This window comes from Microcebus murinus, chromosome 12 (assembly GCF_040939455.1).
Source record: "Microcebus murinus isolate Inina chromosome 12, M.murinus_Inina_mat1.0, whole genome shotgun sequence".
NCBI lineage: Eukaryota > Metazoa > Chordata > Mammalia > Primates > Cheirogaleidae > Microcebus > Microcebus murinus.
In genome coordinates, this window is record NC_134115.1 from 42561486 (window position 1) to 43138201 (window position 576716).

General features: G+C 38.5%; 2 protein-coding genes and 1 pseudogene across 5 annotated transcripts; 2 read left to right on the forward strand and 1 right to left on the reverse strand.

Annotated features, from left to right (window-relative positions):
• Positions 1-20048: 20048 nt before the first annotated feature.
• CCDC171 (coiled-coil domain containing 171) lies at positions 20049-339759 on the forward strand. Of its 4 annotated transcripts, XM_020289349.2 has the most exons (27): positions 20174-20480; positions 21451-21606; positions 26745-26902; positions 34802-34937; positions 41335-41509; positions 47380-47570; positions 50447-50578; positions 60782-60928; positions 79275-79367; positions 87196-87356; positions 94739-94877; positions 114266-114368; positions 134723-134829; positions 136597-136686; positions 137682-137882; positions 140515-140682; positions 142227-142415; positions 157188-157692; positions 158476-158592; positions 179804-180030; positions 180514-180696; positions 185714-185899; positions 223638-223783; positions 225765-225819; positions 246696-246827; positions 292405-292557; positions 339504-339759. In XM_020289349.2, exons 3-27 carry the CDS (start codon positions 26859-26861, stop codon positions 339729-339731), a joined length of 4008 nt encoding a protein of 1335 aa, XP_020144938.1. In that variant the 5' UTR covers positions 20174-20480; positions 21451-21606; positions 26745-26858; the 3' UTR covers positions 339732-339759. The 4 variants fall into 4 exon arrangements, with proteins under 4 accessions (XP_075864870.1, XP_075864872.1, XP_020144938.1 ...); XM_076008755.1 differs by lacking the exons at positions 20174-20480; positions 21451-21606 and adding an exon at positions 20049-20139; XM_076008756.1 differs by lacking the exon at positions 21451-21606.
• LOC105874136 (mitochondrial nicotinamide adenine dinucleotide transporter SLC25A51-like) lies at positions 120827-123056 on the reverse strand (annotated as a pseudogene).
• A 46363-nt stretch (positions 339760-386122) lies between the features above and the next one.
• On the forward strand, positions 386123-404166 carry LOC105874140 (uncharacterized). The gene is made up of 4 exons (XM_076008423.1): positions 386123-386372; positions 389093-389203; positions 397559-398111; positions 401731-404166. The coding sequence occupies exons 1-4, from the start codon at positions 386123-386125 to the stop codon at positions 401744-401746; spliced, it is 930 nt and encodes a 309-aa protein (XP_075864538.1). The 3' UTR covers positions 401747-404166.
• The last annotated feature ends 172550 nt before the right edge of the window (positions 404167-576716 follow it).

Consider the following 576716-nt stretch of genomic DNA (forward strand, 5'->3'; position numbering starts at 1 on the left):
CAAGTTGATATAGAACAAATCACTGCACTACGTAAACTATACAAATGGAAGTCAAATCCCTAATCACCGGGAGTTAAAATAGTTGTATTGCCTAGAAGGCTGGGACTGTGTCTTAGTTCATTTCTTCTCTCCTTTTTGTCCTTGCCAATAATTTGATTCTTAGATCTCAAGTTGTCCTTATTAATCTCACTGTACAAACCTAGTTTTCCTCTGCTGTGGTATCTATCTCCTCAAGGGAAAAAGCAGTACTTTCTTTGGATTCATGCTACCAGGCAAGTTTGTCTCTTAACTCTTACTGGTTTCTTTTTGTGTGTGTTTGTGTGTGTATGTGTTCTTATATTTCTTCTTATATTTCTGTTGGCTTTCCTCTCCTGTTTCTCTCTTCTGGGTGCAATTCTTCTATTTTCTCTAGTACATCCAGCATATTCTCTCCTGCCTAAGCATGTTTATGAACCATTATTCTAGATAGTAATTTATCTTTGGGTAATGTAGTTTTCCAATCTTTGTTTTACTAACCAATATATATTTAATGCCAGATATTTACTGAGGATCTCAAATACCATCCCTATCCTCTACAGGAGCTCAAAGTACAAAAATATCTATAAAGCAAGAGAGAAAGTGAAAAATACCAACACAGAGCAACAAATAAATAGCTCTTGGAAGCCAGAGAAGGGAATTGAATTCTTCCTCCCTGTGGGCATTTTATTTACCTTTTCCAATCAGGGAGATTTGTATTAGATTTTCAAATCTTCATAATATTGCCCTAGTATTTATATTATAAATTAGTTGTAAACAGTTAAATCACTTTTTTTATTACATAGGATTTAAGCAATATTTTATGGACAGTATTGGAAAAGCTATATAAAAGTGTTTGTAAAGGAAGATATAAATAATAATTTTAAATCACACAAAGAAAAAAACACTGTGAAAATAGAAATCTAGAGCCCAAAAAAATGAGGCTGTCATTTTATTTCAACTAACTCTATTTGGAACTTATTCTGCTTTCTGCAATGTTTCAATGACATGGACTTCTGGGATTCAGAATTACTTAGTGTTGCATGCATTCACTCACGCTTACTTTTCTCATCACAAAATTTGTAATTTAACAGTGTGAGTAAGCAATACACTGGTAGTGGTTTAGAGCAGCGGTCCCCCACCTTTTTGGCACCCAGGACCAGTTTCATGGAAGACAGTTTTTCCACAGACTAGGGGTGGGGTGGAGATGGTTTCAGGATGATTCAAGTGCATTACATTTATTGTGCAGTCAAACCTCTCTGCTAATGATGATCTGTATTTGCAGCCACACCCCAGCGCTAGCATCACTGCCTGAGCTCCACCTCAGATCATCAGGCATTAGATTCTGATAAGGAGAGTGTAACCTAGATGCCTCGCATGCGCAGTTTACATACATTAGGGTTCACACTCTTAGGAGACTCTAATGCCATTGCTGATCTGACAGGAAGCATCTGATGAGGGGCTGCTATAAATACAGATGAAACTTCACTCGCTGGCCTGCAGCTCACCTCCTGCCGTGACATTCCTAATAGGCCACTGAAGGTCTATGCCCTGGGGGTTGGGGACTGCAGGTTTAGAGCACTTTCTCCCTATTTAACATTATCACTGATGAATGCCAGAATAGTTTTTTTGAGTATTATGCAGAAATATAGAATTTAATTTTTTTTTTTTACTGCAGGTACACATTTCCCCTTTGCATAAGACTAAATGCCATAAGGTATTTAGATTTTAGTTATAATTCCACATAAGTGTATATGGATAGGAAGGGGGAAATATGAACATGCTCATTATGAAGTTCAAGTGTGGATTTACACATACACACAGTCCAATTGTCCAAATAGCTGCGGGGCTGAGGACGTGGTCATAATGTGCAGCAGCACCTCTGAGAAGCTGTCAGGTATTTTCTTTGCTGACATTACAGTTAAGGGGGAAATTAAGATGTAGAATTAATTCTGAAGATTTAAAGCTCAACTTCTCATTCAGTCCGGTTTCTTTATTATAGCTTAGATTGGTCAAGCCTCTCAAATTCAATTTATTATCTTTTCTTGACTACTAGTTAGGGTAGAAGAAAAAGGAAGAAAAGAGATGTGCTGAATGTTTACCTTTGTCTTCTGTTCTAAATTACTATCAGTCTGGCACTGTACAGTTTTCAAAGGATTTTTTTCTATTTCAGGATGCTTTACAAAAGCCAGAATAGCTGTATTAAAAAACACTTTTTTTTTTTTTTTGCCGTGTGTAATCCTAGCACTCTGAGAGGCCAAGGTGGGAGGATCGCTTGAGATCAGGAGTTCAAGACCAGCCTCAGCAAGACTGAGACCATTTCTCTACAAAACATAGAAAAATTAGCTGGGCATAGTGGTGTGCACCTGTAGTTCCAGCTACTTGAAGGCTGAGGCAGGAGGATCATTTGGTCTTTCCAGCATGCCTGGCCCCCAGCTGAATCACTTCAGGTACAGAAATTATTAGGTGTGATTCTAGGAGCCTGCTATGAATAACAAAGATACTTATATCACTCTGAAAATTCTAAGGGTTTAGAGACTACCTGCCAGGAACTGAGGACAAAGGCAAGCCAAATTCTTTATTATACAGTCCCCGAGCATTGTTTCTCTGGAGGGAAAAATGATGAGGGGATTTTATATTTCTAACTCTGACCTGCTGTGTTGCTCTCAAAAAAGTTACTCAGTGATTGAATCCAATTACCCAGGAAACCAGTGATTTATTACAAGAAACTAATATAAAAGGAAAAGGAAGGCACCCAATTGCAAAGAGAATATAAACTCAATAGTTGGTTTGACTTTGTGTTTTAGCCAAATTACAAAAAAATTGTAGCCAAGCATTGGACTTTTACCAAGGAGTGGTTATAATGCAAAAAGCATTATTAAGGATAGAGACATTATAGGTAACAAAGTTAGCAATCCAAAACTTTAAATCAACCAAGAAGAGAGAAAATATCTTGGAAAGTAAAGAACAAAAGCATGCTGATTTAAGCATGACCATCTGTGACTCCAGTCATTTAGAGCTCATTTCATGAATCTTAGATGAAGCCGTCTACTTTATACAGTCATCTTGATCTGAAAGTCTTAGGTGAAAACTGTCTTTTCCTGATCTTGTGTGGTTTCTGGTCAGTAGAGTTTTCCAGTAATTTAAGGATAACTAAGTCTCTTTACTTTAGAGAAATGGTTCTAAGCATCAACACCCTGGAGTTTTCCTGTAGTGTGAGTTGTTACAGTAACTGTCTGGGTCTTTTTCATCAAGGCTCAAGGGCTATTTTTCTCTGAAGTCTCTTCCTCGAGATCAAAATTTTCAGAACATTATCCAAATAGAAGACAATAGAATTCTTTCTTGAGGTGTAACAGAATATTAATATATAAGGATATAGTCAATGATTTTCCTGGGAGTAGGAATATATTATGAATAGCAAGGAGATGCCAAGGGTTTTTGATTTGTACCGCAAGGTGTATTATGATGGTCCCTGATTGGCAAAAACATTGGAACTTAATAACCCAGAAATAAAAATCTTTTTGGAGACAATTATCCAGTCTTTGGACATGAAAAAAGTATATTTCTAAGATATATCAGTCAGGGACCAGTCAGAAAACAGAAACCACATCAGTTTTTTGAATATGGAAAATTTAAAATAAAGAATTATTAACTAGGAGGAGGTAGATGAATACTATTATTATAAAAGGGGTAAATAAGGACTCTAAGGAATCCAAAAGTAGCAGGTGTAGAAAAACTGCTATGACCTGTAGGCTGAGGAAGGGTGAACAATAAATAAACAATAAATAAACTGGAGGTAGATGAGAAGAGCTCCTCTCATCTACCTCTACCCCAGGGCTGAGATTCAGACTTCTTTAAAGAATATATGTCTGCTACACAGTCTGCCAGTCGTGAAGAAACTTGTTAGAGGGCTCTATAAAAGTGGTTTGCCATTGCTGGGAAGTACAGGCAGGTTGGGCCAGACTGCAGAAATGATCAGCTGCTGCCAGAGGATGTAGGTGGGCTGGACAGGGTCTAAGGTAGCCTCAAGAAGAGGGAGCCCAGCCTGAGGGCATAGTTTGAGCTCCTGTGTTGGCATTCTGTATTAAAGAGTAAAAATAGAGGGCTGGAGCCCAGAAGTATCTTCCTGCAGTTGTGGCCATGTAGTGTCACTCTCTCGCCCTCTGCTGATGAACCATAGCATTTCATCTGCTGGCAAAAAAAAAAAATGATCAGAGGGTCCAATGCAAGTATCATAAATCAGGGCAAAAAAATATAGATTTGCAATTGAGCAATAATATTAAATTGGTAACTGACATATACGAAGTTCAAAATTATTAAAAATATTGATAATTTCATTTTTATACTAAATTTTATAGAGTTCTCACAAGTTTTAAGTTAATTAAATTTAGACAATGTCCAACAAATCTCATTCTTTCTTTTTTTTTTTTTTTTTTTTTTGAGACAGAGTCTCACTTTGTTGTCCAGGCTAGAGTGAGTGCCGTGGAGTCAGCCTAGCTCACAGCAACCTCAAACTCCTGGGCTCGAGTGATCCTTCTGCCTCAGCCTCCCGAGTAGCTGGGACTACAGGCATGCGCCACTATGCCCGGCTAATTTTTTTTATATATATATATATCAGTTGGCCAATTAATTTCTTTCTGTTTATAGTAGAGACGGGGTCTCGCTCTTGCTCAGGCTGGTTTTGAACTCCTGACCTTGAGCAATCCGCCCGCCTCGGCCTCCCAAGAGCTAGGATTACAGGCGTGAGCCACAGCGCCCGGCCTTCTTTCTTTCTTTTTTAAGAAACAGGATCTTGCTCTGCCATCCAGGCTGGGGTTCAGTGGCACAATCATAGCTCACTGCAGCCTTGAATTACTGGGCTTCCCTGTAATTCAGCCTCCCAAGTGGCTAGGACTGCTAGCACATGCCACCGTGCCCGGCTAATTTTAAGTATTTTTTGTAGAAATGGGATCTTGATATGTTGCTCTGGCTGATAATTATTTCTACTATCTTTCTTTTACAAGTTGAGGAACTGAGTTGTTGGCTGAACTGATGGCTGTTCCACTAAATTCAAAGAAAGCTTTGATTTATAAGAAGAATTCATAGTCTGATTATTCTGTATTTGGGGCCTGAATTTAGGAGAGACATAATCAAGAAGCCTTCTCAGAGGAGATAAGAAACATGCATATATCATTTCGTTCATAGAGGAGAAATAGTTATAAGTAACAAATGGGAAACACAATAAGTAATAATGATTGTTAGTAACTTAACTTTAAAAAAATTTTTTTTAGGCCGGGCGCGGTGGCTCACGCCTGTAATCCTAGCACTTTGGGAGGCCGAGGCGGGCGGATTGCTCAAGGTCAGGAGTTCGAAACCAGCCTGAGTGAGACCCCGTCTCTACCAAAAATAGAAATAAATTAATTGACCAACTAAAAATATATATACAAAAAATTAGCCGGGCATGGTGGCGCATGCCTGTAGTCCCAGCTACTCGGGAGGCTGAGGCAGTAGGATCGCTGAGCCCCGGAGATTGAGGTTGCTGTGAGCCAGGCTGACGCCACGGCACTCACTCTAGCCTGGGCAACAAAGTGAGACTCTGTCTCAAAAAAAAAAAAAAAAAAAAAATTTTTTTGTCAAAATGATTCAGCAGTATGCCAAATGTCTAGAGGGTTAACAAAATATTTGGGGAATAAAAAAGAATTTCTGTTTATCTGATCCAGAATAACTAGGTTGTTTCATAGGGAAAAATGCAGATTCTAATTTTATTTTTTATTTTCTATCCATATTATGATTTACAATAAAGGATACTTAAGCCCTCAAATTTGTCTTTTATCATTTTAAAATTATTTATTTATTTATGTATTAATTTTTGTCCTACTGGGTACCTCTTAGACTCTTAGACAAGTATTTTTTTTTTTTTTTTTTTTTTTTGAGACAGTCTTGCTTTGTTGCCCAGGCTAGAGTGAGTGCCGTGGCGTCAGCCTAGCTCACAGCAACCTCAGACGCCTGGGCTCAAGCAATCCTTCTGCCTCAGCCTCCCGAGTAGCTGGGACTACAGGCATGCACCACCATGTCTGGCTAATTTTTTCTATATATATTAGTTGGCCAATTAATTTCTTTCCATTTATAGTAGAGACGGGGTCTCACTCTTGCTCAGGCTGGTTTCGAACTCCTGACCTCGAGCAATCCACCCGCCTCGGCCTCCCAGAGAGCTAGGATTACAGGCGTGAGCCACCGCGCCCGGCCTTCTCACTGGCTTCTAAGTGGACCACTGCTTCTCTGTTGGCAAGCCCCTCAATATTTCTGCACTCTTTTTATGGTTACAACTTAAAACTCCTTAACTTCAATTTCCTCTTACATCAATGCTGACCTCTCCATAGGGGTTTCTATAGAGGCTAGAAGAAGGTAACACAGGGAAGATCTAGCTTCTCTTCATAAATTGGTCTTCACTTCCATTTATAGTTCCAACTATAAAGTTAGTTTCTCTAAGAAGAGACATAAAACTATACACTAAGTGTGACTTTTCAAAAGCTTAGAAACTAAGATTCCTAAGTAGTTATGAACTAATGACTCACTTGGTTCTTAACTTTTCTCCTTAGTCCTTAGGTCTACTCTACATTCTCTAATAGTTCCTCCTTTTTCTTTTTGGGAAATCCTACCTTCTAACTACCAGGGATAATCTCATCACAAGAAACATTCTCCTGGCCGGGCATGGTGGCTCACGCCTGTAATCCTAGCTCTCTGGGAGGCTGAGGCAGGCGGATTGCTCAAGGTCAGGAGTTCAAAACCAGCCTGAGCAAGAGCGAGACCCCGTCTCTACTATAAATAGAAAGAAATTAATTGGCCAACTGATATGTATATAAAAAATTAGCCGGGCATGGTGGCGCATGCCTGTAGTCCCAGCTACTCGGGAGGCTGAGGCAGAAGGATCCCTCGAGCCCAGGAGTTTGAGGTTGCTGTGAGCTAGCCTGATGCCACGGCACTCACTCTAGCCTGGACAACAAAGCGAGACTCTGTCTCAAAAAAAAAAAAAAAAAAAAAAAAAAAAAAAAAGAAACATTCTCCTCTCCAGAAGTATGGTTCTATAAATTTGAGTTATTTCTTCAAGAACAATAGTTCAGAGCCTTAAGAGGGAGGGCTAAACTGAGCTTTGGGAGATGAAATCCTGTCTTGTACCATGCAGGGCAGTACCAAATCTGGACCACTTTCAGGTCTTCCCACCAGAGATAACTGCATGTATCCCATTCATTCATTCATGAAGCCCATTGTGTAGGTAACTATTGGATTATAAATATATACATTTATATCACTTGAGGATAAATATTCGAGAATGCTAGATTAAATTCACAAGTCGGAAGAGAAATGCTTACCTATTGCCCATAATTTGCAAGGACGCCACTATTCGTATTGCAGCAATTACTTTACATTGTTATACATACCAATTTTAGTTTCTTTCTTCCATCGTTGCCCTCACTCCCACTCCTTAGCTTTTCTTTCTGCTTTCAAATTGTGCTCTCTTTAAATCTGCAAGGAATAATAATAAATAGGCTCAATACTTAACAATATACTTATTTAAAGGAAAAGTATGACCAGTCCCAGTATTATTTAACATAGGGACAAGTAATTATATTGTTTTTAGCTTTTAGTGCTTATCCTTTTATCCATCAATTTCCATTCTAGGAATTTATACCATGACTTTAAAAAGATAAATATGCAAAATATGCCTAGACAGTCCTTTTATTTTTTAAATGAAAGGTACAAATTAGTAATACCCCAAATGACAGGATAAATAAATTATGGACAATTATAAAATAGATTATAATGTAGCCATAAAAATGTTTTTTTCATATTGACATAGAAATATATCTAGGTTGGTCCGAGTGCAGTGGTGTTTACAACTAATTGATCACAACCAGTTACAGATTCCTTTGTTCCTTCTCCACTCCCACTGCTCCACTTGACCAGCCTTAAAAAAAAAAAAAAAAAAAAAAAGAAATATATCTATACTATATTGTTTTTTTTTTTTTTTTTTTTTTTTTTTTTTTTTTTTGAGACAGAGTCTCGCTTTGTTGCCCAGGCTAGAGTGAGTGCCATGGCGTCCTAGCTCACAGCAACCTCAAACTCCTGGGCTCGAGTGATCCTTCTGCCTCAGCCTCCCGGGTAGCTGGGACTACAGGCATGCGCCACCATGCCCGGCTAATTTTTTTTTATATATATATCAGTTGGCCAATTAATTTCTTTCTATTTATAGTAGAGACGGGGTCTCGCTCTTGCTCAGGCTGGTTTTGAACTCCTGACCTTGAGCAATCCGCCCGCCTCGGCCTCCCAAGAGCTAGGATTACAGGCGTGAGCCACAGCGCCCGGCCTACTATATTGTTAAGTTAAAAAATAGTATAGAATTAGAATGCATTGGTTAGAATTTTTCTGGCTTCAAGCAGTGATGTCCTAGAACCAGCTCATATGGGCTTGGGAGCACACAGGGCTCTATCTGGAGCCAAATGTGCACATTTCTTCACAACTCTGCAGTCAGACTTCATATTGGTTGTTTGAAATTGGCCAAGGTGGGAGTACTTAGAGCATTTACATCAAGGAAATCAGAAAATACTACAAAGCAGGGGTCCCCTTTTTCCCTTCCCAGAGCTGGTTTACCAGCACACAACTGGCTTCAAGTAACAGAAGACATGACAACACAGGCTTAAACTCTAGGGCCATTTAGTGCTTACCTACAAGCAGGTCAGAGGTGGTAGCAGTCCAGGAATGGGTCAACAACTCAAGAATGTCATCAAGGATCAAGGCTCATTGTATTTTCATCTCAGTAAATATGCTCTTACATTTCATTGTTCAGAACTGGTCACATAGCCAACCTAGCTACAAGGGAGCTTGGGAGAGCCAGCAGCTGGCAATTGGAAATAGGATAGCTATGATTTGAACATTCATCTTCTGGAGTTGTACCTATTTTACTGATGCAAATGGATTTGGGTTTATTAGCAGTGGTGGGATAGGAAATGGATAAGCAACTAACAGTCTCTGCTGCTAGGATGTGTTTTTGCACACATGAATAAAAATTAAAAATTTTTTAAATGCTAATTTTTCTTAAAAAATCTTTATTTTATGCATCAAAATGTCCATAAAGAGGGGGTTTATGCCTATAACCCCAGGCTGAGGTGAGAGGATCGCATGAGCCCAGGAGTTTGAGATCAGCCTGGGTAACATAACAAGACCTCATCTCTATCAAAAAAAAAAAAAAAAAAAAAAAAGCTGGGCAAGGTGGTACAAAAAAAGTCCATAAAGAAATATCACACATTCTAAAAAGTTTTTCATATCTGGGGTAGAGAGGTAAGACTTGGGGGATACTCTTTATATATGTTATTTTTATTTATTTATTTTCAAAAAGACAATTTTAAGAGCAGTTTTAGGTTCATAGCAGAATTGAGAAGGTATAGAGATTTCCCACATAGCTCCTGCCATGACCCATGCACAGCCTCCCCCATTTTCAACATGCCCCAGAGTGGTGCATTTGTTTTAACCTGTGAACCCACATTGACACATCATAATCACTCAAAGTTCATAGTTTACGTTAGGGTTCACTCCTAGTGATGTACATTAGTGGGTTTTTTTTTTTTTTGGCATATCATTCATGGGTTTTGATAAATTTATAATTATGTGCAAGCACCATTATAGTAGCATACAGAATAGTTTCACTAGCCTAAAAATTCTTTATGTTCTGCCTATTCATCCCTCTCCCACACCAACCCTTGGCAACCACTGATCTTTCTGCTGCCGTCATTCACAGCTTGTTTTTTCCAGAATGTCATATACAGGCATATCTTGGAGATGATGTGGGTTTTGTTCCAGAACTCCATAATAAAGCAAATATTGCAATAAAATGAGTCACACAAATTTTCTAGTTTCCTAATGCATACATATAAAATTTATGTTTATGCTATATTGTGGTCTATTAGTGTGCAATAGCATTAAGTCTAAAAAATGTATATCCCTTGATTTAAAAATACCTTATTGCTAAAAAGTGCAAACAATCATCTGAGCCTTCAGCGAGTTGTAATCTTTTTTGCTAGTGGGGAGGTCTTGCCTCAACATTGATGGCTGCTGACTAATCAAGGTGATAGTTGCTAAAGGTTGGGATAGCTGTGGCAATTTCTTGAAATAAGACAACAATAAAGTTTGCCATATTGATTGAGTCTTCTTTTTATAGAAAAATTTCTCTGTAGCATGTAATGCTATTTGATAGCTTTTTACCCATAGTAGAACTTCTTTCAAAATTAGACTCGATCCTTTCAAACTCTGCCACTGCTTTATCAACTAAGTTTATGGAATATTCTAAATCCCTTGTTGTCATTTCAAGAATGTTTATAACGTTTTCACCAGGAGTAGATTTCATCTCAAGAAACCAATTTCTTTGCTCATCCATAAGAAGCAACTTCTCATCCATTCAAGTTTTATCATGAGAGTGCAGCAATTCAGTCACATCTTCAGGCTCCACTTCTAATTTTAGTTCTCTTGCTATTTCCACCACATCTGCATTGACTTCTTCCACTGAATTCTTAAACCTCTCAAAGTCATCCATGAGGTTTGGAATCAACTTCTTCAAAAATCCTGCTTTTTTTTTTGAGACAAGGTCTTCCTCTGTCACCCAGGTTAGTGTGCAGTGCTGTCATCACAGCTCACTACAAACTCAAACTCCTGGGCTTATGTGATCCTCCTGCCTCAGCCTCCCAATTAGCTGGAACTATAGGCAGAGCCACCATATCCACCTAATTTTTATATTGTATTTTTTTATAGATAGGGTCTTGCTCTTGCCTAGGCTGATCTCAAACTCCTGGCCTCAAGTGACCCTCCACCTTAGCCTCCCAAAGTGCTAGGATTACAGGCATGAGCCACTGCACCCAGCCCCAAACTCCTGTTAATGTTGACATTTTGACCTTTTCCCATGAATGATGAATGTTCTTACTGGCGTCTAGAATGGTGAATCCTTTCCAGAAAAATTTCAATTTACTTTGCCCAAATCCATCAGAGGAATCACTATACAGCTATAGCTTTACACAATGTATTTCTTAAATAATAAAGACTTGAAAGTCAAAATTACTCCTTTATCCACAGACTGTAGAATGGACATTAACAAGTATGAAAACAACATTAATCTTCTCATACATCTCCATCAGACCTCTCAGGTGATCAAGTGCATTGTCAATGAACCATAATATTTTGAAAGGAATCATTTTTTTCTAAGCAGATGGTCTTAACAGTGGGCTTAAAATATTCAACATTCTGTAAAGAGATGTGCTATCATCCTAGCTTTGTTGTTTCATTTATAAAGCACGGGCATAAAAGATTTAGCATAATTATTAAGGGCCCTAAGATTTTTGAATGATAAATGAACATTGGCCTCAACTTAAAGTTACCAGCTACATTAGCCCTTAACAAGACAGTCAGCCTGTACTTTGAAGCTTTGAAGCCAGGAATGGACTTCTCTTCTGTTAGGCATCTTCTTCTAATAGAAAGCTGTTTTATTTACATTGAAAACCTGTTGTTTAGTGTAGCCACTTTTTTTTTTTTTTTTTTTGAGACAGAGTCTCACTTTTTTGTCCAGGCTAGAGTGAATGCCGTGGCGTCAGCCTAGCTCACAGCAACCTCAAACTCCTAGGCTCGAGCGATCCTTCTGCCTCAGCCTCCCGAGTAGCTGGGACTACAGGCATGAGCCACCATGCCCGGCTAATTTTTTTTTATATATATATCAGTTGGCCAATTAATTTCTTTCTATTTATAGTAGAGACGGGGTCTCGCTCTTGCTCAGGCTGGTTTTGAACTCCTGACCTTGAGCAATCCGCCCGCCTCGGCCTCCCAAGAGCTAGGATTACAGGCGTGAGCCACCGCGCCCGGCCTAGTGTAGCCACTTTTATCAATTATCTCAGCTACATCTTCTGGACAACTTGCTGCTTCATCGTGCACTTTTATGTTATAGAGTAAACCTCATGAACCAACCTCTGCTAGCTTCCAACTTTTCCTCTGTAGCTTCCTCACCTTCCTCAGCCTTTAAAGAATTGAAAAGAATTAGGCTTTGGCTTAAGGGAATGTTGTGGCTGGTTTGATCTTCTATTCAGGCCACTAAAGCTTTCTCCACATCAGCAGTAAGGTTATTTTGCTTTCTTATTATTAGTGTGTTCACTGGAGTAGCACTTTTAATTTCCTTCAAGAACTTTTCCTTTGCATTCACGACTTGGCTAACTGGCACAAAAGGCCTACCTTTTGCCTATTTCGGCTTTTGACATGCCTTCCTCACTAAACTTAATGATTGATTGCTTTTGATCTAAAGTGAGAGAAGTTCAATTCTTCCTTTTACTTGAATGTTTAGAAGCCACTGTAGGTCATTAATTGGACTAATTGCAATATTGTTGTGTCACATGGAATGGGCAGGCCTGTGAGAGAGAGAGAGGCAGGGGAGCAGCAGGTTGTTGGAATAACCACAACACACACAATATTTATGGATTAAGTTTGCCATCTTATATGGGTGTTGTCCATGGTGCCCCGAAACAATTATGACAGTACCATGCGAATTTATGAGGAAGGTGAGGCACGATGGTGGATGAGAAAAACCGCCAGCCAGAGTGTCTCTGCAAGAAAGACAGATTTTGGATGAAAGTGAAAAAAACAAACAGGCAGGCAAACATAGATCGTATGAGGGTCAGAAGGAAGGGTGTCTGAAGACGCCATGAGAAGAAGTTGTGGAGCAGAACTGAAAGGGGAAAAGCATCGGCAGGGACTAAACCCCAAGAGGCTTGGGGACCAGGCTCTCCAAGCTCCTGAGCTGGTGGGGAGACCTGCTAACACCAGTCCAGAGATGGCTGCCACCAGTGAGGAGTGGCCCTCTGTAAGGGAAACTGCATTTGTATATAGGCAACAGAGTTCTTAGGCCAAACTAAGATGACTGCTGCCGTGTTTTTTCTGGCCCAGCCTCCCAGTTAGCTGGCCTTCCGGGGAGTGAGTCAGCACACTCATGTAACCAAGGTGTTATCTCCTGTGTGAGCCTATGTGATCGTGCTTTCCCATGCCATGTTGCCACTATTGTTCGGAGCCATATATAAGTACTTGTTCTCGGCCATGCTTTTCACCACTGCTGTATCCCCATGACAATAAAGAGCATGTCTCACTTGCCTGCTGCCACTCACCTTTTCTTCCAGTTTCCAAAGCCTGCGCCAGAGCACAAGCTAGCCACAGAGCATCCTCCTCACAGCCTCTTGCAGACAGCGCACCAGGCTCCCAGCTCCCTCAGGGCACCTCCTGCCTCACAGACCTGAGCTGATTGGCAGGCGCCATATTGCTTCATTCTCCCCTTCCCCACCCCTACCTGAGGCTACCAAGAGAGACAATTTAGCCACCAGCCAGAGGCATCCGCAGGGAACAGGACCTTTCCTTTTGGGGCCCTGTAGCAGACTGAGGGGTACTCGAACTGTGAGCTCCCTACCTGCCAGCCCTCTCAGGTGCTACTTGCCTGGTGACTCCAGCAATGTGGGGCAAATCTTGAGGCAGAGAGACATTGATCCAGCTTGGGGACCCCACAGGTGACTTGAGACGAGCACTCCTCTCCTTGGCAGGGTCAGGATTGATCTCTGGGACATGGGGGACAGATCCCATACCCCCAGGTCTCGACCACATTGCCCAGGGGCACAGAATCGATATTTGTGAACTAGTCTACAGAGGTGTATGTGCCTTCAGGGGCAGGTCAGAGTGGGTGCTAGCTGCAGTGTGCTCCAGGGGCAACCCTCCCACCACAGGAGGGCTATGCTCCCAGGTCACGCCATCATCCTGGGCAGGGAATCTCCCGGCACCATCAGTCAGAGGAGCTCCGCTGGCTTGAGATCCTGCCTGCTGGCAATCCCATGACTGGGAATCTACTCAAAGGAAAAAAAGACATTCTATAAAAAAGACAGCTGTGCTTGAATGCTTAGAGCAGCACAGTTCACAATTGCATGTGGAAACAACCCAAGTGCCCATCAATATATGAGTTTTATTAATAAAATGTGGTATATGTATACCATGGAGTTCCACTCAGGCAGAAAAAACAATGGTGATCTAGCACCTCTTATATTATCCTGGATAGAGCTGGAGCCCATTCTACTAAATGAAGTAGCACAAGAATGGAAAAACAAGCACCACATATACTCATCATCAAATTGGTATTAACTGATCAACACTTACATGCACATACAGTAGTAACATTCATCGGGTGTTGGGCAGGTGGAGGGGACGGGATGGTTATATTCACACCTAATGGGTACGGTGCACATCATCTGAGGAATGGACATTCTCGAAGTTCTGACTCTGGTGGGGCAAAGGCAATATATGTAACCTAAACATTTGTACCCCTGTAATATGCTGAAAGAAAAAAAAAAACAATAGTACCATCAAAGATCACCATAACAGATATAATGATAATGGAAAAGTTTGAAATATTCTTAGGATTACTAAAATGAGAGGCAGAAACACAAAGTGAACACGTGTTGGAAAAATGGTGCTGACAGACTTGCTGGATGTAGGGTTGCCACAAACCTTTAATTTGTAAAAAATGCAACATTTGCAAAGTGAAATAAAGCAAAGCGCAATAAAATGAGGTATGCCTGTACTTGTAATCATGTAGTATATAGCCTTTCTAGATTTTGTGTTTCACTTAACATTATAGTAAGCACTTAAGTTTCCTCCGTATCTTTTCCTGACTTGATGGCTCACATTTTTTTTTAATGCTGAATAATATTCCATTGTCTATGGAATTCACTGTCTACCACAGTTTATCTGTTCACCTAATAAAAGACATCTTAGTTACTGCCAAGTTTTGTCCATCATGAATAAAGGTGCTATAAACACCCATGTGCAGGTTTTTGTGTAAACATAAATTTTCAACTTCTTTAGGTAAATACCAAGGATCATGATTTCTGGATCATATGTTTAGTTTTGTAAGATATTGCCAAACCGTTTTCCAAAGTGGCTATACCTTTTTGCATTCCCATCAGCACCCAACGAGAGTTCCTGCTATTCCTTATCTTCCCCAGCATTTGGTGTTGTCAGTGTTCTGAATTTTGGCCATTCTAATAGGTGTGTAGGTTTTAGAGGTGTGAGATAGATGTACCTCATTGTTGTTTTAATTTGCATTTCCCTGATGACATATGATGTGGAGCACTTTTTCATATGCTTTGTGCCATCTATTAATACATATCTTCTTTGGTGATGTATCTGTTAAGGTCTTTGATCTATTTTTTAAAAATTGGGTTGTTTGTTTCCTTATAGTTTGTATATTTGGGGACTTTAGGAAGACTTTTACTCTCCTGTAATTGCCCCAGTTTTTCATGTGACCATGTATTGTCAGAACAAATGATAAAGATATTTGAATTTTTGAAAATATTAGAATAAATGTTGTCTGAATCCATTTTGTGCTGAGAGTGGGTAATTTATAATGAACAAACTTATTGTCTCATACTTCTAGAGGTTGAGAAGGCCAAGATTGAGAGACTACATCTGGCAAGGACTTTCTTGCTGCATAATCCAATGGTAGAAGGGTAAAGACAGGGTGAGAGAGAGGGGAGGGGGCTGAACTTGTCTGTTTTGTAAAGAGCCTGCTCCCATGATAACAAACCCACTCCTGAGGCCAGGAGTGGTGGCTCATGCCTGTAATCCTAGCACTCTGGGAGGCCGAGACGGGCGGATTGCTTGAGGTCAGGAGTTCAAAACCAGCCTGAGCGAGACCCTGTCTCTACTAAAACTAGAAAGAAATTAATTGACCAACTAAAAATACATATACAAAAAATTAACTGGGCATGGTGATGCATGCCTGTAGTCCCAGCTCCTTGGGAGGCTGAGGCAGAAGGATTGCTTGAGCCCAGGAGTTTGAGTTTGCTGTGAGCTAGGCTGATGCCACGGTACTCACTCTAGCCTGGGCAACAAAGTGAGACTCTGTCTCAAAAACAAAACAAAACAAAACCAACCCATTCCTGAGATAGCAATATTAATCCATTCATGAGGCAGAGCCCTTATGTCTTAATTTCTTCAATTTAGGCCCCACTTACCAACACTGTTACATTGGCAATTAAGTTTCCAACATAAGCTTTTTGGGGGACACATTACATTTGAACTATAGAAAATGTGAAACCACTTAGCATAGTGCTTGGCACATATATTTAATAATGTTATCTGTATTTATAGTTTTTATATTAACCTATACATCTTAAAACTTTTTTTTCCCCAGCTAATTTTTTTTTCTTATTTTTTAGTAGAGACGGGGTCTCACTCTTGCTCAGGCTGGTCTCGAACTCCTGACCTCAGTGATCCTACTGCCTCGGCCTCTCAGAGTGCTAGGATTACAGGCATGAGCCACCGAGCATGGCCTATCTTAAAACTTTTTTTAATTTTTTTTATTTTTATTTTTTTGAGACAGAGTCTCACTTTGTTGCCCAGGCTAGAGTGAGTGCTGTGGCGTCAGCCCAGCTCACAGCAACCTCAATCTCTTGGACTCAAGCAATCCTCCTGCCTCAGCCTCCTGAGTAGCTGGGACTACAGGCATGTGCCACCATGCCCAGCTAATTTTTTTTCTCTATATATTAGTTGGCCAATTAATTTCTTTCTATTTATAGTAGAGTCGGGGGTCTCGCTCTTGCTCAGGCTGGTTTCAAACTCCTGACCTCAAGCAATCCGCCCGCCTTAGCCTCCCAAAGTGCTAGGATTACAGACGTGAGCCACCGCGCTCGGCCTCTTAAAACTTTTAATGTAAGTCCATGCCTATCTCTTATTACACTTATTACCAAATATTTTGTTTTCTATTTCTAGTGTAAGAATGAGAGGGAAGATTTATTGTGAGGTATGAGAAAGCAAGGCTAGAAAGGCAGGTGGGGAGAAGACTAGGGGCCCTTGATTGACAGGGAAAAAGTGGGTTTTATTCAGTAAGCAATTTAGCACTAAAAGAATTAAGACAGTAACATAATCAGAGTTATGCTTTAGAAAGATCATTTCTGTTGTAGCATACAAGAGGAAAAAATACCAGAGTCACTGAGAGCAACAATTATGGAAAGGCCTTTCAGTTCTAAGAATTGACACCAAAGCAGCATGATGATTAAGCATCTGGTGTTTGAACTTTCTAGGGGAGGTTATGGAAGGGCCAAAAGGATGGGGCTCATCTGGTACTTAAAGAACCCTGAGGCTACACACATACAATCAGTTTATTATACTCCCCTAGTGTCATAAAGATATACATGCACCCCTAGGGCTGTTTTTGATTTTTTATATTTTTTGATCCTTTCCTCTTGTATTTGCCAGTTTAAAAATGCCCTAGATGTTAATTGTCAACTTCTAAAAATGTTGAGAATTTACACAGAAGGGGAAGGTGAGTGACTTCCATCAGGCCACAAGGAAGGTCTGATTCCAAGTGTCTGGACAGGAAGCAGTAAGGAAATATTATCAGTGAAGCTGCTTCATAGTAGGCATAGAAAGAAGACAGGAGGCTTATAGAAAAAGTAAAAATCTTGGATTGATTCGTTGAGAATTCCTTGGATTGAGAGCTTGAAAGAGAGAGAAAGAAAGAAAGATTGTTAGAGTTTTTCTTGCCTGGGTGTCTAGAAGGTTAGAAGTTTTATAAACAAGTAGAGGAGTAGTTAGGGGAGCTCCCCTGAGAAGCTGAGAAAGATCGTAAAGTTTTAGACATATGGAATTTAGTATTGCCTGACATTAAAGTGACACTGTTGAAAAACGAGTTAAAAATTCAAAAGTAGAGCTCAGGAGAGGTCAGAGGGGGACATAAAAAATTGAATATTAGGGACATAGCGTTTATACTTGCAGGAATGGATGACATCACCGAGGAAGCTTATCTGGTATAAACAATGTGAAGATTGAGAACAGAAACTGAGAAAATATCAGTTGAGGAGCAAAAGGGGGATAGTGGTTCTCTGAGCAGCAGCAAAAAGGTCAGAGAGTTGGAGAAACTGTGGAGTGTAGAAGCTCAACTATGCTGGAGAGAAATCTAAGAAGGATCAACGTGTCAGCAAAGTCAAGGGGTCTGGGATTTGGCAATGAAGTCACTACTGACTTTGAAAGCTGTTTTGGTAGAGCAGTGGGCATGGATCTAATTATGTCTCGAAAGAATTGGTAGAAAGAAGAGAGAGGAATGAAGTGATGTTGAGACCAAAAGGGAGATGAGTTGGAGAGCATCTCTATATATAGCTTTTCTTAAGTAGTAGTATAGCATGTTAGGCTAATAAAAGACAACAAAGAATTGACTTTGTAACTACCAGAAAAACATGGAAAATCTCCAAGTATTTTGAAATGGTTTGATTTATTGTGCAATTATTATAATTTTTCTGCTTAAACTCCTTCATTAGCTTTGGTGCTTGATAAACTCCTAAGCATGACCTAGCTCCTCTGTGATCTGGTTTCTGCATATTTCTCTGGCCTCACCGCTCTTATTCTTTCCTCCACACATAGCTTCTTCACTCTTGTTTTTTTAATGCCTCTTGCTGTTTCTTGTGTTGGTGGTTTGCAGCTTCCATGTCTTCTTTCCACTTCCGTGTTAGCTTGGTAAATCTATTTTCTCAGGGTAAACTCAAAATTCTTCTCTAAGAATCCTTTTTGGGTGCTCAGGGTTGATATTAACATTTCCCTTCTCTGATCCCTACTGTGCTTGTATTTATACTTTGTATTTCTATTACCTAGCTCCATGTTGGTTACATAGACTGTACTCTATAAATGCTGAATGAACAAATAAATGAAGATCACAAGTCTTCACATTGCACCCATTTTTCATTTAAATAAATGTACAATATCATACACATGGCCTTCATTCTTGCCATACAATATTCACTTTTGTGATTTTGTGAAAACATAAATAAGAAAATTTAAAACTATTATTTAAAGCTTTTAAAATAAAAAAGCTCCAATCTCAATAGTCTGTTGTAATTTTCCATTTCATTTCTAAATGTTAGAGTGGGCTATTTTTTCTTTTTCTTAAGCTCTTCTTTTGGAGCAATTATCCTCTTTCTGGCTATAGTATAAAGAAGCAGGGGCGGGCCTCCTTTTTTAATCTAAATGACTAAACTCAAACCAATTAAGGTTTCAGCGCTACAAGAATCGAGGAGGTTTTAATCTCAATTTACATTTGCATTTATGACCGTTGGCTCTCTCGAGGGAGAGAAGGGGAAAGACGGCCCCTACACCTGGTTTCAGGTTGATTACAATCAACACGGGACGAGTTTAGCATAAAAGGCTCATTTTTGTATTAAACACCTTTTTGCAGGGAGGAGGTGGTGGTGGTGAAAATAAAATCCTTAATCAAAATCCCGCCAATCTGCTTTGTTCTTTGGGGAATAGGCTTTCAAAAGCCAAGGAACAAAAGAGGATTTGGTTTTCCTATCTCCCCGAAGCGGCAGCAGATTGCGAAGCAGCTACCGTAAGAAACCAAAGTATAAATTATCAACAAGAAGGCGTGTGTGTGTGTGTGTGTGTGAGAGAGAGAGAGAGAGAGAGACAGAAGCAAGAACGGAGAGATGGAACACACACGCTAAGGCTGCAAGGCCTTTTTAGAGATGTACCTCGTTATGTAATAATTACGATGAAAGGCGCTGCAGCAGCATCAGTGCACTGACCCGCATTCTTCTGACCCTGTTTACCACCCCAAGCTGAGATACAATGGGGATGGGAGGAGGGGTAAGAAGCCTGTGCCAGACAGAGGGAAACCAGAACCCGAGCCCAGGGAATTTCCTTCCAAGCCCTGGCGCCAGGCAACGCTCTCCGAGGGGCTGCTCTGGCCCTAAGGACCAGCAAGGGAGCTAGTTTAAAAATGCAGCATCTGGGATCCTATCTCTTAGATTTTTATTTAGTAGGCAGGGAAAAGGGGCTAGAAACAAGCTGGAAATCTGCATTTCCACTCGGCTCTGGCAATTCTGAGACAGTGACTTGCGGACCCTACTCTGAGAAAACCCCAGCGGAGTGTGGACCAGGCGCACTCTCGCGCGGGGAGGGAGAGCGCCTGTCGCGGGAATGCGCGCGGGGGCGAGCGCGCCGCTCCCCAGCAACGGCGCATGCGCTTGCTTGCCACCCGGCGAAGGCGCGCAGCGTGGCGCGCGGGCTCTTCCAATCCGAGCTGGCGTTCTCCGAGTACGTATCCTGGAGCAGCGGGCTGAGGGCTGCTGGAGGCAGGAGGAAAGGGGCGGGCCGGGGTGGGGTTGGGGAGGCCAGCGAAAGTCTGGGCAGGTCTGAGGGGAAAGCCGTCTTTTCTCCTCCGGAAGTGGCAGTTGTAAACTTCACCTCCCGGGGGCTGGGCCCCTCCAGTCCCCTTTTGCTATTGTCCTCCCCACCCTCCAGGTCCTAGAATCTGTCGAGTTCCCACAGTTTTTGTTCTTACTCCCGCGGGCTGTCTGGGCCTCCTCCTACCCCTGAGAGTTGAAGCTGCCTCTGGGGTCTTGGGTGTGCGGTCTGGACCACGCGAGACCCCTGAGGTAACCGCAGGGTGTGGGGCCTTCGAGGCGAACGGCTTGGGGGGAGGTGTTGAGAGGGTCTTGGGGGGCTGAGTTAGTTTGGGGCTCTTCTGGGGCTGTCCATGTCGCCTGTGGGGCACGCCTCTAGGGTCTCTTCACCCACCTGGAGGAAGATCTCGGTGGAGCATCCTAGCCAGAGATCTGCTGCCCCGGTGCCGGAGGACTGGGTAGGGGACCAGAGGGCAGGACCCAGAGGCTCTGGACTTGGAGCTTAGGTTTACCGCTGTGAACTGCGGGGGTTTTTTGTACCTCCGAGAGTCATTCAGCCTCTCCAGGACTAGGACAGGGACCACGTCTTTCTGGTCTCTTGCCTTCCTTTTAAAAATGTCACCCGCACACTAGACCCTATACAAATGTTTGATAAATGAATGAATGAGTTGTGCTTGACTGTCACCTGCAGCTTCTGCTTACCCTCTAGGACTCTGAAAGACTTAGAAAAGGCAGCTGTGAGTTGCAGAAGTAGAGTCAACTTTTGAATGTTTTTTTAAATTCTCTTATTTATTCTAGACAAATACATATTTATTCATTTTATGTCCAACACTTGAGTACTTTACAAATCGATGTTTTATAGCTCTCATAATCTTGGAGAAAAGAACCTACCATTTTGTCACTTGTTTGTTATTTAACAGTTATTGCCTAGTAGCAACAAAACAATGATAGAGAAGGAAATAAACATGGCTTTTCATAAAATGCGGAGGAAACAACGGTTCTGCAACCTGCTATGAGGAAAAACGGAGTAGTTTGAGTCTGGAACTTTCCGTGTTAGTCCAGGCTCAGCCCTTTATTAGCTGTGTTACCTCAAGCAAACCATTTGGTTCCTTGGCTCAAGGGATCCTGTGCCTCAAGCGTAGGGTTCCTTATTTATCACATAAGGAGGATGGGCTTAGTCTCTAAAGTCCTAGTTAGTTCTAAATTTTTTAAATCATTTCAGGCCCTTTGCCTTGGTGTTGCTGTGATGAGAGAACCAACTGTCTCCTTTAAAGGTCAAATATATATCTCTGCTGATACACACTCCCAATCCAGGTGTGGTTACTGATGAAGAGAACACTACATAGTGAAAGAGGATGGATATAGGAGTCAGCCAGATGTGGGTTTGAATTCTAATTCTCTTAATATCTTTACACAAATTACTCAACCCCTCCAAGCTTCAGTTTTCTCATCTGTGTAACATGCACAATAATCTCATAGAATTATTGGGAGGATTAAATGAGATCAGTATGCTTAGCTCTGTATCAGGCACGAAGTGCTCAGTAATAGTAGTTTCAGTCTTTTCATCTCCCTGCCCCTCCCTTTTCCTATGATCTGTGCCAGCAAATTGAGAGATGAGTACATTCTGCATGAACAGAAGGATTCAGATGTGAGGTAGGGAAATTTTGCATCAGCAGTGGCTCTAAAATCTAAAGTAGAATCACCTTTTTGGCTGGTGCTCCCTGTCAGTATGTAAGATCATTGCTTCCTTGGCCTCAATTACCCTTTTATCTATTTACTTAAAAAATTCTTATTGAATAATGATATACATAACATCCTGTCATCTATTTTAGTAGGAATGGTGAGAATAGTCCAACTCCACTACCAAGAGAAGATTAATCTATTAATAAATTAACATAAAAAGCTAATTTAGACCTTGCCTTTATCCATCACTGCTACAGGATGGCCTGGTTTTGGCCCAAGCCTGTAAAAGTGCCATCTGGATTGAGAATCCACTGCAGGTCTGAGCCATCTTTTGTCAAGAAGACCCCAACTTGTTAGTTTGGATGTGGAGAAGAATGATCTATGTTTGAGAAATCTGCAGCAGGGAGCAGAAGTGTTTTCCTGACTGATGAGGTCTCACATGCTCCCTGCCTGTGATGAGCCATGTCTTGAAGGCCAGTAGCAAGGCACACAGCAAATCTCTGGAGTCAGCTGACTTGGGTGTGAATCCTGACTGCCACTTACTAGAGATGTGACTTTGGGCAGGTGACTGAATATCTTTAAGCCCCAGTTTCCTCAGGTATAAAGAAGATACATTAACAGTATCTTCCACTTGGGGTTGTTATAGAGTGAAGTGAGATAATCTATAGAAAGATTTTAGCACAATGCGTGGAGAAGGGAGTTCTGTCACAGTTGGAATGATGACTGCAGTGAGTGACTTTAATATATCAGACAATTTGTTCATAAGTAATGATTAATTGAATATTTTCAAATGGAAAATCATATTTAAAGAGTTACACAGCTATTGAAGAAGAGAAGAAGGTTGATGTTGGTTGCATGTAATAAGGAATTTTCAATTATGGTTTGGGCAAATTATTGTTTATTTTAACTTTGTGGGGTTTCATGGGGAAATTTCAAGTAAAATTAGGAACAAACATTTGGGGACACTGTAATTCTTTACCTTAGTTTCCTATTCCATTGACATTTTTATTACTGTAGTATAACTCCCTGCTTAACTGTCCTTATCACTCTTTGCCTTTTCACTCTGGTGGAAGAAGAGGGAGGAGATTTTACTATACCTTTTTCTGCTGTGTTCAGTAGCATGGAAATCCCATCTGATTGGGGGTCAGTGGCTGATTAAATTCAGCCAATGACCATCCCATTATAGATTAAATTCAGCCACTGACTTTGGTCTTTTGTTGATTTAGTCCTCCTAAAGCACACAGAGATAGGTTCTTGTTCCTTAATGTCATCAGGAGCTGATATCAACAAGGGAGAGGAAGAAAATTAAAAAAAAAAAAAAGAGAGAGACTGGACACACATAGGCAGAGCTTGTGTAAGAACCCATTTTCTTACTTTACCTGTCTTTTACTCAGGTCTTTTCTTTTAAATCCTGTATGAGCATTTTCAAGGTTCTTATTTGTATTAGTTTTCTATTGATGTATAATAAATTACCAAACTTAGTGGCTTAAAACAGCACACAGTTATTGTCTCACATTTTCTGTGGGTCAGGAGTCTGGGCAAATCTTAGCTAGGGTCCTCTGCTCAGGGTCTCACAAGGCTGCAGTCAAGGTGCTGGCTGGGCTGTGTTCTCATCTAGAGGCTTGACTGGGTAGAATCTGCTTTCCAGCTCATTCAGGCTGTTGGCAGAATTTATTTCATTGCAGCTGTGTGACTGAGGGATTGGCTTCTTAATGGCTATCGGGTGGAGTCCACCCAAGGTCCAGCATGATGCCTGTAATTCCCTGCTGTGTGGCCCTTTATATAGGCAGTTTACAGATAGGTAGCTTCTTTAAGGCCAGCAGGAGATTGTCATTCAGTTTGCTAGGATAAAAAGACTTATATAATATAATCATGGGAGTGGCATGCCATCATCTTTGTCATATTCTATTCATTATATATCAATGAGCTGGAAATAGATGTAACTACCTCCTGAGCTATAGAAGATTCTCTCTATAAGACCATTCAGATTTGAAGATGTTAGATGCCAAAATAGTGCACCAAAAATGACAGTTCTCTTCAAATTAGCTTTACTGAAACAACTTTATTAAAATTTAGTAAACTCCCTCTTCTTGTTCTTCTCTGCCCAATATACAAAAACAAAACATTATTAAGGCCCTAACTATCTGAGATTCTTTTCTTATGAGGTAAATAGAGGTCTGTTTATGCCTGATGTACCACATATGTACATGTGCATACATGTGTGTATCTAAACTTTATCACAAGATAGAAACATTTTATGTACATGCTTTTGAGCCTTGGACATTACTCTTAAGTACAGAAAAGTCCATTCCCTCTGGGTTCTAACTCTTACTTCCATTCTGAAGGCAGTTTCTCTGGGGTCTGATTTTTGGGAGCATGGTTGTAAGGTGACAAGATTTTGGGACTCAGTATCTGAAGAGCTTGGTCAAATCCTTAGGGCCCTCCACTTAATAGCTGACTGGCCTCGGACAGATCATTCAGCCTCTCTAAATCAGGTGGGTTTCTTTAGGAAGTAAGGATAATAAACCTCAGTTAAGATAACTTACAGTTCAGCTTTATATATCATCAGTGGTCTTGTATAAAGAACTGGGCTTTGGAGTCAGTTATGAATTGCTTTCTTGGTCCTATAACTATGTGACTTTTGGGTCTAATATCAGAATCTTAGTTTTCTCCATTGAAAAATGGGGTAATCCTTACCTTGCAGTATTGTAAGGATCAGAATTCTATATATTAATATGAAATTCCAAGTACAGTGCTTGGCCCTATAGTAGGTGCTCAACAGATTAATGACAGTGGCATTTGTTTGTTTACCACTATTCCCAAGTTTAGTCTTTTAGGTTCCTGGAGATAGGGGATTCTCCCCAACTCCCCTTTGACTTGGCCAAAATTCCATCCTCTTTGTCTTAGGTCAAACTGTTCAGTCAGCCACATGAATCACTAACTGTTGTACAGACCCTTTGATGTCTATTTGTAGGAGCCATTAGGTCTCAACACTGAGATTGAGTCCCTTTCCTTTCAGTGATCTCTCTGTGGCTTATTCATTGAGAGCAGAGACAGAAAAGAACAGTTTGACAGTTTTTTTTTTTTTTTTTTTTTTTGAGACAGAGTCTCGCTTTGTTGCCCAGGCTAGAGTGAGTGCCCTGGTGTCAGCTTAGCTCTGCCTTAGCCTCCCGGGTAGCTGGGACTACAGGCATGCAGCACCATGCCCAGCTAATTTTTTCTATATATATTAGTTGGCCAAATTAATTTCTTTCTATTTATAGTAGAGACGGGGTCTCACTCTTGCTCAGGCTGGTTTTGAACTCCTGACCTTGAGCAATCCACCTGCCTCAGCCTCCCAGAGTGCTAGGATTACAGGCGTGAGACACCACGCCCAGCCGATACTTTTTTTTTTTTTTTTTGATCTGTGTATCCCTGTACAGTATAACCTCATTAAATAATTCTCTTGTATATCTTTCCCCCAGACCAAATCACTCCAAGTATCACTCCTTTCCCTATCAGGGATCATTATATTTTTCAGAGAGTTCTGTGTTCAGTAATATAAACTGATGGTAGCTGGGCACTGTATATGTGCTGTATATATTATTTAAATCTTAAATATATGAGATTGACATAGTTATCTCCTTTTTATGAATGAGGAAAACAGGCTCAAAGAGTTTAAGTGACTTGCTCAAAGCCACATAGTTGTAAGATAGATACTTACTAGAATCCTAATTCAGATCTTTCTGAATCCAAAGCTCATGGTCTTAGGATACTAGACTTCTACTGGGGATACCAAGAGGCATTTATGGGATATTTATAGTTGTGTCTATTTGGATTTAATGAATTATTGTTATTTCTCTATTTAAAATGTTTACCCAGATATTCCTTAACATTGTGGTAAAGTAACTTTAAATCATTGAGTTTATATAATTTGGAATATCTCCCATAGAAGCAGGTTCCAGAAAGTAGGCCAGAGTAAGTGACAAATATCCTTCTCTTTCATTCTTCCTCTTTGATCTCTTGGGAGGAGGCCTTCAACTCATTGAAAATTATCATGGATTCTTTTGTTTGGGAGTATCTTGGTCTCTTTGATTGCAGCATTGCATTAAAAATGTCTCATTTATGAAAAAGGCTTTGGGGACCAAAAAGTCTCCCTGGACTTCATTTTCTTTCAAACTGAATTCTGTACCCTAGGGATAGGCACTAAATATTTCTTTTCCAAGTTCAACAGTAGTTTGTCATTATTTTATTATGATAATTTTTCTTTTCATTTGAGAAATTAAAATAATAGTTTCATTACTTTATCCTTATAAGAAGGAACATCTTTTAAACATTTTGTCAGTTTTGTTTCCAATCATTTAAAATTTTTTTATTATTATTAAAATAATTTTTTTTAGAGATGGGGAGAGGTCTCACTATGTTGCCCTGGCTGCCCTTGAACTCTTGGGCTCAAGTGTTCCACCCACCTCTGCCTCCTGAGTAGCTGGGACTACAGGTGCACCACTGTGCTCAGCTTCCAATCCTTTTTTAAAGAAATGTAGTAAAATATAGCTTTTTAGAATACCAGTATTCCATGGTTATTATTCAAAAATTTAAAAAATAAATGCTGGGCATGGTATAGCTCATGCCTATAATCTCAGCTACTTGGGAGGCCGAGGCAGGAGAATCCCTTGAATCCAAGACTTTGAGGCTGCAGTGAGCTATAGTTACATCACTGCACTCCAGCCTGGGTAACAAAGTGAGATCCCATCTCAAAATAATAATAATAATAGGCAAAGAACAGAAGAAAATCTCCCATACTCTTAGGATTCAAATATATAACCACTGTTGTATTATTTACTATTTTAACAGACTTAAGTCCATCTCGCCTGTAAGCCACAGACATCTTGGACAGTTTTAATCATCAATAAGGAAGTGTATCATTAAGAAACAGTAAGGTATCTTGAAAGAGTTGGAAGATTTACCATGAGTTTAAATACTTCAAGTAATGCCACTGGTGATAGCCAAAGGTAAGCCTCTGGTCTCTTCCCTTAGTTGAAGAATGCTTTTGGTTGCAAGGAAACAAAGTCTGGTTGGTGGAACTAATTGTAAGAATTCTAGTGGGATGATAAAGGAAGTAGAAATTTCATGAAACTGAAGGAGCAGGAATGAAGCCTCATAAGGATTGGAACCGTATCTACAGACTTTGTGGGGATCTTTGTGCTCCTTTGTTAACTTGGAGCACAAAAATCCATGTGTCTGAACTTTCTCCTGTCTTTAGAGACCTGCTTGTCTTTTTCCATTACTCAGTCTTTTCCTTATATTTCTGCTTATTTTCATATTTGTTTTGTTTTCCATGACCTCTGTGGCTCTAATTCCTCTTTTTTTCTTCATTGCTCAGGTCTAATTTGTGGCTTCTGTTTAAGCATTCTTTTAGTTTTAGCTCCTGTTGCTAACTGTCCCCCCCCCCCCTTTTCTGAGACAAGGTCTTGCTCTGTGAGGCTATTATCATAGCTCACTGTACCTTCAAACTCCTGGACTCAATCAGTCCTCGTGCCTTGGCCTCCCACGTAGCTGGGACTACAGGTATGGGCCACTATGCCCAACTAAATTTTCTATTTTTTTGTAGAGACAGGGTCTCGCTCTTGCTCAGGCTGGTCTTGAACTCCTGGCTTCAAGCCACCCTCTGGCTTGGGCCTCCTAAAGTGTGAGGATTATAGATGTGAGCCACTGCACTGCCGTGGGGCTTTAACTACTCCTTGCTCCATTATTTGGTATTGTTCCATTTACATTCCAAGGGGCACCTAATTGCTATTGTTCATCTTTTTTATATCATTGATTTCTGTCTTTGGATGTGGTCCCTGCTTTTAGTTCACTCTTCTCTGGTTGGTGGGTGGAGTCCATAATATAAAACAGAATCACGTGGGAGAATGCAATTCTCTCCAAAGTGTGGTTTACAAATAAATAAGTACAGAAATTGAAAGTAAATATTTAGAAACTTTTATAGTAATTTAACAGAGTAATATTCTATCTGCTGAATCTAAAAATAAAATACTTGGGATTGTATTCTGTCTGCATAAATAATGTATTAGATATATTTTACAAAATCATCATGGGGTGGGGTGGGGGGGGGATAGTCCTTCCTCATGTTTAGTTTGAGAAGGACTGATCTAGACTTTTCAATAAGTATGTGTGGGTGGGACAGTACCATGACTAACATGTACTTTACCTATAAATAGAATTTGCTATATTATGTTTTCCACCTATCTTTAGACACTACCTTAAATCCTTTCTGGAGCAAGGTAGGGCATAAATAAAATATAAACTTTTTTCTTTGCTAAAATTTCATCTTGCAGAGGACTTTCTCTTTTTTCAAGTGTTGCAAGGGGCAAGAATGAGACTTCAGTTTGTTCTCTGCCACTACCTTGAGGATTATGGTTCAAAAACTGTTGAATAGAGGATCTTCAACTTTCCTTCTTGCTCTGATAATCTATTCTATATATATGTATATATATAGACATATAATTACATACATATGTGTGTATATATGTATATATATTTTAATGCAAATAATGCATGTGTTTTTAGAAAAATAAAATGAACAAAATAAAACTACTTGTAATCCTAGTACTTAGAGTTAACTACCAATAACATTTTACTAAATATATATATCCAGACTTTTTCTTATGGAAATACCAATATATTAATATATATTTTAAAAATTAGAATAATATTTCACATTTTTTAGTATCCTGCTTTTTCAATTTTGGGAGGAATTTATTATCAATATACAGCTGTCATTTTTTTTAAGAAGCAAGGTCTCACTCTGTCACCCAGGCTGGAGTATAGTGACATAATTATAATTTACCATAATCTTGAACTCCTGGGCTCAAGCATTCCTCCTGCCTCAGCCTCTAGAGTAGCTAGGACTATAGATGTGCACCACCATGCCTGGCCCCTCCTTTTCTTTTTTGGTAGCTCTGGAATCTCCCTATGTTGCCCAGGTTGATCTCAAATTTCTGGCTTCAAGTGACCCTCCTTGGCTTCCCAAAGTGCTGGGATTATAGGTGTGAACCACTGCCCCCAGCCCAGTCATAATTTTTATTGGCTAAATTGCACTGCATAATTTTAGAATTTCCATAAAAGTTATTTAAACTCTACCGCTGATCTACTTTCTATTTCTATAGAGTTGCCTTTTTTGAACAATTTATATAAGTGGTGTTTGCTGTCCAGCTTCTTTTCACTGGGCATATTCTTGAGGTTTATCATGCTATATCACATGTCAGTACTTTATTTCTTTTTATTGCTGAATAGTATTCCATTATATGAGTATACCATATTTTGGTTGCCCATTTACCAGTTGATGGACATTTGATATTTTTCTACTTTTTGGTTATTACGAATCATGCTGCTCTGAACATTTGCTTATGAGAAACTACCAAATCGTGTTCTACTGTGACTGGGTCATTTTACATTCCCACTAGCAATAATTTCTCCACATCATGGCCAACACCTCTTTTTTTTTTTGAGACAAAGTCTCACTCTGTTGCCTGTGCTAGAGTGCCATGGCGTCAGCCTCGCTCACAGCAACCTCAAACTCCTGGGCTCAAGCAATCTTCCTGCTTCAGCCTCCTGCGTAGCTGAGACTACAGGCATGTGCCACCATGCCCAGCTAATTTTTTATATATAGATTTTTAGTTGTCCAGCTAATTTCTTTTTGCTTTTAGTAGAGATGGGGTTTCACTTGTGCTCAGGCCCGTCTCGAACTTCTGAGCTCAAACAATCCACCTGCCTTGGCCTCCAAGAGTGCTAAGATTACAGGCATGAGCCACTGCGCCCAGCCCCAATACTCTTTTATCTGACTTTTTTGATTTAGCCATTTTAGTTAGTGTGACATGGTATGTTATTGTGGTTTTAATTTGAATTTTCATAATGATTAATGATGTTGAACAACTTTGCATGTGCTTTTTGGTCATTCATATTATCTCCGTTGGTGAAATGTCTATTCAGATCTTTTGTTCATTTTTAAATTGGATTATTTATTTTCTTGTTATTGAGCTTTAAGAGTTCTTATATATTCTGAATTTAAGTCCTTTATCACATAAATGATTTGCAAGTATTTTCTACCATTTGGTGTCTTGACTTTTCTTAATAATGTCTTTTGAAGTGCAAAAATTTTTAACTTTGATGAAGTCCAGTTTATCAATTCTTTTCCTGTATGGGTTGTGCTTTTAGTTTTGTATCTAAGAAATCACTAACTTATGGTCATGAAGATTTTTCTCCTATGTTTTCTTTTAGCAGTTTTATAATATTAGCTCTTGCACTTAGGTCTGTGATCTTTTTAAAGTTACTTTTTGTGTATGGTATGGGGTAAGGGTCTAAATTTATCTTTCTGCATGTGGATATCCACCTGTTGTAGCACCATTTGTTGATGAGACTGTCCTTTCCCCATTGAATTGCCTTGGCACTTCTGTTGAAAATTACTTGATCATATAAGTTATATGTTTATTTTTAGAGTTGTAACTCTGGCATATTGGCCTACATGTCTGTTCTTAATTCAGTACCATACTGTCTTGATTACTGTGCTTTATAGTAAGTTTTCAAATTAGTAACTAAGAGTCCTCCATTTGTTCTTCCTCAGGATTGTTTTGGCTATTCTGAATTCTTTGCCTTGCCATATAAATTTTAGGATAAGCTTGTCATTTTCTGTAAAAATATCTGCTGGTATTTTGATAGGGATTACATTGAATCTGTAGGTCGATTTAGGCAGAATTGCTAACTTAATAATATTCAGTCTTCCAAACATGAATATGTTCCAAACATAAACATGTATAACTGATTTTTATGTACTGATCTTATATTCTGTGACTTTGCTGAAATTGATTTTAATTCTAGTTGTTTTTCCCTAGCTGATTTCTTAGGATTTTCTTATTTCTATAAGCCTATCCTTTGTAATTAAAAACAATTTTACTTCTTCCTTTTCAATATGCATGCCTTTTACTTCTTTTTTTCTTGCATAATGGGACTGTCTAGAACCTCCAATACAATTTTGAATAGAAGTGTTAATAGCAGACTTCTTTGTCTTGTTTCTGATCTCATGGAAGCTTTTAGTCCGTCACCATGAAGTATTATGCTAGCTAGCTATAAGTTATTTGTAGATGTCCTTTACCAGGCATGAAATTTTCTTCTATTTTTAGTTTGTTGATAGTTTTTATCATGAATAGGTATTGATTTTATCAAATACTTGTTCAATATCTATTGAGATGATTATGTCATTTTTCTCTTTTATTGAAATTGTGTATTATATCAGTTGATTTTTAGACATTATCCCAATTTTATATTTTTGGGATAAATTCTACTTGGTCATGTTGTATAATCATTTTAGGGTGTTGCCGGTTTGTTAATTGGTTTGTTAATTTGGTTTGTTAATGTTTTTTTGAGGACTCTTGCACCTGTATTCATGAGGCATATTACTCTGTAGTTTTTCTTTCTTATAACTTTGTCTAGTTTTAGTATCAGGGTAATGCTGAATTCATAGAACACTCATAGAAGTGTTCCCTTCTCTGATATGAAGATTGGTGTTATTTTTTCTTTACATATTTGGTAGAGTTTGCCAGTAAAGTCATCTGGGCCTGGGCTTTCTTTGTGGTTAGATATTTAAATTACTATAAATTTAAATATCCTTATTTGTATTAGATCTGTCCAGGTTTTCTATTTCCCTTTGAGTTATTATAGTTTCAGTAATTTGTATCATTTTAGAAATTTGTCCATTGATCTAAATTATCTAATTTGTTGGCATGAAGTTCATAATATTATAAGCTTTCTAGGATTGCTTGAGGTCAGGAGTTCAAGACCAACCTGAGCAAGAGTGAGACCCCATCTCTACTAAAAATGAAAATTAGCTGGGCATGGTGGGGCCTGTGCTTGTCGTCCCAGCTACTTGGAAGGCTGAGGCAGGAGGATCGCTTGAGCCCAGGAATTTGAGGTTGCAGTGAGCTGTGATGATGCCATTGCACTTGAGCCCAGACAACAGAGGAAGACTCTATCTCAAAAAAAAAAAAAAAAAAAGTTAAAAAGAAAAAAACCCCCAAAAGAAAACAGAAGTCACTCCCAGAAGCTTTGGCCCATCCAACTGGGACAGATTTCCCTATAAGTGCTTTGCTGCATAAGTGTCATTTTAGTGTTTTCGTTCATCACTGTCTTAGAAATCCCTTTGCTGTTTTTTTGTGTTGTATACTGTACTTCTGAGATCCCATGTCTTTCTCTTTCTCAGTTTTGGTTCTTATTTTGGTGGAGCAAAGTTCATGGAGGCTTTGAGTCTTTGCAGATCTAAAAGTCTTTCTCATAACCTTATCCCTAGGTGATAATTTTTGGCAAAATATTCTAAATTGGAATTTATTTTCCCTTGGAATTTTGTCAGGAATTGTAGCATTGTTTTCTAATTTCCAGTGTTTCTGTTGAGAAATGATACTCAACATATTTCTTAATTCTTTGTGTGAAACCTATTAATATTTCTCTCTGGAATTTGAAGTAGCTCTTTTTTGACTCCTGTTTTCTGAAATTTCCATGCATTTAATTGGGGCTCTTATTCTTAAGTTTGAAGCTCATATCCTTCAGAATCTGGATATTTTCTTGAATTTTACCTTTAATAATTTCCTCTCCTTCGTAGAGGCATTGTAGTGTAGAGGTTAAGAGGACATATCATGGAGCCAGGCTGCCAGGGTATGAATTCCAGCTCTGCCCCTTGCTAGCTCTGTGAATTTGGGAAAATTAATTAGCCTTTTTGTGACTCAGTTTCCTCATTTGTAAAATAGGGGTCATAATGGTACCTATCTCATGGGGTTGTGAAGATTAAATAAGTTTGTATGTATAAAATGCTTAGAACAATGCTTGCAAAATAAAAAGGCTATTTTTGGTTATAGATTTATAATTTCTCATTGTGCAGTTCTTTTTATTTAGATTTTGAACCTGTTGGCCAGTCTTTTAATTTTTGAAATTTTCTTTTCTATTTTCCATCTCCCTCTCTCTTTGCTTTATTTTCTGTGAGATATTTTTCTTTTACTTTTATTTATTTAGTTTTTAATTTCTTAGTTTGTATTTTTTTTATTTCAAGAGCTCATTTTTTGTTCTCTGAATATTTCATTTCTTATTGCAGCCATGGATGTGGTATTATGGCTGTCATACCCTTTCCTGTTTTTCTGAGGAGATTAATGTTAGCATTTTTCTTTTTTTTTTTTGAGACTAGAGTCTCACTCTGTTGCCCCAGCAACAGTGTAGTGGCACCATCATAGCTCACTACATAGCTCAAACTGCTGGGCTCAAGCGATCTTCCTACCTCAGCCTCCTGAGTAGCTGGGACTACAGGCACGTTCCACCACACCTGGCTAATTTTTCTATTTTTAGTAGTGTTGGGGCCTTGCTCTTGCTCAGACTGGTCTTGAACTCCTGACCTCAAGCAATCCTCCTACCTCTGCCTGCCAGAGTGCTAGGATTACAGGCATGAACCACTGTGCTCAGAATTCTCTCTCACCCTCTCCTTCTCTTTTTTAAAGCTGTCCCTTTGTAAAGTCATTGAGGGTTTTCTTCTTTCTACCCACCTTATTTTTGGTCTCTGTCTTTCATATTAGAAACTTCCTAAACTTTTGGTGATCCTCGGTTGTCTGCTCATATTTAAAAGTAGGGGCCTAACCTAAAAAGATGACTGGAAGCTCAGTGTGTGAAGCTCTGCATTTGTGGCATTTTCTCTAGGGTTATTTGGTTAAATTGTTTTGCTGGAAAACTCCTGGTGTTAGCATCTATAGGTCTTTTTCACCAGGCTGGTTAGATTCTCTAGGGAAGACACAGTCTCTGCTAGGCTATCATCCTTCTGGCAGACAAGTAGTGTTAAAAGACTAGGACTGTCATTCATGATATTACTTTTTACTCAGGCCTCTTGTTTTTAGTATGGAGACCTTAACCCATTTAAGTCTAATGTCTTATAATCCAGAGATCTTCCAGGGAATAAACTCCTAGTGTTCTGCTGAACTGGGAAGAGATAGGTATCTAGTTATGTAGTGTAGGGCGCTGGCAATCTGAAGATCTGACTTTTTTGGCAAACTTTCAACCAGCTCTCCTGTTTTCTGCTCTACTTTTACCTCTATTTTCAAAGGTGTTGCCAATTACTGATTTTTTCGGGGGTGGTGTAAATCAGGTTAATTTACTCACTACTAGTTTCTTAAGTGAATTCAACTTTCTTAAGTAAATCAGTTACCACTTGTCCACTTGCTTTCCAGCTTCCAATGTTTTATTGCTATTATCTCATCTTCTGTGCTCTTTCTATTTGTGAGTTTATACCTCTATTCTGTTTGCTGTTATTTTAATTTTTTTTTGGTGGGGGGTAGAGGGGAGTAGTAGAGAGGCTAGAGTGCCATGGTGTCAGCCTAGCTCACAGCAACCTCAAACTCCTGAGCTCAAATAATCCTCCTGCCTCAGCCTCTCGAGTAGCTGGGACTACAGGCATGCACCACCATGCCTGGCTAATTTTTTTCTATGTATTTTTAGTTGGCAAATTAATTTCTTTCTATTTTTAGTAGAGACAGGGGTCTCGCTTTTGCTCAGGCTGGTTTCGAACTCCTGCCCTTGAACAATCTGCCGCCTTGGCCTCTCAGAGTGCTAGGATTACAGTTGTGAGCCACCGCGCCCAGCCTAAGTACTAATCTTGAACAATGTAGTGGTTTCTTAGTAGACAGTGGTTTGTTATTAGTAATATATCGCTTTACATTTCTACTTAACTTTTGCAATGAATATCTTTTACTAGATTATAAATTTCTTTAAGTCAAGGACCATATCATATTCCCTATGTTTTTTGAAAAATACATTATCAGAAATATCAGAAATGCTGTGAACTATGCTTCATGAGAACTATAATTTATTATGATCTTATTTTATAGGTTGAAGAATGCCTCATCGGATGTAAAACAAATGATCAAAAATGAAACAGACTTGGATATTACTTCTGATCTCAGAAAGAAACTCCATCGAGCTAAGAAAGAAAAATTAGAAATAACAACTAAGCACAATGCTGAGGTAGAATTTATTTTCGTCTCAAATAATACTAAAAGTTGAGTTTGATTTTTTTTAGATTTATTTCATATTACAAACTCAATGTTTCACCTTTATCACTAATACCACTCTTTTAAAAAGGAAATAATAACAAATGAAACATGATTTTTTTTTTTTTTTGAGACAAAGTCTCACTCTATTGCCTGGACTAAAGTGCCGTAGCATCAGCCTAGCGCACAGCAACCTCAAACTCCTGGGCTCAAGCGATCCTCCTGCCTCAGCCTCCCAAGTAGCTGGGACTACAGGCACGCACCACAGCGCTTGGCTAATTTTTTCTATCTTTAGTTGTTTGGCTAATTTCTTTGTATTTATAGTAGAGACAGGGTCTTGCTCTTGCTCAGGCTGGTTTCGAACTCCTGAGCTCAAGCAATCCTCCTGCCTCGACCTTCCAAAGTGCTAGGATTACAGGTGTGAGCTACCGCGCCTGGTCAAAACATGATTTTTTATACAGTGTAATTGTATGTGTTAAAGTAGAACTTTAATGAATTATATTTATTTGTATGTTTCTTAGATTTATTTTAATTAATAGGTTCAACTTGATCAAAAGTATTAATTGGTGAACTTACTTGATGACTAAAGGATTTGTAAGTTAGACACTTTTGAAATCATAATGTAGGGCTGGGCGCAGTGGCTCATGCCAGTAATCCTAGCACTCTGGGAGGCTGAGGCGGGTGGATTGCTCAAGGTCAGGAATTCAAAACCAGCCTGAGCAAGAGTGAGACACCTGTCTCTACTATAAATAGAAAGGAATTAATTGGCCAACTAAAAATATATAGAAAAAATGAGCTGGGCATGGTGGCACATGCCTGTAATCCCAGCTACTCGGGAGGCTGAAGCAGAAGGATTGCTTGAGCCCAGGAATTTGAGGTTGCTGTGAGCTAGGCTGATGCCATGGTACTCTACCCTATGCAAAGAGTGAGACTCTGTCTCAAAAAAAAAAAAAAAAAAAAAAAAGAAATCATAATGCAGGTTCTTTTATGGTCTCCATGAAACAATGTCTTAAATAAAGATTTGAGTATGGAATTTTTAATCATAGTGCAAATCATAAATTTTCTTAGTTTCTTTTTCTTTTATGTCATTATATCTTTTATTAGTATCTGTGTATGTAAATATATTTCATATGTATATGTATATATTCCAAGGACAGTAGTTTTCTTTCCCTTCTAAGATAATTCAGGAATTATATGTTTATTTTTTATTTTTTTTTGAGACAGAGTCTCGCTTTGTTGCCCAGGCTAGAGTGAGTGCCGTGGTGTCAGTCTAGCTCACAGCAATCTCAAACTCCTGGGCTCAAGCGATCCTCCTGCCTCAGCCTCGCGAGTAGCTGGGACTACAGGCATGTGCCACCATGCCCGGCTAAATTTTTTATATATATATTTTATTTGACCAATTAATTTCTTTCTATTTTTTTATAGTGGAGACGGGTTCTCGCTCTTGCTCAGGCTGGTTTTGAACTCCTGACCTTGAGCTATCCGCCTGCCTCAGCCTCCCAGAGTGCTGGGATTACAGGCGTGAGCCACCGCGCCCAGCCTGGAATTATATGTTTATGTTTCTTCTGTCTATTGTGTTGTTTTTCCTTTTTTCTCTATTTAAATCTTATTCATTCTTAAAGCTCAGGTTAGGCAGCCTGGTACAGTGAGAAGAATATCAAATATACAAAGCTCAACTCGTTCCTGGCCCTTCCATTTACAAAATACATGATCTTGGGCTAGTTATTATATCTATCATGTACATCATTGGTTTTTCATTGTGAAAAGCTAGTCCTAAAGGGTCATTGTGATTATTAAGTGAAACAAAGTTTGTGAAGTGTTTGTTGTGTAATTTATTGACAGTTGGTGTCCCTTTTTTGCTAAGTTCTGAAGTTCTCCTATTGGGAAACCTTGTAAAGTCTAAGTGAAACCAATTATTCTTTCTTTGTTCTTCCACAACAGGTTGCTCTTACAGATATTTAGAACTAAAACATTTACTTCGTGCAACTTGAGTATACAGTTCAGTGTCATTAGTTACATTCATAGTGCTGTGAAACCATCAGAAATATTTATTTCCAAAATATTTTATTATCCCAAACAGAAACTGTGTACTCATTAAACAATAACTCCATATCCTTTTCTTCCCCAGCCCCTATTAACCTTTACTTTTTGTCTTATGAATTTGTGTATTCTAGATAGACACCTTGTATAAGTGGAACCATATAACATTTGTCTTTTTTTGGTCTGGCTTATTTTACTTAGCATAGTGTTTTCAAGGTTCATCTATGATGTAGCATGTATTAAAGTGGATCATTTTATTTCACCTGGTAGAAGTATTTATCCCTTGGGAATTAAGATTTCTTTTAATAAATCAGAGCCCAAGTTGTAAAGCTTGGGAGGGAAAACTCAGTGAGTGGGTTAGGTGATGATAAGGTTACCAGAATTTAGTATATTAGAGAAAGGCCATTCCCACTTCCATCTTTTGTTTCCTGGGTATGTGTTTGGGAGAAATAGTATCATATAATAGTCTCCAGTTCAAAGCTTCTGCCTTTCCTATTTGGAAAGGCTTGAGAAAAGATTTATAGTACATGCTTGTGGCAGGCCTCAAGGAGCTTCATTCAAGGGGTCTGTGAATTGATGGACAGGTTTATGTTTTCTTCATATTTTGGTAGCTCAAATTGGGGTTCTGCTCACTAGACTTAGAGTTTTTTGGTCTAGATCAAATAATGCTTAAGAACTGCTTCTTCAGTACGGTAGCCATTAGCTTCGTGTCTTTTGAGTAGTTGAAATGTGGCTAGTCTGAATTAAGATGTGTGTAAATGTAAAATATACACTGGATTTCAAAGACTTAGTACACAAAAGAGAATGTAAAATATTTTACTAATTTTTATTGATTGCATGTTAAAATAACTTTGGATATATTGGATTAAATAAAATACATTATTAAAATTAATTTTACACAGGAGTTCGAAACCAGCCTGAGCAAGAGTGAGACCCCGTCTCTACTATAAATAGAAAGAAATTAATTGGACAACTAATATATATAGAAAAAATTAGCCGGGCATGGTGGCGCATGCCTGTAGTCCCAGCTCCTCGGGAGGCTGAGGCAGTAGGATTGTTTGAGCCCAGGAGTTTGAGGTTGCTGTGAGCTAGTCTGACGCCACAGCACTCACTGTAGCCTGGGCAACAAAGCGAGACTCTGTCTCAAAAAAAAAAAAAAAAAATTAATTTTACAGTTTTAAAATGTTGCTACTAGAAAATTTAAAATTTAAAATCACACATAAGACTTACATTATATTTCTATTGAATAACATTGCTTTAGAAGGCCTTCTAGGTACACCATGATTAATCAAATACTAACACAAATACTTAGAGGTCAAAATGCTATGATCACTACTGTACTTCTGCTGCCCATTGCAGTAACTATTCATCTTGTTTCTAATGGTTAATTGCTACCATTTGGCCTTTACCATTCTGAAATTTCAGTATTGCCATTGAAACTGGGAGTCTGTTTCCATAGTGACATATCCCATCATTATCTCCACCATCCACTATTATCTCTCGCATATATAGAGGTAGAGAGCTTTCTAGAGAGAGCGTTCCAATGTATTTAACAGTGTTATAATTTTAATTGGCGTCCTTTGTGCACTTAAAAAGGATGTAGTCAGGGAAGGGGGAGGTTTTGTTTTGCTCAGAAAAGAGCCACTCCCATGTCCTTAAGTCTCTAAATTATGTCAGGAAAGTACTGGCATTTTGACCTTATTAAATGATGGTAGGCCAATGTTAGATTCAGTTTGTAGTCATCCATTGAAACAAACTGTTAGAGTTAGCTTATTAAATCCACATCAATCCTATACATGTTCTCCAGGTTTCTGTAAATACAAGATTAGCCAGATCTTTCAATTCTTTTGCTATATGAACTATTTTTTTTCTGGAGCAGACTCTGCATTTCTCCTTTTGTGGCATACTTAGATTGGAGTCAATCTATGGTAACAAAGAGTGGTGGAAGTGGGTCTTATAAATTCTCTTGTAAGGCAGCTGCTTCTGGTGAGGTCATTACTAAATCTTTAAGCATGGGAAGACAATTTACCTCAGTCTGGGAGGAGAGGCTGCTTTTGTTGGTAAGTGATCTTAAGGGGGATTTGGAGTTCACAGTTTTTAGGTTTGTCTAAGTACAAAAGCCCTGATCCCCTGTCCTTACTTCCTACTTAATGCCCAAAAGATATCTTAACAGTAGAAACTTGGTGAGACTTCCCATGGAACTTTTAATTCTGTATTCCCCATACTTAGATTTTTAGTTTGGTCCTTAGTTTTATTTGCCCTGGGTCTGTAAGAAATAAGCAATTCTCTTAAAGTCACCATAAAAACTCTCTGTATTTCTGACTGTCTTGAGCTGAGATTCTAGGGCCTGAGATTATCATTTTGTTTTTGTCAATTCTCTAGTATACAGAGATTTAGTCTTCTCACCCCTCAGGCCTTGTAGTAAATAATATTGACATAGTGGTCAAGTGCATTAACTACTTCATTTTCCAAAGGATTGTTCTCAATTGGCACTTCATCCTAAACAACTACACATTATAATTGAAATAATTGTGATCCCACTATGCTGTAGATTACTAGTATCCCATTTCTACCTTCAAGGAGGTCTTTGCTATGTTCAGGCTCAAATAGGTTAGCCACCAATATCAGAAACCCATCTTCAGACCATTTCTGATACCAAGAAAAATATTACTGGATGTGCGGTCAGGAAAATGGAAACCACTCTAGGTCTTTCAACAAGGGACATTAGTAGGGGATATTAGTTACACAGGTACTAGAAGAGCTGAAAAGACAAATAGGGATGTTAAGGCAGCTCAGATAGTAGCAACATTAGGAAGCAGCTTTCACTCTTAAGGTCCATAGAAGTTAGAATTATTTGGAGAGAGCTGTCCATAAAGGGAGAGACTATCCAGGAAGATTTGCAGCCACAAAAAAGACAGAGATAGCTGCTGGGGTAGATCTAGAGGGAGAAATACCTTGGCTTCTTCACTTCACCTGCCTTCAAGTTCTCCACAAGTGCGTCTCATTGACCAAACAAACCTGTTGAAAAGCCAGTTGGGAAATGGAATTCCTACAATTCAGAGCAAAGCTGGAGAAGGGAAGGAGGAGATCTGAGAGCAAATAGGTAAATGGCACAACTGAGAATGCCCAAATGTTAACAGCTTTATTCTTATGAGGGGAGAAAGCATGGGCAGGGAGGGAGGATGATGCTGAAACCAACATTGGCGTTACCTTGTAATTAAGGTGGTTCTATGATTTTCTTCTTTAGCTATTAGCAGATATTTATAAATTCTTATTTCATAAGTGTATCAAAGATATTTACTTTTCTAAATTTTTTAGTTGGAAATTCTTATTTTATTATTTTTATGTGTTTGAGAGTGTAGCTCCTGCTACACTGTGCATATCAATAGCTACTTATGGTAATTTCTGCTGTTGCCCTTCAGAAATCCTTTCATCTTTTCTTTGTTTGATTAGACCATTTATTTCTAGCCTGGTGTAGTAGTGCAATCCTTTCTTATGTGATACCTTTCTAGTAATTCTCTTTTCCACCATCTCTGTCTCTCCTACCAGCACTAAATAATTTTGCTTTCCTTCAAACTATGATAGCATTTTATTTTTACCTCTTTTATAAAACGTAGTCCATATACCTTTCTATAATATTTAATTCCCTGAGATAAGGGGCTCTACAAACTTTTTGTGTTTTTCATTGTACTTAACATGTAGCAAGTGTTTAATATTATTTAATGAATCATTGATTAGATCATATAATTTTAGAGTGGGAAAGGACCTTATAAATCATCTAGTTCTAACTCTCTGACCTATCTTCTATCATGCTACTTCATGGAGAGCCATAAATTAGATATTCATTTAAATCCCTGTAAAATTGGCACTTTTATTACTTTATGCTCTATTAGTGATGTAACAATCAGAAATAATGTAGACAATATTTATCAAACTATATTTTGATGTAGTTTGCTTCTTGATTTCATTTAGGGAATAGAAGGAGGAGAGGAAAGAGTGAATCTTTAAGCGCTATGTGTCATATTTTTTTTTTCTGTTTTTTAGTATGACTATTTCTGATTAAAATGTCATCTCTTTATTTTTTATGAAAAGTTCTTATAAGAATTTTTTGTTTTTATTTTTTTCTCTAGTGGATTCTCTAAAATAAGAAACTTAATGAGTGTCATTTGGTGAGTCAGGTAGTGCTTCTTTTCCAGTGTTTCAGAAAATATAAATTTATAAATTCTTGCCTTGTAAATATTATGGAAACAAGTTTCTCTAAGAAATTTAAATTTCTGAGTGCATGATATTATAATCCTGGAGAAATGTTGATATCAGAAATCTGTTTTTAGCTGGCAAGCTATGAAAGCCAGATTGCCAAGCTACGGTCCGAGGTTGAAAAAGGAGAAGCATTACGACAGAGTCTGGAATATGACTTGGCTGTTGCCAGAAAGGAAGCTGGTCTTGGAAGAAGGGCTGCTGAAGAAAGATTAGCAGAGGCACACAGGATCCAAGAAAAACTCTGTGGTAAGACTATTTCTGTTTCTTCCCACGTTTAGGGTTGCGACCTCATTGTATATCATCACTCACTGTTGTGTATGCATTCCATATGGGGTCAGAGGTAGAGTTTTGCTGCATTGACTGGGATTTGATAGACAGACTTTGCTGGGTGTATGTAAAGTCTTCTGGCACTTATGTAAACATTTATCTACTTCAGATTAATTTTTTTATGTAGTGCATGTATGGAAAAAGAGGTTCAAAATTTTGTTAGTTACTTTTTTAGGCACTTTTTCCATGAATAATCAATGGAATCACAAAGAATTTTTTGTTTGTTTTAAACATATATTCTAGATTTACTATAACCTATAATCTGAATCAGAATCTCTAGCTTGAGAATCTGTATGTTCAAGAACCAGTGCTTTATGTGTTGATTTTGCTAGCTTTAGAAATGACCGGTTTAGAGTGTGGTGTCTGGAAAAGAAAAAGGAACTGGATTTAATCCTCGAGACTATCTGTTATACAGTCCTTGGAATTAAATAGAACCTTTTTATTTAAGTATAAAGTATATAAACAAATGTGCCTAAATAATTGTATAACTCATAACAAGCACCCAGATCATGGAATAGAAAATTATCAAAAACCCTTCCACATGGGTAACCACTATCCTGGTTTTTAATAGCACAGATCAATTTTGCCTCTCTCTTGTACTTTATATGAATGGAATCATATAGTATGTATTCTTTCATATCTGGCTTCTTTCCTTCAATATTGTGTTTGTCAGATTCATCCATATTGTATGAACTTTGTATTGATATTTAGTATTATATTGTGTAAATATACCACACTTATATTTATCCATTTACTAATGCTGGGCATTTGGGTAGTGTTCAGTTTTTGGTTATTAAGAATAATGTTGCTGTGAACATTCTTGTACACAGCAGCTTTCAATTAACAGAACACTGAGCATGAATTTTAGAAGATTTAGATTTAGTTACTGGTTCTGCTTACTGACTGATATTTGAACCTAGGTTGTTTTAAGGATGAAATGAGAAAATGAAAGTGCTTTGTTAACTGGGGCTAAACAAATGTTATAATTATTATAACAGTTAAGATCCCTAGTTTTGGCCAGCTGTCTTGCATTATTGATACTGGTCAGAAGTATTTTTGATGATGTAGGGGAGAAAAAGTAATATCTCTTCCTCACCCATTGCAAGGTTTACAGCTGATATTCCTATAACAGAACATAAGATTAACAAGAGAAAAGCATAACAAGTTTATTTAACAAAGTTTTATGTGACATGGGAACATTTGGAAATGAAGATGCAAAGACTGAGGGAAAAATCTATTTTTATGCTAAGTCTGATGAAAGAAGTAGATAGTTGTGGAGAAACATGGCTGGGAAAAAAGGGCATGATCTAATGGTAATAAAACTGAAGGGGGAGCCCAGCAAGTCCTTTTTGTTCAGTAACATTCCTTTTTTCCAGGTATAGGGCTGGATACCTGTCAGATGAGGTTCTTATGACCTACTTTCAGGAGAGCTAGGGCAGAGTGCCCTTTCTAGGTTTTATGTCTTGCTTTGAGGAAGATGGAGGGGTGATGTCAGAAAGAACTTGATTCTGAGGTCCTCATGTCTCTTTCACTTCAAAAATACTCAGCATACCAAGGCACTGTACTTTGGGGTATCATGTTCTGAGACCCCCAAGTTACCTCTGATATATGATAACTACATTACTAACTGGAATTTAGGAATATAAGAATTAGAAGGCACTAAATATAAAAGTTAATGAGTTTCATTTAACTATGAGGAGACATAAGTCCAGGGAAGATGGGAACTTACTTGCCCAAAGTCAAACAATTTCAACAGACACTTTACAGAGTAAGATAGAGGAATGGCCATTAATCACATGAAAAATGCTTAACCTCACTTATCATCAAGGAGATGCAAATTAAAACCACAGGGCTATCACTATACACCTATCACATGTTGAAAAGACTGTCAATACCAAATGTTGTTAAGGATATAGAGCAACTGGAAGTCTTATACTTTGTTAGTGGGAGTGTCAATTAGTATAATCACTTTGGAAAAAATCCAGGCAATTTCTTTTAAAATAAATATGCATTTATCCTATGTCCCAACAGTTTTATCTTTAGTGCTTCTCCATGAGAAAGAAAAACACTGTCCACAAAAGACTTGTATAAGAATTTTATAGCAGCTCCATTCATGGTAGCCCCAAATTGGGAAAAAACTCCACAAAATAATCTTCATTGACAAGAGAATGAAGAAACAATTTGTCTTATATTCATATAATGAAATACTACTTAGCAATAAAAAGGAACCAACTACTAATACATGCAATAATATAAATGAATCTCAAAAACATTATGCTGAGTGAAACTTTACACATGAGGACATCCTGTATGGTTCCATTTATATAAAGTTCTGGGATGGGAAAACCTAATTGTTGGTGAAAAAATTCTGAACTGTGGTTGTCTCTGGGGTGGGTTGGTAGTGGGGTTGTGACTGGGAAATGGTATGAGGGAACTTTTGGGGTTGAAAGAAATGTTCGGTATTTTGATAGACTTTTGGGTTACAGGAGTGCATGCATTTGTAAGATGTCTGAATGATCTGCTGAAGATTTGTGCATTTCACTACGTGTAAATATAAAATACCATATTGAATTCCAGGTAATAATATACATTGTGAGTTATTTAGGAGTGAAATATAATGATGTTTGCAACTTGCTTTAAAATACATAAACAAGTATGATAGAGTGATAGATGGATAAATGAATGGATGTATGTCTGATAAAGCAAATATAGCAAAATGTTAACAATTGTAGAGTTTAGGTTATGGATATAGATGTGTTCACTATACATTACTTTCACCTTTCCGTATTTTTGAAAATTTTTGTAACAAAATGTTGAGGCTAGCATAAAAACGCTACTAAAGTAATGCTATCTTTCAAAAGAAAATCTCATAACAATTGAGAGAATAGGAGATGTGACGAGAGAAAATTTTGGAAGCTGGAAAGCAAATGGATGAAGAATAACCGATTTAGCATACTTGAGACATCAGAATCCTAAACTATGAAAGCTGGCAGACAAATTCTTAGATAGTCAAAAGGCTCGTGAACTGGAAACACCAGATACCTTTGTTTGTTTTTTTTGAGACAGAGTCTCACTTTGTTGCCCAGGCTAGAGTGAGTGCCATGGTGTCAGCCTAGCTCACAGCAACCTCAATCTCCTGGGGTCAAGCGATCCTGCTGCCTCAGCCTCCCAAGTAGCTGGGACTACAGGCATGCACCACCATGCCCAGCTAATTTTTTCTATACATATTAGTTGGCCAATTAATTTCTTTCTATTTATAGTAGAGACAGGGTCTCACTCTTGCTCAGGCTGGTTTTGAACTCCTGACCTCTAGCAATCCACCCACCTTGGCCTCCCAGAGTGCTAGGATTATAGGCGTGAGCCACCGCTTCCAGCTAACACCATATACCTTTGGAATTAGGAATGGGGGTAGCAGCAGTAAGGGGTAAAATGACAAGGTTAGATGGAGGCTGTTTGAGAGGCAAATGGGTCCTTAGATCTTTATCTAAGAGCATGCTACACTGGGGTTGCTCATACTTCATAGTGGAAGTCAGGATATTTAATTTCTGGAGATGATGAAATAGAGGTTCTTTTGACTGTCAAAAACAGGAGGATAGCATACTCATTGCTGAATATTGAGAAGCCATTTCTTCTAGTTTTTTTTTTTTAACTGGCTTCCCCTAAAGCTAATACCCAGATTTCTATACTCTTTGTGGGAACTTAGAGGACTCTTCTGTAGGTCACCTGACTGACAGAGAGGGCAAACCTAATGATACTGATGTTGGAGGTTTCCCAATAAATGACCTAGCCAGATTCTCCTTCAGTAAAAGACCATAGTTGTCAACCTCCATGCTCAAGCTCAGAATCTAGGTGTTGGGTATATTGCTATATAAACTGTATTACACTTATAGTTCTTCACTTTTGATTGAGAGTAGACAACCAATAATTACCAGATATTTGAGGAAAGCCTCTAAAATGGAGAGGAAAAAAATAATCTTTGAAGAAACAGAAACTCTGCAGGAAGAAGAAAATTTAACAAACAAGTAGCATTAATTTCCTTAGAGCTTACAGAGAATATATTTCATCCATGAGGCAAGAACCAGATATAAAAGAAGAAAGCTCTTAGAAATGAAAAATATCAATCGAAGCATTGGAAAATGAAGCTGGAACAAATTTCCCAGACATGAACATAAAAAGGGCAGAGGTGAGCCGGGCGCGGTGGCTCACGCCTGTAATCCTAGCACTCTGGGAGGCTGAGGCGGGTGGATTGCTCAAGGTCAGGAGTTCAAAACCAGCCTGAACAAGAGCGAGACCCCGTCTCTACTATAAATAGAAAGAAAATTAATTGGCCAACTAATACATACAGAAAAAATTAGCCGGGCATGGTGGCGCATGCCTGTAGTCCCAGCTACTCGGGAGGCTGAGGCAGTAGGATCACTTGAGCCCAGGAGTCTGAGGTTGCTGTGAGCTAGGCTGCCGCCATGGCACTCACTCTAGCCTGGGCAACAAAGTGAGACTCTGTCTCCAAAAAAAAAAAAAAAAAAAAAAAAAAAAAGGGCAGAGGTGGAAAAATAGGAGAGAAGAGACAAAGTTTGAGGACCAATATGAACAATAGGGAATAGTGAAAGAAAGAGGTAAAAGAGAGAAACCAGAGAGGGATAAACAAACCATCAATGAAATTATTTGAGATAGTATCTCAGAACTATTAATAAAGTATTTGAGTTGCCCAATTGAAAGAGTCCATTGAATATTCACCACTATAGAATAAAACAGACCCATCTGAAGTCATTGCATTATGCAATTTCCATAAAATAAAGACAAAGCTTCAAAGAGAAAAGAAAAATAAGCCCAATGCAAAAAAGTATCAGGAATCAAAATGGCCTCAAACTTCTTACCTGCAATATTGGTTGCTAGATGATGGAACAATGTCTTCTGGAGATGGCAGATGAATGGGAGGGAGACTTTTCATGTATGTCTTTTTGTATCCTTTGTACCTTTGAAGTTTGAACTCTGAGTGTATGATCCATTCAAAACACAATATAATTTAGAAATAATACTGGTAATCTAACTGTGATATATTTTTTAAGAAGTGTGTTTGTACATATTTCCTCATTTTATCTTCACAACAATTTAACTAGGATGTATTTTTATTCCTGCCGAGGGTCAGAGAGTCAGAGAGGTTTAATCAGGTGGCAGGTGCTGGAGCCAGACCTGGAAGCCTTTCCTTATTTCTTTTCTAGATGCCAAAACAGAACAGGTAGTGGTAGTGCATTGAAAGGTGCTGGTAATATGGTGAATTGTGCCTAAACTGGGGAGTAAATAGATACAATTCTAAATTTTGGAGCAGTGGTTCCCAGCCTCAACTTAGTGACAATCTTGTGTGTAAGGTGTTATAGCCTGTTTGTTACCAATAGTCAAATATCAAAATTTGTAATCTATTGAGTCTTTTTTAAAAGTTGCCCTATGTATCACAATCTTTAAAAAAATGTTTTTAATTTGTTTTCTTGAATAAGGAAAAACAGTAGAGTTACAGCTGATCTTAGAGAGGTATGCCTAAACTTGGGCATGCCTTCATAAATATGTATACTATTTCAGAGCAAAATCACCTCTGTCTGAAGGGGAAGACGAGATTGAGAAATTACAGAATAGATTTGTTTGGGGACTGTGAGGTTTTCAAGCATTTCGTGGAGTGAAAAGTTTAAATGTTTTGTCCTAAGATCACGCTGTAAGTGATATCAACTGCAGTGCCTAGGTTTTTTGGTTCCTGGTCATTTAACTCATGATTGTAAATATACTTATATTTTTAACAGCTCAGAATTCAGAACTTCAAGGAAAGTCAAATGAGATTGAGAAAGCATTTCAGACTTCCCAGCAGAAATGGAAAGAAGAATGCAGAAGATTTGAACATGATTTGGAGGAAAGGGACAATATCATTCAAAATTGCAATCGAGAATATGATTTACTTATGAAAGAAAAAAGCAGGCTAGAGAAAACTCTACAGGTAAAATTTTCTTTACAAGGAGCGTTTTCTATATAATGTAATATTCATTGAGATGTGTTGTACATTATTTGAAGTTATCCTTGAGTTTCCTTCCTTCCTTCCTAGTTCCTTCCTCCCTTCTTTCCTTTTTAGGAGCATTTTTGCTGGTCTCTTTTACAGTATGCTTTAGGAATATATTAATATGTATACTGCTTTTTTGTGTGTGAAAAACAGTTTGCGATCTCTGATCAAAAAATTTTAAGAAGGGCCGGGCGCTGTGGCTCACGCCTGTAATCCTAGCTCTTGGGAGGCCGAGGCGGGCGGATTGCTCAAGGTCATGAGTTCAAAACCAGCCTGAGCAAGAGCGAGACCCCGTCTCTACTATAAACAGAAAGAAATTAATTGGCCAACTGATATATATATATAAAAAATTAGCCGGGCATGGTGGCACATGCCTGTAGTCCCAGCTACTCGGGAGGCTGAGGCAGAAGGATCACTCGAGCCCAGGAGTTTGAGGTTGCTGTGAGCTAGGCTGACGCCACGGCACTCACTCTAGCCTGGACAACAAAGTGAGACTCTGTCTCAAAAAAAAAAAAAAAAAAAAAAAAAAAAAATTTAAGAAAATGGTAAAATACTTACATGAGTATATTACGAGAAGGTAAGAACCTATAGCTCTTTTGGTATAGCAGAATGAAAATTTGGAATTTTAGAAATGTGGGCCTTAGGTTTTGGTCTGAATATACAATAAACATAGAAAAATATTTGTATGTTTTATGTAAGCTTCAGTATCTATGTAGATAGAGCATGTTCTATATAGACATATATAAAATATTTAAGTTTTACAAAAATTATTGTGAGCTATCTATTCTCCCATTTTTTGTTCCTTTTTTACTCCCTAAAGTAAAAGTATAGTTTAAGGTTGAAGTTACCAGAGGCTTAGGAGATAGATTTTGAACTGTCTATATTTGCTACTTTTTAAAGTAACAGTTAAAAAATATATGATAAAGCTGGGCATGGTGGCTTGCACCTGTAGTCCCAGCTACTCAGGAGGCTGAGGTGGGAGGATTGCTTAAGCCCTGGAGTTCCAGGCTGCAGTGCACTATGATTTCACCTGTGAGTAGCTACTGCACTCTAGCTTGGGCAACATAATGAGATAACCATCTCTAAAAACTAAATAAAAACATGATAAAAATCCATTTACCACTGGTGTAAATGGCTTTTCTGAAATCTGGAAATGTATTTTTACTAAAAAGTAATTCTATAGAAGCATTTGCTCAATGTAAGAGTTTTGGCACAATGGTTCTAGGACATTTTCAGCAGATCTACTTTGGATTTCCTCCACATTAATAGTCATAGTTTGTCTCTTTTGTTTACTACTGTATTCGTAGGCCCTAGAACAGTCCTTGTTCTATATTCGTAGGCCGTAGAACAGTCCTTGGCATACACAATGGGAGAAGTTTAGGTGGTGGCTGGTACTATAAGTCCTTAGATGGGCCTGTATAAGCTTCCCCATGTAAAAGATTCTGGAATTATGAGGAAAAAAGTGTGAAAGCATTCCTTTAACCAATCAGCCTGCACCTCCAGATGTAAAATCTTGATATGCAGATCAGTTAGCTACTTAGGAGAACACTACTTTGATTTTAGGCTATTGGCTTTGAATTGATCTGCACAGAGATTTGGGGGGAGTTTGGGGTTAATTAGGAGTCACTAGAAGCCCTTAGGGAAAAAAAGTCTCAGGGCTCTTCATGATAGCTTTCTATTAATGAAAGTTACAAGGGCAATATTTATTATACAGAGCCATCCTACCATATATGGATATGGGAGGCTTGCTTTCTCATATAAACCATAGAATTTTTCTCCTTGTGTTAATGGGGACCTATTTTATATCCTATAGGTTACAAAATTGGGCTTCTCATGAAACTCACATTTTTTTTTTTTTTTTTTTTTTTTTGAGACAGAGTCTCACTTTGTTGCCCAGGCTAGAGTGAGTGCCGTGGTGTGAGCCTCGCTCACAGCAACCTCAAACTCCTGGGCTCAAGCAATCCTGCTGCCTCAGCCTCCCAAGTAGCTGGGACTACAGGCATGCGCCACCATGCCTGGCTAATTTTTTCTATATATATTAGTTGGCCAATTAATTTCTTTCTATTTATAGTAGAGATGGGGTCTCACTCTTGCTCAGGCTGGTTTTGAACTCCTGACCTTGAGCAATCCGCCCACCTCGGCCTCCCAGAGTGCTAGGATTACAGGCGTGAGCCACCGCGCCCGGCCTGAAACTCACATTTTATATTTTTAAGATTTTGAACCAAATTAGAACTTGTAAATACTTAGGAAAATCCAAAAGGAAAAAGCATTTTTCAATTATTATTTGAGAAATGTAGAACTAGAAATTAGTTATGGTCCAAATGTAAAAAAAAATTTTTTGCTTGTCAAATTTTTAACATTTTAGAGTTTCTTTATCCTGATTTGTCGCACAAAATTCTTTCCTTCTCTCTTTTTGGAAATATGTTGTTCTGTGTTAGATTTATATGTAAATTATCAGGGATAATGTAAGCACTTTGTTCATAAGTAGAGATTTCCATATTAAATAGACTCTACTTTGTTTATGTCTATCATGTATTGATATTTTGTTCAAGTTTTTCAGAAAAATTGGGTCAAATGTATGCCTATATGTACAAGTAGGTATAAAATGTTACTTAAATTGGTAACCATAGCTGCTTATACAGATCTACATTCTGATGATCAAAATTACAATTTTATTAATCATTTTAATATGAATTATAATGAGTTTTAACAGTTTATAGGTAAGGAGAGTGTCTTTGTATATTTAAAATGGGGATGAAGGAAGAAAGATAATTTTTATTGATCTAATAGTAAAGCAAGATTTTATTCCTATAAAGGAAGCGTTGGAAAAACATCAACAGGAGAAGAATGAAATGGAGTCTCATATCAGGGAGACAGCATTGGAGGAGTTTAGATTACAAGCAGAACAATGGGAAGCAGAAAGAAGAGAGTTACAATTTATAGTACAGGTATTTAAAAAATCATAATTCGGTTCCTTAAATATGTCTTTTTAACACTATGATTTCAAAATTACGTTAGTGGGATAATTGAGTAGCTCACCTAAGGGGAAACTATTTCTATTTTTTAATCTCTGAAAGGCCATGTTTCCTTTGTAGTTATGTGACAATACAGCAACTGTTACCAATAGATACCATTAGTGTTAGAGTTGGGTGACTTCCCTTGCATACTTTATGTTATTTTTTTTCAGAAGGACATATGTGTATATTTGATATTTTATTTTTCCAATTTAAAATGTGAGACTAACAGTTGTCTTTAATAGGATAAAGAAATAGAATAATAGGATTTTGGCTATTAAAGGATCCTTCCGAATCATATATTGCAGTGATTTTTGCTACATTTGATCTTAGCCAAAAGGCTGAGAAGCAATTGCGGTGATTTTTGAACTCTTTTTAAGAAGTGCAAATTCTTAATTATCCTCTATTCCTTTACCCCCTCCAACACACAGGATTCCCAAGGCTTCTAATAGTTCAGTTTGAAAATTACTGATTATATCTAATCCCCTTTATAAATGAGCAGATGGAGATTTAGAAGTTACTGACTTATTCAAATTATAGATGGAGTGATTAATGTGGGAAAAGACTACAGGTCTCCAGATTCTCACTCCAGTGTACTCTGCATTTTTTTCAGGAGATTATGTGTATTTATTTTGAAGGAGAGGTAGGAGAAACTCAAACTGTTAATTGTATTATTGTGTATTTTAAAGGAAATTTGTGAACAGATAATCCCCATTAAGGAAAAAACTCACTAACCAACTAAAAATTTCAAGTAAATTTCCATTGCTTCTTTTGTTATTTATTTTGTAATAACACAATTTGTCTTGTGTAATTTTTTAATGCAAAATGACAAAATGAAATAACCTTTTTTTTTTTTTTTTTTGAGACAGAGTCTCACTTTGTTGTCCAGGCTAGAATGAGTGCCATGGCGTCAGCCTAGCTCACAGCAACCTCAAACTCCTGGGCTCAAGTGATCCTTCTGCCTCAGCCTCCCGAGTAGCTGGGACTACAGGCATGTGCCACCATGCCTGGCTAATTTTTTTTATATATATCAGTTGGCCAATTAATTTCTTTCTATTTATAGTAGAGACGGGGTCTTGCTCTTGCTCAGGCTGGTTTTGAACTCCTGACCTTGAGCAATCCGCCCGCCTCGGCCTCCCAAGAGCTAGGATTACAGGCGTGAGCCACCGCGCCCGGCCTGAGATAACATTTTTATATGTGTCAAAGATATACATTCTTCACAAGAATGAAAAATATCTACTGAAAATACATTTTGGGGTAACTTTGTGTCAGAAACAACTTTGCAAGACAGAAACTGGCCCAAAATATGCAGAGACTAGGAACCACCTCATTTCTTTAAGAGTGAAAGCTGGCAGTGAACAGTGAAAATATTGAATTTGTTGTATATGTAAGTTCTCAGAATATCAACAAAACCACAGCTTTTCCAAACCTTTGTTTTTTACAATATTTTTCTTTCTAAGGACCCCCTTTGTAGACTCTGTTGTATAACCACTTGTTAGACATCTTGTATTCTGAATCTGCTTGTAATTTATGTAGTTAATTTGTTCATTCATTTATTCATTTTTCCCTAAGTACTTACTGAGTTACTGCTGTCAATACTGAGGATATAAAACTGATTAAGATATGGTTTTTGCCCTGGAAGATCTTTTACTATAGAGAGGCATGTAAAGAGAGAAAATATAATAAAATTTTGAACAAAACACTATAGGACCATAAAAGAGAAATTAATTACCTGGAAGACTAAGGAAGTCTTCACAGAGCAGATATTTGAGCTGTTGTTGATAATTATCTTAAAGGCTACCTGGAAACAAACAAGTAAGCTTAAGTAAATGAAAATAACTCCTTTTTTTCTAAACACTCAGAAATCTGTAGTGCTACTAGCCAGAGTCCTAAACTTATAAAATGTGATTCAGAGACCTGTATTTAAATGTGTGGATGGTGTGATTTTGGTCTAGTTACTCGGTCAATCCTATGAATCCCAAATGAAAATGTGGTTATGCCAACTTTATATTATGAAATACTAACAGAATTTAAAATTCTGTTTCAGTCTTCAATCATGATGTGTGGAGAACAATGGGGGAATATACTTCCTAGTTACTAGTGACAATATCTTGCTTTGCTGCTTTTGTGAGATAAATTTCATTGTATTTTGTAACTGGAATGTTCAGAGCTGTTTCTCAATTTTGTGTCCTTTTTACTAAAATTGCTTAAATTAAAATTGCTTTTTCTTTTATAAAATAACCTTAAAATTATTATATAACTTTATATTAAAAAGGCTCTTTTAAAACAACTTGAGTTACAAATGTTACAAAGGTAACATTTGTAACTAGAACCAAAAAATAAAACAAAAATAAAACAAAATAAAATAACTTGAGGGGCCGGGCGCTGTGGCTCACGCCTGTAATCCTAGCTCTTGGGAGGCCGAGGCGGGCGGATTGCTCAAGGTCAGGAGTTCAAAACCAGCCTGAGCAAGAGCGAGACCCCGTCTCTACTATAAATAGAAAGAAATTAATTGGCCAACTGATATATATATAAAAAATTAGCCGGGCATGGTGGCGCATGCCTGTAGTCCCAGCTACCCGGGAGGCTGAGGCAGAAGGATCACTCGAGCCCAGGAGTTTGAGGTTGCTGTGAGCTAGGCTGTCGCCACGGCACTCACTCTAGCCTGGGCAACAAAGTGAGACTCTGTCTCAAAAAAAAAAAAAAAAAAAAAAAATAACTTGAGGGGTAGAGTAAAATTCTCTCTCTATTGGCTGTTGACGGGCTTAGTTTTCATCCTATAATTAGGTGTTGGTATAATACAGTGTTCAAATAAGTTAACAAAAAAAAAAAAAAGAAAAAAGAACCCTCCTTAGGCTGGGCCTGGTGGCTCACGCCTGTAATCCTAGCACTCTGGGAGGCCGAGGCGGGCGGATTGCTCGAGATTGGGAGTTCAAAACCATCCTGAGCAAGACCCCGTCTCTACTAAAAAAATAGAAAGAAATTAATTGACCAACTAAAAATATATATACAAAAAATTAGCCGGGCATGGTGATGCATGCCTGTAGTCCCAGCTACTTGGGAGGCTGAGGCAGGAGGATCGTTTGAGCCTAGGACTTTGAGGTTGCTGTGAGCTAGGCTGACGCCACGGCACTCACTCTAGCCAGGGCAACAAAAGTGAGACTCTGTCTCAAACAAACAAACAAAAAAATAATAATACCATGAACTAAAGAAAGAGGAGGAAGAGTAGGGAGACAGCATAGAAAGTTATCAGACCAGGCTTATGCAGTAGTAGATTGTATAATAAGGTAACTTACTGATTTGTGATCAACATTTCAAAGACTGACCCAGGAAGTACAATTGTGATCTAGGGACAGTTTGGAAGAAGTTAGATGAAAAGGGAGTGTTTAATAAGAAATTTGCTTCAACTGAATAAGGGCAGCAAGGAGCACTTCTTTGTAGTTTCCTGGAAAACTGCCTACTGGTATCCCGTTAGCAAATGGCATAGAAAATGACTCTGGCACTAGTACTGCTTGTTTTTTCCAAACAGGAAATATCTTAATATTTAATTTATAAAATTACTATATTATGTTCATTGTACAGATGCCACTAATTTAGGGAAATTTAAAAGCAGAAAGTAAAGGTCTTACCCCCCTTTTCCTTCCAATTCTACTACTCACCTAAGGATGTATAAATATATGTTAATGTATTTACATAAATTAAATTATATAATTCAATAACATTTGCATCCTTCTTTTGATGTCCATTCCTTATTATTTTATTTTTTGCATGGTATTCTGTCATTTGGATGTTCCTAATATACAAGAGTCCCCTCTTATCCTCTGGGAATTTGTTCCAAGAACCCCAATGGATGCCTGAAACTATGGATAGTACTGAACCCTATGTATACTATGTTTTTTCCTACACAAACATATCTATAATGAAGTTTAATTTATAAATTAGGCAGAATAAGAGATTAATAATAGTTAATAATAAAATAAAACAATATACTCTAATAAAAGTTATGTGAACATGGTCTCTTCCTCTTTCTCAAAATATCTTATTGTGCTGTACTCACTTATTTTGGGACTGAGGTTGACTGAGAGTAACTGAAAGGAAAGTGAAACTGTGGATAAGAGGAGACTATTATATTTCAGCAATTCATTATTGATGGACATTTTATTTCTTTCAAAATTTTTGGCTCTAATCAAAAACAATTCACTAGCATTCTTGTCTATAGCTTTGAGCAGTCAGGCAAAGTGATTCTGCTGTGTAAAAATAATTGCTTGTTTTGCAAGCTATGGACTTACGATAGGTATTATACGAAGTTAGTACCAGTTTATGCTTTCAAGCAACATATGCTGTCTTTGATTGTAGAACTCTGCTGGCTGTGGGGATTTAGGGAAGAAGAACTTAATTCTAGCTCTTTCAGGAGATAACTATGTACTAGATTAAGGTGGTAGCTAGCATATTGATATATTTTATAAGCTAGAAAAGGAATAGTTTAGCTCTGATACTTTTCTAACTATACTTGTATAATTCTTCAGAATTAGAATCATATTTTGGATTCTGAGAAATGTTTATGTGAATACATATAAAGAATCATACTTTTTGGTCTATGTTTCTGGAAGATGTGGAAAGAAAGCAAGTTTATTTTCTAACAGCACAATGTGGTTTCCTGTGATGTTAAATGTCAGTTCAAAAACAAGCCTTATTTTAAAATATTTTAAGTTCAACATCTCCCTCTAGTGGAACAAAAGAGAAACTCCCTCAATTACCAATGTCCTTAATATGATTTTTCACGAGTGCACATGCATGCGTGCACATGAATGCGTGCACACACACACACACACACACACATGCACACTTACTTTCCCACTGCAAGGATCTAGGTAGCTTTTGGTTTGATTAGAAAATAAATTCTGTGACAAAAATTCCAAAGTTAAATTTATTTGAGGGGAAGCAAATTAATATTTATATAAACTGCATGAGGTATTTTGTGGACCTTCTAGAAATTTCTTGTGTGTTATAGTGCATCCCAGCCTTGGATTTATTGATAAAATTATTAACTTAAATATTTGAACATAAAAACCTCCCCCCAGAAATTTATATAATCAATACCCAATATAACTCACTAATACCCAGCCTTGGATTTATTGATAAAACTATAAACTTAAATATTTTAACATAAAAACCTCCCCCAAAGATTTGTATAATCAATACCCAATCTAACTCACTAATACCATTAATATAACCAATACTCATCACCTAGATGATGATAGTATTTGTCATATTTGCTTCAGAATTAAAAACAAATAATAAATTGTCCTATCATTGAAGACTATTCTGAATCACTGCCCCATCCTACCAACACTCTACTCCTAAAAGATAACCTCCATTCTGAAGTTGATGTTTAATTTTCTGTCTGTGTATATTTATTGTACTATTTTAGTATTTTATATTTTTATAATATACATAGATTATCATATAGTATATATCTTTGTTCAACTTATATTTTTCACTTATGGTTTTGAGATTTATTCAAGTTAATAAAATGGCTCTTGTTCATTCAATTTAACTGCTGTGTATCTTTTTTTTTTTTTTTGGTAGGGGATTTTCTGGTTTTTACTAGACAAAGCTTTAACACTTTAAAGCTTTAACACTTCTAAAAGCTTTAACACTTGCTGTATAGTATTTTACCATCTGTAAATACTGTAATTTATCAATTACCTGAGCATCTTAGTTCATTTCCTGTTGCTTCTAACAGAATACCTGAAACTTGATAATTTATAAAGAAATACTTTTTCTTTTTTTCCTTTATTGATATATATTTTATGTATTTATGGAGTATATGTGAGTGCTTTTACATGCATAAAATGTGTAATGATCAAGTCATTTTAGGTTATCAATTACCTTGAGTATTTATCATTTCTATGTGTTGGTAACATTTCAATTTTTCTCTTTTAGCTGCTTTAAAATATATATTTGTTGCTAACTATAGTCACCCCACTTGATTATCGAACATAGAGCTTGTTTCTTCTATTTAACTGTTATTTTGTACCCATTTGACAAACTCATTTGTCTTCATCCCATTCTCACACCCTTCCCAGCTTCTGGTATCTATCATGCTATTCTTTATCTCCATATAGTTAAGATTTTTGGTTTCTACATATGAATGAGAACATACAGAATTTGTCTTTCTGTATGTGGGTTATTTCCCTTAACATGATGACCTCTAGTTCCATGCATATTGATCTCATTCTTTTTTATAGTCAAATAGTATTCCATTGTGTATGTATACCACATTTTCTTTATCCATTCATCCACTGATGGACACGTAAGTTGATTCTATATCTTGGTTATTGTGAATAGTACTGTGATAAACATGTGGGTGCAGGTATCCCTTTAGAATACTGATTTCTTTTCCTTTGGATAAATGCCCAGTAGTGGGATTGCTGGACTGTATGGTATAATAGTTCTATTTTTAGTTTTTAAAGAAATCTCCATACTGTTTTCCATAGTGATTGTACTAGCTTACATTTCCACTAACAGTGTATAAGAGTTCCCCTTTTTTCACATCCTCACCAGCATGTGTTATTTTTATCTTTTTAATTATAGCCATTCTAATTGGATAAGATATCTATCTCATTGTGGTTTTGATTTGCATTTTCCTGATGCTTAGTGATGCTGAACATTTTTCATATATCTGTTGACCATTTATATATGTATTCTTTTGAGAATTGTCTATCCATGTATTTTTCCAACTTTTTAATGAAATTATTATTTTTTTATCGTTGAGTTATTTGAGTTCCTTGTATATTCTAGATGTCAGTCTCTTGTCGTGTGAACAGTTTGCACATATTTTCTCTCATTCAACAGATTATCTTTTCACTATGTTGATTGTTTCCTTTGCTATGCAGAAGCTTTTTAGTTACTATAGTCCCATTTGTCTATTTTTGTTTTGCTTCTCTGTGCTTTTGAGGTCTTAACCATAAAATCTTTGCCTTGACCAACATCCTGGAGTGTTTTCCCTAAGTTTTCTTCTAGTAGTTTTATAATTTTGAGTCTTACATTTAAGTCTGTCATCCATCTTGAGTTGATTTTTTTTATATGGTGAGAGATAGGGGTCCAGTTTCATTCTTATGCATATGGACATTCAATTTTCCCAGCACCATTTATTGAAGAGGTCATCCTTTCCCTAGTGTATGTTCTTGGTGCCTTTGTTGAAAATCAGTTGGCTATAAATGTGAGTATTTATTTCTGGGTGCTCTATTCTATTCCATTGGTCTATGTTTCTATTTTTATAACAGTACATGCTGTTTTGGTTACTATAGCCTTGTAATATATTTTAAAGTAAGGTAATGTAAAGGCTTCAGCTTTGTTGTTGTTGTTTTACTGCAGATTGCTTTGGCTATTCAGGCTGTTTTTTGTTTCTATATGAATTTTAGAATTATCTTTTATATTTCTGTGAAAAATGACATCGGTATTTTGATAGGGATTGCATTGAATTTATAGATTCCTTTGTCATTTTAATAGTATTAATTTCTCTAATCCAGGAGCATGGGATATCTTTCCAGTGTTTGTGCCCTCTTCAGTTTCTTTCATCAGTGTTTTGTAGTTTTCCTTGTAGAGGTCTTTTACTTCCTTGGTTGAATTTATTCCTAGGGGATTGCCTTCTTGATCTTTTTTTACTGTTGCATTATTGTTGTATGGAAACACTACTGATTTTTATGTTATGTGTTTATGTTTTATGTTTTATTTTTATGTTAATTTTATATCCTGCAACTTTACTGAATTTGCCTATCAGCTCTAAAAGTTTTTTGGTGAAGTCTTTTGGCTTTTCTAAATACAAGATCATGTTGTCTGCAAAAAGGGACAACTTGACTTCCTCTTTTCCAGTTTGGATGCCTTTTATTTCTTTCTCTTGCCTGATTACTCTGGCTGAGACTACCAGTATTATGTTGAATAGCAGTGGTGAAAGTGGGCACCCTTGTCTCATTCCAGGTCTTAGAGGAGAGGCTTTCAACTTTTCCACATTCAGTATGATATTAGCTATGTGTTTGTCATATATGGCCTTTATTATATGGAGGTTTGTTCCTCCTATGCCTAGTTTGGTGGGAGTTTTTATGAAAGAATATTGAATTTTGTTCAAATGCTTTTTCTACAATGATCATAAGTTTTTTGTTTTTTATTCCATCCCTGATATATATCCTACTTGGTCATGGTATTTTATCTTTTTGATGTGCTGTTGAGTTTGGTTTGTTAGTATTTTGTTGAGGACATTTATATCCATGTTCATTAGGAATATTGGCCCATAGCTTTCTTTTTTTGTTGTATCCTTGTCTGGTTTTGATATCAGTATGATGCTGGCCTGGTAGAATTCCCTCCACTTTAAATTTTTGGAATAGTTTGAAGAGGATTGGTATTAGTTCTTCTTCATATGTTTGGTAGAATTCAGCAGTGAATCCATCCAGTCCTGGGCTTTTCTTTGTTGGAATACTTTTTGTTACTGATTCAATCTTACTGGTTATTATTGGTCTGTTCAGGTTTTCTATTTATTGCTAATTCAATCTTGGTAGGTTGTATATTTCCAGGAATTTATTTATTGTTGTGTTGGGGAATAGGACTTTTTGTCTTTGTATTGTTTTTTTTCAATTCAGTGCGTGGCCTCTTCACTTTTATTGTCTAAAAGAAGGCAGTGATGGAAGAAAAAGGAAAATATTAATAAAACAGAAAAAGCATGCAAATTTATATAGTATCTTATTGTTCTTTCAGTGAATTATTTTGAACATTTGAATCTATACTTGTCTTATAGTGGAGATGTCAAGCTGGATTTAAAATGAAGAGAGAGATAAACTTATTGGTATTTTTCAGAATGTTCTAAAGAATACTGGTTATGGGATGCTAATGGCTTTTTTTTGTTTTTTGTTTTTTTTTTCAAAACAGGCTTGCTAGAGAAACATGTTGAAAAGACTTTCTTTATGGCAGAACTTTTTCTTCTTTCATTTTTTTTAGAGACATGTTCTTGCTCTATCACCCAGGCTTGAGTGCAGTGGCATGATCATAGTTCACTGTAACTTTGAACTCCTGGACTCAAAACAATCCTCCTCCCTCAGCCTCCCTAGTAGCTGGGACTACAGGTGTGTACCACTGTGCCCGGCTAAATAAAATTTTTTTCTTCTAGAGACAGGGTCTTGCTGTGTTGCCCAGGCTGGTCTTGAATTCCTGGTCTCAAGTGATCCTCCTGCTTCCACCTCCCAAAGCACAGGCACCACATTCAGCTGAGAGTTATATTTGATGCTATATTTGATGCTTGCAGTATGCTCACCCAGATTCTGATGTTAAAAATGACAGAAATTCTTGGAAGCATGTGTAAATCTTTATGTCTATGAATAAGACTGTGCTGGTGAGGAAAACATGGGAATGAGGACTTTATTAAAGGCCTGAAATGAGAATGATGAATCTAGATTAGTTACTGTGGAGAATACTATGATATATATGTTAACTTTATGTTTGAACTTCCAATAAAATTCAACTCTTGTTTCTGAGTTTAGTTGGTGAAGGAGATTGAGAGGTTTTAGTAGAAGACTACCTGAAGTTATTTGTCTTTCAACAGCACAGCAAACAGCTGTGCTATTGAAAGCTTTTTGAAAACTGAAGAGGAAATGAAACACAGCCACCTAGTGGATGCAATTTTAAGAGCTATAACCTTGTAGTTTAAGTACCATGGGCTCATGTAAACATTATTAGGCATTCAAGCTAATCATTCCTTATCACACAAAGGAGCAGTATACAATTGAATAACTAAATACTTTAAAATTTTAACAAGAGGGAAAACATTGTATGTGATAGTTGAATGACAGCATTGTATAAGTACCCTCAGAGGTCAATTGAACTAGCATAACATTTTAGTATGCCATATATATTTTCCATTGTAATATGTATGAATCAACTTTTTAAATTGCAAAATTTCAGTAGTTCTTTTTAAACAATGTATATTCTGAAACATTGCTGGAAAATATCTTGGCTTCTTGCCTGTATAAATTAACCTATTATGTTTGAAGTCCAGATTTAGTGACTCACTGTCTTCTATACAGTGAACTTTTACTCATTGATGGCTTATAAACTTTACTGATGCAAAAATGAATTATTTCCCAGGAGCAAGATAGTGCTGTACAAAATATGCACAAGAAAGTAGAAAAATTAGAAACAGAACATATGGATTGCTCTGACCTTTTACGGCGACAAACAAGTGAACTTGAATTTAGCACTCAACGTGAGGAACGCCTTAGAAAAGAATTTGAGGTATGTTTTCTTATTCTTTTACAACACACACACATATATAATATATCATCCATTTAGTGATTTAAGGTAGGAGAAAGTTTTACTCTGCAATAAAATATAAAACTAATTATTTTGGGCATTATTTATGTTGCATATTTGGCTGCTTTGAAAACTCTTGTATCTGAGTACAGTATTTTATATTTTGCCCCTAATTTTTAAAATCTGTTCATTTTTAACAGTTAACTCTCATAGAATATTTGAGAAGTTTGAGAGTTATATTGTTTATAAGGTTGTGGAAGCAACACAGGAAAAGATTTGGTGTACAGAGATTCTAAAAGATAAAAGTAATATTAAATTCTAATTTTGTAGTTTAAATCAGATACTAACTGGTTTTGTGGAGTGCTTTTCCTATGAGACTTTAGATGGGAAAGGAGCATCAATTTACAAGTGAAAAATAGGATTTTTATGAGCGAATGATACTGAAAATAACTTTAATTAATATTGAGAGAAATCTAATCGATTTGTTAATTTACCTTCTTTTTAAATTTCCCTTTGTGTTGTGGGAAATGATATATTTAAACAGATAAAGTTTTGTGCTAAGCATAATTTATAATCTTTATTAGGTAATTAAACATATATGTCGACTAATGATAAAGTTCTAGACACATACTTGTTAAACTCATTGCTGTAATGTTCTGGGAATTTTAGCTAAAGAAATATGTAAAAGCAAGAACAGCAATAAGAATTATAACTTTTGGAAGGAAGGTGGTATGATTTTTATTATTTTCAGATGATATGCTTATACACATGAATAGTAAAGAAAATCAACTTTAAAATTATTGATACTTGTAAAAACATTCAATACAGATGCTAGGCAGGAAATAGTGTATAACAATTATATATAACAAATATATATAAATTATATATTTATATTCTTACAGCAATAATCATTTAGAGACTATAATACTGAAAAGATTTTCTTCACCACAGTGACAAATTAGGAATAAAATTTAAAAGTAAATTTAAAATTTAAAAATTATGAATCTTAACTGACAGTCTTAAAATGGTGAGATATTTTGGGAACACTTAACACTGTAAAGATATCCTCCATATATTATATTATGAATTAAAGCAGTTCCAATCCAAATTTTAATGGATTTATTTTGGAAAGACAGAATCTAAAGTACATGTAGAAAACTAAACAGACCAGATAAGAGCCTAATACATTTTGATGAAAGAAGAGTAGTGAGTGGAGACTTATTCTTACCAGAGGTTAATACATATTATAAAGCTTTAGTAAGGTATTAGTGGTGGTTCTTTAGTTGTATTACAACAGAAACTAACTTCACTTAACTTCAGCATGGGAATCATATTCACAGACTCAGAAGAAAGGCCAAGAAATCAGACTTAGAAAGCATATGGATCCCAGAGGCTCTCCAGGGGTCTTGGGAGCAGAAATGTTGGATGAAATTGGGGTGAATTGGCATCAATAATTTTTGTTCTTTTCATAACTTTATTCATGGTTCAAATCCCATGGAAGGAACATTTGATTGAAAGAGGTAAATTCCTGCTAATTCTACCAAAATTAAAACCCAAAAAAGAATTCTTGTAAGGAAAATTAGTGTGCTGGTACCAAAAGAAAAGGACAAGGTTGTTGAGTGACCAAAAAGTACAATCACTCTAAGACTAGACTGTATTAGTCAAGGTTTTCCAGAGAAAGAACCAATATAGATATAGATATAGACATAGATATATCAGAGGGGATTATATTAGGGGAATTGGTTCACATGATTATGGAGGCTGAGAAGTCCCATGACAGGCCATCTGCAAGCTGGAGACCCTGATAGTGTGGCTTAATGCAAGTCTAAAAGCCATAGAGCCAGGGAAAGCAATGGTGCAATTCTCAGTCCCAGGCCAGAGAGGTTTGAGTTCTGTTGTCTAAAAGCAGGAGGAGGAGAGTGTCTCGGCTCCAGGAGAGACAGAGAGAGAAGAAATCCTCACAGAAGAAATCCTGAGAGAGAGAGAGAAAGAGAGAGAGAAGAAGAAGGAGGAAGAAGAGGAGGAGGAAGAAGGAGGAAGGAGAAGAGAGAGAGGAAGAAGGAGGAGGAAGATGAGGAAGAGGAAGTAGGAAGAGGAAGAAGGAGGAAGAAGGTGAAAGAAAGAAGAACAAGGAGGAAGAAGAAGGAGGAAGAAAGTAGGAGGAAGAAAGAAGAAAGAGGAAGAAAGAAGAAATCTTTTTCTCTCCCTTTTTTGTTTTATCCAGGCCCCCCAGTTGATTGGATGGTGCCCACCCACATTGAGGGTGAATCTTTTCCACTCAGTCCACTAATTCACATGCCAATCTCCTCTGGAAACAACCTCACAGACAGAGCCAGAAGTAATGGAAGTAGTGCTCTACCAGTTCTTTAGGTTTTCCTTAAGCCACTCAAATTGATACCTAAAATTAATTATCACATAGACTTTCAGTGGAACAGGATTGAAAAGCCTTATAGATATTCTATAACAATTTTGTATATTAAGGTATCTTTTTAAATCAGTGAGGATTGGAAAGATTATTTAGCCAATCATGTTGAAACAATTGATTAACTCTTTGGGACAAAATAAGAGTCTTACATTATATTCTAAAATACATTTATTTATTTATTTACTTAGTTTTTTGAGATGGTGTCTTGCTATTTTTGCCCAGGCTGGTCTTGAACTCCTGAACTTGAGCAATCCTCTTGCCTCAGCTTCCCAAGTAACTGGGACTATTGGCACATACCACCATGCCCAGCGTAAGAAGAAAATTTTGATTAACATTTTTCTGTTATCTGAGTACAGTAGGACTTATTACTAATCATAATAGCAGAGGAACATAATCATATAGATTTATAGACTTGACTATGAAATATTAGTCTTATAGAAGTAACCCCTTCTCTTCAAGCAAAATAAAAAGACAAATAACAAAATGAAAGAAATATTTACAGCAAAGGATAAATCTATATTTATCTTTGTATTTATATTTAAATTGTCTATGATTTGATAAGAAAAAGGAGAAAACCTTTATGAAAAAATCTACAAAAGAAAATATGAAAGAAGAAATTCAGATAGATGACAAATGTGGAAAATGCCTAACCTCACCATAATGTAAGACAGACTATAATACTCATAATACTAAAATTAAAGAAAATGATGGTACCAGAATTGGAGAAGATGGTGGTAAAAATTCCTGTACCTTACTGGTGGGAATGTAAATTTCTAAAACCTTGAAGGAGGTCCATTGGGCACCTTTATGGGGTCTATCTTCAGAAAATTATCACATCCCTCTTGGCCCTCTGGGACTTGCTTTCTTCTGCACTGTGTCTTCTTATTGCCCTGTAGACTCATGGCATAACAGTACACCTGGGATGTCTTCATTATCCTCTTTCTGTTGGATGTTCTCTTTCCTAAGTCCCATGCCTCTTATTTCAATGGAGCACATAGTCTAGATGTTTCTAAAGAAAGAGTTTATGGGAGCTAAATTTTATGTATATCTGAACATGTTTTTATCAGTAAGGTATTAGGGTAAATATAATTTGGCTGAATATAAAAATTTATGCTGAAAGTCATTTTCCCTTGGAATTTGGAGGCCGTGCCTCACTGGTTTCCAGTTTCATCTATTGCTGTTGAGAGGCCTGATGCTATTTTGGTTTATGTTCCTTTGTTTGTGACCCTTTTCTCACTCTCTTCTCTCTGAAAGTTTTCTTGATTCTCTATTTTTTTAAGCTTTTCATTATGAAACACTTAAAAAATATATAAAAGTAGACAGAATTGTATAATGAACATAATACATCCATCATCAGCTTCAGTCAATTTGTGGGCAGTCTTGTGTCATTTATACCTCAACTTACTTTCCCTTTTCCTATATTATAATGAAACAAGTCCCCAGCTATCATCTCATTTTAATCATAAATATTTCATTATGATTTCTAAAAATAAATGATCTTTTATTTAAAGCCACATTATCATTATCACATCTGAATTGTTTAACAGTAATTACTGAATATAATCAAATATCCAGGCATTATTCAAATTTTAATTTGTCTCATAAATGAGTGGTCACCAGCCTTTTTGGCACTAGGGACTGGTTTCATGGAAGACAGTTTTTCCACTGACTGAGGTGGAGTGGGCTCAGAGGGGCGGAGCTCAGGTGGTGATGTGAGTGATGTGTAGCAGCTATAAATACAGATGAAGTTTTACTTGTTTGGCTGCTGCTCATCTCCTGCATGCAGCCCGGTTCCTAAGTTTCATGGAAGACAATTCTTCCATGGACTGGTGTGGTGAAGGGGAGAGAGAGCTCAGGTGGTGGTACGTGTGAGCAGGGAGTTGCTGTAAATACAGAGTAAGCTTCATTGGCTTTCCTGCTGCTCACCTCCTGCTATGTGGCCCAGTTCCTAATAAGCCATGGACCTGGTACTGGTCTGTGGCCTGGAACTTGAGTACCACAGTCATAAATGACATAAACATGTGTTTATGTTTATAGTTTTTTTGATTCTGAATCCCAAATTAGGTCTATACATTGGTTGATATCTCTTAAGTCCCTTTTACATATTTTTTTGTTTTTGTTTGTTTTTGTTTTTGAAAAGTTAAAAACTCCTTAGTTTTTTATTCCTAGTACCACTACCACAATTTACAGGACAATATACCTGATGTAATGAAATGTCATCTCCAACTTCTGGTTTTAATTGATCCTCCTGCCTCAGCCTCTTGAGTAGCTAGGACCATAGGCACGCCCCATTATGCTTGGCTAATTTTTAAATTTTTGGTAGAGACTGGGTCTTTCTTTGTTTCCTAGACTGGTCTTGAACTCCTGGCCTTAAGCAATCCTCCTACCTTGGCCTTCCAAAGCACTGGGATTACAGACATGAGCTACAGTGCCCTTGATTTGCATTTCTCTAATAACTAATGATGTTGAATATCATTTCATATGCTTATTGGCCATTTGTATGTCATCTTTGGAGAAATATCTATCCATAACTCGTCCATTTTTAAAATGGGTTATTTGTACCATATGAATGTACAATGATAATAGGGGAAATTGGGTTAATAACATGGGAAACTAGTAATGCCAAATATAAATTTGGGAAAGATAAGACTACACTTTCATCACATATGGTCTAATTTTTTTATAAGATTAGAGAATAATACAAATTAGATTATATTCTAAGTAATATTTTAACTTATTTTTCACTTTCAGCATCACTGAAAAGATGTTCAGCCAATAAATTCAGGAATGTATCATATTTTATGTCATCATTTTAATACTATGTGGTTTGTAGGTGGCTTATTAAAAAGGAATAGGATAGAGTTAATGTTCTGAATACTAGAATTTAAAAATCACAAAAAGTCACTTTAAGATGCTATAAAACCTGATCATCCCTGAAAACATTTTAATTGTGTGATAGTTGTGAAAAAGTGTACTAAGTAATAGTGATTTCTTTTTCATTGATAGAATTCTTGGTAAGCCAGTTTTGACTCAGTTGAGAAAATGTCTAATGCCTAAACTTTAAGATGTGTTTGTGGATAATTCAGTTTTGATTTTGTTTACCTGTAAAATACTGAATTGCCCCAATATCTATTTTAGACTAGTTTTATTTTTCCTCTATGATTTTTCTTCCCTGCTCTGTAAATACTGTTGATAATGTCAGGTCTCTGCTTTTGGAGAATTGCTTTGAAGATAGTCTCTATTTATTCTATTTATGAGAATTTTATAAGTAGACAGGCATAGTCTTCTAACTTATCTATGATTCTTCATATTAGATTCCTTTAAAAAGCTTTGCTTTAGATTATATATATTATTTTATTTTTTTTTTTTTGAGACAGAGTCTCACTTTGTTGTCCAGGCTAGAGTGAGTGCCGTGGCGTCAGCCTAGCTCACAGCAACCTCAAACTCCTGGGCTCGAGTGATCCTCCTGCCTCAGCCTCCCGAGTAGCTGGGACTACAGGCATGCGCCACCATGCCCAGCTAATTTTTTATATATATATCAGTTGGCCAATTAATTTCTTTCTATTTATAGTAGAGACGGGGTCTCGCTCTTGCTCAGGCTGGTTTTGAACTCCTGACCTTGAGCAATCCGCCCGCCTCGGCCTCCCAAGAGCTAGGATTACAGGCGTGAGCCACAGCGCCCAGCCCAGATTATATATATTATTAATATATTATATATAATATTAGTGAATATATTTTGCATTGGCTGTTTGACCAGATGGTAACATAATGAACAAGAAATTAAATTTATTTAAAAGTCACAAAGCGGCATTAATTTTGCCTCTGAGTTGTTTTTCTCATATATTGTGCTGACTGCATGGAAATTTAAGAGCTACTTAACAAATAAACAAACAAGCAAAAAGCACCTTCAAGTCAGAGTGCCTTATCAAGATTAAAATATTGTATACTATATAAGGCCTTTTTTGTAAAATACACCATGTTGTTGTAAAAGTCAGATGAGAAGAAGTTAAATAACAATAAGTTAAAAATATTTCTAGAGATAATTTTATGATAGTTTTACATTTAGTTGTGGAGACATTAACTACCAGTAATTGTAGGTACTGGAGTAATTGTCAATTATATTTTTAAAGGAATTAAGCTGGGCTAATAATAAAGAAGAAAATTGTTAAAATTTTAATTCAATAGAACATATTATTTAATATCAGTAATACCAGATGAAAGCAACTAATATAATAGACATTTAGCCAAATAAATGTTTTAAATTCTAGTGAAGCTTTTTCATGAAAGATGTTTTCTTTATGTGCCTGGGCCAAAGAAGTTTGTATATATATTTATATATATATAAAATAGTTTTAAAATCTTATAAGCTATACACCATTGTGTGGCTTAATCATCTTAACATGGATCAATGGTTTCTTAGATTAAAAAAAAAGACAAACTCCCAATCCAATTTTATAAATGTGGTGCTGGATACCACAGAATCGAGGGAAAAGTGAAGGAAGAAAAAATATCCATGGCTTTTATAAACCTTTTTACAACTAGGGGAGTTTATTATCATGGGAAATAAGCTTAACTCAATAAGAAAAAAGAAAAGAGAAGATGCAAACCTAATTCTGAGAGAAATGAAGAATCTTGTGAAGATTATGTTGGAGAGAGAACAGTCTTTGCAAATAAATTCTGAATTGCTTCTGTCAGTCATATTCTATATTATAGTAACATGAAGAAGGGTAGAAGGTAGCTTTTTGCTATAAATATGTACTACACTCAAGTGAAAAAGGAAAGAAAAATGTATTTCACCTTTTATAATTGTTGATAAAGACAATCTTCTATGATTCATTTTTGAAAGCCCTCACATGTTTGTAGGAATCATTTTTGAGCTCCATTTGTGTTTATTACTAACTAAAATGATGAAATCTGCTACATTATATGGTCATACTTATAAGTATTATACATTTAAATGTAACATTTTATGTTCTTAATGGATTTTAAGATTGGAACTTCATTAAAGAATTTGTTAAGTATTCAAGTTTTTGTTTCTAGAAAAGTTAAAGATGATTTTTAAAGAAGCTAAATTAGTTTTTTACCATGCTGATCAGAATTTGTGACCTGCAGATTCTCTTCCTGATAGTTCATATTTTTAGTATGTCATTTATTTTATTATACCTAAAAGTAGTAAAACTTTTTTCCCTTAAACTGTTTTATAATCCGAGTGATAAACTTCATTATTCATTCCTTGCAGAATAAAAAAATTGCTGTGTTCTCCAATTTATTCCTGTTGTCAACTCATTGCTTTCATATATCCCTTCTTGTTAAGGCCCTGTTGCCATCCTCAGTGACTTTGAGTTTCCTACTTTCAAAACTGCACAGTTGACCATGGTCAAGATGACTGGCAAGAGAGTTCCGAATATTTATACATTCAGCTATGCTTTTAGTGAGCCTGTTTGTGTACAATAATCTAGAGGATTCTGGAAAACACATATGATCTGGCCATTAATGAAATAGTTACAAATGAATTGTAATTGGTAGTTGGGAAATATAAGGAGTACTCTCAGAGGCAAATCAGTTTTCATCCACAACACAGGTCTTTGCTTACCTATAATGGAAATGCTTTGATAGATATATCAGGACCCATTTTGTCCTTTTAGCTAAGGACCTCATGTGATATTTGGTACATAGTAGGTACTCTTTAAATGTTCCATTCTCCTTTTTTAGCTGAGCTGTATAGTAAATAAATGTCAATGAGCTTATCATGAAAAGGTACAAACCTATTCATTTGTTTTTAATAATCTTTTAAATATTTTTATGTAATAGCATTTGCTTAATGGGATTGAATATAAATATAACATATTTGGAATTCTGTGAGGTTAGAGTTCAGTGGATTAGACTTCCCTGACCAGGAGGTCAGCTGTTCACTTTTACACAGCAGTCACACTTTTACACAGTCTGAGTCACAAAGCAGCATTAATTTTGTCTCTGTTTTTCATATATACTGTGCTGGCTACATGGAAAGTAAGAGAGCTACTTAAAAACAACCAAGCAAACCCAAAACACCTTCAAATCAGAATGCCTTATTGAGATTTAAAATATTATATACTATATTCAGCCTTTTAAATAAAATATACCATGTTGTAAAAGTCAAATGAGAAAATACAAGACTTCTTTGAAAATTGTAGAATATTAATATTCAATTGTAGGATTGGTCTCATCAGTGACATTAATGTAAATACACTCTCTTGTGTAGAAATGACACTTCGTAATGTAAGTGCTTGCTTTAAAGACTCACATTAATGGTCAGACTAATTGAATAATATAGCTTTTTAAGATATTTGATTAGAATAAAGATAAATAGTAAAGGTCTCATAGACTATTCTTAGTTATGACCCTTCAGTATATGAATATGGTTAAGTGATCTGATATCATGATGCATGTTTTTCAAATATTTATCAAATACTTGGAGACTTTGACCCTTTAATGTGTCTTTTTTGGTAATAAAAAATACTTTGAGACCTTCAGTTCAAGGGCTCAAAGTACAGTGGTTATTTCAACCCCATAAAGAATAAGTATTGTAGTTAAATGTTAACATATAATAAATTATTTCTTTTTTTTTTTTTTTTTGAGACAGAGTCTCACTTTGTTGCCCAGGCTAGAGTGAGTGCCGTGGCGTCAGCCTAGCTCACAGCAACCTCAAACTCCTGGGCTCGAGCGATCCTTCTGTCTCAGCCTCCCGAGTAGCTGGGACTACAGGCATGCGCCACCATGCCCGGCTAATTTTTTTTATATATATATCAGTTGGCCAATTAGTTTTCTATTTATAGTAGAGACGGGGTCTCACTCTTGCTCAGGCTGGTTTTGAACTCCTGACCTTGAGCAATCCGCCCGCCTCGGCCTCCCAGAGAGCTAGGATTACAGGCGTGAGCCACCGCGCCCGGCCAATAATAAATTATTAATAGCCATTGAAATAACAATAAAATATATTTAGCACTAAAATAGACATTATAGAATTAGTCTATGATGATTCAGTCCCTTGGAATCTTTTTGAAGATGGATTATTACTATATTGGTTACTTGTGTAAGTGTCCACTAATGGGAATTATCAGGTGATAAAAGAAAATGAAGCCACTTTTTATTTACAAAAGTTATTAATATTCTGGGGTAAACTTTGTACAACTGTTTAGGAAACAGTAATCTATAACACACTACAGAAGAATCGTTAACTAGTATGTACTTGGGTGATAATTCCTCCTCTGTTTTTCTTGATGTCTATTTTAGTGGGCTAAACTTTGTATATAGAATGTTTTCTGCTTGACTAATTCCTCTAAATTCATCTATATCCTCTAAGCTGGATATGTTGTATTTGTGGAGGAAAGAATATAGTGGGAGCTGTTTATTTGTTCAGTCTTTCAGCATATTCATTGTACACGCATGTTTTTATAACTTTTTTGAAACTTTTAGAGTAGTTCCATGGAAACCGTAGAAGCAAATGTGGTGTGGAGAACATCTGGGTATGTTTGCTTAGTTCTGTTGAATTGGAGTTGTCAGCTTATGCCTGGTTTATGATAAAGTAACATGTATTAAAGGGTTGGATAAAAGACATACTTCTTTATATTGCCTTCTTCAAAGACTGAGAACTCACTATGTGTAGTAGATTGTCTAATTGGGCTTAATGTGATTTAATGAGATAGAAATCAGGAAAAAAAAAGAGGTAAACACATAGTATTTACTAGACTAAAAATCTCTTGGCAGTATATTACAGTAGGAAAGCACATGGTTACTAGCTAATAAATGACAAAATGTGTGATAATTTTGTGTTACACAAAGAACTTTGTTGTTCATAGTGTTAGGGAACAGACATGTAATACCTGTATTATAGGCAAAGCTGTATATAGTTAAATTGGTCTGTGGTATATATGAATTTGTGTTAGATTTTGTATTTTAATCAAAATTCTGTTATGCTGTCTGCCCTTGCTTTGTTGATTATATTATAATTGAATACTAGTGAGACAGTTTATGAATGTAGTTCTCTTAGGTGATATTATTGGGAAAAAACAGTCCGTGAGCAGCACGTTGATGTTCCTCTAGCACCCTCTGCTGGATATAGGAATTAATTCACCAGATTAAAAAAATATTTATTGCCAGGGCTTTAATTTAATTATGTCTATCCACAAAGCTCACTCTTGGAAGGAGTTTGGTTAAAGATTTGATGATTTTTTTCTGTCCTTACTCAGTAATTGATAGTTTTAGTAATAATAAACAGCTTATAAATTTGTTTTCTTTTGGACATTTCATTTAAACAGAAAGGTGTGAAAATAAAAGATGTGTTCTCTGATTTATTATTTCAACCCATTTGGTTTTGGTCTAGGCAAGAAAAACAGAACCTCTTCTTGACTTTTGGAGTGAAAAGCAGATTGTTAACTAATACAACATATATGTAAGACATGAAAAGATGACTTGAATTATTGATTCTTTTATTAAGGAATCACTAAATATTCTGTATTTTAATAAAATATATGATTACCATTTGATAGAAAAACCTATATGCTTTTTGGAATTTGAAAAAATAGCTTAACATTTTTAGATTGGTTTCTAACAATGGTTTCTTCCCTCTATCTTCCCTTTATTAGCTTTTTAAATCCTGTATTCTCAATGCCTATGGGCTATTTCCCTGCGACTGCCTAGGCTCTCTGACTTACAGAATCTAAAATGAGCATATTGGATGCTGAGAAAGCTGATTTTAATTCTTTAAGGGCAGGCACTTTATCCTATGGAGTTTACATTAAATTTTTTTTTTTTTTATTAGTATCGGGCCTATCTAGGGTAATGCTCATTCTCGTCTAAATGTAAGACTTTCTCTGCTATAGTATGCACCATGCTTTAATACCTGCAGCGTCTGAGAGTTCCTTGTTTTAGGGATTCAAAGTCAGCATTTGGAAGGAATTTTTTTCAACAATGGGAATCCGAACTGTAAGTTACGTGGTTGTTACTTCTCTGACATTATCCTTAGTTCTTTCACTCAGGGATTCTTTTATTTTTTATTGAGATATACTTCACATATAAAATCCACCCTTTAGAAGTATACAATTGGATGGTTTTAATATATTCACAAGGTTATGTAACTATTACCGCTGTCTAATTCCAGAACATTTTCATCACCCCAATAAGAAACCTCATATCTATTAGCAGTCACTGCCTGTTACCATCTCCCCCTTATCCCTAGCCCCTGGGAATCACTAATATGCTCTCTGTCTCTATGGATTTGCCTGTTCTGGATATTTCACATAAATGGAATCATACAATATGTGTTTTTTTGTGTCTGTCTGCTTTTACTTTTTACTTTTACCTTGAAATGTATGTTTTCAAGGTTTATCCATGTTATAGCACATATTAGCACTTTATTCTTTTTTTGGCTGGATAATATTCAATTGTATGGATACACAACATCTTGTTTATTCATTCATCAATTGATGCACATTTAGGTCTTTCCACTCACTTTTGACTATTATGAAAAATGGACTTTCAGTGTATAATTTTTTTGTTTGAATGTGTTTTCATTTCTCTTGAGTATATATTAATGTGTAGGAATGGAATTGCTGGGTCTTTGGAAACTCTGTGTTTGACTTTTTGAGGAAATGGCAAACTGTTTTCCACAGCAGCCGAACCATTTTATATTTCCACCAGTAATGTGTGAGATTTCCAGTTTTTCTATATTCTTGCCGATACTTGTTATTTTCTGCTTTTTAAAATTATAGCCATCTTACAGAGTGTAAAGAGGTGTTTCTTTGTGGTTTTGATTTCCATTTCTCTAATGACTAATAATGTTGAGCATCATTTCATGTATTTATAGGCCATTTGCATATCTTCTTTGGACAAATGTCTATTTAAGTCCTTTACCCTTATTTTAATTGAGTTGTTTGTCTTTTTATTGCAAGAGTTCTTTATTCTAGATACTAGCCCATTATCAGATACATGATTTGAAAATATTTTCTAGATTGTCATTTTACTTTCTTACTACAGTTCTTTACCACACATAAGTTTTTATAATAATTTGTTAATTTTTTATTGATACATAATATTAGTACATATTTATGTACAAATGTAATATTTTGTTATATGCATAGAATATATAATGATCAAGTCAGGGTATTTAGGATATCCATGACCTAGACTAGTTATCATTTCTATGTGTTGGGAACATTTCAAGACCTCTTTTCTTGCTATTTTGAAATATACAATATATTGTAAACTATAGTCACCCTACTCTGCTATTAAACATTAGAACTTATTCCTTCTAACTATATGTTTGTACTCATTAACAACTCTCTTTATTCCCTGCCTCTGACCTTCCCAGCCTCTGTTGATTATCATTCTACTCTCTACCTCAATGAGATCAGTGTTTTTAGTTCCCATATAAGTGAGAACATGCAATATTTGTCTTTCTGTGCCTGGCTTATTTCACTTCGCATAATGACGTCTAGTTCCATCCATGTTGCTTACAGGATTTCATTATTTTTTATGGCTGAATAGTATTCTATTGTATATATGTGTCATATTTTCTTTTTTTTTTTCTGAGACAGAGTCTCGCTTTGTTGCCCAGGCTAGAGTGAGTGCTGTGGTGTCAGCCTAGCTCAACCTCAAACTCCTGGGCTCAAGCAATCCTGCTGCCTCAGCCTCCCAGGTAGTTGGGACTACAGGCATGCGCCATGATACCTGGCTAATTTTTTCTATATATATTAGTTGGCCAATTAATTTCTTTCTATTTATAGTAGAGATGGGGTCTTGCTCATGCTCAGGCTGGTTTTGAACTCCTGTCCTTGAGCAATCCACCCGCCTGGGCCTCCCAGAGTGCTAGGATTACAGGTGTGAGCCACTGCGCCTGGCCTATATGTCATATTTTCTTTATCTATATATCCATTGATGGATACTTAGATTGATTCCATATCTTTGCTATTGTAAATAGTGCTGCAATAAGTTTTTTTTTTTTTTTTTGAGACAGAGTCTCGCTTTGTTGTCCAGGCTAGAGTGAGTGCCGTGGCGTCAGCCTAGCTCACAGCAACCTCAAACTCCTGGGCTCGAGCGATCCTTCTGCCTCAGCCTCCCGAGTAGCTGGGACTACAGGCATGCGCCACCATGCCCGGCTAATTTTTTATATATATATATATCAGTTGGCCAATTAATTTCTTTCTATTTATAGTAGAGACGGGGTCTCGCTCTTGCTCAGGCTGGTTTTGAACTCCTGACCTTGAGCAATCCGCCCGCCTCGGCCTCCCAAGAGCTAGGATTACAGGCGTGAGCCACCGCGCCCGGCCCTGCAATAAGTTTTTAATTTTGATGAAGTCCAGTTTATCTATTTTTTATTTTTGTTGCTTGTGCTTTTTGTCGTTTTATCTAAGAATACGTGAAGATTTACCTCCATGTTTTCTTTTAAGAGTTTTATGGTTTTAGCTCTTACATTTAGGTCATTGATCCATTTTGAATATATTTTATATATGATATGAGATATGGGATCTAAATTCATTTTTTTGCCTGTGTGTATGCAGTTGTCTCAGTAGCATTTAATGAAAAGATGATTGTTATTTTTTTTTTTTTTTTTTTTTTGAGACAGAGTCTTGCTTTGTTGTCCAGGCTAGAGTGAGTGCCGTGGCGTCAGCCTAGCTCACAGCAACCTCAAACTCCTGGGCTTGAGCGATCCTTCTGCCTCAGCCTCCCGAGTAGCTGGGACTACAGGCATGCGCCACCATGCCCGGCTAATTTTTTATATATATATCAGTTGGCCAATTAATTTCTTTCTATTTATAGTAGAGACGGGGTCTCGCTCTTGCTCAGGCTGGTTTTGAACTCCTGACCTTGAGCAATCCGCCCGCCTCGGCCTCCCAAGAGCTAGGATTACAGACGTGAGCCACAGCGCCCGGCCAAGATGATTGTTATTTAATGGTCTTGTCACCATTGTCAAAAATCAATTGACCATTGATTATGGGTTTATTTCTGGACTCTCAGTTCTTTTCTGTAGATCCAGATGTTTATTCTTATGCCAGTACCACATTTTTTTTTTACCATATTGTTTTGATCACTGTAGCTTTGCGGTAAGTTTTGCAGTTGTGAAATGTATATTCCAACTGTGTCCTTCTTTTTTAAGATTGTCATGTTAACATTTTGAGAAGTCTTTTAGTAAAGAAAATTGTTTGGCTTTAGTCCTGTTTCTCATATGCTTGAGAAAGCATGTGAAACATCAATTTCACATGATGATGAAATTGCTTTTTAATATAATAGCCAGTAGCAATCCATGGGACTGATATACTGTGTGAAACATATTTTGAGAAGGATAGAAAAAAAGTGAGTATGAAGAGAATTTTCTTTTTCTTTTTTTTTTCCCATTGTTTGAGAGGAGGGAATTTTTTTACAAAATTAGCTCACTTTAACAGTATCAATTGAATTAAACTCTGCCTTTTCATTTACTTTTTCTGTTTAGGCATAAATGGCTTAATTTATTTTAATAATATTTTGTTGTTGTCAAAACATAATTTTGTTAATTGGGTTAATAATGATACCAGCATCATACTTCCCCTTTAACCTTAATACCTTTGCTTTTGTTGCTGTTTAAGAACAATTTTTATTTTTTTAGAGACAGAGTCTTGCTCTGTTGCCTGGGCTAGAGTGCTGTGGCGTCAGCCTACCTCACAGCAACCTCAAACTCCTGGGCTTAAGCAATCCTTCTGCCTCAGACTCCCAAGTAGCTGGGACTACAGGCATGTGTCACCATGCCTGGATAATTTTTTCTATATATTTTTAGTTGTCCAGATAATTTCTTTTTATTTTTAGTAGAGATGAGGTCTCACTCTTGTTCAGGCTTGTCTCAAACTCCTGACCTTGAGCGATCCTCCTGCCTTGGCCTCCCAGAGTGCTAGGATTACAGGCGTGAGCCACTGCTCCCAGCCTAAGACATTTTTTAATATGGAAAATTTAAAGCATACATGAAAGTAGAAAGAGTACATACTATAATGAACCCCCATGTGCTCATCATGTAGCTTTAACAATTAACAGCTTATGGCCAGTATCATTTCATGAATACCAACCTCCCCACTCCAGCCCCCAGCTCAGTTATTTTAAATCATATGCAGATACCATGTAATTTCATTGGTGAGCACTTCAGCATGTACTAAACAAGATAGATTTTTTTTTAATTTTTTATATTTTTATTTCAAGAAAATATGAGAGTTACAAACATTTTGGTTGCATTTTATATCTTTGCCTCTCCCTAGCAAGGGTTAGAGATTGGTTTTAAAAAAATACCAATCATTATTACACCTAAAAAAGTAATAATAATTACTTAGTTTCATTAAATGTATCCAAATTTCCAGATTTTTGGAGTGTTTTGAGTGTTCACACTAAACTATGAATATTTACTAGTTTAATCTTTCATTGGAATACCTGTTATTTCAAAATATTCTAGTAGTGTAGGATATAAATCTCCTTGATAGAGATTATATTCCACTAACTTAAAATATTATTTTATCCTTTGGATTTAAATTATCTTTAGACCAAAAGGATCACATTTGGATTACTTTTTGTTCCCTGAAGAAAATTATTTTCTAGTGTAATAACTCATTAAGAAATATTATTGATAGTTATAAAATCTAAATAAACCAAAATAGTTCAGTGTAAAAACATGCTCTGTGACTTTCATGTTTACAAAACACAGGGTGATTAAATCCCCAAGCAGAACTACTCATTGACTATGAAGGCCATTAGTAGCAAGTACATCTAAAAAGGCCTCTGGAGAAGGGATATTTGTGTTTATGCACTGTAACAATCATTATGGGAATATGTTTTGCCCTAAAAGAAGTTTAGTTATTTCTTAATTATTCATAGACAGCTTGATTAGTTTGTGGATTATCCAGTTTTAATTTATGCTTCTTCTTGTGATCTATTACCATATTTGTCTATAAACAAAAAGAAATGGTGGAAGAAAAGGGAAAAATCAGACTAATCAAATTGAACATTAAAAAAAAGAAACTTCTCTTGGCTAAGTGGCTGAGTAAATACAATGAATATTAATTTATTTCTTGCCCAGACTTTATCTAGAAAGGGAAATCAAATTAGTAATGCCTTTCTCTATCACTTTTGAGCTATATGTATTGACAGACAGAACTCTAAGTATGGCATTTTTTTGCTACTGTTATCCTGAGACATGCTGGGTGTTTCTATAGTTCTATTTTCCCTACCCTTGACAGGCTTAGGTCATGACCAGTTCCCTCTTTAGGAATAGGAATCTTGTGCTTCCCAGGGCTGCATTTTCTCAAGAAAAATGGCATTCGAAAATAAAGGTCTTGACTTCTGCCTCAGGACAGAAACTGACTCATGCCTGAAAAATTGATAAAATAGGCTTCATCATAATGAAAACTTTTCCTTTGTTAATGACATTCTTAACAGAATGAAAAGACAAATGGTAAACTTGAAGAAAATAATTGCAACAAAAGACTTGTATCCAAATTATATGATGAACTTTCAAAACTCAATAATATGAAAATAACCCAATTAATAAATGGTGGAAATATTTAAGTAGATAACTTCACCAAAGATGATATACAGGTGACAAATACATACATGAAAAGATGCTCAATGTCATTAGTCACTAGGGAAATGCAAAGTAAAACTAAAATGAGATACTATTACATGCCTATTTGAGTGTCTAAACCACCCCCCCCAAAAAAAAAAAACTGAAAAAATGACCATGCCAAGTATTGTTGAGAAGTGGAACAATGGCAAGTTTCATACATTGCTGTTAGGAATGTAAATTGGTAGTACCACTTTGGAAAACAGTGTGGCAGTTTCTTAAAATATCAGCCTTCAGGGAGCTGGGATGTGGTGGGTCACACCTGTAATCCTAACACTTTGGGAGGCCAAGGCAAGAAGATCACTTGAGGCCAGTAGTTTGAGACCAGCCTGTGCAAAATAGTTAGAGCTTGTCTTTACTTAAAATAGAAAAATTAGCCAAGTGTGGTGACACACACTTGTAATCCTAGCTACTAGGGAGGCTGAAATAGGAGGATTGCTTGAGTCCAGGAATTTGAGGCTGCTGTGAGCTATGATTGTGCCGTAGCACTCTAACCTGGGGAATAGAGACAGACCCGGTGTCAAAAACAAGATTCCATATACACCTACCAGTTATTACACACTTCACTATTTATCCCAGAGAAATGAAATTATATGTCCATAGTTGGCACAAATGCTCATGGCAGCTTTGTTTGTAATAGCTAACACTGGAAACAACTCAAATGTCCATCAGCATGTCGACAGATAAATTAGTTGTGGCATATCAACCATATTCGAACACTATTTAAGAATAAAAAAAATGAGCTATTGATAACGTGCAACCACACAGATGATATAATTATGGACAGGAAAAAAAGCCAGGTGATAAAAAGTATGCAATGTATGATTCAATTTATATAAAATTCCAGAAAATACAAATTGCTCTATAGTGACAAAAAGCAGATTGGTAGTTACTTGGGGTTGGGGGTGGAGTGGTGAGGGCTGAAGGAAGGCATTACCAAGAGACACAAGGAATCTTTTAAGGTGACAGAAATGTTTTCTATCCTTATTGTGACAATGATTTCATGAGAGTGTGTGTATGTGTGTGTATATAAAACAGCTTATCAAAGTGTACATTTTAAATATGTATAGGTTATATGTAAATTGTACCTTAGGAAAGCTTAAGAAAGGAAAAGAAAGTAAGCTGTGGAGCATTCTTAGGCATGATTTTTATGCTCCACTCCTGCAAAGTAAAAAAAATGAGACTACATCTACAGTAATCTAAAGTGTTAATTATAATTCTGGAATATAATGATCCATATCTATAATACTTTAAATACCAGTGTTTATGTGTTTCATTTTTTAATTTGTTTTCAGGCGACTACTCTGAGAGTGAGGAAATTAGAAGAAAATATTGAAGCAGAAAGAGCAGCACATTTGGAATCAAAATTTAATTCTGAAATTATTCAGGTAAAATGTGAAAAAATATATTTTTTGGTATGGGGGTTTCTTAAGTTGTGTTAATAACTGGGAAAAACAGCACTATGTTCAGAAAATTAAGGTGTGCACTTAGGATGAGTAACATGTTATTATGACACTCATTATTTATGGTAAGTATATAGTTGAAGATATAATACATTAGTGAAGGAGTTGGCACAGTACAGCCTACAGGCCAAGTCTTATCCACTGTCCTTGTGAAGTTTTGTCTTGTTTATGGCTGTTTTTGTGCTACAGTGGTAGAGTGGAGTAGTTGTGACAGAGACCCCATCTTTACAGAAAAATTTGCTTGTTGGAGTTGTTCTTTTTATCAATAGCCATGAATGAATTTCTATTTGAGAACATTTAAAAAATGTTATTTATTGAGCACATATCACCTATTACTATAGTAAGAACTGAAAAGTATAAAGGTGAATGTGTTCCTTTTGAAACTTACATTCCATTACCAGAGATACTATATATCTATGTATATACATAATATGGACATATAGATACATAGATATATGAACTACTAAAATACTACGGGAGCATAAGAAAGAAAAGGATTAAATATAGGAGAGGGATTAAATGGAGGCATCCTAAGGAAAGTATCCTTTTTGTTAGGTCTTAGAGAATGGAAAGGAATTTCTAAGAGAAGTGAGGGTACATTATTTTGACTAGGTGTTGACAACCTACTGCCCATGGACCAAGTCTGACCTGCAGCCTGTTTTTGTAAATGAAGTTTTATTGGATGATAGCCATGCCCATTTGTTTATGTATTGTCTGTGGTTACTTGTCGAGACAGAGACCCTATGGCCCACAAAACCTTAAATATTTACTCTTTGGCCCCTTACAGAAAAAGTTTGCTGACCAATGTTCTAAACAAAGAGAACTACATGGGTAAAGACACTAAATAAGAGTATGCTTGTTTTTTTAGGGATGGGGTATACTGTACAGTGTTGTGTGGTAGAGCTCAGAGAAATGTTTGGAGATGATGTTGGTAAGGTGTGATGAAAACTAATTATGAAATTAGTTTTCATAACTAATGAAACTAATTATGAAAGTCCTTTTTCATGCTAAGAAATGTAGATTTATTTTGAAAGCAATGGAAAAGCATTGCAGCTTTTGGAACAGATTATCAAATATAGGTTTAAGAAAAATAACTCTGGTAACATATTGGTGAATCAAGTGAAGGGAGAGAAGTTAGGAGGCTGGATGAGGAGATGATGAATACCTGAATCAAGGCAGTAACTGTGGGAATGGAAAGGAGAGGTGTGGTAGTCAGAGTAATGGCCCCTCAAAGACGTCCATGTTCGTCCCAATCCTCAGAATCTGTGAATATGTAACCTTACGTGGCAGATGGGACTTTGCAGATGTGATTAATTTGAGAATCTTGAGATAGGAGATTGTTCTGGTTTATCTAGTTGGGTTCAACGTAATCACATGGGTCCTTTATAAGAGGGATCCTACCGGAGGATCAAAGTCAGAGACAGAGTTTTGACAGCAGAAGTAGAGGTCATAGTGATGCCACCATGAGCCAAGCGATATGGTGGCCTCTGGAAGCTGGAAAAAGAAAGGCAAGAATTCTTCCCTAGAGTCTTCAGAAGGATTGCAGTCCTGCTGACATCATCATTTTAGCCCCAGAAGACCCATATCAGACTTATGACCTCTAAAGCTGTAAGATAATCAATTCATATTGTTTTAAGCCACTTTATTTATTTATTTATTTATTTATGAATGAATGAATGAATGAATGAGACAGAGTCTCGTTCTATTGCCCAGGCTAGAGTGCCATGGGGTCAGCCTAGCTCACAGCAACCTCAAACTCCTGGGCTCAAGCAATCCTGCTGCCTCAGCCTCCCGGTAGCTGGGACTACAGGCATGCGCCATGATGCCTGGCTAATTTTTTCTATATATATTAGTTGGCCAATTAATTTCTTTCTATTTATAGTAGAGATGGGGTCTCGCTTTTATTCAGACTGGTTTCGAACTCCTGACCTTGAGCAATCCGCTCACCTCAGCCTCCCAGAGTGCTAGGATTACAGGCATGAGCCACCGCGCCCGGCAAGCCACATAATTTATAATAGCAGCAATAGGAACCAAAACGGGACAAACTGAAAATGCACTGTAGAATCGATGACTATAGATAACTAATTTGCAGTGTGGAGGGAGGGAAAGAGCAATAGAAGATAACACCAACGTTCATACTGTGTGTGAAAATGGATGGGTGCAGTTGAATGTCAAATTTGGAAGTGTCAAGAGAGAAGTTTTGGACATGTTGAATTTGAGATGCAGTTAAAGGTTCATAGCACCCTTTTTTATGTGACCTTTTGAGAAAATGGTCACACAAAGTCATTTGAACAATGTAAGTTTTACTTTTGTCACCCTGCTTTGTGTGAACAATTCCCTTCTCTCTGTTCTCTCAAGCACCTGCTGCTAGCTTACCTTGCATAAACCAGTGTCAGGAAAGTTAAGGTAATTACTTAGGAGGATATTTGTTGAGTCTGCTGCTTTTTTGAATTTAATATTTTATGGACAATTATGACTTTTTGCTTAAATGTTTTATCTATACTCTGACAGTATGTTTTAAAATCTAATAAACATTGTATTTGTTATTTATGATTCTGTGAAAGAGCTTAGTTTAATGATTATATATACCTATAAAATATTTATTTTTTAAATCTAAGAAGGTAGAAAGTATTTTTAATAACTTTGATACTCAGTATTAACTGTTAAGATGTTCTTATTTATATTGTTGGAGACTGGTTGATAATCATGTTTGAGCATTGCTTTGTGAATGAATGTAATAGACTGTAAGGAAATAAAATATATGTACTTATTTCAAGAAGAAAAAGTGGTTTAAACCTCTTTGACTTTAGTGGGTTTAAACATCTTATCGCTTTATTTGTGCTCCTGAATTTCATATCAAGTAGGATGTTAGGATTGCAAAAATCAGGAAAATGAAAAGTGGCTATGAGCAGATGGATTAAACTAATTTATATTAAAAATTATTGCCTTGATTTAGGTGTTAATAGTCTTGTTACCCAATGGCCTATTTCCACCCCCTTTATTCACCAATGTTACCAGAGTTATTTTTCTAAAATAACTGTTATTTAATATCTGTGTCAAAGCTGCAGTGGACTTCTGCTTTTAAAGTAAGTCTAAATTCCTGAATTTAATTTTTATTTTTAAGACCTAGATGTTTTTCCTATATTAGGTTTTAATTAATAGAATTTGCAGTGTTTTACTTTATTGTTTAATCTCTTAATGTGAGATGCAATTACATTTTGTAAGGATTTTGTATTAACATTTTTTTAAAACTTTTTTCTTTAATGAAATGCTCCTTTTACCTACAAAATTCTCAGACCCATATATATGTGTCTGTTTATTAAGGCACATTTGTGTAAGTTTTTAAAAAAATGATTGGATCACCAAAATGGCATTAATAAGTAATAAAGCTTAAATTTTAAATTCATGAAGAAAATATAATTCAAAATCAGATTTTTCATTGTAGTTATAATATATTACTGGGAATATATAGTTAATTGCTATAAAAATGAAAATTATTCCCTATATATTTTTACTTATGTAGTTTAAAATTAATATTTGATTGTTCTAATTGCTATGACTTAGAAAAAAGCAAAAGTTTATATTTGAACCATAGAATCTATAAATATTGATAAATATATAAATATTGACAAGTAGTTTCAATGAGGTACATCTACTAACATTTAGTTTCAGAGTAGTTTAAATGCAAAGGGAGTACTAATTAGTATTGTTAAATATATATTTGAAATCTTCTGTTATTAAATTGTATGCTGTGGCATAAAAAGTGAGAAAGTTAAGAGCAAAATAATTGACTCAAGGGCTGGGCGTGGTGGTTCACGCTTATAATCCTAGCACTCTGGGAGGCCCAGGCGGGCAGATTGCTCAAGGTCAGGAGTTCTAAACTAGCCTGAGCAAGAGTGAGACCCCGTCTCTACTATAAATAGAAAGAAATTAATTGACCAACTAATATGTGTAGAAAAAATTAGCCAGGCATGGTGGCGCATGCTTGTAGTTCCAGCTACTCGGGAGGCTGACGCAGGAGGTTTGCTTGAGCCCAGAAGTTTGAGGTTGCTGTGAGCTAGGCTGACGCCATGGCACTCACTGTAGCCTGGGCAACAAAGTGAGACTCTGTCTCAAAAAAAAAAAAAAAAAAAAAAAGAATTGATTCAAAATCATCGAAGTCTACTTTCAGCTGGATTGGTTCACCATTTGTGATCGAGTATACTTACTTTCTGAAAGAAGATAGCAATGTAAACAAATAAATTGTTTCCTAAATTTATTATTTGACTTGTAAACATTGGATTTAGATAAAACAACAAAGACAAATAGGGTTTAAGAGGCCAAATTAAAAAATTTATATTGAGTTATATCTACATATCTATTTTACTTCCTTACTTTAGTGTAAGAATAAGCATTTCAATTAATCAAGAATATTTTGGATAATTAAAAATAATTTTGGTAATTATTTAGATGGATTAATTTTGAAATATTCTCCTATTAGGCTTCATTTCTTTTTTTGAATTTTTAAATTTTAATTATGGGTATATGATATTAATAGTTATATGTATTTATAGGGTACATGTGATGTTTTGATTTAGGCATACAATGTGAATTAATCAAATCCGAGTAATTGGGGTATTTATCACCTCAGGCATTTATCATTTCTTTTGTTAGGAACATTCCAGTTCCACTCTTTTAGTTATTTTAAAGTGCACCCTAACTTATTGTTGTCTATAGTTACTTTGTTGTTCTATCAAATATTGTTCATTCTAGCTAGCTATCTAACTATATTTTTCAACCCATTAACCATCCCCACTTTATCCTCCTCTCCCTATTACCTTTCCCAACCTCTGGTAACTATCATTCTACTCTATTTCTCCATGAGATCAATTGTTTTTAATATTTAGCTACCATAAAAAAATGAGAACATGCAAGATTTGTCTTTCTGTTCTTGGCTTATTTCACTTAACATAATGTTCTCCAGTTCCATCCATGTTGTTGCAAATGGCAAGATTTCATTCTTTTTTGTGACTATATAATATTCCATAGTGTATATGTACCACAATTTCTTTATTCATTCATCTGTTGATGGACACTTAGGTTGATTCCAAATTTTGGCTTTTGTGAATAGTATTGCCATAAACGTGGGAGTAAAGATATCTTTTTAATATACTGAATTCCTCTCCTTTGTATATACACCCAACAGTGGGATTGGTGGGTCGTATGGTGGTTCTATTTTTAGTTTTTTGAGGAATCTCCTTACTATTCTGTATAGTGGTTGCACTAATTTACATTCCCATCAGGAGTGTGTAAGGGTTCCCCTTTCTCAACATTCTTCCCAGCATTTGTATTTTGATAAAAGTTAGGCTCCATTTCTTGTTGATTTCATCTTTCCTAACTGAGGTTGTCTGTTGCCATCCCTATGAGGCTTGTCTCACAGAGTTCAGAACTTTTGTCTGATTTCATGGCCTTTTATGTATACCTCTGTTACTGGAAGCACTTAACTACATTGTATTGTAGTCTATCTTCTCCTAAAGACTATGAGTTCCTCAATAGCTAAGACTGTATTATTTTTTCATTATTATTGCATATATCTTGAGAACTAGCACATTGTCTGATAGATAGTAAGTGCTTAATAAATATTTATTAAATAAATATTGCCTTATTAGATCCTTATAGCAACGCTATAAAGTGGACAGTCTAGATATTCTTCTTCTTTGCTGTTTATAGATGAGAAACTTCAGGTATTTGGAGTTGTAGTAATATGCCCAAAGTTGCATAGTTTAATTTACAGAGCTAGGATTCAAACTTTAGTTTTATGGTTCTAAAGCCCATTCTCTATCTAGTATGAAGCATTTCTTCTACCCTCCTTCTTTTTTTTTTTTAATTTTAGAGCACTATTTTTTAAAATTTTTTATTTGTTATTTTGAGCTTGTAGTACAATTTTATGCATTTCTTGCTATTCTTATATTTTTAAAAAAATTTATTAGATTTAGGGAGTAGAAATGTTTTTTTTTTGTTGTTGTTGTTACATGGATGAATTGTATAATGCAGAAGTCTAGTCAGCGGACCTATCACCTGAATAGTGTGCATTGTCTCTGATAGGTAATCTTTCCTCCTGCATCCACCTCCCACCCTCCCTCTCTGAATCTCCAGTGTCCATTATGTCACTCGTATGACCATGCATATCCATTGCTTAGCTCCCACTTATAAGTGAGAACATGCAATGTTTGATTTTTTGTTTCTGAATTATTTCACTTAGGATAATGGCCTCCAGTTCTGTCCAAGTTGCTGCAAAGGACATTATTTCATCCTTTGCATGGTTGAGTAGTACTCCATGGTGTGTGTGTGTGTGTATGTATATATGTATACATACTACATTTTCTTTATCCACTCGTGAATTGATGGGTACGTAGGTTGATTACACATCTTTGCAATTGTGAATTGTATTGCCATAAATATACATGCTCAAGTGTCTTTTTAAAAAAAATGAATTCTTTTCCTTTGTGTAGATCCCCAGTAGTAGAATTGTTGGATTGAATGGTAGATCTACTTTTAGAATAACTTTTAATTATTTGAGAAAACTCCATACTATTTTCCATAGAGGTTGTACTAATTTACATTTCCACCGGCAGTTTATAAGCATTCCCTTTTCACTGCATCCTATTTTAAACTTAATTTTCTGAAGAGGTAAACCATCCACATAGTTTAAAAATTAGAACAATATTAAAAGGTTGAGAGTTCTTTCATTCCTGTCTCTCCCATCCCTCACTCAGCCCCTTGCCTGCTTATTTTTATTTTTTCCACGTATTTACCCCAAATTTAGCATACACTGATCTGGATCTGTAGCATGTACACTGATCTGGATCTTGCTATTTTCAATATGTATTAGCAATATATTGTTCTTTAATACTACCTAGAGAACTTTCCTTTTAAAAGTTGTTTTGTAGTCTTTTTACAGCTACATACCATTCTTTTGTGGGAATGCACTTTGTTTATTTGTTTATTCATTCTACTGTTGGTGGACACAGGGAATCTAGTTTTTAAATGTCTTATTATGGAGAATTTCAAGTATATGCAAAAGCAGAATAGTCAAATGAACACCCCATATACCCATCACCTAGCTTCAACACTTACATCAGGCCAATGTTGTTTATCTACTATCCCTTGTATTTCCCCACCTCCAGATTATTTTTAAGCAAATCCCAGATATCAAATCACTGCAACTGTAAATATTTCAGTCAAGAAAATATTAAATACTATTATTTGATAATTAAAACTTCACTTTTGTAAAGTAAGAAACTTCCAGGAGTAAAAAAATCTGTTCAATTTCTTACATTTATAAATATATTCATCTAATAATGTTTTTCATAAAAGAGGAAGAATCCTTCCCTTTTGTTTTAAAAAACCATTCAATTTATCATATTTTATAAAAGAAAGTGAATGGATTAGTAGGTCAAAATTAGAAATTTTGAAAATTTAAATTGAGTTGTATCTATGTATCTATTTTACTTTGATGGGACAGGTTATATCAGCCTATCCTTTTTCATAACACAGTTTACTCTTCTCTTGATTTTTCACTCTTCTTCCCTTCTGTCAAACATGTTGAGAAAGTGAATAAACCTTCTTTTGTTTATTTTCCTTTTTAAACCAAAGCAGAAAGAAAGAAGGTTTGGATGAATGATTATCTGCTGCTGATAAAGTATTCTACTCAATTTAAGATTGATGTTAGCATTTCTTAGCTTGATTTAATTACTTCTCTGTCATCTGGTAGTTACGGATTCGAGACCTTGAAGGAGCTTTGCAAGTAGAAAAGGCCAGCCAAGCAGAAGCTGTTGCTGATTTGGAAATGATCAAGAATGAATTCAAAGAAGTTGAGAGTGCATATGAGCGAGAAAAGAATAATGCACAAGAGAGCTTTGCAAAACTAAATTTGTAAGTATTTTACTATAAAATTCTCTAAATTAACATAAAGATTTTATGAAAGCTGTGTAAGTATGAATGTGTACTATGTATTTTAGATATCGCTTCCATTAATGTCAGTGGTAGATTGGGGATAAAGGACTTAATAAAACAACTATACTTGCCTGTGTAGGTAAATATGGAAATGCTCTTTTGTATTTTAAAGTATTTTAAATAGTCCCAGAAATACAGTTATACACCAGAAAGTAAGTATATTAATGTATTTTGCATTATATTTATTGATCTAATGCAATGTTTTTAAAGACCACATAAAATGGTCTATGTGGAGATGGATAATGTTGAGATTTTCTCAAACTATAGAAATAATAGTAGTAGCAGTAACACTAGTACCGTGATGCATTGTGGCTCACTACACCACATGTACCTAGCATTGCATAGTTTCATTTAATTTATCTAACACTCTATGAGGTAGATAACCTTTTTTTATCATTGTTTTACAGATGTGGAAATTGAAGCTTAGCGAGAGTAAGAATACATAGCTCATAAGTGGCAGAGTCAGAATCTGACTCTACTGATCTTAACCTTTTTCAGTTCAAAAGCCTTTCATCTTGAAAATTCTATGAAATGCTTTAATAAGTTTATAATTCTTTAATATGTACTTTAAATCAGTCAATAGTTGATATTTTAAACCATTTTCTCCCAGAGAGTGAAATTCATACTACCATTGATATGTGACATGATTATAGGTTACTATGTTAGAGTTATATATTTATTTTTAATCTTAGTTTCTATTAATTACAAGTAGATAATGATTTTCCACTTATAGTGGCAATATAAAGATTCCTTTAAAAATGCTTTCTTTTTACTATGGTACCGGTTCTTGGGGAAAAAAAAACTTTATTATAAGTAATGAGTTAAACTAAAGAAAAGTATTACTTGAATAGTAGTAATTGTGGGTATGGCAAAAACCATGAAGATTGCACTGGAAAGACTGAAATTTGAAAATATTTAATATTCTTTTTATATTGTGGATGCTTTTCTTAGTAATATCTTGTATATATGTATAGATATATGTGTATATATGTGTGTGTTTGTGTGTGTATATATATATATTTTTTGAGACAGAGTCTGGCTGTGTTGCCTTCGCTAGAGTGCAGTGGTACACTCATAGGTCACTGCAACCTCAAACTCCTGGGCTAAAGCGATCCTTCTGTCTCAGCCTCCCAAGTACCTGGGACTACAGACGTGTGCCACCATGCCCTGCTAATTTTTTTCTAATTTTAGTAGAGAGCTAGGCTTACAGGTGTGAGCAACCATGCTTGGTCAATACTTACAGTATTTTAAACCAGTAATTCTTAACTGAATTGTCTTGCTACTTCTAGTATGACTTAAATGACATTCTGTAAATGTTATTCTAAGGACTTATTCTTTATTTTCTTTCAACCATTGCTTGAATCTCTATGTTTACTATATTTGGATTTATTCCAATATTATTCAAATATTATTATGCATATAAATATACTTCAAAGGCTCTCCTACAGAATTTAGTGCAGGTTTCTTTACTGTAGCTTGGAGGTAATAATTTGGACCTCCAAGTGAAACTGTAGGAAGTCAGACTGAGGCTCCCAATAATTAAAGCTTTCTAGCAATGAGATAATAGACATCTTTGGGGAACTAGTGAGTTCTTTGCCTTGGGAAATTCAGAACAGAAGGTGAATGATTCTGTCATGGATGTTGAAGAAGAGAGTCCTACAAAGGTTGGACCAGAGAAATTTTAACATACCTGCCAACAATTAAGCTCTAAGAGTGTAACCTATGTACTTTTCCACTTGAACCTCAATGCAGATTTTTTTTCCTTAAGTTTTGTTTTCTTGTTATTTGTGTTTTGGCACTTGAAAAGTTTTACTTACATTTTGTATTCCAATAAGCGTCAACTCATAATTCTAAATATTAGTTACATATTCCAACTAAGCATTAGCTAATGAATAATCCTTAATATTTGAACCTAATGTCCCTTATCTGTTCTTTGTCTCTATATAACTGTACTATAATAATAAAAGTTAAATAATAAGAAATAACATTTAAGGAATAATTAGAACCCAGTAATCATTGAAAGTTTCTGTAATTTCCCTCTCCCATCCCATCTTCCTTTTCCTTGTATATAATATGACAGCCACTTCTATTCCAATTATCTGTGGTATAAGAAGAAATGATATGACTTGAGGGATGATTGGATGAGTTATGTCATTTTCTATACTTCTGACTGTTCTTCAGAATCTTCCTTAAAAAATATTTTAAGGCCTGGTGCAGTGGCTCACGCCTGTAATCCTAGCACTCTGGGAGGCCGAGGCGGGTGGATCGCTCAAGGTCGGGAGTTTGAGACCAGCTTGAGCAAGAGCAAGACACCGTCTCTACTATAAATAGAAAGAAATTAATTGGCCAACTAAAATATATAGAAAAAATTAGCCGGGCATGGTGGTGCATGCCTGTAGTCCCAGCTACTCAGGAGGCTGAGGCAAGAGGATCGCTTGAGCCCAGGAGATTGAGGTTGCTGTGAGCTACGCTGATGCCACGGCACTCACTCTAGCCTGGGCAACAAAGTGAGACTCTGTCACACACACACACAAAAAATTAAAATCTTTTAGAGTCACAAACTCTGAAGCATTAGTTTTTCAAAGTAGTTCTAAGTTTTGGTTAATGTATTCCTAAAGGAGAATTGATAGATTTTAGGACTTTATGGCAAATCATACCTTTAATTTGCCACTTTGAAAGTAGGGAATTTTAGGGTAAGATACTGTTTTACCTGTTGGGAAGAACTAATGTAGCAATTGGTAATAATGAGGTTATAGAGAAAGTGCTGCCTGAACCTTGCATTGGTTAAGGTTCTTAAACATCTGTTTCTTGCCAGCCACCTTCTGTTTCTTGCTAAGCAGGATCCCACTAAAAAGCAGGAGAAAAAAATTGTATATTTCAGAGTTTTAATTTTAGCTCACAGTTTCATAACAGTAGACATGCTTGCATGAAATTATTTTAGAAGAAATGTGCTCCATAATTCTGTAATCAAATTTTCTTAGCCATAAAATTTTTTTCCATCTAATGCTTATAATATGAAACTAAAGATTTTCAACAAATTTTCAATTTTGAAGTTTTAAAATATAGTCAAGTCTTCATTATCTATGGTAACTGATTGCTAGGCAATAGTAGGGAGAAAGAGATCATGATGATTTTCAAATATAGTTTAAATTTAAATGTAATGAAAAAAACACTAGTCAAAGATGTGTTAGTGAATGGACTTTATCTAAATTTATTTATTTCATTATACACAATATTTAGGAACTTAATTTTTCTAAATATATCTCACAAAAGTATAAAAATAACGGAAGTATTCTAACTTAGTAGGACTATTATTGTTTATATTCTTGGTAAAAGATAGCCTAAAGCTGACTGTTAAGTGGCCTATTATTGTTGTCAAATTCTTAGCTGAGTTTAAAAAAAAAAGAATGGGAATCCAGTAGGAAAGAAAGCATCCTAGCTACAGGCCTCCTTCTCTTTCCTTCCCTGAATCCTCCACCTTTTAAGTCCTGACTCATCTCTATAAGAATTCAGAGACAGGAGCACTTAACTTGCCTATTCCTTTCCCATTTATTCTTTTTGGTTGAGGCTGTTGGCAGAAGTGTAGATGCCAAGCTTTTATGGGCTATGCATGAGATTGCTAACAGCAAATGATATTCCCCCGTTTCATGGACCCAGTTTGGACTTTGTTTGTAAAATACTAAAAAAATGATAGATGCATTTAATTTTATATTTGCTGAGTAATAGTAATTTTAAATTAAGATCTTCATTTTATCAAATTAACACTTATACATAGTTTAAAAAGTAAAATAGTACTGTGACGCTCATGACAAACAGCAGTTTGCTGCCCCATTTCTCTCCACTATCAGTTTCTGCTTCTATTAGAAGTAGGCAACTACTTTTAATTCCTATCGCTATTTCTTTTGATATTTAACTTCATATTTCTAAATAACATGCATATTCTGCCACTTTTTCAATTTCTACTTTTAGATATTATCTATTGGCTTCTACTTACTTATCTGTATTTTATACTTCTCCAACACAACATATATGTATTCCTTCCCTCTTCCCATCTTTTTAATAGAGCTATATTTTTGGATTCAGTGTACATTATTTTTTTCTATTTTTATTTTTTTTCTAATTTATTTTTGATAAACCATCTTAAATTTTTTAACGTATACTTTATTATATTGTTTCTTGTGTGTCTTATGTAGAGAAACTTTGTTTTGTTCATTGCTGTCTCCCAATGCCAAGAATAGTGCCTGCTGCAGAAAAACTGCTTAATATTAAGATTTGCTGAATCAACAAATGAAAGAATAGTTAATAATTGTGTCATTTTAAATTGGATTAGTTTATGTGATTAGCCGATCACTTACTAAGTTATTCTTAAACTCTTTGACAGAACTGAAAATCTCTCATTATGTTACTATAGCTCAGAAATTCTATCAATTTAAATTTCTTCTAAAAGACATTCCTCCTAGACTCCTCTCTCTACTTTCTCCATTCTGGACAAATTATTATTTAGTTTCCCTGTATACAGTTATCCTAGGACTTTCCTTTAACATTATTCTTGGAATTCCCTCTATTTCTACTTTGGATCCCATGTTTGCTAATCTCATGCTTTCTTCTTTGTTTGATTTACTCCATTGTAGAATAGCTATTAATAGAATTTGCATTCTGAAAATTTTTGATCTTTACCCTTTTTTGAATAGTTCAAATAGCTGTTCATTCGGTTTCCGTGTTTGAGTAGTCTGAAGTCATTTGAATTCCTGGTCTTTTGTATTGGTCTATGTTTTCCTCTGGAAACTTAAACAGAGTAGCTATCAAGTTTGGAATCTTAGGTAAATATATAAAATGGTTTACTGATGTTACATTATGCATGAAAAAATAGTAATATATATATGTTTTCATACTTTATGGGCACTCTGTAGAGTCTTCTCTTTGTTCCTAATGTTCTGAAGTTTCATGATGATGGCCTAGTGTGGATTGGTTTTCATTAATTTTGCTGAGTACTTATTGAGCTCTTTCCATTTAAAAAAATTTTTATTTTTATTTTTCTAAGACTGGGTTTCACTCACTCTGTCATCCAGGTTGTAGTACCATCATAGCTCACCATAACCTTGAACTCCTGGGCTCAAGCGATCCTCCTGCCTCAGCCTCTCACGTAGATGGGGCTACCAGCACATGCTACCACAGCCCGCTAATTGTTTTTGTTTTTTGTAGAGATGGGATCTTGCTATGTTGCTCAGATTGTTCTTGAACTCCTGGCCTCAAACAATCCTCTCACCTTGGCATCCCAAAATGTTGGAATTACAGGTGTGAGCCACTGCACCTGGCCTCTCTTTCCATTTTAGAGACTCAAGTAATTCATTTCTGGGAAATTCTCTTGTATATTGCTATGTTGATTTCTTCCTTTCTATTTTCTTCACCTTTTTTTTCCTGGAACTTTTATTATTTATGTGTTGGGACTTCTGGATTGATTTTCTGATTTTCTTATTTTTTCTCTACTTTGATCCACTTTTATTGGTTAGTTCTACTTTCTGGGAGATTTACATAGCTGTAGAATCTAATCCTTCTATACATGTTTATTCTAAATTTAAGCTACTCTACCTTTGAATATTCTTGATCTGAAGGAGAAAATACAAAAGGGTTAGCACTAGAATTGTCTGTGTTCCACTCTAGAGAAAGTAATGTTGACTGTTCAGGGTAAGATCATGTGCCATTCAAAAATTAGCTCTTTATTTGATTATAACTTGAATGTAGTGTGAATTCATTTATTCTTAGTCATCCCATGTCTTACATTATTATAGCTTAAAAATCAGAGGAAATGGGTCTACTACATTTATCAGGAAGAGCTCAGATTAAAAATAGTGACAACACTTTAATTTGAATTAAAATTATCCATTTGGTAGATTATCTACAGTAAATTTTAAGCTAAAATACTTCTAAGCTTTCATCATATCAATACAGAATTTAAACAGTTTAATTACAAGCCTGTGCGAGATTTTTAAATTTTATTTATTTATTTTTAAGAGACAGGATTTCACTCTGTAGCCCATACTAGAGTGCAGTAGTGTACAGATACCTCACTGCAGTCTTGAACTCCTGGGTTCAAGTAATCCTCCCACCTCAGCCTCCTGAGAAGCTAGGACTACAGGCACACACCATTGCACCCAGCTATTTTTTTTTTTTTTTGGTAAAGATGGTGTCTTGCTATATTGTTTAGCTGGTCTCTAATTCCTGGCCTCAAGTAATTGATCCTCCCGCATTGGCCTCCCAAAATGCTGGGATTCTAGGTGTGAGCCATTGTGCCTGGCCCCAGCTAATTGCTTTGTTTTTTTGTGGAGAGACAGAGTTTCACTGTGTCCAGGTTGGCCTAGAACTCCTGGCCTCAAACAATCCTTCCACCTTGGCTTCCCAAAGTGCTGGGATTATGAATGTGAGCCACCGCACCTTACCCTGAGCAAGATTTAAATAGAGAGACAAATCTTTTGAAATGAAATTCTTGTAGTGTATGTGAATGATTTTTTATTATTCTTCCTTTAGGATTTTTCATGCCACCATACCAGTTCTCATTGCATGGACATAGAGAAATAAAACATTGCTCCATTTCTAACAGTTTGATAGGACAGTTTTCTTAGTCTTGAGATAGTTTCTGAGCTCACTGAACTGTGGTAGATGGATTTTGTTCATCAAAAATAATGGTAAGACCAAATTAACAATAGCTAAATCTATTTTGCTTATAACCTCAGGGATAGTACCAGATACCTGCTATCAGAGGGGAACTAGTATTCCTTTAAAGTCTTTCTTTTGAGAATATGCAATCCTTTTTATTTGAAAAAAGGAAAGATGGCCTTTAAAAAGCCTTTTGGCGACTGGGCACGCGGTGGCTCACGCCTGTAATCCTAGCACTCTGGGAGGCCGAGGCGGGCGGATTGCTTGAGGTCAGGAGTTCGAAATCAGCCTGAGCAAGAGTGAGACACCCTGTCTCTACTATAAATAGAAAGAAATTAATTGGCCAACTAATATATATAGAAAAAATTAGCTGGGCATGGTGGCGCATGCCTGTAGTCCCAGCTACTGGGGAGGCTGAGGCAGCAGGATTGCTTGAGCCCAGGAGTTTGAGGTTGCTGTGAGCTAGGCTAATGCCATGGCACTCACTGTAGCCTGGGCAACAAAGCGAGACTGTCACAAACACAAAAAAAAAGCCTTTTGGCATAAAAACATACTATATAGTACATCTGTGACTTGTGTTAAAGTTGTATAATAACAGTTGATAAAAGCATATTTGAATAACCTGCTCTGATACTTAAACTTTTCAGATTAGAAAGAGAGTATTTCTCCAAAACCAAGAAACTAAATGAAGAGATTGAGGACCAGAAGAAAGTAATTACAGACCTTTCAAAGAGACTCCAGTATAATGAAAAAAGTTGCAGTGAATTACAGGAAGAACTTGTAATGGTACGGATAAAAAAAAACCAAAACAACCCTATGGCATTTATTTTATTGAGTCATATTTGATGTGTATCAGTTTTTTTCTCTCACCATGTACTATGCCATGAGATAATAGTATGAAAGTAATTTTAGTGATACTGATATAAACTTTCAAAACTGAAATGCTGATTACATCAAAGATACACATAATAGAACCTCTATGATTTAGAATAATTGAGGAAACTAACTGAATTAGTAAACACATTGAATTATAGACTGTTTTAAAATGTATTCAGGGGTTTTCTTTTCCTTTTTTGTTAAGCGCACAAAACAATTTTACTTAGGTTGAGGGGGGATCGGGGTTTATAATTAATAGATCTGATGATTTAAAAGACTTCCTTTTGTAACTGTTTTGTACCTGATCACTCTGTCTCTATTCCCCTGTTTTCTTGCTTTCACACTATCACCAAATTTATCTTTCTAAAATATTGATCTGTTCTTGTCAACTTCTCTTTATTCAGAAACCATCAATGTCTTCCTATTGAATAATGTCCAACTTATTCAGGATGCAGCCTAAGTGAGGTACAGTTTATGTGCCTAAACTATTAATTAATATGTTCCTTTCTATTTTATTTTATTTTATTTTATTTTATTTTATTTTATTTTATTTTATTTTATTTTATTTTATTTTATTTTTGAGACAGAGTCTTGCTTTGTTGTCCAGGCTAGAGTGAGTGCCGTGGCGTCAGCCTAGCTCACAGCAACCTCAAACTCCTGGGCTCAAGCGATCCTACTGCCTCAGCCTCCCGAGTAGTTGGGACTACAGGCATGTGCCACCATGCCCGGCTAATTTTATATATATATCAGTTGGCCAATTAATTTCTTTCTATTTATAGTAGAGACGGGGTCTCGCTCTTGCTCAGGCTGGTTTTGAACTCCTGACCTTGAGCAATCCGCCCGCCTCGGCCTCCCAGAGAGCTAGGATTACAGGCGTGAGCCACCGCGCCCGGCCCTCTATTTTATTTTATTATATATATTTTTTATTTTTTTGAGATAGAGTCTCATTCTGTCACCTGGGCTAGGGTGCCATGGCATTAATCTAGCTCACAGCAACCTCAAATTCCCGGGCTCAAGAGATCCTAGTGCCTCAGCCTCCCAAGGAGCTGGGACTACAGGTGCATGCCACCAAGCCTGCCTAATTTTTTGTATTTTTGTATTTTTGGTGGAGATGAAGTCTTGCTCTTGCTGAGGCTGGTCTTGAACTCCTGACCGCACTTGGCCTCTATTTTTTCATCTCTCTTAAACTCCTAGCTTTTTGTCTTATTTCTTTCCATCTTCCTGTTTTCTTTTCCATCTCTTTTTTTCTTCCCTATTAACTTTCTATTTTAATTTTTTCTGTTTTATGCTTATTAGAACTGTTTTTCTCTATTAACCTTATGAAATTTAAAAATTATTTAATGAAAATTACTTTAGATAGTAAGTACAGTGTTTTCTTTTTATAAAAAATTATTCTATCACTTTTCCTAAATACATTTTTCTTGTTCATATTCCTTTGTTGACTTTTTTCAATAGATTAATAGCCTTTGGAGGGAAAAAGTGTTTAAAAGTTCTTCTTTGAGGATATTTTTGCCAAATTAAAATTTTTTTTTTTTTTTTTTGAGACAGAGTCTCGCTTTCTTGCCCAGGCTAGAGTGAGTGCCGTGGCGTCAGCCTCGCTCACAGCAACCTCAGACTCCTGGGCTCAAGCGATCCTCCTGCCTCAGCCTCCCGAGTAGCTGGGACTACAGGCACGAGCCACCATGCCCGGCTGATTTTTATATTATATATATTAGTTGGCCAATTAATTTCTTTCTATTTTTATGGTAGAGACGGGGTCTCGCTCAGGCTGGTTTTGAACTCCTGACCTTGAGCAATCCGCCCGCCTCGGCCTCCCAGAGTGCTAGGATTACAGGCGTGAGCCACCGCGCCCGGCCCAAATTAAAATTTTAAGCCATAAAAATGGGGTTTTTCTAGCTCTGCAAATTCAAAGTCTGGTTATTATTTGTGCTTTGATTTCATAATTGTTGCTGACTGAAGAGAAAATGACTTACGAGGAAGCTTTTACCTTTTGCTTTGGAAATTAAATTGTTTTAATGACATTCCATGACTCTACATACCCCAGTGTGTCTTTCCACAGTTATATTTCTTTTGAGCGTAGTGGTTTCAATATTTTATAAGCTATAGATGGTAAGCATAAATTGCCTACTGGTAGTTTTTCTCTCTTTGAGGTAACAGCTTGTTTTCTAGTTTAGCTCATGTACATGGCCATTATTCAAGTCTTCATCTTTATTTTCTCTGTTGCATTGGAAGAGAAAGTTAAAGCCACTTTCCTCTATAGGTTTACTAGTGAGCTCAAGATGTTATTAATAAGATACAAAGACTTTACAAAATTTTGAGACTTAAAAATAACACTTGTATAACTTTATGTAGCAGAGCCTTTCAGAACTGGGAGGGGCTTTAGAGATCATCTAGCCTAGGATACATAAAATGTTGATAAACCAGTTGGAAAGTGATAGCTGCCCTGTTTTGAGAGATATAGAACATAATTTTAGAAAACTGGATATGTTGAGTTTTTTGTGGGTATTTAACAAATATAAACCCAGCTGACGTTAATTGTACTCTATTTATTTATTTTTAATTGACATGTAATAATTGCATATTTATAGAGTACATTGTGTGATGCTTTTATATATAATGTATAGTGATCAGATCAGGGTAATTAGCATACCTGTCATCTCAAACATTTATGATTTCTTTGTGTTCTAAAGGTACTTTTCTGTTGATGAAATTCTTCCTATTCAGTGTGTAGATTTAAAAGATATAATTAATAAACGAACGGTATATAATTATCTTTAACATTTAATTTCAGCATCAGACATCTAAGAATTCAAGAAAATTAGTTTCATGTTCATATGAAGATGTGAACACAGAACACAAAATTTGACAGAATTTGACTTTAAAAAGTTTTTATTAAAATTGAGCCATTAATTTCAAAACCTATGAGTTTAATAGTGATTTAATCAACTACTAAGTAAAACTGAATTTCTAGTTTAAGCTGCTTAGTGATCATGTTTATTAATGTCCATCAGAGGCTCAGGAGATCCAGTTGGGTCTTTTAGACATTACTATAAGTAGTACCTGCTTCTTTTGAAGCAGGGGAGCTTTCATTTTCAAATTGGTATTATTAGGTCTTGCTTTGTGCTTTCTTCAATGAAATTTTCTTAAGTCTATCATTTTTTAAGATTTGTTTTTCTGCCATTCAGTAATATTTAGTTACAGCTTTAGGAGAGACCATATATTGAAAAGGGAATTCTAGTTCTCATGAGGTTTTGCTCAAAGAATGTTTTATTCGCTAAAGAACTTGTGATTGAAAATGGTCAAGTATATATATTTTTCCAATGCTTTGGGGGTTTAACAAATTATATAATAATAATGATTACTAGCATTAGATAGGATTTTGGAAAGTGCTTTGTTATGCTTTGTGGTGAAGAGAATATTTCTTGATAATATTTTTGCTTCAAATGATCTATTGGGTTTACTTTAGAAGGACATGTTTCTGATTTTGTAGGAGACATTAAAACTGTGGGCTAAGAACTATTCTATTCTGAGTTTTTACTAAAAAATTGTTGTTTCCTGTTTTTTACCTAGAAAATAGTAATATTTATATGTGAGCATTGTTTTTACTAATATAAACATCACTTTGTTTTCTCTTAGTGGTCATTAAAATTTGATACTATGAAATAGTATTCATTTAGTATATGTCTTTATATAATTAAATATTCACTATATGGGACTGGCTTTCTAAATTTATGGTATGGGCGTAAAGCATTTTAATTAAGTTTTTTGAAATTTATTTCTATATAAGTTAGTACATTTTGAAAATTCAAATCTCATTTTGACCTGGGGGGAAAAGTGGTAGTGTGTGTGTGTGTGTGTGTGTGTGTGTGTGTGTGTGTGTGTGAGAGAGAGAGAGAGAGAGAGAGAGAGAGGTATTTATATGTTAAGACCATGTTCAGATTGGAAGGTAGCATCTACTAAAAAATAAATTATTTTTAAAGCTAAACAAAAGAGGGTAACATTTCATTATGTGAGATAAGCAAGTGGGATCATAGAATACTGACATCCATGGAATAAGAATAGGCAAGCAAAGCAGTAGAGAACTAAGAGATACTAGCTATCACTTATATGATCAAGGAAAAGCTGAGATGGGATAATAATGAAAACTAACCAGACCAAATTCAGTTCAGCTCATACAAATGCACTGAGTGTGTAATGGCAACTAGGTGTAAAATATGATGAAAAGGTGAGCTGTGGGAGCAAAAGTATGGGATGTGAACTATAGAGTCTGATGCTCTCTTATTTATACTTAGATTTCTTCATAACAGCTTAACATATATTTAAATTAAAAAGTTAAAAAAAGCTTATTTGAGTTAAAAACATTCAGAAAGTATAAGCATTATGTATTACTACTTCAAAAGTTCAACCTATTTTAAAATGCTAATTTCATTAAAAAACCTTATTGACTAAATAAAGGTATTTATTTTTTGTGAATTTGGTTATTCCTACTATTTTTAACCTCATTAAAAGTGTCCCGGCTGGGCATGGTGGCTCATTCCTGTAATTCTAGCACTCTGGGAAACCAGCCTGATCGAGACCCCGCCTCTACCAAAAAATAGAAAGAAATTAATCGATCAACTAAAAATATATATACAGAAAATTAGCCGGGCATGGTGGCACATGCCTGTAGTCCCCGCTACTTGGGAGGCTGAGGCAGTAGGATTGCTTGAGCCCAGGAGATTGAGGTTGCTGTGAGCTAGGCTGAAGCCATAGCACTCACTCTAGCCTGGGCAACAAAGTGAGACTCTGTCTCAAAAAAAAAAAAAAGTGTCCATAATTACTTTTATTATTATTTTTGGCTTAAGTCAGTTTTTTCCATTGCAGATCAGCAATGCTCATGTGCCAATTTTTAGATACATTAATAAATATTTGCATATCCTTTTTATATATTTCTTCAAGGGCTTGCATTAGAAATTTTTATTTACCTGCTTTTTTATTTGTGATATTCATGCTGAATAAGCAAAAAAGTGAGGGATGAGCTTTTGTAGGCTCAAAGAAAGAAAAGGTGATTATTAAATAAACAAAAAAGAATGACATGTTAGATTAATCCAGATATCCATTCAATTTAGCAGTGTGAGAGATATAGTATACCAAGGTGAAAATAAAGGCAGTTCTTTATCATCTCATTGTTCTTTTGGCTAAAGATATTTTATAATCAACACTGGCTGGGTGCTGTGTCTCATGCCTGTAATCCTAGCACTCTGGGAGGCCAAGGCAGGATTGCTCAAGGTCAGAGTTCGAGACCAGCTTGGGCAAGAGCGAAACCCTGTCTCTACTAAAAATAGAAAGAAATTAATTGGCCAACTAAAAATATATAGGAAAAATTCATTGAGCATGGTGGCACATGCCTGTAGTCCCAGCTACTTGGGAGGCTGAGGGAGAAGGCATTGCTTGAGCCCGTGAATTTGAGGTTGCTGTGAGCAAAGCTGATGCCACGTCACTCCAGCCCAGGCGACAGAGTGAGACTCTGTCTCAAAAACTCTGTGTGTGTGTGTGTGTCAAAATAGCAGGAGATGGAAAAAGCATACTATGCACAAATATACAAAACGAACTGGAGTGGATATACTGATATCAGACAAAATAGGCTTTAGGATAAAACTGTTACTAGAGGTAAAGAGGGACATTTCATAATATCAAAAGAGTCTTTCCTCAGCAAGATCTAACAATTTTAAACATATGTATTAATGCACCTAATAACAGAGCTCCAAAATATGTGAAGCAAAACCTGATGTAATTGAAGGGAGAATTAGGCAACAATAATATTTGGAGACTTTGATACCCCACTTTCAGTAATAGGTAGAACAACTAGAAGAATACAAACAAATAAATGGGAGACTCAACAACACTGTAAACAAACTAGACAGTTTCCAGATATCTATAGAACACCACACCCATCAGCTGGAGAACACACATTCTTCTCAAGTGCACATGAAACATTGTGGATAGATAATATGCTAGATCATAAAACAAGCCTCAGTAAAGTTAATAGGATTAAAATCATGTAAAGTATCTTCTCTGACCACAATGGAATTAAATTAGAAATTAATAACAGAAGGCAACAGGTGAAAATTCATAAACGTGAAAATTAGACAACACATTCCTAAATAACCAGTGGGTCTAAAAGAAATTACCAGGAATTAGAAAATACTTTGAGATGAGTGAAAATGAAAACAAACATACCAAACTTTATAGGATGCAGCTAAAATGGTACTTCAGAGGGAAATTTATAGCTGTAGTCACCTATACTAAAAAAAAGCTGGGTGCAGTGGCATGTGCCTGTAGTTCCAGCTACTCAGGAGGCTTAGGAGGGTGGATTGCTTGAGCCCAGGAGTTCAAGGCAGTCTGGGCAACATAGCAAGATCCTGTCTCTAAAAAAAAAAAATCCTCAAATCCATAGCCTCATATTCTATTAATACCTTAAGAAACTAGAAAAAGAAGAGCAAACTAAACCCAAAACAATTGGGAGATAGGAAACAATAAAAGCTAAAGAGGAAATTAAAGAAATAGAGAATAAAAAATAGAGGAAGTCAATGAGTCAATAGAGGAAATCAACCAAAAATTGATTCTGTGAAAAGATAACTAAATTGACAATAGGCTGATCAAGAAAAAAAGGAGATTCATATTATTGAAACCATGCATGAAAGAGGGAACATAATTACTGACCATATAGAAATAAAAATATAAGAGAAAAGCGTGAACTGTATGCCAGCAAATTAGATAATTTAAATGAAATGGATTGGTTTAGAGATACAAAAACTACCAAAACTGGTTAAGAAGAAATAGAAAATCAAGTAAAGGGATTAAATTAGTAATCAAAAAACTTCCCTCAAAGAAAAGCCTAGGCCTGGATAGGTTCACTAGTAAATCGTCTTATACTAAATGTTAAAGAAGAATAACACCAATGCTTCACAAATTCATTCTTTTTTTTTTTTTTGAGACAGTCTCGCTTTGTTGCCTAGGCTAGAGTGAGTGCCATGGCGTCAGCCTAGCTCACAGCAACCTCAAACTCCTGGGCTCAAGCAATCCTGCTGCCTCAGCCTCCCAAGTAGCTGGGACTACAGGCATGTGCCACCATGCCTGGCTAATTTTTTCTATATATATTAGTTGGCCAATTAATTTCTTTCTATTTATAGTAGAGACGGGGTCTCGCTCTTGCTCAGGCTGGTTTCAAACTCCTGACCTTGAGCAATCCACCCGCCTCGACCTCCCAGAGAGCTAGGATTACAGGCGTGAGCCACCGCGCCAGCCTCACAAATTCTTTCAAAGAATGGAAGAGAAGATAACATTTCCCATCTCATTCTATGATGAAGTATCATTACCTTGATACTAAAGCCAGACAAAGACACTACAAGAAAAAAACTTCAGACCAGTATTGCTTTTGAATATAGATGTCAAAATTCTCGACATTGTACCAGCAAACTGAATCTAGTAAGATATAAAAAAGGTTTTACAAATGATCAAATGGCATTTATCTCAGGAATGTAAGACTGTTTTAAAATCTGAAAATCAAAATAACGTAATACACTTTGTTAATAAAGTAAGTGACAAAAACCAGATGATCATCTCAATAGACCCAGAAAAACATTTGATAAAATCCAATATCTTTTTATGATAAAAATGCTCAATAGACTAGGAATGGAACTTCCTCCTCAACCTAATAAAGAGTGTCTATGAAAAACCTACAGCTGATGTGACAGTTAATGATGAAAGACAGAATGTGCTAAGATCAGGAAAAAGACAAGGATGTACACTATTACCATGTTATTCCACAGTGTACTGGAGGTTCTAGCCAAGGAAATTAGGCAAGAAAAGGAAATATTAGGTCATTAAATATGAAATGTCTGATTTCAAATTGATAAGTTAGTTTATTTTATCTCAAACAGTACAATTGATCAAAGTATGTGCCTAAACTATTGACACAATTTTGCCATCTTAACAGCAACTTGCTTATGCCAGCAGTGAAGAAGCCTGGAGAGTAAGTGGCAATAAATTGTGAAAGGCGTTTTCCAAAGCTTGTTGAGAATTGAATATTTTTCCTGGCAAGAAATGGTCCAAAGCTTGGAAGAAGTGGTAGTCATAGTCAGTTGGTGCAAGGTCTGGTGAATACGGTGGATGATAGAGAGTTTCCAAGTCCAGCTGCTGTAGTTTGAGCAGTGTTGTTTTTGCAACATGTGGTCTTGCAAGAGGATTGGCCTATTTCTGTTGACCAGTCTTGGCTGCTTAATTGCAAGCATTCTCATCATTTTTGTCCAGTAGGTTGCATTAGACATCTGCTGTAATTGATTGACTAGGTTTTATGAAGCCGTAGTGAATAATACCAGTGCTGGATCACCAAACAGACACTGCTGGGTTTTTTTGATGAATATTTGGTTTTGGACTATGTTTTGATACTACATCTTTTTTTTTTTTTTTTTTTTTTTTGAGACAGAGTCTAACTTACTTGCCCAGGCTAGAGTGAATGCCGTGGCATCAGCCTAGCTCACAGCAACCTCAAACTTCTGGGCTCAAGCAAATCTCCTGCCTCAGCCTCCCAAGTAGCTGGGACTACAGGCATGCACCACCATGCCCGGCTAATTTTTTTTGTGTGTATGTGTGTGTGTATATATATATATATATATATATATATATATATATATATATACTATATATGTATATTAGTTGGCCAATTAATTTCTTTCTATTTATAGTAGAGACAGTGTCTCGCTCTTGCTCAGGCTGGTTTCAAACTCCTGTCCTCGAGCAATCCGCCCACCTTGGCCTCCCGGAGTGCTAGGATTATAGGCATGAGCCACCGCGCCCAGTTGATACTACATACATCTTTATCTAACCATTGTGCTGAACCCTTGTGATTGTCAAAAAGAATACATTTTTCATCACACATGACAACACAGTGTAGAAATGGTTCGTTTTTATGTCATGACAGCAAAGAAAGGTAAGCTTCGAGAATGATTTATCTTTTGACACTTGTTTAATTCATGCAGTTACCATCTATCCAGCTTCTTTACCTTGCTGATTTGTTTCAAGTGGTCTGATATTGTTGGAATAGTAATGTCAAACCTTGCTGCTAATTCATGTGTAGGTCGAGATGGATTTTCTTCCACTACAGCTTTCAGCTCATCATTATCCACTTTTGCCTCAGGTCATCCAGATGGTTCATTTTCAAGATAAAAATTAGAGAACGGAATTTCTCAAACCGTCAATGTACTGTTCATTCATTAGCCATATCCTTCCCAAATACTTCCTTGGTATTTCGAGCTGTCTGTGCTGCACTGGTTCCAGGATGGAACTCATATTCAAAAATAACATGAATTTTTGACTTATATATGGTTTCATGAAAATTGCTCTAAAAAAACTGAAAGATAATCACAAGCCAAAATGTGCATTTGAAAGAATGAAGATGTACCTTCACAATTAAAAAAACAAACAAACAAGAAGTGCCAAAGTGAAATGTCAGAGATATTAATATCAACTGTTAACTTTAGTATTTAAGGAAATCAGACATTCCATAATTAATAACAAGCATCTGTTTTATTTTTATTTTCTTTTTTCTTTTTTTTTTTTTTTTTGAGACAGAGTCTCGCTTTGTTGCCCAGGCTAGAGTGAGTGCCGTGGCGTCAGCCTAGCTCACAGCAACCTCAAACTCCTGGGCTCGAGTGATCCTTCTGCCTCAGCCTCCCGGGTAGCTGGGACTACAGGCATGCGCCACCATGCCCGGCTAATTTTTTTATATATATATCAGTTGGCCAATTAATTTCTTTCTATTTATAGTAGAGACGGGGTCTCGCTCTTGCTCAGGCTGGTTTTGAACTCCTGACCTTGAGCAATCCGCCCGCCTCGGCCTCCCAAGAGCTAGGATTACAGGCGTGAGCCACAGCGCCCGGCCTTTTTTTCTTTTTTTATTTCAGCATATTATGGGGGTACAAATGTTAAGGTTACATACATTGTCCTTGTCTCCCCTCCCCCTCAAGTCAGAGCTTCAAGCATGACCATCCCCCAGACGGTGTGCATCACATTCACTATGTATATACCCATCCCTTCCTCCCCCCTCCCACCTGCCCCACACCCGACAGATGTTTGTTTTTCTTTTTTTCTTAACATTTTGGTTACATTTTATATCTTTGCCTGTCACTAGCAAGGGTTAGAGGTATGCCCTTCCCCTCCACAATGTTCAACACATCCCTCAGATGTGGGATTACCCCTCCAACCCCTGAATCTCTGGTGAACACCATCAACCTTTGAGCACCATAGTGTTAATCAGTACCAATTTGATGGCGAGTATATGTGGAGCCCATTATTCTGATCTTGTGTCACCTCAATTGGGATAATGGGCTTAAGCTCAATCCAGGATAATATAAGCGGTGCTAGCTCACTGTCATTTCTTAGAATTGAGTAATATTCCATTGTGAACATATATCAAATTTTAATAATCCACTCATGAATTGACGGACACTGGGCTATTTCCATGTCCTTGCAATAGTGAATTGTGCTACCATAAACATTCAGGTGCAGATGTCTTTATAATAGAATGTCTTATGCTCTTTTGGGTAGATGCCTAATAATGTTATTGCTGAGTCGAATGGTATTTCTATTTTTAGCTCTTTGAGATATCTCCAAATTCTTTTCCACAAAGGTTGCACTAATTTGCAATCACACCAGCAGTGTAAGAGTGTTCCTGTCTCTCCACATCCTTGCCAGCATTTGTTGTTTTGGGATTTCTTGATACACCAATCTCACTGGGGTTATGATATCTCATTGTGGTTTTGATTTGCATTTCTCTAATGATTAGTGATGTTGAGCATTTTTTAATATGTTTGCTGGCCATTTTTCTGTCTTTAGAAAAGTTTCTGTTCATTTCTGTTGCCCATTTCTTGATGGGGTTGTTTGATTTTTTTCTTGTTAATTCTTTTGAGCTCTAGATGGATTCTTGTTATCAGACCTTTATTGAAAGTGTAGAGAGCAGAGCAAATATTTTCTCCCATTCTGTAGGTTGTCTAATTGCTCTAATGATAGTTTCCTTGGCTGTGCAGAAGCTTTTTAATTTGATCAGGTCCCATGTGTTTATTTTTGTTGCTGCGGTGATTGCTTTGGGGGTCTTCTTCAAGAATTCTTTGCCTAGGCCAATGTCTGAGAGGGTTTTCCCAAACTCTTCTTCTAGAATTCTTAAGGTTTCATGCCTTAGGTTTAAATCTGTTATCTGTCTTGAGTGGATTTTTGTGAGAGGTGAGAGGTAGGGATCCTGATTCATTCTTCTACATGTAGCTATACAGTTTTCCCAGCACCATTTATTGAAGAGAGATTCTTTTCCCCATTGTATATTTTTGTCTGCTTTATCAAAGATTAGTTTACCATATGCAGATGGTTTCAACTCTGGAATCTCAGTCTTATTCCAAATATCAATGCTTCTGTTCTTGTGCCAGTACATGCTGATTTAATTATTATTCCTTTATAGTACAGCTTGAAGTCAGGAAGACTAATGCCTCCCAGTTTGTTCTTTTTACTTAAGATTGCTTTGGCTATATGAGTTTTTTTCTGGTTCCATATACAAAGTGAAGAATTATATTTTCTAGATCTGTAAAGAATGATGATGGTACTTTGATGGGGATTGCATTAATTCTGTAGATGACTTTAGGTAATATTGACATTTTAATGATATTGATTCTACCAATCCATGAACAAGGTGAATTTTTCCATTTGTTTGCATCTTCTATAATTTCTTTTTTTAGTGTTTTGTAGTTCTCCTTGAATAAGTCTTTCGTATCTTTCATTAAGTATATTCATAGATATTTAATTTCTTTGGGGCTATACCAAAAGGTATTGCATTCTTTATTTGAGTTTTGCCTTGACGGTTCTTGGCATATATGAATGCCTCTGATTTATATATATTGATTTTGTAACCTGAGACTTTACTGAATTCATTTATCAAGTCTAGGAGTCTCTTGGATGAATCCATGGAGTTTTCTAGGTATAATATCATATCATTGGCAAACAGCAAGAGTTTGATCTCATCTGCACCCACTTGGATGCCCTTAATATCCCTCTATTGTCTGATTGCTATAGCTAGGACTTTGAGTACTATGTTGAATAGAAAGGCATCTGTTTTAGAAAGAAGTAAACTATTTACAGATGACTTGACCTAGTATTAGAAATCATAAGGGATAAATATTAGAAAACCCTAAGTAATCTATACACACATGGGAAACTATTAGAACTAATAAATAAGTTTAGCAAGATTGTAGGATACAATGCAAGATCAATGCAGAAAATCAAATCTATAACTAGCAACGAACAATCCAAAAATGAAATTAAGGAAACAAATACATTTATAATCAATAAAAAAGAATATAATACTTAGAAATAAGTTAACAGAAGTATAAGACTTATATACCAAAAACTGCTAATTATCAATTAAATAAATTAAACCCAAAATTAATGGAAAGATATCTAATGTTTGTGAACTGTAAGAGTTAATACTGTTAAGATGTTAGTACTCCCCAGATTGATGGTTCAATGCAGTCTCTATAAAATTCTCAGTTGGCTTTTAGTAGAAATTAACAGGCTGATCCTAAAATTCATAGGGATTATAAGGGACCTTTAATAGCCACAGTAATCATGAAAAACAAGGGTAAAGTTGGAGGAATCATTCTTCCCAATTGTAAAGCTTACTACAAAGCTATAGTAATCAAGATAATATGGTACTGGCATAATGATATACATAGAGATCCATGGACTAGAATTGAGGATCCAAAAAAAATTTGTTACAATTATGTTTAGTTGATTTTTGAAAAGGGTGTCGATTCATGAGGAAAGAATAGTATTTTTCAACAAATAGTGCTGAGAGGACTGGATATCCACAGACCAAAGAATGAATTGGTCCCCTACTTAAAAGTTAAATGGTTTGTAGATCCAAATATAATACCTAAAAGTACAAAACTCTTAGCCAATTATTTCCTAGGTGCAATACCAAAAGCACAAGTGACAAAAGAGAAAATAGATACATTTGATTTCACCAAAATTAAAAACTTTTATACTTCAAAGGATGCTATAAAGAAGGAGAAAATACAACCCACAAAATTCTAGAAAATTTTTGCAAATCAGATGTCTGTTAAAGGACTTATATCCAGAACATATAAAGTCCTCTCACATCTCAATAATAAAGAGAGAAATTATTTTAAAAATGTGCTAAATGTTTGAATAGACATTTCTACAACAACAATATACAAATGGCCAGTAAGCATGTATAAAGATGTTTAAAATCATTAGAGATATGCAAATCAAAGCCACAATAAGGTAACTCTTCATAGTCACTAGCATGGCTATAATAAAAAAAAAAGAACAGTAATAAGTTTGGGTGAAGATATGGAGAAATTAGAACATTCACACATTGATGGTGGGAATGTAAAATGGGGCATTCTGTTTGGAAAAATGTTTGGCAGTTTTTCAAAAAATTAAACATAGAATGCCCATATAACTAAGCAATTCCATTCCTACATGTATATCTGAGAAAATGAAGACATACACTCCTGCAAGAACTCGTATGTGGATATCCTTAGCAACATTATTTACAATAACTGAAAAGTAGAAACAACTCAAATGTTCCTTAACTGATGAATGAATAAATAAAATGTGGCTTATCCCTATTATATATAAATAATATTATTTGGCAATAAAAATAAAGTACTGAAACATAATATGACATGGATGAACCTTGAAAATATTATGTTTCATGAAAAAAGCCAGTCATGAAAGGCCACATATTTATGATTCTGTTTATATAAAGTATCCAAAATAGGCAAATACATAGAAACAAAAATGAAAATGGTGGTTGCTTAGGACTTTGGCGTGGTGGTGGGAGAATGGGGAATGTTAGCCAATGGGGATGGCAAATCTGTTAGTAGGGAAAATGTTCTAAATTTAGATTGTGGTTATGGTTGTACAACCATATGAATATACTAAAAATATTGAACTGTACACTTTAATTGGGTGAATTGTATGTTATGTCAATTTTATCTCAGTAATGTTTTTAAAAATATAAAGTTGCCATAATTAAGAATTTGGTACTGACAAAATAATGGAGAAATCAATGAAACAGAAAAGGGAGAGTTCAAAAATAGCTATCAATATGTATGGGAATTTAGTATATGATAAAGTTGGTATGTCAAATCAATGTTTAGTGATAAATTATCACAAATAGTTCTCAGATAATTGGCTATACAGAAGGAGAAATAATATAACTATGTCCCTGCCATATTGCTTATATTAAACAAATTTTAGACCAATAAAAGAGCCATAAAGAGGAAAATGAAAAAACACTGGAAGAAAAATGAAAAATGGAATTGTTTTATAATCTTGTAGTAAGGAAAGTATGATGTTACATAAAACTCAAAGTATGAAAGCAAACTATAGATAAATTTCATGACTTGAAAAATATAATTTTGTTTTAAGAATATGTAATAGTTAGATGGGAAATGGAAATTAGCAAAAGTGCTTTGCAACATGTAAGACAAAGGGATTGTTTCCATAATGTAAAAAGGACTGTTACAAATCACTCAGGAAAAGGCAAACAATGTAATATAAAAATGGGCATGTGAAATGAATAGGCAGTTTACAGAAAAGAAATAAAGGTGGCTAGTAAACATACAAAAAGATGCTTAATCTTAATTAAAATGAAAGAAATGCACACTGAAAGAGTTGCTAATGCCTACCGTTGGAAAGGCATTTGAAATAGGCACTCATACTGTTCATGGTCATATACATTGTTTAGAGAGTAATTTGTTAATTGATAACAGTTGTGCATACCCTTTTACTCATCAAATCTATTTTTAGAAATTTATTGAGTAGGTTTACTTGAATGTTATATAAACATATAAAAATATACATACAAGGATGTATATTGTAGTATTGTCACTAATAGCCAAAGAACTGCATGTAACCTAAAACGATTAACAATAGGGGACTGATTAAATTAATTTATGGTACATCTAAACAATGGAGCTAAAAAAGTTTGTGATTTGGAAAGATGTTGGAGAAATACTATGAATGCAAATGTTATATAATAGTATGTATACTGTGATCCTATTTGTATTAAAAATTATATATAAAGTTTCTATAATTATAAAACAAACTGTGAATAAAACTTGCTTATGCAGATTGAAATACTTTCTCTCTTTGGATTTTTTTTTTTTTTTACCATAAGCATAATATATAAACTCAAAGAATTTAATAGAATATTTAATTATTTAATAATTATAAGTAACTTTATAAATATATATTTATATACATGGACTTTATAAATACTATATTTAGATAAACTTTAATTGATTGCTATTGGTAATAATATATTTCATTTTGATTCTTTTACTTATTTTAATAAATAAAACTTGGTGTTTCTTTTTTTTATTTCAAAATATTAAGGGGATAAAAATGTTTTTGTTACATGGATAACTTTTATAATGCTTAAGTTGGGGCTTTTAGTGTACCTATCACCTGAATAGTGTTCATTGTACCTGATAGGTAGGTTTTACCACTCCCCTTCACTCCTCCCCATTTTTTGATTTCCTATAACCTTTACATCTTTTTGTGCCCATGTGTGCCCTTTGATTAGCTTCCAGTTATTAGAGAGTACATGTTGTGTTTGTTTTTCCATTCCTGAGTTACTTCACTTAGGATAATGGTCTCCAGTTCTATCTAAGTTGCTGCGAAAGACAATATTTCCTTCCTTCTTATTGCTGAGTAGTATTCTATGGTATATATATACCACATTTTCTTATTCCATTCATGAAATGATGGGCCCTTAGGTTGATTTCACATCTTTGCAATTGTAAATTGTGCTGCAATAAACATTCTAGTGCAGGTATCTTTTTCATAAAATGACTTCTTTTCCTTTGTGTAGATACCCGGTAGTGGGATTGCTGGGTTGAATGTTAGTCTACATTTATTTCTTTGAGGAATCTCCATACTGTTTTCCATAGAGGTTGTACTAATTTGCAGTCCCACTACAGTGTATAATTGTTCCTTTCTCTCTGCATCCATGCCAGCATCAGTTCTTTTTGACTTTTTTTCTTGTGGTCCAAAATTTTTTAATGTTAATATATCTATGAAAGTATAATAGAAGTCACCAGAAGATGATTTGCTACCAAAACATTTTATTTACTTAAAATAATAAAGATATGAAAATTCAGGACTTAGACTTATTTCTGTTGTTCTGAACTATCACATTTTAGTCAAATGTTGATTTTTTTCCCCTTTAACAAGAGATAAACTTTAGCCAGTACAGCAACATATTAATATAATTATATATATAGGTGTGTGTATGTATCCTTTCCAAGTGGTTCTAAAAGCCCCTTTAAAAGTGATTGTTGAAATTTGTTTTTGTCTTTTTTTTTTTTTTTTTTTTGAAACAGAGTCTCACTTTGTTGCCCAGGCTAGAGTGAGTGCTGTGGCGTCAGCCTGGCTCACAGCAACCTCGATCTCCGGGGCTCAGCGATCCTCCTGCCTCAGCCTCCCAAGTAGCTGGGACTACAGGCATGCACCACCATGGCCGGCTAATTTTTTGTATATATATTTTTAGTTGGTCAATTAATTTATTTCTATTTTTGGTAGAGACGGGGTCTCGCTCAGGCTGGTTTCGAACTCCTGACCTTGAGCAATCTGCCCGCCTGGGCCTCCCAAAGTGCTAGGATTACAGGCGTGAGCCACCACGTCCGGCTGTTTTTGTCTTTTTAATAATGGCTGTTCTGAAAAAGGTAAGGTGATATTTCACTGTGGTTTCAATTTGTATTTCCCTGATAAGGTATTTCTTTTTCTGTGGATGTTAACCTTACGTTGGTCTGTGAGTCTATGCTTTGTTAATTTCCAGAAGTTTTCATCTGGGCTTCTTGGTTTAATTGATCTTTAGAGTATTTCATAACACATTAATAAACTGCATGTATATTTGTCATGGAAAAGTGGGGTTTTGTTGACTTGTTTATTTACTCTTTTAAGAAATATAATTGTTGATTAGGTAATAGGTGTATATGATACAAAATTTAAAAAATACAAAAAGAATATACATTGAAAAATGGAATCTCTGTGTTAGCCACCCAGGTTCTCTTCTCAGAGGCAATGATAGTTACTACATTTTTGTGATTCTTTGTAGAGATTCTCTCTGCATTTATGAATAGGTACATACATATTTCACACATATGGCAGCATATTATACATATTGTTCCCCTCCCTTTGTATTTAACTAAACAAGATAACTTAGAGATCTTTCCATATTAGTACATGACAAAGAGCTTCCTCCTTTATTTAAAATCTGTGTGGATGAATCCTAATAGATTTAAGCCTTCTGTTGATAAACATGTATTATAATTTGTTTAACTAACTCTTATTTTAGATACTAGGTATTATCTAGTGTTGGGGATACACTGGAGAGGACAAAAAAAAAGACATTTCAGACTTGCTGGGGGGAGAGGGGGATTATTTGAAATCTTAAAATTTATAACCCCATAATATGCTGAAATAAAAAAAAACCCAGACATTTCCTTCCTTCATGCAACTTAAATCTATGAGATAAATATATTAATAAAAGACCTCAAATAAAAGTAGAATCATTATTGTTATAACTGCAGAGAAGAAAGTGATAGAAGGAATTGATATAGTCAGGTGAAGGAAGTGATAATTGAGCTGATATCTAAACAAAGAATTAGCAATTTACATATTTTTAAGGATATAATTTTGTCCTATAATATCTATTTTTCCATTTCTTCTGCATCTATAAGCATTCTTTCCTTAGTAACTCTATCTCATCAGCTTTTAAACACTTTTTAGTTTCTCATATATAAAAAACCAAAACTCTTCTCTGACCCTACTCTTCTTTCCAACTATTTCCCTTTATCTCCCTAGGAGTTGTCTAAACTTCCTTTTTCCATTTACCCATTTCTCTCTCAAGAAAAGAAATCAGGCTTACTCCTTCTTTAACCTGTTCCAGTCTGTGTTATAACTATACTACAGAGAAATAGATCTCACCAAAGTCACCAATGACCTTCATGCCCTGTGGACACTTTTTAGTCTCCATTTTGCTTGAATGTTCTGTGCATTGGACATAATTGACAACTCTCTTCTGGAAATGTTCTCTTGGTTTTTGTGACTTTATACCCTTCTGTTTTTATTATTTTGTGAGTTTCCTTTTTTTTTTTCTGGCTTCTTTTCTAACTATTAAATGCTGGAGTTCCTTAAGGCTTTGTCCTAGGCTCTTTCCACTTCCCACAGACACTATAAGGCAAGCTTCAGACAATATCTATAGGTGATTCCCAAACCTATATCTGACCTTACTTCTGAGCTTTGCACCAATTATGTCCAACTGCTTCCCATATTTTTTCTACTTTTATTTGTTATTTGTTCATTCAAATATATTTATTTAGAGCTTGTTATTTGCCATACATTGCGTTGGTGCTGGGAGTGTCTTATGTGTTGCCAATGTAATACGATCAAAACAGAATTCATTATTCATACCCACTGCCAAAAACAAGCAAGCAAGTAAATAAACAAACAAAACCAGAAAGACCTTCTCTACCTCCATTGTTCCCATTAAATTATTGAAATCAACCCAGTTCTTCTAGCTTGAAACCTTGGGATCAGCCTTAACTCCTTGCTTTATCTGAGTACTTTCCCTATCCTCATCCAGTCTTATCCAGTCTAATCAATGTAACCTTCTCTAATGCAGTTTTATTAAGGCCTGGCCATTCTACCGTCTAAATATCTTTCCAGTGCATCTATTCCCTACTCCTACCCCCTTTTTTGCTGCTAATACCTTAGACCAGGCCATTATTACTTGGCTACTGCAGTAGCTCCTCATTGGTCTTAACTGTATTCACTTTTGACCGCCGTCTGGCAACTTGCCACATGATTGCAAGCATGATTTTTTAAAGTGTCCCTTAATTCTTCAGTCTCAGTTTTTTTTTTTTTTTAATCTGTAAAATAGAGGTGATAATAGCTGCCTTTCCATCATAAAGTTATTATGAGGATGAAACGAATTACTATATATACAATAGTTAGAATAGTGCCAGGCACTAAATCCTCAGTAAATTGTTAATGAGATTGTTACATTAAGCCAAGTAAAAGGTCTGATTAAGACAGAAAGAGAGGTTAATAATAGATTTGAATGGAGTAATAATTATCTTGTTTTTACTTAATTGTGCTATATATGTTCACACTAAATATCTGTAGCTCTTGTAATATGTGACCTTATTATGTGTGATTTTTTTTTTCTTAATTAAAAGGCTAAGAAGCACCAGGCCTTCCTAGTAGAGACATGTGAAAATAACGTGAAAGAATTGGAATCGATCTTGGACAGCTTTACTGTGTCAGGCCAGTGGACATCAGGTTAGTTGAAGGTATAAAATGACAGATGCATCTGTCAATGTTCCAAAGTCACTACATTTTGGGAATTCTGCAGATGCCTCTTACAGTCCCTCATCTCAACATGTTTTGATTTGATGACATGATAAGAGCAGTTCTCACAGCAGTCAGTTGGCCTAGCTGGCTGAGAAAGGGTGACGGAATGTGGACCTGCTGTTGTCCTCCCAGAACTTGATTTACAAGTGTTGGGGTCTGTATGATTGGACAGACAAGGGCTCACTTGCTGTGTTCTGAATCCAACTGAGAAAAAAGTCCTTACAGTATACCTGCAAGGGGAACAGATGTTTCGATCAAACTGAGCCAAATTCTGAGGCAACCTTCAGCAACTTAAAGGTCATGCATTTAAAAGGTTATGTAGAACACAGACTGTAAGGTAGTACATATTCTATACTTTCTAAGCTGGTTTTCTCCCTAATTTCCTATATATATATATGTACTCTACAGATAAGAATACTTAGGTGAAATATTTTGGTTCTAGTATTAGTCCACTTAATATGATAAAGAGCTATAAAAATCATGTTAGGTGAACATATTTTGGGAACAAGCGAAAGCATTAGTTGGCTGAGGATTCTGTTCATTATTTCCACTTTCTTAATTTTTGTGTTTATGCCATTGTATGTGCTATAGCAGCTTTGACATAAATACTTTTTTTCTACCTTGATTTTCTTTTGCCATACAGTCAGCCTTGAAGTATTTAGTTGCCTTCTGATGCAATTATATTGTTTAAAAGACACATAAAGTTGAATTCCTTATACTTTAAATTTAATCTGAAGGACTCTGTTTTTAAAAAAATTTTTAAAAGGAATTAAACACTAATATGGCAAATGATTTCTTCAGAAAACTCTTAAGTTCAGGAAAGTTCATTGTCCTTGAAAAAGAGGAAGGATCTTCTGATCAAGGCTCATATTTTTATCTTATGGGGCCTGTAGATTTCTTAGTTGGTATATTATTATAAACTTAGTGTGAATTGCTATCATCTCTTTTTTTTTAGTCTGTATGTTTTTAGTTGTAATTTTATGAAATTAATTTATTACTTTCTTCATTTTTATTGAAACTTTCCTCAAAAGTGTTGGTGTTTCTTAGTTTGTTACCGTGGGCAAATCACAATGTATAATAAAAATGACATAAAAATAGGTATAGGTAACGAGTTTTCAATTACATTTAATGTAGCTTTGGAGGATAAAATAAAAATTGTTAAATATTGTCATAGCATATCATTTGCTTCAATATTACCTTAAATATTTCTTCAGAATTGATTTTAAAAAGCTAAGAATAATGAGGTCGTGTCACCTTTGAGTTTTAAAATGAAATAGTTGATAAAAAAGCAACTCATAAGTTATTACTAAGCCTATAGAAAAAGAATTGTCTTCTATGAAACTTTTTATTCTTATCTTTTAGTAACTATCCTTTTTTAACTTCCTAATTTCCTATATACATGCACACTCTATACAAAGAATGTGTTCCTATGAAAGGACTATACACTGAATTAGTCCTTTTGGATTGTTATAGAGTGGTCTTTGTTTCCATATTGTGTTGGTTATTCACTCTTTTACACCCTGGTCTTCCCACCAGTCCATTCTCCATTGCTCTCTGTTTTGCCTTGTGCATTGGGAGGCTGACTTCTTTGGATCTGGGCTCCTTTGCCTTCCAGCTTCTGGTTGGGTTTGGACAGTATAGGTGCACCGGCAGGAGATTAAGAAGGTGAGAGAAAAAAGCATTAGGGTATTTATTTCCTTTGCTTCCTCTGCTCCTGTACATTCCTGCTAATGGCTTCATTTTTCAACAGCTACTGTCAGGTAGGTCCTCTTTCATAGCTATGGCTCTTATTGGACTATGGTGACAACATTCCTTTCACTCCAACTTTTATCCCAAGGCATGATACTGGTTTTCTACTCATTCTTGGTGCCTCATCATACCTTATTAAGTCTGTTAACTTGTCCACATTTCTGTAGTTTTTTTGCTAAATTCTCTTCTGATAAACTTTTGTTTCCTACTGGTACCCTTATTGATTTACATACCTGATTGGGATGTGGTTTCATTCTTACTGTTGGCTTCCATGAAAAAGCACTGTATCATTGTAATGGGCCCCCTTTTTGCTCAGCTCAGGTTGGGATTTTTAACATAATCAAGAAGAAAATAATAAACTGTAGTGCCAAATTATTTATGAAAGAACTTGAACAATTAAGATTGCATATTGTGTAAGGCCTGGCTTCAGTTATACAAAGATGACCAGATATTTGTTCTTCCCAAATGAAGTAATTCATAAACTTATCCTAGGTGTCTATGTATGTGAGAGAGATATATACATGTCTGTATCTCAAGGTATACACAGATATACCTTGGAGATATTGCAGGTTCAGTTCCTAACTACTTCAATAAGGTATCTTAATAAAGTGAGTTGCATGAAATTTTTGGCTTCTTAGTGCATATGAAATTTATGTTTACACTATATATTAAGTCCATTAAGTGTGCAATAGAATTATGTCTCACGAACAATGTAATACTGTAATTATATTGCTAAAAATGCTAATGATCATCTGAGCCTTCAGTGAGTCATAATCATTTTGCTGGTGGAGGGTCTTGCCTTGATATTGATGGCTGCTGATTGATAAGGGTGGTGGTTGCTGAAGGTGAGGTGGCTTTGGCAATTTCTGTTTTTTTTTTTTTTTCGACTTTTAAAATTGATATATAGTAATTGCAAATATTTATGGGGTACATGTGATATCTTGACACATGCATTTAATGTATAATGATCAAATCAGGGTACGTAGAATATCCATCACCTCAAGCATTTATCATTTCTTTTTTTTTTTTTTAGGGTGGGTTTAAAAAACTTTATTCCAAACAATTACCCAAAAGTATGTTAACTCTGAAACATTAACAGATTTCACTTAACTCAGTCACAAAACTCAAAATATTAAACAAAAATAGCTTTATGTGCTTAACCACTTTTACAAATGAAATTTTAAGAGGAAACATGTACACACTCCCATATAATTTGGGAAACATTAGGCAACAAATGTTTATTAAGTAAAAAGCACTAAAAACTAAAAATTCTCAAATTTCGAGAGAATGCCTATTCAAGTCTTTGATATGCATTTATTTGCACATGAGAAAACAAATATTTTAAAAGAAACTAGATTTGAGTGCTTACTCTTTCTTCCCACATAATCTTCTGTCTACCCTTCATTTTATGACTGCTTACCCCTCACTCTACCATACTTCTTAGTTCAACATGATTGGCTTCACTGAAGTAATCCCTCTAGATCCCATTTCATATATCCCATCTACTACCATCATTCCCTTACATGTTTGCACAGCCTTACACCAAGTATCACCATTGTAATTGAGCTGGGGAACTTCAAGTATCCAAAGGCAACTATATATACACAATTGTGTTTTATTGCACAGTTCATAATATGTAGCAGGTGATTACAGAGCCAACCATATTAAGATGTGTATCAATCAACTATTTAGACAAAAATATCAACTTCATCTCTAAGCACAAATGAAACAAAGAAGACACAAATATGCCACCATATAAAGGTTGTGTTTATTCTGTGGTGCAGTCCTGAGGGCTCATACCACTCTAAGTGTGTTAAATACAGAATCTATAATATTTCTGGTGGCATTAGACAAAAAGTATGACACATAAGTGTCTTGCACTCATGAGCTGTTTGTGCCACATATGTAACAGAAAAGCCACTTTTAAAGCTTTTCAGATAGTTATTCAATCATGTTTGCCTTTTCAAAATTATTACCATAGTAGTTCACACTGAAGGTAAAAACAATAGAATTTCTTAATAACATATTTTGACTTAAAGTTCAAAATTGTTGGTTACAAGTTCTGTTCAATTTTTTTTGTTAAATTTAAGAAGTCTATAGGACAACACAAAACCATCTCTGGTAATATATTTGCAGTTTGGTCTTCAAAAGCTGTAAAAAGTAACAAATAAAAAAATACTGAGTTAAAACTATTAAAAATATTTACTAATAATTGTTTTCTAAATGCCACTTATTTGAGACAGCAGAAACCAAAGCCTCTTCCTTAGAATTCTCACTTCACTTATTATTTCACAAAAGTGCTTTAGAACTTAGATTTCTACCACCTGCATGGAGTGTAAAGACAAAAGCAAGCCCAGCAGAAAGAAGGCCCAATGGAGTCCACTCCAGACTAGTTCACCTGAGGAGCTAGACATGTCCGTGAGTGCTCAGGGGCACACATGTGAAGGGGGGTAGCGAGTCAGGCACTAAGGTGTCTTCTTTGTTTCTGAAACTCAATTCCATTCAAATCCTAACTCTATAATAGGCCAAAGGATGCTACTCACATTTATTTGGTGTCAAATTCATTTTTTCTGAAATCCTTACATCTGCACCTTAAATCATCTAAAATAAACTATTATATCCAGCACAACATTGTCAAACAGAGCTGCTATTTAGCTTCCTTACTGTCTAGCTCTAGCTAATGCTTAATATGCCTCGTAATCCTTTACGGTTGGAAGAAGGATCTTCACTTTACTTAATCAGTCATGCTGCATTTAGAGGTAAACAGTGTTTTTGGACTATTTGCCCAGAAATTTCAAGTAAACTGCCAGTTGAAGCTCTGAGTTTATTTTGGTAAGTGCACATATTCACATGCAATTACCCAGAAAGATGAAAAACTAGTTAGTAAGAAACCTACCTACTGTCATGTCAGAAGCTGGAAAACAATCTTAACTACACAGTATTTACAGATTGGGGCTTTTAAAGGATTCATAAACCACTTTTCCAGGCTATTTCTTATACTTCATTAGTTATTCAATTGGTGTATGAGTCACTTTGCCTTATCTTGAAAAAATATCTTAATATTTTCTGATTCTTTTGACAATTAAGTTTTTGTTAACTAAGGGATGAGCATGTGATCTGGCTATTATCACTTCTAGAATACAAAATAACCCTTTAAATGTCTGTGGAGCATATGCTCTCAAACTGTCTTATTATTTAAATGACACAGTGGTAAACTGAGTTCCCAAAATGTCAAAATCCTAAGAAGTCTTTTTTTTTTTTTAGACAGAGTCTCGCTTTGTTGCCCAGGCTAGAGTGAGTGCCGTGGCGTCAGCCTAGCTCACAGCAACCTCAAACTCCTGGGCTCGAGCGATCCTTCTGCCTCAGCCTCCCGAGTAGCTGGGACTACAGGCATGCGCCACCATGCCCGGCTAATTTTTTTTTTATATATATATATCAGTTGGCCAATTAATTTCTTTCTATTTATAGTAGAGACGGGGTCTCGCTCTTGCTCAGGCTGGTTTTGAACTCCTGACCTTGAGCAATCCGCCCGCCTCGGCCTCCCAAGAGCTAGGATTACAGGCGTGAGCCACCGCGCCCGGCCCCTAAGAAGTCTTTATTTCCAAGAGTAAAATAAAAGATAGCTAATAATGTGGAGTGAAAGCTATCCTGAGCCTTTTACCCCTCCCTCTGTAACATTTAGAAATTGGGGGGAATCTAGGATTACATTAATTATCTTCTAAAATAAAATTTTATGGAAGTGTTTATTTTTAAAAGGAGAGTTTCAAGAGAACAAGATACTTGAATAGGACATACTACTAAATGAAAAAAAAAAAAATCCCAAAGCCCTTTGCTAAGTTGGCACCAATAATTCAATGAAACCAAGCTAATTAGAGTTTGATCTCTACATGCAACATGAACCTTCTTAAAAGGATGAAAGACCTGTAACAAAAATAACCTATGTCGCTCCATCTTTTGGCAAATGAAATAAGTGAAATTAACCTAAGTATACTTTGGAAGGTTGAAGGTCACATTCAGAATTAAACAGAAAACTTTCAAACCAAGAAAGCAAAATGGGAACTTTCATTAGCTGCTTGATTCTATTATGTCAAAATGGAAATGATATAGATAATGACTATACAACAGGTGCTTAGTTTTAAAATCAGTACAAGCAGTTTATCATGAGAAGTCTATACCTCGTAAACTGTTTCTCTTGAGTTCTGCCCCTTTGTCATATGCTTGAGTTTAATGAAGACTATCCATTGTAACTACTGAGAGCAGAGAAGCAAGACATAGAGTAAAGTAAGCTTGAGAAATCCTGGGGCTTAGGGGCCTTTTCCCTGGCTGGTCCTGGCCATTTATGTTCCAATACAGAAGGTTTAGACTGTTTTGAGAAAAGGAATCATATCTTGGGTATTAGGTTCCCTATCAAAAGCCATCAGATGGACAGCTATTTAGCAAGTAATTGGCCTACAGTTCTTGGATAATGATTTTAAAAAAGCAAAACAAAAAAACCCTTAAACTTTCCCACTGAAACCTTTTATTCTGTTTTTGTTGATGCTTAAGGAAAACAGCTTTGCCCATAACTCACTGTGGCCTGGACTTAAGACACTAGCTTGTAGTTGGCCAATTAGGAAAGAGGCCAAACTACATTCTTCTTAGGCATTCAGTTGATAAGTGGCACTTAACTGATGATTTTTTTCATATAATCTTAACAAGAACTCATAAGTCGCATTGATTATGCCCCAAGAGATGAGGGACCAATGGTAATTCAGATGGGCACCCCCGAAAAGATTTGTCACTTTCCTGTCCCGTTCTAGCCAGATTTTTTTGAAAACCTTGGGGAAAGACTGAAATTCCCCACCAGTCTGAGTCTGTATACGAGTTTTTACAACATTAACTGGAAAAAACAAGAATCCCAACATGGCACCCAAAAGACCTCCACAGATAAAATTGTTGAGCAAATTAGCACTGTGAGACATTGCAGTAGGCAGATGCAACGTCTTAATGGGACCTCGAAGGCCAAAAAAAAAAAAAAGAGAGACATTGCTGAGTCCATTGTGGAAAAGAATGGGCACCAAGCCTTGATAATATTCTCTAATTCCGTGGTATTTTAGGGCCTTGAAAGCCTGATAAGTGTTTGTAAATTTATCATGATGCTTGTGGTCTTGAAGCAATGTCTGAACTCTTTCTAATGGAGTGAAAATTGCTTCTGTTGTCCCTGCCAGTATTGCTGCCATGCTGTGGGTTGCAAACTCCGGAGCACTGACATGCTTGCGGAGAAGGCAGGATAAATCCTCATACAGACCAAACATAAGTGCCAGTGTGGTTGTTTTTTGCATTAACGGATGAAGCTTTCCATGACATAAGTTTCGAAATCCATCCCTCCTCAACTGAAGTATAGCATCCCAGGTTTTGATGCCACATAGCTGTTGCCGAAAAAGGACCTCTGAACAGGAAATGTGATTGCTACATTGTTGAAAGCTGCATAGCAGCCACACAAGTAATGCTTCATTTCACCAAAATTTGTAATGTGAGGTGTTACATATTGTTTTGAAGATTTTAGAATTGGTGGCCTCTTTTCATGAGTGGCAGGAGGGAGAGGGAGGAAGATGGAGACGGAGAAGGCTCAGAAGTGATTCCCCGCTAGCCGCCAGGGTGGGGCTCGCAGTGGCAGGCCAGGGAAGCCTTGGACCCTTCTTCATGCTGCACGTCTTTCCAACCAGAGGACTAGAGGAGCCCAGCGGACCCCCGCCCGCCCCAACATTCACCTATCATTTCTTTTTGTTGGGAATATTTCAAATCTTCTCTTCTAGCTGTTTTGAAATATATTTATAATATATTGTTTTTAACTATAGTCACCCTACGGTGCTATTGAAACTAGAACTTATTCCTTCTGTTTGTTTGTACCCATTAACTAACTTCCCTTCATTCCCAGTCCCCCACTCTTCCCAGCCTCTGGGAACTATTATTATACTCTCTACCTCCATGAGATCCAGTTTTTTAGCTCTCACATATGAATGAGAACATGCATTAGTACAGCCTTGTTGTTCTGTGCCTGGCTTATTTCACTTAACTTAAGGGCCTCTAGTTCCATCCAGGTTTCTGTAAATGACAGAATTTCATTCTTTTTTATGGCTGAATAGTGTTACCTCTCCCTTCTCCCTTCCCTTCCCTTCTCCCTTCCCTTCTCCCTTCCCTTCCCTTCCCTTCCCTTCCCTTCCCTTCCCTTCCCTTCCCTTCCCTTCCCTTCCCTTCCCTTCCCTTCCCTTCCCTTCCCTTCCCTTCCCTTCCCTTCCCTTCCCTTCCCTTCCCTTCCCTTCCCTTCCCTTCCCTTCCCTTCCCTTCCCTTCCCTTCCTTCTTTCTTCCCTTCTTCCTTCCCTCCCCCTCCTTCCCCTTCCCTTTTCTCTCCCCTCTCCTCCCCTCCCCTCCCCTCCCTCTTCTCTCCCTCTTCCCTTCCTTTTCCCTTTCCCTTTTCCTCCCCTTTTTCTTCTTCTTTTCTTTTACAGATGGGGTCTTGCTATGTTGCTCAGGCTAGCCTCAAGCTCCTGAGCTCAAGCGATCCTCCTGCCTCACCTTCCCAAGTAGCTGGAACTACAAGCACACACCACTGCTCCTGGATTATACCACATTTTCTTTATCCATTCATCTACTGTTGAACACTTAGTTTGATTCTGTGTCTTTGCTATTGTGACTAGTGGAGTACAGGTATCTTTTTGATATAGTGATTTTCTTTCCTTTGGATAAATACCAAAGCCTCGATTGCTGGATCATATAGTAGTTGTATTTTTAGTTTTATGAGAATCCTCCATATTCTTTTCCACAATGGCTGTGTTAATTTAATTCCCACCAGTGGTGTCTGAGAATTCCCTTTTCTCTGCATCCATGTCAGCATTTGTTATTTTTGTCTCTTTTTTTTTTTTTTGAGACAGAGTCTCGCTTTGTTGCCTAGGCTAGAGTGAGTGCCATGGCGTCAGCCTAGCTCACAGCAACCTCAAACTCCAGGGCTCAAACAATCCTTCTGCCTCAGCCTCCCAAGTAGCTGGGACTACAGGCATGCGCCACCATGCCTGGCTAATTTTTTCTATATATATTAGTTGGCCAATTAATTTCTTTCTATTTATAGTAGAGACGGGGTCTCACTCTTGCTCAGGCTGGTTTCGAACTCCTGACCTCAAGCAATCTGCCTGCCTTGGCCTCCCAGAGTTCTAGGATTACAGGCGTGAGCCACCGCGCCCGGCTATTTTTGTCTTTTTGATAATAGATATCCTAAGTGGGATGAGATGATATCTTATTGTGGTTTGGTTTTGATTATATTTCCCTGATGATTGGTGATGTTGTACATTTTCTTAAATATATCTGTTGACAATTTGCATGTCTTCTTTTGAAAAATGTCTGTTCATACTCATTGCCTACTTTTTAATGGGATTATTATTATTATTTTGCTGTTGAGTTGTTTGTATCTTCTAGATAGTAATCCTTTTTTGGATGAGTAGTTTACAAATATTTTCTCCCATTCTATGGGTCCTTTCTTCACTCTTTTGATTGTTTCCTTTTCTGTGTAAAAGCATTTTAGTTTAATATAGTCCCATTTGCTTATTTTTGTTTTTGTTGCCTGTGGTTTTGAGTTCTTAGCCACAAAATCTCTGCTTAGAACAATGTCCTGAAGTGTTTCCCCTATGTTTTTTCCTAGTATAATAGTTTTATAGTTTCAGTTATTATGTTTGAGTCTTTAATCCATTTTGTGTTTATTTTTGTATATGGTAAGAAATAGGGGTCTAGTTTCATTCTTCTGTGTATGGATATAATTTCTTAAAACAGTAATAAAGTTTGCTGCATTGATTGACTCTTCCTTTCATGAATGATTTCTTCATAGCATGCCATGCTGTTTGATAGCATTTTACCTAGAGTAGAATTTCTTTCAAAATTGGAGTCAGTCCTCTCAAACCCTGCCACTGTTTTTATCAAATAAGTTTATGTAATATTATAAATCCTTTGTTATCATTGCAACAATATTCATAGCCTCTTCAACAGGACTAGTTTCCTTCTTAAGAAACCACTTTCTTTGCTCATCCATAACAAGCAACTCCTCATGTATTCACATTTTTTCAAGAGAGTACAGCAATTCAGTCACATCTTCAGGTTCTCCTTCCAATTCTAGTTTTCTATACTGACTTCCTCCACTGAAGTCTTGAACCCTTCAAAGTCATCCATGAAGGCTGAAATTAACTTCTTCCAAACAACTGTTGATGTCAACATTTTGGCCCTCCTGCCTTTGCACCTATCATTTATTACTTCTTAGACCTCCCCTCCTACTGCTTTCTCTTCCTTCCCTGTGTTTGGGCCACTTGGACTTTCTGCCATTTCTTGACGACACCAAGCATGCCCTTGACTCAGAAGCCTTTGTACTCATCATTCCTTCTACCTCGAAATTTTCTTTACATAGTATATATGCATAGCAATTTTTCTTTTCTTTTCTTTTTATTTCAAAAACTCTAGGGGGTAGTACAAGTGTTTTTTGTTATGTGGATAAATTGTATCATGTGCACAGCTATTTTTCTTGTCTTAAGTCTAGGCTCAAATCTCACTTGAAGCTTACCTATTTCCCATCCCTATGTCACTTGCCTCATTACCTCTCTCTCTTTCATGCTCTACTTTTTTTTTCACAGCACTTTTGCTGTCAAATATTTTTATTCTGCTATCTAGTGCATTTATTATTATATTTAAGCTCCATGAGCGTGAGGATCTTTTCCCTCTTATTCATTAATGCATGAATTACATTAATTAATCACATTATTAATTAATTAATGTATTACTATTTGAAGTAGCTAGAATAATACTTGGCACAAAACAGTCACTCAAAAACTATTTGTTGATTATGAATAAAAGGTTGTGGTTGACTTTCATGTTGACTGAGACTCTAACCTTCTTTAGTTTTTTCTTCCTTGAAGAAATCATTTGTAATACTTGAGAGGTGTTCTTTTGCTTTCTATCTATAGAAGCTGAAGGACCCTAGGAAATAATAGCAAGTGTGTTTTTTGCCTTTAGGCATGTATATGTCACCCTAGAATTGAGCAGTCTCAGCAGTCTCTTAGGAAAATCAAGAGAACATTTTAGACTTTTCCTTTCTTTTCTCCTCCTTTGCTTCTTTCATAAAGAAAGTAACCTCCTGAGAGTTTTAATTGTTCTTGTGAACCTCATGGCTGGTGCCTTTCAACAAGAGATTCATGGGTTGCTGAGAAGCTAAGGATGACTAAGGTGCAACAAACAGGTTTCCTTTGGTGTCATTGCTAGTGTCTGCTCTCTTGCTTCCCTTATCTCCTAATTCACTGAGGTTTACAAACCAAACTTCTCCTACTTCATCATACTCATAGTTCAAGTTTATGAAAGACAAGGAGTGGCTTCACTGAGTGCTCAACATTCTGTAATGGGATTATTAACATATGCCAACATATGTTGTTCATGGACCTTTCTCAATGCAAAGAATGTTTGCAAATGTCAGAATATTTTGTTTCAGGCATTTCTACTTTGGTTAAAACTTTGTCAAAATAGAAGTTCCTTTGTACATTGCTTCATCTAATCTGAGTATGTTAAAAATAGTCGGTAGTTGGAATGAAGTTAAACCCTATCATTTAACTTTGTGGCAATTGCTACTCCTTTCCAACCATCTTCTATACTCTCCTTGTCCTCTGTTCTTTGGATTTTCTGTCTTCTTTTTATTTATCAACTTTCTCCCTTCCTTACTTTACAGTTATATTTCAATTTCATAGGCTTCCCTAGAAATGAAGTATTGATTCTCATTCATCAGAAAGTTTTTTCAAATATACTAGTTCCACCTCTCTTTCCTACTTTTTCTGGATATATGAATTTCAAATGATAGAAGTTAAACAATTTATTGTGTTTCATCTTGTTTTGGTCATTTAAATGATTCCCTTAAAAATTTTTTTTTTGAGATACAGTCTCCCTGTGTCACCCCGGGTAGAGTGCAGTGGCATCATCATAGCTCACTGCAACCTCAAACTCCTGATCCTTCGGCCTCAGCCTCCCAAGGAGCTGGGACCACAGGTGCATGCGACTACACCCAGCTAATATTTCTATTTTTTGTAGAGACAGGGTCTCGCAGTTGCTCAGGCTGGTCTTGAACTCCTGACCTTAAGTGATCCTCCTGCCTCAGCCTTCAGAGTGCTAGGATTATAGGTGTGAGCCATCGTGCCTGGCCTAAATTTTAAATTGTCTATAAAGAATATATTGTTATATAAAGAAAAAACTCAAAGAATTATAAAAATTATCCTGATTGTTAAGCATCACTTCATGTCTACATGGTTATTTATGATTATAAAACTATCAGGTTTAAAGTGACAATTGCTGGGTAGCCCCCTATAAAATAGCTCCATACCTTCACATGTATAAATGCACAGAAAAGTACAAAACACACGGAAATACTGGAAATCACATAAATATTCAGCTAGCCTTGGAGAGACAACATATACATAGCCAGTACAACTGGAATGAAAAGTATAAACAACTCCCTGTATTAGCCTATGTGACAGTAGGTAGACTTTTCTTTTTTAGTCCTGCCACTGTCTCTTTCCTATTTCAGAAATGGAGGCTGCCGGGCGCGGTGGCTCACGCCTGTAATCCTAGCTCTTGGGAGGCCGAGGCGGGCGGATTGCTCAAGGTCAGGAGTTCAAAACCAGCCTGAGCAAGAGCGAGACCCCGTCTCTACTATAAATAGAAAGAAATTAATTGGCCAACTGATATATATATAAAAAATTAGCCGGGCATGGTGGCGCATGCCTGTAGTCCCAGCTACTCGGGAGGCTGAGGCAGAAGGATCGCTCGAGCCCAGGAGTTTGAGGTTGCTGTGAGCTAGGCTGACGCCACGGCACTCACTCTAGCCTGGGCAACAAAGCGAGACTCTGTCTCAAAAAAAAAAAAAAAAAAAAAAAAAGAAATGGAGGCTGTATCAACTCTAAAATCGGGAAACTATCTTTCTACTATGTGAGTGCTACTTCTGAGGTAGAGTATTTTCCTCATCTTTTCTCTAAGCTCCTATCCCATCTCCTTGTAACTCCCAGAATACAGCCAGCCAGGAATGACCCAGGGACTAAAGGTAAAGTTCCAAGAAGTCTCCTTTGCATTCCTTATAGGGATCAGGAAAGAAAGCACCTTGGTAGCAGTTCATACTAGAGATAAAATTTCCCCTTTAATCTATCTCATAGAGTGGCCAGAAGTTTAGGCAGTAGATTGGAAGATGATACTCCCAATCTTTAGATGCTTTGAAAACTATCTAAATAGAACTTGTGAAAAACTAAACATCACAAAACAAGGAGAAAGGAACAGTATCTGAAATACTTAGAACGAAGTGGTGAAATGGTTTAATGTGGAAATCAGAATAAAATTCAGATGCAAAAAAGAAATTATGTTTATCAAATGGGATTCATAAGGAGAGAATAGGCTGAAATAGAAAACTCAACATAAGATTAAAAGGTCAAAAAGTAAGAGAAGGAAGAATTCTAAGGAAACTAAAAATAGGATAGTAGATTTAAAATTTGTGAGAAGCTATGACAGAATTGACACTGCGCAAAATGAGATTGGTAAATTGGAGGACAAAATATAGAGAAAAAGAACACAGATAAAATGCAGAGGAAAATAACGAAGTGTTAAAACAAAGGTAAATTAAGGAAAGAAAGGGAAAAGATGATAATATGGAGTACCAATGTAAAGATGGTATATCTAAGACAGAGTCCAGAATAAATGAAACTGATGTAATAATGCAAGACATAATTTTAAAGTATTTCTTTGAGATAAAAAAGATTCTAGCATGCAGGATAGGATCATTGTTTTTGAGGAGAAAATAACCAGATAAGACCTCTATTTAAATATATTCTGAAAAATTTTAAAATTATAACCATAAGGGAAAAGCACAATGTCACCTATAAGAAGAACAAAAATCTGAATAATGAACATATATTTTTTTTCTACCAAGTAAAACCTCAATAAAAGTTTTTTTTTTAAAACAAAATCCTCCTATGATCTTTTCCTTCAAATTCATCCAGTAATTGATTGTATATCTTATATATGATTGTGTGTATATGTACATATATACATCACATTTTCTTTATTCAGTCATCCATTGATGGACACTTAGGTTGATTCCATATCTTTGCTATCATGAATAGTGCTGTGATAGACATATGAGTGCAAGTATCTTTTTTATATAATGATTTCTGTTCCTTTGGGTAAATACCCAGTAGCAGAATTGCTGGATTTAAATGGTAGTTCTATTTTCTTTGCAAAATCTTCATACTGTTTTCCATAGAGGTTGTGCTAATAAACATTCCCACCAACAGTGTATAAGCATACCCTTTTCTCTGCAACCTTGCCAATATGTTATGTTTTCACTTTTTTTTTTTTTTTTTTATGAGACATGGTCTCTCTCTGTTGCTCAGGCTGGAGTGCAGTAGTGTGATCATAGCTCACTGCAACCTTGAACTCCTGGGCTCAAGCAATCCTTCCACTTCAGTCTCCCAAGTAGCCAAGACTACAGGCACATGCTACTACACCTAGCTAATTTAAAAAAAATTTTTTTTTTTTTTTTGTAGAGACAGAGTCTCACTATGTTGCCCAGGCTGGTTTCAAACTCGTGGCCTCAAGCAACCCTCCTGCCTTGGCCTTCCAAAGTGCTGGGATTACAGGTGTGTGCCACTGTGCCTGGCCTATTTTTCCACTTTTTAATTGCTATTCTGATGAGTGTAAGATGATATCTCACTGTGGTTTTTATTTGCATTTCTCTGATGATTATTGATATTGAACATTTTTTTCATATCTTGTTGACAGTTTGTATGTCTTCTTTTGAGAAATGTCTATTCATGTGCTCTGGCCACTTTTTAATGGGGTTATTTGGATTTTTTTGTTATTGTTGAGTTGTTTGAGTTCCATGTAAATTCTGGATATCAGTCTCCTGTTGGATGTATAGTTTGCAAATATTTTCTCTCATTCTGTAGGTTCTTTGTTCACTCTGTTGATTATTTCTTTTGTTGTGAAGAAGCTTTTTAGTTTGAGTTCCATTTGTCTGTTTTCATTTTTATTGCCTGTGCTTTTGAGGTCCTAGTCATGAATTCCTTGCTTAAACCAATGTCCGGAAGTTTTCCCTAGGTTTTCTTCTAGTGTTTTTATGGTTTCAGGTCTTAAATTTAAATCTTTAATCCATTTTGAGTTGATTTTTGTATATGGTGAGAGATAGGAGCCCAATTTCATTCTTCTGTATGACTATTCAGTTTTCCCAGGGTGATTTACTAAAAAGGTGTCCTTTTCCCAGTGTATTTTTTTGTTAACTTTGTCAAAGATCAGTTGACTGTAGACATGTGGCTTTATTTCTGAGTTCTCTATTCTGTGCTATTGATCCATTTGTCTATTTTTATGCCAGTGCTACGCTGTTTTGGTTACTATACCCTTGTAGTATAACTTCAGGTCAAGTAATGTGATACTTCTAGCTTTGTTGTTTTTGCTTGGGATTGCTTTGTTTATTCAGGCTCTTTTTTGGTTCCATATGAATTTTAGGATTTTTTTTTCTAATTCTGTGAAAAATGACATTGATCTTTTGATAGAGGTTTTATTGAATCTGTAGATTGCTTTGGGTAGTATGGTCATTTTAACGATACTAATTTTTCTGATCCATGAGCATGGGGTGTTTTTTCACTTGTTTGTGTCATCTATAATTTCCTTCTTCAGTGTTTTGTGGTTTTCCTTGTAGAGATCTTTCATCTCTTTGGTTAAATATATTTCTAGGTATTTTATTTTTCTTTTAATCCTTTAAAGAAGCATTAGTCTCTACAATCTTTTCAGGAGTGTGGCATTACTTTTGATTACTATTTTGGTAGGTAAAAGTTCTAGTGATTTTCTCTTGGCTTTTTCTGCTTGGTTTTCCTTTGTATTATAATATCCCTCACTCCATGGCTCAGCTAACCAATGTGGACATTGTACCAGCTATTGCATTCGTCTTTTCTAACTATGCATTCCAAACTGGGGAAATAACTATAGGTGGGTTCAGGTAACTATTGGACCCACTGGATAGAGATCTTAGTTGATTGCCTGACCTCTGTAAGCTCCTACTATGACTATTGAATCACAATAGCATTTTAGGTCTCCCTGAATTAGTGTGAATTCAAATCCAATGTCCAGTTATCCCTGATAAATGTGGTTAATTTCCCTTTCCCAGTGCATAGTAACCCTGGTAAATTGTCTCATGTTTCTTTGAGTAAGGGTAGGAGGAAGATTTACAGTATAATTTTTGGCAATATGTCAGGGTACCTAAAGGAGACCTATCCTTTTTATTAAGAGAGACTGAGTCTATGAACTAGCTCAACTTTAAGAAGTGGTTGAGGGCTATTACTCTCTTTTGTGTTGATTTAAGTTCTACTCTTGATAATCAGACCTAGAACTTTCCTACTTATACGAATTGGATAAGATTTAAGTGACTACCCATCTATTTTAATTCTAGGAACATCATGATCAGTTAGCTAAGGCCAGTGATTTCTACAGGCCAAACCATTTTGTTTATTGCTTTGACTCCACTGCCCATTATGGTAACCATGTCCACTTTGTTTCTGGAAGTTAATGGCTCCCACTTGGTCTGTGTAACCGAGATCCCATCACTCCCATCAAATTCAGGGAATCCAGTTTGATGGCACCATTTCCTACAGTTATTCTTGGCCTTCTAGTCTCATGGAGCTTATCAAGCCAAATAGAGCTCATCAGGGAGGCTGGGGCTTCCCTCAGTAATATAGGACTTAACATGGTAAATACTTTCCATATGTTAGAAAAGTTATGAGCCATTTTCCTTAAATACTTTCCAAAATGGGAACCAATGCTTGTAAGATAATGAAGATGTTTGTTTATAACCTTGGTGACTTAGACAAGTTAATATACAGAATGTAGTCTGAGTTTGAAAAGTATAACTGCCAACAGAATATGTTTATGTTTAGTGCTTTTAGAATGAAAAAGGAATTTTCTTAGTTATCAATACATTATATATTAAGTGTTTGGATTTTATCAGGTGAAAATAAAAGTCATTGGAATATTGTTTCATGTTTTCTACTATTATACATGGTCAAAAATAAACATTGAACAACAGAGTTCTGTTCTGAGGATGAATGTGACTGCTCATGTTCTATATAGATAGCTTAAAAAAACTCAGTCTTTTGTCTTATATTCTCTCTTCATTATTTCTTACTAATTCATCCCTTTTGAGGTCTTGCAGGAAACTAAAATAGATAAGAGGAAAAAGATGGTTGAAAAAGTAGAGGAGATAGATTTACCTTATTCATTACAACTTACTGTTTTTACTGTGGAACTATTGAGGTAATAACACCAGTTTGAAATACAGTGATTTATGAGTCATGAAAAAACATTTAGTTTTTGAGATTGTCTAAAAGGAAACATTTATTAATAAATAGAGTGCTTGGAACCTTTTTTTCTACTCCACACCCTCCTGTGGGGTACTAATTCAAGAAAAGATTTGCTGAAGTACAGCCAGGGTTGAAATCTACTTAAAAGTGAGAGGAAGAGATTGAGATAGGGAGACAGGAAGTGGTGATGTGAAAGTATAGATTGGCACCCGTGTAGAGAGACACATATGTATAGGGAGAGGGAGAGAGAACCTCAGAAGATTTTGAGTTGATGTTACTGTAGTATAAAGTGTTCCTAATGTATTCTGTTCTTCATTTGGAATTTGACTTTTTTTTTTTAAATTTGGCTTTGGAAAAAGCTAATTATGACCACTGTTCATATCTTATCTATCTATGAGTTTTTAACTTTCCTCTGATAGAATAGCTTTAATAATCCATTGTGCTTTTATTAGCTTCAATAATCTAATCAGGCCATAGTACAGATTAGTTTAAATCAAATCACTTATTAGGGTCCTTGTTCCAGAGTGACCCTTTCTTTTCATTTGTAAGCATTAATACTTACTGGTCATGTTAAAGGGCCAGTAAGTTTCTTTTTATAATGAATGTGGGTGAGACATTGTTGTAGCTCATTTTATGCTGCTGTAACAGAATAGCTTGAAGTTGAACAACTTATAAAGAAAAGAGATTTATTTCTTACAGTTCTAGAGGCTGGGGCATCTGAGATTGAGGGGCTCACATCTGGCAAGGGATCTCATGCTGTATCATCCCATAGTGGAAGTTAGAAGGTTAAGAGCGTAAGAGAGCAAGTGGGGGCCAAACTGATTTTTCTACCAAGCCCACACCGGAGATAATGAACCCACTCTCGTGATGACATTAATCCGTTCATAGGGCAGAGCTCTCATGACCTAATCACCTCTTAAAGATCCCACTTCTCAAAACTGTTGCTTTGGGGATTAAGTTTCTAATACATGAACTTTGGGGAACACATTCAAACCATAGCAGAGATACTTTGTACTTCAACTGAACTTTATTGTTTAAACATTTTCAGGCAAGAAAACTTTATTTTATGTAGAATATAAGAATACGGATGGGTCAGTAGGAGAGGGCATTTTGTCCCCTTACTCCTCAGCACTCATATTTAGATGATTTGATTCTTCTGAATTTCTAAAAGGAAGTTTTCTCCCTTATTGTAAAAACGCAGATTTCCCGAGTGTCCTTGAATGATTTATTCATGGCCTACTTGTGTAGTAGCAAAAGAAAAGAATTATACATTACATTTTTTATCTTGTGCAAGAGAAAAATTTAAAAAAAATATATTGGTAAGACCTTTAATAAAATTTTTAATGAGTTGTCTTTCCAACTCATAGTCATTACAAAGAGTACTGTCTCCTCTATTATCATGACTCAGAGCAGTGTATTTTTTTTCCTAGCTAGGATATGTATTATTTTCATATTGGTTTTGAGGTTAAATATTCTTCTTGTGTTTAAGAAAATCTAAGTTGTACCCATACTTAAGTTGGTGTTTAAATTATGCCTTGATAAATGTCATAAACTTATTAATAGCATTTTTCCCAAGATTAAAACACTAAAAATCACCAGTATGCTGAGGTGAATAAAGTTCTGTCATTAACTAGGAATTTTTTCCATTTCCTTCTTCCTTTCCCTTATTACTGTCTTCTCTCATCCACAAGTTTCAGTAATTGAATATTTGAGGAATGAATGAATGATCTCATGTAATTATTTATTTACTATCTCTCACCCTCTTATTAGAATGTAAATTCTATAAGGATAGAGGCTACACCAATCTTATTTATCTCAGTATGCCTAAAGCCTAAGATTAGTATATGGAAGAAATTCAATAAGTTAGTTGAATTAATGAAGCATGAATAATAGGAAATACATTATGAATGCTTCTTTTAAAAATTATCTTTGTTGAAAATTTTTTCTTGTATATTGAAATATTTAGATTATAAAATATGAGGAGAACTTATAATTGGAAAAGAAAGATATTTTTAATATGAATTTTTTTTTTTGAGACAGAGTCTTATACTGTTGCCAGGGCTAGAGTGCCATGGCGTCAGCCTAGCTCACAGCAACCTCAAACTCCTGGGCTCAAGCAATCCTGCCTCAGCCTCCTGAGTTGCTGGGACTACAGGCATGCGCCACCATGCCTGGCTAATTTTTTCTATATATTTTTAGTTGGCCAATTAATTTCTTTCTATTTTTAGTAGAGATGGGATCTTGCTCTTGCTCAGGCTGGTTTCGAACTCCTGACCTTGAACCATCCTTCTGCGTGGGCCTCCCAGAGTGCTAGGATTACAGGCGTGAGCCACCGTGCCCGGCCTAATATGAATGTTTTAAAACTAAAATTGCTACTCATTTTGTAGCACTTAAAGAATAGTGTAGTAATCAATCAACTTAAAGTGGTTTTTGAAATTCTATTTTTTATTATTTTGGGTTAATATTTGGAACTACATTTGATCATGTGAGCTTGATTAGCTCAACTAACTTAATTTATGGCCCATCTATATTTAAGTAGTTTGAGGGCATAATACGGAAGTGCTCATATTTTTTCAGTGAGTATCAGTTTTGAGGTTTTAATTGAAACATGATGTAGGCTATGTAGATAATAGCATTTTATTGTTTATTTCATCTTGTAACTTGAGAATTTTAAGGATTGAAGAATATGTCCAAGTATAACAGAAAATTATATTCTCTTGGGTTCAGAAATTATTATTTAAGCAAAATATACATCATAAAAGGCCTGACTGATCAGAAACACAAGGGCCAAAATAAGTGTGTATAACTCCTCAAAACAATGTTAGTGTAGAGTATACCTTTATTTAATTGTTGGATAACAGGTATGTACAAACACTGTAGTACTTAGGAGATATTAAAAAATATTACTAGCAAGTAGCCATAAATTTGAACTTGATATATTATGAACTTTAATTTGGCCACTTGTTTAGAAAGGCTATTAATACTTGGCCATATAGCAGTATACATGGAGAATAAGATTCTGCTTAATGTTTCATAATATCATTTTAGCTCCATCTAATTGTAATATATCTCTGTTTCTGTTTGGTTAGCTTTTGTCCCTTTGTGGCTTTAAGGGTATATTTTCATCCTATATTTTTTTCTAGGCATCCACAAGGACAAAGATAAACCTCCCAGCTTCTCTGTTGTCCTTGAGACTTTGAGGCGTACCTTGACAGATTACCAGAACAAGCTGGAAGATGCATCTAATGAGGTAACACTTGCACTGTTTGGCTCCACAAATATAGCCTTCGGCCTGTACCAGTACGTATTTCTTGCTTGTTACAAAGGTCAAAAAGATTGGGAATGTTGAACTGACAGCTTCACAGATATAAAAAAATAATAAATTGTCTGTCACTGTTCTTTCTTTAAGTGTGGCCTAAAGTCATGTCTCACTTATGTTTTGTAACTCTTCAATCCCACTATTATTTTCATAGTTATAAAGACTGTCACTTCTTGGTCTTCATAATGTATCTGTTTTAATTTCATGAAAATGCTGTGCAAGTCATTTAAGTTAATATGTGTTGTATTTAAATGTTAATGTGTTTTTATGACATTTGGAATAGCTAGTGGGAATTTAGGTTTTGTCAGTGTTATAGGTTAGGATTTCTACAACTGTGGAAGCCTTAATAAAAAGAGAGAAATTAGTTTTTATTCTCTAAAGGGAGTAAAGTGTTGTTAGGAGTTTTAAAAAACAAATATCTGTTTGATGTAGCCTGGAAGCTTTTAGTTTGCTGATTGAAAAAGCTCATGCTTCTATTTATCATCTCATTTGTATTGTTTAATATGTGAGTTGATAATTTTCTTGGGTATTAAAATGTTTTATGAATTCATGCTTTAAAAATTGAAGAGTTTGTCTAGTTACATCTTGTCAAATTAGCATATGAAGTAATTACATTAAATACAATTAGTTAGCAAAACAAACAGCTTGCGCCAAAGACAAGTAACATAGCATGGAATTTAGTGTTTATCCTCTGTTTATCTCTTTCTTTCATATATTACAAAGGCCATAAAACGGTTACATTTCACATTTCAGATGAGGCTTATTTTCTTTTAGCTTGCTAAGATGAACAAAGAAGGAAAAGTGAGTCGTCTTAATATCTTCATAATTGTTCTAAAGGCATAAAAGAAAGTGACCATTGAAATAATTAAATTTCTATGAAGAATAAATATTGCTAAGTCTTTCCCAGTGAGACAAGACAAACCCGTATTGTTAGTAGTTTATGAAACTCTTCTGAGGCCTAGGTCTGGAAGCTGCAGGGTAACTATGAACATATTACCCACAGCGAATTGTTATTTGGGAGGATGAATGTCACATGATCCTCAGCACAGTTGAAAAGTCGACTCAGCAGGCTTTGGCTTAGTAATGTGCTTTGTTGTGAACCAGTGCCAGAGACAGCAGTGGGGAGACCAAGGGGGTGGCTGCAAAGAAAGCAAAAAGAGCAGTCTGACAGAAAGAAGAATGAACTGTCAAAGAAAATAAATCACAAGCGGTGCAGGACCAACTGATGACCTGCCACAAGCCTTCCCAGTAGGACTGCATGTGACCGACCCTGAAGTTGTCATATGGAGTGAGAGACCAGCGAATACCCTCATGATGTATAGAAAGAACAGTCTACTGCTCTGTTCTTTTTTCTTTCCTTATAGATGCCACTGCTTCTGGCATTTTGGTCCAGTAGGATTTTAAGAATAAAGTTATATTTGTTTACAGTAAGAATGAAATCTTTTATCCAGACATGTAGGAAAAATACAATAACATCACTGATAGTTTAAGCTTGAATGCTTTCTTTTGTTTTTAGCAATATAAGCTTGTGACAGAAACCATATAGCATTTACCCAAAAGAAATAATGTTTTTAAGACTTTTAATTATTATTCAAAAACTTGTATTTAAGTAATTGCATAAAAAGCATCTAAAGATTAGCTTTTGAATTACCCATCCTTGAAAAATGTAAAAAAGTTACTTATATTTTCTTTCATCAGCTAAGCAGCATGAATGATGCTAAGGAAAAGGCATCTAATGAACTTGTTTCTACCAAACAGAAGATAGAATCTCACACTAAAAATATAAAGGTATTATGATTTAGAATAACTTTTTCCTTTTATATTAAGAAACAAATATAATTAGAGTATTTTTTTAGGTAGTGATATCTGAAAATAGATGTTTCTACCTTTTAAGTATATTTGGGCACAATTTTAATGTCAAAGTAACAAGAATGTTTTTTCATTTAAACAGATTAAAACTTAATTAGAAATTGTTTTGGTTAAAGGAAAATTCATTTCCCAGATTTAATTATAGTACCATAGATTCAAAAATGATTTCAGATTTAATGTCCCTCCTTGGATATGTATTAAATGTATTTTACATAAGCACATACATATTAGGAGTCAGTTTTCATCATTTAAGGGTGGAGTCATTGTCTGGTAATAGGCTTATACCACACCTGGCTAAGGTCCAGGACAACAGTTTATTTTATTTTCTGTGCTAGTTTTATGTACTACATCTTTGCAAAATTATACTGAGGCAAATCTCAAAAGTTGCTCAGTATTGTTGGAGATCGTGTTGGTTCATGTTGAGTTTGTCATGGACACACTTCACTAGAATTTGTTAAGGTTAAGGCATAAATAGTTTAGGAATAAATAGCAGAATTTTATGCCACATATTTGAGATTTTTATAAGCATTCGGAATGTCACTGGAAAGTAACTGTTCTTATCTTAAATGTAAGAACTTTATTTTTAAAATGTTATTTAAAAATTTTAACTACTAAGTTATTTTTTATAATGGGTTGAAAGGAAACTCCCTTCAAAGAGCATTCTGGAATAAGCTATTAGCATTTTGTGTAAATGTTCAAACATGACAAATTTTCTGATTTTTAAGCTAAGAAATTATACTTAAAAAATACATTCAGTAAAATACCTTAATGTTTAGCATTATAAGCACATGCTTGACTTTGTGATTCTTTTGTTTTAAAGCTTTGAAAGTTTTCGTTATGTATTTTCTATTTGTGCCCCCTGATCCCTTATTGGCTGGCCTTCCCACAATCTCTTCATTTGGTATCTGTGACAGGAACTTCAGGATAAACTGGCTGATGGCAATAAAGAATTAAGTCATTTACGTACTAAATGTGCAGATCGAGAGGCTTTAATAAGCACTTTAAAAGTGGAACTACAAAATGTGCTGCACTGTTGGGAGAAAGAAAAGACACAAGCAGCCCAATCTGAAAGTGAACTACAGAAGCTATCCCAGGCTTTCCAAAAGGATACTGAGGTATTACCTGAGACTAGATGACTGTCAGGAAAGGCCTTTCACTCATCTTAGTTTTATACATTTACATACATCAAGTGACTATTTTTACTCGTATTTAACTAAAAAATTGTTCTGAGCTGAGTATTTTGAAATGTTCACAACAGCTGCAATATCAGTCACTCCGTTACTCTGTGTCATCCTTCTGTGTGAGAAATAATGGTTCAACCCTTCTATCACTTGTGCAACTAATTTTCTTTGGGTATTTAGATCGTCACATCTCAAGCAGCTTTGCTACTAAGAGTCACTTCAAGGTTTACTTGTATGCCAGTGACAAAATTATTTTTAGTTCAGTGGTTCATTAGTTTGTTATGGTAGGAAGAATATGTTATTTGTAATCAGACAGACCAGGTCTTGGATCCTGGTACTTCTATAATATTTACAAATGGTGTGGCTGTGGACAAGCCACACAGCTTGGTCTCTGCACATCTTAGTTTCCTTATTTGTAAAACAGGAATGATATCTACTTTAACAGTCTCTTTACTCTGTGAAATTATAGGATATTAATAAAAATTTAGAAAATAAAAGTCCTACAAAATTAAAACCTTTCATTTGCATACCTTGGAGAGTTGCCTGTCCATTATTATTTATTTATTTTTTTTTATTTTTTTTTTTGACAGCAGCCTGTATCTGTACCATTATTATTTATTAATGACTTCTTAAAATATTATGGCAAAAATTTCGTGTTCTGTATAAGCCTGTGTGGATGGAATTGTTGTCTTATATATTTTTTTACCCATGGGATATAGAGCTAGTCTAGCTAGTATAAATAGTTTATCTAAGTCATCCTGCATATTGAGTTCATTACCCCAACAGATATAAACATGAATGCCAAGAGAGTAAAAAGGAAACATTCTTTCCACTCTTTTTACAGTCTGGGATTTAAATTGTGTCCACATGAAGGGGTTGGAATTGTTTTACACATCAGATAATGATTAAAGTAAAGGAAACTGGAAGCCTGACTGTATTGTAAAGTCAGCATGTCTACAGCATTGTGGTTGGGTTCAACATGTGTGAATTGATTTTGGATCTTGAAATTCTCTTTTCACGCCAAATGGATGATTATCATGCTTGGTTTATCACAGCCCAAGCAAAAAGGACATACTGGCGACAGAATGAATTATCCTTGAGGATGAACTTCCTTGAGGATGAAGGTGATCACTTGGCAAAATGTGGAGGAAGTTTTTTGTGTTTGAGTATTACATTTGTTTAGTTCTATTTAATACGATTTTTAAACATTTTGACCCAATTCAAAAATGCAAAAGTCATTTTTAACTGCTCACAAAAGGAGAAGGCATAGTACATTTATGAAAAAATCTTCTGATTTCTTAAGTTTGTCATTGTAACTACAGTTTAAAACATTTTGGTTTTTAAATTATTATATTTGGAAAACTAAGGTGGCATATAGGGTGATTTAAAAATATGTATTGTGATATATGCAAGAAAACTTTCACTACAACTTCTAATTATAAAACCTTTACATATACTATATTTAGTCCTTTAAATCTATGATAGAATTTCCTTTTTTCCTCTTAATTTTTCTCCATTTAAAATTTTCTTTTTCTGCTGATCTATTAAAAAATCTTGAGGGAAATTACTTTATCTACATGAAATATTCATCTTGCAGCTTCACAATTACCTTGTCTTTGAGTTTCATGCTTTGGGACTTTATAGATGAAATACCTTATAAAGAAAGCTATTTGACATTATAGTAAGTAAACCCTCCTTCTGTGTTCAAGATGGGATCAGCTTTATATTGAATTCTGCAGCTTAGTAAGAGTTTCTAGTCATTCAGCAATGGTTAGTTTAATTACTATAATGGTAATATAATTTTAAAGGACTTTTTAAAAAAACATATTTCTAATTGGACATTTTTGAAAGTGTGTCTTGAGTAGCTATATACGTTTTTTTTTCTGTTACTTTGTAATATTTAAACACCTACAAATGCCCAGAGTGCCAAAAACCATATGAACTTATAAGTGGGGGAAACAAATGAACCCATCTTCCATATCTTTCATATCACTGTCTATTTCGCCTAAGGGGCTTGGGATAGATTTCCTATAAGTGGTAAGTACACTGGAATCTCTGGAGGAGGAAAAAAGCTGAGTTATTGTGTACATGTAAAGTACAGGTATTGGTATAACTTTTTCTTCATCAGAGTTGAATAATACTCTTCTCTCTGTATTGTTTTGGACTTAATCTGTTTTGGCAAGTGAAAATATGAAATTATAGAATTAGCATCCTGACTTCCAGTTAGACAGGCTTATAAACAGCTAGTCCAGTCCAGATGCCTTGCATTATAGCTAAGGAAGCTTAGGCCTGAACAGGTGCTTACTCAGATCACAGTCTCAGCAGCAGCAGAGCTGGGGCAGAATCTTGGTCTTTTGGCCTTGGTTTTGAATATTGAGTGTAAACAATTCCAAGTGTTCTATCTGATGCTTGGTTTTGAAAGTTAAAAAAAAAGCCATCAAAATATTCTGAGACTTGAGTATTTTAATTCATTTCCAGGTTTTTGAAATAAATTCTTCATCATTTGTATTATGTGTTTTACTTCTTACAATGTTTGTATATAGGAATTAATTTTTTTTTCCTGCAGGAGAAGCTAACCTTCCTTCACACCTTATATCAGCATTTGGTAGCAGGCTGTGTGCTCATAAAACAACCAGAAGGCATGCTGGATAAATTCTCTTGGTCTGAGCTTTGTGCAGTCTTGCAGGAGAATGTTGATGCCCTGATCGCAGACCTCAACAGGGCTAATGAGAAGGTAACTGTCCTCAGGCACCAGATACCTCTATTAAATTCAGTGACATTTGTCCACATCACAGTATCATTAAGAGGGGCTGACATTCATCTTATTTCAAAAAGAATTTGGATGTTAATAATTCAATACCATTAATTATGGCTTGTCTACAACTCAGTTTGATGCCATTGCTGTGGGCATGTAAATGTGACTGAAGTCTGTATGAAGTCTCTAAGCTCCACTTTCTGTGCAGGACATGCTAATACTACTAGCCAGTATTAGCCACAGGGACCTAATTAAAAGAAAATAAATTAATCTTACTGATGAAGCAATTCAAAGAACTTAGTCATTTACATTAATAAACCAACTCTTTATGTTAGCATAAAATAGAAACAGGATACAGTTATTCAAAAACATGATCCTAAAATTCTTTGCTTAGGAAATATAAGGTGTTATTTTAAAAGCACTTAAAAATTTTAAACTATATGCTTATGACTTGTTTCTTGAAATATAACAAAGTGTATGTTAGAAAACCCATTCCATGCTTTAGAATGTAATAAATATATTTTCTTAGAGGAAGCTATAGGCTTTTATGGTCACTTTACCATTTTGCAAATGTAGGAATTCAGTCTTTAAAAAAAATTAACAACCTGCTTTTGGTTATAGGAAATTAAACATTAGCAGATCAACTTATGCCACCATTAAAGATATTGATTCTTATCTTATCTTATTGGTCCATTGAACTGGTCAGAACTGTGTATGTTGTTTGGTTTCCAGGTCTTAGTTGCAGTGACATTTGCTCTTAAAGGATAAGAAGAGAAAAACTGTTTATAAGTTTAAAAAAGAAATATGTTGAAATAATAAAATAGCATATCGGCCCAATTTCAGGGTGATATTTCTTATTTTTGAGCATTTTATGTTGGTCTATTGGCAAAAGCAACCATAGGCACTGAGAAGTAGGATTGAGAAATGAGGGAATAAATTGTGTGAAACACAGATGTTGTTCATGATTGTGAATGTGTGTATAATGGGTTTAAAAATTACAGATAATTAAAATTGAGTTTTAACCCTCTGAGATAGTATTATGTTTTTAATAATTTCATTGTTTCAAAACATCATTAATTGTCACACATTTTAGAAGATGAGGATTTTGTTTCTAGTGTTTGAGTGTGAAATAAAAAACGATTGGAACTTTCTGCTCATTATATGTAAAATGTTTGTGGATTTGTGGATCTTATTTAAATGTTTCTTTTCTTGTTGAGATATCTGAATAGCTTGAGCTTTGGTTTCAGAAGTAAGAATATCTTTCTTAATCTTCTCAGTAAAACAGAGAGTTACTAGAATGAGTAACTTAATATAAGTATAAAAATGACACCATATTCTGCTAAAATATGGTAATTTACTTTGCTAATTCCTGTTTTTTAATTTTATTTATATTTTAGCTTAAACTTTTTGTATGATCTTAAGGAATAAAATATACTAGAAAATTTGGGGTATTTTGTGGGGGGAGATGATGTAAAGAAATGGTTTTTGAGGATATCTTATTCTCTTTTGCATTTCCCATATAGATAAGCCATCTAGAGTATATCTGTAAAAACAAGTCTGACACAATGAGGGAGCTTCAGCAGACCCAGGAAGACACATTTAACAAAGTGGCAGAGCAGATCAAAGCCCAAGAGAGTTGCTGGCACAAACAAAAGAAGGAACTGGAGCTGCAGTATTCTGAACTCCTCCTAGAGGTACAGAAGCGGGCACAGGTATGCTGCCTCTACAAAGCTTTATAAATAGGTCACCCGATGTAACCACTTAAAGTGTTTTAATAATAATGCCAAATCAATTTAAAACTTTTTGAGAACCTCATAAAACTTGTTTAGGCACACATAGTATGATCATGCAGACACACATACACGCAGATAGGTTTCTGTATGTGTGTGCACGCGTACACACATGTTAAGGATTGTCTTTTATTTAAGTTTGGAAATATGTGGGTTTCTGGTCAAAACATTCCCAAATGCATTGATCAATTAATTAAATGCTAAAATTGTATTTCCTTTGTTTATTTTTTAAAATAAAAGGTTAAAAGATTTGGTAAAACATTGTCATTTTAGAGTATTTTTTTTATCCAGTTTACTCCATTTGTGGGGGTTCCTATGTGAACCATCATTTTAATTCATTTTGGGTTAAAATTTGTTATACCTATTAACATTATATAAGGACAAGAGTTGTAGGTCCTGTAGCAAAGATATTGACTGTGATATTTGATTGAGAATAGATGTTATGGGTAATTAATATAACCACATCTTTTCCTACACAAATTATTGTCAGCATTATTTATATTGTTAACTGTTATCACCACCAAATCAGGAGTAACATAATGATAGTGTAGAGTTTTTTGGTACTGAGTTTTTTTGTTCTCATGATAGGATACTTAGGAACCAGAAAATTTTACTTTTCCCATGGTTGATTCAGTATTTAACCTCTTTATTTGTTCCATTCAGAGTTATATTAGCAAATCTAATTTTAAAAAAAACCTCAGACCATATATATATATTTGTTTGTTTGCCAGTAACTGGTTTCAGAGTATGAAAATCAAGCCACTCTATATTTCCAAACTTAAGGGTGCTATAGAAACTTATACTTTGCTATATGAATTTAAATGAATTAATAAATCCATTCTCTAAGAGTAGTCATTTGTTCATTTTATGTGATGATATGCTCTGCATTTTGTAATACTAAAGTCAAAGACTTAAAGCAATTTATTTTAATCTTTTAGAGGTAACATTGACATATAATAAAATGCACAAATCTTAAGTATATAATTTGATATTTTTTAAAAAATTATTTTATTGATACATAATATTTGTACATATTTATGAGATACTTATGATATTTTGATGCATGCATAGAATGTGTAATGATCAGGTCAGGATATTTAGGATATACATGACCTCAAATATTTATCATTTCTTTGTGTTGAGGACATTCCAAATCTTCTCTTCTAGCTATTTTGAAATATATGATACATTGTTGTTAACTATAGTCACCCTACTGTGCTGTCAAACACTAGAACTTATTCCTTCTATCTAACTGTATGTTTGCACCCATTAACTAACTTCTCTTCTCTCCTCTTACCCCCTGTACCCTTTCCAGCCTCTGGTAACTACAATTTGCTGTTTTGATCAGTGTGAACACACTCATGTGATTATTACCCTACAAAGTTCTCTTATGCCCTCTTTCTAGTCTGTTTTACTTCTCATAAGTAACCATTGTTTTGATGTCTATCATCATAAGTTCATTTTTACCTGTTCTTGAATTTCATATAAGTAGAATCATTCAGTATTTAGTCTTTAGTGGTTGACTAATATCACTTAACATTAACATTTTGAAAATAATGTCATTCATTTTGTGTGTATCACTATTTCATTCTTCTTTCTGGTTGAGCAGTATTTCATTTTGTAACTGCACTACAGTTCGACAGATTGTGGGTTGATGAATATTTTGGTTGTTTCCAGTTTTTGGCTTTTGTAAATAAAATTGCCACAAACATTATTGTACAGTTCTTTTGTCAACATATGTTTTCATTTCTCTTGGTTAAGTACTAACAGTGCATTTGCCAGGGCATGTGATAGTTATATGTTTATAAGAAACTGTCAAAAGTTTTTAAAAAAATGTTATTGTTATCATTATATTCCTACTAGCAACAATAAGAGTTTCTATTGTTCTACATCCTCTGTTGCATTTGGTATTATTAGTCTTTTTTAAATTAGTTATTGTAGTGGGCTTAAAATGAAATTTCACTGTGGTTTTAATTTACTTTTTTTGGTGATTAATGATGTTGAACACTTTTTATATACTCATTGGCTATTTGTATATCTTCATTTGTAAAGTATTTCTTCAAGGGTTTGCCCATTTAAAAAATTGGGATGTTTTTGTTTCTATTATTGATTTGTTAAGAGTTCTTTGTATATCATGAGACATACTCTTTGTCATATATATGTATTACAGATATTTTCTCCCAGTCTCTCACTTGCATTTTCATTTTTTAATGTTTCTTTTGATGATCACAAGTTTTAAAATTTGGATAAAGTCCAACTTAAAAATCTTTTGGCTATTTATTTTTATGTGCCAAGTAACCTTTCTATACCTCAAGGTTGTGAAAATAATCTATTGTTTCTTCTGGAAGTTTCATAGTTCTAGCTTTTATGTCTAGGTCTGTGAACCATCTCAAATTAATTTTTGTGAATGATGTTAGGTTGTGGTTGAAGTTTAGTTTTCCACCTTCGTTTATTGTCCCCACACCATTTGTTCAACACATTCCTGTCCTAGCTGAATAGCCTTGGTATTAAATACCTTTGTGTAAAAACAATTGACCATATATGAGAACCACAGATTTGTTGTCCATTTGTATAGTTTGCGCTTTCCAGAATGTCATATAAATGGAATCATACTATATGTAGCCTTTTGAGTCTGGCTTCTTTGACTTTAGCAAAATGTATTTGAGATTTATTCATGTTGTTGCATGTATCAGTAATGCATTTTTTATTGCTGAGTGTTATGGCCATACAACTGTTTGTTTATCCAGGTACTTGCTGATGGGCCTTTGGGTTGTTTTATATTTTTGGCAATTATGAGTAAAGATGTTTTAAACATTCATGGAAAGGTTTTTGTGTGATCATAAATTTTCATTTCTCTTGGGTAAATACTTAAGAGTCTGATCTGGGTTATATGGTAAGTGTATTTTTAAGTTAAGAAATAATCAAATTGCTTCTCACTGTACCATTTTGTATTCTCATGAACAATGTAAGAGATTTCTGCTTGCCCTGCCTCTGTGCCAGCATGTAGTTTTATCATTTTTCCTTTTTAATGTTAGTCATTCTTATAGGTGTGTAGTGATAATATCATTGTGGTTTTAGTAAATTTATATTTTATCTAATATATAATATAATTGAGCATTTATTTATGTGCTTGTTTGCCATATGTTTATCTTCTCTGATGAATTATCTGTTTACATCCTTTGCCCAGTTTTTAATTGGGTTGTTTGTTTTCTTATTGTTGAATTGAGAATTGTTTACATATTCTGGATTCAAGTCATTTGTCAAATATGCGATTTGCAAATATTTTCTCCCATTCTCTTAGCAGTAGTTTTCTCCCATTCTCTTAGCAGAATTTGAAAGCAAACATTTCAAATTTTAATGACGACAACCATCTCAACAATTTTTTCTTTTATGGATTATACTGTTGGTATTGCATCTAGGAAACTCTGCTGGAGTGCATGGTCACAAAGATATTCTCCTATTTTTGCTTCTAGATGTTTTATAGTTTTAGGTTTTAAATCTAGGTCTGTGATCAATTTTGAGTTGATTTTTTTTTTTTTTTTTTTTTGAGACAGAGTCTCACTTGTTGCCCAGGCTAGAGTGAGTGCCGTGGCGTCAGCCTAGCTCACAGCAACCTCAAACTCCTGGGCTCAAGCGATCCTCCTGCCTCAGCCTCCTGAGTAGCTGGGACTACAGGCATGCGCCACCATGCCCGGCTAATTTTTTCTATATATATTAGTTGGCCAATTAATTTCTTTCTATTTATAGTAGAGACGAGGTCTCGCTCTTGCTCAGGCTGGTTTCGAACTCCTGACCTTGAGCGATCCGCCCGTCTCGGCCTCCCAGAGAGCTAGGATTACAGGCATGAGCCACCACGCCCGGCCTTGAGTTGATTTTTATAAAGAGATGAGGTATGCATTGAACTCAATTTTATTTTGCACATGGATGTCCATTTGTCCTAGTACTATTTGTTGAAAAGACTGTCCTTTCTCCATTGAATTCCCTTTGTATTTTTATCAAAAATCAATTCACTGTATTTGTGTCAGTCCATCTTTAGACTCTTTTGTCTATTCCATTTATTTATGTGTCTAATTCTTTTTAAATACTACACTGATTAATTACTGTAGACTTTTAGTAAGTCTTGATATCAGGTATGTGAATCTTTCAACTTTCTTCTTTTTCTATCAGTGTCTTGAACTCACTTTATTCCAAATCTATAGGAAGGTGTAGCAATTTACATTTTGAAGTAAGAGACTCAGTCATCACAAATGTTAATATTTTAGGAGAAGCTCTCACTGAAGACTTTTCTCTGGAGAATTTTTAACAGCCTAGGCTTTGGTCAGTGTGTCTACAAATTGAAGCTATCATTTTCATTATTCCTAAAAGTATGCTAATATTATGTATTAGCATGTATTCTGTTTTATTTATATATACGTTTGGATTTTCATCAAATATAATTGAATACAAAGTAACTATTTTAGTTTTATACTTGGTAAAGCTGCTGTCATAATACATGTTATAGGACCTATAAATTTAATTTTAGGAATTTTGTTAAGATTAATTCTATATATATTCTTTTCTCCCTAAAACTACAATGCAAACAAAAATATTTTCATTTTATATTACTTAATAACTTTTCAAAAATTATTAAGGACATGAGGTGAAAAATCCACAGTTTTTGCACAGGATTGTGGGTTGTAGAGGATAGTGTTGTCAGAGGAATGTAACCATTAGTAGAGGCCATCTACTGGAAAACAAATGACTTATCTATAGATTAGTCTTGGGTTTAATGTTTGAAATAGTAAAAGACAAGTAGTTAAATAATAATAAAAAACAATATTTGGATTTTCATTGCTCTTACCTGAAAAAAATGTAATAGAATTATGTGCAAGAATTTTTAATGTATAAGCTTTATAGCAATTAGTGTAAATTCTATTAGATAAATGAAATTTGTAGAAAAGGCAGCTTGGGTTTAGTATCACAGTATGTTTTTACCATTAGGTAAAGTATGCTAGCCACATGGTTGGGTTATTCTTGAATTTAAATATACTTTAGCCATCATGTAAATGTATATCAAGTGTTTATGCCTACTGACACATCTGGGCTGAGAGCCACATTATATTCCATTTACTAACTTTTCTTTTGTAATCTTAGTATTTGTGTTCTTGTTTCTTTTCGATCTGAAAAAGATGCAGTTACTGGAAGAACTTCCTTTCTAGAAGTAAAGGTTTTTCACTATCAGTTAAGTAAGGGTAACCCTTGATGTGAATTTTATTGTAAACACTTTAGGTTTATTTGACATTTTAGTAAAATCAAGTGAGTTTAGAATGGAGAACAGAAATCAAAGAAATTCAAGTTCATCATACTATATTGCATTTTATTCCTCTTTTATCATGGTATGGAGAGTACATTTGGCAAGAAATCTGGGTTAGTTGTAAAAGTGTTATTAGATATTGAAACTTTTTTCTTTATAATTTTGAATTTCAAAAATATTCAGAGATAAAGTGGAGCTTGTTAATGTTGTTGGAGGTGATAATTCCATAAGGTATACATGCTGTCCTGAAATGATTCACAGAGAAATGCAGTCATGTACACCATGTTCTGATGGAGTGTGAGTTCACATGAGTGGGCACCTCTAATGAAATTTCAGAAAAGTCCTCTGACTACTTTTCAGATAATTGCTTTAGAAATTTTTTTTGTTAATAACAATGCTTTCATTTGAATTTGCATAATGCTTGATAGGTTTTTCAATGCTTTTGCATGTATAGCATTTCTCTTACTTGAGCCCTAACACAGCTATGTGAGAGATAGGTCATGTAAGCATTATTTCTGTTTTACAAATGAGGAAACCAAGGTTCAAACAACTGATACTACTTATTTGTGCAGTAAGGACGTTCTAGGGACAGGATTAGAATGGAGATAATCAAATGTTTAGCTCATTGGTTGGCATTTAGAAATTACAAAGTGAATGTTATGGACTATTTTCATATATTATCATCGTTCTGGTCCTTTTTGCATTATACTATAACACTGTTTCCTTTAGAAATATATACTATTTTAATATATAAAGCAATATCTGAAAATAGGTCTAATGGCATTTCATTTTCATATTTTTTGAGCTCACATTTCTGAGTGATTCTTAATAAACATGATAATGTATGAAAAAGCTAAATAATGCTACATTGTCAGCCATCCACAAATGATAGTTCCCTTAGTTTGTACTTCTCTTAGAGATTTTTTTCTGAGAAACTGGAGTTTTAGTATACTATAATGAAAAACTATTACTGTATGTAAGACTATTAAGACAAATTTTACATAATTTAGTTATTAATTAAAAAATACTTTAATGTATTATATACCAGATATATAGTACATTGTGTTTCATGCTGTGATACTAACGAGAGATATAATGCATAGTTCTTTCCTCAAAAAGTGTAAAATTTAGTTGGGAAGACACATGTAAAATTTAAAAATATAAAGTTTATCACAGGCTGTATGTATTAATTACCAAAGGAATGCTATAAATTTAGACGAGAAGGTGGTCAAAGTTTGAGAAGGCTTCATAGGGGAGACTGGAGCTAGCCTGGACTGTGTTGCCTGGATCTGAAAGCCTGGAAGAAAGACATGGGGCAGATCAGAATTTAGAGATAATACTGCTAACTATTTCCAAACAGTCTCAGGTAATATCTTTTAACAATCAGCAAACCAAGCATCTTGCTTGTATTGACACATTTATTCTCAGTCTACTGGTGAAGAGAACTCTGTTCTTTTTAGGGTATGGCTTCTCCAAAGGATAATTTATAATTTGTATTGCTTTAAAAACAAAACAGTAAACATAGACACACACCATTTTTAGCACATATTTTTGATATGCTACATTAACATAATGAAGATAGTGTTTTTAAGTTAAATAAATTATTTAGGGGCTTGAGAGAGAGAGAGAGAATATGAAGACCAGATAATGGAATTGCTAGATTGCATGGTAATTCTATGTTTTTTGAGGAACTGCCAAACTGTTTTTGAAAGTGGCTATACCATTTATATCCCCATCAGGAATGTATTGAGGATTCCAATTTCTCTACAAAATGTCCTTTATTTTTGACAGAAAAACATTTACATCATAAGAAAAACAGGTGAATTTGTTTGTTATTTTTAAATATTACCATTTCATAAAAAAGGCAGCATATGTAAATTGTAAAAATAAGACACTTTAAATGAAGTCTTTTGATATCTATGTGTCATTGAATGTCCAGTTTGCAATTTATATTTTTGCCAACATAGAGAGCAAGAACTCAGCAAGCAAACATGATAAAAAAGCATTTTACTCTCTGGGGAAGAGTCTGATTTCTAGCCCAAAGTCTCAAAGTTCATGGAGTGTGGTAAGCCAATAAGGTGTCCCTCAAAGCGCATGTACTTTAGGAAGTAAGTCCATGATTCATTAAGGAGAGAAGGTGTCCTTTCTCCCCATTTTGGATGCACTTTGAATTTATTACAGAATAAGGGAAAATGGAAATTACATGGTATTTTTGTTATGCTCAATAAATCTGTGTAAACGATATGCATCCTGTATTTTTAATTTTTAAAAATTTTTTTAGGATAAAAGCAGTTTTTTGAGAGAATTTGAGAATATTATTTTTTGAAATTAAGCACACTAAGAAGCAGGTTATTTCAGTGCTGGGATTGCTTTTGTCCCATATGAAAGCAATGTTCCTTATGTTTGTTTTAAAAATATTGGCCTTTAATCTCCTTGGGTGGAGAACATTGGATTTTTTTAAAGGCAAATTTGCTCTATAGCTGTTCCCAGCCTCACCATCAAACAGGCTTTGTTCTTCAAGAATAATTCACAGTAAATAATGCAATACCTCTGAAAGTATTTCCCTATGGAAAGTCAGAATTAATTTAAACCAGAATTCTGACATTTTGATAAGTTGCAAATTATATTTGGAAATTATCTCTTTTTTGATTATATTTCTCTTCTCTCTCTTTTATATTGTAAAGCTTTTTTTCATTCATTGGGTATTTATTCAGTGTCTATTATGGACAAAACACTGTGCTAAGCAAAATCAGGGATGATTTTATAAAGGGTTATTTAATTCCTTCAATATTTATTATAATAAATGCCCACATAGTATAGAACACTGTGACAGACACTATAGTAAATAATTTCTTACTTCTTGGAGCTAGAAATATATTGTATTTGAAGGACAGTAGAAATCTATTGTATTTGAAGGACAGTAGATATACACATATGAAATAAGTAGCAATGTAGAAATTAAATGCCTGAGTGGCTTTGAATTAAGTGGCCTTTAATTCAGAGGTGGTCAAGGTCAGAATGAATGAGAATAATAGTAAAAGGTATCATAGTATAGACAGAACCTGAAATGGGCTCTGAAGATTGTTAGAATTTGAATATTGTTAGGGAAGATGGAAGAGAAAGGACCTGGAGGTGCTAGAGAATATGTTAAACTTAAACTGTGAAAAGTAATGGTGGAGTTAGTGCTGGTTAGTAAAAGAGCAGACCAACCTCTCCTTTTTCCTCAAGTTGAGGATAGTGGAAGAAGTTGAAGTCTTTACAGGAGAAGGCATGTGGGGATGTTGTGACTTGAGCAGAGAACCTTGGTTTAGTAAAGACAAAAAGGTTAGTTAATAATATTAGATAAACATAGCTGAAGGATCTTGGGCAAATTATTTAACATCTTTATTTATTTATTTTGAGGTAGGGTCTTGCTTTGTCGCCCAGACTAGAGTACAGTGGTGTCATCATGCTCACTGCATCCTCAAACTCCTGGGCACAAGCGATCCTCCTGCCTCAACCTCCTGAGTAGCTAAGACTAGAGGTGCATACCACTACGCCTGGCTAATTAAAAAAATTCTTTTTTTTTGAAGAGACAGGGTCTTGCTATGTTGCTCAGGGTGGTCTTGAACTACTGGGCTCAAATGATCCTACCACTTTAGCTTCCTAAAGTGTTAGGACTATAGGCATGAGCCACCACGTCTGGCCCTATTTAACGTCTTTAAACCTCAGTCTGTAAAATTGTACTGACTGTGTAGTCTAGCTGTAAGGACTAAAAAGAATTAATATATGTAGAGCATGTAGAACATGCCTAGAACACAGTAAGCACTATAATATGCAAGATTTTCCCATTGTAATAGAGAAATAATAATAATAGGTCTCAATATCCACTTAGACCTGGGTTCTAACAGGAGTGAATTGGAAATTTTGAGAACAAATTGTTTCTACCAATGTGTATTTCTCTTTTAATCGATCTTTTCTTTTTATGCATCTGGATTTTTAGCCTTAGCAATCCTGTCTCTACACTGAGGTTAAGTAATTTATCCCTGCTTTCTTCTAATGTATTATTTCTGTAGTTTAATTTTTTTACATGTAGATCTGTGGTCTATTTGGAATTTACTCTTGTGTAAGATGTGAAGTATAGATCAAATTTTATCAGTTTTTCCAAAAGGCCATCCAGTTGTCTCAACACCATTTAGACTGTCTTTCCCTCACTGCCTTGAATTACCATGTTTATTATTGAAGATTTTTTGTTCTTGGAGCTGTTTTTAGATTTTCTATTCCATTTCATTTTTTTGTCTTTATGCACAAATAACATGATGTTTTAATTAGAGATTTTGTTGTGTGTTTTAATATATGATGGGGCTATATCTCATCTTTCATCTTTTTTAGGGTTGAAATTAACTTACCTAGCTCTAGAAAACAAACAAGCTTTTTTTTTCAGTAGGATTGTAGGATTCCTAATTTAGTAAGGAAGAATTGACATCTTGTGATATCAAGGTGGCCCATTGAAATTTGAAGTATTATTTTGTCTTTCAGTTATGTGTAAAACTTTTCCTCATATAGATTTTGCATGTTTAAAGGCTAAATTTATTCCTAATTATTCTATCTTTCTAATTATGAAATTGTGAGTGGGGTTTTTTCTACCTTTATCTTTTTTGTTGTTTGTATATATGAAGGATATTGATGTGAATGAACATAATATAAAACCATTACCATTTACCATTTTAACCATTTTAAAGTGTACACTTCAGTGGCATTAAGTACATTCACTATATTGTACAGCCATCACCACTGTCTAGCTCCAGAACTTTTTCACTACCCCAAACAGAAACCATTTGCTATTAAGCAGTCACTCTTCATTCCTTCTTCCTTCCTGCCCCTGGCAACCACATATCTGTCTCTATAAATTTTCCTATTCTGTACATTTTGTATAAATGGAATGATACCTACATGGACTTTTATGTCTGTTTTTTCCTCAGCATAATGTTTTAAAGGTTCATTAATGTTGTAGCATGCATATATCAGTACTTCATTCCTTTTTATGGTTGCATGGTATTCTATTATATGGGTATACCACATTGTTTATCTCTTCATGCCCAGATAGGCATTTGTGTTTTTTCTACCTTGTGAGTAATGCTGCTATGAACAAAAGGCTGTTGATTTTTTTTGTATGTTAATTTTATATATTTCAAACTTACTGAATTTTTTTTACTGCCTGACTTAATTATATCATTGTATCTTTTGATATTTCTAGACTTCTAGAAATATCAAATTTTCTACAAATAGAGATAGTTTTACTTCTTCTTTACCAATTCTTATGTCTCTAATTATTTTTGTTGCTTAATTTCATTGGCTGATTAACAGCCGAAATACAGTGGTAAATACTAGTAGAGATAGTGGGCATCCTTGTCCTGCTCCTGAACTTGGTAAGAATGCCTAGGGTATTTCTCCATTATTAAGATACTGACTTTAGGATATAGTATCTCTCTATCTCTACCTATATCTACACATGCAATTTTTGTTGTAATTTTTGTTGAAAATATACTTCTGCCTGAGACACTGAGGTTCACTTTTATTTTCACTGACCTAGCTATTGCTAGTTTGCCTCTTTTATTTTCTCAAGTTTTCTGTAATTTTCCTTTTTTTCTCTAATTGAATAGGTAATTGATTTTGGAGAGAATGTGAAATCAACCTTTGTGATTTCCATTTGCTCCCCTCATTCTACTCCCAGCCCCATAACTCCATTGTTATCCCAACAGTCTGTATTAATGTCTCTGATTCTCCTATCAATTTATTAAGAATAGTGACTGTTCTAAGATTTTATGGCTTCTTATAGCTTCCCACATAAAGTTAAATTCCTTAGTGCAGGCATCCTCAAACTACGGCCCACGGGCCACATGCCGCCCGCATTAGGACATTTATCCGGCCAGCCGGGTGTTTTTGCCGCAGGTGCCTGTCCTGCTTAGCAGCCGACATGTCCCGGGCCCACAGTGCACACTCTGCAATGATCTGAGGGACAGTGAACTGGCCCCTCTGTTTAAAAAGTTTGAGGACCCCTGCCTTAGTGTATCACATAAAGCTCTGAATTATTAATATCTCTTATCTACCTACTTCTCAAATTTCTATCATTCCTTTCATTTCTTCAAACATTTTGAATTATTTGGACTCCTTAGAGCATATTATCTTGTTTTCTGGCTTTTACTTTCCCACATGCTTGTCATCCTGCTTTATGTAGCTACAACCCAGGTGTCAGTTTTCTTTTTTCTTAAAGTTCACCTCCCTTAAGAGGGTTGTCTCACATCTGCTTCCAAGTATTCTACCTAGCTATTGCTTCTCAGAGTTTCTTACTCCTTTTAGCTGCTCGCTGTGAGATACCATTTGCTTCTTCAGTGGTTTTTGTGTGGAGCTCTGGGACATAGTCCCATTGATAGACTACTGCTGCCATAATTTGGCCATCAGTGGAGGTGTAGTTGGGGGCAAGCCACAATTCCTTTATTTCCCCATTCCTTAATTTCTTACAGTACCACCTCAGCTATGGCGGATCAGACATTAGAGAAGAATTGGAGCAAATAAAAGGAATTAAAGTATGTTTTATAAAGTACATTTAAAGAAACATTTAAAACCATGTCTAACATACAGTTTTCCCCTGCCCAAAAGAAAGCATCTAAAAAAGTTGAATCATTCAGAGAGTAGCTTCTGAAGTACTTCCTTTACTCTTTTATCCTCAGGTCTGTGCCTCTGAGCCATCTACTAACTATTCAACTTTCGGAAACCTCACCCCAGATTCAGGATTGGTTTTGGCTAAGGATTTATTTTCATCAATATAGTACATTTCTATGAATTTGACATCTTTTGGCTACTACCCATCAAGACTGTCTGTAGCCTTTTACAACCAAATCTTGTAGTCAAGTTATATGATTTGCTTCAAGTTGATCTTCTTTGAGGCCTTCCTATTAATGTAAAGTTTAGAAATGCTGTTTGATTTTTCTAGTTGTTCAGTACTATTGAGTCAGACACACAGTCACCACAAACTTCTCCCAAAGATTAATATTAAATTTTAGACATAATACAATTTAAACTACTAATATAAAGAGAAATATTTTTAATATCCCCCAAAGAGTTCTCTCCTAATGAAGACAGTTCTTTCCTCATTTTACCATGCAAATAAAGATTATAATATTTCTCTTTCTCTAAATGACCTCATTATTCAAATTTCTTTTTTTTTTTGAGACAGAGTCTCGCTTTGTTGCCTAGGCTAGAGTGAGTGCCATGGCGTAAGCCTAGCTCACAGCAACCTCAAACTCCTGGGCTCAAGCAATCCTACTGCCTCAGCTTCCTGAGTGGCTGGGACTATAGGCATGTGCCACCATGCCCAGCTAATTTTTTCTATATATAATAGTTGGCCAATTAATTTCTTTCTATTTATAGTAGAGACGGGGTCTCGTTCTTGCTCAGGCTGGTTTCGAACTCCTGACCTCGAGCAATCTGCCTGCCTCGGCCTCCCAGAGTGTTAGGATTACAGGCGTAAGCCACTGCACCCAGCCTCATTATTCAAATTGAACACTCTTGTTCTGCTTTTTAAAAGAGGTCCATGGCCAAGTTATGACAGTTTGTTTGACTAAATGAAGATCCACCGAAGCTGTTAAATCATCATTGTAAGAGTTAGATTAAATTAGTATAGGGTAGCTCTTGGCTAGCCTACTTACTGGCAGAGTAGGATTTTTGTTTTTTCTATTACATACGTCACTCCCATTTGTCCTTTAATTGTCATATCCCTCCAAAAGCCTGTCAAAATCATTTTATTTAAGGGTCCCTTTGTGTCTGACAATCTAACATATCTCTGTCATGGCATTATACCACACTAATTGATTTACTTGTCTGCTTTCGTAGCACGTGGAATTTAGTGGGTAATCAATGAATGTTTAATGAGTGATAAGTGAATAGTAAAGGAAATTGGAATCTGTTATTTTCTAACATTTACTCTTTATCTCAGCAATTTATTAATGATTAGACATAAGATTTTATGGAGAACCAGTTTATTTCTAGTGATTAAAAATGGTTCCTACAGTTAAAATTTCTTTTTATTTCAAATTAAGTTTTGAATTATAAGCACCTTGATTAGGCAGAAAGGATTAGAGAGCTGCTGAGGCTCAGCTCACAGTTAGGATTTCCTCCTCCTGGAGCTGCACTGTGTACAGCTTTCTGTGTTGGAAGGAAAGAAAGAAACTGAAATAAGAGGGTATGCTCTGAGAGTCCTTTCTCATGTAGTGAATGGCAGATAGTGCTATTTGTTGTTTCACTGATTTAACCCTTTGTTTATTTTGGCAAAAAGCAAAGTCTTTTTTACATATAGGGAGGCATCTATTGGCAGTGTAATTTCTGTTTAAAAGTAGGAAACAGGTTGGGCATGGTGGCTCACGCCTGTAATCTTAGCACTTTGGGAGGCTGATGTGAGAGGATCACTTGAGGTTCAAGATGAGCCTAAATGGCATAGTGAGACCCTATCTCTACTAAGTGACTGACTAACTACATACATACATACATAAAAATAAAAAAAGTAGTTATGTGGTGGTGGATGTCTGTACTCCTAGCTATTCAGAAGGTTTGAGGCGGGAGGATCCTTTGAGCCTAGGAGTTTGAGGTTGCTGTGAGCTGTCATGACACCACTTCACTCTAACCCAGGTATCAGAATGAGACTCTGCCTCAAAAAAAAAGGACATAAAAGTTAATGAGGAATGGAAGAAGAAAAATTATACAGAGAGAGCATATTTTCCTTTTCTAAATATGTATATTTAAGCATAAGTATACAGGAAATTCATGAATTACTCTTAAATTTATATGTTCTACGTTTTTATAAAGCTTCTATTAATATGTAAGAAGATTTAAAACTCAGTGTGCATATTCAAATATAAGATGTTTGGCCCACTGTTGCCTTGTCTATCGTGGATATTTTAAAACATATATCTTAGGCCAGGCATGGTGGCTCACGCCTGTAATCCTAGCACTCTGGGAGGCCGAGGCGGGTGGATCGCTCAAGGTCAGGAGTTCGAAACCAGCCTGAGCAAGAACGAGACCCCATCTCTACTATAAATAGAAAGAAATTAATTGGCCAACTAAAACTATATATATAAAAAATTAGCCGGGCATGGTGGCGCATGCCTGTAGTCCCAGCTACTCAGGAGGCTGAGGCAGAAGGATTGCTTGAGCCCAGGAGTTTGAGGTTGCTGTGAGCTAGGTTGATGCCACGGCACTCTACCCTGGGCAACAGAGTGAGACTCTGTCTCAAAAAAAAAAGAACATATATCTTTTGAAGAAGAAGAAGTAGTTGTCAGTAAAAGTTTATTTTCTTTGTACAAAGCGGAATTAATAAAATGCCTGTTTGTTTCATGATCACATATATTGTTTGACTTCTCTTATAGAAATTTCAAGAAATAGCTGAAAAAAATATGGAAAAATTGAACCGTATTGAGAAGTCACATGAACAGTTGGTCCTTGAAAATTTACACTTCAAAAAAGTGTCATCACAGACTCAAAGGGAACAGACATCCTTGCTGGCTGCCTGTGCATTGATGGCTGGTGCCTTATATCCACTCTATAGCAGATCATGTGCCTTATCCACACAGAGAGATTTTCTCCAGGAACAGGTCAACAACTTTGAGTTGTTCAAATTGGAAATTAGAACTCTAGCTCAGGCTTTGTCAACTGTAGAGGAAAAGAAGCAAGAGGAAGCCAAGATGAAGAAAAAATCATTTAAAGGATTGATACGTGTATTTCGAAAAGGTGTCATTACAGTTTTGGCAGCAAACAGACTCAAGATTTTGGGCCAATCATGTTCCTCTCTTTTTACCTGGATGGAGAGTTTCAAAGAAGGCATAGGCATGTTAGTGTGTATAGGAGAGCCCAAAGACAAGCATAAATTTCCAAGTAAGATAACTTGTGCTTTTTAAAACTTAAGTTGCAAATAAATGAAATACAATGAGAATATGCTTGGCTATTATGCAAAACTTAAAAAAAGCATGTAATATGCCCCAATCATATAACATAGTCCCATATGTATTAGTATATAGATATATATATATATGTACATGGATAAGTGTATATTTTTGTATAGATTAGACTTTTTTGTTCTAAACAGATTGAAATCTAAGGTAGCAAATATATAGAATTTTAATATTGTCTAGCTTTATTATAGTTGAATTCTCTTTTCACAGTAAAGTGAAGAGTTTATACAGTGATTTTTCAATTAAGTCAATCCAAAAACTGCCCTGCTTAAAATTATCAGAATAATTTATTTTCAGTTTTTATGAATCAGTATAAAATGATGAAAGTTAAAAATCTATTGAAAAATTATATGAAAATGAGACAATTGCAAATTTTCTAGCTAACATTGTTTTTTAATGCTTGTCTATTCTGAAGAAATAATGGATTCAATTCTTAACTTTAGAAAAAAACAGGCTATAAAGTAATAGAAATAAAACTAAAGAAAATTTCTTTTTCTGTCTTTTATTTTTTGGTGTCAGTTAACAGTTATTTATAAATTAGCTCAATCAAATCTAACAATACTTATGGATTTTTCTGCACTAGGCAATGTTTTACATACAAGGTTTGATCTGTTTCTTAAAGGGCTGAATAATGATATGAATTTTAAAAACAGATTTTAATAAATTTTTATAGTATTTCATAATGGATTTGTTTCTATTTTTGCAGAACATCAAAAGGAACAGTTACGTTGTTTACAAGCACTCAGTTGGCTCACCAGTTCTGACCTTCTTACTGCAGTAATCAGTTCTATGGCTGAGTTACAAGAAGTCCTTAGTAAAACAGGTATGATTCCCTCTTTATGTCCTTGCAAAATACATTTAAAAGCAAATGTCTAGAAATCCTTTATGGTACAAATTCTAATAAACCATCTAGGAATGAAATGTATTTATTCTTATTTTATTTTATTCAGTCACAGATAGATTGTTAAATCTATATTTAATGATGTAGTAAATTAATATAAATTTTGATGGCTAATTTTGTCTTTGTTTATGGGGAAATTAAGTGATATTCTTAGTGAATATGCCCACTGTGTTTTTTTTTTTTTTTCTTTCTTTTGTGATGAGTTTTCCTATAGAAAGCTCATCATTAGCTTTTTATTAAGTAATACTGGCAGTGTTCTTTCAAATGTTTTGGCCTTGCTTCATTTCTACTTCTGGGTATAAATTTCATTAAGCTTGAGTAATAATTGAGCCAGGAGAAAATTTTTCTCTCTCATTTGGTGATATGTTTTTATTTTTCTGATTTATTTTAGATAGAGTTAATTTGAATAGTCTATTCCTTTCCACAAAGTGTGAATCCACTTATAATCAATGATTTATAAAGGTCTAAAATTCAAGTTTATTTTTTAATGACTCAGATTATATATGTTTGTGTGACAGTTTCATTGAAAACTAGTTGGATAATTATGGTCACTTCAGACACATTAATAGTTAAAGTAGTATAATGGATTTGTTAAGACTTGCCTGCTTAACGACATTTTGTAAGCATAAATGAAATGATAATTTGAGATTCAATTTAATTCTTTAGACAGTTCTACTTTGTAAATATAGATCATTCATTGTGATTTTATTTTTTATTTTTATTTTTTGAGACAGAGTCTCGCTTTGTTGCCCAGGCTAGAGTGAGTGTTGTGGCGTCAGCCTTGCTCACAGCAACCTCAAACTCCTGGGCTCAAGCGATCCTCCTGCCTCAGTCTCCTGAGTAGCTGGGACTACAGGCATGCGCCACCATGCCCGGCTAATTTTTTGTATATATATATTTTTAGTTGGCCAATTAATTTCTTTCTATTTTTAGTAGAGACAGGATCTTGCTCTTGTCCAGGCTGGTCTCGAACTCCTGACCTTGAGCAATTCTCCTGCCTTGGCCTCCCAGAGTGCTGGGATTACAGGCATGAGCCACCACGCCTGGCCCATTGTGATTTTAAATGTCTAAACCTAGACTTTTATAGTAGGAAACTTACGACTTAAAGATTATTTTTAGGTTGTAGCCATTGATGTTGGTAAGCAATGTGTATGTCCAACGTACTGGCAAAATCTCAACATACTGGGTTTAGAGTCTGAAATGTCTGAATTAAATGTATTTTGAGAATTTTGGCATGTAGTGATGATTGCACAGCTGTATAAATTTATTAAAACTCACCAAACTATATAATTAAATGAGTGAATTGCCTGGTATGTAAATTTTATCTCAATAAAACTATAAAGTTAAAAAAAGAATTTTGGTATTACAACTTCAAAACAAAACTGTAACATTCTTGTAAGAGCTTAATAATAGCTTTTGGATTTGGTGTAATATACAGGTGATTTGTGTTAGTAAATTCTTTGTAGTTAGATGAACACTTAAAAGTAGGTTGATTTCTTAAGCTATATTCTTATTTATATTATTGATTTTTTTAGTACTTTTTTTTATTTATCAGAAAATAAAAGTATGTGAATTGGTCTGTCCCTCTAGAAAATATGCATAATGGTTTTAGAACAAGAATGACAACTCATGAACAAGTTTAGGCAGGTTGTAATCAAGGATAGAATGAGAAGTGCAGGCTTTAAATGATATAAGAATCCATAGAAGGTACAGTTAAATGTGGGCTGATGAGTAGGAAGGAACTTGTGATTTGGCTGGGCCTAGAATCATAGTAAGTTAGAGACGGAGATATGGTCTTCAGATGAAGGACATGGTTTAAGCAGAGATACAGAGGTAGGAATAAGCATAGAATGGAAAGAGTGGACATTAAAGACATGAGAATGTAAAGCCATGCCTAGCAGTCCTGGCTCATAGATGGTGATTAATACAAGGTATTTTCTATTATATTCATATTGGAAGAAGGTGTATTGTTGGCATGGAGTCAGATTATGGAGGTTTTATAAAACCAGGCATTAATCCCCCGAGCACATTCCAAAAGTGGCCTCTTGTAAAATTTTTAAAGTTAAAATATTGACATAATGATTAAGACCCTGATAAAAATTTGTATAGGAAAGGCTTGTCAACTAGAAGGTAGACCAAGAGTGGTATCTTTAATTGCTTGCATATGTCTAGGAACACAGCTGCCTTGATGTTATCCCTGCCTGTGCCATGCCTCTACTCTAATAACTTCAGGAAATAGCAAGTTCAGGGAAACTTATTTTTAGGGAAGGTTTTAAGTATTTGTTGGCTAAGCACTACTTACTGAAGAGTAAGTGATTATTACTTAGAAGGAAAGGATAACTGATGTATCAGTCATGAGGAGTATTGGAAGGGATATGGTTGGGACAGGTAGATAATTGAATATTATTGGACTAATGCGAAAATGATCAGTGTGGACCTTCTGTGGAGATAACTTGACCATTGGGCTTTTAGAATTATTTCTTCAAACATGATAAGGGGTTTATATATTATCTTTTCCAGGTGATATGTTTTCATTTTTAAGGATATTTTAGTAGTAGAAATTTCAGATATTTTAGCAGACAGGGTGGGAATAAATTTTTAAACAGTTAAAGCATATGGGTGATTATCAACAGACAATAATGAGAGGAATAAATGTAAAGCCCTAATATATGGGGCTTATATAGTTGTGTGAGTTTATAATTTATATGAATAACCTAAATAGGTAAGCATTATTGTACAGCAGAGAAAGCATTAGCTTTGAACAAAGCAGATTGATTTTGTATCTAAATCTGCTGGTTATCAGTTGTGTGATATTGGGCAAGTTATTTAATTTTACTGGGCCTCAGATTTTTTTACCTACAAGTAAAGAAATATGTCTTCCTGGCTGTTATGAGGATTTAATGAGATAATACTTGTTGAACGTCATATACAGTACCTGGCATATAGAGGGTGCTTAAAAAAAATAGTGTGTCCTTACCACCCATCTCACTGTGAAACAGCACATAACATTAATGAACATATGTACATACACTCACACATATACCTTTATGTGCACATACACATATACATTTTCAGGCTACTAATGATTAATTTTCTATTTTAAAATTGCCAACGTGCTCTTTAGAGGGGAGGCAACACTATAGGGTTAAGCCGGAATTCTGCTTGACTTTTCATACCAGTTCCTGTACTAACTGTATGACCTTGGGCAAGTTATTTAAATTCTGTGTGCCTCAGTTTCTTTATCTTTGGAAGGGGAATAGTAGTATTACCTATTTCATAGAGTTATTTACAAGACTAAATGAATTCATTTGTAAAGTATTTAGAAGAGTTTTGTTTACTAGTTTGCTTACTTTGCTTAGTGCAAATATTGGTAATTTTTAATAGTTATTGCATTAACTGGATAATAATGAAGAAATTTCATAAAACTTTAGAGTAGATCAAATGAGAATACATTAGTTCATCTTAAAATTTCAAGGTAATTTACGTATCACATACAGCTGTAACTTTTAAAAAGATGGCTTTAGCCAGATATGATGCATGCACTGGTGATCCCAGTTACTTGGGAGACTGAGGCAGGAGGATTGCTTGAGCCCAGGAGTTTGAGACCAGCTTCAGCAACATAGTGAGACCCTGACCCAAGCAAACAAATAACCAAAAGATGATTTTGTTATAAATTAGTGTACAAAGATTAAGAAGAAATTTCTTCCTCTGAATAGAGTGACTGTATGTTCAGGGCTGGGGGTGTCAGAGGTTTGCCTTCTTTGTAATTATTAGAATACTCCATTTAAAGTAGCTAATCAAATAGTTTATTTTTCCTTCTAAATAATAGGAAGTCCAGAGTCAGACAGAAATCCAGACTGTCTTTCTGCTCTGCCATCCTTGGTATCTTCATGTTTGTGCTTCCTACTTTTAAGTTGGCTACTCTTAAGGCCCCAGGATTGTGTTTTTGCAGGAAGGCAAAAAGAAGGGCCAAATGTGAAGGCATTCATACATCATTGGTGGGAATGAAAATGATATAGCTGCTTTGGATAAAAGTCTGGCATTTCTGTAAAATGCTAATAGAGTTATCAGATGAGCCAGCAAAGCCAGCAATTCTATTCCTAGGAATATATGCAAGAGAAATGAAAACATATATACATATAAAAACTTTATCATGAATGTTCACAGCAGCATTATGTATATTAGTCAAAAAGTGAAAACAAACCCAAATGTCCATCAATTGGTGAATGGATAGATATTTAAATGATGAAATATTATTGGGCCATAAAAAGGATTAAAGTACCATCATGTGCTATAACACAGATGATCCCTGAAAACATGCTATGTGAAAGAAGCCTGTCACAAAATATCACATATAATATAATTCCATTTATTTGAAATGTCCAGAGGAGGCAGATCTAGAGACAGAGAGTAGATTAGTGGTTGCTTAAGGCTGAGGAGGCGGCTAAGGGAGTATGGGAATAACTGCTAATGGATATGGGGTTTCTTTTTGGGGTGATAAAAGTGTTATAGAATTGATTGTGGTAACATTTGTACAACTGTGAATATATTAAAAACCATTTATTTGTATATTTTAATGGGTGAATTGTATATATTATATCTGTTAAAAATATGAAGGCATGTGGCTATTGAATATATCTTTTTATATCAGGAAGGCAGAAGTTTTTCCAGAAGCCCATCCAGCATTCTTGTTTCATTGACCTGAACTAGATCACATGGTTATCCCTAGCTGGCTAGCTAGAAGTTGGCAAATGAGAAGGGAGGGTTTGTGGATGGATTAGATCAACTAATGAACAATGTCTGTAATAGAGAGGATTCATTCTTTTTAAAAGCAGATATTACTACTTCCATGGCAACTCTCCCCTTTTCCCAATTATAAAGGAAAACTGGTCAATTCAGAAAACTTGAAAAAAAATAAATCAGAAAAGAACACGATAACAAAACAAAAAAAATATTTTTCCATCAGATCAGTCAGGAATAGTTACTATTAACATTTGTGTATGTTCTTATGCATCATCCCTCCCTCCCCTCCCTTCCTTTCCTCCCTCCCTTCCTCCTTCAACCATTCACTAACAGACTAACATTTGATATCAGTGATATCATAGAGTACATACTGTTTTATATTCTTGTTTAAAATTTTTTTTTCAAGTTGCCTTGACTTTTTGTTTTTTGATTAAAAAATTTTTTTTATTTCAGCATATTATGGGTGTACAAATATTTAGGTTATACTTATTTAAAAATTATTTTGAATAACCTCAGACTTACTGAAAAATGGCAAGTACATAACAAAAAACTTTTTTTTGTCATTGAACAATTTGAGAGTAGCTTGCTAACATGATGCCCCATCAGTCCCTCATATTTTACTTTACATATTAAAGACATTCTCCTACATGACCTGAATGCATCCATCAACATGGGGAAATCAACACTGACACATTACTGTCTTTCAGACCCCATTTAACTTTCCCTAGTTGTCCCAACTATGTCCTTTATAGCAAAAGGATCTAGTGTAGAATTATGTGTTGCACTTAGTTATGTTTCTTTAGTCTCCTTCAGTATGGAGGAATTTTTAGTCTTTTCTTCATCATAATCTTGGCATTCTTGAATATTACAGGCCAATTATTTGTAGAATATCCCTTAATTTTGGTTTTTCTGACATTTCCTCATGATTAGATTCAGCTTGTGCATCTTTGCCAAGAAAAATCACAGAAATGATGCTGTGCTCTGCTTGTGATATATTATTATAGCTTTATTTTTAAAAGAAATTTTGAGGTTTTTTTAAAAGAAGTTTATGAGGATTTTTCCCACTTCTATTAATATTATTTTAGAGAATTATTTTAAATGTGTGGGTAATATTTTATCATTTGTATTTTCCATAATTAACCAATTCACAACAGGACTTTTTATATAGGTAGCAGGAATATCAGTTCAGCTTTGATTTGTAATTGATTAATTGTCTTTGAATCATCTAAAATTATGAGCAGTATCTTAATTTTTTAGCCGAATGGGAAATTGAAATGGCAGATCTTGGGAAGGTCTGTTTAAGAAATAATCTGAAAATTCTGAAATGAAATAGGATATTTGTTGCGAGGTAAATCTATGTTTTTTCTTTTCTTTCTTTCCCTTTTTTTGTTTTTGTTTTTGAAGAACTTGCTGGAAATTTAATCCATTTAAAATGTCAGGACTACATATTGTTAGCATCACCTACACTTTTTTCTTTTTAGCCTCATTAAAAATTTGGTGCATTATGCTGATGCCAAGTCATAGCTTTTAATTTGTTAAATAGTAACTGTACTGCATCTCCTGTTATCTTTGTTCTAAGGCTAAGAAAACAATCTGTAAATAATGCATTTCAAAAATTAGGTTTTTATCTTTTTAGAGTAAGTTCTGAATTATATGCATACTATTAACTATCTAAGAGAGAAAATTTACCCTTAAACATATTGAGTATGCAATAGAGTATCAATTAAGAATTTAGATTTAAGATTTGAATCTGGTTTCCACTGCTTACTATTTGCATGACATTGAGCAAATGACTTAATCCCTTTTCAGCCTCAATATCCTCATCTGTAAAATTTGGCTAATAAAAGTTTCTAGCTCATAGAGTTAATAAGAATAAATGTAAACTGCTTAGCCAAGTCCTTTGTATATATAAATGTTCTATAAATAAATGTTTGTTGTTTTACCTCTTTCTTGTGCACTGATATATCAATGAAACTAGAATATTACTTTTTACCTTTTCATGAAACTAGAAGTTCAATAATGGTAGCTTGAATTCATTGCTCAGAAAGTGCTAAAGGTGGTTGCCCCTGCTACCTTCTTAAACTTTGATGATGAACTTATAGGCAGTGGGCAAAGACCCCAGTTTCCATCTTGCCTCTGTAAATACTGGACAGGTGGCCACCTTCTTGCTTTCATTATAGTGTTTGCCCACTTGAGATAAATTACCTCTTCTCAGTATCCAAATGGTGTGCCTGCAAGAGATCATTTACCTCAAACAGGGGAGAGTGTTACTTCCACTGAAGGGCTGGGATATCAATCATTATGGGAATGGACTAAAGAATTCTTTAGATAGCTGAACTTTTTGATATGACTGGTCCAGATTAAAATTATCAAGATAGAAACAAACATGCTAATTTGCTTTGAAATATCTCTAAACAAACACAGGAGTAAATGGATATAAGTAGAATGTAACTACATTTTGTTATACATTTCCTCTAATTGCATGTTAATTATGTAGAAGATAGATGACCTAAATATACTGCTGATAGTACTACCTAACCTTTTTTTACTGCATACTTTGAGTTAACTTTCTAGAGGTCATAGAGACTCAGGCAAAACTTAGAAGCCTAGGTTGTGTTTAGCTTAACAGTGAGGTTTCATACTTAGGAAGTTCAAAGCAGGAAGAAAAGATATTTGTATTAATAAGCAGTTATTGGTATATGTTGAAAAGCTTTAAGCCTTTATTGAACCTAAAAACATAATAAAAAGAGCCTTGCTACTCCAAGTGTAGCCCACAGAACCGAGAGCGTTGGCATCAGGTAGGAAGGTGTTGCAAATGCCTAATCTCAGATCCTACTCCAGACCTACTCAGTCAGAATCTTCATTTATAAAAAGATCCTCAGGTGATTCACATGCATAGTAAAGTTTAAGGACTTAGAAGATTTTGTTATTTACATAAATAACTTTGTTCATATCTGAAATTGAAATAAGCATAGTCTGACGAAGTATCATTTCTGGTGCTTCAGCTACTATTGTCTATTTTAGGCAGCCACATTTAACTTACTGAATTTTTTATTTTGTGATTTCTTTTTATTACTTTCACATTTTTGCATATTTGTTCAAACATTTTATTGTGAAAATTTTCAAGCATATAGAAAAGTTAAAAGAATTTTACAATGTACAGATGTTTTGTTTTTTAAATTAAAAACTTTTTTGCCTATTGTCATTTTTAAGAACAAGTTCCAATGGATAATTCATCCCTGGTAGTGTTCATGACTATGTAAAATTTTACTGTCACAACTTTTTACAATATTTTTTTTTAAATGTAGATCTAAAATAATGTACAAAATTAAAACAATTCTAGGACCCATAGATGAGGTTTGAACACATTTTGCAATTTATAGGTAGTTTTCTGGACAACTTCTAAAAGGCCACAGCCTTTTTTTAGAAGTGTAAATTGAGTATCCAGTGACTATCTAACAAAGCAAAATAGTTATCTTTTCGAGTTTTTGTAGAAGAATGAAAGAAAATATTTTCCTTCAAATCTATGTTAAAATATTACATATATATTTAGAAAAAAATTTTTACCCTCACCTTTTTCCAGAAAAACTTATGGTAGCTTATAGGTATTAATAAAATATGACTATATATTAATATTTATTAAAACTTAAGCAAAAGAATTTAGAAACAAATTTAAGCTAAGAGTGACATGAAAAAGCCAATAATGATGGCCTACAAATTTGTGTTGAAATTTGAGTGTGAGGATTCATTTGCCAATTATAGCATTAAAGAAAAATCAGAACTTAGGAGAATTACAAGTGTTCTTGTAAGGTTAGATAGGAAGCTTCTACAACTCTTAATAAAAAGGATATGTGATAGAATGAACAAGATTTCTCTATTAGACATATAAGAGCTCAGTCTTTTCATTTTAAGTCAAATGTATCAGAATATAATTTACATGCAATAAAATGTACTCATTTACCTGTAAAATTTGATAAATTTTCCAAAATGTATATATTAGAATGTATACAAAAAAATATAAGAACATTTCTTTCGCTTGTTTTGCTGTCAGTCACCCTCACCCCTACCTGGCCTAAAGCAACCACTTATCTCTTTTCTTGTCACTTTAGTTTTTTTCTGTTTAAGAATTTAAATACATTTCATAAAAATGGTGGAATCAGTCAGTGCAAAAGAATTTAGATGAACTGCACAGGGAGAGAAAAAAGTCCTTAAAAGGCTGCCCTCACTTCAGACACCACAAGTTCAGGGGTCCCCAGGGCCCCCTTCACTTCAGACTAGCTGGCTACTAATTGGGAGTCACCATGGACTCTCTCAGGTTAGGTAATTTGCTAGAACAACTGATAGAACTCAGGAAAGTACTATATTTAGAATTACAGTTTTACTCATGTCTAAAGGAAGGAAATAAATTAGAACCAGCCAAGGGAAGAGACACTTAGGGTAAAGTCTGGGAGGACTCTAAATGCGAAACTTCTGTTGTCCTAAGAACAAGATACCTTCCAAATTCCTTACTACGTGTATAGTTTGTATTCTTTAAGTCTGGATTCTCCTATTTAGCATAATGTTTTTGAGATTCACCTGTGTTTCCTGTGACTGTAGTTTGTTCCTTTTTGTTGCTGAGTAGTATTTCATTCTATGGCTATACCAAAGTTTGTTTATTCATTACTTATTGGTGGGCATTAGGGTTGTTTCTGCTTCTGGCTGTTATGAATAAAGCTGATGTGAACATTCATGCACATGTCTTTTTGCTGGACATATATTTTTCTCTTGAGTAAATACCAAGGCTTGGAATTGCTGGGTTGTAAACTTGTTTTGCTTGAAGAAGTTAGCCATGTGAGTATCTTAGAGGGAGGGGTGATAGGTGGAGAGGGACATTTTAAGCAGAGGAAACTTAAGTGCAAAAACCCTGACAAAGGAGTGTCCTTGATGTTTTCAGGAATGACAGGGAGGCCTAAGTGGTTGATCCCAGGTCAGGAGAGGAAGAATGGTGGATGTCGTCAGAGAGGTAGCAAGGGTGGGATGAGCAGCTGCTCACACATTATGTAAGACCTTAAAACCATGGTAAGAACTTTAGATTTTATTCTAAATGAGATAGGATGCCATTGGGAGGTTTGAGTGGAAGAACAACAATAGCTAATTTAACCTTTTCAAAGGCTTCTGTGAGAAGGAAGGGTATAGGTCAGGCGTCCTTAAACTACAGCCTGTGGGCCACATGCGGGTGTTTTTGCCCGTTTTTTTTTTTTTTTTTTTTTTCTATTGAGGTAGGTTTTATTTTTTTTAATTTTTTTAAATTTTTTTTATTTCGGCATATTATGGGGGTACAGATTTTAAGGTTTCAAGAAATGCCCATTTCTCCCCCTCCCCCCAAAAGTCTGAGTCTCCATCATGACCATCCCCCAGATGGTGCACATCTCACTCATTATGTATGTATATACCCGCCCCCCTCCCCCCTCCCCAATACCCTATTACTGTAGTACCTATGTGTCCACTTAGGTGCTACTCAGTTAATACCAGTTTGCTGGAGAATATATCTGGTGCTTGTTTTTCCATTCTTGGGATACTTCACTTAGTAGTATGGGTTCCAGCTCTAACCAGGAAAATATAATATGTGCTATATCACCATTGTTTCTTAGAGCTGAATAGTACTCCATGGTATACATATACCACATTTTATTAATCCATTCTTGGATTGATGGGCACTTGGGCTGTTTCCACAGCCTTGCAATTATGAATTGTGCTGCTATAAACATTCGAGTGCAGGTGTCTTTTGTAGAGTGTCATTGGATCATTTGGGTAGATGCCCAGCAATGGGATTGCTGGATCAAATGGTAGATTCACTTGTATCGCTTTAAGATATCTCCATATTGCTTTCCACAGAGGTTGAACTAGTTTGCAGTCCCACCAGCAGTGTAGGAGTGTTCCTCTCTCTCCGCAACCATGCCAGCATTTATTGTTTGGAGATTTTTTGATAAAGGCCATTCTCACTGGGGTTAAGTGATATCTCATTGTGGTTTTGATTTGCATTTCCCTGATGATTAGAGATGTTGAGCATTTCTTCATAAGTTTGTTGGCCATTCTTCTGTCTTCTTTAGAAAAGTTTCTGTTCAAGTCCTTTGCCCACTTTTTAATGGGGTTATTTGATTTTTTCTTCCTAATTTTCGTGAGTTCTAAGTATATTCTAGTTATCAGTTGCCCGTTTGTTTTTTTACTTGAAAATAAGATGTGTGCAGTGTGCAGAGGAATTTGTTCATTGTTTTTTTTTAAACTATAGTCTGGCCCTCCAACGGTCTAAGGGACAGTGAACTGGCCCCCTGTTTAAAAACTTTGAGGACCCCTTGGTAGATAGAAGGCTGGTTCAATGTTCTAAGGTGAGGAGCAATGGTAGTTGAAATAGCCTAAGAGCTTTGGGCATGGTTAGTGGTCAGAGTCTAGAAATATCTTGAAGATGGAGCTGATAGGGTGTGCTAATGTATTGAATGAGGTGTGAAAGAAGTTTAGGAGTCAAGAATGACTTCAAAGCTTTTGGCTTGGGCAGCTGGGTGAATTGAGTCATGAGTGACTGAAATGAGGAGATTAGAGAAGGAATAAGTAGGAAGAGAAAATTGGGAGATATTTTAGACATATATTATGTGTGAGAAATTTATTAGACATCTTGGTGTCAAGAGGTGGCTTGATATCTGAAATCAGGAGAGAGGTCAAAGAGGTCAAGACAGATGAAATTGTGAATGCCTTTAGTGTCAGTGGTATTTAAAGCCATGCTATTGGATGAAGGCCAAGTAGGGTAATGATTTTAATCCTGATTGCACATTAGAATCACCTGTGAAGCTTCTTAAAAATAGTGAAGCCTGCATTCTGCCTCTGAGATTCTGACTAAGGTGAAAGGTAATTGCCTTAGAAATGAGTATAGGTAGAAAAAGTTTTTGTGGACATTTCAACACTTAGAGGTCAGGAAAATGAGGAGGATACAACAAAGGATTCCAAAGAACAACCAGTAAGCTAGTTAGTCAACTCTGGTGGCACCCTGCAAGCCAAATAAAGAAAATGTTTCACAAATGGGAGTGTATCAATCAATCATGTGCAATCTGTTTGCTAAAATGCGTACAATGAAGATTGAGGAGTCACTCTAGATTTGGCAAGATAGAGATAACTGATAACCTTGATGGGATCGTTTTGGTGGAGTGGTTGAGACAAGGCCTGACTTGCTATTGTCTCTTTGTCTCATTATCAGCAGCATTTCTTGCTGTGTGAATTAACTCTTTAGCTGGATAAACAAGAGATCTGATTCTTATCTATTTGCACAGTCTCACCTTCCAGTGCTCTCAACTAATAAATCTGCAGTTTAGCTAAATTGAACTGCTTATCATTCTATAGATGTTAGATGTTCTCTTATGTCTCCCAACATATGAGAATAAACTTTTTTCTGTCACTGAACTGTAAGAGGAATATATTAAATGTATATTCATATTGGAAATACTAAAAAAAAAAGCACCATTTCTGTCTTTAAAAGCAATTTCATAGAAGATGCAGAAGTTTTGTCAGTGTTACTTATATTCATCTTCAGTGAAAACTTAGAGTAGTTCTCTGACTGAAGTAGTCTAAGTATGTAGCTTTCTTGTTATTTAAGTTGACATAGAGACAGAGGTTCAAGAATATAGATGTATGATTGGGTCCTATATTCCTTAGATAAGAGGTCTCCCAACCTGGACCCTTCTCACACGGGTTCATGGGTAGAATTCAGGAGGGTGGGAGTGGGTGTGGGGGAATGGTCTGTGAACTTCGTTGGAAAAAATTATATCTTGTTTAACCACTAGTGAACTGTGGCATTTTCTTCAATTATGACTGGTGATGAGAGACCCTGATAATATGAGTGGCATAGTGACTTCATTGCTAATAGAAATCACAGATATTTTTATATTGTAATGTTGTTGTAGCCATCTCAGATACAGACAGATATAGTTTATGCTCATCATTAGTAATCAGTAATCGCAAGACAACTCTGTACCTAGTAGTTGTTTATCCGTCAAAGTGAGGTTCTATGTTCTTCATATCTATGTTGCTTTCTAGTAGTCCCTAAATAGAAAATTCTCTATTTTGTTTGAAAGAGCAACCTTTCATCACCTGGAAGCACTTCACAACTCTTTCAAGAGTTACTGAAGCCACTTCTATCTTTATAGCACCAAATTTGAACCATGGATTCACAATCATTTTTTTCCCAATTCAACGTCTTGAGTATGTTGATTTAGTTAAAGATGAACTCATTAACTTCAGGACAAAAAAAAAGTTAGCACACTAGCTTTTGAATTTAAAAGCCTTGGAGAATTCTGGGATTTTTTGAGAGAAACCTACCACTGTCATGTAAAGTGAACTATGGAAGCTTTAATTACATTTATAGTTGTGAATCAGGATTTTGATCACTTTTAAATATAAAAAAATTGATGTTCAATATGACATGTGCGATGCCTTATTGAATACCACTACATAGTTCAATGTTCTTATTTTGTCTAAGCAACAACTTTCACTATGCTGTCTTTTAAAAATTTAACTTTAGTTTATCTATATTTTAAATGTACTGTCGTACATATAATGGATTAATACTCAAACTTAAAATATTTTGACAACCATATTTCAGTTCGGTTTTCTTCCTTTGTAATTCCACACATTGTCATTTATGGATTTTAAATGATATTCTAAGAAGATGAGCCATGTGATCCAGCAGACTACCAAAGGTTCTGATAGGGCAAAAATAACTAAGATCCTCTGCTTTATGTGACCATTTCCCCAAGTATCATTTGTTTAAGTCAAGATATGTTTTGGATAGTCCTATTTGGGGCATTGTATAATAATGAATAATACAATATAATAAATAGATAAGAGCTATTGATTCTGAATTAGTGTTATGGGTCCCTTCTCCCCATTGCCTAACACAGAGCCTTTATACATATGAGCCCATGGCTAGCTGTTTGATGAATGAATAAGGCAGTATGCAGTGCTTTTTAAAATAGTTTTATTATTTTTGTAAAAGTGCTTGTGCCAAGTGTAAAACTTTCACACAATACAGAAACCTGCATAGAAAGTAAAAATTACCCATAGGGTCATCCATAACCATTCCTAATAGTTTGATGATTTCTACAAGTCTCCTATGCTTGTGTTCAAGCATACACACACACAAACACACAGTTTTACATGAAGAAATCATATAATCATGCCTCATTGTAATTGTTTTTCTCCACTCAATGGATAATGAATCTCTTTCAATGTCAATAAAATAGATCTATATCATTAATTGTATTTAGTTATGTACTATTGCATTGTGTATATATACTACAATTTACTTAGCGTATTTTCTGTTGATATTTACTTTTGCACTATTTTAAGCAATACTATAATTAACCATACTATAGTTAATATGTTTGTGCATAAAATTATTTTATACTTGTACAGTTATTTCCTTGCCTATATCTATAAGAAATGAGATTGTATATTTTACAGTTAGAAAACATTGTTTACCCAAAACCAAGTAGGTTACGCTTTGCAAAGTAAAAAAAAAAAAAAAAAAAGAAAAGAAAACATTGTTTACATTACATTCTCATGAACAGTATTAAGAGTTTCTGATTTTCCCATAGCATCTTTTGCACAAAAAGGTTTGATAGTCTTTTTCATCTTTATCAAGGTGAAAGGCAAAAGATACTCTATTATCACTTATCTATAGTCTTTGATAGTAGTTAGGCTGCGTATCTTTTCATTTGTTTTAAGCCCATTCCTATTCTTTTATAAATATCCCATTATGTTCATATTTGAGGGTTTATCTGTTTCTTATGGAATTATAAAAACTCCTTGTATATCATGTATATTAATACTTTGCCATGTTGCAAATTATTTTTTCAGTTTATGTTTTGATTTTGCTTGTGATATTTCTATATAGTTAAAATTATTGAGTGTTTATTTATGGTTTTTCTTATGGCGATTTACTTAGAAAGGGTAGAATTGAGGGTTATTTTGTACAACTTTAGTCTAATGCTTTTAATTCTTACATTAAATCTTGAGTTTATCTGGAATTATCTTTGATGTAAGTGGTTAGTAATGATTAAACTTTGTGTCCAGATGACTAGGTAGCACTAATATTTTTAAGTTAAACAATCCATCTTTTCCCTAATTAAGATATGCCATTGAGGCTGGGCGTGGTGCCTCACACCTGTAATCCTAGCAGTCTGGGAGGCCTAGGCAGGAGAATCGCTCAAGGTCAGGAATTTGAAACCAGCCTGAGCAAGAGCGAGACCCGTCTCTACTAAAAATAGAAAGAAATTAATTGGCCAACTAAAATATATAGAAAAAAATTAGCCAGGCATGGTGGTGTATACCTGTAGTCCCCGCTACTTGGGAGGCTGAAGCAGGAGGATCACTTGAGCCCAGGAGTTTGAGGTTGCTGTGAGCTAGGCTGATGCCACGGCACTCTAGCCTGGGCAACAGAGTGAGACTCTGTCTCAAAAAAAAAAAAAAAAAAAATAAAAAAAAGTTATGCCATTGATTGTCTATTAAATCATTATAAGGACTTGGTTCTATTTCCTGTCTCTCCAGTCTGCTTCCTTACTCTCCCTATCTCTTCTAGCCCCAGTATCATACCATTCTTTTCGTAAGTGTGTATCAGTATGTTTTAAAAATAAGACAAATTTTGTCATTACTTTCTTTGTACAGTTGTCTGGGCTATTTTTGCAGTGTTTTTCAGGTGGAACACTGCTTTGAAGCAAACTTCTTATTTTAATGATTGCCTCCCAGGTTTGGAAACTGATGTCTGCATTCATATTTCCCAGTTTGGAGACACAAGCATAATTTTTGCTCATAGGACTACTTTAAGCTTATGATGTATTGGAGTTACTTGAAAGGAGTTGCATATAAGTAAGGGATAACAGTGAAAGATGTTCCTGGAAAAGTAAGTAGGGACCAGATCTGTAGGCCTCTTGAGCCTTGTTTTAAGGAGTTTTAAATTTATTCCTAGGTCTGAAGAGAGTCATTGAGGCATAAAAGCAGGGGTGTGACAAGATCCTATTTGTGTTTTAGAAGGTATTCTATCTATAGTGTGGAGGATGGGCTGAAGAGGGGAAAGACTAGAAAAGAGTAATGTGGGTGAATTATGGCAATGATCACAGAGGAAATGTAATATATTGGAAAAATAGTAAGAACAGGATGTGGGTGAAATGGCAAGGGAGATGGAGATGTCAAGGCAGACAAAATGTTACTAAATGTGTAGAACTGAGGTTGAATATAATTTAATTAACAGTACTCATTATTAATATTACTAGCATTATTATTAACATCACTCATTGTTATATTATTATATCATTACTAACATTATTGTTGACATATTATTGCCTTTTTGGTTAAAGGAGTATTTCTCAATCTTTGTGAACATAAAGACTCCATTTTAATATGAAAAAGTAATGTAGATTGCTTTCTTCCTACAAATGATAGATGTATTCTTAGCAACAGTTGACTTTTCTAATGTTTTCAAGGGACTTTTAATTTTTTTCTCACAACATCATGAGCATATATTATTCATGCATATATTTTGTTAGGGCTAAATAAAGATAAAAATGGCAATAGTTACTGCAATTAAAAGTGATGGAACTCTTATAAAAACCTTTCAAGTCCCCCCCATAAGTCCTTGTGATCTGTAGCCCATGGGTTTAAAAAATTCTTTGTTTTTAAACAATGAATTTGTTTTGAAGATTTTAACTCTAGATATGCAACTTTGTCCCTTCTATTGGAAAAAGTAATTTCACAATATAGAATCTGCTTCTTTGATGAAGGACACATTTCATTAAATAGGAGAAGGAAGTATTAATAATTAACAAATGTATTTAACATAAATAAGAATTTGTTAAATGTAACAAGCCAAAAGCTTAAAATGGTCTAGATAAGTAGAAATGAGGAATTTTAGTGACCTTATGTTTTTCGTCTTATTTTTGTATCATTATATTAATGTAAATAATTTTACAAGTAAGTCACTAGAAGATTTTTTGTTCTTCATTCATTTAATATAGAATTGTACTCTGTACTTTATAGCGTGAACTATATTATAAAAATATTTCTTATTAAAGAATAAATAATATACTGCTGCTACTGTAATTCGTTGAGAGTCAGCAGTCAGGAACTTAGAGTGTGTCTCTTTCCTGCTTATGAAAATTTATAATGCCTTATAGACTTATACTGCTGTTTAATTTCACCCTTCAGAGTAGTCAGTATCTATACAAACACAATTCAGTGATATTATAAAAAAGTTTTCATTAAAATTTAATTGTAATTGATTTTTGTTTTTAAAGGCTCTTTACCTGTGAAAATGTTATTACTTTTATATTTCTGAAAATTTCCTAAAACAGTGAGATTTTATGTTGTTTATTTAAAAAGAATAACTTTTGACATACCATAAAAGTTAATATTAATTTATGTTGGTATTATTTGATGCATTCTGTGTGCAGTATTGTTGCAGTGGAAAAATAATTAATCCAATAAACATAAAAATATCCATATGTGCTGGGCTGGAACAGTGAAGATAAAAAGAGTTTATTAAGATGAAAAAACACATATCTATAAATGTAATTCACCACATAAATATAAGTAAAATAAAGACCATATGATTCTTTCAATAGATGCAGAAAAAGCATTTGACAAAATTCAGCACCGTTTTATGATAAGAATGCTTAACAAAATAGGCATAGATGGGACTTACCTCAAAATGATAAAAACTATATATAACAAACTCACAGCCAACATAATACTGAATGGGGAAAAATTGAAAGCATTCCTACTTAGAACTGGAACCAGACAAGGTTGACCTCTATCACCACTTCTATTCAACATAATGCTTGAAGTCCTAGCCAGAGCAATCAGACAAGAGAAGGAAATCAAGGGTATCCAAATAAGGGAGTAGAAGAGGTCAAACTATCTCTCTTTGCTAATGATATGATCTTATATTTAAAAACCACAAAGATTCTGCCAAGAGATAAATTACTGGAATTGATAAATTCAGCAAAGTCTCAGTTTACAAAATCAGTGTACACAAATCAATAGTATTTATATACACCAACAACAGTTAAGCTGAGAACCAAATCAAAGACTCAGTACATTTCACAAGAGCAACAAAGAAAATAAAATACCTAGGAATATATTCAACTAAGAAGGTGAAAGACCTCTGCAGGGAGAACTATGAAACATTAAGGAAGAAAATAGCAGAGGATGTAAACAGATGGAAAAATATACCATGCTCATGGATCAGCAGAATCAACATTGTTAAAATGTCTATACTACCCAAAGTGATCTACAGATTCAATGCAATTCCTATTAAAATTCCAACATCATTTTTTGCAGATCTTGAAAAAATAATTTTGTGCTTTATATGGAACCAGAGAAGACCCCGTATAGCCAAAGCAATCTTAAGCAAAAAGAACAAATTGGGAGGCATCAATTTACCAGACTTGAAGATATACTACAAGGCTATAGTAACCAAAACAGCATGGTAATAGCACAAGAACAGAGACACAGACCAATGGAACAGGAAAGAGAACCCAGATATAAAACCATCCTCATATTGCCATCTGATATTTGACAAAGAAGACAAAAACATATACTGGGGAAAAGAATCTCTATTCAATAAATGGTGCTGGGAAAACTGGATAGCCACATGTAGAAGACTGAAACAGGATCTGTACCTCTCACCACTCACAAAAATTAATTAATGATGGATAACAGACTTAAACCTAGGCATGAAACTATAAGAATTCCAGAAGAAAATTTTGGAAAAACTCTTATAGATATCAGGCTAGGCACAGAATTTATGAAGAAGACCCCAAAGACAATCACAGTAACAACAAAAATAAATAAATGCAACCTGATTAAATTTAAAAGCTTCTGCACAACCAAGGAAACAATCAAGAAAGTCAATAGACATCTTACAGAATAGGAGAAATTATTTACATGCTATACATCCTATAAAAGGTTGGCAAGCAGAATCTATAAAGAACTCAAGCAAATCATCCAGAAAAAGAAATCAAACAACCCCATTAAAAAGTGGGCAAAAGACATGAACAGAAACTTTTCAAAAGAAGATAGACTAATGGCCAATGAACATATGAAAAAATGCTCAACATCTCATCAGGGAAATGCAAATCAAAACTACAATGAGATATCACTTAAGTCCAGAGAGAATGGCTTTTATCAAAAAGTCCCAAAACAACAAATGGTGGCCTGTATGTGGATAGAGAGAAACATTCATACAGTGTTGGTAGGACTGCAAACGAGTCCAACTTCTGTGGAAAGTAGTATGGAGATACCTCAAAGAACTAAAAGTAGAACTACCATTGAATCCATTAATCCCACTACTGGGGATTTACCCAAAGGAAAAAAAGACATTCTATAAAAAAGACACCTGCACTCGAATGTTTATAGCAGCACAAGTCACAATTGTAAAGATGTGGAAACAACCCAAGTGCCCATCAATACATGAGTTGCTTAATAAAATGTGGTATATGTATACCATGGAATACTACTCAGCCACAAAAAAGTAATACCTCTTGTATTAACCTGGATGGAACCAGGACCATTCTTCTAAGTGAAGTATCAGAAGAATGGAAAAACAAACACTATGTGTACTCACCATTAAATTGGAACTAATTGAGCAATACTCATATGTACCTATGGTAGTAAAATTCAGTGGAAATCAAGTGGGTGGGAGTATGGAGGAGGAGATGGGTAAATTTACCCATAATGGGTACAGTGCACACTATCTGGGGGATGGGCACACTTACACCCTTGACTCAAATGGTACAAAAGCAATTTATGTAACCAAAACGTTTGTACCCCTGTAATATTCTGAAATAAAAAGATGAGGAAAGACACAGTTAAAGAATTACAAAGTAGTTGGAGAACCAGGGAATACATATATTAGATATTGAAATGATATTATATTGAATGTTATAGACAAATATATTTAACTGTTTGTTTATTCATTCAACAGGGGCCTATTTAATGCATACTGTAGTTTAGTAATTCCTTTAACTCAGTGTTTTGCATTGTATGTTGATTGCTGTGTAAAGTCACTAAAGTCTTTTTCACTCACTATTTATTTAAGGAATATGGTTGTTAAAAAAGGACTATGTATTTTAATTAAACTTTGTATGCCTTTTGTCTGCGAGATTCTCATAGAGTATGTTTATAATGATTGGCATATAGCATTAAACTTATATTACATTCTTAGAAGCTGATGCATTAATAACTGATATAAATAAATTTTACATGGAAGATACTATGCTTTTATCCAATTAATTTCTATTTTATTTACAACTCCTAAGCAATATGTTTTTCAAATTCTGACTGCTGCATACATTTTAAAATTCATCTTTTCTTTAAATATCCAAGAATAAAAGCAAAAGAATAAAGCTCAAATTTTAAAACATAGGGTCTCTGTGAGACAATTCTTTATGCCGTAGAAAATCACTGATTGATCACCTTCTCAATGTTGCTCTTCAGTGTTGAATTATACATGGTGTTCTTACAATCATAAAACATCTTCAATTAGATGAGACTAACTAAATTTGCTTTTTGTGCTTATGATGTAAAGATAAGATTTAAATTAACTCCAATAGCAGAGGTTCTTAAAATGGAGAATGTTATACTATTGAATTTAAATAATCTCTCCATGCTTGTCATTTTATATGGATAATATCATAAGACAAGGAATGACAGATTAAGGCCTGCCTAGTGGAGGGAAAACTAAATTACACGACTTTTATTAAGGCATAAATAAACCTATTAACTATTATCTGGAATACCAATTAGTAGAAAGAGCACTGACAATTTTATTTATCAACATTAAACACAATTATTAATTACAGACCTGATGAATCTAGCAGTAAGCAGGCCATGTTGAATATGCTGGGACCTTAAGTCCATTATATGAGAGGGATGATTACCAAAATCCTGTGGGGAAATAAGTAATTGTAGTTGTAAAATTTTAATTGCCTTGGAATAAGGCAAATTATATTTTCTTGTCTGACAATATAAATAGAATGGCATTAAGGTAGTTGTAAATAGGGAATGGATTTATGTTAGATTTTAAAACAAAGAGAATAGTGATGAATTTTGTGTCATAGTATTCCATGTGAATGGCATACTGTAAATATATACAAATTTCTTTAGATATATTGTTTAGTAGGTGAGCTATTTTCTATATTCCTTTTTTCATATTGAAGATAAATGTGGGAGGGATCTTTTTGAGTGAATTACTATAGGCAAATGGGAATTATATAACTGAAAAAATATTTTCATCATATTATGGTCAGCAGTGATGTGAAATGAACAAGCGACAGTCACATTTTTGTATCTTTTTTCTTTTTCTTTGAAGATCCAAATTCCAGAGTTTGTGGACATTTACTCATAGGTGCAGCCAAGAGTTCTTTCGCAAAACTCATGGATAAAATTAGTCTGGCAATGGAGTGTATACCTTTGCGTAGTAGCAGGAGTATTACATATGTAGAAAAAGATTCCCTGGTACAGAGGCTGGCCTGTGGACTTCATAAAGTAAACACACTGGCCCTGAAATACGGTTTCTATGGCCATGTGCCCATAATGGTATGTATATAATATTATTTAATAGTGATCTTAGGACTTATAGATTTAATTTTGAACCATAGTTTAAATTAGTTGTAAATGAATATATCTAGATTTTCTTTAGATTCCGTGTAAACTTTTAATATAATAAATAAAAGTTCTTATGAATAAGGGTCCAAAATATCAAAATAGAAAAGTCATGGCATTAGTTCTGAATTTACTGTTCTCTACAAATATACTGCAACAGAATTGTATGAGACATAAACAGCTGTCAATTTCATTTTCTGGCCATCTAGATTATTTATTTTGTTCAGGTGTTCGTTTCATATAAGCCAAATCATTGATCACATAAAAAAATAAAGTTTTCACCTCTATGTTTCAGTAATAGCTAATACTGTTTTTTTAATAATCTAAGTTACATTTAATTTGGTAAAATGGTCATGCTATGTATTTATTAATACATCTGTAGTCACTGCTTGTAAAATTGCTCTTGTTTAACAACAGAAAAGCACAGCATCATTACAGAAGCAAATATTTGGATTTACACAAAGACTGCACGCAGCAGAAGTGGAGCGCCGCTCACTACGCTTAGAGGTCACAGAATTCAAACGAAATGTGAATGAAATGAAAAAGGAGCTTGACAAAGCCCAGTGTCTCCAAATGCAATTAAATGAATTTAAGCAGTCTGTAAGTTTGTATGACTAAGGAAACTATTGCTTTGGTGATATCTATTTGTTTATCTCTTCATCTTTTTTTTTTTTGCTTAATTATTATTGTGTTTGGTTTTTCAAATAATTCAATCTCATTAATAGAAATTTTTGTCTACAGAAAACTTCCCTCCTAAAATTCCTCCTCTTGAGGCAAACTGATGTTGGTAGGGAAGAAGGAGGGATTTCTCCTTTCTCCTCTTATATTGATATTTTGAGTAAGTTAGATTGTTTAGTATGAAATCAAGTTGCTTTTTCAAAGAAATGTTCAGTTTGTCTAACTTTCATCAAGGATTTATATGTATTGTTTTAGAAAGTAGAAGATAGCTGAAAAAGAAAGGCTATACCATTAGATCAGGATCAAAATGTGTAAATTTGTGAAGCACAATAAAATGAAGATACCTATGTATTCTATTAATATTTGCAGTTGGCTTAGTCATTAACATTGTTGTTTTTATGGGTGTGGTGGCTCATGCCTGTAGTCCGAGCTACTCGGGAGGCTGAGGCAGAAGGATTGCTTGAGCTCACAAGTTTGAGACCAGCTTGAGCAAAGCAAGACCCCCATCTCTACAGAAAATAGAAAAATTATCTGGGCATGGTAGCACATGCCCGTTGTTCCAGCTACTCAGGGGACTGAGGCAGGAGGATGGCTTGAACCCATGAGTTTGAGGTTGCAGTGAGCTATGTTGATGCCACTGCACTCTAGCCAGGGCCACAGAGCAGGACTCTGTCTCAAACAGACAAACAAACAAAAAACTGCTGTTTTTAATGTGGATATAGAAAAATGAGGGTAAAAGATTACCCTGAAACTTCAAACTATATACAATTTATAATAGCTACTGTAAATATGAATATAAAATTTGTTTTTTAAAACTAGCAACTGGCTACTTTTAGTACCCATTCTTTGGGAAACCCCAAACTTTCAAGCTTAACTTCAGTTTAAATGTACTTTTAAATGTATCTTTTGGTTAATTTGGAATTTTGCAGTTTTAACATTTGTAATAACAGAAGCAGTGACAGACAGTATTCAATTATTAATCCTATGATAATGTAAATTGCTAATGTTAATTATTGTTTCAATTAGATATACCTTGAAAGTGCAGAGTCCTATGAATTAGGTATGTTAAGTAAAAATTATAAATTACACTTAAGCAATAGTTTTCTTTTCAGTGAATATCTAAAGACAGCACAGTTTTTTCCTTACTTTCTTAGTTTTTTGCTCAGAGAAGGATAATTTATGAGCTGTTTCAACATTTTTCTGATTATGAAATTAATGTATGATAGCAATAAATAAAAATACAAAAAAGTATTAAGAATAAACTTTATATCACTCTAATCTTACCACCTACAACCAATCACTGTTGAAATGTGGATGCATTTTGTTCTCCACATTTTTCTTTGTGTATATGTGCTTCTGTGTGCCTTTATGCACAGTTGTAGTTTGAAATAATTTTGTATGTACAGTTTACATCCTGATTTCTGTAAATATACATATATTTACTTAAAGTACTGTAAGTATTTTCCTGTACCATTAATTATTAATTTCATTTTAACAGATGTATACTATTCTGTCATATGGGTGTATCAAAATTTGACTGTTTCCCCTCTTCTTAGAAATTAATTTTTTTCCAAAATTTTTTTCCATTTTATTTAAATAATAAAGAACTGTTTATGCTTTTAAAAGCAAGTTGCTTTGGAGTAAGTCTTCATTTGATTTGCTTCCAATCATATATACGAATTAAATTTGGGACCTTGAGAGGGTCCGTCAAAATGGATAGAGACAGTCATTGATGCAATTTGAGATTTAGAATACAGTCAACTCTATTTAGGTTTAGATAATGGCTTTCCAGAAAATTGGAAAATTCTTTATGTATGTTGCTCCCTGGAATGTGTATGAAGAATACTAGATATTCTATACAATTTGATTTCCTACACTAAAGTTAAGTATTAGGAAAACAAGTTAGCCTCTTTGATTAGTTTGAAAGTAGTCAGGACTCAATTTCTAGAATCTAGAAGGTTATTTAGTATTTCAGGAAAAGTTGGTGGAAGGTAACAGAATCCTCTCGTAAGGGCTTTGTTTGAATAACTGGCTTGCAACAAAACTAAAAATATGTTCTAAGAAATGCTTAGTGTGAATCACTTCCTCTGAAGGAAATGCTTAGTCTGAATTACTTCCTATTTTTGATAATTACTTAGTGTATACAACTAATAATTGAGGAAATGAGGTACATCATTTCATCATTTTGCATACGATTTTAAGTTATAAAATTATAAAGTGATTTCTAACATTTAATGATAATATTGACCATGTATCAGACACTGACTCTAAGCACTTTATAGGTGTTGACTCATTCATTCCTTATAATAATTATCTCTCATAAATTAATAGTTAAATACTATTATTATTCTTATTTTACAGATGAGAAATATGAGACACAGAGCAGGCTAAGTAGCTAGCTGGCCCAGAGTCATCCAGTTAGTAGTGGAAATGCCAGGATTTGAACCTAGGTAGTCTGGCTCCAAAACTCATACTTTAAAACACTGTAGTGGTTAATGTTTATACCTAGCTGTGTTAAATAAAGGATTGTTTTATTGAAAACATAATAGATGGAAAAACGATGTTAGTTTCCTCTCACAAATTGGAGAGTGTACCCGTAACCATTCATTTTTCACTGATTTCAGGCAAAATATATTGGAGAAAATAAAAAACCTGTTTATAATTAGTCTTAAATTACAATATAAAGGGAAATATCCTGCCCACCAAAAGCTATTCAGTACTTTTATTGTTTTGAATACTATGTTCATCTACTGACAGTTGTTCTTTAACAACTAACTCCCATGATCTCATGTTTTTTTTTCTTTTCTTTTTTGATTTATTAGCTCCTTGCAATTGCTTTTATATACCATTTCTTTCTTGTTCTACTTTGCTATCCTTACTTCATCCTGTTTACTTGCAGAAGAGTAAACAGAATTGCACCAGTTTCTGGGAGGGATGGATAGAGAAGAGAAAGGCTAAAATTAGCTAAGTTTTTAGGTAAAGGAGAAATTTTGGAGGAGTGGGAAGGGAAGATACATTCTTCCCAGGTACAATGTACACTATTCTGGTGATGAGTACACTAAAAGCCTTGACTTCAGCATGATACAAGCATGATACAATTCATTCTTGCAACAAAAAAACTTGTACCCTCTTAATCTATTGAAATAATTTTTTATAAAAGAAATAGAATTGGAGTACTGAGGAGGGCTGTTAGAGTTGCTGTTCTGAAGGTGAAGGGTTTGGTTATATTAGGCAATGTGAAGGGTAAGACAGCTGTTAAGAGGGAGTAAAAAGATGAATGTTCTGTGAAATCTCAATATTGTACCAGTATCAGTGACATATTAGATATACTCTTAGTAGGTGACTCTCAGGAAATGAGGCAACTTTCTGTGCACCTTGTGATAATTCTCATTAATTTATATTAACTTAGGTAAGTCATTAGGTATCTACTTTTATGCTGTATTATTACCTTTAAAAATTTCTTCAGTGTTGGGGAATGCATAATATATACCCTTGAAAAAGAAAATAAGAGTGAAGTAGCATAGAGGTGGCAGGCAAGGGACCTGGAACCAAAATAAAACTGAGTGCTTATGTATTAATATAATATGGAAGGCCCCATGTAATAAATTTATCCTCAGGCTTAGTTACAGCAAAAGTTTTTCTCTGCATGAACTGTATGCTTGCTGCTGTTGGCCCATGAGGAAAATGAGACTATGAACATTTCTATTTTTGTTTTATTTGTCAGAAAACTCTGCATTCAACTATAATAATTTACACATTCAAAATGCCTAGAATCAATAGAATTTTTATTCCGCTTCTCCTCCCTAGATATTTTTAAATTTCAAAATTTATATTTGAGGTTAATTATATTAATACACCTCAAATTCTTTTTAATGAGAGTTATAAATCTTAAATATATATTCTCTCTCTCTCTCTCTCTCTCTCTGCATGTTTTAGTGGCCTGCATGGTTCCCTCTAGCTTTGCACATATATTTCTCAGGCTACCTACCTTTTGTGAAACATTTTTCTTTGTGCTTCAAAATTAAGATGCTTTTTGCTGTTTATTGTAACTGATTTTCATTTGTTTAAGTGCTTTGAACAGGAGATGATACAAGTGTGTCTTACCCAGGATTCCACACCCCTTAAGGGATGGCCCATGTCTGAAATTGTCATTAGTTATTCCTGAGCAGATTGCTCTGCCCTCCAAAGCAGTCATGGTATTTTAAAAACTGTGTTGTATATTGTGGTGTACAGTTTTATTGGCAGATATTTATTTATGGATGTTCTTTTATTCAACAAATATTGAGCGTCTACTGAGTGCTGGGCACTCTTCTGTGTGTTGGGTGAAAAAGCTAAGTGAGGTCCCTGCTCAGTACAACTACATCCTTACATATGTGGTTGGTGGCAGGATAGGCAATTAAAAAGTGAGATGAATTTAGATAATGATAGCAGCTGTGAAATAATAAAACAAGATGGTATGATAGAGTGAGTGGGAATAGGTGAGATGTGGTGTGGTAAGACTCACCAAGGAGAGGACATTTGATCAGGGAGATCTGAATAATAAAATACATTAAATATAGACTTTTTAGGTAATACTTTAAAAGGCTAGGAACTTGTTAATGGTTTTAATTCCCCAAATGATAATCTTTATAAAAAGTGCTCATGTATTGAACATTTAAGCTGAGCATTCAAATTTATTCAGAATTTGAAATAAGTTTTCTAAGATTTTATTTGACTAAAAACGATAACTTTGGAAGTATGGCTGTTGTACTTTAAAAACCATAGTAATATTTTTTATCTTGACTTATGCAATTAAGAAAAACAAATTGTATTTTTCAGTCATTTATCAGACTCCTAGAAATGTTTGCATTATATTCTTTATGTTACCAAATATAGTTCTGTAGAAAAAATGCTACAACAATGCAATTACCTTGTAACTGATTTTCCTCTCCTTTTAAAGAAATTGATCACTCATGAGAAGTTTGAAAGTGCATGTGAAGAACTAAATAATGCATTACTTCGGGAACAGCAGGCACAAATGCTATTGAATGAACAAGCACAACAGCTACAGGAGTTGAATTATAGGCTTGAATTGCACTCCAGTGAGGAAGCTGACAAAAACCAAACTCTTGGAGAAGCTGTTAAGGTAGGAGAACCTCTGTCTCATACTGGCTTATCTCCTCTTTGTATGGATCTTAGAAGGAACCATACATATCTTCTGAATGGGGAAGAGATCCCAAGATGTGAAGTTTGATTCTATAAGAGTTTATGAGGATGGAATAAAACATGGTTCTTGGATCTTATTACAAGCATGCATTCACATGTATTGAAAATGTAAAAATAGGCTTTACTTGCTGGTTGAAAGCAAAGTGGGAATCTTTCCCAATAATTATGTTCTTTTTATCTTCCTTCTTTCTTCTGTTTTTTTTTTTTTTTTTTAATTTATTTTTCTTTATTTTTTTAAAGAGACAGAGTCTTGTTCTATTTCCTAGGCTGGAATGCAGTGGTACAATCATAGCTCACTGCAACCTGGAACTTCTGGGTTCATGTGATCCTCCTGCCTCAGCCTCCTAGGTGGCTAGGACAACAAGCATGCACCACCATGCCTGGCTAATTTTTTAAATAGAGATAGGGTCTCACCATGTCACCCAGGCTGGCCTTGAACTCCTGGCTTCAAGAAATCCTCCCACCTCCCAAAATGCTGGGATTACATGTGTGAGCCACTGCACCTGGCCTATCTTCCTTGTTTCTTCCTCTTTTAGTTCTTTTCCTTTTCTTGTTTTTTGCCTTCTGGACTTTGGAAACTCCCATGTAGTTTTTGGAAGGTTTTGGAGTCTGAGTTTCTCTGATTCTTACATAAGTACTTATTTGGAGAAGAGAGAGATTTAATTACAAAAAATTGTTCTCCCTATCTTATGTTTGTGGCAAAGATATTTGGAAGAGAAAAGAGAAGTTATTATATAATCTAAAAGTGGTCATTTAGAAGATTTTATTAATGGATTTAGGACTATAGTATTTTCTGGAAATGTTGGCTGCAAATGATAATAGAATTCTTGTTTTTGATTATAATACTTGTGAATTTTTCACTAGTGAGATTATATACACTGAAATGTTACTAAATCCAAGGAAAACAAATGATATAGTCTGTGTATCAGGTACCATAGTTAATACTGTAAATCAACACAGAGTTGGTATATAACTTATAAAAATAATATATTAATATATTGGCCAGGTATGGTGACTTATGCCTGTAGTCCTAGCACTCTGGGAGGCCAAGGCAGGAGTATTGCTTGAGGCCACGAGTTAAAGACCAGTCTGAGCAAGGGTGAGACCCCCATCTCTACCAAAAAAATTAGCCAGGAGTTTTGGCACATGCCTGTAGTGCTAGCTACTCTGGGAGGCTAAGACAGGAAGATTGCTTGAGCCCAGGAGTTTGAGATTGTAGTGAGCTATGATGACTCCACTGCACTCTACTGGGATGATGGAGTGAGTCTCTGTCTCAAAAAAACCCAAAAAACAAAAAAACTATGTATTTTCTAAATTTCTAAATACTATTACTACTGATAATAAAATAGCCAAAATTTATTGTTTACTTCCTGTTTGCCAGTTATTATGCTAAATACTTTATAAACAATCGCCTGATATAATCCTTTCACAAACTCTATGGAGTTATTAATGTTTTGTAAGTGAGAAACCTGAGATAGCGGTTGCATAACTTGTACAACCATGAGTATGTGATAGATCTAGGGAGTCAGATTACACCTCTGCCTTCCTAGCCACAACATTATGTATACTATTGATATTTATTGACAGCATACGTGTGCTGGGCTCTGTGTTACTGCCTCTACGTGAATTATCTTATTTCATTATCAACCCTGTGAGATAGGTACTATTATTATTATTTCCACTGTGCTTTGAGGAAATTGAGAGAGTTCATTTGACTTTGCCCAAGTTCTCCTACCTTGTAGATATTGAAACTGGGGTTTATTGAAACTGGGATTTAGTTTTTAGAAAAATAAGGAAATAATAGCAATACTACTCATTCCAGCAATAACACTATTAGGCATCTACCCAAAAGAGCAAAAGACATTCTATAATAAAGACATCTGTACCTGAATGTTTATAGCAGCACAATTCACTATTACAAGGATGTGGAAACAACGCAAGTGCCCGCCAATTCATGAGTAGATTATTAACATTTGGTATATGTATACAATGGAATATTACTCAATTATAGGAAATGACAGTGATCCAGCACCTTTTATATTTTCCTGGATTATGCTTGAGCCCATTATCCAAAGTGAGATATCACAAGATTGGAAGAATAAGCTCCACTTGTACTCGCCATCAAATTGGTACTGACTAATTAACACTGGTGCTCACATGGTAGTAATATTTATTCTCCAGAGATTAGGGGATTGGGGGCGGTAAACTCACAACTAAAAGACACAATGAGCCTTGTAGAGGGGAAGGGCATGCCTTTAACTCTCACTAGGGTGAGGCAAAGACATAAAATCTAACCAAAATGTTTGTACTCTCATAATACCCTGAAATAAAAAAAAAAAAGAAAAAGAAGGAAATATTGAAATCTAAAAGAAGAAAAATAAATGAATTTAAAGAGGAAAGAAGAAAATATAGATGTCCTTAAAGAAGAAGAAAAAACTCCCAGGATGCTATTAATATTTTGGAGTATACTATTCCAGATATATGTATTAAATTGAACCATTTGAAATTGTGGCTTTTACAAGTGAAAAACAGGCAAATGCCAGCAATTTCAAATGGTTCAACCTAATATATATCATTTTTCTTATATAAGTGAAAACATGGTTAGATATTATTTTATAAATTATTTGTATCACTTAGTAATAGACTGTGAGCATTCTTACTTCCCAACTGATATGATTCTATAATGTCAATCATTTTTCTTTTTTCACTTTTTTTCTATACAAGTTATAGATATTTATTGTAGAAATATAGATGAAAAATATAAAAATTAAAATAATCTCATTTCATAGAATCAGACATATCTACCATTAAAGTTTTGATGTGGATTATTCCAGACTTTATATTTTACAAATATAGCCAAATGTAGGTTAATACTGTTTTCTAAAATAATATATATATTTTACTCACTTTCCTTAAATACCATGTCAAGGATTTCTTTCTATGCTAATAAATATAGTGGAGGACATTATTTAATGGCTGATTGGATTCTTTTGAATGTACTTTTTTTCTTTTTAATTGACAAATAAATATGTAATATATTTATAGGTACATTGTGGTGTTTTAATATATGTATACATTATAGAATGGTCATATCAGGCTAGTTAACATTCACATACTTATCATTTCTTTGTAGTAAGAACATTTCATATCTACTTTTTTTAGTTATTTTGAAATATATAATATATTATCATTAACTGTAGTCACCTTGCTGTATAATAGATCACCAGAACTTGTTCCTCCTGTCTAACTGAAATTTTGTACTCTTTGACCAACATTTCCTCTCCCCTACCCACAACTTCTGGTAACCACCTGAATGTACTGTACATAATTTATTAACATGATTTAACATTGTACATTTAGATTCATTCCAGGTTTTTCTTTCTTTTCCTCCTCCTCCTCCTGCTGCTGCTTTTCTTTCTCTTGCTATTATAAGTCATTCTAAAATGAACAGTGTTGTAGCTAAATCTTTACATGCTTATCTGTTATTATTTCATCAGGATAAATTCCTAGATGAGGAATTACTAGGTCAAAAACCACATACATTTTTGAAGTATATGTATTATCAATTGACCTATTATAGCAAGTTTTTACCAATTGCATTCTTTCTTAAGATGTACGAGAATTACAATTTTGGTCCAACTAGCTATTACTATTTAAACATTGTTTGCCCATTTGATAAATATGTCATTTTTACTTTATATTTCTTTGATTATTAGTCAAGTTGAACATTTGTATAAGTATATTGGTCATTAAACAACATTTTTATGCTTTATGTCCTATTAATATATGATGTAATTAACTGTGCTTTGAAAATACGTCTGTGTCATGTTGGGATTTTTTTTTTCTGTAATAGTTTGTAGTTTGTATTTAGGTATAATATCTTCCATCAGATAAAGAGCTATTCACATTAATTTCTTTAAAGTGCCAATAGCTTAAATATTGTTGTCAGAAGTAGAGAATTGTTTAATTACTATCTCTTAATTAGAACTAGCAGGTGGTAATGTGAAAATACTCTCTTGTGGGAGGCAACATGGTTCAGTGGAAAAAGCACTAGCCTTGGAATAAGTATTTCTGAATTCAAATCCCAATTCTGTTACTTGTGCAGATTACTTAACCTTTCTGAGTCTCAGTTTCATCTTTTACAAAAATAGGAATAATGATACTTAAGTTACAGGATTTTTATGGAAATGAGTTAAGGTACTATTTAAAAGGCAAGTGTATTCTTGATAAATATTCCTTTGTGTTTTCATTAATACTTTAAAAATAGTTCTTATTGTTACCATGTCCTGTGCATAACTTCTTTTTAAAAACAAAGTGTATTGTTTCTTCTTCTTTATTAAAAACAAAATAAGATCATGAGTAGAAGATATGGAAAATATAGAAGAAAAACAAGACAAGTTATACGTGAGTTATCATCTGAAACCAACAACCACTATTAACATTTTGGGGGGTTTATTTTTAATCATTTCTTTATATGTAATAGTTTTATAAATTATACTCTTGACTAGATGCTCAGAATGGCCTTCCATTATTAGCTAAATCTTGGCTAAGACACTTCCTGTAATAGGAGAAGTGCATTAAAAAGTAAGTAAAGAAAATCTTCAAGACCAAAAATATAACAGACAACATCAATAAACTCCAGTATGTGGAAATCAAAGTTAGCACCAAGAATAGATGCTGGACTTGCCCTGGAGGCAAATATAGGTTGAGCATCCCTAATCTGAAAATCAGAAATCTGAATTGCTCCAGAATCTGAAACTTTTTGAGCACTGATGTGATGCTGAAAGGAAATGCTCATTGGAGCATTTAATATTTCAGATTTTTAGATTTGGGGCACTCAACTGGTAAGTATGTACATAATGCAAATATTCCAAAATCTGAAAAAATCCAAACTCTGAAATGTTTCTAGTCCCAGACATTTTGGATAAGGGATATTCAATGTGTACCAGTATTAATACTGAAGAGAAGACTAAGCTTTGGGCTCCACTAGCAAATAGAACTTAAAGCTCCCACAGTAAGGAATTGCCTAATAATCTTAAAGGATAATTCCAGATCAGTGGTGTTCCATTGCTGTAGGTAAAATCTAATGCAGAATTCTCTCTGGAAGAAAGCCTACCTAATTTAGTTCCTCCCGAAGCAGAGTAATATCAACCAAGTAACCAACATATGAATAGATATTTAATCTTATATGTGGCCACATTGCTAAACTCTCTTGTCAGTTCTAATACTTTATCTCTACTTTCTACGGTTTTCTACGTAGACAACCATAGCAAGTAGATATTGGAGTTAGATGGAAATTGTAAGCCAGGCACATGTGGTTTAGAATTAGCATAAGTGTATTTGCAATGGGTAGTATTTTCAATATATGTGATGGAATCTAGTGTCTATAGTGACACTATCCCATATGGTAGCCATTAGCCATGTGTGGCTATTTGAATTTAAATTGATTAAAATTAAATAAGATAAAAAATTCATTTCCTCAGTCATACTAGCCATATTTCAAGTGCTTAGTAGCTTCATGTGGCTAGTATCAGCAGCACAGATATAGAAAGTTTCGGTCAACCCAGAAAATTCCATTGGACAGTACTGATCTAGAGGACAGGTATCATGTGAAGCATCTAGGCCTGTAGCAAACCTGTTGGGCATGGAAACAGAAATGTATTTACAATATTCTTTCATTTGGGCAGAAACCTTTTAGAGCCAGAGGGCTTGGGAGAAACAAGCTCTTTCGACTGCTGATCTTAAACTAATGGATCTAGTTTAATAGTTATAAAATTCTCTAAGAACTCTTAAGTCATTGAAGGGAACATCCTTTGGAAGCAGAAACTATAGATATACCAAACCTCTCTATTATTGGGAACTTTAGACAAATAAGTATGGAACATATGTTTAATTAAATATTAAATGTTCAATTTTGAATCAAAACTATGGTTTATTATATCTCAAACAAGAAGCAGTACAATTAATTAAAGTATGCACCTAAACTATCAATGCAGTTTTGCTATCTTAATGGTAACTTGTTTATGCCAGCAGCGAAGAAACCTGGAGAGTCAGTGGTGATGAAATTGCCAAATGCGTTTTCCATAGCTTATTGAGAATTGAATATTTTTCCTTGCAAGAACCTGGAAGAAGTGGTAGTCAGTTGGTGCAAGGTCTGATAAATACGGTGGATGACAGAGAGTTTCCAAGTCTAGCCTCTATAGTTTGAGCAGCATTGTTTGTGTGACATATGGTCAGGTGTTGTCTTGTAAGAGGATTGGCCTGTCTCTATAGACCAGTTTTGGCTGCTTAATTGCAAGCATCCTCATCATTTAATCTAATTGGTTGCAGTAGACATCTGCTGTAATAGATTGACCAGGTTTCATGAAGCTGTAGTGGATAATACCACTGCTGGACCACCAAACAGACACCATTAGCTTTTTTTGATGAATATTTGGTTTTGGACTGTTTTTTGGCACTTCATCTTTATCCCACCATTGTGCTGAATGCTTGTGATTGTCAAAAAGAATCCATTTTTCATCACATGTAACAATACAGTGTAAAAATGGTTTGCCTTTATGTTGTGACAGCAAAGAAAGGCAAGCTTCAAGATGATTTGTCTTCTGATGCTTGTTTGACTCATGTAGAACCCATCCATCCAGCTTCTTTACCTTGCTGATTTGTTTCAAATAGTCCAATGTTGTTGGAATAGTAACGTCAGACCTTGCTTCTAATTCACGCATAGGTTGAAATGGATTCACTTCCACTACAGCTTTCAGCTCATCATCATTCACCTTGGTCTCAGGTTGTCCACAGGGCTTATTTTCAAGATTAAAATCACCAAAATAGAACTTTTCAAACCATCTCTATACTGTGCGTTCATTAGCCACACCCTTCCCAAACACTTCTTTGATATTTAGAGCTGTCTGTGCTGCATTGGTTACAGGATGGAACTCATATTCAAAAATAACATGCATTTTGACTTATTCATGGTTTCACAAAAATTGCTCTAAAAAATTTTGAAAGATAATCACAAGCCACAACGTGTGTTTTAAAGAGTAAGGATGTACCTTCACAATAAAAATAAAACAAGAAGTGTCAAAGTGGAATGTCAGAGATATCAACTGTCAAACAGTACTAAAGGAAATTCTAAATAATATGGAAAAAACTGGAACTTGTTCAAAGTTTTTCTTTTTTCTTGTATTTGCCACTCCCTCATTCCATTCTTGAGATGTTTTATGTTGTTGACCTGGTCTATATTATCTTTAGTAGTACTGGACCTCTGAGACAGTTTTGTTAGGCGACTATTTTTTCATTTAGCATCTTGTTACTTCATTTGGTATAGTTTATAAGATAATGACATCTATATATCCAATGTATTTTATTTTTTTCTTCAAGTAAGTTTGGATTTAAATTTAGTAAATGTTTTACTAACCATTTTTATCTTGAGTCCTGTCTTACCTATTTTGATGTTTAAGAAGCCTCAAATTCTGTTTGGTGCTAGGCACTGCATGTTAATGGATTAGGTAGAAGAATAATTAAAAGAAATAGTTGCTTCAACGAGGGAGTCAACCTGTGGATAAAATTCTTACAGGAGTTAATATAGAAATTTGTACCCTAAAATGAGTTGCTGCTGCAATCAATACCTAAAGTATGAGGCATGGCTTAGAGATCTGACTCTTTTAGGTAGAGAAATTACTATCAAGGCTGGAAAGATGGACATTTAATGGTAAGCTATGGCAAAACATTTGATGAAACTTTACATATGATAATTTAGGAAAGAGATTTATGTACCCACTAATCCCATAGTTCTGGGGATTGGAACTAATGATTAGAAAGAATCAATGATATGTGTTAGCTTTGACACTCTCTTTTGAACAAGGTATTATAAGAAATAAATGAGCTCAGGAAAGAATTGGTTGGTTTGTGAGCGTAAACAAAAGGGATAAGACAGAGTCTAGAAACTTGAAACCTAGAAGGAGACCATTATGACTCATCCCCATGGCAAAGAACAAATTAGGGGTATGGCTTTTTTATTCAAACATTATCTTTGATGGCCTCACAGGAACCACCATTAAGAGCAAATATAGGCCGGGCGCTGTGGCTCACGCCTGTAATCCTAGCTCTTGGGAGGCCGAGGCGGGCGGATTGCTCAAGGTCAGGAGTTCAAAACCAGCCTGAGCGAGACCCCGTCTCTACTATAAATAGAAAGAAATTAATTGGCCAACTGATATATATATATAAAAAAAATTAGCCGGGCATGGTGGCGCATGCCTGTAGTCCCAGCTACCCGGGAGGCTGAGGCAGAAGGATCACTCGAGCCCAGGAGTTTGAGGTTGCTGTGAGCTAGGCTGACGCCACGGCACTCACTCTACCCCGGGCAACAAAGCGAGACTCTGTCTCAAAAAAAAAAAAAAAAAAAAACAAATATACACGCTATGCTTGTGTGCATACTCATATAAACAAAAATGGATATATAGAAATAGGGAAACCAGTAGTGAGGGTAATCTTCAAGAACGAATCTTCCAGAAAGAATATTGACACATGCACTGACTGGAATCAAACATCTTAGACGCCTGCCAACTTTTTGAGATAGCTCTGTGCCAGAGAAAGCACAACTCTGAACTCTAATAGCCTTATAGTCTTTTAGCCTTAAACAATTTTTGGGCCCTCAAATATTTGAAAGTAAGAAAAGGCATGCAAAAATTTATAGACCACAAAGAGATACTTCCTCAGCATCCGTTTTATATGTGGTCATATAGGATAATGGATAGAGTTTCCCAGAAGGCAGAGCAAGTGACTATGGCCAACAGATTTCTTTTGGAATTAGAGACTAATTACAGAATTTATCCTACTGTCAGGATAAAGAATCTCTTGGATTCTGCCCAGCAAGATTTCGTCATTGCTGTGGACCAGTGACTGCTGTGTATTGCCCATCCTTTCTTTTTCTGAGTGGGAGTATTTGTTGTGCATACCCTATCCCATCATATCTGTGTATATTGGTTGGGCTTGGGCATACATTATCTTTCAGTTATTAGGTTGCTGGACTATGAAGAGCTATACTTAGACCTGATGGAAAGTACTGAGCATCACCAGATGATCCTGGACTTTGACCAGAAGTAATGTTTATTCCTTAAATATTGGTCAGGAAAAATTTTCATATACAATATTTTATTTTCTTTTACCTTTCTGGCATAATGCAGACAAGCAAGGTGACCTTGGAAGCCATGTGTTAAAGATAGTGGAACTACAAGATGAAAGGAGTATGGGTCTTACAATCACCACTTAAGGGATAGCCAAATACCAATCAGGATCATCTATTTTGGAATTTATGTGAGAAAAACTCACATACATTTTTTTGCTCTCTGCCTGATAAATTTGATATTATAAATGTAAATCATTGGGATTAGAATAAAGCTATAGCCATAGTTTTTCCTTATTTTTTTCCTGGTAAAAGTTAGGTATCCATTACATTCTTATAACTTTCAGTTACATATCAAACACATATGTTTATCATGTTTTAGCCATCATACATTTTTAATTGTTAGCTATAACATCTAGCATTACCTTAACTAATAAAAGGGTAAAATTCCCTTTGATCACAACCAACAATCTTGGTTCCTTTTCTCCCTCCCAATCAGTTTTTTAAGTTTGTGTTTCTTTATAGACATTTTATGTAGTTTTACATGTATTTGTATATTTATGTAAAAACTATTAATATATGCTGATATTGTGTATTATATATTTTGTTCCAGAACATGGGCTAGAGATCTATCCATTATCATTTTAGTGGATGTACAGAATTTCATACTATAAATAAATCACTATTTATTTATCTATTCATCTGCTAATGGCATTGCTGAAAGACAATTTTAAAAATATTATGGTTTGGAGTAGGGAGGCCAAATTCATGATGCAGCCATATAAAGTGAAATAAAGTGAAATAAGAAGAGGTCAGGATAGTTAAATTTTAGAGTAAGGACCTGTGATTTGCAGTTTCAGTAAATGGAAGGCCTTGAGAATGCCATGGCCCCTAGGCACTTGTGAGATTCCTTTGGAAAGAGATCATTTTCCTAGTGTTAATTCTGTCAGTTTTAAGGAAATATCAGAAAACAAAGCATCTGAAATAGCCTATTGATATCCCAAAATATTTTTGGTATTTGTAGCTGGTATCAGCCTTGGACTGGGCTCATCCTCTGAAATCCATTCCATTGTTCCAAACAAAATAAATTGATTTCTCCCACTTTGTCTACAAATCATAATTTGATGACACATTTCTTTGACTTAAAGTATATTTGATGTTAAAAACAAGATTTTTGCCCATAGATAATATACTGATGGGGTTGGGATACGGGAATAAATTAGACTCCTATAAATAAAAATTTATGAAATAATAGTAATTTATGAATTTCCAGCAAACAGTGGAAACAAATAGAAGAAACTGAGTGGCATAATGGCTTTCCTGAAATGACATTGCTTATGTGAAAAGAAATTTTTTCATTTTGCTCTCTGCCTAATAAGTTTGGGATCAAGAATGACTGAATCAGTGGGCACGGTGCCTCACTCCTGTAATCCTAGCACTCTGGGAGGCCGAGGCGGGCAGATTGTTTGAGCTCAGGAGTTTGAGACCAGCCTGAGCAAGAGCAAGACCCCATCTCTACTAAAAAATAGAAAAAATTAGCCAGGCATGGTGGCATATGCCTGTAGTCCCAGCTACTTGAGAGGCTGAGGCAGGAGGATTGCCTGAGCCCAGGAGTTTGAAGTTGCTGTGAGAGAGGCTGACACCACAGCACTCTAACCCAGGCAACATAGTGAGACTCTGTCTGAAAAAATAAAAATGACTGAATCATTTTGAATTCGAATAAAGCTATAGCTATAGTTTTTCCTTATATTTTTCTGGGAAAAGTTAGGTATCTATTACATTCTTATAACTTTTAATTACATATGAAACACACTAGATATATTTATTATTTATAGAAAAATTTAAAATATTTCATATTTATGGGATCACCTAATAAAGCAAGAGATTTTTTTGTCAAAAAGTTATAATTCGCATAAGACATTCTATAATAAAGACATCTGCACTCGAATGTTTATGGCAGCACAATTCACTATTGCAAGGATGTGGAAACAACCCAAGTGCCCGTCAATTCATGAGTGGATTATTAAAATTTGGTATATGTTTACAATGGAATATTACTCAATTTTAAGAAACAACAGTGAGCTAGTACTGCTTATATTATCCTGGATTGAGCCAGAGCCCATTATCCAAAGTGAGATGACACAAGATCGGAAGAATGGACTCCACATGTACTCGCCATCAAATTGGTACTGACTGATTAACACTATAGCGCTCAAATGGTGGTGGTGTTCACCAGGGATTCAAGGGTTGGGGGGGGTAAACTCACATCTGAGGGATGCAGTGAGCATTGTGAAGGGGAAGGGCATACCTCTAACCCTTGCTAGGGAGAGGCAAACATATAAAATGCAACCAAAATGTTTATACTCTCATATTTTCTTGAAGTAAGAAAAAATATGTCACTAAGAAAAAACATGTTATAATTCTGATGTATCTCTTAAAAAACAAATCCTAGTCATGTAATTAATTAATACATATATTGAGCCTTTGCTGTGTAGAAAGTATAGTACTTAGCTTTGTGGAGAATATATATTGAATTTAATTAAAGGAATTATCTACATCCTAATGGTTGGTGAGATTTTGATACAACAATGGATAAGAGCTTTTACAATTGAACTATTACAGAATGTTACATTCTCTGAATTGTCACAGTTTTGTAAGTGTGTACATGAAAAATTTTAGACATTGGTAGAGATGAGATTTATTCACAGTAAGTCTCCCAAATAGTTCTTTTGTCTAACCCTGATCAAGCTTTTATTCACATGCTCCTTTTCATCATTGTTTTCTGTCATCTCCTTACTTCTGCTATCTTGTCTTTCATCCTATCAAGCTGTTCACAGCCTTACTGGGTCTTCAGACTTATGCCTCTTCCTAGCTCCTCCCTGTATCATTCCTCGCCTTCTTGCAGCTGCTTTGGGTTTTTCTTGCACATATCTCATTTTTAATAGAAAATGAACTCTGTGCTTTATTCTTTTCCATTCTCAAAACTTAATTGCACTTAGACTGTGGATGAGGGGGAAGAAGTAAAAAGAAAAAAGAATATGTTTTTAAATTTCAAATGGAGTAATTTGCAAAGATATTTGGAGTCATTGTGGTAATTGTGGCAAAGGGTCACATTATTTACGTTTTTATTTTAAAAATATTTAAACATTGTTACTAATAAAAATTATTTGCCATATTTTGGGGGTATAGAAAGGGAATGTTGCATGAAGTAAATATATTTACCTAATTTTGAATAAACAGTCATATTTTCTCTGTCAAACTTTTAAACAGAAGTATCCCCAAATTCAGTTTTCTTTAAAAAATTTAAAGATTTTTTTAGTTGACTAACCCTGGTTATAATAATAATTAACATCTATCACATAACCTATTTTAATAAAGTAGGATTATTAACATCATTACTTAATTTAAAAGTCTTATCAATTTTTACTTTAATCCCATATATTTTTATCTTCCTAATGACTTACTTTACCATTGAGACCTATGGGGTAGTCAATTATATTTCAAGGTCAGAGAAAAAGAATTAAGAAAAAAACAGCTCTCAGAGCACTTTTTAAAATGATAATTTAACACAGAAGATTCAAGCTGGAAGCTAGAAGGTTCATAAAAAATTGTCATTTTCATTTTTGTAACCCTGAACAACAGAAAAATATGTAATAACATAAAATAATGTACCTTTTCTGTTTACTATGACACATATCTTATGCATGATAATTTCCTTTTTAGAAATTCTCATATACAACTTTAAAATACTTTTTTCCACTTTCATATTTGTCCTCAATGAGTAGTAATTTGAAATTAGAGTTATCATGTTTCTTAATTGAGTACCAACTTTTGATTAGATCATATATTAAAGGTTATTTAAACTAATTGAACCACACAGTTCAACTTACTTGTATAAAATTTATTACAAACATTGTTTGTTTTTTTTCTGATAAAACATACTCATTGTAAGGAAAAAGACACGGAATAAACAAAAATAACTTATTTGTGATCCCATTATCACTTATATATAAGCCATTATTGATATTTTGGCAAATACAACTGGAAGTATGGTATATATATAGTTTTGTATCCTGTTTTTTGGGCAGCAGAGTGACATTTTATTTAAATTTTCCAAGAATCATTTTGACATCTATTAGAATGTAGACTGTAGGTATGCAAAAGTAGAAACAGAGACAAGTTAGGAGGCTGACAGTATAATCTGGTCCAGATATGATGGTAGCTTAGAACAGGGTGGTGGGAATAAAGAGTGGTGAGATTCTGAATATATTTGCAGTTTGAAGGTAAAACTTACAGAATTTCCTAATGTATTAGATATGAATGTCAGAGACATGAATCAAGGATGATCCTTAACAACTGGTAAATGGGATTGCTGGTTATTGAGCAGTTATTAAGATTATCTAAAAACCTTACTTTAATGGTCTACATAATATTCCATCTTATGAATATGCTGAAATGTATTTAACTATTTTCCTTTTCTTGGATATGCAGATTATGTCTATTTTTCACTGTTAAAAATTAAAACAAACATCTTATAATTAAGTCATTGACTATACAGTGGATTGTATTCTAGGGAGCTCATAGATGTTTTAAAGTTGTTTGTGTGTGTATGTTTTTCTTTAAGGCTATGAATTTTTTTTCAGATTTGGAGTTTTTCTGAGGTGGTATCTAAGATCACCTATCTAATTTTATTCTCATCAGCATTGGGTATCATTAGATATTATCATTAATAACAAATCAAAACAAACAACTCTTTTGAGTTTGACACAAAAGAAAAGGTATATTGTTTTGCTTTGCATTAAGCATAAAAAGGAACAATAAATTTTTCCCCATAGGTGTTTCGGTTCATATATTAATAATTTCATGTAAAATTAATTTGTTATTTGTAGTGTAGTTTGAAAAAAGAGAACTAACATTATGAGTACATATACTTTGGTTAGACACATTGCAAGGTACTTTATATTATTTTATTTAAAGTCACAACATGTTAAGAGATAAGTATTATTGTTTACATTGTATAAATGAAGAAACAAAAATAATTGCAAAGAACTTGACAATATACATGATGAAGTTGCTTTATATAAAATCCAAATATATTTGTAATATTATATAAAAGGCTTGATTCTTTTTGGGATCTTCATAGCTTTCAGGAGTATTACTGTTGAAAATTTTGATTTTAATTTGTCATAGGAGATTTTGTATTTTATAGTTGAGAAACATAAAATGCTTTACACCTATTTAAAGGGAAAGTTGATAAGTATGATGTTTTCCTTTTGTATTATAAGAATGTTTTCATGACAGAGTAATAAATTATTTGACTTTAACAAAATCAGTTTTAGGTAAGTTTTAGAACAGATATTTCTAGACATGAAAATACTCATATTTCTGTTATCTGTCATATGTTGCCCACTTAAGGAAAACTTAATAGCAATGAATCTGATTTTTGCATATCAAGCTACTTAATCATGTTCTGAATGTATAGGGCTACACAGTAGAGAAAATTCTTATATGTGATTTACAAGAAGAAATTATATCATTTATTTTCAAAATTCTCATTTTATTAAGAAAAAACACGACATTGTTTTTTCAATTTTCAAATCATATTCACATCTAGATAATATATACATGGACATACTTGATTTTATATATATACTATATAATTATATGTTTCATAAAATAAATAAGATATGTAATTTATATGTTTATATATAATATATAATTTTATACCAATAACATATTTGTATTTATATATTAATATAAAATGTAAATAGATAAATTATATATGTATATATGTATGTATATCGGAATGAATATTAGAAATATATTTTGTGACATTTTTTGGGTGTGGTCTTTGTCATTTGCATGTTTAGTCTTCTATTGGCTCTTTGTCCTTAGGTTGCTTCAAACAGTTAGTGGTGTGCTGCCCCCAGATGGTGGCACGTGCTTTGATTCACATGATCTCATGGCCTAAATTTACATAACCTTTTAGCTAACTAAGATCTAGATTAGAATTATGAATTTCAGAGATTTCTCTTGTTTTGTAATGAAGAAATACCTTTTAAAATAGCTGAACAGAGCAAAGTTTATGGAGGAAGTTGGCTGATTTCTACCATGCAAGCTCCTTTAAGAAACAAATTATTTCGTACAATTTGGTATATTTTTACTAATCCTTTACTGTTGTAAAGGATTTATCTATCTAGATTTATCATAGTTCTTCAATTAGAATAGTCCCTTCTAATTTACTCTGACAGCCTCTAGTGGTCAGATCATTGCCTGTATTCCAACATGGTTCACATTACTGTTATGAAATAGCTATTATCTATCTACATGGCTTAGGGATAATCAGTCCATTTGCTGTTAAATGGTTTCTTTCCTTTTGGGTTCTGAGACTGGGATTATAGTGATCCATTTATTATACTTAGAGAAGTAATGTTAATTGAAGAGAAGGAAGGAGTTTACTTTTCCTCTGCTCTAATTCTCTTGAGGTCTGTCCCTTTTGTGGTTTGGAAGCAGGAAAGAAAAAAAGAGAAGCACCCTTACCTTTCCTTCTTTATATAACTTAAATTCATATGAGAATGCTTTTCCAGTTCATGCTATTAGAAGTAGAACCTGTTAATTTGCTTGGTGTTTGCAAAATTCACATTGCTAAAGCCTCTTAGCTTAAAAACACCAGTCACATGATTGGTAACTGAAAATATTGATAAGGAGTAGATGAAATCAGGCAATGAGTAGATCACTTATCTTAGCATTAGTTCTAGAGAGTGTTTCTCTGATAAACTAGGTAGTAGAGTGGAAATGTGGCTACCACACCTTTGGGTTCTCATGAAGATCTTGTATCATACTAATGATATAACCACTATGAACTAGATGCTTTACATATTTTCCCTGTAATCCTCACAATTGCCTGGAAAGACACATATAATAATAAATAAATATAAATTATAAATAGAAAAGAAATTAAGGATTTGAGTTATTAATAAATTTGCCCAAAGTCACATATTAGTAGGTTTTGGACTCAGAATTTGAATTCAGGATCTGCCCAACGTCATAGGCTACCCTATTTCCAATATAGGATTGTCTTTCAGAGTTTGGGGCATTTTATTTTCTCTCTCTCAGAGATTTTTTTATATGAGAAAATTGGTTAAAATATTTAGAAATGGAAATTTGAGTAATTTTAGAAGTGTCTTAATCTGCAGCTATTTAGCTAGCAAATGATTTATTTGAAATGAGTGTAATTTAAACTATTTCTAGTTCAATAATGATGGCAGTAGAGCACCAAAATGAGGTAGATACTAAGCCTCTGGAGGATTAACCTTTGTACTTTGTGAAATAATACTTGACTCTGCAAAATTCAATCTCATTTTTTGTTTCTTCTCTCTTTCTGAAACGCCTACGAGTCTGAAGTTGAATATCCTGGCTTAATCCTCTATGGCTCTTTATTTTAAAAATATTTTCTGTTTTTTAAATTTTAGATTCCGGTTATTTCTTTTCAGTCCTTCTATTGAAATGTTGTATGTTGATAGTCATATTTTAATTTCTAAGAATTGCCTTTAATTTTTCTTTCTCTTTTCATAGAATCCATTTTAAAAAGTCATTTCTGTATTTTTTAAATTGTGTGTTTAACAAACAAAAAACAACTACTTAAATTCTCTTTAGTTTCCTGAATTCTCTGTCTTCTGAGGTCTTTGTATTTTTTCCCATTTGTTTTTATTGATCTCTTTTTCTCATGTTGGAGGCTGTGGAAGATTATATTTTCCAAAAATGGCTAGAGCAATACTTGTGGTCCCACAAGTACTTCCAGAACATTGCCACTTCCATATCAAGATGTGGAGTCAGTTTCTCTCTTTTTAAAATTGAGTGGGCCTTGATGAAGTGACACTGCAAGACTTTTGAGACTACATCATAAAAGGCAACGTGGATTTTTTTTCTTCTCAATGTTCTCTATTAGAATCTGGCCATCATTTTTTGAGGAGGCCCAGGTCACATGGTGAATGCTATGGAGGGATTGTCAGCTAACATATCAGCTAAGGTCTCATGTACCAAGCTGGCATCAATTCAGACATGTGTGAATGAGCCTTCTGATGATCTCACACTCCGGTCTTCAGCTGAGACTCCAGATATCAAGCAGAGACTAGCAGTCCATGCTATGCCCTGTCCATAGAATCCATGAGCTTAATAAACAGTAGTTTGACACCATTATGTTTTAGAATAATTTGTTAAATGTAGTCCTAGTAGTAATTGGAACAAAGGCTTTCATCAAATTTATGGCAAGCTTTGTTTGATCATTCACATTTAAGAAAGAAGAAAAAGAAAAGCTAATTAGGAGCTCTTTGTATATAGAAAAGACTTGGTGACTGGTTGGCTTTCCTTTAGGGTAGATGGTCAGTGAGCTTGCTATTAGACTGGGCAACTCTCAAATAAGTGTGCTGATTTTTGCTCTTTGGTATCACTACTCACAGCTAGTATCCTGCCTATTTCTCCCTTCGAGAACTCATTCAATTTCTGTTTGGTTTTAGTTTGTTTTATGAAATAAATTCCTTGTTTTTCCCCCCTTGTAAGTAAATGTCTGTTTACAGTGGGTTCTGTATGATTGAGAGGAGGTATATAGGTGTGGTTGGTCATTCCAGGTATAGTCTTTCAATTAACTCATGTCTTCTGCACCTTGACTTACTCCTGCTCTCTATTGTAGCATTTTTCACAACTTGAGCCTAATCTGTGTTCTAGAGCATTACTTTTCTTTTCTGTACACATCTCCCACATATACTCTAGGTTGAAGACCAAAGCTTTCACTGCTTCCTAAAATGGAATTTTGGTAGAGAGAGAAAGTGTTATCTACAACTGAACTTTAGCCTTTCTTGAATCAGTTTAGCCTCTCTTGAATCTATTTTCATAGAAATCTTTCATTTAAATTTGTAAATATTTTATATACACTTAGAGAAATGCTATATGTTCCCTTATAATCATTAGGGGTTTCCATGTATCTAATATTATCACCTCTTTGTTATTCCTAATTTTGTGTATTTTTCCTTTTTATCTGATTAAACTTGTTGGGTGAGAATGCCCTAGATTTCTGTTTCTTTTAGTTTGAATAGGCCACTTGGGTTCACAGACCTTGTGATTCTTTAACCTCTAGTTTGTTGTAGCTGAATAAAGTTTTCTGTTCCTGAGCCATTCTTTCTTTGTGCTTGAGTGATTAATCTTAGAATTCTCCATACCTGGTTTGCTTTTCTCTGGGCCAGAATGAAGGAAAAGGATTAATCTTGTTATTTCTTAGAACCCATTTTTAAAATCTGAGGTTAGGACTTTTCTTTCTTAGAAGTCTTCAACAGTAGGATTTCACGACAGAGTAAATATATAGAATATAGGAATAGAAAGGAATAAAAGATGAATTAATATTTTACTCTGTTAAGATGAATAGTACTGCTAATAATAAAGAGTGCAGGGGAATTAGTTTGAAGAATGTAAGAAAGATTATTATTTCAGTTTTTGGTTTAATTTGAGATGATCGTAAATTTGAGGAAATGCATAATTGGTGGTTGTAAGAAAGTGTTAAAGATGTAAGGAGTATATAGATATCTTGAAGGCATGAAAGAAAAGAACGGACAAATGTAGGAAAGCTCTAAATTTGGAAGGCAGGAGGATAAAGAGGAAATATAGAAAAAAATAGCACCTAGGAAAATCATATGTGAAAAATTTCATTGAGAGAATATTTAGTAATGTCAAATGCCCAGAAATATTATGTGGCTAGTTTGAATCTATTTGGGAAACTTTATTTAAAATATCATAATATTTTATTATTATATATGTTTAATTTATATGTAGAAACTCCTTAAAATAAGATTTAAAAGGAAAGATTTATTCAACAAATGGCTATTTCTGTCCCCAAGTACATCTCATCTCTTCTTGGAAGAAACAGATATGTGTAGACTTAAGTGTAGTATGGAATAGAGAGGGCCATCATGGAGGTAAAGGGTGTCATAGAAGCTTGAATATTATTTATAAAAACTATTGGTTATCAGAGAGTTAAATTTTATATAAAGATTATTTTTTTCTATAATATTTCTCCCTTTTTAAAAAACAGGTCAGAAAATTAGCTATGTTGATGGAAAAAATAATCACCAGGGTTTGTGTTTTCTTAGTTCATAAGTGAGCTTTTCTTCTTCTTTACTAGCACGTGAAAGAGACTGGGAGCTGTACACTGGCATGTTGAATACTGTCTCTGTTAGGAGAATGGTGGGACCAGTAGCCAGATTTCTCATGGCAAAAGATGGCAAACACTTGAGTATTTACTATGTGTCTCACTCTCTGATAGATACTTCAAGTATGTTATTGCATTCAGTCCTCACAGCAACCTATAATATAGGCAGCATAATTTCCTTTTATAGATTAGAAAATTAATACTAAGGGATGTTAGTAATTTGAGCAAGTTTCCTAAGATTGTAAATATTAGAGTAGGAATTTTTATGTAAATCTGTTTTAAAATCCCTACTCTTTTGTTGCATCTGGTGTGTGGATGGGGAATGAAGGTAGTAGATACACATTTTAACCTTTAAGGAATTAGCAAAGGCAGAAGGAAAAGATGGTAAATGATAACCCGAGTGGATATTATGGTCAAGTGAAGTTTAAGGAAATTAAGATCACTGAAATGTGTCTACAATGAAAGTTGTGATTCTGAAACTGCATAAAGGTTGGAAGAGAGAGGCGAAGAAAGGTATAAAGATTTGAGATTGGATAAATAGGAATGTGAAAATTAGTTACTACTATAATTTTAGAGTCTAAACATCTAAAATTTAAAGTGCTATAAGTCTGCTTCCCTTATGTTTTTCTCTTTAATGAAAATACTCTGCACAGCTTGCTATGTAAGAGAGTCATGTTAAAACAATGCTAAGTTGCTAAAACAATGACTATGGGCATAATCATAGCAAATATGATATTTGCCATAATGGTAGCTCGCTACTGAATGAATGAGATTGGGGAAGTCTGTGGAGATTATTGAGGATAATACTTAATCTGTCTTCTTTGGTACAGGAGTTAGTGTTCCCATAGACTTGTTAAGATTTACTATATCAGTGGTCTTCAAGCAGAGATAGAACTGGTAGTACCCAGAAAAATCCTTGTTGGAATGCTGTTTGGGATAGGTTTGTATCATTATAAATTACTAAGGCATAAGTTTAATATCTAGTTTAAATGAAATATCCTTATAAGAAAGGGTTTTTGTTTTTTGTTTGTTTCTATGGTGGTGAAAAATTGTAAGAAGTAAGACATGAACAATCCATTAGACCTAGATGACCTATTGAGATTTATTTTAGCTTTAAATGTACATATGCTATACCTAACAGAAGTTTCATAAACAACCTCTATAGTATTATAATTCATATGTTATTCTGTTGACAGAAAAAAAGTAGAATAGTTATTTTCTACTTACTACAACTTATTATCTATTTGCTGCCATTGTTTGGTGCTTATTAGAAGGAAAGTACATTGAAAAAGAGACTTCCCTCCAAACAAAACTTTAAAACAGCTGCCTGGTGTTTTCAGTCAATTCTGATGATAGGAAAGCCCCTAATGAGAAGAAATTCAGGCACTGAGAATGACAATAGATATTTTTGTTTCATGCAATTCTCTTTCCCATGTGGAACAGTGCACCCAAGGTTTTTGGCCATAATGTCAAAAAGGAGGCAGGAAATTTTTTTTTCTCTGAAATACTAATTCTATTATTATTAGGAGTAGAAAGTGAAGCCATGGGATATTGGAGGATAATCAAAAATCTGTTGCTATTCGTGCATATTTGTAGTTCCGTAGAGATCGATTTCAAACAGTGCTTGAGAACTTTGTAGACTGTAGAATCTTAAGTATTTAGAAATTGCACATAGAGACCCTGTTGAAGAATTCTTGTAAAGTTGAGTGATTCATTATATTATAAAGGAGTTCCTTTTAGCTGTTTAGCAATTTTGGCCCCCTTCTCCCTCTTTTCTTAAGGCCATATCTTAATTTTTATAAATTTGTTATAATTTATAACAAAACTGTACTTTGCAAGTACTTTAAAAAATGTTAACTTCAGAGATCAAATGGAAATAAAACTAGAAGTTAGGTTGTGTAAAGAAGAGAGCTATACACTAGGAATTTTTTAGTGGCAAAGAATTAAAACACACCTGACACTTTCTTAATTTAATTCTATTAATTTATGAAACCTGGAACTGGACGCTTACTGATATTTTTTCTGCACTGTAATTACACTAATAAACATCTTTGTGTATGACCTTGGAATTTATAGTGCAGTAGGAGAGAGATTTATTATAAGTCAATGCTTTGGAAGAAAAATGGGATTTTTGCTTAAGTAGATTGCACATTAAGCACATATACTTGCATAACATTTATTCCAGTTAGTTTTGAGCTTTAACTTTTTTAGGTTTTATTTCAAAAATAAAAAGAGTTCTTTTTAAATCTAGATTCCTGAGAGATCTTTGTTATATTATTGAGTCAACTACAAAGTAACTACTTTACCTTGAAATGTGTAAAAGGAATCAATAGGCTTACAAAACTGCCTTGTAAAAAATGTTTGAAATCATATTTTTCCTGGTAGCCTGAATATCAATGTATATGACTTTTCTGGGTTTCTTTCTTTGTTGGTTCTGTTGTAATATTAAAGTCCCTTATAGTTAGAGGGTGTTTAGGTATTTCAGTTTTGATTTTTTTGTCCCCTGCCCTAGCCTCCCATTTTTGTTTTTGTCTTTTTTTGTAAAGAAGTACTACTTACAAGGAATTTTCCTTAGTGTCTTTACTTATTAATATCATCTCCATCCGATTTTCTTTTCCATTTCACTAAAGTTAAAGTCTATAAAGATTTTCTATTTTTTAAAGTTTTGGTTGATAAATGCGGTAGAAAGGCCAAATATATCTACAGTGGGCATTCAAATGGTGAATCAACTTCTCAGTGATACACAAGTCAAATCCCTTTCTCCTTTAATTTGATCTAGTTAGCATTTGATCTCTTGGTATGCCATTCTTAAATGAAGTTACATTTTTGTCGGAAATACAATCGTGTCACTTAATGATGGGGATACAGTCTGAGAAATGTGTCAGTTTTGTTGTACAAAGATCATAGAGTGTTTCTTACACAGAGCTATATATGATACCTACACACCTAGGCCATTTTTGCTCCTAGGCTACAAATCTGTGTAGCATGTTATTGTACTGAATACTTTAGACAGTTAAATACTTAACAATGGTTAACTATTTGTGTATCTAAACATAGAAAAGGTATTGTAAAAATATGGTATAAAAGATAAAAAATTGTATGCCTGTATAGGGCATTTACCGTGAATGGAGCCTATAGGACTGGAAGTTATTCTGGGTGAGGCAGTGAGTGAGTGGCAAGTGAATGTGAAGGCCTAGGACATTACTGTACGCTATTGAAGGCTTTATAAACACTGTACACACTGTACTCTTGTAACAACAAAGTGCAAAAGGCATTGTAAAGCTGTACAAAAATATATTCTTTCTTTATAAACTTATTCTATAAGCTTTTGTATATTTTCAGTTTTTTTTTTTAACTTTTTTGTTAAAAACTACAACACAAATGCACACATTAACCAGTTCTATATGGGGTCAGAATCACCAAGACATTAGTAGGTGATAGGAATTTTTCATTTCTGTTATAATCTTATGGGACCACTGTAGTATAAGTAGTCTGATGTTGACCAAACATCATTATGCAGTGCATGACTATACATTTTCATTTGAAAACCAGAGTTTTCAAGTATTTGTAAACTATTTGAAATTTGTAAGTGATATTTATTTATATTATGCCATATAAAATCTATGACTGAAGTTGAATTTTGCCATTGTTAAACAAGAGTTCTTTAAATAATTTTCTCTATAATTAATTGAATTGAGAATATGCTAAAATACTTTATGTAATATAAATATGCAATTTTTAAATCTTACAACTTGTATTTGCTCAAGGGTTTGTTTTATTATTAACTACTGTGGAGGTTCTTTGTAAACTTATAAACCTCCAATGTTGAAGCTTCAGGGACTATGTAAATTTTGTTAGCATTCGTCTTTGCATTAGATAAAAATAGCTATGTTTTATTTTCTTGGCACTCAGCTAAATAATTTGCAGATAATATCTCATCTAATCTTTAAAATAACTTTTGAGGTAAACATTATTATCCATAATTTGCAGATGAGGAAACCAAGGCACAGAGAACTTAGCTTATTGCCTAGTTCGTAATTGGTAAAGCAAGGAACTGAACCCAGAAATGTTTATTGAGAATGGTAATACTGTAATAAGACTTTTCTCTGTTAGAATTATTTTCTTTGAATGTACTATAAAAATGACTCAGATTGTATAATGTAATTGCAAATATTCTATGGTTAACTATAAAAATACTTTGATTTGTTGTTTCAATAAGCCCAATTTTACATTAGTAAACAGTACATTATAGCCTGAAGAGTCAATCAAAATTTATTCACTTTTTGAGTGTGATTGTTTTAGTGCTCATTAATCTCAGACTCAGTGATGGTTTTGTTTCAAAATTATTTAATTTAATTTTAGTTAATTATAGTAACTGACTTCAGAATATTACATTTTTAGTTGAATGAATGTAAATTTAAATGTCTCAGACTTTGAGGGTAATTATCTAATTATATGTTTATATTTCTAGCATGATTAAGCGGCAATGTTTAATTCATTTTAGAGGTAATTTTACCCTTGTATGGAGCTATGTATACTATATCATCGTACCTTTCTGTTTATAGGAAACATTTAATTAACACACTCAAGTTTTATTTAGAAGTTTAATAATATTGCACTGTTACATCAGTGCTTAATAAGCTATTTCAGAAAAACCAGTATTTATTAATCTTCATGAATTGCATTTTATTTTAGTTTTTTCACAATTAAGGGGTTACTCAATGAATATGACTTTGTAGTGCTTTGATCTTATGGAGTGCTGGCAAGTATCATTTTCTATGTTTTAGCTGTAGAAAAATGCATTAAGTAGTATTAACCTTGATAAAATTAGAATGCCTGAAACTGCGAAGGGTAAAGAATTATTTATCAGTTGTATCTTTTGCTAACAAAAGTTTGGCCAATTGCCAAAATGTAGTTAGGGAGGTATATGTACTCTCAAGGATTATTGTTAAGAGTAACAATAAGGAAAATGGCTATCATAGATGGAACAGGAAGTACCTTAATGGTGGTTTTATCTTACTTTAGGAGTAATGTCAGAGTATCAAAGAAGAACAAAATCATTAAGGGCACGTCTGTGATAGAAATAGAATTCATCTGTTTTTCTGTTCTACATCCTGTGACACAGAACACAGAGTCCCTGTGGAATTTAGAAAATCATTTATTTGTAAAGAATGTAGATTTAGGGTTTCTATGTTATATCACGACTAAAAGTCTTAAAACAGGTAATTTTAATTAGGGAGGAGGTTTGACAAAAAATCTCGGGAATCAGATGGATATGAATTATGATGTGACTATTAGCTTAGGAAATATTAAGGCCTCGTTGATTCCCTGAAAGGGAGACAGATTATTGAAATCTTTTTCCCCCAAAATAGTTGGATAAATGACAGTGATTAAATTTTGCTACCTATTACCTTTGTTTACAAGAGCATATTTTAAAAAATCAGTTTTAATGAGCGTTGTTGTGATATCCTGTGTCTGGAATTTAAACTAAGATTTTGTGATGAAAGTTGAGTTCGTGACTATTGTTGTCAATTACATTTTTTTAAAACAGGGTCTCACTTTGTTGCCCACACTGTAGTGCAGTAGCACTATTATAGTTCACTGCAACCTCCAACTCCTGGGCTCAAGTGATCCTTCCACCTCAGCCTCCTGAGTAGCTGGGACTACAGGCATTTTTCTGTATAGATGGGGTCTTGCTATGTTGCCCAGCCTGTTCTCAAACTCCTGGCCTCAAATGATCCTCCTACCTTGGCCTCCTGAAGTGCTGGGATTACATTTGTGAGCCACTGGGCCTGGCCCTGTATTTTTTGATTATATAAAGTTTATACATATGATGTTGAAAATAGTAAATACTAACAAGAAAAAAGAAGTGTTTCCATTGCTATTTTGCTGTGTACCTTTCATATTTTTAAGTGTACATATTAATATATCTCTACATGCATACTAATATACATATAGGTACATATGATATATTAAAGATATAATATCATATTTTGCAGAGTTATCATATTTATTCCCTTTTAAAATTTAGAAATATATCAGGGCCATTTTGAAATGTCAATAAATGTCATTTGTTTTTAAGAAGGCCAAGAAAAACCAATAAGAATTTCTTATATGTGTTTTCTTCTTATATCTTTTAGAGTAAAAAATTTAATTAAAATATGAATATAATAAGATACTAGGAGAGGATTTGGAAGAACATGTTGTTTGTGAATTATGGCTGGGCAGATAAATTTAATTTGTAGTGTGCAAACTCAGTATTTTTCTGTAAGATGGAGTTATGCTTTTATTATATCTTCATACTACCCTAAGTCTCAAATGACTTGCTGTGATTTTTAATATTTAATTAAATTCATTTCTTCTCCCAAAGATCCAATGTTAACTCAGGCCAGACAATGATTTTCCAAAGTATCTGCTGATGATCATATGTATATAAATTTTAGAATAAATTGCAAAATGTAGAAATATGAGTTATGATACCTATATTGTGTTACAGTAACAAATTACTCCAAACAGTAGCTTTACAACATATGAGTTCTCATACTCATTATTCATATTCATCATGGGTCAGCTGTGCTTCTGCTTCATGTTACACTATGAATAAAGCTGATAGAGCATTCTGTCTCTGCAACACTGTGGCTCTTGTAGTAAAGGTCTCTACATGGGACATTGCTAGTCTTTTGTTTGCTAGGAAGTGACATTTTACTTCTAGTCACATTTCATTGGCCAAAGCAAGTAAGTTGGGCATTCCTGATTTTAACAAGATAGGGAATATATAATCCTCTTTCCATAAGAGGCACTACCAATTTACATGGTCAAGCTTTGTATCAGTGGGACAGGAGAGTATACTTTCTTCTCGGGGAGATAGAACAAATAGTTTGACTAATAAAACAATGTACTACAGTAACTAATTATTTTCATTATGAGGTTTAGAAAAAAATGAATCTATTTTCTTGTTTGCCAATATTGACCAAATTTTTTATTTTATTTTATCATATTATGGGGGTACAAATATTGTTAAGGTTACATATATTGCCCCTGCCATTCCTCCCCCCCCCCCCGAACCCCCCCCATTACCAAAACATCAAGCATGTCCTACCCCCAGGTGGTGCACATCGCACCTATTTTGTAAGTGTAAATTCTTCTCCTCCTCCCCCCTCCCATTTGCCCACCACCTGATAAAAGGTTTTTTGTTTGTTTTTCCTTTTTTTTTTGACCTTTGGGTTACATTGTATATCTTTGCCTTTCCCTTGGAAGGGTTAGAGGTATTTCCTCTCACCTCCCCCCCCCACCTATGCTCGCCTCAAACCTAAGATGTGTATCTCCCCCTTCCCCAAACCCTAGTGGGCACAATCACCAATTGAGCACTATAGATGTTAAAATGTATAGTTATACAAATTTGGTATAACTATACTTTTTAACATCTATAGCTCTCTTCCTAGTAGGGTTGAAAGCAGTCATATCTCAGGGAGCTACATGTCTAGTTAACACTTTTCTCTCTTGTTCTAGAGTTTTTCTTAGAGTAAAAAGAAAAAGATTATTCAGCATGTTATGCCATTATTTTCTTTAAGGAAATTTGAATGTTCTAGAATATGTCCTCAATGTTAACCACATTTCATAGAGCATTTCCTAGGCTCCAAAAGCCATAGTCCTGACATTTTAAGGAGTCACCACTAGATGGTGATCTCGCTCATTTAGAAGGATAGAACAACTGTGTTTTTCTTCAGGTGAATGGGTTGGTTATAGAGGTATCAGAAATGTAAGTCAGAGTAATTTTATGGCATACTCTTTATAGCCAAAATGGTACTATTTACTGGGTATATATAGATGCATGTACACACACACACATACACACAGACACTCACACTCATACACACACACACACATACATCCTCATACAGGAAAATTTCATTTGAAGCAAACCTATCAAATAATGTCTTTTGCTATATTAAGTTACTTCCCCAGAATATATATTTTTCAACTGTTATGGACTAAACAAATACAGGAGATTTTCTCAAGAAATTGCACTGAGGCTTGGGTCCATCCCTCTGCCTTATCCCAGCAGTACTTTGTTTGAATTTGCTAACTGTTGCTGACGCTGTGGTTGTTTTAGGAGTGAGCCTTCATCTTTGTTTTAACAACTCTGTATTACTCAGTTTCACTTTCTTTTTCTTTAATTAATAGAAATGAAAAGGTATTAAAAATTATATATTTCAATCATATATGTTAAATAACTTTCATGGTTTATCTTGTAATGGAAAAGCTGGCACTAACCCTTTTAGTTATTTACAAATCTCAATGGTTATTGCCAGTGGTAACTTTATTATAACCTCTTTTTTTTCAAAATAACATAATAAATGAAAATATTTTAAAACTATAGACCAAATAGTGTATTTCTCCTTAGAAAAAAAATCACTGAGTTTAATTGTTAATCCATTTTTTAGTGTTCCTAGAATACTATATTCTTTTCATCATATATTTTTGTTATGACTCAAGGTTTCTGTCTCTTTGTCATATAAATCAAATAACTTATAGAATTTCATATACTAATTAGAAATAGAAAATTTATGACTAATATGCTGCATTAATAGAAAGTATTTAATATACACTGTGAGTAATTAAATTTTGATATAATACTATAGCATATTAAGGAAAACTATCTGTTATAGCCAGTCATTTTAACAATCCTTTTAAATTTAATATATCACTGTATCTTTTTACTCAAAGGTGAAATCATATTACATATTGGGTAGAATTCCATTGAAGATTTAAATGTGCTATTGCAGTATGGCCAAAATGATCTCTTGTATTTAATTTGGCAATTAAAATTTCTAAATACAATCCCTGAGACAGATTGGAGAATGCTGCTTCACAGCCTGGAATACTTCAGCAGCTTCCCATGGTTTCCTATGACAATAGTTGGCAGGTATTTTTAGCCAAAGACCCTTTAAACAAAATCTTATACAAAAGCTAGTAGAGAACATTAAAGCAAATTCTGGTTGAGAGAAGGATGAAGGTTGGGAGTCCATTAATTCAAGCATCCCCTCAACTTGCCTCCTATTCCTTGATATCTTGGTGCAGTTCCATGCTCTATGGAATGCTGTGTATAAATAATTTGCAAGGTTGAAAGTCTAGCTTCCTATTTCTGGCCTACATGAACCTTTTTAATCTCTCCTCCTGTCTTTCTCAACAGCACCTTATTTTCTAGCCATACCTTGCCTCTTGTGCTTTTCTGAACATGCCATTTTATTTTGCTGAGAATGCACTTCACACTGGACACTTAGCTTAAATACCAGCTGCTTTTTAAACCTTTTTCAGATAAGAAATCATTTCCCAGAGGGGTATATTATTTGCATTTATCTATGTATTTATTTCTATGTTAGACTGCTTGGTTTTGAACTCTGGCTCTGTGTAATCTTGGGGAAGTTACTTGAATTCTGTGCGTCAGTTTCCTCATTTGTAAAATGAGAATAATAGTAGTACTTACTTCATGGAATTGTTATGAGGACTGATTATGTTAATGTCTGTCATAAAATAGATACTTGGGAAGTTTTAGTTATTATTATTCTTTATGCCTTTGATGTATATAGGCAGGCAATCTATGTTGAATGAATAAATACAGTAAAGTCACATCCTATGTTGAGGTTAGGTTTTAGGACCAGCATGTAAAGCAAAAATCTTTTATAGTTAAAAGTATCTTTAAGAATCCCTTAGGGAAATCTAACAAGGACTATTTAATGTTATTAGTGGAAAATGATTAAGCCATTCCATTTTTGTTTGTAATCCTTTCAATCTACCCAACTCAGTAAACTGTTTATGTTTGTTTTTATTCCTTTAGAATGTCCCTTTGGGAGATACAAAATTAGAGATGACATATTATAAACAAATCCCAAACAACCTAGTTTTCTTCCATGTTAGATATGCGGCCATGTCTTTGGTTAGGCACCAAATGAAGAGTTTAGTTTACATTCAGTGGCCAAGTTGAATGACAATATATATTTTGTACAGGAGAATCTCTTTCTCTTTCACCTCCATGTTAGAGTGTTTACAGTATCAGAGTTAGGTGGAAAATGAAAACAACCAAGTGAAACAGCAGGTCTTGTTGCTGTTTGCTTTGTTTGTGTCACCTATTATAGGCTAATGACAAGTAAATGTTTATGACCTGGAATGGCCCCAGAACTATTGTATTTGAACTATTGATTTCTCTCCTCTTTCCTATCTTTGATTAACAAATTTGGATACTAATTTTTCTGTTACTAGAACATTGTAAGGTAGTCTGCATGGCATCAGTTATTTAAGGATGGGATATAAGTGTAATTAAATTAGGGATATAAGAATTTTTTTACATAGTAGTTAAGATCTCCTAATTTTATTAAATTAGGGATATACGTGTTTTTTACATAGTAGTTAGGATCTCCTTAACCAATGGGAGGTAGCTACAGGTGCTGTATTGTAGAGCTTGATATCTTGATATACTGTTGTGAAAGTGTGGAGTTCCTGTTATAACTATTTAAAAAATTGACATTACACTAGTCAATTAAATTTTAAGAACTTTCTCTACAGAGAAAGTTCAATACTATTGTTGCTAACTTGCAAAGAGACACAGAGAAGGCCATTGCTTTTGAAAGGTTAAAAAAATCAGCAGCCCAATATGACTTGAATTATGTAATTCTGTACTACAACAGATTGTTATACAATTCATCCTTACTTTTCAAATATTTATTTTTTATTTTATTAGTACATTTAATGAATGATGACAGTGCTCCTACTTTCACACAAGGGATCTTGAGTTGTGCAGTCTTCAATTTTTAATGTTGGAAGTGTATCATTAAGTAATATTAATACTAATACTCTTATTGGACTTAAGTTCAATATAAATAGAAAGCAGCCATTTAAATAAATTGAAATACCTTACTGACTTTATGTAATTTGATAAATAAGTGAAATATTGGTTTTACATTTCCATGGGGATTTCCCAGTTAGTGAATGTTATGGAAAATCTGGAGAGATAGTAATTAATAGCATTGTAGTGCAGCATAAAGGAGGGGGTTTAGGTTCAGAAGACTTGGGTTCACATTTTGGCATAAATGTATTTACTAGTTACATGACTTTGGGCAAGTTACTAAACTTCTCTGATTCCTATTTTCCTCACGTATAAAATTGGAATGATAATGCTGTCTACCTCACTGGATTATGTAGAATTGAATGAGTTGCTATAAAGTGCTTGGATGATGATGATGATAATGGTACTTAGTTGTCACTCAAGTAATGTTTTTCCCCAGGAATTGTGGGGGCAAAACAGCAACAGTTATCATGGCAAACATTAATTGAACTCTTATAATATGACAGGCATTGTTTTAAGTATTGTACAAGAAAAAAGGTGGAACACTCCACATAGTAAAAGTAAATTGTTTGCTCTTCAGAATTTTTTTCCCTGTAAATATACCTCTAAAATTAAGATGGAAATTGATGCTAAAATACTTAATGCACAAAAGTTCATCCAATGAATAAACTTTTAAGGAATAAGTCAAAACTTTTTTTGTATTTATATTTAAGTCTAAAATAATCAAAATTAATTTTTCCAATTTTAAGTTTGACCTTCATATTCTCTTAAATAATTGACTTTTACTTAGCTGGTATTTGATTTACTTTTATTCAAATTACTTAATATATAGCATATTCAAGTTAATGGTTATTTAAATTCTTTAGTACAATGAAAATATTTATGTGAGGGTGTTTTACTTATTAAAGGCTTATTTACTCTATTATTCATTTATATCACCAAAAGAATTTTTGAAATTTACAGATTGTTTCAACAATAATTTTTTATTTAAACATAAGGAACCCAACAATATGAAGCCCTTTATAAATTACTCACTTTTTTCCCCAATTTGAATTATTTTAAAATGGTATCTAAATTCTAAATGATAGCTTTTTACAATTCATAGCTTGATTCATTTAAAATATTGCCAGGAAATTCAACAACTTTTTGGACCTCTACATAGCTAGGATTGTCAGCTATATGTGGTTTTAGGAACCTTCTGAGTAGTCTGTAGCTGATAAAGTTCAACAGAAGAGCCTAGGTAGATTCTTTCCCCTTGTATTTCTCAAGTATTTGCTGAGAGAATGTAGAGATCATATAAGAGCTGGTTTTATTGCAGCAGCATTATGATGGCTGTCACCTGCAGATATTTTCTGTCTCATGAGGTCTGTGGTGCAGCCAAATGCAGTTTGCTTTATTCTCTGAGAAAACATTACTGCCACATTACTGCTTAGATGCCAAGTGTCACAATAAATCTAGCTATCACTTGTCTATTTTGTACTTTTCTGAGTATATTTTCCAGTTGAGAGAGCATTCACGATCCTCTTTACTATCCTCCTTTTTTGCTGTTTAAAACATGTTTTAACTGTTTCTTTCCCACTTTACCACATTATTGCCTAATACTTTTAGTCAACCAGAAAGAGTTTCGTGGTTTATATGTGAGGCTTATCACAAATAGCATTCATATATTTTGAACACTTTCATGAGGTTCCTTTTGATCATTTTTAGTTAGTTTACTGGGAGAGATTAGCTTTTTTCTTTATATTGACACAATTTAGGATGACATTTTCAAAGGAATCTGTGAGAATATGGTACCAATGATCATAAGGCATTATATAACAAAATCTTATATAGCATACTTTGACATTCTAAAGGTGAATTTTCATTGCTCATTTGCCCTATTTTTTGTTACTCATCTACCATATGGCCTATTTATAAAAGTAACTTACTTTACACTTGTCTTTGTTAATGTCCTTTTGTATTTTTAAGTGTAATAAAATAGTTATTTAAAAAATTATATATATTTGTGTGTGTATATAAATAAATGATGATGCATAAATAATATAGAAACTCATAGGTTGCTTCATATTGGTAGGGATTTAAAGAAGACTGTGTAATGACACTACATGTAGAAGTATAATTCTTTCATTAATTATGCTTTTTAAATTTATATAGTCTTTTACGGTTTATAGGACACTTTAATATCTATTGTCTTACTACTAGACATGTGAGTTCTAACTAGAACTGCCATTTATTCATCCCATAAAGTAGGTGAGTTATTTGATCTTCAGCTTCAGTTTAAAAATATGTCACCTACCTTCTGCATAGTGTTATTACTAGAAAACAATAAAAGATAGTATCCCTAAGGAAGATAACTTAAGATTATATAACTTTTTATTCAGAATATCTATATAAAATATAGAATATGAAGATATAAGTTTATTCATATATTAATAGTACCATGTACCAATATCTTTTACTATTTATTTATTATAAATTATCAATTATTTATCTCATAGATTTTTAAGCTTTATTATAAAATATATTATTCTTTAGTTTTATCCCTGACTTGTTTACCCTGCCCTATTGTAAATTTGGTGGCTGTATCATTTTAAGTTTATACTTTCTGTGGCAACCTGCAGTTTGATCCTCCTAGCAGCCACTTAGTTAATTCTTGGTTAATATAATTTTTTAGTTGTTACATTATGAGAGTAGGACTGAAGATAGAATTATTTGATTTTTTAACATTAATTTTAGTGCCCTAAGATGTTTTACCCAATTTATTATTGAAATCCAGAAATGTTTATTCAAAAGTTATAGACAGCAATAAGTTTATTTTTAAAAAATGTATAGGTATTTATAGAATTTATAGATATTTCCCCCAACTTAGGAAATGTAGCTTAGTTCTCTATAACACTTGTGTTGTTGTCTTGCCTTTCATTTTGTATGACTAACTTTTTATACCAAATTGAATAAGCCATTAGCTTTTAGTCTGTAGGAATGTGGATCCATAGATATTTCCCATTAGACAAAAAAAAATCTATAAAAGTGATATCCCCTGGGGCTCGGTCTTTCTAGCAGCCTAATGGTCTAAAGCACTACTATATTGTACCTTTATAAGAAGGAACTATGTTGGGTGATTCCCCTGATATCTAGAAATATTAGTTGGAGAGATGTGTATATCTTTTTAGATGACTTTAACTTTTGTACTATACCACATTTATTAATCAAATATTCTGATTCAGGGAATTTATTTTATAAATTTTTAATTTTTTAAAAACTATTGCCAAACAGAATGATAAACTTTGTATATACTGTATAGTTATAAATTAGAGTTTGCTGAAACAATGAGACATACTGTATTTGGATATGTTGTTTCAGTAGTAGTTTTTAAAGAACTTTACTTCAAAACAGATTTTCATTGGTGATGATTGCATAACTTTGTGAATATACTAATACCCATCAAATTGTATACTTTAAAAGAGTGAATTGTGTGGAATGTGAATTATATCTCAATAAAGCTGTTATTTAAAAAATATTTCCACTGCACAAAATGTTTTCATAGGTGCGAAGTGATAGAATTTCAGTTTATATTCATAACTCATTAAAAATCATTAGCCTTAATACATATTTAAAGCTTTAGAAATATAGAATTATCTGTGACTTAATTTATGTTGTTATTCAGCAATAGCATGTTTATTATAGAAACTTCTGAAATTGTAGCTAAGAAAAAAGACACTTAAAAATGTGTGTGCAGTATGTGTCATTTAATAGTCACATCTACCATGTATTTTATCTGTAAGTTTTTCCTATACTTAACTACTTTCTTTGTAACCATACTTTTCCTGCCAGCTTTTATTAGTGGCAAATAGCTTTTCATAGCCATTTTGGGAAAACAATCAGGTGTAAATATTTTCTTATAGGAGTAGTTTAGTGAAAGCACTGGCTTTTCCTTCCTGAATTGTGAGAAGTATACATGAAGGTAAGCAATACACCATTATTGAAAAAGAAATACAATAAAGATATTATATAATAGCTTTTGAAATACAGTCAGTTTGGAATATCATTGTAAAATTTTGCTTTAAAACATTTTGGATTTTGTAGCAACAAGAATGCTCAAGGAAAAAAACGTTTTGAATTTAAAATGAAACTGAAATCTTTGATAAATAATATTGTGACATTGGTTCTTATGTAGGTAGAATATTTTTCTGCCTTTTAAAAAGATTCTTACTATCATATTTAGCCGTAACTTTCTAACAGCTAAAATTGTTCACAACACTGTTTAAAGATAAATTCAGTATCAGACTTTGCATTTTTTTTTTTTGTAAATATTAAGACCTGAGTACAAAATGAGGGCTGTATTGTGGATTAAGTGAAATATCTCAAGGCTGTGCTGTTCTGATAACTGAACCTGAAGTGACCTTTCTCAGACACAATTACAGAGCTGTATGTTTTTCCTTTAATTTCATCAGGGGTTTAATTAGTATACAAATAAAACTTCCCTTATCTTCCTTTCTACCTAATTGGCTTGTCTTCACTTATATATGAAGTATGTGAAAGTGGGCTGTAATTAGGGTGACCGTGTTAACCTTTTTTCCTCAAATGTACTGTTGCCTAAAGGCCTCAAGGCCTAAAAACAGTGCTTTGGATTATTGCTTTGCAATCACTATGGCTGTCCCATAGGTTTTCTCATGAGCAGAAGGGCTTTGGGTGCTGCAGGTTCCCACTGCTTAACAGGATCTTCATTCTTCTCCCCACTAAATGTTTATTGATTATCTCGCTGTTCCAGGCTCAGCCTCCAACAACTTAATATCAGGTGACAGTCAGGAGAGTTCTCCAAGTAATTAGAGTTGAGCATTGGGGGAACAATTAGGAGCAGAGTTATTAAACTTGATTTATCCTATTCTCTCCTGAACAGTTTCTTGGATATCAGAACATCACACTTTCACAATCTACCCTGGTTGAGAAATTAGTGGCTAACCTGCTGCTTATCATTGTTGCCTTGCTGCCTAGAGGCGCACCCTCTTGGTTTCAGTCATTCGGTTGGAAATATTAGAGTCCATAAAGTTTATCATAGGTTTTAATTAGATCAGTCTGAACAGGAGAAAAGAAAAGCTGAACTTAAAATTTTATATATATTATATATACACATGGATATATGTTTTTCTTTAAAGCTCAGTGTTAGCATTTTTAAAGATTCTATTTTTGTCATCAAAAAAATGTGAATATTGGGGAAAAGATGTATTCTGGAATCACTTTTTATGTCTTGGTGTTTTGCACATATCCCCATCAACCTCAGGACTCACTGATGTATTTCTTCATGATGTCCCTCAACTCTGAAATGAGAATTCTATCTCTATAAGTTATATAACAGTGATTTTTTTTCCCCAAAACTTAATTTTTTTCACACTCAAAGAAGTGTGATTTATATCACTTTGTTTATACAGTGATGCTTTTGTTCCTTTTCTATGTCCCTAAAATAGTGGAAGCTTTAGAAGAGTTTGATGGCTCCCTGCCATTGCTCCTGAGAGATGAAAATGAAAGAATGGAAACAAGAAGATTTAGAGATATAGTAGAAATTCTAATACTATGAGTTATATCTTCTTTGAAAGTATATCCTAGCATTACTGAAAAGTCAAGTGTGAATTTATAATAATTCTAAGGTCATGAGTTCTCTCAGATTTGATCAGTGAGCCTCAATCTGGACAAGGCTGGAGACAAGATACTGAGACAATATACTGAATCCTGGATTGTCCCCTCACAAATACACACCTCCAGTCATAAGACTTACTAAGCAAGAGAATTTGAATGGATTGGCACAAATTATTTTTGAAAAAGAATTCAAGCTTTATGAGTAACTTGTGGCGGATCATTAGTTTTATATTCATATTTGAAAAATAGCATTTTTTATTGCCTGAAAGATGTCAGAAATGCTGACTTTAAAAGGATTCAAATGAATTTTATCTTTTTAAATAAAGAAATCTCATGAGATACTTCAATGCCTTTAACTGTCTTAGCATTGGCACAAAATTAGTAGGTTTAGTGTGGTTTTAAAAATCTATTCTTTGTCATTTTTTTAAAGTTGGTTTGAATCAGTGACTATTTTCATAGTGGAATGTTTTTGAAGATCTGTTAACAGTAAATATTTAAAATAAAGTACAATATCTAATAAGTAATCACATTTTGCTTATTTTTAATTTTTTGACTCATTTATTGGATAGCACTTGACTGTTTGAAAAGTGAACTTCTGAATTTGAAAACTTTTAACATTTTTTGAATATCTGATTTGAATAATGATTGCTTTCAGTTCACCAGCATTTAGACTGAAGTAATTGTTTTAGTTCTGTATAGGCAGCTTGAGTTTTTTATACTACCCATTGTGAATGCATTAAAAGAATATTATTAGAAGAGTTTTAAACATGAAATTATAGCATTTTGTTTATTCTTTACTGGATTTTTGAAGCATAGTTGTGTATGTTAATATTTGGCTAAATGCTGAGCAAGGAGAAAAATTTATGTGTATGAAGGCAATTGTTTAGCTGACTGTTCAGCAAACTTAATTAAAAAATGTGTGATAAGCTTATTCTAGAAATTTTATAAGCAAAGGAATGAGAAGATTTTTGGTGCAAAGAGATCCTCTGATCCCTATACTATTTGGCATCCTAAAATTTTTAACAAGGTCTAGAAAATACTCCTTTAAATTGTGGGTTTCTTAGTCCAAGACCTGAACCCCTAAGTTTTAAGATAAAGTTTCAAAATTGCATCTTGAAATATTTGCATTAAAGCAAATAGCAAGTATTAATCAACAGATTTTATACTTTTGTGACTAAGAAAATATTTATGGAACAAAAATAATTCTGATTACAAGTATTATTCATAACTTCTCTATTAGTTGAAACATGTTGATCACATTTGTGTTGCTATCCTTGAGAGTTATTTACTATAAGCAAGTGAATTTTATTTTGGAGTCCAGTTTGTTTGCTGAGATGTCTGTAGCAACCTATTACAATATATTTAGAAAGAAAGTAGTAGTAATTTTTAATCTTGAGTTCAATGTTCTCTTTTAGGTATTTTAGTCCACCTTGCTCTCAATCACATACTCACTTTGGACTTATGATAGTTCTTTAACTTTAGTTCTGTTTAAAGTAAAACAGACTCTAAATTTCATGTGCTTTCACCCCTGAAATCTTTGTTCTCCTCATTAAAAGAAAATGCAATTTGAGATTTTTATAATCTGATATTTTTAGTAAGAATTCAATATATTTTCCTTGTAATATTTTAAAAAATAAAATGGAGTTGTATTTTGCAGTTAAACATTTTTCAAAATTTTATCAATTCTATCATTTCTAATTAGTAAGTATATAAAATTTTTACAGAAAATTTGTTAGACCTTGATGTGTAATGACCCAAGTCTATTTCTCAGTCAGTCTGTATTCTTCTTTGTTTAATAGCCTATGGCATAAATTGAAGTTAATTATCAGGGCTGACAAGTAACTCTGTTTTCTGTCTGCTTGCAGAGTCTCTCCGAGGCAAAGATGGAGCTGAGAAGAAAAGATCAATCTCTGCGTCAGCTCAATAGACATCTTACCCAGCTGGAGCAGGACAAGCGTCGACTGGAGGAGAACATCCATGATGCAGAAAGTGCCCTCCGCATGGCAGCCAAGTGAGCATTTGGACCTTGGGGAGATCACTTAAAACAGACAAAAGATCAATTCTTACTTTCATGCTCCGGGTTTTAGCCCTGGATAATACAGTGTTAGAAAACAAAAGTACAGCTGTCTTTCTTTGAAATTCTCTGATATATCCTCAAAAAAGAAAACTCTTTAACTCAACATACTAAATGTATATTTTATTGAGAAACCTCAGAAAAGTATAAGCTTCTATATAGCCTCTAATTATGTGTATTTTGGGCTGTATTGTCATATTCCATGTTTAAAACTATGTTTTCATTAATGTGAAACCTAAGACTCTTTATTTAAAAGTTTTGCATAGTGTCTTCTGTTACACTCATTCCTCATCCTCTCTGCCCTACTGCCCCCAAATTTTTTGTCTGCATGTATTATACTAATATTGCAAGTAATGTTTCCATAAACAAATGTTAGTAAACTATAAGCATGTGTATCATACCATTTTTAAAAATATAACAAAACCATATCTTGGAAAATTCATTTAATTTTATACCTGTATATTCTAATATATTTAGTGGAAAAAATAAACAGTTTTCAGAGTAGACAACTATGTAAATGTGATGAGAGTATTTTCCCTTTTTACCAGGTAATCAAGTTGACATACACTGTGAAGTTCAAATTGAACAGTTCTCTTGGGCATTTTTATTTGTTCTCCACATCAAATTTCATGGAATACTTTAAGACTGTTCTTTGTACAACAGCATGGCTTAAAGGAAATCTATTTAAGGATTAAAGAAACATCTAATTTTGATAAACTCAATGTTTTCTAAGTTTGGAATTCTGAATTCTTTTACTTGTGAAAATATACATATTAATTAAAAATTCTTGAGGCAAACTTGTTAAGCATAAAATATCATGATATATAAATGTAGTCTGTAAACTGCAGAATGTAATCTGTAAATCACAGAACAAGGAGTCTGTAATCTTACGATTGCCACCGGGCTTGTGACATTGCTCAAGCATAAGAAAACATAAATTGATACAAGGCCAAAATATTGGCATGTTTGAATATCTACCAATAGTTTTCTTGGAAATTGTAAAGCTGTATAACGTGGCACCACCATATGAGGTATATGTAATTGCCATTTTTAAAAACATAGTTTGCCTTAATCAGTTTTTGTTGTAATTGTTCAGTCTCAATTTCCTCATGTCAAATGAGAGGCTTAGCCTACATAATTTCCAGTGAGTCTTATAGCTCTGAGAAAATCCTGAGATGAATAAAAACAGAATTATAAAACATCCAGATTCAAATTGTGTTTTTAAAACATTTCTGTTAATTCAAGGATTTGACATGTCTGTGATCTGTGACCATGGTCACATGTTTTTATAAAACTAAAGAAAGCTAATTTGAAATTTGGAGAATTAATACATTATTTATAGTTTTCAATTTATAACTTAACAATTAAATTTTTGTCATAGCATTTTCATTCAAATTGTTTATTTCATTATGAAGGCTTAATTCAATACACTAGGCTGGTAGAAAAAACTGGTAATTTTGCATATTCCTGGGCAGATCTTTTTGTACAATTATTAATAGCACAAAAAGACTATGTAGAAAGGAAAATATTATTTTGTATAGTATGGCCATTTATACTATATCCCTACCACTAAGATTTGAAAGTTTTTTTCTATTAGAAATAAAAAGAATAAAAGTTTTACCTTTTTCAGCACAATTTTTATTATCAGTATTGTAATCACCATTTCTTTTTCTTCTTTTTCACATTTTAAACTTTATATTCCTCCCCCTACCCCAATTTAGGAGAGGCAACATAATTGAAGATAAGAGTTAAATGTGGAAATATAGCAGTGAATATGGTTAAGTTTTATACTTCTTAAAGGAGAACAATGATATCTAATCCTTATTTTTCAGTAATAGTGATTTATAGCAAAATGTATAACAGTTGTAGTAAGATTTGGGTTTTACTAACACGTAATCTTTCTTTTATTTTTTTCTAGAGACAAAGAATGTGTTGCTAATCATATGAGAACAGTAGAAAATATGCTTCATAAGGTACTATAATCTTTTTTTAATATTGTTCAATTTGTACTATTATACTTCTAGTCATTATTTTTATACCACAAAGTAAATCATTTTGTTACATTCTTTGAAAATAAATTAACAAAAAGATACTTTCAGATGACTGAAAATTTACATTATATGATGCTATATGGCATACTTTTTTCCAGAATTCACTTTATATACTTGATAAAACTATGCAAATAGTGGTTTCCCCAAACTGGGATAATTGCACTTGAATTATGTGTGGTCTTTGCTGAATGAACCAGAGGTCATTAAGATTCTCATTTGTCTCATAATGATAAAATGTTTGACCACACTGTCTAACCTCTTACCACTCTTAAACCTATGGTCCTATACATGTGTATATATTGATATATATGGGGACATAATGTATTTTATTTGGCAATACTCATGTACCTTAACTAGACAGTAATGTTATTCAAATTGAAATTTACCTTCTTACCTATAAGAATGTGTTCTTAAAGTAGTAATTTAAAATATTAGTAATATTCAGTTATTTTCAAATTTGATTACTTCTTCTGTATGATAAACTCTTTGGTAATTTGGTAGTTACCAAATTTGGTAGTGATGAACAGCATAGTAAGGGTATTATGATACTAGTAAAAAACTTGATATATTAACCGACATATATTTTGTTAGCACTCCACTCCAGATTCAAAGATGCATTTATTATTTCATTATTTAAAAGTAGAGAAATGTTATTTATGTGTTTCTGTTATTGTCTAATAGACAATTTACTGGAAATGCAAACATCTAATACTTTTAAGATATATGGAATTTATGGTTAAATCATATTTAGAATAATTTGTGAGTCAAATTAATTATATGATATTATTTTATATTATAAATTCCTTAAAATACCCTAAAACTAAACCTTTTAGGGAGATATTAAATAAACATTATCAAACTAATATTTAATATATTACAACATATTTAAAATACTGGATTTCTGTACTTGACATTTTGAAAGTGACTAGCTTTATTTCATATCCACAAAATCATTTAAAAAAATATTCTGGGTATTGTTTTCTTTTTAAGTTCCTTTGAAACTATGATTTCACCTCTTCCCCACTTAAAAAAGTTTAGCCAGTGAGTATAGTTTAAATATAATCACATCAAATCCATATATGGTGCAAATCTGAAATTTAGGATTTGCAGTAAAAGGGACCTCCTTGGTTAGATTTTTTGGTAATTGATAGGAAAGTCAATTACATCATATCCATGGCATATACCCTTTTATACACTTAATGTTGGCTTTGAAATCCAGCTGTTTGTCCATCATCCCAGCTGGAAGAAAATAAATGTTACATAGCAGCTGACTTGAAGAATGGACTTTAACGTCAGGGCAAAATCATCATCAATATGAAATATATTGTACTTTCTCCTTTCCTTATGGAAATGGAAACATATATAGTTTAAATGTAATAAAGACTGATTGTGGCAGGGTGATTATAATCATACAGTTCTTCAGTTGTTGTTTATCTTTTAATTTTTGTGTCATATGGAAAGAAAGATGTCTACAAAACTGGCCTGCAGCTACTGTAGATTTACTTTTCATCCATGACTTTTTCCCCTTTCAGATTTTATAGTTATAATATTTTGATTTATATCTTTAGAAAGTTCTATTTATGTAGTGATTTTTAGGTTATAAATTACTTTTCAAGCTTGAAGTAAAAATTTGGGAAAGGCAAATTAATAAATGTGACTAATTCTCTTGTCTATGAAGTATGAATGAGAATGAATGGGTGATAAGGAGGTGGCCCAGAGAGTCCCTGTGAAGCTCTCAGGGAGGTGCAAGCCCACTTCAATGCCAGAGTTCGTAGGTTTATTTTTCTGGTCACCTTAGACTTCCTCTTGGCATTTTTTGTCTTGTACTAACAAAGGAGTGCAGGAGGAGAGTCCAGTCTTTTTAATAGTATAGATGTGGTTACATCCAAACTCTTTAGCAAAGTTTACTATGCATGATAAAATCATATAGCTATTTATATTTTTTATTTCTTTAACACTTGTGTTTTCAAGGTATGTATCAATTATTCTCAAAACTAATTTTTACTTGCTGAATTTTATTTATTATTTTTAATACTAACTTCTGATACAATAATCAAATATAAAGAACTTGTTTTCATGTAGACATTATTTCTTTTCTTGCATTTTAAGGAACTTAAACTGAAATGTTTGTTTTTAGGAAAAGCAATGATATTGTATTAATATTAGTTTTTAAACTTGACACATTTCATTCAACTTTTCAAGTCCTAAAACTGTATTATATAGAACAGTTGACTAGATATTTATTATTTTTTAAATTATATTTGGGACTGACACTAGTATTTAATAGGGAAGGCCAGTTATTTTCAGTTAGAAGAATATACTTTTTTAAAGAAGAAGTTTTATTTTAATTACATTAAAATATATTTTTTATGCCAGTTTTTAATGTAGGTCAGAAGATAATTTTTTATTAAGATACTCTTTTGGGGGGCCAATTTTGGGTCATCAGAGATAAGAAAACAAAAAATGAGAAAACAAGATCATCACAACTTTTCATGAGGTACATTTTTTTAATACACATAGCTTCTTTGTTGAGTTGAATTCTTAGCTGCTTTTCATTTTTTTGGAAAATCTATTGAACTTTTTTAGAAAAAGATTCACTATTTTAACCATTTCAAAGTGCATAATTCAGTAGCTTTCAGTACATTCATAAAATGTTGTGCAATTATCACAACTATCTAATTCCAGAACATTTCTATCACCTCTGAAGAAACCTATTACCCAAAAAGCAGTTACTCCTTATGTCTGTCCTCTTACCCTACCTCCTAGCATACATTTATTTGTCTTCTCTGTCTTTGTACCTTCGTATTCTAGACATTTCATATAAATGGAATCACACACAATATATGGCTTTTGGTGTCTGGCTTCTTTCATTTAGCATAATTTATTCAAGGTTCATCCATGTTGTGAGATATATTGACACTTCATTCCTTTTTATGGCTGAATAATATTCCATTGTATGGATATACCACATTTTGTTTATACAAACATCAGCTGATGGACACTGGGTTGTTTCCACTTCTTAGATAACTATGAATAATGCTGCTGTGAACATTTGTGTACACATTTTTGTTTGAAGGCATCCTTTCAGTTCTCTTGGGTGTGTAGCTAGGAGTAGAATTGCTGGATCATATGTTAATGCTCTGCTCACTTTATGAGGAACCACCAGACTGTTCTACAGTGGCTATGCCATTTTAAATCTTCATTATTATGTATAAGCATTCCAGTTCCTCCACATCTTTGCCCACACTTGTTATTTCCATTTTTTTAAAAATGGCCATCCTAAGTGGGTGTGAAGTAATATCTCACTGTGGTTTTGATTTGCATTTCCCTACTGACTAACATTGATGACCATCTTTCCGTGTGATTATTGATAATTTGTATGTTTTTTTAGGAGAAGTGTCTATTCATATCCTTTGCTTATTTTTAAATTGGGTTGTCTTTTTGTTGTGGAGTTTTAAGAGTAAGAGTTCTTTGCATGTTCTGGATACTAGAATCTATTCTAACAGGGGTAAGGTGATATCTCATTGTGGTTTTCATTTGTATTTCCCTGATGATCAGTAACATTGAGCATTTTTAAATATGTTTATTGGCCATTTGTCAGTCCTCTTTTTAGAAGCTTCTGTTCATGTCATTTGCAAAATTTTTAATTGGGTTGTTTGTTTTGTCTTGCTGATTTGGTTGAGTTCTTCATAGTTTCTGTTTATTAGCCCTTTACCAGATGCATAGTTTGCGAATATGTTCTCCCCTTCTATAGGTTGTCTATTTGCTTGGTTGATGATTTCCTTTGTGGTACAGAAGTTTTTTAATTTTAATGGCTACATCAAAATGACAGAAATATCACAAATTCACAATCTAATGTCACATCTCAAGGAACTAGAAAAAGAAGAGCAATCCAAATCCAAAGCCAGCAGAAAAAAAGAAATAACTAAGATCAGAGCTGAACTAAATGAAATGGAAAACAAAACAAAAATACAAAGGATCACTCAAACAAAAAGTTGGTTCTTTGAAAAGATAGACAAAATTGATAGACATCTTGTTAGATTAACAAGGAATAAAAGAGAAAGGACCTAAATAAACCCAATCAGAAATGAAAAAGGAGATAGTACAACTTATGCCACAGAAATACAAAATATCATTTGTGAATAATATGAAAATCTCTATGCAAATAACCTCAAAAATATAGAGGAAATGGAAAAGTTCCCAGAAATACACAATCTCCCAATACTCAATCAGGAAGAAATAGAACTCCTGAACAGACCAATAACAAGCAGCAAGATTGAAGCCTTAACAAAAAATCTTCCTTCCAACAAAGAAAAAGCTCTGGACCAGACAGACTCATAGCTGAATTTCACCATACTTACAAACAAGAGCTGGTACCCATACTGCAGAAATTATTCCACAACATTGAGAAGGAGGGATTCCTCCCCAATTCATTCTGCAAAGCCAGTATCACCTTGATACCAAAGCCAGGAGAGGAAACAACAAAAAAGTAAAACTACATATCCCTTCATATCCCTTATGAGTATAGATGCAAAAAAATCCTCAATAAAATACTAGGAAACTGAATTCAACAACACATCAAAAAAATAATCTACCATGACCAGGTGGGCTTCATCCCAAGGACATAGGGATGGTTCGACATACATGAATCAATAATTGTGATTCACCACATAAACAGAAGCAGAAACAAAGACCATATGATCATCTCAATAGATGCAAAAAAAGCATTTGACAAAATTCAGCACCCTTTCATAATAAAAACCCTCAACAAACTAGGCATAGAAGGAACATACCTTAAAATTATAAAAGCAATTGTGACAAACCCACAGCCAACATCATAATGAATAGGGAAAAGTTCATAGCATTTCCTCTAAGAACTGGAACAAGACAGGGGTGCCCACTGTCACCACTTCTATTCAACATAGTACTGGAAGTCCTAGCCAGAGCAGTCAGGTAAGAGAAAGAAATAAAGTGCATCCAAATTGGAAAAGAGGAGGTCAAACTATCCTTGTTTGCTGACAATATGATCATATATCCAGAAAGTCCCAAAGACTTCACCAAGAGACTTCTGAAATTGATAAATAAGTTCAGCAAAGTCTCAGGTTACAAAATCACTATACATAAATCAGTAGCATTCCTGTACATCAATATCTAGCTGAGTGTGAAATCAAAGACTCAATACCATTCACAATAGCAACAAAGAAAATAAAGTACCTAGGAATATACTTAGGTTTGTGAAATAAAATGTTGGTATTTTGATGGGAATTGTCTTGACTCTATAAATCACTTTGGGCAATATGGACATTTTAACAACATTGATTCTATTGATACATGAGCATGATATGTTTTTCTATTTGTGTCATCTGTGATTTCTTTCCTCAGTGTTTCTTAGTTCTCTTTAGAGAGATCTTTCATGTCCTTGGTTAAGTATATTCCTAGGTATTTTTTCTTTTTATTGTTACCATGAATGGTATTGAGTACTTTATTTGCCTTTCAGCTTGACTGTTTAGTGTATAGAAATGCCACTGATTTGTGTACATTGATTTTGTAACCTGAGACTTCGCTGCATTTATTTATCAATTCCTGGAGTCTTTTAGGTTTTCTAGATATAAGATTATCTTGTCAAAACAGGGATAGTTTGATGTCCTCTTTCACGATTTGGATACTCTTTATTTCTTTGTCTTGTCTGATTGCTCTGGCTAAGACTTCCAGTACTATGTTAAATAAAGATGATGACAGTGGGCACCCTTGTCTTGTTCCAGTTCTTAGGGGGAATGCTTTGAACTTTTTCTCTTTCAGTATAATATTGGTTATGTGTTTGTCACAATTGGCTTTTATAATTTTGAGGTATGTTCCTTCTATGCCTAGTTCGTTGAGGGTTTTTATCATGAAAGGGTGCTGAATTTTATTGAATGTTTTTTCTGCATCTGTTGAGATGATTATATGATCTTTATTTTTGCTTCTGTTTATGTAGTGAATCATGTTTATTAATTTATGTATGTTGAACCATCCTTGCATCCTTAGGATGAAACCCACTTGATCATAGTAAATTATCCTTTGATGTGTTGTTGTTGAATTTGTTTTGCTAGTATTTTGTTGAGGAGTTTTGCATTTATGTTCATAAGTGATAATAGTTTTCTATTTTCTGCAGTTTTCTTTTTTTGTTGTTTCCTTTCCTGGATTTGGTATCAAGGTAATACTGGCTTCATAGCATGAGTTAGGGAGGATTCCTTCTTTCTTGATATTATGGAATAATTTCTGTAGAATAGGTACCAGTTCTTTGTAGGTCTGGTTGAATTCAGCTGTGAATCCTTCTGGTCCCGGGCTTTTTTTTTGTTGAAAGATTTTTTGTTACTGCTTCAATGTCAGTGCTTGTTATTAATCTGTTCAGGATTTCTGTTTCTTCCTGATTCAGGCTTGGGAGGTTGTGTGTTTCCAGGAATTTATCTATTTCCTCTAGGTTTTCTAGTTTGTTTGCATGAGTTTTTTTGTAGTATTCATAGATGATATTTTGTATTTCTGTGGTATCAGTTGTAATGTCTCCTTTTTCATTTTTGATTGAGCTTATTTGAGTCCTTTCTCTTCTATTTCTGTTTAGTCTGGCTGATGATCTATAAATTTTGTCTACCTTTTCAAAGAATGAAGTTCTTGTTTCATTGATCCTTTGTATTTTTTGTTTGTTTGTTTGTTTGTTTCTTTGCTCTTTCAGTGGGCTTGGAGTCTCTCTGGTATTAGTCAGCACTGCTGTCCTCTCCTCTTCGTCTTCTTCTTTCTCAGCTTCACAGTTTTTCTCCGTGGGATCCACAGACATCTCTGTTGTCTCTCCCTGTGATCCACACCTGAGCTGCAATTTGTAGGTCTTTACTTCAAGCTCTGAGATTCTTTCTTCTGCTTGGTCTAGTCTGTTTTTGAAGCTTTCTGCTATTTGGTTTAATTTCCTGAATGACTCTTTCATTTAAGTTCTGTTATATTCTGGATGTTCTGTGCATATGTATTTGTAATTGTATCTGTTCCTGCTGACTGGACCCTTATATCATTATACAATGTTCTTCTTTGTCTCTTCTGACAATTTTGACTTACGGTTTACTTTGTATGATATAAATGTATCTACTCCTGCTCTCTTTTGGTTACTATTTACATGGAATATCTTTTTCTATGCCTTCACTTTCAGCCTATGTGTGTCCTTAAATCTAAAATGAATCTCTTTGTAGACAGTGTATAGTTGGGTCATGTTTTTTAATCCATTTAGCCACTGTGTAGCTTTTGATTGGAAAGTTTAATTGATTTATATTTGAAGTAATTATTGCTAGAGAAGGGTTTATTATTGCCATTTTGTTAATTGTTTTCTGTCTTGTAGTTCATGTATTTCTCTTTTTCTGTCTTGCTCTGTTCCTTTTTGTTTTCTTGGGTTTTTTTTGTATTGCTATGCTCTGAGTCTTTTTTCTTTTACTTTTGTGTAACTTAAATAGGTATTTTTTTTTTTTTTGCACTTACCATGGGGCTGATATAAAATATAATAGTTTGTTTTAAGCTGACAACAACTTTAATTTCATACAATAACTATAATTTTACTCCTTCTCTCCCCACATTTTATGTTATTGATGTCACAATTTGGCATATGGCATATCTATTAACATTTTTTTGGTTATAGTTATTTTTAAGACTTTATCTTCTAATTTTTATATTAGACTTAATGTAATTTACTCACCACTATTAGAGTAATACAGTGTTCTGTATTTGTCTATATATTTACTTTTACCAGAGAGTTTTATACTTTCTTATGCTGTCATGATGTTGTTTAGCATCCTTTTGTTTCTACTTGAAGAACTTGCTTAGAACTCTTTGTAAGGCAAGTGTAATGATAAATTCCCTCAGCTTTTATCAGGGAAGTCTTTATCTCTTTTGTTTTTGAAGACCCATTTTGCCACGTATCATTTTCTTGGTTGCCATTTTTAAATAATTCTTTGAATACATGATCCTATTCCCCTCTGGCTTGCCAGGTTTTAGCTATAAATCTGCTGTTAGTCTTGTTAGGGGTTCCCTTGTTCATAATGAGTCATTTTTCTCTTGCTGCTTTCAGAATTCTCCATTTGTCTTTGACTTTTGACAATTTGATAATGATGTGTTTCAGTGTCAATTTCTTTAGTTTCATCTTATTTGTCGTTCTTTGGGATTCCTGGATCTGGATGTCCATTTCCTTCTCCAGATTTGGGAAATATTCAGTCATTATTTCTTTTAATGAACTTTATGGTCCTTTTTTTTTCTCTCTCTCTCTTCTTTCTCTAACTCCCAGTATGCATAGATTGGTCTGCTTGATGATGCTTCTTAAATCCCTTAAGTTGCCTTAGTTCTTTTTCTTTTTCTTTCTTTTCCCTTCATCTGACTAGATAATTTCAAATAAACTGTATTCAAGTTCACTGATTTCTTTTTCTTCTGCTTATTCTAGGCTGCTGTTGAACCCGTCTATTGAATTTTTAGATCAGTCATTATATTCTTCTACTCCAAGATTTTTGTTTGAGTTTCTTTTACATTTCCTGTCTCATTGTTGAAATTCTCATTTCATACATTGTTTTTCTGAACTCATTGTTCATTTTAATGACAGTATTTTGAATTCTCTCAGGTAATTAATATACCTCTATTTCAGTGGGGTTGGTTTCTGAAGTTTTATCTTATTCCTTTTTTGGATTATGTTTCTCTGCTTTTAAATTTTCCTGACTCTGTTGGTATCTTTGCATTAGAAAACAACTGCCATCTGTCCCAGTCTTCAAGGAATGGCTTCATATAGGAGAAAACTGTTACTAATCATCCTGGGAAGAGCTTCTATGAGCCTCTCAAACTTTGATGATAGTCTCAAATATCATCTTTGTTCTTAAAGACTTCAAGGTTCTAGAATATCTTGGGCCTAATCAGTGCTTCAAGATAGGCAAGGGAATTTTTTTTTTTTTTTTTTTTTACCTGTTCTCTCTGTGTTGACCTGGGTGAGAGTTGTTGTGACTATCTGTGCTCTAGTTCAAACCATTGCCTTTGTTTTCTGTAACCCCCAGGAGTCTAGCATATTTTGGGGTTTGGTTTATGTCAGTGCTCAAACACAAGTGAGACACAAAGCAGTCCCTTGTGTAGCACTCAGAAAAATTGGGATATTGGATGATGTGCAGTCTAACTTTTTCCCTCCTTATGGAGAGTCTGGGAGCAGGGAATTTCCTCCTGATCATATAGTGCTGTGCTAGGGATTGAGATTATGTTGAGAGAATGTCTTCAGTTTTCCTACTAGCTTCAGTGTGGCTGGTTTCATATTGCTTATGGTACAACTACTTTATGGAATTTTCATGAAGGGTATAAATATGTGTATTGCTGTTGAATCACTATGTCTACAGGGAGAAGGAGAGTCTACAGCTTCCTATTCTATTCCACCATCTGGCAACTGTAACTTTCCTTCATTCTTAAAGGATGCTTTTATCACATATAAAATTCTTGGGTGACAGGTTTTAAAGTTTTTTATTTTTTTTTAGAGCAGTTGAATATGTCAACTCCAAAATTTCTATTTGGTTGCTTTTTATACTTTTTTTTTTTTTATCTATGTTTGCTATTTTGGAAGACATTGCTCTCATGGTTTTCTTTAGGTCTTTATACATGGCTCCCTTTAACTTCTTATGCATATTTAAAATAATTGATTTAAAGTTGTGTGGTAAGTTCAATGTTTTGTCTTTCTCAGTGGCATTTCCTATTTATTTCAATTTTTCTTGAGAATGAGCCATACTTTCCTTTTCTTTTGCATATATAATTTTTTTGTTGAACATGGATATTTTGAATATTATAACATGGCAGCATTGGAAATAAGATTCTACCCCCTTTCCTGGGTTGTTGCTGCTTACTCTAGTTGTTGTTTGTTTTAGTGACTTTTCTGCACTAAGTTTGTAAAGTCTGTATCTTTTGTCATGTGGAGCCACTAAAGTCTCTGTTCTGTTAGCTTAGTGGTCAGCCAGTGTTTTGACAGAGATTTCTTTAAATGCTGAGATTCAGGTATTTTTTTTTCTTGATTTAGCTTTTGTCTAGTTACTGTAAACTTTTAGTTAGCTTCCAGAGTTCTGAAAAAAGTTGATTCTGACAATTTTTGCCAATTTATTTGCTGCTTTTATGGAAGGATTGGCTTTTGTAGTTCCTTAATTTCACCATGTTTGCCAACATCATTCTCTAAAAGCATATACTTCTATTTTCATAACTTTACAAGCAGGCTTTCAATATTACTGATAATACACAAATTAATTATTATTTTTTAAAAAGTAACAGCCTCTCCAAACATGCTTAAGTATTTCTATTGTGTGATAGTAAGTAATCATATTATAATAATTTCCAGGATAGGGCTGATGCCTGGTTAGATAGGATAATGTCTGGATTATTTAGGGTTAGGTATGATAAAATTTAGCAAGTATTTACTAGGTACTAACCAAGTGCTTAACCAAGACATGTCTTACTTACTATAGCTGAGAGTGAAATAAGAGAATTTAGGTAGAATTGGGAGGTGAAGAAGAATTTAAGAATATTTTTACTGTCATTTTTTGTTGTTGAATTAGCAGAATGGCTGGATTATTGAGACTTTTAGGAATTGCTTGGGTCCTACAAGTTTGAATAGATTAACTAAATTGTTTCGTTTATATGATTACACTGTACTATGAACTTTAAAGTTGTCAATGAATATTCACTGAGAATTGTTAGGTGCTTTTTTTAGTAAATCATCTAAAAGGTAAAACCAGACATCACAATCTAGAAATTGCAAAAACTCCAGAAGACCTTGAATCTTTAAATCCTTTAAATTTATCACTCTGTAATGACTCTGGAACAAAAATTAGGAAGTCACGAGAGTTTTTCCTGACATCCTTTTGGATTTGCTTCTTCAGCAGAGTTACTTAAAACCTCAAATCCATCATGAAACACAATATTTATAATAACTAGTTTAATTCTAAAAATGCTTTTTTAGTGAATATAATGTTCCAGGAACTGTACTAGCCTCTGGGGAAACAAATATATATATTTGTTGATGGACAGGACCATGCAATATTTATATATGTATATGTATGTACATACAGTTGACTTTTGAACAAAATGAGTTTGAACTGTACAGGTTTACTTATGCATGGAATTTTTTCTGCCTCTGCCACCCCTGAGATGGCAAGATCAACCCCTTTTCCTCCTTCTCCTCAGTCTACTTAAAGTGAAGATTATGAGGATGATTACTTTTATGATAATCCACTTCCACTTAAATATGTTCTTTTCCTTATGATTTTCCTAATAACGTACCTTTTCTCTAGCTTACTTTATGTAAGACGACAGTATACAAAACACATACAAAAATGTTAATTGCATATGTTATCAGTAAGGCTTCCAGTCAATGGTAGGCTATTAGTAAAGTTTTGGAGGAGTCAGAAGTTATACACATATTTTTGACTGTGTTGAGGAATTGGTGCCCCTAACCCTTGTGTTGTGCAAGGGTCAACTGTATATGTATATATTTATATATATATATTTATAGCATAGTCCCTTCCTTCAACTAAGAGAGAGATGCAGATAATTCCAGTGTACTGTGGTAAATATATCCATAAGATGCACTTCCACACCCATAGAAAGAGAATTATTCTTCTATGGGGTATACTTAGAAAACCCAGGGGTTGCCTGGAGGTTTCTATTAAGAAAAGTAATGTCTGGGTGGGGTCTTGAAAGTCAAGAAAGATGGAAAAGGCATGCTAGCAGAGAGAGAGAGAGAGTAGCATTGGCAAGTTTATGGAAGCATCAGTAGTTAGATATTCTCAGTTCAACATTAAGTGCAAGGAGAATGAAAAAGATAAGACTCAAAGAGGCAGATAGAAGCTAGGTCATGGAAGAATTGTTTTTGCCATCCTAAGAACCTTGGACCTTTTGGAGACCAGGGAGGTAGTAAACTAGGGTTTAAGCTAGGGGGTGATGTCAGATTCCTTATTGAATTTGAGTTCTGGAGAGCAGATTTTGCAGACTGGATGCAGTGAGTAATGAAGATGGTTTTAGGTGATTTTAAGAGCAATGAGTCTGAATAAAGGGCTTTATTAGGAGGCTATAGCATTAGTCTCAATGAGGGCTGGTGAAGATTCAAACCAGGATAGTGATGTTAGGTAGTGTCAGAAGAAAGAATGTGGAACTTATTCAGTAAAGTGACATACGGGCATGAAAAAGAGGCAAGGGAGACTGATTCTCATGATGCGGCAATGCAGTAGATACCATTAAGTGTTGCTGGGAATACAAAAAACAGCCTTTAAAAATTTTAAAATTATTTTTAAATTTTTAAGTAGGGAGAACAAGGGAGACAATGATGAGTTTTGTTTTGGAAATACTAAGTTTAAGGTGTAACATGGAATAATCAGCAGAATATATGAGTCTGAACCTCAGGGGAAAAGTCAGGGCTAAAGATAAAGGTTTGAGATTGATTAACATAATACTCTCTGGCAAACAAAGAAGGCGGTATAGCAATTGACAGGAGAAACAAGACATTATAGATAAATGGGAGGCTAGAAAATGCATTTTGAGAGATTGATTATGCCACTAGAGTTTGAAGTCCTTGAGGGATGGAATTGTGTCTCCTTAATTTTTATGTTCTCAGTAGGCACTTAATGAATGTTTGTTGAATGAATGAGAAACATATAGTTTCTAAATGTAGCTAAAGCCATCTCTAGATTATAATAGAAGTCTTACTGATATTGTCACTTGCTTTGTTCATTTGATTGCTAAGTAGTCTATATTTACTTTGCCTAATCAAGAGCCCGAGGAGAATGTCTAGATTCAGTTATGAGAATATCTCTAAGAAAGAGGTAATTCTAAAATTGGTTAACCAAAATAAATAATGACATGTAGTTATCTTTGATTTTTTTGGTTTTCAGTGTATTTCTAAAGAGTACAAAGACCATGGAATAATTTTTAATTTATGAAATCGAATATTTTAAAAGTTGAAACATGATCTTGTGCCTCTAACAACCCAATTTTTAGTGGTATATCAACGACTCTGTAAATGTTACAATATTTGAACTCTTTTCCATTCTCAGTTTCTTGGTTCTGGTTCCTGAAGATCAGCTGTGCAGGACACACAGGTATTAACACAGCTGGCTTGCTGATGACAACTCTGTCCATATAGCTGTCTTGTGTGTCATCATTCATATTGTTCGATGTCATTCTGACCTAGCCAAGCTAAAAATGATACTCCAGCTCAAGAGGGATTTAAAGCCTTGACAAACTAAAGATAACATACTACAGAATATCACGTACATATGCTTAGCAAATTTTAGCTTTAACACATCTAAATAACTCATTTCAATATGCATCTGTCTTAATCCTTTTTTTTTTTTTTTGAGACAGAGTCTCACTTTGTTGCCCAAGCTAGAGTGAGTGCTGTGGCATCAGCCTAGCTCACAGCAACCTCAGGCTCCTGAGCAATCCTTCTGCCTCATCCTTCCAAGTAGCTGGGACTACAGGCATGTGCCACCATGCCCAGCTAATTTTTTCTATATATATTAGTTGGCCAATTAATTTCTTTTTATTTATAGTAGAGATGGGGTCTCACTCTTGCTCAGGCTGGTTTTGAACTCCTGACCTCAAGCAATCCGCCTGCCTCGGCCTCCCAGAGTGCTAGGATTACAGGCATGAGCCACTGTGCCTGGCCTGTCTTAATCCTTTAAAATAATTTACCCTAGAAAAGAAAATATGTCTGTGTGGAGAACTATAACAAGTTGTAAATACATTTATCTATTCTCAAGTATGAGTTTTTGTATTTATTTAAATAGCTCAAGGTTATAGTAATCTGTTTGTGGGGTGCATTTTATGGCATATATCCTACTCCACAGATTTATGATGATGTCCATGATTAAATCACCCAGTTTTCTAGTTTGATAATTTGATTTGAGTGGTCAGTTTTTTAGATCTTTGATTGGGATATATAGCCAGCTTGGTAATTTGATTCAAAAAATCAGTTTTTTCAGTTTCATATTGGTATGTAACTATAATATATGGAATGATTGTGGTAGTGGAATTTACCTTCTTTTCCGGTGACAGCAGCTGGCAGTCATTGGAGAGTTTTGGCTCTGCTCCAGAAATATAGATTAAGTTAAATAATCTGCTATCAAATAAAACTAGTTGCTTACCTCCACTTTTCAAATTAGAAGTTTCTGTGCTCACTGTAGTGCGAATGGAATGCCTGCTTTTTCTGAGAGAGTGTCAAGGTCTCCTTCTAATAGGTGTGGAACAGAGCACTAAATATTGCATTTATCCTGGGCCATCGTGGTTTGGGGATCTTCCATATGAGATTGTGATCACTGTATCAGAATGATTGCTACACAAATAACTTATCTCTCTGGGTAATATTAATAATTGTGTGTATGTGAGAGAGAGAGACAGTATTAGAGGACATGAATGAATGAGAATGTGCACAGGTGCAAGGAAACTACTGAGGAAAATAAGGATGTTTAATATTCTTTATTGGTTATCACAGAACTACTTTTATGAAACTTAAACATTTTTGCTAAGATTGTCAGACAAGAGACAAAGGAAAGGAAAAAAATAGTATTTTTTAGGTAGAGAAATGAAAGAAGTACCAAAATCTTAATTTCTTCAACTCTTAACTGCTTACATATAGATATTAAGAGGCATTTGTATTTGGTGCTAAGAGCACTAGGCTCAGTATTCTCATATTAGAGATGGCAGTGGGTATTTCACAACATAGCAGAATCAAATGGGGTAGTGTGGAGAGTGTAGTCATCCCTCAGTACCCATGGGGGATTGGTTCCAGGACCCTTGAGGATACCAAAATTCAGGGATGCTAAAGTCTCTGATGTAAAATGGTATAGTATTTGCATATAAACTAGGGACAGCCTCCTGTATTAAATCATCTCTAGATTACTTATACCTAATACAATGTAAATAATTGTTATCCTACCTTGTTAAGGGAATAATAATAACAAAATATCTGTACATGTTTAATGCAGATGCCTATATACATATTTTTTTTGAGACAGGGTCTTGCTTTGTTGCCTGGGCTAGAGTGCAGTGACATCATTATAGCTCAGTGCAACCTCAAACTCCTGGGCTTAACTGATCCTTTCTGCCTCAGCCTTGTGAGTAGCTGGGATTACAGATGTGTGCCACCATGCCTGACTAATTTTTTTTAAATATTTTTTGTAGAGATGGGGTCTTGCTATGTTGCTCAGGTTGGTCTTGAACTCCTGGCCTCAAGCAATCCTCCCACCTCAGATTCCCTAAGTGCTAGGATTACAGGCATGAGCCACCACATCTGGTCAGATGTAATGTTTTAAAAAAATATTTTCTGTTAGCTTTTGGTTGAATCCATGGATACAGAACTCACAGATAGGGAGGGCCAACTGTACTTTGAAAAGTATTATACTTTTCGAGGTACTAATGATATTATTACTAATAGAAATAGTATTGTTATCTATCTATTTTATTAAGTAATTAAAGAAAAAGTTAAAGAAGGAGGAAAATAGCCATTTAGATGTAACTATTCAATTTCTGGATATCATTTACATTGCATTAACACTCTTTGATTCCTTCTCTAATCATTAGGCAAATATCAGAGTCTTAGAACTATCTAAATATATTTTTTTATTATTCTCTTTCTTTAACATTGTGGAATTCATGAACTTGGAGTGATATTCTTATTTGATCACAGTCTTACTAAAAGCCTCTGTATGCATAGTGTTTTTTCTTGCTACTCGTATTATTAAAGAGTATATGTTGTTAATTCTAGATAGTTCCTTTCTCTTCGTTATTTACAAAAAGGGCTCTCCACTTTGCCTCTTCTACTCGTTTAACCACATTTTCTGTTGATTAGGTATCAGAATGGGTAGTTAGCAGGAAAGTTAGTTGTTGACAGGAAAGGTAGGCCCAGTCACATTGTGTACTAGACTATGTGCAACCTGAAAATATATCAAGAGATAGTATACTTATTTCATGAGACACTTGAAAAAAGAGCCAGAAAGTGTCTTTGAGATGGTACCCTGAGTTGGAGATATAAGGTTGACTCACTAGAAATTGTTTGTAGATTCTCTGGTGAGAGGTAGTCATTTTTAAAAACTTGTAGATGATAAAAAATATTGTCTTTCCTTCTATACCTCTAGGGCAGAGGATGGCCAACCAGTTTTTGTAAAGGGTCAGATAGGAAATATTTTTAGGCTTTGTGGACCATATGGTCTCTGTATCAACTACTCAACTCTGTCATTACCAGGAAAGCAGCCATAGACATTAGGTAAACAAATGGATATGGTTACAATAAAAATTTATTTATAATAACATGTGATAAACTGGATTTAGTTCCCAGGCTGTAGTGTGCTGACTATACACTGCTCTCTGGTGCATAGGTTGAAAAGTACTATGTAGACTACTGTAGTATGCAGGATGAAAAATAAAATCATAGCAAGAGGAAGGGCAATAAGGAATCAATGGGAGTGGAAAGAAATACAGAGGAGGGATTAGGACAAAGGAAGGCAGGTTCGAACATGGAGGCAAAGTATAACATAAACACAGGATGTTAATAATGGAGGTTATAGGAAATGTTGTAAAGGTCTGTATTTATATTGGAATACCTCTGATAAAAATATTTCTTTTGAAGCATTGGTGACCATAGTAGATTGGAGTAAATAAAATTTTAGATAGAGTATGATGTAAAGTCCTGATGTTCATTGCTTTTCCCAGGCATGTAGGATTCAGGTAATATATACATTTTTTTTTACATGTGTTTTTAAGTCTCTCAGTTTTTATCTACATTCTGACTTCTTCTGGCTTGGTATCCTATTGGTAAAAACACAGCTAGTAAATCATTTCATGAGTTTCTTTTTTTTTTTTAATGGAACATTGAGCTCGGGGATTTATAGCTGTACATGATAAAAGATAGAGGTTCACATTTTAAGAGTTGAGCAATTTTTCTAAAAATGACTAATTTAATTTCATAGTTGGCATATCTAGCAGAAATAGCTTTTTTTGGTTATGATAGGAGTACAGAAAATTAGAAAACAGATTGGTGGCTTGTGAGTAAAGGCTAATCAAAAAAATAGCAATATAGTACAGCATGGATCTTATGAATCACTTAAATCTGGATTGGATTGTTATAATAAAATATATTTTAAAGACATTTACTTAAATATATTTCATGACAATGTTTTGACTTTTTAGAAAGTCATTTATTTTTCTCTATACATCTCTCGTTTCTTATGACATATCTTTTAGAAATATCTGTTTTCTGAAAGTAATAAGAAAGGAAGAAAATAAACTTTCTAAATATCAAAATTTTAGAGAAGTAATATAGATATTTTTACTTTATTCTTTTAAAAATATTATGAAACTACAGTTTTTTAGAATGTTATAAAAATTTATAAAATTTGACAATTGAGATTTATATCGTGAAATTCTATGAAAAATTCGTTATATGTTAAAAATGAACTATTAGTTATTTTGAAGTAGAAAAACATTGTATACATGTTTTTATCACACATATGTAAATAATAATGAAAAAGTTATAGAATCTTAATTATAGGATGAATAATGATGTATTATACACAGAATTAAAGACTGACTTTTGAAATTATTTAAAAATTTGAAATTTGAAATTATAATTTAATCTACAGACAGGAGACTGATGATTGTTTTAATCCAAATTCACACTAAATGTTTATTTTAAAAGGTAAACCTACTATTCTTTTTAGAAAAAAGTAATTTTACTATTCTAATACTACTTCAAAATTTTTTAACAGTAAGGAACTTGCTTTAGATTCTCATTCTTGAAAATAATAATTTTCTATCCAATGGGCAGTATTTTCCAAAGAAATCCAACATTATCTCTTTTTTAATATTTTTAGTTACTTTGTTCTCAGCCTCCCTGTTTTCTTTCTGAACAAATTTGATACTACAAAGTGAGAGTCCTTTCTTACTATTCTCTGTTGAATCTCTTCCCTGTTTACACCTTGAAATTCAGACTTGACTTCTGCATTCTTTCTGAACAGTTTTTTCTTTTCATCCTTTATATTTTCCTTGGTCCTTGTCACCTTTCCTTCCTGCTCCTTTGCTGCATCATTATATTTTTGTTTTAGTATAATTGTTTTATTTTGTCAACATGATGCTTTCACTCCTTTTTGCTCATTAAAATAAAATAATTCCTGAACAGTACTTTTATAGGACTTTTCTAAAAACTTTTCCTAGAAATATTTGAAGAATATTTTAGATGCCTACTCTCAAAGTTTCAGTTTAATTTAAAGGTGGAAAAACTCTTAAAAAATTGTAGTCAAAATTTTTGTGATATTACATCCATTATATGTCATGGCACTATCTCTTAATGCCACTATCAACATTCAACAGATATTTGTAATTAAATGAAAGTATTATTACATGCATATTATTCAAATAGTATTATAATTATGATGTCCTTCATTAGGTATAACAAACACAGAGGCATTTGAACGTTTTTTCCTATCTAATATAAATAATTAATTTGGCAAATTAAGTAAAGTAGCAAAAATATTAAAATGACAATAAATCACAGTTTTAAATGAAAAAGGTCCCAGCTTAATATTGCTCATAAAGTTTATTTAGAGAATATAAAATGTAGCTTACTGTTCACTGTATGTCAGGCTTCAAGGATGAGATATGGTACCTGATACTAATCGGGTTAAAGGACCTCTAGTGCTCGAACTGTGTTGTGGATTATACCTACATTGCTTATGGTTTCCCCCCGCCCTTTGCCCATATTAGCAATCTGCTTTTGTACTTTGACATCCAGGATTTCCCTAGTGAATTTTGTCACAGAAAAAAGAGAATCATCAATATCGCAGTTAAACTTGACTTTCAAAGCTAATAGTATCTCATTTGGGGGCTCAAATTTAATAAATTTTCTTTGATTCTGGGTGAGTTTTTAAACATCAAACAATGAATTGGCCAGGGTGCAGTAAAATATTTAGATCTATTGACTATGGTTCAGAAGGGTAGAAGGCAAAACACTGGTGGTTTGATGCTGATAAATTCTCAGTACCTTAATCCACATTAATGTTTTCTTTTATCTGAATGCACATTGGTGACCAAAAAAAGCAAAAGAAGGTATCCATACATATAAAATATAAAACCTAAAGCTAAAAAGTATAAAATATGATTTATTTTGTTATGCTAAGGAAGTTTAATAGCATTCTCATCCTAACTGAAGACTCTGGAGAATGTTGCTGGTAAATATACATTCTGAATTGGGACTCTAGTGTGCAGGTAATACTGACACTATTATAAAAATTGCATCATAGTATATGTTTTACAGCATGCACTTTGACATTCTCTTATTGACAGAATGTCTTCAGATCAACTTGGGAAATATAAGGATTTTATACCCATAGATTTGCATAAACAATTAAAGATGTCATCATATATTTGTGTGCATTTGTTGGTTTAAGGAAGCCCTATAGAGTACAATCGTTTTGTGAAATGTGTATATTTTTAATGTAATTAATTCATATAATAAAAAATAATTCAAACTGTTTTGCATGTTGCCCAAGGAGAATAGAAAAATGAAGAAGTTTTCTATCTTATATTATTGCCAAATTACAATTGAAGTTGCTCAGATAAAACTATAGATACAAATATTTTCGAACAATTAATGTTATTTTTATACTTATATCCATTGTTGACCTTTGGTATCTCATAAAAATATTTCTGTTCTGTGGTGTTAAGCTATTTTTGCAATATTTATCAAATATATGGTAGCACACTTTCCTGCTTCACTTAAGAGAATAAAAAAAATATGGTAACAGATAAATTTTTAGAACCTATTCAAGTACAAAGAAAGTTAGAAAATATGACTGCATATGAAAACTCCTTTCATTAAACTATATGATTAAAAATGACAACTTACTGACCTTAAATGCAGACTAAACTGAGGAATTCTGTTACTAAGTTTGGAAATTAAAACCCAAAATATCTGGCTCTGAGAATTTGTTTGTATTATATAGGGAATATTTTCTCATTTTTCCAGAAGGTGGCAGTATGATATCAACGGCATGTGATTCCATCGTGGCTAGAGCATTGGTGTTTCTCCTGTATCTGTGATGTGTTTGTATTGTTACCTTTTTGAATACTTAAAATATAGTACAAATACTACTGATTTTATCTATTGCATTATTTAGAAATTGTGTGACTGACTTGGTTTATATGTATTTAATCATCAAGACTCAAGTTTAATAAAATCTTACAATTTTAGAAAAGTAAAAAGGGCAAATAAACCTCTTCTTACTTGTATATTTTTAAGTATCCTTTAGTGTTGAGTATATTTGTTTTTATTCCAGGGTACATTTTATTGAAGTTTTCTTTTCAGAGACTAGTGCCTAATATCTATTTTGTCCAATATATATCAGTTAAATTAAACATGTTATTAAAAAGGTAGTAATAATTAGGAAATTGCTGTTGTTTTTGATTTTGTGAATGTTTTTCATTTTTTCTCCTTTATCTTTTGAGGTGGTACTGTGGAAAAATAATTTAAAACCTCTTGATCAGAAGAGCTCCAGTGACTCTTCTTCCCCTCCCTCATTTCAGGCAGGAGGATGCTTTTTCTTCTTAACATTCTCCTCCAGCACTCTGAATTAGAGATTTATTTGCAACGAAAAATCAATTAGTCCTAAATTTATTCATGGATTTCAGGTCCAGCGATCAATGCAAGTCCACTCAGTGGGCTCAAGGGGACCCAGTTCATCCCAGTTAATGTGTCTGAAGGGGAATTACCATTGATGCTGTTTTTTTCCCTTTAGGTCAGAGATCAGATCTCGCTGTCACGGACTGCGGCAAGTAGGAATGACTTCACCCTGCAGCTACCCAAACTGCACCTGGAGACCTTTGCAATGGAGGGGCTCAAGGGCGGGCCAGAGGTTGTAGCATGCCAGGTTAGAGTCTAAATAACATTGTTTGCTACTGAGACATATAGAAAAATAAATTGCACTAACTAGAGAGAGTGAAAGCCTCAAAATATTGTGAATAATTTAAAGGAGATGCAAATAAATTTTTCTTCTATCATGTAACAGTATACTTCACAATAAATTGTGTTTTTTTCTTTAAAGCCTAGAGAACTAGCCTATTAAAATAACCCAGAAAAGTATTTTTACCAAGGAAAATATGTGTTTTATGGCAAAGTACCATATTAAAAGTACATACTTTCCTATCAGCAGAGGACAATAATACACTAGGCTGTTATCTTTTTAAGCAAGTCTGAAATTGTTGCTCTTGTTGTTTTAAAATAAATCACTCCAGAAAAAAAGTTTAAAAAAATAAATCACTTAAAGTAAAATTATTAAGAGAGCTAACTGAAAATTTTCAATGTTAATTCCAAAATATATCGAACATTTCTTATGTTGTAATTTAATTTCAGCAAAACTAGAACTTAACTGTATTTTGTATTGAAGAGTATTTTACCCTTTAATGTTTCATTTTAGTGAACATTTTAATATGTATAAACGGAGTCATTTTATTTATGAAACTCAAAATACCAAATCATAAGACTGCAAATAACTTTAAAATAAACTTAATAAAGAAACTTATTTTCAGAAACATTCATTTTCAGATACCATAGGTATCCTTCTCTTATATGTCGCTATTGTATTATTGGGATCATTTTTTTCATTAAGTTAAATTTTTTTAACTGGACAAAAACAAAATTCAATTATGTGCTTTATTCTCCTTTTAATGCCCAGTACCATCATTAGAAAAGTTTATCAACATTATGGAAATTACAGGAAATCTGATATCTCAGAAGAGGTTGTTCTTATTCAGTAGCACTCTAGAATTTTCAGTGTAAACAAAGAGATCTCTTAAAACTTTGTGTTTCACTTTTTGAGATTTAAAATAATCTTTTTCATTCTTCAGTTTATGATCCTATGGAATTTTAATTTTGTACAAAATTAATATCAGTTCATATGAAACCATGTTAATTTTTCATATGCTGCATACCCTAATTTAATTTATTAGTACCAAATTAATGCTATACAAAGAAAAAAATATTTGTTGCTTCTTTCATTAGGTTGTTCATCAATATGTCTATATTGTCTATACTTATATAAAACTAAGCATAAAATATTTTTATTTTCTGTTATAGGGTAGAATACTATACCATTATTTAAAATGAGATTTAAAATGTCATGTTTTAAATTTGATTATCAGTATTTGTGAATTCATTGTAACTGTGACTGTAATATGAATTGAGATTTTTCTGGTGGTTGTAAAATAATCCTTTACTTGGCTATCTCAATTCAGAATCACACAAGGCTTAGTACTTGTTATAATTCACAAATAAAGACTACCCCCAAACTAGATTTTGGTGGTTTGGAAAGAGACTGATTTATAGGAATCAGTCTCTGTATGCCTCTATATGCCATACAGACCTCTGTATGCCATTTTTCAGGCTTTGATGTCTGTGAATAACAACAAATAAATATAGAGACCATAGTTTAAACTACTTTCTTTTCCAGATTATAAGAAAAATAGTTATTCACATTTCCATGTACCTAAACATTTGGATAGGTTCTACTGACATATTGTAATATAGTACATTATAGTTTAGTACTTACACATTTGTAGTTAGAAAATTAGAAGACATTAATTTTAATAAAAATAACTACCATTTCAGTGAACACTTTTTATGTACCAAGCACAATGCTTAGCTCTTTGTATACATTATCTCATTTAATTCTCACAATGGGCCTGTCAAATATTGGTACTATTTTCATTTTACAATTAAATAACAGCAAGCACAACAGCAGCAACCTGTGAAAGGTAAGATCAACAGCAAGGAAATGGCAGAGCCCAAAGCCTAAATATAAGTCTAATAGTATCAGGTTGCAAAGCTGAATTAGTAGGTCTGAAAAATTTAGACATTACAAAGCTGAACTGGTGGGTCTGAAAAATTTAATACTTTGGAACTATATATGGGAATTTTTTCCATTTATAAGATATTAATTATACTTGTATATATGATATAGGTCATAGTTTATGCTATAGTATAGATAAATTCACAAATAAAAAGTTTTGTTTTTATTTGACAGCTTAATAGTATGAAACTCTAATTTTCACCTTTTGCAGTATGAAAAAAGTATGCTACATGTATTTATGCTAAGTGTGGCTACTTATTTGGGAATTCAGTATTTGTTTAGCTTTGTCCTCTGACTCTGGTGATAAAGGTAGACTATTTAAAATACATGACCTCTGTATGATTATGAGGAGAGGCTTACTGTGCAGGGTGTGGTTGTGTATGAGCCATTTGGCCACCTGCACAGCTTATCATCTGGAGCAATAGGGGCTGAAGTTTTCTGTATTTTCCAATGAAGCAAACTTTATGATAGGCTTAATCCTGGAAGGCAAGGGGACCAGTGAGCATTACTGAAAGGCTAAGAGGATGAATGGATTACTTATTCTTTCTGAACCCAAAAGAGTGCATGACCGATGGTCTCCTATAGGAGAAAATTTAATTCAGCTAGTCTCTGAGATGTGCTAGCCTTTTGCCCAGTGTCTTTAGCTGCAAAAAGTGTAATGCTGCTGATTTCTTAGCCTTGTAGAAGGATTGAATGAAGCAATGCATGTAAAAGAGAGCACAGTGCCTAGCATTGAGAAAGGGGGTGATACATGGAGGCTATTGTTATTGTAGCCATTATGAGACCCTTGTAAAGAGAAAGTAAGCAATGGTAGTTTGTTTTTGTTAGTTTTAAGGGGTGTGTATGTGTTTTATTTTGAGAAATGGTTATTTAGGATCCTTTTCTCCATATCTTTCCATTTGGTTCCTTCACTCTTCCCTGTTTCTTTAAAAGTTTTAAGTAATTTTGATTAAGCATAGCTTACTTTAGCACCCTATTTCTGTTTCCATATCATATGATGTTCCAATGAGGCCCATGTCTCCAGTGAAAGCTTTTGTGTAAGTCCTGATGGCAAGTTTAGAACTGATATTGGTGCTTATATCTCCCAAATAACAGCCTATTAGGCTTTTCCTACAATACTTAGAAAAATAAAAACACCCATATTAGACCCATTAGCTTTAAGTCCAGTCCAGTCCAGTATAGTATGAAAACAGAGGACTTTGTAATCAAAAATACTCTACCCATACTTTATAATGATAACATCTGTTGTTTATAATATTATCTTAAACTCTGAGTTGTATTTTTTCAATAATTTTATATGTAATGCTGATAATATCTGGCAAATATTAGCAGGCATCCAACAAATGGTTGTCTCTCCACCCCCATTCAACAGTAAACAATAAATAATCATTAAACAAACAGTAACAGTAGCCAACATTCATTGAATGCTTAATTTGTGCCAGTTACTATGCTAAACACCTTATATTATGATCTTATTTTTTATGAATAATAGGTGCTCTGCTTTTATTTATTTTACTGAGGAATAACTGAAGTTTACTGATATAGAATAAGATGTTAAAGGTTACATTTCCAATGAATAGGGTAACTGGTCCATTCATGCCATTCTGCCAGTGAATCATGGCTTACGGCTTTTTGTTTGTTTTTTTAAGATGGCTGAGAGAAAAAATAAAGGTAGATCTGTCTGCAGAATACATTTCACTTGTGTGGAAATAATGGGAAGAATAGAAATCCAGGAAAGGGTTAAACTGGGCAAGTTTCTTAACCTATCTGTATCTTAACCTCTTTTATCTGTAAAATGAAGATAATAAAAATTTCTAAGTTATAGTATTAGTGTGATGATTAAGTGGGCTAATCCATTGAAAGTGCCTAGAATAGTGATGGGTACATTGAAAATACTCAATATCTGTTAGCTATCCACTAACACAAAAGCTTCATAAGGCCAGGAACTAGGCCTTGTTCACTGCTACATCCTCAGAGCTCAGAGCAGGTCCTTAGAATGTATGGATGAATGAACACTCAATTTCGGACACTTGGCAAGATGATTCAGGAAGCTGTTTGTCTCTGAGTTGTGTACGATCTTAAGAGACTTGGTATCAATTTTTTACTTACAGGCCCACATCATTTAAAAAGAAAAAGTCTCCCAAGCCATCTCATAAAAGTGTTTAAGGCTTAGTACAGGGATGGGGAACCTGTGGCCTTTTTGGTTCTTAAGTGCTAGAATCCAAAATTTAAAGAACAAATCCTTTTATTTTTATTAACACATTTTGTTTGTCTTTCATATTCTTATTTTATTCTTAAAATGAGCATATTTAAATACCAAAGAATAAAATAAGTTTCAAAGAAATAATCCTCCCAATTGACTGGCACAATTAGAACATTAGTAAGCCATAAGGGCTAAATCAATGGCTGTTGCACTCATGATTTAGTTCTAACTTCCTCTGCCTGACTGGCACCACTATCACATGAGGCTGGTTGGCAAGAGTTTATGTGGGTCAAGTATGCCAGTCTGTTATCAGCTTTTGACAATGGTACACTATGTTTCTGTTTGAAGTGGAATTTGTGGATAGCTGCACACCTCGACAGTTTTTATTAGTTTTCTCTGCTTACCAGCCCATCATGTTAAAGAAGACCAAGAGAACGCTAAAAGAAGAAAACAGATTTTTTAATAAGACTTGGAAATTGCAGTCAGTATTATCTTCTTTATGCTAAAGATAAGATGATTCTCTTGCTTTGTGATACTGCAATATCAACATTAAAGAAATTTAATGCTCATCAGCATTATAATACTCATAAGTACCACAAATATTTTAAATTAGAGGGGAGGCATGAAAGGTTGTATTGCAGAAATGAAAAAAATGAAAAGCAAAAGCAAAGATAATTCTTTCAAGCAGAATAAGACCTGGAAATAATGCCACTGAAGCAACTTATAAAAGTAGCTTATATACTTGGGAATTAAAGGAGTCCATTTAGTGATGTAGAAACTGAAAGAATGCATCGTTGAAATCATAGATGCTTAGACCCTGATAATGTTTCAAAGTACAAACAACTGCCTCCATTTCAAGGAAAACCATAACTGATCGGCAGCATGAATTAGCCTTCAACTTAACAGAACAACTTCATGCAGTACTTCGAAAGAAAAATATATATTACTCAATCGCTTTGGATGAATCAACTGATACTTCTGACTCAGTGAAGTATAATGAATTATACTTCATTCGGGTCATAACAGAAGATTTTCCTTGCTACGAAGAGTTACTTGCTTTGGGCACTCCTGAGAACAGAACATGGGGAATAGATATCTTCAAAAACTTTCAAGATAAATGTTGTGCAGTTGGACTGAATTTGGTAAATTTATTGAGTATATGTACAGATAGTGCACCTTCCATGACAGGAAAACACAAAGGGTTTATTGCATAGATAAATAAAGGAAGTATTAACAGATCCAGATCTCTCATTTCTTTTCATTGTGTTTATCTTTGCTAGAACAGATAGTTAAATTTTATGAAGATTAGAATCAGCAATGTGAATTACTGAAAGATTTCTATAGAAATGCAGCATTTCTGTGTGATATCATGTCAAATCAAAATGACTTGAATATTTCTTTGCAAGGTAAAACTAAGTCTATATATGCTCTGTGACAAAAAATCCAAGCATTTTGAAAAAGCTATTTTTTTCAAAATACTTCTTTTTCAAAAGGCAATTTCAGATGACCATTTTCCCCAAGTTAGCAAAGGTCATTGATGAGCAGGATGATATATGCTTCAAATGAAGAAGAATTTGAAGAATACGCAGCTGTTACAGACCTATTAATTGGAGAATACAATGAAAGGTTCACTGACTTTGAGAATCATGACATCACACTTGAATTAGCATTTCAGCCACACCTAGTTGATACCGCCAGGGCACCTAAAGAACTACAGATGGAATTGATTGAGCTCTCAATAGATGACATTTTAAAGTCATTGTTTGATGCTAAGAAAGATCCATTTTAAATATGGAAAAATGCAGTAGAATACCCACACCTTTGGCAACATGCCTAAAAAATACTTTCTTACTTTTCAACCACTTATTGCTGCAAATCTGCATTCTCCTACCTAACCCAAATCAAGATGCCCTTAAGGTCACAAATTATTGATACCCATTTAGAAGATCAGCTGAAACTGCAGACCTCCATGCTGCAACCAAATATTCAAATACTTTCCAACAAAAAGCAGACACTATAAAGTCATTAAAAGGTTAGTTAACTTTAGAATAAACAGTTTTCATTTTTTGAAATTAAGTACATAGTAATTAGATTTTTACAAAATAACGTACATTTTTACGTATCTCTAATTGAAGTTTCTTGAATGCAGCCTTATTTAATTACAGCTGAATTAATGCGGCCTTCCAACATGAAAAGGTTCCCCACCCCTGGCTTAGTACATAATAACTATACCTTTGGAAATGTAGTATATTGTGTAAATATGTTTATAAACACTTCATTAGAGAGGCTTCATTGTGAAACCATTTATTTACAAAGATTTTAAACAACAGAGTCTTTACTCTAAATACAGTAATCCTTTAATCACCCCTAACCCACAGTGGCATTAGTCTTTACTTGGTATGGTTTTTAGTTTTGTGTTATATCCACGACATTTAGGATACTATGGTTTTTTTTACATTTATGCATATTTTCCAGGCACAGAAATTTCTTTGGGCAATTTTGTTGTATTTATATACATCAATCATAAAGAGCATCTTGAAGAGAATTTTGTTATAATTTTTTTTATGTATAGAGGGATAAAATAAATGATATGTGTACCCTAAACCATTGTGAATAAAATTATCAAGAATTGCTCTTAGTAATTTTTCACATGTGTTCTCTGTTATACTACTTAATGCAGTTCAGAGAACAAGAAAGCATGTTCTCTGTTATACTATTTAATGCAAGAGCCTTCTAATTTTTCTGAAAGAAATTTTTACATTTTTGGCATACTTAGAAATTAAAGAGATATTAGATAACTTCATTTAAAAGCTGGTACCATTTAGATATTTTCTTCTTTGTGTTATCCCTTCCATGTAAGTGAATTTTCAGGGACCTGCTTATCCTTTTGAACATGAAAATCAGTCATGTTGAATGAAAATCTTGTTAAATATGTCAAATACTGTTTTTTAAAAAAGAATATAATATACTTAATTAAAATTTTTTATTCTGGTTCATTATTATTATACATATAAATTCAACATTATAACAATAGATAAAGTACTCAGGTGTATAATGACATTTGAATTAAATAATATAACTTGATAGAAATTTTGCTAATATTAAAAATTTTCTCTTTAAAAATTAAAAAAGTACAGGATCATGATGAATCAGAATCTATAGAAAAGTATAAAGGAAAATAAAGATCATTTGAAATTCTGCCATTTAAAGATAATTGATGTTATAATGTTAACATTTTGGTATATATTCTTCTAGTTATTTTTAAACCATAAATAGAAACTCATACACATGTATCATGTATATTTAATATATCTATATATATTTAAACAATAATTTGACCATACTAGTTTTTTCCTTTTTATTGATATATGTTAATAATAGTTGTATATATTTTGGAGATACATGTGATTTTTTTTTTTTTTTTGAGACAGAGTCTTACTGGAGTGCAGTAGTGTCATTATAGCTCACTACAACCTTAAACTTCTGGGCTCAAGCAATCTTCCTGCCTCAGCGTCCCAAGTAGCTAGGACTACAGGCATGCACCATCATGCCTGGTTAATTTTTTTCTGCTAGAGAAAGGGTCTCACTATTGCTTAGGCTGATCTTGAACTCCTGGCCTCAAGCAATCCTTCCTCCTCAGCTTCCCAAAGTGCTAAGATTACAGGTGTGAACCATAAAGCCTGGCCATATGGTATTTTGTTACCTATATACAGTGTGTCCCAAAAGTCTCCATATGAAGGAAAAATTTTGTAATTAAAATTTTGTAAATGTACATTTAGCTACAATTTCTCATTTCCCCTATATATGGCGACTTTGGGGACACCCAGTGTAATGTGTAATGATTTAATCAGGATAATTGGGATAGCCACCACCTCAAACATTTATTTTTTACTTGTGTTGGAAGCATTACAATTGTTTTCTTCTAGATATTTTGAAATATATAATAAATTATTGTTAACTATAATTTCCCTACTGTACTATCAATTATTGTTAACTATAATTTCCATACTATACTATCAAGCACTAGAACTTACTCCTTCTATCTAAGTGTAAGTTTGTACCCCTTTACCAACTTCTCTTGGACCATACTGTTTTGTAAGCATTTTTAAAACCTAATAACCTATCATGATATCTTTCTTGTCAGTAAATACAGATTTACAAATTATTTTTGATGATTGAATTATATTCTAGTACATGTATCTTCTATAGTATTTTTCATCAGTTTTCTGTTGATGGATATTTGAAGTTGCTTCTAATCTTTTTGTTTATTATGAATAAGGTGTCAGTGAATATCTTCTTCCACAAATCTTTTCATTATTCTCTTATTTTTTTTTCTCTAAAATAAATTAGTAGAATTATTACACCAAATGATATGCACATTTTAAGACTTTGGATACACATTCTCCTGTTGCCCCTGAAGAAGATGGTTCTAATCTACCCTTACATGACTTCTGTTCGTTTACTTTTCTTTAAAAAGTATGGTTATTTTCTGATAATAGAAGAAAGTTTTCTTCTCATTTTATAATTTCAGTCTTCCATGAATTTTCAGATATCCTTTCTCACTAGGTCCTTATTTTATAGAGTTGCCAGGTTTCAGTCTAAGAGATTCTCCTTGGTGAGGCAAAGCAAATACATTTTGTGAATGCCATTTATCTTGCATACTTTTTCTTTTTCGTTGATTACTGGGTCCATGACTGTGCTTGAATGTTTGAGGTTATTGGAACTCTGACCTTTTGGGTAAATGGGATCATTTTAGTAATAAGGTATCAAAAACTTTTGGATTATCTAAAGTTGTCTAGGAGAGTTTGCAGTTCTCTTTATTCTTTTTTATTTTTTAATTATAAATTGACAAATTATAGTTGTATATATTTATGAGGTACAAAGTAATATTGTGATTTATCAATAAAATGTAGAATAATTATATCAAGCTAGTTTTAAATTCTAAAATCAAAATATCTTTTAAATTGTACAATATAAAATCATTTTAGAATTGGGTTGTAGAATGAAACAGAATGTTGAAATGCCACATTCTTCAAAAGATGGAAAGTACTTCCCAGGGAAGAGCTGTTTGTTAGCTGGCAAAAATCATAATTCATCTGAGAATAAATGCATTTTGATGGAAAAAATACCATCCTTTGTGTCATCTAGCTACTTGACAGCTGTAGGCTATAGTTCTATGGAATATAAATTGTTCCAATGAGGAAGCTAAATGTCCTAGGTTTGTGGCCTAATTTGAGGATGACTATAAGAGTTAATGAATTTGGTGTATTTTGTTGTCATTGACATGGTATTTTCTCACATTATGTTGTCAAAGAAAACATTTTTGCTATTTGGTAGTCGAAATTTTAGAATTTTACTCTGAAAATTTGATAATGCACAGGGAGAACTAAAGTTTCCTGAAAATTTCCTGGTAATAGAGCTCTAAGCAATGCTAAATGAAACGAAGTATAACAAGAAATATGATGTTAATATACACAGAAGAACTTACTTTTAAGGGTATGTTGGAAATTGAGATAATAATAATTATCCTAGGTTTAATTCACTATCAATATAAATAGCATGTAAACATTGGTTAGAGTTGTTATGAGTTACGCATTGTCATTCGCAATCTGTATCTTCTCCTAAGATTTCAGTGTTTGATGGCTGGAAAGAATGCTAAAGACTCAGCGTCGTGTGTCAGCCATTACTACAGTAGCTTTGGTGTAATCATGGGATAATACCAAGGAGTGCCTCCACCAGCCCTGTCTCCCTGGATTCCTCCTTCCTTTTTTGTGCCTTTTGTTTGGTTGCACTTTTTTTTTTTTTTTTTTGAGACAGAGTCTCACTTTGTTGCCCAGGCTAGAGTGAGTGCCATGGCGTCAGCCTAGCTCACAGCAACCTCAATCACCGGGGCTCAGCGATCCTACTGCCTCAGCCTCCCGAGTAGCTGGGACTACAGGCATACGCCACCATGCCCGGCTAATTTTTTGTATATATATTTTTAGTTGGTCAATTAATTTATTTCTATTTTTGGTAGAGACGGGGTCTCGCTCAGGCTGGTTTCGAACTCTTAACCTTGAGCAATCCGCCCGCCTCGGCCTCCCAAAGTGCTAGGATTACAGGCGTGAGCCACCACGCCCGGCTGGTTGCACTTTTTTTTGGTGGTGGTGGAGAGGGAGATGCATCGATCAGATTTTTAGAACAGAATATTGAGAATGAAAATATAAAATTATGCTTTCATTGATTCACATGATACATATTACCATTCTTTTCTTAATTCTCTTATTTTAAAAGATTTATTATAATAAAGTATTTTTCAGTATATCCATTGTTAAAACATAGTCTTGGGCACTAACCGATAGCCAAAAAATATCTGTTAAAGCTAGGATTTCTATAAAGTTTTTCAATATTTAGCAAATGAGACATTTTGCATCTTGTATCAGTGGTTGTATTTTGGACCAATGGGTGTTTTTTTCCTAGTTGAGACTTTCATCTCTCTTTGCTGTTTGAAAAGAACAAGATGACATATGAGGGCAAGTAATTGCATCTGTGTAAAGCTTCTGCTACAGTTTTGAAGAATCTCATAACTCCCTACTCCTTAACTCAGCTTAAAGTATTTATGAATTACATCCCTTGTGGGAATGATCTGGTATCAGTGATCTGAAAGACGCTAAGTAAAATCTGATAAGAATTCTTTAAAATAGGTATGATAAATTCCTTTTTCTAGGTTTATTGTTTATCAATTCTTCCTTTGTTTATTATAAGAAAGAATAATTAGGAAGAAAATAAAATCATAGCAGAATCAGTATTATAGAAAGTTGAAGAGGTCATGCAACTTTGCTAGAAAGTATTAGGACTGGCTATGGAGCAGATAAAATCCTTCCCTCTGTAGGTATAAATTACACAGATAGCAGGGATTCTCATTATCTTATACAATTGTTATCTTTTTCTCGTGGAGCACAAGTTGTCCTTTCTTGTGAAAGATGAATATGGATTATCATTCTTGTGATGCTGAAAGTGTTACTAGAATTCTATCCTAGAATTGCTATTTTCTGTGAGCTCTTGGCCCTTAATTATTCCAGCATGTTATTTTTCTTTTCTGCCAAATGGAGATGATAATACCTGTCCTGCTGCTTCTTGGGGTGATTGTGAGAATCATGTGACATGTATGAAAGAACTTTGAAAATTAAACTGAAGTAATACATATTTTTAGAATTGTTTTCCTTTAAATATTTGGCATATAAACATTCCTTGATCAGGTGTAAGGTTGCTTAGTTTTCAATTTCAGGTTGAGATTTTTGCACTTCTGAAAGACAAGCAAGTAAATCAGATTATAGGAAAGTTGGCAACCATGAACTTGTGCAATTTTCTGTATGTCACTGAGTTTGCTAGAAACATCATGTTTATCAGAATGGGAATTACTTTCTTAACAGCATAGTATTTGGAAAAGTTAAAATAATTCCATTTTCTGGGGGAAGGCAGCAAGGTAGTATTAGAGAAACTTCTAGGTTGAGAGTCAGAATGCCTGGATTGAAGTTCTGGCTTTGTGATATAAATACCTAGGCAAGTCACTGAAAGGTACTGAGCTACCATTTCCTCATCTGTAAATAGTGATAGTGAAGATTGTCCTTCTTTTGTGTACAGGGTGTGGGGAAATCAGATGAGATAATGTAAATGTGAAGGTGCTTTCTATTAATAAAAATTTTGTTGGACTGAACTGCAAAAGGCACGGATTCAGAAATAGTGACCTAAGTACGCTGAGGAATGTTTTAGTATTTTGACTCTTGGAGGTTTTTGATTGATGTTCAACATGTACCTTCAGAAAAATAAAATGGGCTGGGCGTGGTGGCTTATGCCTGTAATCCTAGCACTCTGGGAGGCTGAAGTGGGAGGATTACTTGAGCTCAGGAGTTCAAGACCAACCTCAGCAAGAGCAAAACCCTGTCTCTACTGAAAAAGAAAAATTAGCTGGGCATGGTGGCACATGCCTGTAGTCCTCCCAACTATTAGGGAGGCTGAAGCAGGAGGATTGCTTGAACCCAGAAGTTTGAGGTTGCAGTGAGTTATGATGATGCCACTGCACTCTACCTGGGGTGACAGAGTGAGACTCTGTCTCAAAAAAGAAAAAAAAAAGAATAAAATATTCAATAACTTTAATGTTTTCTTCCAGTTCAGTAAGACTTAGGTGGTAAATGCCAACCATATACTTTTATTTGAATAATTATTATACAAAATAATTCAAACATTACTAGTGTTTTCATATTTTCTTTTAAACCATTTTGTCACCTTTATTTACAACATTTAATTTTGGAGGAACTTCAAATTCCAACTATGTGAAATGGTGATAGTATTATTTGACAGTAATGTGAAATGTCTGAAATGTTGTAAGTAAAAAACAAAATGACAAAACATGAACTATATGGTACAGAATATATTTTTTTCTTACAATTTGCAGTTCTTAGGTGTCCCTAAATAGAAAAGATGCCAACTGCTATGAATATAATTTTTTGTCATTAATGTTAAGAAGCAAAAAGTAAATCCTAAACTTGACCCTTTATTTTTTTTATTTCAAAGGCTATTTTTAAGTATAAGTATAACCCTTACTAGATAATACCTTTTAATGCTTATTATTGAAGACTGAAGCCTGTGCGCTCTTGAACTTTCAAGTGCTACAGCCAGAATTGCTATTCATTTTAGCTACTTGGACACAAAACAGTATTTGATGGACTGCCTAGGTGAAGACCTGGAAAAGGAAGGGTTATCTACAAATTGAGTGAGTTTATTATGGCTTAGTGATTTGCTGATTGATTTCATTTGCTGTCAGTTAAGGCTCTCTTAATGTCAGTTTTCTTTGCATAATGCCTTGAAATAAAGACTGATGAAGTTCTTCAGATTGATACCGCTTATATAAACTGACCCTGATTTGCCCTATTCTGCATGACAATTTAAGTGACAGCTGTTAGAGGAAAATACAGCAATGAATATGCAACTTACGGATTAAGGGAGATGCAGTAAATCATTCAGTCTAAGTCCTAGATACAAAAGTAATTTCTTGTAACAGTTCCACAGATGCTTTAAGCTTATTAAACAGACTTATTACTCTCAAATATGTTTTTGTATGTTATCATAGACATATATGTATATTTGAGTTGAAGAAGGGAACTAAAAGTGATCCTAAATCTTTCTCTCTCCCCTCTTAATTTAAACTTGTAAGTATCATACTTAAAAATATTTTATTTGGATGTCCACATGCAGAGAATGAAATTGGTCCCTTACCTTATACACAAAAATTAACTCAAAATGGATTCAAGGCTGTGACAAAAGACCTGAAACTATAAAACTCCTAGAAGAAAACATAGAGGGAGGAAAGCTCCTTGACTTTGGTCTTGGCAATAATTTTTTGGATATGGCACTGAAAGTGCAGGCAACAAAAGCAAAAATAAACATGTAGTACTATATCAAATTAAGAAGCTTCTGTACAACAAAGAAAACAGTCAATAAATGGAAAGGCAACCTATGGAATGTGAGAAAATATTTGCAAACTGTATATCCAATAAGGAGTTAAAATCCAAAATATATAAGGAACTCATATATAATAATAATACTAAAACTCTTTTGAAAAATGCGTAAATGACCTGAATAGCCATGTTTCCAAAGAACACATGGAAGTGACCAACAGGTATATACAAAAGTGCTCAACATCATTAATCATCAGGGAAATGAAAATCAAAACCACAATGAGATATCACTTCATATCTTTTAGGATGGCTATTACCAAAATGTCAAAAGCTAACAAGCTTTGGTGAGGATGTGGAGAAAAGAGAGCCCATGTACATTGTTAGTGGGAATGTAAATTGGTGTAGCCATTATGGAAAACAGTGTGGAGGTTCCTCAAAAAATTAAAAATGGAACTACCATATGATCCAGCAATCCTACTTCTTGGTGTATATCCAAAAATAATGAAATTACTATCTTGAAGAGATATCTGTACTTCCATGTTCATTGCAGTTCATTGTAGTATTATTCATAATAACCAAGATATAGAAACAACCTAAGTCCCCCTGACAGATGAACAGATAAAGAAAATGTGATACACACAATGGGATATTCAGCCTTAAAAAATGAAGTAAATCCTGCAATATGTAACAACACAAGTGAAACTGGAGGACATTCTGCTAAGTTCAATAAGCTAGATACAGAAAGACAAATATAGCATGATTCACTTACATGTGAAATCTGAAAAACTTGAACTCACAAAAACAGAGTAGAATGGTGGTTATCAGGAGCTGAGGGGTGGGAAAAATGGGGAGATATTGGTCAAAGGGTACAAGCTTTCAGTTATAAGATGAACAATTTCTGGAGATCATGGTACAGTACTATATAATGCATTGCATACTTGAATTTGCTAAGAAACTAGATCTTAAGTATTTTTACCACACGAAAAGGATAATGTAAGGGGATGGATATGTTAATGAGCTTGTAATAATTTCACAATGTGTATATCAAATAATCACATTGTATATCTTAAATATAATTTTTATTGGTCAAAAAATAAAAAAGTTTTATTTGAAGTTGCATGATGCTGTATATTAAGTAACCAATGAAATATAGGGTAATTTTGAAACTTTTAGAAATTGCTTTTCAATTTTAGAGGCTTTTAGTAACAGTAATAGCTTTTTTTGTCCCCCCCTTCAATGGCTAAGAGTTTCATAGTGCTGACTAAAAGGAGGCATAACTCTTTTGGGGAAGACTAATTTAAGAAGTAACTCACTGAAAAAAAGTGTTGAAAGATAAACAGTGTACAATAATATTTTAAAGCAATTATTTGAATGAATAGCAATTCATGAATTGGGCAGCTCCAAACCAGAAGTGATCCTCTTGAGGGAATACGATCAAATTTCTGCACTTTTATAGATACTAAACCAAAGCCCAAATTAACTCTTTATCTGAAATATAAGGTTGTTGCTTGATTAATTTATTTTTGAAATAAAAATAAGGAAACTTATTTTAATAAATTTTCTTAAAAGTTTTCTTTAAAAATAGTATTCTTGCTTTTCTTAACAAAGCATCAAGTTTGTTTTTTTTTTAAGCTGCAAGGACTTGCTAATAATAGCCAATAAATCCCTTCCTTCAATTTTATAAAAGAAGAATTGCATGTAAGCAAGTCTAGGCAACTTTTGAACCTGCTTTCTATACCATCCTCCTCTTTTCTCTTTCTTAGGGTTCATTCAGCTCCAGTGACTGGTATGAGCTGATGTCTGGGAGAGGCCCCTCAAGAGTCATTAGGAACTTATTCTCTCAGCTCCTAAAGGAAATTTCAATGGGATGACTAGGAGATTGTGCAGAATGGCTGGCTCCTTGTTTCATCCCAGGCCCTTTTTCAAGTTAAAGCACTTATATCTGTAGAGATATTTGCTCTGAAGAATATGTTCCTTTTCTTCCTGATCAATCGAGTGGGCTCAAAAAATAAGAGAAGGTAAAAAGTTTTTAAAGGAGTACTACTTAATTTTTAAAATTTAGTTTTGACATCTTAGTTTTTTTATTGTAATAATTAGTAGATTAATTGGAAACCATACATATATCTTCATGTATGTATATATGTGGATTTCTAGCTCCTCTGAAACCAACAAAATATCATGCCAGAAATTTACACAATGATTGTTAGACAATTTAGTAGAATCCTTTTGCTTATTATATGGATTTATATGTACTCCAGTGAAACATGACTCTATAAACATTAAGTATATCTGAGAACAACTCCAAATGATTTAATTTTTTTGTAACATAGGAGTTGTTTTTTATCATTCAGGCCCATAATATCCCACATTTGAAATTCCAAACTCCAAAACTCTCTGAAAACTGGTAACTTGGAGACAAAACCTGACCTGCCCTAATTTTGTGGAAGTATTGACAAGAGGCTCTTTATAGTAAATCTCCTTCAGTGTAATTATTCAAATGTTTTGCTGTAGAATGTTTTTGATTAGAGGGTGCTGTCCTAGATCTTCATGAAGGTATTAGTATATCATATATTTCCCATATTTCTAAAATCTGGAAAATCCTAACCTGAGAAACACACCTGGTTCCATGGGATTCAGATAAGAAACAGTACTTTAAAATAGGTTCTTTTTTTATTGGAATATTAGGGGTACAAACAATTTGGTTACATGAATTGCTTTTAAACAATTTGAGTGAAAGTTTTAAGTGTGTCCATCACCCAGATAGTACATTATATCCATTAAGTATAAATTTACCCATCTCCTCTCTCCCCTTCCAACTGCTTGATTTCTGTTGAGTTTTACTACTGTATGTACACATGAGTGTTAATTGATTAGTTCCAGTTTAATAGTGAGTACATGTGGTGTTTGTTTTTCCATTCTTGTGATACTACACTGAGAAGATTGGTCTCTAGTTCCTGCCAGGTTTTTATAAAAGGTATTAGCTCACCATTTTTTCTTACAGCTGAGTAGTACTCCACAGTATGCATATACCACATTTTATTAATCCACTCATATATTCATGGGCACTTGGATTGATTGCACATCCTTGTGATTGTGAATTGTACTGCAATAAACATTCAAGTGCAAGTATCTTTTTGATAAAATGACTTTTTTTCCTTTGGGTAAATACCCAATAATGAATGGGATTGGTAGATAAAATGGTAGATCTACTTTTAGTTCTTTGAGGTATCTCCATACTACTTTCCATAGAGGTTGTAATAGTTTGTGGTCCTACCAACAGTGTATAAATGTTCCTTTCTCTCTGTATCCATGCCAGCATATGTTGTTTTGTGTCTTTGTGTGTGTGTGTGTGTGTGTTTGTGCTTTTGTAGACTTGATTATAGTCTTTCTTTTTTTATTTCAGAGTATCATGGGGGTACAAACACTTTGGTTACATAAATTGCCTTTGCACCACCCGACAAGCATGACCATCCCCCAGACAGCATGCACCATATCCACTAGGTGTGGATTTACCCATCCCCTTCTCCTCTTCCCACCTTCCCGACACCGTATGAATGTTACTTCCCATATGTGCATATTAGTGTTGATCAATTAGTACCAATTTAATTGTGAGTACATGTTGTGTTTGTTTTTCACTCTTGTGATACTTCACTTAGAACAATGGGCTCCAGCTCCATCCACAATGACACAATAGGTAGTTCAGCATTTTTTTTTTTATGGCTGAGTAGCACTCCATGATATACATGTACCATGTTTTATTCATATACTCATATACTGATGGGTATTTAGGGTTGTTTCCACATCTTTGCAATTATGAATTTTGAATTGTGCTGCTATAAATATTCGAGTGCAGATGTCTTTTTTATAGAATGTCTTTTTTTCTTAAGGTAGATGCCCAGTAGTGGGATTGCTGGATCAAATGATAGTTCTACTTTTAGTTCTTTGAGGTATCTCCATACTACTTTCCATAGAGGTTGGACTATTCTGCAATCCCACCAGCAGTGTATGAGTGTTCCTATCTCTCTACTTCCATGGCACCATTTGTTGTTCTGGACTTTTTGATAAAAGCCATTCTCACTGGAGGTAAGTGATAATCTCATTGTGGTTTTGATTTGCATTTCCCTGATGAGATGTCGAGCATTTTTTCATATGTTCATTGGCCATTAGTCTATCTTCTTTTGAAAAGCTTCTGTTCATGTCTTTTGCCCACTTTTTAATGGGGTTGTTTGATTTTTTTTCTTGCTGCTTTGCTTGTGTTCTTTATAGATTCTACTTACCAGCCCTTTATAGAATGTGTAGTATGCAAATATTTTCTCCCATTCTGAAGGTTGTCTGTTTACTTTGTTTATTGTTTCCTTGGCTGTGCAGAAGGTTTTAAATTTAATCAGGTCCCATTTATTTATTTTTGTTGTTGCTGTGATTGCCTTTGGAGTCTTCTTCATAAATTCTGCGCCTAGGCTGATATCTACAAGAGTTTTTCCAAAACTTTATTCTAGAATTCTTATAGTTAAATGCTTTAGGTTTAAGTCTGTTGTCTGTTGTGAATTAATTTTTGTGAGTAATGAGAGGTGTGTGTCCTGTTTCAGTCGTCTACATGTGGCTATCCAATTTACCCAGAACCATTTATTGAATAGGGATTCTTTTCCCCAGTGTATGCTTTTGTCTGCTTTGTCAAAGAGTAGATGGCAATATGAGGGCGGTTTTATATATGGGTTCCCTGTTCTGATCCTTTGTTCTATGTCTCTGTTCTTGTGCCAATGAAATGCTGTTTTGGTTATTGTAGCCTTGTAATATAGTATGGCTCCCAATTTGTTCTTTTTGCTTAAGGTTGCTTTGGGTATTCAGGGTCTTTTCTGGTTCCATATGAAGCATAGAATTATTTTTTCTAGATCTGCAAAAAATGACATTGGTATTTTAATGGGGATTACATGGAATCTGTAGATCACTTTGGGTATTAGAGACATTTTAATAATATTGATTCTGGTGATCCATGAGCATGATATGTTTTTCAGTTTGTTTACATCCTCTGTGATTTCTTTCCACAGTGTTCCATAGTTCTCTCTGTACAGTTGTTTCACCTCCTTAGCTAAATATATTCCTAGGTATTTTCTTTGTTGCTATTGTGAAAGATATTAAGTTTTTTTTATTTGATTCTCAGCTTGACTGTTGTTGGTGTATAAGAATGCTACTGATTTGTGCTCATTGATTTTGTAACTTTGGACTTTGCTGAATTTATTTATCAATTCCAGTAGTCTCTTGGCAGAATCTTTGGGGTTTTCTAAATATAAGATCATGTTTTCAGCAAAAAGTAATAGTTTGACCTCTGCTTTCCCCATTTGAATACACTTGATTTCCTTCTCTTGCCTAATAGCTTTTCTTAGCATTTCCAGAACCATGTTGAATTGAAGTGGTGATTGTGGGCAACATTGTCTGGTTCCAATTTTAAGTGGGAATGATTTCAATTTTTCCCCATTCACTATGATGTTGGCTGTTGGTTTGTCATATATGACTTTTATAATTTTGAGGTATATCACATCTATGGCTATTTTGTTAAGTATTCTTATCATAAAAGGGTGCTGGATTTTGTCAAATGCTTTTTCTGTGTCTATTGAAAGAATATGGTTTTTGTTTTTGCTTCTATTTATGTGCTGAATCACATTTATAGATTTGCATATATTGAACCATCTGTGCATTTCTGGGATGAAGCCTACTTGGTTGTGGTGGATTATTTTTTTGATTTGTAGCCAAATTCAGTTTGCTAGGATTTCACTGAGAATTTTGTGTCTAAATTCATAAGGGATATTGGTCTGTAGTTTCATTTTGTCGTGTCATTTTCAGACTTTGGTATCAAGGTGATAGTTGTTTTGTAGAATGAGTTGGAGAGGATTCCTTCCTTCTTTAGGTTATGGAATATTTTCTGCAGTGTAGGTACCAGTTCTTCTTTGTAGGTCTAGTAAAATTTGGCTGTAACCATCTGGTCTGGGACATTTTGGGGGGGAGGCTTTTTATTGCTGCTTTAATTTCCTTCCTTGATATTGGTCTGTTCAGGTGTTCTATTTCTCCCTGATTGAGCCTAGGGATGTTTTATGTTTTCAAGAATTTGCCCATTTCCTCAACATTTTCAAGTGTACGTGCATAGAAATTTTTATAGTATTCAGAGATGATATTTTGTATATCTGTGGTATGAGTTGTAATATCTCCTTTTTCATTTCTGATTGAGCTTATTATGATACTTTCTTTTCTGCTTCTGGTTAAGCTAGTGAGAGGCCTGTAGATTTTGTTTATTTTTTCAAATAATCACCTTTTGTTTTATCAATCATCTATATAATTATTTTGTTATGGATTTTGTGTAGTTCCATTCTGACCTTAATTATTTCTTTTATTCTTCTGGGTTTGGGATTGGTTTGATCTTCTTTTCCAACTCCTTGAGAGAATTCCTTAGATTGTTGATTTGTGATCTTTCTGTCTTTTGAATGTAGGCATTTAAAGCTATGAATTTTCCTCTTAGGACTGCTTTTGCTAAATTCCACAGATTTTGATAACTTGTGTCCCCTTTGTCATTTAGCTAAAAAATCTTTTGATTTTCACCTTAATTTCCTCCTTGACCCAATAATCCATTCAGCAGTAGGTTTTTTAATTTCCATGAGTGTGTGTAGAGTTGAGTGTTTCTGTTGAAATTGATTTCTAATTTTATTCCATTGAGGTCTGAGAAGATACATGATATAATTTTTTTTTTTAATTTGTTGAGACATGTTTTGTGGCCTAAGATGTGATCCATCTTAGAGAATGCTCTATGAATTGATGAAAAGACCATGTATTCAATAGTTTTTATGTAGAATGTCTGGTAATTGTCTTTTAGTCCCATTTCTTCTAGAGTCAGATTTAATTCCATTGTTTCTTTGTTTATTTTCTGCTTTGACGATCTGTCCCATTCTGTCAGTGGGGTGTTGAAGTGCCCAGCTATTATGATTCTGTTGTTTATCATTTTTTTTAGATCAAGTAGGGTTTGCTTTATGAATCTGGGGACACCTGTGTTGGGTGCATAAATATTTAGGATTGTTATATCCTCTTGTGGAATTGTTTCCTTCACCATTATATACTGATCATCTTTATTTTTCTTTACTTTTGTTGATTTGAAGTCTGGCCAAGTAAGCTGTGGGCAGGCACACTCCCAAACCATCATCACTTGTCAGCTAATTAGACCCCTCCCCTGATGTCAGCTCAGGCAGCTCAAAACCCCCTGGCCAGTACTTGCAGGGGCCTCTGGTAGTTAGCTTCCCTCTCCCACCGATGTGGTGACCTCACTGCTTCCTTAGAACTTCTGCAGAAGATAAGCTTGACCACCCGGAACTCTGTTGGAAACCCTAGCTCTGTAATAATGTAATTGGCCCAAATCAGTGTCTTTCCACCAAGCATCTGGAGACATGTATACCTACAATATAATCTCTAAGGTGGCCATAGGCAAGATCCCCAGTGGTTTTGTGCAAAATAAAAAGCCTCAGTGACCCATGAAAAAGCAAAACAAAAAATCTGATGTGAGAGTGGCTACACCAGCTTTTTTGGGTTTCCATTTTCATGGAATATTGTTTTCTATCCCTTCACTTTGAGTCTGAATGAGTCCTAGTGTTTACTGGAGACAGGAGATGTGAGATATTTGGCTTGTATTTTTTAATCCATTCATCCACTCTGTCTCTTGAGTGGTGAGTTCAAACCATTCACATTTATTGAAAGATCTGACAAGTGGAGTGGGTGGATTACTGTTTGTCCTTCCTATTTTTTGTTGTTTTTTTCCTTTTCCTCACATATCAGGTGTGAAGATTACTGTTTATTCTGTTGAGTAGAACTTTATTGCTCTGTTTTACCTCTTGAGTCATTGTGATATCTGGGCTGTGACTATTACCTTGTGGGTGATTTTATACTGGTAGGTGTGTATTATACTGATACCTGTGTAATGTGGTTCTGAGTACATCCCGCAGGGCAGATCTGGTCTTGACAAATTCCCTCAGTATTTGATTGTCTGAAAAAGTCTTTATTTCTTCCTCATATAAGAAAGTTTTACAGGCTAGAAAATTCTAGACTGGCTATTATTCTGTTTGAGAAGATGGAGAGTGGGGCCCCAATCCCTTCTTGCTTGTAAGATCTCACTTCAGAAGTCTGTAGTTAGCCTGATGGGTTTTCCTTTGTAAGTTACCTGATGCTTTTGCCTTATGGCTCATAGGAGTGCCTCTTTCTCAGTTACGCTGGCCAGTCTAATGACTATGTGTTCTGATAGCCTCTTTGTGATGAATCTCCTAGGTGTCCTTTGAGCTCCTTTTACCTGGATATCTACATTTCTAGCAAGGCCAGGAAAATTTTCCCCAGTTATTTCCTCAAATAGATTTTCCAACCCTTGTGTATATTCTTCTTCACCCTCTGGCATGCCTATGATTCTTATGTTGGGCTGTTTCACATAATCCCCTTTTTCTTATAGGTTTTATTCATTTCTCTTATTTCTTAGTTCTTTCTCTTTGACCGACTTGTTTAACTCAAGGTGTCTTCAAGCTCAGATTGTTTCTTCTGCCTTATCTATTCTATTCTTAAGGCTTTCTACTGTGTTTTGTATTTCTTGGAATGAATTTTTCATTTCCTGAAGTTCTATTTCATTTTTTAAAATGATTCCATTTCTTTAGTGAATTTTTCATTCATTTCCTGCATTGTTTTTGTGTTTTGTGTGTGTTGTGTGTTGAGTATCTATTTTTTCTTGTATTTCATTGAGCTTCCTTACAATTCATGTTAGAAATTCTTCATCTATCATTTCAATCTTTTTGTTTTGATTGGTATCCATTGGTAAGGAGTTATTGTTTTCTTTTGGGGGTGTCCTTTGCTATGATTTTTCATGTTTCCAGAGTTCTTTCACTGATTCCTTCTCATCTGGTCTCTTGGTCAAGACCTCAGGGTGCTAGCCCTGGCATGTGGTCCTGTCTCTGGGTTCCTGAAGATGGATCCTGAGCATGTCAGGGAGAGTTGCCTATGGGGCATTCTAGCATGTTTGAAGAACCTCTTAGATTACCTCTGACCTGCTATCTTCACCTCTCCCAACAGTGAGTAGTGTCTTAGTCCCCCAGCTTAATCTGTGGAATGGTGGGTGACACTTGCTGGTATAAATCAGCTGCTCCCTGTTTGCTTGAGATGGAAAGCACTATGGTCAGTTATGGGGTTGTTCTCCCTGTCATCAGTTGATGTTTGCATGGAAGAGCCAGCTGCTGAGATGGTCCTTTGTGCCTGTGGTAAACTCTGGTCCCCCAGGTGGGACACATGAATGCCCCAAGCTTTAGGAAGGACCTTCTAGCTCCTAGGGGGTTGGTTGATCTCTACTACCCCTGAGGTGAGAGGAGGAGCAAGACAAATCATAGGTGGATTGGGAGAACCTGAGAGATTGCAAAGCTTCAGCAGGGCTCAGAAGATTGCTTATCCGACCACTAGTGGTAGTCACTGTTAGGAAGTTCAGGTCAATCTCTCCAAGCTGGAAAGGCTATTTCCGAGGTAGGGGGCTAATCCCTTGAGTCCTAAGGCCCAGGCCAGGTTTTTTCCATCCTTTTCCACTAGCACAGTTTCTCTGTGGGAAACTGCAGAGAGAAACCCTCCCTATTCATTCCCTGGAACTCCACAGCACTCTCCCATCAGATCAGTCCACATGAGTTCTCTCACTACCTGAGACCGGCTCTCAAACTACCCCTCAGTCCATGTGTCTGATCCACTAGCGTGCATCTCTGTCGGACACTGGTGGGTGGGGGGATTCCCCAGTTGTGCATACCTGTTCCACCACAATACCCAAGGGGAAATAGGTAGGCCTCTCTGTCCGGTTGCTCCTGAGATTCTTAGCTCAAGTTGCACTCTCTATTGTAATGAGTGAAGGGAGGGGCTGCTGCTCCCATTGTAGCCCAAGGCATTCATTTGTCATGGGAATTATGAGCTAGGCTAATTCACTCCAAGTGCCCACCCCTATCCAGTATGGCACAGTTGCGGTTCTCCAGTGGGGGTAGGTGATAGGCATGCTCACATATCCCTGTTTTTCAGCACCCCTCCACACTCTCCTGTTGGATATGTCTGTAAGGACTTCCTCCTCACCTGAGTCTGGGATCAAAACCTCTCTCCTGCATCTTCCTGCACCACTTTTGTGTCCAGGGGGCTCTGAGTCCAGCCCCCCTCTCTAAGCCACCAATGCACAATCATGGGAAATGCCTGTGGGCAGGAAGCTCACACATTGTGGCAGCCCTGCTCTCCATGGAGGGCTCAGCGGGGAATGTGCACCCATTGTAGAGAAGTAGCCGTTTGTGTGCTTCTTGGTTCAGAGTGTTCTTGCAGTTGCAATGGAGAGGAGGGGCTGCGATTACCAGCTTCTCTAGACTAAAATTACTCTCTGTGATGCCGTAATTGGAGGAAGTGAAAAGGAGGAAGCATTTAGGTGTAAGAAAGCCACCATACTGGTTTCTTGTGGCACTCTAATGTGGAGTATCCCTTTTGAACCCCTGAACCCCTGGGGTTCACTGGTTCACCCCCCTGTTGCTATTTATCTGCTGTGCCTGGGCTCATAGAGTGTAGAAGTGCCTTCAGTGTGTTTTATGTACCTCTGTTGACCGAAGGTAAGTTGTTGGTGGTAGGGATATCTCCACTTACCCTTTCACTGGGCTGTGGGCCTCCCGGTGTTTGTTCTGTGCTACTGTCTTTTCTCTATCTTCTTTCTCAGCTTTGCAGTTTTTCTTGGTTGGGTCCCCAGAAGTCTCTGTTGTCTCTCCCTGTGATACACATGTGAGCTGTAACTGCACTCCCTCTCTTCATTCCAATATTCTTCCTTTGAGCTGGGATGATCCAACAAGCGATGTCTTTAGTCTGCCATCTTGGCTGATCCCCTATAAAACAGGTGTACACAAATGATGCATGCAAGCTTTTTTTATTTTTCTTATGGTGAAGCATATTCAGCCTGTGGCATGGTATGCTTGAGTGAAACTTTGATATGCAGTATCTCTTGCATGTTGTTTGGAGTTATAAAAGAATTGACTAGCAGTTTATGCCACCTGAAAACTCAGACTTCAGTAATTGTGTTATATGCAAATCAGATATGGCTCTAATAGGCTTTATTTTGTTGTGTCTAATATCTGTTTGCAGACTAAAGGCACACTTTCATTCCATGTGAGTAGAAATCCCCTGATACATTCTTTTTGAGCCCTTCCCATTTATATCCTGAAAGGAGAATGGATGAAATGCCAACATTCTCATTTGTTCCCACTGTTAAAAGAATGCAGATTTTTGAAGGGTCTAGAGAAGCCAGACTTTCCTGGTATTCAGACAGTTGCTCAAGATAAAGAAAGCAAGACCTCTTGTGAGTCCGGTGGCTTGGTTGTTCATATCCTTGGCTCCTAGTAATCCATGAGAGCCTCAGGAACAGGAAATAGCCTTTGCTTCAAAGTTCTCTACTTACTCTAGAGAGGAAATAGGAATATCACTTGATAGTATTTAGAGACCAATGTGAACTAAGAAGTTGGCTTTAAAAACTAAAAATGGACAGTTCTCTTGATCATATATATCTGGATGTGGCTATCATCATGTATGAAGCACCTACCAAATGTAAGGCATTGTGCTATGCTCTGGGATAAAAAGGTGACTCAAAAATCATTTTGAGTGGAAAGAGGGGAATATAAAATTTAATATGAAAATTAAGAGTGGTATGAAATGAAAGGCATGGTTGCTGTATGAAAGGTATAGATAAAGTACCATTGCCTGCCCTTTAAAGGAGAAATTTGTTCTTGCCAGAAAGATTAGGAAAGGCTTCATGTAGGAGGTAGCATTTGAGTGAGCCTTGAAAGTTATGTGGCTACAAATCCCCTTTCCTATAAAATGTTATTGTTGGGAAATACAAATGGGAAATATCTAGAGTTTGAGTCTCAGGTATTAGGTAGCTCTGTAACAGCAAAATCTATAGGATGACTTCATCTGCAAAATGAGGATTGAACTGGAGGATTAGTAAGGTACTTTTTTGTTTTTGGCTACTATAACTCTCTGATACTTCAAATAAAGTATGATCTCACCAGAATTTCATGGTAATCTTATTCATGCCTTCATAAATATACAAAAAGTAAATTCATTTCTTTAGTTGAAAATCAGAAAACACCTTAAAACCAATTTGTCCTCAAAACAAAATGGCTATACATTAAATATTATGTGCAATTATTTATCAATTATACCTCAATAAAGCTGTTTTTAAAAAACTAAAATGGTAACAATTTTTTTCAGAGTGATATAGTTTAACATTCTTCAGTGAATTTTATTATAAAATATAGATTATAGGGATTATTGAGGTAGATGATAACCCTGACTGAAACACTCAAATTCCCAAACCAATTTGCTATATTATATCAGAATCAGAATGGAATCATGATGATAAAAGGATTGGCTCTTAATAAAGGCATAAAGTATTTTCTCTCTCTACCAATTTGCTTTCCTTCAGGTATATTGCTTTCCTTCAGGTATATTTGGTTAAAGTAAAACACAAACAAGTTCATGAAATTCTTATAATTTCATCGAAATGTCTTTTTAGTACCTCTTTCTAAATTAATGTGAGAAAACTAATTATAAATGTTTTTTGCTGAAATTCATAAATATAGCTAACAGTTTGATGTGAAAGAGAAAAGATGAAGCAGTCAACATTGTGTGTATGTGTGGATGTATTTACTCTGTGTCAGTAGCTTAAATCAAGTGCATTTTCTGAGAAGTTGTTTGTTTTGAGATAATAGACTGAGCAGTTTTTCTTCAGTAGTGAACAACTAGCTCTCAGCCCTGAAATCTATTTATTTCTGTAAATTTTTTCTTTGCACCAACACTACTCTTTATGAAAATTTATGAACTCCCAAAAGATCAGAATTAATATGTGTCTTTGGTACACTATCAAATTTTATCAAAGCAGTTGGATCTTTGTAGGTTGCTTATGGAACAGACACATGAGAGGGGCTAGTTATCACTTTGTTCATTCTGCAAAAAGTGCAAATAAGAAAGAGATTATTGTGATGGAAAGTGCCTATTGTTAAGCACCAAATATCTTTTGAAGGGGTTAAATAAGCACCCTGAACATAGTCCACATTATTAATGCAATTTAAAGTCTCACTAACTCTTAAATGAAGAACCACACCAATAGTATATGTTCTTAATGTAATCAAATGGAGCAAGTATGTATGGAACTCCTGCTCTGTATCTAACCCTGGGCTTAGTAGATGATGGGTGTGATGACAGAGGATAAATGGGCATGTAGAGAGGAGGAATTAAAAAAGAAGAACCTCAGTGTTACTGTTTCTAAAACAAGAGGAACAAAACAAGCACTAATATGGAAACCATCAAGTGCCAACATGTGTGCTGTGAGCCTTTAGGAAGCATAAAGACCGGGAAAGGGCCCAATGTATCACTAAACTTGTTTTGCACCTTCCCCCCAACTTCCCCTGCCCTGTTTTTTTAATTAAAAGAGGTATTCAGCTTTTTTTGAAGAGATCATCTACTTCATTAGTGTTTTATTTGCTGAGTTTCAATAGGAAATTTTAAAATGGATTATCTGAACAACTTAAAAAATGTGAATGAGAACATGCCCTTAGCCTTGGGTTCTTCATTATCTTGGCCCTGCTGCTCTCCACTGCCATCTTCTAACACTCTACACCTCATTCTCTGAACTACAGAGACAATGACTTGAACACATGAACATAGCCCCATTTCAGGGGCTTTGTGCTTCCTGGCCCTTAACTTGCTATGCTTCCCCCAGATCTTCAAGGCTCACTCCCTCACTTCCTTCATATCTTTGCGAAAATGTCCCCTCATAGAAACCTGCTCTCATCACTAACTAAAATAGCTTCCCTTCTTCCTTCACACTTTATAACCTGATCCTGCTTTATTTTCTTTCACAGCACATGACCTAATATATCTAACTATTGATATTATCTATCTCTCACTAGAATGTAAGACCCAAAAAGGCAGGCCTTTGTCTTCTTTACCACTGTATCTTCAAAATCGATTCTCATTCATATTTGTTGAAAATGTTAATAAATAAACTAAAATTTTTCTCTCCTGTGGCCTTTTTGAGAGGCAGAACTGCATGCATGTTAAGGAAAAGAGTAAGAGTTTGGAATCTGATGAACCTCTGATTTCCAGCCATGCCACTTATTAGCAATGTGCCCTTAAGAAAGTTATATGTGGACTCTGAGCCTCAGTACCTTCATATCTAAAATGTTGCTAAATAATTCCCACTTTTCAAGGACTGTGTAAAAGTAAGAATTGCATGCTGTCACAGAAAACAGGTCTCAGATCTATATATGCTTTATTTAGTATAGCCAGAGAATGCCCTTCTTTTGGCTGAGGAGTCTAAATCACTCAGCACAGGTGAATCTATTACTTGCTGAGAGAGAATAGTCAAAGTACTGTGATCTCCAAGGAGTGTACTCTTAGGTTTCAAAAATTCATATGAACATTTCTGCTTATCGTGCCAGATGTTATGATTTTGACATTCAAACAGAGCTAGAATGCCCAATTTCCATCTCATACCATCACAAATGAAGCCCAAATCTCACCTATACACTTGTACCATAATATGTCTTATCTATATGTCAATAGAATCCAAAGTAACTCTAATAATCATCATTGTAAAACTCCTAACAATGTCAAGACATAGTAGGTGCTCAAGAAATTGTGACTGTAATAATATATATCTTTTTGTGATGGAGAACTAAAGTAATGAAGTTAAGCTTCTTCTTGGTTTCCTATGATCCACAGTTAATTCTGTGTTATTCACTAACCAAACTTCTCTCACTTTATTAGGCCTTGTTTTACAACACATTGATAAACGCAGTGTCAATACTGTAATTTACCAATATGACAGGCATTTTATAGACTTCTTAAATTTTTAAGACACTTAACAAGGCAATTTATTATTGTTATAATTGATCTAGCAGCATTCTTTGAGAAACCCATTCCTCTTTGAATTTTTCTAAGATTACTGTTGCTTTTTATGGTTTTCATGTCCATATGCAACAGTTTCCAATAGGAACTTTTCCCCTCTCATTCTTTGATTATTTTGATGAGCCCTTTTCCATATTCTTGTAGGAAACCAACATGGCATTTCTTTTCTATATATCATTATCCTTTGATCTTTCTTCATGGTAACCTTTAACATAATAAGAGCAGTAATCACCATCAATCCAAAAGCTGTACTTGGCCTTAAAACTGGCCTTTATTCAATTCTTGTTGGAAGCAAGATATTTGAAAAAGAATTGGTCTTGTTTTTGGCACATTTAAGTTGTATATGCCACGGTTGAGTGGAGGCCAGAAATAAGTTTAGAGTCCAAACAAGACACAAAGAAAACATCATTTTTAAAAAGTCTGCTGCAAAAGCATTCTTCAATTCTGCTGAATATGGTTTCCCATGAGACTCCTTCTCATACCTGAAAAGCTACTATATTTACATCCTTCAAAGATGGTGCCAGTAAAAATTTTGAATGATAGGATAAGTCAATTCCAGGGCCATCTCAAATGCCGAAGAGGGGGAAATGAACTTGGATTTTTTTTTTTTTTTTTTTTTTTGAGACAGAGTCTCGCTTTCTTGCCTAGGCTAGAGTGAGTGCCGTGGCGTCAGCCTAGCTCACAGCAACCTCAAATTCCTGGGCTCAAGCGATCCTCCTGCCTCAGCCTCCCGAGTAGCTGGGACCACAGGCACGTGCCACCATGCCCGGCTGATTTTTTTATATTATATATATTAGTTGGCCAATTAATTTCTTTCTATTTTTATGGTAGAGATGGGGTCTCGCTCAGGCTGGTTTTGAACTCCTGACCTTGAGCAATCCGCCCGCCTCGGCCTCCCAGAGTGCTAGGATTACAGGCGTGAGCCGCCGCGCCCGGCCTGAACTTGGATTTTTTAATATGAAATAAGACCAACAAAAGCATCACTGAACTACATGCAGCATCACATCAAGTCAGTTTACTATTTTGTTTTCAGTTATGCCTGACTAAGGAAGTTGTACATTTGTAACAATTTTTTTTCTCTTCTAATCTGAAACATTTACTATCATTTTCACTGTCACCATAACCACTAAAAAGCCTTCAGTAACTGTGTACACGCTATATTACCTATCTAGTTACACATGATTTTAACCATTCCTTGTATAAAATAGAATACAATCTTAAGTGGACAGCAGTGGTCCAGACCAGTTTATAAAAAAATAAAATTATTGTACATGTACACGAACCCTAGTACATGTAGGCCTGTAGGTGGGCTCTCCAGGAATGTGAACATTTCTTGTAAAGAAGGGATTTTGTTTGACTGAAATCCCAGTTTTTATATAAAGGAAAAGCCATTCTTTTCTGACAGATAATCTTACAGGTATGGCAAGATAAAAGCATTCTCTGTCTTAGTAGGTAAAATGGAAATGAAATATAACTTCTCTGAGTCCCATTCCTTCTATGCATGTATCCTGTATGTATCGATCACATTCAGAATAAGAATTTATGAGTCAGAAAGCTAATCCTGTGTGGGCAGGATTTAGGATATCACTGTCTTGGTATGTTGCTGGTAAAATCCTTTACTGATGATACCAGGTCCATAAAGTCAGGCTGCTGAGAGATGCACAGCACATGTGTAAGTCAATCAAGCTTACTAGACGTTGTTTACCAAGTTTTCCCTTTCTTGAATTTAATCTATTATGTGAATAATAGATGATTTGCTGTAATTTCTAAGCTTAAATTTTTCCCATTAAAAAATCTAACAGTATTCTTTTAAATGACATTTTAAAAAAATTTTAGAATTAAAAGATGTTTTGGTAGAAGTGTAGAAATTATGTGGCATGTTTGGATAGAATAGAAATTCATTAATTTGTTACAAATGTTTATTGAACACCTTCTACAGAATAAATGAAGTTCCCAAGAAAATATCAGTTGAAGTTTTTTAATTTGAAATACTTCTATTATAAGAACAAAAATTGGTAGCTCAGCATCAGTGCAGTATTAATGAGTTTGAGATCTTTGAAAATACTAGTTTTATAGCAAAATTCAAGAGGGGTTTCCTTTATATCTTTTTTCAGTCAATAAAGGAGAGAACATGAATTCAATTGATGTTATATAAGTGTTGTGGTAGACTAGCTGTGCAACTTTATGAAACGTGGAAAGCCTAGATTAAATCTGCTGATTTCACTGAGAAACAAACAAACACTAACCAGTTCAAACCAAACAAGAAAACTGACAACACACAGAATGAGCATGGGCTTTGGAATTGGATGGACATGGATTTGAATCCCCATTTCACTCTTTATTAGCCAGGTGACATTAGATAATGTATTTAGCATCACTGAACCTTAGTTTCTTATTCTGTAAAGTAAAGATAACATGGCTCTTACAGGATTACTGTCAGAATTAGAAAAAATATGGAAAGCTCATCATGTGGTATCTGGCACATAGTAACTATTGTTAGAACTGGAGTCCAGACAAGCTCTGGAACATAGGAACTACAGAGGAAACTAGAATACCTTTGAACAAAAATGTGCTAAAGTCTAAGCTTTTTGACTCCCATACATTCTAACTCATTTGGTGGTTTCTGGTGGTAGAATATGGGTTCACCTTGCTCTTCCACCTACTTTGGGGCAGATGTGGGTCTGACTTTGAGTGGAGAGTTGAACTGAGTGCATGTTCCCCTCACATGACCTCGACTCCCTTGAGGCTACAGGCTTGTAGGGTCCCAGAATAGCTTGTTGCTGTGACAGTCAGTGAGCTGTCTGAATATAGGTAGGTGTCTGATATCCTCTCATGTTGAGTATGTTGAGTAAAATGGTAGGTTGTTTTATTTAGGTATCTGCATAAAGGAGTCTTCAGGAGTTCTGTGCAGAAGATTGGTTAGTCTAATTTAGGCCTTTGCCAGCTAAATAGGTGCCATTTAAAATTTTGAAAAAATGTTTTATTCTCTTCTTGTTTGTTTCTAAAATATGTATAAACATGTGTATAAACTTGTCTATCTTCTCTTTTTTTAGTTAAATGTTAGAATACCACACATATACTTTTTTAATCTTTTTTTTTTGAAATACAGATTCACAGGAAGTTACAAAAATAGTACAGAGAGCTTCCTGTGTAAGTTTCATCCAGTTTCCCCCCATGTTACATTTTATATAACTTTAGGACAATATCAAAACCAAAAACTTGACATGGGTATAGTGTGTGTGTGTGTGTGGTTCTATGACATTTTATCACATATGTGTATTTGTGTAGCTACCACATGATCAAGATACAGAGCTACTATATTGCCACAAAGATCTCCCTCAGCTAAGCAAAGCACTTTATTAAACATGCACCTTTTTTGTAAACATACACCCTCCCTGCTGCCATCATCCCTAACTCCTGGCAACCATTAAATATTTTTCATCTCTATAATTGTCACTTCAAGAATGTTACATAAATGCAATGATACAGAATATAACCCTTAGAGATTGGCTTTTTTTTTTTCTGTCAGTATAATGCCCTTGAGATACATCCAAGTTTTTACATGTATCAATAGTTTATTTCTTTATATTGGTGACTTGTATTCATGGTATGGACTTACCGTAGTTTGTATAGCCCATTCAGCCATTGTAGGATATTTTGGTTGTTTCTGGGTTCAGCTGTTACATGTAAAGCTGCTATGAACATTTGTGCACAGTTTTTGTGTGGGCATAAATTTTCATTTCTCTCCTGAGCATAAATGCTCAGGAATGTTATTGCTGGGTTATACATAAGTGTATCTTTAATTTTTTGAGAAACCACAAAACTGTTTTCCAGAGTGTACCATTTTTTACTCTCACCAGCAATGTATGAGATTCTTATTTCTTTACTTCCTCACCAGCATTTAATGTCATCACAGTTTTTTCTCTTATTCATTATGATAGGTGTAGTGATATTTCACTATGGTTTTAAGTTTGCATTTCCCTAAGGGCTAGTGATTTTGAAAATCTCTTTATGTGCTTATTTGCTATTTGTATTATATATTCTCTTTGGTGAAATTTGCCATTTGTATATTCTCTTTGTGAGGGTAAAATGTATCTTAGTGTCTTTTGCTCATTTTCTAATTGGATTGTTTGTCTTTTCACTATTGAGTTTTGAGAGTTGTTTATATATCCTAGGAACTAGTTCTTTATTAGATAAGTGGTTTGCAAATATTTTTCCCATGTCTACAGCTTGTCTTTAGTCTTTGTAACAGGATTTTTCACAGAGCAAAAGTTTCTAATTTTTAAGTGAAATTTATTAATTTTTTCCTTTTATCAATAGTGCTTTCAGTATCATGTCTAAGAGCTCTTCACCAAACCCTAAATCCCAAAGATTTTTTTCATGTATTTTCTTCTAAAATTTCATAGTTTTATGTTTAACATTTAAATCTATGATCAATTTTGAGTTAATTTTGTATAAGGTGTATGGCTTAAGTCAGGGGTCCTCAAACTTTTTAAATAGGGGACCAGTTCACTGTCTCTCAGGCCCTTGGAGGGCCATTGGAGAGTGCGGCACATATTCCACACATTCGCACTGTGGGCCTGGGACGAGTCGGCTGCTAAGCAGGACAGGCAGCGGCGGCAAAACACCCAGCGGGCTGGATAAATGTCCTCGGCAGCCGCATGTGGCCCACGGGCCTTAGTTTGAGATTGCCTGGTTGTGGTAATCAGAATTCTAAGATGGCCCTCAAGTCTTTCCCTGTGGTGTACATCCACTATAAATTCAATCCTCTCCTTTTGACAGTGGGTGATACCGGTAAATATAATGGATATCACTGCTGTGATTAAGTTACTAATCTAGAGGGGATTATCCTGGATAGGCATGACTTAAGCAGCTGAGTCCTTTCAAGAAGGCAAAATGTCTGAGAGATGTTCTTCTTCTGGCCTGTAGGAAAGCACACAGCCATGTTGAACGAGGAGGGGGCCAATTGGCAAGGAACGGAGGGCATCCTTTAGGAGCTGAGAGTGACCCTTGCTGACAGCCAGCAAGAAATGGAGACTTCTGTTCTATAACTGCAAGGAAATGAATTCTACCAACTTGAATGGGCTTGGAAGGGGACTCTGAATCTCAGACAACATCGCAGCTCCGGGTGATACCTTGATTTCAGCATGATGGTATCCCAAGCAGAGGACCCAGCTAACCAACGCTGGACTCCTGACCCACAGAAACTAGGAAATAATAAATTTGTTTTAAGTTACTAAGTTTGTAGTAATTTGTTGTGCTGCAATGCAGATTTTGATATCCTGGAGTAGAGTGCTGCTTTTGTTCTTGTATGTAGATGAAGATTTTGATCATTGGAGCTTACATTTGGGGATGTAAGAGAAAGAAGTGGCACATACATGCTGTTAGGCAGGGAGTCATAGATTGTTTCCTGGATATGGAAGCTTTCTTAGGCTCTACTCTGCATTTTTTTTTTTTTTTTTTTGAGACAAGGTCTCGCACTGTCACTCAGGTTAGAGTGCAGTGGTGTCATCATAGCTCACTGCAACTTCAAGTTCCTAGGTGATCCTCCTGCCTCAGCCTCCCAAGCAGCTGGGACTACATGTGCATGCCACCTCATCTGACTAACTTTTCCATTTTTTTGTAGAGATGGGGTCTCGCTGGTTCTCAGGCTGGTCTTGAAAACTCCTGGGCTCAAGTGCTCCTCCAACCTCAGCCTCCCAAAGTGCTAGGATTTATAGGCATGAGCCACATGCCTGGCCTCTATTCTTCTTTTCTGACTTTAGGGTCCTTACTCATGGGTTTTGGTCTCTTGGTACAAATAGCTGCTGCTTCCCTGCTCAGCTCTAGTAGGGAAAGAGCCAACTAGTTCAGCTGCCTCCAGTGTACTTCTCCAGTTGTTTACCTGATGCTGCAGAGGCACGCTCTCCAAAGGTTTTCGATTGCACACTCTTAGTTTTGGGCTAGCATCTCCAATATACATATATTTATTTCTTAATAATTTATTTCTACACATAACATTATTAAATGGAGCTCTAGAATATAAAAACAAAGAAAAATAGAAATTTTTAAAAGTTAGGATTTTAAAAATTATAAAAGAAAGATTAAAAAGTAAACATAAAAACTATGGAGACAGTGAAAAAGAAGATCAGTGGTTACCAGGAGTTAGAGGGGAGGGAGGGATGACTCTGCAGGACACAGAGGATTTTTAGGGCAGAGAAACTATTTTGTACGATACTACCATGGTGAATACGTGCCATGATACATTCGTCAAACCCATAGAATGTACGACACCAAGAGTGAGCCCTAATGTAAACCATGGACTCTGGGTGATAATGCCTCAAACCTAGGTTCTTCAGTTACAAATGTACTGCTCTGCTGGGGGATGTTGACAGGGAGGAGGCTTTCTGTGTATAGGGATGGAGAGTCTATAGGAACTCTCTATACTTTCTGTTCAACTTTTCTGTGAACCTAAAACTGCTTTAAAAATAGTCTATTAACAAAAGTAAATGTAATATATTTAATGCAATAAAATCTATATATAGAAGTTCTGCAATTTTTTTCTGCATTAACCCACTTTTGACACAATGAATACATCCTAGTGGCTATGCTAGGTAGTAGATGCTACCTTATTTATGAAGTGAGAGATAAAATTTTTATTCTCTATCATGGATTGGCACTAGTGTCTTCACTTGGTCCATTTTTTAGACATTAATGTGTCCTGTGAGGTATGTTAAAGGAAGAGTGGAAGGATTTTGCAAAATGCAGAGGGATCAAGAGTGGTATCCTCACTCATTTTTTTACTTTCTCTATATTCCACCATGAAAATATGTGTGTATCCTATATGGTTAAGTGAATTTATGGATTAAATTATTTTACATAGAGCAGTCTTTATAATATTTTATGATGAAATAAGAGGTAGCCTTTAAAAATCTTCTATATAAGGCTCACCATTTTTCTTGCGGCAAAGTGCTTCAAAGCACTTTTAAACTTGAGTATGAATTATGTGATTTCCTTTCACAAAAAGAAGGGTTACAAATCTGTAGAACTTTTCTTTGATGGCAAGTGGTTATCAGAAACATTCTACCTAGAAAATATTAAACATGCACTCTGTCACTTCAATGTAAAGTGACATTTGTAAAAAAAAAAAAAAAAAGTAAAATAAAATCTAACCACTCAGTTGAAGGAGTTTTATAGAGAAAGCATTATGAAGTGGTTGTTTGGAAATGTTTTCAGAATTATGGACTTTTTCCCTCAAAATGATGTAAATCTATAAAAATTCATATATGTACACGTAAAAATCTCAGGTCCATTATATCTTAACCAAAAAGTATCTTTTGGCCAGGTGTGGTGGCTAACACCTGTCATTGCCACAATTTAGGAAGCTGAGAAGGGAGTATCACTTGAGGCTAGGAGTTTGAAACCGGCCTAGACAATACAGTGAAACCCTGTTTCTACATAAATTAATGCAAAAATTATCCAAGCATGGTGGTGTATGCCTGTAGTCCTAGCTACTCAGGAGGTTGAGGCGGGTGGATCACTTAAGCCCAGGATTCCCAGTCTGCAGTGAGCTGTGATGACACCACTGCACTCCATCCTGGGCAACAGAGCAAGACCGTGTCTCTAAGAAAAAAAAATTGTGTGTGTGTATATGTGTATGTACATATATATAATATTTAATATAAAATGTACTTGTTAAAGGGCAATTGATTAATTCAGTGAAGTTGAAATTTTCTTAGCCAAAATTTCAACTAAAACTTTCATTTAATGGATATGTAGATTGAAACACGAGCTACCAAGATTTAATAAACACAACCAATGGTGCACTTCTGCCATTTTCATCTTACCTATTTAACCATGTATCATGGGGATGGTGGGCATGGGGACTTAGAATTATACCTGTAAGTTGCTATACCACAAAGAGTTATATTAGTTTTTTTAAAAATAATAAAACATATCCAACCATATTTCTTTCACTAAAATTCATTAATAATAACTTTTTATTGAGAGTGAAAGGTTTCAAGGCTAACTCTTTCTTCCCACATCTCTTAGCTATTTATGATTAGCTTCAAGCTTGTAGTTGGTCCCACCATTGTAGAAGTGTTCTCTTGTTTTGGATAGGGTTTCTCTAAAAATTTGTCTGGGGTCCCTTCTACTTTCTATTCCTTATTGTGTCCTCAGAATTCTCAGCTGATGGCATTCTTAGGGGCTTTTATGTGTGCACATGTGTGTGCACACAATTACCTGTGGCAAAGCAAGGAGGTGGATGGCAATCTGCCATCCTAATGCAGTCTTTCTTACACAACTTTGTACTCGAATGGAATGTCGTGGTGAAACAAGTATTTGTGGGCAAGGCCAGAAAGCAGACACCAAACTAAAGAGTCCAGTTTCAGATGTTAGACTGGGACTTGATTGGGGTCACAGTTGCTCTTCGTATGCTATTAGTAACAGGCCCTTTACATTTTATTCTCTACTGTATCCTTACATTATAAAATATTATAGAAATATTATAATGAAATTAAGTCTTTTAAATGAGCAACCTTATCAGAGTAACTTTTTGATAATGAAGAAATTAATGAAATTTCCTTTAATTTCGGGTACCAGCAAACAATATTTGTTACTAAAAACTGTAACCATGTTAACATTTTGAGACTTTCTTTCTTAGGAACAACATCATAAAGACTAACTTTTAATATCAAAGGGAAGTTTTGTTGGAAGTAACTATTTATTAGTCTCTAAATATGTTTGGAAAAATCTTAATATATTAAATATGTATAGAATTGCTTATATTTAAAATATTTTACATTATGTCTAATCATACCCTTCAGAAATCGAATCTGTCTTTTATGAGTTAAAACAGTAATTTTCCTAACTTGGTCCTATTTTCATTTACCTGAGTGTTTACTATGTTCCAGGTAGTTTAAGGTCTTTCATGTGTTAATGCTCATTTTAATTTCCATAATAACGTTATAAAATAGGAATTGTTATTCCCATTTTATGAGAGTTTATTATACTCCATATAGTATATCTGGCATATCTATTTTATGTGATATATGTACTTAAGTATATAGAAATGAAGTATAATTATATAAGTTAAAGTGAAATGCCAGAGATTTTTGCTTCCTAATTACAGACTCAAAAACATAGATAAAAATTTAATATTTTGGCATGTAGGCCTTATGATATTTTCCACTAATTTTTCCTTCTTCTAATCTTAGATCCTGAATGATCCCATTTTCCTTGACATTCAATTTTTTTTCTTTGAGACAGAGTCTCACTCTGTTGCCCAGGGTAGAGTGTGGTGGTATCAGCCTAGCTCACAGCAAGCCTTCCAAGTAGCTGGGACTACAGGCATGCACCACCATGCCCACTACAGGCATGCGCCACCATGACCCTCCCGAATAACTGGGACTACAGGCATACACCACCATGCTCACTATATTTTTAGTTGTCCAATTAATTTCTTTCTATTTTTAGTAGAGACAGGGTCTTGCTCTTGCTCAGGACCTGCTCTTGCTCAGGTTTTGAACTCCTGACCTTGAGCGATCCACCCGCGTTGGCCTCCCAGAGTGCTAGGATTACAGGCTTGAGCCACCGTGCCCAGCCCTTGACATTCAATTTTGAAGTCAGTCTAAACTACATAATAATATAAACAAATTATGTAACTATTATATAAACAAATTATATAACAAATTACATAACAACATTCCAGTCCTCTGGTGACATTCACCCATTTGTATCTCAAGTGACATTCACCCATTTATATTCTAAACACATACACTTTTCCTTAAGATGGATAGATGTGGAATTTTAGGTGTTTGGATTCTCTCATCTCATTGCTGTCAATTACAAACACTATAGACTGTCTCTAAAGCAAAGGCTATCCTGGTTTAGAAACTGTCTTTTGTTCTGTTTCTTATATAACATCCAGATCTCACTGCATGGTATAGTCAAAATCCCTGGAGCCAAAGATGACATGGGATAAGTTCTCAAATTCTGGGCATTTTTTTTTTCCAGCATATTATGGGGGTACAGATATTAAGGTTTCAATAAATGCCCATTTCCCCCCCTCCCCCCACAAGTCTGAGTCTCCATCATGACCATTCCCCAGATGGTGCACATCTCACTCATTATGTATGTATATACCCACCCCCCTCCCCCCTCCCACATGCCTAATACCCTATTACTGTAGTACCTATGTGACCACTTAGGTGCTGTTCAGTTAATACCAATTTGCTGGTGAGTATATGTGGTGCTTGTTTTTCCATTCTTGGGAAACTTCACTTAGTATGGGTTCGAGCTCTAACCAGGAAAATATAAGATGTGCTATGTCACCATTGTTTCTTAGAGCTGAATAGTACTCCATGGTATACATATACCACATTTTATTAATCCATTCTTGGATTGATGGACACTTGGGCTGTTTCCACAGCCTTACAATTATGAATTGTGCTGCTATAAACATTTGAGTGCAGGTGTCTTTTTTGTAGAGTGTCATTGGATCATTTGGGTAGATGCCCAGCAATGGGATTGTTGGATCAAATGGTAGAATCACTTGTATCGCTTTAAGATATCTCCATATTGCTTTCCACAGAGGTTGAACTAGTTTGCAGTCCCACCAGCAGTGTAGGAGTGTTCCTCTCTCTCCGCAACCACGCCAGCATTTATTGTTTGGAGATTTTTTGATAAACGCCATTCTCACTGGGGTTAAGTGCTATCTCATTGTGGTTTTGATTTGCATTTCCCTGATGATTAGAGATGTTGAGCATTTTTTCATAAGTTTGTTGGCCATTCTTCTGTCTTCTTTAGAAAAGTTTCTGTTCAAGTCCTTTGCCCACTTTTTAATGGGGTTATTTGATTTTTTCTTCCTGATTTTCGTGAGTTCTAAGTATATTCTAGTTATCAGTCCCTTATCGGATGCATAGGATGCAAAAATTTTCTCCCATTCTGTAGGTTGTCTGTTTACTTTCGTGACTATTTCTTTGGCTGTGCAGAAGCTTTGTAGTTTGATCATGTCCCATTTATTTATTTTTGTTGCTGCTGTGATTGCCTTTGGGGACTTCTTCATAAACTCTTTGCCCAGGCCGATGTCTAGGAGAGTGTTTCCAACTTTTTCCTCTGGAGTTTTAATAGTTTCATACCTTAGGTTTAAGTCTGTTATCCAGCGTGAGTTGGTTTTTGTGAGAGGTGAAAGGTGTGGGTCCTGTTTTAGCCTTCTGCAGGTGGCTATCCAGTTTTCCCAGCACCGTTTATTGAAAAGGGATTCTTTTCCCCAGCGTATATTTTTGTCTGCTTTGTCAAAGATTAGATGGCTATATGAGGATGGTTTTACATCAGGATTCTCACATCTGTTCCACTGGTCAATATTCCTATTTTTGTGCCAATACCATATTGATTTAATTACTACAGCTTTGTAGTATAGTTTGATATCTGGCATATTAATGCTTCCCATTTTGTTTTTGTTGCCTAGAATTGCTCTTGATATTCGGGGTCTTCTTTGGTTCCATACGAAGCATAAAATTATTTTTTCTATATCTGTGAAGAATGCTGATGGGATTTTAATAGGTATAGCATTGAATCTGTAGATCAGTTTGGGTAGTATAGACATTTTGATGATATTGAATCTACCGATCCACGAGCATGGTATGGATTTCCATCTGTTTACATCCTCTGCTATTTCCTTCCTCAGTGTTTCATAGTTCTCCCTGTAGAGGTCTTTTACGTCCTTGGTTAAGTATATTCCTAGGTACTTTAATTTCTTTGTTGCTATTGTGAAGGGAATTGAGTCTTTGATTTGGTTCTCAATTAGATTGTTGTTGGCGTATATGAATGCCTCTGATTTCTGTGTATTGATTTTTTATCCTGAGACTTTACTAAATTCATTGATCAGTTCCAGGAGTTTCTTGGTTGAATCTTTGGGGTTTTCTAGATACAATATCATATCATCAGCAAACAGTGAAAGTTTGATCTCTTCTGCCCCTATTTGGATACCTTTGATTCCATTTTCCTGTCTGATTGCTGTAGCCAAGACTTCCAGCACTATGTTGAACAGAAGTGGAGATAGTGGGCAGCCTTGTCTGGTTCCAGTTCTAAGTGGGAATGATTTCAATCTTTCCCCGTTCAGTATGATGTTGGCTATGGGTCTGTCATATATGGTTTGTATCATTTTTAGGTGTGTCCCTTCTATGCCTATTTTCTTAAGTGTTCGTATCATGAAAGGGTGTTGAATTTTGTCAAAAGCTTTTTCTGCATCTATTGAAAGAATCATGTGGTCTTTGTTTTTGCTTCTGTTTATGTGGTGAATTGCATTTATAGATTTACATATGTTGAACCATCCCTGCATCCCTGGGATGAAGCCCACTTGGTCGTGGTGGATTATTTTTTTGATAAGTGTCTGGATTCGGTTAGCTAAGATTTTCTTGAAAATTTTTGCATCTATATTCATTAGGGATATTGGTCTGTAGTTTTCTTTTTTTGTTGCATCCTTTCCTGGTTTTGGTATCAGAGTAATATTCGCTTCATAAAAGGTGTCAGGGAGGTTTCCGTTCTTCTCGATGTTGTGGAATAGTTTCTGCAAGATAGGTACTAGTTCTTCTCTGTAAGTGTGGTAAAATTCGGGTGTGAAGCCATCTGGACCGGGACTTTTCTTTTTAGGGAGATTTTTAATTGCTGTTTCTATTTCAGCTATTGAGATTGGTCTGTTCAGGGAATCTATTTCTTCCTGGTTGAGCCTAGGGAGGCTATGTGTTTCTAGAAATTTGTCCATTTCCTCCACATTTTCCAGTTTGTGTGCATAAAGATTTTTGTAGTATTCATAAATTGTATCTTGTATCTCTTTGGGATCAGTTGTGATATCTCCTTTTTTATTCCTGATGGAGCTTATTAGAGATTTCTCTTTTCTGCTTTTCGTTAGCTTAGCCAATGGTGTGTCAATTTTGTTTATTTTTTCAAAGAACCAACTTTTTGTTTTATTAATCTCCTGAATAGCTTCCCTGTTTTCAATTTCATTTAGTTCTGATTTGATCTTGTTGATTTCACTTCTTCTGCTGGGTTTGGGGTTGGTCTGTTCTTCTTTTTCCAGCTCTTTGAGTCGTTTCATTAGATTGTCTATTTGTGATCTTCTTGTCTTTTGGTTATAGGCATTTATGGAGATAAACTTTCCTCTCAGAACTGCTTTAGCTGTGTCCCAGAGGAGTTGATAACTTTTCTCTCCATTGTCATTTTCTTCATAGAACTTTTTAATTTCCATCTTGATTTCTTCATTTACGAAGTAATCATTTAGTAGGAGGTTGTTTAATTTCCACTGTACACAGTGTTGTGCTGTTCTGTCATTGTTGCCTAATATAAAACAATGTGATATTTTAATGCAGGAATAGGATGTGTGGTAAAGGGGTAGACTTTAGGAGATCCATCCGGGTGTCGTTAGTTGCCTATTCCTCTTCCTCTTCCACTCAGTTGATTCAGACTAACACGTTTCTTCTACCAACATGGCACCTCTCTTACACATTAAAGAGTTGTATTTTTCCACGACATCCTTTACTACTGCAGTCCTCAACCCCTGGGCCACCACCTGATACTACTCTGTGACCTGTTAGGAACCCTGAGGTGCATCACCACCTGAGCGCCATTCCTCACCTGCCTCTCGTCAGTGGAAAAATTGTCTTCCATGAAACCAGTCACTGATGCAAAAAGGTTGCATAGTTTGAACCACATTTTAGTGCTGGAGGTTAACATTTTTTATTCATCAGAAAATCTGTGGCTTCTTGGAATAACTTTGCCATTTCAGTAATGCTCTTCCATACTTTGCAGTTCTGAAAGAGATTTTCAGAAGAGTATAATATATATTGTACATATTAGTAACATGAAACATTCTTTCTATGTTGATCACTGTACCTTGCTGCTTGAAAAAATATCATATACACTGTTCTACAAAATTGCTTTCATCACTCAAATAAAATACTGCTTTAAAAGATTTTAAATGTTTAAATTTCTAAATCCTAAATAAAAAATAGATTATTATTGTTATATTCTCTTTAGTGTTATAAATAGTAATAAGTGGTTTCTATTAATACTTCACTGAATATTAGAATGTAGTTATTAAAACTAGATCAAGGAAGGAGCCAAAATAATTATGACTTTTATTCTATCCACTATCTAAAATTTTTGGCCTGACTTTTCAAAAGGATTTTATTTTTTAAAAGGAGCTTTGAAGGAATATCATCCATATTATTTATTTCTTTTAGAATATCATGAAGATAAAATTCATGAAATGGGTTTTTCCAATTTTAGGAAATAATTTAACTTTTAAAATTTTGAACTTTGTAATCCTAAAATATTAAAGGCCAATTCTATTGTGATTTATAATGAAATAAGAATCTAGGAGCCTATTACTGATAGAAGGGTACTGTCTTTTTGTTTTCATTTAATAAGCATTTATGCATGTTTTCAGGCTTTTGATACATTTTAGGCTCTTATACAACAAGAACATATATGTAAAAACCACAGTTTGTCTCATTGAGATTTTAGTGGAGAATTTAAAAATAGAACAATAATACTGTAGTGAAATCCATTAGTTTACCATTTTTACAGTGCTTTCTTATATTAGATGCAATATAGTTGAAGAGTTAAGAGAAGAATGGCTTTGCATTAGAAATACTTAGATTTAAATCCTGATCATTGTGTAACCAATTGTTATCCTGGAAAAATTATTTAATTTCTCCAAGCTCCTGTGTTTTACTTTAAAATTCTAGGTTAAAAATAGTATCTGCTCTTTATGATTACTGTGAAGATAAATACAATTAAGCATGTAATGTGCTTACATTGTTCCTGGACTGTAGTAAATACCTAATAAAAGTTATCCATTTTAATTATCTGAGGCTTGCAACAGTTTTGGAAGTAGACAAGACAATGACTCTTCTTCCCATTTTATAGAGGGAGATGAAGGCTCAGAGAGATTACGTGGCATTCCGCAATAGCATAGAGCTAACTAAGTGGCAGAGTGAAGACTAGAAAAAAAACCAGACTTATCATTCCTGGTTCATTTTCTCAATGAAGAAGATAAATGAATTTATAAAAATGGAGAGAGACTTGACATAGGAATAAACAGATCCAATTTAACAGTTTCTGATTTTTACATACATTCGAGACCCAGGGATATATCTTTTTTTAATATTACCTATAAACTTACCTTGGAATGACTCTAAGTAAGGTAGGTGTTCCTGGGCATGAGGTGGTACCATGCTTCTTTAGTGTTGGTTAATACAATTTATGTTTGTATATTCCATTTTTTATGCCTATAGCTCTGCTTCTGCTTTTTGTTCAACTTGAATAAAGTATGGTTAATAGTTTATTCAATAGATTAAGTGTTAATCTTATATTTTCCTAAATATCTTTGGAAATAAGGTATTTTTATAATACTTTTGATATAAGGTATTTTATGTCAATATACGGCTTCAATTTCTAGGTTCTTTTCCGATTTTTAAAAAATATTATTTCAGAATATTATAGGGTATAAACATTTTGGTTACATGAATTACTTTTGTCTTTTCCAATTTTTCATTCATTCATTCAGTCGTTAAAACAGTCATTAATTCAGGCAGTCATTTAAACAAGTACTCACTGTGGGTCACTATCATCCCTGAAGCGACAGAGATCTATAGGCACAGTATCTGGTCTTAAGGAGCTCTTCAGTCTAGTAAAGAAGATAAACATGTAAACTATTAATAATAAATTTCTGCTAAAGCAATAAATGCAATAGTAGAAAAAGGCACAAACAACCCACAGAGAACTAGGGTAGAAGTTAACACTGCCTTTTCTTAGGCTCAAGAACGTTCTTGAAAGAGATGTTATCTGAACTGGGTTTTTGAGGGTAAACAGAAATTTATTAGGCAAAAACGTCTGAATTTTCTTACTCTTACCTACACGTAACTAACTGAACTTCTGTTTCTCAGATATTTTGTACGCTGTTTCTTACTCTTTGTTCACTCAATTATTTTTCACATGTGTTCAGAATTGCTCAAATATCTAGTTTTTCAAAGCTTTCCCTATTGAAACCCTTCAAATTAAATGTAATTTGCAAACTCCCAGACTAACTACCATTGTACTACATTGTGGGTATGGTAGGATCATTTTTTCTTATAAATAATATTATTTTTGAAAGTGTCTTTGAAATATTTGATTTTATTTTGTTTTATTTTGAAAGACTTTAAAAAAAGGCATAATATCCTGGATTTAAAATTCATTATAAATTGTTTGAGAATAAAGTCTATAAAATATAATTAAACTGTGCTGTAATTTCCAAAATATTATAATATTTAGGGTAGATAAGTTATTCATTAGATTGAGTGTTAAGATTATATTTTCCCAAGCATCTTCATCTTTTGATATAAAGCATTTTATGCTAGTAAGTCTTCAACTTATGAGTTTTTATCTTGCTTATATTATTTATTTTATTATATATAGTGTAATGTGAGGGCATTCCTGTGGTATATAAATGAACAAAATTATGATTGTCTTATAAAATAGAAATCACATTATTTACTCTTAAAAAATCACAAGATTATTTTAACTCCTTTTGTTTCAAAACATTTGATTTTTAGGTGGATTGAAAATTTTACTAACTCAGCTCATTTTGAAGTATCTTCTTTGTATATCCATCTGTTCTGTATCTCTTAAGATTGAAATTGAGGTCAATACAACTTGAATTTAACTTTACTACAGAAAATAAGTGTGCCATCTTTAAAAACTGCATTCTAAATTTTAAGCACAATAGATCAAAGTACATCTTATTTAAATAAATATTCTAGAATGTAGTCTCAATTATTTCCTTCCAAACTTTCTTAAAATAGTCACTGTTCTCAATATAAAATGTGAAGTTTAGCTTTATTATTTTAAAGAAAGATGAAAAGTTGTTTATTTTAAAATTTTAATGATTTAGCTCTCAAATTATGGAAATTCTCCTTTGGGGACAGCTTTATTTGAATTGTATGTGACATTATTTTTATTTCTTAAGGCTATGATTAAAAGTTTCCTGGATGTCTACCAGCTTGCAAGCACTAGAATCACTACATTAGAGAAAGAAATGACATCTCATCGAAGTCATATTGCAACCTTGAAATCAGAACTTCACACAGCTTGTTTACGTGAAAATGAAAGTTTACAATCAGTAAGTCCTTGTCTAACAATATTTTTTCTCTTCTTTAGCTCTTGGGTTATGTTTACATTTATATTTTTAGTGCTCATAAGATCAGTTGCCTATATATATATATATATATATATACATATATAATATAATTTAGGGTAAATGATCAATCAAGTGACATAAAATTATTAGAGTGGAGAAAAATTTGAAGGAAAGAAAGCAATTAATTTTTCCATTGTATCATGTATAAAGATATGCATATTGTTATCAATGCTAAAACACTGCATCAAGATTCCTTTGTGTTTGGCAGTGTAGCTGACAGTTGGATTTGGCAGTATGCATAGTTAAAGCTTGCAACTGTCTGAAGATTCAGTGTGTCCCATTAAGGCAGAATATTATTAATTATGCGTATAACCAAAATGGTAATTAGAACATGTGATTATTCTCTGTAGAAAACTAGACTTATCCATAATACATGCCTAGCTAAAGATGCATGTTGTGATTCATCTATATGATTAAAATTCAGTTTCAGCAGTTATTTTATGTTTTAAAATTTTAGCCCATGATGAAATTTAGACTCACTTAAGACAAAAATTTTTTTTCTACATTTGAAGTTTGTGTTTGGGGAGTTTTAAAAAATGAATATACTTGTGACATAAAGGAATAAATAAATAACTATTTATTCCTTTATGTGCCAGCAATGAAATTCAGAGGGTTACCAATAATTGGAATGTCTTCTTTCTTTTTTTGGTGTGATTATAATGGATCAGGGTGACTAGTAAGGAAAAACAGTATCATTTTGCCATTCAGCTGTTGACCCATTTTAAATGATAGATTCAATAGAAAAGGAGTTGTTACATTAAAGCAAATAGATGCATGGCTGTGGTTGGGTTCTTCACTTTCAGGTCTTAGCTCAGCATTTCAATGAAGCCTTTGTAACCAGGGTATTCAAAATTATAAGCACCTACCCACAACCCCTCTCAAAAACTGTCTCTGTCTCTCTGTTGCTCTTTTGCCTTATGTTGCCTATCTACCTTCTACCTTCTTTGTTTTATTTTTTTCACTATAGCACTTATCTTCAACTGATATGTATATTTTATATATTTGCTTATTGTTTGTTTGTTCCCTACCCTCAGTAGAATACAAGTTTCATGACAAGCAATTTTGAGTGTTTCACTGCTGTGAAGAGTGCTCCAGTGATGAGAGCAGTCTGGCTTACAATAGGTGCTCAACAAATATTTACTGAATGAAAAGTGCTAGTAATTTATCTAATAAATGTAAAACACCAGTTATTTGAGACCTGAGTTGGGAGTTCAGTTTTCAAAATAAATGAGTTTGTTGATACATACCTCCCTCCTTCCCTTCCTTCCTCCCTCCCTTCTCCCTCCCCCCTCCCTCCCTTCCATCCTTTTTAGACAGGGTCTCACTCTGTCTCTGTCTCACTCTGTCAGCTGGAGTGTAGTGGCATCAACATAGCTCACTGCAACTTCAAACTCTTGGGCTCCAGGGATCCTCCTCCTGCCTCAGCCTCCCAAGCAGCTGGGACTACAGGTGCACACTACCATGCCTGGCTAGTTTTTCTATTTTTTTTTTTTTGTAGAGACAGGGTCTTCCTGATGCTCAAGCTGGTCTTGCACTAGCCTGACTCCTTAAAAAGATATTAGTAAATTTGGCCCTCACGAAAATAAATTAAAATGAAAAGGAAACTTTTTAAAATTTTGAGTATTTGGAATTTATTCTATGCTGTTTAGGTTGTGTCAGCTTTGTTGGGTTGCACTATTGTTTATTACTTATTACAGTCATTCATTTTAAGAAAGGTTAAACTTGATAAAGTGAGATTATTTTTCTATGGGTTCAACAACTTTTTCACAAATTATTATGCTAGTGATATCGTAGTGAAAGTATGTTCAATATACTACACTATCATAACAAAACTCTACTTATCAACCTTTTTTCCCTTCTGAGCATGCCTATAGGATATGCTCAGCATCTCATTTGTAAGAGGTATCATACCCTGGCAGTGATTCTTAAGAGGGAATATGTATAATGTAAAAAATTCCTCCAGGAGATTCTGATGTATCCCTTTAGGAGAATGTTGTCCAATTCCATGTCTATACAGGATGCATGCTCTCATCTTTTCCCTTAGTTGGGAAGCACTATTTTAAAAACAATAAATTTGCATAATAATTTTTATTTTTCAATACATTTGTATATGCATTTTTTCTTTTTAATTTCAAGGGAATTCAAATGTTTTTGTTACACAGACAGCTTTTGTAATGCTTGAGTCAGGGCTAGAAGTGTGTCCATCACCTGAATAGTATTCATTTTACACATAATATAGGTTTTTGTCCGTTTTCTTCTCCTCGCTCTCCCCCGCTTGATTTCAAATGACTTTTACTTCCCTCAGTTTACATGTGTGCCACTCAGTTAGTTCCAGTTTAATAGTGAGTACTTGAGGTATTTTTTTTACCATTCTTGAGATACTTCAGTTAGGATAATGGTCTCCAGTTCCATCTAAGTTGCTGCAAAATTCATCCTTCATCATGGCTGAGTACTATTCCATAGTATACGTATACCACATTTTGTTAATCCACTCATGAGTTTATGGCCACTTGGGTCAATTCCACATCTTTGCAATTGTGAATTGTGCTGTAATAAATATCCAAGTGTAAGTTTCTCTTTGATAAAATGACTTATTTTCCTTTGAGTAGAAACCCAATAGTAGGATTGCTGGATCAAATGGTAGGTCTATTTTAAGTTCTTTAAGAAATCTCCATACTGTGTTCCATCGAGATTTTACTACTTTGCAGTCCCACCAATAGTATATTAGAGTTCCTTTCCATCTGCATTCACACCATCATCTATTTTTGGATTTTTTAATAAAAGCCATTCTAACAGAGGTAAGATGGTATCTTGTGGTTTTAATTTGCATTTCCCTGATGATTAGTGATGTTGAGCATTTTTCATGTGTTTCTTGGCCATTTATCTATCTTGTTTTGAAAAGCTTCTGTTCATATCTTTTGCCCACTTTTTAATGAGGTTGTTTTTTTTTTTTATCTTGCTGATTTGTTTGAGTTCTTTGTAGATTCTGGATATTAGCCCTTTATCAAATGTATAGTTTACAAATATTTTCTCCCATTCTGTAGGTTGTTTGTTGATTATTTCCTTAGCTGTGCAGAAGATTTTTAAGTTAGTCAAGTTCTATTCATTTATTTTTGTTGTTGGTGTAATTACCTTTGAGGTTTTAGTCATAAATTCTTTGCCTAGGTGAACATCCAGAAGAGTTTTTCCTACATTTTCTAATCAGGAAAGGGGAGGTCAAACTATTGCTCTTTGTTGATGATATGATCTTGTATCTAGAAAACCCCAAGGATTCCACCAAGAGACTCCTGGAATTGATAAATAAATTCAGCAAAGTCTCAGATTACAAAATCAGTGTACACAAATCAGTAGCATTTCTATACAGCATTAACAGTCAAGATGATTATCCAGTCAGATACTCAATACCATTCACAATAGCTGCAAAGAAAATAAAATACTCAGGAATATACTTAACCAAGGAGGTGAAATATCTCTACAAAGAGAACTACAAAACACTGAGGAAAGAAATCACCAATGACAAACAATCTCCACAAACAAATGGAGAAACATATCATGCTCATGGATTGGTAGAATCTACATTGTTAAAATGTCCATACTACCCAAAGTGATTTACAGATTCAACATATTCTCCATCAAAATACTGATGTCATATTTCACAGATCTGGAAAAAATAATTCTATGCTTCATTTGGAATCATAGAAGAGCCTGAATATCCAAAGCTATCTTAAACAAAAAGAACAAATCTGGAGGCATCACATTACCAGTCTTCAAAGTATACCACAAGCCTATAGCAACCAAAACAGTATGGTATTACCACAAAAACAGAGACATAGACCAATCTAATAGAATAGAGAACCCAGACATAAAACCATATAAATACAGCCAACTGACCTTTGACAAAGCAGACAACAACATACACTGGGGAAAAGAAGTCTTATTCAATAAGTAGTGCTGGGACAATTGTATAGCCACATGCAGAATAATGAAACAGGACCCCCATCTTTCACCACTTACAAAAATTAATTCAAGATGGATAAAAGACTTAAACTGTATGTACATTTTCTGGCTTGAACTTCTTAAGAACTCTCCAAATGAGGTAGAGGAGCACACCTTAGTCTTTGAATTAGTATTTCATGAATGAGAGGCAATACTGTTTGGTGGATAAGAGCATAGGCTTTGAAATTATATCCATTAGGAATACTATCAAGTGTAAATAATAGAAACTTGTCTAACATATTGATTTCATTTCCTTTGGATATATACTTCATAGTGGGATTGCTGGATCATATAGTAGTTCCATTTTTAATTTTTTGAGGAACCTGCATACTGTTTTTCATAATGACTGTACTAATTTACATTCCCACCAACAGTGTGTAAGGGTTCCTTTTTTCCCACATCCTCACCAACACTTATCTTTTAAGTCTTTTTGATAATAGCCATTCTAACAGGAGTGAAGTGATATCTCATTTTGGTTTTGATTTTCATTTCCTTGATGCTTAATGGTTTTGAGCATTTTTTCATATACTTTTTGGCCATTTGTATATCTTTTATTGTGAAATATCTATTCAGGTTTTTGCCTATTTTGTTAATCCTCTTCTATGAGAACCATCAGTATATTCTAATGACTGAGCTCTCTTTTCTTTCTGCAGCCTATTTTCCCCTCCTTTCATTGACACATTTTTAAAAGTAATCTATACTTCCTACTTCTATGTGCTCTTCTTTCATTTGCTCCTAAACTTTAGTTGACATCTCACTTTTGAGTCTATTATTCTGCTGAAAGTATTTTCTTAAAGGTCACCAGTAATTACTAACCAATATAACACACTGAAAAGAAAGAACTTACATGTATGAGAGTATTTTAAGCAAAGACTAGGGTATGAGTGAAGCCTTTTCAGAGTTAGTGTTGTGAGCTATTATCTAAAGACTTGTGAGTTGTCCAGAGGTAGAAAAGAATAGTGATCCCAATCAGGATAAGGAGAGTGGCAACATTTACAAAGACTCTGTTATAGAAAGAAGAAACTGAGAAAGACCAATGTGGATGGTGGAAGAAATAAAGGCAAGAGAAGTCTGATATAAGAATGGTCTAGAGTAGTGGTCCCCAACCTTTTTGGCACCAGGGACTGGTTTCATGGAAGATAAGTTTTCCATGGACCGGGGGAGGGTGATGGTTTCAGGATGATTCAAACACGTTACATTTATTGTGTACTTTATTTCTATTATTACATTGTTGCTTGTCACTCACTGGTAGGGTTTTGATATGAGTCTGCAAGCAATTGATTTATTATGGTCTCCGTGCAGTCAAACCTCTCTGCTAATGATAATCTGTATTTGCAGCTGCTCCCCAGCACTAGCGTCACCGCCTCAGCTCCACCTCAGATCACCAAGCATTAGATTTCCATAAGGAGCATGCAGCCTATACCCCTTGCATGCATAGTTTGCAGTGGGTTTTGGGCTCCTGTGAGAATCTAATGCTGCTGCTGATCTGACAGGAGGCAGAGCTCAAGTAGAGATGCTAGTGATGGGGAGTGGCTGTAAATACAGATGAAGCTTTGCTTGCTCACCAGCCACTCACCTCCTGCTATGTGGCCCTGATTCCTAACAGCGGGCCCCTGGGACTGCAGATCTAGAGTGAAGAGCAGAAGTCAGACTTTGTTGTCTTTGTCCAAAGAGCCAGGGAAAAGTCATTGAAAAATTTTTAAAAAAGAGCGATGTGCTCAGATTTTCATTTTTGAAAAGATCACTTTGGCTGATGAACTAGATAAATGTGAAGGACAAGATAAAATGGTATGTCAGAGACATTTCCTAGGGTTTTGCTTTTGGAAATGGATCAATGATTTCATTTACTGAGAAAGAAAACAATGGAACATGATATTGTAAATTTTGTTTTGAGTGTGTTGAGCTTGAGGTACCTTTAATCTAATATTTGAGTATATTAATAGGTACAAACATAGATATCTTGGGCATTAGGGACATACAGACAGTACTTTGACCTGACACATCTGAAAAGCACTGAATGTATTTAATTTCCTTTTCCTTGGAACTCACACACCTCTGTGTCACTTATTGCAAAGACCATTTTCTACCTGTATTTAACCATGTGGAAATGATTATTAGGTGGGCATTATTTGAGGTATAGGGACAAAGGTGAATACGACGATGTTTGTGAGTTCCTCTTCTAGCGGGGAAAACAGAGACATACGCAAATCACAGAAATAGGCATACGTAAAGTCTGGGAGCACAGATGAGAGCAGTTCATTTTTATCTAACACTGTCAGAAAAAGGTACTGATAAGATAAAATGTAGGATTCTCTGAAGTATGTGTAGCAATGTGACACCTTGTTAAAGGGGACGGGCAATCAAAATATATGTTTTATTTTGCTTTGAAGGATGGGGCTTGTAGATAGGATGGGTGTTTAGTGAGTGAAATGATATAATGACTTTTGTGTACTAGGAAATGTATTGTTATTTTAGTTCCATTTCTCTTCTCAATTAAAGCCACCCAGTTCACCCAAAAAGCCTGTACCCAGTTATGCCTAAGACTGCTTGTAATAGTCACTCCATACCTCACTTTCATAAGTTTCCAATCCATTCTCATATGTCCGATTCCAGCTTTTACTTTATAATCTGATTTGATTCTGCTTCTGACCATTTTGTTTTTGATGTTCTTGTTTCATCTCTTTGGTATTTGTTATTCTGGCCACTCTCTAGCTATCTCCTCCAATGCCCACCCCACCTGCCATCACCTCCTTCTCAAGGCCCCTTATAGAAAGCTTTAGAATCAGGCAAGCAAGCACTCTAAGCATCAATTCAGGTATTTGTAATATGTAGATTAAAATGCCTACATTGTAGGGTGTTGTAAGGATGAAACAAAGACAAGGTATCTGGCATATTAGTAGGTGCTCAATAAATATTACTTCTTTTACCTACACATAAAAAGATTTTCTGATAATTACATGTATTTCCCACAGCTAAACTGTACATATAGTGTTTTTTTGTTTGTTTGTTTGTTTGTTTTTTTGAGATAGAGTCTCACTCAGTTGCCTGGGCTAGCATCAGCCTAGCTCACAGCAACCTCAAACTCCTGGGCTCAAGCAATCCTACAGCCTCAGCCTCCCAGGTAGCTGGGACTACAGGCATGTGCCACCATGCCAGGCTAATTTTTTCTATATATATTTTTAGTTGTCCAGCTAATTTATTTCTACTTTTTTTAGTAGAGACAAATCCTCACTCTTGCTCAGGCTGGTCTTGAACTCCTGAGCTCAAATGATCCGCCTGGCTTGGTCTCCCAGAGTGCTAGGATTATAGGCATGAGCCACCATGCCCGGCCCAGCTTTTAACAAATTATAACTATGAAGAGATTTTTTTATTTATAGGCAAAGAAACAAAACAACCCTTATATCAGTGCTTTTAGCACATAATAAGTACTATATTAATGTTAGTTGCTATCATTTATTTAATGACTCAAGGACAGCTAATTTATATTCCTTACTATCTCATTATTGTCCAATCCAGTCATTTCACTAGATACCCTTCAAGAAAAAAAGAATGTAAATCAGCTGTTAGCCATGGCTTAATTTGTTGAGGGGGGCTGTACAGTGTAGTTTAGTGGTATAAAGTACAGATTCTGGTGTCTAGCTTGCTGGTTTTTAATTAGCACCCAATCAGATTATGACCCAAGGCCTTTGATTCCATGCCTGGTGCTTTCCTATGAGACTGCAGTGTGGAATAAGACAAATCTTTACCATCACAGTTCTTTCAGTATAGTGGAGAATATAACCATTATACAGATAATTAAAAGTGTGCTATTAAAGTGCAAGCACAGAGTATACCTAACTAGAGGATTTAACTTGGGCTTGGGGTGAGGAAAGGCCCACTTGAGTAATTACAATCTTAAAAATAATTACAATCTTGAAAGAGTGAAGATTAAGTAGGAGTTGACAAGGGAAAGCATGGCGTCTTCAAGGATTTGAAAGATATCTAGCATGGCTGGAGCAAAGTGAATTAGATGGAGAATTATGAGAGATGACATTGGAGTAGCAGGTGGCTTATAAGCCGTGATAAGTTTCGCCTTCTGAGAAACTCTCTGAGATGTCTCTGACAACTGTATTATAAAACTTCTATTCCCTTTGCTTTATGTATTCTCCTTACTCCAAATTTTGTTTTTTCTATTTATTCTCAAGATATACCCACATTTTATGGTGTAATAGCACTCATTGATGTTGAATATTATAAAATGTTCTTTCTGTGTCTGTTGAAATGATCATATGGGTTTTGTATTTCCTTCTGTTAATGTGTATCACATTTATTGATTTTTATATGTTAAATCATCCTTGCTTCCCTGGGATGAATCCTAGTTGATCATAGTGAATGTTCTTTTTACTATGCTATTGGATTCAGTTTGCTAGTATTTAGTTGGGAATGTTTGCATCTATGTTCATCAAGGATATTGACCTATAGTTTTGTGTGTATATGTGTGTCCTTGCATGGTTTTAGAATCAGGATAATGCTGGCCTCGTAAAATGAATTTGGGAGTATCGTCACCTCTTCAATTTTCTGGAATAGTTAGAGGAGAATTAGTATTAGTTCTTCTTTAAATTTTAGGTTGAATTCAGCAGTGAAGCCATCAGGTCCTAGACTTTTCTTTGATGGAAGACTTTTTATTACTGATTCAATTTCTTCACTTGTTATTGGTCTGTTCAGATTTTCTGTTTATTTATAATTTAATCTTAGTAGATTATATATGTCCAGGCATTATCTATTTCTTCTGTATTATCAAACTTGTTGGCATATAGTTGTTCATAATATCTCTTATGATTTTTTGTATTTCTGTGGTATCAATTGTAATGTCTCCTTTTTCATCTCTGATCTTATTTATTTTTTCTCTCTTTTATTAGTGTCAGTAAAAGCTTGTCAATTTTGTTTATATTTTAAAGAAAAGACTCTTCAGTTTTTTTACCTTTTAAAATGTTTTTCTTAGTCTCTATTTTGTTTATTCCTATACTCAGCTTTATTATTTCCTTCCTTCTACCTATATTTGGTTTAGTTTGTTCTTGTTTTTCTAGTTCCTTGAGGTACACTGTTAGGTTGTTCATTAGAAATCCTTCTCTTTTGATAAATTTCCCTTTTAGAGCTGATTTGCTAATACCTATAGGTTTTGGTATGATGTTTTTCCATTCTTGTTTGTCTCAAGGAAATTTTAAATTTCCCTTTTAATTTCCTTGAACCCTTGTCTCACACTATATGCAAAAATTAACTCTAAATATATCAAAGACCTACATATAAGAACTATTAGTAAAACTATAAAACTCTTAATAAAAAACAGGGATATATCTTTGTGAACTTGGATTTGGCAATGAATTCTTAGCTATGGCACTAAAAGGATAAATGACAAAAGAAAAAAATAAATAAATTAGACTTCTTCAAAATTGAAAGCTCTTATGCATGAAAAGACTATCAAGGCAGTGAAAAGACAACCAACAGGATGGGAGAAAATACTTATAACCATATGTCTGATTAAGGTCTAATATCCAGAATATATTATACAAAGAACTCTTAGAGCTCAACAACAGAAAGTCAGTCTAATTTTAAAAAAATGTGCAAAGGACTTAGATAGTTTTCTTAAAAGAAGATATACCAATGGCCAAGAAACACATGTAAAGATGTTCAACATCATTAGTCATTAGGGAACTATATCAAAAATGAGATACCACTTTATATCCACTAGGATGACCATAATAAAAAGAAAAGGAAAATAAGAAGTGTTGCAAGGATGTAGAGAAGTTGGAACCTTCATATATTGTAGGTGGGTGTGTGAAATGGTACAGCCACTGTGGTGATTCCTCAATGAATTAAACTTAGAGTTATCATATGACTGGGCAATTTCACTCCTAGGTGTTAAAAATATGTCTTTGAGTTCATGAGTGGTATGAGATAGGCAGCTAGATTATTGCTTATACAGGATGGCAATGTGTTGTACTGGAAAGTAGCATGACAGAGAGTCTGAGGAAACTTGGGTTCTAGAGCAAACTTTGCCATTGACTTACCTAAAAGCTTTGGTGAGTTTGGTGGGCTCTAGAGCAAACTTTGCTATTGACTCACGTAAAAGCTTTGGTGGAAACTTGGGTTCTGGAGCAAACTTTGCTATTGACTCACCTAAAATAAATCACACTATTTCCCTGGGTAATACTTTTCCTGCCTGTAAAATGAAAAGTTTCTATTAGATGAAATCTAAATTGCCTCTCAGCTTTAAAATTCTTCAATTGAAGTTACAGATAACAATTTTGAATACTAGATTCTATGTTTTGTCTTGTTCCTACTTCAATTTACAACAATAGAATGAGTGTGTGTTTCAAAATTTATAATATAATGTAATCCATTTACAAATGTATACCAGTTATTAAATCTCACAGTATGACTTGTAACTAGGTAGTCAAAAAGTCCCCAAAGTAATCTGAAAATGTATTAGTGTATTTATAAGGAGTATTTCCTTTTTTATGCAAAGTTTTTTTGATATTTAATATGTTAGGAATGTGAACTTTTAACTCGTCAAACTATTGTAACATATTTGAAAATTATAGTAATTTGATTAAAATGTTGCCTATAAGGCAAAAGGTTTAGTTAATAGAATCCATATGTAATTAAAATGCAGAACTAAACGTAATCAGACTCCAGTGACTAGTGCCTTCATATTGATAGTTTTACAATGGCCTCTGGGGTTGAAAGTTTAAATGTTACAGAATGTAATAACACTGCAAAAACAACTTAAACTGGCAATTTAGCTATTTTAAAATCAACATAGTTACTTGATAAGATGTGACTATCACATCCTGGATTCTCATCATTTTATGAATATTTACTGTTGGCAGGTGGTAGAAGCACGTGATTGGTGTGCTGGTGGAGGACCATGCTCTGCAGCACTGTTATATAAACAGACTAAGATGAAGGTCCCTGCTATGAGCCAAGCCATGGCCTTTTTTTCCCCTCTTTTCATAACAGAGTTGCTTAATTTGGGTGAATTCATTTGAATCATATGAAAGTTATAGACACAACACTATGCACCAAGCCACAAAAGAAGTTAAAAAATTTTTGCTGAACTTAAAAAAAAAATTATTTTCTCTGGACAGTTTTAAGAGTTGACATCCTGTGTTAGAGTTCTTTAATCATCACCAGCACAATTTACAATCAGAACACACAGAGAGCCAGTTCAGACCAGCTCATCTGTTGATCTTGGCAGAGACCCTTCATCTCACTGTGTGCAGCTGCCACTTGAGAGTTGGGGCGACTCAGCAGAGAGCCAGAGGAGGGTGGGATGCAAGGCTGGTCAAGGCATGAACACATGGGCCTGCTTCATTTCAACTGTTGTATGTTGCTTAAAAAAATAGTCTTTTTAATTTTACGGTACCCCACCCCCCCCTTTTAACCTGAAATTAAACGAGGACCTCTCATGAGCCACTGCGCTCCAGGCATAAGAAATTGTAATGTCTGGCTTCCAGAAATTGTCCCGTCAAAATGTGCTTCTGATTAGGTGGCTTAATTACAGCTGTGAAAACAATGTTGATTTAGGCCTCAAGATTCCAGGGCATGTCAGCCGTTATTAGCTAACCTTGGAATGAATCCACCATTTTAAAACTCTGTACCACTAAAGTCACCCTGTTTGACAACTTTTTATTTAGGTGGAAAGGTTGCCAGAAGCAACACATTTTATGCAAAATATTGTTCAATGCACAATTTCAACTGCAGCACCATTAGTGGTCATTAAAGAGATAGTTAACTTTGCACTTTATCAAGAACAAGGAAGTGCTGTTTGTAAAAACAGTAAGTTTTGAATAGTATTTTTAAAGGGTTGACTGACATAAGAATTAATTTTAATTCCTTTAATTCAGTTTATTTCAAATCCAGCATGTTGGTTTAACCACCCAATTTTATTACACCTAAATTTTCCTGACAGTTTCATTTGCCGTTAGGAAATAAAATTGCAGTTTTTTTCAACATGGGAAATAATGGCTTGTTTTAAAAATGTTGTGTTTGAAACTTACCTTGCCTTGAGCTGGTTCAGATACAACTTCGGTTTACTTTTGGAAGGAAATGAACTTCATTAGATAGTTTTTAATATTTTAATATAAGTATGTTTTCTTCATAGTGAGAAAGCTTATTAGACTTATGTATTTATACATTATAGGGAAGTAAAAGTTGTAATAATTAGACAGTTAAAATGCTTACAATTCTCACTGGTATAAACATTATAACTACATATTTTAAATAATTCCAATTCAATTGTATTTTAGATGTCTAAAATTCTGTTTATATATTATAAATGATTCTGTTTGTTAATAATTTTTGAAGTGGACATTAAAATGAAAGCAATGCCAAAAAATTATGATGGAAAGAAAGTTGAACAACAAACATAAAGAGTCGTAATTCTCATTATAATTTTGGAAGAAACTTTTGCTTAAAAATGCACAATTTATGCCAAACCGAATACCCAAGAGAGAGCTAAATGATTTCTTTAAAATGAAATCTCCCACACCCAAGACATTAAATATAGTGATGTGGGTGGTCAAGGCACATCTTTTTCTACTGGTCAAATTCATTGAATAATTAACTGACTTTTAACCATGTATGGTTCAAGAAAAAATATTTGTCCAAATTGAATGAAGACTTAATACACAGATAATTATGAGGAATCAATGAGTGAACAGATGGGTTGATGATACAGTATGTATGCCTTGAAAGAGAAAGATGGGCAATTGACTCAAAATAAAGAAGAAAATAGTAATACTATAATCTAAATAATATCAGTAACATCTTCTAATTGCCAGTTATGTCAGTAACATCTATTGCCAATAATATCAGTAACATCTTCTAATATAATAGAAGCACTTTAGATATCTTTATTCTATTATTTAATTTAATCTTCATATAAATCTTATGAGAGAAATATTATTTCCTCAAGTTGCAGATGAGGCAGCTCAGTCCCAGATTGGATATGTAATTTGCCCAAGGTCATGCTGTTTGGGGTCTAGATTGGAGCCCCTGTCTATGTGTCCAAAATCCATGCCTTAAACTAAACATAGAAATAGATTTTTTTTAAATGGATTCCAGGTGAAATAGTGGGGTAACATTAAGAATGACCAAATTCCAAAGAAGACAAAATAATGGCCTGCAAACATATAAAAAAATGCTCAACATCTCTAATTATTAGAGAAATGCAAATCAAAACCACAATGAGATACCACCTAACCCCAGTAAGAATGGCCTATATCAAGAAACCCCAAAACAACAAATGCTGGCGAAGATGTGGAGAGACAGGAACACTCCTACACTGCTGATGGGACTGAAAATTAGTGCAACCTTTGTGGAAAAGAATTTGGAGTTACCTCAAACAGCTAGAAATAGAAATACCATTCGATCCTGCAATAGCATTGTTGGGCATCTACCCAAAAGAGCATAAGACATTCTATTCTAAAGACATCTGCACCCGAATGTTTATAGTAGCACAATTCACTATTGCATGGTCATGGAAACAACCCAAGTGCCCATCAATTCATGAGTGGATAATTAAAATGTGGTATATGCTCACAATGGAATATTACTCAATCCTAAGAAATGCCTGTGAGCTAGCACTGTTTATGCTATCCTGGATTAAGCTTAAGCCCATTATCCAAGTGAGGTGACACAAGATCCGGAAAATGGGCCCCACATCTACTCGCCATCAAATTGGTACTGACTGATTAAAACTATGGTTTTCAAATGGTGGCAGTGCTCACCAGGCATTTGGGGGGGGACCCAATCTTAGGGATGTGGCGAGCATTTTGGAGGGGAAGGGCATAACTCTAACCCTTCTTAGGGAGAGGCAAAGATATACGATGTAACCAAAATGTCAAAAAAAAAAAAAAAAAAGCAAACCAAAAAGGAAAAAAAAAACTTTTTATCGGGTGGTGGACAGGCGGGAGGGGGGAGGAGGAAAGGGATGTATGCTTACATAACGTGTGTAGTGCACACCACTGGGGGATTGGACACATCAGGGGGAAGGAGAGGGAGGGCAGGGGCAATATTTGTAACCCTAACAATATTTGTACCTCCATAATATGATGAAATAAAAGGAAAAAAAAAGAATGACCAAATTTATATTGAGTATGCCTTTGCACAATTAATAGAGAACATCATTTAAGCTTAAATAAAAGTTTTACAGTTTTCTATGTAAAAAAAACCTAATTTTTTTCTTTCAGTAAAAAGTGACTATGTATAAAGACTGACAAATTCACTAGGTCTGTGGTTAAGGCCTTTTACCTAGAACAAAAGAACATTTCTCTTTCCTTTTGAAGTTACTTTATGCACAGAGAATTGAAAGTGTACATCCTTCCATTTTAGACCGGTTTGAAGTTTGGATATATTTCGTTTGTTCTTAAGATTCTGTTAGCTGGGAAGAAATAGCTGTCTTTGTTTCCCAGCACTTTGGCTTAGGGCATGCTTTGATAGAATCTGAATTCAGCTTATTCTTTTGGATATTCTTTTGTTCTCAATGTTTGCTTGACACCAATTGGGAAGATACCCTTCTAGAATGTAAGAGGCCAACTAAGGTTACAGGACTTTATTTTTCAGTCTCAACCATTTCATTTCTGAGTTCTAACTGAAAATATGAATTTGGTTGAAAAAATATGCCATATAGATTTTATGTATTATAGAAAATATTTAATTTTTCCATGATAAAATGATTGCTTTGATATATCATTTTTTAAATCCCTCCTGGTGGCTTATGACTTAATTTTTAAAGCTATTTCCTTAAATAACATATTGGATATTATAGATTCTTATGATTATAATTATGTAGACCGTAACTGATTTTGCCTCTTCCTGATAACACAACCATTTTTTTTGAGAAAAGAAAATGGCCTAAGGAGTTTTGAAGAATATATCCATACCTATTTATATTTATTTACTATATCTATCTAGATAGTATATATACATCTGTATAAATATAGATATCTTTATTGTTTTGTGGTATAATTTAGCTATAGAGTGATCCTTTTTAATATCTTGGTTTATGTACTTATATTTTCTGATTCATATTTATTTGTATATAAAATGGTCTAATTCTTTTATAAAATTTTTCTTTTATTTCAGTAGATTTAGGAGATACAAGTGGTTTTTTGTTACATGGATGAATTGTATAATGCTGAAATCAGGCCTATTAGTAAATGCATCAAATCATTCAGTTCTTTAAAATATGGTCAGTATTTTTCCTAAGTGGGTTAAAAAAAACCCTAGAATATTAAAGCAATTCAACTTTTATCACCACATAGTTTGTTCTTTTAATGACACTGCTAATAAAGGGCATCAAGTGTATAGTAATGCTTCTTAGCAATGCTTCAAAAGAGTTTAAATGGTCACCATTTCAATACTAAAATGCATGAAAAAGTACAGGAGAGTTATTTATTAGGAACAGCCAGTTAGTAAATCTCATAGCCTTATTTATCCCTGTCTCATATGGTTACCTTAGGCTGGGAGTGGGGAAAGCCTAGAGAAGAGATTTTTACTCCCCACCCCTTTTCCAATTAAATTTCTGAATTAGATCTCATGTAACAAAAGCATTCTACTATTAAAAAATTTGGAAACCCTTTTTATATGAAGAAGATAACCAGGAATAATGATTTGTTAGATAAGTAGTTATTTAAATATGTCATAAAAATCAAATACAAACACAAGGGGAAAAAAAAAGAAATGAAAAATGAAGAATAATTTCATGATAACTTCTGTACTTTGTAAAATCAGTTTTACTTGTTTCATGGCCACTTGAAAGCCTAAAAACTTTAGACTTGCTTTTGTTTCTTCCAACAAATACTTTTGCCTTTCTCTACGCATATACTTTTTTTGGTACCTCTTGGTATAAGATCTTGATTAGTTATGCTATACAACTTTATATCATTTGTTTGGGGAAGAATAGAGATACTCATAATTTTGGTTAAAGTATAAAGTTGTCTTTGAAGAAATAAAATTATATGTTAGTATATGTTTTGCATTCTAGATATTATATTTATCTTTTATAGACTTAATGCATAAAGACTTTTCATAGTAATATACTAAAGCATGTTTTTCCTACTCACAGTACTTGATCTACCTGTAGATCTCATGATCTTATCTAAGTAAGCTATAAGTCAGTTAAGGTCATTTCTCTTTTTCAGTGATTGAAGGGAATTTACAAGGGAAAGGAAGTACAATGGTAACCAACTTGACTTCTTGCCTTCCCCCATGAGGAGGAATATTCACAGTAATTCCTCACTGGGAATAATGTTGTGTCCCTTTGCATAAAGCCAACCTTGCAGACCAAATTTGGGAATGAAGAAGGATGCCAGTCTATCAAACATGTCATTAGGTTTTCCTCTCCATCTCCCTCACCACAACTTGTACATATTCACTGCTACTGTAGCTTTATGTACTCAACATTTCTGCCTTTTATTTTTGAGGTAGAGAAGTTGAAGGGATATGCTCCTAATTTTGTGCAGTGGAAAATACACTGGACTGGAGAGTCAAGAGTTAAGAACTTAATCCTGGTACTGCCAACATTAGCTCTATGACTATGGGCAATTAAGCTCTCTGGGAGTTTCCACAATTATAAAAGGAGGATATCAGATGATCACTAAGGTGCCTTCTAGCACTAAAAAATGCTTTCTTGTTCACTTTATTATTATATTTGTCACAACTTTCCATTATACTTGGTAACCCTCAGAAGTGTAGGTACAAATTAAAGGTTGTCCTCTCAGGGCTTTGTGCCACTTCAGTGTTACCTCACTCAGCTAGCATGCTGTTCCAGAGAATTCAGGTCATTAACCATGGTAACAGCATATGTTTCCATTTCTACTTTTTAGACTAGCAAACAAAATGAATATTTGAATATTTATATTTTCACCTTTGAAATGGAATATTTGATAGCCCCGGATGTGCAGAAAGGTTGTGTGTTGGTTAATGGAACACACGCAAAGCAATTCAATACTTGGTTAATTTAATACTTAGTCTAGCACTTCTGGATACTATTGTGATAGTAACCATTTTTTTAGTGTAACTTGTTTTAATTCTTATTCACATTTAATTGCACCCCTGATGTACCATTGGATAGTGGGAAGCATGAAAAGAACACTGATGTTTAAATACAATGCTAATAAGGAACCCTAAAAAAGGATAATGATGGAAATTTACCTCAGTCTTCAACAAATCCAAAAGTTCAATTCATCTGATCAAAATTCCTATACCAACACTTGATATTTTTAATGTTTCCAAGCCAGTGTTAGTAATAGAGAAAATTGTGGTAATTTTATTCAAATTGGCTGTACATTTATTGAAAATCATGACCTATAATGTATAATTTGAAAGAAGTGCTAGACAATAGCAGCATGAAACTCTTATGAACCTCTTAGAAACAAAATACACAAATATTGTATAAAATAAGCCAATTCATTTTTAAGCTTAAAACGTAAATACCTAATATATAAGAGTACCAGTTATAGCATTTGTAGGGCTACTAATCTATTAATTTTGGTTTTTTACTTAAATTTATTTTTTGGTTTTACTTCAATTAGTTTTTTATTATTAAAAAACACACACAGACCCCATTGCTTTTTAACATATTCAGCCATGTTGAATTTTTTTGTGTTCTTAAATATACCTTGAAATAAAAGACTCTCTCTCATAAGCCTTTATATGCTGATTCCTTTGCTTGGAATATTATTTTTAACCTTTTGCCTAGTTGATTTTCTCCCAAGTTTTAAATCCCAAGCCTCTCCCCAAACACCCGATTATATTAATATAACATCAATTATACCATATTATAGTTGATTCTTAGTTGACCAACTCCATTAGAAGTGCTGTGTGAGTAGGAGATTGCTCTATTTCTAGATATTACCACAATACCTGATACAGGTACATAAGGAATAGTTTGCTAAAAATTCCATTACATATTTCAAATTATGTGGCCCAATTTAAAGTTCATCAGTCTATTTGAAAGTTCACATATCAAGAAGCAAAGCTTGTGACTATAATTGATCCTCTATCTCTGTGGGTACACAATTTCTTTATTATTAAAGTCATCTGTTATATTAGGTTATTATTCAAAATGTCATGTTTCTATGATCTCCTCACCCCTTTCTTAAGGGAAGGAAACAAGAAAGGAAAGAAATTGCTAGTGTATTGTTGTATTTGAATTGTCACCTGAGATCAGAAATTGTGTCTTTGTTTATATTCTATCCAGTGTCTAGCATACTGTTGGAGTACAATAAATAAATAATAATGGTGATGGTGAATAACATTCTAGTAGAACATCTGTAGCTCTTAAAAATAAGATACAGTATAGAAGAAATATTCTTTTAAGTTCTAAGTTCAGGTGAAGAGAGTGCTTTGGGATACATTTTTGACTTTAAGAGAAATCATAATTTCTGCAACAAATAGTTCTTATACATTGACATTCCATTCCATATCTTTAAGAAGAAAATACCGATTTATTATGCTTTCCAAGAAAAAATATAGAGAAAGATATAGGGCATTATAAAAATTGAAAACTATAATCAAGAGATCCTACAACAGTAATAGCAATGTAGAATGGTAAGTTAAAACAAAAAAAGAAAAGAAAGAAACAAAGCAGTTCAAGTGGTAGGAATGTCAGCCCACCTGAGAATAGTCCTGAACCCTGAGCTTTAACTACTGAACCCAAACCAAGCTGTGTAAGGAGATGGATCCTGAGTTAAACTCCTGGCTGTCTTGTCAGCTCTATTTGATGTTAGTTTTCCCTTTGAAGATTTCCTGTTTCATATGAAGTTTATGGCAACATAGTAATGATTCTGTGCTACATGTGTGTTTCTCAGTATTGTTAACAGCTTGATGCATTTAATTCAGCAATCTTAGTTGGCATGATGGCAGTTTGGCAATTTCATCAGTTTAAGGAGGAGAAGAGAAGAAATATTTAAAAGAAAATGTAGAAAAACCTTTTTAGATCAGTACCAGAAACAAACACTTACTTATGAATTCAAAACTTCTGAGATACATATTGGGTCCATCAGACATGTGATGATAAGATATTGTGCTTGCTCTTATTTCTGCAAATGGTAAGAGAGCATTATGTGTTTTAAAAGACCAGGCTATTGATAGTAAATCATATAACAATTAAACATGTGATAGCAATGAGTTAATACTTATTAAATGAATAATTCCCAACTGAAAAGCATCATATATTTATTTTGGGATCATATAGGAGAATTGATATTCTCAAAATTATTTCTGAAGGGATTTATTATACACTTGGGAGTAAAAATTGATTTTTGAATTATCTATTGATTTATCTATCAGACTATCTTAAGTTTATTCCCACTCCAACTCTTTCAGGGGCTCCAGCCTGGTCCAGGGACTGTCCCTGGTTTTGAAGAGATCATGTAAGCATTAGTAAACTCTCTCTTTTGGTTTCTTATCAGCTTAGGAAAAGAGATAAAAAGGGGCAGGTCCCTAAAATTAACTTAACATCTTCAGGGTCTATGCCAGATCACTGCTGTTCATTTAGTCCATACTTATATATCTAGAATGAGATGCAGACTAAGCTTGGGGTCTGGAAGCCATCTGTTGTGCTTTTTTCAACCTTATAAGCTTAGCACCCACACTGTGCATGACTCATTACTAAGTACCCAAGAAAAGTTTGTTGAATCAATCAATGAATTCCCTTCCCTTTTGAAGAGTTTAAAATCTTTTAGAGCTCTTTCTCTTCCCATCTTTTATGCAAGAAAGATAGTTGTATCTACACATGGGTTGAATACAAAAAGGCATAATGAAGAGTTGCTGATTTGATGGAATTTAGAATCTAGTTGGTGAGTCAGAACAGACTTACATAATACAATAAGATGGTAAATGCTCATGGAGTTTGAAAAGATAGATTTATTTGGCATGGGATGGTTAGGGAATATTTTTGAGAAGTTGTATTTGAGCTTAATTTTGAAGGAATGATAGAGTTAGAGCAAGGAATTCCAGGTGGGAGAGCTATGAACTATGTGACCAGAAACAGGATGCCACTATCCTATTAGCCTGTGGTCCTCAACCCCAGGGCCGTGGACCATACCAGTCTGTGGCCTATTAGGAACTGGGCTGTGCAGCAGGAGGTGAGCGGTGGGTGAGTGAGTGAAACTTCATCTGTATTTACAGCTGCTCCCCATCATGCACATCACTGCATAAGCTCCACCTCCTGTCAGATCAGCGGCTATATTAGATCCTCACAGGAGCCGGAGCCCTACCATAAACTGCACATGTCAAGGATCTATGTTGCATGCTCCTTGTGAGAATCTAATGCCTGATGATCTGAGGTGGAGCTGAGGCAATGATGTCAGTGCTGGGGAGCAGCTGCACATACGGATTATCATTAGCAGAGAGGTCTGACAGCACAATAAATGCAATGCGCTTGAATCATCCCCAAACCGTCCCACCCTCCACCATCCATGGAAAAATTGTCTTCCATGAAACTGGTCCCTGGTTCCAAAAAGGTTGGGGACTGCTGCTATAAGCAATTAAGGTCAAACTTTTGAGTTGCTTTTTCTTTTGCAGTAATGTTGATGTTTTTGTTTCTACAATTTTTTAGTTTTCAAAATATACTCACATATATACCCTTAAACCCTTTTTGTGATAAAGGTGTTATTTGTGAGATTCAGAAAGGTTGAGTAATTTTCTCAGCATCATCTAGTTTGTAAGCCAAAGAGCTGGGACTGCTGGCTCTTTGTAAACCACTGTGCCCACCACTTTTCCTTTTGGCCTAAGTCATCTGTGACCAAGGGGAAGTATCTTCCAGGTAAAGGCATAATCTATGAACATGTAATAGAACAGAGCTTGTTGATACATAGTTTGAGCCAGTGGCTTGGTAAAGAGCAGGAGGAGGAGAAGGAGGAAGAGGATGGGGAAGAGGAGAAGAAATAGCTAACATTTATCCAGTACTTTCCATATATGAGACATTCTCAGAGCCTTATATGTGATGATTCATTCAATGCTTAGAACACCCCATGGAGATGTATTATTTTTAGGTACTATTTTATTATCGCTATATTATGTGTGTATATATATATATCCTTATATTATATTATATTATATTATATATTGGTGGTGAAGCAAAGGTTTGAACACAGGCAGTCCAGCTCAAGAGGCCATTGATAGTGACTAGGCACGTGGGCCCTAGAGTGTGATTATTCAAATCCTGGTTTCACCCCTGGCTAATGATGTGATCCTAGTTCTATTAACAGCCTCTTCAAGAATGCTTCAGTTTCCTCATATGTATAAACGAGGATAATAGTAATAGCTCCTTTCACTAGGCTTATGTGAAGGCTAAATGAAAAGATGTCTTAAAGTCCCTGTTATTATTATTGATGCCATTTCTATCATGTTATAATCAATTGATGATAGAATTATAATTTTTACTTGTTCTCAAAGTAGGAAAAAACTACCAATGTCTCAAGGTAGAACATTGTTATTGGATTAGAATTCTTCTAAGCAAAACATTGTAGTTGGGTTACAATTCTTACAGTTTTGAATTAGAATGCCTCTTGATTCGCATTTTTGTAGCTTTGCCAAAATATGTTATTTAGTTAGGTTTCAAGATCTGTTGTTAAATGCGTGACTTATTGATGGTAGAGGGAGATAGTACTTTTATATATTGATACTTTTTTTCTGAATACAGGGATTTGTTGTTTAGGTTGTGTAATTAGCATTTTAATCTGTCTCAATTTTGTTGCCTCAATCAAATCTATTATAATAAAATTATGCTCATTTAAAAACTAAAAAAACATGATCCTAACAAATCAAACTACTTTGGAATTTCATAAAGACAACAGATTTCTAGAACATGAATTTGAATAACGGAACAGCAAGTGATATGTATCACCATTGTTCTAAACCATTTCTGCATATATTTATTAGAAAATTATATTTGTACATATGTGATACAAATTACCAGGTCTTAATGTTCATGGACTTTAAAATTTTCTTAGGCATTTAAGGAATTTTGGGAAAAAAACTTATGTTTATCAGGATATCATTTGACATACTTTTTAAAAACCTTTTTGAACATATGTGCTTTATAATGAAAGTAAAATATTCAGCAAATGTAAATGAAAGGAAAAAATGTTAGTTTAAGACATAACTAGATCTCAAAAAACATTTTTTTCATTTGGTTAGTAACATTCAGAGCTAAATGAATAGCTTTACCAGAAATGATGTTCACTAACAATGATCTTTAAAAGTTAATTGAACTTAGGAAGCCCACGGGGTTTTGCTGAACTAATATTTAAGCTATCATTTAAAATAGTCTGAAGTAGAACTATACAGATTCCCTGAGCTCAAAACTATAGTTATAATAACAATAGTTCATTCCTTCTTATATTGTTAATAGTTGGTGTAGTAGGTTTAATACAGTCCCCTGGAAAATTCATGTTTATCCACCACTTTAGAATGTGACCTTATTTGGAAATAGGGTCTTTGCAGCTGAAATTAAATTAAGATGAGGTAATATTGGATTAGGGTGGGCCTTAAATCCAATGACTGGCATCCTTATAAGGAGAGATACACAGATACAGACACAGAGAGGGAAGATGGCCATGTAAAGACAGGTAGAAATTGGAATGATGCAGCTACAAGCCAAGGAAATGCCAAACATTGCCAGCAACCATCAGAAGCCAGAAGAGGCAGAGAGGGTTTCTTCCCTTGGGTCTTCAGAGGGAGTATGGCCCCATTAACACCTTGATTTCAGACTTCTATCCTCTAGAACTGTTGTTTTAAGCCACCCAGTTTGTTGTAATTTGTTATGGCAGCACTAGGAAGCTAATACAATTGCTAAGTTTAATGTGGAATTTACTTTTATAAATGACATTATTATTATAAACTGAAATTGAATGTAAAAGTTGGCAGATTTTTGTTTATATTTCAAATATGAACTAGTAATTTTTTTTTTAGTTCCAAAGGTTAATTCTATTTTCTGATTTGTCTTTACTTAAAGGATATACAATATATTAACTCAACATGGTCTGTCATATTAGGTGCAATTTTAGCCCAGGAAGTACTCCTATATTTTATCAATCCAAGTTCTTGGTCTGATAGAGATGTTCAGTAGTTTTGGAATGGAAAAATGTAAAGCTGTTTTCAAGGGGAAAAAAGTAACTAAGAAAATTTTAAAGTAATATTTAAGTTGGATCTTTATTTCAAATAAACTATTTATTCACATCACTTAAAAGTTCTGCAAAGAATGAGATTTTCCTCAAATTTAGATTAAATAGCCACTGAATCCTTAAAATGGGAAGGTATATCAAAGTGCCTATGGAAAAATAAACAACTTAGGTTTTTTTCTGTATGCTTATTTTGTTATCTGTTCAGAAAAAAAATGAATTCTTAAATGCTTACTGATTTTTTTTATTTAGGCATTTTCTCTTATTTCAGCTTTATTAACATATAATTAACAGATAAAAATTGTGTATAATATGTTTAAGGTATACAACATGATGTTTTGATATATATACATATGTATATATACACGCATTATGAAATGATTTCCACAGTCAAGCTAATTAATATATCCATTAATTCACATTGTTACCTTTTTTCCCTGTGGTGAGATTACTCAAGCTATTCTCTTAGCAAATTTCAAGTATATAATACATTATTATTAACTTTAGTCACCATGGTGAACATTAGGTCTTAAGAACTTACTTATTTTATAACTGCAAGTTTGTAGTCTTTCACCAACATTTCCCCTTTTCCTCCCACCCCCAACCCCTGGTGACTTCTCTTCTATTCTTTATTTCTGTAAGTTTGACTTTTTTAGAGTCTTTATAGTGAGATCATGCAGCATTTGTCTTTCCATATCTGGCTTATTTCGCTTAGCATAATGTCCTCCAGGTTCATCCATGTTGTCATAATGACAGAGTTTCCTTGTTTTTTTAAGCCCGAGTGATATTTGTGTGTGTGTGTGTGTGTGTGTGTGTGTTTGTGTACAGTCATGTGTTGCATAATGATGTTTCAGTCAACTATGGACTCAGTATATGATGGTGGTCCTTTAAGATTATAATAATATATTTTAACTTTTCTTTGTTTAGATGTGTTTAGATACACAAATACAGTTGACCCTGTATGTGAATTATATGGGGGTTGGAGGGTCAACTCCTGCACAGTTGAAAATCATGTGTAATGCGACTCTTCAAAAGCTTTACTAATAGCCTGTCATTGACTGGGAGCCTTACCAATAACAAACAGTTGATTAACACATATTTTTTATGAGATATATATATATATATTACTATATTATTAAAGTAAGAGAGAAAAGATAATGTTATTAAGAAAATCATAAGGAAGAGAAAATATATTTATTATTCATTAAGTAGAAGTGGATCATTATAAGGATCTTCATCCTTATCACCTTCACATTGAGTAGGATGAGGAGGAGGATGAAGAGGTGGAGTTGGTCAGTCATCCATCACTCACATTCTTCATTAACAATTTTTTCTTCAAATGAAGCGATAATCAAAGAATACTTAATTATTTCTTCACTGAGCATTTATTCTCTACTGTGTGCTATGTACTTTGCCAAGTGCTAAGGATGTAATAAGAATAATCACTACTGTCACCAGTGTTTACTGAATCCTTACTCTTTTTACATTTTTTTTATTGTGGTAAAAAACACATAACAAAATTTACCATCTTAACTATTTTAAGTGTACTGTTCAGTGATATTAAATAGATTCATAATTTTGTACAACCCTCACCACCATCTGTCTCTATAACCGTTCATCTTGTGAAACTGAAACTCTATATTCATTAAACAATAATTTCTCATTTCCTCCATCTCCCTACCCCTGGCAATGACCATTCTATTTTCTGTCTATGATTTTGACTACTCTGACTCATATAAGTGGAATCCTCCAGTATTTGTCTTATTGTAACTGGCTTATTTCACTTAATGTCTGCAGGATTCATACATGTTGTAGCATATGTCAGAATTGTCTTCCTTTTTAAGGGTGAATAATATTCCATAGTATATATAGACCATGTTGATGGATTTGGATTGCTTCCTGGTTTTAGCTATTGTGAATGATGCTGCTATGAACGTGAGTGTACAAATATCTCTTTGAGGCCCTGCTTTCAATTCTTTTGGCTATATACCCAGAAGTGGAATTTTTGGATCATTTGGTAATTCTATTTTTAATTTTTAGAGGAGCCACCATACTGTTTTCCACAGTGGTTGTACCATTTTTTAATATATTCCCACCAACAATGTACAAGGTTTTCAATTTCTTCACGTCCATGCCAACACTTGTGATTTTTTGTTTGATAGTAGCCATCCTAATGAATTCACATAATAGTTTAATGTATATCTCATTATAGTTTAATTTTCATTTCCATTATGATTAGTGATGTTGAGCATCTCTTCATGTGATTATTGGTCATTTGAATATCTTTGGAGAATGTCAATTCAAGTCCTTTGGCCATTTTTGAATCAGGTGTTTTGTTATTATTGCGTTTTAGGAGTTCTCTGTATATTTTGGATATTAATCCCGTATCTGATATATGATTTGCAAATATTTTTTTCCCATTCTATGGGTTGTCTTTTTACTCTTGTGATAATGTCCTTTGATACACAAAATTTTAAAATTTTCATGAAGTCCAATTTGTCTATTTTTTCTTTTGTTACCTGTGCCTTTGGTGTCACATTTGAAATCATTGCTAAATCCAGTGTTGTAAATCCTTTTCCCTAGGATTTCTCCTAAGAGTTTTATAGTTTTTGGTCTTATGTTTAGGTCTTTGATCCATTTTGATTTAGTTTTTGTATATGATATTAAGTAAGGATCCAACTTCATTCTTTTGCTTGTGGATATTCAATTCTCCCAGCACCATTTGTTGAAAAGACTGGTATTTCTTTTCTAATTGAATGGTCTTGACACCCTTGTCAAAACTCATTTGACCATTATGTAAGGGTCTATTTCTGAGCTCTCTATTCTATTTCATTGGTCTCTGTATCAGTCTTTATGCTAGTACCACAGTGTTTTGTGTGTTGTAACTTTATAATAAGTTTTGAAATGAGAAAGTGTTAGTCCTCTACCTTTGTTCTTCTTTTTCAAGATTGTTTTAGGTATTTGAGATCCTTTGAGATTGCATATGAATTTTAGGATGGATTTTTCTATTTCTGCAAAGAGCCTTATTGGATTTTAATAGGAATTGCATTGACTCTGTAGATTGACTTGAGTAATATTGACATCTTAAGAGTATTAAATTTTCTAATCCATGAACATGGGATGTGTTTCCATTTATTCCTGTCTTTAATTAATTTTAGCAATGTTTTGTAGTTTCCATTGTACAAATCTTTTTACCTCCTTGGTAAAGTTAGCATCTAAGTATTTTATTCTTCCTGATGCTTTTGTAAATGAAATAATTTTTGTAATTTTCTTTTCAGATTGTTCATTGTTAGTATGTAGAAATGTAACTGGTTTTTGTGTGTTGACTTTGTAGCTTGCTACTTTGCTTACTTCATTTATTAGTTGTAATAGTTTTTTGTGGAATCTTTAGGGTTTTCTACACATAAGATAATATCATTTATAAGCAGAAATTTAGTTCTTTCTTTCCAATTTGGTTGCCTTTTATTTATTTTTCTTACCTAATTACTCTTGTAGGACTTCCAGTAGTATGTTGAATGCAAGTGGTGAAAGCATGAGTCTTTGCCTTGTTCCTTATCTTAGAGAGAAAGCTTTTAGTCTTTCACCATTGAATATGATGTTTGCTCTGGGCTTTCCATATATAGCCTTTATTGTGTTAGGGTACTTTCCTTCTATTCCTAGTTTGTCAAGAGTTTTTCTCATGAAAGGGTATTGAATTTTGTCCAGTGCTTTTTATGCATCTATTGAGATGATCATGTGATTTTTTTTCCCCTTCATTCTGTTAATGTAGTGTTTTACATGAATTGGTTTTTGTATGTTGAACCATCCCTGGTTCAACCCTGGTTACCATCCCTGGTAAATCTGCTTGGTCATGGTGTCTGATCATTTTGTTGTGCTGTTAAATTTAGTTGCTTATATTTTGTTGAGAATTTTTGGTTCTACCTTCATCAGGGATATTGGCCTGTAGTTTTATTTTCTTGTGGTGTCTTTGTCTGGCTTGGTAGCAGGGTAATGGTGGCCTCATAAAATACATTTCGAAGTTCCCAAAGGAGGAAACATTTGGAAGTATTTCCTCCTCTTCAGTTCTGTGGAAGAGTTTAAGAAGGATTAATGTTAATATTTCTTTAAATGTTTAGTAGAATTCCCCAGTACAGCCATCTTGTCCTAGGCTTTTCTTTTTGGGGGAGGTTTTTGATTATTGAATCAATCTCCTTACTAGTTATAGGTCTGTTCAGATTTTTGATTAATTCATAATTTAGTATTGATAGATTTTTTTTCTAGGAATTTATCCATTTCATCGAGATTATCTAATTTGTTGGCATACAGTTGTTCATAGTACTCTCTTGTAATTCTTTTTATTTCTTTAGAGTCAGTAGTGATGCCCCCGCTTTATTTTTCACATTAGTAATTTGAATATTCTCTATTCTTTTTCTTAGTCCTTCTAGCTGAACGTTTGTCAGTTTTATTGATCTTTTCAAAGAACTAAACTTTGGTTTCATTGATTTTATCTCTTCTTTTTCTCATCTCTATTTTATTTATCTCTGCTCTGATCTTTATTATTAATATTTGTTTCTTTCTGCTACCTTTGGATTTAGTCTGTTGGTTTTTTTCCTAGTTCTTTAAGTTGTAAAGTTAGGTTGCTGATCTGAAATCTTGTTTTTAATGTAAGCATTTATAGCTATAGAATTTCCTCTTAGCACTACTTCTTTCTAAGTATTCTTAGCAATAAATACTCTCTAAGTATTTTCTACTTTTCCTTGTGATTTCTTCTTTGGAACATTGGTTAAGAGTGTGTTGTTCAATTTCCACAATTTTGTGAATTTTCCAATTTTCTGTTATTTACATCTAACTACATTCTGTTGTGGTTGGAGCAGATATTTTATATAATATCAATCTTTTAAAATTCATTAAAACTTAACTTGTGGCCTAACATATTTTCTATCTTGGGAAACGTCCCATGTGTACTTGACAAGAATATGTTGTTGCTGCCTAGAGTGTTCTGTATATGTCTGGCAGATCTATTGGCCTATTGTATTTAGTCCTTCATTTTCTTACTTATCTTCTGTCTTCTTGTTCTATCCACTATTGAGAAGTGGCATATTGAAGTCTATAACTATTATTGTAAAACTGTCTATTTTTCCCTTCAGTTCTGTAGGTTTTTGCTTCATGTATTTTGATGGTCTATCATTAGGTGCATAAATAAATGTTTATAATTGTTATATTTTCTTGCTGTGTTTAACTTTCTATTAATATATAATGTACATTGACTCTTGTAACCTTTTCTGATTTCAAGTCTGTTGTCTAATTAGCATAGCCACTTCTCATTTCTTGGTCACTATTTGCATGGAATATCTTTTTCTGCCCTTTTCACTTTCAGTCTATTGTGTCTTTGGACCTAAAGTGAGTCTCTTGTATATTCACATATTTCATCAAATTTGGCATGTTTTCAGCTATTATTTCTTCAAATATTCTGTTTGCCCATTTTTTCTCTTTTATTCTTCTGGAACTCCCACAACGCATATATTGCTCTTCTTGATGTTGACCATGTCACTTAGGCTCTGTTCACCTTTCTTTAATCTTTTCTCTTTCTGTTCCTTAGACTCAATAATTTCCATTGTCCTATCTAAATATTTGCTAATTCTTTCTTCTGAGTGCTCAAATTTGTCTCTATAGTGAATTTTTTTACTTCAGTTATTTTGCTTTTCATCTCCAGAATTTTTTTGGTTTTTTTCTAGTTTTGCTATTTCTTTATTGATATTTTCATTTTGTTCAGACATCATTTTCTCCACTTTCTCCACGTCTTCCTTTAGTTCTCTTAGCATCTTTAAGACAGTTGTTTTAAAGCCTTTGTCTTGGAGACCTGCCATCAAACCTTTTATAGGGATAGTTTCTGTTGCCTTATTTTTTTTTCTTTCAATGGGCATAATTCCTGTTTCTTGGTATGCCTTGTAATTTTTTTGTTGAAAACTGGGCATTTGATCTAATAATGTGTTAACCTTGGAAAACAGATTTTCCCTCTTTCTTGGGGGTTTGCTGGTTTTTGTTTTTGTTTTATTATTGTAGCGATCTCTTTGTGAAGGATCAGCCTGAGATATAAACTTATGGTCTATGCATGTCTTTTCTGGATCTGTACTTTTCCTGAGAGTTGCATGGTCACTTTCTAATTTTCCTTATATATATAGTTGGTTTTGAATGACCTCATCTTTAATGTCTAGCTCCCAAGGTGAAAAAAAGGAAGATGAAGTGGGGGAAAGAAAGCCCCATTAAATCCCCCTTCTCTTCAGCTGAAGGGGAGAGACTTGTAACAGTAGGGGAGAGGTGCAACAATAATAGTCACCTCCCTCTTGTCTATACCTCCGTGACCAGAAGCAACAATCAGAGCACAGATCCTGATACTGGGAGAACAGGGTTCATTTTGCCCACTCTGGCTCTTGCAAGCTATGTGCATGTTGCTCCAGGAACATGTGCCCAGGTGTCTGTCATGGGGCTATGAGTGGTAGATGGGTAGTTGCTACTGTGCTTAGAGTTGAAATTGACCAAAATTAACCACAATTTACAGTCCAATCCTTCCCCTGGAAGGTGCAAGCCTTCATTAAACTCAAGAGTTCTGAAATAGTTATATCGGACATATTCTGCCAGTGCAATTGTTATTTAAGTGGTTCCTGGTGCTTACTGCTCTACCATCTTTCCAGAATCCTCTCAAATGCTTACTTGTCAGCACTATATTATATTGCATCCTTAATAAGATGAGACAAGGTGCTTTCTCTCAGGGATCTGATAGAGCTTTTGTGAAGAGACAGACATATATATGAATACTTATAACAAATTATGATAAGCAATATTGAAGTACAAGTGAGAAGTAAGAATTATCTGTATGAGGATAGTTAACAGTGGAGACAGAGAAGAATTAGATTCTGTATAGATTTCACTGGAAAATTTGGCTGCACTTAACAAATAAAATAGATGCAGAGTAGTTTTCTGATTGCCTAGTAATTCACTTAAGATCTCTCCCTGCCTTGAGCTTGTGGTAAAAAGTGACCTGTGTTTAATACGACAAATTTGCATTTTATGTAGAGAAAGATATTCTTCAACTTGAAGGCAGGTCACAAAAGCACTGCTGCTTTGAAGACCTGACCCTAGAATTTTAGAGCATCTTCTCAGATTCATAGAATGGCAAGCTATGGTCAAATCCTGCTTTGCCTGATTTGAAATAGTGGTAAGTCTCTGCTGAGATTAGTTCATGGATGTGAAGGCTAGAATTCCCCATCCTGTAATTCGATTTTCAGCTGTAATTATTGATAAGCTACTTGGAATTGAAATCATAACTGTGTCTTAATAATCACTATAAGGATCTGCATTTGGATATGTATAATGAAGAACATTATCTTAAACAAACTTTTTTTGTAGCCTCTTCATCACATAGCTCTACAAATGTCAGTTTCCGAAGGCAGAAAAATTTATATTACTTTTATTTTTCTTTATGTAACATTGATTTTTTTTCATATTCTCAAATTTTCAGAATGCAAGTAAATGAAAACTGATTACATGCTTAGGTCTGAACATATTGGGAGGTGAGAGAAAATGTACAAATTACTCAGATCATTTTTCAAAATAAGTTTAAAAAATTTTATTTCTTAGCCAAACATATATTCAAGTTAAGTGTATTTTTCCTCTGAAAGGCTAAGTAATGTGACAAAAATTTACAAAAATATTATTGTTGAGTTTGTCAAAAAGTACATTTTTATGAGCAAAGGCTGAATTCCATGCTTTCAAATTGTGCTTACACTTTTCTGACCTCACTTTTCAAATGCTCTTTCTAAATGCTGAGTAATCTTTGTACAATACTTTTATTAATAATGTGGAAAAACTAACTATAAAATATTAGTCAATATTAAATTTTGGTAATCTAAAAATCAAATTTCTCTCAGTAGGGCCTAAAGAACTGACTTGAAATTTGACTTTTAGTCATCTAGAGGTCTGTTTTTAAGCAGCTTAATGTATCACTGTAATATCTCCTAGATTCCTGTCCAATTCAATGTATGGAATGACTAAATTGTATCAAGCTAGTTCTGAGCATACAGGCAAGAAGAAAAGTAGTTAAACATCTTGCTGTGTGTGAGCAGTTCGAGGGCAGGCAGACACCATGTACCTTGACCACCTATTATGAAGCTTTTTGCTGCCGTGTCAAGTGAAAGCGAGTTAATTGGGTGAAGCTGTGGAGCATGGTAGGGGCCTGGTAAAGGGTTGCTGTCTGACAGCTGAATGTCGGCAAAAGCCAGTCAAGTGTAGCTGAGAGACAGAGACCTGTCACAAAGTTCCCGCAGACTGGAACACAGTTAGGAAGCTGAAATATGGTTCCGTCTCACTTTCTCCCTCATTGAATCCAAGCACCTTAAAAGATTTTACACTGTATGTGTCAACCCTTGTTCTCTAAGCTGTTTCCCTCTAACTGTCCTGCATTCAAATGATTGAACAAAAGATGCTAATGTTTAGCAAAGTGAATGTAAATGCCCTCCTTTCCCCTTTTCTGCCCAAGCAGATAGGCATTCAACTCAAAGGAAACTTTGAAGGTTTACATCAAACAATTAGATTGCCTCCAAAATTAGCTTATAATAGAATCTTTTCCTCGAGAGAATATGAAAATTGATAATTAAGGCTGTTGAATAAGCAACACATTTGTTTCTCACATAGGAAATCTAGCTTTAGGGAGCTAGGATTCCCGCCTGCACATCTTGAGAATGGACCCTTCTAAGATAACTTGCCTCTTGTCTTTTGTTGCAAGCTTCTTTCTTTCTTTTTCTGAGTGGCCTAAGATAAAAATCAATAATGATAGCCACCAGAAACTTTAAGCACTAAGAAGAAATGAAGAAAATTGGAATTAAAGAAAATGAAATTAAGTCTGTAAAATAAAAATATTTTCAGAAAGAGAAGAGTTTAATATTAAGGGATGCCCTGTTTGTTCACTTTCTTTTTTTCTTTTTTTTTTTTTTTGAGACAGAGTCTCGCTTTGTTGCCTAGGCTAGAGTGAGTGCCGTGGCGTCAGCCTAGCTCACAGCAACCTCAAACTCCTGGGCTCAAGCAATCCTGCTGCCTCAGCCTCCCAAGTAGCTGGGACTACAGGCATGTGCCACCATGCCCGGCTAATATTTTTCTATATATATTAGTTGGCCAATTAGTTTCTTTCTATTTATAGTAGAGACGGGGTCTAGCTCTTGCTCAGGCTGGTTTCGAACTCCTGACCTCGAGCAATCCGCCTGCCTTGGCCTCCCAGAGAGCTAGGATTACAGGCGTGAGCCACCGCGCCCGGCCTGTTCACTTTCTTTAGAATGTGGATTAGAAGAAGTCCATTCATTCATTCATCCATTCGTTTAACAATAGGCAGGCATATACCTGTTGTTATGCAGGCCACTGATAATGCAGAAATAAACAAAATAGCCTGTGCCTTCAACGAATGAACAATCTAAGCCAGCACTGTCCATTAGAACTTACTGTGATGATGGAAATGTGGCTGTTGAGCACTTGGAATGTGGCTAGCATAACTGAAGAACTGAACTTTAATTTCTAATTTAAGTTTATATTGAATTAAATTTTAATCAATTTAAAGTTAAATAGCTATGTGTGGCCACCATATTGACAGCACAGGTCTAAGCAAACAGAAGACTGTGATACTGCTGTTACAAAAGTGTGCATGGGTATTATGATAACACAGAAGAGGGGCATCTAACCCAAATGTGAGGTATGGACAGCAGGGAAAGTTTGGCCGAAAGGTGATACTTGAGATAAGTCTTGATAAATAGTAGGAGTTCACCTGATGAAGGATCCTCCTCCTAAATAGAAAGCAGCATGTCAAAGAGGATGGAGATAGGAGAAAGCAGGGAATGCTTCAGGATCAGTATTTTGATTTGCACTGGAGAGCAAAGATTTTTTATGGGAAATTATTATACCTTAATGCAATGGTAGCTTTTGAGTACACTACCAGGCAAACTATCCCAGAGGTCATCACAAAAGGGGTCACAGACCAAATCAAGATACTCAAATCACATGGTTTATTGAATGAATTAAACACATAGCAAAAAGCAAGAAGAGATATGGTAGAGAGCCAGCAGAGGGAAGGACCAAACTCCTGATCTCAAGTTATCCTCCCACCTTGGCCTCTTGAAGTGTTTGGATTACAGGCGTGAGCCACTGTGCCTGGTCACTTACTATCATTTTTAACATATGGATTCTGCCTATCTCTCACAACTACTTGCTGATTCATTATCTGTGCTTAGTACTTCTTATGAGTTTCATCTATCCTATTTTTTTCTTATCTTCAATAACAAATTTTAATATTCTCAAATAAAAAGCAAGTATATAATAAAGAAGAGATGAGATAGGAAATAGCAATCTGAAGGGGTTATATGTTTACAAAAATTAAAAGTGAATTTAAGCTAGAGAAAGTGAATAGACACTTAAAAACTGAGGAAAAATCTTAGTAAAAAACTTTGAAGTCTATGTCAAAATCATTTTCTAGGACACACCCTACCCTGAGCCCAAACGACATTTCAAAAAAATGTCTAGGCCTTTTTGACAAATTGGTGTGCAGGCTTTTAGAGACTTAATTTGAATGGGGCCTCTGGTGATTGGTAAAGAAGGACTAGTGGAGGTTTTGCGGACAGGTACCCAGAGGAGGAGATGGGAAGTAGAGAGACTGCTTTCCTCCACACGGGACTAGGAACTGGCACCTGGACTTGTAGAAAAAGGTAGAAGCTGAAAGAAATGTTTTGTGACAGACACTGCAACGCAGAGTTAGGGTGCCACAGTTTTCAGATGACAGAGAGGAAAGGATGGGCACATAGCCAAATCTGCGTAGAGACATCATCCATGCGGTCTGGTGAGCCCTCTAATGCATTGGCGGCGTGACCTGATGGAGGGATTACAGACACCCAGCAACTCTGGATGGGGACTTTACAGGGTTGTTTGAAGTCTTGTGTGAGCAGGTTAGAGAAGAACCAGGGGCATGTGACTCATTACTGAGCCATTGTCTGTATCCACGGAACAATGAAGGCGGGAAGCTTACAGAGTGCCATTGTGCATCAAAGCTTATACTATGAAAACAGCAGTTGTAAGGTCACATGGTATTTCAGCAAATTATAATTGGAGGAGAACTGGCCTTGATGCACATTAAGGACTACTAACTGATCCTGAAGTAGGGAATTTTTATGTGTTTAATTCACTGCTGTATTGCAGTACCCAGAACAGTATTTGGTACACTGTGGGTACTTGATAGTTATTTATAGAAAGAATTAATGAATAGGGGTAATGTAGGATACTCAGAGTAGATGTGGATTTAGATACACTTTGTGTATTATGTAAGCATGAGGAAAAATCTATCTCATAGGATTGATAAGGTAGGGAGTAGATTCCTGAAATATGACTCAGAGGTATATTATTTTGGAATTTTGTGTTTGCTACATTATTCTCACAGTTATAGGATGTTATTCCTACAGATGGGTTTGGGTTGAGACTGCTGGAAATGGCCTGGTTCTATCAGAAATAACATTTCCGACTCTTATGTAAAGGAAGTGTCATTGCCAGCTAAGTGATTTGTTTTGGAACTTATGCCCCAGTGCTGCTTGTGATTTGAAGGCATTCCGCAGATATGACCCCAGGATCACATGATTTGTCTTACATATGCAGTGGCCCTCTCTCACTGAGAAATAGAAGGGCAAAATTCTTTTAAATGAAGATAGCCAGTCCCTCCAGAAAAGCCCAGCCAGGTTGCTAGTCAAAGTGTCCGCAGCCCTGGGGAATGTTGAGATTATACAATGGATGGTTAGCAGGGAAACAGATTGTTTGCAGCATCCCATGAAGAATTGCTAGGGATTTTAGGAGTAATATAATGGAATAATGAGGGAAACATGGCCCATAAAACAGCAGCAGAAGGGAGGGGTATGAAATTGTAAAATGTGAATTTATTGCTTATTTTGTTGAGATGTGTGATTGACAGATACTTACATGATTAGGAAGGTTTAAGAAAGTCATCTCTTTCAAACAACTTTAAATTCTAAATGATTCTTCCCTCCCCCTATTCCTCTTTACCCAAGTGCATGCTTGGTAATTCTACTCATTGAAAAACATGCTGCTGAAAGGTCTAAGTTTATAGTTTCCAGATTATTACTAAATTTTTGACATTGAATTTAAAAAGTTTATAACTTTAAGAGGAAATTCTTCAGTAATGAAATAGTGGTCAGAAAACGTTTGCCTAATAGTTCCCAGAGAGAGTGTGACATGTGTACATTTTGACCACAGAAGTCATAATTTAGCAGCTGGAAGTGGTATTTGGAGTAAAATGAAGACACATAAGTTGTAAGTAGCCACTCTGCATAAGGAGTTGTATTTATGTAGAGCAGAGGAACAAGTTACTCAGTATAATTATTTGTGTATGTGTGTATTCAATGTCAGATTGTGAATAAGAGTTAGATAATTGAAAATAAGAATATTCTCTGCTCAAAATCTTTTCAAAACTTGTAAAACATTTGGTTAAAGACCTACCCTCTGAGACTTTTAACTAACCAATTACAATTTCCTTTTTCACCACACATTTCAGAGTCATAACTATACTAAAATATATACATATATATTTATATATATATTTCATTAGATATAAAATACATGTATAGTTTCAGTTTTTAATAAATGGTTATAGTTACATTAGTTATAAAAATAAAGTATGCTTTTTGTAGATAATTTGGAAAATATAAGCCCTAACCCTAAGAATAGAGAAAAAAATATCCCATCAATTTCAATACCACAGAACCAGTACCACATGTAATTCTGGTACTGCTTTTTCCCTTATATAGTCTAGCCCAAGGGTTGACAAAGTATGGGCCAAATCTACCTGCTACCTGTTTGTATATGGCTTGTGAGGTAAGAATGGTTTTTACAATTTAAATGTTTGGGGAAAAAAGAAAAAGAAGAATATTTCATGACACATAAAAATGAAATGATACTCAAATTTCAGTATCCATAAATAAAATTATATTGGAACAGAGCCATGTACATATTGTCTATGACTGCAACAACAGAGTTTAGCAAAGGTCCTCAAACTTTTTAAACAGGGAGCCAGTTCACTGTCCCTCAGGCCGTTGGAGGGCCGTTGGAGAGTGTGGCACACATTCCACACATGCGCACTGTGGACCCGGATGAGTCGGCTACTAAGCAGGACAGACAGCGGTGGCAAAAATACCCGGTGAGCAGGATAAATGTCCTTGGCAGCCGCATGTGGCCCGCGGGCCGTAGTTTGAGGATACCTGGTTTCGTGGTTATAACAGAGGACACATAGCCTGCAAAGCATAAAATATTTATTATCTGGCCCTTTACAGAAAATGTTTGCTGACCTTTGGTTAGGCCTAAGCATTTGTCCATATTATGCAAAAGTTTATAACCATAAATTTTATAGCTACATAATATTCCACCAAGTGGCTATAGCTTTCTTAACCATATTTCCAGTGGTTGAATATGAGATTATTTCCAACTTTTGTCTATTATTATTAATATAGGGAACCTAATCATAAATGGATTGGATAAAATGGCATTAACCACTTAAGACAGTTGCCCAGTTATAGTCCAGATGGTTCTATCAATTCATACAGTTACTAGCAATTCATGAATGCCTTGGTTCACAATGTTTTCACTAACGTTTAGTATCATAATTATTAAAATATAATTTTCATTGGCAATAAATGTCTCATTTTATTTTCCATTTTTGATTACTAGTGGGGGTTACCATTTTGCCCATTTATTTGTTAGTCCGGTGTATTTTTACTTTTATGAACTGCCAGTTCATAACTTTTGCTTATATTCAAATAATTTTAAAGATTAAAAAATCATAAGAAGAAAAATTTAAACTTTCAAAACTTTTTCCTAACCCATACTCCATTTTAGTCCCTTTTTTCAATGATAATTAAGTTTTTCATGATTCCTTTTTAAGAAAATAAAATAGGGATAGGTATGCATGTATGTGTACTTATGCTTATTTTAAAAATACAACTACATATATACATATTACTTTATATGTCTGTATATACAGTATATATATATGTATATACATGCTGTTTTGAACTTTCTTTTTTCACTTGGACTTATTTCTATATCAGCATTTATATATTTACCTCATTTTTTAAATAGTTGTATTATATGGTTGTGTCATACTTCAATTAACTAGCCTTCTGTTGATGGACACTTTCATTTCATTTAAAAATGTTTTTCTATTTAAAAATGCTTCAGTGACCATGTCAGTACTCTCATCTTGGTGAACTTTTGTGAGTGTAGCCATAGAAGAAATGCCTACCAGTGGAATTGCTAGGTCAAAGGGTCGGTACATGTAAAATTTTGTTTTCCAGAAATGTTGCACCAGCTTACATCCCTAGCTGTAGGGCATGAGTTTTCTGTTTCCTTCTTCTCAACAATGGATATCATTAGACATATAAATGTTTATCTTTGTGATAGGTAAAAAGTAATCTTTTGTTGGCATGTTTTGCATTGTATTTCTTTAATTATCAATGAAGTTTAGCACTTTTTCACATGTTTGTTGGTTACTATATTCCTCCCTCCTCCAACCAAACAGCCAATTTGTACCTGAGGCAGAGGCTGGCAGTGGTTTCCTGGTAACTGTTTTTACTTTCTTCCTTAGTAATAGAACCTTTGGATATTATCTGGGAGCTGCTCAAGTAAAGAAAAGATACATTTCCTAGACTCCCCCAAAGATAAATTAGATATATGACTTAAGTCCTAGCCAATGGGATATAAGTGAAAATATTCAATCTTAAGAAGTTTCTTTAAATGGAAGCAATGCCTCCTTCTTTGCTCCATCCTCCTATCTTCTGGCTAGAATGCAGACATAATAGCTAGAACTTGAGCAGCCTTTTTTGACCATGAGGTAAAAGCCACATACTGAGACGTGGAGCCCAAGATAGAAGTAGCTTGAATTCTTGATAGCTTCATATAGCCCTATCAGAGAGAAATAAACTTCTATCTTATTTAAGTCGATGATATTTTGGGTTTTCTGTTACAACTGAACTCAATCTTAATAAATAGACTACCCTTGCCCTATTTTCTAATTGCATTCTTCTTTTAATTGGTTTGCATGGGACTTTTGTAAATTAAGAAAGTTATTTTCATAGCTTTTACATGTGTTGAACACATTTTTTACCAGTTTTTTTCATTTCAGTTTTTCAGTGACATATTCCTATATAGTATGCTTAAGTTTTTTATTCAATTTTTGTATATTTTTATGTATTTGAGTATATAAACATATTTATATTTTAAATTCTCTCTGAGTTGTTTGGCAGTATATATTTCTAAGATACGGGAGAAAATACCCCCTTTACATTTTCTGGCCATTTCTGGCACTCTCTACTACCAAGTGTGTCAGGATTGGCAGGACAGGAGGAGATTAGTACCACAGGAGTGTGAAGGAAACTAGGAAAAGAAACAAAAGCCATATGGGAAAATTCTTCAACTCTTCTTCCAGCATCAACCATGTCAGGAAATCTAAATATCTAAGAGAAGAAAATGGGTATTGTTATCTTGTCAGGCACAAGACATCTTTAAAGTAATTTAAAATTAAAGTTTAAATGTTCTGGTATAATTTAAAACTTCAGTGCTGAATTTTACTTTTGAATTTGACAACGTGTAAGCTCCATTGATGAAAGGGCTTCAACTTTCATTTTGTATGAATACTATAAAATCTATTTATTTATTCCAGTATCATAGGTATTCAAATGTTGGACCATAATGAAATATGCTAAGCTATCAAAAATATAAACATTTATTTTAGCCTTTAGTACAATCTATGTACTTTTATTTTCCAGTTTCACAGAGATCTGTTAAACCCTTACTTTATGTATGAAATGGCTTTAGATGTAATATAAACCTGAGGCTGTGTTGTCTTTGGGTGCTATGGTAAGGTAGTGATCAAGCATAAGAGAAGGAGAATCAGAGGAATCAAGACTCACATCCCTTTCTACAGCTACTGAGTTGTGCAACATGGGCAATGTATTCCACTCTTCTGATCCCTTGTTTCTTCAACTGTACACTGAAGATGATAGTACTACTTTTTCATGGAGTTGTTGTGAGAATTCAGACAATGCCTATTTTCTTAATCCGTTGTGTTACCATAAAGGAATACCTAAAGTTGGATAATTTATAAAGAAAAGAAGTCTATTTGTTTTAGAGTTCTGATGTCTGAAACGGTTCAAGATTGGGAACCTGCATCAAGGTGAGGTGGAGTCAGTCTGTGCAGAGCTCACATGGTGAGAGAGGAAGTGGATGGGGGTGGTGGTGCCAGGCTCTTTTTACCAGCCATCTTTCATGAAAACTAGTAGAGTAAGAATTCATTCATTACCATAAGGATGGGAGGATGGCACCAAGCCATTAATGAGGGATCTGCCCCCATGACCCAAATCCCTCCCATTAGGTCCATCCTTCAACATTGAGGATCAAATTGTAACATGAGGTTTAGAGAGAAAAATATCCAAACTATGACATTTTTCCCTTGGTCCCCAAATATCATGTTCTTCTCACATATAAAATACAATTATCCCTTCTCAATAGTCCCCAAAAGTCTTAACTTGATCTAGCATGAACTCAAAAGTCCAAAGTATCATCTGAGACTCAAGGCAAGTTTCTTATAGCTGTAAGCCTGTAAAATCAAAAACAAGTTATTTACTTCGAAGATACAATAGCTGTTCAGGCATTGAGTAAACATTCCCACTCCAAAAGGGAGAAATGGGCCAAAAGAAAAGGATGATAGACCCCATGCCAGTCTGAAACCCAGCAGGGCAGACATTAAATCTTAAAGCCACAAAATAATCTCTGTTGACTCCATGTCTCAAGTCCTGGGCACACTGGTATGAGGAGTAGGCTCCCAAGGTCTCAGGCAGCCCTGCCACCATGACTTTGCTGGGTGCGGCCTATGTAGCTGTCTCATGGGTTGGAATTGAATGCCTGTGTCTTTTCTAGGTTGAGGTGGCACGTTGCTGGCAGCTCTGTAATTCTGTGGTTCCTGTGGCTGCCCTGCTCCCATGGCTCCACTAGGCATTGCCCCAGTGGAGACTGTCTGTAGAGCTGAGCCATTGCCTTAATAGAGGTTCATTATTGTGGCTTTGCCCCTAAAAGCTCTCTTTCCTTCTCTGCCACAAATTTTCTAAATTCCCAAGGGAATTTTCTGCTTCCTTTTAAATTATAAGTTCCACCTTTAGGTCATTCATTTTCTACCGTATCTGATTGTAAGCTGTGAAAAGCAGCTGTTCCTTTTTTTAAATGCTTTTGCTGCTTAGAAATTTCTTCCACCAGATACCTTACATCCTCACTCTTAAGTTCAGCTTTCTACAAAACCCTAAGGTATAGACACAATGCAGCCAATTTCCTTGCTAAGGCGTCACAAGGGTAATCTTTGTTTCAGTTCTTGATAAATTCCTCATTTCCATCTGAGAACTCATCAGCATGGCCTTTAGTGTTCATATTTCTATCAGCATTTTGTGTCACAACCACTTAACCAGTCTCTAAGGGGTTCCAAACTTTCCCTCATTTTTTTGTCTTCCTCTGAGCCCTCCAAACTCTTTCAACATTTGCCTTTACTCAACTCCAAAACCATTTACACATCCTCAGGTATCTTCATAGCAACACCTGACTCCTCTGTACCAATTTCCTATCTTAGTCCATTTGTATTACTATATAAAGGAATATCTGAAGCTGTATAATTTATAAAGAAAGGTGGCTTATTTGGCTCATGGTTCTGATGTCTAGAAAAGCTCAAGGTTGGGCACCTGCATCTGGTGAGGGCCATAGGCTGCTTGCACTTGTGGCGAAAGGTGAAGGGGAGTTGACGTGTGCAGAGGTCACATGGTGAGAGAGGAAGCAGAGGTAGATGCCAGGGAACTAATTGAGCAAGGGCTCACTCATTGCCATGATAGCACCAAGCCATTTGTGAGAGATCCACTCCCATGACCCAGACACCTCCCATTAGGCCCCCCCTCCAACATTTGGGATCAAATTTCAACATGAGGTTTGAGGGGACAAACATCCAAATTGTATCACCTATGAAGCTGAGCCTAGCACAGTACATGACGTATATGCTCAATAGATGTTAGCTGTAATTATAAATTTGGACTTTATTATCACTTGAGAAGGGTAGAAAGAGAAATGAAGAAGAGAAACTATTCTATTCTATGCTATTTATGTATATTATTTGATTTAATGAATAATTAAATTCAGTTAATAGGAAATACACTACGTATTATATGGCTGTTATAACAACTCTATGAGGGATTACTCTTCCCACTTTACAGAGATACAGGCTCACACTGGCTAAGTAACTTGTCAAGGATCACATAGTTAATAAATGGCAGAATAAAGTTTGGAACCCAAGGTCTTGCCACCTTCAAAGCCCATATTCTTTCCACTAAACTGTACTCCTTCCAATTGGGTCATAATCTGTGTATGTGTAAAATAACCAAATAGCAACATAAGACCAAAACCATGAAGTAATACTATGAGTGTTTGTTCATCCAGGCATTCATCATTTAGGGATCTACTTTAGCACCAAATATTCTGCTAAGTGGTGGGAATACACAGTCATGATTCCATCACACTGGATCCTCATAGTTTTGTAGGGAAAATATAAAGATATACAATAAGTATAAAAATAGTAAAATAAATGCTTATAAAAGAATCATCATAAGGAGATGTTGTGGTTTTAAAGGTAGTAGGGAAATGGTGAGAAGAGGTTTGAGGCAGATCTTGACTCGAGTTGGAAACACATAGAATCCACCTAACAAAGGGCAGAAGTAGATATACAGGAGGCCAGTATAAACTATGGAGTATCATATTTAGGGACTCACAGTTCCATGTACCTTGATTGCATAGTACAAGTGAGGAAATGATAGACAGAGAAGCCAGACAGGGAAGCCAAGAACTTGTGAGCCAGGCTGCAAAGTGCAGCAAAGTCACATGGCAAAAAGGGCATGGTTATAGGGAAGCATGAAGAATCGAAACCATTAATCCAATCAATCTTCCACATCAAACAACTAATGGAGGTTGAATTTGAACGAGGTAGATTGACTTGAGAGCTAGAATTCCTGAACAAATGCTAAATGTGTGCTTGAGGACAAAATCGTAATGTGAATCAAGTTTGTTGTTAATGTCTTCTACCTCTCTTTTCTAGTTTGTTTCTACCTCTATGATTGTCCTTCTTTCTTAATATTTAGATACACAGGACTTTTAGTATATTTCCTATCTAGAGACTTTACATTGCTCCATTAACTCATATTTCCCCCGTGCATTGATGTCACTGAGCTAAAAAGTCAAACTAGTTTGTAGTAAGGTTCAATGACTTGTAGGGGAAATATTCCTACAGGTTTGGTATTGGTAACTAAAAGTTAGAATTGTTAACTACCATACAATGAATAAATATTTAATGCATGATAGCGAATGCGTACGTGTGTGTATATATATAAATGCATATATCAAGTATATATGTGTATATATTTATAAAGCGAATGTGTGTGTATGTATATATAATATCAGATATATAATTGAATATTCTATAAGAAAGAATTATATATGTGATTATTGTCAACTCTGATTGTCTGTATAAACTCTTACAATACTACCATGGCAGAATTGGAAAATGGACAGGTAGAATTTGGTTAACTAAGGTGAAGTATTTGGAAGGAAGAAAACTTTGTGACACTGAATACTGAGACTCTAATGGTAAGAACACATTAGGAACTAAAGTAGAAATGGCCAGGGAGCATCATTGTAAGGCCCTCTTGTGGTGCTTTGATTTCTTCACCAGTTTTTGTAGAACTGTGCACTCTACTTAAAACCAGTCAGTAATTTACAGAGCTTAAAACATCATCATGGAGATCGAAGTAATAAAAGTGTATTATAGAATTTAACTGAATGAAGCCACATCATCTAAACTGTAGCTACTCTTGTAATCTGTTTGCTTTATTTTTGAATCATGTGTAATATGTATTCCTTCCCCTTAAGAATGACCTATCTGTATCTTCTCAAAATCTTAGGTATTATATTTGAGAGATTCTGATTTCTGGGTTAATGCAACCCACAAAAGTTAGGTGTTAATATTATATGCTATTACACATGGAATTATGATGGACCTGTGGAACTTCAGAGCTCCAGCCATTTTATAGGCAAGGGAGGTGAGACTTGGATGGACTAATTCACCTGCCCACAATGACCCAGTTAGTTAGATTGTAATGGAACTGGGAGAAGAAACTATAGTGTGCTAATCTCTAGTCTAGTATTTTTTTCACCACACTATGTGCTTAGCATAATCTCCAGGCAATACTACCTAGGCTTCCTAAATCACATTTTCCCTCACTTTTTATAGTACTAAATTTTAGAAGACTTAACTTGATCATAAATGCTACACAGGAGACAAATGGCTTAGTGTCATTGTTTCAGAAGCCTCGGTTGGCAAAAAGGCTTTGATATATAGGCAATTTATTGGATGATTATTTTGTTATTAGAGTAATGCTTTATTTGTTTATTTTTGTTTGGAAAACATTCTTAGAAAATGAAGATATTAAAGCCTTGAAAAATGGCGATTGGACACATCCAATTACTATATTTCATAAGATTTTTAAAATGCAGAAATTTAGTAGACACATTTTGTATTGTGAATATGTATTTAGCTGATGGACTATAACAGTTTAAATAGAATCATTTACAGCTTATTGAGTAAATAAAAGTGCCTCCATAAAGATTCACATGACACCTAGCTTTTATTTCAGGTAACTAATTTCCTTTTGAAAAATTGCCTAAATTTAGATTTACATAAGAGACAGAAAGAACACTGCAGCAGTTTAAAAAGTAGTTTAAATGACCATGGACTTTACAGATTTAAAATATAAGATCAGTTGGTGAATATTAACTTTTAATGATCTCTGACAAAAAGTTATTTAGCTGTCTTTTATTCACTGTGTTATTTAAAAAGTAAAAAAGTGTCATGATATATTTCTGGATATTATTTGTAACAAGCAAAATCATATATATTTACTTGTTACTTAACATCACATTCTCAAATCAAAATTTCATCAGAATTTTTGCTGGATTCCTTTTAAACTATTAAGTGACTTAAAATCAGATTTTATCCCATTTCATGAAAAAATTATATTCTGGCAGTACAGCAAATGATCCCAGTAGCAAAAGAAGTCATTTGTTTTCCTTTACACAGAAGTAAGTCTATTTACTTGCCAGAGGGTATACCTTTTGGGGGTACAAGTCTTTAAGGAAATCTCTCTCTCTCTCAACTGAATTTTTTAAGGTAATCTTCCATGTTTAGGGCATAAGATCAGAAGATAGTGTACAGAGAGTAAGACTGATTTGAAATATTAGAGAAATGCTCAAGACCCCATTTCAAGGTTATTTTTCAATGGATATTAAATATTAGAGAAAAGGGTGCTTTCAGACAACATAGTGAAAAATAGGCATTAACAAGATGAGAAAAGGCAAAAGGAGGGCCTTTGTAGGGTTCCAAGATCCTTGCAAAGGGACATTAAGGAAAAATGGGCAGTTAGTAGAGACCCTCCCTAAAGGACTGCCTTCCTAACTTTGTAATGTTAGGTTGATGAACTCACAAGAACAAAAAGGGAATCTGTAAGTACAGTATATAGGTTTGAATACATTATGCATATCCCTAATATTGACAAACAGGAATGGTCAGTCAGTTTGGCTCAGTGACCTTTCTCTAGTCTAAAACATCGAGAAGAAAATACCCTCAGAGGATACCTGACATTCTTTGGTCTGATTATGCACCCTCCTCTCTTTTCATATATAGTTTTCTTAGACCAGAATGTAAAGTATAAAGATGTATCAAAATAAAAATTTGAAGTCTGGCCTGGCAATATTCTTTTGTCATAATAAAGACTACTATAGCTATAACTAAGTTTTATTAAGAAGAAAATGAGACCCCACCATTTCCTGCTCTTCCAGCATTCCCCTCACCCCCAGGTCTGGCAGAATGAGAAGTTAGTAGATGACACTATAGTGTTTGCAGCAGCAAAATCAATCAGGTAATGACATTACCAATTCAGACACACAGTTGGAAAAAAAAATCAGAAAAGGTGATTGTAGTAGTAGTGAAAGTGCAAAAGTCTACGCCTCCAGCTTCTGATGTAATGAGATGCCTCTGTTTGGCTTCCAAACTGACATGGTCAGACCCAGTATTAAGGTTCTGCAAGTGAAACCTCATCAGTACTACTTATCAGGGTCAATTCATAATTTTGGAAGTTCTTTTCCTTTCATGGGAATAAGCTAAGCCCTCTCCTCATAGAGCTATTCAAGTGGCCACTTTAGGTGTTTTTTAACTTCCGATATAAAAAGAGATGATTTCTGTCAGCTATAGGCTTACAGTAGAGTATCAAGAAATCAAAAGAACAGAGATCAAAGAAAATTGCTGAACTAGGTGTTAGATGCAGACATCGATTTTTCTCCAGTTGTAGTTTTAAAAAAAAATCCACAAAAATGGTAATGCATACAACAGTTGAATTTCTAATACATTCCTAAAGCAATCAGTAGCTTCCCTCTTGTTTTCACATGCAGAAACAATTTTGTATGACATGACATCATAAAGCAGACTCTTATACTTTATATTGTTGTCATAATTATAAGAGGATCTACTAGAAAAGTTTTTTTAGAAAAATCCTCAAATGTAGAATATGGTTTTTAGTAGAGATGCTTATGACTAGACTTATCTCTGTCACATTTATTTGCTGGGAATCTGGAAAATTCTGACATACAGTTGATCACTATTATACTATTTTAGTACTATTTCCTACTGTCTTTAAATATCATAAAATAATACCTGCTTTACTGCAAAGACTTCATTCATGTTAAATATTAACTACTTGTTACCAGTGTTACTTAAGGTTTAAATGTATAGCTTTATCAAAATGTTAATTCTGTTGTCAAGTACTTCATTGATTTGTGGCATTTCTTAGGTTTAATTTCCAAGAGTGTCTGGATACCAGCAATTTTTTAAAATATATGAGAAATTGTTTTCAATCCCTTAATTTGGTACATGATTTCCAAATACTTATAATAGAACAGTCTTTATCAAAACTGAGTGTTGGCATTATTGTTAAAAGTAAAGGCAAAAATTTCTTCTCACTAGAATTTTATATCTCAGTATGCTATTTTCTAGTGGTCACTGATATATGCTTATTTTTCTCTGTGCTTTGTCAATTAAGTCAGTCATGCTGACAGATTAAAAAAACATAAATAACCATAGTTTATTTTCTGAGAGGTCAAATCTTCCATATTATATGGCACATATTACATAGTATAATGAAATAAACATTATTAGTATGGTTTCTGTAAATTGCCAATTGATTGGAGTCAAGGTAACAATGCTTGATTGTATTGACTCTTTGATATAATAACTTTATTGCATCAAAATTTTATATAAATTCTGGTGTTTAGGCAAACTCCTATTGTCCTGAAAAGTTTATGACAGAGAAGATAAGAGATTGAGGCACACTTGGAAAATAATTTAATATTTATATATTATCATATAGATTACTTAAATAGCAATTTCCATTCCATTTGCTATTACAGTAATTATTATTGGTCTACTTCCCGTTTATGGTTTTAGGCTCTGTTTAAGAGTTTTCAACTCTATGTTTATTTATTTTTTTCTTTTCTATGTCACAGACAGGATCACGAGACCATTCAAATCTCTCCATTCCTTCAAGAGCTGCTCTTCAGGCTGACACAATTGGTGTTGGGGATTTTTTGCCATTGAAAGCTGAACTTGATACAACTTACACTTTCTTAAAGGAGACATTTGTAAATACAGCACCCCATGCTCTGACATCATCTCACTCCTCTCCAGTGATGATCTCTGCTAATGCCAAAAGACCAACTCAGATTGGATTATGACTTTATGAAATAAAAAATGGAGGAAGAGTTAACAGTACAATTAAAATTGTTTTGAAGGGGGATTTTCTTATCATTTGAATTTTGTTCCAGCACAAGTAGCAGTGAGCTTTTAAAAATTGTGCGATATCTTAATGTGCATGGGTAGCTCTGTCTCCTTGAATAAGGAAATAACCAACTTTTTTCTCTCTAAGTGTTATTTATTATCACAGTTGCTCATTTTTATGTAACATATTTTTAAATGTTAAAGAATGACACATTTTGGGTAATTTCCCTCGGACTTAAAAAAATCAATAAGCCATTTTAGTCTCTATCTATCAAAGTTGTTTCATACTTGTCTATTTTAAAGCAGGACTGCAATACTTTAATAGGATTGAGAGAGCTATTTGAAATGTATGCCAATGATTCCTGTCATTTCATGGCAGCCCTGCCATGGTTCACTGAGCCCCCTCTTCTCTCTTGTCAGCTCAACTGAAGACAAGCATTTAGTTGCAAACTTTAAGCAGGTTGTGCAAAACAGAAATGATGTGACTGCTTCTCCTCCTGCACAATAATGTCACTCCTGGTCAATGTGAGAAGGTCAGGTTGCTCCTTGTAAAGCTACATGATACCACTTGCCCATTTGAACAAGTTAAGTTAACTGCTGAATCTGGTCCCTGCAGGCATCGAAAACTCATTCTTTTACCAAGTCTGCATTTGATAAGAAAGTAGAGCAATTGTGCTGTGAGGATTTCTGTGGTGTGTTTAGGCACTTTATAAGGACAGTTCCCACAGCAGTATAGCAGGTAATATATTTAGTATAAGCGGAAAAACTTCAAGGTAATGGCTGTTTTGACCTTCAAAATAGACTCCTTTTTTTGTTTTTGTTGTTGGTAGGACCCAAGAGTGACGCCCATCTTTGATGCTGACAGAATTTAAAACAAGGCCATTGCCCTGCATTTTCTGCCTTGTAGCACACAAAAGTAAAATTGTATGTCAGGCCGAGATGTCGGGGAGCTGACAAGATGCCCCAGTGACATTTCAGCTAGAAAGAGCAAGTGTCTTGCAACCAAGTGGTCAAATATCAAATAATAGGTCAAGCAGGAAGGAGCTGAGTTCTAACCACAAAGAGGTTTCTGGTAACTTACTTGACAAGCTTTTGGGTGCTGTGGCTTGACAAAGTGATGTTCTGTTGGGTATCGCTAGACAGACTGTTCTTTATCGCCTTCAGAAGATCAGACATTGACATTGATTAAACTCTTTAACCCTTAAAGGTTAAATCCTTGCAGTTCGCATCATGGTAAGTGAAGAACAAAAGAATATGTGTAATATGTATTTGTTGTGTATTAATCATTTAACTCCCCAGTGATATTAACTTCTAATGTGAACTGTAGTTTTTGATGAAGAGTTTTGATACAAAATTTATATTTTATATTATTTTTCATTACAGAGTTTTTCATTAGGGATAAATTAGAAAATAACAGTATGTATTATGGAGGAAATAACAGTATGTATTTGTCTTATCTTTACAGTGACATTTGTTTCAAATATACCCAACTTCTGAGAGAATTTTTTTATTGGCCTTGGTAAATAAAATCTATATTTAGATTACTATTTATATATTAGTCAAATTAGCCAAGTGATTTATGCCATCTGAGGTAACATAGCACTATTATTGTCATACCATATAACACAATACTATTTCTTATAATACTGAGCCAATATAATTAGCTGTATGTAAAACTTTAGAAAGCTTTTCATGTGGAGTAAAATTATGTCTTAAACCAAATTTCTCTAAATTCTTTCTTTGGAATTATTCTTTTTAATATGCCCTGTGTAATGTAACCTGTATGAAATTCAACTTGCAAATTTATTGTAACACAGAAATTGCTATTGATTGCTTTTATATAAATCATAGAATAATTTCTGCACATTTCAAAACACTTTCTTCTGCCATTACATAAAATGGTTAGGATATTGTTCATATAGAAATCAATAGACAATTTTTTAGTTTATGTGATATCATTGAGCTTCCAATTCTCACACTATAGAAAAGTAGTGAAGCAGTGTTTCTATATACATATCTTTGTATGTGTGTATGCTTGCATTGAATCTATTTTTAGATTTTACTAATTTTAGAGAAAAAAGCACCTTTGTAAAATGTGCCTGGACAGGCATTGGTCTTCTTGCCTTAATTTTACAATCTGTTAATGGGATAACACCAAAATAAATGTGTATGTTTCTCTCTCTATATATGTATGATTTTACAGATATATTTTATACAGTAAATTCTTAACTATAAATTCAAAAAGATTATTAAATCAAATCAAAGCATGTCACATTTATAAGCAACTAGGTGCTAAAGGCCATAGAAACTGAAAGATGAACCTCCTGAGCAATCATTAGTATTCACTACCAAATATAGTAATATTTATACCATATGCTTTTTACCCAGAAGTCAGACCCAGCAGGAGGAGAAGATTTAATGACATATCCTATGGAGATCTGAGAAACTCTAGACTGCTTCTAAGCACCTTAGTGACCAATTGCTGCATATTTGAGATCTGTGTTGTGTTGGCAAGGACAGTTGCTCTATCAGCTTCTTTATCTCCTTAAGAATGATGTATAGACATTTCTCCAGAGAAAGACTTTAATTATTTTTGTAGGGGGAAGGAAATTTTACTATATATATCAGTATGTGGATTTTCTTACTAACCTTCTATGATCTAGAAAAATGTTTATATTAATATTACACATCACTATTAATTCTTAAAGTTATTGTTATGATACCTAAGTTACACTTATTTATTGAGGGTTTGTAAATATTTTTAATACAAATATTTTGGAATGATATAACACAAATGCAAAGAGGCTTAGGAAATTGCAAGAATTACCAATTCAGTGATAATTTAATGATATAAGTAAATAACCTTTTAAATAGAATAATCACTTTAGTTTACCAAATGTCTGAGTCTAACTAAACTTAGCAACTCTTTTTCTTATTTATGATATATGCTGTTATATTATTGAATGATATATAATATATGCTTTTATTGAATGCTTAATGAGATTATTACTATTTTCATGTTACTTTATGTTATATCTGAATTTATTCTGTACACCATACTGAACAATGGTAAATTGATCCTATTTCAGTGTGTACTTTTTATGGACAAGTTTTCTAATATAGAAAGTAGAAGGTAATTAATATTTATTGAGGAACTATTTTATGCCAGTCACTATAGCAAAACTCTAATATTCTCACAGTAAACCTCTTAGAGTAAGTATTTGCATCACCATTTTAGACATGAATAATTGAGGATCTAAAAGGTTAAGTATTTGATTACCTAAGGTCACACATAACCTAGGAATTAGTACGCCCAGAGTTGCAACTCCGAAGCCCACATTATTTTCACTTTGCCAAGCCTCCCTTCTAGAAATAATGAACACTTTTTAAAGAGAAATACGTTTGGTTTGAATACATATTTCTTTCTTTTTTTGGGTGGGGAGAGATTCTTGCTCTATCACCCTGGGTAGAAGGCAGTGGCATCATCATAGCTCACTACAGCCTCAAACTCCTGGGCTCAAGTGATCCTCCCACCTCAGCCTCCCGAGTAGTTGGGACTACAGTTGCATGCCACCACGCCCAGCTAATTTTTTCTACTTTTGCTAGAGACAGCGTTTCATTCTTGCTCAGGCTGGTCTTGAACTCCTGACCTCAAGCAATCCTCCCACCTTGGCCCCCAGAATGCTAGGATTATAGGTGTGAGCCATCGCACCCATCCAGAATCCGGATTTCTTATCCATTGGTTAGAAAAACAAAATATGTATGTACTTAATAGTAGTATATATGTAACAAATAACTGAAATAATTGTGAAGTTTGTACCTATCCTTCAAAGAAACCATCACCCTCACTATGTTGCCCAGTGCCTCTAGTTTGGTCTGAGGCCCACATAGAAACTCTCAGACCTCTGTTGAAAGATACTGATGGTGAGCCAGCCTGACCAAGCTGTTACTTCTCGATGGAGAACAATGGCATCTGCTGAGTAAAGCTGATCATGAAAGCATTTACTTGTGTAACTCCTAGGATGAATATTTTAAAATATATTTTCTGGACTAGTGTAGTTGGCTGAATAATGGTCCCTAAAGATAACCATGTCCTAATCCCTGGAACTTGTGAATATTGCCTTTTATGGCAAAGGGGACTTTGCAAATGTGATTAAATTAAGGGTCTTGAGATGGGGAGATTATCCTGGATTATCTGGGTGGGCCCTAAATGCAATAAAAAGTATCTTTATGAGAGAAAGAGCACAGGGGTTGGTTTAACTATAGAGTGGAGAAGGTGATATGGTTATGGAAGCAGAGATTGAAGTGATGTGTTTTGAAGATGGAGGAAAGGGCCAGACCTACGCATACTGGCAGCTGCTAGAAGCTGAAGAAGGGAAGGAAATGGAGTCTCCTCTCAGAGAGGTTCCAGGACTGTAAAAGAATAACTTTGTGTTGTTTTAAGCCACAGTTTATAGTAATTTGTGGTAATTTGTTACAGCAGCTGTAGGAAACCAAGACAACCAGTAAACTCTTAGTGTTTTGTTATTAAAGATTAATATGTAATCCTTTTATATTGGCAAACAGAAAATTATTCCTTTTTAAAAATTATCATGCTTAGTTGCCTTCATAACTTGAATTTCCAAATTTTTTAGGTTTCATTTTATATTCATGGCTTCTGGATATAATGAAACAGTAATTATCTATATTGGCCAGCATATAGTCATACTCTATTGCCAACATTTTTGATAATTCTTCAATTAACCTGTGCTTTCCACGTGCATTTTAATTTCTACAGTTTTTAAAAAGGTATCATGCTTTAAATGTGTTCAGTTTATCTTAAAGGTCTACTTTAAATGATCATTTTTGTTTAATTCCATTTTGGTTGACATATTTTTATAGCTTTCATACAAAAGAAATTGAATCTTGAAAGAATTTTATTAATCATAGCTTAAAATAATGATATGAAATTTATAGATCATATCTTACATGTGCCAGAGCATTTTCTTTTACTATTTACCTGTGAGTTCAACATGTCCCTGGTTATTTATCCATGCCTTTTGTTACAATTGAAGTGAAAGAATTTTTAATAATTTCCCCCAACAATGAAATCTTCTAAAATTTTACTATATAATATTTGAATCCCTTTTGTCATTAATTTGGTGAAATCATATAATTTTTCTTGATGGCTTAGTTTAATGAGAGAAATTTTAATTGAAATGACTAAGTGTTCAATAAAATCAAACCTACAATATTGAAGATTTAAACCTAGAATGTTAAATATTTCAGTACAGCCTCCCTGCCAAAAAATAAAGAGAAGAAAAAAGGAACACATCCATTCCTCCAGTCCTCTTGGTTAAGTGAGACATAAATGTGAAAATTTACATATTAGAAGAGCTCTATCTTTTCGCTCGTACCTTAGTAATTTTATTCTAAGACTCTTTTCTGGCTGTGGAACGTGTTGATTGGCATACCCAGACATCAGATGTCCTGTTAGTTCATACTGTGGGTTGCTTACATATTTTTTATGAACTACCCCTGCATAATCTTTTTTAGTTATTGTTTTAAGCATATCAGACTGTAAAGGTCTCCCAAACTGTATCTTCTGTGCAAATTACATTTCCATGGACATCATAATGGAAAATTTTGTTCTTAATCTTTGTAGTAGTGATACCTAATTGATATTGCATACTGTAAGCTGTAAAGTCTCTGGATGCAGTATGGAAAGGAGATACATCAAAACAGAGTTTTCCTCTTTCCTCCAAATCATTGTGTGTGTAGGTGTGTTAGATGCTTAGGCATGTGTTTACAAAGCACTGACTTTAATGCTAGTTATGCAGCAAAAGCCCCACAACACATAAGGCTTTGAAAACTGCTGGGTTAATATTATCTGAAGATGGTTTTTTTGTGGTTTAATTGAGTCATGCTTCATTGTCTTTTATTGCGTGTTAATGCCAGTGAGGTGCTGATTGTTGACAGAGTCCTCCCACTGAAGCGGCTCCAGAATGTTGTGCTGCTATAGGAAACTACGTAAAATAAAAAGTCTTATTTAGATCTGAAGAAGACTCATCTGACAGGTTAAGAGCTATCAAATATTCATAAATCTTCACCAGTGACAAGAATATAAGGTGAGCTATCTGTCTTCAATAGATCCCTTCTATGTTTTTGGTATCTATATAAAGGAAAAATCTTAAATGAATCAAATTGTGTAGGATGCCTGGTAAAAAGAACCATAAAAGAAATAAATATAGGATATATAATAGGACATCTCATTTTTGTCTTTTTTCTTCAAACAATAAGCAAACTATATTTTTCTTTACTTTCTCTAACCTCACATCTGGTCTAAAAGAAAGAGGTTTCAATAGTAAAACTGGACGTGGAAAGCTTTGGAACATGGACACTCCCTGCAAATCATTTAGGACCTGAGGTTTAAAGGCAGCGGTTCATTCTAGTGACTTTGATGTACAGCTGACTATTGAACTCATTGTAAATGCTTCTATGGTTACAGAAGCACCACCTGTGAATACACTTCAGTTTTCTTCTATGCCAGGGAGAAATATTCTAAATGTGTGCTCTGAAGATGTAGAAAGATTCTTATGAATCAGAGTTTGCATTCACCGTCACAATTAAAATGCTTTCTGATAATGAATGATAGTAGCATTCTTACTGAAGTGTGCATGGGCCCAAGAGGGTATCATTTACATTGTAGGGTGTGTGACATGTAGGGCTGCCCAGCACAGTCCTGGCACATGGAAGCCACTGTCAGCTTCAAAGTCATTTGATAATTTGTAGGGCTCCTTGCTTTCTTTAATCTGTAGCGAGGAAGAATCTCTGTTCTCCTTAAGAGATACTCTTTTTTTTTTTTTTTTAATTATTTTTTTTTATTTTGGCATATTATGGGGGTACAGATTTTAAGGTTTCAATAAATGCCCATTTCCCCCCCTCCCCCCAAAAGTCTGAGTCTCCATCATGACCATCCCCCAGATGGTGCACATCTCACTCACTATGTATGTATATACCCGCCCCCCTCCCCCCTCCCACCTGCCCAATACCCTATTACTGTAGCACCTATGTGTCCACTTAGGTGCTACTCAGTTAATACCAGTTTGCTGGAGAATATATCTGGTGCTTGTTTTTCCATTCTTGGGATACTTCACTTAGTAGTATGGGTTCCAGCTCTAACCAGGAAAATATAAGGTGTGCTATATCACCATTGTTTCTTAGAGCTGAATAGTACTCCATGGTGTACATATACCACATTTTATTAATCCATTCTTTGATTGATGGGCACTTGGGCTGTTTCCACAGCCTTGCAATTATGAATTGTGCTGCTATAAACATTCGAGTGCAGGTGTCTTTTTTGTAGAGTGTCACTGGATCATTTGGGTAGATGCCCAGCAATGGGATTGCTGGATCAAATGGTAGATTCACTTGTATCGCTTTAAGGTATCTCCATATTGCTTTCCACAGAGGTTGAACTAGTTTGCAGTCCCACCAGCAGTGTAGGAGTGTTCCTCTCTCTCCGCAACCACGCCAGCATTTATTGTTTGGAGATTTTTTGATAAAGGCCATTCTCACTGGGGTTAAGTGATATCTCGTTGTGGTTTTGATTTGCATTTCCCTGATGATTAGAGATGTTGAGCATTTCTTCATATGTTTGTTGGCCATTCTTCTGTCTTCTTTAGAAAAATTTCTGTTCAAGTCCTTTGCCCACTTTTTAATGGGGTTATTTGATTTTTTCTTCCTAATTTTCGTGAGTTCTAAGTATATTCTAGTTATCAGTCCCTTATCGGATGCATAGGATGCAAAAATTTTCTCCCATTCTGTAGGTTGATCCTTAAGAGATACTCTTGAGGATGTCCAACACAGCCTTTCCTGAATATGAAGTTAATCAGAGTATAATAGAAACCCTGTATCACTTTATCTCTAAATAGCTTTCACAACTGACAATCTCCCATTGACTAGGTTTATACTAAGGTATATTAATACTTCACAACAATTCAAGTAAGAGTTCAAACACCTAGATTGAAGCACATGCATATCTTTTTTTAATTACACCTTTAGTGAGATATAATTCACATAACATACAGTTCACCCTTTTAAAGTGTACAATTGACAGTTTTTAGTATATTCACAAGGATGTACAATTATCACCATTATCTAATTCCAGAACAATTTTATTACCCCAAAGAGAAACTCTGTACCTATTGGCAATCACTTTCCATTCCTCATTCCCCCATCCCCTGGTGACTATAATCTACCTGCTATCTCTATAGATTTTACTATTTTGTGTATTTCATATAAATAGAATCATATATATTATCTTTTGTATCTGGCTTATTTCATTGAGCAAGATGTTTTCAAGTTTGTTCATATTATATTTAATAACATAGATCTACTTAATTCCTTTTTAAGTGGAATAATATTTCATTGTGTGGTTATACCGCATTTTGTTTATTAATTTATCAATTTTTTTTTGAGACGGAGTCTCACTCTGTTACCCTGGCTAGAATGCAGTGGCATCATTGTAGCTCACTACAACCTCAAACTCCTAGGCTCAAGCAACCCTCCTGCCTCAGCCTCCTGAGTATCTGGGACAACAGGTCATCACCAACATGCCCAGATAATTTTTTCTATTTTTAGTACAGATGGAGTCTTACTCTTGCTCAGGCTGTTCTCATACTCCTAAGCTCAATCGATCCTCCTGCCTTGGCCTCCCAGAGTGCTAGGATTATAGGCAAGAGCCACTACACCCAGCCTATTCATTTATCAATTGACTTTTGGTTTGTTTCTATTTTTTGATTATTATGAAGAATACTGATATGAAAATTCATGTACAGGTTTTTGTGTGGGTATATGTTTTCATTTCTCTTGTGTATACATCTAGGAGTAGAATTGCTAGATTATATGGTAACTCCAAGTTTAAGTATTTGAAGAATTTTCAGACTGGTTTTTTAAATGACTGCATCATTTTATGTTCCCACTTGCAATGTCTGAGGTTTCCCATTTCTTCACATCCTTGACAGCACTTGTTATTGTCCATCTTTTTGGTAATAACCATCTTAGTAGATGTCAAGTGTTACCTCATTGTGGTTTTGATTTATATTTTACTCAGGCCTAATGGTATTGAGCATCTTTGCATGTGCTTATTGGGCATATTATATTTTTCTTTGGAGAAATATCTATTCAAGTCCTTTGCTTGTTTTTTAACTGGGCTATTTGTCTTTTTATTCTTGAGTTGTAAGAATTCTTTATATATTCTGAATATGAGACACTAAACATATATGATTTGCAAGTATTTTCTTCCTTTCTGTGGATTGTCCTTCCACTTATTTAATTGTGCCCTTTGAAGCACAAAACATTTTAATTTTGATGAGGTATGACTTACTTATTTTTTTCTTTTGTCACTTATGCTTTTGGTGCCATATCAAAGAAAATGTTTCCTAACCCAAGGTCACAAAGATTTACTGTATGGTTTTCTTTAAGAGTTTTATAGTTTTAGTTCTTACATGTAGGTCAAGGATCCCTTTTGAGTTAATTTATATATATATTAATACTATGTGGTATGAGTACATTTTCATTCTTTTTCATTTGGATATCTAGTTGTCCCAACACCATTTGTTAAAAAAACTATTCTTTTCCTGTTAGGTTGTCTTGGCACTCTTTAAAAAAAAAATAATTGACTATATGTGTCAGGGCTTATTTCTGGACTCTCAGTTGTATTCTAGTGATCTATATGCCTGTAGACAATACTACACTGTCTTGATTACTGTAGGTCTGAAGTAAGTTTTGAAATTGAGAAGTATGAGTCCTTTATTCTTTAAATCCTTTTCTCTTATGAATTTTAGGATCAGCTTGACAATTTCTGCAAAAAACACTACTGAAATTTTGATTGGGATTATTTTAAATCAGTAGTTTAATTTGGGGAGAACTGCTATTTTAAAAATATTATGTCTTTTGATCCATGAAAATGGGATGTCCTTGCATTTATTTGGGTCTTCCTTAATTTCCTTCAATTATGTTTTTTACTTTCCAGTGTACAAGTCTTAAACTTCTTTCGTTAAATTGATTCCTAAGTATTTTATTATTTTTTATGCTATTATAAATATAATTGTTTTTTTAATTTCATTTTTTGTTTCATTACTAGTGTATTGAAATTGATTTTGACATGTTAAATCAATCTTGCATTCTTTGTATAAATATGATTTGATCATGGTATAGTATGTAATTTTTTTTTTTTAAGAGATGGGTTCTCACTTTGTTGTGCAGGCTAGGGTACAGTGGCATGATCATAGCTCCTATACCCTCAAACTACTGGGATGGGCTCAAGTAATTCTCCAGCCTCAGCCTTCAGAGTACCTGGGACTACAGTTGTGTACCACCATACCCAGCTAATTATTTTATTTTATTTTTTTAGAGATGGGGTCTCAGTATGTTGCCCATGCTGGTCTCAAACTTCTGGTCTCAAGCAATCCTCTCACCTTAGCCTACAGAGTCACTGGGATTGGGTGACTCTATACTACATGAGCCACTGCACTGAGCTCTATAATCCTTTTTTAATGTTGCTGGATTCAGTTTGCTAGGATTTGTTGAAGATTTTGCACCTCTGTTTATAAGAGGCACTGGTTTGAAGTTTTCTTTTCTTGTGATGTCTTTACCTAGTATTAGAATAATACTGGGCTCACAGAATGAGTTGGGAAATGATGCTTCCTCTTAGTTTTTGGAAGAGTTTGGGAAGGATTGATGTTAATTTTTCTGTAAATGTTTAGTAGAATTCACTAGTGAATCCATGTGGGCCTGAGCTTTTATTTGTGGGAAATTATTTTTGTTAATTTTTTTAAAGTGTGATAAAATATACATAGCACAAAATTTAACACTTTAACAGTTCACTTTTATTAATTCAGTCTCTTTACCAATAGCAGGCTGTAGCGTTTAGCAAAGCTTAATAAAGACGAGAATAATTGAAGGGTATTTTATCATAGAAAATAAAAATCTTAAAACTAGAAATAAATATAAAGACTCCTAATGTTTTTAGTCCTTCCACTGAGTGGCTCTCCTTGGTCTGCTGCCATGTTTCTGAGGCTACCTTCCTTCTCCACAGTGGGCGTGCTCTGTCATGTGTCTCCTTTACTCACAGCCCAGGCACTCAATACATACTGTAAGGCCTGAAAAGAGCAGGTTAAAAAATCTCTGCTTTCCTCCCAGCCTATTTCCTAGCTGCAGTCTACTGATGGACAATTGCACACATAATGAATATAGTTTTAGATAGAATTATACAAAGCAACTAATGTTTTCTGAAAAGTTTCTATTTCAAATTAGGACCTTGACTTTACCTTTGTAGAACCAAAAGGTTTATTGAAGTAGTTTTCCAAAAATAAGAACAATTAGCCCCAGAAGTGAATTCAAGCAATAATGGAACTTTTGAAATTATGCTATTTTTGAGATTTCAAAGATTCCAGAATCAATTCTTAAGCTGGAATCAAGGTAAAGTTTTTAAGCTTCCCCTGGCCCTAGTGATCTCCCTGGAACATGGCTCAGAGAAGGGTTTGAGTAGCTCTCCTCCCTCAGCAGTCTCAGTGTCCAAATTCTATTCCTGAGGTAGCAGCCTGCCTCTAAGGCCTCTCTGCTCCCCCCATGTGTTTGCTTTCCAAATATGGATTCTGTCTTTAGTGGAGACCCACTAAAACTATTTTCTTAAAAGCCATCTCTCATAGTCTCAAACCATCAAAATATCTTTTCTCCAACATTATCAAACTATAGAAGGTCTTTGGTACTTGCCTAAGGTTTACTATTCTACTCGGGTAGACATTCCATTATAATATCATGGCTGATATTTTTGGATGTTGCTCATATAGTTTTGTTTTTTTTTAAATAACTAGCTCAAAGCATCTGGTATGGGCTGAATTCATATGTTTAATGCCCTAACATCCACTGTGATGATATTTGGAGATAAACCTTTTGGGAGGTAATTAGGGTTAGACATGATCATGAGGGTAGAGACTTCTTGGTGGAATTAGTGGCTTTATAAGCAAAGGAAGAGAGAGAGAAAGAGATTACTTTCTCTCTACCATGTAAGGACGCAACGAGAAGGTGGCTGTCTGCAAACCAGAAAGAGAGCCCTCATCAGGAATGGAACCAGCTGGCACCTTGAATTTGGACTTCCAAGCCTCCAGAACTGTGAGAAATAAATGTTCATTGTTTAAGCCACCTAAACTGTCCTATTTTGTTACAGCCTGAACTGATTGAAACAGAATCTTAACTTCCAGTGAAAGTATTTAATTAATGTAAGCAGTCCTGATTTATGTATGATGGCCATGACAAATAGATGGAAGATCTGTCTGGAGTAGACAAGTAGAAGGGTTTTAAGTTGTAGCTGCCCAAACAATGTTAGGTGTTCTTTGTGGCTGGAAATACTCAGTTCATTTTAAAGTAGGCCAGAAAAACTGGGAGATTGTTACTACTTCAGAAACAATGTCTTACCTTTTCTTCTCCCTAATCCCCTCCCTTCCACACCCCCCTCCCTTTTCTGGCTCTTTCTGTCTCTTTTCCATATACTCTCAGCATGACTTCCTAAAGGTACAGATTAAATGGTTGGGGTTATTTGAAAAAGTGTCTGAAGTTCTCCTCCCAGCCAGAAGGAATTGTACTATAAAGTAGAATAATTTGAAAGGGAGGAGTTTTGTCTTTTTTCATGAACAATAAAAGGCTTTCATTTTTTTAATAACTGAAAAGGCTTATACTTCTGTTAGAGTCTCTAAGAACTTGTGATAAAGTTCATATTATAGTTGTAGTTTATTACATGAGCTGGGAGAATGCAAGCTTCTTTTGAGAAGATTCTGTCACTTTTAGACATACTTTCTCTATTATGGAGCATACTAAATGTTGATATATGAGTAATGCAAATGAAGGTGTTACATTTATAATTTAATATAAAAAAATCAAAGTATAGACATAGCTTTCACACATTCCTGAGAACTCCTTATCAATTAGCAGTAATTGAGCTTGTTTAGTGTTTATGGCCCAGGGTAGTGGTATGAGAATTTAGAACCAAATTCACTCACCAGCTGTGTGACTTAAGGCAAGTTATTTAACCTCATGTACCTCAGATTCCTCTCTGGGAAAAGGGAGTTAATGATACCTTCTTTGCTGAGCTCTTGTGAACATTATATGAGCCAGCATTTAGCTCACAGCTAAATGGCACAAAGTAGTCACTGTCTCAGATAGGGGTAATTTGATTATGACGCACCAAATCCCACTTAAAAATTATTGAAAGGCAAGAGGGTTAATTCATGAAACCCCAGGCCACGGAGTGTAAACCAGTCTCCAGAGTAAGCAAAGGGTGTCTTTCTTACAATGTGGCCTGCCTCTCCTCTGTTTCCAGGGCTATCTGCTCTCTTCATGACTGCTACTCCCAGTGCTTCTGCTTCCTCCCTCTCTCTGCTGACTGGCTCACTCAGCCCCATTGCCACACGGCCCAGTCATGGCCGCTATAGCTCTGACTCACATAATTTTAAGTTTAAGAACCTAAAAGAATCTTTATGGTCCACTTTTCTGCAGTTGTCTGTGTCAAGGGAGAAAGGGACCTATGGACTGTTAACCTGCAAGGCAGATGCAATGGGAAGAGAGAGAGAGGGGCATGGGTAGGTTCTAGAAGAAGGTGGTGTAAGGAGAGGTGGAAATAACAGGCATCTCCAGGAAAGTCACTCAAGGAACATTAACATCCATTCTCTCCTAAAAGTCACCTCCTACAAATAAATCCCACATAATCATGTCAATTTTTATCCTCAACTGCTTGTGCAGCACTTCAGTATAGATGTGTTTCTGTTTCTTGAAACTCCTAACTTCCACAAAAATTTAGAATCCTCATTATCCTCCTACTTCTTTGATAGATTCTTTTCCAAATCTTTTCTAACTTCCCTTCCTTCTTCCTCTTAAATAATGAACACTTTTTAAGGTTGTACCTTCCTGTTTACTCTCTTTCTGCAGTTCTCTATTCTTTGGTGAATTCAACTACAGACTACCTGGAATGTAATAGTTGTCAAGTAAATGGGAGACCTCTTCATTTCTCTTTTTTTCTTATATCTTTAATTTGCTAGTAATATCTGTCTTTTCTTTCTTAAAACATGATATTATTTTAGCTTATTTTCTAGATTCTCAATGTTTTCAGACCTGGCAGTATGCAATATTTCTTATATTTTGTGCAGTTTTTATTGTGAATTTTGTGATCAGTTTTGGTGTATGTATGTGTATGTGAGTGTGTGCATGTGTGTATATTAGTGAAACGGAGAATCTCTGAAGTATATATAGACTAAGTAAGCAGCTAGTAGATTCTTAGCACCTTTTTAAGGGATCCTCAGTTCTACTCCCAAAGTCCCACAGGCAATTGTTCCTAGATAAAGAGTTGTGTTTAATGCAATTTGAGAAATCTCTTTGATGCCAGATAATTGTGTAAGGAATTAAAATAATCTGTGTAATGGGATGAATATGATTTCCTGCAATAGGAAAAGTCTATAATAATCACTTTATTTCTATTTGTTCACCCTAAGATAGGGAGTCAAGAGCTAAAACATGCATATATGTGCTCATGCGTGCACGCACACACATGTTGACCTGTGGTAACTATGCACTCCTGTGTCAGCATCACTGCCAACTGCTAGATAAGGAGGAAATTTGAAGTAGGGAAACTGCTTAGAAACCACCTTCCCATCCAGAACCACTGAAGCAGCACAGAGTAGTATGCTGCAGAGCAGACACCAGTGGCATCTGTCATCTTCTCTATCAGAATAGACTGTGATATAGTTTCACATCAAGCAAAACTGTTCAGTATTGCTTTGGAATAGTAGAGCCCAGGTGGGCAACTAGACAAGAAAGAAGGCAAAGCCAGGGAAGCCATGGGCCCTGGGCCAAATATGAGGTATGACAGATAATTTGGAGCCTGAAGGCCTATCATGGTTAATAAGAAAGTATAGACTTCCAGGGATCAGAAAGCACACCACAGTGGGTAGATATAGCCTCATGCCTATCTAACAAGACAGGACTTAAAAGTGATGATAACTTTGTGCCCGTAATAGTGCCACTATGACTATGTATATAATTAAGTATAATCTTTCTGGAAAGCATTTGACTATTACATATATATACAACACACACACACTTATATAATCCTTACATAGGTTCATTACTTTTGATCCAACTTGTAGGAATCTTTCCTAAAGGAAAATAACTAGAGAGATAGACTCAAGCTCCACAAAAGCTGGTAAGGTAACTGTCTTAGCAAGGTCCACTCAAAGGTCTACTCCCAGACTTCTGGGACAAGCCACCAGGGAGGGGCTGAAGTGGCCCCACCTAGCCAGAAACTCTGCTTATGGGGGAGAGGCTGTCTGAGGTTCACAGATTCCAGATTCTGGCTGTCTGGGGTGGGTTTCACTCTTCTCCCCCATCCTCTGCCCTGTGGTGGTTTTGTTGTTGTTGTTGTTGTTGTTTTTGTTATTGTTGTTTTTGCCATCTGCCAGCAGGCAGGAGTTCACACTATCTGAGCCCCCCAGCAATGGCACTGCAGGCTGGAGCTTCTATGTCCCCGATCCTGCCCTGGGCTGAGAGCATGGCCTTCCTGTGGGGGTGCTCCATGAATGGGCTGTGACTAGGACCCATGCCGCACTCTCTTTTTCAGTTCTGCCCATGAGGGCTCCCTAGCTTCCCAAGATTAGTTCACAGATCTCTCCTTGATGCCCCCTAGAAACATGATTGAGTGCTGGCCTGTGGGCCTGTCCCCAGATCCCGAGTTGCCTCTGGGATGCTCAAGCAGGTTTGATATCCCTCTGCTCCAGGGTGTGCCCTGCTCTAATGGAGTGGCTGGGGAAGGCTGGTGAACAGGGAGCTCACAGTCTGAGCACCCTTTGGTCTGCCACTCTCTGTGGAAGCTTTGGTGTGGTGGATGTACTAACAGAGGGGAAGCAGCCACTCCTGAGAGCCTTAGCTCAATCATCTCCCACAGCTGTGGGAGGGGAAGGAGAGTAAAAGAGTCTGAATGGAGGACAGCTAGGACTCTGGTCATCTCTGTACTTCTCTCTGGGAGGCAGCCTGCCTGGAATGTCCAGGCTCTGGGGTCATGCAGACCCCCTGGGACCCACCAGCCCCTGTGGCTACTGCAGTCTGGGCTGGAGTTGGGAAATGTTTGTGTGGGAATGAGCAAGATGAAAACTGAGGGGCTGAAGCCCCCTTTGGGAGGACAAAGGCACATGGTGGGTGAAGAAGCAATATGGCACCTGCTGCCTTGGCTCAGGTCTGTGGTGATGGGAAGCACCCCAAGGGGGCTGGCAGCCTGGCTGGCGCTTTGTCCTTAAGAAGCTCCCAGTTCACTGGTGGCAGCAGCTTTTAGGCTTATGAGGGTAGAAAGGTTCTCCAGCAGCTCAGGAGCCTGCTGACTGCCAGAGATGTGAGAACAGCTCCACCTACCCTTTCCTCTGGACTCCAGGCCTCTCAGCAGGTTGATCTCTGCTGATATCTTGCTCCTCCTTCTTGTTCTGCTCTGCAACTTCTTCCTGTGGAATCTCTGGTAGGTTCTGGCACTTTTTCCTCAGAATTACACCCAATCTATATTTGTTTTGTTTGTTTGTTTGTTTGTTTTTCATCGAAAACTTTTCCTTCTTTCTGAGATGAACTGGCAGCTGATGTCTCTGGTCAGCCATCTTGTCTCTCCCTGTTGCCCACCATGAATTTTTGAACAAGTGTTTTTTACATTTCTGAGACAAACCTATTTGTAAGAAGTACTTTGATATGCAAAGTTTGATTTATTTCTATACTTATATATAATGTAAATTTCTATATTGATATATATATGGAAGAAAATATACCAAACTATTACTAAGAGTAGAATTATAATTTTAATTTTCTTCATCATATTTTTATACATTTATAAATTATCTATAATGAACATGTATCATTTATGTTTAGAATAAAATAAACTGGAGATCTCAGAAGAACATTGCATTGTGGATACCAAAAGCAGCACAAGAAGGGAGGTTTCATAATTATGTGAAAAATAGAAATAGTGTTAATTAACATAATAATGCAATACACCAAACGCAAAGACTGCTGGTTTTGTTTCGTTTTGTTTGTCCAATCATACAAATTTCTTTTCTTCCTAAGTCTCAAGTAAGAGATGCATTTGTAGGTGTGAACACAACTTACCATTTAGTCAGATTACCCCCTTCCATTCAGATACTACATTTATTTAATCTGTAAAACAGCAGTGATGCCAACACAGTTATCAGAGACAGTCCCTCATTTGGGATGGTAACTAGACTCTGTGAAAAATACATTATTCAGATTATCTGATAATTTCCAAATGTACTATTTTTCCATTTTGCAGATGAGGATATTAAGACCCAGAGAGATTAAGTGACTTGCCAAAGTAGGCAGGGAAGGAATTGGCAGATTCTCCTGAATCTCTAACTTCTGATATAGTAGAAAATACTGACAGTTTAGGAAGAAACAGGTTATATTGTGCTATATAGAATAATTGACCACCCAAAGATGATAATTTAGTACTTATTTAAAATAGAAAATGAATGCAAGTCCTCTACCCTTTGACAGACCCACCTGGAGCTTTGGAATTACTTGGTAGCATCCATTAAGTAGTGGTCAGACTACCTGAGTTCTGTGTGCAGCTGTTGATAAGTCAGATAGACTGGTTAATCAATGGAGAATTTCAGAGCATTCTTTTTCTTTCCATTATTGGCTGGTTGTAAACTCTGCACTTGGTTGAAAGACACAACAGAACCAAGTGATGAATAAGAAGGGATAACTTAGTAAAGGAATGAAAGTAGAATTTTAAGAAACTGCTGATGTTTAGGAAATGAAAGGGGCTGATAATAGCAATTAATGATTGTGAAATCTGAGCCTCTTTGCTGTGAGTCTTAAAACCAGTTCTAAAACAGAAGAAGATTAAAATACATATTGATCTGCTGATGGGCAAAAGGTAAAGTTTAAAAGCAAAGAATTGACCAATATGTATTACGTTAATTAAACCCTTCTCAGAGATGTGAATAAACACAAGCTGATAACTAGTATCTGTGAGTTCCTGAATTGATTCTGCATTGAGTATACTTCAAAGATGTAGGACCATGTCTGTCTGCAATCACCTTCAGAAAGGCTGTCTTGCTGCAGAGGGATGCCTAAGACACTTAAAGTTCTCATTGCAACTGATCCCCTTACTTACTTTACTAATGCAGCGGGTGTAATAGCAACAGGCTTTGAAGTGCAAAGCCTTCCTTCAGTTATGCTCTCATTAAAAACTACCATGCTTTTGTAAAATCCAAGAACTCTAATGGGAAGGATTTTATATTAAGAGAGCAACAAAACCCAAGATTGCCCCAGATCCTTGCCCTCTCACTTGTTTGCCTGGTACCTGCTTGAAACATGGGCCATCTTATTGAACTTCAGATTTTGCACTCTGTAAAAGTAACCAGGACCTTGAAGAACCTTCCTACTGACTTACACTTAGGTGAATATTTCCATTCTGTTGTTTATCTCATTTATTTGTTCACATATGGCCAATGAACACAGATTCTGTAAGGATCCTAAGGGAATGAGAAACATAGTAATTAAGAAATACTTTGGGAATTTAGAGTGTGGTATTTCAAATCAGTGGGGAGAGATGTAATACATGACATTAGAATTACTGGCAGCCATTTGGAAAAAAGTAAAACTAGATTGCTTATGCTGAAATAAACTCCAGAAAATAAAAGATTTAAATACTTAAAAAGAAAAATTATGAACATACTAGAAATATACATAGGTGATTTGTTTTTCATAATATTGGCATAGAGTAAAGGCCTTTCTAGGCAAGACTCCAGACCTAAAATCTGTAACAGAAAATACTGATAAATTTGATGGCATACAAATTTTAAACTTTTATAGAGAAAAACATACCACAAGCAATGTCAAAAGATAAACAACAAAATAGAGAAAAATGTTGTAAGACACATATTTGAAAATTAAGCTAATTTCTTTAGCATTTAAAGAACTCTTAAAAATCAGTACAAAAAATAAACATTTTAATTAAAAAATGGATCAATACATGGGTCCTTAGTTCCCAAAACTAACTAACTAACTAACTAACTAAATAAATAAATAAAAGCAGATTCACTGCAGCCTTGTTTATAATAGCCAAATCCTGGAGATAAACATTCTTCAATGGCATGACTTGTTAACTAAATTATGATAACACCTATTAGAAAGAATGTGGTAGAGTTAAATATATTAATATGTAAAGATGTTTATATATCCAAAATACAGGTTGAGTATCTCTTATTGTAAATGCCTGGAGCTAGAAGTGTTTCAGATTTTGGATTTTTTTTATTTTGGATATTTGCATATACAGAATACGATATCTTGGGGATGGGACCTGCATTAGTGTGTCCAGCCTTCACATGTGCCATTTTATTACCCTTTATGGATGTGCTTGCTTGGGGGATTCTGGGAATGTTGAGGAAAATATATATCGAAACTAAATAGGTCTGGGCAGGGTCATATTTCTCTTGGGGACACTGAACAAACTGTATGGTGGATCTACATTTGACTCATGGGTTCATCACATGAGATCAGGTATGGGATTTTCCATTTGTGGCATCAATTCAGCACTAAAAAAGTTTAAGATTTTGGGAGCACTCTGGATTTGGATTTTCAAATTAGGCTGTTCTACTTCTAGTAGTTTTAAGTTAAAAGTACCAAGAAGGTTGCATAACAATGTTTACTCTAATCCCATTTGTTTATAGAAATATATGTTAATCTGGAAGGATATACAAGTAATAATTATTAATTGTTAGTTCTGAGAATTAGCATTGAAGTATAAAAGGATAATTTTAGTTTTATACTGTTTGAATTCTATAGTGTATTATTTTTATAATTATTTAAGACAGTACTTAAGTAAATGAATATGAGGGCAAATTATAGTAAAGGCTCAAGCCAGGTAATGAAAGTGGCACATGGGAACAGCTACATCATGCATTGAGACAGAATAATCAGCAGGGCTTAGTCCTGTTTTGGTATACAGTAAGGGGATTGTCACTTGTGTCCTGGATCTCATGTTCTTTTACCACGTGTGTCAGTTTGGCTCATTTGGGAAGGATACTGAGAAAGAGTTAGGAGTGTAAGATGTTTATTGAGGAGGAATGTCTATGAAAGATAAAGAGGGAAAAAGGAGGATTGAGAAGGAAAAGCCTTTACCAGGGGTCCTCAAACTTTTTAAACAGAGGGCCAGTTCACTGCTCCTCAGACTGTTGGAGAGTGTGCACTGTGGGCCCGGGACGAGTCAGCTGCTAAGCAGGACAGGCAGCGGTGGCAAAAACACCCGGCGGGCCAGATAAATGTCCTCGGCGGGCGGCATGTGGCTCACGGGCCATAGTTTGAGGATGCCTGCTTTAGACTATGGTGCTGATCTGACATCTACAAAAGGCAAAGAAAATAAGAGGAATAGGACAGGGAGATACTCAACCCACAAGGCAGATGCAACAAAGCCAATCCAATGTGGAACTCTAGAGCAAAGATTGCCTCTAAACGGAGTCCTGTTTGGGGCAGAAATGGCCATGGTCCCCCACCATGGGACTGCTCAGAGGAGCGTGGCCTCCGCTCCTACCCTCTTGTGGATCCCAAAGTTGCTGCAGCTGGAGCCTGTCAGTTAACTGCCCTCCTTGCAGGTGAACAGCAAGTATTTTCTTGAAAGGTGGTTGGTCAGAGTTCACCCACTTGACTAGCAGAATGCAAATCCACTTTTCCATATATGTTCAGGGAGAAGCTCTTCCAGGCTTCCAGTAGGCCTCTCTTTCTGAGGGGAAATTTAGAAGAAGGAGGATAGGGGGACAAACTATAGATCCTGTTGCTGCATTCAGTCTCAGTACTGGATGTGATACTCATTCTCTCTCCTCCAGCATCCATTCAAAATTCTCCTTAACCTTGGCTATCACCTCTGCTTGTGTCAGGGACTTACTTAGTGGCATTACCCAAATCCTCATTCTTGAGGAATTTGAGTCCCTCATAAGCATAACCTTTCAGGCCCTTGTTTATTCACTATCGAAACTGGGCAAGGAAGTACCAGGGTATGCCCAAATGGATGACCTGCATTTGACATATATCCTTCTTCCCTCTGCTGATTAGCATCAATTACCCCTTCCATGATGGAGATGACTCATCTTGCTGGCTCGTGCCTGGACACAAGGAATTCAAAGTGCTCAGGTGGTAGCTGTAGCATGTAGTTCAATGGGATTCTTGTTATACCCCTTATCAAAAATATATCCCCTTTGGGGACCAGCACCTCTAACATTTCAGAACCCAGAGTGGGAGGAATGAGACACACAGAGTCCCCCAGATGGTATCAGAATGGCAATAAGTGGGGCCACTCCTGCTTTACCTCTTGGTTCCAGATCCCCCATGTATTCTTCCTTTCTGTGACACGGTGCCATATAGAGTTCTCTGATTCAGCATCTATAGTGCATCCTGGAGTTTGGTATCCCATCTTTGCCAAATACTTCCTCTCAGTTGAGTCTTCAGAACGTCATTCTATCACTTTGGCAGGCTGGCTGCTCTGGGTGGTGCAAATACGAGATATGGCCATTGTATCCCTCCATGTTTGCAAACTGATGATCCAGAAGAGAGGGCTTGACTGAAGGAGCAGCATCTTCCAGAAGGCGAAGGGAAGGGATCTGGAGCATAAGTGGGGACTTAGCTCTAATATGAAAAGGAAATGTTAGAATCACCCTCTCCAAAGCCCAAGCCAATAAGATATAAAAGGAGCTAGTAGAAATTAGGATAAAATTATTACTTTTGCTAGTAATAAAACTGGATTGGAAAGCTGCCCTAATACCCAAGATAGGACTTCGTACTCCTCCTATTAAACTAAAATCACCCCACTCCCCGAAAGTCAGGCTTTACAATTGGAGAGCTGCCACTGGCCTCTCACTGCAGAGGGGAAAGCCTGTCCTGGGAAGTTACCTATGTGACAGAGGACACTGAAAAAAAGATCTTGAGTTTCCATAACTTGAAGTTATGGAGGCAGGCAGGAGAGAGAGAGAGAGGGAGGAAGGGGGGGAGAGGAAAGATTGAGAGATAAGAGAGAGAAACAGACACTGGCACAAGGCCCCTGTTCCACCTACCGTGGGAGGAGCAAGTGAAGAGGTGCAAAGGAAGTACTGAAAGATTCTTCCCTTCTCACCCTTCCACCCAACACTGTTCCTTCCTACCAGTGGAGAAGAACCTTTCCCCTTTGAAAACTTGAAGAGAGGAGCTGCTCAGTGCCCACTCTTACTCAGCAACACTCTTCCCCCATCACAACAGGAAAGAAAGAAACAAAGGTGTAGATTAGATGAGTCTATGCTGTAACAACTTGAATTTCTCGTTGCCTAAAGCCAGGTGTGCAAAGGGTACAACTTTTTGTGGAAGTGAACTATTCTGTTTTGACCCCCTATTTCAACATGAGTCGTAAACTTAACTTCCATCTTTCATTCAGGGTTCTCTGCCTCCCAGGGCTTGTGTTGAATGCCCATAGGGCCTCACATGGTACCATTAGAGCAGGGTTGGCTACCTGCAGCTCAGGCCTCTCTGTCCATGCCCAGCAGTCCTTGTGTTCATCGGAGCCCTCCCCAGGTCTGCCAGCCCGCACCGCAGCGTCATCTGGCTGTGGCACCCACAGCCAGGCCTGCAGAGTCCCTCTGTGAGGTTCCTCTGGCCTTTCCACCTGGGCACCCCATGTAGCCATTTTCAAGTCTGCAGCTCCTACATTATCTTCCCCTCCTTTATATGCCTTCCCACCCCGCTCCTGGGCTCCGTCCTGGATGGAGACACAGTTCTCTGTTCTTGGATTCCACAACTTATTTGGGGGTGGGGTGGAGAAGTTAATCATGTCCCCTGGCTCCTGAGACTCAGCCTGGGAACAAGGCCACAGGCTTTTTCTCTGGAGCCTCATCAGCTTAGACTGGTCTAAGATCTCTTCCCCACTCTGACTCTTCTCCAGCCATCTTTCCCATTTTTGAGGTAAGGTAGCCAGGATCTGTAAATATTCTGCCAAAATCTAATATTTATGACAAAAGCTAATGCCCTGGCAACTTCAACACTTTAAAGAAGTGTCTTAACTGGACACTGCTGGCTTTGGGGGTAGGATAATTCTTCACTGTGTGAGACTCATGCTGCATGCCCTGCCACCCCTGAACCCCAATCGTCATCATTGTAAAGTCCAAAACATGCACACACATTTCCATATGTCTTCTGGCTAAAATCTATGAAACTCAGAATGTTTGTAAACCTACAAATCCAAGGCCTTTTCTCTCCAGATTATTCCCTATAAAATAAGTTTCAAAAACAAGGGATTGACTTTTTGGTGTGCCTTTGCTGCTGTTGTTGTTACGACTCCCCTTGAGGCAATGGAAGTCTCTTGAATTCCCTAAATGAGATGGATCTCTGTGCCAAGGAAGTGTGGGTGAAAAACTGCTTAATATTTCAAAGGGTTCTAGATAGAAAAAAAAATTTAATTATCTTTAATACTTTCCATTTTCCAATAGGTCGAGGTGAGGCTATCAGCAGACTGAGGGTGGGGAAGTAACTGTGGAGATTTGAAGAGGGGGAAAATGATATGAAATTCTCATCTCAGAGAGTGGGAAACAGAATTGGAGTTTGAGTGTCCCATATCTTGCCCACTTATGTATGTCTATAGATATCTTTTGACTTATTTCCTTGTGGCTTACTAACCACTCACAAAATTTCACCACCTCATTAGTAGGAAGAAATTCCTTTTTCTTCACCTACTATGTGTATGAAACTGCCACAACTACTCTAAGCCCTAACGAATATTATCTTCCCCTATTTCTTTTCTCTGCTAAAATCCACTTATTTTTTTTTATTTCAGCATATTATGGCGGTACAAATGTTTAGATTTTATGTGTTGCCTTTCCCTCCCTTCCCTCCCAGAGTCAGAGCTTCAAGCGTGTCCATCCCCCAGATGGTGTGCATCGCACTCATTATGTGTGTATATACCCACCCCTCCCCCTGCTCCCATCTTCCTGATGCCTAATAAATGTTATTCCTATATGTCCACTTAGGTATTGATCAGTTAATACCAATTTGCTGGTGAGTACATGTGGTGCTTATTTTTCTATTCTTGGGATGCTTCACTTAGTAGAATGGGTTCCATCTCTATCCAGGAAAATAGAAGAGGTGCTATATCACTATTGTTTCTTATAGCTGAATAGTTCTCCATGGTATACATATACCACATTTTATTAATCCACTCATGTATTGATGGGCAGTTGGGTTGTTTCCATATCTTTGCAATTGTGAATTGTGCTGCTATAAATGTTTGAGTGCAGGTGTCTTTTTTATAGAGTGTCTTTTGTTCTTTTGGGTAGATGCCCAGTAGTGGGATTGCTGAATCAAATGGTAGATCTACTTGTATTGCTTTAAGGTATTTTCACATTACTTTCCACAGAGGTTGAACTAGTTTGCAGTCCCACCAGCAATGTAGGGGTGTTCCTATCTCTCTGCATCCACGCCAACATTTATTGTTTGGGGACTTTTTAGTAAAGGCCATTCTCACCGGACATAAGTGATATCTCATTGTAGTTTTGATTTGCATTTCCCTGATGATTAGAGATGTTGAGCATTTTTTCATGTTTGTTGACCATTCTTCTGTCTTCTTTTGGAAAGTTTCTGTTCATGTCCTTTGCCCACTTTTTGATAGGGTTGTTTGATTTTTCCTTGCTGATTTTCCTGAGTTCTAAATAGATTCTAGTTATCAGCCCTTTATCGGATGTGTAGCTTGTGAAAATTTTCTCCCATTCTGTAGGTTGTCTGTTTGCTCTTGTGACAGTTTCTTTGGCTGTGCAGAAGCTTTTTAATTTGATCAGGTCCCGTTTATTTATTTTTGTTGCTGCTGTGATTGCCTTTGGGGTCTTCATAAATTCTTTGCCTAGGCCAGTGTCTGGAAGAGTATTTCCAACGCTTTCCCATAAGATAATAATGAAGCTGAAAATTCCCTGTTGCCAAGTGATGTCATGCAATGCGTTACTCATGTGTTTGTGGTGATGCTGATATAAACATACCTATGGTACAGCCAGTCATATAACAGTATAGCACATACAATTATGTACAGTACATACTACTTGATAATGTTAATAAATGACCATGATACTGGATTATGTATTCACTATACTTTTTACCATTAGTTTAGAGTGTACTCCTTTTGCTTATTAAAAAACGAAGTTAATTGTAAAATAGCCTCAGGCAGGTCCTTCAGGAGGTATTCCAGAAGAAGGCATTGTTATCACAGAGATGGCAGCTCCATGCCCCTGAAGACCTTCCAGTGGGACCAGATATGGAGGTGGAAGATAGTGATATTGATAATCCACACCTTGTGTAAGTCTAGGCTAATCAGTGTGGTTTTGCCTTAGTTTTTTAACAAAGAGTTAAAAAAAAATTAAATAGAAAAAAGCTTCTAGAATAAGGATATAAAGAAAAGAAATATTTTTGTACAACTGTACAATGTGTTTGTGTTTTAAGCTAAGTGTTATTACAAAAGTCAAAAAGTTAAAAAAATGAAAAAGTTTATAAAGTAAAAAAGTTAGAGTAAGCTAAGATTAATTTATTATTGAAGAAAGGAAAAATTTTCTTTATAAACTTAGTGTGGCCTAAGTGTACAGTAGTCCACAGTAATGCCCTAGGCCTTCACATCCACTCACCACTCACTCACTGCCTCACCAGAGCAACTTCCAGTCCTGTAAGCTCCGTTCATGGTAAGCACGCTATACAGGTGTATCATTTTTTATTTTATATGATATTTTTACTGTGCTTTTTCTATGTTTAGATATATTTAGATACACACATACTGACCATTGTGTTGCAATTGCCTGCAGTATGCAGTACGGTAACATGCTGTGTAGGTGTGTAGCCTTGGAGCAATAGGCCATGCCATAGAACCTAAGTGTGTAGCAGGCGACGCCATCTAGGTTTGTGTAACTACACTCCATGATGTTCACACCACCTAACAATGAATTTCTTATATGTGTTAAGTGATGCACGACTGTACAGTGCTCATACTGCTTATTCACCATGTTGCTAAGCCCGACACAATTTCCACATCTCTGTTAGCGGGTGTCAAAACAACACCACCATCAACAACAGCAACAACCTTCCAACTCCCCCATCCAGAGTTCTTGTCCTGTCTCTGTCATTACCTCACTGTGTGACCTTGAGCAAGTCAGATACCCTCTTGTGTCTCCTGAATAATATCTGCATCAAGGGTGATGGGACTGGATAATTTCTAAAGTCTCTTCCAGCTCTATCATTCAAGGATTTTATGCCTCAGATCAGAGTTCTTCTCTTCCAAAACTTAAATGATCACATAACACAATGGCTCCCTTGCATTTCCTGGGCACACAGCAAATGGAAATGTGTACTGAAATTGATTGGAGAAGTTAGAAAAACAGCAATGAGGAGATGCATAAGTGTCAAGAAGACTCCTAGGGGAGGACAGGTACCTGGACTCAACCACATTTCTTACTTAGATTCCAAGCTGATAACATTAACCTACCAGATGAGCTGTTCGGGGTGGCCAGTGGAGGGGTACATTTTATGAATATCAAGGAAAGCTTTTAAATACTTGGATGAAATGTACTATATAAGGACTAAATGCTCTAGTTGGGCCTTTTCTTGTCTTATTTGACAGTGAAACTAATGCTGCTGATCCCTTGATAATAGGTGAATTTAGAAATAGAGTTACAGGCTGTGAAAAAAATCCAAGTATTCACCCTGACCATTAAGAGGTTTTATACATATGAAGATCAGGGTGTCCTACTTTCCCTTAACTACAAAATGTCCCTTTGGTGCTCGTATTTCAACCCCCAAAATGCACTCTGCTGAAATGTTTACTGTGGAGCCAGGTCCCGGAAGGGAGCTGAAGAGGTGGGAGCTGTGTGCAAACACTCGGCGGGAGTCCGCATGGGTTTACAGTAAGCGCAAGCGCCCCACGGGACCGCAGCCTTTTACCTCTCACTGGGAGGGGGGACATTGACTGGGCAATGCAGCCCCAGAAATCAATTCGACACTAATGAGGGCTGCAGCTGGGAACAGAGGAGCGAGTGGGAGTTCGAAGATGATGCAGCCAGGCTATCTGAAGACGCCATGGGAGCACAGGAAGTGGCTAGCCACCACATCTGTCTCTTTTGCCTTTGAACACTGCAAACTCAAAGTTGGGGTAGCACAAGCCAGCAGTGAGGGCCCAGAGCAGAGAGGTAGACGTGGAAGGCTCTCCTGGTTGAAATGGAGATTTTAATGAACTTGTCAGCCCAGGGCACAACAACCAGTACCAGAGGTGATAAACAAGGAGTGGGGGAGATGATTTTTTCTTACTTACATGTCCTTGTGAAAGTTGGAAAAGTCATCCAGGGAAAAGAAAAGTAACAAACTTATAGCTATTGCTCTTTTCTTCTAGAACAAAGATCATGAACTGGTGGCCCCTGGGAGAAATCTTGTCCATGCTTTTCTTGCTTGACCTCGTATTGGTTTTGTGCTGCTTTGTTTTCTTTTGTTTTAATTTCAAATGTCTTGGTGAGTTGCCAGGGCCCACATGTCATGTGACTGCAGGTGTCCTTTGGCAGCGACAGAGCTGTGACACACTCCTGAGTTCACCAAATGTCCCATCACTGCCTTGCACTGAGCCACAGCCATGAATTTCTGCTACCTGGCTTTCCCTACAGGTGTCTAAATTTGAGGCGTCTGATGTAGAATGGTAAGATTTCTTAGTAAAGTTATCAAATGTATAGATTACATATATGTTATATATCAGCTTTATTGAGATATTAATCACATGCTATATAATTCGCCCATTTAAAATCTACAGTTCAATGGTGTTTAGCATATTCACAGATATGTGCAACTATCACAACAGTCAATTTTAGAACTGTTTTATCAATTCAAAAAGAAACCCTATATTATTTAGTAGTCACTTTCCCTCCACCTGGCCTAGGCAACCATTAATCTACATTCTGTCTCTATAGATTTACTTATTATGGACATTTCATATACATATAAACACATAAAATATGGTCTTTTGTGAGTGGCTTCTTTCACCTGACAATGTTTTCAAGGTTCTTCCATGTTATAACACGAATCAGTATTTCAGTCCTTTTGATGGCCAAATAATATTCTATTTTATGGACATACCACAGTTTATGCATTCATCTGTTGATGGACATTTGGATAGCTCCTGCCTTTTGGTCATCGTGAATAGCACTATTATAAACAACCTGTGCAAGTTTTTATATGAATATGTTTTCCTTCCTCTTAAATGCAGTTGGTCTTTTGCCTTAGAGGGTTCCACATCTGCGGATTCAACTAACCCTGGAATGGAAAATACTTGAAAAAAACATAATAAAAACGAATAATACAATAGTAAAAATAACATAAATTTAAAAAATACTGTAGAACAACTATATACCATAATTAGCATTTATATTGTATTAGGTATTATAAGTAATCTAGAGCTGATTTAAAGTATATGAGAGATGCATAGGTTATATGCAAAAACTACATCATTTTTTATAAGGGATTTAGGAGTGGAATTGCTGGGTCACTTGGTAACTCTATGTTTAACCATTTGAGAAATTACTAGACTATTTTCTAAAGTGGCTGCATCATTTTACATTCCCCCTAGCAATGTATAATGGTTCCAGTTTCCCCACATCCTGGCTAACACTTGTTATTATCTGACTTTTTGATTATACCCATCCTAATGGGTGTGAAGTAGCATCTTGTGGTTTTTGATTTACATTTCTCTTATGACTAATGATGTTGAGCATTTTCTCATGTATTTATCAGTTCCTTGTATATCTTCTTTGAAGAAATGTCTATGCAGATCCTTTGGCCATTTTATAAAAGGTTTATTTGCCTTCTTGTTATCAAATTGTGCAAGTGCTTTATATATTCTAGATATAAAACCCTTATCAGACATATGATATGCAAATATTTTTTCCATTCTGTGGGTTGTCTTTTCAATTCCTTGGTATTGTTTTTTGAAGCACAATAGTTTTTAACTTTGATGGCATTCAATTTATCTATTTTGTTGTTGTTGTTGCTCATGCTTTTGGTGCCATATTTGATATTCCATTGCCAAATCAGAGGCCACAAAGATTTATCCCTCTGTTTTCTTCTAAGATTTTCATAGTTTTAGCTCTTACCTTTTAGGTCTTTGAGCCATTTCGAATTAATTTTTTTAAGATGTGAATTAAGAATTCAGTTTCATTCTATTGCACGTTGCTATCTAGCTGTCCCAGTATTGTTTGTTAAAAAACAAAAAAAACTTATTCTTTTCCCCCCATTGAATGGTCTTGGTACCCTTATTAGATTTCTTCTTAAGATCTCATCTGATTCTGTGACATAGATAGCTTCACATTCTTAACCTTGGCGGTCATCCCTCCCTTTAGCATAGCCAGAGTCCCACCCTTCCTGAATGCAGAAATGTTATTCTTTTATCAGATTTCCCCTACCTCTTTTTGAGAACCCCCAGGAAATGCTTAAGTATCTCAGGGGTCTGTCCTAGTTGTTACTCATCCTAATATGTAACCCCCTCTTTATGCCCCCCCCCATTCTTACCATTTTTGTCATGGCTTCTGACTGCTGCCCCTCTCCTTGGATTGCTGGGCCCCAGGCCTGGCCACAGTCTCACTCCTGATTCCCAGAGTACAACTAAGACTATGCAGTAACATCTTATACAATTTTCCCAAAACATGGGGTAAGCACAATGGAATTGCAGAATAGGACACAATAGCCCACCGTAGGATATTGGGTATTGCTGTCCTGGGTTGCACCCACCATGCCCAACCACATAGCATCTCCTGGATGTCCCCTGCCTCAGTCTTCTGGTCACCACCCTAATACTAGTGTTGGCTAAGTTCTTTTAGACAATGTGCCCTTGTTCAGTCCAGGCCTCCAACTCATCTTTTGTCTGAGCAAGAAGAAAACCTTGTCTCCTTCCAAGTCAGTATCATTATAATCTTGCAAATTTGTAGGTCCTCTTTATCTTAAACATTCTGTCCCAGAAAATGATCTGGATTTAACTTTGCAGAACTGAAACCTCATAAAATTGTCTTTCCTAGGTTGAGAGTTGTCTGCCCTTAGGTGGGATGTCAATGTCTACGTCTAGATAAAAAGGAAACTGCTGGTCACTTTGAAATAGCAGCTGCTCACCCTCCTGCCCCTATTCCCAGCATCAGAAAGGACATAAAATATTGGGGTACAGTCTCTAGGAACCCTGCTACTCAACCTAGTATATTATAGTTGTTTTTCTGTGGCTTTATTGTTAATTATTCAATTAGAAATATTCTTAAAGATTTTTTTTCTGAAAAAATAAGAAGAGTTATGTCTTACTTCCAATTTGGGCTTCAAGAAAATATGTTCTTATGTTGGATGTGTTATCTTTAAACTTTTTGATCATTTCCCTTATGGTTCTTACTGATAAGTAAATGAGAATCACTTAGTAGTTCTAATATTGTCCTACCAAAGCAGAAAGACAACCACATGCATCAATAGTCAAATTAGTAGAAAATTGAGAACACCCAAATGCCTTTAACAAGAATGATATGAATATAAGTGACATGCATTCATTTTTTTAAAAATCTAGATAAACTTCTGAGTTATGTAGTCCAATACTATTTGGAAGGGAAATGGAACTAATTTTTAACAAAACATATTTTATTGGGGCTGCTATAAAAATAAATTTGAGGAAAAAAATAAATCTTGAAAGTAGACAGCTAATGGTAATAATCTCTGAGATCTAAAAAATGCATTACAGGCAAATTGAATGCTGGCAACTCTGTTAAAAATAAATAATGTTCTTTTTATTCCAAAACAAGAATTGATCCTCCTCAATTCTTCATTATTAAAATTCAGAAAAAATAGGACCATTTTCTAGGCTGAGTAATTTATATCCTTGCCTCCCAAGTGCCTTAACAGAATGCTCAATGTACAGTAGAAACCTTAAACAAGAAATTGTTGAATTAAGTAGAATGGAAATGGAATGTTCTGGAGTCTGAGTGTGTGTGTGCTTTGTGTTGGGGAACTTTTGCCTCCCTGCAGTATCTAGTCCAACTCCTCCACAGAATAGCCTTCATCCTCTTCCTGTTGATTTTATGTGAATTGTTCCCATTACCCCAGCTTTATATTATAATTCTATAATGTTTAATAAAATAAAAACTTCTTGGACCGAATATTTTCAACATCCAGATACTCCAGGCCAGCCAGGATTTTGCAGGGATATATGTGCAGATGTGTCACTAGGGAATGCCCCAGGAATGAACAGCAGGCAACAAGGGCCTTGGAGGCAGCCAAGTGTGTCTCCTTTGAATCGGCCAGGGAGATGGAAGCAGGGCAGCTCAGCCTCCTCACTCCCCCCACCAGTACTTTCAGAGACCCCCCCCCCCCCAACACAGAAGCCAAGTCATGGGCCGGGAAATGGCCCACTCAGCCCTTTTCCTTTCCAAGCTTCTTCAACTTTCTTGCTACTGACTGTATTCTGACTCACACGTTATTTCCGGAACCCTAGCTCCTTCCTAGGTGATGGGCACATGTAGGTCCAAGTGCAAGATCACAGTATAGTGTTCATTCCAGATTCCGAGGCCAATAGTCTATTAAAAAATAAACAGACAAAACCTCTGGTCAAGAGAGCATGGAGTACTGAGTAAAGATGGGTTTGTAACCTGTGGTATGCCATGACATTGAAAGCCATGGACATGGGTTAGTTTGCCCTGAAAGAGCACAGAATGAGAAGAGGGCATTAGGATAAGGTCCCCAGGAATACTCTGTCATGTGGCAGAACCTGACCAGCTTCCCAGTGTCTACCCTCTCCTTTTTTAGTAAGAGGGTTTATTAGGTTAAAAGACCCTGTTTCCCCGCATCTGGTACAGCTGGGGGTCGGGAGAGGACAATAGAAAGTAAAGCAAAGGCTTGAATAGGTCTTACAAGAAACCTCTTTAATGACTCATATAGAAGGTGCAAGACTTTGCCCTTTCTCCCTTCCTTTTGATGCCTCCTGGCATGTGGGTGTTGGCTGGCCTCTTGGACCATAAAGTGGCCATGAGGTGACCTTGAGGGTGCTAGGATGCTGAAACAGAAAGACAGGCACTGAGTCCCTGCATGGACTACCTTTGGGCTTCCTTTGTTCATGAGAGAGTTAACTATTCCGTCTTATTTAAGCTACTATCATTGAGGTAGCAGGAAGCCAGTCGTGGAAGCAGGAATGAAAGATGCGATCTGAAGAACAGTAGTGGTATGAAAATGCTGGTATTTTACATTTTTTGCAGTATAATTCTCTTAGAGATGAAGTTTTAATAATCCACATAAACTTATTATTCACAATTTTTTTGAAGAATGACAGGCAAAATGGTCTTCTCTGTTGTTAGGAGTGACAACAGAGCCCAATTATGCAGAGTTTCTCTTAATAATGGAGCAGAATGTGCATACTTTTCAGAGGCAGGGCTGCAGCCACTGTCACCTTTTCTATGTGAAAGAAAAAGTGGAAATTTATCCATTCCTCCATCTGCCCATACAGACATTCAGCATTTACTGAGCTCCTATTATGCACTACGGCTGGTTAAGTGCAGGGTGAAAATGCTAAGTAAGATACAGGCCTTGCTTTCCCAAAGCTTGCGGTTAATTGAGGAGAGAGAGAAACAGGAAATTACAATAAAATGTGAGAAACTCAAGTGTTTCCCTTCTCAGAGGGGTTCCCCCTCCCACTCAGTTAAAAAGTTGCCTTAGTCCCTTATCTTCTCAAGGGTTGCTTGAGACAAACTGGTGACTCAGAGCCTTGTCCCCAGTGGAGCAGTGTCCATTTCTTTCTGTGGAGCCTGAAAGAATGATGGGAGGGGAGGACACTCCCCATTCCTTCTGATCACCCTGTCTCTCTGATAGCATCAGACGCCCTGTGGACAAATCAGCAGATAGGAAGTTCTCGGCTGAGTTGGGGGCAAACATAGGAGGGAATTAATTCTGGCTAACTGGGACTTTCCCCCGTGCTGCCCATGGAAGGCCCTTTATGGATGAAGCCTTTCATGGGGGTGTTTGCTGTGGGCCCCTCTGGCCACAGCATCCATGAAGGTAGCCTATCTTTTTACCTCTGGAAGATTTTAGGATCTCCTTCCTCTTGGTGTGGAAGCCTTACAGGGACATATATGGGTATGCTTCTTCTACTCCTTGTGCTGGGAACCCGAAGGACTCACTTAACATGTAGACCCAAGAGCTTTTGCTCTTGTATTATTTCTTTGATTGGTTGGCCCTCCTGGATTCATCATCCAGGTCTCTTATCTTTTTTATTATTATTATTATGTCTTAGTTGTTGTTAAGTAGTTGTTCTGCTTTCTGGGATATTTCCTTGACTTTCTTTCCTAATTTTCTGTCAACATTTTTTTTTTACAATAGCATAGAAAATTTTTATTTCAAAGAATTCTTTATGGATTGCTGGTTGTTCTTTTATAATGGCAGCAGGCTGTCCTTTCATGAATACAATTTTATCTCAAACTCTCGCAGAATATGAATGAGAGTAATTTGGGTTCACTGAATTATCTCCAGTTCCTCTGGGGTCATTTGTTTGTGTTTGTTCATCTTGGCCTTTCTTATTCATGTTTGAGATATTCTCAAGTGTCTGATATTCCTTTGTTATCTGTTCATGGATGATTGCTGAGATTGGTGTGCAGGGATGGAGAGTGTTGACTGGCTGGGTGAGCAGGCAGCGAGCCAGCCAGTGTCTTGGGAACTCCTAAATCCTTAAACATGTAGGTTTAAGCCCTGGGATCCCAACCCTCATGCTGGCTGCCATGGTTTCCCTGAGTGGGTGCTTGAACTTCTCCAGCTGAAGTCTGACACCTTCGTTTTTCGACAGTCTGAGAAACATCATCACTAATCAGGTCTGCCAGCATTTTCAACTCCAAATGCCCCAACGCAATATACTATCTTCCTTCACAAACCTGTTTTCCTTTCTGGACTTCCTGTTTCTGATGGCTATACTGTCTTCCCAGTACTGAAGGCCACAGAATAGTATAAGAACAGATCTTATTCTCCTTATTCAGTCTGCTCCCAAGCCTTGATGATCCCTCCTGTCTATCCTTCCTCCTCTCTCTTCCCATCACAGTCTCTCCAGGCCAGCCATTAATATTTATTCCCTGGAAGAAAATCCAAATTTCCCTCTAGCTTCCTACCTCTTACCCTTCTTATATTCAGCTGCCAGATTAATACATTTCCCAAATGTAGGTCTCTTTATATCATTCTACTGCTCAAAATTCTTTCCTGGCTCTCTTTTATTTACTCATTACAGCCCACCTTCTCAATCTGGTCCAACCCACTTCTCTTCCCACCTTGCCTATGGGAGGCATGGACAGGCATCTTGGGCTCTGGGGACAGACAGACAGTTAGGTCCAGGCTCCGATGCCTATAGGGCAAGTTATTTGCCCTCTCTGACCCATAGATTTCTAAGCTCTGACTTTAGGCTAATAAAAATACAGGCACACCTCAGAGATATTGTGGGTTTGGTTCCAGACCACTGCAATAAAGCACACATAGCAATAAAGTGAGTCACATGAATTTTTGGTTTCCCAGTGCATATGAAAATTATATTTACACTATACTGTAGCCTATTAAGTGTGCCATAGCATTATGTCTAAAAAAACAATGTACATACCTTAATTTAAAAATACTTTATTGCTAAAAAATACTAATGATCATCTGAGCCTTGAAGTCATAATGTTTTTGCTGGTGGAGGGTCTTGCCTGGCTGCTGATGGCTGCTGACTGATCAGGGTGGTGGTTGCCGAAGGCTGGGGTGGCTGTGGCAATGTCTGCACATCAGACAATGATGAAGTTTGCCACATCAATTGACTGATGCTTTCACAAACTGTTTCTCTGTAGCACGTGATGCTGTTTGATAGTATTTTACCCACACCAGAACTTTTTTCAACATTGAGGTCAGTTCTCTCAAACCCTGTTACTGCTTTATCAACTAAAGTTATGTAACATTCTAAAATCCTTTGTTGTCATTTCTACAATGTTCACAGCATGTTCACCAGGAGTAGATTCTATCTCAAGAAACCACTTTCTCTGCTCATCCATAATACTCCTAATCTATTCAAATTTTATCATGAGATTGCAGCAATTCAGTCCCATCTTTAGGCTCCATTTATAATTCCAGTTTTCTTGCTATTTCTACCACATCTGCAGTGACTTCCTTCACTGAAGTCTTAAACCCTTCAAAGTCATCCATATGGATTAGAATCAGCTTCTTCCAAACTCCTGTTAATGTTGACATTTTGACTTCCTCCTATGAATCATGAATGTTCTTAATGGTATCTAGAATGGTGACTCCTTTCCAGAAGGGTTTCAATTTACTTTGCCCAGATCCATCCCAGGAATCACTATCTATGGGGGCTATAGTCTTATGAAATGTATTTCTTATGTAATAAGACTTGAAAGTCAAAATTACTTCTTGTTCCAAGGGGTGCAGAATGGATGTTAGCAGACAGGAAAATAGCATTAGTCTCTGTGTACATCTCTATTAGGGCTCTCGGGTGACCAGGTACATTGTCAATGAATGGTAATATTTTGAAAGGAATCTTATTTTTTGAGCAGTAGTTCTCAACAGTGGGCTTAAAATATTTAGTAAGCCAGGCTGTAAACAGATGTACTATCATACAGGCTTTGTTGTTCCATTTATAGAGCACAGGCAGAGTAGATTTAGCATAATTCTTAAGGGTGCTAGGGTTTTCAGAATGGTAAATGAGCATTGGCTTCAATTTAAAGTCACCAGCTGCTTTACCCCTTAATGAGAGAGTCTGCCTGTCCTTTAAGGCTTTGAAGCCATGCATTAACTTCTCCACTATACCTGTGAAAATCCTAGATGGCATTTTCTTTCAATATAAGACTTTTTAGTCTACACTGAAAATCTATTGTTTAGCCTAGCCACCTTTATCAACTGTCTTAGCTGGATCTTCTGAATAACTTGCTGCAGCTTCTACATCAGCGCTTGCTGCCTCACCTTGCACTTTTATGTTATGGAGATGGCCTCTTTCCTTAAACCTCATGAACCAACCTTTGCTAGCTTCAAACTTTTCTTCTGCAGCTTCCTCACCTCTCTCCAGCTTCATAGAATAGAGGAGAATTAGGGCCCTGCTCTGGTTTAGTCTTTGGTTTATGGGAATGTTGTGGCTGGTTTGATCTTCTATCCAGACCACTAAAACTTTTATCGATAAAGCTGTTTCACTTTCTTATTATTCATGTGTTAACTGGAGTTATCATTTTTAATTTCTTTCAAGAACTTTTCCTTTGCATTCACAGCTTGGCTAACTGTTGGGCTCAAGAGGCCTTGCCCTTGTCTATCTCAGCTTTCAACAGACCTTCCTTACTAAGCTTAACCATTTCTAGATTTTGATTTCAAGCGAGAGACACGTGACTCTTCCTTTCACTTGAACACTTAGAAGGGATTTTAAAGTTATTAATCGGCTTAATTTCAACAGGGCTGTGTTTCATAAAACAGGGAGGCTCAAGAAGAGGGAGAGAGATGGGAGAATGGCCAGTGAGTGGAGCAATCAGAACACATACATTTATCGATTAAGTTCATCGTCTTGTATGGGTGCAGTTTGTGGTGCCCCAAAACAATTGCAATAGTAACATCAAAGATCACTGATCACAGATCACCATAACAGATATAATAATAATGAAAATGTTTGAAATGTTGTAAATATTACCAAAATGTGACACAGACACAAAGCGAGCACAGGCTGTTGGAAAAATGGCTCTGATAGACTTGCTGGACACAGGGTTGCCACAAACCTTTGATTTGTAAAAAACACAGTGTCTGCAAAGCATAATAAAGTGAAGTGCACCAAAACAAGTAATGTTACTTTATATATTATTGAGAAGAGTTAATGAGATAATACTTATAAAACAAATAGCATAGTGCCTGGTACATAAGAAATGCTCTTTAAAGGTTATATTCATGGTGACTACTGTTGTTGTTATTGTTCATGTCATGCATCCAATATCTTTCAGCCAAATTGGTCTCCTCCTTATTTACAGACTAAAACCCATTATTTTCCACTTCTCTACTCTGGCTCATGCTGTTTCTCTGCCTCAAGGGCCCTTCCTCTTCTGTATATGCTATTAGATTTTTTAAATACCTTTTTATTGTAGTAATATATATATATATATATATATATATATATATATATATATAACACAAAATTGACCATTTTAATCATTTTTAAATGTACAGTTCAGTGGTATTAAGTATATTCACATTGTTGTATAACCATTGCCACTATCTCTTTCTGGAACTTTTTTTATGTTTCCCATCTGAAACTCTGTATCCATTAAATACTAACTCCACATTCCTCCCTTTTCCTAGCTCCTGGTGGCCACCATTTTACTCTCTCTGAGTTTTACTATTCTAGGTACCTCGAATAGGTAGAATCATATACTCTTTATCCTTTTATGTCTGGCTTATTTCACTAATACATAATATCATCAAGGTTCATCTGTGTTGTGGCATGTATCAGAATTCTATTTCTTTTTAAGGCTGAATCATACTCCATTGTTTGTACATACCACATTTTCTTTATCCATTCATCTGTTGATGGACATTTGGGTTGTTTCCACCTTTGGCTGTTGCAAATGGTACTGCTGTGAACATGGGTATACAAATGTATCCATTTGTGTCCCTGCTTTCAGTTATCTGAGTATATATTCAGAAGTGGAGTTGCTGGATCACATAGCAGTTGTATGTTTAGAAACTGCTTGGAAACTGGAAACTGCTTGTTTTCTTGGAAACTGCTTGTTTTTCTTAGCAGCTGCGTATACTGTCAATTTTTTTTTCAGATCCCCGTCTGGATAGAAGTCTCCTTCTTGAACTCCAGCAGTGTCAGTGATCATACCACTCCGGAGATGCAATCCACTGCCTCAGTTATGGTGGGTTACTGGCAGATCACATTAGAAGGGTCTTCTTTGTTTCCCACACAGCCTCACGCAGAGGCAGGTGCCCAATATGTGTGTAGTGAATGAATGAAAGAAAGAATAAATGAATGGATGGAGCAATGGCCAACAAAGTTCTGAATTACCAGGAGATGCTGACTCCTCGCAGGGGAGGGTGTAGGAGATTAGTGTAAACTCCCCACCACTGGAGAGGTCAGCCCCCAAAATGCTTTGGTACATAAATGGGGTTGGGGATCTACTTCTGCAGTCTCCTCACAAAGCTAGCATCAAACTCATAGGAGTGCTTACTTGGCTCACTCTCCTTTGTCACATTAAGAAGCAGCATGTGTTGCCAGCGTCTGTTGGATTTCCCTAATATGAAAAACAGGTTGCCACTTGGGTCTGCGGAGACATTTAGATGCATTGTATTTAAATTTTGTTTTCATTGAAAATTTATAGCCGCCACCTTCTACTCTAATGTAATGAATAATTAGAAGCAATTACAAGGAAATTTAGCAAATTACTAAGCCATCTAGGAGTAAAAATTAGTTTTTATGGTGTTCTTCCTTTGCTGTCTAGCAATGCAAAATGATATATGATATGCATGCAGACACCATGCACAATTGCCTTTCTATGCACCTAACAATTTTCCAGTAAGATCATAAAAATCAATGCATGGCTCTAGAGTCTTGTGACATTAAAGAGCCTGGCTCAATAAATATTGGATGATAAAGAAAGGGGAATGAAGAATTTGAGCTGTGGAAACTTAACCACAAAACTTTTTATGCTGGTGGATTTGAGATAAGTTTTTTTTTTAAGTTTATTTTTCTATTTAGAATATACATTTTAATTAAAGAAATCAAGAGGGGCAAACCAGGAAAGCTAAAGAAATCAATAAAAATGCCACCTATACTATTTTTTCATCTTGGTATATTGACCTAATATTTTCTATGCATGTTTGTGTGTTGTTATTTGTTGTAGGTTTTTTTTTTTATCATACTGCAGAAAAAACTTACCATTTTGATTTTAAAATTTAATAGAATTGTGGAAACATACTTTAGTGTTACTATGGCCAAGTCACATTTCCTATGGTTGTAGTTTTAGCTCATTTCCATTTTTTAACTATTATAAACAATACTGCAGTGGGCTTCATAGTCCAAACAACTTTTTGCTATATTTTAAAATTAGGATTCTAAGAAGAGGATTTCTGGGTCAATGGAAATAAACTTTTTAAGGTTCTTGATTCTTATGATATAATTGCTTTCCAAAGAGCTTAGAGTTGTGTTTCTACCTGCAATGTTGAGAATACCCATTTCATTGCAACAGTATCAGTATTAGTTAGTATGATGAAAACATTTTGTTAGCTTAAGAGGCAATTTTCATTTCTTTGATTGTAACTGAGATTTGATGAACTTGGAATCAGGCAGGTTCAGTAGCAGGAACTAGAATGCGCCTAATCTAGTTTACAGAGATTTATTGTATGACATGCTTTGCAGAAGACACAGGCCTAGGTTGGGCTTTGAGATATGACTTTGAGAGCTGCACCATAGAAAGGTCACAGATAAACTACTCCTGCCTTCCAGCTCCCAACTTCTGAATCCTTCAGAATGAATGCAGCTCTGTCTACACTTTGGTTTTAGCCTTGTAAGACTTACTTTGGACTTCTGACCTTCAGAACTATAAGATAATGAATTTGTGTTGTTTTAATGCAGTAAATTTGTGGTAACTTGTTATAGTGACAATAGGAGACTAATACAATGCCTTCATCCTGCCCTATCTCTAATTCTGGCACAGGCTGTAGAATCAAACTTAGAGCGTCCACTCTGAAGGCAGATTACACTGATCTAGAAGGTGCCAACTCCTAGCACCTCCACCTTTGTGTCTGCCTCCAGAAGCTGAGCCCCCATGACAGCAGCCACTCCACATGGGACTGAGTCACCAGTTGTGATCAGAGCTGCTCAACGCATGGAAAGAGCCCTCAAAGGCAAGCTCAGACCACCAGAAGCAAGAGCAGTTGAGACAAACTTAGGAGTGCAAGCCCAAAGCAAGGACCATGAGCTACCTTCTTTGATGGCTTTGATTTTACCTTCTGATGCAGACTTGCAGCCAGCACCTCAAGCAGTTCCCCTGGAAACTAGAGCACATATACAGAGGTGGTTCCATTCCAGGAAAAAGAAAGTCATGTGACCAAAGGAAGTTGTGGCCATGCATCTTGGACCCAACAAATAGAAACAATATGGTGATAGAAGCCACATATATGGCAGCTGAGGTTTAGGGCCACTCAGAGATGGTCCTGGGAGGCCCAGCCTGTTGGAATTTCTTGCCCTTTCACATGTGATATTCCACAGACATCCTCATGAAAATTTGAACTTCCATTTCTTTCATCTGTATCAGCCACACTCTTTATAAAGATCTTCTACCTTCATGGACTCCCAAGCTACTTCTTGTTTTCTTTTTGGTGTGTTTATTTGGGAGGAGGGCAGGAGAGCATTGTTATCTTTTTTCATTTCATCCCTTGGTGGGAATCCTGGTTTTAGAAGACAATTTTTGAAGCCTTTCATAATAATGATTATCTGTTTACCTCCTCTTTCCACAAATTATGGCCAGGTGGATAGTATCAACCAGCTACTAGACTAACACCTTTGCTGCTAGACTCCCTAAGACAGGTGATTAACTCACCAATTTCACTTTGATGTCCCATCATCCTCCTTTACCTAGAACAGCCTTGACAGTAGGGCTTCTGGTTCCACCACCTCCTCACTCTTCCCAGCACATTAGTGCCTAGAAGCTGGTCAGAACCTCAGGGAGCTACAGGGACATCTACCTCTTTGCTATTCAAATTGTGGTCCATCAGCATCACTTGGGAGCTTATAAGAAATGTAGAATCTTGGTCCTCATCTTGGGCCTGCTGAATGAGAAACTGGATTTTAACAAGAGTTCCGGGTGACACTGGGACTGATTTAGAAGAACTCACAAACATACCAGTGGCATAAGAAGGCCTGAGATCAAATCGTGGGAAAGAAAACCATGTGGGACCCTGAATACCTGCCCTTCAAGGTTGGATGCCATCTATTTGAGCCGCCTCAGTGTTGGAAGCTGTTATTCTGACAGCATTTCCCTGTGAGCTGTTTCCTAACTTTGATTTTTACTCCTCGACACTGCTCTGAGTGTGCTGAGAACTTGCTGTTAGGGTAACCAACCATCCCGGATGCTGGGGACTGAGGCAGTTCCCAGAACATGGGACATTCGGTTTTAAATCCAGGACAGTTCCCTTTTATAGTGCTGGTGGGAATGTAAAGTGGTGCAGCCACTGTGGAAAACAGTTTGACAGTTCCACAGTAAGTTGAATATAGAATTACCATATGGCCCAGCAATTCCACTCCTAAGGAAATACCCCAAAGAATCAAAAGTATGCATTCACATAAAAACTCGAGCAGGAATGCTCATGGTAACATTATTCACAATGACCAAAAGAACGAAAAAAACCAAATGTCCATCAGCTGCTAAAGAAACAAAACATGCTTTAGCCATATAATGGACTATGATTCGGCCATACAAAGGAATGAAGTACTGATACATCCTACAGCATAGACAAACCTTGAAAACACTATGCTGAGTGAAAAAAGCTCATTACAGAAGGCCAGTGATTGTATGATTCCATTTATGTGAAATGTCCAGAATTGGGAAAATTCACAGAGCTAGAAAGCAGATTAGTGGTTGCTGAGATCTGGAGGAAGAAGGGACAGGGAATTAATGGGTGTGGAGTCTTTGGGGGTGACGGAAATGTTCTGTAATGATTGCATGTCTTACTGGAGAGGGCCTGGGTCAGAGGAGTGGGTGCGACAACCCACCCTTCCCTCATGCGGGATCCTAAAGGTTGTAGAGTCCTCTCCTAGGTAGATCAGGGGACACCCAAACTCTGCCACACCAGAGCCAGGGGCTCAACAGATGCACGCGGTGTGGGATAGTCAGGGAGAATGGACCAGTCAGTAGCAATTCCTCAAACTCTTGTGCTCATTTGATCACGTCTGATAAAGGTTCTCCGGCTGAGAACCAGACGACTCCTCCCTGGGGTCTCCACGTCTGGGGTGGGAGATTCATAGGAAGCTGTGATGGGCACCCAGATTCCAGCAAGTGGGTTTTCAAGCCACCCCGGCAGCCCCCGCTCCTTTCCTGCCCCGTGTCTCCTCATGTTGGACCTCCTGGGCCTCAGTTTCACTTTCTGTTTAACCTGTTCTTGGATCTTGATCCTCACTCAATATACAACTTGTGGGTTTTGCTTATCACCTGTCAAGGGGAGAAGCGTCCACTTCTGCCCATTCCTGAGCCCCCACACTGGGCAGGGACATTCCCTGACCCCAACTGTCACAGGAGGAAGATTAGACAGGGATGACAATGAAGGAGTTAGTGGTATTCGGGAGATCATTGAAACTGGAGACCTAATGGGTAAAAAGGAAAAAGCTAGAAATGTGGTTTCACTGGGTGAAAAGCAATAATAATTGAAGCATTTATGAAAATGTGTATCGTCTATGTTTAATTGCTCTGTAGCATAAAATGGTTATGTATATTGGTAAATATGTATTATATTAATACATTGTCACTTCAGATTTCCCCATTTAACCCTCTATGAGTTTACTCAGCCTTTATAATTTATTGCTCATGCAGCATGGTCATCTGCTTCCAACCTAGAAAATTAGCAGGCCTGCTCCTCAGGCTCGTGAGCTATCAGTCCTGCGCCTTGACATTGTGCCTGTAGATGCAGGGCAGGAGTCGTTTGGTGGTTTCTCAGCCCAAGGTTGAGTAAACAGATGTCCCAGAGTTGATTTTCCCCAGAATAATTGCATACAATGAGCACAAATGTTTAATTAATCAGGAATCTTGTGCTTATTATCTTTTTTCTGGGCTTCCACTGATAATGACCCAGAGGAAAATTCTTTTCCTTTGTGGGAATGATATTTTATTTAAAGGTTTTCATTTCATCATTGGATCCTCCCGTGCCCCCCCCCTTTCTCCAGTGAGGAGGAGAGAAAGAGGCTGAATGAATACCTGTGACCATCAACCACAGGAAGGCACAGCCCAGCTCGTGACTGTGAAAGGCAGCCACGCGGCTGCATGGAGAGCAATTTCAACACCCAAGTCAGTCTGAAAACTGTGCTGAAGTCAGAATAATTTAATATTTTATATTCACTTGATGTGAACTTTTCTCCCCAAAATTAAAGTTGGGAGGAAGGAAAGGGAGTTAAGGAAAGGTTTGACAACACAAGAAAAGACAGTTGTGTGTGAAATCAGGTTTGAGTTCTGAGGACTAAGCATCACAGTACAGCGGACTCACTAATGAAGGACCACTCACCAAACCTGGTACATGGCACAAAGCATTAATCAGGACATTGTTTGCATGAAAGGGCTGAGTTTTCCAGTGGGTAATCATCAGGGAAGCCCAGTCAAGGGCGAACAAGGACGGCAGCCCTGATTAATTAAACATCTGCACCCGGGCTAAAAGCAAGACTTACCCTGTTGGTTGCATAAGAGCTATTGATATTAATGCCACACATGGAATGGGGAAAATTGTCTGCTAAAATCCACTCTGTATGGGAGCATATCAAGTTATGTCTTTTTATATCATTCAGCTTCTTCCTGTGTCACTAGGTATAAGGGGTTCTGGGCAGGGTGATGGTACACATAGCCCATCTCTTCAAGGAGGAGGCAATATTTGAGCTAGCCTCGAAGAATAGGTTAAATTTGACATCTAGGAGAAGGCTGTCCCAGGAAAGGAATTCCAGGGAGGGGGGCCAAGATAAGCAAAAGCGGGATGCCTGGAGCCATAGGATGTATCTTGATAGCCATGCGATTTGGTCTGATCAAAGGCCAGGGACTGTAAGGTCAGTGGGAATCAGTGTTGCAAAGATAAGATGCCAGATTTTGAGCTTCATTCGGAAAGCCATAGGAGTTATTGGAAGTTTCTTGGGTGGTGAGTGGGTGGCATGACCACAATGGTGTCCCCAGAAGAATAATTTGGAGTAGTAGGGAGGATGGATGACAGGGTAGGAGAGAGACCGCCCAGGAAAGGGACCTGTCAAGATGGTACCCAGCAATGCAGGCACTAAAGAACTGGCAGCCAAAGAGCAGGTCCTGTTCAAAAGAGAAAAGATTGTCTCAGATAAAGCCTAACACAAAAAAGAGCTATGATGAGGTTGCCAGATAAAATATAGGACACCAGTATTTGGGACACACTTACATTAAAAATTGTTAGTTGATTATGTGAAATCCAAACTTGTCATCCTGTATTTTTGTAAATCTGGGTGCTGTCAGTTACCTGGACACCGTTATCTAGGCGCTGTCAGTACCTGGTGTGGCAGCTCTGCGAATGCCCCTCTCCGATCTCCAATTGTAGGGGATCAGTGACTGGGGCTTCTGCTGCTGTGCTCCAAAGTTGCTGCATTTGTGTCAAGGCTGTGCTTCCCACGGCCTCCTCCCAGCCAGTGACTCAACATGGCAGAAGTGCTAACTTGGATGCTTCTCTGATGCACTCAGGACTTTGGCCCCAGGACTTCCCACAAAGGCCTTGCCGAGCTTGCCTTAGCACTGCACTGCAGTCTAAGATGCTTCCACCCAAACCCCTTCCTTCCCTTCTTATGAAGGACAAAAGAGCATCTGTCTGGCCCTGCCTCACACCGGGAGGTCCCGTGCTTGGTCGGGTGCACATCCACGGGGTGGGGAGAGGTGGCAGAGGCTCTGGGCTTGTTACCACAGAATTCAGAGGACCTGACTCACTTCCCTTCCCGAGCTGCAGGGCCTGGCCTGTGGTGGTGGCTCACCACACTGGCTAGGAGCTCGCCTGTCCTGCCATTCCCGCTCCATGTGGTCTCTTCCCAGTGCCAGCGCCCAGCTTTCCATCTGGGGGACGCATACAGTTTTTTCAAGAGGGTGGAGGGAAAATCAACATGAAGATTAATGGACTGCAAAGCAGGAAGAGAGTGAAAATACTGGAAACCTGTGTCAATGATTCAACTTTCAGAGACCTAAGGATTCATTGGAGACAAGGAGACCAACCAAGTGTAGTTGTGAGACCACAGCTGTGAGTTTAAGAGCTCATTTAGAGAACTCACCGCATACAACAGGGCCGTGAAATCGGCTGGTGAATTTTGCCCACATTCTCTTCTTTCTTAATGGTGGTGGTGGTGGGCTGAGCTCTAAAATGAATTTTATGTTTAAGAGCATTCATTTGAAAATAGGTTCTTCAGCTTGCATTTATAAAAATAACCTCTCCCAGCTGGAATACAAACACGTGTCCCACATCTGTGGGCATTCTATTCAGATGACATGCTACTGGATACCCCACAAAAGTAAATTATTAATATAATTTTAAGTAGCATGGGAAATTTCAAGTGAATCATAAATTCAATATTTCACACCAGAAAAGCTTTTAAAAATGTTCAGTACCAATCTAATAATACGTGTGAGGTTGGACGTACACTGACCAGCAGGCCCTCTCTTCATTGTATGTGTCAGCAATAACCCAGCCACACTGCAGGCACAGTGTTTATTGTGATATGCTAAATCACCTGAATCTGTCGTACCTCGATTTCTTTCTATAAACCCAAGTTGTCACTGCCAGGGAGCTGTTCTCTCAAAGGGCTCTGTATAAGGCTTAGGGGGAAACCAATGGCCAGTTAAGCTAGTCACAGGTGTGAATTTCTTATGGCCCTCCCGAGGACGGCCCAGAGAATGTTTCCCAGCTGCGAGAGGTACATTGGATCCTAATGTGCGACCCCTTCCTGAGGGGTAGGTACGATCCCCGCCGCCAAATGGGCCATTTTTGATGAGGCCTATCTAGGTGGACCACGTTGAGGTGGAGTAGGTGCTATACCCCGTGATCTCTCGTCACGCCCCAGCCAGGGCTCTGTGGGGACGTGGGGGCTCACTGGGCCGGGCCCTTCCCCAGTCACCAGCGCTGATTCTGCAGCACATGGAGCAAAGCCCGCGCTGCTCAAGTCGCAACATGGCGCCAAATGGGCCCCGAGAGAGACATTTTCAAAGGCCTTTTTGTCCAGGAATGCATCCGTGCCGAGGAAGGGAATGTTATGCATGGCATGCACGGATGGGCTTTCAACCCACCCAAGTCCAAACCTCATTTTCTCTCTGGGAGAGAGGAAGGTGGCGGGGGAGGGAGCTGGGAGGGCCGGGCGCTGCCAACATTCAAGAGGGAAGGGCCCTCCTCTGGAATGAGCACGCTGGCAGAGGCATGAATTTTAGAAATGTTGTGGTGAGCAAGACACCAAGATTTATTTTAAAATGAAAGATTTATGAAAATAGCCTGGTACCAGAGGGGGGAAAAAAGAGGCCTGAGAGTTGAAATAGATGATGGTTTGCAAGCTGGGATGACGTGGAACACGAGAGAGCGAGGACGTGGAGGGCCCGCCGGCCACTGGCAGGAGCCCAGGAGCAGAGTTCCAGGGAGGCGGTGGGGCAAGGGTGCAGGCGGCTGCTACGTGGGCCTGGCTAATCGCCTTGTTTCCACGCCAGTCCCCCCGACCTGGGAATGGGTTTCCTCACACATGCAGGGAGCGGGAGACCAAGACACATTGTTGCAAGGCCCAGACATCCAGGTTGACTCCAAGAAGCAGACAGGTAGGCCAGGATTAATGATGGAGGGGTGGGGGGGAGAAACAGACAGGAACTTACTGTAAGGGACACATGGGCAGGCTCTGTAGGGCCTGGGTTCCAGGTTTAATTAGCTCTAAGTTTTCTGTCCTAGCACAGGTCCTGGCCAAGATCCACTCAAGGCACAATTCCAGGTGGTCTAGCCTGGGCACATTCTCAGCCATTGGCCAAGAAAGAAAATTATTTCAAGGGGCTTTCATCAGAGAAAGGGAAATGGAGCTGCACAATCCAGAACACCAGTGTCCACTGTGTAGGTTTAGGACAAAACCTCCACCAGGCATCGTCTCAGACACACGGAATCATGGGCAGGTGGGGTTTAGTATGTGTTTGATGCTGCTTTGCATGGGTCACTGCGTTCACTTCTCACAATGGCCCTGAGAGAGGAAACCGAGGACAGAGAGGCTCAGGAAATTGTCCAGGTTCTCATGACACCAAGGGCTAAGATCCACTTGTGGGGCCCCAGGGCAAGTGTGCCTTTCAGATTTTGGAGGTGCCCCCACAGGGAGCTCGAGGGGGGGGGAGTGCAAGGGTGTTTTCCAGCCTGAAGATGCCCCAGAATTCTGAACGCTTGAGATCTGCATAATAGAATATTTTCACCTAAGCTCTTTAATATAAAATAAATATAATATAAAAGCACTGAGTGCTTATCTCATACCTTAAATATTTTTAGAAATGCTGGAAGAGGGAAAATGTACCTCCTAGCAGCATTTCTGGAAAGAATTACCTGGGGAAAGAAAGGTATGCTATGTGCCGACAGGTGCTGGCCTTGGTCACACTCTTTGGGCCACTGCAGAGCCTTTGTTTCTGTGGCGAGATGCATGTCTTCAGTTGTTGTGTTGCTGAGTTCCCGCCGATGGCCCGTGAGCCCTCCTTACAATGAGAGGCAAAGATTTAATGGTCTAAAAAGGGAGGCCACCTAATTCGACACACATTTAATACATACATTTGACACATTCTGCACATTCTTGCTCTTGAATGGCGCCACCTGTGAGCTGGTGAGGTGGTGTTTTCTACCGGTGGTAAAGTGCCCTTTTTACCCCATTGTGGGAAGGGAGGGCTCGTACATTTTTTCCACCGTAATTTGATTTCATCCGAGAACAACTGCAGGAGCTACTGTTGGGAATGCAATCCAAGGCCCAGTGTTGATGTCATTATTGGTATTAGATGTTTGAGGGCCCGTGACATAGTTGCATTCTGTTGAACTCCTCAAGGAAGCCTCCTGTCATGAGCTCTTTCTGTCAGAACAGGCAGGGGGCCAGCGATTGCTGTTGTGATGGAGACCACCCCAATCCTGGGGGACAGGTGACTGGAGTGTTTTAAAGAGCTAAAACAGCATGAAACTTTGGCTGACAAAGCTTCCCTGGATCTCAGATTGGCACTACAATCATCTTTCTCATGCTGTGGGTTTTATTCTCCTCTATTCAATTTTCTAGTTTTGTGGGACCAAGGGTTAGCTTGGAGAGTGGGATCTAACCTCCCCTTCCCCAAGGCAACCTTAATAAATATACAATTAGAGTAGAAACGTTGCATACTTGATATGCAAACACAGTTTCAAATTAAGTCAGCTAGTCTCCATCTTTCAACCAAATGGCCACCTCTAAGACCTTTTCTAAAGAAATCTCAGAGATTCCATTAGTAGGCTGAATCTAATGAATCATACTCTTAGAATAAAGAAAACCTGGGTATGGCAGCATTTTATAAGGGGGACTATTTTCTTAGCTCCCAAGTTTTTACTGCAGCTCTCAGCTAATCCAAATATCTATTTGGAGAGATCCTTTAACTTGGGTCTTAAAAACAAAAAGAACATATTAAGAAAGATGTTCCACAAGATGATTGGAACTATAAATATTTTAATACATAATTAACATGGGCATTAATGCATACAAAAACCTAACATAGTGGATCTCTTTTAAAATTTCTCAGTTCCTTCCCTCTAATCCCTTACATAGGCGTGCCTAGGAGAATTCTTCGCTTTTGTGGGATATTTTATCTTAATGTAATGCCCAAGCTCATAGATGACCCCCTGCCATGAGGGTTAGTGGGGAATGTCCCCACCTGTCACAGGGCTCTTATTTATGAACTGAAGACATTCTCAATCTTTGGCATATTTGCTAATTCAAAGTCCACTCCGGGTTCCAAGCCTTTGTGATGACTTTTAAAAGAGGTTACTTTCCTCCAGCATTCTCTGCTAACTGCCTGCCTCAAGTTACTTATTTCTCTAAAAAAGAAAGATTTATTTATTTATTTATTGGCATGGTCTTGCAGCTTTCTGTCTTTCTTTGAACACTTCCTGCCCACTGCCTCTGTGTACTGCATTCTCCCCTTACTGAAGATTAGAGAAAGTATTTGATATTTTGTTCCAACAAATATTTCTTTACTATCTACTATGTCAATCACTGGCTGGGTGTTGTGTGGAAGGGTAACTTCCAAATTTGGTAGGAGCTGAAAATAAATTCTACTGCTATGCAGAAACATGCTCACCTTGATCTTTCCTGTGAGACCGTCAACACCCTTCTTGGTTACAACCGCTGACTCCTACCTTTAATAACTTTATGCCCACAGTGGGGATTTCACAGTCATTGAGGGCAGAGAAGAATGAGAACAAGGAGAAGTGATGAAGGAAAGTTATTGGTTGCAGAGATACTAATTTTTTCCTCTAATGACCGTTTCTTCCTTTTTTCCCCTAGGCCCCCTTGCTACAAAAGTTCTCTCTTCACAGACCAAAAGGGAGTTCCCTAAGTACCAGAGACTCTGTATGTTTACAGCTGATTGTATCAGACATGGATCCCTGGCCAAAGGTAAGCCATTTAGTCTGAAGACACGGAAACGATGTTAGTTGTCTTAGGAACTTGAATTGGAAAGGCAAGTAGTTGTGAATGCTGGGATCTACACTTTTGTGGTTTCCATGACAGGCCAAGTGCAGGCCAAGAAAGACTTTAGCATAGGGAGACAACAAAGAAATGTATTGGTTTTAACCAGCAGTCTGGGCATGGAAAATTGTCTCGCAACTGTCAATCAAGAATTCTGAACCAAGAACCTAATGCATTACTTGAGTTCAGGGTTTGAATTTATACTATATATGCGGTCCAGGAACATCCAAGATGAGATACTAACATAAACTTATGATTCTATACTATTTAGCCATGTAAAAGAGTGAAAGCCTGTGATCCATGGCAACATGCATGAGCGTGGAGGGCATTATGTTAAGTGAAATGTCAGGCACAGAAAGACAAATATCACATGTTCTCACTCATATGTAGGAGCTAAAAAAGTTGTGCTTATAGAAGTGGAAAGTAGAATGCTGTTTACTAGTGGCTAGGAAGGGGAGTATGAAGGAGGAAGAGGGAGAGGATGATTAATGGATCCAAAATTATAGCTAGATAATGGGAATAAATTCTAGTGTTGTATAGCACTGTAGGATGACAATAGTTAACAATGCTTTATTGTATATTTTCTAACAACTAAAAGAGAAGATTTTGTTTCCAACACAAAGAAATGATAAATACTTAAGGTGATGGATATGCTAATAATCCTGAATTGATCATTATACATTGTATGCATATATCAAAATATCACCCTATACCCCATAAATATGAACAATCATTATAAGTCAATTAAAAAATAAATAAAAGTGTGATTCTAGGCCATGCAATCATGAACTAAACACAAGACTCTCTACTAAGTCACACCCTTGCCCTACACAAGATACCCATAGATTAAACCCCACTGAAGAGGAGCTCACTTTCCGAAATTACAAAACATTTTAGGAAACAGTTCTCCATGAGAGAGAATCAACAGATAGCACACCATCAGGATCAGATCACCAAGAACTTCAGATAATAGATGCAGTGCACATGAATGGTAAGTATGTTTAGAATGATTAGAGACATAAAATAAGGAACTAAAAACATAATAAATAATAATAAATGTATAAGGTACTATGAAAAAAGAAAATACAGATTTAAAAAACAAATTAAACTTCTAGAAGTAATAACTACAATCATCAATTTTAATGGATTAGACATAGCTAAAGAAAAAAAGTTGTGATCTGGAAGAGATCTAATTTCAACTCAGGATGAATCACAGAAACAGAAACATAGGAGAGAGTAACTAAAGATATGGAAGATATAATGAGAAAGAATAAGAGTTTTAGAAGAAGAGAATAGAGAATAAAGGAGAAGAAATATTCAAAGAAACAAAGACTGAGAATCTTTTACAATAGTTAAAAGATAAAGATCATGAGATTCAGGAAACACAGCAAGCCATGAGCTGAATAAGCAAGTGTGAATCCAGAACTTAAGTCCACTATAATGAAATTAAAACAAACAAACAAAAACAAACAAACAAAAAAACTAAAGAGAAGATTTTCCTTTGTAGTAAATATGATTAGACAGAAGACTTCTCAACAGCAGAAACAGAAACCAAAAGTCAATAAGATGACATACCCAAACACTACGAGAAAATAACTGTCAACTTATAATTTTATATCAAACTAAATTATTACTCAAAAACAAATATGAAATTAAGAAGTTTTTTATTGTTGTTGTTTTGGTTACCAAAATCTCTCATGAAAGAACTGGTAAAGGATTTATTTCAAGTAGAAGAAAATTGAAATGAAAAGGAAGGAGTGAGATCTAGGAACGGTAATTAAATCTAACCAAATATTGTCTATAGAAATTAATAATATTGACAAATTTTAAGAGTATTGAAGTTGAAATGAAATATTGGACAACAATGCTATGTAAGAAGGGTGGGAGATGATCAGAGCTCTGAAGATTACTGGGTGAGTAGAGGTAACCTATTAATATTTTATGCTTTTCAAAGTCAAATATGTGTGTTAAAAATGTAAGGGGAACATCTAAAAAGGATGTATGTATATACAAAAAAAATGAGATGTATAATTACCAAGTCAGTATTTGGAAAATCAAAATAGGAAAAGAAGAAATAAAGAAAACTGGATTAATTCACTAAAACTTTAAAGAAAAGAAAGCAAAGGTCATATATATAGAGCAAGGCAAATACAAAACCCAAAATAAGGTGGCAGAAATGAACTCTAAATAAATATAAATGGACTAAATGCATCAATTAAAACACAGAGGTTGTTAACATGTATGAAAAATACAAATCTATGTGGTTTATAAGAGACTTATCTAAAATATAAGGGCAGAGGAAAGAACAAAAGCAAAAGAATGAAAGATCTATAAGGCCAAAAAAAAAAAAAAGGCTGAATATGGTTACATGTATACTAGACTTAAGGGCAAAATTCCTGATTAGTGATGAAGATTTTTTTTAAAAAGAATACAACAATTCTAATACATGTATAATATTATAGCCCCAAATATAAAGCAAAACTTGAATTCCCAGGAGCAATTGTCAAATTACAATCATAGTAAATGTCTTAACACATTTATCTCAGGGAGGTAAAGCAGATCTAAAACATTAGTGAGGAAGACTATGTGAATAAGTCCTTTTAGGAATGATAATGACACTTGTCCAAATAGTGCTTCTGGTTCCTGCTAAATGAGGTTTAGGGCTTTTCAACCTGAAATTCAACCGCAAAGGCAAACTTTCCATAGCACACTCCTTTATGGGGAGTGGGGAGCTGGATTCCCTGACCTTCCCTCTCACCTGTGCAGGCCTCCCCCATGTGGCTGAGGTCCATTTCAGCCTTGACTCAGGGAGGGGGTGTTTTTGGCCTGTGAAGACTGCTGACTGTTATGTAACTTGGCTATGATGTTTTTTCCTTCTGCTTTTTAAATTAGTGCAAGCTAGTATGGCCTCAAGAATCTCTGCACACAGCTGAGGCAGCAGAAAGTCAAGGTCACATGCATTAGTTAGGATGCAGGCTAAACTGCTGTCACAACGACGCTGAAAAACACAGCGTGGCTCAGAGGAGATGGCTTCCCTTCACGGAGAGCCCAGCAGGCGGTCAGTGGCGCCGGCAGGTAGGTGGCGCCGGCAGGTAGGTGGCGCTGTTCCACAAACTCATCCTGCCTCCTCCTCCTGTAGCTCCGCCATCCCCAGGGTTGTCCTCTTCGTCCCCACATCTGCATTCCGGCCCATGGGAGGGGCAAGCAGCTACTTTTAAAAGATGTGACCCAGAATTTGTGCACATTACTTTCACTGATATCCCTCTCCTTGGAAATGAGCGACATGGCCACCAGGAGTCTGGGAAATAGTATCTCCAGCTGGGCAGCCATCTTCCTTGCTCCTTAGTGTGTGTGTGTGTGTGTGTGTGTGTGTGTGTGTGTGTGTGTGTGTGTGTGTGTGTGTGTGTGTGTGTGTGTGTGTGTGTGTGTGTGTGTGTGTGGTGTCATTCTATTGCCAGAGGGAAGGAGTCTGGGAAATAGTATCTCCAGCTGGGCAGCCATCTTCCTTGCTCCTTAGTGTGTGTGTGTGTGTGTGTGTGTGTGTGTGTGTGTGTGTGTGTGTGTGTGTGTGTGTGTGTGTGTGTGTGTGGTGTCATTCTATTGCCAGAGGGAAGGAGGTTAGGGTTAGACTGGGTAACAGCAGAAAAAGAGCAGTGTCTGCCACAGCATAAAAGTTTATTACTAATCACAGCCCACTCATTGGGTGCAAGGGACACTGGAACCTCTCAGAACCTCAGTTTTGCCATCCAGAAAGCTGTATCTCGCAGAGCTATTATTAATGCCAGCTGGGTTCTCTGTCAGCCCCCTGCTCTGTAATCCCTCCTCTGCTCGGCGCAGGGCCCCCAGCCGGGCACACACTGCGCCGCGGGCCGGGCAGCGTGCTGGAGGTGGGCCAGCACTTGGCTGGTCCTGCATCTGGCTGCTGTTCCTGGAGCCCCTCTTTCCTTATCCTGACACCCTTCTCGTCTCCGGCACCTCCCTGATGGAGGGATTCTGCAGATTGATGGACTGTCACCTGGAATGTGGAGGCAGACCCCAGATCCCTGTGTTCTTGAAGGAAAGAAGGATTAATGAGCGCTCAGAATTGTCTCTGGGCTGGAGCTCATCTCGGTGCTGCTCTGGCTGGGACGGCCCACCGCAGAGAGAAAAGCAGGCAGCTGCAAAGCTTTGGTCATGCTGCCCTGTGTGTGACCTGTCAGGTTTTGTTTGTGATCGTTTGTGCCCAATGGTGCAGGTCACACGCTGAGCTCCTCCCAGGAATTTGATTGTTTGCAGTTGTAAAGTGCAGAAGCTTGGATCTGTCCGAGCAGAGGGTTAAATCATAGAGTGTTTTACAAGAGCAGCTATAGGGAATGCCTTGTTTTCTCCTTATATGGCTATTTTTCTCAGTCCAGAATCCCAGGGTGTATTTTACGTGGTTGAAATACACAAATGGAGTCACAGTCTTAGCCAAACATACTATGTGGCTTTAAAATTAACAAGCCTCTCTCTGCTTCTGTACCCCAAACACACATTCACATGCACAGTTTCCGTTGAGACTGTGGAAAGATACTCCCTTTTTTTGGCCAGAAGTATTTGATGGGGGTGAATTTCTACAATTCCCTTGCTTTATGTATAAGAAATATGTCTTCTGAGGAGAGTAGTTTGCAAGCATGTGGGTCATATTAAGCATCAAGGTTATAATGAGTGGCTACTGTATGTGTAGGGTATACAAGCAGAGTGGGGCACCAAACGTTAAAAGATAACGAGGAAAGACATTTCGTGATAGTTTAAGATGACACGGGAGAAGTATCAGGAGGCAGAAGCACAGGGTGAGTAAGCACACGGGCATGCCACAGGCGTGCAGAGGAAGGACAGACCTGTTCAGACTGGTGTGTTCAGGACAGACTTCACAGAAGAAGTGGAGGTTTGGACCCGTTGGCTTTGGCCAACTAGGTCAATGTGAGTGGGGAGGCATTTGGGTACAGGGAAAAGGGCTGAGGGAAAACACAGAGGAAAGAAATTGAAGAGGTTTTTAGAAGAGTGCAAATTAAGCCAGAGTGTCTAGAACTAATTAATGGTTCCTGTAGGAGAAAAGGAACTTTGGGTGGGAAGGGTAGACTGAGGCTGGGAGTGGACTGGGAAAGCCAGGCTAAAGGAGCCAGGGCTTTTGTTTCATGGTAAAGGGAAGGCACTGAAGGTTTTTAGTACTTGTTTTGATCTGAAAAAGTCTGAGTACCAGGATTTTCAATAATTTATGCTTCCAAAACTTTTTTGTTTTCTTTTTGGCTACCTTAGTGAATATCACTTAACCCAGAAAACTAGGATTGGATTCATTAAACATGATGCTTGGGTATTAAAAATAAGACTCCTTATCGAAATATCCCTATTGGTGATTTCACATGTGAGAAATGTAGAGTTTATTATTGAGTATAATTCTTGGCCACACCTTCTGGAACACAAACTCTAAACTCAGGTTTTTCAGGGAAAAGTTGATTGACCAAGTTTCATTTTTTTTTGTGGGCAGAGGGGGAAATTTTGGAGGAAAAATTCTGGATTCCGATCCAGAAACACCACATTTTGAGCAAGTTTGGTTGAAAATTTACATTTCAGGGGCATTTTGAAGATAAAATCTGGCCTGGGAATTTTGTCCCCAAAAGCCCACTTTCTGAGTCTCATTCAATCTTCACTTTAGTTTTCTTCCAGAGATAAATCTGAGATTATTGTGCCTATTATAATTGTGAAGAAACTGCCAAAGGGTTTTAATGACTTTCCCAGACTCGCTCAGTTAGTTCTTGGTGGAGCAAGACTCTTGGGAAGCTGCAGGGATCCAGGCAGTGTTTTGGAAGAGTGAGCTGGCAGTGGACATCTAGTCAAGGAGGCGACCAACTTAGACCAGAGAGCCTGCTGCAGCCAGGCAGGTATGAGGTGGGAACAAGACGACGGGAATGAGTCATGAGAGAGAAAGCGCTTTCGAAGAGGATCATTAGAGTTCTGGCTGAGAGAAGAGGCCACCACCAACCTAATGGACAGCCTGGGCAGGCCAGCTGGCAGGGAGGGCTTCTGGGCAGGACCAGCTTGAGCAAAGATCGAAAGGTTGAAGACATTTGGTTCCCCAGGGACCTTGAACAAGTCACCCGATTTTTCTGAGCCTCAGCTTCCTCCTATGCAAAATAAAGTGAATTATAACCCCCAAAGGCAAGGTGTTAAAGGATTAAATGAAAAGACTGGGCGGAGCATCTAGCTCAGTCCCTGTACTGCAAATTCAATACAGATTTTTTGAGTGAGCGCCATCAAGAACTGTCTAGCAGGTGAGCTAGCAATGGTGTGGAGACCTACAATTTCTCCAGGGGTGGGGATGGTAATGAAATTTACGTCTAAGAACAAGAGAGAGGCTCCAAGGGAAAGTATCTTGAAAAGTAACACTCTTTTTGTTCTCATTTCTAATAGTGCATTGAAGAAGATCAGGAAGCAGACATGCACATGTACACACATAGTATGTAAACTTAGTGCTTCCTAGACTTCCCCACTAAAATATATACATGTAACAGAGTTCAACTTGTACCCTTTAAATGTATTTTATAAAAAAAAAGAGTGCTTCCTGCTGCTGAGGACAGGCTGTAGGTGAGCAAGGTGCACCCAGAAGAAGGCGCCCACTGGTAGGTGCCTGTTTGTAGGCCTATTAAGGATCATTTGATGATGATGCTGTTTTCCCATCTTAAAACCTCCTTCTAAAGTATTTAGTGCTTGAAAGGGGGAGGGCCAGGCATCTAGGTTCCTTGCACAGGTATTGGGTGAGTGTTCAACCAGAAAGTGTAATGAGCCCAGGACATCTCTGATCTAAGATCAGTGTTGAAATACACAAGACCACAGGATGGTGAAGCCAGAGAGGTTGGGGAAAAATCAGGATACATATGAGTTCTATATAATTGTCCACTATCAAAATACATATTTTTTACAAATGTTTATTGTAAAATCCATTGTGTAATACAACTCACTCTTACCTCTGAAGAACAAAATCATTATTATATATTTTCATGCTATTATTAATGCTGTCAATGTATCCTTGCTTTTGTATCTTGGATGATTTTGTTGTTAATTTATTATGACTATACTCTATTTATGGTGGGGAACTACATTACTAACATTTATTTAGGGTGGTGAAGAGTGATAAAAAAATTAATTTTGCAAGATCACAGAATAGTGAGGGTGAGTATTGAAGTATGTAGAACCAGGTCAGTTGTGAAGATGATAGCAGATTAATAAAACCATTCTTAGAAATAAAAGGTGTCTAAAAGTCCCACCACATTATTTTGCATTGTTACTTTAAACATGGATTAAGTGAGCTCAGCACCAAAGGTCCACATTTACCTTCTGAGGAGGGACTAGTAGGTTGCAGTGCTCGAGATCTTTGGTTATCAGATGTGGCTTTGTTCCTTCCGTCTTCTTTCTTAGACCTTTTCCTGCAATAGTTACTTGCAGAACCTACGCTACCTATTCATCTCTTCTAGTAAATTTGAGGGAGATTTCAAGAAATCAAAATACTGAATCTTAATACAGGATCATTAGGAAGCGTTAAGATGTTGCCTGGGTTTCAAAGAACAATTCAGGGCCCTAATGTCACAGATATGTCCATTTTAGTTGCCGTTTCCCTTGTCCCAGGGCCCAGGACGCATGACCAGCATAGGCAAACCCAGCCAAGGAGCGAGAGCTCCCTGCTCACCGGGGAAAACTGTGCCATTTATTCTGAGAATGTGCAGAAACAGCATTTGATTGGGAAGAGGCCTTAGGTCATTTATCTCTCGCTTTTAAAATGATGAGATCGATGTGTCTCCCCCGGGGGCTGTCCCCCTTCTATTCAGCAACAATGCACCACTTCTTTGCAGAGAGAAATATGCTTCCAATAAGGGGGAAGGAGGCAGGGGTGGCAGTAAAGGGGATCAGGCAACTTTCATTGAAGGATTCGTTTTTGATTTAAATATTTTGTTCTAATCTCCAACTTCCTTTTTAACTTGGCAGAATGAGCAAAAGAATAACAATGTCCCTCCCTGGCCCAGTTTACAGCCTGCCAGAGCAGAGGATCCGGTTACTTCTTCCAAATTGTATATGTTGAGTTGTTCGATATATTAGTTTTTTTTTTTTTTCTTTTTAAACCCATTGCTCATATACATAGGGTTTTCTTTTAAAGGCACGTCAAAGTGGACTTTGGTGAAAAACCACAGGAGGGGAAAAAAAGAATGAAAACTATAGATCAAATAGAGCCAGCTATTTAATACTTTTTTTTTTTTTTTTTTTTTGGTTGAGTATGTTGTAGCAGGAATTCTCTGCAAGTGATACATCCTGTAACTGTAGGCAGATGTAATCCCCGCGCCGTGACACCAACAAAGATTTCCCTTCACGTCGGACACGTTTGCAGCCATTTTGTTCCCTTCCACAAAGAGGAAGTGCACAGGGAGGAGGGCCGTTCTGGGCCGTGTGCGGCCCTGGTGACGATCTGCAGTGTTTTCACAGTTCCCTCGGTGCCCTGGGAGCCTCGCCTTGGAAGGGAAAGCAGCCCCGAGAGTTGCGGCCTGGGCTTGGGATCTGGCACTGAATCTTCTCAAAGCCCTGTCTCCTCCGTGCTGCCGATTCGCCCCCCTCGTTGCTTTGAGCCTGGCCTCGCACTCACCTCCAAGACACATGCTGAGGTCAACTCTGCTCACATCCAGCCTCTGCTCTGGTTAGTGTTCCCTGGAGCGTGTTCTCAGGGGATCCTGTTTGTGTTATTTCCATCTGGACTGTCATCTTTGCTCTGTACATCTGTGAAAAGCCTATTCTTCCCTCGTGGTGGGAGCACCTTTTCCAGTGGCAACAGCAGGTAAGATGCACCTTACCTAGAGCAGAAACAGCGAGGGTGTATCCTGTTCAGGGGTCCCCAGAAGCACACCCTATGACAGTGATTTGAGTGCAGAGGCTCAATCAGGAGGAACCCTGGAGACTCCAGTAGAGGAATGGGGAGATGATGGAGACCAGGGATGGAGGCCAGGGATGGAGGCCGGGAGGAAGACCACCAAAGGGAGTCCCATCAAGCTCGGGGCCAAGCAGACTTTAATATTGCTATCTGCCCTCAGCACTAGAGACATTTTGAGCCAGGTAATTCTTCGTCACTCTTCTGTGAATTGCAGGAGGATTAGGAGCATCCCTGGCCTCTACCCACTAGGTGCTGGTAGCATTCCCCACCTGTTGGGTTGTGACAATCAAAAATGTCTCCAGACATTGCCAAATCCAAATCACCCATGGTTTAGAACCATAGGAGCCACGGGGAACTGTGGCCGTGCAAAGCCTGGCTGGTATGCGCTGAGGTGGCAAAGGCCACAGGTGAGCCCTGGATTGTCTGCTCCCATGTCCTCTTCTAGAGCCAGAGCAGCACTTGGGGAGGCCGAGGAGTGAGCAGAATCGCCCGTCACTCATTGTAGGCCGACAGCAGACAGCTGCTGGGATGAGGCAGGCCTGACATAAAACCAATGGAAATATTTGTTTTTGGTGACTCCTTTCTAACTCTGCAAGCTCCCATTAACCTGGTGTCCTCTCATCCTTCACCCCCATAAAATCCTCTCTAAGAGAAGGTTAGATAAACCCAGGCTCTTCCCTGGGCTGTAGCCATTCTTAGGGCCTGGAGAGAACTGGAGCTAAAGGAAAACATTTCTTGAGCCTATTAGGAGGGAGGCAACTTCCCTGAGTGGTTATCTCATTTATTCCTCAAATCACCCCTGCAATACAGGTCTTATTAGCCTAGTTTATACACTGGGTAAGTCACTGCCTATAGGCACACAGCCATTGAAGACAAAGTCCAGATTTGAACTCAGCCCTCCCTGCATCTAGTAATGGGCATGGATTTTCTGTTTTCCCAGTGGTTGGTGAGGGTGGGGGTGGAATATTTTAGGAAGAGGGACATTTTCAGGAGGTTTCAAGACATGGATGAATGCTGAAGAAACCAACTGAGAAGTCAAATGGGGTCTTGAGTGTAGGAACTGAGCGTTTCAGAAGAGTGGGGTGCGTCAGAGCAAGGAGTGTCTGCTTGGCCTTCCACTGAGGCCCACACCAGGGTCAGGTCCCCAGAGCTGTGACTGTGTTAGACTCCAGGAGCTTCCTGTGGGGTGATCTTTTTCCTTCACCGTTTCACTGATAGCTGATTCTGGCAAAATTCTGGCAAAGATTCCCCAAATGGGCAGATCCAATGGACATATTTCTGTCTTCCTCCACTTGACCTTGACATCTGATGCAGTCAACTACTCCCTTCTTCACTCTCCCATTGCTCTGACCATTCCTTCCCAGTCCTCCTGGCTGGTTCTGCTCCCACAGTTTGCCCTTAAGCATGGACGCTAAAGACCACATCCTTGGCCACCTTGTTGTGTCACTCACCACAGTCTTCCTGGATGAGCTCATAAACTGCAATGTGTTTAGGCCATGAACGTAAGATTGGCAACCTCTAAGTCTGATCTCCAGCTCAGACCCTTCAAGGGTGGGCAGTGGGGTTGGCATTTCCATCTGAATGTCCTATGGGTACCTTGAACTCAACAAGTCCCAAACAGAATCCATTAATCCCCCCTCCCCAAGGCCTTCCTATCTGCACCCTTTTTGTACTCTCTTCCCAGTTGGTGATCTGTTTATCTATGCAGCTTCTCAAACCAGACATCTGGGAGTGATCCTAAACTTCCCTCCTTCCCTGCACACTCTCCACTTACTCCCACCCAACAAGGCTCATTCTATCTCTAGTATCTCCTCGGTCTGCTTCCTCTTCACCACCTTCTGCCACTGCTCTTGTGCAGGTGGTCTTTTCTAGTCAACCCTCGATTATCACCACAACCTTCCAGCTGGCCTCCCTGTCTCTAAGTGTCCCCTCCTCCAATGATCCACCCACAGCCATTCTTTTTAAGAGAAATATGACCATCACCAAATTCTATTTGAAATTTCAAAAAGTACCCCCATTGTCATTATGAAATCCGAATAGCTTAGCAAGACACAGCAAGTCCTTTGTTCCCTGAGGAGTTAGAATGTCAGAGTGGCCGAGACTCAGTAGCACCTGGGTTTAAACCCTGGCACGTTGGGTGAATTACTCATTCTCTTTCAACCTCGGTCTCCTCAATTGTAAACTAGGGATCGACAGGCCCTGTGTATAAGTAATCCACAGAAAGCACTTTTAACAGAGCCCGGCCTGTATTAAGAGATCAATAAATACTCCCGGTCCTCGTAGTGGCTGACTCCCAGGGCTGTTGTGGCTGTACGTAGGTTGACAGTTGGGGAAGAGCTCCGCCCGCCACCCGCCCTCTTACTGCTTCATCCTTGTTTCCTCACCTCGGACACAGAAGCCTTGCCCTGGGCAAGGCAGGGAGTGAGGACAGAGGAATGATCGACACACTGCCAGCACTGGTGACTTGGTCAAAAGGCTAGGCCACCAGTGGAAAAGGACAGACAGAAGGTGCCTGGGTGAGGAGCAGAGCTTTGCGTCTGTGCTCTGTCCCGCGATGTCCCGCGATGGGCTCCTAGGAGTCAGTCAAAGCACCACGTGACTTGTCAAGCTTTGCCACCGGCTGCAGAGCTTGAGCTGTTTGAGGATTCACCACTCTGTCCTGGGAGCCTCCTTGGGAGTAGAATTAGGGCTCTATGGTGTTCCAGGACATGCTGCCTGAGGGTTGAACCGATGGGAAGCATGTGGAGCCCTTCCTGTATACAGATGGCACTCTGCATGGCAGTAGGGGTCCCTCTGAGGAGAGAGTGGGCTGAGGGAAGGGGGGTGGCAGGTCGCCCCAGGGCCTACCTTGAAGAGTGAGCTTCAGGCACCAGGTGAGGTGAGGACAGCCAATGCCACGTTGCAAAGTAGTTAGTTACTTGGGGTCCTGTTACCTTGGTAACAGTGACAGTCCCCCTCAGTTTCCTCAAGGGCCCCCCTCTAACCCTGTACCTTAGAGAGTAACATCACAGATCTGGGGGCAAATCTTTGGGATTCAAACCTCAGTTCTGCCACTTAGTAGGCAGTGTAACCTTAGCAAGTGGCTTTGCCTCTCTGTGCCTCAGTTTTCTCATCTGTAAAGTGGGGGTAGTAGTAGTACCCACTTTATGGAGGTGTTGTGGGAATCCAAATGAGTTATTAGAACAGTGCCCAGCACAGGGTAAATGCTGTGCACAGACAGTGTTGATGCTGATTTCAAGGAGGCCACACTATAGACTGAGAGAAGTGCCAAGCGTGGTTGTTTAAAAGCCATAATTCTGGGGAATGGGTTAGTACATTTTCAGTTTTATGCAGGATAATTGCATCATGTTAGGTGGAACTATTACCTTGCTGTTGTCTTTATGTGGAAATTAAGTACAGTTTAAGGAGATTTGTATGGGTGCAAAGTTGACAAGGGGTAGGATTGTGGACTGAATTTTAAGCGTCAACTTGACTGGGTTAAGAAATACCTAGGAATGTGATAAAGCATTGTTTTGGATGTTTGCAGAGGCAATGAGGTGTGAGTCTGAGTGGACCAGGTGGGGAAGATCTGCGCTCAATGTTGGTGGCCACCATCCAGTCGGCTGGGGCCCAGAGAAAACAAATACAGAAGGCGACTTGGTCTCTCTCTGACAGCTGGGACAGACTTCTCTTCTGCTGCTTTGGACCTCGGAACTTCAGGCTCTGGACTCCGGGACTTACACTCCAGGCTTCCAGCCTTACACTGAGTGTGACACCGTCGGCTTCCCTGGTTCTGAGGCCTTCAGACCTGGCCAGAGCCGCGACCCCAGCATCCGGGGTCTCTAGCTTGCAGACAGCCTGTCATGGGATTTCTCAGACACAATGACAGTGAGACCCAATTCCCCTACTTAGTCCCCTCTCATACATCCATATACACACCCCGCTCGTTCTGTTGCTCTGGAGAACCCTGACTCGTACAGATTTGGTGCTGGGGAAGCCAAATGCCATTCCTTTGTGTTGTATTCCTTACAACTCAGTGGAAGAGATATGTGACATGTTTCCCTCGCAGAAAGGCCATGATTAAGTGCATGAGGCTGCTTCATTGAGAAAATAAATGTTTAAAAGCTAATTATTATTGGTGCTGCAAAAGCATAAAATTGCTTAATTGCAACGGCCAAGAAACAACCAGACTTTCAAATGGACGGTGCATACTTACGAAATTGGCAGACCACACTCACTCTCCAAATAAAAGTGTGGTGTTTTGAAGATCTCAGAAGTGAAAATGCAGGTGAAAAATAGAAGAAACCTCCCCTGCCAAATTATTCGATCGTGTGTGACTTCTGCCCCTTCACAAAGAGTGCCAACATGGTATGCTGTGCATTTCATCTTCACCTCACTTCCAGTACTGGAGGAATAAATTGTGTAAAGACTTTAGAGAGTTATAATTTGTTTTATGCATTTATTGCAAATTTGACACCACAAAAGTGTGTTATCACAACGGGGACTTTGTGTGTAAGCATTGAACATGTGTATAAAAACATTGAAACTTCCTCAATAAATGAAGAGATGTTCTTTTTGTACATCTACATTTGTGAAAGATAAAATTTCTTGAGATCTTGATTCTTTGGGTGACTGCATATGCAATGGTGACCCATCGATGCTTTTGATTAATCTCATCAAAAGACAGGTTATTTGTCGTGGTATTTCACATGACGGCAGTTACAAAGTGGTCTGAGCACACAATTACCAACCATATGATATGCCTTTATACATTTCAAGTTTTGACCACTCTTTATTTCTTTCTTCTTTCTCCCCTCCCTCCCTTGCGTCTTTCCTTCCTTCCATTTCTTTATGAATACAGTTCATCTGAACTGTAACTGCTGTTAGTATACCTGAGTGCTTATGCTTGCAAAAATTTGTGTATTGTTATTGACTATTTTATTGTGTAAAGTGGCCTATGAAGTATTCTGTCATGTTTTTATATGAATTTTTTAAATTATTTTTTTCCAGATTTATAGTTTTGGGATTTTGATCTTTTGGGATTTCAACATTCGGGATTGTCTCTTTGGGAATTGTAGCCCAAACCCTGCTGGGTTCTGGTCTCGTCTGTGTCTCTAATGATTCACATCACTTATCCCCTCCAACCTCAGTTTCCTTATCTACAGGTAGTGTTGGACACTATGTTTCTACAGCCAGCAGGCCCCTGGCGTCAGTTTTGCACCCCGTGCCAGGCACAGTCCCAGGCTGGACACTCCCTGCCTTCTGCCCTCGCCCTCTGGTCCCCAAGGCCTGGATGAGTTTGCTTGTTCCCCCTTCTCTGGGGAGCTGTCTCTTGGGGTTCTAGTCACCAGCCCCCTCCCCGGCCTTCAGGGCCCCAACAGCTCCCTGCTGTGACTAGCTTTGAGGTCCCACCCATCCTTTGTCGTTTTTTCCCAAACCCAGTCCACGCTGTGGTCACAAAGAAAAAAAATCCCTTTACTAGCTCTCCTGTTACCCAGCTGGAGTGAGCCATGACGGGAATGAAACCAACCCCGGCACTGGAATCCGGAGTCCTCACCCACGACACCGTACTCATCATCCTGCCCGGGAAGTGACACCATATCGCAGTAATTTTCTCTCGAACACTGATTTGAGCCCCCTCTGTTTTGGGGCAGTGGGAAGCCCATGCTTCTGTCAGGGCCTCTCCATCCTTCCGATTGTTTGTCTCAGGGCAAGGACCGCAGGGAGGGAGGGGTCGAGGCTGTGAGGAGCCCTCTCCTGGCCTGGCTGGATCGTGTCACCGTGGGCTGTGGACAGCTGGCCACGTGTGGCCTGGCCCTCCTTGTCTGCTGCTGCAGTGAGGCCGCTGCTCATCGGGGCTGGTGGCTGCCCCCAAAGGATGCCAGCACTTTCAGGCCACAGACACTGCTGGGTGACACACGTGTCGTTTTACTTTGTTCTCACAAAATTCTTACGCAGTATGATCTTTTCTTCACACCAAAAAGGAGGAAACTGAGGCCTAGAGATGTTCACTACCTGACTTGCATCGTAGAGATTACAGCTGTTCAGTCTTTAAAATAAAATTTGCCTCCCAAATCCACTCTGTGGTGTTACAATATTCTTAAGAGCCAACTTTGGGCCTCCCTACCGGGGCCAGGTCGGCTGTGGACTCCGCCATCTCTCCACGCGTTCCGTGAACCCCGGCACTGACTGTCCTGTTTTTAACACTTTCTTGTTCTTCCCTCTGTTCACTCCACAAATCCTCTTCCTTTCCTCCTCCCGCCCACCGCCCCCACTACATTTTGAGAAGCCGTTAAAATTCAGAGCGAGTGAGCGCGTCCCATTAAAACCCTTTTTCTTTTCAAACAGCACATGAGTCTTTCCAGACTCCCTTCTCCCATCGCCCCGCCCGCCCTTCGGCCACATTTAAGCCCGCTGCTGACAGACGGACTTCCGCTCTTCCCTAGGATCACTCTTCCCGGCCAGGAATGCTCCATGCACACATTGTTGTTGGAACGGCCACATTTGCAAACTCTTGACATTCCAAGCCTCGTATCCGCAGGAATAATGCTTTTCAGAATTGTAGCTGGACAAATCCTCACGGATGGGTGTAAGTTTCTAAGATCGTAGAATGTTACAGCGAGAGGCCTCTTAGAGCTCTACCAGCAGCTCCACTCTAGACAGACGAGGAACCTGAAACCCCTAGAGCTCAGCGGACCTGCCCAATGTCACCCATCAATTGGAGCCTGGACCAGAACCCAGGCCTGCTGACCCTTAGATGCCACCCAGCATCTTTCTGATGCAACTAAAATTGTTCCCATCTTCTAGCCTCATGATGACATGGCCTGGGAGCTTTTGGTGCAGGAGAGTGTAATGAACAAGGGTACCGGGGGCTGACAGGGCAGGCAAGGTCTCACATCTCAGCTCTGCCACTTACCTGCTCTGTGTCTTGGACAAGTTACAAAGCCGAGCCTCAGTTTCCTGTCCTTGTTGTGGGTTTGAGGATGTGAGCGTGTAAATAACTAAGCAGGTTGCATAGGTCAAGAAGTGATTGTTTCTCTTCTCTCTCCCTCATGCTCCTTTGCCTCTCCAAAAAGCAATCCACTGGTCAGCTTGCCTCCTGAATGTGGTCCCTCTTTGTCCATAGTGGCAGTAGATGCTATTTGTCATGAAGGCTGAGTGGCCACGTGCTGCAGGGTTGGGCCAGAGAGAGCCCTTGACGTGAGCCTGGCACCTGCAGAGGCCTTCGAGAGGCTGTCTCCCTCCCTCTCCAGGGCTGCGCTTCCTCGTGTTGCCGGCTTTTCGGAGTGATCAGTGTTAAGGCATCATTTCAAAATTATTGCATCAGAAGATTTTTTGGGTCCACAGATGAATGCAAATCTGGACATCTCTTCCCCTGGGCGTGCTGCCTGTCACTTAATTGATGCTTTCAAGTTCTTGTCCCATTAGCACTCTCCTTCTAGCCCCAGGGCTGAGCCGGTCTCTGTCAAAGGGAGAGGAGCTAGGCTTGGTTCCCTGCGGCAGCTCTCCTGCCTCTGAAACCTTCCCTCCCTTTCCTTCCGGGATCAGTGCTGCTTTGCAAAGTGGGCTCATGAGGCCTTGATATCTCTGAGTACATGGCAGGATATGGTTCTCCTCTGGGGTCTATTCTCTGAGCCCGGGGTCCAGCCTGGGGAGTGGAGGTTGGTCGGGGTGCTGGTTGTGTAGACAGCAGCCAGATCATGGCCGGAGGGGGTGAAGGGAGATGCCCACTCAGGGGTGCTGGGAGCACACCTGGCAGCCTCCTGTCCTGCCCTCGAGGAACCCTCGAACTACTAGGGGGAAAGATACATAATCATATAATTACTACCTTGTGACAGGTGCTATCATACAGGTGTGCACGATGTCTAGCGATGGCACAAAGGACTCTGTATCTGCTGGAGGGGTCAGTGGGGCTCCTGGGGGAGGTGGCGTTAAGAGTCAACTCTCAAGGATTGATAGGAGTGCACCGGCTAGAGGAGGAGTGACATTTTAGGCACAGTGAGTCCCAGTAAGCACCCTTTTGTGTTCTCTAAAGATCCTCTTCTGTCCTTTCCCCTTGGTGACCTGGAGATTCCTTGATTAGTGGTGGTAACTGTGACCGGCCTCCTATGTGTCTAGAGTAGAGCAGGCAGGAGGGCTAAACATGGAAACTGCTGGCTTCAAGTTTCAAAAAAAAACAAAACATTCATTTAGCACTGTCTTCCAGCGAGCTGTTTGGTGGTGCAGAGCCCTTGTAACTTCCTCTGGGGATGAGATTGTTTATAATGGCAGAGGTATCAAAAAAAATAATGCATTGTACACTGATCCTAAGGTGGATGGTGCTACTTACTAGTTCTATGAACTTGAACAATGACTTCATCCCCTCTGCCTCAGTTTTCTCACCTGTAAATAGCATAATATTGGTACCTGCCTTATAAAGTTGCTGGAAGGATTAGTGGGTTAACGTGGTGTAGAGAATAATGCCCCCCAAGAGACCCACATCCTAATCCCTGGAACCTGTGAATTCGCTACCTTATGTGGTAGAGACTCTGCAGATGTGATGAAGTTAAGGATCTTGAGATGGGGAGATTATCCTGGCTTATCTGAGTGGGCCCAGCGAAATCACAGGGTCCTTATCAGAGGGAGGCGGGAGAGAGGAGGGAGAAAGGGGCCACAAGCCAAGGAACGCAGGCGGCTTCTAGAAGCTGGACAGAGCAAGGGACAGATTTGCCCCTGGAGCCTCTAGCACAAGTGCAGCCCTGCTGACACTTTGATTTGAGTCCAATAAGACCCATTTTGCACTTCTGAGCACCTGACCTGTAAGATAATAAGTTTGCATTGTTTTAAGCAGGAAGTTGGCAGCGAATTATTACTGCAGGTGTAGGAAACCAGCATCCTTACTGCATGCGGGTCTCAGACAGAGCCTGGCTCCCTGAGCCCCGATCATTACTGCCATTACGTCTCTTCACCACGTTCTAGGTTGGGTGCAGGGGAGGTAGATGTGAAAACAAACAAACAAACAAACAAACACCCATAAAAGGTTCCCAACACCAAGGCGTTTACATTCAAGGGGAGGGAACAGATTGCAAATTAAGAAGTAAATATGTAATATAAATGCTATGAAGAGAAATAAAGTAAAAGGGACCAAGCCTGCCGGGCTGCTGGGGTGGGGCGTCTGTTACAGGCGCTGCAGGCAGGAAGGGCATTCTGAGGAGGTGACCTGTGAGCAGAAGCCGGAATGCTGGAGGCAGGGCAGGTGGGTGGCCGAGGGAGGAGCGCGGGACAGGTGGCGGCTCGGGGGAAGGCCCTGTCCAGAGGTGCGGAGGCCCATGCAGGGCCGGGGCTGAGGTTGGGAGGCTGTGGGGGTGAGTCGGGGAGGCTTCCCAGGTTAATAAATTGGGGTTTTATTCTGAGTGGGATGGGAGCCACAGGAGGACTTTGAACAGAGCAAAAAACAATCTGCCTTTCACGGTAAAAGGATCACTCCGGCTCAGAGCTTCTCAGTGAGGTGTTACTGGCATTTTGGGCGGGCTGATACTTGGCGGTGAGGGATGGTCCCAAGCATTTAGAATACTAGCCCTTCAGGCACCAACGGCCATGAGCATGATTATGACAACCCAAAGGCCCTGGGGAGGGTGGGCAGAGAACCTGCCGTGCAGACCAGGTTCCTGGGGCGAGAGTGGAGGCAGACAGCCCAGCCAGGAGGTGGCCATGGTGGTCCAGGCAGAGAGGACAGGAGACGGCTGGGTCAGTGGAGGGGGGAAGGTGGAATTTATGGGATTTAATGATAAAGGAGGCATTAGAGAGGGAGGAAGGCATGGAGGAGCCCAGATTTTTGATCTGAGTGTTTAGAAAAATGGAGGAGTCGTTGATGGAGACGGGGGCGCTATGGGAGGGGCAGAGGTTTTTGTGATGGCTGATTGGTTGTTTGTTTGATGGGGAGAACAGGATAAAGCTACATTTAAGTTTAGAGGTGCTCAGAGGAGATGTTCCGGTGGATACATGAGTCTGGAATTCAGAGAGAGGTCAGGAGGCAGAGAGAAATTCAGGGGTCCCCAGGGTTGTTAAAGCCACTGGGCTGGTTTAGCCTGGAGAGTCTGAAGGCAGAGCCCTGGGGCTCTTGACACTCAGGGGCAAGGAGAGGGGGAGGAGGATCCAGCAAAGCAGGCCAGTGCAGTAGGAGAAGTACCCGCAGAAAGAAGGTTCTGGAAGCCTTCTGCAGAAAGTGTGCCAGGATCTGAGGGGGGCCCTTTCACATGGATTACCCTGTCAGCTACTCACCTCTGCCGAGTGAGACTCAAGGCATATGAGGGAGAAGGCTCTGCCGGCCACAATCCTTCTGCTTTAGCTGTTGGCAAATGAAACGAGGAATTTCATGAGAATTATCTTCATTTTGCAGCATGTGGCCCTTCCTTCGTGTCTGCTGAGCACAGCCCTAAAGGATCGGGAGGTGGGTGTTAAGATGTGCAGTGACACACATGTGGCCTCCTCCAAAGTCAGGGGCTCAGGGAGGCAGAGGAAGCCACCACTGGTTCAAGCGGACTGTTCCTGATGCTCCTGGGTTTTGTGTATGTTCCTAGTAAAATACAGTTGATTAGAAGCTGTCGTAGAATGAAGTAATTTCTCTGGTCTCTTTTTAAAGCCAGCAAATACTCTCAAATTAGATTTTTACCTTTAATTTTTAAGAAATTCAAATGTGTACCCTCTATATGCCTAACAATAGGGTAATGAAATATTCTGCAACCATTAAAAGTGATGTTTCTGTAAAGTAGCTAATAACACAGAAGAATGCTTGTATTTTTAAAGTTAATAAGGCAGATTATAACATTGCATATTCAACAGATCACAACCACATGCTCTAAACAAAACCAACGTTCAGAAAAAACCAAAACAGTATAAATAATCTGTCAAATATTAATGATGGGTTTTATTGGGTGGTTGGAAAATAAGAAATTATTTATCTTTTTCTTGATTTGTATATTTTCTAAATTTTTTGTAATGAGTATATTCTGTATTATTTTAGAGCAGTGTTGCCCAACAGAACTTTGTACAATGATGGAAATAGTCTATCTTTGTACTGTCTCACCCAAAGCCCACTAGCCACATATTGCTCTCAAGCACTTGAAATGTCATTAGTATGACCAAGGAACTGGATTTTTAGTTGTACTAAGTTATTGTTAATTTAAATTTAAATTAGAGTAGCTATATAAGGCTAGTGACTACTATATTTGACAGTGCATTTTTAAAGTGCAAAAAATAATATAAGGGAACATGAATTATTATATCTCAATAAAGATTTTAAAATAATATAAGTGTTTAAAATATGTTCACTATATCAAGGTTTAAAATTTTATTGTAATGTAGGAATGAGTTTGGACATCATAATAGAGAATATGGACACAGCACAAGAAAGTACTGGAGCTTTTATTTAAATAGTTTATTTTCTAGCTCAATAAAAAGTGATTCAGCATTAAGCTTGTTCATGCCTTAGTTAAGTTTTAGTTTAGGAAGAAATAATAATATGGATGTTATTCGTTGTTGTTCTGCAACAACTTCTGCTATTATCAATGATATTCTTTTCTGTATGTGTCTTGATCTGTATTCAAGAAGTTCAAATCATATGAGTAATATTTTTTGAGGCATGAGCAAAGCTTGTTATCCCCATTTTATAGGTGAGAAAAATGAGATCCATGAAGGTTCATTTCCCAAAGTCATGAAACAAGAAGCAAAAGCAAAGCCTCTGACTTCCTGAAGTCCAGAGGATTTTATTTATCCTTCAGAATATGGAGAGACCAATTTCTGATAAGCCACCATGGGAAGGGGACTCCTCCAAGGAGCTGGAAAGATTTAAGATTTGGATTAAGTCCTGTAAATGAAATTTGTTTTTGTTAGTTTCTTTATATGTTTGGCTTCAGGAACTGTCTAAAGGTGAGTCTTCAGAAGGCAGGGCACTGTGCATCTAGCAAAGGTTGCCCTTTATCCAGTTGGATCTGTATCTCCCTGCTTTCCATGGGAATATCAAGCAAAAAACCCTTGTGTTTTCAGGTGAGCTTCCTTGAGTCCCCAGGCCCCAGGCCACAAGCCCCTCCCACTCCTCCCTCCACCACAAGCAGCCCTTTTGCCAGGCGGGGAGTTAGCCAACCGTAATTCCACATCTGGCAATGCAGAAAGATTTATAAAGGTGCTGAGCTCTCCCCGGATTATGTTCCCTGGTCCACTGAGGCGCAGTGGACATGGTGTTAGAGAAAGAGCCACAGCGTGAACGGGGCTGGGGCGCCGCCCGGCACGCTTGCCTGGGTGGCCGAGCATTTGCTCAGAGCAGCAGGCGGCAGTGCAATGGAACACAAAGGATTCCACCGAGCGTTTTCAATCCTTTCTGGTTCAAGTTCTAGGGAAAGGTTGGAGCCAGTTGTGATTTAAAAACAAAACAAAACAAAATACAAAAATTGGTTCACCCATCTGTCAGTACCGCCAAGAAATATTCACACGAGGAGGACTATCCAGAAAAATGAAGAGCAGCTCTTTTCCAAGACAGATCTCTGGAACTCTCTCCCTCCCTTGCTCAGAACCACTTCCTCTCCTCAAATCTCACTTTAAAACCTTCCTGTTTGCTTTAGCCTATGACTGACTCAGACCTCATTCATCTTCCTTCCCTCTCTCCCCGTGACCACATCCTTCCACGCTCCCCTCACCATCTACCGTGAGAACACTTGCCGGCCTCTCCCCTCCCTCCGTGTTCAATCCCCTGGCCTGTTACCCCGCAGTGACAGCCTGGCACGTTGGGGTTCCTTGCTGGCCCGCGCGAGTCACCCTCCTTCTGTCAGATGTGTTCACAAGCGTGAGGGCCTTCTCCTCATGGGTCCTGCCCCTCTCCCTGGTTCTCGGAGCAGGAGGTGATGGATTTCAATGATACTTCTGCCTAAAGAGACACTTTGCAAGTTGTAGTCTGCAAGTTACAGATTCGAAAACTTGAAAAGCAGAACACAGAAAGGCCTTGCAACAGACCCGCAAAGATACCAATTCCCAGCTGTGTTTCCCTTGGGATCCTTCAGGGAAAGCCTGAAGGAGAGGTGGGAATAAAACACAGGCCAAACTGGAGCTGTAGTTTCGCCTCCAGAGTAGAATTCTAATTGTCTCTGCTGAGCTTCTTATTTCCCTCAAGTAATGAGGAAAGTAAATTCCTCAGCAAAGTTCTAAGGCAGGATTGACCCCGGGAAAGCAATCTCAATATAAGCCGAAATGTTTGAATTCTTTTTGTCCAGGGTATACACTCAATACTTTCTAAAGAGTGTGGTTTCAGCTGTGTTTTGTGGACCATGGCAAGTTGTGGGTTTCTCCAGAATGCATTGCTGTCCTCCATGCCAAGATGGCGCCTTCTCCCACAAACATGGAGGCAAATCAGTGTGGTCCTGTATCTGCAGTGACCCCACGGCTGGCTCCAAAAAATTGCTTCCGGAACCAAACACCCAACATTTTATATGATGAAACATATTCTTGTCCCATTTTTTATTTTATTACAATAACAGCTGCCATTTTTCTATCACATTATGGTTTCCAAAGCACTTTCATATTGGCCAGGTGATGTACAAAAGGCAGGTGTTAATATTCCCATGTCACACTTAAAGTACTAAGATTGCCATGACTTGTTTAAGGTCACAGAAGTGGTCAGTGGTGGGGTTGGAACCCACAGGTATCATCTTTAGAAACCACAGCCAAACCATAAGCTTCCCCTGGTGGCCACATCAGTGTCCAGGGTCCGGACAGGACGTCCACATGGTGACTGACGCTAATAACACTTGAGTTTCCAGTGGACTGGGAGCTTTTGCTTGATTTTTGATAGCAGATCTGTCTCTCTCTCTCTCTCTCTCTCTCTTTTTTATCACACCCGATTCATTTAAAAACTTAAAAGTGAGTGAGTCAGTCTTGCCCAAGCACACCCAAACAGGTGGCAGCGTGATGGAGCTCAGAGTTATGCTTGTGGTTAAGCCAACCTGGGATTAAGTCTGGAGCAGTTAATTCTGCTGCGTGAAATACAAATAATGAAAAGCATATTTTTAATAAAAAACTAGAAAAAGAAGTAATAAAAAACAAGCACCCAATCCCCCTTCCCTAATTTTTCAGGGAGAAGTGTACATATATTATTCATATATAAATTTGTATTTAAACATGTGTTAGTTTTCCTCCTTTTCAAGGTCTTCTTTAATGTCCAGATGTTTCTCTGAGGGTCGTGGCTGGCCCTGAACTCGGGTGGCAATGTGGGTCCAGTGCACGAGTTCTTGGCTAGATGTGACAGATAATTTGGGCAGAGGGATAGGAGAGAGTTGCCAGCACAGACGCTGGGACCGTGAGAGCCATTGCTGAGTGCATGTGAGGAGAAGGGGAGCGACGGCCATGGGGGCCTTTGGGTGGTTCCTCCGTGCCACACCTGGGAATGGTGGTGACTTTGGAACTGGCTGATGTGTTTATTTGGTGTGAGGTCAGCTACAGCTCTGAGGGCAATAACGTGATCCCCATAAAATGGACCCCCCAGGCTGGGCCTCAGCCTGCTTGCTGCCAAACAGGGGTGGTGGCCTAATAAGTGAGACGTTGCCGTCAGCTCTCTGGAAGGGGTGGACTCATTCACTCTGCAGATTTTACAGCCTCTTCCTTGCCCTTCTGTGTTGGTCCCATTGGCTGCTTTTTAACTACCTTCTTGCTTTGTGCTGCTTCTTTTGTATGAAGAACGAGGGAAAAGAGATTTGATTTCTGTGCCCATTAACCATTCCAACAGAAGGTTTTGTGAAGAAGGAAATCAAAGGTATTGGTAGAAGTTAGAAAAAAAAATTCTGATTATAAGAGTAGCAGAAAAAAGATCTGAACTTCAGAGTGGACCACAAATAAATACGAATTAATAGCACAGCTCTCTTTTCAAAAGCCAACACAAAATGAGAATGTGTGGGGGTTTTTTGTTGTTGTTGTTGTTTTTGCAAAAGCAGCTGTTCTTGTCACTGGGCTTGTGCTTGTCATTCTTTCATGTGTCACAGGCAGACCTAGGAAATTCCCTGGGAAGTCCCCTCCATCACAGTGCCTGCAGTTTTTCCATTTGAGTGTGATTCTGTTGGATCTTGAAAGATTTTTTGATCACTGGGAAGTTGCTGTCACAAAATGGATTGTTCTACAAGTAAGGAGACAGAGGAGGGCAGTGGACTAGGAGGTGGGGCTCTGCATCCCAATTTCAGTTCTGCCATTACAGCCAGGTGGCTTTAGGCAAGCTCAGTTGTTTCACTTGCCTCAATGGGTTTCTCTGTAAAATAGGATGCAGTGGGGATGATGAAGTGAAAACATCTGCCAGCATGCTTGTTAGTGCGCAAGAAATGATTGCTTCCCTCCTGCTCGCCTCAGTTTTCCACCTATAAAATGAGGGGTTGAGCTAGAACATCTCTGACATCTTTTTAGCTCTAACACTCCATGACTCTGTTGGCAGCACCTTAAGATAACACTCTTGTGAGTCTTAATCTATTAGATCACAACCAATCGTGATAGCATTGTGATTTTGAGTATATTATAATATAAATTTAGGAGGAGATTTCCCTCTTCCTAGTTTTTATTTAAATGTTTTATTTTATGGTTTTTACTTTTTCAAGTTGTCACCAATTTTTTGTGGTATAAGAAAAAGTGTAACTAAATGGATGAAAGAGTACATTAGTTGAAAGCCAGGGAATGATAATGCTGCTACTATTACTACTAGTAGTAACAACTACTTCTTAGTAGTAGTAGTTATTAGTAGTAGTTACTACTACTAGTAGTAACAACTACTACTAGTAACTGCTTTTATTGAACACGTATGGGTGAAGAGCTGTGCCAAGCCCTTTATAAACATTGGGTCATTTAATCCTCACAGTAACCCTGTGACGTTATAATTATCATCTCCATTTTATAGATAAGGAAACTGAGTCTTAGAGATATCAAGCAACTTATCCAAGATTGTCACAAATTCAGGCCTGGCTACCTCAGAGCAGTGGTGTGCTGACAAACAGGCTCTCAAAAAAAAACAAAAACAAAAACAAAAATAAAAAACAAAAAACAAAAAAAACAAAAGCAAAAACAGAACTCCAAATCCCTAATTTGCAGCATTTACTGGTTTCTATGGTGTAAATACTCCCACCACGGCTGATTTCAAGTTACCAACTGTTTAAAACCAGTTAAAAAAATTGTTTTAATATCTAACAGTCCACTCTTGCAAATCAGGAGCCAATCCAAGTGCATCCCAGAGAAAATTTGTATTGATCACTACTGGGCTACACTGCCTCTTTAGACTGTAGGCTAGGGCTGGGGCTGATCAGACAAAAAGCAAGAAAGGGGGATGCTCATGGACAGAGAAAGTAAGGAGATGGCAGAGCCATCTATGTAAGCCTGCGTTCATTCATCCCCAAAGGCTTATGGAGTGCCAGCTGAGTGCCATTAGGGCACACACATGAGCAGGATGTGCAGGTGCCAACGCCTGAAGAGCCTGGAGCGTGTTGGGTGAGAGAGACATATATATAAGCAGATGACCGAGCGCACCATGCAATGGAAGTATGAATATGAGTCTGTGGGAACCCTGGCGAGGGAAGAATTAATTCTACCTGGCTGTCCCTGAAGGATGGAGTTCTAGGTAACACAAATTTTGCCCCCTTTCTGATTGTGGAAGGGCTTCCCTCACTAGAGAAACGTGCTCAGCTTAGCTCTCTGCTTTTTAGAACTAAACAGAGAAACCGGAGACAGAGCCAAGAGAGGGACGATGGTGCAGAAAGTGCACTCCATGGAGTTAGGCATGTTGTCCTAGTCACCACATGTCACTGACACCTAGAGGCCATGCTGGCCACACAGTGGGCACTCAGTAAATATTTGTTGACTGGATGAATCACTAATGAGTGGTTTGTGAGCTACAGAGAAGGTTGTTTGAAGAAAGGAGACTGGTGGCAGTAGGAAAATGAGCAATATCCGTGGTGATCCCCAAGCATATGGATAATTTTGAGTAATAGGATGAGCAGAAGACAGAACGTGGGCAGGGACTCCAGATGCCCAGGTGAAGGAAAAGTACTCGGGAGAGTGGGTGTCCTGGAGAGATGCCACCTGGGGGGCAGGTGGGCGGGGACAACCTCGTCCAGGATGAACATGGGGCAAATCGCTGGCTCCCAATCTGAGAAAGAAGCAAGACCTTCAGATGTGTTTGGTGAGCTTGGAGATGCCAAGAATTACACAAGTCATTGTTTTCTTTTACAGTTTCAGTATGGGAGGAGCTAAAAAGTGAAGTTTGGGGATGTTAATGGATTTCACTTGTGTGTGTTTGCTCTCCTTTTTCCTTGATTATCTGAGAGGAGGCTGCTGTTGTGGAAAGCCAGGGTAGTTTGAAAATTCTTCCTTGGGACTTTGGACCGTTTCTATAAGAAGTGGATCTGCATGTGCATTTTGTGTATCATGTTGCTCATGGCAATGCCATATATTTATAGATGGTTCCTAGTTTCCAAAGACTTTTCCCACGATTCCTTTTGCTACATCCTCAAAAACAATCCCTTGAGGATGTTAAGGAAGATGCAAATATCTCCATTTTACTAAAGGAGAAGGTGTGACTCAAAGAAGTCAAGGGACTCACCTGCAGTCACACAGCTAAATTCTGTGTGACTGAGCAAAGGCCCACGTTAGTTACTTCTCCATGCAGAGACCTTCTTATCCTCCCAGTTTCTCTTACGACAATGTCTGTCTCCTGGAGCGACAAGTCCTGGCCGAGACACAACAGTGGCTAGACGGCTCTTCATACTATTTGAGAACTTCTTTTTCTGTAATGAAAAGCTGAACCTGCCTGCCCCAGTTTCCCGGCCACCTCATGACTCGGCGAGCAATTGCTTTAACTTTGACAAAATCAGGCCACCGCCGACCTAAATGGAGCCCGTTTTCAGAGTAAGACCTGCGTGTAGGCAGCTCTTGCCCTGAAAGGATAACAAAAGCACGCTTGTGTGTGATTCTCACTTGATGGAGAGGAATCCCCAGCGAGGCCATTCTTTCCCCCTGAACTCTCCCAAGTCCAGAGCGTATCCAGGTTTCCAAGATTATCTCGGAAGAGCCATTCATCTATGAAGATGGCCGAATTGTCTTCCAGCTCGGTAGACAGGGCGTGTGCAAGAGAAAAGGTGAGGGGGTGAAACTGGGGTGTGGGGCGAGGGTGGGGGAGGCTGCGGACAAAGGAGTGAGGAGAAAACGTGTGCAGACAAATGCTGACGGGGGAAGGAAAGAAACCAAAGGGCCAGCCCCGGCTCTGGGGTCCCATCTGCCAGGGACATTTTCAGCTGATTCTTTTTAGGACCTGTCAAGGTCTGCCTGGCAAGCTGTCATTTCTCATCACTTGGCTCTCACTGAGGATCTTTGTGTCATCGCTGTCATGAAGAAACCTGGCAACTGGCAAAGAATTTCCTGGGGCGCTACCTGATACACCATTATTCGCCTCTTATCATCTTAGCAGAGTAGTTACGCCGCTGTCAGAGGTAATGGAGACCATGCCACTAAGAAAATTGGCCGTAATTTATTTATCAATTGTTTCTGTATACCACAAAAGCGGCCTTCTACTTTACGGCTGGGTCTAAGGTATTTGAGAGCCCCCGAAGTTCATGGTTTTCCGGTATTCTAAGTTCTACTTATGGCCTTTCCTGTATATGACACACAACACCACCCTTGTGGCTTGCAGTCTGTTTTCTTCTTTGCTTTCTTTAGTCACAAATCATCCTGAGGCATCCCTTAAGTGCATTTGTATTGTTAAGTGCACCGGCTTGATTTGGTGTTAATTCAATTTGAGTGCCCTTAATATCTTGCGGGGGTGATGCAATGCAGGCCGCCTGTACCTTGTAAAATCGGGTCCCAGGTCTGCCTGCGAGCAAAGCACCTTTCCCATAGCCATTTACCAAAGTTGCTGATAAAATTTTCATAAGGGAACCTTTTTAGTCTGACCCTATTGTGTTATTCTACCATTAAGTCTCAGAGAAGGGAGCTGGCTTCTAGTGACAGCTTATCACATTCTCCATTATTGCTCCTGCCCGAGAGCTAACGGGCTGGGGGTAGTGCGAGCTCCCTCCCTCCCTGCCGTCCACTCTGGCCCGTTTTGGGAAAAGCTTGTGGGTCAGCACCTCGGGGCTAATGTGAGATTTTCTCTCTCTGGGTGCCGGGGAACAGAGCTCTCCTTCTGATGAACTGGCTCCTCTCACTTTGGGAAGCTCAAGGGCCGCTGAAGGACGTCACTGAGTCCGAGTGAAAAGAAAGGAAGAAGGGAAGGGCAGGCTGAAGGGGAGAAAGAGTTACAAAGCACTTTCCTTTAAACAGCACAGACAGCAGTAACGATCATGTCAAAGCTGCTCTGACACACAGCTTGGGTAGGGGCACTAGGCTGGGTATTTGTCTTTGGGATATTGGCTTTAGAAACCTGGCAACATTATTCACCCAGAAAGAACTGCAAGATCTGGGGCCAGACGCACCTGGGTTGGAATCTCAACTCAGTGGCTTCCCTGCTTTGTGCCTTTGATCGAGTCATTTAGTCTCAGAGCTCCAGTTTTCCTATCTGTGGAATGGGAATATCAACACCTACTTAATGGGCTTAGGCAAGACATGTAAACACCATGAAGAGTGACTGTCACAAAAGCGGCATCTCTTGTGACTATCTTAGAACCCAGGAGGCTCTCAGAAGTCAAGGTGAGGAAACTGGGTCTGATCGTGCAAAATTATCTGGATACCACAAGAAGAGAAACAGAAAAGAGATACATCTAGAAATTCGGTCTCCTGACCCCCAACCCAATCTAGGTCTCTTACCATCCTTCGCACTGTCTCCCCAGTGCTATTCGTGGACATGGGGAAGTTTGGTAGATTTGGGGTGCACGAGGCTACTACTTTGCACTTCCTTGATTATGAGACTTCTTAACTGCAGACTAACTTCTTCTAGGTCATTCTGCCTTGTTTTGGTGGCTGTGTCTAGGAATGGCTTATGCCTGTCTGACAGTGTGAGCTTTGCCCCTACCTGTCTCTGCTGCTTTGGGTGAAAAAGCATGGTGGTCTGAGAAACAGAAATGGGAGATGCTCTTTCAAAAGAACATTTAAAAATTATTGTTGTGCAGGCAATACTTGTTCACTGTAGATGTTAGGAAAATCTAGATAAAATATAAATACTATAGTGAAAGGGAAAAAATAATCTGTAATGGTACCCCCTGTAACCTCAAGGTAATGGGTAATGTGCTGTGTTTTCTCTCAGCCTTTTTCTATGCACACGCACGTGCTTGCTTGTTCACGAACTTGCTCTCTGCAGTATATCGTGGTGGTTAGAAGCATAGTCTCTTGAACCATTCTGTGTTCAAATTCTGGCTCTACCACTTGAGCAAGGTATGTAACTATTCCATTGTTGTTTCCTCATCTGTAAATTTGACTTCCTGATGGCGCCTTCCTCAGTGTGGCAGTTTAGAGAAGCAAACAAGTTAATCCACTTAAGCACAGTACTGGGCACACAGTGTACACTGTACGGGGATTTTCCTTTAGGATTCTTATATGCAACAGGAACCTGGGATCATACAATGTATTTGGCTAGAAGTGCAGTTTTTATGGGGGCAGTTTCTTCTTTGCTCACACTAGCTGCTGGCCTATGCTTTCTTAAACTACTCCTCTAAACCGAGTCTCAAACTCATGTTGAGCCCTGCCCACCTCTGGTTCAGCATGCCCGGGCTGCATGGTGACAATCGTGTCTTTATTTTCAAAAGGGTCTGGCGGAAATTAACCTGCTAATCCCTACAGCCTGATTCCTGGTAGTGGTTGTTAGACCCATTTTATAGGAGGAAGGATTAAGATTAAGCAGGAATTGAAGTGGCTGCATGAGGTCTCCAGGCAGGTGAGGTGGACTTCCTGGCCCATATAAGTGACTGAGCCACTCCTTGAGCTTGGGATATGATTTTATTACTTTGGGGATTTAGGCCTACACAGAGCAAGGAATAAAGTTTAAAATCATGAGAAAAGAGTAGATCTCCAAAACAAACATCTCATGAAAAAGCTCAGAGAATCTTGGTGTGTGTGTGTGCGTGTGTGTGTGTTTGTGTGTATCTATGTATTAGCATTCTAGTGTTTTTAAACATCCTTTTGTGGGATTCAAACATGATGAGGGTGGAAAGTGGTTATTTCAAACCAGACTGGTCCAGGTAGGGCCCTCAGTCGGGAAGAAAGACGAGGATCCAGGCCCTTGCGTGTGCATGCGCCCACGCGTGCACATGGACAGCACGTGCACGCAGGAGGTGCCCGAGTGCGGGCCTCTCGGGGTCAGCGGGAGGGGCAGGCGGGGCCCAGGGAAGGGAGCTGGTTTTGATGAAATATTGGCTAACGCTCGGGGCACCGAAGGAGAAGAGGCTCTGGTCAGGGAACTGTGTTACATTAGAATTTATAATGGATTAGCTTAGCTGCCCCTTGATCTTCAAGGGTATTTGGGGAGCTGAGGACGAGGCATTTCTGCCTTGATTTTCACAGTGAGAGGAAACCTCTGGAACAGTATTCCCAGCCTTTCCTTTTGCACAGCCTAAGGCGGCGAGGGCTTGCTATTCACACTCCCACTCAGGTCATTTGAAGGAGGCTGACAGTGCCCAGGAATGCTGACATGCTTCAAAACATCACACAGAAAAGAACCCACTCGGATTCCTAGGGGGAGTTGCTGTCGGCCCGTCCCGAGCTGGATTTTCACGCTGGACGTGACTGCCAGGGCTCCCCCTCCCTGCAGGGGCAGGGAATCCATATTCATCCTGTCCATCTGCCAGACTCCCCTCTCCCTGTCCATCTGTCTGTCTGTCTGACTCTGTCTACCTTGCTCTCTGAGGCAAAGGGTGTCCGCTCTCGTGAAAAGGGGAGCGTGCCAGCATGTTCCAGATGAGCTGCTGCCGGCGGTGCTGCTTCAAACTCCAATGAGCTGAAGCGGGCCGGGAAAGAGAGAGCGAGGGGTGAAGTCTGGCTTGATGTCTGGGCGCACTGGGGAGATGATTCACGTAACATGATCCCCTCCGAGGCCCTGGTTGAATCCCAGCCTCGCAGCCCCGGCTGGACTGGGGCTCTGAAGTCCAGCCAAGGAGTGTTACTGGTCCTGCCCCAGCAAACCATTGGTGGGTCAGAGGCAAAGGGCAGGGAAGGGATGATTCTTTCACTGGAAAAATTACCTGCGGGAAAGGAGGAATCGAATGATGTGTGTGGTGGGGAATTCCCGCCAGGCAGGACCTGGCTGGCACTTTACAAGGCCGCATTCAGAAGCCAGGGGGACTTTTTATTGCCTGAGGGGCCTGAGGGCCCAGGCTAAAAAAAAAAGAGGCTTTGGCATGGTTCTAGAAGGCTGTGGTGGGGCTGCAAGCAGAGCTCAGGGTGGCAGGCTGGTCGCGAGTAGAGGGGACACTGGGAATGGGGCTTGGCCATCCTCAGACTCACTCTCTAAGGTGGGAGGGAGACGCAGAGGAGAGAAGAGCTGCCCCATTTCCTCTCCAGCCAAGTGCAACGGGGCCTCTGGGGCCCCTACCATGGCTTTTGTATGACATTTAGCATGTCTGGCCACCCAACTCCTCCCCCAGCTTCTTAAAATGTCCCTTCCTGCTGGGCCCACTCTGCTTCTCCAACAGCACTCCCTCCCTTTGTGTGGAGGCTGCATAACCGTCTCCCATTTGGGAGCGCCCCTCCCCAGGGCTTGGTTAACGTAGGTTTGGGTGAGGACACGTGGGGGAATGTGGCCCTGGCCCCGACAGAGCAGTGGCTTAAGGACAGGCCCTGAGCCAACTTGGTCCAACCAGACCCAAACCTGGAACTTCTGTTGGAAGTTCTGGGACAGAGAAGTTCTTTTCCATCTGGGGTTAACGAGAGGAGAGGGCAAAAGCCTGGAGCTTCCAGGGCCCATCGTGATGAGACAGTCTGAAGGTGAAGCCACAGGCAAGGGACGCAGAGCGAGGTGAGGAGTGGGGACATTTCTGATGGCGTCGTGTGAGCACTGGGCCCTGAGTGTGCCTGGAGTCAGGATCTGCTCCTGGGTTCCCCAGTCCTGCTAACTAAGAAATTCCCCTCCCCGCATTTTTTTCTTTCATCCAGTTTGAACTTATGTGACCCCCCAGCACCTGTTCCCCCCATAGCTCGCCTGCAGAAACTCAATTCCTCACTGCCACTGACCTCCGCACCCTCAAGCACTGGTTTTCATGGGACATGAGCCACCTACTGAAATATACACTCGACTGCAAGATTTCTTAGGGTGTGGGAAGTTAAGTATTTTTAGTAGAAAGTAATTAAAAATAGTATTTTTATATTAAAACACATGAATCTTATTTAAAGTAGAATGTAAAACTCACAGATTTTGAAGATTTAACACAGATTTCAAAGACATTCTGAGGTTGTAGAAGTCCACTTCTGGCCACCGCTCAAGATTTCTGGGTTTCCTTTTCCTCTAGAAAAGGAAAGTTTGGAGAAGCACTGGCTTGTAGAATCATCTAACATCCTCAGTGATCCTGTGTCTGCCTCTGCTGGCCCTATCTCTCCAACCGCCTCCTTGTCTCTCATCATTTCCTGGAGGTAGGGAGCCCCACTGGCTGTTCTTAGAAGGCACGACTCACGTTCCCAACCTCATTTCATGCCATGGCCTCCTTTTGCAAATGATCTCCCTTCTCCTTTTCCTTACCTTACCTTGAGTAACCATTGGAATCACATTAATAAATGGATTATAAACTGGACAAGAGTCACTCCTCTGCTCAAACCCTTTAAAAGACACCCCCACTCTCCGGACTGTGGGATGAAGACGTGGCTCACATGGCTCTCTGGATCTTGCCAATCTGGTTCCTGCCTGATGCTTCAGCTCCTACTCTCCTTGTAACTGCCCCTTGAACTTTGCTGTCTAGCTTTCAAGAACCGCTACAGTGATCACTGTTACCCCTGTGTTGGTTCCCTCCACCCTCTTCCCCTTCCCTTGTCTTTACCCATTGAGACTCGGCTCAGGCATAATATTCTTGGCCAGCCCCCAAGCAGAGCTCTCTCTTAGCATCAGTGGGAATAGTCTTGTGTCCCCAGTCCTGGCTCACAGGATTGTGAGTCCCTAAATGCAAGAACCAATCATCTTGGTTGTTCCTGCTATAATGTTTCTTAAATTGATGAATGAATGAACAAATATGAAGTCACTTTACCTCTCTATGCCTGTGTATTATATTCTAGTCAAGACTGTTTCGTGCACACATTTTTTAAACCTGTGTTTGCCTGAGGGCTCCTGGATCAAAGGTTACACATATCAGAGCTAAGGACTGGGTCTGGGATTGAGATGCAGATGAGCACGTGGGGCTGGTCAGGAGCAGAACCAAGGCTGCATCCTCCCCTCCAGGACGGTGCACCTTGCACAGAAAAGCACCCACAGACTCAGGTTTGGTGCAGCAACCCTGGGCAAGGGTCAGCAGAGAGACAATTTGGAGTTAGACACACATATTTTTTTTTTATTTCGGCATATTATGGGGGTACAGATTTTAAGGTTTCAATAAATGCCCTTTCCCCCCCTCCCCCCACAAGTCTGAGTCTCCAGCATGACCATCCCCCAGATGGTGCACATCTCACTCATTATATATGTATATACCCGCCCCCTCCCCCTTCCCACCTGCCCAATACCCTGTTACTGTAGTATCTATGTGTCCACTTAGGTGCTGCTCAGTTAATACCAGTTTGCTGGTGAGTATATGTGGTGCTTGTTTTTCCATTCTTGGGATACTTCACTTAGTAGTATGGGTTCCAGCTCTAACCAGGAAAATATAAGATGTGCTATATCACCGTTGTTTCTTAGAGCTGAATAGTACTCCATGGTATATATATACCACATTTTATTAATCCATTCTTGGATTGATGGGCACTTGGGCTGTTTCCACAGCCTTGCAATTATGAATTGTGCTGCTATAAGCATTCGAGTGCAGGTGTCTTTTTTGTAGAGTGTCATTGGATCTTTTTATTCATATTATTCTATCCCAGCCCAGAGGGAAGCTGTCAATTATATTTTTAAATTCCAGGAACTCTTACTTTTTAGCTGAAAATTCTTTTTACAAGCACTCTGTTCTTACGGATGTAGAATCTTCTCTTATCTTTCTTAAATAGTAATTATTTTGATTGTCTCTATATATTTGTTTTGTTCCCTGCCTTGCCTCTCTTTCCTGTACATTTCTTTTGGTCTTCTCCTTTTAGGTTAGTGGTTTTCCCCAAGTGCCTAAGAGTAGAAATCATTTATATTTATACACAGTTAAGAATGAGGGACCAGAAACTAATTGAAAAATCCCTGTTGGGTGGGACTGTTGGGTGGTGGACCTCACCAAATTGTGATGCAGCAGTTGATTTGATGGAGGCCCCAGATGTCTTGTGGGAGGGTCTTTTCTATTGGAGTTGTTGGTTTCTGCAATCTCCTGTCTCTTCTAATCACTGACTGAGGTAAGACAAACCAACTGGAGAAGGGATTGGGAAGAGGGGTTTCAAAATTTCAAGTAATCTTTTTGGTTTTGGTACAGCATCCCACTGCTACTCTCTGCTTTACCTGAGAATCTCAAATCCAGAGCTTTTCTGGAACAATCTAGCCACTGTGCAAACCTCTTGTCTTTTACTTGGATGTTGGGCAGATCCGTTGCTTGGTATTACAGGGTGGTATGAAAGAATGTGGGATCTACATTCTCCATATAAGGACTTTCAATCAATCACCTTATTTTCAGTGGTATATTCTACTCCCTACACCCCCGTATTCTGAGATAACCAGAATTGAGTACCTTCAAGTATGGAGCCTTTCCAGTTTTCTGATGCTTATAATCTTGCTTCTTGTTGGTTTCCATGCCTACCTACCCTCACCTGGTTAGGCTATATTGATAAGCTATTAATATTTCCAATAATGTTCTCTTTGTCCTAATGAATATATGTCTTAAAAAAATCATATTACTGACATTTTAGTAAAGTTTTATGGAAGGTAAGGCAAATATAGTTAAATGCACATGTTAATCCTGCCATATTGAACCAGAAGTTGGAGTGATTTCCTTTTCTTAAAAAATTTAATTATAACTATACAAATTCTATTTTGGATTTAGTTACTTACTTCCTGTGCCATTCAGTGTCCTGGACACTAAACGTTATAGGTTATTCAGTATGAAATGTCCAATTTCCTTAAGTACTAAGTTAGACCATTGATATCTCTGACATTTCCTTTTGACACTTCTTGCTTTATTTTTATTGTAAAGGTACATCCTCAGTCTTTCAAACACACATTTTGGCTTGTGATTATCTTTCAAATTTTTTTAAAGCAATTTTTGTGAAACCATGGATATGTAAAAAATTTGTGTTATTTTTGAATATGAGTTCCATCATGGAACCAATGCAGCACAGACAGCTTGAAATATCAACAAAGTGTTTGAGAAAGATGTGGCTAATGAACATCAATGGTTTGAGAAGTTCTGTTCTGGTGATTTTAATCTTGAAAATGAGCCACATGGGCAATCTGAGACCAAGGTGGATAATGATGAGCTGAAAGCTGTAGTGGAAGTGAATCCATCTCAACCTATGTGTGAATTAGCAGCAAGGTCTGATGTTACTATTCCAACAATATTGGACCAATTGCACAAATCAACAAGGTAAAGAAGCTGATGGATGGGTTCCGTATGAATCAAACAAGCATCAGAAGACAAATCATCTTGAAGCTTGGCTTTCTTTGCTGTCACAACATAAAGGCAAACCATTTTTATACCATATTGTTAAATGTGACGAAAAATGGATTCTTTCTGACAATCACAAGCATTCAGCACAATGGTGGGATAAAGATGAAGAGCCAAAACACAGTTCAAAGCAGAATATTCAACAAAAAAAGCTAATGGTGTCTATTTGGTGGTCCAATGCTGGTATTATCCACTTCAGCTTCATAAAACCTGGTTAGTCGATTACAGCAGATGTCTACTGCAAACAATTGGATGACATATTGAAGATACTTGCAATTAAGTAACTGAGATTGGTCAATAAAGACCAATCCTTGCAAGACCACGCTCAACCACATGTCGCACAAACAACACTGCTCAAACTACATACAGCAGCTGGACTTGGAAACTCTCTACCGTATTCACCAGACCTAACACCAACCGACTCCCACTTCTTCCAGGCTTTGGACCACTTCTTGCAAGGAAAAATATTCAGTTCTCAACAAGCTGTGGAAAACGTCTTTCATGATTTCATCGCCACTCGCTCTCCAGGCTCCTTGGCTGCTGGCATAAATAAACTACTGTTAAGATAGCAAAACTGTGTTGATAGTTTAGGCACATACTTTGATTAATTGGTACTGCTCCTTGTTTGAGATATAATAAACTATACTTTTGATTTGAAATCAGACATTTCATATTTAATGACTGAATGCCACTCTGATCTATTTAATTCTTATTCACTGTGAGTATCTTTTTCATTCTTTCATCTCTTTGTTTTCTTTTAATTTCTCTCACAGACTGCATATTATTAATATATATATGCACACAAAAGCAATGTTTAGCTAATATGAATCTCTGTCTCTCCTATGCTTATATTTATTTATCCCTATGTATGTCTCAGATCTATCCATCCATCCATCATCTACCTATAATTTGTCATCTATTATCCATCTAGAATCTTCCACTGAAGAAGTCAAACATGTTAGCACATACTCATGTCTCTGGGGTATCCACTCCTTTCCACCACCCCCTTTTTGATATTGTTTAACACCTTTGTTCTGGATTATTATGGATATACTTATTTCCTTTTATTTTCTTTGTTTCTTGTTTCTTTAGACAATAATAATAAACTCTAGTAAATTATTTGAATCCTTTATTTCACATATTTCTTCTAGGTATCTCCTGGATTTACTTCTTACCTAAGTGTTCTAAATACTTCTTTGTATGGCAAACCTGTTAAAGCCTCGTATGGTTGAGAATATATCTATTGAGCTCCCATATTTAACTCATAATTTAGCTGAATATGGTATTCCATATTAAAATTATTTTTTCTCATTGCTTTTGTACTCATCTTTTTTGTTTTTCTGCTTTTTTAGCTTATATACATCATCTTGCACTCATAGCTGCTGTCAATTAAGTCTGAAGTAAGTAAGATTCTAGGCCCTTTGGTGGTTATCTACTCTTTCCCTCTGGAAGATTCTAGAATTTTTTTCTTCATCTGTGATGTTCTTAAATTTCATTTTTAATGTGTCAAAGTGTGGACTTTTCTCATCTGTCTTGTTTGAAACTTTCTTAGTCCTTTTAATCTTTAATTACAAGAAATTCATTATTATTACATCTTCAGATATAGAAAAGATACATCTATACAGTCAGTTATATACTCCATGATGACTACTGCCCGCCTCCTTCTTCAACTCATACTATCCAGATGTTGGCAGGTCTCCATGTTTCCTCTGGTATTTTCTCTCTATCCTCTCCTACTTCTTTCTGTTAGAGACCTTAACATTTCAGCACCCTAATTCATTATTTGGCTGTATACTTCCTGTTATTTTTGTATCTGTGGTGTTCCTTATATCAACTGTTATATTTTTTTATAATTAAAATCACTACTCTTTTCTTTCTTTGATTTCCCCATTTCTTCTTCATATTACCAACATCCCCTATTGTGTCTTTGAGGATATTTATCATACTTATTTGTATATCTTGATCTGTCTGTTATGATAAATCTGCTTTCAGTAGTATAAGTTGTTCAGCCTGTTGTCTTTTCTTTCTAGCAGTTGAAGTGCTTGGGTCCTCAGTCATTGGGCTGTGAACTCCAGTTCCTTTAGGGGTAACAGCTACTGTACCTTGTTATCTATATGAACAAAGGGGCTCAAATCCCACTTCTAGAAGAGGGGCAGGTAGGCTCCAAGGCATAGTGCTGGGGGTCCCACAGAATGGTAGCCCAACATCCTAATTTTTTGCCCCTGTATTAGGCCATAGCAAGATTCTCTTTTAAATGCTTTGAAAAAAGCAACTTGGGAAGGAAATGATCTCAATAGATCAGTTTTTCAAACTCTGGGTGGCAATCCACTAATGGGTCACAAAATCAATTTAGAGTTAGCCAGCATTTAAAAAAAAAAAAGAGTGGAAGAGAGAATATAATAAAGTAGATTAAGTTGAAAAATACAGAGGGAATCTCCTCAGTAGGCTCATCATTTTATAAAACTTTCTTCCATTTGTACAGAACTGTGTGTACATCGAGTCACCATAGAAAGTACATTTCTTACTGTGAGTGATAGTCAAAATCCATGTGAGGAACACAGCTTTCGACTGTGATGAGCTGCTCCTGAGGGTCTGTGGGTGAGGGGCATGGAGGAGGTAGAGGAGTGAACGCTCTGGGCCAGCCAGCCAGTCTACTTTCTGCTTCAGCTCTTCGCCCTGCAGGGCTTGGCATTGCTCTGGTCTCACCCACCTCACACCTACCACCTACCTGATGCTGCTGGCTCCTTTTTCACCGTGGGCAGTTACCCTCCAGAGGTAGCATGGGCAAGTGCAGAACTCAGAGCTTCCCCTTAGCCTGTCCTCCTTCCCTGCCCTGGGTACACCCTGTCCTGGGTTGGTTTCACCATGTACTTCACCATCCCATCCAGTCTTCCTTCTCCTTCCTGTGTTTCTTCCAGATTGGTTGAGTGGGAGGCAGCCAGCTGCCCAGGCTTGTTTTCATTTTCTGGACAGTAGCAGAAACCTTGCGGGCAGTCTAACCTCGAGCTTCCCTGGTCCTGTGGCCTACTACTCAGCATCCTCTGTTTTGGGCAAACTTCACCCCTTCCACCCTGCCCCAGCCCTGCCCTGGGCATGTCCTCACACTGGATTTCTCTTCCTTCCTAAACACTATCTATTTTGACTTCTGCTTTTGCCTGTGATTATTGCAAACCTCTGGCCCCAGCCAGCAGGGAAATTTATAGCTAAACAATTACATTGTTGAAACCCTGACAAGTCCACCCTGGTTAATGGCTCTGAAAATATGGGAGAGGTGTGAACAACTAAATCTATTAGGCTCCATATTGTGGGCCTACAAAGGCACACATGTAGGACCTGGTATTTTGATGGAAATTTTTCATTTTTCTTTTCCTCTTACATTATTGTTCCAAATGCTGGTCTCACTCAATATGGATTCATTACCTGGAGAATGGCTTGGATATTTGGATAATCATCTTCTAAATAGTTTCTTTTTTCCCTTCGCTATTATGATTTTTGGAACTCAGCCAACCACAATGCAACAGGCAGGCAACCGACTGAGAAAAAAAGCAAACAGTGCTGGGTTACATTAGTAAATTATTGCATATTAGATGCAGGTGAAATTCCTCAACTTGCCAGCCTGGCAGAAAGCTTTTAATAAAGCAGCATGAAGAGGGAGGAGTTGCTTTTGAAAAGATGGTGTTATGGAATTTGGAGAGGAAAAGAGAAGGCTGGAGAATTCAATGGTCAAAAATGAAACCATGTGCTGCTGCTGCTGGAAAGACAGGTATGTAATGGGCGAGCCAGCCATGGGCAACCTGAGGAATGGGGCCTTCGCCTTACTTGGGTAGATAGAATTATTGGTCCCAATTCTTCATTCCTTGTAGTAGTGTTACACCTACACATCCTTGCCATTACCTCATGGTGGGAGGAGGACACTTACCTGCCCCTTGACTTTGGCCTTGGCCAAGTGATTTGCTTCAGACCATGGGAGGCTAATGGATGTGACATGAGCATAGGCCTGAGCATAGACTTATGAGATTGTGCTTGTCCTCTTATGCTCTTTCCCTTTGTCATGGGAAGAACATGCCTCATGTTTGCTTATCCAGGGAAGACTGGAGACAAGTGGAAGAGATCTAAACCCAGCTCCAACTCCACAGGCTGGAGGCAAGTCCAGCCCAACTCAGGTTCAGGCTACATCGGCAGCCAAAGCCCTCTCAACTCATAGATGTGTTGATTTCCACTAAGTTGCTTTCGTGTGTGGTTATTTTTATGCAGCAATATGACTGATGCACTCACTGAACAGGGCTGCCCTTGGACAAATGGGGGAGGCACATACTGCTCTTTTCTGGGTTGATGCCTGAGTTTAAGAGTGGAGGTAGTTTCAGTGCATACAGAAGATCTAAAGCATTGCTTTCTGTATGAAGATGTTGGCAAAGGGTACAAATTTACAGTTTGTAAGATTAATAAGTCTTACACACAATAATGTGTTGTATACTTGAAATTTTCCAAAAGGGATCTTACATGTTCTCACCACACACACACATACACATACACACATGCACACACACACACACACCAGGGGTGATAGATATGTTAGCTTGATTGTATTATAGTAGTCTTTTCACAATGTATACATATATCAAAGCATTACATTGTATACTTCGAATATACACAATTTTTGTCAATGACACCACAAAGCTGAAAACATGACCATTGCAAATGCAGTGCCATCTTCTCCAAGTATGAGTCTGGAGCGGGAGCAGGAACAGTCTCCAGCACATGTTGAAGTGTAGCAAGGAGAATTAAGGGCTGGCTCTAGTGAGGAGCAGGGAAACAGCATTTCAAAATATTGCTTAGAGTGGGAGGTTGAAGTGAAGGCCTTTGGGTGATCTGCAAGTAATTGTGCCAAGAAAAAGAAAAACAAGTTTGAGCACTTTTATGGTCATGGCTTGGTTGGAAGTGAACAGAAAGTCCACTTGGCCTGGAATGATGTAGCTTTTCAATCAGCACTGGCAGTTTCAAGTCTCAATCTTCACTACTCAGCACAGTGCTAGATAAGTAGGGGATGCTCGATAAATCAACTTGTGATTGATAGATTATCAGGAAACTTAGACCTAATCACACACTGCCATTAATTAATTACACGACCCCAGAGTCAAAGCTTAACCTCTCAGTTCCCTCACGTGGAAATGAGAATGAAACCATCTGACATGCCTCACCTCTGTGATTGGAGGCAGGCTAAGATGAGATGAAGGTGGAAGAAGTCTGCAGTGGCCCAGAAGTGATAGGACACTATTGTTTCCCCACAGGTACTGCTATATTGATGCTTGGTACTTGTGGAGCAAAAGGAATGCTGAAACAGGAATGCAGGTGGTTCAGTACAGAGCTCAGCCTTCAAGGAGCCATAACTGGATATTTCCCCCTGTGGTCTCTGCAGGAACTTGGACCAAGGAGGCAACAGTTATATTGCTCTGTACTTTTACTGCATTAATTTGTAAGGCCAAGTTAGGTCCCTGGGTTAAGAAATCAACCTTTTTATTGCACCCTAAATGGCACGCTGAGAGTTCTGATTTGATCAATAATTATTTTGTAAAAGCATGTCCTGAACTGGCTGCATTGTAGGACTAAAACCAGCAACATCTCTGATCTACAGGCCATCTGACCTCTTTGTAAAGATCCCCAGTGACATGGTGTTATGGTTTTAATTGTGTCCTCCTTCTTATGTGGAAGTCCTCACTCCCATTACCTCAGAATGTGACCATATTTGGAGATAGGGTCTTTACAAAGATAATCAAAGATAATCAAGTTAAAGTGAGATCATGAGGCTGAACCCCAATCTAATATGCCTGGTGTCCTTATAAAGGGGAAAATGCAGGGACAGACACTCACGCAGGGAGAATGCCATGTGAAGATGAAGGCAGAGCCCAGATGATGCTTCTGTAGGTCCAGGAGCACCAAAGATTGCCAGAAAACCACAAGAAGATTGGATAGAGGCCTGGACCAGGTTTTTTCTTGCAGCCCCATAAAGAACCAAACATGTTGACACCTTGATTTTCGATTTCTGATTTCCAGAACTGTGAGATAATAACTCTGTTGTTCAAGCTACCCAGTTGTGGTAGTTTGTTAGAGCCACCTTAGCAACCCAATCCCTGCAGAATCTCTGTTTATGAAAAATTTGGTCCTTTGTGTTGATAACTAAGACTTATGCAATGCTCACACTTTACCAGGTACTCTTCTAAGTGGTGAGGTTACCACATTCCATGATTTAACTTACATTAACATGTATTCCTCGGAAGAATCCTGTAAGGTAGGAACTCTTAGTATCCTTACTTTGCAGGTGAGGAAACCGAGGCACAGAGGGATTCAATAAACTGCCTGAAGTTACGGGGTCACTATGGCAGAGCCAGGACATGAACCCAGGGGAAGTGGCCTCAGAGTCTGAGCTCTGGCCTTCCACGCTTGTGATACAGGCCACTTCTAATAGCGTCAGCTTATTCTCACAGAGAGATGAAATCTTTGCTCCCTGGAATAACACAGAGCAATTTTATTTTCAACTCAATAGGATGGCCTGTCTGTGACATTTATGATATGGTTTCCAGAGCGTCTACCCTCTATGGCATTCTCCTCTGAACATGCCCTACTGTATCAACACGACTGTGAACTACCTCAGTTATCCAGAACCAACCTATCCATTTCCCCAGATATGGTCTGATTCAACTGGAAAAATGGTGAGATCATCACAGTCCATGATTTAAATATTTTATTGATTTTTAAGAAGATCTGTTACATTAATGACCACATAGCAGACTTGTAGTCAACTAACAGACCCAGTCAAAACTCACAGGTATTAAACAGGTATTCTGTTGTTTATACAGTTGATTTTTCCAACTGAATGAATGGACTTCGAATTTTTCCCTAATCATTTTGTTGTTTTTTCCAACATTTAAGAGTGTGAAAATTATTTGAATCCTGAGTCTATAATTCATGGCCATTTATCATCATCTAGTGCATTTCATTTTCTTTTTCTTGTTCTTATTTCAGGCAAGAGGATTTCTTCATTGGGGTATGTTGTGGGCAGCTAGTCTTCTGAGAAGTTATGTTATTTCTACCTAATTGAAGGTGACTTAAGCCAACCAGTTGTCTTAATGATATGAAAATTTCAGGCAATAGTTTGCATGTGTGTGTATATGTGTGTGTCTTTTGGTATGTATACTATATTCCAATTTTTTAAAGCTTGGTTTGCCCATAGTTTTCTTTGATTTTTTTAAGCTCTTTAATTGTTTGCTACCACTTTTACTCTATCTCTGAAATAGGAATATAGAAGCATGCACAGATCAAAGACCATGCCTTGTTCCAGGCTTGATCTAATCAAAATGAGCACTGTTATATCTCTTTCCCTGTATTCTTCCTATGGTGGTGCAGTAAGCCAAAAATTCCAATCTGCTCACCTTTCAGGAGTTCTTGGATGATCCTCCTTTATAAGAAACATCCTCAAGCCTGGGAGAGAGAGGAGGGCTATAAATAAGTATTCTTAGTGTTTCCCAGGGACTTTGGAATTCTTTTCACATATTTGGCTGTGAGCCCTTAACAGTAGAAATAAGTCCCAATGTCACCTTAAATCTCCTTCCTTTCCATAGTGGGTGACTTTTGTCTTCTTGAAGGTATTTGGGCTTTTTCGCTGCCACCTGTTACGTTTCTCTGCTGCTTGCTGTCCTTGGTCACTAGCTGCTGCCTATTTTCCCTGATGTGGAAAATGTCTTTGTTTCAACTGATTTTATAGCTCTTATAACAGGCTCTGATAAAGTTTCATCTGGCTTTTTAAAATTTGTTTGCAGCTCTCGGTCTTAAGGAACTTAGAATCCATTTCCTGGGGCTTAGGTGGAAGCACAGAGCTACATTTAGAAACACTCCATCCTACTAATGGTGGACCACTAAGTGGTCCAGATAAATTTCAGACATTCCATCAGAGCCAAGATTCTTCTCACTGCTTCTCCTGAGAATCCCAGTGGGTTCTAGCATGGACATTGTCAATTGTTTTCTAGCATCCATTCTTCCTTTCTTCCTACCTAATAAAACCCTGATCTTCTTCAGTGATTCAACCCCCATATCTAATGCAGCCAAAGAAGGTCTACTGAATCCCTGGTTTCAGGGGTGTGTCTTGGTTGGTCCAAGCTATCTCTCTTGCTGATCAGAGCCTAGGACAATGCATGTTTGATGGTCGTCTGTCAACTATTGGTATAAGGGTGGGCATGGGAATTGGTTGGCCAAATAAGACTGAAGGGAAGGACTTTTATTCCACAGTTAGGAGAGGGTTTTGTCTCTTACTGAACACGAACAAGGAAAAAGGTAGCCCTAGAAGCCATTGACAGCCAACTTTCAACCATGAAGGCGGCCAGCCTGAAGACAAAACCAACATATACAGAAGGGCCAAGCTGAGAGTTTCGGAGCAATGGAGCCGAAATACATTTTTTTACTGTTTATACCTTGAAGGGTCTAACACATCTTAATTGACACAAAATAAAAATCTCGTGGTCTTGCCAGGTACAGTAGAGCTGCTGGGGTGGATTTGCACGAGGAAAACCCAGGTTTTAAATGTTGAAATGTCAGGTATGTTTGAATAATGTGACTAAAATGTTTGCTTCTTATTGATTAGTTTTTTTAAAACCCCAAGACAGAAATGCTCATTGAGTCCCTAAATGACTCTTCTCCACTGATCCAATATCTTGTCTCAAATATTTTATCTGAATACTCCATCTACCTTAACTATAGAGTAGAATGGTCACATGGCAAGCTGGTGATGTCTTATAAGAGATATGCAACTATAAGAACCTTTAAAAACCCTGAAAAATCTGCTCTTGGTTTTGAAAAACTGTGAAATCACATTGGAAAAGGAAAACATTCAGCATTTTTAGGGGGCATGTATGACTAGAAAAAAAAGAAAATATATTATGGTGTTGCATTTCTAGATGACTGCTCTTAGGAAAGGTAGTTGCTATCTTCCTCATAAAAATGTAAATATTCTTTATAGTATATCACATCTTTGTTGACTTGGAGAACTTGGAGAATGAGCGGCTTTATGCTGTAAACTGATTATTTCCAGCATTTCTAACCAAATAGCTTATAAGGAAGTGAATTTTATATGGTCCAAACCGGTTTGATGCAGAATCAATTCATTCACATATTCATGGGAGATATGATGGGTTTTTTAATTTTAGACATTCAGTCTCTTTTCTTTTGTGACAACTTCATTTTGATGTCCAAGGATTGGTAGCCTCAGATTTCCCGAATCCCAAGTTCTCTCTGGCAGATGGAAATCTTCATCGCTGTATCGCTGTTACTGATCTAGGTATGGGGTAATGTGCATTTTTTTTTTGAGACAGAGTCTCACTCTGTTGCCCGGGCTAGAGTGCCATGGCATCAGCCTAGCTCACACCAACCTCAAACTCCTGGGCTCAAGTGATCCTCCTGCCTCAGTCTCCTGAGTAGCTGGGACTGCAGGCATGCCCCACCATGCCCAGCTAATTTTTTCTCTCTCTATCTATATATTTTTAGTTGGCCAATTAATTTCTTTCTGTTTTTAGTAGAGATGGGGTCTCACTCTTGCTCAGGCTGGTTTCGAACTCCTGACCTTGAGCCATCCTCCTGGCTCAGCCTCCTAGAATGCTAGGATTACAGGCATGAGCCACCACGCCCGGCCAGTAATGTGCTTTTTAAAAGCAAAGTGCCAATTTTTGAAAACAATAAACTTTTCTAGTTTTATTTCGAGTAATCAAAGTATAACTTCTAGGTTTTCTTTTAGCAGAACTTATAAATCTGTGGTGTATATATGTGTGTGTATGCGCTTGTGTGTGTCTATGGCTATATACACGCATGCATGCGCTTTTTATAAACCAGTAACAAACAACTTAAGAGATGTGGTAACATAGACTGGACTGTGCATTCTTTTCCTGAGTGAGAGATAATAAATCATTCTTCTCAGGTGGAATCTTTTATTTATGCTTTGGGATTCCATTTTATTGAGAAAGCTTTGGTTTTCCTTTCTGGCTTTGTCCAAGCCGTACTTTAGCAAGTAATTCAAATCAAGCTGACATTTATTAGTGAGGACATGGTCCACTGTAGTCTCACACTCACAGTGTAGCTGTTGCCACACCAGTTTTGTTTGGACTTTCCCATTGGTGACTATATGTGTACAGTGGCAGTCATGTGTGGCTGCAGCTTGTTTCCTGTTTGTCAGTCAGTGAAATGGAATCACTATCTACTCCCATGCTATAAGAATTGATTATCGCCGGGTGTGGTGGCTCACGCCTGTAATCCTAGCACTTTGGGAGGCCGAGGCGGGCAGATTGCTCAAGGTCAGGAGTTTGAAACCAGCCTGAGTGAGACCCCGTCTCTACCAAAAATAGAAATAAATTAATTGACCAACTAAAAATATGTATACAAAAAATTAGCGGGGCATGGTGGCACATGCCTGTAGTCCCAGCTACTCGGGAGGCTGAGGCAGTAGGATCGCTGAGCCCCGGAGATTGAGGTTGCTGTGAGCCAGGCTGATGCCACGGCACTCACTCTAGCCTGGGCAACAAAGTGAGACTCTGTCTCAAAAAAAAAAAAAAAAAAAAAAAAAAAAGAATTAATTATCAAGAGTTTTTATTTTGTCATTAAAAGAGTGATAACTTAAAATCTGAGCAATTAGGTAGGGTTTACCATAGTCAGGAATACAAGATTTTAGCAACAGGTTATATGCTGAGAATGTTCCTATTTTCTAAGACATTTCCACACTCTTCTCATTTTGACCTCACGAGAATCTTGGGGAGGCAGCAGAGCACATGTCATTATCCCTGTCTTCTAGTTGAATGAAACCACTCTAGGTAGCAAAGTGATTTTTCCCAAGGTCACGAAGTCACTCAGATAAAATGTTGCCAGCCCCGGGACTTAAACTCAGAGCTCCTGAGTTCTACTCTCTTTCTACCACAAGGAGAACCCTAGTTTGAAACAATACTCTGAAATCATGTCCAGAACATTGCCTCTGTTGTTCTTGACATTGATATTTACAGATATTCCATGGAGATTTTGAATAACTCCCTTCGGAAAGTGGTACCATTTGCTTGGGTGCCTCGGCTGGAGTGCCTCTGAAATCATTTCTGTATTGTTAAATCCTTCTTAGGGTGAGGGCTGTGGAGGTTCTGGAAAGACCTAGCCTCTATGCCTTTCCTTCTTAGAGGCCCAGAAATTCACATTCCCTAGGAGTGGAGCCTCTTTAGCTTCAGGTGTTGAAAGGCCCTTGAGTGGCGTCAGCTCTCCCATGAAAGAGTTACAACGGTTCAGCATTCTTTCTGCATCTAAGAGACATTGTTTTGTCCTGATAACCATATCTCCTCACATTCCCCCTTGTGACTTCAAGAGCTGGTTCAGCTAACCAATTTCCAAGTGTCTTTTATATGCTGGCAGAGCTCAGACCTCCTTTTAGTGGTGTCACCGTGATTTCTCGTTTACAAGGACTGTATTTGGGGCAAACAGTCGATTTTTGCTAAGTGATAGACTAAAGACACTGAAACATTGTTTTTCTACCTGAGTTACTCTGCTCTTACAGAATATTCCATTGAGTGGATGCTGGACACACATGGTTCCTTTTAAACCAGAATCAATATGTTCCAGAAGTTGCGCTATGAACATTTGAAATCCGTAAAGCAGAATGCTTCCAGTAAAGGTTGTTTCTTTAAATCAGGGAAAGAGTATCTTGGGGTCTTGAGCACCAGTTTTTGTTAACTTCGAGGAGCACCTCCTGGGTGGCTGACTGCTCACTATTCTCAGCCGCTGATGATTTCCTACTCTGCCTCTCTCTGTCTTTGGCCGCCTGCCTTCCCTGTTCCTTAGACACCCCAGAGATATCTCCCAGGGCTGTGCAACTCATGACCCGGCTGTGTTCTTCTCCCTGCATTGTGTTCCCCGCCCCTTCACCCCAGTATTCCTGGTTGTCCTCTCTGTCTACCTCATGCCATGGCTCAGCCTGCGGGAAATGACAGCGACAACCACTGAGTAAGCCCCGTGTTATTGAGGTTCATGCATTTTGGCAATTGGCCCAGCATCGCACAGCCAGAAAGAGCAAAATGTGAGCCTAGACCCCCCTCCTTCCAATTTGCCATATTGACTCCTTAAACTTCCTACTGCCGGTGCCATTTGTGATGAGTCATGGGCTGCCCTGGTGGCCTCAGGGGGCAGGCCTGAAGTGGACTCTTTCCTTTCACAAGGTCACTGACGATGGGATCCAAGCAGGGTGTTGGGTGTCATCAAACCCAATTCCTTCATTTAACAGATGGAAAAACTGAGGCAAGGAGGCTGTAAGGCTGGTGACTTAAGGCAGTGTGGCAGAGTAGAATGAGCATGGAATTTCACAGTAGTCCAGGGTGCAAGTCCAAACTGGTAACTAGCCAAGTGGCCTTGGCCAAGTCACTGATCTCTTTGAGCATCACTTTCATTGGCTGTGCAATGAAGATCATGACACCCACAGAAGTGTGTATACACAGTGCCTGTGGTAGGTTGTAATAACTGACACCTATTGTTGTTGTGACTACCAGTCTCCCTGCCATGTGGCTGGATACTGGGAGGGCCCCACCAAGGACAGCGTGTCAGACTGTGCCAGACTGGGGAAGAAGGAAGTAGCTCGCGTGCTCCCCTGTCCTTGTCTCCATCTATACTCCCTCCCCAAGTGATCTCGTCCTATTCCAGTATCTTGCTGCATTTGCCAGAGCTTGGTCAGGGAAACAGAAGCCACTGGAGGTATTACAAGCTGTAATGTTTTAAATCAGAGAACTGGAGGCTTACAGAACTGTTGGAAGAGCTGGGGAGCTAGGGCCAGGGGAACTCCAGCTGCTGCCCTCAGCTGCATGCTGCATGAAATCTGTAATGCTCAAACGCTTGCCCCCAAGTCACTGTGATTTCAAGAGTCTATAGGAAGCCCACACCACTGGCCTACAGCCCCAGGACAGGTGATTCACTAAGGATTGCCTGGAAACCCCTGCATCTGCCGACTGACCACACGTCTGTCTGGAACTGATGCTGGACAACACTGGCTTCCAAATCTTGTGCAAGGGCTCTTAGAGGCTGACTCTAACCCACAACCACACTGGGAAGGTTTCTGGGAAATGTGTTTCCAGGCTCTGCCCCTGTGATGTAGAGAGAATGTAGCAGGAGATGACGTGGATGCTGAATTATCAGCTGACAACCAAGGCATGACTTGTATTCATCTTTTAAACATTTTTGCAGTCCCCATTACATGCAAACACTGTCACAGTGCAAGACTGCATGAGCTTCGCACCCACCCAGAGACACCAAACAAACAAACAAACAAAAAAGACTGCATGACTCAAGTCTCTGTGATGATCACAAATATGAATGTCAGTGGTAATGGAATTAGGTAGTCTTTTTTCTCTTTAAAAATTGCTCTTTTAGCAAAAAAGTAGGGAAATGAAAATGAAGAGAGAAGGAAACAAATGGTGGCTTCACTTTTGTCTACCTTTCTGTCCCCAAAGTAAACAACTTCTTACCAGGGAAGTTAATTTTTTTTTTTTAATTAATCATTCCCATTATTCACTGAGTCTTTACCAAGTCTGACATGAGTTTCAAATTTTGGCTAAGAGTAGGAACTATAATCGGACATAAAGAGAGAGATTCCTAAATAATTAATAGTAATTCCCCAAATGTCTGATGCATTGAAGCACTTCTAGGGGATTAATACAATGAAGAAATACACCTTTCCTTTAAAAAGTCAAAGACGGACGATCTGGGCAATAGAAAAAATAATTCTTGTGAAGTAGGGAATTGTGTCCATGTTCTTACCTCTGGCTATTTCTTTTTTTCTGCCCATTTCATCACTTTCTTGTTCTCCAGTTCCCCTTTCTTTCCTCACTGGATTGTGCCATTTGTTCTTCTTGTTCCTTGATTTTTCCAAGGGGTCTTGGTCACAGCCAGTGGTGGTCTTTCCCCACCCCAGGAGTATGGGTCGTATGACCGTAAATCATCGTGGATGACACGAGTGGCTGCCGTAGCTGCCGGATCAGGCCGGCGGGTCTCAGAATGTGTCCCAGAGCCCTCCTCTGTCCCACATATGTCTTCATGTCTGGATTTCAAATGCAGATAACGCACAGGAAGAGATAAGAGCCATTTTTCATCCAATGGGAAAGAAATGAGACAATTAGGACTTTTTTTTTTTTCATTAGAAAATTTGCAAGATGAGGCCCGAATGGTAGCGCATGCCAGATGTTGTGGAGAGCGTGGCCGCCCAGTCCCTTCGGCCACACATGCTGAAGTCATGAGGTTGGGAAGCCTGACTCAGGAGCCCCGTCCAGCGTGGGAGCTGACAACGCACCAAATGCTCTGGGACAACTGCTACCGCAGTCTGTCCCCGGAGCACAGGCCTGTTCTGAGGACGTTCTCAGACAGGGGTCAGTCAGAGGGGGACCGGAGAGTTGGGGCTACTTCCGGCACATTCTGGGAAACCCTGAAAAGCTCAGAGTTTCTGATGAACTGTGGGCTTGACCTCCCTGTGGCTGCAAGGGAAGGCCTGTCCATGCTGTTGATTCTTCCTGGGCACCTGGAGCCCACCTGGGTGAGTCCTAGAGTGCCTTGGACGCGCACACCTAAGAGGAACAAGGGAGCATGCCCGATAGGGTTAAATGAGAGGACGGGGGAAAGCACATAATTCCATGCTTTTTCTGTTACAGCTACATCTTCATTAAAATTACGATGTGAGCCAGTCAGCACTCTATAAAAGTGAACAAAGACGTAAGAGGGAACAAGGTTTGAAACACAGGCTCTGGGTTCAACTTGTTCCTCGCTGAGCCCAATTACAGTCAGTTCCTGCTCTGTCTTACTCTGCTGTCCCAGGTCTAAGCAGAACATTTACACCAGTTTTTATAGATTCAGAAGGTTTGAGCTCTTTGCTCATTTTCTCCAGTCTTAACATCACTTGGCAAAGCACAGAGGATCCTCCTCCTTGGCCTTACTAATCAGCTCTGGGACCACTCCAGCCTTGCGTCTCTTCCCTAGAGACCAGAACACCCTTCTGGGCTCACATGGAGGGACATTCCCCAGACACGAGGTCCTATAGTCTAGGTCGCCCCAGCGGCCTGGGTCTCAAATGAGTTTGCGTCACAATCACCTGGAAATCTTGTTTAAATGCAGATTCCGAGCTGCCAGCCTCCAAAGCCGGGGTGTGCCCCACACTGCATCCTTAGTGTGTGTCCAGGTGAGTTTGACAGAGCTGCTGAGACGCACCGGCCTGCCTGGGACAGCTGCACCGGGAACTTCTTTCCACAGGGTTGCTTCCACATCACTTCTCCCCTCGCTTCCCCCTCCCCAGCAGGTGCGGACGTTTGCTAACAGAAGTTCTTTGCTATCTGTCAGAGCGTTTTACAACTAGCTTTCTGCAGAACAGTAAAAAACAAAAGAGTTCAGCTTAAACTTGGCCAAACAACTTTTACCAGAGCAGTAAAGCGATTTCCTCACTGGGCTGTGCTCTGAGGCAGACCTGAAAAGCTCCGTTCATTCCGGACCCCTTTGCAAGTTTGCCCCGGGCCCACCTTTGGCAAAGCTCGCCCTGCGAGAGCCCCGGACCACCGCGTGGAGTCTGGTCTCCACGGGCCATCACGCTGGCTCATTTCAGACCTGTGTCCCTGGGGGTGGGTGGGAGCTGGCGGAGGCCACAGGCCAGCTGGGTAGCAGAGCCTCGTGCCCGGCTCGCTCTGTGCTGCCTGGTGGCCTTCTGAGCTCTGCAGCATGGGTGGTCCTCGCGCTGGCAGAGCGCAAGGCTGCGGGAGTTCACGGCCCCCTCTGGGGGACATGACGAATGGCCTCGCTGACAAAACGTGGTCTGCTTTCCATCTCTGAGCCATGAACGGTTTCATTTTCAAAGCAGGAAAACAAACCACGGGAACCAGACACAACACGCCCAGTCCACAAACGGCACAGCCATTTTCTCGTCTCGAACAAGGGACCCGCGAAGGTAAAAGAAAAACGGCTTTGTTAGAATTCTTTGATGAAAAGCAAATACGGAAAAGTCAACTGGAGGTTGTAATGAGACTTCCTTTGCCTTCCCTTGCCGGTCCTTTCCTGGCCTGGTTGAGACTCCGTCCTCTCTGGTGGGCCGACCTCCCTGACACTGGCCTTTTTGAGGGGTCCCGGATTGCGCTTCCAGCCCCAGAGGCCACTATGGAGTTGGGGGGGCAGTGGTGGGGTGGGGGTGCAGGCCCTGTGGTGCCCTCAGTCCCCCCACATCCAGGCAGCCCCGTTTCCGTCTGATTCATTTAACATCGTTCCACTAAAAGCGCTTTTGAAGAAAAGGTTTGGCAGTTAAAGAGCATTTGAAGTATTCTAGCCTGCTCGGATCTCACGTGCATCCTAAGGGGTGGTTCCAGTGAAGACAGGAGGAGAAAAGAACAGCAGTTCACCAAGGAGATCGCTGCTCTCTGTGCCTCTCCTCTCTCTGAGCTTGCCCACCATTCCCCTCCTTAACCGTCTCTGCCTTCCTTTAGGGGCGCGCATGATAATTTAAGACTGAGTTATCAAGAGTCGGAAAGAACTAGTAAAGATTGATGTCTCTGTACCTTGCAACTGACCAGACAAGCATGCCAGCTAACCAACACAGTAAGTGAGTTCCCTGCCTCAGCCTCTCCCGGGATGCAGACAGGTCTCTGGGATGCCTGGGTCCCATGTGCCACACTGGCTCATGGACACAGAGCCTGTCCTTTCTCTGTCCCTACAGCAATATGGGAAATATAGTAGATAACTTGGGGTGGCTGCCTGATTGATAATGACTCACTCTTCTATGCCCCCCTAAGTCAGTGTCCCCCATTGCCATGTGTACAAGAAGAGGCTTTGTTTCCTAGCCATACCTAACCGAGCCAAGCTGGGCCATGGATTAGTCTCTTGGTGAGGGTTAGGAGCGTGGACCCAGGCTGAGACAGGAGGTGTGGTGAGAGGCAGGGTGGTAATCGTTGTGGGCAGAGAGGACCATGAGCAAAGGCAGGGAGGCATAAACGAAGACAGAGCGTTTGCAGGGCTGGAGGAAGCACCTGGAAATTGGGGTGGGCCCCTGTTGCATCAGGTTAGGGTGTTTGGAATATTCTCTCAGGCATTTGGCATCCATCAGGAGGTGCCTTAAATAGGGAAATAAAATTGTCAAATCTAGAATTTACAGTGTTCACTCTAGAGGCCCAGTGAAGGTGGACAAAAATTGAGGAGGTGGTTAGGAGGTTTTCTCACAAAATGATTCATTTGTTTGCATCTGAAAAACCTTTATGGAGTGAGTGCTCATTGTGTGCCACAGGAGAGGGGGAAAGGGTTCGGACTGTGGTGGTCGGTGTGACAGAGAAGGAGGAAGAGAGTCACAGTTCAGACCCGACAGAACTTGGTGACCAATGTGATGTGGGGGTGGGGGTGGGGGCAGGAGCCCAGACCACAAAGGGACTGATAGGGCCATTATTCCTAAGGGGACTTGTAGGAAAAGGCGCTCTGTGGGACAATAAAGGTGGGGGAGCAGTCTCAGGGTATATATGGAAATGAGTTTTCTCCTTAAAGAGTGGGACTATTCTAACGTTCAGAGGACTTTCAGGAGACAGTACCAGTCCCCATTTCTGCAAAACTAATGCTAAAGCAAACAGGTATATTACATGATGATGTGAAACCATCAGAAAGTGTTAACAAGGAGGTCATCAAAGAAGCACGTTATTAGAAAGGAATGTGACCCCCGTCCTAATGAGAAGTCCCTTTCAGGAGCAGTTGTGCCTCTTAATGATTCAGAGCAGGGTGAGGGCACAGTGGCCGTCAGTGAGTGTGGGCTTCCTTGGGCAACCTAGGTGCACATCTGGGCCCATTGAAAAGTGCTGGCCAAACTTCTTTTGGGGAAAGATGCTCAGAACAGAAGATCTTCTGCCCGTTCTTTCTCCTACTCCTGTTCTTTTAGAACTTCTCTCAAAGGTTGTCTCCCAAGCTTCTGAAATCCACCTTTCTCTCTCTCTCTCTCTCTCTCTCTCTCTCTTTGTGTTTCTCTTTCTCTTTTTTCTGTCTCTCTCTCTCTCACTGAAATACGGGAAGGTCTGTGAGTTATTAGGATAGTTATTCTGCATCACCTACTTCCTCATGGAAATGAAAGAAAGATGTAGTGGTGGGGAGTAGTAGAAAGAGCAGGCACTTTGGTGCCAGAAAAACCCAGTGTTGAATACTGTATCTGACATTTGCCAGCTGTGACCCCGGGCAAGGTACTAACTTCTCTGAGCCTCAGTTTCTTTAAAACTTTATAAGGCTATTTGAATGTTGGAGGGGAGGTGTGTGTGTGTATAAAATATATATAAAATAATATCTAGTGCTTAGTAGGCATTTGATAAATCTCATGAAATTAGCACTATGTGACAATACACTGTGAAGGTCTCTCTGCTTCACTGTTCATCATAGTAAATAATGGTCCTAGCATATCCTCCAACAGGTGGAATTCTCTAGAAACAAAACTTTAGCAAATATCAGTGTGGAATTTATTCATGTTTTATTTAATTACTTGGGGCATTTAATGAAAGAATGAATTATTAAATGAGAACATTGATTGTTCCCTGTGTATGGCAAGAAGATCTCCTGTGTATGCTTAAAATAGCTCCATAAAATGTAGAGCAGGCTATAGTAAATTAAAGAAAGAAGTAAAAATGGAACAAGGATTGAAAATGCAATTTAGCATGTATGTCTGCTTAAAATGATGGCCACACCCTGATTATCCCACACCTCTACGTTCAGGACTGCTGGCCGTCTAGACCGATGGTGAGTCCAGACACGAAAGAGGATGAACTAACTGTGCCCTCTAGACCCCTCCACCCTCCTCCATCCTGCTCTGTGCCCCGGAAGTCTTGCTCTTTGACTTCTGGTTGGGGTTGTCTGAAGGAAACCCTAGACGGATATGGAGAGAAGGGTAAAAGAAGGCAGTGAGGTATTTACCCCCATGGTCTCTGAGCTGAGATCACTGCCCCTTTCCTGCGTGTTCTCACTCCATGACACACTCCTTCCAAGTTCTAGAAACCACTCCCTTCCTTCATCCCTTTGGGCCAGGAGGTAGTACTAGCTCCCTTGTTTTTAGACCCAGAGCACTGCACCATCGAGAGTGAACCAGAATGTGGTTCAGGCTGCCCACACTTAGTAGATAGTCCTTTTATCAAACTCTTCTGGAGTCTTTTCATTTGAGCATACCATCTGTTTCCCACTGGGACCTAGACTGGTACAGTGTGCACTGATACAAGCCAAGTATCTCTGGTGTCAAAGGCTGAGAAAACTCGCAGAAAGGAGGCAAAAGAGAAAACAGAATATGAGAAAGAAAAAGAGAGGTTTATGAGCGTAATGAGCACCCACTGCACAGAGACTCACCTGCCCTTGAGAACATCCCAAGAGTCAAGGTAAAGCCACACAAGCCACTCCACACGGGCAGCTTGGAGTGTTTAGGGGATGGGGACATTGAGTCCCACTTAGGTCAGTAATGTCTGAGCCCTTCACTGTATGGAGACATAATCTCAGAGTTGATGGTTACAGTTTATATAAGCTAGTGTCTGGGCCATAAACCTAAATTATATTCCATATATTCCAAAAGGGAAAACAATATTTATTGAGAGCCTGTTCCTTGTCAGAACAGGTATACTTTAATCCTCATGGCAGCCTAAAAGTGGAATAGCATTATCCCCATTTTATTAGGTGTGTTCAGTGAAATTATGTCACTTGCCTGAAGCTACACAGCGAGTGTGTTTCAGAGGCAGGCGCTGAACACAGCTTTTCTGATTTCACTGAGAAACCAAACTATCTCAGAAAAGGATGAATCTGTACCTAGAACGATCTGTAAATATTTCTAATAGTTGAGGAATGATTATACACTTCCGTGTTCTGCTATTTTTTCAAGGGCAAACCTTGCTAAGACCATATCGTATATAAGGTGCACCATTTACAATGAGGCTCATTGAAGTAAATAAGTGGGTCTCGCAGAGTGGATCTGATCTATGTTATTGGACAGCATTTGGAGGTAGGACAATAGCTTCAAATGGAGAGAGAGGGACATGTACCCCTTAGTACCCCCTTAGTACTCCCTTAGTACCCCATGTATTCTGCACCCACTGGTGGTCAGCTCTATGTTGGTACCAGTCAGCTACATGTCAGAAAATGTTAAATTGGGCTAGAGTCAGAAGCGCCTATTGCGAGAAACGAGGGGATAGGAAGTCTGAGCTTCAAAGGGAAAGAGATGTGGAAACAATCAGCCTCGCCTTTCTAACCAAGCTTGTGTTCAGTACAATCCAATAGTTACTGAGTACACACACAGCGCAGTCTAAATCAGAGCTTGGCTGTCTTTTAGCTCTGTGACTTTAGTCTAGTTAATCAATGTCTCTGAGCCTTTTTTCCCCTAATGAATAACATGGGGCCAATTTACAGGGCCGTTTTGAAGATTAAATTACATTCAAGCATAATACAATGTTTGAAATGTAGCGGATCAAAATAAATGGTCACCAGTGTTGGTTGTCATCATGATCATCATTGCTATCGTCATCATTATCAAGGACTTCCCAGCCAGGTTGGAAGGGTATGTGAGTAAGTGCTGCTGTTTAGAAAAATGTGTTCATGCTGAACAGCGTTTCTCAGAAGAAGAACAAAAGACCTGGCATGGGTCCATACCCTTGGGCGTTGGGGTAAGCCACCTAATTTCCCTGAGCCTCAATTTTGGCATATGTACCATGGGGCTAATCGCGTGTCAGCTTCCCAGCATACTCTGCTAATGAAGTCCATGAAATCCAGCACCTCACCGGAATTACACAGCCGTAAGAGTAAGAGTGCTGCTAACTTGTAACACCACTAGTCAGGGCTTGGCCACCTTGAACTGCCATTTCAATTTAGGACCAGTGCTTTCAAGATCCCTTTCTGTTTCTAAAAGCAATTTCTTGACTCATTTTCCTCTGGAATGTCCCTCCTTGGAAGAAATAGACTCGTGTGTGTTGGCACCCAGAAAACAGGGTAAATTGGGATTGGGGTGCACGTATTTTGTAGGCATGTTAGGGTCCTAGTAAAACTGAGGCTGCTCTGAGAATTTTCTAGCTCCGAGTACTGTGGCAGGGAGGGCTCATTTTGCAGCTCTGACATGGGATTCTCACCAAAGACTAGCCCTTATTTGGGAAAACTTTCACTGAGGGAAGATTTTTATTTTAATAATTTCTCTTAAAACAGTAAAATGAGTCAATATCAAATCCAGTTGATTCCAGAACTGTTTAGTCAGTGACTGTTACATGTAAAACTGTGGGTTTGAAAACTTCGTTTCTTTAAGGTTTATTTAAAACATAGGTTTCTTGCTAGGTTCTTGTGGATTTAATAAAACAAAGCCCTCCAGGCCTTTGGTCACCCTGAGAGGGGATAACAGCTGAATTCCTCTTAGGAGCAGCTGCCGGTGACAGTGGGGACTCACCCTGTTCCTCTAAGCCTACTCTTTTAAGTTTCATTTTCAGAACACAGAGAAAAAGGGACAGAGGAGCCTCTAGGCAAGGAACATGGCTGGGAAAAGCCGGGACTCTCAGAAGGTTCTGGTGAGCGAGTGGGGTGCAAATGCACAGATGAAGCTATGGCAGGTGAAGACGATGATGGGTGAAGGGAACATGGTTGGATCTGAAGATGCATCAGCTGTTTCTGACTTATTGTTGCAGACCCCTTCCTTCCTTCCTTCCTTCCTTCCTTCCTTCCTTCCTTCCTTCCTTCCTTCCTTCCTTCCTTCCTTCCTTCCTTCCTTCCTCCTCTTCTTCTTGTTCTTCTTTCTTTCCTTTCTCTCTCTCTCTCCCCTCCCTCTCCCTCTCTCTTTCTTTCTTTTTTTTTTTTTTTTTGACAGAGTCTCACTCTGTTGCCTGGCTAGAGTGCCGTGGCATCAGCCTAGCTCACTGCAACCTCAAACTTCTGGGCAATCCTCCTACCTCAGCCTCCTGAGTAGCTGGGACTATAGGCATGTGCCACCATGCCTGGCTAATTTTTTCTTTATATATTTTTTGTTATCCAATTAATTTCTTAGTATTTTTAGTAGAGACAGGGTTCTCACTCTTGCTGAGACTGGTCTCGAACTCCTGAACTCAAGCAACCCTTCCATCTCGGCCTCCCAGAGTGCTAGGATTACAGGCGTGAACCACCAGTCCCAGCCTGTTGCAGACCCATTTCTAAGCATTTTTGACATTGTCTCTTTCATAAGAAAAATACCTTAGGCTTCCCTAGGGACTTCTGCAACAAGCTTCTGAGAATCAAAGGAGTGGAGGGCACCCTTGCACAAGATGCATAAAGAGACAAATTGAAGGGGCCATCTGGGTGCCCAGGAATTTGCCCCAACTGGCCACATTAGCAGTGTCTGGTGGGTGACTGCAGTCTGCACTGGTTTGTCAATGAAATAGCATCATTAAGAAAGAGATTGCACAACCAAGCCATTTAATAAGGATGATGATTAAGAAAAAGACTCAAACAGATTCTCTTCTGCAAGCGGTTGGGAAACTCAGAACAGACATGAGACAAGTTAGTGTGTGTTGGCCAAACACGAAGATGGAAAGAAAGAATGACTATGAAAACACCTACCCACCCTCTCAGCGTCCATGCTTGGCTGTGGACAGAGGCCAGCTTATAACGAACTAGAGACTCGTGTAGAAACCAAGGCTGCGTGGAGATAATTCTCAGGTCAAAAACATCTAGTTAATCCCTGCTTTGCAAAACAGCAGCGAATGCATGTAATACCAGCAAAACCTGAGCTCTCAATAAATCAGAAAACAAAGGAGGCATTGTCTGAGCTCACCAAACAGTCCTCTGCTCCCGCAGCACAGAACACTCTAATCTCTGTGCAGCCAAAACTCAGCCCAATCTTATCGAACTAAACTGATTTATGAGAGGAAAAACCTAAAAAGGGAAGCAGCAAAATAATGATATTAATTCTAATAATGCATTGACTAGTGCTCATATAAATCACTCTCCCCACTCAGATTGATTTCATACAAGTAAAAACTCCCTGCCTAAGCCCATCTCCAGCTGCCCGGAGAGCTACCTAGGGCCCCTTCTTGCGGAGAGAACTCAGGAAAAAGGGTGGGGGGCCTGCTGGAAGTTCACAGGAATTTTGCCTGGGAAAGGCCTGTGGGATGAGCCCCCAAGGTACCGACGTAATTGGCCACACACACAAATGTTGCCGCATCCGAACATTTTTGGCAACTCATGAAAGCTGCTTTCCTAGAGGCCACTTGAGTGTCCAAATAAAAGGGGATTTTTGTTAGTGAAAACTGGAAAGAATAACCCATCCTAGGATCAGGCTAATAGGGCCTGGCCTGTTCAAACGTAACACTGGGCCGGCCAGAGCTTGAAGTGTTGCTGGCAGGGATTTGGAGCGGCGGTGGGGACAGCCAAGCATCACTCACAGGGAAGACTCCTCTGCCGGTTCAGGGGAGCTTTCCGTGGGCCAAACAGCCTGTCTGACCCCACCCCCCTCCTCAAGGGCAAGAGCTTCTGTTGGGGTAGGAAGAGAGAGCCTGGGGGTGTTTCTACCTCCCCCTGGCCCCCAGCTTCCCTCTCCAGATTTCCCGCCCCTCCCGCCCGGCTCTGTGATTCTAGGCCAGTGAGACTGTGCGGCTGACCTCGCGGCCTGTTTCTGCACACGGCCTGGGAACGGCAGTTGCTCTCGGTGAGCGTGCAGGGTGTTGACAGGCTTGGGCCCAGGGAGCTGGGGAGGGGAGCAAGGAAAGCTGTGCTGCAGAAATGAGGCCACAGAGGCCTTCTCTTATCACCAAAGGGCCCCCAGCTGGAGAAAGTTCTACTGCTGCTCGCTTCACGGAGGAAATGCCTTCTCCTACCGCAGGCCAATCCCAGCCTTCTCGTGCGGTAGAGGCCTGTGGGCTCTGCCCCTGGGGTTGCCAGATAAAATATAGGATGCCCAGCTAAATTTGAATTTCAGATAAACAGTGAATAATATTTTAGTATAAGTATGTCCTGAATACTGTGTGAGAAACAATTAAAATTCATTGTTTATCTGAAAGTCAGATTTAACTGGGCATCCTGTATTTTTAGTTCTTATTTCAGGCAGAATTCTTAGAAGCTCCCCAGTGACCCCCACCTCCCGAAGTGCAGGTGAAACCTGTGAACACGATGTGCCATCATTCCTATACGTCAAGTTACATGGCAGAAGGGATTTTTGCAAATGCAGTTGAGTTTACTAATCAGTGGGCTTTGAGTTCATTTAAATGGAGATTATCTGGGTGGGCCTAACTCAACCATGAGAACCCTTTAATTCTGGCTCTAGAGGCCAGAGACAGAGGGAGTCAGAGATTTGAATGAGTGGAGAATGGTTCTTTTGACCTTGAAGGAGCAAACTGCTCTGTTGTGGAGACGGCCCCAGGGCAGGAAACAGCCATCAGCCTCTGGGAGCTGAGGACAGCCTCCAGTTGACAACCAGCCCGAAAGCAGGGGACCTCAGCTCTCCATCGCAGTGAACTGGTTTCTGCCCACAACCTGAAGGAGTGGGAGGCAGACCCAGAGCCGCAGATGAGATAGCAGGCCTGGCCAAGACCCGGACGTCAGCCTTGCACAACCCTGAGCAGAGAACCTGTTTGAACCATGCCCGACTCCTTACCAGGGGAACTCTGAGATACAAAAATGTGCGTTGTTGTATTAAGCTGCTATGTTTGTGGCAATGTGTTCTGCACCAACAGTAAACTAACCCATTTGCTGAGCCTGGCAGCCCTATCTGTAGCCTGTGGTCCCCAAGGCATACTTACAGGGCTTCCTGGTGTAGGCAGCACAGACAGAAGATGAAGTGGACAAGGGAGAGCAGGGCACACTGGACAAGCTCCTCTTAGCACACACCGGGCAACCTCCACAGGCAAGAGCAGGGCAGGCAGGCAAATTATAAGTCTGCTTTGATGCCATGTCCTGGCCTCGTGGACCTTGCAGTCCCAACATTTGTTTAGACCGGTGGACACACATACACACACACATAACTTGCTCGCCTACACACCTTCCTTTCCAGGGAGAAGTGTGGAGGACCAGCTTGTCACTAGTCTCAAACAGGATAGTTGCTAGTTCAGTAAGTAAACGTGGTATCAGCCAAAGCCCATCACTGATCCGAAGCTGTGGAAACAGATGTGTTTCAGGTAAAAAGTGTGTGTGTGTGTGTGTGTGTGTGTGTGTGTGTGTGTGTTGGTGGGGTGGGTATGAGCATAAACAGAGAAGGTAAAGCTGTGCCAGTCTAGAACCTCCCTGGGCACAGATTCAGCTTTTGTTCAGATCATGTAAATAAACTCTCACAGTCTGAAAGAAACTTGGATATCTTTTCTAAAAGGGTCAAAAGACCTGTTTGTGTTTTTCCATTCTTCCAATGTTCTTTTGCTTATGGATTCCACTAAATTTGCTTTCCAAAAGCTTCTTCTGTCCCTCTGGCCTCATGCTGCCCTTGAAAGTGGCCAGAGGAAACTCTTAGGTGTCAGCCAGTCAGCGTGGAGAGATTCTCTTTCATCCCCTGAGTGTCTGGAGATGCGAGTTTAATGAGAGGCATCGACCTTTGAATTATACAAATGGACCTCTTTAGCAATCACTTCCCTCCCCAGTCCATACCCACCCTCAGCTTTTAATCTTCTCAATTATATTTCCTTTCCATTGATTACTACTTTGCTAACTTTCAGATTGAGCAGGCAGTAAAACCTCAGCCACACAGGTAATGCAATTGCTTTCCAAGCCTGACGCCTGCATCTCACCTCCTGAGGGGGCCCGCAGGCCCCCCTCCCACCCTTTTGGGCCTTGGCAGGTCCATCGGCCTTCGATTGATTTTGCAAGATGGCCTCTTCCATCCAGAGATCTGTGCAATCCCGGTGAGGAAGATGGGGCTTCAGTTCAGAGCTTTAGGTAGCAAAAGTGAGGGGGTTTGCACACGGGCCGGGTGTGGGAAGGGCGCTCGCAGACACCGACTGTTTGTAGCTAGGCCTGGGAGTGGGCAGGTGATGGGCCTGGGAGCAGGGAGCTCTGGGCTCCTTTCCCATCTCTGCTCTGACATTAGGAGCGACCTTCGTTGAACCACTTAACTTGCTGTGCTTTCCTCTCGGTGCCATCTGTAAGGGGGAAGACAATGGCACTTGTCTGCGAAAACGCTTTGAGGGGTACGGGCATAAAAGATGCAAAGTAAAAACAGTGATGGGCAATGTTTCCCATAAAGAGCCCCTTGTTTCCATCTGCAAGAGGCCCCATTGGAAGGCTAAGAAGAAAAGTTGAGAAATTTCCCTGGTATCCAAGGCCAGGCGGAGGACGTGGCTCGGGACCAGCTAGAAATCCCTTCTGCGGCCGGGGGCTCCTGCGCTGTGGCCGGGCTGTGATCGCGAGGGGCATGCCGGGAATTGGCCGCAGAACAAACAGACCCGAGGTCTCTGCACCAAGCGGGACCACGGGCCATAACAGGACCGGCCAAGTGGCTTGACAAGCGCCAGGGGGGTTGCCTCCCGGTGATTTATGGGCATTGATGCAGGAAACCCAAGGGACAGTGGGGGGGGGAGGCAGAGAAATTGGGGGACATTTTCAAAACTGGAGGTCGTTCAGAGGAAATTACTCAATAAAAACCAGGTTTCTCTAACTGAATAGATCAATTTACAGCTCATAAGGTGGAAAAAGTCTGAGACTTCAAGATGCCGGCTGGGCGGGTCTCCTAAGGTTTCCTCCCTTGGCAGCGTGGCTGTGGCTTTGGCTCTCCTACCCCGGGTACCCCTTCTGCAGCTTTCAGGGCCAGCATTTTTCTCTCGTCTTGTTTCCCTCTTTCTCTGCTACTTAAATTTTTCTGGTTAGACTTCTTCCACTCCACTCTCATCCTCTTACAAGCCTCCTGCTTTCAACTTTCACCTCCCTCCTCCAGTCCTACTGGAAAAACCCCTATCGTTTTATTGTTGTCCTGATGACACAAATTCTTTTACAAAATTCCCGCTCGCAGCTGCCTCCCCCTTCTCACCTCGAGTCTCAACATCCCTCTGTTTTCCTTTTAGACTCCCAGAGCTCCAGCCTGTCTCTTCTAGCTGCCCACGGTCTGTGTTTCTGCATACCTCTCACCCCTTTAATGTTCCCTCCCTGCCTTTTATCTTCCCAGCCTTTCTCTTTGGTTGCACTTTTGGCCTTTCTCAACTGATACTGATGTAATTCCTCACAAGCATCCAGTAACACCAGTAGCAACAGAGTTCTCAGGGAGTCAGGGTCACAGGAAGATGAACAGAGCCCAGGTGGCACTGCATGGAAATTCTTTCACCCATCAATCATTCATCCATCCATCCACCCATCCATCCGCCCTTCCCTCCACCTATCTCTCCAAGCCTTCATTTAACCATACCATTCATTGATTTATTCATTCAACAAACATTCACTGAGCATATGCTATATGCCAGGCATTGGGCTAGGCACTTGAGAGAGAATGGTGATCAGATATAGACATGGCTCTTGATCTGTGGAGCTCAACAGAGAGGCAGACATAAGTAACGACACAGAAAAATGTAAAATTCCAGTAAGAGCCAAGGAGAGGCGCATGGAACCAGAAGACCATCTCGCTGGGATTTGACTTACTTGGAAACAGAGAGCTAGACCGAGGTCTGGAGGCTGAGAGGAGGGAGCATGCAGGAAGCCAGGCCAGCTCTTGCAAAGCCCGGCCCTCCTCATCCCTACCAAATCTTCTCCCATCTGCTGGCCAAGAACTCTCATTCTTTTAGCAGAAGTCCAGGCTGTTAGGACACAGATTTCAAATGCAGCACATCATATGAGATGGTAGCAGTAATTTAAATATATTCAACTAAGTGATAAATAATGTATATCAGTTCTTCCTGGGGACGGCCTTATTCACAGGAGGTAGAAGGGGGATTGAACACACAAAGGCGAGACATGTGCGGGAGGAGTGTCCTTCCTAGGAAGCTGATGGGACCTAGGATGCCGGCACTCCCTCTGCACCTGGCCAGGAGCGGGCTCTGGGGCCTGGGACACAGCACACGCTGTCCCCAGACTGCTGCTCCTCCTGCTGTGCCAGTTGGCTGTCCCGACACACTGCTCCCTCTGCCCCTGGGACCTCAGTGCTTATGTGAACTTTGGAGACCAAGTGGTTCTAGAAGCCCAGGGCCTCCCTTTTCCCTTTCACTGGCACCAGTCATGAATTCCAAGTGGCCATCAGGTTTCATGGCTTGATGGTCTCGTAATTGTTATTGGAAGTAGCTTTGGATGGATTTACAGTAATGAACTCACCTGACAGCAAACCCATCATGGGCCTCTCTGCAGACAGGACCTTTCCCGGCTGAAGTGATTAGAAAACCATTCTGTAAAGGAAAAGCAATACCGAGTGGTGACTTCAAGTTCAGGAAAAACATCGCTGTTTGAGTTTTTCTGTTGCCTCTAACTTTAAATGCTACACGGGCTGGTTGCTAACCAACATGGGTTTTGGCCAGAGCCCTATTTATGTTGGCACCAAATGTATGTATCACAAGCAGTTTGTGTATTTCTGGGCATGTGTGTATGTGTGTATGAGTCTGTATATGTTATAAACTCCAAAACTTTTGAACACAAGGTTTTGTACTCTTTTTACAGATTCTTCTGGCCAAGAAAACAGGCGGCTGGCAGGCGGGGCATCTCTGTGCATTAACGAGTCGCTTGCAGGCCACCCCAGTCCAGCCCAGCCACCCCTTGGATGGGTCCAACCTGGCATGAAGCTCTCTGGCCTCTAAGGACCCCTGTGCTATTGGGTTATGAATGAGTGAGGTGGCCCCTGCCCAGTGAAAGGGGTTCTGGGGACAGTGGGCGCTTTCTGTGTCACCTCAGTCTGCAGGCAAGTCGTCAAGAATGCCTGGATAAGGAGTTTTCTCCTAGTTGGGGCCAGAAAGGCTCCATGTTTTTGTGGCTTGGCATTAAGCAAACAACTGCTTTTTTGTTCCCTCCTCAAATTATTTGCCCAAACAAAAGGCAGCTGTCATGGGGAGAAAAGCACAATTTTTCCAGCATTTGCCCCTTTCTGCGCCCCTTCGCACAGCGTGCTTTCGGACTGTGCATTTCCGTAGCTCGGTGTCAGATTTCCAGCCTGCAGAAATGCAGGGGGTTTGCTCCAGAATGTGAAGCCACCTCCTGCCTCTCTCAGGCCTCCTGAGTCAGTGCAGCATCAGAGCTGAAGGCAAAGCTCACAAGACCACAAGACGGCACCTTCTTTCTCCAAAATGCCCAAGGGTTTTCCCAAGCCTATAAAGCATCCATCCAGAAACATTCCCTTGGGGACTAAAAGTTTGGATAAACAGTGAATCCTGGAAGGTTGTTTTCCCACAAACTCCCATTTCTTTAAAAAGTTTAGAAGTCAGATCTTCTGCCCAACAAAGGATTGTTATTTGAGAGTCATCTTTTAAAAAAGACATGGCTTATCCATTTGTATCTCATTAGAATATGGTAAAAATGCTAAACAAGAAAGCTAAATAATAGGGAATTTAATCTCCCTCTGAGGCTCGTTGGGATTAGGCCGTGTCCTTATCTGCCCAGCACACTCATGATTCTCCAGCGAGACTTGGGCCAGATGTCACCTGCCGGGTGAGGACTTCTGTGCCACCTGCCCCAGAGCCGCCCTCACCCACGCCTCCAGAATCAGGGTCTCCTGGCCTACCTCCCATGGCTCTCACAGTGCTGCCACAGCTCAGTGTTTGCACTTTTTGTTCTGAAATAATTTCAGACTTATAGAAAAGTTGCAAAAAAGGTATAAGGAATTCCTACATACTAGTGTTTCTCAACCCTTTTCTGATTATTGCCCCCAAAGAGCCCTTTGTACACATTTTTTTCCTAATTGCCCTCTGGCATGAAATGTTAATAGCATAGTTACACTGTATATCAGCTTATGGGCTCCATGTACAGTTGAGCTGTATATGTAAAAAGAGTAAGAATTTTTCATCCCCAAGAACAATTTCCATTCCCTTGAGTGCAATATTGCCTCTATGACAAATGCATGGTATGTACCATCTACCCAGATTCCCCAAATGCTGATATTTTACTACATTTGCTTTATTCTTCTCTCTCTAAAATGTCTGTGTAACACACTCACACATATTAATATATATTCATAAATATTCACATTTTTATATACACACATATATATATAATATATACATGTCTAAGTTATTTTTTCTGAACCATGTGAAAGTAAGTTGTGAAAATGTAATGAGGGAATGTCCTGAGAAAGGGTAAAAATGTTTTCCGTCTCTCTAAAACCTTCCCTACTCCTTTTGGGAATTGAAACCTGCATCCCCGCCTTAGGCCAGTGGTCAGGAGGGGCAGGGGAGTGTCCTTTGTTCTTTGTACCACAGGAGATGGCTCAAGGGAATTGTCCCAGCTGCGGTGGTCATGAGATTGTCTTAGCTGAAGATGGGCTGAATCAGAACCATCAACTATAGTTGAACAGCAATAGCCTAAAGCTGAAAACCTGCCCTTTAAAAGCTCTGTATTCTTTCTCAGAGGCAGGACTTCAGTACGGCCAACCTCCTCATTTGCTGGCAAATTAATAAACTTCTCTTTCCTTCTCCTCAAATCACTTGTCCTCATTCATATGATGTGTCCTCAGGGACAAGTGCTGAGCTTTCAGTAACAAAAACATGATGCCTCTTTACTCCTAAATATTTTAGAAAGCATTTTCTATAAACAATGATTTTCTTGACAAATTTTTCTTTAACATTTTCATCTTTTTCCACATGGCTATAAGATTCTCAATGTCAGGAAACCTATGTCTTAACCATCATTGGAGACTGAGTAGCAGGATAGGGCCTGGCATGTAGTAGGAACTATTATAAAAGAATACATTTCATCGTAATGTAGCAGATGCCATGCATTTATATATAATTCATATATAATAAATATTAAAATAAAAGTTTCATTTTAATATTAAAGACATAAAATATAGTGTACTATGCATAATAATGCAAAAATATATTGTTATTGAGAAGTGAATGGAAGCCTCAGGATTGGCAGTACAAACTTCAATCACAAAGTATTCTACAGCTTCAGAAGCCAGAAGAAATTGGGTAGAAAATTTACAGACGATGGAAGTCACTTCAAAAACAGTAACAAAACACAAGACTTCTCACCTGATGTCAATTTCATAGGACAAAAATGATACTCCAAGTTAGTTCAGTTTTCTAGTCATTTGTAGGAGTCTCCCTTTCCAGTTTCAACATTTGTGCTGTTCTCAAACGTTTGTGTTTGAGAGGCAGTATAATCCGGTAACTCAAATAGTTATTGTCTTCTTGCATTCACTCACCAGTATTTATTGACAAACTTCCATTTGACAAGGAAATATTAGAGACTCATACATTTTATTTTTATTTTCTATGTGCTTAAAAAATAAGTTACCTAGGCCATATGATCCTCAATTTCCTTGATTGCAAAATGGGTATCAATCAACATATTGTGTCCTGTGCTGCTTCATAAGCCACTAGTTAATATGGTTCTGGGAATATGGGGTGGGGGACAGATTCTTCACAGATTCTAAAATGAGCAGATATAGAATAGGATTCCAGGCACTAGGATGACCCAAATAAGACTTCTTCTAGGAATTTGGCATTATGTATATGAATATGCTCAATATGGATAAATCTCTGTTCCACAAAACATGTGATACACAGTCAGCCCTTCATATCCATGGATTCCACATCTGTGATTTCAAACAACTTCAGATCAAAATGCTCTGAAAAAAAGATAACAACACAACAATTAAACAATCCAGTATATCAACAACTTACATAGCATTTACATTGTATTAGGTATTACATATAAGGAATCTACAGATGATTTAAAGCATTCGGGAGGATGTGTATAGGTTATATGCAAATACTATGTCATTTTATATAATGGACCTGAGCATCCTCAGATTTTGGTTTGTGTGTGGGAAGAGTCAGTCCTGGAACCAAATCCCCGCAGAGACTGAGGGACCACTGTATATGTCTATGTTCAATGTCGATTGATCTTATGATAATTTGTTTTGCTAAAGTGAGTTTCACCAATAATGACACAATGCCATTTGATAGTCCTGAGTGTAAATGAAAAGGAAAGTGTTGATATTCACTCAAAGACTCCAGGAGACCCCATCCACATTTCTAGAGCTCTTTTTCTGCACAGTTTCCTCTTCTCTTTATTCCATTTTATAAATTACTCCTACCTTGGTTGGTGTCCCTAATTTCTTTTTTTTTTTTTTTTTTTTTTTTTTTTTTTTTTTGAGACAGAGTCTCACTTTGTTGCCTAGGCTAGAGTGAGTGCCGTGGCGTCAGCCTGGCTCACAGCAACCTCAAACTCCTGGGCTCAAGCAATCCTTCTGTCTCAGCCTCCCAAGTAGCTGGGACTACAGGCATGCGCCACCATGCCCGGCTAATTTTTTCTATATATATTAGTTGGCCAATTAATTTCTTTCTATTTATAGTAGAGACGGGGTCTCGCTCTTGCTCAGGCTGGTTTCGAACTCCTGACCTCGAGCAATCCGCCCGCCTGGGCCTCCCAGAGAGCTAGGATTACAGGCGTGAGCCACCGCGCCCGGCCGGTGTCCCTAATTTCTAATTTCTGTCCCTCCACTCAGTGAGACCCCTGGTTCTACCTAGGATCCCTGTCCCTGCACAAGAATACTTGGTATCAGCACAAATAGTGCTTGGAACAGCACAAATGTTGAGATGATACTTGGTATTGTGATCATTTTCTTGAACTTCTTGCAGACTGCTGAGACCACTCTGTCCTTGAGCCTCCTCATCTCCTCAGAGACTTTGGAGACAGCCCCTCACCGGATGATTCCAAATCCCATGCGAGAGTGCCAGAACTTGGGGGAAGTTTGGAGTGTGGCTGAGAAGAGGGGTGTGAGGTTCAATAAATAAAGAGTGAGAGGATATCAAAAACTTATTTTGTCTAAACCACAATGTCAAATTCACATGTTATATTTCCACAGTTTAGCCTTACATTTTCACTATAACCAATGACCAGGAGAAGCTACTGATATCGTCCAAACTCTGAGACAAGGAACAAATCCCTGTAGGGACTGGAACAAGTGACAGCACAAGACCCAGCATCACTGAGTCCTGAGCTAGGAAAGACACAAGGGTTATAATGTCTCATCCTATACTTTTGCAGATAAAATAAAGTCCCTGAGAAGGAAGTGACTTAGTTAAGGTCACAGAGCAAGTTACTACCAAAGCTAAGGCTGAAATCCAAGTTCGGCTTCTAGTTTGGAAAGTAGGATCCTTTTTTTTTAATGCCCTTATTGAAAAGTTTGAAGATTAATGGGATGTGAGTATGTTTTGTTTCCACTTCTATTTCTTCAAAAGAAATAGTTTGCATAAATTTAAATAGTTTATGCACCATTATTTGAGATGATCAAAGAGTCCAATTAAGTATCATATTAATCAAGCAAGACTGAGAATCAGAATAGTTGTCCTCATCCATTTTTTTTTTTATTTTCCCACTTTGCAGATGGGAAAAATAGGGACTAGGTGAAGGCAATGGTGTCACTGTGAGCTCTCTTTGAAGCTCTGGTAGCTCCTTTCTTCGCTGCCCTTCAGGGTAGCTCCTAACAGAAGCTTCATGTCTATTGATTTCAAGCTGGTGAGAATGTACTGCTCAGAGCCATCTGTTAAATAGACAGCATTTTTTTTCCTTTTCAGTCAACTTTTAGTCACAGAAACCTCCTACAGAATACAGATGTGGGTTGAGGAAAGAGGAGGCATGTGTCCTGAGTAGACACATTGAGAGTGTGAACCACTAAATCAATCAGTAACCAGGGCCTGCTTGATCTTACCCTCGTAGAAACACTTCTGTCTGATGGAGGGGTGCTGCTGCACATGCTTTGATGCACCAGACAATACCCCACTTCCTTGATGGGTCGCCCGGGTAGCACAGACAGGTGATATCCAACGGATTGGTGTTCTGACAGTACCAAGGGTTAATGGCTGGTGCAGAGTTGTTCTTAATGGGAATATCTTGGCTACTTCTACTTCTGAACATACCCTCCCACCATAAACAACTAGAAAACTAGCAAAATATAGGAAATAGCTTATCTATGTGGAAATACATAAAAATAAATAAAACAAAATTAGAAAAACTCAGTGCAAGACAAATCGTTGAATAAAGGGAAGCAAACAAGGTGGTCTCCATAATAACCCCAGCACACGCGTGGGGGCCATTTCTGTGTGGTCGTGCAGGGACAGGGATCCTAGGTAGAGCCACCAGGGGTCTCAGTGAGTGGAGGGACAGAAATTAGACATTAGGGACACCAAGGTGAGAGTAATTTATAGAATGGAATAAAGAGAAGAGGAAACTGTGCAGAAAAGAGCTCCAGAAATGTGGATGGGGTCTCCTGGAGTCTTTGAGTGAATATTAACATGCACATAGGGTAAAATACCATCAAGTTGAGCAAAAAAAAAAAAAAAAAAATCACAAAGTTGCTATAAGCTGTAGAATTCCCACACAGGGAAGATACAGGGAAGGGTGGCTTTTGAGCTTAGACAACCCAGAGAAAATAATCTTCATTGATCACCTGGGGGCAAGAGGCTCCAGCCTTGGTTGTAGGGTGAAACTATGTCAAGAGTAAGGATTACTACTGACCCTCCCTTAAACCTTAAAAACAAGGCTTAAAGGGATCAAAATGATCACAAGTAATTTAACTGACTGCCAGAACAAAGTCAAATACTTTTTAGAGGACGACAAAGAAGTCCAGGTATTCAAGGATGTAACATTTACAGTGTCCAGCATCCAATTAAAAAAAAAGTACAAAACATAAAAAGAAGCAGGAATATGTGATTCATAGATACATCAGTTAATAGGGAAAAAAAATCCCAGAAATGCCAGATTGGATGGAATTAGTAGATAGGACTTTAAAAGAGCAATCATAAATATGCTCAATATACTTACAAATTTGAAATAAAACATAAACATAACAAAGAGATAAATAAAAGAAATGAGCCAAATAGAACCAGATACCACATCTAAAAAAAAAATCTGGGTGGAGTGACAGCAAAATAGCAGAAAATAAAAAATTAATGAATTTGAAAATATCAAAATAAAAGGCACACAAATTGAAGCATAGGGAGGAAAAGAGATTAAAAGCAAATGCACAGAGTTTTAGTGATCTATGGGATAATAGCAAGTGGTCTAAGATATGTGTGTTTACAACCCAGGAAGGAGAAGAGAGGACAAAACAAAAAAAATTTTTTTGAAGAAATAATGGTTGAAATGTTTCCAAATCTGATGAAAATTATAAATCAACATATCAAAAAGTCAACAAATTCAAAGCAAGATAAATACAAAGAAAATCACAGTAAGGTACTTCATAATCAATTTGGTGAAAAACCGTAAAGAGAGCATCTTAAATAAGCCGGAGGGAGGAGAAGCACATTACATAAAAATGAACAAAGGTAAGATTAACTGCTGACTTCTCATCAGAATCAGCACAAACCAGAACACAATAAAATGATATCTTTTAAATGCTGTAAGGAATAATAAGAAAAAAATACTATCAACCCAGAATTCTCTCTCTCTCTCTCGCTCTCTCCCCGCCCCCCCATCTATCTATCTATTGTCATTAAAAAAGAATGAGAGTTCAGAAATACTTCCAAACACACATGATCAATTGATTTTTGACAAGGTTATTCAATGGAGAAAAGATTGTCTTTTCAATAAGTGGAACTGGAACAATTGGATAACCATAGGGAGAAAATGAACCTCAACCTTTGCAATATACCATATGCAAAATTTAAATGGAGTTGGGTAATACAACTAATACTAAAAGCTAATGGCATAAAATTCCTGGAAGAAAGCATAGCAGGAAATATGTGAGGCTTAAGGGTAGTAAAAATTTGTTAGATAGGACACAAATAACAAGCCATTAAATAAAATATGATAATTGAACTTTATCAAAATTAAAAATTCCTGCTCTTTGAGAAATTCCATTAAGAAAATGAAAAGCTAAGCCACAGATCAGGAGAAAATGTTCAAAGTACATGTATCTGACAAATGACTTGTTTTCTAGAATATATAAAGAATGTTTACAACTCAGTAACAAGAAAAAATAACCCAATTGAAAAGGCAAAAAATTTGAACAGATGCTGTACAAAAGATATAAAAGTAGCTAATAAACCCATAAGATGCTCAGCATTAATAGATGTCAGGAAATGAAAACTGAAAACACAATGAAATACTACTATACTCACTAGAATAGCTAAAATTAAAAACATTTGGCAATATCGAATGATGAGGATGTGCAGCAACTGTCATTCTCATATGTTTTTATGAGAACGTAAGATGGTACATGTGCTTTGGAAAACAATTTATTGTTTTTTTATAAAGTGAAATATGTACTTACCATATGAACCAGAAATCTATTAAAAGTATTTAGCCAACAAAAATGAAAACATATGTCCACAAAAAGATGTTATAGGAATATTTATAGCAGTTTTATTCATGAGAACCAACACCTGTAAATGACCCAAATGTTTGCTAATGGATAAAGAAATTGTGGTATATCCATACAATGAAATACTACTAATCAATAAAAAGGAACAAACTGCTGATACCACCAATACATATAATAGCATGGAAGAATCTCAAAAACATTATATTGAATTAAAAAATCCAGATGAAAAAATATATATACTGCCTGATTCTATTTATATAAAACCATAGAAAAGATAAATCAAATGTGTAATTACAGAAAGAAGATAACTGGTTCCTTGGGGCTAGGTTCAAGGGCAATGGGTGCAAAGAGGCACCAGGAAGCATTCTAGTCTGATGCAAATATTCTTTATCTTGATTTTGCTGTGGTTTTTCAGGCGTGTAAATTTATGAAAAGTCATCCAACTGTCTAGTTAAAATTGATGTATCTTATTGTATGTAAATTGTGTCTCAGTAAAGTTGGCTCAAAGAAAAAGAATATACTAACTTGCTACTAAATTATAAAGAAAAAGAATGTACTAAACTTTGCCCTCAAACTCCAGGGTCCTTCACTGTGATTATTCTAGCAGAGCTTGGCAAGGGCTTCCTGTATAGTATGCTAAACAGACAAGACACTTCAAACACTATTAGATTCTTTTAGTTACAAGGCATATGGGCAAAATGTGTTGTGGCATGAATAAGATTCTCCTGCTTTGGACCCCATTCAAAGACAGTAGCCTATGCATTACTGAGAAACAGGGTCAGAGGAGCACATTGTTATGTGGCATATGTTGCCTTCAAAATCCATAGAGGGACAACTAAAGTATTATTTGTTCTTAGTAGTGAGATGTGCATGGTGCAGCAATTTTTCTTTCCACTTTTAAGGGGATATTCTGATATTATCCAGACATCTGGACTTCTAGAGACATCTCTGAGATTCCTGAATTTCCAATGGATGCATCTCCTTCTACCCTCTGACATACATACGTGTTACAGGGCATCTAGAGTATTTGCTTCTTCCTGATCACCTGGTCTGTTAGCATGACATCATCTAAATTGCATAAAGTTTTGTAAGTTAAAAGGAGAGTCAAAAGACTTGCTGTTCTAAATTTTAGTATAAAACAGAAGAATTAATGTAGTCCCAAGACCAGGAATGGTGAATACTGTTATTCCTGCCAGGCAAAAGAAAACTTCTTCTGAGAGAGCAAATGCATTTGCCAGATCAATAGACACATGGCAAACCCACAGAGTGAAGAGACATGTCTACAACAGCAGCGTCAATTGTAATCATCACCTGATAACACTTAAAATAATACACTGCCATTCTGCAAGATCCATCTGTCTTTTACATAGGACAAATGAACCAGTTAACTAGAGATGTGATAGAGATCACCACCTTTGCAACTTTAAAGTCTTTCTTGGTGGAATAACTTGTGCTATGTCCCCCCAGGATGTGGCATTGCCCTGAGTTCATTACTTACTATGGAGCAGGGTGACGCAAAAGCCTCCACTTTACCCATCTTATCATAAAAGCCCTTGCTCTGCAAGCCAAAGAGCCAATGTGGTGGCTGAGAATCCTTATTCAAACTACATCCTTAAGAACTATGGAAGTAACAAAGGGATATGTTCATGAACACACTGGGCCCACTATGAGAAGTGGCCCAAATTCCATTTCTCAGTGGACTCCCACAAACACCCACTTTTACTTACGGATTGTGGTGATTTTTCTGGAACCCTAATGATTAGCATTAGTTCAGAGAGAATCAGTGTCCAATAATTCCTAAAACGTCCAGATCATTTTCTTTTTCTAGGGCAAAATTATTTATAACTTGCTGCAGCTTCCTTGGAGGAACTGGAATGAAAATTTAGAGTTCTCTGACTGTGATCCCTGGACCAGCAGCATCAGCATCATCTGGGAACTTCTCAAAAATGAAAATTCCTGGGACCCGCCCCAGATCCACTTAGTCATGAACTCTGGACATGAGACCTAGCAAAATGCATTTTAACAAGCCCATCAAGGGTTTCTGGTACACACTGAAATTTGAGATCCATTGATTTAAAGTATATGTATTATATTTGTTATGGTATGACCATTTTTCCTCTCTCCAAGCGTGAACATCCTTCCTACTCCAAGGGGCTCTGGGTTTGTGAACTGATTCAGGTGTGAGAATTGTGTGATGGGCTATGACTATGATGTGACTAAGTTAGACCTCTGTTCACCAAACCTACAGCTCTTAGAGTTATGAGATTGTGTCAGACCTTAGTTAGATGCTCACTTTTTTTTTTTTTTTTGCTTCTAAGATTCCCTGATCAACTAGGTATTGCCAACTTCTGAAGATTTCCTGCGTCTAAGCCATTCTAATGACTACTCTAGCCCTGCTGCCTGTTATAGTAACCACAGCTACTTGTCTCTGGAGTGAAAGTGGCAATACATGACTTCTGACCCATCACCCCCTTGGAAAGTCAGGGAACCCATGTCAAGGACAATAATGTATCTAACCTGTCATCAGTCTTTTGAGGACAGATACTACAACACTCATCAAGGATACAGTTGCTCCCTTCACCACTGTTTTTTAAACCATGAAATGAAGCTAATCACATGATAAATGTCCTCCAATACCCCTACCACCACCATGAGTCTTTCCAGTCATTGTTCTACATCATACTAAGGAATTTCTTGCATCTCCTCTTCACTCATTTTAGGCCACTGTTCCATTTTTTTTTTCTTTTTTTTTTTTTCTGTGTGCTAGTCCTTATAAACTGTTCCATTTTTAATTAAACAATTTTTTAACCATTCCCAGATGCTCTGTATAGCTCACTGAATCCAGAATCTTTTGTAAGTATACTCATATAGAAAATTCAGGGCAATCTAAAATGATGCCCCTCTCTCCTTGATCCAGCATCCTCAGGGTCCACTCCTACACATAGCCACCTCCCGCAGGTTTTTCTAATATAAATTAGCAAGATCCTCCTATTGTATTTTGATGTATAAGCCTTCTCTTTTATATTTTTGTAATTGTCCTCCTGGACCAGTGGTCCTCAACCTTTTTGGCACCAGGGACTAGTTTCATGGAAGACAGTTTTTCCACGGACAGTGGGGGTAGGGGGAGGAGCAGCAGCTGTAAATACAGATGAAGCTTCATTTGCTGGCCTGCTGCTCACCTCCTGCTGTGCAGCCCTTAGGAAGACAATTTTTCCATGGAGAGGGTTGGGGAGGTGGGGGAAGGAGGAGCTCAGGCGGTGATGCACTGCCTAGTTCCTAACAGGCCACAGATAGGACGCTGGCTGCGGCCTGGGGCTTGGGGACCACAGTCCTGGACCATGCCAAGATCTGACTCTAGTCAGTTCTGGAGGACATAAGGAATAGTGGGAGTGGAGAAGGGAGCACTGCTTTCCCTTGAGAGGTAACCATCTCAGATGAAGTCTTCCAGTAACGAAGCACCCATCTCATCAGACGGAGAAGGGGCCATTTCTGCAGGGAAGGGAAGCTCAGTGTGGGCTGGGAAATGGAGTTTGCATGATCTTCCAAATCTTACCATATGTTACCATGCAAATTTTTGATGTCCTATCCTTTCCAGATCAATCTCTAACTTTCAAGTAAGGGACATGATAAGGCTGAGAATTAAAGCTATTTTGTTATGTAGTGATTTGTAGGACCAGATTCTTTTTCTGGTTTTTCAGCTACCTCAACTGAAAAGAGATAAGATTTTTTTCCAAGAGAAAAGATATTCTTTTTCGGGAAGTTATAGAAAGCCTCTTATCTCTGACCATGCCTTGATCCAGGAATTTAAAACCCTAAGCCTGTCTTATTTTTCTTTCAGCTCTCCATAAAACTAAGGGCTTGACATTAGTAAAATACTTTTGCTACTGCAAGGGCAGGAAAACCAAATGCTTCCATGTCTATGAACACAGAGACAGCAGAAGTGCAGCCTCCAAGTCTCCTGTGATGCATCTCTTGGAGGAGGCTAAGTTCATGTTTGGACCAGGGCGGTGTGAGGAAGTCTGACAAAGGAGCCTTAACTTCCCGGTACCCACCGTGCAGCAAAGCCTGCTACAGAGGAGTTGGGATAGGGTTGAGTGAACCTGTCTGCCATATAAGCTATAGTAGGCAATACTCAAAAATCAGGAAAATTCACATAAAAATATGATTTTTGGACTTAATCAGAATGTCTGACCAAACAGGGTCCAAAGACCTACATGGTCACAACTGAGAAGGGCTGACTGACACACCTGTCACGTGCTTAACACTCCTAGTTGTTTCTTACATCTGCTGTCTTCCATTTGACCATCCCCTGTTGCCCCTTGAGTTTATGATCCCCTGCACTAGTTCCTCGCTCAGCCCTTGTCAGGGCCAAAGCCCAGGAAAAGTAGGGCTGATCCATACCAGGACGATAAATGTCTTTTGAAGAGGGAGATTTCTCCTCCTTCCCCCAAACCAGCCAGACCTTCCAGGAGTGATTTTACAAGCTCCCTAGCCAATAGGGAGAATTTTCTGGCTCCATAAAGACTAAGAAATTCAACAAGAGGAAGAAAGACTGATGGCTCTGGGACAAAAGCCTTTGTTCACCCTCTAGGCAATACCAGGGCAACTTCTCTCCCAGGAAATGCCTCACCGTCATGAATGCCTCTCCCTTAACACTTTGTCACCTGGCAGCCCAGAGACCTCCATCTCTATGCCTTCCTTGTGACTTCTCCTGGCCTTGAATCTTCTTCCCATCTCAACGCCTCCTCCAGCCGGAGCCAGCGAAGCACTAATAGGCGAGGCCTAGAAGTCTTCCTCCAAGATAACAGATACATTTTTCCTGGTGACCATGATGGTTTAACCACAAATTCTCTGACCATTCTTCCCTCAAAAAGTGGAGCCTAATTCTTCTCCCCTTGAGTGTGGGCCAGAGTTACTGACTACTCTCTGAAAAATAAAATATGGTGGAAGTAATAGCATGTGACCTCAAGCCGAGGTCATAAAACGCACTGTGGCTTCCTCCACGCTCTTTCTCTTGGGCTGCTCACTCTGGGGGAAGCCAGGCTCCACGTCACGAGGACACTCAAGCAGTCCATGAAGAACTTCCAACAACCAGCACCTGTGAGTGAAGCATCTTGGATGTGAATCTTCCAGTGCCAATGAGGCCTCTGGATAGCCACGGCCCTCACCAAAATCCTAACTGCGACCTCATGAGAGGCCCTGCCAAGCTCTTCCAAATTCCTGACCCATACAAACTATGTGAGATGACGCATGTTTGTTGCTGTTTTCAGCCACTACGTTTTGGGATAATTTGTTACACAATAATAATTAACACGGTGACATCACAAACTCTTTTGCTGTCCAAGCTATGGGCATGGGAATTATGAGCCGGAGAGGGGGAACCATCTATGGCAGATCCTCGGGGAAGATATTCTGGGAAATGTGACCTTTCTTTAGATCGTACCTTTTTATAAACGGTGACAGCCCCCACTGTGTGATGTGGCTATTGATACCACTGGATTTAGAGGGAACTTTAGAACTGACAAAGAAATGTCTGACAAGTACTTCTTCACGTTTCCCTTCCGACAATTCTATGGGGCAGGCAGGGCAGGTATTGTTTTCCCCAATTTAAAGATGAGAAAACTCAGGCCCAGAGTTTCAAATGTCAAATGGCTAATATGTGACAAAGCCAGCGTTTGTATGGAGGCCGCTCTGATTCCACGTCTGGGTTGTCCCCACGGCCCCTTAAAAGTGCCATTCCTGTTATGTGGGTCCGTTAGATTCAACTCAGCCTATTTAACGGTAAGAGATGATATTTACAAAGTGCTCGGTGAGTGGTAAGGTTCTCATTAAACAGTGGCTTCTACTATTGTCGTGTTCCTGAATGCCAAGTGCTGGGAACACGGAGGTGAACAAGACCAGGCCCTTCTTTTAAGGAGCACGAGCTGGAAGGAGAAAGCGGGTTTTGCTTTATACGGTGCCTATGATATGCTCGGTACGCTGCATGCTGCAAGGATTGCGGGGGAAAGCTGGCAGCTCTGATTTTTAAAAAGAGAAAAGAAGGTTCCTGGTGGAAGTGTGGCTAGGTCAGGTGGACTAAGGCCAGGCTGGGATGCCCGGGGCCACTATGGATCAATGTTCCACCCTTCTCAAGTTCATGGACAACGTGCTCCCACCCCAGACACCCGCCCAGAGCTGGCACCCACAGAACAGGACGAAAATGGTGAGCAATAGGAACACCCCACTCTTCCATTTAGAGGAGAATTATTCCCTCATTTTCTTGGATCTAAAGTGACTTACTGAGGTGCAGGAATCAGCCAACACATCTTAGGAGAAAACACCTGGAATGAGACCCTACCTTAGCAGGGGTTACCCAGGAAAAGACTGTATTAAAATCACTTCCCAGAGTTTGCAGGACAGAGTGATGGGATTGGTTAGAGGTAGAAGGAGGCCCGAGGCAGAGGCGAAATGGAATAGCTCTTGTGGCCCATGGAGAGAAGATGAGGACGTTGGCAGTAGAGAATAGATTCTGTGACACCAAATACCTCCCACTAGGGTATCCAGAAGTCCCCTGGTGCCACCGATGGCTTTTGCTGAGGAAAGAATGAGGACTGCTCTGAGTGCCTGGGCCCTACACAAGCACCGAGGGTGGCCTGTTTTTATTTGATTACTCTTCTCTTGTGTGTGTGTGTGTGTGTGTGTGTTTATGGATCACCAAATTCCTGTCATTCTTTGTGTGCAACACCCATTAAACCTAAACTATTCTTCAAGACAAAGAAAACACCAGGTCTGGGGACACACGCCAGGGAGAAGTACATGACCTTCTCTTGCTGGGGCACTGATATTTTTAAAGCAGCAAATGTATGATATCGAATGTCCCATCGAGGCTCCCTCACTGAGCAGATCTTCTCAGTCCCAGAGAAGCAAAGTGGGAAATGCCCCCAAACGATTATGGGGGGCCGACAAAAACAGATGATCAAATTCCTCTCCCTAATCGGGAAGGCAGGGGATGGGGTGTGCATGTGTTTGAGAGAGGGAGGGGCGGGGAGGGAGACTGACAGTGAGCTGCTTGTCACGGCACTGGGAACCCACTCTTGTCCCCTTACAGATGCAGACGAGGACTGTCGGACTTCTGCTCACCCCCGTAAAAACACAAGACACAACACAGCTTCTCTCCAAGGACACATTCCTTCCAGAGGTCTTTGCCTCAAGGTAAAATGTGGACTATTTTGCCACCCCCCCCCCCTGCCCGGCACAGGCCCCTGCAGATGACAGCCCCCTTTGGCTCTGTGTGTCATGGAGGTCAGTGCCAAGGTGAATGGGCAGAGGGAGCGCCACGGTGCCCGGCCAGGGAAGCCAGGGCTGAGCAGGGGCACGGGGCCTGCTGAGCTCCCCTGCACCCCCCAGTGGGCTCTCTGCGGGCAGCTGCCATATCCTGCTTCTGACTCTCTGTTTCTCGGCAGCAAGTGAAGGCAAAGTGGAGGAAAGGGAAATGCGATCTCCAGTGGATTGCAATATTTTGCTGCTTCTAATCCTATTCAGGTGGTGACTGTAGCAAAAAGGGAAAACAGGCCAACATGCAGGATGGATGTAAACCCTGATTATTACCCCGATGAATGCATGCTGGCTGAATTGAATTCAAGTCCCAGTGATGCATTATTAATGGGCCTCAGGTTCCAACCCAGGGCTGGAGATGGGGCTCATGTGACGTGGGAGGGGAGGCCATGGGAGGCTCTCTCCCCGGAGAGGAGCTGGGCGGAGGGCGCAGACAGCCTCCGAGCCTGTCCCAGACCACAGCTGGCTGAGCGCCCGGCACCCCCGCCAGGACTGCCTACTGCACACCTGCACCCCTGCACCTCTGCTCTGCTTCCCTCAGGCCTGTGCTACAGGTGATTTATTCTCCCCTGGAGCCTCCGCAAGGCCAGACTTGGGGAGAGAGCGTGGGGGGACCACGCTCCATCTTCCCCACTCTCTAGTGAAGGACTCCCCGGTGAGGAGAGCTGAACACACTGTCTCGCATGAGTAATGCGTCTTCTCCTTTGCTCTTTTGAAGAGCTCAGAGCACCTAGCAGACAGGATGTTCTGCACCCTCCACGACTCCCGGAGGCAGAGGTAGGTTTTGATCCTCTCGCCCATTTTTTTTTTAATAGAGGAGGAAATGACAGCCCAGAGCAATAGACATCCCCAAGTCAGCTGGCTGTAGCAGAAGCCGAGTTGGGCTAGCAGGAAGCAGGCAGGAAGGGCTGACCCGGTGCGAGTCCTTCATGGAGGCAGAAAATCTCCGGGCCGATCCCATGCTCGTCACTATAGGCACATGGAATAGATTCTAACAATGTAAAAGTCCTCGTGTATGTTGTACCTTGCCCTAGAAGATAGGCAGCTAGTAGGTTTTTATGTCTGTCTGTTTTAACTATTAATAGCAAAGGGGTTCTCTTCTAAGAGGATACTACTGGCCATGTAGAAATATTATTGAAGCTCCACCCAAGCAGTTACAAAGCAAAGGAGAAGTACTGCTTCTTGCAAACTACAGTTCCAGGGAGGTCAGGAAATGAAGGCAACAATTCCCTCTCGGGTGTCTCTGGGAGATGATCCCCAGATTTTTCTGCCAAATGGATAGAACAAAAAGAGAGACCCAAGGTTCTGGGTTTCAAGGTTTGTCTATATGGTGGACTCGTGGCTGGATGATAATGACTAGTCTCTAATCTTTTGCCTTTATTTTGTGCAGACTCTTGCTAACCTATCTCACTGCCTCTGATCTTTCCTTCACCACACTACAGCAGGAATGATCTTTTCAAAAACCTAAATCAGCTCATGCCACTCCTGTGCTGAAAACAGACAATGGTTTTCCATAGTCTTCCAAACAAAACCTGAACTCCTTAGCTCAGCATGAAAGGCCCGTCTCTCCCGCCAGACTTATAAAACTGCCAACTCTTCTTTTGTTCACTCCATGCTCATTTATTCATTCATTTGTTCAGACATCGAACTGGAATTTATTGACTGGTTACTATCTCGGGGCCAGTTCACCAAGCACTGGGAATATACCCCTTGTGACCATGTCTAGAACATGATCTGACCAAGACTCATGGGCTCTGTTTCCATCCTTAGAACTTGTTTCCTCTCTGTCCACAGCTGCCTCCTTGCCTCCTTCACCAGCCAGCTTTACTGGGCCATGAGCTTTCTCCTTCTATATCCCTCCTGCCCCTCCCAAATGCCACGCTTGAGTGCTCTGATAGCACATAGTGCTGTAATGGGGAGTTAGTTCATCAGTTTTTCCACTTAGTGTATGAGCTTTCTGAGGGCAGGAACTTTGTCTTATTTATGACACCTAGCACAGGGCCCAGCTCATGGTAGGGGACTGTAGTGGTCACGGTTTCAATGAAACATTGACTTTGGCCAATGAGATGTGAGGAAAAGTCTGCCAGGGGAGCTTCTGGGAGAGAAACCTGGAAAGCAACTGTGCCTTGTTTTCTTCAGGGTGTCATATCTGGGAGTGATGCCTTGAACTGCTGCAGTCACCTTGCTGTCCAAGTGCAACTGGCTTTCGAAAGCCACCAATGATGAGGACAGCAGGGCAGAGAGATGGAGGGAACCTCAGCCCGAGATCATCCTACTTCCAAACTCGAAGTTACGTGAACAGCAGATTTCTTATAGCTTAAGCCATTCCACTGATTCCTTTTCCCTTCTCTTTTCTTCCTTCTTCTCCTCCTTCTCCCTTCTCTTTTCCTTCTTGTCTTCCTCCTTCTTCTCCTCCTTCTTCTTTTCCTTTCTTTTTCCTTCCAAAAATCTTCCAACTGATTTGAAGCTCAATGCCTATATTTTGCTGGCTTGACTGTGTAGGGCCCAGCAATTGGGTCAGACTTGCAGCATCTGGTGTTGATAGTTTCACCTGCCCTGCTAAACTATGGGCTCTCTGAGGCAGGAAATCTGTTGTCTAAAATTGTCCTTTCACTCTCCTTTCCCAAGTGTTTGCCTAATGTCTGTTACACAGTAAGGTGCTCCATAAACATTTGTAGAATTGCAGTCTTCAACTACCTTTTTTTCTTGTATCTTAATTCCAGTTTATCACTTATTTTTGTAGCACATAATTTTGTATTTTATTCTGTACTTTGTTCTCACATTGTTTCCCATTGGAAGTCTTACACTCCCCAGCAAGATGCTAAGGTCTTGAAGAACAGCCTCTGAGTCTCATCTCCTGCGTCTTTGGTGCCCCACAGGCTCTCAGCATTTGCAGGGCTCATAGGGGGCAGCTACTAACTGCATGACGGACCAACCCTCTGAAACCTCAGACAACATCGAATCTTACCTCAGTTCGCAGTTGTGCAATTTACGCTTGTGCCGACCACTAGTGCACAGTGGGCCCAGTTCCTTGATGATTGAAAGTCTTTCTTTCTTTCTTTCTTTCTTTCTTTCTTTCTTTCTTTCTTTCTTTCTTTCTTTCTTTCTTTCTTTCTTTCTTTCTTTCTTTCTTTCTTTCTAGATAGGGTCTCACTCTGTCACCCAGGCTGAGGTGCAGTGGCCATATAATGCTCACTGTAGCCTTGAATTCCTGGGCTCAAGTGATGATCCTCCTGCCTCAGGCTCCTGAATAGCTAGGGCTACAGGCGTGTGCCACCTCTCACCTTTTCCTTTTATCTCTTTTTTTTTTTTTTGAGACAGAATCTGGCTTTGTTGCCCGGGCTAGAGTGCTGTGGCATCAGCCTAGCTCACAGCAATCTCAAACTCCTGGGCTCAAGCAATCCTTCTGCCTCAGCCTCCTAAGTAGCTGGGACTACAGGCATCTGCCACCATGCCCGGCTAATTTTTTCTATATATTTTTAGCTGGCCAATTAATTTCTTTTTATTTTTAGTAGAGATGGATTCTCGCTCTTGCTCAGGCTGGTCTCGAACTCCTGAGCTCAAGCAATCCTACCATCTCAGCCTCCCAGAGTGCTAGGATTACAGGCGTGAGCCACCGCGCCCAGCCAATCACCTTTTACTTTACGCTATACTAAGCCAGGCATGAATATGGCATCAATAAAGGATTTGTGATTAATGGATGAGAATGTTAAAATGTTGTCTACCCACAGGTCACAATCCCTCAACGCTATTTTGCTAAACATAAACCTCTCAAAGACTGGTGTGGTAGGGGTGAAGCTGACAGTTTTTAGTATCTTACAGAGTAGGGGGTTATTTTTGGAAGGGACGCCACACACTGACATCCTTGTCCAGCCATCGTGATGACTTTGAAGTTATCTATGAGTACATGTAGGGAGCCCAGGTTTTTTTTTTTCAGTCTACCAGACATTTCTATTTTTGAAGCTCTCCTTCTTAAGCATATACTTCTGGGTCTCCAAAGAACCATGCACTCACAACTACTGTTTGCTGAGAGGGCCCTTGGCACTCTGTGTTCTGTCCTTAAGAAGTCCTCTGACAAGATGCTCCAGCTGCCTGCGTTTCATGCCTGGCCACATGACTAATATTCAAGAGTACAGCTCAGCACTTTAAATTATTTACACCAACTCCCAACAAATAACCAACTGGGGAGAGGTAAATATAGGGGCCTATGCATTCCCATTCCTTCACTGCCACTTTAAACAGAGTTTCTCCTATCTTGGTGATGGATTTTGACCCTAGTTATAACACAGTACCTCCCAGAGACATTTTAAAACCTAAAAACCAAGAGAAAATAGGGATTGAGTAAGAGTCAACAAATCTTTCCTCATTTTTTCCTCCTTATTTTATTTATCCGAGTGGTCCAGCTCCTCTCTCCAAATCTGATGAACAGGTTTTCCCTTTGAAGAATGGTTATGCATTCTTTGCCTCATTTAGCTTCCACCTGAGCATGGAGGTGGGGGAGGTGACGGGAGGCGGTGAATCACATGTACGTTTATGTGTCAAGAGATTCCACAATGTATAGAAGGGAATGCCAGAAAGCTGGGCTTTAAAACTTAATCTCCTAAGTCAGTGCTCTACCACCAATGAAAATATTCTGATTTAAGACAACTTTTGACATGTGAGGCAGTGTGCTACATGCCCCAGGGGATGCGAAGATGTGTAAGACCCTCCAGGGATGTTGTGGGCTATATACAGTTCAAAAAAGGGGGAAAAACTTCTTACTTTTTCAAAATGTATTTCTTTTTTATTATAAAAGGAATTCACTGTCATGAAATTCACTGTCATTTCTACTTTATATAAAGTAGAAATGTATTATAAAGCAAAATTTCCACCTTCCTATCTCTAATGCCAGGGATAGACACTATTAAGAATTTTGTTGTAGGCCAGGCATGGTGGCTCACACCTGTTTATAGCACTCTGGGTGGCCGAGGTGGGAAGATTGCTTGAGCTCAGAAGTTCAAGATCAGCCTGAGCAAAAAATTGAAAAGTTAGCCAGGTGTGGTAGCACTCACTTATAGTCCCAGCTACTCTGGAGACTGAAGCAGGAGGATGGCTTGAGCCAGGAGTTTAAGGTTGCAGTGAGCTATGATGAGTCTACTGCACTCTAGCCTGATGGCAGAGCAAGACTTTAAAAAAAAGAAAAGAATTTTGTTGTAGCCTTTCAGAATTTTTATGCATATAGAAACATGCATTCTTAATTGGTAATTGGCTCATGTGATACTGTTTTCTAACCCATATCATTATATATAGACATCTTATCCTGGTTTGACTTTTCACCGGCTGTATAATATTCCATCATGTGTGTGTAACATATTGTCTCCCATTGACAGGACATTTCAGTTCTCTTTTTACTCCTTTGGAAACAGTGATGCAGTGAATACCCTGGTGCATTTACTGTTTTTTACACTTGTTAAACCAGCTTCTGCTTGGGGAAATAAAGGAAGATTTCAGAGAAAAGGTGGAATTTGGGTAGAGCCAGGGGAAGGGAAGAACACAAGCAAGAGGGGAAGGAACAAGGTATATTCAGGGCTCTGTTGATAGAATTTTTGGGTTGATGTGTAAGTTGTGTGGTCTCAATCTTCAGTAACTGATTCCTACCGAACAAAAAAGTTGGGATGAAGGGGCAGTTTGCAAGGGAATGTCAGTTCAGGGTCAGATACATTGAATTTGCAGCAACGCCATGTCTATCTGTGCATGAAAGGTCTTGGGCGGAGGGGAACCACCAGAGACTGGAAGGGACCCGACTGTGCAGGAAGCACTGGGAAAGCTAAGACTCATGAAGGGACATTGTGCAAAGATGATTCGACAGGGCTTGCGTGTGAAGGAGCTCAATGGAGTGTACAGGCACAGTTTCCTCCTCCATAAAATGGGGACCATTCCCATGCCCCAGGGGTGTCACGAACACCGAGCAAAATAATGGGTAAACTTTCAATAGGTAACAGTCACCACTAATACAACATTTAATTTGGTCATGAACTTTCTCCCTCGTTCCCCAAATAATGGCTTTCAGAGTTGCTGGTTTACGGCATGAAGAGTGTGGATTACAACGACCTTTTCAGATAGCAGCTGCGAAGTCGCCGAAGGGGGCTGGCTGTGTTTTCTCAGTGATTCAGTGGAAACTTAAGAGCTACCTCCAAGATTTGTATCTGGACTAAATACTTCGGGGCACTTTCCCACCTGCGGTTGCTGAGTTAGGTTGTGTCCCTTTTATCTACCTCAATCCCCCCTTCTCCACCCACTACACCACCAAGTTACAGAGACTTGTTTTTGTTTCTGGAGGAGAGAGGAAGGATGGGAAGGCACACTCTATAAATATTTAGGTCGTTTCAGAATTATGTGCTATTCAAAGCGCCTTCAAGTACTGGGGTTCCTCGAAACAAAAACTCGGTCTTCCCGCTCTGCTGTGTCCGGTTCGGCAGGAGCCTGGACATGAACCACGCACCTCGCGTGCACGACACTCAGCCGTGGGAGGGGAAGGAATGACGCCTGAGAGTGGACAGCTAAGTGCCTGGCCCCGCTGGCTCTTCATCTAGCAGGGGCCGCTTTCTGCGCCTCGGCTTTCTTATCAGCAAAACGAGAGGGTTGAACGCGATGTCTTTATGTCCCCTGTTTGCAGGGTATCACAGCCTCTGGTCACAGGGGCATTGATGTGGCATCGATGGGGCAGTATGGTGAGGCCTGCTTTGCAGATTTGAAAATGGAAACCCAAAGAGGTGAGTGGCTTGGCTACACTGAATGTGGTTCCCTGAGAGATGAGACCAGAACCAGATGTCCCCCAGCTGATTTCTAATGGGAACACTGTCTTCTGAAAGCTTCTGAGTTCCACTGGGGGAGAGACAGAAGGTCAGGTGCCTGTGGAACCAAAACACCGTCCACCCCTGCAGCCACAGCTCTGAAGCAGACCACTCACATCTCTTCACTTCTCCATTCCCCTTCTCACTCTTCTTCCAGATGCTCCGAACTACTTCAAGTTCTCCTGGGCCCCACTTTCTTTCACCTCCTGCTCTTTGCATAAACTAGGGATTTTTTTTCCTTATTAATCCTTTTCCCACGTGAACTCTTACTCCCCCTTCAGGTTTTCATGCCGTCACTGCCTCTTCCAGATAGCTTTCCCTGACCCAAGTCCACAATGGGCTAGATCCACCTGTTGTGATAATAGTATTTACCACCCCACATGGTAAATGCTTGTTAACTCCTGTCACAGATGGAAAACACACTTGATAGTCCACAAATCAAAGTGGCTTAAACAAGATAAAGGTTTAATTTCTTTCATGTAACGTGAGGTTTGATGATAGGCTGTCCCGAGTTGGTACGGTAGCTGTGCGGTCAACTGGTTCTTGAAGCTTTTTGTCCCAATATCCTTAGTGTTACCTCATGACTGCAAGACGGCTGTTGGAGTGTGAGCCATTGCATCCATGGAAGGGGCAGGGGCAAAAGGACATAACTCCTACAGGAGTCAGCCCCTGTTAATGAACTTTTCTGTAATCTCTACCAAGAGACAGCTATCCACTGCCTGTCCTTAGCTGGTCAGTGCAGTCTTTTAGCAGCCTGAGAAGCACCACGTGCCCGTGGCAAAGTAGAAGACAGAGCTGTTGCGTGAGCAGAAGGAAGATCACCCAAGCTACTCAAGGTGTGGCAGGCAGTCCTGTCAGTCTGCGAGCAGATGAACACGGAAACGTAAGTGTTTAGCAATTTTTATAGCGCCTGACATTGCTATAGCACTGTATCAGCCCAGCGGATGGGAAATGAAACAACAGCTGGGCCTTCACCACGGAGAGTTTGAGAAGCCGTGTGTGCAGCGGCTTCTGCCTCCCTGGGGAACTGCAGGCGACCTGAGGGCAGGCACCGCCGGGGCTCCTACAGCCCAGTGCGAAGGTGCCGTGAGAGCCACTGAGGCAGCATAAACCACAAATCCACTGTCACCACCTGGTTCTTGCTTGGCTCACCTTCCCGGATGTGTCTGAGTCTCTCTCTCTCTCTCCCTCATGATCTCCTTTTCTTGCTCTTGCTGGTCCGTCCGTTCTGCTGGTGTCTCCCTGGTCCCTCTTTCTCTCCCACCCCTTCAACATGGCATGAACCCGGAGCCTCTTCAGGGGAAGGGGGCGGGCATCCCCGCCAGCCGGGCTTTCTCCCGGCCCCAGGCACTCCCCGGGGGCTTGCTGGGAGGCGCCCCACGCTGAACTTTCCTGCCCTGGGCCAGGCTGACAACCCAGGCCCAGAACCGCAGCCCCCGGCTTGAACAAGAAGAGCTCTTTCATTGTTTCTGTGACCCAGCATAGTAATGTGCCACAAACTGGGTGACTTTACAAAGACAGTTTATGCTCTCACAGCCCAGGAGGGTGTGGGCAGGGCTGTGCTCCCCCAGAGCCTCTCAGAGAGGGTCCTCACTGGCCTCTTCCAGCTTCTGGTGGCCCCAGGCAGTCCTTGGCTTATGGCACCTCACTCCAGTCTCTACCCCGTCTTCACAGGGCTGTGTTCTCCCCTGGCTCTGCATCTTCACATGGCTACTGTCTTCTCTGTGTCTCTCCCTTCTGAAAAAAAAATAAAGTCACCAGTTGTATTGGATGGGGGGTTCCCTGACTCCAGGATGGCCTCATCTTAACTGATTACACCTACAGAGTCCTAGTGCCACATTCTGAGGTCCTGGGGAGCACACTTTAATGCATAACATTCCTCTTTCTCTTTCTTTGCATACTTATTACTTAGTGGAAATGTCATTCAGGGTCTCTGGGATGCAGACTGAGGCAGAGGTTAAAGTGCCTACTCAGGGGGTCTTTGGGATCTACCCCTGTGGAAGGGAGGACAGCCAGGAACCAGGAGAAGTTGGACTGTGAAGAAGGACCAATGGCCGCCACTCTGGAGCTAATATTGCCCTTCAAAGGATCCAAATGATCTTGCCTACTGTGACCACCTGAACTGGTCTGAGGAAATTTCTCTGCTAAAACTAGGAGCACCCAGGCCAGCTGAGATGGGTGTCACCTTATACTCCTGCATCAATCAGTCTTGGGGGGTGGGTGAGGTGGAGGCCCTACATCCAATAACAGATGTCATTGGAACACTTCCTTTCCTAACAGTGAAGAGAAAAAATCTGAAAACACATTTACTAACCTTTAATGGCTTCCCTTGAAAAAATTTTAAGAGGAGATTCAAAGAATTTTCGTCATTGTGTTCCTTAATCAAAAGTCTTTGTTGTGTTAGGACAGTATCTCCCTGCGTAGCTCCGCGCCCCCAGCCTCTGCAGTCTGCCCCAGCTCTGGGAACGTTTGCTGCAGGCAGCTGGGAAGGGGCCTTCCATGTTCTCTCTTCCTCTTGCTCACAGGGGTGCCCTGTGGAAGCCACATCTCGCTTCCCCCAGCTGTTCAGACTGGCTCCTACTCAAGGTCCAGACCCTCTTGGGACTAGGTCGAACCCAATTAGCTTCAGGGGGTTGCTCTTCCTGAAGCCAGCCCCCACCTTTACATGAGGCCAAGAGGGGGCCCTGCTCTGGGGCTCTGGGATGGTGACCGGGGCTCTGGGATGGTGTCCAGGGCTCTGGTTGTCAAACTACAGTGTCTTTTGTAAGAGAAAGGATGGACACTCCTCCCTTAAAGATGCACCTTTGGTCACTTTGGGCAACTGATCATCCCTAATTGAGTACAACTCCCCACGCCACTGTGAGTCACTCCCCAGGCCTATCCGGAACTGCCCAGGCCTTCTCAGCTTGCTCCCAATCAATGGCTCCAGAAAAGGCAGTTTTATTCACTGAAGTCACAGATCAATGAGACCAGATTTGCATATGAGCTTAGTATATAAATCCTAGGGTGAGGCAATTATTTGCCTTCCCTGCTATCTCCCGACGTTCCCTCCCTCTCCTGTTTCCTCGCTCACTCTCCCTTCTGCTCTTTTGTTCTTCTCTTCAGATGATGTCCTTTCTTTAGAGACTCTTCTTTTCTCCCAAGCTCCTGAGCCCCAGCTGGGGCCGCGTCCTTCTCTGTGCCCCACACACGGCATGGTGGTTACCCGCTAACTCGCCTCCCTCCAGCCAGTGCCAGTGCTCTGTGAGCAGCTTCAGTGCAGACGTGGTGTGTCCCCCTTGGTCCCCAGCACAGGACAGAGGGCCTGGCTTGTGGCCGGTGCTCACTTCAGTTTATCGAATATGTGAGTCTTTGACACCTTCCTCTGTCCTCCTCCTGTCCCTTCTCTCCTCTTCTTTCTTTTGTTCTCCTCTTTTCACTCACCTTCCTTAAGGGAAAGATGTCTACAGGTGCCCGGGAAAGGAGGAGCTAGTGTACAGCACCGCAGTTGGGACTCCCACATCCCAGAGGCCAAGGGGGCCACCGGAGTAATTAGGAATCTTTTCTTTGCATGACAATGTCACCTGCAGCAGGTGTTCCCCGACATGCTTTCCCACCCCCCACCCCCGTGCCCTTCTCTTGACTGAAGGCTTTGGGAGCCGCCCGTGGAGGCAGTGGCCCCATTTGACCAAAATGGCGTTGGAGGAACCCGAGAAACCAGCTTTTTCAGGTCTCTGAAAGGCGGTGCCTTGTAGGATCTCCCTATTTTTATTTTCTATATTGACCAAAAATTTGTAAGACTCATACTGCTTCCAAACAGACACAACTTTTGGATTTAGTTTTGGCAGCTGTATCATGTTACCAACTATTCTTTTCTTTGCTTCTTCTGGGATATTAAAAAAAGTAACAAAGGCACATTTGGGGGGCTCTCCTCAATGCTACACTGATACTTAGAGAGTGATCTTTGCAAATACGATTGGAGTGCATAACTGTCAGGACAACCTTGTGCATCATCAGGGGGCAGAGCCTCAGAGCCCATGTGGTGTGCTGGCTGGCTGTGGTCAGAGGCCCCAGGGCTTTGTCATTGCTACACTTAATCACAGTAGCCACGTGTTACCGTGCACCTACACGGAGAATCTTACTTGCGTCTTACGTCAACTCTCATGAGGTCCAGTTGTCATCATGTCCATTGTCAGTGAGGGAATTGGGGCTCCGAGATGTCTGTGACCTGCACCGAGTTCCATAGCACCACCTGCAGCACAAACCCAGCCTTCTGTTGCTAACCTCGTCGCTCTTCCCACTGTGCCACGGTGTCCAGGTGTGAGTGGCGTTGCAGAGGGATTAGCACTAGCACCCTCCGAGATGACCTGACTGACAGTATGGGACCATCCCTTGACGGAGCCACCTTTCCCGGGGCAGAAACTCTGCCCTGTGTTCAGGAATGTGCAAATAGCCGAGCCCCCCTGCTCCAGCTCCCCAAAACACTAAAGAGTGTTCAAGTCTCTCCTCTTCGTGTGCACATGTTCTCTTCCACTGGGCCTCTCAGCGCCAGCCTTCCTTCTCCCTCCTGGCCTCTGATGGTACCAAAGCCCATTAATAACCGTCATCTTGCTCAAAAATATTGTGCAGTTACTCTCCTGTCCCAACCTTTGCTGAAAAAGAATCTGGTTAATTAACATTGATTACAATCCACCAACTGCAAGTAAAAATCGATTGCTGCCGTCTCTAATTTGAATGCTCTTCTCTCGCCTTATCTCTTGTGAGGAAGAAAGAGACAGAGAGGGCCAGAAAGAGAAGAGGGGAGAGGAGAGAGGATATTTTTTAAGCAGTCCAATTTCCAGTGTCCCTGGCGAGGGGCATTAGTGATATGCTGGTCCTTAGATCTCGCCCACTCTCCTTCGGCATGGCCATTTTTCAGTGTGACGTCTAATTGCTGCAAATAGTCACTGTGCACATTTGGGCCTTGTTCATAGCTCCCTTCTTTATTGAGAGAGGAGCAATGGTATTGATTCCGGATGGCCAGGGAGAATGCCGGAGAATATTAGTAAGGAGCAGAGAGAACACAGTACATAAACTTTTATGACACAATGTCAAGCTGGATTGTGAAGACATAAATGAAAAGGACAACACGGTCTGTAATTACCTTAAGCCCACATCTTCCATCTGCTGGGGAAGGCGGCCCATGCTGGCCGGGGCCGATCACAGAGAGGGATGAACTGTCCAGCTCCCTGGAACGGTAGCCCGTAGTTGTTGCTCCTCATGGTTGAGAAAGAATATATGGGGCATATAAAAGCACTTGTCTCTGGCCGCAGTCTAGCCCCGAGGAAAGCGTGTGGCTTCTGATGCCAGCTTGGCTGCTCATTGCTCCCCATGTGACACCGGGCCAGTCACTTAGCCTCTCTGAGCCACAGTTGCCCGCTGCTAAAACACAGAGGATTCAATGAGATAGTGTACTCAAACCCTTCGCATGGGGCCTTGAAAATAACTGGCTCTTAGTAGACAGCAGATATTGCAATTACCATTCAATTTTTTTATTCTGTAAATATTTACGGAGTGTCTGCTCTATGTAGCTCTGTGCTAGATGCGGAGGGTAGACCGGTGTCCCAGGCTCACGGATCACACAGCTCTGTGTGTGGAATAGACATTAATCAATTATTGGCCCCAATACATGTGCAAATGCTTCTGTAGGAGGCACTGGGAAGGAAGCACAGCATGCTGTGTGAGTGGTTCACCCAGGCGTTCCTGTCATTCCTGCTTTTTCAACAGTCACATTTATTTGTTTATTATCTATCTTTCCCACTATAATAAAAATCCCCTGAGGACAAAGACTTGGTCTGTTTGATTTCTACTGTATCTCCAGTGCCTAGAATAGTGACTGACACATAGCAGGCAGTCATATTTACGGAATAAATAGCTATGTACTTAGGGTGTAGAGGAAGAATTAGCACCTGTCTTTTTTTTTTCTTCTTCTTCTTTTTTTTTGAGATAGGATCTCTCTCTGTCACACTTGCTAGAGTGCAGTGACATCATCATAGCCCACTGCAACCTCAAACTCCTGGCCTCAAGTGATCGTCCTGGCTCAGCCTCCCACATAGCTAGAACCACAGATGTGTACCATGATGCCTGGCTAATTTTCTATTTTTAGTAGAGAAAGGGTCTCACTCTTGCTCAGGCTGGTCTCAAACTCCTGGCCTCAAGCAATCCTCCTGCCCCAGCCTCCAAAAGTGCTAGGATTACAGGTATCACCGCACCCGGCCAGCATCTGACTTTTTAAGAGCTCATAGTCAAATGGGATACAGAAGAAATACATAACATTTAAGACTCTAAGGAATCATTAGCAGGTTTAGCTATAAAAATCAGTTAAACTGATACTTTGAAAACTTTACCTAGACACTAGCATCACATACCAGCATGGAGACTGCTGTCCAGTTGGCACCTTGTGCCAAGTAACGAAAGGAAATGGAAAGACAGGGGGACTGACCATCCACCCTGAATTGAGCTGCTTTGGTTCGCACAATGTGGGTGCTCCCCAGGGTGGTGAGTTGATTTAACAAGCAATGCCCAAATCTCTGCTGTGAGGGCCACACAGTCTCCAGGACACCAGCCCTGCCTATCGGGTCTGGGATCCTCCTCTGGAGCCTCTGCAGCCAGCTTTGCCAGCTGTGAGGAGAGAGAGACCCAGAACGAGAAAAGGACGCCCACGCCCTCCTTCCTCAGCCTGGAGGTGGCCAGGCTGCAATGGCTCATGTCACCTTAGCAAGAACGAGTCACATGGCCTCGCCTAGGTGCCAGGGGGCTGGAGAATGTGGACAAGTGGTGTGTCCAAGAGGACAAGTTGGCGGGTGCTGCACATGTCTACCACAGTGAATTCAGTGAACACTCATGGAGGCTCCACCCGGTGCCAAGATCCAAGTAGAGCAGAGCTCAGAGTCCTCCAAGAAGCGCCACCTAGTGGAGAAAACACACAGCACATAGACAACTGCAGTACGTGTTGGGACCGCAGGCAGGTTGGGAGTGCAGAGGAAGGAAGGATTGATTCCATCCCGAGTGCGGGACAGTGTCACTGGGCACAGTCACATTGAAGAGGAGTTTAATACTTTATTCACTGGGCGCTGGGTAGATGGGAGGGGGGAGGAGGCATGGGTATGTACGTACGTGAGTGCAATGTGCACTGTCTGGGGAGTGGACATGCTTGAAGCTCTGACTCAGGGGGTAGAGGTTGGGGAGGGCAAGGGCAACATACATAACCCAAACATTTGTACCCCCATAATATGCAGAAATAAAAAAAATACTTTAACTGTTGGTGTGGTGGAGACGGCTAACTGTAAACCAAAGACTTGTGCTTCCGTCCCAAAATATAGACTTGTGGTTGGTGAGCAGCTGTCCCGCAGGGAACTCTAATTCACAGGCTTCCTTGCCCTCAGGTAAGGACTGTGACCAGTTCTCAATGGAATGTTAGCTAAAGGTGTTATGGTTACCTCCAGGCAATGAGCAAAGGAAAAGGTGTCCCTTCTCTGCCCTCTCATTCTCCACCCATTGGCTAAAAGTTGATGCTCAGGGTCACCCTGTAAGCCTCATTTGGTGGTGGCAGAGCTGCCAGGGCCCAGTCTCTAGGTGACTGTGTGGAACAGACCCAGCTCCAAACCCCCTGCTGGTGCAGAACCAACTCAGACACTATGTGAATGAGAAGGAATTGGGTTTGAGGCATTACACATTTGGGGTGTATTTGTTGGAGATATTATTATGTGACTTAATAGAGAAGGCTAATGGAAGGAGAGTAGGCCGTAGCTGCAGGGCTGTCCAGGCATAGGAAAGAGTGAAACAAGACTCAGAGGCAAGAAAATGCAGAGTATGTTCAATCTCTGACATGGTTGGTGGGAGTATAAAACGGTACAACCACTCTGGAAAACAGTTTAACAGTTTCCTACCAAATTAAAAATTCACCTATTCTACATTCCATCAATTCCACTCTATTCATTTATGTAAGAAAAATGAAAACATATGTCTACAAAAAGACTTGTGCTAGAGGTGTTCATCACAGCTTTATTGGTAATAACCAAAAACCGCAAACAGTCCAAGTATCTACAGCAGATGAATGAAAAAAAACATTGTGGCGCATTCATACTATGGAATATTGTTCAGCAATAAAAAAGAATGAATTGCTAATGCATGTGACAACATATATAAACATCAAGATCTGTATGTCGCGTGAAAAGATCCAGGCACAAAGGAGCATATACAGTATGATTCTATTATACAAGTTCCAGGCAAACCAAATCTACTTTGATGGAAACCAGTATATAATGGTTGCTTATGAGAGAGAGAACTGACTAGAATTTTCTGAGATATGGGAATATTGAGAGGTGGTTACATGGTTGTGTTGATATATATGTATAAAACTCATCAAATTGTTTACTTAAAATCTATGCATTTCACTGTATATGAATTTCCTTTTGACAGAAACTAAACAAAAAAGGACGTGTTCAGGAAAATGAATGGATAATTTGTAGTTGGGGATGGGATTCTATACATGGAAATAGGTGTAGAATACAATAGCATATAAGACTAGTATAGAGTTTGGGGCATTTAATGCCAAAGAAGTTTAGATTTTATTACCTAAACAACGGGGAGCCATCCAGGGCTTTTGAACAAGGGAGAAACAAGCTCATGTGCAAGTTTTTGGAACATAACTGGTGGCAGTATGGAGGAGGAGAGGGAATGAGATGGCAAGTTTTGTTAGGGGCAGCGGCCCGGGTTAGTTACGCACAGACCGGAATTTCCCATCCACGTATGCAAAGGCCAGTCCAGGGAAACTTCTGGGGATCCAGTCCCTGTGCTTGCCAAAGGTCAAATCGTGAAACAAACGGTTTCTTTCATACAGAGAATATTTTAATCCCTATGACTTTATAGTAAGATCAGGCCACGTGTTATTATTGGAAATGATTTCTATTATTAGTTACTATTACTACTCTTGGACTGCAAAATGCCAAGGCTTGGGAGGAGCTGGGCTGGACCCAGAGAGAGAAATGGTCTGTGAAGTTTGCATTTTCCAGAGCTCAAAAGACAGGCGCTCAGCCTTGCAGCTACTTATTTTATGCTCATCCACTAACACCTCGCTCGGGCCATGTTCTTCAGAAGCTTCTGAGAACCTGGGAGGTGCCACGGACAGTGGTGACCAGTGGCGGGCACACCAGTAGGGGCATGTGAGAATGCCAAGGGCCCTGCTTCTCCAGAAAGCAACGATGGTGCAACGGCAGGGCACAGGCTCAGAGGGTGTGGGGTTACCGAGCAGCCAGGTGTGTTTCTCCATTGTTCTGGAAAAGGCTGGCAGAAATGCCTCTGCGCCATTCTGATTGAGTGTGTCCATTAACCTCCCTGATTTCTTGAGGGTCCAGAAAAGATGTGCAAGCTACCAAAGCAGCTCAGGATACTCTCGGGTACTGTTGTCACTCTGTGCCGGCACGGGACGCAGAAGCCGATGGGACAGACGAGGCCCCCTCACCTCTCTGCTCCGTTTGCATCGCAAGCAGCATTTCCAAGTAGAGTATTTTCCAAGACAGTCCTGAATCTATGGTGTGTATTTTCCCTTTTCAGCAAAGAGATGATTCATTCAATGTCAAACCAAATATCACCTTTTTTTAGAACCTTTGTCAGTTTTCTTAAAAAATCATATCTAGATATCAGAACAATAGATCTTTTGTAAGTTCTGAACCAGGGTCTCATAAGTAGTAGCAACTGTAGTTGTATGTACATAGCAGGTGGTCAATAAGGGCTTAAAAGGTGCCTAACCTAAGCCACATGGGACCTTCTGGAAGTTAAAACCAGGCAGCTGCTTCCCAGGGTCCTCGTCATCCTGGCTGTGAACCCCGGGGAGCTCCCACCCGACTGGGGTCTGCGGGTGTTCAGCGATTTCATGGTGCTGAGTTCCTACCGAATTGTTGCAATGTTTGCAATCCCACGGTGACGGGGTCTCTCCGTGGCCGTAGGGGGCCCTCATTTAGTCCGCCAGCTGTCCTGAACACGTAATACTCGTCAGGTTAAGAGTTCTTTAGAGGATCCTTGCCCTGCCCTGAACAGCAGTGGCTTGGACACAATGAATCAATCTTCTTGGAAGCTGCAGATGGTCAGACTTCTTTCCAGACTTCCCTGGAGGCGGGGCTGGTTACCAAAGATAACCGGCTTTCTCTGGCAGGGAGACCTGTCTGTCACCACGGGCAAGTCTGTGGACCTCGGAACCATGGCCGCACAGGGGCCTTCAGCATGAAGGGGCAGCAAAGCAGAGTGCAAAGCTTTGGAGGCAGGAAGGCAGGCCGAGGTTTGTGTCCTGGCTCTGCCGTTTAATAGCAGTGACACCTCATCCATTAACCTCCAAGCCTCAGTTTCCTCATCAATAAGTGGAGGCAATAATGGTAACCACTTGTATTAGTCAGGATAAGGAATGTTAGGTGCTGTAACCAAAACGTGTAAACCTCATTGTTTCACCACGAGAAAAGTTTTATTTTTCATCCAGGCAAAGTCTAATGCACGTGCTTTTGATCAGTGGCTCTCCTGTGGCTCCTCTAGAGGAAATAATTCAGAGATGAGGACTCCTTCCATTGTGTGTAGCTCACGTCTTCAAGGGACCAAGAATCTATGTTTCCAGCCTTGGAAGAGGCAAAGGAGGGGTGAAAGAGGGGGAGAGAAAGAGAGAGAGAGAGAGAGAGAGAGAGAGAGAGAGAGAGAGAGAGAACAAACACCCTCAAAAAAAGTCCAGAACAAAAGCTGTTAGTATCTCTGCTCACAAGATGTGCAGAAATGCAAGAGACCAAAGAAGAATTGTCTCTTAACTTTTGAGAGCTTGAAATTAGCCCTGATGGGAATAGTTACACCACAGAAATGGGCAAATTCAACAAATCAGGGCTTTCCCCCTAGAAAAATGGTTGTTAAACACTTTTTCCAAGAAAATCATCGTTCCCCTCCAGCTCTGAGTTGTATGGGCATCCCTGGGGTTGAGCTTTCTCCGCAAACCCTTTGTGTCAAATGATGTTTGAGAAGGAAGTGGTCCTATTTGCACACTCTTTTGTAGAAGCAGGCCCTATGGAAGTTGTTATAGAATCTTCTGCCAGGATTCAAACTCGGTTCTGCCAGCCTCCAAAGGCTAGGTATTTTTCACTAAGTCACACTTTGTCTCAGTGACACAGTCCAGAGCTTTGCCCATGCTGGGAGACAGGACATCTCACATTCTCAACATGGGCGCAACATTGGGGTAAGTAACAGGCACCCTCCATCCCCTTTCCTAATCCTGCCTCAAGTATTCCCCTGGTCTTGACCTCTCCCGACTGTGCTCCATGCTACTGGAACTGAGAGGTTCTGTGTTGCTGAGTGGGCTCGTGACAGCCCCCATACAGAAGAGCTGTCTTCTAAAAATGCTTATTCGTCATGCACAGCATGCACCTACGCACATGCCCTGTTTCCTAATATTAACATTTCCTACTTTTTGCCATTTTCTTTTCTGAGACCTCTGGGAACCATTAACACGGTTTTCCTGCTACCCAGGATTTGCAGGAGAATGCAGATGGGCCCAGAGCAGCCCGAGTGACGTCTGGAAGGATGTGATAGAATTTGCTACTGGAACCCTGGCTTTTCTTACCTGCGGTGAACATTCGTCATCATTTCCCAAAATAGTGCAGACAGAACAGCACAAAGGCTTCTCTGGGTCCGAGGGCTAGCCTTGGCCTGGGCCTGTCTGCACCGGGGGAGTGGGCTGGGCAGAGGGGGCGGGGTGAGCTTCACTCATCATTCCCGTGGAGGAAAGGCACGGTTCAATGCATTTTTGTTTGTTTTTACAGACTCACCTCCACCCCCACACCCACCCAATTTGCAATCAGACCTTCCTCCGACTCTGGAACACGGCCTCGCACAGCCACAAACTCCAAGCAGCAGTGGATGAATGGCAAAGCCTGAAATGATGTCAACGGCTTGTGCGGGAGCCAAGGAAAATATGCGGGGGCCCTCCGTGGCTTCATCCCGGGGCTTGTAGCAACGCAGCTGCAAGTCATAAGTTTTCCTTCTGAGCAGACAGAGCACGGTGCATCTGAATTCGATTCTGAACCTAGCACACCCGTTCAGACCTCTGGCTTCCTCCCTGCTCCCCACCTCCTTGAAGAACTCAAGTTCCCTGAGAAAGTCAGAGAGGAGCACGGGCAGAATGTGGGGTGGCTGGAACCGGTGGTATTTCGGGGAAGCGCTTAAAGTGCACAAGGCGTGGCAGGTGGGCTGGGAGGAAGAATGCACCGGCGGGGCAGGGGGCAGGGGGCAGGGGGCAGGGGTGGAAGAGACGGAATTCCACTGCCAAAGTGACCCGGAGAGGTGAGGCAGCTGTTCTGGGAACTCAGGTCCTCACACCGACTTTCTCCTGCCGTACAGAGCTTTCCGCGCTTTGTGTTTTGAAGAGGCAGGGGCTTGAGTTGCCTAAAATCATTGTTCCAATCTTCTACTTGATACTACCCGTGGAAATTGAGCCAGAGGGTCTCTGAGAACTTCTGCCCCTGGAGACACAGCCGGAGGGTCTCTGGGAACCCAGTGTGTCCTTCAGGCTGCTTGATGGCGGAGCCATCTCCATGGTCAGTAATTCTGCTTTTGAATCGGAATCGCACGGATGCAGCCCTAGGGGAATATCTTAAGTACCCAAGCGGTGCATTTTATGGATCAAATGACAAGTCGTGGAAACTGTATTATTTTTCTGAGTCTAGCAGAGCCTTGCAGCCAGGGAGAGGGAGCAGTTATGCGTAACTCCCTGGCCGTCTCCTCTTCCTCCTCCTCCTCCTCCCGGCTGTCTCTTTCTCCCCTGACCCTCTCTGAATTGCTCCAGCCAAGTGAAGTTTGGAGAAAGTGGGGTCTGACAACATGATGGGATGCAGGGCCTGTCGTCCTCCGCACTGACGGCTGGGGCTGGGCCGGGCGCAGCCGGCCATCGTCGGGAATGCCGCCTCCCTCCCCGCTCTCGCTCCCGCCTGCCATGGCTGACACTTGGCTTTCACATTACGATTGTGTTTACACAGCAAACATACTTTTGGAAGAAGAAGAACTCTCCTACGGTGGCCGGCCACACCGCCTTGCTGTTGCAGAAGCAGAGCAGGGCTGGGCCGGATCCCTGGTGCAGGGCCGCCCAAGAGGACCTCGGTGACTCACATGCTGGCATCCCCTCTTCTGAGTCACTTGCCCCTGTGAGAAGGGGATGGGTCTTCACATCTCCTGGGAAAGGTGCAAAGTGGAGCCACAAAGTCAGAGACCCACTCCATATTTGAAGCTCTAACGTCCATCCTCTTTCACCAAGAATAAAAGTAAAATAACAGTACCAGCTTTCAAGAACACGTTGCCTGCACCCCAGACTTCAGCTGTCATCATTATTGTTCATGTACTGTCAAGCACTGACTGTCCTGGTGCTTTGCATGTGTTTTCTCTAATCCTCACACACGTCATGCAAGAAAAGTACCATTATCTCATCTTAAAGATTTGGCTCAGAGAAGTTAATGGACTTGCCCAAGATCATAGAGCTGGGCAGTGTTAGAGGCTGCCTGACTCCAAAGTCTAAGCTCTTTATAGAAATACATACGGCCTCCTGATACTTTTTCTCTGTCTTTTTTCTCTCTGTTTCAATGAACTGTACAGGTGCCGACCACAAGTAGTGCTAGATCTTCAGGGTCCACTGGCCCGTGGCCTCTTTTTGGAGAAATTTCTCCCTTGCTTCTCCTTCTCCTTCTTCTACAGCCTGTGCACTGGCCTCCTAGACTCATCGTAGAATCCCTGACATGTTTCTGAGGGGCGGTGCTGTGAAGACCAGTGGTCATTTGGCCAAATGCCCTTTCTAGTGCTCCTCGTGGAACTGTTGAAAATGTCACTCAGGAGTGGGCTTGACTTGGGCCCCAGACCGTTGCCTCCTGGGAGGGGCCTTCTCACTGAGCTTTCTGCATCCCCACGTCCTCCTCGTCTACACTGGGTGGTGAGACCCATACGACTCCAGGAGACTTGGTCGGCTGAGCTCTGCCAGCTGTGGGGCTGAGGGGAGACAGCCAGAAGGAGGGAGAGGTCCTGCACTCAGGCAGGGGGTCTGAGGGTCAGCACCCACCTGCACAGTCCAGCTGGGATCCCCAAAGTTGGGGCCACTGGAGCCAGTGGATTTCCAAGTTTAGTGGTCCACAGAGAAGCAGAGAAAGAGGGACAGACAGACAGAGAACAATCTGTGACTCCAAGATCTGTGGGAAGAAAGTAGACACCTCACCTGCAGGAGGCCCTCAACCCCACCGTTCTCTTCTTCATAGTATGGGCTTCAGTCTGGCCAAGGCTCTGTGTGTGTGTGTGTGTGTGTGTGTGTGTGTGTGTGTGTGTGTGTGTGTGGCTGCCATCATTACCAGGACTCAAATCTCCCATGCAGATATGGAGTGTAGGGCCTAGAAGTCTCCAAGGTAGACACTGTGACACTGTTTGCTAGGAGCGAGCCAGGACATCCCCAAAGATCCACAGTGGAATGAAAGGATGGCTGCATGCGTAAATGAAGGAATGAATAAACAGATGGGCTAGGAGGTCTATATTGGTCTATTCTAGTCTTCCCTCTTTTCTTTTTCTCTCTATATACAAATTCCATACACTACCTAGATAGCCCTGTCTCCTACTCTCTAACTGAACAAAAATTGGATCAATTTATTACTAAGATTTAGATATAGTATCCAGGGTCTTTGCCAAGGTGATGCCATCTCAATGGCCTATTCTAGGTAGGTGCACTGGGCTGGGATCAGGAGACCTACGTTTGAGTGTCAGTTGGGCCCACAGTTAACTGTGTGATCTTAATTAGGTCTCTTCCCTTCCCTGGGCATTAGCCACTGCCTCTGTCAAAGGAAGGTGTGGTCCTATTAGAATGACTATTATCAAAAAGATAAAAGGAAAGATGAGTGCTGTGGAGGGTGTGGAGAAAAGGGAACCCTGTCCATTGCTGATGGGAATGTAAATTGCCACTATGGAAAACAGTATGGAGGTTTCTCAAAAAATTAAAAATAGAGCTACTGTGTGACCCAGCAATCCCACTAGTGGGTGTATATCCAAAGGATTTGAAATCAGTAGGCTAAAGAGATATCTGCACTCCCATGTTTATTGCAGCACTGTTCACAGGGGCCAAGATATGGAATCAACCTAAGAGTTCATCAACTGATAAATGGATAAAGAAAATGTGAGGTAGATAGACACATATAAAATACAATAAATACATATTTATAAAATGGTATATGGTATATATATATATGTGTGTGTGTATATATAGGGATACTATTCTCCCTTTAAAAAAGAAGGAAATTCTGTCATTTGCCACAATGTGGATGAAACTAGAAGCCATTATGTTAAGTGAAATAAGCCAGGGACAGATAAACAAATACCACATGACTTTACCTGTGTGTGGAATCTAAAAAAGTCAAACTCATAGAGCAGAGAATAGAATGGTAGTTACCAGGAGCCAGGGGGAGGGGCAGAGGGAGATGTTGATCGAAATATACACAATTCCAGTTAGGCAGGAGGCATAGGTTCAAGAGATCTATCGTACATCATGGTGACTATAGTAAATAACAATATATTGTACACAGTTGACCCCTGAACAACACAGGGGGTGGGGCACTGATCCCCCAATACAAACAATCAAAAATTCATGTATAACTTTTGCCTCCCCCAAAACTTAACTATGAATAGCCTACTGCAGACCAGAATCTTTACCAATAACATAGTCAATTAACCAATATGTTAATCAATATGTTAACCAATAACATATTTTATATGTTATATGTATATATATATATAGTATTATATATGTGTATTAATATTATATTGTATTCTTACAATAATGTAAGCTAGAGAAAAGAAAATGTTATTAAGAAAATCATATGGAAGAGAAAATCTATTTACTATACGTTAAGTGGCAGTGGATTATCCTAAAGTTCTTCATCCTCATCGTCCTCACGTTGAGTGAGCTGAGGAGGAGAAGGGGTTGGCCTTGCTGTCTCAGGGAGGAAAAGGCGGAATTAAACCCACGTGTAGGTTGACCCATGCAGTCACGCAGTTCAAACACGTGTTGTTCAGGGTCAACTGTACTTGAAATTTGCTAAGAGATTAGATTTTAAATGTTCTCACCACAAAAAAAGAGAGAAAAGATAAATATGTGAGGTGATGCGTATGTTAATTAGCTTGACTTAGCCACTGCACAATGTATATATATATTCAAAACATCATGTTGTACACAATAAATACATACAATTCTTACTTGTCAATTTAAAAATTTCTTTAAAAAGAGGCTGTGGCCTAGGTGATCTGCTGGAGCTCATCAAATACGCGGTGGTCTGTAGGTGGTCTTTGGAGGTTCCCACAGCCCTTGCACCCTTGATCTCCGGATCCTGAAAGCAACAGACTCTCTAGGGGCTGCAGTTGAATTGTCAACTGTCTGATGCTCAGACCTTACGTCTCGGCTTCCGGCTCCTGGCAGTGAGGTCATGGAGCAGCCTGGCAGGTGACCCCCAGTCCCCGGGCAGGCCTGTCGCTGGAGCCAAAATCAGAGGGTGAGGGGAGACAGGTGGAGGTTCAGGATGGAGAACTGCCCAGGCCTGGAGGGGAGTTACAGGGCATGGCCTGCCTCAGAGGACCAGGACAGCCAGGCTGGGGGAAGGACAACTCAGCTTTCCTGGACTGGGGACAGAGAACAACAGGCTTCTTGGCACTGCAGGGTCCCACGGTCCCCCACTGTCTGCCTGTGATGGTGGCCCAGGAGGAGGAGGGGAGAAGGGGGGTGCCAGGCTCTCTGTCTTCTGTCAGTGGCTTCATCCTGAGCCAATGGTCCCAATAATTTAGTGACAACGACAGAGGCAAAGAGACTCTGGGGGAAAGGCACAGCTTACCAAACAGCCTGGCAGGGAGGTTAGGTCGGAGAAAGAAACAGCATCTGAAAGAAGAAAAACCAGGAGGAGAAAACATCTGCAGGCCACGATGCACGACGGGGAAGGAGAAGCCAGCCTCCACTGGCACAGGGACCGCAGACCATCTCCCTGAGGAGGGCTGAGGACCTGTGAGGATGGCCAGGGATGGAGGGCCAGACAGCTGAGGCCTCCAGGCCAGCCTCTGCCTCCCCACATGGCAGGTTTCAGGCCGGCTCCACTCCCAGAGCTGGTGTGACAGGCTGCAGGGTGGCGAGCAGGTCTCCTGCCCTCCCTAATCCCAAGCCTCCTAATGACCTTCCTGCAGGCACCTGGGATTTTGTCCAGGTATGGAAGACTTTATTATTTAGGGAACTACTCAGACTTCCACTGAGCACGTACTGTGCCGGGATTGTTTGCAGTGTTACCTACTGTATTAGGGTTCCCCAGGGAAGCAGAACCGTTCGGGGGATAGAGACACATATGTATTATAAATGAGAGAGAGAGAGAGAGGGAGAGGCAGAGGGAGACAGATTTATTTTGAGGAATTGGCTCACACAGTTGTAGGGGCTGGCAAGCCCCACATCTGCAGGGTAGGCCAGTCTTCAGGCCAAAGGCAGTCTGCAGGCAGAATTCCTCCTTCCTCAGGCCACCTCAGCCTTTTTTCCTAAGGCCTTCAACTGATTGGATGTGGCTCACCCACATCACAGAGGGTAATCTGCTTTCCTTAAAGTCTGCTGATTTCTAAATGAATCATATCTAAAATACACCTTCACAGTGACATCTAGACTGGCGTTTGCCCAAACAACTGGGCACCAGAACCCAGCCAGGTTGACACATAAAATTAGCCACTACACATACTTTACGTCTTTTAATCCTCACGGAACCCTGTGAAGTAGGCACGAGCATAATCCCCATTTTCGGACCAGGAAACTGAGACTAAGAGGGTTAGCAAGTTGCCAAGACTAACACAGCTCATAGGTGGTAGAGCCAGGACTCGGGTTGAGGGTTATTAGATTCTGAAGACCACCCTCAGCCAACGCGCCGCGAGGCCTCCTTGGCTTGAGTCCCAGAGACCCTATTTATAAACACGTAACGCTGGGGGAGGGCGTTGAGGGGGGGGGTCGGGATCACATATTAGTAATGCTCAGTGAATTTCTTTCTCATTCCATTGTTGAAATATTTGGGGAGCGTCTGTGATGAGTCAGACTTGCCGGTGAGTTGGTCTGGCGCATCATCGTTCGCCCCCTGGGCCGGCGGTTTCCGAGGCTTCCCATCGGAGCGCCCACGCCTGCCTGGCACTAATGGGCACGGCCGGCCTTAGGGCACTGCCCAGCACGCTTGTGGTTTCTCCACTCTTTCCTGCTGCACTCCGAAAGCACTTTCATTCTCGGATCATAGCCTCTCTGAGACCCTTCCCGGAAGTTCATTTACTCAGGAATCCCCACAGGACACCACGCTGGATTCCGGGCTTCTACTTTCCCAAACCAGTTACGGCGCTTGGCTGGGAGGTGGGTTTCCTGTGGACCAGGAAACCGGAGGCCGGGTGCCCACCACCCTCCAGAGGCCCAGGCGCCCACCTCCTACTTTCCCTGCCAGCAGTCGAGACCCCACCGCTCCCCTGCCTGCATTTGGAAGCCACAGGTAAAGAGAGAAAAAGGAAGAGAAATTTAAATCCCATGAAGACCCTAGAGAAATGACGAGCTTGAGTTGGAAAGAAAATTTTGTTTCCGGCTTCAGACTCGATAGGGAAGGGTGCAGAACCCAGGAAAATGAAGCAAGAAAGAGCTTGTGGGCCCTGGGCCTCCCCCGCCAGGGGCCCTCACGTGGCTCTGCTTCTCCTGCTGGTCCCTGGGCCTCTCCGCTGTCTGCCTCCACTGTCTGTGCTGAGCTGGGTGGGGAAGGTCAGCACAATGGCCACCCTAATTCCTGGGAGCTGATGTCCCTCAGACTGTCTGTAAACACAAGACAAATGGCTTTGGCCACTGCGCATCGTGGCCCTGACATCTTGCAGACCCAAAGTCAAGTATGTGCCGAATGCTGAGACTCCCACACTGTTTCCGTGGTGGAAGAAATCTGCCTAATAAATTTCCTTTCTGCTGTGTGAGGGGGAAAGGAAGGAGAAGCCAGCCAAGCCCTGCACGCTGAAGGGGCAGCGTTTACTGCTTTGCTGCGCCTCCCCCACCCGGCCACCAGCCCCCGGCCTTGCTCAGCAATTGCTCCCTGGCAGTGCCACACACTGGCTGTGGGAGAGGAGGGAGGCAGACAGATGTTGCTTCTCAGGTCTCCGAGTTTTAGGAGCCACTGGCTGCACAAGATTCAAATACCACAGGTGTTTCTCGACTTGCTCCAAGATGATCAAGTCGCAAGGGGAGACAGAGCCTCGTTGTGGTCACGGCTGCCATGAGAGACGGGGCTGTGTGGGTTCCTGGAAGCTGCTGCTTAGGTCTGAATAAGTCAACTGATTGGTCTCGTCCTCTGCATACAAACATGGGTTTTCTTTCTGTTTTCTTTATTAGAGAACTGATTAAATAGCATTTTATCCCAATAATGATGTCTCCAAGAGGAGACACTACATCCACGCTCCAGGGAGCGCTAGTTAAGGGTAAGACAAACAGAGTAGTTAGAGGTCCCCCGTGGTGGCCAGCTGTCTCTTATTGCCATGAGTCAGTGACAGCAGGAAAGAGCATTTTGCCACGTGAAGACCCGTTGCAGAAGTTAGTCGCATGTACTCTCTCCACTGGTGGCCAAGGAAGATGCAAAGGAACAGGAAAGTGTCTTTCAAAACTATTTTCTAAAGAAAACGGTGTGAGTAGGAAGGTTGATGCATGAGCCAGTGACACCAAATGTTCCAGCCCCACAACACACGGATTATACGGAAGAGCAGGAAGCTTTTATTTCTATTCTACCGATAGTGGGAAAAGAAGGCTATTCTCTATCTGGTGGGTATTAATTGCATAATTTTTCAGGTCCAACCCTCCCTCCCTTTCCTCCTCCTTCCCTCGCTTCCTTCCTTCTGGTTTTCTGCCTTCATTTCCTTGATGAGAAAAGAATCTGCAATGAAATATCTAATAGGAAGCAACATAACTTAGAGTAGCTCTTGGAATTCATGCTTGAGTGGCCATGTGATAGGACTAAGTCTCTGGAATACGTTGGTTCAGATTCTCTTTGTGTGAATTCCAAAAATCAGAATTTAAAGCTAGAGTGATCATGGGTAAGTCTTCTAGTTCAATCTTTTTTTTTTTTTTTTTTTTTTTTTTTTTTTTTTTTTTTTTTTTTTTTTTAGTTTTAACAAAGGGGCAAACCAAAATCAGAGAAGTTAAGATTCTTAAAAATCATCACAGGGACAAGAAGAGTCCTAAAGTCTGAGTTTGGAAAAGTGATGTCAGTTGCAACCTCAGATGGGGGGAGAAGGTCTTCTTTCTCCAGGTGGAGCATGAAGGCCTTTCAGAGCTCACTATCGGCCTCATGAGCTCACTTCCTTTTGGTGACTACTTCCTTTTCTCTCTGTCTCTCTGCCTCATGCTTTACAAACAAAAGAGCTGGAGGGCTTTTGTATTTTGCAAAAGGCTGCAAGGGCAAGCCTATGATGGGCAAACTATCTTGTGAGGTTCTTAGTGGCAGAAGCAAGACTTTAACTTGGAGAGCCCTCAGAAATATTTTGTCCTTCCTTTGAATGTGTCTTGGTGCCAAGTCAAACTGGTAAGGAGCCAAAATATCAGAAGGCTCCCCCTTGGTTCGTGCTCAAGGCCGGAGGTGCTATAAATGTGCCTTTTACTCTGTGGTAAGAGCTGGTGATTATTAGATATAGCAATGAGGGTGGAGAAGCGAGGAGGGTGGTGCAGACTCTATTCTTATTCTGCCCTCTCCTCCAGGAAGCTCAGAGATACCCCTTTGTGTTCTCGAATCCATATGGAACAATCTTTGCTGTTCTTTGATTATATTGCAGTATTGCTTCCTGTGATGAGATTCTGAGAGAAAAGCGTGGACACACGAAGACAGGACCCCATTTGAAATACCAAACATGCAGGGTCCTGGTGATCACTCTCCCTTGAAAAGGAAGTTTGACTGTAATCTTCATCATGCAGAATGAAACTCAGTATAGTTAGGTACAATTGGCCCTTGTAACCTACAGCCTGTTCTCTGTATTCCCACAGGGGAAATTTTTTCAAAACTTAAATCGCATCATATCATTCTCTTGCTCAAAATTTTCCAGTGGCATCCCTTCACTCTCAGAACAAAATTCAAAATCCTCACCATGACATACAGAGCCCTACATAATCTGGCCCCTGCCTACCTTCATGGCTTCCCTTCCTACCATTCCTTGGCTTTCATTTTGTTCCATTCACATTGGCATCTTTGTTCTCTAATACACAGAATAATTCCTGCCTCAGGGCCTTTGCACTTGTTGTCCCTCTTCCCGGTATGCCTTTTGCACAAATTGCTATATATCTAACTCCCCATTTATTCATTTTTCTATGGCATCCCTGGCCACCCAATACCCACTATACTATCCGCCATGCTCTATTCCCTCATCTTGCTTTACTTTTCTTCACGAATCTATTTATTTGTCATTTACTTTCCTTTATTCAAATACAGATACCACAAGGCTAGTGATTTTGTCTGTGTACCTAGACTGCTGTCTAGCACATAGATACCAGTAGGCATTCACTAAATATTTGTAGAAGAAATTAATGAATACCTTCATATTTAGTATTCACATATCTTTCTCTCTATATATATATGTTTTTCCAAGTACACATACCTACCAACACATACAGTCCTGCATACATACATCCACATACACATCACATCACACATCACACATATACTAAATACAAAACATTTATGCATGAGGCCAAATGCCTCATGTTTATTAGGCATTAATTGAATACCTTCTTAGTGAAAAGCTCCCTACCAGGTGCAGGGGCAAAAGGAAGGTCCTAGAAAAAGGGATAAGAATGGTTTGTGCCCTTCAGCAAAGCCCCCTTTCTGCTGAAGCTTAACTAAATCTCTTTTACTTACTGTAATCATAATAAAAAATCATTACATCAGAAATTATTTCTTTACACTCACATATGTTCTGAAACCTCACTTTGTTTTCAAGCATGTCACTTCTTTAAATTTTTCCTTTTTTATGTTATCATGTCTTTGGGGTTATTATTACCCTTTTATACTGAGTTGCAGTTTCGGAATTCTAGAGGAGGAATAATCCCAGTACCAACATTGTGCAATTAATTCTTCAAAATAAGATTAAAAACTCTGCATTCTGGATGGAAGACCCTGTCTGGTGATTAGTTGCCTGGAAGAGACTGTAACAAGCCAAATAGAAGGAGCTGTCATCCTGTTGACGGTTTCCAGGGACTAAGGCTCCAGGACCTGCAGTAATTTCATTTGTCATCATTGCAAAACCAGATAGTCACGTGAGCTGCCAAGGCCTGCAGCGGAGGAGGTTCACTTGCCAACTGTCCTTAGGAATCGGAACACAGGGTAGACAAGGCAACTGCTGGAAATGAATTATGTCTTGCAGTTATATTATCATCTTCATGAAAAATAGAGACAGTGAGGTTGGATGTACTTGCAGTAATTTTCCAACTCTAGGCAAAAACCTCTAGTGATGAAGATATTTCTAGAAATCATAAAGATAACTACCTCGCTTGTCATTGTGACAAGGGGCTCAGAGGAAGCTTTGATCAGACGGGGGAGCAACACTGCACCAGGAGGGGGAGAAAGAAGTGTGACCCTGTGAGAGCGTCCCCACACCAGGGTGTCAGGTGTGAGGTGGAGAGAATTCCCCTGGTTGGAAAGGCAGCAAGACAGCCTGGGGCACTGTGGCCCCAGGGTATAAAAGCACAGGTGACGTTGAGTCAAGCATGAGTCCTGTGAAAGGTGGGGAGACTCGTGGCCACCATGCACAGGCCTGGCTGTGCTCTCACCCTGTTCAATCTCTCTGTTCGCGGGGGTTTTCGCCGACAGCTTGGGATGAAAGAAGAGGACACAAGTCCTGGCGAAGGGGAAAGGCAAGAGATTTAAAGAATACCTCACACGAGCCAGGACCGGCTAAGTTACGTTGTGGTGATAAACAACCCGCAAAGCTCAGTGACTTAGACCCACATGGTTTGTTCTTGCTCCTACTGTGTGTCCACTGCATCAGCAAAGGGCCCAGCTTGTCATTGTCACTCAGGGACACAGGTTGACATGACAGCCACCATCTCAAATATTGCCAGTCACTCTGCCTGAGAGAAAAGAGAGCTTGGGGGTCGGGGGCTTATATCAGTAAATAAATGCCCTATCCAACAGGCAACCCTCATAAATTCTACTCACAACTCATTGGCCAGAGCCAGCTTCATGGCCCTGCACAAGGGATCCCGGAAGTGCAATCTCCTCAAGCAGGTAGGGGAAAGGAGGAGAACTGGAGACGCGTGGTGAACAGCACTGATGACAGTCACAACACACCCCTGGTCCGAGGGGGTGCTCAGAACCTCATGAGGAGAACGTTCCCAAGTCAGGGCCTGAGATGAGGGGAGCTTCAGGGAGACAATATGGAGGATGAGAAATGGGGGGCATGGCAGAAGCCCCACATTTGAGACTGAGCCCACAGGTGGAGGTGGGAAGCCCGAGGTGGACAGAGAGGCATGTCACAGCTCAGTGTGACAGCTGTGCCCACCCTAGGGCGCCCCTGGGAATCATGTCTGGATGGCAAAGAACTTAATTCCAGATCCATCTTCCCCCTCTTGGGGGACTGAGGCTGCAAACACACTCCTTCCTGCAATTGCGATTGGCCACAGGTCCTCCAGCTCTGCAGGGGGCGCCCACCAGAAGACGCAGCTGTGAGAAAACAGCTGGGGAGGCGACACAGGGGCTGACACCTGGCTCTTGTCTTCCTCCGACTTAGATGCCTTCATTTTATTTTCAACGAATGTCACTATGTGTCTCAAACACCCGCAGGAATAGACATAAGGAAGAATTTTCTGAAGCTTTTTACATTCTTGGATGGGTTCCTAAGGGAGGTAGAGGACTTTTGTTTGCTTGGGACTTTAGAGTTTCACAGAGCATAGTTGAAGACCACCTGTGTCTAAATCGCAGGCGAGCTTGTCAAACAGGCAGCTCCCAGGCTTCTCCAGACTTGCCGAATCAGAACGTCTGGGGCTGGAGCCTAGACACTTGCACGCTTGACAAGTTCCCTGGTGCAAATTAAACTTGGAAAACCATTGCCTTAAAAAGGAATAGATCGCCATTGGGGTAGCCCTGGTGGGTTCTCCCTAGAGGCAGAAAAGGCAACCCTTCCGGTCCCGTGGCCTTACACGCCAGGCAGCAGTTTAAAGATTCTCATGGATGTCAGGTATTGGTCCTGTTTTTATTCTGGTTCATAACCTTATTCTGGCGCCAACCTCTAAAATGTCTCAACTTTCCCCAGCGTTTGCCTGAGTCTGAGCTACCAGTTGCTGCAATGGGAAAGACAGGTGGCTGGGCCCACGGGGCAGGGGATCTGCTCTCCCCAGGAGACAATTACATGCTCAGAAAAGGACAACCACGGCTTGTCCTAGGCAACAGAGGGGAACTCTTGTCAGCATTTTGAAAAGCTGGCGCCATGCTTGAAAGGGGCTGACGGGAGCCACTGATGGGTCTGGCTGCAGAACAATTGCTTATGAGCAGGATCAGTGTCAACTTTGAAGTGAGCCATGCTCGAATTAGCACCATCGTGGTAACAAGCAGAATGAGCAGGGCTGAAATGACATATTTAGTCAGGAAAGAGGCCTGTGTTTAAGGAAGGATTCTTTCAAAAGGAAACAATGCAGGAGACTTGGACGAGAAGATTCTGGCTCCTTGTTTGTCTGGCTTACAACTCAGGAAAGTTGACATTTAGTTGAGTGGCTCCTTCCCTGAATGGAGTTCCATGTGTAGCTTCCGTGTTTCTATAGCAGATGGAACTCGTCCTTTCTGGACCGTTGCACTGGTCCATCATTCATGCGCCGTGTGTCCCTAACAGTCACTCAGCCTGGATTTGCTCTGGAGTTTCTGCAGGTGGGCTCCCGTGCCTTCCCTGCCGACTGTGGGGCTGCTGGGCAGCTCCACAGGTGACGTGAGCCACAGCACCAAGCCTTGGGAACTGGTGCACATCCCACCCTCCCTGGGACCACCTCTCTCTGATGATTTGCAGAGTGATGGGGAGTGTGATGGTGGCGGGAGCAGAGACCAGTGAGTGGTGGTGTCACCCTCCTCTCAGACTCCGCACCCCTTTCTTCCCTTCCTTGCTTTTTGCTCTGCTGTGAGCCCCTACTCCCTTAACTTTTGCCCTCAGCTCTAAACTCCTGGCCTTCTGAGCCGTTCATCTGAGGTTGCTCTCTCCTTTTTACAGAGGCCCCCAAGCAAAGCTTGCAATGCCCTAATGGAGTTCTTGGACCAAGTCGTCTCCTCCTCCCTGGCTCTGGGTGGACAGTGGGAAATGGGGCAGGAAGCTGGTTACCCACCCAATTTCACCTTCCTAAGCTTTTCCTTGTTCAGAAAATGTGGGAATAATTCCTTCCTTTAAGAATAAAATAACTTAAAAAGCCTAGCTCAATGTCTGCCCTCCCAAAATCAGTATGCGATACATATTTCTTGAATTTAATTGGACTATTTTTATTAATATTCCAAATGATACTGTTGTGATATTTGCTTCCTATTTTGAAGCAGCATCCACTCAGGCCCCTACATCAGTCATATTACAGATGCCACAAAACGCAGGGTTTTTATTCTCTCTGTGGCATACAAAACAAACAGCTATACTTGTCTTAATTTAGGAGCAAAGTGTTTTTGCCTCTTTTCTCTTAAAAGCATCCTTTACCAGAGCCCAAAGTGCACAGTTGGAAGACGTGGCCCAGTTTGTAATTGGAAGTGGGAGTCCATTCCCAGCTTTCTGCACATACACAGATAAGTTATTTGACACTTCTTCACCCTGACCTCCCCACCTGTAAAGTGGGGACAATGTTCATCTTCCTGACGGCCATTTGTCAGCTGCGTTGTAAAAATGAATAAAAGAAAATCCTTCGAACACGTTCAACTCCTCAAAAGAAAAAGCTACTATAGTAACCCAAAGCAGGAGTCCAGGTCTCAGTTCATGGTTGGAAAATCTTGGAAAAATAATAGTTTTAACGTGTGGAGGGGGAGAGACATCATGTGAAAATCGCCCATTTAGGCAACACTTGGAACTTGGGTACAGATCGGGAATCACTTCCGGAAGGTTGCCAGAGCGCGTGCGCCGAGAGCAAGGTGCAGCAAAGAAAACGCTTAGCGCAGCTCCTGGCCGCTCGGCCATCTGGCGAGCCCTCCCCGCCGCCACCCTTCTGTCGCTCACCTGGTGGAGCGCCGCCCGCGACGGCGGGGGGCTTGTGCACGCTCTGACGCCACGCTGGGGGCTGCAGCAGCAAGCGCAGCGATCGGGCCACCAGACGGGAGAGCCCATTAATTGGCTAATTTTGCTTATAATGTCTGGTCACTGCTTGGCAGGCCCAGCTGTCTCCCGGATGGTGTTTGCTTGGGCTCATTTGGAGCACTGGCCTGGCTCGGAATTATTTTTTGAATGACTCGATGACATCTTCCAATGGCTAAGATCTAAGATGCACTCCCATCTTTGTCTTCCCCTTTGGTCCACTCTCTAGGTCCATCCTTCTGGCCCAAGTACATCTGGGCAGGTGGTTCAGAGATGAATTTCAAGGGGTCTCTCAACATTGCTGCTACTGCCTAACCTCAGACTCTCATTTCAGGTGGAGGAGGAAGATGGCTGGGAACTCTCAGCTGCCTTGGGAATCCTCTTCAGACCCTTCCAGGGGTCCTCAAACTATTTAAACAGGGGGCCAGTTCACTGTACCTCAGGCCATTGGAGAGTGCGGGCACATTCCACACATGCGCACTGTGGGCCCGGGACAAGTCGGCTGCTAAGCAGGACAGGCAGCCGGGCAAAAACACATGGGCTGCATGTGGCCTGCAGGCCATAGTTTGAGGACCCCTGCATCAGATATGTCACACACGAATGACATCTAGGTCTCCAATGCCAAAGGAAAAAAGTTCTCAGGTGCTCATGAGAACCGCGTGTGTGTTTGTGTGTGTTCCTAAGGTATTTTTGGTTCTTTGTGAAAATGTACTAGACATTGCTAAGCAAAGATGAGTCCCACGGCTCCACCCTTTATTTGAAGTTATTAGTCCAGTGCCAGCTACCCCTAAATGTTTTTCTTTTTCTTTAGGATTTTGTTTTTCACACTTCTCACAGGCACTGGTAACATGCACTTCTCAACACAGCTTCATTCCAACACCCCGCCCCATGCTTCTTCCTCCTTTAAGACCTAGAGAGGGACCATGTCTCCTACTACCAACTTCAAAGTCTTTAAGAGTGTCATTACCCCATATTCCCCTTCTTCTCTCCCGCCTGCCCCCAAGAAAATGGCATGACCATGCTCTCTATCTCTTCCTGTGCTGGAAATACTTTTTTATTCCTCATAGTTTGCCCAGCTTCCTCTTTTATTTGTCAAAGATTTTCTGAAATCCTATTTCCTTCCCAGTGGCGGTTCTGCCCATTGGAAGGGTGCTGGCCACTTATCTTGACACTCAATGCACAGATGTCTTTTTCTCCTTCCAGCTGCCTCAGCTTTCACATAATAATTCTTTAATTTTCCTATTTGCCCAGTGCCTGCATGTTGGTGTGTGTGACTTCTCATCCTCCTGGATTTCCCATGTGCAAACTCTACCAGGTCAGATGTTGTCTTTACCTAACCTAGTCCACTCCCTGCCGTGGCTCCAGGTACTTGGGGTAATTTAATTTTCTTGCACAATGATGAGGAGCTCTGGTTTACAAATGGCAAAATGAAGTGCAGATAGATTCCTCAGAACAAATTAGTGGCTTGATTAGACATGGAGTTAATCTTCCGGTGTATGAGTTATTTGGCCACATTCTCTAGAGCTCTTCATTTTTATTAGATCCCACTATGTATGCGCATAGAAGAGGGAAGCCATTCTTTTAGTCCGAGAGTTCTGCTCCAGTGCCCCTACCACTTGGCAGACATTTTATAAATGCTATTTGACGAAAATGAAAAACTTGCATTACAAAGAGCAACAACATTTGAGCCTTTATCTTTTACATTTCTAGTAAACTCTCAGAATGCGGTTTGTTTTTCTTTGGGAAATAATTCAGTTAACAGTCAGTTACAGGTCCTCTGAAGAATAGAGTCATTGCAACCCAATTCCTTTTGAAGTTTTCCTTTTTAGTGAAAGCGCCACTCTGGGACTGCGGTTTGTGTGGGGTGGGGTTTGTGTCTTGGGGTGCCGGTAAATAGAACAATACTGAAATGTCCATAGCTAAATTTGCAGAAAAGAGTTCTTCCCTGAGCTCACGTTTCACTGAAAACCAAAAGCCTGGGCCAAATTCAGCAAAAGGCTGTTTTGTGGCTGAGACCCTTGAGGACTGGGTGAATTTGATAGTGGATCGGGATTGGTTTCTTGGGGACCCTGGGTCAGTTTGTGGGAAAGAGTCTGTGTCCAATTAGGACTTGGTGTTCAAGGAGGACTTACTTTTAATCTAAAGAACAATTTAGGGCTCTTCTATGAGAAGCCACACACATCTGCACACACATAGACAGACACCTTATCTAGGCTTTATAAGGTTTGCATGTGAGGGACTTTTCCAACTGCCTCTCATTTTGATACTTCCAGGCTCAGAAAACTGTACTTTAGAAAAATAGAGGAAATTTTCTGTGGTAAGGAATTCAAAAACCCAAAACAAAGGAGGGAGTGTTCTACAACCTCCATGGGCCCAATTTTCCACCTTTAACCAGGCCCCTCTGGGACAAAGCCTCACTTTGGAACTCCAACTTTAAAGAAACATTTCTGACACACAATCATTTGCAAACACTACAGCTAGAGCCCTAGTGCAGCTTCCCAATTATTAAACACAGATCGACACTCAAGCACGCTTTGGTCCCTAAGAATCTTTTTACATAAAACAGTGATATCTGCCTACATATCTTGTCACCAATCAAATCCTTACTTCTTGCTAAAGCCAGACAGATACAAGCCTGCATTCCTTGTGCAGGGAATTGGTGTAAGTGAATTATTTTGAAAATTTGATTGTGAGATATGCCTGTACCCTCTAACAGAGAGAGAGAGTCTGAAAGGGCGAAGAAGTTGAATGACCTCTCTTGTCCCATAAAACCCCAGCTGTAGTGAAACAAGCTTCTCATGTTTGCTGATAGCTGAGCGTAGAAAACAATTAAGCAATTGCTACTTTTTTTGAAATACCATGAAAAGTAATATAAAAACAAACAAAGCAAAAAATAGGCAGCAAGAGAAGAGAATGTAAAATAGTTTTCAGGTAGCACTTCGAAATGAAATGCAGACAGCACCATCTTCCTCCCCCATGCCTACTGGTGTCTTCCTCTTTGTTTTCTCTCTAACCTTAGTGCTCCGCATCTAGCATGATAGGTGGTAAGTAGACTGAATTCTGCCACATGCTTGACATCTTAAAGGAAGTTTCACTCACATGACAGAAGTTTAGAAGAGCTTTTTGCTATACTTGAGGGAAGTATAAGAGAGAAAAAGTGTACGCGTATGTGTGTGTGTTTTGTGTGTCTACTCGTGCAGAATTTTTATTTAAAAACAAGAAATCCTATATGTCTGGAAATAATTGAGACCCCCACATAATATATAAGCCAATGAAGGAAAATGCATAAATAGCCCAAATAGCAACCAAGAAACAGCTTAACGGAAAATAATATAATTCCATGACACGTTGGCCTCTGCCTTCTTTTTAGGTAGTGAAAACACATGTTTGTGTAGTCTGGTTTCCAGGACATTCCCTTTAAACCATCTTCAAAAACATTACCTTATCACTGGCACACTCCAGCCTTAACCCCGAGTCTGATGTCTCTGGGATAATGATGCTGGTTGCTCCTGAGATCCAGAAAGCAATATGTTAACCACACGGTGTTCAAAACTGTTCATCAGACGGAGACACTGGTCCGTGCATATTCTGCAGCAGAGCAGCAGAAAGGACGGAGGGCCTTTATGTTGTCTGATAATGCAGCTCTTTGAAACATTGCTGGCGGACTGTCTTCACATCATGTCACACAGGACAAGAAACGGGACAGGCCCTCTCTGCTTCGCGATTCATCGACCTGCCATACAATACAACAAACCAGCTTTTTCAAGGCCCCTTGAATGAAGGCCTGTGCCTGCAAGGGAAATTTAATTGGATTTCTTTATGGGTTGCAACAATCCAATGAAAAATTATGTAAGAATGGCATGATTCAGTTTCAGCATGCACTTGAATAATAATAATTTTTTTTTATTTATAACAAGAATTCTTTAAAAAATAATAAGAATTTTTAAATGAAAACACCCTGCAACAGCACTTTTCAGCTCAACTAGACCAGGCAGCCCAACTTTATCCGCGGCAGCTTGTGTTGTGCAGATGTTTGTGTCATTGTCCCAGCTTAGAAAATGATTTTAAATGCATAGATTGCAACGCATTCAGAACAGAGTCAGAGACTTTCAAAAGCACTTGGTTTGGCTTTCTGGGAAGAATAATGTTGTCTTTAACAATGTCCCCTGCTTTGAAAGTGCATTTGTGCATCCTGGAAAGTAGGAAAATGTCCATCACTCCATCCATTCTTTGGAACACCTTTGTGACATGTGAAGATGAAGTCCTCTATAGCGTTTTGACATTTCCAAATTGGCTGTTACAGCAGTGAAGATTATTTCTTATCCTCCTCTTGGAAGTGGCCAAGTGGCTAGTATCCGCCTAAAACTCCTTTCTTGAAATTCCTCTTATTCCCATGGTTCCAAGTGTCCTTTCTGGCTACTTGGGCAGCATATTAGTTAAAAGGGGCTCCTTGCACCCAGCTCCATCCGCACAGTAGCCACACAGTTGAGATACAAGGTGGCAGAGAGTTTAGGTTTATTTCCTTCATGGCCTCAGTTATTCTTTCACTCATTTATCTTCCTTTATTCATCAAACCATATGCTCTTCCCAATACCTGAATACATCTTTTTCGTCTCGTTCCCCTAGAAAACCCAGAGTCATTCTTCAAGACTGTGTGAAAGGCCTCTTATAACACTCCACCCCATTCCAATACGTGCTTCCTGCTCTGTGCCCTGTCATCGCTGTGACACGTGTACCTGTCTGTTATTTCATGTCACGTTGTTGTAGCTCTGTTTATAGGTCGGGCTCCCCCAGTAGATGGTGAGATGACTACAGGGACCACTGGTTCAATTTATCATTGTGTCTTCAGCACTTAATATGTGCCTGCCACAAAATGGGAATTTTATGAATAGTTCCTAAGTATGTGAATGAATCAATGGATGGATATATGAAGATAAAATATAGGTAACCCCCACATGTACATGCCCAGCAAAAAAATCTATTTTTCCAAGGGAGCAATATTAAATGCAGGATTTCATACCCCTGAATCAGGGCTCCATGCTGAATTTCTATAGAAATGACTAAAAACATCATACTCATTCAAGCAGAAATGATCTGCCTAAAATCAGTACAGTGGAAAAGTCTTAAATACATATATAATTTGGTTGAACAGGGCAACCCAGTAACCAATCACTTGGTATTTACATGATGTCTCAAAATAAGAATAATATTTGACATTAACATGTGCTTGGCAGTTTTCAAAGTACTTTTACATTCTCATTCTTATATTTATTCAGCAAATATTCACTGAAGGCTTGCTGTATTCTGATCACTCTGCTACGGTGTGCTACACTGAGCTGTAATGGTGAGCAAACTAGGCCTCATGGAGCGTATAGTCCAGTGGAGGAGGCATGTTGTAAACAAATCATTGCACAGATGATTATAACCAAAGACTAATTGCTGTGCACAAAAGGACCAGAAGACGTAGAGAGTACCTAAGACATTTTATTTTACTTCAGTTTCACACTTTGTGAAGATTGCAGACCAGCAATCACATGTTTAAGCATCACATGTTTAAGCCAGCATGGACAGAGTTCACAATGGCTAGCAAGAGCGGAAGTAACATTAGATTCCAGTTCTTGTACTTCCAAGCAGGGCATGGAGAATGGCTCAGTGGCAACCAGCTTGAGCTGCTATTCTGGGGCACTCCAGAGACTTCCAGACTGAAGTGGAGGTCAGCGGTCCCAGCTTTGTGAATGGAAAGGACTTGGAGAGCTTTGCGAGACAGCACCATACCCAAGAGGCTTAGTATTTCCATTGAGTGTATGTGTCTGTGTAGATGTGTGAGTGTGTGTGTGTGTGTGTGTGTGTGTGTGTTTGAGTGTGTGCCTGTTTGTGTGTGTGCACCAGCGCAGTGGGGAGACATGGCATTAGTAGGGACAGTATGTCTGATGTCCTGTAGCCTCCTGTTAATTGAAATGATAACGGCCACCATTTGAGCACTTGTGACATGTCAGACATTTATAATATCTTAATCTCCATTTTACAGATGACAAAAAGGTAGGAAGTCATGAGAGCTGGTACTTAGAGAAATTAGGGAAGTTGTCCAAGAACACAGCTATTAATAGAAGATGACAGGGGTGGGAATTGAACAAAGTCTGTGGCCTCAAAATCTGTGTATGTTGCCGTCATCTCTTGTGCCCCCTACCTCCTGAACTGCAGATCTTATGGTGTTTTAAATTTGGCAATTGCTATCAACAGAATGTTTCGCGGGGCAAAGGCAATATATGTAACCTAAATATCTGTACCCCCGTAATATGCTAAAATACAAAAAATAAATAGCAGCAACAACAAAAAACCCGGAGTGCCTGTCACCTCCACTCTTAGGCTGGAGCATGGACATCAGGTTCTCAGTTCAATCAGGTTGGCTGCTCTCAAGCTATGAAGGCACATAGGTTTCGGGTTTTGGTAAGAGCCCTCTGCCCATCCGCCCACGTGTGTATACATGTGCACGCACAGGCACACACACACACACACACACACACACCCTGCTCTAGAGCTTGTCTTTATAGCACCACTTTCTCGCCACCGGCAGGAGCCCTCAAATGTGTTCGGGGCCTCTCTGACTTCGATGGGATCCGCATGTGTGCATCTGCAGATAGCATTTAGCTGGTGGAGAAGAAATGAATTGTCATTTTCAGTGACCACAGAGAGAACACTCGATCCAAGAGCCTCTTTTTACCACGGGAAGTAGCTTTGTTGGTAACGGTCCTAATCCTGTTTTTCAACGAGAGAACAGGGTAATGCTGCTTTTTGCCAGGGGTCACGGGGAAGGGCGGCGCACGGGGAATAGTTGCGCATTCACGGGAGGAAATAGAATCGCAGGAGCTGTAAAACCGCTGCCGTTTAACTCACTCCCAGCAGCCCCAGCCCCTCGCATTTCAGTCACTCATAACTTTACGACAGGCTCTCCTTTTGGGATAACACTTTCCAAGTTCAGACTCTGCTCCCTGGAGGCAGGCTTTTTATGGGAAATTTGTGCTAGATCAGCAAAGCTATGTTCAAGTTGGAGAAATACAAGACACGATGCACTTTCCCTCTGCCAGCCTGAAAGACACAGCCCGCAGGGAGCGTCCCCTGAGGCTGGCGGCTCGGGGTTGTCTCCTGCTTCTAAAAGTTCCAGGCTTGGATAAGAGCACAGCGGTGATGAGAAACAACATCGTCAGTTTCAGAGGTGTCTGGATCAATGAATGACAGAGCCGATAAACGGATATTGCCAGTGAACAGAGACAAATGTGAGAGGGACTGGGAGGGAGTAATGAACAAACAGAGAAGTATTATAACACAGGAAGTATTCATTGAAAGGGACTTCTTTGATTCGGCTGGAACAAACAAAGAAACAAATGATCAGGTTTAAATAGGAGAACATCCACTGAAATGCACCCATTAGTGTAAAGGTAAGAAACTGTTCAAAAAAAAAACTGGGTAGCTAATATCTCCTAAGCCTCTACTGAGTGCCAGACACCACACACAGCTTTGTCATTGTGTCCCCTCATTCTCACCACAAGCCTACACAGCAGAAATTACTATTCCCATTTTACAGATGAGGAAACAGAAGCTTGTTCACTCAGTCAGTCGGTAAATATTTTTGGAGACTTTACCATGTGCTTGAAGCCGTGAACAAAACCACACTCACTGTCCCTTTCTTAGCAAGGTCACATTCTAGTGGGGCAGGGCAAAGGCAGACGACAGAGAGTTATATGTCAAGTAGTGGTAGGACCATGAAGAAAACTAAATCAGGGTGTGAGGCCACTGGGTGGCCAGAGCAGAGCAGCCCGATGAGGAGTCATGTAAACAGAGCCCTGAGGAGTGTCCTTGGTATAGTTGAGGACAGGCCCAGTGGCTGGAGCACAGAGAGCCAGGGAGGGGGGATTAGAAATAAAGTCCAAGAGCTAGCCAAGGGCAAGGTCACACAGGGCTTCACTCGCCTTGGGAAGGTTTCAGATTTTATTCTAATTGCAAAAGCAAGGCGTTGGAGGGTGTACAGCTAGGGCACACGTTCAGCAGCTGTAAGGATTTAAGGAGATGGCAGTCAAGTTCTCGATCATGTAACACCCACCGGTGGTGAGTTTGGAGTTATTAGGCCGGGCTCTGCTCCCTTTTCCCCAGGGTATGATGGTGGGTGACTGCTCATCAGCAAGAAGAGGGGTGTCTTAGTTCATCAAATTGCTATAAGGAATACCCAAGGCTGGGTAATTTATAAAGAAAAGTGGTCTCTTTGGCTTATGGTTCTGCAGATGGCACCAGCACTGGCTTCTGGTGAGGGCCTCAGGAAGCTTCTGCTCACAGTGGAAGGCCAGAACTTACGTTTCTAAAAAGACTTCTGTAAATATCAGATTGAAAAATAGTCTGGAGGGCCAGGGATGGGAGTAAAGAGACTAGTTAGGAAGTGATTTTCATAATCCTGGTAGTGGATAATGATGACACAAGCTAGGGTGATGAGGCTAGAGATGTTGAGAAGTGCATAAATTCTATATTTAAAGGTAAGGTTAGAAAGATTTGCTGATGGATAAAAGTGTGAAGTGTGAGACAGAAAAAAAGGAATCAAGGATGACTCGTAAAATCTGGCGCTTGAGTACAAAAACAATGGACTTATCTACCAGGTTGGAGAATATTGGGTAAAGAACTGGTTTGGGAATGAAATTAAGAGTTTTGTTTGGGATATGTGGAGTTTGAGATGCCTATCCAACATTTAACTAGAAATATCTAGAAGGAAGTTAGAATTTGACCCTCCAGTTTAGGAGGAAAATCAGGAGTGGAGATACAGATTGGGGAGTGGTTGATGCTGAGACCATATTTAAAGCTACATACACACAGAGACGTAATGACCTCACTCCAGCACTGGTGCACCTAAACTCCCCAGACCCACATTTGTCTTATGACAAAGGCCATGCTCTTTCCACTGGATCCCATGAGCAATGAGCTTCTCTGTCACCTGGGAAGTGCCTCTCTGCCTTTTCAGACCCATTGCTAATCACTCCTCCTCTGCGCCTCTGCCCACACACCCAGTTTCAATTTTAATTTATGTCTTCACCGTTGCACTAGAGAAAGGAAGCGAAACATGCTTCAGTCTAGGAGAGAGATTGTGTAAGAAAGGGGTGTGTCCTAGAGGCCAGAAACCCCATAAGATAAACCAAAGCACTTGAGATGAAAGCAGAGCTGAAGAGGCAAGCAGCAAAGAGTCAAATGTATGACGATTATTCTATTACGGTCCACCTCATATGCCCCCTCCAACAAGAGGTCGAGGGTGTGGAGGTAGAGGTGGCTATGGATATCCTCCAGATTATTATGGATATGAGGATTATTATGGCTATGATTACCATAACTATGGTGGTGGATATGAAGATCCATACTACGGTTATGAAGATTTTCAAGTTGGAGCTAGAGGAAGGGGTGGTAGAGGAGCAAGGGGCACTGCTCCACCCAGAGGTCATGGGGCTGCTCCTCCCCAAGGTAGAGCCGGTTATTCACAGAGAGGAGGTCCTGGATCAGCAAGAGGTGTTCATGGTGCGAGAGGAGATGCCCAAACAACAAAGAGGCCGCTGGCAGGAAAAAGGGGTGAAGGCCGGTACTGACCTGTTACAATGAAGACTGACTTGCTGTGTGGGATTACAGCAGAAGCTTGCAGTGGAGTAATGGTCAGGAAATGAAGCAACCGTAAATACCTTGGCTGTATGGGAGCATATTCTATTGCAGAAGACCTTCCTATAAAGATCATGGAATCAAATACAGAACACTGAACTAATACTTGGACTTTGATATGAATTTCTTTAACAATTTTCTCTGCAGTGCAAGTTATTAAACTAAAGCTACTCTATTTTCCAAATGTGTTCCAACAGAAATCCTTCATAACTTCTAGCATGCTATCTTAATAAAGAATAAAGTTCTTCTCTAAAAAAAGAAAGAAAGAAAGAAAGCAGAGCTGAGACTAGAAGCTGGTGGAGTGGGAGCCCCAGGAAAAGGGAAGCGTGAGTCTCTGATGGCACAAACCAGAGATGAAACAGTGGAGTCAGGTGGTGGTTGGGAGGTGGCAGGAGGCAGGAGAATGGACAGAGTGGTACCACAAGAGCCCGTGAAGTTAAGCAAGGAGCTTCTGGGATGATATCTTTGAATGCTGGGCAAGAGTGGGACTGGGCTTTACCTGGCCAGGTGGCCAGTTTACCTGGCCAAGGTGGCTGCTCGAAGAGCTATTCATGGTGCAGCCATTAGAACAGATTTTACAAATGTCATTGGTTTGGTAAAAGGGTGGGGAAGAGTTTGGGGACTTTCAATAAACTTCCTTTTATTTTTAGCATCTCTTTGTTTCTATTATGTCTATGTGACCTGAAAAAAAAGAAAGAAAGAGAAAGAAAGAAAGAAAGAAAGAAAGAAAGAAAGAAAGAAAGAAAGAAAGATTGATTCTAAAAGAATGGAGGAAGTTGAGAATGCCATCATTAAGCTTTGCTTTTACAGACTTTCTTCATTAATTCCCTTTCCTAAGGACCTATTTTTTTTAGCTGGTTGACTAACTTACAGAGAAGAGGAATTTTGTCCTTCTACACTAGAGGCTTTTGCTATAGGTTGAATTGTGTCCTCCTTACAAATGCATATGTTGAAGTTCTAACTCCCCATACCTCAGAATGTGACCTTATTCTGAAATAGGATCATTGCAGAGGCAATTAGTTAAGATGACATCATTAAGGTGGGCTCTATTCCAAGATGACCGGCATCCTTATATAAAGGAGAATTTGGACACAGAGACACCCACAGAGGAAAGAGGGTCTGAAGAGACACAGGGAGATGGCAGTCACCTACAAGCCAAGGAGAGGCCTGGAGCACATCTTTCCCTCACAGCCCTCAGAAGGAACAATGCTGCCAACACCTTGATTTTGGACTTCTAGCTTGGACTTCTATTGTGAGTCAATAAATGCCTGTTGCTTAAGCCACTCAGTTAATGAAACTTTGTCACAGCAGCCCTAGCAAATGAACACAGGTTCTACATACCTAAGGTCAACAAGTGTACACGACAGAATACCAGATAGCCTGGGGTGAGGCATTTATGCAAAAAATATTCCCTCGCCTCTAATTCGTTATGAGGTCCTGAGTTGGCCCCCTGGATTTGTCTTTACTGACCCTTTGTAGAACCCAAGAAGCATGTTTCCAGTTGCACCAGTGGCCTGGTGACAATGGAGTCATGTGTTACACACACTCTGTAAAGAAAGTTAGCTACACCAGTTCAAGCAGGAAGGGAGAGAGTACTTTAGGTCATGCTGGCGAGTTTGTCCCTCATCCCACTCCATAGCTTTATGCTTTAGAATGAGCAGAGAGACAGGAACCTGCTGTTTCCCTTGGGTCTCAGTTCTCAGGTGCCTTCGTGTGAGAACATCCTGCAATGGTGAAAGTGATTCCTACCTGTAAAGATGCCTATTTTCCATAGATCAAGGGTGATTTGGGGTTTAAATTACTTGTGCCTTATAAGATAACTCTAACCCCCATCCACACCTGGGAGATGACTCCATGCAAAGGTTTCCTTCTTCTTGATCTGGCTGGTGGGAGGCACATGGGTGAGCACAGTGGCATTGCTGGTGGTGACCTTCATATAGGTGTTGTGCTCCATGGTCTGGATTGGAGTAAGCACAACTGGCTAACAATTGGAAGAAGCTGCACAGAGTATTTATGCAATTGCTTCTTCACTCATTCAAGTCAAATTGACAATGAAAGGGTAGGACTGATGTGAAGGAGCAGAAAGATTATCTGGCCGGACGTGGTGGCTCCTGCCTGTAATCCTAGCACTCTGGGAGGCCAAGGTGGGCGGATCGCTCAAGGTCAGGAGTTCAAAACCAGCCTGAGCAAGAGCGAGACCTCGTCTCTACTAAAAATATAAAGAAATTAATTGGCCAACTTATATAGAGAGAAAAAATTAGCTAGGCATGGTGGCGCATGCCTGTAGTCCCAGCTACTCAGGAGGCTGAGGCAGCAGGATTGCTTGAGCCCAGGAGTTTGAGGTTGCTGTGAGCTAGGCTGATGCCATGGCACTCACTCTAGTCTGGACAACAAAGCCAGACTCTGTCTCAAAAAAAAAGAGAAAGATTATCTAAGCCTGGCACATTTAAACTTTTCTTTTCAAGCATCGGATAGTTTTATTCGAAGTAAATCCATGGGGAACCAACCCAATGTAGGAAACAGATGAAGGTGGAGCTTCCTTTAGGCCAGAGTCACCCATGTCATATGTCTCAGGGGGCCAGAAGGGCAGGGGACTGGGTGAAGTGGGACGGGCACGGCTCTGGTGAACTGGAGAGAGCTGGCCATCCAAAGAGACAGCCAGTGGATGGCTTTAGCCCTGCAAGAAAGCGTCCCAGTGTTACAAGATCTGCTCCCAAGAGAAGCCAGAAAGCCAGATTGTTATGTAAAACATCTTGATTTTTAAAAACTTCTGTTCTGTGAAAGACACTGCTAAGAGAGTGAGAAAACAAGCCACAGACTAGAAGAAAATATTTGCAAAACACACACAATAAATACTTGAATCCAAAATACACAAAGAACTCAACAATAAGAAAACAAACAACCCAGTTAAAAAATAGACAAAAGCTCTGAATAGACACCTCACTGAGGAAGAAACACAGATGCCAAATAAACATGAAAAGGTGCTCAACATCATATATCACAACTCATGGAAATTGTCAGGACAACAATGAGATACTATTGAACACCTATTCCAATGGCTAAAACCCAAAATTGACAACACCACATGCTGACAATGATGTAGAGCAACAGGAACTCTCATTCACTGGTGACAGCAATGCAAATTGGTGCCCTATCATTGGAAGACAGTGTGACAGTTTCCTAGAAAGCTAAACATAGTCTTACCATATGATCTAGCAGCTGTGTTCCCAAATGAGTTGAAAACTTACATCCACACAAAAACCTGCACATGGATATTCACAGCAGCTTTATGCACAACTGTAAGCAACCAAGATGTCCTTTAGTAGGTGAAAGAATAAATAAACCGTGATACATCCATGCAATGGAATATTACTCAGCACTAAAAAGAAATGAGCTATGAAGTCATGAAAAGACATGAGGGAACCTTAAATACATACCGCTAAGTGAAAGAAGCTAGTCTGCAAACACTACATTCTTTACGGTTCTAACTATATGACATTCTGGAAAAAGTGAAAAGTATAGATACAGTAAAAGGACCAGTGGTTTCCATGGAGTAGGGGAGGGAGGGATGAATGAGTAGAGCACAGGGGATTTTTTAGGGCTATGAAACTATTCTGTGTCATACTATAGTGGTGGATACATGACATTGTGCATTTGCAAAACCCATAGAATGTGCGACACAAAGAGTGAACGCTAATGTAAACTGTGGACTTTAGTTGATAACAATGTACCAATATTGGCTGGTGGATTATAACAAGCATACCACACCACTGCAGGATGTTCATAATAAAGGGGTGAGGAAGAGGTGGATAGGGGAAGGGAGTCTATGGGAACTCTGTACTTTTTGCTCAATTTTTCTGTAAACCTAAAACTGCTATAAAAAATAAAGTTTATTAATTAAAAAAAACTGGTTTTGAAGTCTTAGCTACTACAATATTTAAGAAAAATGAAAACATTGTACAGGTCAATTAAAAGCTCAAGTGTAGGCTGACCATGAGGTGCTTGGCCTTGACTGTGCCCCAGAGGCACCGGTGTGGGGCACTGGGCTCCTGGGACACAGCGTGGCCACCACGGGGCTGCTCCACTGCCCCCTCTTTAGGGAGGAGGGAATTGAGACTCAGAAAGGTGAAGCGGCTCACCCAGGATGCTGGCGCGTTAGGGACAGAGCTCAGACTGAGGTTACAGACTGCTTTCAATTTCTTCCCCAAAAGGCCTTTCCCAAGGCCTCCAGGCCTCAGCCTCTATTTCCTCCGTTCCTTAGTAAAAGAGAAAAAGCCAGCTGGGCTCATTTTTATAGACGCAAATGCTGAACTGTTGAGGTTTAGATTTGGAAACAAGGAGGAAAAAAAACACAGTGGAGCAACTAGCCAGACAGACAACGGGGGCTATGGGAAAACCCACCAAGACTGTCATCGAAGCTACCTAACTGCCAGCACCCGGCGGAAATCCCATCGGGCAGACCCCAGAGAGCTGCGCACAAGAGCCCATCTGCTGTCTTTCCTGGGCTGGTGGATGGTCAGTTCTGTCTAAGACTTGGCCTGGTTAGACTAGCCCCTTTCTTGAAAAGATTCTAAAGACTGACCCCAAATATCACCCCCCTCAATGACTTGATTAGATGTTCAAACTCTCCATAATCAGAACCCTTCAAAGCAAACCCTTGTCTCTTCCAGACTCCGGTTAGAGTGGAAAAGTGCTCCTGACTTGGAAGGCACAGACCCCTTACCACCCCTTCCCCAGATGCATTTCAGGGAGGGTGACAGGAAGAAGGGAGCTGACAGCTGTCGGGAACTTAGCTTCAGTGTGCTCTCTTGTTTAGTTCTCACAGCCATTCTATGAGTTACAATAGTATTAATCCTAGATCACAGAGGAGGAAGCTAAAACTCAGCATAGTGCTGTGAATACTTGAAATCACACAGCTAATTTACACAGAGCCAAATCTCAAGCTGCACTGTCTCACTGCAACTCTCTTCACTTCCAGTTCTGATTATGTCACCACCTTGCACCAAGCAGGGCCTGGAAGGACACTGTTCTGTCACTCAATTTTACATGCACTAATAACAGACGTTAACTTGGGAAGAAAAATGTAAGGAGCCACCAGCTAAGTTCCTGCTTCCTCTATGCTGTCCCTTGGTGGCAAAAGATATTTAATGGTATCTTCCAGCAGGGCACTTCTTGCAAGATCATGATGGTGTTTAATTTCTGATTCATAGATCATGGTTTGAGGTTGAATATATATATAAGCTTGCAGGAACATAAAGGATTTGGGGAATGGGGACATAGCATTTATGGAGAGTCTATTAATAATCCTGGCTGCCATCACTTAGCACTGACTCTGTGTCAGGCAGTATTCTAAGCACCGTCTGTGCTGTGAGCTATGTTATTCTCACCACCGTCCTATAGGACAGGCACATTCCTAACACCATTTTCCAAGGAGGCAAGTGAAACAGATGTTAGTCATTTGCCCAGGGTCATGCAGGTAGGAAACGATAAAGCTGGGATCTGAACTTGAGTGGCAAGACTCCCAACCTTCTGCCATAATGTCTCCTTAGCATCTACCAAGTGCCAGAATTGGCATTTTGATGTTTTAGCCATGTCATTGCATCCCCACACAGTACCATGAAGCAAGTAAACTGGTTATGAATATTTGTAGTTAGATTATCTGGCTTCATCCTGTACTAACTGTGTTGTTTTGGGGCAAGTTACTTAGCCCCTGTGCACCTCAGTCTCCCATCTACAACGTGGTGCCCATAGTATAGCTCCAATCTTGTAGGGCTACCGTGAGGGTTAAAAAAGGTAACATGCGTAAGTCACCTAGCACTTGTTTTCCCAATTTAATAAATGAGAAGAATGCATTTCAGAGAGATTAAGTCACTTGCCAAAGATCACACAGCTGGTGAGTATATTACCTTCTTGGACAAGAGGGAGAAGGGAGTCGGGGGCTGCTTCTGAAATGAATGTAATTCACTCTGAAATGAATGTAATTTGGACACTGAATGCAGTGGAGAGCATCGGCCTCTAATAGAGAAAATATGATTTAGTGGTTGGTTTTTAAACTAAACAAATTTACTGTGGTCTCTAAATGAGTCTCATGACAAGACCAAAACATTTCTTTTGCCCCAAATTACCAATATCATATGTTAAGGAGAGAAAACCAGATGGCTCTTAAGCTGGTGTCGGTAGAAATATATATAGGTGGGCTGTTTTTTATAGCTGTTGGCATATAAAATAAGTCATTATTCTAAATAGAAAAATATTGATGATGTCATCGAGGCCATTGAAAGACACATCAACCTGATCTGATGAACTGGAAAATCAATAGATACTTTCCAAACAAGATGACATGCCTTTTTAATTGGTTGTGTGAGTGTGATATACTGTGTACTGCAAAGGTTCAAAGTTAATTCTTATCGGTTTGGGGTTTTGACTGTTGTTTCTGTACGTAGGCACTTTTGCATCCACTTAATGTATTATTAATGGCAATAATGTAATAATACCTGCTGTGTGTGCTTTCATTCCAAGAGGGAACAAATTCATTGCTTCTGTTTGCCAGCATCATAATAAGAAGACTGGCATTTCTACCTAGGTGGCCGAGGGATAGCTGGTGTGGGTTTGGTCTACACTCAACACCTGGGACATCAGCCAAAGGCTACGCCATTTCCCACAGGGTACTAATTCAGAGGTAGGTGACTTATTAGATAAACCCAATCAATTCTGGTTGTGGGATCTCTGAGTTACTGCCCTGGCTTCAGATGAAGCCCAGCCGCACCATGGAAACATACCCTTGGTGTTGAGACACCTCAGTGAAAAGGCCTTGAGGCCAGAGTAAGCAAGTTCAAGAGTGAGGGAGGTGCTGTCTTGTGTGGCTTCCATTTGAGAACTGTGCGGTATTTTTCTGATATGCAGCTTCCTAAGAAGCAGGCCCAAATAAACATTAAAGGGTTTGTCCCCAAAGCACTTGACATCCCTTTGTGTATTTCTTGGTGCCTTTCCTTTTGTTGGTTTCACATTGTTTGGGGCCAATTTAAAACATTTTAAAAAATATTTACTTAGCATGATGTCATTCGGGTGACAATAGAAAACGAAAGAAAGCAAAATAGCTTGGCCTTCTGAGAACCTCCTTTCTGGAGTACTCACATTTTGGAGAAAATGACGGGTGAAAGAAAGGGGGGAAAAGTCAGAGGATCAGAAGAGAGGAAGAGGAAGAGGTTGGGGGATGAGAGATCAAGGAAAGAGTGACAAGAATAACAAAGAAACTCCCAAACTGTACTCTGTAGTTCCCACACCACCTGCCTCCCAAATATTGCAACACTTTGTCCTGGTCCCTGGGGAGTGTCCCCGCTGATGCTGGAACTGCGTGAAAAGCATCACCCCACAGGCAAAGATGGTGTCTCATGTCCACTTGGCATCTCTGGGTGATGCCTGATTATTCTCCCATAGGGGGAAAAATGAGATGCCCAATTGTTGTTATGAAAGCAGTCAGGGCAGGAGTTGATTGGAAGGCGGTAGGGAGAGTGGAAAGGTGAGAGGTCAAAGGCCATAGCCATGTGGGGGGCTGAAGGTAGGCCTGGACACTCTCACGCTCTCTTAAGAAAGTTCTTCCGCCTCTGCAGAGGGTCCCTGCGCATGGAGTACTCACGTTAGAAGAGAAAGCAGCTGTCTTGCTCCAGAACAACTTCATATTTACAGTGACCAACACCAGCCGAGATTTATAAGCCTGCCCTGAGGAGGGAAGCCCCCAGAACACACACCAACCTTGAAAGGGAGTTGGCTCACCGCTCCGCACCTTATCACCTCTTCATCAATCAGAGTGACGTTTTTTATGGTCGTCTTCCCAGTCCAGGGTCAGAGATAGGGCAGTTGGGCTTCTCTTGTTTTCCTTCCTTCTGCGAATGTCAGGTGACCTTGCTGCATTCTCTCCCGCCAGGCCTCGGGAGGCTTTCTCCTGCTCATCCTGAGCTGGGCTGTGGATAGTCAGTGCCAAGATTTAGCTCTGAGGGTGGCAACTCATGCTGGGGCTTATCATGGGTAGGTCTCCTGTGGCTTCCGCCACCCACAGTTCCCATCAGACATGCTTCACTACTGCGAAATGCCACTCTGGGTGGCACCCGGCCAGAGTCTGCCAGGATGAAGCAGACATCAGGGCACCGAAAGTGACTTAAGTGCATTGGATCTGTCACCTGACATCATACTTTCTCCATGGAATTGTGACCTTGAATCTTCCTGGGACTGAATTCCTTCATCTTGGATAACAACAACAATAATAATAAGATGACAATCATGAAGAAATAGCACAAACACGCATTGTGTTCTTGTTATGTTAGGCATTATAACCATCTAGGTACTTTGCGTGAATCAACTCATCTAAATCTCTCAAGAACCGTGCCGTGCAGGTACTATTATAATATTATCCCTTTTTCACAGTTGAAGAAACTGAGGCCCACGTTGTTTAGTTGACTCACCTAAAACTGCTGGGTGGGTCAGTAGCATAGCTGGATTTTGGACCCAGGCAGTGTGATTTTTGTGTAGAGTCTTAAAACACTTTGCAAAGACTTTCACAAAAGCTGCTTCATCAACTTCTCCTATTACTCTGGAAAGGAAGCAGGGTAAGGAATTATTATTCCTATTTTGCAAACAAGAAAACTGAATCTCAGAATTTCAGAGATGGCCAAGGCTAGAGTAGAATGGAGTCTTGAACCCCAGTCAGAGGTTCCTTCCAGCTATCTCATCTGATCATGAATGCTTGCTCCAGTTTTCCTTAACGGTGTTTAGAATACAGGAAAGGATTTCTTCTCATCAAGGCTAAGCAACTTTTTTTATTTGGAAAAAGCTCGCTAATACTTCCTTAACAAAAACGACAGCAAAAACACTTGGTTGGATATTTTGTTTTTTCGCAGAGGCCTAATATTTACTCAAGATTGCCTATCCAAAGAATATTAATTAGGAAATGATAAAAGGATATTGGGTATCGTTCCATTCATTGCCTGAAATATTTATGAGGAATGCATATTTATGGAAATGTTTATTTTGTCATCTTTGAATCTACGCTATTAGTTTGCATACTGAGTTTCATTTTGTCAGGTTTTCCCCAAATCCAGTTGCTAACTAGAATCTAAATCTATTAAATATTGACTTCAGCTTTGCCAAGCAGAAACGTTATTCTGTTAATAATGCAGCTCTATTAAATATCATTGATACTTAACGTCAGATAAGTTCTCAGTTTGAGTGGCTGTTTACTCTCGGGCGAGATAGCAGAGAGGGGGTTTTCTGGCTTGATGTTAGCCCGTTTCTTCCTATCATGGGGATGCTTGTGGAAGAAAAAATTGACCAAATTAAAATTGGCCTGTGGGCTTTATTTTTTATTTCCTATAGCTAAAAGTGTATAAATTGAACTGCACTAAATAAAACACAATAATTTGTTCTCGAAATTAGCAAGCACACGTTCCACTCATAAAACTGTTGCTCTGTGATGTGAGACTGGATTTCATTTCAGTGGCCTTGATTTATTGTCTGGTTTGTTTTATTTTGAGGGGGTGGGGATAAGATTTCTGCAGGACAAATCTATTAAAATGGTTGACAAGAACAGATTTGAGAAGGTTTATTAATTTTTAGGAAGTCTGAGTCTTTGACTTGAAAATTTTAAAATATTAGTAAGAATTTTAAGAGGACTTAAAGGTGTATATATGCAACTTAAACCAAAATATTTGGTGAAAGCTTGGAGAGACCTTCCCCTGTCTCACTCTTCTCTTTAAAGTCATTCTCTATGTGCTTGCATTTTGTGCGCAAGGGACAGATTTCTTGTCATGCAGGTTGAGAACATGGTGAATTAGGACACTTGCTTGGACTTGCAAGAGCCTAAATGCTGCTCAAGTAACCTCCACTCCCCTCCACCAACTCCCCTGCTCACCACATCTGTGTGCACCCTCTGAAATCAGTAGTATAAGTGGGAAAGGTGGGAGGCATTTTGGTTGCAAGCGGGAGCCAGGGGCAATAAATAGAGAGAGAGGGGATGGGATTGCAAACACCACTCCCTTGGGCTGGTTTTACATTTCTTTGGAAAGGCAGATTATAGGCAAAAGCCTTCAGAACAGCTCAAAAGCAACTTAGTGAATATGGGAATAGAGAGAACTTTATGAGGTCACGACTTCACCTCCTTCGAGCACATACCCAGCAGAGGGGTTGCTGGGTTTTACTGTGATGTTATTCACAATAGCAAAGATACGGAGGTAACCGAAGCACCTGCCAGTGGATGATTGTGTAAAGAAATCGTTGTGCAATGGAATATCATTCTGCTTTAAACAAAAAAGAAGAAAATTCTGCTATTTGGAACAACATGGATGAACCTAGAGGACATTATGCTAAATGAAGTAAGCTGGACAGAGAAAGAAAAATATTGTTTACCATATATGGACTCTTTAAAACAAAACAAAACAACAACAACAAAAAAACCCTTAGAAACAGAGAATGGAAAGGTGGTGACCAGGGGTGGGGAATGGGGAGATAGAGGTCAAAGGGCACAAAGTGGCAGTTATATAGGATAAATAAGTCTAGAGATCTAACGTACAGCATAAGGACCCTAGTTAGTAATATCATATTGTGTTGGATAATGGACATTTGTTGAGAATAGATTTTAGGTACTCTTAACACACACACACACACGAGCTAACTATGTAAGATGATAGACATGTTAGTTTGCTTGACTGTAGTAATCATTTCACTATGTTTATCTATATCAAGACATCATGCTGTATACCTTAAATATATTAAATAAATAAATAAATAAATAAATAAATAAATAAATAAATAAATAAAAATGTGCTAAGGGAAAGACTTGGTAAGTTGCAAAACACAAGCATAACTGCTTTGGGATCTTAGAGAGCACCTGACGCTGCTCTGCCAAGGAGATAATTCGTTTAGGATTCTTGGTTCTAGTGACAACTCAACTGGCCTAAAGAAAAGAAAGAAAGAACTTATTGGTTCATGTGGCTGAACAGTTCAGGAATTGGTTGGTTTCAGCTCTAAGGCTGTCCCAGCGGCCCAAAGAGAACCACCCCCATTCTCTTGGCTCTGTTCTTTACCGGTTGGCTTCATGACCAGACTCTACGTAGTGGACACTTCAGGTCCAGTAGAAAGAGCTTCTCTCCCAGCATGCCCAGCAAAAATGCCATTGTGTCTTGTTGCCAGGTGGGGACACCTGACCATACTTGAACCAAGTGCATGGTCCAGGGCAACAAATGCTCTGGTTGGTCAGGCCTGAGGCATAGGCTCAGCCCTGCAGCCAGGGCAAACATAAAATCTACCCAAGTACATGAACGGGAAGGAAAGGATAGGTGGTTCCCCAGAGGAAAAGAAGGTGGTTGAAAACTGGGTGTCAGAAACCACAGAAAGCTTGGTGCTCTCTAAGCAAAAGCATAAAGAGAGAACAGACGAGAAGAAAGAAGGCCAGTGCCACGGGTGGCAGCTGCTGTCACAGGTTAGGACATGCAAGGCACCCCTTTGGGGACTCCCAGAAATAGCTGAGAAACCCTTCAAGTTTCTGGCAATTAAATGGATGGGAGATTTGAACCACTTGTGATTTGCATATTAAAAACGATGTGTTGATTTTCCCTCCAAAGCAAGGACTGGGGCATTCAATTACACTTGGAACTCTAGAGAAGACAGATGTCACTTAAAACAAAGTTGTATGAACATATAAAATAAAATCCCTGTGACACTCTGTTTAAACCCTTAGGGTTCGTTTTAGCGCAGTTTTTAAATGTTTTGTTCTAGTAGAAATACAAATTCATTTATAGACTGATTTGGAGGAAGGAACTGGACACAAAAAAATCTTTATCTAAGGCAGTTCTTAATATTACATCAAAATTTTATGAGACAACTTGGGCAGCTAAGAAGCACAATCACATTTGTGCCTTAAAATGCATTCAGTCTCTTCCGTATCTGTGACTGTGCCTTTTCTTCGTCATTGCTCACGTTGTATGTTTTTGTCTCCTCTCTTTATTTCTTAGGCTTGCCAGGGATTGGTCAATTTTGCCTTTTCACTTGGGTTTTACTAGTTATTTATACTTTACTATTTTAATTTCTAAAATTGACCAATCTGGTTTTTATTTTTATATAATTTCTCTTCCTGCTTTCTTTCAGGTGATTTTTTTGCTATTATTATATTTTTCCATTTCCTTAAGTTGCATGTTTAGTTTATTTTCTTGATTAATAAAGCTATACATTTTATTTTGAATGCAGCTTTAGCTACTACTCCTAATTTTTATCTTGTCATTTTTCTGCTAATTTTTAGAGAATTTATTATTCAATTTGATTTCTTCTTTGATTCAGGAATTGTTTAAAATTTTTCTTTTAACTACTAGATGAGTATGTTTTGTTTGGTTATCTTTTTGTTGTTGTTACTGCTGGTTTCTAGCTTTATTTCACTGTTCTAAGAGAATATGACCTGTATAAGCTCAACATTTTGTATTTCTAGTTTTATTTTTGACCAAGCACTCTACCAACTTTTTGTTAATGTGTCCTGAACATGAGAGGAAAAGTGAACCTTTGTAACATACATTATACATGTGCACATGTGTGTTTATATATACTCGCATTCCTGAAAATATTCATAGACACATATATGAGATAGAACTTATTATTATTTTAATCTTTTATGTCTTTTTCTTTTTGCCAAAATCAATCTATTGGAATCCCAGAGAACCAAATTCCCCCACTATGGTTATGGTTTTATCAAATTATTCTTAAAGTTTTTATATTATGTATTTTGCTGCTTGCAACAACTCAAAATATTCTTTTTTACGTAATTTCATGTTTTGGCCTTAAGTATCACTTTACCTGACATTAATATTTCCATTCTTCCTTTCATTTGGTTTGTGTTTTGGATGATATGGCTAAAGCTATTCTTTATTTTTAAACTTTGTTTTTCATTTTGTTTTAGGTATGTCTCTTACAAACAGTGCCTAGCTAAATTTTGGGTTTGTTTTGTTGTTACTTATATTAGTGTATGTGAGTTGTTTGGCACTTGTGTAGGTAAGGATACCAGTGTGTCTTGGGCATGCACACATGCAGAAGATTGACAGGCGACCAAAGGGAAAGGAAGAATATTTTTTCCACCAGTTAGTTACCAACAGATGAGCAATCTGAGTCCTATTCTCTAGGGCATGGGGAGCCTATTTTTCTTCATGAATAACAGGGAAGTGCTGTCCCCAAGTCCATGGAAGGGATGCTTCATTCCAAGATTGTTGTTGTGCTTGAAGGCAGCCAAGACCAGGGAGATAAACAAGTTTTTCCTGTGCCTGTGCTGTGGGCACCCCCTGGCTCAGCTGGCTGCCCGTACTCAGGCAGCCATGGAAGAGGTGGTCTTAGCCGCTGAGCCTTTCAAAGGCAGACCACACCCTTCAGCTCTCCTCCACCAACTCACCGTGTCTAAAACATGGCTCAGGAAAGCTACCCTTCCTTCACACCTCGTATGCACTTCTTTTCAAGAACCCAGAGTCTCAATTGCATGGAGATTCCCTCAAGGGCTGGCAATAGAGCTTCCTCAATCTACAGGTTGTAGAAATAAACAAACAAACAAACAATACAAATAAATAAACAAACAAACAAGACAATTGCAGAAAGCCAACATATTTAAAACAGTGGATTTACAAGGATGGAAAGAGTCAGATCACTGATGATACAATTCAACCATTTAAACATGTTAAGTAACAATGTAGGTACTAATGGCTTCGTGTACTACAGTTGAGTATTCTGTATTTGCAGCTAACAGGCTTTCTAACTGATACACTGATGTTTGGGTATACTAGGATTATGCAAAGGCAGGAGATAAACATTATTTTGTTTTTAAAATAAATACCAATATATTATAAAGTAGAATTCAAAACCGACATGACTTTCAGAAATAAAACAGGAAGCATCAAGGTAAATTTCTATTTTCAGGGAGGTTCCTTGGCCCAGACCTATGGATGATCACGCTCCTGTGTCCATGGGAATTTTGGGAGAAAGAGTTTCAGAAAGAGAATAAAAAGACAAACCAATGTTCTTCCTTTAATAAGGATCAATAGTCAAGCAAATTATTGCTGCTGCTGCTGCTACTGCTGCTGCTGCTGCTGCTGCTGTCATTGTATCATTATTTTTCTACCAGTAACTGAAGAAGAACACATTGCTGACAACTGTGAGACATTCCATGCCAAATATGCCAGCCTGGGAAATACCTGATTTTACCATAAAAGTTCAGCGAGAATTAGAAATATATTTTTCAATTGAATTAACATTAAATGAGGCTGTGATTAATAACAGTTAAGGATTTGTGTTATTTATTATATTTTGAATTTTACCTTTGAGATAAGCTACTCTTTAAGCATTTTTTTCTTTCCAAAAGGAAAAAAATGAGTAAAATAAGAATGAATGCTACATATTAATAGGTATTTATCATGTGCCAGGCACTGTGCTAAGCACTTCTTAGGCATCATCTCACTAAATCCTTCCAAGAATTTTAGAACAAGCTGTCATCATCATTGTTTTACAAATAGGGTAATCAAGGCTTAGAAGTATTACATAATTGATGGGAGAAATTTTAATCTTCCAAGCTCATATTCTTAATGCAATACCAACCTATCTCCCAAAAAGTAGTTTAATATCACTCCTAGACCGTCAAACTTACAGTTTAACATGGTGGTCTGGATCTTTTAACCAAGGTACCTATTTAATGGTGACAAATTTTGAACTTCGGATTCAGTTTTTACTACTTTCCACATCTTTGAAATTGAATTGGCAAAATTAAACCACTTAATTATCAACAGAATATGTATGGCATGATTTGTTTCTTCATTATCAACCAGTGCAGTGTTTATTAATAGTCACATGTATACTTCCATTGTATTAGGTTCTTATAAAATCAAATTCAACACAACACTGATAGTCCTTGAGCCATAGGTTAAGTGAGAAAAAAAAAATCAAGGGTGTAGTGAGGCATGTCACGGATAATTTGGACATAGTACAGTAGTTTTCTTCATAAGACAGTGCACATAGTCTCAGACTTTTTTTCTATATTGACAAAAAATAATTCCAATTTTCATACTGTCACAGTACAAATAGAAGTGTGACTTACGTCTCACAATTTGCATAGCTGATTTCCTGTCCTTTTGACCATTCCATCATCTGTATGACAGTTACAAAATTGTTTTTCTTTGGGACATCACTGGTATATACTTATGCTTCTTGGAGTCTCCAAATTAAAAAATGGGCTTATTACATGACACCCAGGGAACCAGATCCCCTGAGAGTAGGATAATCAGACCCCCCAGTCAGTAAATCAGGCTTCAGCCCCAGTCTCAGGGGCTCTGGGATGCTCTCTGGGTGCCAAGGCACCCAGATGACCAGTTGTGAATGGTGAACAGACTCAGAACTCCTGAGGCCTGGGGTGAACCACCTCAGAATCCTATTCTCCTGCATTCAGTTCTGATGCACATTTAGTTAGAACACCTGCAAATGGTGCCTAATTAAAAGCCAGTTTCCCTGCCTACACTTCCTGCTTAAGAGATAGCCCTAGGCAGTCATCTTTTATACCATACGACTTGTCCCCAGGTATGGCTGACTGGACCAGGGATGGGCACTGATCTAAGGGAGCCAAGCCAAAGCTTACCAAAGACACAAGACGCACCCTGGCCCCAAAGAAGTAAGCCAAAGTTGCCAAGATCTCTAGTGAGCTAAGAGGAAAGAATGAGGTGTCACTGCTGGGAGCTCAGATAGAAAGGATGCCACGGGGTAGAGCAGGGCGAGACAAGGGCCTGGGGAAGCCCACCGAGTGGGATGAGGAAGCAGGTGCTACAGGGAAGCAGGGACTGTGAGGTAGGGGAAAGATGTGGTGTCCAGATGAATACAGGTCATTGACATTGAAAGACAGAAGAGAAAGAAATGCCCAGGGAGAAGCAGGAGGTGGCGGGGAGAGAGAGAGACTGGCTCCTAAGATGATCAAAACTGTCTCTAATGCTAACAGTTTTCCAATTCCTATCCGTGGCCTGTGTATATTCACAATAAACTCTCTTTTTCTTAAGAGTTAGTCTTCTTCCTGTAATCCAAGTGGTCCGAATTGCACAATAGGCAAAGGGGAGGGAGGATTGTCTAGTCTTAATGCATCTTGAGAATGAGTCCAGGTAAACATGCACACAAGGAGATGTTTCCATGTCTTTTCCTCTGGGATCCAAGGCTTCATGGTCCACTGTTACCCTAGAAGCTGCCATGCCTACAATCTCACCCTCCTCACCCTCGTAGAATCTGAGGCCTTCAGTGTTTTGCCCTGGGGCATTTTCTCACAAGTCTGGACACTGAATTTGGCCTCACCTGGTATGGCCTTGATTGTGATCTGAGAACTGTTATTGCTAAGAACTAACCCTTAAAAAGGGGTACCTCAAGTGACCTTAAATGAGCAGTCTGATTCAGGCAAGCAGAGTCTTTGGATTTTGAGATCTTTCAGGAGAAACTCATAGTTTGCTTGGTTGGGAATCCTCTGAATTGCTTGTGACCTAATTCTACGAACAAAACCCCAGAGACGAGCCACCGTTTACGGTTGAAGGAGATGCCCGTTCGCTTAATAGGGCCCGTCATGTTGGTAGCTCAATGCTTTGACAAGTGAGAAAGGACAAGCGAAATTATCTAAATGGCTCTAGCTATTTATCTATATATTGTAAGTGCTGTATTTCCTGGAAAGAAGCCGTGAGGTAAGAAAATAGTTTTAACTTGTTCTCTCAACTTCCTGGCTGCTGTGATACTCAAACCACATTTCAATATTTCTGGGTTTTGTCTGACAAAGTAGAAGCGTGTGGAAATGCAGGAGGGGAAGACAAAATTGTAAAACTGGAAGGAATTTCAAGGGGGTCAGGCTCTGTAGCCTGCATCTGCAGGCAGGACTGTTTGAAAACTGGGGGAGATGTACCTCCTATTTCAAACTGAGAACAAGGGTATTATTTATATGGAGGCTGCTCCCTTCTCCCCATCTTTCTATGGCCAAGGAGAGTAGACCTTAAGTGTGAGCTATTTGAAGGAATACCAGGTAGTTCCCTTCTTCCAAATCTCTTTTCTGTTGCTGCCTTTCCTCAATTCAAATCATTTATTTGGGCAGCATATCTCCAGGCATTCTCTTTTAATCTTTATATAAATTTATCAAATGACATTTTTCTAGCACAGTAGAGAATTACTGAATGATTCCAAGATTACTTGGAATCTATGTAAACCGTTGGGGGAAACCAATCTCTAATACTTCTATAGCACCATAAATCTGTGGTTTGTGAAATTCTTCATATATTATCTCATTTTTCTCCCCACAACAATGCAAAATATATTTTTATGATTCCCATCTTTCATATGAGAAAACCAAGACTTTGAGGGATTCTATGACTTTTCCAAGTTTTGGATATAAGAGGCAGAGTCCAGATGGTTGAGTAGTTTTTTTCTACACTAGGCAGATTCTTCAGGGAACTGAAGATATTCACAGACGGTTTCAGGTCAGCTTTTTAGCCAGTGAGCACGAGCCAGGAGGGCAGGGGCAGTAGCAGGCAGTGGGCCCACCTGTCCCCATAAGCAGACCAAGCCCTCTCTGTAAGAGGAACCTCCAGGAGGCCACGGCACCCCTGGATGAGTAGCAGCCTGGCCTGCCCTCCTGAGAGACGACAAGAGCTGTCTCTGTCCCCAAGACATGAAGTTTTATGGGCAATTTACCACCCCTCTACTCTGCCTTACTCAAAGGCATGTCACTTTTAGACAGAAATCTGACCCAAAATGTACTGTTGACTGAGTCACCATCTGTGTTAGTTATCTATTGGTGCATAACAACTTATCCCAAAATTTAGCAGTTTAAAGCAATAAGCATCAATTATCTTAGTTCCTGTGGGGCAGAAATTTAGGAGTGGTTTAGCTTGGTAGTTCTGGCTCTGGGTCTCTGAGCGGCTACAGCCATCTGAAGGTTTGACTGGGCTGGGGGACCCACTTCTGAAGTGGCTCACTCACGTACGTGGCCATTGGCAGGAGACTTCAGTCCCTTGCTGGCTGTCGGCAGGAAGCCTCACTTCCTTGCCACGTGGACCTCCCACGGGGCTGCATGGGTGTCCTCATGACATGGCAGCCGGCTTCCCCCAGAGTGAGCCAGCCATGAGAAACAGCAAGGAAGAAGCCCCGATGTCATTCATGGTCTAATCTTAGCACTCCCACGCTGTCACTCTGGCACTCTCGGTTCATTAGAAGCGTGTCACCAAGTACAGCTCACATTGAAGGGAGAGAATCAGGGTCTACGTCTTACAGAAAAGTGTAGCAAGGTGTTTCTGTATATTTAGAACCACCACACAGGCTTGTACAGGAGCACTGAGGAATCTCAGTGACATTCAAGAAACCTGTGACTCTCACAACAACTTTCAGTTAATAAAACCAGCAGGACGAAGCTTTCTCTTGGTCATGCACCTAGTTAGAGGTGGAGTACAGGACAGTTTTGATGGAGCTCTGAAAAAGATTCTGAGAAGCACACAGTCCCAAATACAGCAGGCAGCTCATTACAGCACATTGCATGCAATACTCTAGTGAGTGCCCCCAAAACCACGGCCAGGATGTATTGAGCGCTTACTGTGTGCCCGTCATTGTCACAGAGGCTCTACTTGTAGTATCCCACTTACCCCTCACGATAACAGTCTGAGACAGGTACTGATATCATCCCCACTTTACTTGCAGGGACAGTTAAGATTAATAATTGGGAGACCTGGGAGAAGAGGCAAGAACAGAGGACTGGGGGAGCCCAGAGGGGAGAAGCCTCTTCCTGCCTGGGTGGTGATGAGAGTCATGAAAGTCACTCTGCTAGAGGAGATATTTGAGCTGGGTTGCGAAGCATGAGTAGGCATTCGTTGAGCGGAAAAGGTAGACGAGAACACAAGCGGGGCAAGAAATTGTGACTATTGATGCTAGGTGGTGGAGAGCTGTTGGGATTTTCCCAGAGGCCTCTCATCTGTTCTGGTAGCTTTAGACAGGATTTTTGCAGTGTTCACATCTGAATCTTACACAGGCCCTGCCCATGGGCTGATTTTGGTCTATTCCCCAAAGGAAATTCCTGCACCAAATAGGCCTTTGAGGAGACAGAGGTGGGAATGGGAAAAAGAGGAAAATGTCTATGTCTTGCCTGTATCTAGTTAGCCGTGCTGCTCAGGCAGACTAGGGATGAGGTCATTCTGATCATTCTTTTGATTTCATTTCCCGCACGGTCTGGTTTGCTTTCTTTGATGCCTACCACAGACAGTGACCACTGGTCGCCAGCTGTCCCGCTGATGTCTCTGGCTGGTCACACTCAAGCTGGATAAGCTCCATCCACTTTCTTGTGGGTAAATGAGAGTCTTTAAAGCACATGTCTTGATGACAGAAACCATCCCTCTATATGAAAACTCACATCATGGCCATAGCAAACTCCTATTTAGCATGACTAGATAAGTACGGTTATGGTGGTTAATTGCATATTTCAATTAACTAAGGGTTACTACAGACATCATCTATACATTAGAAAATTTCAAATAGTTAGAATCTAGTGAAGCACCACTTTGTTCCAAAATAGCTCTGTACATGATTTAATATTTCATTGAGGATGCAGAAGTCACTGCAGATTTTGTGGGTTTTTAAAAGTCCATGTAATGCCACCACAGATAGTGTACTGGGCCTCCCATGAGCCAGGGAAGAAGCAGCTTGTGTGGAAAAATTCCATGCTGACCAAAACCAGCTGCAGAGGAGAGTTAGCATGAAGTTTCTAGGGGCATTGCTTCCTAAGGGGCACTGAAGGATCATTCGAGTGCTAAACCTTACTGAAAATATAATAAGATGAAAAAAGTTGTATTCATCAGATGTATACATGTAATCGGCATATTTATAAGAAATATTCTTTGCAATGGGTTGGGGTTTCATGATAGTTCCATGTTGTTTTGCCTTCAGAGACGGGCAGGTCTTGCTAGCTGCCGAGCTTTTGTTTATCTGAGTAGGGTATGCAAATTTGGGACAGAGCAGAATTGTTGGAAGAGCAGAGAAGAGGCCTGTCACTTTTATCAGCCACCCTCCTCCTCTTTTTCCTATTCTTCTGCAAAAATGTTGAGCAGATATTTAAAGAAAATCAGTTTGGAGGGATGCTGAATTATTAGACTTCCCACTAAGACCATCATGTCTGGGCCTAGCTTTTTTCCTAATGCATGAATTGTTTAAAACACACTGGCCAACTTATCTTGTGACCACAATTACCCTACTTTCTGCCATTTCACTATTAATTATAATTCCATGAGAAAGTGGGAGAGATAAAAAAGTGGAAATGAATATAAAACAGTCAAATGTTCTACATTTTGGCAATTCTAATTTTTAAAGAAAGGGTAAACATCAGTGGAGGATATTGAAACAGATATTTATAAAATGAGATATAATAGTTGCCTATCTCACTTTTAAAATAATATATAATAAAGGGGATCTTAGAAATTATCTAAGGAACTTTGAAGATGAGGAGTCTGCTCTCTGTATTGACTGGCCACAGGTCACAATGCTATGACAACATATAATAAGAGATAATCAATGAGGTACAGGAAAATGATCCCCAAGATTAAAAGAGTACGAAGGATGTATCTGTCTCGTCATCATTTTCTTGTGCTTTTACTTTTACCTGACAGATAGAGGAAGAGTCCCCTGGGATTACTCATAAAAATAACACAATCAGCCTGGATTGTGTACTTTTAATTGACAAACATTTATACAGTAGCAGACACTCAAATATTGACCTATTTTATGACCCTAACAACCCCTTTAGGCAGGTAGTGTTGTTATTTCCATTTTACAAATGGGGAAATTGAGGCAATCTGCTAGCACATGACAGAGTTAGGGTGCACTCAGATAATCTGGCTCGGAATCCATGCCATTAACCGCTAAGCCTGCCTGACCTAGGAGCTCTGCTGCTTAAGTATTTCCAGAAGTTTTTACTGTAATTCCCTGTGATCTGCCTAAACTAATGCACATGCAGGGATCTGGTGCTGGTGAGAACCCAGAGGCGGTGCTGGCTGGGCAGCGGTCCCTGGAAGCGTGCTCAGGATGGAACAATAGAGCGACGTGATGACCCCACCCACCCACCCCCACTTCCCCATCTGCCCCCACCCCCCCTGCGCCCCGGAGGAAATTTCCTGAGTTTCACAAAAACATCAGCTTGTTGGGAGCAGAGAGAAGAAGGCGGTAAGGGTGAGGCTGAGCCATAGGATGCAGTCCATATGGGATTGCATTCAGATGCCTGCACGTCCGCATTTGGAAGTCTGTGTACATGTGGTTCTAGTTGTGCCTCCCTGTGTGTGAAAGTGTTTATGCATTTATGTTCTCATACCCACTGTGTGCATGTGCACGTGTGTGTGTGTGTGTGTGTGTGTGTGTGTGTGTGTGTGTGTACCCATCCATGGGCTTGTTGATGTACATGGAAGGTGCTAGAATAAACTTCTTATAAAGAGTCTTGATTCTGCCTGCTCAGTGAGTTCAAATCTATATCCAAGAATTCTAAAATCAGCACTTTCGCATTTTTTTTTTCTGAAAGGGCCATTATTTGCTCAGAGGTACCTAGGATGAGCAATACATTTGGCATGTCTGTCTTATCTTCAGTGAAGCTGGGGCCCAGTTGGAGAGGAACGGCCCCCGGTGTGCCGGGGCGCACAGCCACTACCTACCTAGCCGTGAAGCAGATTTGGGAGGGCCCTCCAGGTTCCATTTTTCCAGACCATTAAAGTTTGAAGACTCCTTCCAAAGCCAGCGCTGCTGTCCCCAGAAACACTGTTTATTCAAGGGCTTTCCAGGGAGCCACTGCCTACAAGCACACAGGAAAAAGGGGACAGGGAACATTCCGTCGTTGCAGCTGCTGCAGTTTTAGCACAAACCATGAGCACCTCTGTGGGCATCTGTCTGTCTGCAGAAGTGTCCGTCCAAGCTTCTTTCACAGGAAGGTAACAGTTCCAGAGACATTCCTAAGGAAGCAAAGAGCAGGGGGTGGAGAGAGGAGTCACCAGAATCGCTTGGCTATCTTGGGGCTCGGTCCGGACTCTGAGCAGGGCCAGCAGAGGGCGCCACCGCGCTGGCGCTTGTCTCAGCGCAGAGCAGGCCAGGCAAGGCTCAGGATCGATGCAAGATGTTCCCCCCACCCCACCCCGCCTCTGCCTCCTTCTCCTCTCTCTCCTCTCCTCCCTGCCCCCTGCTCTCTCCCTCCCTTCCCAGCCCTCTCTCAGTCTTTCTTTCTTTCTTTCCATCCCAGCCCCCACCCCCTCCCCAACTAGAGCAGCTCACCCCAGGGAGCCTCAAGTCTAGTAACTGAGTGTTAATTATGTCTGAGTGGATTCTCGAGGAAAAGAAAACCATATACTGTATCAGCAGAGAAATGGTTTCACTATGAGGAAACTAATGATGCTTTTATCAGGAACAATATAAAGATTGCTTTTTTACTAGTGTGTGTCCCATAGGGTTCAGGGCTATGAGATATTTCTGTATCTGGCTTTAGGTTCCTCTGAGCTTTTACATAATCAAATCAATAGAGCCATGATTCACCCTCTGGCAACAACCGCTCCCTGCAAGTTTGCTGTTGCTTCTTTAGTGGCGAAAGAGAGAATAAATAAATATATAGAAAGGAACTTATTATGAATCTGTAAACATCGATTTGTTCCGTCTTCCGTCTTCCTTTTTAATTGCTCTGCATACACATGTGCACACGCACACCAAGTGAGCGTCCAAGTTCACGGCCGGTCAGAGCGCGAGGTGGCGGAGCTTTGCCCAAGCATTTGCTATTGTCTGTCTGGAAGAGGCTGGTTCTGTTGTTCGGAGGGAGCAAAATCAGAGTTGGAGACTTGCTGCCTGCCTGTCCCCCTTGTCCTTTGCATCCATTTTCTTCATCTTCCCTTCCCATCCCTGTGAATTCCCTACATTCCAGGCATGATTTTGGTGCTTGCCTTTCTCTCTGGGTTATGTTGTTTTTATCAGGAATTTCCCTCCCCTCCCCGCCTGGCAGAAATGATCATCCTTGGACACACATCTGTCCCCAGTGTCATGAGTAAGGCCTCAGACTTCTCTCCCCCGTCCTGGGGACAGCTGGTCTGAACCCCAGTGAGAACAAGATATGGGAGCGGGAGGGAGGAGAGAGCAGATCTCACTGTTTCCCCTGGAGATGCAGCTCCCCTTCTGGTCCCTCCTGTTAGCCCCAAACTTCACGGTTCACAGACGGTGGGGGGGGGGGACACAACTGGTTTGCCACACCTTTCACTTTCCCTCCTTCCTTTCTGCCAGTAAATAAACAAAGACTAGAAGCTGGGGGTTGGGGGGGCAGGGGGGAGTTCAGTGCCACACCACTGTGTCATCTACTTTTCATAGACACATTGGGATGACAGGGGCCTCGAAATATTGCTTTTTCAGTGTCACTTGCTGCTTTGAATCTACAAAGTCAACGGATCACCTGGGTCTGGAGAGATAAAGATGGGGCCTCGCCAGCAGCAGGGCTGGTTGCAGGGACAGGCAGAAGTCAATCTGTATTTTCTACTCTTGTCCCCAACTTAGAGGCCTTGTCCGTGGGTATGCTTCGTTTTCCCATCCCTCAGAAGAAGAAAAGCGTTAGAAGTAATAACAGAGACAAGGCAGGAAAGAAGAACCACTTATGTGATCGGGGACGACAGTACCACAAAAGCAAAACGGCTGCCTCCTTCCGAGGAAGTCTTGTCCGTGACGGCGTCCGCGTGCCCGCGACGGTGCCCAGGCTCCTCTGAGAGGACAGCAAGAACAGAATTCTTTGAGGACCTCCCTTCTTTGCGTAACTATTTGCTCCTGAAGAACATCATCTTGCAGGACTCTCAGTTCTACTATGTTCCAGGACTTCCAGGCATCTGGAAAAACAGAATCCAGCTTGGATTTCCAGTAGGGAAGGGACTTTCAAAAAGCACGGGGAATTGTGACTCCAGCGACACAGTGTATTAGCACATGGATAGTCACCACGGTGACCCCTGATTGAGCATCTGCCACGCACTTGTGCTAGGAGCTTCGTGTGCATTACGACTGCGTCAACTTTATCCTCAAGACAGTTGAGCAAAGGGGGTCTGATTACTCCCATAAAGGAAACTGAGACTCCGAAAGATTTCACCGTTTGGTCAAGGCCACAGAGCTGGTACGTGATTGAGCAGGGGTTCCAACTGAGTCTCTTTGATCCCCAAGTCTCTGGCCTTCCTGCCAGGCCAGCATCACAGAAAGTATGAGACAAATACCAAGGTGACCTTGAGTGGCTCCTGGACAAATTTATAAACAATTATGACACTATGTACTTTTTAAAAATAAATATTCAAAATCTTCTCGTTACCATATTAAACACACTCCGTCATTGATATCGTTCTTAGAAAAAGGCTATTTTTGGTTTAAAAGAAACAGAATCCGTGTAAATCAATTAAGTAAAATATATGGAGATGGTGGAGAGGGCAGACCCGGTAAAAATCATGAAGGAGACAAACCAGTGCCTGGTGACTGGGGTGCCCCAGTTGGCCATGCCGCCTTGAAGAGCAGGACAGCAAGCGTGCTGTTAGCAGCTGCCCAGAATCTTGCATTGAGAAGGATTTGGGGGCCCCGTGTTATCCATCAGCGAAGCCTGCCACAGAGCACGGAGCAGTGCTGGGGGCGGGGGCCGGTAACAGCGACTTGTGAGGTCCCCTTTTGCATCAAAGCCAACATGCTCCTTCCCTTGAGCAGGAAGAAGCCCCAGAGAAATGGAACTGAACCATTCACACATTTCCAGTCAATGTTTCTAGAACCAATTGCATCTCTCTAACAGATCCAAACATTTACTCAAGGTTCCCAATCAATATATTTTGTCCTGTGGGGAGGGGAGTCAGGATTATGCATCCTTTCACCCAGTTTAGATGATTTCCAGTGGAAAGGCAGAACTGGATTCGAATCCTGCCTTATTCCACGTGTGATCAGGGGAAGTAACCGCATCCCTTGTAACCTTTGAAGTTTCCTCCCCAGTTGCAGTGGAGATCATCATCATCGTGGTGCTACTGTGAAGGTTGACTGAAATAAACTGCATAAAGCACCAGTTATGATATGCAAATTAAAGGCTCAAGGAATGGTACCCAGGGGTCTATCATTCCCTCATCCACACAATGAGCACTTGTTAAAGGCCTACTGGGTGCATCAACCTTTAACCAGCAGGGTTTTCACTGCTTTTCAGCGCGTGCGTGGCAGGCCCTGCTGGCTCGCCCCGGCTTTCTGGCCCCGTGGTGGCTTCGGCAGGCGGCCCTCTGCCCTCCCCAGCACACAGACACGCAGATCCTGACCACACACTCTCACACCAGGAAAATCAGAAAATACGCTAAGAAAAATCTAATAATACTTACTTGAGGTTTTTAAACTCCTTGGGGGTAGATAGATACAAGGCAGTAAACCAGCATAGGGAAAGAAAAACAGTTTTTTCAAAAAAAAAAAAAAAACTAATAAAAAAAATCCCATAGGAAGGAAATGGAAAACCCCCACCCCCAAATGGAGCTAAATTGTGTGGTTGCCATAGTTGCTCTCTTGGAAAGGGGGCCAGAAGCTGAGAGCATGGAGCACTTAGACTGGAATTGTTTTCTAAACAGATTTTTTTTAGGGTGTATTTTTCACATATTTTAACCTTTCTCAAAAAGCCCTGGCCAAAAGCTATAAAAATGCTGGTACTATTAAACCTAAATTAGGGGCCCGTGTTGGCTGAGGGACCCAGCTGGGTTTCTTCTGGCAACTGGAAAAAGAAGGAGGCGGGAAAGTGCCACCGTGTCCTGTCACCCTCAGGTGCTGGCCTGGTGGGTAGCAGATTGGGTAGCACTCGGCTGAACCTGGCCCCCAGCTCATAACAGCGGGGGCAGGGGTGGGGGAGCAGGGAGGGAAAGTTTTAAAAATAATGAAGGGACAGATGCATGTTGAGAAATGAAAAAAAACCTCCATCTGCGTGTTTTCAGAACCAGCAAGAGAAGTTATGATTACAGCTTCATTTTGTGTTCCTAGTTAGAAAAAGGGAGGGACTCTTAGGACTTGGCAGGGGGTGCCTAGAGGTAGGGGATGAAGGCGGTGGAGAATGGCCCAAGTTTTATTCAAAACAGTAGGTTTTAGCTAAAGCCAAGTTGGGCAAAAGAGACATGTTCACAAGTCATCACCAGCTGTGGCCAAAGAAAGGTCACTTTCCATCTTGTGATTTTCCATGGTCCTTGGGGACCAAACTGAAAGCTTTAGGACATTGCTTTTGTCCCCTAGAAAGCAAGCTCCGGGTGAGGCGTAAGTCCTGTGTGGCCTGCGGAGTCACCTTACCATTGTGGGAGTCTGGCACAGCCCGGCTTGCTTGGGGGGTACCTGAGGCAAGCTCTGTATTCAGAGCCGAGTGGCTTTATTGATCTTATTGGAAAACGGACATTTCAGCTTCTCTCCAAGGAACCAGCCTGGACGTGTCAGCAAAGAGTCCCTTTGGACATATCGACCGGAGGTGAAAAATGTACTTACAACATTTTCTGTCTACTGATTCTGCCTCTGCTGGCTGTGTTGTCTAATGGTCCAACCAGGAAGAAAGGGAGGAAGAGGGACAGGGACCACCTCTCTCTGCAGATGGCTCCTGCCTGTGTCTGCACCCAAGCAACCTCACAGACAGGCCTACGGGCAGTCGTGGAAGCTGTCAAGGACCTAACAAGCCTTGGCACAATGATTGTTGCCATTGGGAAGGGCCTTTAGCTCACAGATGTTTTGCAGCAATGGGTGGAACATAGGAAACGTCTGCGGGTGCCACCAGGCCTTGCAGTTGGAATCTGAGTTTGGGATGCTAGGACATGACCAAAGGAAACAAATGTTTGACCAGACATCTGAGAACATCTGTTTCGTTAGCTTGTGTGGATGCAGGCTGCCTGGCCCGAGGTGTCTGCTTTTGGCTCAGATGCAAAATGGAGACCCATTGGGAATGTGGGCCGTGCCAAAGACAAGCAAAGCCGCCCTGTGGGACTGCATTGGTCCTTGGGTAAATCCCTCAGTAGGATGGGATTCTCCCTGCTCTATTCCACATCTAAACTTTGGCAGTGGTTGAAGGGTGAGGACAGAAATGGCTTTGAGTTGGAACTCTGTGTGCTTTGAACCCTTTCTTTTTTTACTCTCCCCTTTTCTCAACTTGGAAAACCAAAAGGCCTCAAATCATGACTGCTTGGACCACCCCATATCCACCCCTCTTCTTCCCTGACCAGGACAAGAGAGGTGATGCTGAAGGGAAGGGTGTCTAACGGACCAAGCCTGGGATCGCCTAGAGGGAAAGGAAAGAAAGAAAGAAAGAAAGAAAGAAAGAAAGAAAGAAAGAAAGAAAGAAAGAAAGAAAGAAAGAAAGAAAGAAAGAAAGAAAGAAAGAAAGAAAGAAAGAAGGAAGGAAGGAAGGAAGAAGGAAGGAAGGAAGGAAGGAAGGAAGGAAGGAAGGAAGGAAGGAAGGAAGGAAGGAAGGAAGGAAGGAAGGAAGGAAGGAAGGAAGGAAGGAAGGCAATTACGCATCCTGGTGAAGTTTCCACGGGCTTTTAAGAATGTCCAGGCTCCCGTCCAGTGGTGGCTGCTGTTTATTTGGTGGCAGAGATGATGCCTGGTTTATTCTTAGTAAAGTGCTTAGGGATTCTGAGCCTGAGGGGCTCTGGAATGGAAAAACAACAAAACAAAACACGGCTTGCTCTGCCTGTCTTCCAGGGATATTCAAAGCTGGGTAAAGGAAGGGGACTGAGACATCGCTGCATTGTGAATGCCCCCGTCCCCCACCTTCTGCCCCCAAATCATGATTGTTTTATGTGGTTCTTTCTCCCTTTGGTGAGGAAAATGGGATGTGGTGTCAATTACTGGGAAAAATATACAAAGTCCTAATGGCTAATCTATTCTTCTAAGTATGAGGAGGGCTACTACACCTAAGAGACTTGCTCTAATTGTATAATAAAACTCGAATCATTCCCAGCCAGATTGGACATGCCAGGTCTGCTGGAGAAGGCTGGGCTGCTGCCGCCGCCGCCCCGGGCAGGAGAGAGGTGAGCTGACCCTGGAAATTGCTTGTGGGTAAAATCAGAGGAGGATCTGAAGGGAGTCGGGAATATGGCTGCAGGGAGCAATGAGGGACCATAAAGATGTTGTGCCGTAAATAGTATCTTCTTGTTTTATGTGTCTCGGTGGTGGCAGTTGTTTTCTCAGCTAGAATGTCTATGTCAAGAGCCTAACCGTGGAGAGAAATCCACAAGGCTGCTCCGCCATGTTCTCTCCCTTCTTCCCTTTCCCTGGGTTGGTCACTTGTAGATCATCATTGAAAAAAATCCTTATGGTGCCAAGCATTTTCACATCATTTATCTTGCTTAATTTCATCCTCCCAATAACACTCAGAGGAAAATCCAATTATCATTTTACAGATGAAAAATCCAAGAGAGGCTAAGTTGTCCAAAGTCAAATTGCTAAAAAAAAAAAAAAAAAAAAAAAAAAAAAAAATTATGATTTCAGGAGTCAAACCCAGAATCTCTAATGCAATTTCTGGCCTTTTCTGCTCTTCCCCAGCTGTTTGGGGGCAACAGGGCCTCTGTGCAAAGCCCTGCTAAGTGATTTTGGTGTCAGGGCATGGTGGGGACCTGAGGCTTGGGAGGAAGGCGTGTGCAGCCGGGAGCTGGTGGCAACACGTATCCTAAAATTAGCTTTCTCCTTTCAACTCTTTCTGATCTGATCTAAAAACATGAAAAGGCTTGCAACCCCCTTGCATGTAAATCCAGTGATAGCTTCTAACACCACCACGAAAGGCAAAGCCTCTGTTTATTTAAGCATTGGGATTTAAAAAAAAAAAAAAAAGAAAAATACATCTGGGAGTAGAAGTCATTGGGTTATAAATGAGCTCTCGCCCCACCAAAGAAAAAAATAATAATTATAATAAAAATAATGGCACCATATTCTCTGATAAACCAGTGCCAGAAGAGCTCTTGGGGATCAAGTTTTGTCAGTCCCCAGCTTTTACCAATTTAAATTCTTGGCAGAGTATTAAAAAAAAAGTATAAGGTATTTGAAACTCCAGTCCCTCAGGTACTAAATCTAGCGTTTCCTGGCAGTAGATGAATGTCGCTGGAGTGAAAACCTAGCACCACAGGACCATATCTCCATGGCTGTTCGTATTTATACTTAACAGACAAATATGTCATTCTTTCCGGATCCCTTTACAGGGCCAACTTTTTTTTCTCACATGTTACCCACCCCCTTGTGATAAAAATGAAGGCTGACCAAGCCCAGGACACAGACTTAGAGTTAGTGGGATGCTCTTTGGTACCAGAAACTATGTTTCCTTAAAACTGCTTAATTTCCTAAGCCACAGGTATAATAAAGAAGTAGGAACAAGTTTGAGACATGTGGAGCTCTGTGGAAATGGTGAATATGCACAGGATCGATGTAGCCTGGTGACATTCATTCCTCGGTCATTTCACATTTTCTTGTTCATTATAGGGTGATTGTTATGCACAGAGAGAGTTGAAGCTCAGATGGTTTTGCCAAAACTTGGCTTGACAAAGGCTGTCCAACTCTCTCTGAGCAGTTAGTTAAAGGATCCCTTTGTAAGTATCAAGGTCTACACCCCATTCAAAAATGATGGTTCATCCTTTCTACTCTGGGCTCCTATAATTTCACTCCATCACAAAGAGTTCTCTGGTCATCTTTCAGAATATCTTTTTTACTCTACTGCTTCTAATCAAGTTTCTTCTGGCTTCTCTCCCTTATCCTCTGGTAGTGGAGTGTAGTCTAGTTTGGAAATATCTCAGATGACTCATCTCCCTGAGTCTGTAGACCACATTTCATCTTCATCATATAACAAGAGAAGAGGACACACGTTTGCTGAACACCTCCTATGTTTGGGACACCGTGCTTAATCCTTACCCCATTTTAAACTTGGATGATGAAACTTAAAAACCTCATGGTGAAAGGAATGGTATTCTTAATAGTACCTTAAGGACTTTGAAACCCTAAGAAGCATTGCATAAAATACTGCAATATGACAAATCCATTTCTTTGTCCAATCTAGAGTTTCACATTTTTGCAAGTGAAAAATACATCCTTTAACTTTCAGGAAAAAAAAATGAGTTTTCAGTTAAAGTGTTAAGATATCTCAACCCTCTGTACTTCATAAAATATTTATATCATAACCTGAGGGACACAGGGATGTCTCAGCAGGAATGGAAAATAACTGGGGTGAGGATTTTCAATAAGATGTTGCTACGGGAACTTTCCACATCTCCTGTGAGTACCACTTAAGCTTTAGCCCATACAGCAGCCCTTCCTTAACCCAGGCTGATGCAATGCTACTCCACTGTCTAAGGCAACCTGAGAACCACAGCATCTTCTCACAACAGCAATGAGGTCAACTTTTCTCCTACTCCGAAATAAGGCAGCTGCCCAAGGCAGTCCCTTGCTTTCCGCCTTTTCTTTCTATTCCCTTTCTAGAGTTGCTCATCATGATCTCTACACTAATCTCTATGCCCTATGCTGACCTCTACTTAGAGTTTCAGTCCTGTGTGCCCAGCTGCTTGTGGGATATTGAAATATGATGGCCTCACCTCAAACTCGACATGCCCCCAAACAAACATTTTCCTCCCAGAGTTCTATATTTTAGCCAATGTCTCCAATTTTCCAATGACCTAATCTGAAATGCTAAAACCATCCCTACTCTCCTGTATTTCTTAATATTAGCAAAAGTTGCCATTTATTAACAATAGCTAACTTTAATTGGATTCTTCCTATATGCCATGTGCTTTGCCTCATTTGAGTTCATAGTCTTATTGAACCCTCATCACAATTCTATGAAATGGATGTAATTATTATGGTGATGATTATTCCCATTTTATAGATGACGAACAAGCTCAGAGATGGGAGGTGATTGGCCCCCGGTCACTCTACTGTGTGTGGAGCTACACCGGGAGGGTTTCAATTAGATGTTCGTCTGTCCTTCTCCAGAGCTCACACACACACAACTACTCCACACTCTGTACCAACCAGGCAGGCTCCCATCAGTTCTTCCTAAGAAATGTTTCTTGAAGTCATCAGCCCTGCTCTATTCTCAGTCCACCTCGCTCCTCACCGCCTTTCTCCTGGACTGGTTTCCCTGGCACCATGATTTCCCTGGATTCATCCAGAGCTCACCTTGTGAAGATGCGCGTTGCCATACTGAGCAAGAACTGAGCTCCAGTGGTTCTCCAGGACAGCGGCCTTACTCAATCTGTGTTCCTGGAGTACTCCACACACACCCTTGCTGGAGGGGTACAAGTCTGCTCTGTGCCAGAAAGGGGACAAGACAGACTAACGGAGCTTTCAGTCTCATAAAAAAGTAGACATTGAATAAAAGTTGTCGGTAATGAATGTTTTGAAGAAAAGTTCAGAACAATTATGGAAGCCCTGAAAGGGAAGGTAATCTCATCTAGTTAGTTTGTCAGGGAGTGTTCTTTGAGGAAGATCCAAAGGGTGTTTATGGGTATATACTGGGTTACAGGAAACTAAAGGCATGTCCTTATCGCAGGTCTTCTCAAAGTGTGATGAGGTGCTAGAGGGCAGTGAGACTTTTTGAGGAGATGACTTGGTACCAACCAGGTGTCCTTGATCCTGAGGCCCTCTATTTTATGAAGCATCTTAGAGGGTGAGTGTTCCATAGCAGACTAGTTTAGAAAAGGCTTCCCTAGAAGATAAAGTCCAAAGTCTTTATCCTGGCCTTGGTGTTCCAACCACAGTTATTAACTTGACTCAAATAGCGTTGCCCTGCCCTGCCCATCCGCCTCATCTCCTGTCCACACCTCTCCTCCCTGCTTGCTGTTTACATGACCCCACACTGCTCTTCAAACACGTGGGTCCCCTCCCCCGACCTCTGTCACATCATTCTCCCCTCTCCAAGGTCCAATTTGAAATTCCAGCTGCAACCAAAATAACATTTTTTCCCTTTTGCTTTATTAGCTCATGGCTCTCATACTTTTTCAGTCCTCTAACTAACCCTTAGCTATCTGACTCTATTAGATGAAGCAGATATCGGAATCCAAAGACCTCGGTTCAAGTCCCAGCTTTGAATCCACTCCCTGTGCAACCCTCAGTGCTTGGCCTTTCTGAGTCTCAGCTGTCTCATCTGTAAAAACAGGAATACTGTTCCCTCAGAAGCTGAATTGGTTTTTCCTTTGAGAAGTGATAAAAAGGAGTGTGAATGTGGAGAAAAGCCACCCTCTTGGCAGAAACATTCTCTCTTGGTCTTTGAGCAAGCCCATCCAGGCTGTTCCAGAACCTTCCATGGCATCAGTCATCAGGCTTTGGTTGTTTCCCTCAACACTGCTTCTCTGTTCCCAATACATCCATCAAAGGAATGAATCAGAGAAGCTCCCAGTCACACAGGTGATTGGTGGGTTGGAAACGAGGCTGGGAGAGAGAGCATGGCTGGCCCGCCAGTGGGGGGCTGGGTGCCCTGGGAGGACGGATGCGAGTCCACGTGTGAGATTCAGCTGCGTATTGATCAAGCCCATTTGCACGTGAACCTCATCATCAGCTCCTGCTTAAGCCCTCACTTCCCCGGTAATTGACTCTCGCATATTGATTAAGATGTTGATGTGTCCCGGGATTTCTCCGTGGTGCTGCAGGCGCGCCTCCCGGCAGGCCGGGCTGGCAAGGCTCTCGCTGTACGGCTGTCACCGTGCGCTCCTTAATGGATAAAGCTGTCATCTGAGAGCTGGAATGTCTAGCAGGCACAAAGACGAAATTAACTGTTCAATAATGTATGGGACATGGAAAAAACTTTACCCAACAACTCGAATTGATTGCTGTAAGTGTTTTGACTGCACTTGCCTGCTTTGCATAAAGTCAGCGACTTTGGCTGTAGCCTGATTTTCGCGCACATCCATTTCTTGGCCTCTTTCAGAATAAGAGTTGAGAAACTTCAGCGGCTGCCAGGAATGGGCTGTCTGGGAGGAAGCGGGCTGGGAGGGTGGGGGAGTAGGTGGCACCACTGACGCCTCTCCCCTGAGGTCCTTGAGTGATCCTTGGTCTTTGAAACAATGTGTTACTGGCAGTTCAGTGGAGTCTTGCTGGAACGGATCATCTCGGGTGAGCTGGGTGAATCACTGGGTCTGGAATTCCTGGAGTTCTGTGACCTCACTTTGCCTGTGGCTTGCCTTCCTCCCCCTGGGTGTCAGGCTGAGACCTCTTGCAGAGAGAGGCTGTCAGTCAGACCTATGGGAGGAGAGGGCCACTGGTCACATGTTTAACACCAGTTTGATAAACAATGTTCATACCCTTTAGATTGGACCTTGCTTAGTATTTGCGATTTAGTCAAACATGTGCCTCCAACACTCCCACAGGTACTAGAAATCACTGTCCTTTTCTCCCCCAGTTTGCTGCCTTTCGAACCTGGAAAGGGGGAAAAAATACCAAGGTAGCAAAGCTATACGCTACATCTTTTCTGCCAAGCTCAGCCCTTTAAAAACATAACAAGATCCTTTGAACATAGCTCTGTTTTATCACAGGATCTTTATTGAAGTTTTAATCAACACAAGCAGCTGACAAAATAGGAGATTGCGGATTCGGCTGTACATTATGTATCCTCCTTGTGAGTCTGGAAAAAAAAATCATAACATTAAAAGAAGAGAAAATAAACAGCCTCGTTTAAAAAACAAATGAATCCCACCAAACCGAGGAAATCCTCTCGCACCCAGAGGAAGGCCTGCCGTGTGGCGTGCCGACTGCAGCCCTGGAGTGTGGAGCCTCACGGAGATCATTACCATAAAACAAATAACCATCTCGTTTTTGTCACCCACTATGAGTGAACTCGAAACCTCAGGCCCGCGGCCAAAGATTCCTTCTCCGCAGGCCTTGCCAGCTTGGGATTAGGCTGACATGTCTACTAGCAGGGAAGGAGGGCACCAGCCCCAGCATCCCAGTCCCGATCCTGTCCTCAGTCCAGCCACGGTGCCGTGGCTCCGGGTCGCGATGCACATTGTGCCCCGTGGGCCCCTCTCCTCCCCATCGCCTCCGTTTCCCTTCCTTGTTTCCTTTCTTCCTTTTCTCAACAATGGGACAAACACATGAGAGGGTCTCCACTTAGTGTGCAAGGGAGCCCGGGAGGAGGAGGGAGGAATGCTTCTCTCTATCCTGAGCTCAGGTCCCTTTGTAAAGCCAGGCTGCTGTCTTGCACTCCAGGAAAGGCATCTCTGGGGCCTTTAAAACAAAATCCCCGCACAGGGATTTTGTTTTAAAGTGGTGCATGGAAGCTATTGAAGAGAGGGCCCCTGGCGGCTGAAGCCCAACTGGCAAGACTCCTGTTTTTCTGGCCAAAGCCAGCTCTCTCTTCTCTAAGGAAGGAAGACGATGCAATATCAGGGAGAGGGTGACACCCCCCCACCCTGCCCCAGCCACGGGAGGAGGCAGTATTCTCTTGTTTAGTCCAGAATTTGAATTTCAGCTCTGCCACTTAGGATGTCTGAGCCTGGCGCCTGATAAGGTTCTCTAAAGATGCATTGACAGAGGGAATGGATGGAGAGGAGGAGGATGGTGAGGATGTGGTCCAGATGGGGCACTCAAGCAAAGTGAGAAAGTATGGAAAGCTCAGCTAGGTGTAATCCCTTAGGAAGTTTTCTTGAAGCGATATTTTAGCTGCATTGTAAGATAATAGATGAATACCTATTGGCAGAGAAGCATTGGAAGACCCAAGGTAGGAGTAAGCAAGACGTGATAAGAGGATTGGCCCGAGAGTTGCAGGAAGTCTGAGAGTTGAACGGGGCCACAGGCAATGTTGAAGAGCCTTGAAGACCAGGTGGGCTGGGAGTGAGCATCTTATTCTTAAATAGAGAGTGGCAGGGTTTGCCCTTTTGAAATGATGACTGGGCCATCTTGGAGTGATAGTGAGTGGACTGGGGGAGCCTGGACACATGATCTGTTCAGGGTGGCCACCTGGTATGGGATATTACTGGTCAGAGCTAAGTTCTCCATATCAGATAAAGAAATCACACAATCTTGGCAGGTCTTGGGGTAAACAGCCATCCTGATCCTATCAGTATTGTGGTGGCATTCATGTAAGAGTTCCCATCTTGGCATAAAGACTTTGCAGGAATTGTCCCTTGAAGTTCTATTTCTGTGCATTTTATCGGTTTGCAACCAGATCCAGTGAACTGAAGCACTAGACCAAGACTCTTCCTGTCATCCTTCCCATCCCTTGCTTTTTCAGACACTTGTTCCATGCATGCTCTACCAGATGGTGGACACAAAGATGGAAAACACCAGGTCCCTCTTCCCAGGTATCTTCAGCCCACAGAAAATAGACAAACCAATACACAGACATGGCCAAAGTTCTGAGCAGGCCAGGAGGACAACACGACTAACTCAAGTGAAAAGCATAGTTCACAGAGGTTCATGACTCTCAATTGATCAAGTGCACATAGGAATTTGGCCTCTTTAAAAAAGTAAGAGAGTCTCCAAACCTTATTCATTTCAATGGGATGAGAGAAAGAGTGGGGGAAACTGGGGAAAATACACAGATGGGCATGGCTGGGTCTTGTCTTAGCCCATTCAGGTTGCTATAACAAAATATCTTAGCCCGGGTAATTTACAAATAATAGAAATTTATTTCTAACAGTTCTAGAGGATGGGAAGTCCAAGATCAAGGCACCAGTAGGTCCAGTGTCCTCACATTGTGGAAGGGACAGAAGGAACAGGAGGGGTGAACTCATTCCTTCAAGCCCCTTCTATAAGGATAATAATTCCATTCACAAGAGATAATCACTTCCGAAAGGTCCTACCTCTTAATACTATCGCGTTGGGAATTAAGTTTCAATGTGAAATTTGGAGGGATACAAACATTCAAACCATAGCAGATCTGTCCAGGAACTTGATTTGGTAGAAAAACTAGCCTAGCCCAGCAACAGCAGCACATGCAAGCACTCAGGCTTTCGAGAGACCACTTCAGAGTCAATGCAGAGGTAGAGGATTCTTGGAAAGACTTCACAATTATTCTGGTCACCTTTAACTTCCAGATTTCCCTGGGATACAGAGAGTACTTGCCCATCAGCCTTAGGGAAGAGAAGTAAATTAGGTCAGAACTGCAATTTATTCTCATAGGTAACGTGGGGAGGGCGTTGTCCCAGAGCTTGGGTAACCAACAGCCAGCACCCCCCAATCTGTCTCAGGGCAATTACATTAAGTGATTTGAAGTGGTGAGAATGGAAATGATTTATTCTGAGAACCTTGTCAGTACTGCTGTTAAATCATTTGTATTTCATTATGGAACACGAGTGGGCTAGACATTCCCCAAACTACATTCCTTTGCTTTGGTCCCCTGTGCCATTTCCACAACTGGTTATTTCCGGTGACAATTAACAGGAAATGATGGTAACAGCCCCAGGGTGGTCACTTTGCTGAGGGACTCTGGGTATTAAGTTTCAATTACTTATAGTCTCTCATCTAAGTCTCCAACAGGAAATGACCTGCTTCTGTAGTTGTCACAGGAAAGCAGTTACTTTTTTTCTCCTTACTGTCTCCATTTTAGCGGTCAAGTTTTAGGAAGTTAAACTAAGAGTTAAACCAAAGGTTGTCTGGGGTCTCATCTGTAAGAAACATGTCTATTTCTTCCACAGTCCAGACTCTAAAAGACAAAGTCAGAAATGGAAAGAATAAGAAGCAAATAATAAAGCCAAACAAATAGCATTTATTCGCCTTTTTCCTTTCAAGAGCCTAACCCCATGTTATTGAGACTGCTCCAGGCAGGATCCCCAAGTAGAAATACAACGTCCCCAGAATTTCTGCCCTTGTGGTCTATGTGTGCATTCATTCTCCTCTGAGGAGATTTGTTTCGGGTCCACAGAATAGGATGCGCTGGTTTCCAGGGCAAGGTGGCATACAGGGGTCCCGTCCAGACAGGCAGAGCATGCAGTGCTTTCTGCTGATCGTGGCCATCGTGGCTATCGGGGTGCTTTTCTGCTGCTTCGGCAAAGACAGCAAGCAGTGTCTGTTTGAAGTCTGGTCTTTGGGAAGAAGACCCAAGAGAACATGAGCAGGGCTTGTCTGGATATCAAAGTCCAAATTAAAAATTTATTCCAGTGTTTGAAAAATTCCTGGCAAAAACCTTCATATGGATTTAAAAACTACAAACTCCCTGATTTCTGCAGTGTCTCCAATTGAGGACTAGAGGATTTATTTCCAGAAAGAAAAAATGAAAGCTAGACCAAATAGTTCCATAAATGGACTCAGGTCAGACGGCTTCTTAGCTAAATCTAAGAAGAGTAACCTGTTAAACCACTCTGGGTATGCAGGAAGCCCTGGTTTTAGTTATCATATTTGAATCTTCATTTTCCCCTCTCCTAGCACATGTCAGATCACCTGGCTCTTTACTGCTGGAGCTGGAAAGTGAAGAAGGAGAAAGAGCTGCTATTCCACAACCCAAGCCCCATCCCATTATACAGAAAAGTAGAGAAGAAAGCTTTTTTGTGTGTTTTTAAAGTTGTGGGTTTGGGAGGGGAAAAAAGGTTGCCAAGCAAATAATCTAATAGCAATTATGCAATTATTGATAACAAGAACATAAAAATCATTAGAAAAAAACAGGAAAAAATAGATAAGGAAGGAGTGAAAATTTAAGCAATATAGTCAAATCAAGGCCAGTAACAAAATTTACAGAAGAAATAGAACTAACCTGATATGGGGCATTATTAGTGAAATATTGAAACAGAAGTTGAGAATGATAAATCAGCTCCAAGGGCAAAACAATTAGATGAAGGATCAAGGTGAATATACCAAGTTTAGATTAAAAGCAAAGGGCTGAATAGAAGAAAGTGATAGAACCATGTCAGCACACAGAAGCAATGGAAACTATGCATAGAGACAGCACCAGAACCACAAAGACATAAAGCAACCTGCAAAAAATAAATGCTAAGTCTCCACTGAAGTTATACAAATCTTCTGGTCCAGGGTTTTTGCTCTTGTTTTGGTAAACTTTGTGATTTTAAGTATAACTCATATACCTAACTGTGCATTAGTGCACAGTTTGATGAATGTGCAGAGTGAACACAGCCGTGTGATCACCATTAGGAGCTGGCCATGGAGTATTGTCACTACCCAAAAGCTACCCTCATTATGTCCACTCTCCAACAGTGACCTCTCTTAAGGCAGCCATCAGCATAGATTAATTGTGCCTGTTTTTGAAGGTCACATAGAGTCATACAATACTTTTCATTTCTTTTTACTTCTTCTTTCATTTGACAAATTTATAACTCTTATCCACAATTTTGCATGTTGTGGTAGTTTGTTCATTCTCATTGATATATAATATTGCATTGTATATATACCATAATTTACACCATTCTACTATTGATAGACATTTGTGTTGCTTCCAGCCTTTGGCTACTAACAACGGTATTGCTTTGTACATTCTTGTGCATGTCTTTTGGTGCCCTCATTCATGCATTTCTGTGAATATGTATCTATGAGAATTATTGGGTCATAGAGTGCGTATGTTAGCTTTAGTAGATACCACAAAACCAGTTTTTCAAAGCAGATGCATCTGGTTATGTTCCTGTTAACAGGACGTAAGACTTCCTGTTGCTTCACATCCACACTAATACTCAGCATTATCAATTTATCCTAATTGTACATTCTGATGGATAAGTGGTTAGTATTAATTGTGATTTTAATTTGGTATGCCTTATTTTATATCCTTTTGTAAGTTTGTTACCAATTTAGATATCATTTGTGAAGTCTCAATTATTTGTCAAATAAGTGTCAATTATTTCAATTATTTTTATCACATTTTTAATATATTATATGTCTTGTTATATAAGAATCTTTAAATATTCTGGATTCTTTGGAAATATCTTCTCCCACTCTATGACTTACCTTTTAATTCTCTTAGATGTATGGCTGTGTTTTGTCTTTTCTTTTTTCATGAGCTGTTAATTTTAATAAGACCAATTTATTAATCTGTTGTTTAATGGTTAATGAATTTTATGTCTTGTTCAGAATTACCTACACTAAGGTCATGAAGACATTCTCATGTGTTGAATTTTAGAAATGCTTTTGTTCAACTTTTTACACTTAGATCTATGATCCATGTGTAGTTGACTTTTGTGTTTGGTGTGAGGTAGGGGAATCAAAGATTTTTTTCTTTCTTTTAGAAATCCAATTAATCCAACCATTTATTATAAAAACTATTCTTTACATATCACACTTCAGTAGTTCCCTTGTTATAAATCAAGTGATTTTTGTGCAGCTCTGTTCCTAGACTCTCAACTGTGTTCCATGAATTTGTCTCTATTTACACCAAGATCACACTCCCTTGATTACTGTTGCTTTATAATAAGTTTTGATATCTGATAGTACAAGTCCTTCAGTTTTCTTCTTTTCAATCTTGACTTGATTATTTTTGACACTTTGTACTTCCATATTAATTTTAGAATTAGCTTATTAATTTTCACAAGAAAAGGAAGAAAGGAAGGAAGGTAGGTAGAAAGGAAGGAGTGGGGAAGGAGAAAGGAAGGACAGGAAGAAAGGAAGGAAAGAGAGAAAACCTGCTGGGATTTTTAACCAGTATTGCACTGAGGCAATAGGCTGATTGGAGAGTATTAACATTTGTACAGCAATTTACATGATATATCTCTTCATTTCTTTACATCTTTAAAAACTATTCTCTGGGCCGGGCGCTGTGGCTCACGCCTGTAATCCTAGCTCTTGGGAGGCCGAGGCGGGCGGATTGCTCAAGGTCAGGAGTTCGAAACCAGCCTGAGCAAGAGTGAGACCCCGTCTCTACTATAAATAGAAAGAAATTAATTGGCCAACTGATATATATATAAAAAAAAATTAGCCGGGCATGGTGGCGCATGCCTGTAGTCCCAGCTACCCGGGAGGCTGAGGCAGAAGGATCACTCGAGCCCAGGAGTTTGAGGTTGCTGTGAGCTAGGCTGACGCCACGGCACTCACTCTAGCCTGGGCAACAAAGTGAGACTCTGTCTCAAAAAAAAAAAAAAAAAAACTATTCTCTGCAATGTTTTTCATTTTTATGCATTGGTCAAGTGCATATGTTGCTAAATTTATTTCTTTCAAAGTGTTTGATTTTTCAAATGCTATTATAAATCATATCAAATTTTAAATACTATTTTTCAATATTTGTTCCAAGTATGCAAAAATATAATTGACTTTTGTATAATATGTTGACTTTAGATTCATTACATTAGCTAAATTTACTTATTCTAATAATTCACCTGTAGATTCTATGTATACAATCATGCTCACAGGTAATATCAGGTTCATGTCTTTTCTAACCCTTAAGTTTTGAAATTTCTTTTTCTTGGCTAACTTACTCTGGCTAGAACCTCCAGTACAATGTTAGATAGAAGTGGTGAGAGTGAACACCCTTGTCTTTTTCCTGATCTCTCTTCTGTTAGAAGCTTTCCTATTTCATGATTAAACATAGAATTATTTAGACATACCCTTTATAGATTCAGGAGTTCCCTTTTAGTCCTAGTTTGGTGAAAATTATACTTTTTCCCCTATGAACAAGTACTAAGTTTTATCAAATGCTTTTTATTAATCTTTTGAGATGGTCATATGGTTTTCTTCTTTATTCTGTTACTGTGGTGAATTATATTGATCGATTTTAAGGTGGTAAACCAACATTTCATTTTGGGAGGAAACTTTTCTTTGTCATGATATTTGATCCTTTTGATATATCTCTAGATTTGATTTACTAATATTTTGCTTAGGAGTTTTATATCTATGTCACAGAGAAAGATTGGCCTGTAATTTTCCTCTCCAAATTTTTCATAATATTGTCTTAATATTTTTCTTAAATATCTGTAGGGTGTAAGAGAATGCCAACTGAAAGGTATACCTTGTGCTGGTAGTTGAAGGCAGGAGAAATTATAATTGATTGGAAGCTCAAGAGAGACTTAAAGTAGGAAGTATTTGAGATAAACCTTCAAGGAAAAGTAGAACGTTGACAGTGTAGATAGAAAAGGTATTTTTGGCAAAAGGGAAACTTGGAAATAGTCACTTGGTAATGTGTAGCAGAGAAATGGGGGGAAATGAAATGGTCTGGACTATCAAAAGACTTCAGTCATAGACAATGAGAAAACACCAAATATATATTTTCAGCATTTTGATATGTTCAATATTTGGTAAACATGAGAACAATGTTGAAGAAAGACTCCAAGTTTTCTTACCTGGTGATTAGGAGGATGGCGAAGACATTTCCAGAAGAAAAAGGCAAGAGGAAGAGAAATGTAGACTTCATAGGTCTCAGCATAAAACCAAAAGGCTGGTGCCAAGACAGTGAATGAGCTGTGGAGGCAGGGAACAGCACAAGGACATCATGGGGTTGAGCCCAGAACCACCGACTTTATTCCCTTTAAGGAGTCAGGCACAAGGGCAGCCTGGGGCCCCCTGAAGGGGCCACTAGGGGCCACTGAGAGAGTGACTTTCCAGTAGGGAGAGTCCATTGCATCAGACTCTGCAGAGTGGCCGAGGGAGGAGGACCAAGAAAGCTACATGTCTTGGCATGTGGGAAATCACTGCTGACCTTTGTGTTGTTTGCAGAGATAGTGAATCTTGGTGTCCATGCGAAGAGAGCGAGTAGAGAGCTTCATTCTGAAGGGCTTGATTTTCCGAGCTGTGCAACCCACTCTTTGATTTGGCAATTACATATTGGCGCCTTCTGCATGCCAGACACCATGCTAGGTACTCATGTTACGGTGGTGAACAACATAGACCCGATCCCTCTCTTATTGAGCTCATATCTAATGAGGAGCTTAACATAAAATAAACATAAAGAAATAATTAAAAATGGTATTAGTGCTTGGGGAGAAAGAAGAGGGACTTATGAGAGAGAATAAAAGAAGGAAGCTGGTGTAGATTGCAGAAAGGGATCAGGGAGTGCCTCGCCATGGGTTACACGTGTGGGGCAAATGTGGATTGTGGCAGCAGTAAAGGAACCACCTGAGCTGCCCAAGTGCCTCCTTCAGGGGCCACGTACATGTGGAAGTCCTAGAACTTACAGGGCACCCCAACTCCTTAACTTCCTGTAATACCCAGACCTTACTCCCCATCACATGCCCATCTTCAGGAGCTAGAGAAATCGGCCTGAAAGCAAAAAACCACCACAAATCAGAAGAAAAGGGGGAAATGTGTAGTTTGAAGCAAAATTTTCTTCAGAAGAACCCGGGGAAGATGAATCTACCAGTGTTAAGTTATAATGTTGGGAGATTATGAAGGCTAATATGATTAATTGTAATTATCATTTATAATGTATACTCATAATGATATTGCTTCTAGAACGTCTTCATTATCTTTCACTTTTGAAATGCTTGGGTTTCCCAGCAGACTTGAGAAGGGGCTTTTATTAGGCCCAGATCATCAATCCAAACCTTTTAAGGTAAGGGTGTTGCTACCTCAGAAGCCAAAGAGACATTTCCTAGCGTGGAAATAAAGCACTAAATAGTCATTAGCTTCTTCCATCTGTTTACCAGCCCTCCTGTCATTGGGGTTCGACTGGCCTCAAAATTAACATTCTTCTCTATTTGTCCATCATGGGGCCGAACACGGGCTGTGTTCTCAAGTGGCCTTGGGCAGACCGTGTCAGAGCTATGTTCCTGGGGAAAAACACGTCTAAATTGAATTTGGTTTATTCAGTCCCATTTGAAATGAAGCCTGTGTTTAAAAGAAAGCCATAGTTGATTCTTTTCAAAGCAAGTATCCATTGTCTGATCTAACTGGGCTCAGAAATCTTAATTTGGGGAGTTTTAGCATGTTTCATTTATCATTGAGGCAATGTCAAAATCAGGATGGTTTCTTCCTACCTCCTGGGCTCCCTTCATGGTAGCAAGCTGTACACTCACCAAGCTCCATCGAACCCGCCCGCCACCATGCCTGGCCATCCTCTGTCTGTCTCAGCTTCCTCTGACTACCTTTCCAGGCTTCTCAGGTCTCCTCAGTCTTGTCTCACTTGGGCACCTGCTCTACGGCAAGCCATGCTCTTGGCTGTTTCGGCTGGCCCATGCACCTTGACCTGTTTGTGTTAAGACCCTTTGGAATCCGCAGGGACAACTCACCAGTGACCAGGGGCAGAGCAGCTGTATCAACTCAGCTTGGGGAAGCTCAAGTATCCAGTGATCTTGGCTGTGTGGAGTTTGAAATTAAGCCCAATATATTACTCACGGCAAAACCCGGGGCCAGCCAAGTTAAATAGAGCACTCCCCGAAACATTCGTGGACTGATTAGAGAAGGAAGCTTCGATGTGAAGAGAGGCTATTCTGTGCCTGCCTTTATTTTTTTAAACAACATGCTCTCCACAAGTGAGACAGGAAAAGTATAAACCTCAAAGAACGATATTTATTAATTTAAAAAGCTTAGGCCCATGACCATATGCCATGTCCCTTTAACTTCATAACAGTGGCCACACTTGGACTTTTCCTCCATCTAGAAACTGTGCTAAGCTCTCTGTAAGCATTTTCTCATTTAATCTTCACGAAAACTCCACGATGTAGGTACCACTGTTATTCCCCCTTGCAGCGGGCAAGCTGAGTCCAAGAGGGAGTAGCCACACCCCACTTTTAAGTGATTGAGCTGGAATTCGAACGCTGGCAGTCGGCCTTCGTGTTCTTACCTGCTCTTAAACAAATGCAAGCACCCAGGAACTTTCACAAAGAGAAGACCTCAAGAGAAACCTGCGACATCACCCCATGGGTTTGTAAGTAGACGCCAGTTTTTGTTTGAAAGAACTCTGAAGCCCAGGAGTTCACTAAGGCAAAACACACCCCACTGAACCAAGCAGGGCTTGAGTTTGCAGATTATTTTCCAACCAGAAGGAGTTCATCGACTTGGAGGAAGAAAGAGATCATTTAATGGACTTACAGAAAATATTTTTGTTTTCACTTTTTTTTTTTTCCCTTTGCAGAACAGTTCAAATCTTCCCAGGCCATGGTTCATTCCCTCTGTTGGCCTTTCTACCTGGGATTATTTTGAGAGGCCTGAAGCTAAGTCCCTGTGTCCCCAACTGGCCAGGCCTGACCTAGCATTTGATCGGGGTACCCACACGGCCTTTGCAGCTGCACGTCCACACAGACGTGTTTATGGGAACCCTGAGAATCTCACTTCTCCAACAGCCCTGGGAATTAGATTGTTTTCCACACTGAAAGTTTTCATTTGAAAAATAACTCTCTTTGTTTAACTAGTGAGAAGGAGAGGCTGTTGCTCCCTTCTCGGGCTGGGTAAGAATTCCACGGGCAGTCATTCTGTTTCTCAGTGGAAAATGTTTCGGTTTCTTAATGTTGTTTTGCAGACTGGTCCCTGCCCGGCCCTTGCTCCCAGGACCACACGTACGCACATGTGCACACTCACCCATGCACAGCATTTTCCACCCTTCCCTACTGGGGGCTGGAGACGGCTGCATCCTCTTTCCAACACCTGCAGAACAAGAACGAGGTGGGTCAGTGGCTGTCACCCAGCCAGAGGCATCCCTGCGAGCACAGGAACAGAATGCTTTCCCGGGCTACGCTCTCAACCCTAGAGGCCGGGCGGGCCACAGAGGAAGGAAATTGGACGCCAGACCCCTCCTGTTGCTGTGCATCTCCATGTCAAGCAATTCTCTCACACCATGGAGGGGGTGGTCTGTAACATTCCCTCCTCATTAGGTCCGAATGAAACGATAAACACAGTGCTGTCATCGTCGGACTTACGGTGTGGCCAGCATGGTGCTGAGTGTTCTGGGCTGCACAAAACAAATCAAGATATGGCCCCAGGAGACAATGTAGCGGAGGGAGAAAGAGCATGAGGCTCACATTAGACAGACCTGCTCCATCACTGAAATAACTCAGCCCACGGGCAAGCAACTGCAGTACCACTCCCAGCCTTTGTGTCCACAGCTATGGACAGGGGAAGTTATCTGTCTCACAGGGATGTGCAGTGCCATGGACGGTGTTTGTCACATAGTATATGTCCGAGGATCATGTATCTCCTTCCCTTTCCCTTGTTGTCTGAAAATTAGATATCTCCTTTCTCACCGCAGAGACAAATCCTATTCCTGTAAAAACAAGCTACAAACAATTGAGTGCTGCCCCAGCAGAGCTGAGTACAGAGCAGGGCATCCTCACCCAGGTCCACTGAAGAGTCGGTGGGCACTGTCTGGGGGAGGGGGCTGTGTGATCTAGGGTTGCAAGATCTGTCGCCAGTGGGAACGGTTAGGAATTTAAAGAATTTCCTCTCTCTGGAGTCTAGGTATACAAAAGATATACCTGCCTTAAGAGTGTGGCTTAAACACAGCTCTGCTTAACATGAGCAAAAGGGCTGGGTAAGATGACCACTACGTGAAAACAGACATCTAGAAGATCCACATGAATTAAATGTAAACAGATTAGCTGTTAGCACAGGGTAAATGAGTAGCTTTTAAAGTAGATAGAGATAGTATGAAACAAGTCTGTTGGTCAGACTGCTTTTGGGTTTAAGGGATGGGAGCTCTCTTCTATATTACCCCAAGCAAACAAATAAATATGGAATTTATTGGTTCTTATAACCAAGACATTCTGGATTAGGACTTTGGCTGGGGATGAACAAACAAAATCATGTTATGTTTTCAGGGTGAGATGATTTGCTCTGTCTCTTTCTCTCCATCTTTCCTTCTATTTCTTCATTTCATCTGATAGCCTAATTGTCTCCTCTTTATAATTAGCACCCTACCCTCAGCTTAGCAGCCCCAGCAGAGAGAAGAGATAGGTTCAGCCCCAACCCTGAACCTATCAACCCCTAGAGGATAGTAAGGTACCTGACTTTCTTTGCAGTAGTCAACCAAATGTTGGATGAGTGCCTACTCCATGCTGGGTACTACTCTAGCCACTGGGGACAGAGCAGGAAACAGGACAGAGGATGCCCTGCTCCCAGGGAACTTACAGTCTCGTGAGAGGATAACATTTTAGTTAAATCCTCCTGCTCCTTGCTGCTCTGCATCAGGAACCAAACAGAAGTACAGAGTCCCCTCAGTTCACAAAGAAGCCAATTACTTTGCAGAATTGATAGCGAGTCACCAGATACAATTATATACCTGAAGGTTCCCATGTATAAGACAAGTGTATGTATTGTCTCTCCACATTCTGGTGAGGGCAGCCTCGATGGCCAACCCCCTGTTGAATGTGCGCACCTCTTGTGCTTACATGGCAGGCAGCACTGCCAACCAGAAATGGCTGGGGCTCCGACGAGACAGCTCAGCCTTGGAGGTTCTTGCAGAAAACCCTCACATTCATCTGACATGCACGGAACAAACGTAAAGGGTTTCCATCACAGGTAGGAACAACCAGGACAACCCTACAGCACTTGGCACTGGCCCCGCTTTATCCTGGCTGCAGGAGGTTTCCAGAGATAAGAACTGTGCAACTGCGACTGAGTTGTCAGTCACCCCCGAGGAGCCCATGGAGAGACCCTAACAACCCAAGAGCTCTTTTTAAGGGGGAGGGGAGAATATACATACAATTTATATATATATATACATATACATATATAAATTATTTGTTCTCTGATCAAAAGAAGGTGGGATGCTCTCTAATCCATGAAATGAAATGGAATTATCCCCTGTCTGAGTACACTGTAGTGGGCACTGTAGTTTTGGGTTAGGGGAGAAAAAATGGCTTCCCCAAATTTCTGTATTTGGAGAAAGGAATAAATTTGTGTTTCTCGATGACGTGCATGCGTGATGGAGCGGGAGGGAAGTCCCATCAAATATAATTTATTCAGTATTTATTGGGCACCTACCTCATGCCAATCCTTCGGTTATATAAAAACAAATAATACAACATCTCTGTTCACGGCTGGAGTGGCTGGAGTGTGGTCTTGCATATAAACCGCCCACTCTGCAGCACGTAAGTGTGCACAGCACGTCACACTACGATGTGTCCCGGAGACACGGTTGGCTCTTAGTGTGGCTGATAAGGATGAACGGTGCACTCCTCATCGGGCCTCGGAACGGGTGCCTAGAATCCCAGCACAGAGCCTTGTCTGGAAACTGGCGATTCTGGAGAAAGATAAGGACAGCCTTTAATATCAAGCCTTGGAGCCACCTGAGGCCACTGCTGGTTAAGCACGCTTAACCACCGCAGGCCCAAGGTGGTGTGCGACAAGCATCCCCAGGGCTTGCTGGACAAATCATTACTTTTTATTATTCTTCTTCCTGTCAGGTACTCCGAAATCCACACGGACTGCTCTCATGATTTCAGGTTATCCCAAAAGAGAAACTGAAGAATCCGTGATGAGCACAGCAGGAGAGGGAGCCGGCTGCCGATCTCAAAAGGGCACATCACCATAATCACAGACGTAGCACGAGCATATGCAGAAAGAAACGCACCGGGGGAGTGCGTGTCAGGAACAGCCGGGAGGATACACACACCAGCGCCCCTCCCTGCAGCCCTCTCCCCCACCAAACGGCGCCTTTAAAATACGTGGTGGGCGCCCGCCTCTTCTCTGCGACCCTGCAGAACTCCCTTCCCCCAGTAGCCACCTTTGCTGCTGTTCCACTAAATCCGCCCCGGGTGTCCCCTGGGCTGGCTGTTGCCTTCATATTTCATGCGGAATGTGCAGCTGCCCGGGAGCCTGAGGCATGCCCTGCATTCTGATGCACCGGCCGGCCTGACACCAGCCGGCTCCCGAGCATGCCTAATGAGGAGCTGACACGGAGACAGGGAGTCAGGCCAGGCGGTGGAGGGCCTGCCGCAGACGCAGAGTGGGGCGACGGGGACCAGGGAGAAAGATGGTGGTGGCCTCTTTAAGACACTGCTCTATCACCAGATGGTACAAACATGGGCCAATTTAAACCACACCAGGAATGGATGGGCACCTCGAATAAAGAGCAGTTTGGCTCAAGGAACACTCTTGGAGAAAGCATAAAATGAGCAAGGAGAAGCGGTAAAGACTAAGAGAAGGTTGAAGCTTTGAAATCACTCACCTTTTTCGGCAGGCAGGGCAGCTGCCCATTTTAGTGTTTCTTCTAGGGTAGAGCTTCTGCAAGTTTCCTTAGAGACCACTTCATTATCTAAAAGATCCTGCTGAACAGAAGTTTTTCCTTTCCTTAAAGCCTCATCTACCTTAATTTCACGCATTATTCCTCGTTTTGACTGGCTCTATCAGGATAAATTGGCCCTTTCTTCCCCTGGTATTTAGGGCTTTTATACTTGAGGGCAGAGCATGTACCTACAATCGCCATCCCAAAGCTGCGAGGATGCAGTGGTAAAATGCACATCTGCCGTCTACCTAATGCCTTTCCCAAGCCTGGCCCCATTTGTTCATCCCACTTGATGAGGTGGGTGAGGCTAGGTCCATTTTACAGATGAGAAAACCAAGAGCAACAGAAGTTTGTCCAAGGCCATTCATCAGACCAAGGTCTCAAACATGGGCCAGGATCAGGACTTTCAAACGAGCTGGTTACCCATTAAAAAGTTAAAATCTACCGTTCCACTTGGGTCTATGTGGAATGATGTAGCAAGTCATGATTTCTAATAATTTAATTTAGATACAATGTTAGCAAATGCAACTTTACATTTACACAGGAGCGATCATTATTTAAGTCACGAAATCTAACAAAGAAACTTTGCTTTAAAACTTTGATTTTATCCTATTTCTGTTTTTCTCTGTGTGTGTGTGTGTGTATGTGTGTGTGCGTGCTTCTGTTTTGGCTCTGGGGGACGATAATTTATTAATAAAATGTTTCATAAAACATTTTGTTGAATGTTTACAATGTGCTTCACACTTTTTATTTTCTCATGTCATCCTGACACTGTGAGCTAGGTGATATTGTCCCACTTTGCAGATGAGAAGCCTCTTGCTCAGAGCATGCCAAGACCACAAAGTTCTTAAGTGGCAGGACAGGCACTGCCTGACTTGAAACTCCAGGCTTTTAGCCCCTACAGGTCATGCTCATATTAAAACACCCTGTTTTGCAGCCACAGCACATGAATACATCTTTAATATAATACAGTGCCCTTTTACTTTCCAGCATCACTGTTTTTCACATACTTCCTCTCCACTGGGCTCTTTATGTATTACCCTCTTTAATACTTGCTCTTTTCTAAAGGAAATGAAATCAGAATCTCGAAGAGATATCTGAACTGCCATGTTCACTGCGGCATTATTCACAATAGCCAAGACATGGAAGAAACCTAAATGTCCATCGACAAATGGACAGATATGTGGTATATTCATACAATCGAATACCATTCAGCCTTATAAAAGAAGAAAATCCTGACACTTGTGACAACATGGATGAGCCTAGAGGACATTATGCTAAGTGAAATAAGCCAGTCACAGAAGGACAAATACCACATGATCCCACTTACATAAGAAATATAAAATGATCAGACTCAGAGAAGCAGAGAGATGAATGTTCATTGCCAGGGTCTAGAGATTGGAGGAAAGGGGGAGAAGTTGATCAAAGGGCACAAAGTTTCAGCCGTACACTGTGAATAAGTCCCAGGGATCTACTGTACAGTGTAGTGCCTGGAGTTAACAATACTGTATTGTGCACTTAAAATTTTGCCGAGAGGGTAGATGTTAGGATAAGTGTAAAAAAAAAAAAATAAAAAAAACTTGTACTTTTTTCTTATGTAGAATTATATTTTACTAGTACCTTTTTATGCTTCTTTAGATTCTGTTCTTTCTAAGAACAGATCCATTCCCAATTTAAAATTTTAAATTAATTTTCTTGTTGTTTTTGAATACTTTTGGAGTTAGAACCATAGAATTTTACAATTGGAGAAAACCTTGGTGGTTGTCCATCCACCTTGCTCCCAAGGCAGGAATTTCCCTTCTAATGTCCCCAGAAAGTGGTCAGCCCATTGCCACTTAGACGTCCTCAGTGCCAGAAAGCACAGGGCACCAAAAGGCGGCTCAGTCCACTCCAGGGCAGTCTGAATGGTTAGGTCTTTCTTCCCTTTGCTTCCTTCAACCTATGAATAAGGGTCAGGGTAGTGCTAGGGGCGGGGAATTCAACCCATAACGGTCTCTTGTCTGCTAATCAGCCCTTTAGACCTATGAAGAAGCCACTTGTGTTATCCCTGAAGCTTTTATTTTTTTGGTTTAACAATCTGCAACTTTTTGCCAGACTCCGCTGCCCTGGGAGTCTCTTCTGAAGCACACGCTTCTCTTTGTCAGTGCCTGAAAGGGTGGCACCCTGCCAGCTGGGCTCGGAGGACTGTACCTCTCCATGTCAGCTCCGGTCGAGTTCACACTCTCAGCTGCCGCCGAGGTGCGCAGAGCAAGCTCGTATTGATCACTGGCTCTGCTAATCCTCCCGGGTCTCTACCACATGGATTGTTCTTAAACCCGGACTCCCCCGTCCAGTGCTATGCTGTTTGATTCTCTTTCCAGAACATCAACAAAACAGAGCTGGCCAGAGATCCTCTGGGTACTTTGCTGGAAACCTCCCGTCTGAGCTGGCGGCAGGGCCATCTATGCATTGCGGGTCTCTCCGTCACTTTCCGATTGTCACTGCTTCACGCTCTGCTCTAGTCCTCACATCAAATCCAACACAGAAGTGAAGATATATGAAGTGGTTTGAAGCCACCTCGTTTGCTAATCCTGAAACTGAAATGTTCGAAGAGGTCAGGTTTGTTTGGTGAACTCAGTTTTTCAGAAACGTGCCATGTTAATGTCGCACGGTCCTGCTGTCTTGAAGATACTCACGGAGCCTTTCTCAAGATTTGTTCCATTTTCTTGCACAACATTAAAATTCCCAATTCTATGTTTTCCCTGGATTATTTCCAGGGAAGTAATGCTTTCCTATTTTGGAAATCAGTCCCACATGTCTTCCTTTAATACTTCTGATAAATCTCCTGTTCATGATTCATATTTTTCAGCCCTTTAATAAGTGGACTTCTTAAGCAATTGTTTTGATCAGTTTCTAATTTGGGGGGCAGAGGAGGGAGAGTCCTTCAAATCTACTGATCCTTACTCCTTCCAAAGGCATCCTTTCTTGGTGTAGCCTTGCTTTATAGATAGCAAAGAACTAAGTCAGAGCCATAAAGAAATCAGCAAGTAGAAATAGGGTAAAATAAGTAGCAGGCTTAAAAGAAAAAACAAAATAGTCAATTCTGTTTTTCAAAATTCTTTTTGTTGTGAATAGGAGCTAGGGGAACTGTAAGGGGTGCAGAGTGGAAAGTCTGGGGGAACAAGGAGGAGAAAGGTAGGATGGAGGTGGGATTACAGAGGGATGTGAATTGCCTTGGCGTATGAAAATGTGATAACTCTACCAAACCAAGCAACATCCAGTGTGTGAGTTCAGGCCCGAATCCTTTCAGAACAAGGTCTGGAATTTCTGGAAACAGTGGTATCCTACTGTATTTTGCACACAGAGGATGTCATTATTTAACACCACCCTCCCCCAATATCACAACATTATTTTTAGGAACCAGCATGTAACATTCAATTATAATTATTTCTATGTGTTATTTAGTTTTTACAACTAATAACAATTAGCAATTTAAAAAGAAGAAAACTCAACTTTAAATATAGCATTCAAAGGCAGTGAAATATTTCATGGGTGCACTAAAACGTATATTTTATTAAACAATATCTCGCAATTTGCATTCTCTTTCATTGTCTTGAATTTCTAACACAAAACTACAAAGGGTCACATAAAATGTCAGAATTGCTATAACCCAAGTTTTGCTTCTTCATCCTTACAATTCTGTGCCATCACATAAAAAAAAAATCTATTGTTTAAACGCAGGGATATGTTCTACCACAGGAGTTGAAGACACAAGCTATACTCAAAGTGAACTCCAACAATTCCTACCTGCAGGTATTTACTCCCTAAAGGAAGATGAATGTCTGTGTCTGTCTGTTTCAGAGACTGTGTGGAAGAGAATTTATAAATTAGCTTCTATGTAGAACACAAAGTTTACTAAATAAACAATAAAAATGTGAATATATGTATAGACAATTAAAACTCAACAGTAACTGCAACAATTGGGTAACATAGACCAACGGAAGATTTGGGGGGGGGTAGGAAACAGCATATTTTATCACTGACATGTTTAAGAATCACTGGAGGGTGGTGATGATAGAAAGCTGGTCAACCACCCACTGGTACCGAGGCCCTTCTGCTCTTGCTGCCTCACCCTTGGTGGCCAGGTCGGAAGGTCGGGGGAGTGGTGAACAGGATGGCATACTCAAATATGCCCGCAGTACTATTGCAAGGAAGAATTAGGGCTTAAAAGAAGGGTCTACGTGTTGTTTGTGTGGTTAAATTATGCATAGTTATTTCATTTCGCATAATGATGTGCTGTCTCTTTAGCTCTGCAAATATCTTCAGGGTGTTGTCATCAGGAGCTGCTTGAGGGCCCAAATCCTGTTTTGTGCCTTTCTGTATGGCCCTCTCTGCCTGTCCCCTCAGAGGTAGACAGTGCCTGGCACACCGCATGTCCTCTGTAAATGTCCACTGATGGATTCCACTGGTATCTTCACCAGTTTAAAAGCAGCTCATCCATCCTCTCTGTGCTGCTTGTACTCGTGAATTGCACCCTCCTCCTCTTTTCTTTATTACCTGCACTAGTGGGCTTGTTTTCCCTAAGACAGTTATATAAGACTCTTGATTCTCTGCAACCCTATGAGCTCATTTTCACTTCCTTGGCTTCCACTGCCTCGAAAGACCAACACAGGGAAAGGAAGAAAGAAAGGCAGGAAGCAGAAAGAAGATCCCCAAAGATTTAAGTGCATTGGATCCACCTATGATCATTTGAATCAGGTTCTTATGGGCCTGGGCCTGGCGAGGACTCCCACGATCTTTACAAAATGGAAATGACATTTCCAGGGGGAGCAGGGAAGAGGTGGGGTTCAGGTGGGAGTGCCTAGTGGAACCAGAAGATGTAGCCCTGAGGAAACTTTGCTGGCCCTTGTCTGCCTTCCTCGGGGAGAGATTCAGCTCTGCTGGTTGGAGAAATTCCTCCTGCCCACCTCCAGACCCTGCACTTTAGTTCTTCATTAAAAGAAGGTCCATTGAGGGGCTTAAACACAAAACTCCCCATAATGGTGAATACTCAGAATTACTTTCCACCTGATACTGCTTCATTTAATTGGACTAAAGCAGGCTCCCCTGGCTCCAGACTCCCTTGAAATCCTGCCCAAATTTGCCCGGCTCCAGTGTGGGCTTGAGTAAATATGCGGCAGGTGCACCGAGGGCTTGCGCGCTGGGCCCCCATGAACCATAACGGTTGCTGCATGACTGATCCCCAACCCCTCCACCCTCCTGCTAAATCCCAGGGCCCTCCCTGCTTATGCAAAGAGCAGGCTCCCCAGTGCCGTCTTATGAAGAAGTGGTAGAGCAATTTCATTTAATATTGCTAGCGCTTCCATTAACCTGAGTATATTGCTCTCCATCCTCAATTTAAGACTCCCTCTTTCTCTTGATTATCGCTGTATTTCAGAGTGCCTGAATGTCCTCCCCAGACCTCTAAGCCAGCCTGGAATAAGTCGATGATCAAAAGCTACAATTCCTTGAGTGTCCTGGCTTCAGAGTAATGCAACCCTCCTGTGCCCACCTGGAGGCCTCAGAAACCAGCCTGGGTTCTCACCTTGCTCTGACTGGGCCCCTAGGTTGGCTCTTGTGTTATCTGTGCTCACCCTCTCCTCTATTTATCACTTTCCTTCCTTCCTTCTTTTTTCCCCTCATTTTTTTTCTGTTTGCTGTTGAGATTTGGGAGACAAGAAAATGTTTTGGAACTTTTGGGGAGTGCAGGTGGACAGAAGTCTGTTGTGGGCTATTTTGAACCTGCTTGGTTAATGCTTGGATGTGTCAGTGACTCACCATGATCAATTGATTTCCATCGTTAATCCAATAAACATGTACGGAGTGTCTACTATGTGCCAGGTGCTCTTACTGGTGCTGGGGATGAGTTGTGAACCAAACTGAGCAAGGTTTTGTGCTCACAAAGCTTAAATTCTAGTGGGGAGAGAGAGACAGTAAGCAGACAAATTTACAGCAGATGGTGATAAGTGGTATGAAGAAAAATAAAGTGGGGTGAGGGGCTGGAGAGTGATGGGAAGCCCACCATGAGCACTGTGGTGTATGTGCATCCTTCTTTGAATGATAGAGGCCTCTCTACTTCCAAATTCTACATAATGTGCAATAAGTATGTTGGTGGCCATGAGCTAAGAACACCCTTACTGGGGAGAGTAGACTGGCAGTATAGCTGAGTGCACCCCTCCACACGGGGGCCTCCCCTCTCATGGCACAGCCCCAAGCTCTCCTCTGGAGGGTAAGCCTGGGAGGATGAGATATTGACACAACTACAGGAAGCAAAATGGTGATGCATTCTGCTCCATCCTGTCACCACCGTCAGAACCCCTCGCACCACCTCCCCTCCCTTGCCAAGCTCCAGGGAAAGGCCACTGCCCCTACTCCTGCCTGCTTCGGGCAGCCTAAGACTGAATTAAAATTTGCTTTTCAAAATCTGTGATAACTGGATTGCTGGGTTGCAGCCAGATCCCTCCAGGACCCTAATGCCTTCAGGGTCCAATGCAGCCTGGTCTGAACAAAAGCATAGCCCTCTGACCCTGGCCAAAAATGGAAACCATGGGGCCAAATGCTCTGAGGAGAGGACAGTTCCCCAAGACAAGGCAGCCAGGTCAAGGGTGAGGCCCAAGGCAAGAGAATGATCATATGCCTTCCATGAAGATGGGTTTCTAGGCCTCTGTCTGCAGCTAAGGAAGGACAGAGGGAAAGCTCTAGAGTCAGCCAGACTTGGGTTTGAATCCCGGCTCCGCACATCCCCAGTTATCTGGCCTTGGACAGGTTACAAGCCCTCTCTGAGCCACAGTGTCCTTGTTGGGAGAACGGGCTGACCACACATTCTTCATAGATTCGTTGTGATAAATACAAACAGACACTGCTGGGCACAGGCAAGAGCTTGGCCCCGAATTAATGACCATAAATGCATTTCTGAGATTGTGCTTAAGTAAGAAGATGTCCTTGTTTTGTGAAGATGTGCACTAAAGAATTCAGGAGTGAAATATCATGTCTACTATTTACTTGAAAATATTCCTCCAAATACTGTGAAGTAAATACGGCACCTTTCCTTCTTCCCTAGAGAACCTCTAGTCAGTGTTGTACTCACTGTATTCAGATCATTCACATCATGGTTTTAAAAACCATCTACTTGTCAACAACTCCAAACTTATACCTCCCAGCCAGAACTCTCATAGGAACTCCAGATTCAAATAAAAATTCAACTGCCAATTTGACATCTCAACACTAACAAGTCCTACATGGGATGCTTTGTTCCCCATCCCAACAACCCAGTTCCCTGCCCCGCCCCACCCCACCTTTCCCATTTTGGTAAATTGAACCTCCATTCACTCCATGTCTGGCCACAAACCTGAGCAGAAGTCTTGACACCCCCCGTCCCGTCTCCCTCCCCACATCCATCCGTTAGCTTTCCCTCTTGATCTCACCCTAAGGACTGCCCCACCTGTGCTCTTCCCACCAGCTGCCCTGCTACCCTCACCTGGACCACGACAACAGCCCATGAAATTGATCTCCCAGCTTCCACTCTTGCTCCTGGTAATACATTCCCTGGATGCCAGCATGATCTCGCTAAGGCACAAACCAAATCATTTCACTTGCCCACTCAGAACTACCAGCAGATTCCCTTGTGCGTTCAAACTCAACATGCTGCCTATTGGCCTTCAAGACCAGGTGTGACCCTTATTTCCTTCTCCTTCTACACCTTCCTCTCCCTCTCCTTCCCCACTGCCTCCTCTTCTCACTGCACTCCAGCCACTGGTCTACTTGCTGTTTCTCCAACATGCCGATCTCTTTCCCTTTCTGTGCTTTCCATTAGGCTGTTTCTCTGGCTTGAATTCTCTCCCTCTTCTCTTGCCATTCCCAGCCCTTTCCCATCCTTCCAGTATCAACTTACATTTGACCTTGGAGTGTCCTTCCAGGACACCCTTAACCTCAAATACCCCCTCTGTCACTCTCTCTCATAGCACCCTTATGTCCTAATCTTCATAAATGGAAGGATCATTTATTTACCAATGTATATCCAGTGCTTGGGATGGTGCTCATGAAATAGCTATTGTATAAATGAATTGAATGAATTAGAAATTCTATCACCGTATTTCAAATTCCCATCTCTGAGCCCCACCTCTCCACTCTTACCCCCAGGTACCAGGCTGCACCCATCTGCCAGCCACACTGTGGCCCACAGTGAGCCTCCTGCCTGCAGCTCTGCCACATTTCCTGTGCACCCATCACCCTGCCCTGCTCCCAGGTTTGCTGCCCCAGCATGCCAGCCCCTTGGAAGGCAGTTGGCTGACCTGGTAGATGAAGTAGTACCTGTGTTCCAACACACTATTATTCATATGTGTGTATGTGTTAGTTGCACGTGTTTCATATGCAATCTTATGTTTCCCTTGCAACAACTGCTGCCTCTAGGTTGCCCATCCAACGACTCCTGCAAAATAGGACCGTGCGAACACTAACAGCAGGCTAGAGGCCATCACTTACTCACGTCGGGGCCCCAGCAGAGGCCTTCTCCTTGCACTTTTTGAGGTGGTTTCCTGCTGTTGCCAAGGTCGGCCTTTGGACCAGCTTTGAACGTGGAGTCTCTCCCCCATCCCAGGGCAACTCTGGCTTTGCTATCAGACTCTACGCTAATGAGAAGTGAATGCTGCAATCGCGGGGCGCACTCAGAGGTCGCAATTACGTAAGGATTTATTAATGAAGCAACAATGTCAAAATTGTGTGAAATCAAACTCAGATTTAAGTACTTAAAATAAACAGATATAAAGTAACAGATGTCCCGTTTTGTTCTCAGATGATTTCATCCCTTGTTAAAAATAAATGTCTGGCTTGAAAGGAAAAAAAAAATAAAAAGGACTTTACTTCCATGTTAAAAATTAATTGAATCCAGAGGTCGGTAAAGCAACAAAGTGGTGTGGGGGCTTTTTTTCTTTTTCTTAAGGCAAAGACATATTTGTGTTGATTTTTATTTCAGCGAGTAATGAATTTATTGCATAGCCCCAACTTTGATAGGCCAAACTCACGTCCTTTGAAACCCAAAGGGAAAATCTCTCCAAAGTTATTATGTAGATAAGAATGGGGCCCAGTGTATCTGTCTGAGGAGAATTTAGCTCCACGCTAGACCCCGAAGGATGCAACAGCAGAGGCTTCAAAAATCAGGAGCTCCTGATTATCATTTTCCGAAGCCACAAATTCCCAGTGAAGGGCTCCTTCTTTGGAATTCCAGTGTGGAATTCCCAGAGATGACTCCTCCTGAAATTAGTAATGGGAAAGGCAAATTAGGTCATCTTGTCCGTCCCCCTGCCAGCTTCCTACACTGTGGTTAATTTTCTCCCCCTTTGATCAGATACATTTTAAATGTTTCAAGAGATGGAAATTGCACCAGTTGTCTCCCTCCAGAGCCCCACGTCTACTGAAGTTACAGGACTCCATTTTCTGCCCGCGAGACCCAGAGGAATATTTCCAAGAGTGGAAGATTGTTTGTGGGCTGGAAACTGCCTTGACCTCCCCCAAATTTCTCCTCATCTTACGGTTCTGGCCCAATTCGTAGGGATTAGGAATCCAGAGGTATAGTCGTCCGCCCCAAATCACTAAATGGCCCTGGGAACACTCAAAGAAAATAATTTATCTGTAGAATCTGAGTACAAACACAAGGGGATTGGTGCAGATGCCCTTGAATAAAAGATGGGGCAGCTCAGCGCCCTGGGAGTTGCCTGTAAAAACGTTTACTGAGGGACAAATAATCCATATAGGAAGGCACATGTGTCCAGAAAGAAAATACGTGTGTTTCTAAAGTGCTAGACCCTGAAAAGTAAAAATACTTTGTATTTGTGAACAAATTAAAAATGTCATTGCCTTTACTTCAAATCCCCGTCTCTGAACACCACCCCTGGAAACCCTAGCACTCCATTCGAAACGAGAGGCAATGGATAGTGGCGATGGTTGCTCAACGTTGCGGAAGTACTTAATGCCACTGAATTGTACGCTTAAAAATGGTTAAAATGGTGAAAGAAAACGTAAAAATCAAAGCTGTTCTAACTGTCCCCAAGGGAATCAGGGGGACGTTCTGCAACGGGTGGAGTGGCAGTGTAGACGGGGGTCTTTTTCCTTTGCTTTAAATCTCGCCCCCTCCCTCTGGGAGGGTCTCAGAGGACTCATCCCTTCCTTTTCCACAGACAGAGGGAAGGAGAAAACGCTCTACAGGGTCTCTCCAGCCCTGGCACACCGCTGCTTTGTGGTCGGCCCTGCCGTTGCCAACTCCCCGTCCAGCCTCCTCTCCACTTCCTAACAGAACCTCCCTTTTTGTTTTGAGTGTCATGATGCCCAATTATTAAAAATAAGCAAATGAAAATGAAAAGCTCACCTCCCCAGCCTCCCTTGCAGCTGGAGGCGGGCCACGTGACTCATTGGGGACCGTGAGATCCAGACGGAAGTCCCCTGGGAGGTGGTCTCTGTGACTGTCGCCTTCTCCCTCTTGGCTCTGTCCTTGTGATGCCTGATGTGACAGCCTTGCATCGGTGGGGATGGAGCAGCGAGAGAGCAGGGCTCCTGGCCCGTGGTGGCAAGGGGGAGCCGCCAGTGTGCCCCGGACAGACAGGTCAACACTCCTGCATGTGTGTGCGCACATGTGTAGCCCGGAACAAACAAGTGTCTTCACTCATGGACGCTGCCGAGGCCTGGCTGTCCGTCACAGCCAAATGCACTCTTAACTGAGATAAATGCTATGTCGCGTCACTTTGAAACTCCACACTTCCCACTCCTGCGAATGAAGTGCTGAAGGCCAGCGTTAAGATACGAATGCTTTCTGGAAGGGGGACGGTTTAAATTACGACAAGCCATTGATATCTTAGTGCGAGAGAGCTTGTCCAAGCAGCTGTGCAGTCGGCAGCAGGGCCTACAGGGGCGGCGCGGGCAGGCGGGTTTGGACGTGCGGGAGGGGGGTCTCCAGCAAGGTGCTGACGTAAAAGGAGCCTCCGTGCTGAGTCACCACCGTGACGTGTCCTGGGGTTGGGGGGAGGTGGCAGAGCCAAGGAGAGATGGAGAAGGACTGGAAGGGATGTGGAGAAAGCCGACTTCTTCCCTTGACTTGTCTCTTGCAGAGGGAGCTGCTACCCTGAGCGGCACCCGGAAGCTGCTCTCGGACACTTAGAAGGGAGGCAGAGAGCTTTATGAAATTTGTCCTGGGAGTTTGGAATTGAGTTCTGGTGGCAGTGACTCCTGCCTGGGCAAGTCCTCACCTTCCCCACGGCCTCATCCTCACGTGTCACCCTCTCTCTGCTCAAGTCCCGGAGCCTGCGCCGAGCCCTTCCCTTCCCCAGACCCCGGGGCGTGGCTGTGGTGGCGTCACAGCTCTTCCCTGCAGTGCAGACACGCACCATCTCAGCCCCTTCCGGTCAGCAACCCCTGGGCCTGAACTGGCTCCCGTGCGTCTTGGTATCTCCTGCAGCACCCAATGCCTATTATTTAAAGCTGTAATAGCATTTGCTGAGTGCTCACAGTGCACTGGGCACCATGCTTAGCTACTTCCATGAACCAGCTCCTTCGATCCACAGTCCTCGGGCTCACGGCCACCCCAGCCAGGGCCTGGGGCCCTCAGTGCTGTCCTGACAGAACAGAGGCTCCGGTGTGCTGTGTGAATCCTGGGCCCATTCACCTTCCCCCTCCTCTTCCCTCAAACTCTCTCTCAAGACAAGCTCCTTGCTGCTCCTGCCAACAGCGCCATGCCCTCAGCTACGTCTGCTGCCAAGAGAGACACCAGTCCTATAAAGTGTTTAAGGAAGAAAACAACTGCACCATGAGGCTCAGGGTGAGAGGCAGGAAGACAGAGCCTGGAGAAAGGGCATTCTGGAGAAGAGCCCACTGAAATCAGTCTGGGAGGAAGTCCCCAGCCCTGAGCACCCAAACTTCTTTATACAATAACCCGGTCGGGGAAGCACAGACACTCCTGAGGGGCAGAATTAAACCAGTGGATTTAGGCATCAGACAGACCTGGTTTACCTTTCTACTAGGCCACCACATGGCTGTGTAACCTTGGGCAAGTCACTTAGTGTCTCTCAGACTCAGTTTCCTCCTCTGTAAATAGGCGGTACGGTTTTAATGGGTCACATCTCATAGGTTTCTATGAGAATACAATGAGACAATCCATGAAACGTCCTGTGTCAGTCAGTGCCCTGTCAGGAAACAGAAGCCACTCTAGGTGTTTCAACAAAGGGTGTTGGATACAAGAGATTGGTTACAAATGCTTTGCAATGAAACCAGGATGGCGATGTTAGCCAGAGAGGTTAGCGGCTGCAGGAAGATCCCACTCTCTGGGACAGGAGGAGCCACAGGGGATGAGGGGTCACCCAGAGCTCACAAGCTCGGCCTCACAAGGCTGCTATAGTGCCTTTGCTGGCCCCACTGCTGTCACCACGGCTGCCACTACAAGGAAGCAAGAGCCTGTGCCTTTGCAGACACTGCAGGGGCCAGGAGCCCAGCACACCTACCGGTGTTGTGACTCCCCAGTGGTGTTACAGGGCCTGCACTCACTCTTTATTACCTGCAGCTACTTCTGCAGCTGCCACCTGAACCACTTGATTATTAAAATATCAACCTAATGACTTCTCCTTTGCTCACATTTTCCAGTATTCTGTGAGTACTTTCCATGGACAGAACCTAATCAAAGCTGACAAGGAAGTTTGGGAAATGTAGTTTTTGGGCTTCCAAGCCCTGGATACAGAAGAGGAAATAGAAAAGTAAGTAGGGAGCTAAGAACCACCAACATATCACCAACATGAGCAGTTAGTACAATTCCTGGCAAATAGCGAGCCCTTGAGGAAGCTACCTGTCATCATCATCACTGTTATCATTTGCAGCATACCTTGTTATTTTTTTTCTTGCAACTAACAAGTAATGGGACCTCAAACAAGTTATCTCACCTTTTAAGAATTCAATGTCTTTGTCTTTTAGAAAGAAATTGGGCTGAATGAGTGCTGGGGTCCCTCCCAAGAAATAATTTTTTTCTTACCCTCACTTAGCCAATCAACAAACATTTGCTAAGCACGCTTTATGAGTCAGACACTGAGCAGGCAACTATGGATATAAGATCAGCAAGATCAGGTTTGTACTAAAGGTCACACTGTCTAGTGACTGAGACAAACAAATGGATAATGGTGCTACTCAGTAACCTTGAGTTCACCCGGGTAGTTAGGAGCAAAACAAACTGAACTCCCAGTCCAGTGCTCTTTACTGTTTATCTTATTACCTCCCTAATTTTTCTAGCAAAGCCCACAGTCAGTGAAAATTCCTTCTGCTGCTTCTGGGTGTGCACGTAACCAATAGTTCCTTTCTCCAGCAAGTTCCCTTTCCCACTGTCCATCATCTGCCCCCTCCCCCACCTGGGCCCCCATATCAACTTGTCAATGATGTAGCAGGGAGATGAGCTGCAGAGTGGGTCAGCAGCCTGGGGCCCTGGTCAGCACCTGCAGAGCAATCAGGGTAATCAGGAATGTAAAAATATGAATGCTCTGGGTCTCCATGATTTCCCTGTTTGCCCAATCCGTCACTCGGCTACCCATGGATTTCCCACTATTACTCATGACCCTAATGTGGAGTGGGAGACCCTGTGTATTCCATCTCTTATTCCTGCTCACTCCAAATGCATTTCAAATATTGCCGTGGAAACGTCAATTCCCCAAGCCAAGAAGACCCACGTTTCCCAGAAGCTACTTCTACAAACTCTAGAATATAGATGAGCCTGGCCCAATCACGCGCTACATCTGGGCCCAGCGGATTTGCAGCACACCTGCATCGGAGGTAAATCGATTGGTGCTTCTTAATCCTGGCTACTACCAGGCAGGTTCTCTCCTACTCATTGAAGCTTAGTAGCAACATGCCCTTCACTGTAAAGAGAATTTTTTGTCCTCTCACTTGGGACTAAAGGTCAAAGTTTAAATCTATATTTAATGCCATTTTCTGAAAACTGGATTTGTGATTCCCTTTATGTTGGTATTACATATCTTAAGGGATTTCAGGGGGAGAAATCTGGGAAGCCCAGTTTCTGAGAATGACCTTTACTTTAAATGTGTAAATAGGATGGAGCTTGTGTTTCTGGTTTTTAAACCTTCTAATTGTGCTTCCAAAGACAGTTCTGGAAAGCATGGGCAGTGGTGAATGGCTACACAGAAGCCACTTTGAAAAGAAGAGACTTTGATTTTTGTCTTATACAGATGAAAGGCAGAAGGTTAATGGCTCATGCTCTTTCGGCCTGCTAGGGACAGTTTCTTTGGAAGCTTTGTACCTTGAGCTACAGTGATCCCACATTAGAATATGCAAATAGTACGGCCTTTAACTGTCTCGGAAAAGGGAAAGTTCAAATTTACTTAATTCTATTTTTCCTCTGAATTTTATAAAACATTATTGAAGTGGCATCAGAATATCATTCAGAATGTCAGTTTTAGAATATTTCAAATATTTACCTAAAGGTTTTCTAACAGCAGCTTTCCCAGTCTGAATGTGGCACTAAAAGCAGATATAAAATCGACTTTCTTTGCACTTCATAAACTCAAACTTGCATATTTAAAAATGTAGGGATAAGAGTTTTCCAGTTTTCCAAGGGTCTCCAGCCAGGATGGATGGATGGACAGGTAGACAGATAGAAAAGCTAGATTAGATAGATAAAGAGAAAAGAAGAATTGAAATGATAAACATGCATGACAAATTTGCCTTTAAAAAAGCATATTGGCCCTCATGTTATTATCACATAATCCCCAACTCTCAGACTCCTAAAGTGTGGCAACTGTTATTTTGAAGCAAGATATGATTTGTCCTCCCTGGCTGTATGGAAAGAAGGGTGACTATGGGATTATATTTTTCATTACCCAACAACATCATAAACTCTGGCTCTGGGAGGTTTGCTGTCTGCGTCCCACAAGACTGTTCGGCCCTCACGCCTCCCTGTGGCTCCCCCGGTGAAGGCGAGGTCCCTGCACGGACAGCCGCCGTCCAGAGGCTCACCGTCTGCACTGGGTCCATGCCGACAACCTGCAAGGGTCACTTTTCTGCAGGGGAGGCCCCCGAGGCCCAGGGAAGGGTCTCACTGGCGCAGGCTCAACTCCAAAGCGGCAGGACCAGCTCACACCCCTGGCTTTCTCACCCAGAGCCCACGCCTCCCCTTCCTTCCACTCGGCACCACAGCAGAGCTCACTGGGCTCTCATTTTAGGGGAAAAAAAATCACCTCTCTACAAAGGGAGCCATTGCTTGTAGCATTTATTTTTCATTTTCATTCACTCGCGTCCATCAGATGCCCCCTCCATCAGCCAGCACACTCGGACACAGGTTGCGGCAGGTTGGGGCTGGTGTTCTCAGCCACTTTAATGACCAGATCGGGTTTCTCTGTGCTCAGCACTAAGCTGGCCAGATGGACCAAAGCTGCACACGCCTCGGGCAAATCTGCTCACAGTTTACAGCCGCAGTGAACTTCGGGTTTTAGAGAGGCATCTAAATACCCACTTTAAGCTTGCCCCAAACTTTCCTCTGCCTCCTGCGGTCATTTAGGCCTTAACTACCACCCTCCTGCCAGCAGCTTCCAGCCCCTAAATCCCGCCTTGGGCAGGGGAGAATACTTGGTTCTCCAGCCTCTGTGCCCTCCTCACTTTCCCGGTTGGTCTTTGTTTCCTCATTCTTGCAGACTGGGCTCCTCCTCCTGTCTTCCCACCTTTGTCTCTTTGCCTCCAAATAGCTGTCACCGAATCCACTGTTGACCCTTGCCTCTCCAGAATGCCCCTCTCCTCCGCCTGCATCCTTGATTTCCCTGCAGCTGCCTTAGGCGAAGCTGATTAAACTCCCTCCTCCACTGCCACGCTTTCTTCCCTGGGGCTTTGTGCTACCTCTGGCTTTCTTCTTACCTCTCCTGTGATCTTTTACCTTCTGTTCTCCGAGCTCCCTTCAATTCTCCCTCTGCACTTTGTTTCTATCTGACCTCCTCTATTCCTTCCCTTTTAACTGTAGCAGACTCGAGGGAATGTCTTTACAACACACACACACACACACACCTGGATGCACCATCTTCCCACTATTCACTACCGTGTCTCTCCCAGCTCCTCCTTCTTTTAAGGCAAGTTGTCACCATGTCAAACTAAAATCAGGTTTTATTGTCTTTGCCTGAGGCCGTTTCCTTTCTCATTCCCAACTCCTAATCTTGCAGCCTCTCATATGATTTGTCATACTGAGACTTTCTTTCTTTTCCTTCTTTATTTTTTTTCCTCCAAAGGATCTCCAGAAGTCATTCTTTCACTCCATTCTCAGCAAAAATGTCTTAATTCAGGGCCATGTCTCTCACACCTCAGCTAATGAAATTTTGACTCCTCATGATGCCACCCAAGACGAAAAAGAAGACTGTCACAGTTGAGGCAATCTTGAATGGCTTACATAGTTGTTCAACACATTAGAAGCACTGTGTTCATGGCAGACAATTAATAAATATTGGTGCAGCATAGAAACAGTTAAGAATGTGGTCGCTGGAGGCAGGCAGACCAGGGTTCGAGTCCTGCCTACATCCCTTATAATCTTTGGGACCCAGGGGAAGTGACTAAATCTCTCTGAGCCTTATTTCCTCTTCTGTAAAAGATAAATTACAATAATGATACCTATACCTATTTCATGGGCTTGTTGTGAGAATTAATTTAAATAACATGTATGAAGCTTTAGACTCCAGTGTGGTACAAAATATTAGTTCAAAAATATTATCCATTGTTAAATAACATTCAACAGGTAAACAACAAACCCCTTGGGGTAGGATTGTAGTTTCTTACAGCTTAACTTCTGATTCCAATTTTGGCTTTTAAATTTCTGCTTATTTCTAGGTTTTATAGACCAAAAGTGATTGCCATTCCCTGCTAGGCCAATTTCTAGTTTCTTGGCTACGATGTGTATTTTGGGTATGAACAGTTCAATGTGCGGCAGGCAGCCTCCCAGCTTTGTCTAACAATCTTTAAACTCACCTCTCCATTCTCTGTTGGCTTCCACTGTCTGAGGTACCTAGGGGTCGCCGTGGGGACAGGTGTGGGGCTCATAAAAGCATTTGTTTTGACTCACCTGACCCCCAACCCAGCCCAGTGCATTACATGGAGTTTAAGACAGGCATGGGCATAATTCTTCCACAGAACTTTCACTACTGGTTCAACTCTTAAATTGGCCAGTAGACTCAATAGCATTTTAAAGAAGAGTCAATTCAATCAGAGAAACTGGGTTTTTAGTATAGTCATAGGTTGAGGTTTTGCCCCTTTTTTTGGTTAGCTGTG

Excerpts from the sequence above, each read along its gene's own strand:
- LOC105874140 (XM_076008423.1), top strand. The coding sequence starts at position 386,123 with ATGACGTGGAACACGAGAGAGCGAGGACGTGGAGGGCCCGCCGGCCAC. Across the intron at positions 386,373-389,092 it reads TGACTCCAAGAAGCAGACAG|GCCCCCTTGCTACAAAAGTT; the intron begins GTAGGCCAGGAT and ends TTTTTCCCCTAG. Across the intron at positions 389,204-397,558 it reads ACATGGATCCCTGGCCAAAG|TATGTTGTAGCAGGAATTCT; the intron begins GTAAGCCATTTA and ends TTTTTGGTTGAG.
- CCDC171 (XM_076008755.1), top strand. The coding sequence starts at position 26,859 with ATGAGTTTAAATACTTCAAGTAATGCCACTGGTGATAGCCAAAG. Across the intron at positions 114,369-134,722 it reads GTCAGGCCAGTGGACATCAG|GCATCCACAAGGACAAAGAT; the intron begins GTTAGTTGAAGG and ends ATTTTTTTCTAG. Across the intron at positions 140,683-142,226 it reads TCAACAGGGCTAATGAGAAG|ATAAGCCATCTAGAGTATAT; the intron begins GTAACTGTCCTC and ends TTTCCCATATAG.